This window comes from Anas platyrhynchos, chromosome 1, assembly GCF_047663525.1.
Source record: "Anas platyrhynchos isolate ZD024472 breed Pekin duck chromosome 1, IASCAAS_PekinDuck_T2T, whole genome shotgun sequence".
NCBI classification, from domain to species: Eukaryota; Metazoa; Chordata; class Aves; order Anseriformes; family Anatidae; genus Anas; species Anas platyrhynchos.
Genome location: NC_092587.1, coordinates 105,935,461 through 106,502,941, shown reverse-complemented (window position 1 = coordinate 106,502,941; position 567,481 = coordinate 105,935,461). Strand labels below are relative to the sequence as shown.

The following is a 567,481-nucleotide window of genomic DNA, read 5'->3' as shown; positions in this document are numbered from 1 at the left end:
TTTTATTCAAAACTTTCAATGCATTAATATTGTCGTTTTAGACCATATTTTTTTTAGGGTGCAAAATATTATTTTTATTTTCATTTTCATTTTACACACAGACATACACATTTAAACTATATTGACTCTAAGAAGCCTCAATCTATTTTAAATAAGGTACAACAGACACCCCAGATAGACTGCATTTCGTCATCCACTTCCTTTAATAGCCAACATCAAAACCTGTCTTAGAGTATTCACTTTCTTTAACATCTTTTTTATCAAAAGATCCATTGAAGATCCTCATGGTCAGAATTTCCCATTTAAATTTATCCAAAGCAGGTGTTGTCCTCAGCTTATGTTACTTTCCCTTACTCATTTAAGGAGAGATCGTATACCAGTCTTTAGTTATGAGCAATAGCTAAATGCTTTTAGCCTTGCCTTCTAAAAGAGATTCTTCTTTTTTGTTCTTTTTTTTTTAGTTCTTGCCTTTACTCCAGCTAGAAGTCACCGTTTTTGTGTATACATTCCTGAAAAACCTACATATAACACCTCCAACAAACTCTCGTGAGGGTTTCCATCCAAAAGAATCCTAATACTTACCACTATCATATTGTCTATTTCCCTAAGGATAATTTTTACTTTTTCAGACACTGAAATTCTATCTAAGGATTACTACCAAAAATTCCTGCTCAGCTTTACTAATCTAATGGACATGCAACTCCTCTAAAGCCCTGCCAGAAAAGGTTCCGCTGTTTAGGGTTTTCTTTATCTTTTAAAAAGATAAATATCCCTTTCGTTTCTTGTTATGCTTAACCACACACTGCCAACAGAGAGATCAGTTATTCTCTAAATGTCTCAACTCTGTATCATAATGACAAAATCAACCTATACAGCAGTCTTTGTTGGAGGGGGAGAATTGCTTTAGCTATGTGCAGGCTCCTTCTATTACAGAACTCATCCAGGAGCCATACCAGGTAGCACATTACTCTGAACAGCCCATTAAAACTGAGCCCTGTTCCTTCAAGCAATTACTTTGTACTTAATACGTCAATCCCACTCACTCCAAACAATATATTAACAGTTGAGCTAATGTCACCTAGAAGCTGAAAACTGACATTAAGATGCACCCCCTGGAAGCCTGAAGTCCACCCACCCATCTTCTCCCAACCTCTTCTTGCAGGAGCAAAGCAAAAGAGGAATCAGAAAAGAAACCCCATATAATACAGAACAGCTTCATATTCCTCACAGCAATCTGTCCTTGGATCAAGCACTATTACAAAGAGCATAAAAGGTGGCTAAAATAGAGATAAAGCTCAGTTCCATTCTTTTATTCCCAAAAACAAATAGCGGAAATAGATGGGAGTGTCGAAAGAATTAAATTTTTACTGGGTGGGCTAGACACAATTGGTGTTTTTCTGGATTTTCAATATATTTATGATTTTTTCTTTGTACATTTTTCCCACACACACATCTCCAAAAAATGATTTTGGAAAAAAAATGATTTCACAAAACTTCATTGCAAATCTTTCAAACTGAGTTTGCAACTCTGGATGAGAATATCAGGTCACACCAAAAAAATATATTTTTTTAGGACTGGCTTCAAGTAGTTGCTGGAAGAGCAGAGGTAGGGTCCTTTATCTAACAGATCAGATATTTAAATACTTATGCAGAAGTGGAAAATCAGGGCTAGCCTCTCCTCTGTTTGAGGAGAGCTGATTTCAGTTTTCTCAAGACCATGTTAAGCACTATCACACAAGATACAGAAAAGATGAGAGGATGGCTAGACTTCTCAATTGCACATCAGCACTGCTTAATTAAAATATTTATGTAATTAAAATATTCACACCAGGAGGGCTATCTTCCCATAGGAGCACACTTAGCAGCAGGCTAGTCATCCTAGGATATCTTCAGGTTATGTAAGTGATTCATAAAATATTAATTGCTCCATTATAACTAAATTCATACCTCTAAGTTCTTGTAAGAAAGAGGACATTCAGTTCAGAGGTATTATTTTCCTGATTAGTAGAAGGAATTCCACCCAATGTCATGTACCAAAAATCAGCATTTCATTTTGTACTACTCTGCCCTGGTCTCAAAAGCAACCTGTATTTCCATCTGGCTTCTTCTTCTCTACTTAGGATCATAGATGACTTCAAATTTAGTAAATTCAAATCTCTTTTTAAAAGCTCTCTTCAGTCAAGTTACCAGCCTGAAAAGTTACATAGCCTTTTTTCCTTTTTTTTTTTTTTTTTTTTTTTTTTTTGGCCACTTTCCCTTCTTCATCCTTCCATTGCATTGTTCTACTGGAAGACTTCTACTCTGACCTGTAATCTCCATCAAATATTACATATGTTAAAAGAATGGAAAGGAGAGAAACAAACAAACCAGAAGATTACTGCAAAAGAGAGGCTGTGAAGAGAGAAAAGGAGCTATGAAGTGGGCAGATTGAAAAAGAAAGCTGACAAGAGCAGTGCTTGATGAGCAAGTTGGTGAAACAGGATTGTGGGAAGCTGAATGAGTGACAGAAATGAAGACGACAGCTGAACGGGTCACTAGACAGCAGCAAGTAGGCAGACGAACTTAGTTCAAACACAACTAACTAACCCAGCTAACAGCAACAACAAAAATGCAATATTCCAACGTATTTATTTTATTTTTTTTAAGCATAATGAATTTTAAATACAGATGCTCTTACAATGTGATTATAAGAAAAAGACAGATGTGATCAAGGAAATCAGTAGTGACCTACACGATTCAAGGTCATATTGATATTTTATAACACTATATCTCCATGGAGTTTTACACCGCCAAACACATAACCTGAACACCATCAGAACTGGAGGCTTTTTACAGAACCGTATCTCTTCATTCGCTGCTGCTTTGATGGGAGCGTAGGTGCTGCTAGCTGGGACAGATGGCATCGCAGCCACCTCGCAGAGGTGATGATTTTCTGGTGATATTCTCTTTCTCTTAGAAAACCAATATATTGACTACCCCTGACAAAAAGGAGCAAGAAATTGATTTTTACAGCAGTAGGTGGCTTAACTGTCAGACACTGGCTGTGTCTCCTTTGATGATTTAGAAGAATCCCACTGACAGGATCCCAAAGCTGGTTCCCTTGGCAACCACAGATGAGGCATGACTGTATTATGTTTGATTCTCCAAACATCATTTCGGCTCCTCCCTGAGATTTAGTTCTTGTTTGTTTGTCAAGCCTGTGTCTCTGAAAAGCATGTTCCAGTGAAAGACTCTGAAAATTAATCTTCCACCTGTTTCTGGGTAAAAAATGTCCTTTTGCTTACAGAGATTTATACTTTCAATCAAGCAAATGAGATTGGGCCCCTCTCCAGACTTCACTGCCAGGCCCAGAGAAGTTCTTCCCTGGAGGGATAAAAGAGAATTTGTCACAAGAGCTAAAGTTACCCACCACAGCCCATCAGGTGGAGGTGGCTGACAGGGGAAATAACAACAGATTAATATTGATCTTGTGCGAAGTGGAAAACCGAATACAGACAGCATCTATTTCAGTCTAAGTTAAAGAACCTAGCACAAAAACTTGTTGAGCTTGCACTTCAGGTCATGGAATATGAGACCTAATTAGCAATTAAAAGGGTACTGTGGTAAGAAGAGAATATGAATATTATCAAATATCAGCCCTTCAGGATACCAATAACAATATGCTCCTGGAGGAGGACCATTTCATGGACGCAAATTGGTTCTGACTGCACTTACTCACAAACATGCACTAGAAGGCTGCATTAAAGCAGTAATAAAGTATACTCCTCCACTCATAACACATGTGCAAATGTTAAAAAGGCAAATGTGGAGGATGGGGAAAACAGACCCACTCTGACTTCAAGGAGAATGAAAGTCAGCATATGTGAATTTAAATACTCTCACCTAAAGGGTTTGATATGTCATTTTACAAAGTGCAGAAAGAATGAAACATCTTTAGTAAAGCAAAGAGTTATGTAGACATCTATTTTTTTTTTCTTGCTTCCCCTCCATCCCCTCCCACTCCCAAGCACCTGAATTAGCTGATTCCAGTCTGTATGTTTTTACTATGTTTTTCTCTCATGTACTTCCTTTGTACCAAATTTGTTTTGTAATAATGAGTTTTGACTTTGTTTTAGAAATATGCTCACAGGAGCATATAATTGAGTTAAAAACATCTAACCATTCCTGAGGAGGAAAAAAAAAAACAGCCAAAAAAACAAAACAAAAAAAAAAAAAAAACGAACACCTGCATACTACTGCACTACTGCACTAGAATGCCAAGTGAAGCAAAAAACACACAATAGTACCATACTACAGTACAGTTATGTAAGGAAAATGGGGGAATAACTTTAGTGGTAGAATGAAAAGTCACCTGTCACGTGATCCAGGTTTCTACTACTTCATGCATGGTTTAGCAAACAGTAAGAAGGATGTCCCTTTCTGCTTCCAAGCCACAGCTACCAACTGCATTCAAGCAGAACCATACAGCAGGTCCATACAAGCAGAACCTACATCAGTGCTCTTACACTGCACTCTTTAAGCAAGATACATGAACACTACCTAGGAAGGATAGACTATATTTTAATCACAGTACAGCTGGGCTGCTTACAATGAAGACAATGAAGCTCAGAAAGGAATATTTAAACTTAAAAAACAGGGAAAGCCAACAGGCCTGGAATAGCCTGATACAGACTGATGTGACCTGCTAGGTTAAGCACACATGACTAACTTTCAGTATACCACATAAAAGGTCAGGAGGAAAGCAAACTTCATCATCAAAATAAAAATGAATTGCAAATTAGAAAACATGGACTTGACTGACATACGAAATATTAAGAAACGAAGCAAGGGCAAAAAAGACAAGTACTTTGAGGTCAATGACAAAAGACTAAAAAGCAAGATGGGAATAAGAATGCTTGGCATCAGCTACCAAACCTGCCTCTCTGGGGCATCTTAGAAAGCCAGAGAATAAACCAGTGAAATATCATGTTGTCACATTACCAAATTTGTAAGAGTGATGGATTCTGACAAATAAATGATAAATCCACTTATAAGAATGATAAATTTGGACATAGAGAAAGTGTGGGAAAAGCAGCACAGTAGGTAAACAGTTTTATCAATTTCAACAGCACACAACTTTTATACGAAAAGAGGAGCACAATGAAATTGTGGATGTGGATGAAAATCCCACACCATACATAATAAAAACAGACTACTAGAACTGTAATACCAAGCTTCAGGCTACAGAGATCAGGAAATGCTGAGTGAGATTCAGGATGATGAAATATGATATGATGATGATATCAGTTTAGAAAAGTAAAAAATTTCCATGACTGTAACAATGTCTAATCAGAATAAGATATAAACTTACAGATGAGCAAAAATGTTTAATCAAAAGGAAAAGTAGCTCTGGAACAAAAAAGAGAAGATTCCTCTCCGTATTTGGTTCAGTGCTGTAGAGGACCTTATTCTACTGGCATTAATGGGAGATCCACTATAAAAATAGTCACTATGATATAATTAAGGTTCAACCTCATGGTATGAGAGTGGGCCAAACAAATCCTGCCTGTAGACAGCCCTTTCTGAGACAGGAACCTCCTAGAATAGTGAAAAAAAATAGAAAAAATAGTGTGAAAAAAAAAAAAAAAAAAAAAAAAAAAAAGGAAACCTTGTAAAATGGTGGAGAACAGAAAAGCCTAGAAAACATTGGGGGTCAAGAGTAAACAAGAAATCAAGGCAGCTAAAAAAAAAAAAAAAGTAAAGAGTACCTTGCAAAATATGTTCAAACTGATATGAAGAAATTCTTTAAGTGCATCAGAAGCAGGAACACTGCAGGAGCTAGTGGAACCACCTTGTTCACAAAGGTTTTGAAAGCAGGTTGGGATGGTAAGGACACAACAGAAAAGCTATGCTTTGATCTCACCTGCCGAAAATGTCATGAGGATTCCTGTACCTGGCACATTCTTTGTGTCAGATAACTCAGAAGAGCAATTTCACATTGTGGTGACTATAGAGGAAATACCAGACCAAACAGAAATTAGATATTAGTAAGTCACCAGGACCAAACAACATTTATAGAAAGGAACTGTCAGATCAAGTTGAAAAATTGCTAGCCCAGGTGTACAACCTGTTCATGCAAATAGCTACTGTGCCATAAGACTATTGATTGTCAGTGTAAACTCCTGTCTGCAGGAAGGGATCTCTAGTAAGACAGAGAAGAATAGAGTACAGAATACTATCACTACTTTTGTGGAGAACAGTTTCTTAGAAAGCAATAGGTCAAGTTGTGCCTAACTAGCCTTACTGCCTTCTGTACTAAGACAGCTCTGAAGATAAAGGGAAAGCAGTAGAATTTTTCTTTTAGTAAGGTCTTCCATACTTTCTCCTGTAAGTATTCTCACAGTCAAATTTGTGAGTTATGGCTTCTATAAATGGACCATACAAGGGAGGGGTTGATTGTAAGCAGCTTTTCAGAAAAAAGATGTGGGGATCCCAGTAGACAACACACTGAAAAGACGCCATGTCCCTTTGCAACAAGGCAGGCCAAGCAAATCCTGGGCTGTATTAGACAGAGTGTAGCCAGCGGTTTCAGGGCAGTGATGCTCCTCTTCTGTCTGGCCCTTGTGGGACCTCACCTGCAGTCCTCTATTTTGATTGACTGTGTGAGCACAAGATGGTAGATGTGCTTCAAGGTAGATAAGCAGTAAGTAATAAAAAAAGTAAAAATGATCAAAGCTATGCCTGTGCAATTCTGACCTCTGAAACTGCAGACATAGCTCAGGATCCTGCAGTCATTATTGATAGTTCTCTGAAATCTTTCAGTCATTTTGTAATAGTAGCTAAAAAATGTCAACAAAGAGCTGAGCACCATCAGAAAGGATACAGGAAAAACAATACAACAAGCACCTTTTAAATCCTCAGTACACTCATGTAATGTAATTTTGATCTCTGTCTTAAAGACATCATGGAATTAGAGAAAATTCAGAGGACAACTGAAATGATCAGAGATGTGGAGCAGTTGCTTTATAAAGAGAATACAGAAAAGTCAGGGACATTTCAGATCGAAGAGGAAACGGTTGAAGGGGAAAAGATTCATGTATACAAAACCTTGATGTTGGTCAATTGTATGAAAAAAAAATCAGCTTCACACCAAACCCTGCAGTAATGAAACTAAGGAGCAATGATAGCACATAAAAAGTACTTGCATGCCAGAACACATTTAAGTACAGGTATTTCCTTGATGTAGTTAAATATAATCCTGTGGTTTAGATACTTCATTAGTAAGTGGTTTTACCCTGATCTGTGTGTTTAATAAGTACTGAAGGTCTTTTCTTCCATGAATTTCCCTAATTGCTTTTAAACCAATTTATACTTTGGCATCAACAGCATCCTTTGGCACAGAATTCCACAGCTTAATTAATCATGGTTTGAAGCAGCACTTCCTTTTGTTCCTGTTAAAACATCTCATCATTTCATTTTATACTTTTCACTTCTTGTTTTATAATACATCATGGGTAATCATTTCCCAAAATCTTTTTCTTGATTTTGGATATCGTTATTTAAATATGCTCCCTTATATCTTTATCCACGTCGAACAGTACTTTTTCAAAGTATCTTTATTTACTTATTAGTATCTCTTATACCTCTTCTATACATCTGGTAATTTTCATACCCTTCCTACCTTTTTCTAGTTTGTTACACATTTGTGATCAGTAGATCACAACATAATATAACATTAAAGATTTTTAAAGTGCCACAAATATATATATGACTTACAACAGTGTCTGCTGTTTTTCCCTTTCCTTTCTTCCATTCCATAAAATTCCTGCATGCATTTTGACAACTTCCGAGCACTTAGCTGGTGTTCTACTGGCACTAAGACCTCTTTCCTGAGTGGTAAGTGAAGCTATCAGAATAGTGAAATAACTCAGAAGTTGGGCTCTGACTATGCTGTACTATTTTGTATTATCTACAAACCTAATTATTATTATTCAGTGTTCCAATTTATTTACAGGTTGAAGAGGACTTTTACCTTCCCTTGATTTATCTGTACAACAGGAGTAGTTTTGAATGCCATTTTCACCTGTTCTTGTGTACTGTTTTACAGCCTTTATAGTTATATTTTATTACTGACTGCATCACTATGTTTAGACAAAGCCATTCCTTTCTCTTTTTGTTGTTGTTGTTTTGTTTTTGAAAAACTCTAATTTTTTTACAAAAAAAAAAAAAAAAAAAAAAAAAAAAGTAGCTTCTTATCAAAAGAAAACCTATCACTTTTTTTTTTTTTTTTCAGGACACTCAGACATTTTATCATTTTATCTCCCCTCTAACACCTTGAACTCTGAGGCCAGAACCTTTCTCCTGCATTCTTGAAGATCACCAATACAAAGAGTTATGGCAACTACCTCTGCACTCAAGAGGAAGCCAGAAGCATGCAGTTCTCAGTAACACCAGAGGGTACCCATATAAACACCTAGTAGTCAGATCTACCCACTGCCATTTCCTGATTATCAGTTAAACTCTTACTTTGCCACTGGGCATCCTCACTACAAAACCGACAAATCTGTTTTCTGGTACAAATATTCTGCACATGACCTACTTCAGCTCAGTGCTTTCCACCTCAAATTGTCTTCCTCTCTTACTTCTAGCTTAGAGATAAAACTGTACTACAATGTAATCTGACATGCTGAAAATGCAGTGGTTTGTTTTCTTGAGCTCCTGTTGTAAGGCAAACACACTGGCACAACCATAAGTATTTCGTAAAGACTGTATTTTGTACATCACTCATGTAGCAGATGTCATTAACCTTCATGGCAAGTAGTTAGTTCCAATATGCTCCTTAATGAAAACTCTGAACTTTCTTTCATCCCAACATGAACACAAATACCTTTTTTCAACTTCTTTGTGCATTTCCTTATACATTTCCATTTGGAGGAGAAGATCACTGTGAAAAACAGTAGATTTTTGGTTACTTGTTTATTCTTCTTTCAAACCATGAACTGAGTATCCTCTTTCCCCTATCTTCCCCTGTGCCCCAACTAGTTAGTTATTTGGCCTCCACAAGCTCCTGGCTTTTCATCTCTCCTAAACCTTGGTTTGCCCAGTTTAATAGTTTGACTTGTGCCTGGGTCTCAACAGGCCATGAGATTCCTAAGCAGAAGGCTTTTATTCATACATTTTAAATGGTAGAAATACAGGATCTATCAAAGTAAACATTGCTAATTTCTGAACCATATTGTAATAGGGATGATCATTACCACAGTTTCAAAACTCTGCATCTCAATAGGACCAATGTAGTTCAATATTTTATTAGAATCTTAAGCAAGCAGAATTTTAATGGTTTCTTATGAGGATACTTTGCCATTTGTACATCCCAAAGTCTAATCATTGTTTCCTAAAATATCTCAGGTTGTTGTCTGACATATTAACTCACAAGCACAATCTAATCAAAACCGATAGACACTCCTTAGGTCTCATCATCGCTCCTAAATCACTGTTATGTGGAAATCATTTCTCTCCTGAAGAGTCTTTCTTAGCAATCGCCTCATGAGAGTCTGTTTCAACATACCTATTGACACATATTAAAAATATTATTATATGAAATACAAAACCAGTATTTTTCTTGTTCCAATTACACAAAAGATGAAACACTAAATAGGCTTGAAAAGATTTGATATCTGAGATATATGTCAAAGCCATACATGTGATAACAAAGCAAAATTTTGCTAAAAGGGATTTTATAAAATCATGACAATGAACCAGCTTCCCTGACTTTGCATTTAAAAAAAAAAAAAAAAAAGAACTTAAGCAAAAGGAAGGCTTGTCTACCATGCTGGCACAGAAAAAGCTTAGAATCCAAAGCCTATAACTAATAATTATTTTACTTGTCCCACAGTTGGTTTTGTTTTGAAGGAAGCGTTTATCCTGTATGGAAATGAAAGCAAGTAAGTTAATTCCAGGTGTCACCCTCCATTTTAGCTTGTGCTGAGAATGTCCTTGATTTTGTCAGATTTGTAGTTTATCTGAAATGTATACTAAAGCACAAAAATCTATAATTTACATAAACTGGTTTTGCTCATGGATAGGTGTTTAAAATTAAATGTACTCTCTAGAACAACACTTGCAATAATTTATCCTTAATACAGAAGAGAAGGTATTATCAAGTACAGATCCATATATTTTACAATAAATGAGAAAATTTCTGACTGCATGCTGAAGTACCATTTACTATGAGGTATGCCATCTACTTCACTTTATTTCGTTCTGAAGAAACTTTAAAGATTAACAAGTCAAAAATCCATCCTATTAATCAACATCTCAATTTCATCCCAAATAACAGCTATATCATGAATTATCATAGCAACATCACATTTCTAGAAGACTTACCAAAAAAAAAAAAAAATTGAAAATGAGTAAATGAGTATCTGCTGAAGTGTTGTTGCTATTGCTACTGCCACCCCACCCCATTAGGGAGGAAATCAGAGTACACAAAGAAAGCTCATTGATTCTTATTCCTAAATTCTTTTCAATATAAATCACCATATTTTCAATATAAATCACCATATCACACATGCATTGTATAACCTTAGTCCTAGAGTGGTTTACATAGTTAATGCCAAGAGCAAATCAATACGGAGAATTCACATCAATACAGTAGAAGTCATCAAATGAATTTAACAGAAGACTTGTATTTTTTCCATTCTGAGTGTCTCTGTCAATTTACATTTTCATTCTCCTTTGTCATTTTTGCTCCCTTATTGACTTTTTAAATCAACATTTTGTTTCCTTTTGTCTTGAACTTTTTCCAGACTAAAGGCAGCATACTTTATCTGTGTCATGCATAATATATAGGGTTCATAATCATCAACACTTCAAGGATTCTTTTAAAGTTGCATTCAAGCAAAGAGAACTCTTCAAATACCTGCTCTGACATTATTTCTCAGTGACAGCATGTAGTCAACCAGGCTCAATACCCATGATAAAAATTTCAGACTAAAGACAGGGAGATTTTAAAACGTAATTTCATATATGAAGCAAAAACTGAACAGAGAAAAGTTAAGGAAATGTCTGCAGAACTGACTCCGTATTGATAGTTGCTCTATCAAACCATCAAAAATGGAAAGTTTGAAACAAAAGTTGTAGATTCATAAAATATATTTACAGAGATGAGAAAGTATTATATAGTCAAAAATTGGCAAAGAGCATTAGAGAATCCGTCCAAAGCTAAATGCTGATGAAGAGTAGCAGCATAAGTAGCACACTTTCCATCTTCATTTCAGTATTTTATGTATCATTATTTTTAATAGATTTTGTACATAGTTGCTCAAGACAAACAAACATGCCTTTGAAATTAGTATCTGTCCTCTTCCTTATTACATAGTAGGATATCTGACACTAAATGCATTTCAAGTTCTAAAACTAATGTTGGAATAAAATCAAAATACTACTTCATAAGATAAATGGCAACTTACTCTTTGAACTTCCCTGGTAATCACAATAAAAATCAAATGAATGGTAAGAGGGAAGTTGTCCACTAAAATCATTTCTTATTGACTTTACTAAACAGTCCAAAACAAAGATAACCTCAGGTATGCTATGTGGATAGAGACATTATTAAAAGAACAGCCAATACCGTGAAAAAGAAAAGAAAAGACAATGAAAAGCCATATGTAGATAGCTGCTCATCTCTGACAAGCTCAATAATCCTTTTCCTTTCTATTCTACTCGAGAACTGCATGCTAGCCAACTCAATTTTATGAAGAAGGACAACAACAATGTTGTGTTTGGGGCAAACAAGTTTAAAAGGTAGCAATTGTATTCTACAATGAAAGAGGATTAAATGCAGTAATGATTTTCAAACATGTTATATGGGCTTCTGGTTGAATATAGATGTTTTTACACATGTACATTACATGTATAAACCATCTGAATAGTATATCAGTTGTCAGTCACCAGTTTCCATCAGTAAACCATTAAATTACATAAAAACTAGCACAGAAGCTTATTTCATGCACAGTCTGGTCTTGCTTTAGAATTTGGGTATTACGTTTACCTGAATCAATAACATATTCTAGAAAAAATATGGAATAAGTGCATAGTGTTGTATACAGTAGATTAGCATATCAAAGTAGTTATACTAAAGTCATAAACACATAAACACTTTTTACAAGTAGGTAGATATATTTCTTCTTCCAGTGTTGTACTAATTCACACTGAGACTAATTTATCTAGTAAAAGAGTATCTTTTGATCATCATGTCAACTGCAGGCATTATGATGGCTAAAGGCTAAAGAGACCAAGAAATGAGGAGCAAGAGATGTGGGGATAGAAATTTGAATAGTAACTTTGTCTCTACTAAGCTAAAAAGTTCAAGAAAGAAAAAGAAAGAAAGAATAAAAGAGGAGAGTAATTGTCATTGATTTTCTGCTATTTATATCCATTTATAAGCCCTTTGCATTTCTTTTTAGGACTCATTTCCCTCAATTCCTAAGAGAAATTGTAAGCAGGGAGAGTGCGACTGCTATAAAAATATATATTAACAAAATTAAGAAGTTGACTGTTAGTATAAGATCTGGGCAACATGAGAGAGCAAGTTCTATTCTTCAGACCCATCACGTATCAAGCAGAAATTTGCAGTAAAGTAGAAAGGAAACATGGATATCAACAGAGGAGAATTCATAAAACTGCCGATTACAGTAACAGAGCATCCACTGGTTTGATTTGAATTTAAGAAATCTCAAGTTACAAAAATGTTTATACAGGCATTAGAGTGACTCAAATATATCATCTGCAGAGAATACACTTTATTTGTCCTTGTCGTGCGACTGAACACCAAGCCATCATATTTTAATTCACTGTTCAGAGCAAATACATAAAAGGTTTTAAATCAAAATCTGCACAAGCAAACACTAAAACTATCTCAAGAAAGTATTTTAAAGAAGATTCTGACAACTGAGTTTTCTGCAACTAAACTGGACCATACCTATTAGCTTTGTACTGGCTCTGGTACAACAACTGTATGTTTCCTGCAGCTTCATAGTTAGTCCTCAAATACTAAGAACAGACAGACTACTGAGGGGGAAGAAAAAAAAATAATAATAATGGAAAGAAAATTACTAATTCCTTGTTTCAGAAAGTGATTTGTTTTAGGTTTTTTTTTTTTATTTTTTTTAGAACAAGTGTAATGATGATAACAGTCTTGCCTGTGGCTCAGTTCAAATCATATTTGTTTCTTCCTATCAAGAATTCATTAACTCCTTGATTAGATGAAGTAATTATTTCAGATAGCTTTCATAAGATGTAACAAAAAATTAAACAATTAAATAAATAGCATTTGTGGGAAAAGGCCAGGATCTGAAATACAAAAGGAATACCACAGTCTGAAATCTATTTGAGAGCTTTCCAGAGAACTAATTAAATAGACACAATACGTAAGAGACATGCATGTTCTCTACCATCCAGTTCTGTTTCAATGACTAAAAACAAGTCCAATTTATGGAGGCTTGAATGCCTCTTAAAAAATATATAGGGAACATCGGTCAAACAAGACCTCAGTAGTGTACTGCATCTGAATCACAGAAAATGAATCAGAAATACAGCAAATGAATCACATTTTGAACTTCCTTTGCCTTGATGTTGAGATGCTGTATCTCAACATCTAGACATACCTACAACTAGGATGCCATACTTCAGTAAATCCATTCTCCCCAAGTTCAGTAAGAAATATCATAAACACCTTTCCCATTTCAGTGCACACTATTTGAATTTCTTCCCTAAGATCAATGAAAAGGGAATACATTTGTTTAAACTCTTAATATTTTTTAGAAAATACAGGCACATATTTTTGAAGGTGTAGAAGAACTTGATTACCATATCTAAATAATGTGTAAAATATGCGGTTATTATAATTTAAAAAAAAAAATGCAAAAACCTAAGCTCAGTCTTTTTGTCTTTATTTTCATGGTCTTTGCTTTAGAAAATAAATAAATAAACAAATAAAAATTGCCAAAACTTAATATAAAAGAAAATCTTTAAAACCTTATAAAACAGAACCAAAGTTCCATACTACAACAGTACTGTCTACAGTGAGACACCCTATGTACTGTTTCGCTCCACCATCTGATGTTTCAGAACTTTTACCTGGGAAGCATTCTAGATAAAGACATTATACAAAGGAAAGAAGTGTCTCACTGGTACACAGTCAACACCAAGAAACAAACATGCTTAATAAAAGAGTTAACTTAGTACTTAATACACACACCGAGAATATATATTTTTAAAATTACAATATAAAAAAAAAAATAAAAAGGAAAATGATAAAACAAGCTACTAACTCCTTCCTTAATGATCACAGCACAGAATGAGATGCTTCTTTGAAAGGAAAAGTGAGAGCAGTAAAAATCTTTTCTTTTTCTTTCATTCTTCAGCATCCAGAAAGATCCTGGGGTATCCCAAACGACTGTTGGTGAACAACTAGAGTGAAAGGTGAGTCATTTTTTTATTTTCCTGTTGCACTTTATAAACAGCACTTAGAACTAAAAAGTATGTTGACACTATGCAATTTCACTGTTATTTCAATGTTTTTGGCATTCTTGTGAATAGCATTCTTCTGAGAAGCATGTTGACTAAACCACTGTAGATTAAAGTTTTAATGGGTTCATATGTGGTAAAAAAAAACTCAATACTAAAGCAGTTAGCATAGGTTCACAGTAAAAATAAAGCAAACAAACAAACAAAAAATTTGTTGAATAAGATCAGTCAAGTGTTTATCCTGGATTCAATACTTCTCAGTACTTTCATTAATGAGCTAGATAATAAAGGACCTTTCTTGAATTTGAAGGCAATTTGAATATAGGAGGTAGGGGAAAGGTGTGTAAAGTGCTTTCAGTGCTGCCAGGAAGGATGTGATTTAAAAAAATGCTCAACTAATTGAAGCAATACCCTGAATTATGTAGGATGTAATTTGGTTAAGAGGAAGAGAAAATTGTTATTAGGCAAGAATATCTTCTGTGCAAATACAAGCACTTAGCCACCAAATAGCAGATCTACAGAAAAAGATGTGTGGGCAATAAAAGGAGATTTATTTGAAGACTGGGGAAAAGTATAACTGTCCTAAATATGTGCTAAAAGCTTCTTTAAAAAAAAAAAAAAAGACAGTATATGTTCTCCACATTCACTCAAGATAGGACAAGAAGTAATCAAGTTAAACTGCATGAAGGAACTTTCATGTTAGATATTATCTGAAAAAAATCTAGAATTAAAATTAACCACAGGTTTGTTGAATCTCCATTACTGGCAATTTTTAGAACAAAATAGATAAAAGAAGGGGTCTGTGTATTTGACTGCCTTGGAGGATTGAGTGGGACTCAGTGACATCTTGAGGTCACACAGCCTTACCTTCTGTGATTATTAACTTGCCTCTGTCCTCTGCCCTGTACATTTCAGTTGAAGAGAACTCAGTCTTTCATTTCATTGTCAGTTCAATCACAACCTCTTTCCTAGCAATGAACTTGCAGTGTGCTGAAATAGTTTCAAATGCCTTTTTTTTTCATGTTATTTGTCCTTCTGTGCATATTTAATGGCCACTGCCACTAATAGTATGCAACATCTTAAGCTTACAGTCTCATGAGAGCGAAGTGCCAAGAACTTTAACAGCTTTGAGCATAAAGCTGTCACTTTCTTCCATCATTTTTATTTTTGTAAAGTTTGAGAGAGAACTCTCCTGACTCACTCGATGTATGTCATCAATTGCAAAATCAGAGCTAACTGCAGTTTTCATACCCTGCAAACCAGCATGTCAGAAGCTGAGCTGCAGTCATCAGTTAAATTAGCTCCTAGCATGCTGGGCTGCTACGCTCTCAAATTATTAATTTTTCATAAACAGAAGTTGTTTCAAAGAAAACAATCTATGCTAACTTAGAATAATTCCTATTCTATTCTTTTTCTGTCTCAAGATTTTGCATTAGTAGTGTGCATGCTCCACTGCTTGGAACACTATAAAACGAGGGATATGATTAGATTTAACTAGGAGACCTGTACATGCTGTTTAGCTAAGTCTCCTCAAAAGAAAATTGAATTGGTATAACATGATGTTTTCTTACCTTGCCTACCATATCAATGGCTGTCATATATATCAACTAGTGAAACATTTTAATGCTTAATTATGGGCATGTCAATCAAAACCGTAGTTACATATAAGTAACTTTTGCACTTCAGCCTAAGACTCTATATCCCACATTAAGTATTGATGTTAATAATCCTCCCAAAATGTCAACTCATAACCTAGGCAGAGACAGTATTTTCTAAGCAGATAAAAGTAGCAGTGCAAATTACTTCACAGAAATAATATTAAAATATTTAAAAAATAAAAATAAAAATAAATTAGACATCTCATTAGAAAGCAGCTTTTCAGAAAAAGAATAAGACAAGGGGATGCCAGTAAACAACAGGCTGAACAGAAACCAGCAATGTCCCTTTGCAACAAGGCAGGTCAATCACACCCTGGGTTGTATTAGCAAGAGTATAGACAGCAGGTCTGGGGCAGTGATGCTCCCTTTCTGCCTGGCCCTTGTGAGGCCACACCTGCAGTCTTCTATTTAGCTTGAGACTTTACCCAATAAGCAAAAGACACTGAGAGACCAGAGCACATTCAGCTCCAAGGCAAGTGGGCACCAGAGCACACAGTGTACAAAAAGAAGCTCAGAAAACTGAATTTACCCAGCCTCAAAAACAGAAGAGGATCAGGGAAGAGCTGATTGCTCTCTAAAACTCCCTACCATTGGAGGATACTGTGAAAATGGATCCACACCCCTATCAGAGGTGTGCAGTGGGAAGCAGGGAGGCAATGAGCACAAACTGGAACACTGGAAATTCTGACAAGACCTATGGAGAATCTTTTTCACCATGAGGATGCTACAAAACCTGCAGAGCTTGCCCAGGGACACTATGAAAAAGCTCGACTGGACAAGACTGATCAACTTGATTCAAATGGCTTACGTCGAGCCATTGGTTAAATTAGAGACTCTGAAGGTCCTTTCCAGCTTATATTACTCTGTGATTCTATACTGTACTGCCTGCTTTTATATCTAATAGACCATTTGAATTCCCCAGGTACTTTAACTCCCTGAAGTCTTGTGAAGACTGTTTCACAAGTGTTTTAAGGAGGAATGACAATTTTGACCATTTGTCTTCATAGTGGTGCCTGTAGAGACTCATTCTGCTGAAGTACTGCATTTCAAAATAGTTCATCTTTTAGGTTTTCCCTCTTTTTCCAAGGAGTTCTGCCATGTAGATAACTTGTGAACAGCCTGCTTCTCCTTTTTATGGCTCAGTATGATTGATTAAATACCTTAGATTAGGATGAATACATCCATTCATCCACTTAATAACTAGTTGCCTTCAACTATCTTAAGAATACAGAAAGGATATATCTGTCTTCCAATAAACTTTGCAATTATAATTTTCTTACATATAAACAATGAAAGTTGGGAACATTGGTGTGAAAGACTGCACTAAATTCTTTTCACTAAATTCTCTACCCCAGAACATTATTCATCAATTTCTTCTGAATATGAGTAATTACAAATAAATCATACAGAATATAAAATAATTGACCTAATCAGAGCAAACTTATACTGTAGTTTACAAGTTCTATCTTACCAAAACAGTCCTATAGAACAATAGAAAATAGTATATCAAAAACTTACACTGCTGTTCCAAAGAATTATTTGCATGATTCAAATAGGTTGTATTTAAGGATAAAATTGAATCCAGTAATATATACTCTTGAAATGAAAATATACTAAATATATCACCATAGTACAAAGGTGCTGATGACTTTATACCTTCCAAATTAGAATTTGTTTATATAACATTCAATTTCAGTTTTCTATACAAACTAAAAAGAAAAATAAAAATAAAAATAAAAAGCTTGCCAGTAATAAAATATTAAACTGCATTTTTTCCACAGGTCTGGATATAGCCCTGTGAACATTCTTTTTGTATATCACATACTGCACTGTGATTCTTGCCTACCATACCTGATTTTTAACTGTTTATAAATCTAAGATATGTAGTTGAGAAAGTATGTAGCAATTATATAAACCTTTATACTTTTTAAGCCACAGAAACAATTTCCTTCAGCTAAATTCTTGAGATGATGCAGTTAGTAAAGAAGTTAACATAGCCAGACATGCACACAGATCTCACTCTCTCAGCCACAAATCACTGGTAACAGATTTAACTTCAAAGCTCAGCTTAACCCACTGAAGTTTGTAGCACTTCCTAAATCGGAAGTTCTGTGAAACCAAGGGATTTAATTTCCTGTCTCCCATTGAAACAAGAATGGAGCTGTACAAATAGAACAAAACCATGAAAAGAATTTATGAACTTAGTGATACAGACAGGTAAAGATTTGAGAGTGACATCAGGCCCTCCTGGAAGCTGCACACAGGGCTAGGATCCATACGAATGCAGACACACTAAGGGTCTACTGAGAGACTACTCTCTAAGCTAAAAATTCAGATCCTCACAACCTTGCTCAGGTGCCCTGGAAACATCTGAAACCTAGAACTGCAAGCATTCTGCCAATAAAATCATCATAGTACATAAATACCTGTTTTTCATCAAATGCAGAATGGCCCAGTTAGTTACGGCATTGAAATCTGGAGTTCATGCCCTCTTGCCATGTGATAGGATGCTATAGTGTATTCTGAACTGCATCCCACAGTATCTGTTTATGTCCAAATCTGCACAGCTCAGGGAAAGCAGAGGGAAGAAAAGCACTACCTCTTTGAAGGCAGATAATAGTAAACTAGAGACAGCCTATCTGGAATCTTTTTTAATTGTAGAAGGTTTATTTTTTGGAGATCAACCTTTTAACATTCACAGGGCTCAATGGTCAATAGAAGGAAAGGACAATTAAGTGGTCAGGAGAAAAAAAAAAAGACAAAAAAAAAAAAGTAAAATTCCTTGAAACTAATTCTGGCCTCAACTGTTTTGAATGCATCTTATTGCAAATATAGTCCAAAGGGACATATTTAATAGAAAGAAAAAAAAAAAATGAGAAAGAGTTTGTAGTATGTCCAGGATAGTTCAGTAAACAGTAATTGTTCTCTAAGAAAACAGTTCAGGTACAGAGTTACATGGTTATTTGGTATTTTACAGAAAACTGTGTGTCAATTTACATGTGCATCACATGACAGAAAAAGACTACCCCCTGCAAAACTACCCTGAGCTAGAGCAAGGTTGTAATATTGAAAAGTATTTCCTGCAAATCTAGAAAAGTCAGTGTATTTTTATTGCTGTACACTTGTTCAAGTGAGATTGAGAGCTGAGACTTAGCCAATGCTCAAGAGCAAAAATGCGAGCAAATACTAATCCAGAAACTTACTAATAAGAAGCACTCCGTATTTCCACATCAAAACACAAGTTAAATCACCATTTCAATCCCCCTCTACTAATTTACAGGCCAGAGAAGATGAGAACTCTTCAAGGCAACACACTCACCCCCAGGTTAAAGTTGGAGAGTTGTTTTATGACATTCAAAGCAACCACTCCAGCTGATTAATAATAAACAGTTCAGAGACGCTCCAAAGGGCACTCTCATGCTATCTCACACTATTATGAGCCACAAGAATAGCAGATGTGACATGAGGACACAAGACCACTGAAAAAAATGTTAAAAGCCCACTGCAGAAACCATCTTAGTCAAGCACCTGTTTCTAAGAAGCACTTTACACATGCTCATCTACCTCACATCTACGTTAATCCAATTGCTCAGTCAGTCCACACTCTGACTTCAGGGCATTAATTCTGCCAAGGTCCTTCTTTCTGAAAGCTGAACCCTACAGCTCAGGAGTTCAGTGCATGGAAGATGTGGCAGCTCCTCATGCTTTTTAACTTGGTTTAACTGCAGAGATTAACTCTTGGGAGAGCAGTGTAGCTGCATGAGACATATGCACACAGCACTTTTGAATAGTTGTTCTTAGGCATGAGGTGACAAACAGCTCCAGATACAACAAATCCTAAATTCTTAGATTTCCTTAGCAATGGATTTATGTTATGCCCATTGTTACATAAAAATCCCTTTGCAACCTTCAAATCTCCTGAATCGTGAAATTACCTTCTCCAAGAGAGGTGTGTATTGCTAAATTTTAAACTTGCAAGAGTGTTGTAAAGAACAGAAGAACCTCAGGAGCTTCTTCATATTCTTCTGGCCTGTTTGAGTGTCTGCTCTTCCATAGTCTTAACATCAGTACCTTTTTATTGACACTGTTATTGGTCCATATTTGGGAAATTTTTCACCTTCCCTGCTCTAACCTTTTTCAGCGAGGTTGCAGCAAGCTGACTTTTTTCTTCCTATATTAGGATAAAAAATCCATTGGAGAACATGTCAGTAACACTCACAGAGTCCAAGGCAATGAGACCTTTTACAAGTCAATGGCTGCTATTATCAGCCAAAATGAACAAAGAAAAAAAAAAAAGCACTCTAATTCTGCACTTACTGTTTAGCAAATCACCTAAACACATTTAAATGTTAGGCTGAACAAAGGTACTGTATTAAATTAGAACCCGCTGGGTACAGGAGAAGCACAGAAAGAATTAACCTGCCAAACCTGCATTGACACTCTGCTTGTTCCTGAGAGTATTCACTGTAAACTGCTTCTTTCTCAAGAAATCTCATTTAAGTTACCACAAGTGGAGTAGCTGGAAAAATAAATCTCTGCTTTAATGGTTGTGATTTTCTGTTAGATCCCGTTTTCAACAGAGAAGAAATTCCCCCAAGTGTACTGCTTGATGTACACCTGAAAACCGCATACAAAAGAGATGTCTCCTTCTTCTGCTTCTTCAAGTCTCCTCAACAGCAGTCAATAAAACTAGAGGAAAAAAACTACAAGATGTATGGCGGGGGGTGGGGATACACATGACTAGATTTGAACCCCTCTATGTGACTCAGTGCAATATCTGGAGCAATCTCAATTGATGTGCAACTCTGCCTGGGGAGGGAGGCAGTGAGTGTGAGAAGAACATGCTAGCACTATCTTATTGGAAACAAGCAAGCCTTACGTTTAATATTTGAGTGCATCCTTACAACAGTCTGAGAGAACAAACAGCTGACAAACTAAGGTTCCTTAGGAACTGCCAAAGCACACAGGACATCTAGGAAACTGCCATCCAGACAGGATGCAGTTGAATTCAAGAACTTCTTAAGATTGTATCAAATGGATTGATACTAGAATGAGTAACAGACTGGTTTGGGAGGAGCTGTTAAGTTCAATGGTTTCACACATTGAACTATTATTGGTGACAGAATACTGAATTAATAGCCAGTACAAAATATTCTAAATGAAAAAATAAGACTTTAGATGTAAGCAAATCTGGATAACACAGGCCACCTGTAGAGTTTAGTTTAACATGTGAAACTTGGGCTTAACAGCTATTCCAAACTTTGCTATACTTAGTAATTCCATCAATGTCTCTTATTTATATATATATTTTAAAAAAGAATATTACTATTTTTTGATTCAATTGAACCCTAATTACACATATTTCTTCTTATTCATTGGCATTTGCTTCCTTTCAATTCCAAGACATATACCTTTAACAAATGTAGGGATCTGAAATTCAACATCACTTTTTTATGCTTCACTTCTAACATTAGGGGTCTCAAACAATATGCACATTTGGGCCATAAGTGAGGTATAAAACAAAAGGATTGCAAGCCCACAGAAATGCAAAAAGCTGTGTATTCCATTGGTAGCTGGTAGACAAAAATAGAGCTAGATAAATGATATTAATGGTCAAGACAAACTTAAATTTAATTCAGTTTTATATTGTGCTAAAAACACACCTGAAAAAAGTGGAAATGCAGTAGCAGTGGGCAGAACAGCTAGGTTCAACTATGTCTCGTGTATGCAGCCACCCTAATGTCTGAAATGACTTACAGGACTGCATTTTACAACCTTTCTTGGGCACAAAGGTGTTTCTGTGATCCTGTACGGTGATGTACTCTGCAATAACCAAAGTCACTGAAGAATTAAAGCTGTTAGAAGAGCTGCAAGAGGTATGGAAGGAGCTGGCTGTGGTGGCTGGCAGGCAGCTGGCAATGAAGTGTCAGGCATGGTTGGGCTGAGGCTCCATCACCCAGCTCAAAAAGGTATAAGCGCCGCTTCTGGGCTGAGAAATGCTGAGCATGAAGGGGATATTAACAGCACAGGAAAAAGAAACCAACATGTTCCAGCAGTTGCTTCATCGAGCCAGAGAGGGGAAACTCAAAGCCATGACTCTTAGGAAAATTGTGTATTACACCCCATCTAATTCATCTTCCCATTTTGTGTTCTCTCATTGCTTTGCTAAGCCATTTAAGTCTGCCTTTGCAAGTAAGAAATAGCTCGCAGAGTAATGAAAGCAGTTTAGTTTCACTTTCCCAAGGTTCTGGTCTGGGCCTGAAGAGATGTTAATTAAAGACCAATGAACTGAAACCCTTGTGGCATTAAAGCTGGTTAGAGGGCTACACAGACATTAATCATGTTTTAAACACTCTTATTGGTTTCCTAAAATAGGCAAACATTTTAAGTTTTAGTTCATTGGGGAAGTTTTCCAGGGCCTTAATTATTCTTACTGTCTTTCTTAATTTTCTGCTGTTCTGAATAACCTTTGTGAGACAGTCATCAGTTCTCACAGACGAAATACAAAACAAGTAATATTGCAAACTGTGTAATCAGCTGTCTGCAGTAAGATTTCCTTTTTCACTGAGCTTTTGAAAACAAATTATCTGTTTTTAAAGTTAATAGGTTTGATTGGACAACATGCAACCTCTTCCTTGTAGCTTTACTCATATTAACAAATACCAAAGAAAAATGCAAATACCAATTTTAATGAAAAACAAGAAAAAAGATAGAGAAACATTGGCCCTGAGTGGTTAATTGAATGAATCCTACAAATGGACAGAGTAGACATGGATGGGTTTTAACACTACATTGAAAACTAGAGCAGTAGAAAAAGCTGGATAGTTTTGCACTGGCTGTGTATTAGTTTCAGAATATTTAATGAAAGTTATTAGCAAAACAGTCATCATTTCTCTGTTTGTTATAAGCAGAATTTTCCCTAAAAACAGTATTCTATAGTTGTACAGCAGCTGTCTGAAGAAAAATCATCCTATGCTATTGAGCAGCAGTAACGAACCTGGCAGCAAACCAGTAAAAAGGATCATAAAAGGTCACTTTTTCTGCTGATGAACGCTTATACCATCTTCTCCTAGCAGCACATTTTATATGTTGATTCCCAGAGGAAAGCCTAAAATCAGACTGATTTCTTTCCTCAATAGTTCCAAAAAATTTGAATTTTAAGGCAATTTCAAAGCATTGTTTACTGAATGATACCTGCCAACATGGATATTATTGCCTACAATTATTAGTATTTCAATTTGAATACCCATTTGGAGTTCTCTAGATAAATTAGCATGCATCCCTGCACAAACAGAAGAGCAAATAACCAAGATTTCTCTCTTTTTTTTTTTTTTTTAGCTCAGGAAGAGTATAGATTAGGTGTCTCATGCTTTTCTGCAGCACCTACGGACAGGAGCAAGTGCTCTAGTGCAACTTAAGTGGTACCAAGTCTGGCATAAAATACACAAACTACAGCCCTGAGGAAACACAGTAAAACAGACAAAACAGACAGACAAAATGGGTACAGGTTCAAAAACCTGTTCAGCTGCAGTTCTTGGTCTTGCACCAGCAGAGTTTCAGCAGTATACCTCTTATACTCTTTGACACTAATTTTTATGTTCCTTCTTTTAGGGCGTACACACCTACCTAGAAAGCCAAGGAATATTTCAGTAATCCTGAATAACCAAATTGTCTGATTTAATCCCTGCATCCTGTAATTAGCTTCCTGATTTTATGTTCTTTTGCTCCAGGAATTTTTCTATAGCTTTTCAACACCAATTATATGCAAGTCAATTTCTGCTATTTATTTGGAATAAAAAACAATTCTTTCAACTTCTGTTTCCCTTTGACATCTACATGCAGGAACTTTTATACATAAAAAATATACTGTACATTAAAACAAAACAAAAAATTAACCTTGAAAGTACTGAGACATAACTATACTAATATTCAACAATATGATTTCTTTCTTGTATTTATCAAACAGATTGTCATATTTACCAAAAGGTTGCAGAAAGTCATGAGTTCTCCCACAATCTAATCTCCCGCATGGAAAATACAACCATGTGAGTTAGATAAGACTTTTTAGGAAAAAGTTGATAAGCAGAACAAGTTGAAGAAAAAAATGCTTTGAAAATGATTGCTTTGGTGCATTTTATTTTAAGACTGCAGACACTGTCTCTACTTATTTGAAACCAAAACAAGGACAGAAATACAAGTAGAAGTGAAAACTGATATTTGTTTGATAGATCCTGTAGTTTTATAGTAGGTTTTATAATATATGGGTAAGAATTTAAACATTAGAAAATAGTAAACAGTGGAAAAGAATTTGGAAGTACCAGGAAACTGGCATGGTCCTTTCTTATGTGGCTCAAGTGGGAATATACTTAGAGTGCTGTGAGGGATGGAGACTTCGGCATTCATAATGGTAATCAGCAGACAGTACACGAAACAGCTGCAAGGAACAGAGCCTCCATTTCGATCAGAACTGTGACACCCCTGGTCAAGCTGCTATGACAAACAAGCTACTAATGCACATTCTTGTGAGCGTGTATTCTTCCTCTCAAACATCAACATCATTAGCAGCTTTCTCAAAGCTTGCTGATTCTAAGTAAAACTTTGAGATAATAGAAAACAAGAGGAGAAGCCTCCTCTTCATCTCATGCGGTATCACAGTCAGAGTTCCAGTGATTGCTTGTCTGCAGCCTTGGGCCTTTCCTCTCTTCTGAAAACAAAATTATTAATGTTTAGGAGAAGTCCTGAATGTTTTCTCGAAGTTTGCTGACAAATGTTATACAGAAGACAATTACTACTATAAATTCTATGACGCTACTTATTCAAAATAATGATAAAATGGAATAAAAAGAAGCATTAGTAGAAGTTACTGTTTTCACTTGTTAGATAAAATATGTCTACAGAATCAAAAAACAAACAAACAAACAAACAAAACTTTCAGTGATTTTGTACTTTCATAGATACCTGTCAAGTAAAGTCTCCTTTCTTTTTAGTCCCCTTTAGTTGCCATTAAGTTTTGGATCACACTGTCATTTTTCTCCAAATAGCTCAATCTGAAAGCACTGGGTTTCTTCACTTAATTAACACACAGTACTTACATGATCAGCTTCTTAAAACCTTTTGCCTACTGATCAGGTATCTTAATACTGGATCTTTAAGCAACTGAGAAATCCAACAGTAATAATCCTAACTAACTAGCTTGGTTATGAGAATGTCTATCTCTAAAACTGTGAAATTTTGAACAGGACTGATGGTCCTGTAGCAAAATACAGCTGCCACTAAAAGATTTATGCAAATCTAATTTAAACAATATTAACTATTTAAAATTAGAACTTGCTTTTTTATTTGTAACTTGTTTGGTCTGTTTCTGGGAGTCTTAAGGCCAGATTTACTTTACCCATCTGAGGATGGTCATCAAAGCTGCACTGTTGTTGTATGGTTATTTTTCTATGGTTATTTTTTCTTTTGTCAAGTGGTTATTATTATATGAGTTCAAGTAAACAATTCCAGAAGCAAAATAGCTGTATTCTTATTTCATACCATTTCACCATTTCAGCACTATTCAGTTTTTGTTATTTTGTTTGTCAGCCAAATGAATTATCTAAATACTCACTCTTCCTCTTTACATCTGACTCAGGCTGTATAGGCACCAACAGGACACTAACATCAGTATATTAGAGAGAGAGAGAAAAAGAAAGAAAAAAAAAATCATCTTATTTTTAATTGCCTTTTTTTTATTTTTCTTTTAAAAGAAATTCTGTCTCCAAAGCCAATATTAAATTCTAGTTTTGGTGATCCATTCGATGAAAATGAGCATCTGTGCTGGATATCTGCATGCACCTGCCTGGCTGGAGAGCAGGTCAAGCATTTGAATGAGATGGGATGAATACACTCTCAACTTTGGCATGCTTCCCTCCCCTACTTAATTCCTATCTGTCTTTATTTCTGCTTATCACAAAAAAACTTTTGCTTGAAATAGTTTTGCTGATTTTCTCACTTCCACAGCGAAATTATCCACAAAACTCATCTTTTTCTGTTCAACTTTTTATACATCATGCACTGAAAATATTATATTCCTACTTCTGTTTGTTTGTTCTTCACTCAAAGTAATAATCAGCCGTAGAAATATTTCCTGCAGGCAAAATGTTAATTTTCCTCGCTAATTACAAGGGATCTGAAAAAAAAACAAAAAACAAAACACTTTTAGCTATCCTTCTCTGTTGATTCCTTGGTAGCATCATTTAATGAGGTAGTTTGAGTGAAAACAGCAAATTTTCCAGACTGACAGTGATTTATTTATAAGAATAGAAATTCCTATTTATGAGCATGGGTGCAGGTACCCAGGTGCTGGCAGTGGGGAGTTACAGGGCTGCTGAGTGAGGTGATGCCGGGGCTGTCCCAGCCAGGCCCAACGGCCCCACAGCAGGGCACCAAGATGGCGGCGCCTCACCTCAGGGGCAGCCTGGGGAAGGGAGGGCAAACACCGCAGGGCAGGGGGCAGTGAGGGGAGCGGTGTGAGGAGCGGCCCTGCACAGACAACAAGAGGAGAGGATGAGGGGAATGAGGTGCTCCTGGCACCAGCGCAGAGGTTCCTCTGCAGCCTGCGGAGATCAGGGTGGAGCAGGTGTCCACACTGCAGCGCATGGAAAACCTCATTGTAGAACAGGGGCAAGTATGAAGAGGAAGGAACGACAGAGCAGTGCTGTGAGGGACTGACCATAGCCTTCATTCCACATCTCTATACTGCTTGGTGGTGGAGGAGGTGGACGAGCTGGGGATGAAGGAGTGAAGTTGAGCCTCAGAAAAGGGAGGAAGGGGGAAAGTGCTTTAGTTTTTATTTTTGTTTCTCACCACCAAAAACTATTTTAATTGCTACTTCAGATAAATACTGCAAAACAAGACAAAACCTCAGAACCTTTCAAAAATGGCCTATTAATTAAAAAGTTATCCTTTCTTACTTATGATTTTTATTCCCTTCTCTTCATTTAGCACTTACCCAGGAAATTACTGTAATTTAGAGAAATATGACATCTTTTTACATTTGGTACCTTTTCACCATTCCTTCTTATTAACGAATAAGCTACAAACAGGGTATTTCTCCCAGAGTCAGCATCACACTACAGAGGTCACTGGTAGTCACAACCGGACAGATGTGAATGGGGAAAAAAAAAAAAGAGAGAGAGAGATTCTACTGAATAAATGAGACACTTCACTTTGAATATCAAATTCTCCTTGTAAAGTTGCAAGTCTTCCTAGGCCTACTGGATATAGCATCTTCAATTTATCAATACCAATATATGACAGCATAAAGATGGAACTATTCATCTACTTGCAGGTATCTAAATTTAGTCCAGGCATACCAAAAACTCAAGTCAAAGTTCCTCTCAGATGTCAGTAAGCCCACAGCTCCCATGCTCAGTGTTGGTTTTAGTTTCTGATCTAGGTCAGTACACATTTATCAAAATCTGTTCTTCCAGTTCCTAAAAATAAAAATGCAAATAAAAATCTAAAAATCTAAAATGTCAAATATATCTCCTTTCTTCACTAACCATAAACATCTTTGTTCCTATAGCATCTAATGCCATTCATACTTCCAATTTCAATGGTAAGTAATTATCTGTGCACAAAGCAAGTCAAAGTACCAAGAGATGGTGATGAGAATACAATATTATATGACTATAATCTGACAAAGATGCCACATTATTATTTCTTAATATTAAAAAATTTAAACTGTTTATTAGAAGAAGAAAGGAAAATAGTACATTAATGTAAGCAATTCCTTCTTTTGCTAGTAGCACCATTAATTCACATGCTGATAGCAACTAAGTTTCATATAACTTACCATACTGGCTGAGTTGTATTCTTAGATAGTCCCCATAAATATACTTGGTTTCTGTGCATTCACGTGATAGAACAAAGATCAATAATATTGGTCATTACTTGGTTGGGAGGCAGTCTCTACTTCTCAAGCTCCAAGTCTGAAGTTAAATTTGAGTTGGAATGTAACCTCACTGCTACCTGCATGCACACAGTGATACAGAAAGCGTGTGCAGAAAGCAATCTGCACTGCAAAACACAGGACGCAGGGTACCAAACAACAGCTGACAAGACTGCAGAGATGAGAATTGGTTGTTGGCTAGAAAATAGCCTGCTTGATCCCCTGCACCATGTATTTTGCCAACTATATTACACATCACTGAAAGGCTTTTAAAACTTTTAAAAACAGGGAGTGCCCACTCTTCTCATTCTCTTCTGTGGCCATATAACTATAGTCCAAAAGCAAGAAGTTCTTCACTACAGCTGCCAATGACACCACGTGACAAAAAGCAGGACATTGACAGTGAGAGAGCACATGACTTTACATACATTTATATAAGCATACTGCAACCTGCTTGAATGCTTTAATGGAAGAATAAACATAGAAAATGTACCTCTAAAGATAATGTTTTGCTAGAACTGTTGCAGGACTGATCTCTCCAAAAAGTTGTGTTTTTTTTTTTTTGCCCCCCCCCCCTTTTTTTTTTAATATTGCTTACACTGGTGATAACAGACAAAATGTGTTATTTTGCTAATGAAGCTTTCAAGAAAACTGCAACATTTTTTTTTATTTTATTTGTAAAACATTTTATATCACCAAAACCAATACGGTTGTTTTTGCTGAAGTTAAATGAGTTTACTCTAGAGATTTAAACCTTTCTAGTGTGATTTCATAGCATGTTAGAGGAGGAAAAAATTATTTTTAACACATGCAAACTGAAAATATTTAATTTTTCTAATCATGTACTTTGCTTTCTTTCATTCTGATAAGCTCATTAAATTCTAACACTGATGGTGGCTTGTTCATTTATATAATAATGGTTAGAATGATCAATTTCTCTTCATCTGATCCAGCAATAATTGGCAATATTTGATTTTTGTTCCTCCCACATACTTCTGAAATGATGTCATTATTTATTTCAATTCCTGACCAATAATTAGGTGTGCTTCTTGAAACTGTTATATTTCTTAATTTATGCCTATGAAATACTTATATGAATAAATGAAAAAGAATGAGAAAGTATAATATTAAAGAATGTAGAGGAGAAGTAAAAACAACATGTCTTTGTATAATCATTAAGTTATCATACAGATCTATGGGTATGAAAACCACCAATATTATTCTTGGACTCTTACACATATAACCTAAGCATATATGCCACCACATCGTTAAGCTCTGTTCCTGATGGCATCTAATTAAATCAGCGTTTCCCCAAAAAAGCTAGTTTAACTAGGATGCTTGCCTCATGACCTCAATAGAAGTGTATTCTTGTCTGTTCTCATGACTGGAACATGTTTCTTCTTATATCCTGAAGCAAATAAAGTTTTCAGGTTTTGACAACTTCAGTGTTAGAGTCTGTACATGGTAGCAACATTTTCAAGACATAGTCAAATTCAAGACAAGATATAGTCAATTTTCTAGACTCTAGATCTATGAGTACTTTTAAGGCACAAAAACCTGGATAATTATCATGTAAGAAGAAAGACGGATTTGGAGTGAAGAGAGTTTGGAAGCCAATTGCTTTATCTCTTCTGGGATTTCCTTGAGTAAGCAAGAAGAAAACACAAAGAACAGAGTTAAGTTGGAGGAAAAAAAAAAAAAGCAAAAAAAAAAAAAAAAGCAAAAAAAAAAAAAAGCAAAATCACACATGCCACTTTCATTCCAGTGTTTCTAAATTACCCTCACTTCTTTCAAACACAGAAACTGTTCCCTGGGAGCACATTTCCTTTAATTTCTTCTCTTTTGTTTGTTATTGGTAGAAAACATTTGTTATCTTAATGTTTCCAAAGAATATCTATGAGATACTCTGAGTAATCTCTCTCATCCTCAGCTAGTAGGCAGTAAGTGTCCTGCTGTTTGTTCCTTAAGCCTTTTGTAAAAGAAATAAAATAAAATAAAATATAATAAAATACTGAGGAAACTAGTAGTCTTAATTTAACTTTCTCCTATAATGAAAAAGGGATAATGCAAAATACAGGAAAGAAATAATTTTTATAAGCACTTTTCTACAAGTCAGAAGGGAGTGCTGTGCCAGGGATATTGTATATATAAAAAGGAAAAAAAGACTATGGTTCAAGGTTATAGAAATAAACAGAATTGTATTCACAGGTATTATTTATCAAATTATGCCATAAACGTAATTTATTTTTTTTTTAAAAAAAAAAGCAACCCAGAAACACTCAGCCCATCCTCCCTCCCATTATCCACCTATATTTGCACCATTAAATGAAATCTCTGCCTGTTTATTTTTCAGACTGGAACACTGGCAGTAGCAAGCCACCATACAGATGCACACCAGTCTGGAGGGCAATGACAGAAAACAGAAAGTCTTTTTGCTACACAGCATACCAACAGTTCATCATACTCTCAAAGGCACAATGAACAAACAACTTTAATTTCACAGAATTGCTACTAAGGGCATACTGGAAGCGGCTCACACTCCCCAGAGATACACACATTGACTATATTTATAGTTATAGCTAAGGTTACACAAGCAGTTCCATTCTAATAAGTTATATTCTGATGCTTTATCATACGATAAAAAGATCAACACACTTTTAGATTTGAAGGTTCTGAGCAAACCAGAAGAAATCGCCCTTACTCTTCATGAACACCATAGTCAAAAAGAAGAGTTTGAAAAATCACACTGATTTTCTGCTCCTCACCCTTCTGCAAGCACAGCAGTAGATGGCAATGGATGAGATCCAGGAAGGAGCAGAACGACTGGCAGGGAACTCAGCATGGGGGTATCCAACCAGGCTTACTGGCCAGAAACATTCCCGCTCCATCCTGCCACGATTAAGCTGCTCCTGCTTTCTAAGCTGGATGGAGTATTCCTCTGCCATGACAGTTGACAGAGTAATGCAGACAGTTCAGCAAAGCAGTAAATGAGAATTCCAGAGAAAAGATCATTCGTTATAGCTCTAGGTTCTTCACCTAATAGAACTCAACAAGTTACATAGTGTGTTTAGTAACCCACTTTCACTGGCTTTCACTGAAGACATGGGAGCTCTCATCTTTAATAACTCAGTTAACATTTTAAATAACCATGTTTTGTCAAACACCAATTCTTTTTCCGCTAGGGTATCATTGCATGAGACTGCAAATCCCCCATCTATTAGATCTTATAACTTGGATTCAAGGAAGAAAATACTTTAGGAATCAGCAGTTCTCAGATGCATTTCTGCCCGTGACAATTCTTTGTTTAAAGCAATTTAGCTAACTCTCCTCAGCAGATTAAATGATTTACCTCACTAATCTCTTCCTCACTTACCAAACGGTTAGTCTCCGTATTGACAATGTGTATCTGATCTTTTATCTAGAGGAAACAGAAAGAATATAAACACACACACATAGTTATTTATTTTCTGGACATCTCAAGAAACTCCAGCTATTGTACAGGGAGTCCCTGACACCTTGTGCTCAATCAAGCTTTTACTAAATTGCATACAAAATATTTCTTTCTTACCTGGCACTGTTTTTCTTTGATACAGCACTGCATGTATTACTTGGTTGGTAATACAATTGGCATGTGCTAAATATCAGACCTACTTACATCCAAAGAATCCTAATGATTAAACAGATTAAAAACAGTTCGTCGGATTCAATCTTCACATCTAAACTTCACTAATTCCTGATAAAAGACGGTGTATTTCCCTTAGTTACAGTGCAATTCCATAATAAAGACAAATGTAAATACAAACTTCAAGCATTTTTTTTTTTTTTAAATCCAACTAAGAAATAAGATCCATTTTGCTGACAGAATCAGAAGATTAGCCATAAAACTGAGGCGTTAACAGGAGAATCCATCCTGATATGTGTTTTTGACATAAAATATTGCTTGGTGCTGCTTCTTGGGAAATAATAAATTCACTGAGGTGCTACATTAATCAGGCCATCTATGACAGCCTTAATATATATCTCCTTAAATGAAACTCATTGCTTTTACAGGCACATAATACCATTCCTCTGTCAGCTTTTAAAGTCAGTCTTAAACCTCTACAGGAGATGTAGGTGTCACAGGCAAACTTCTCATTGAATATTCATTGTGCTACCTGCAGTATTTTGAAACTAACATCCACTTTAAGCAAAGGGAGAAAGATTGCAGAATATCATCCTCCTCAAAAGACTTAGTTTAAGAAATAATGATCTGAATAGCAGGAGGTCTAATGTGGTATTGACTTAAAATGTAGTTTCATAGAGAAGAAAAAATGACTGGTTACCTTGTCTTTTTCTTTTAGCAGAAAACTCAAAAAAAAAGGCATACAATAAATTTACATATATATTGTTAACTTACAAATTCACATACATAAATATGTTCAGAAATATATCTCAAATCCATAATTACTCATTCATTCATCCATTCTTAGACATATATTTCTATGTACTATTTCTTTATTGTTGCTGACCTTTTAGAAACAGAATAGCTTTGTTCCACAACCCCCAGTCACATAAACAACCAAATATTTTTTTCACTGAGGTGATGACTCATGAATTATTCTTATGATATTGACATTTCAACCTGTTTAGTTTATTTGGACCTCTTTGGAAAGTGCTTGGAGCTCTCCAACTCTTAAATAAGGAGTTAGGAGCATTTTTGGTTATTTGTTTGTTTTTAAATACTTCTCAAAGAAGATTCATTCATTTCTTTCTTCACTGACACAACTAAACATAAAAACAAACTGAATCTTAATATGAATTTACTTAATCTAATCTGTTTATTACCCCTGTGGATGCTCATAGATAGTTGACCTCAAGGTAGGCAGTATTGCAGATTCAGCATCATTCCCTCCAAACTGTAATATGCAAATCAAACCATACCCTTATAAAATAAGTTAAAACTTTAGAAATAGTATATACAGTTTTTTTTGTTTGGTTGGTTGTTGCTTTTTCATTATTATTATTATTTTTTATTTTTTTAAAAAGATCCATTTGTGCAACAAAAGAGACACGCTGCCTACTTCTTGAGTTTTGCACACAGCTTTTCAAATGTGGTAAAGATCAGTCTTTCAGGATCTATAGCCAGGGAAAGCTTCTGGCGTGTGGGGGATGCTGAGACATGCTATGAGGAGATGCAGCCCAGGCATCTAGGATGCAGGGCATGTGGGGAGGAAAGCAAGACATCAAAAGCTTTCTTGTAACAGGAGCCAAATTGATTGGCACAACCTCGAAATAAGGGAATAAGGGGACTGAGGGGGGGGAGGAGGAGGAGGGGAGGGACATATGTTAATGATGTCAGAAAACAAAACAAAACAAAACAAAACAAACCTTTCCCTGAAACAAATACATGACCAGGATCAAGCCAGGGAAGATAATCCTACCTTAAAGATTCCTTTACTGGTCATGCACCCTTTCTCAAAAGGACCAAGGGCTGCAGTTTTTCCATCTGATATATCTGTCCCACCTCCTACCATACAATATCAAAGTGAAAGTGAAAAAAAAAAAAGGGGGGGAATTTCATAATTAAGTAACAGTATCAATGACTGTCATTCAATAGTCAAATTTGACGCAAAGATTATTGCATCATTTAATGCATTTGTTTAATCCCAAATGTGTTCTTTTAATATGGGAACATTCAGATAACATCTTCAAATCATTAAAAAATGTCTTAGTCTTCAAGAATGCAGACAAGCTGAAGAAGGGCAACTAAGAAGATATGAATCAGAACAAAAAGCCACACTACTATACTGAAGGCATCCTGTTAAGAGCGCTGCAATACAAGTACTACATAGGAAGGACCGAGTACTGTAACAGACAAGTAAAAGGAATCTGCAGGAATACATATTTTCACAACATTAAGTCCAATTCCTTACAGTAATTAAGACCAAATTCCCCACCCTTCTCTGTTTGAGGAGTCATTTGAGGAGTGCAAGTCACCCTGATCACTGGCAATGAAATAATTGATGCAGAAATTCCTAGCCATCATCCAGAGCACATACACAGAAAGTCAAACCAGTGAAAAGGTATGGGTCATCAACTACTGTGAATAAAAGCAGAAAAGCAGATCAGCCACTTATGGATGCTGAAAAAAAAAAAAAAAACAAAAAAAAAAAACAGGCTGACACTTGAATGAACCTGGTAGACACCAATTTTTTCAGCTTATTTATACACCCGTGCTGAATAATGTATTAATTTTAATTTGATTCAGCCAGCATACTACTCAAGCAGATACTTCTCTAAGGAAAAACTGTAAGTCGTCCTTCTTTAAGTAAAAATAAACTTGGCAGCTGTCTTAAATGTGTGGAGTCTGAGAATGAAAGAAAATAAATTTTTAAGGTAAACACTGGGTATTGTACATTCACCTTCCATACACTTCTACCTCAAGGACACCCAAGCAAAACCCTGTGCCCATTTGCTTCTGCTACAAAAGATCTAGGCTTCTTGCCAGATATTCTTCAGAGATGAAACCTCTTCTGTGAAGCTGTGCAGGGGAGTTAGGTATGCACAGTCTGTGAGAGACTTTAAAGCAGTGTGCTCCTATCACCACTGCTTTATTTATCATTAGTTTAGCAATTGATTACTTGGTAAGACAGCTTTCACAGTATGAGATCAGCACCACAGAAGTTCCCTTGTACATTACAGTGTTTCACATAAGGAGGGGGTATAGCATGCTGCTTTCTCACAGCCTGTGCTGCAGAGCAGGTACTCAATCCTAGCTACCACCCCAGCAGATGAGAAAGTCCTCTCCACAGCCCTGCAGACCATACTGTGATAAAGTGTGGGGCTCAAAGACAATGAGAAAAGCCATACTTTACGTATAAGGAAGGAAATGCCTATTATAAAAGGAAAACCAAACCAACCAACCAAACAAACAAACAAACAAACAAACAAAATATATATATATATATATATATATATATTTTTTCTTATAAGGCAATGTGGCAGTCTTTGCTGGCTTTGAACTTTCATGAGGAGCAGTATCACAGTGTGGGAGATGAAGTGTAGCTGGGGAGACGAAGAACAGAGGTAAGAGAAAATTGAAGTTCAGTTTTCATCAGTAGCCTGATAAAATGCAAGCGCTCTGACCAAAGCCTGGCAAACTCGTATTTTGGAATAAAACTTTCACTTTCAATTAAAAATTCTACCTGCTTGAGACATTTTTAATGAAGAATTGCTTTATGACAAGCTCCTGAAAATATACTAAATACTATATTTAGTATATGCTAAACGCAAAAAAATAATAATAATAATTCCCTGAACATCAAGTTTTTTTGATGCTTTCTCTTCATTGCCTTGCTGTGTAAAATAACCTGGAGACAAGAAGTCAAAAACTTGCTGACTTTCTCAATTAGTGAGCTGGCGTCCATTTCTCCCAGCCTGTTTGGCTCGACAGTTAAGATCCCTGAAATAGAGATTCCCTAGCTTTTTCATGTGAAAACCTACTCCTCTGCGAAAAAAAAACAAGTGACAGATAGAGGGCAACAGACACTTGCATTTTTTCTGCATCCGAATCCAGCACAACATCAGAGAGCAGACAAAAAAGGGATGACAAAGGCAGCAACATCCACTTTGGTGCATGCTTGAGTGACTTTGGGAACTGAATTCAAAATACCAACACATAAAGAAACTGTCCCTCAATTTAACAGTTTTAAATAATTCCATTAACCTGGAAACAAGCCTCCACAGTGAGCTTCCTTCTCATTCTGGCAGTTCTCCTTTCAGTTTCTCTTTAGTTCTATCAGGGTTAACTTCACTTCACATCACTAGATCCTTCTTCTTTGTCTCACTATAGTTGAAAGAAATCTTAATAAAGACTGCTAAAAATACCATGTAAATTTTTCAAATATTTTTTTTAAGCATCAATTTAATCGACTTCCTCAGCTGGTAATTTGTTTTGGCAGCTACATGACTAAAAACACTGAAGCCGGCTCCCAGATGTGTGGGAAATGAGGATGGGAAGAGTGGATGCTAATGTGACTTTAGGCTACATTTAGGATTTCCAAATCCTGAGATCAATTTATGTCATCTCTGTTTCCCTCTGTGAAGTATTGTGTTGTCCAAACACTTCCTGTACTCTGTAGGCTCAGTGCTGTGACCACTGCCCTAGGGAGCCTGTCCCAGTGCCCAAGCACCCTCTGGGTGCAGAAGCTTTCCCTAACCCCCAGCCTGACCCTGCCCTGCCCCAGCTCCATGCCGTCCCCTCGGGTCCTGTCGCTGTCCCCAGAGAGCAGAGCTCAGCGCCTGCCCCTCCGCTCCCCTCGTGAGGGAGCTGCAGGCCGCCATGAGGCCTCCCCTCAGCCTGCTATGCTCTAGGTAGAACAAACCAAGTGACTTCAGCAGCTCCTCATACATCTTGCCCTCTGGGCATTTCACCATCTTTGTAGCCCTCCTTCAGACACACTCTGTACGTCCTTTTTGTATTGTGGTGCCCCAAACTGCACACAGTACTCGAGATGAGGCTGCACCAGTGCAGAGCAGGGAGGGACAATCCTTCCCTCAACCAGCTAGCAACGCTGTCCCTGATGCACTCCAGGGTACAGTTGGCCCGTTTGGCTGCCAGGGCACACTGCTGGCTCACATTAAGTTTGCCGTCAACCAGAACCCTCCGATCCCTTTCCATGGGGCTGCTCTCCAGCTTATCCCCCAATCTGTACGTACATCCAATAAGTACTCTTAGAGCTCTCACAAATACTGACATAAGTAGCAAAGCATCTTCTCTTATATTCTATATTCCCAAGATAATAGTGTCTTTGGATTCAAGAAAAAGAAAAATCAGGTAAGTGCCTAGGTGCCAACCCAAAAATAGTTCAAAAAGCCCAAATTCTGCCTTTGGTCATCGCTGTTGAACACTATAACTCCAGGACTTCACCAGTTTCAGCCTTCAGATCCCATAGTCAAAAATGTTTGTGCTATACTTGGGAATATATGTTCCTGTTCATGCCCAACTGTCAGTATTATACTACAGTGATGGCACCATCTCATTCTATAGACATGCTGGCCTACAGAGAAGGCAATAGTAATTGCACACATGCTACAAAATTATAGTAGACTATTCAAAATAATTTCCTATGTTATCAAAACACATTAAAATTTATATTTTCCCAATTTTTCTAGGAACAGAACATAGTAATGTAATGACTAAAGTGCCCTTTTTGCATGGTATTAGTTTAATCATTCACAGTATTTACTTTTATTTCTCCTTCCTTTCCCACGGTTCAATAACCAAGCTTCTCTGTTGATACACTAGCAGCTCTGTTCTGAAAATTTGGAGTGTGGTCTTTCTTAATGAACATCTAATTATTTGTTAGATGTTCTCCAGACAGTTCTATTTTTTTTTTTTTTTTTTTTAAATCATCACTTTCTACCACAGCAAATTTGTTTGCTTTCCATCTAAGCTCCAATTGCTAGTAATACCATGTACTATGTATATCCTATGGTATACAAACAATTTTACATCTCAAATTTGGATGTTCCTGATTAGCACTTCGTTTCAAGATATTTCTGCAACAGCTGCCATACAGCAGCTCAGAGACAGTTTATTTCAACTCATTTAAGCTCACCTTCCTAATTTAATTTGCTCACTTTGCTCTGCATTCTTGGACTCAAAAGCAGTCCTTTAAAATAATATTCAAATTTGACCCTTCAACAATTTAAACACGTGCACTTTGCACCTACTTGTTCTCTAAACTGCTGTAGCATCACAAATGAGACTGATCTTGCCACACCTGCCTATCTGAAACACCACATCAAATGCCTAGCTCAGGTTTTATACTTTTTCTTTTTAAACTTGAGCATATTGAAGTTGACAAGACTTCATGCTTTGCAAATCTTTGGAAAATTTTGGGGAAACAGAGGTATTATTACAAAGCACATAAAATACTCATTCTTGTTTGACTACTAAAAGAGGATTTGCAATCAACCACTGGAAATTACTTCGGAACCTGTAATGGAACCAGACTTGTTTCTAATTAACTATGCTCAGTTGTTATTCAATGACCTCAAAAATAAATTTTATTAGCATAAGTAAATAATTCCCTTGTTCTCATCACATATTTTATAGTTTTGCTTATTTTTATTTCTACTTCACTTCATTAGGATTTATGCAATAAAGACTACGAAGAACATATAAACTCTTTCCTCAATATTTATACATTTCTGATTTTACTTCCCCTAGGTATCCCTTATGGTGCAGCACATGAGCTTAGATTTTGCAATTTTTTCCTAACACAAAACTCAGAAGTGACACACACCTTCAGACAGTAAGGCGATTTTTACTTGAAACAGACACAGCCATATGCTAGGCAGGGCAAAGCAACTTAAGTGTGAATATATACAGCGGTTTGCTTTCATGGAGGTATGCCCCGTGTAGCTTACCTGCTCCCTACAAAATGGATCTTTTGTTGGATTTGTTTTGTTACCATCCTTGAGACCCTTTTTCAGAGTTCTTCATGTTCAGTCTTTTTGGTGCGTGTCCAAGCTCTTAGCTGGACTCAACCTAAATTCTTCTTCAATGTTTATGGATAAAGGCAAAGTAAATACTTTGAAGGTGAGCACAAAGGGCACAGAGAAGAGTATACGCTTAAACAGAGATTATGTACTTTCTCTCTGTTCCCCAAATCATAGTTTTATACTTCAGCCTGCCACACCAGGTCCAGTGATCATCTTTGTTAACACTGACAGCAGTGTCACATATATGCAAACGTTTAACAGTAAGACACATTCAAATTAGTTCTCTGTAGGACTGGAATTCTGGAAACAGTGAAGATATTCTCCTATTTTTTTTTTTTCTCTAAAAAAAATAGATTTCTCTGAAAGGTTTTGTGGAAAACTGAGTTTGATCTATGTAGGCTAAATCTTTTCACATCTTATATATTGGGACCAACCATCCATTTTCCTTAAAAATAAAATAATAAAAAATAAAAAAGCTGTCCTGTACTCTTTTGGATTTTTCCCTTGTTTTTACATGACAAAACAGGTGGATAACTAACCAATCAAAAGGGAAAGCTTTTCAGTGCACAGTGCTGGTCCATGACCACACTAGCTCTTGTTTACATCATATCATTCAGCATGAAGAAATAGTGGGCAGGATTCACATCCCTGAGATTCAGATTCTTAACAGTAGAGACATCTCCATTTAAGCTACTCACCTAAGTTCACTTTAGAGAAAGGAAAAATATAACCTCTGGGCACAATTTATCTAACTCTAAATAAATGGCTGAAACAGGTCAGATGAATCATGCTCTATTTTTCTTCACTGACTATAAAAATAGCCTATGCTAACTAGCACAGTCTTTTCATTGAAGACATACAAAATCGGGAAAAATCCATCCTACCACCACTTTTAACAGAAGCCATATACATTTATCTGATAACAGTCCATTATTATGCAGTCAAAAAAAGTAATAATATTGTACCAGAATCACCTGAAAGTACTAAAATGGTACTACAGTCAAATGGTTTGAACTGTGCCAGCTTATTATTTGCAGAAGATAACATTCATGTTGTTTTTTAAATAAAATTACTCTAAGTTATGGAAAGCAAGAACACATTGCAGATTTCTTTCCAGTTGACTGACCAACTCTTTTACTCCAGAACACAGCAAAGCTCTGGTGAGGACGCACCTCGAATACTGTGTTCAGTTTTGGGCCCCTCGCTACAAGAAGGACATAGAGGTGCTTGAGCGGGTCCAGAGAAGGGCGACGAAGCTGGTGAGGGGCCTGGAGAACAAGTCCTATGAGGAGCGGCTGAGGGAGCTGGGCTTGTTCAGCCTGGAGAAAAGGAGGCTCAGGGGCGACCTTATCGCTCTCTACAGATACCTTAAAGGAGGCTGTAGTGAGGTGGGGGTTGGCCTGTTCTTCCACGTGACTGGTGACAGAACGAGGGGGAATGGGCTGAAGTTGCGCCAGGGGAGTTTTAGGTTAGACGTTAGGAAGAACTTCTTTACTGAAAGGGTCGTTAGACACTGGACCAGGCTGCCCAGGGAAGTGGTGGAGTCACCATCCCTGGAGGTCTTTAAAAGACGTTTAGATGTAGAGCTTAGGGATATGGTTTAGTGGGGACTGTTAGCGTTAGGTCAGAGGTTGGACTCGATGATCTTGAGGTCTCTTCCAACCTAGAAGTTCTGTGATTCTGTGATTCTGTGAAAGCATACTACAGAAAAAAAAAAAAAAAAAAAAAAAAAAAAAAACCAAAAAACTTTAGGTTGGGTATTATCTACAGACCTTCTTCTGTAACTGTAAAAGTTTCAGGAGATATTTGATTCTCCAGTTCCTGAATATTACTAAAGCATAGTTCCATAATAGCATTTTGACAACACTGTGCATTTAAAAACACACTCAATTTTTCCAGCTATAAAAAGTTACTTAGGGGACCATTAGCAATCTGAAATTTATAGTGTACGCAGGGTTGTTTGTTTTTGAGATGAAGAAAATGGGAAACTGAGTATTGCATTGTGATACAAGTTGTTTTTTATGTAATCCTGAAATCAGAACTAGCTACCTGGGAGGCTTTGAGGTTTACAATTCTACTATTCTGACGCTAAGCTACATAGAACTGACAAGTTTTAGCCATTCTCATAATTCATTCAGGTATTCATTTTGGGTTTACAGAGGTTTTAATTCCCATGTATTAACTACAAATCTTAGTCTCCCCATTCCTTAAAAACTGTAGAATTTTATGTCCATTTCTATCTGAAGTGCAAAAATAAAAAAATACTGTTACAACCTAACAATTGGAATATAGAAGGTTCTTGTAATTTGTAGAACACAAACCTTCAAATCTAAATAAATTTAAATTCTAAAAGAAGTTTTATATACTGCTGCTCTAAGAAATTCACTGAAAAAAATGCTAAAATATACTACGTACACAAGACTGGTAATAATACTGTCAACAACTGAACCTTCAGAAATCTGAATAATATGCTAAACAGATAAAATCTATTTAAGAAGGATGTGGTAAGAAATTCATGTGAGAAAGTTAAGACAAAAAAAGGCCTTTCCAATCCCTTCTACATCTGGTCACACCTTACTTTTTTAAAAATACAAAAGACAGTCAAGTATCTCTCTTCAGGTCCTATTAATGGAGATATGGAGATGTAATCCCTGTCAGTCAGAAGTCAGTAAAACATATCTGAAAATTTCTTTCTGGCTTATGCTACGTTATCATACTCCAAGTGAAATACCTTGGATATGAAATGACTTGTTGCATATAGGAAATAGGATTTAGTAGCAAAGGAATCAAGACAAAATGAAAAAGAAAAGATATCAAATTAATCAATTCCCATAAATATTGCTAGAAATGTTTTTCATGGTGAACAGCACAGTATTTTTTACATATGTGTAAAGACTGATAAATGACTATTTGTAAAGTTGCAGTAGCTACTCACTGTAGCTAGCAGTGTAAGAGTCTTATAGCATGTGCATTTTATTAAAAAAAAAAAAGTCACAGCTGCTTACAACAAGGAATTCATTATCTAACCTTTTTCTTTTTTTTTTTCTTTAAATTATTTCCTAGCTTGTAATGTGAGACCAACACAGAATTAGACAAAGTATTGTGCAAAAAATCTAGATAATCATATGGAACGTATTACTTTCTCCCTTGTTACTTTAGTCAAGACATATCTGATTTACTACCTTTTTTTTTTTTCTCTCTCCCCAGTCTATAGTCCTTACTAGGATGTATAAATAATAACATATCCAGAAACATCTACCCAGCAAAGGCAAACCCAGCTGTCCTTGGATCTATGACTAAGACAGACATAAGCAAAGGCTTAGGAAATTTTCCAAGCAAGATCAGACAGGAAGATTTAACCAGATTTAAACCAAGTTAAACATTAACAAAATAAAAAGGGAGCTGTAAACAATATTATTAAACAATATAATTTTCTGTATTACCATTACATCCAGATACAAGAGTTATTCAAGGACTTAATTCTGGAAAGTAATATTTATGCACGTCTTTCCATTGACTTGAATAAGTCTACTCATGGAAGTTAAACTTAATATAGGGGTTCTGTTTTACATTCAATATTCTTGATTTCATGCTCTAATAAAACTGCTGATTTATTTCTTCTATTAACTAATCCTCTTGACTTTCTGTAACAATTAAATTGTAAGTTGTTTTCCAGAAGAGATGGAAGTGAAGCTATGCTGCAGAAAGGATTAGGGAAAAAAATGGTCATTATACTTGCATATCAAGACTTTTAGTAATTTAACACATGTACTTTCTTTTAGAATGAAGAGTTATGATATTAAACAGCTATAGATGCAGAGAAAAAAGTTTATCAGCTTTTGTTAGCTTTGTTTAAATGAGATTAATTAACCTGTTTCGGTTCATTCCCAATCACATCTTTATCATTTCATGTTGCTTCTTTGTGGTGTTCTAATGAGGTGGTAGTAAAACAGTTTCTGATACTCCTACACTCTGATGACTTTGCATGTGCTTTTTCATACTTATATACCTTTATAATTCAGTAATAATAAAGTTCACGATGCACTGCATACCACCACTTCAGATTTGAGAATGGAAAGTAATTACTTAACCGTTAACAATACTTGGTTTCTGTTCAAATATATCGTAACTTTGAACTTCAATGCTAGCTTAAGAAAATTTCTTCCCTTCAAGTGATTTACCAGAAATTAGGTTTCCTTGGCTCTCCATCCCTCCCCAGTTTCTGAATTATGTATATTTAAAGCTTCATACATCCTATTAATTAATCTGGAAAAACTTTCCAATGTTTCCAAGACCTTAACCAAGCTAGTTAACTTATTGAATTGACTGTCCTCTAGCCGAAGTTAGACCCCTGACCACAGGAGAGCCCCTCATTTCTCAAACAGTGTTCCACTCAGGTGTGCAAAAATTGTGATTATCTTCCGGTAATGGTAAGATCTGAAACATATCTAGCTGAAGTTATTTTCATCAGGAGAGAATTACTCTATGATTCTCTAAATAAATGTTGTAGAGAAATATAGGAAGACCTTGAGAAGGATGTTATTTTTAAACTTCAGTTGTACTTAAAGGCTCAAATCAAGGATCAATGCACAAAGACAGGAGTACATGAAAAAGCATCTGTGCCTCTGTATATATATAGAGAACTTCCTTGCATTCCCCAGTCAAATTCTATCCATATCTCCACTTTTCTTCCTAGCATCAAAAGCAAACAAACAACAACAACAACAAAGAAGACAAACAAACAAAAAAGTTGTAAACCATTCTGAAAAACAACATAAAAATGGGATTTTTTTTCTGATGCTTGTTTTTTAAGGACAAAGCACATACACATATGCATGCTACAGTAACAAGGTCAAAATTACGCTTTGGATATTTATGTAATTGCTTTAAAATTCCCTTTGTAAGAACATGCTACTGAGTTGTGCGCCCAGTATGCACTGCATGTGCTGTTTCCTAGAAAGGCATCACATCTTCCACCAGGAAAAGGCTTACGCCTGTAATCAGGATGCCCGCCTCTGAGCTTGTTTAGACCAAGAAGCTCCTGGAAGAAAGAAGGCAGGAAAAGGGGGCTGTGAGCAAAGGGCTGCAGCACATGCAAAGAACAGTGCTTCACAAGTACGGGGAGCTGCCATGCAGAAAAGTCCCAGTCACCATGAAAAATTGGCAGATTTTTAGAGAATTTTGAGGAATTCATTAACAACTGTGCTAGCTGTGGAAGTTTTGAGAATAAGACAAATAAAAATATCCACAGTACAGAAATGGGCAGGATGACAATTTTCTAGTTAATCCATTTATTTAAAATCTTTTACGCTCTCCAGATTTCAGAAGTTACCTTATTGCTATGCTTTTGATAAAATCTAACAACATTAAAGTTTTAAACTTCTTTGGAAAGAGGTTGCACACCCCTACTAAGAGAGGAGAAGGAGTGGCACCTGAATAGGTCTTTTCCACCTTCCTTCAATTCTTTCTTCCTTTCCTTTTGAAAACAGAAGTCAATTCTTCTGATAGAACTGAACCTATTGGTCACGTGATTCAAATATAATACTCAGTGGAGAAGAACTATTGTTTTGCCCCATTATGGTGGTAGGCATGCCACTCTTTTCCATGATGCTGAAGCAAGTGTGCAACTGTCAGAATCCAGTGTTCTCCAGCGACCATGAACACTACTCTTTCATACACACCACAATACATAACAGCAAGTCATGCAGCAGGCATTTTTTTGGTTTAATTATAAATATATTTATCTGGCCTTTATAACCCTGACCAAAATGAAGGATCTCAGTAAATGACTTAATCTTTCAGCATGTCTGTCTCCTTATTTCCTATCACTGAACATTAATAAGCTGCAACAAAGGGCAAATTCTGCCTGACTGCAGAGCTGTTTCTTTTAAATTTATGCTCAGTTTTGCGTCTCTCATTTTAATCTCTCTCTTTGGAATAAAAGATGCAGCACTACTTGCTGAGAAGCCTTTAAACTTTGCATTGCCCTGACATGACGCTTTTCTCTGAAAGTTAAAATTTCAAAATTGACTGTATCTGAAGCAATTTAACTTTTGAACAAAAAGGAAAATTATGTTTCTCATCCTGCTCACTGTAGCAAGTATTTGGCTGAGGTCAAGAATACCAATAAGATGCTAGGAGCTACCAGTAAGTAACTGAGGACAAAGGAGAAAACAAACAAACAAACAAACAAACAAACAAACAAACCCTGACTGTGCTTGTATTGAAATCCACAAAGTGTAACATCTACTGCTATCAATGCTGCACATAGTTCTGGCCATTCCCTCCCAAAGTAAGCCAAGTAAAGAATGGGGGGAGGAGGGAGGAGAAGGGTAACAGAATGCACAGATACAGAACAGTTTTCATACTTGGGAGTGACTCAATAGATTGCGACTTTTTAGCTTTGAAAAAAGGTAACTGTGAAGGGATTTAACAAATGCCTGCAACATCATGGCTGATAAAGAGAAAGGTAAGCAGTGAAGTATTCCTTATTCTTCATAGCACAGAAGAGGAAACTTGTGATACTGCCAGTCAGCAATTCAAAATCATCAGAAGGAATTATATTCTCCACAGAAAATGTGATTAAACAGTGAAACACACAAGAGACCCAACATATAAATGAATTTATAAAAGGATGAGATAAGTTTATGAAAGAGATATCAATTCACAGCCACTAAATACAGTGGTTAGATGGAGCCTCTGGCTAATAAAGTCATTCATATGCTCATTGCTCAAAACCGAAGGGGAAGGGCTCCTCTGATTTATTCTGTTATTGCATGCTTTACCTAGCATCTCCTACTGGTTCTTGCTGCGGTCATGTCATTAAGCTAGATGGATGGTCATCTACCTCCCTACAACAATCACAAGATTAAGAGAAAAACTGTGCTCACAACAAAGACTTCAGTTTCAAAACCATTCTAGAATAATTTCACAACAAATGGTTTCTAAATCTGTCACAAATGCATATCTACAACACCTTATTTAGATTATCAGTACCCATTAGGGCAAAATCTTTTCAACATTTTGAACATAGAACAAAGACAGCAAAATACCTTGTACTCCTCTACATCAGACATCAAAGGACTAACTGAACTACTCTAGTAAAACTAGTGAACTATTTTAACCTTTTGGGAAAGCACTGATTTGTAACCAGTACTCTAATAAGATAACAAAACTCAAAATTATTTTACACTAAATGGTAGTATCTGTCATGTCTCACCCTAATCATTAGTCCCAAAACTTTAAAATCAATTATTAGAACTAATTAAATGAGATTATGATCTGTCCCAGATCTTGGAATGGAGAGTTGCTGAGTTTGCCTGCTAACAAAGCAAGATTTTTTCTCCTCAGACCAACCAGAATTGAATTACAAAAATAAAAAACAGTGAAGCAAATAAATATACATGAGAGTGAATTAGATCAGAGAGACTGGTAATTAGTCACCTACATTCAGCTTCCCTTGCATTTCTAAAATGTCCACCACCATTTTCTCTCTGAATATATAATATTGAAAATCAACAGCAGAATCTCAATATTATAACTTTATTCCTTTCCCAAATTCTGTTTATTTTTAAAGTTAATTTTGTTCTTCAGTAAATCATTTGTTTTAGTGAGTAACATATAACATTACCTGTACTTGAAGCCAAGTAAGAGCTATTGCTCAAAGCATAGCTTATTTTGCCTAAAGGCTACAGCTGAAGTTATGAAATAACTTATTCATCTCACTAACTGAATTTCATTTGATATTCATCACCATATTGCAATATAACCTTTCCATCACCAGGGAGGCTCATTCTTGAATTACATGATTATGAAGGGGAAAAAGTACTGTACGATGCACCTTTGGCGGAGCATAGAGGACTCTAAGAAGCTAGAAAGACAGTTGACCCTGCCTGCTGAGATGAATGGATGCAAGGCATGGGACTGAACCCAAGGACTCAGTTCTCAGCACAAAGATTTTCATTTTAGGATGAAGAGCAGTATCTCAAGCAGAGAATATGGCTGTTTCCCTGGGAGGATCTGAGGGCTTGGTGTTGCGTGATTAAAGGACACCTAAAGAAATTTTATTATCTCGACACTGAAAGCCTTGGTGGAGTTACTTATTACTTTCATTGCTGAAGCAACAGACTTTTTTCTTACTTAAAAGATTTTCTCTGATCTTTATCCAGGATGTTTGGTGTATTTTTTGTTTGTTTGTTTGTTATTTTTTTTGACACCAGTCTTTAGCACACTTACTCAATTAAATTGAAGTTAACATCTCTTTGACTTTCACAGCAATAGGGAGTGTCAAGTGAGCTGACACAGATTTTCAAGAAGCCCAAAAAGAAGATCAAAAAAAAAGAAATCAGTAGCCAACTGTATATGGATTCCTAAAACCACTCCACCCTCAGAAAGATGTTTAAGTGAGCAATCCAACTACAGGGAATGTACATGTTTTGTTTCCACATAGCTCCACACACAGCCTTCTTCCCCGTCCCCACTCCTCAATGCCCCCATCCTTCTGTACTTTCTAAAACCTGTTGATTCACTAAAGGTAAGAGCTTCCTCTGAGACAGCCTGTTTTCAATAATATTCAGCAAAACCCAAGAAAATCTCTTCTTTTTTTTTCCTTCTTCCCCCCCCTCCCCCCCCCCCCCCGCTAAAGCAGCTGTGACCTGCTGAAGACCCCAAGTTGCCCTGAGATCCTTATCATTTTGTCTCCCATGCCGAGCAGTACCCACCAGTCTGGAAGAGGGCTCATGACCCCTGGATGCTCTGCACTGAAATTTCCAGACTGGATGGCTCCAGGGCAGTGTAGATAGGGCCTGCCTGAAGCAAAGGCTTTTTGGCTTGGTGCTGCTAACTCCAAAAACGTGCAGTTAAGATGGGAAGAAATTCACTCAAACTGGCAGAAAAATACATTGAACTTAAACATAGTCTTTCTGAAAACTTAATTCTTTTTTCCCTATTCACCTCTAGCCCTTGTAATACATCATATGCATGCATGCAATCAAATATTGAAACCTCTCAATCCTCATTTGGATTAAGTAGCAGCATCCTCAAGCCATACAGCAAAAATATACTGAATAATCATGGCTTAACAGTGTTGTCGGAGGTAATTCACCACTCTGTATCCTGTGCATACACTTCTGTTTCTTCATTTTCTGTTTCTTTGCTTGCCTTCTAACACAAATCATTTTCATAGTGAAATCCATTCAAATTTCCTGGTCAAATTTCATCACAGCATGTCACGTCAAATCAGCAACAAAGATGTTAACCACATGACGAAGTAGTTCTGGATTATATATTGCCTCATTTAAAATTAACATTCAAGATGTTATGCAAAACTCTGGGAACTCTGAAATATTTGGCAAAAAGAGCTACTGCTTTTAGAGGAGCCAGAATTTCACCATGTTTCCCTAATAGACTTACAAAATAGATATAAAGGCAACTAATTCTGTAAATGACAAGAGTCTAAAGACTAGTTAGCAAATTTTAATGGCAATAAACAGTATTTCACCTCATGTTGTCCTAAACTGTTTCTCAGTTGCCTTCAAGAATTTCCAAATGCATCAATTGACCTAATAAATGAAATACAGCTCTAAATTCATGTAAGGGAAGACAATTTGAGTTTGTCCCAACCTGTAAATTGATTCACTATATCACAATATATCACTCTGATAAAATCAATTTTCCCTGCTGTAGAATAAAAACCTGAATAATGTCTGAACATCATGGAATTAGGAAAGGAAGCATATCATACTATCTTTTATGTTTTTTGACACTTTTTTTTTAAAGCCATTATACTGAAATTAATTTTTCAGGCCATCTACGCTAAGTGATAGTGATCTTCTCCACAGAAGAAAACAATGTACTTGTATATACTCTATATACAGAATACAAATATGAATATTCCAGATTCCTGAAATTGATTCCTGTGACTGAGTACTGAAAAATGGCATTGAGCAGCTCAGAGAAGGAAAAAACATTTTGCCTAAAAACATGTTATTTAACAGAAGAAGAAAGAGAGAAGTGTATGCAACCATTTGGAAAACATAGTAGGAAAAAAAAAAAGAAAAGAGGGAAAAAGGGTGGGGATTACATTCAAATACACAAGTGCAGAAGTACAGTAGCTGTGTTTACAGTTAATATAAAGAAAGAACTGAAAGAGTACAATTGTACAAAATACATGCATATACTCTAACAAGAAATGAAAACAAACCTGTCATACAATTACAGGATATCAGGCAGTGCCATTTGTGAAACTATAAAAGAGTGCTGAGTGGCAAATATTAAGTACAACAGATAGTTTTAAAACAAGCTAGTGAACTCTTCAAAGGCATAGACAAACTAGACTCTAAAGGATACCTTCATGTAAGCTTACTTAAGCTGAATTCATCTCCCTCACAGACAAATTCTCAAAAGCAAGAAGGTGAATTCTAGTGCTTTTTCCTGTGCTTGGTCAACATTTCAGACTGAACTGAAAGCCCAGGCTGTGTAATTAGGGTATATTAGATACATACTTAATACCAAAATCAATCTGTTTTGGTTCAAGACAATCACTGGATTTTCAAGTACGGCTTTCATACAACGTAGTAAGTAGCATTTGTATCACACACCAGAAAGGCAGCAGTGAGGAAGTAATTCTCATTTATATATATATATTCTCATTTATAAATATATATATATATAACATATATATACTTATTATAAATATGTATATGTACTTATTATAAAAAGTATCATTCTTACACAACCCAAAATTTGTGTTCCTGTTTAGATACAGGTATTTGTCCCACTAAAATTACTGAGACCTGAACCTGAATCCATACAGAATAAAATAAAGAATAAAATTAATTCTTATTTTAACTAGGTGAAGTTACTATCAAATCCCTTTAAAGCACCTTCCCTATTTAACCAGAAACATTAGAATTTGGCACTGACATCTACAAAATTTCAGTGAACTACAAAACTTAACCATGCTTTTAATTCCAGGTTGAAGAGGAAACTATGTCCTTTTTACTAGTTCTAATTCTACAAGTCTGCAACATTAACAATATATTTTCTTGATCAGCAAACCGAAGATATTCCACTATCATCTTTATTTACAGTGGGATCTTCACATGTAAGCTAAGTCAGAGAAAGCAAGACCTGACTAACTTAATTTGGGGAAGTCACTGAAGAAAAATGCCTTTGAAGCCATGCATCATCATAGTTATTGTCTTGAAACCATGAGGCTTTGTTAAGAGTAGAACTATTATTGAGTGGTGACCATTTTATGGCTGAATGGTCAGCTCCAGCACAACCTGGTAATTAACAGGCCACGTAAGCAGGTAAATGATGCACCCCCCTCTTTCTCCATCTTCTAGAAATTATTAAAGGGAAAATAACAAAATCATTAAGAACATTTTAGAAAAGCTTCCTTCCTCCCTTTCCCATCCCACACATTCTCCTAATTAGTTTGCACTTTTATGCAAGGTAGAATTACTAAGCATTCCTAGTTTGGACATAGGTTTTTAATAATATTGACATTTCTCATCTCTTAAGGAATTTAATGTAATATAATTGTTCAGCTAGCTGTAATAACTAGACATAATAAATTCTTATAGTTGCTTGCAAACAAGACAGCATATCAGTTCTGAACTGTAACAGAAAAAATAAGTTCTCAAAAAAAACAAAAACAAAAACAAAAACAAACAAACTTGCCTTTGCTGAGACTAGATAAATTCTCCACTCCTTGACACCCATGACACTGTTTGGTCACCTGGGCTAAGCATGTTAGCTATCTAACACTTCATTAAATATCTATACAAATAAAATATTGCATAGTCTGAACTGTATCTGAAATAAGTATTTTTCCTGAAAGTTGTATGAAAGGTACAATATATTCCTTACATAACTAAAGGGTGAGGTGAACTGTTCTGAAGGGACATACACTTTGTAGAACAGAATTTTCTTCCTCTTTTCCATATACACGCTGTGTTTTCTTCTCAAGTGTCTGAAACAAGAGAGAGATCTTGTGAGAAGTTCCATGAGGAACAAAGAAGTAGATGAGTTCTGTTCACTTTAGAAGCTTAATAAAACAGGGATTAATTACAAATGCTTTGAAGAGTTATGTCTTCCAGAACACGCAAAATGTGTTGAGATTCTGAATACTAGAAATTACGTACTTTAAATAATTTACTTTAAAATAGCGGAATGAAAAAAATACAGAGGTTGCGCAGACGTGTCCCTCGTTCCTGGAAAGTTCTGAGCAGCCGTAATGTAATGAAAAGCATTTCAGTACTGCTAGATGAGTTTTCGTGGGTACATATGATTTTTCTCTCATTCTCACTTGAATATAATTCACTCTATCAATAGTCCTGTTAGGATGAAAATGCAAACTGAGTTTGCAATGGAAAACTTTTAAATCAGTATCAGGAAAATGTTTGCATATAGCACCCCTCATTTCAAGGTTTACTTCAGTAGATTTTAAACATTTTATGGAAATTTGCTGGATTCAAAAATAAGCAAATAACCCGAAGATATTCTCTGAACAAGTGTTTATCAAGCTTCAATATTCAGGTAGGTTGACAGGTACAAACTTACCAATTTGCCTGTCTACTCACATATTTGCATATGTGTGTTTAAGGGAGATACAGAAGATGCTCAGAGAGTCTAAGATTAAAAAACAGTATACAGCCCTAAACCAGAAAAATAAACAGCACGAAGGACCTGAAAAGCTACTTTCTACTCTGAGTAAAATGAATCTTGCACATCCCTCTCAGTCATTCTTTCTTCAGGAAAGGATGTTGTTTCTGGGTTCTGTACAGTTATCTTCTCAAGATCAAGGAAAAAAAAAAGAGACAGTCAAATTTCACATATATTGCAGTATACTCCCTATTTTAGGATTCTTATGCACATAACTGTGTGTAACATATGTATATCACCTTCTGAATTCAAAGAGCTTTCTTATGAGTATTGTTTTTCTAAACTTACTTTGAGTCAGATGATCAATGTTATAAGTTGCCCCCTTAATTAATTTTTCAGAGAGCATTGTATTAATCAGAGAAATGAATTTATTGAGTAAGCCAACAGCAACCAAAACAGCGCTGGGCGGCCGGGGAGTCTCGGCTCCGCCAACGGCGCACACCTCACCCCGGCCAGGGTCCCTTTTTATATCTTGGTAATTCTGGGATTACGCAGCACATCCTGGTATATTCTGCAACTGCGCGCACTGTTGCTAGGGGGTCGTCTCTGTCCTTCTGGTGGTCGTGAAGATGAAGGCCGTAGTCTTCCTCGGCGTTGTGGTTCAACTTCTTTTTTTTATTTGGTCATGTTGGGCCAGCGTGAGACAGGAAGGCAGGATGTTGATACACTTGTTTAGCAACTTACCAGGAGATGGTTACATGAGCTTTGCAGCAGTGTCTTTGAACAAGAGGCAACTGAGATGCAGAAGGAGAGAAGGGGAGGGGGGTCTCTTTTTTGTTACATTAAGCAAAAGAATTTTCATAGTGTCTAGCCAAGCGTTATACAGCTCCTTACTTCAGCAGGAAGCTTTCGCAACTCCCGCTCCTCAAACAAAACTCCTTGTTTTTATAATGCAAAAGACAACGAACAAACATTTATGGTGTATTACAATCAAGAGTCAAATGAGTTTGTTCCCAAAGAATCCCACTAATACTAAACAAAACCCCACTTCAAGGAAATGTATAATAGATACATGAAAGAGAAAATAGCACACATCAGTTGGAATTTTCCATCTTTTAGGTAAATACTGGGTCTATAGCCCTCAAGTGGCACACTTCTCTTGTTGTAGAAAGGCATGGTGTAACGGTAAGGAACAAATGTGGTGATTGCTGTAGAAGGAGAATACAGAGAAAGTGAGGGTTTAAAATCAGAATTTATTCAGATGGCTAACAGAAATAGAACTTGTCCATTTCTGTTATCCTTGCAGATATTGAACTTTTTATGCAGCCTTTTTGACATGTACTTTAACTATTCTTCTATAAAAAAAATGCATTTTTTTATAGTTGAGCAGGATAGACTAAAATTATCCATGTCTTAAGTTATTTTTAGCATTTTTTGCTAAATGTACTGAATACCAGTATTTTGACTCATCACATTTAAGAAGAATTTCTATGTACTTTAGAAAATAGAACTAAAAACCTTTTTATTAGAAGTCTTTGATATTAGTTTTTAATAACTCAAATTGACCATGAAAAATTCCTCTTTCAGGAAAGCCATGGAAAGACAAAGAACAGAGCATGACAAATATTTGCTCTGTAGTATGGTTTTGTTGTTGTTTGTTTGTTTGTTTTTTCCTTCTTTATTCAGCACTAGAAAGGTAGTACTGGCATTAACCCAGACTACCTTTTGAAGATTGCTAAGCACCTGTGTGCCATAAAAATAAATTTACTGGGTCATCCATCATGCCATGGTGTAAGGTAAGAAATTGTTCTGTTTGCATGAATAATATAACTTAGTGAATTTTTCACCTCACTTGAAATCTGTGTCTAAAACATGTGTACAAGTCATCTTGCATTTGACTGAGACACCACCCTATCAGCTAGGGGAGCAGAGAGACGGGAGTGAGATATGCCAGCAAAATCAGCAGAGGTTTAAGGTAGCATAAAGGCAGCCAGGTGCCTTTACAAAGATGTGCTAAGAAAAACTTATGAGCAAAGTCCTGAAAGGGAGAACACAACCCTTCACCTACTTAAAATAAAGATGCTATGGATAACTGGTCTGTTATAACAGACTTCCAGTTTTTATGTCCTGTCTGAATTCAATTCACAGCAAGTTCCGTGCTATTCAGAAGTAATTTCCAACTCCACAATTCAGCAGTTGACAGAATGCTAAATATAACTAAATGTATTATTTTCTTTGTGAAGATCAAGATTAGTTACATAAAGTTATAATGAAAAAGATTTAAGAAACCAAGTTATTTCTATGGAAGTTTGGCACAGAATAAAACTGTGGGTTAGTATTTTCTTCACAGATTCACAAGTCAATTAAATCAGACTAGAATCCAAAACAAAATGAAGATTTTGCTAAGTAGGAAAAAAAAATAAAACTCATTAATTGTGGGGATAAATGAAAATAGAAAAATGTAGATGAACAGGGGAACACAGAGTACCTCAAAAACCTTTAAACACGCGAGCTGACTTCATTTTTGTGAAACCATATCAAGCATCACTTTCAGATTTCCATAACAAAAAGAAATTTCAAGTAACTTGAAATGGCACAACAAATAGTACATGTCCCAAGGAATTCAAAGGGAAAATAAAACTTGCTTCATTTTACAAAGTTAGTTTGCTGGTAATAGTCATTTAAGTGGCATGATACAAGCAAGCTGCAGGTGGGACACCTTCAGAAACTCTAGAAATAGGAAACCATAATCCACTACAGAAAACAGTTGGGAGAGCCCACAGCCTTCACTGCATCATTTTTGGAGTAGGCAAAATGGTAGTTCTAAACTGCGAGCCCACTCATTATGGAAGATATTTCCATTGTGCTTCTCTGCTAAAATCAGCTAAGTCATAGTCTTTAGAAGATTCAGCAAAATTGAAGATAATGAGAGAAGCCCACAAAATTCTGCAACATGTTCTCCATCCTCTGCCTGGGGCAGTGACAAGTCACATCGGGCCCTTAAGACCTTACCACACATTCTCTCAAGAACCATTAAAATGAAGAATTAGACAACAAAATGCCATTGAGATTTTACACAAAGCATGTCTCACCATTACTAGAATGTATTTCTAGCACTATCATGTCTCCTTCGTAATTCAGTACTTCAGCAGTGAACCAAGCCTGGTACAGATCCTGCTCTTCTCAGCACAGGATTGCTGAAGACATGAGGACCCTTCCACAGCACTACTTCCCACCAGAGGAGCTGGTCAGGGGTGGGAGGAGAAGGGACAATGCGGAGCAATCCCTGCTTGCTTACCAGCTCACCCATCACAGAGCAGCTGTGGAGAAGCTAAGTACCACAAGACCTCATTGTGTTAGATATTTACAGGGAAAGAATGATTGCTGCTGCTGCCACAACACTGTAGCCCTGGTAATTACTGTTAGTATGTATTCAGGAGTAAATGACAAAACATAAGTTATCCCAGACAAAAAGAGGATACAGGCCTCACTTCTATCACTGTGCAAGTAAATTACTTTTCCATTCACCAGTTCACCTACTAAATTGGAGGGGGGGATAACATCTGTTTTGATGTGCCAGCTCCACACAGTTTTCAACCAAAAAAATTTACCTTCCCTCCCCCCCCCCATTTAGAAACTTGACTTTGGAGAGACCATAACAAATAAAAAGTGCACGTGGTAGTATTTTGACATCAACTGGGAAGGCAGGCAGTACTACTTCTCACCCAGTAACTCAGGGCTTCTGGTGTGCACCTCAGATTTAGCAGCTCTGGTTCAGTCATCTCCACTTCTGGAGGAAATACAATGCCACATCTTTTACTTCCCCTGGAGAATCCACTAACCGTAAGGCCACAGGGAATTTCAGCATCAGTCTCAACTAAGCCATTATCCTGTTCACTTAAATATTCGGTGCAACCAAAAGAAAAGACTCCTACCCATACACTCTCATCTCCTAGGAATATGTACAATGCTCTAATCAATAAACCTTGTTTTATCCAGCAATATTACTTTCTTAGTGTAGCAGTTGCTGAAGTAAAGTAACACAAGTTTACTGATGCTCACTAATGGCAACACATGCTGGTAAAAATTCTCAGGATGTAACTTTAATCCATTATGAAAAACAGCTGGTTAAACAGTGGGCTTCCCTAAATAACTTCATATTGCGGGGCAGAATAGAGCCACCACTGTATGTATTATCCAACAGGATGTTATCATGCTCACATTCTCTCAAACACAGTGAATATTTATTTACATCGAATAAAACCATCTCTAAGGAGAGATTTCCATCCAGTAAAACTCCTAAAATTAAAACCTGTTTAAGAAGGAACCTTTTTAAGAAAATATCATTTTTAAGAATATAACAAAATCTGCACCCTCCATACTCAGGGTAAGCAGTAACCACAGATAACTTGGGAAAATATTCCAGTATCATTCTGTCAACAGTGCAACAAAAAAAAAGGCATATTCAGCATAAAAATTGTAAATCTCCCAGTCAACCCAGTCTTACATTTTTTCAGCAAACACATATCCAAAAAAAAAACACACTCCTATCTGCATTTCTTTAGTCTGTCTTTAGTCTGACTGCTAGAATCCTTAGAGATTTGTAGTTAGTTACAAACCAAATTAAAAATAAAAGGCAGTAAGTAGTGCACCTCAGTACTCTTTTCAACTGGTAGACATTACAATTATTGTCCAGTATAAAACATGACACATTTAGCACATTATAGTTTCATGGAAAAGTCTACATTCCTCCTCCTCCTGAGATTTAGAACCTGACAAAACTGAAGATACATTTAAAAGTACAGAGCAATATAAATTGTAAAACCCTTAAGTAATGCTTTGTTAAGCTATAGTTCTCAAATTGGACCTAGCATGTTGGTCAAGATAAAGACAAGATAAAGATCCTAGGGGAAAAAAATATATATATATACACATATATATTTATACATATATATATATATATACACACACATATATTAACGCTTCTCTTTAGGTAGACAATATGTGTTTTACTAATTACAACATTACAGTAATACAGCAAAACATGTGCAATGCTAGTTTGAGACTACTTACATTTTAAGTCTGACCTTGCCCAAAATAATCATGTCTTGATGTACTATAAACATGGGGTTTTAAAAGGGAAAAAAAGCCTACTGAGAGATCCCCCTTACTTTGGTAAAATTGCAGACTGGATCTCAACTTTACTCATGTTTTATGAAAAGAAAGCAATTCCCTTGCAAGCAGTCATCCCTTCAATTACTCATGTTAACTGTTAACTTTCTGGTCTTACCTACCACACTGATATGGTGAAAAGTAGCTTACCACCAAATACAGACACAGAAAAAAAGTGTAGTAGTAATTATCAATGCTTCTCAGGAATACTGGATAGTTTGAGCCTTGTATCAGCTTCCAGGTGTTCCTCCTCCTTATCCCTATTCCCTCTGCCACAGCAACGTTTTCTCCCCCAGGTTGATTTTGAAAGAATAAAAAGGTTGTAAGTCACTACTACATGTTTTCTTCCAGTAAACTGTCAGGAAAAGCTCCTTCTGCAAGAATTAAGTTGCTATAATATGCACAATAGGGAGTTTCTGTAGCATATCAGCAGTTTTCACTATCAATCAAAATACATAAAGCAGCATGCAGAAATGCTGCAACAGCTCTCATTTCAGAGACTCCTTGAATGTGAAAGCAGCACAGTGCCTTTGCTGCTCACCTCTGTTATACTTTTCATCACACAGAAAAGCTAGTCATGCCCTCATGTGCAATATGACCTTCCATGCTCATTAGAAGCTTTTCAGCAAGCTCAAAGTTCAGAAGCTCTTTTCTTCATGCAGCATTACTTCCATAGCAAACATCAAATTTCAACTTCTAGCCAGGTCTACAAAATATGCGCCATCTGATACACAGATGATTTTCTAAACAGGACTTTTGTTGCCGTTGGTGACCTGATAGCACATTTAGACACATGTTGCCCTGCAGGTGATGGGTAAAATCAGAGCATAATTCCTAAGATTAAACCAGCACAGACAGTTACAGGGCTATTTATCTTCCCTTTCTGTCTTTTTTTTTTTTTTTTGTGTGTGTGATAATAGTCATGTTGATAATCACCAAAAATTTACCAAATATTTAAGCAGATACAGTTCAAAGATTAAATGTGTCCGTTTATCTGGTCTTTGCCCATAAAAATAGGCCCAGTTAACCCACCACAAAATGCAAACTCCAGTAAAATACGGCAGTGACTATTATGCCCCAATACGTTCTGCAACTAATTTTTTTTTCCTTTTAAAAGAATCTGTGGAATTCTGATTGTTACTAAAATCTTCACTTGGATTTCACTATCATTTGTTCCTATAATTTTCTACCATTTATTTCTTTCATTCTTAGAAAAGAGTTCATGCCTTCATCTTGTATCACAATAAAATTTGTTTTGTTGAAATCCTGCAGACAGCATTAATATAAGAACTACAGATTTCTACTGATACTAGCCAAAAGTTACTTTCCAAGAGAATTAAAAAGGTATTTATCCAAGCAGAACATTTTTTTAAAATGAAAACATGTATCAGTAACAGGAAAATTACCTACTAGTGATGCCACAGATTCACAAATAATTAAGAATTTCTTTCCTTTTTTCCATTCTCACATACCCTCTCCTTCTCCATACAAAAGACTGTATTGCTTCTAAATGACTTTTTTTTTTAATTTTAATTTCAATCTCATCCTATTTTTTTATGAATTGTGTAGATAATATAGCTTTAGCACAAATTGAAAATACATTTTTTTAATTCTTCCCTCTGAGGACTAATTTTGCTTGATGTTGTATTTTACTTCACATCTCCTGATCACCTACAGTCTCTGAAAATTAAAATAGGGATCAAGCATGGTAGTGCAGAAACAAAAGGAGCATGGTAGTGCAGAAACAAAAGGAGAATGTCATGATAGCCTTGACTTAAAGAGTTCTCCCCACCTTTTTAGAATAAAAATTACTTCTCCTAAGCTTTGTATCATCATTTGCCAGTCATTGACTCAAATGCAGCACAGATGTTAATTCCAGCCATTATGGGCTCCCATTTTGCGATCCACTCTTCCCAGTCCAGCATCTACTGGACAGCTGTTCACATCATAAAAGCTACTATTGTAAGTGAGACCAATTATCGATGTACTCAGAAATGTTTATGCTCACTGATGAGGCACAATAGGAAGCATTCTCAAGTGATGCTTGTGCCATACTCAGATGATTAATTTTAATAGCAGCTCCTTGAAGCACCACTGGAACACGAAGAGAGGGAAATACAGAGAAAAAGGAAAAGGCAGCTTCAAGTTCTAGAGTATCAGTGCAGAAATTTTCATAAATACTCAAAAAATGAAAATAAACCATAGTCATCTTGGCTATTGTAACACTTGATATTCTTATAGCTTCAGTATATAAGACAAGAACAGCACAATAAATTAATGTGGATCTTCATTTGTTGGGGTAGAGAAAGTACTCCAGTTGAAAAGAAGAGCAAGAACCTTCAAGAGCTTTATTGCTGTGCATAAAAATTGCTTTTATTTATTGTTCCCTTCCGTGCCTCTACAGAGATATAAACTTAAAAAAAAAAAAAAAAAAAGCCATCATTATTCTGTGAAACAAGTTGTTGTCCTAAGTTTTAATTTCCTCATTTTTCAAATGGACTTTTTTCATCTGCTAGTCTTGAAATAGCTTGAATCTGCCAGTTTGCGTTTTTTTTAAACCATTTGCATTTTGCTTCATTAGTTACCCTTGTCCAGAATTATTTTGCAACTACATTCCATATTCATCATCATTACACATTTAAGCATCAGATAACAAATAACTTTTTAGATTCAGATAATTTGTTTTGAATGTTAAAAAGATATTCATTTTTTAATTTCAAATGAAAGCATATCTGTTTCTTCGGAAAGGTTATTCTTCCTTCCTGATGAAGCTAGGGAGTCGCCGTTAGTGAGACCACATGACTTCAAGTTGAATAGAATTGAGTTGTTTCATCACTCAGTCTCACTAATCATATTTTATGATGCATGCTTTTGATATCTTGACTGTATTTAATTCCTTCTCAATAAAAGCACACACTTGTCTCTTATTCCTCTTAGAAAAGGTTAATTATTGATCCCTCTTAATGTAGCTGATATATCTCTCTCCATCTACTAGCCATGTGTTTTGAAGCATGCAGTTTAACTGAATTCTTTCCTTCTATTACAGTTCCTCTGTTAGCTGTTTCTGATGAGCACTGTATTTGTTTTTAATCCTTATTCTTTTTGCTTCATTTTATCAGAAAATGTACAATTATTTTGTTCATTTTATGTTAGTCATTGCTATCAACTGTAATAAAAGGAGATTAATCATCATAATATTTTTTAAAAGAAAAATGGGAATTACTACTCAAGAAGTGTACTCAGCATTTTCAAAAATAACTAATACACTTGCACTGGTCAGATCTAAACATGTTATATACTTGTAATATCACTGTAACTATCTATGATTCTACATTTCATGTTAGCAAGCCTGTTATTCTAGGTCAAGGTTTTCTTTTTTTTTTTTTTTTTTCTTAATAAAAATAATAATAATAATAATAATAAAGACATGATTGATCTAAAATGATATTAAGCTGATGAAGTTTTGGTTTACACATATACCAAAAGATAAAATCTTTGATGAGCTGTTAATTTTTTCACAGATCCTTCCATAGCAGGGCCATTCTGTTATTTTATTTGTTTCTTTGTTTTTCCTAACAATAACAAAGCAGTTTATAACAAAGTGGTTGTGGAAGAGAAATATTTGGATTCCATTTTTCCACATTAAAAGACTGCTCCTGGCAATGTCAGGTAAGCAAAGCATCTCTCACATCATCCTCCTGAAAAGCATGTTTTATCATTTAGGAAAGAATCAACAGCTGTTCTACAAGGGCCTGGATACTATATAATAGCATGTAGGTATCTTCTGCATCACAGTGGAATGGAGCAAACCTTTAACTTGGCCAAGATATCCTAAAGACATGAACAGAAAAGAAACTTCCTTCCTGAAAGGAATTATATCCCCCATTGATGGAGTTTTTTTACACATGACCATTTGGTTATGACTAAAGCAAAAACCAACAGCAGAACATACTGATAGTAGTTCATCCTCCTCCACTTTTCACTCAGAAGGTTGACGAGATGCAATAAAAGCAGATTTCCAGCACATTATTGCAATTATAGTTCAAGAAATGTCACCATATTGTCTCTTCCTAGCTTGTCTTAGCAACACCCACAAACCCATCCATAATTGATGCAAGTGAGTAATCTTCCCAGAACAAGTAGGACCAAAAATACTTTGTCAGCAGCAGCAGGCCTTTCACCATCTAGCCCATGGCATGGAAGCCATGATTCCAGCAGGCACTGACGGTAGTGAGGTATAAATATACCTCTTCTTAGCTAAGTTATATTGCCAAAGCATTCCCCTCCACCAACACACACGCTACGAGAAGTTACTTGTCTAAGTACAATAATGTTATGACCCATTAGCCAATCGAATTTTAAGCTACCTTTTGTGCATCTCTGTAGTCATCTAGACATTTTAGACAAAAGCAATATTCACAGTAGGTATTTTCATATATTTAAGAAGCCTGACCTTGTGCATTACATAGAATATAAAACACCTTCACGTAACTTCAGTATCTGTCAAATCAGACTGTAATCCCTTGAGAAATGGCTAGTCACAAAACAAGAAAATGAAAATTTACCAAGCCTCTTAGTAATCTGTTCCAATGAGTGTTTGCCCTCATTGCCAGCTGTTCTCACTGTCTCTCCAGTTTGACTTAACTGACTTAAATTTCCAGCTGTTGGATCTTGTTATGCCTTTGCTTAGGAGATTAAAAAAAAAAAACACTATTATCAAGTAATCGCATCATCCCCTATGTGGTGAATTCCTCCTTTGCAAGCAGTAATTCAACATAATTTTTATATGTAGATAATATCTCTTTGAGAAAGAAAAGCAGGAATACACTTAGTATACTCAAGCTGTCGTTCCTTTTCACAATAATACCGAATTAATAGCTATGTTATTATTTAGATTATTAGTCCATATATTGCAATCTATTCATATCCCACAGCTAAGCAGCATGTAAAAACACCAGGTGGCAAAAAAAATCTGTATTTTTTCCAATTAAAATACATAAGCATGCACAAAAGCTCTAAGAATATTGAAGTATGGTGCAGCACTTTCAATGGCTCACTGATTAGCCAAATTATTCTCAGGTAATTTGTTATCTCTCTAGGAATCCTCAATTTATACTTTCCAGTGAGCTAAGTTCAATTTTTGCATCACTGTTTCCCTGAATTAAGTCTACATGACTTTTCCATTCAGAAAGTCTCCTTTTAGCAATCAGCATGGGAAGGTAATCAGAGCCCATTTACACAGTAAGGTAAGTTAAAATTCATTAGTACTTGTTGCTCTGTATCAAACTTTGCTGTTTATTCTAAATCATGTTTCATCTTAACAAAAAGAATGACTAGTGCATGCATACACTGTACTAGATATTTAAAATTAAAATTGAGTTACCAGCTGTAGTGATCATGTTTTGAATGTGTTTATACTACTTAGTTTTCTTTTTTAGAGAAGTAACACTAGAGGTTTCCATATCCAGTGGGCTTCAGGACCCAGGAGGAGCCTTGTAATTACAGCTGGGTTGATGTAAAAAGCTTTGGTGGTTTTAAGTCCCCAGATGGACACAGATTCAAGGCTGCCTGTGTACTCTTAGACAGGTATGCACTATAAATATACATACATATCTACGTATATGCACACACAAGGCCAGCCACACAGATCACCACAGACATAGTAGTGCTTTTACCAGTACCCATACCAGGCACAAGGCTCCCCCAAGCAGGAATAGCACAGACAGCCTGATCCTGCTCACCTCTGACCACAACCATATCTGCATCTGGAATGTGTGGACACGTGCATACCTTGCCTGCCACTCCAGAAGCTGGTTTTAGAGACATGGAAGAGAAGTCACACCACCCACATGGAAGATGGTGGAAATTGGATTTAAGAAGAACACAGGGCAGACTGTGTTAATCAAGCTGTCAGGCAAGCACAATAACCAGCAACTTGTGTACACTCAACCAGCCTCTTTATACGGGCTCTTAAAGGGAGTTTATAAACCTTTGATTTTTCAGTAAGAAACTCCTCAATTCAACAAATACTTAAGTATAAATACATGAACTAGCAGAAGCCCAAGCATTGCCCAAGATTCCACAGAAAAAGCAGACACTGAAAGGACTGATCAAGCAAATAATTTGCCCAATGCCCGACTGTGCTGAGGCTAATCTGAACACAACAATTACAGGAAGATGAAGCAAAGCGTGTTTTCCAGAATATTCACATTCTTGCCTCACATAACAACTAGAGATGTCAGATAAACATTATTAAAAAATCTCATCATCTATTCTAAAAGGAAGGATACTTTCTGATGGGTTAATTAATTGGCGGCAACAAGGAACATTTCATGTAATCACGGAAGCATTAACAGTAATAAATTGCACCTTCCCTGAAGCAACATAAAATCGATGACTTTACAATAAGTTGTTAAAATAAAAGCAGTGCTTTAAGAAATTCTCTCATCTGAAATGTATGAAGGTTGAGATGTTATGGCCTGTTGTGGTTTAACCTGGCAGGCAGCTCAGCACCATGCAGCCTTTCGCTCACTCCCACCCAGTAGAATGGGGAAGAGAATCAGAAAAAAAGGTAAAACTCATGAGTTGAGCTAAAGGCAAGTTATCTGGACATAAAAGGAAGGGAAAATAATAATAATGATGAAAGAATATATAAAACAAGTGATGCACAATGAAATTGCTTGCCCATCCCCAAAAGCAGTGGCAGCCTTCCCCGGCCAACTCCCTCAGCTGTTACTGCTGAGCATGATGCCACATGGCATGGAACATCCCTTTGACCAGCTAGGCTAACTGTCCTGGCTGTGTTCCCTCCCAGCTCCTGGTGCACCCCTAGCTTCCTTGCTGGCAGGGCAGTGTGAGGAGCTGGAAAGTCTTTGGCTCTGTGCAAGCAGTGCTCTGCAACAACTAAACCATCAGTGTGTTATCAGCATTATTCTCATCCTAAAACCATTGAATGATAGGGATAGAAATGCTTCCACAGATTCCTTGAGGAAAATAACTGGATTGATTAGGAAACCTGGTTGGTTGGCGAGTAAAAACTCAAACTGTGACTATAGTTCCACTATAATTGGAATGAGAAGTATTCCTCAGGGTAACTGTAGGAGATCGTGTCAACAAAGCTTTCTTCCTCTCAAAAAAGGTGGTAGTAGACTAGGTCCTCCTAGGTTGAGATTTTCCTGTCCCCAGCATGGGGCAAAACCAGCATTTGGGTGTGTAGAGTGTAGAGTATTAGTCACAGTCATTTTGCTTTACCTCTAAGCCTATGTACCTTATGCACTATGTACTAAGTATTCTCAGGGCATCTGTATATTACATACCTCACATTCAATCAATACAGAAGTCTACTTTTACAAGAAGTATGACTTTTGGGAAAGAAAACCAAAACAAAACAAAAAACACACACACACAAAACAAAACAACCCTTTACACAAGCTGTAAACATTCTTATAATGTTCTCATAAAAATGTTTCAATAAAATATTTCAGAAAAATGAACTCATCATATTGTCCTGGAAGCAAAAGTTATATTGTTCCTCCATGGAATGTTTCCTTCAAATTTACTTAATTTTCATATGAATTCACATATATAGAAAAAGCTTCCAAGAGTAGCCACTGTTACAACAAATCTCATCCTGCTTATTGATCCTTCACAATAATTATGAAAAGGCTCTTCTCTCTCATCAGTTTGAATTCCTCACAATCACCTGGAAAAGGTACATCAGAACTGAGCCTTGCTTCAGGGTAAACTAACAGAGACATACTCAAGGTAAACCATTTCTGTTACCCAGTTCATTAAGGATTTCTCTGATTTCTTTGGATGAGACTTAAAATTTAACTTGCCTTGTTCCTCCTTGCCTGAACTAAGAAATTTGTTTGAAAATGTAGCCATATCACCAGCTACCCTTGTCCTCTGTCCTTCCTATCGCTGGGGTGGAAAAGTATAATTATCTCTGTCCTCCTGGCTATTTGTTCAACTGGCTTATAATTCATTCTTAATGTTAACTATGGATAACTAAAAGCTACTGCTAAAGATTAAACATACCCATCTCTTTAAAGACTTAGCCAGAGGTCATAACAATTGTCAATACTTACACAAATGATTAGTACTAATTTAGCCGCAAGTGCTAAAGCATGAGTTAGCACCTAAACTGAAGCAGTTTTTACACATAAATTAACCAATAGGAGGCTTACCCTTTAGTCTTACATAGCTAGAAAGTGGAAATTCCTCCTGTGGCATCCTGCAGAAAAAAATATTCTGTTTATAGAGAATTATTGGTAGACCAACCATAGGATATGCTTTTTGTATTTAATCATGATATGATTTATACATAACATACAAATGAAGAAAAGCAGAAGTGGAAACATTAGGCCATCTAAAAGTAAAGGTATATGCCTACAAAACCACTTATCAAATTTACAGATACAGAGCTTTAGACACCATACTGGGAGGGAATAAAAATAACTGAGGGTATCAAAATTTTTGTCCACCTTGTAATGACTGCCTTAGGATACATTAAAAGGCTATTCTCTCTCACTACTGTGGTCAATAAAAATACATTTCCCACTCTGACCATTACGGTTAGATTGGAGTCAGATGAGATTAGGTTAATTACTGTTACTTTCTGGAAGAGTATACAGCTGATCAGTTTAATCTATCCCAGAAAACTACAAATTTGCTTATGAAGAAATGAATAGGCAAACTTGAACTTTTATTAGAGCCAAAAATTTCCATAGAACAAAACTTTGTGATTCCCTTCTTGTTCAGAGTATCTTTGGCTTGATAAAACAAGACAGTGAGGGGTATCATACTGGGTAAAGTTTTCCCAAAACATTCTTAAAGCGTATCTTCTTCTCATTTCTGTAGCGTATGCAACTACATTGGGAGACATCTTACCAAAGCAAGTATGCACTCACCTCACTTCCACACTCTGAAAACCCAAGTGATCTCAGAACTACTTTATCAAAACTCTGGTAATCTGAAAGCTCAACCTGATCAATGTCTTATTAAATAAATCAAATATATCTGAACAGGCAATCCATATAAATTCCAATCCAAACTGACATAATACTTGTCTTTATTATCATACTGTCAGGTAGCAAAGGCTTTGTTTACTGATATACATCCTACTGCTCCCACAATTATCCCACCACCATTTTGATATCACCAATAAATTACTGTAATAGTCCTCGCAAAGATTTCATTGCTCTCGGAGATTTCATTTCTCTCTAATTGTTCAATTTGAAATGTTTACCATGGGTTGCTGAACCTCAACATCTAGTCATAAAAGTTCAAGGGGTGACATCTACTAGATCTGTTTTTTTGTGTGCTGACTGAAATCCACTCTTCACATAGGTAGCCTGATCATTTGTCCTAAATGGAGGAGTTGGCCAAAAGCGTAAGACAAAATTTCTCCATTTTAGCCTTATTTTCAGTACTCGCTACATGTTACAGCACCAAGATTTCACTGTATTGTCTCCCTACTTATTTTTCACATTTCTTAGAACTAGGAGTTTTTGTTCATCCAGTTAAAAACCAAACTGCAGTGGAAAAAGAAATTAATTGATCCAAATATTTGTTAATGAAACAAAAGGATTTAGGTCTTGGAGGCTGGTTTCAGCCCACCTCACCTCCACATTGAACTTTCACTTCCCTGTAGTTCTGTATGCTTACAACAGACAAAGCAAGCTCACTACCCTGTTACTCCTCCTGAGCACAACAGATTATCTACATTGATCAAGCTGGAATCCCGTGTCCTCAAGCTGATGACCAGGCCACACAAAGAATTTGTTCTGTCACCACTGTCCTGGTTTCAGTTAGAACAGAATTTTCTTCCTAGTAGCTGGTGGAATGCTGTGTTTTGGCTTGGGATAAGAAGAGTGCTGATAACACCCCGATGCTTTAATTGTTGCAGAGCAGTGCTTATACCAAGCCAAGGACATCTCAGCCTTTTGCTCTGTCCTGCCAACGGGCAGGCTGGGGGTGCAGTAAGAGCTGGGAGGGGACAGACCCAGGACAGGTGACCCAAACTAGCCAAAGGGGTATTCCATACCATCTGACGTCATGCTAAACAATATATAGGGGTGGCTAGCCGGGGGGAGGGGGCCGGACTGCTCGGGGTTAGGCTGGGCATCGGTCAGCGGGTGGTGAGCAATTGCATTGTGCATCACTTGTTTGTATATATTATTAGTATTAGTAGTAGTAGTACTATTATCACTATTGTATTATTATTATTATTATTATTATTGTTATTATTATTTTCCTGTCTTATTAAACTGTCTTTATCTCAACTCACGGGGTTCACTTTCCATTTCTCTCCCCCATCCCAGAGAGGGAGGGGGAGGGTGAGCGAACGGCTGCGTGGTGTTTAGCGACCAGTCGGGTTAAACCATGACAACCACTCAGAAGCTGCTTTGTTAATGGAAAATACAACTAGTTGTTGCCAGGGCCACAATTATTTCAGAGAGAAGCAAGTAAGCCCAGCACCCCAGTTCTGGTCTTACTTTCCATGGTGTGCCAGCTTTGTGAACAAAGTAGCCTGCAAATCATACCAGTGTTATATACTCTAGTCATCCAGGCCCAAGCATCTCCTACAGCAAACCAAGTTTCCTTTCACAGCTGTGTCTCCTGTGTCTTTCTAAGCAAAGCATAGGTCACAAGAGAATGGTGTTAGCCCCACACTGGGCAAAACAGCCAGGACACACACTGAGACTGGGACTGTAAACTGCACAGTGACCTGATCCTGCCTCAAGTGTAAAATAGCCATCAAAATGCCACAGCCACTTGAAATTCCCCTCTCCCTACACTCCAAAGGATTAATATTATCGTAACACCCTGGCAATGATGATGGGCAATAGGGTGTTAGTGTCCCAAAAGAGCCATCTGGCAAGTAAAGCATTACCAGACCTGTGATCACTGTCTCTTCACCTGTCTCACTCTCTGCTGCGGGGCAGCCTGATGTTCAGGCCCTTCTTCCAGCTCACTAACCTTTATGAGCCATCCCACCTCTCCCCTCTTACCCATGGCAGGTGCAGGTCTCTCGCAGCCCCGCAGCCCCGTACCCTGACCACTCCAAATACACCCTTACACCTGCTCCAGTTCCCCCCTGGAAATGGCTCCCTCTTCCTCCTGACTCCACAGGCAGCATGACTCCCCCTTTCAGCATCTCCACTTAGATGTAGCTGTTTATTGTCCCTGTACCATCTCATCTTAAATTTAATTCTACTATGAGGACATGACTTTAAATCAGCCTGAAGTTTGGAACACTGCAGTAAAAAAAAATATATATATAATCTCTTTTTCACTTCCCATCCTCCCTTCTAAATACACAAGAAAATTCTGCTGTCAAAGAACCAAGTCAAAGGCAGACATGCAACAATTCCCAAGTCTGTCTGCAGACTTTTCCTCTTATATTACAATGTCGTTGGGGGGGGGGGGGGGGGGCGAATCTTATCTCCTCCACTTTTTTTTCTTTTCTTTTAATCTCTGCTGTATTATTCTCTCCTCATTTTCATTTCCTTCTTTTTCACTCAGTACTATGAACCACTTCAGAGCGCATACTGAAAAACAGCTGAAGCAACCGCATGTGGGAGTGTAGTCTTCTACTACGATAATTCATGTAATGCCCAAACCCCCAAATCTGACAAATTGTCACTGGTGCTGAGAGTTTTTGGTGGGTATCTCCACCGAGAACATGAAAATCTAAATCGATTTTACACCACAGCTCTAAACAGAATTTATTATGAGATGAAAGTATTAGATCTCGTGTTCTCTGCAGTTAAGAGTGTCAATTTAATTATTTTATATGAAAAGGGAATGATCCACAAAGAAGAATATGATGTGACATATGATATGACATATGTATTCATAAAATAGATGCTATCTTTGGTATTTTTATGTCCACAATTTGTGTTGACCATGTAATTATAGGTCAAGATCTGAACATCCAGGTGATAATTGCTCAGTTTTAGCCTTTCTCATGTCAACTTCATAGGAATAACTCCCCTCCTCCCCCTGCCAGCATGCCCCATGGAAGAAAAAGAAATGGTAAAAAAAATAAATAAATAAATAAATAAAATAGGAAGAAACAGTGTAATGCTGAACAAGAATCTACTAAAACCCATTTTAAGGGCTTTAGGCTATTGCCTAGATCTTTACACAAAAGTAGAAACAAGCGTAATGCCATCCTGGCCAAAGCTGTTCAGGTTCATTAACTGGACATTATGTGAGTCCTACCCATAATTGGGAAGGAGGTTTGGACAGGTGGACTTCAGCAGAAAGCAAGTGTGCTGTTCTGGCCTCCACACCAACAATAATCTTTTTTTATAATAAAGGTCTTTAACACACCTACTAGTGGTCATTGTCAGTGTACTGCCTCCCATATGCCAACATCTGTGTGTTATCTGTTCCTGAAACCTGGCCAGCTGTCAAGAACAGAACTCTAAATTACTGCGCTAATTACACACAGCAGTGGGTTTGCTATTGCTGATCCTTCTGCATGAGCATAAGCCAGCTGCAGCTGAATTTAAAAAGTGCCCAATAATGATAAACTCAAGTGTCGGCTCAAGAAAAGACCTTCTCTCCATACCAGTGTTATTTTTCTAAAATTCAAGTTTGGTTTTGTTATTAGCTAAGCTGAACCTAAACTCCTTTCAGATGGATGGAAAACAAAAGTCTTTGAACCAGCTGGAATTTGCAGTCTTTCCCCAGATGCCCAGTTGCAGCCCCATTTGACCATGAGTCATTAGACTTGCACACTCTTCTTGTCCTTGTGTAAGAGATCATGTATTGTAAAACACTTAACTACTGCTAGCAAATACAAGATATTTGCTCCAAATGGCTTCTTTTAACTATTCAGTCCAATTTTGAAAACAAACAAACAAACAAATAAGCAGACCAAAAAAAAAAAAAAAAAGTAAGAGGTTTGGCTCTCCTGAAACTCTGCATAAACTTCAGTGTTTATTTAATCAAAGTGACACAGGATATGAAAAATCTTTTATGACATTTATAAACTCATCAGCATATAGTTAAACAAGCCATGCCAACTGATTTTAAAACAAAACCTGTGTACGAGCTAGCATCTAACAATGTAGTTCTGTAGCAAAAAGGGGGAGTGAACATCGTCTCAACCGCATGAATGGAACAGTAAAATTCAATAAAAATAATCAGCTTTTCCTCCTTTTTGTAACAGTTGCCAGAAAACTCATCCCATCTCAGCAGAGACCTTGGCACAGATCCTGTATAAAATCACAGCATTCAATTTCCCATGCCTAGCTCAAAAAGCTTTTCTTCATGTTGCAATATTCAGCAGGTAATTGATTTGAGCTGATTTACATTTTAAGTTCCCCAGTGTGACTGGTGAACTCTTTCCATTAGTATTTTCACAGAACAAAACTAAAGACAACTCTTTTGATTTGTGAATTATCCATGAACACATTTGAGCTTTACAAATTGGTTTGACGTTCAAATCTACATAAAGAAAGGTCCAAGTATACATTCCAGTAGCTAACTCTGCTCAAACAGAAAATGCTACAGAAGAAATGATTGGTAATATACACACCACTCAGGAAAGGTGCTGATGGTGTGGTGAGGGAAATCCTTTCGTTTTACTGCCTAAATAAAGGAGAATTGTTCCTGCATGCAATTGAAACATAGGCAGCACACATCTCTGATGCCAAGCAGGACAGGGTTTTACCAAGTTTAAGGCATTCCCTTGAGCAAGCCAAGAAACTGCTCATGAGAGAAGACCCACCGCATTCAGAAGGTGTAAATCTCAGCTACAGCCCAAACAGTTCTAAAAAAAGTGACGGCTTAATGCAGTGCTTCAGCTTATTTTCTACTGCACTGTGCTGAAATTAGAGTCTTTTAAAATTAGGCTCTAGAATCACTTAACTTTTGCAAATTAAACTAGAAACATGCATATGGTCTCATCACTAAATACTACCCCGCTGACTGGGAGACACTCCAATTATTCACGGAGAACTTATTCTGCCTTCACATGTACCCTAAGAGGAGTGGAGTCCTTTGGCATGCCATATGCATGACTCCATACGTGTCAGGTCAAGAGTCTATATGCATGACATGCCTTCAGTTTAGGATTATACCACAAGCCACTGAGGTCCACCATGAAATTATGCACAAGAGGAATAGCAAATATTTTTACAGCAAAGCTGGTGCAGAAGAGAAGAAACAAAAGGAAACAGAATATCCTAAATAATGCACAGCTCGTGAACAACAGTCATGCAGTAGAACAAATACTCAGAAAGACTCAATGTAGTTTTTACTAACTGTCTGTATCCCACCCCCTCATGTCCCTTTTTACACAACATCCTTTTCCATCTTCTTCCTTCCCCACAGCCATACCACAACTACCTTATATGAGTACACAAAATCTCCCCCACCTGTTCTTCCTGACACCACTTGTCTTCTGTTTAAAGCATCTGCTTGAACAGAGAGGTCTGGGAGAGAGGTCTCCCACTTGATGCTCCTCACTGGAGCAAGGACCAACAATGACATCTCACTGAGTCTCTGTATCCCTCTCCTTGCACAGAACTGGATCACTCTCTTGCCTTTTCCTTTTTTCTAATACTCTGTTAGCTAAACATTAGCTCCATTAAGACAGCCTAACATATGCATGCCTTATATAAATAGAAATATTTCTAAAGATTCTACATTCTCTTTTAGATTCTAAAAATTAAGAAAACCTCAGCTCCACTTGTTTTTCAGGCAGCCTGGACAAGTTCAGCCATCCCTAAAGCTTTGGATTCTTGTTTCTTTGGGAAAAAACTCAGTATTTAAAACCAGACATTCAGAACATCGTAATTATTAAACTCAGCTTCCAGGAATGAGTCAGAGTATAAAGGGATGATCACTTCCTCTGTAGTTCAGTCAAAATATAGAAGTCCATATGCTAAGCTCCTTCTTAATACACCATTTGGAAATTGGACTAAAGTCATTTAAGAACATTGTAATGTTGGGATTTCTTGCATGAAATTTGTTTTGAAGTCAGTAGGGAAGTGAAAATGCTCTATAACACAGCAAAGCACCAGTTCAGCCTACCTTCTTGTGTGTCTGGAGCTCAAGGCAGCACAGTGCAATTGCACTACAAGACGTTCCACTATCAGATCTGAGCACTGAAGCACTCTCTTTCTTGTATCATTAAAGAGACTTATTGCTGTAGTGTTTTTGGAGGGAGAGAAGAATGGCATTGAACACAGACATGGATTGAGTTTGCTTTTGCTTGTATTCACAAGGCTAACCAATTACACCTTTGTGCTTCCCCCTCTCCCTTAAGGTATTTGTTTTTTTATTCAGCTCACTTGGCTGAAAGCTTCTATGCTCGATCTTTCTGCAAAATACAAATACGCATAGCAGACAGTATTTTTGTAAAAAAAGAATCTCATTCCTGGGATAATAATATTAAAAAAAAAAAAAAAAAAAAGCATCTCCCAAGAATATATATATAAAAAAAAGTGATAGGCAGGAGATAGGGGTGGAAGGAGCACTGAAACAAATTCTAATGGAAGAAACATCAGGTAATAGTTATCCCATACCAAGTCACGGCATATGGGGTAGGAGTCCCTACAGTATAGAATTTCACAAAGAAAAGCATTGGAAAGAGGGGCAACAGAGGAAATCAGAATGAAACAATGAAGATGCAGATCACTCACATCAGTAAAGTTATTACAGATGCATGTATAAATGTTTACAAGATCAGATTTTTCATCTTTTTTTTTTTTTCCTTTTGTTCACAATCTGTTTAGATGGACTGACAGATAAAAAGGCCTAGGTGACTTGAATGCCATAATTGCACATTTGTAACCTGAAGAATAAATACAGGCTGAATAGCATTGCTCTACCACTCTGTTATATGAATATTCAGGTGTACTATTTTCATTTGCAAGTAATTACTAAAAAGGCCTGCTCACACAAAACACTCAGGGAATATGGCAGTAATTGCACTTTGACTCTACTTAAAATACTTATTGGCATCAGAAGAAGAAATGTATTACAAGTTTTATTACTCTCAGAGATTGTTGATTTTCCCTAATTACTGTATTTAATAATGCAGTAACTACCCAACAAGACATGCATCATATTGTATGTAGTGTAATTCCAATAATTAACCTCTAAAAGCTGCATGTGTCCTTATAATAAGATGGGATTCAAAAATTTCATTTGAATTGCCAGATGGTCAGCACCTATACATGATCAACACTGCTTACAGGAAGCTACTGAGCTTAATAGTGATGAGTAATTCTATTTTTCCTGGAACTGAAACTTCTACTGAGACAAGACAGCACTGGTAGGAGGAAGATAGGCCACCACACTGATTTCAAGTGAGCAGGGACCATCTCAGGATGTTTCAGAAAGACTGAAAGACAGGATACAACTGATTTACTATTTTAAAAAGCAGTCATTTTATGTAATATAGGTCCCACCTGCCTAGACACTCTATGCAAGCTGGTTACTTCTTCCCCTGCCACAAACAGTCCACTAGATCCTCATCCTAATGATGTAGTTTACTTGCCAGAGGCAACATGGTTACACTCAGTCTATCCTGTATATTTCTGTGCCTCTAGCATAGACAATTTTTCCAGTATGCCTCCTTTCCTGCAGGACAGGAACTTCTACACAAGAACAAGTCAGGTATCTTAAAAGATTATAGGATGTCACCGTAACTATGCCTACAGTAATGTGACATGCTTGAATGCTGCATATTGCTTGCCAGTTCGTAGTTGTGACTAATGCTTGCCCTTTTTCTCACCTACACACTCAGCCTTGTAGCTAGAGGATATTTTTACTGCTTTGCACTGCCCAATGATTTTATAGTGCTGAGTATATTTCTTAAATAGACTCTAGACCAGCTTGAACATCTCTTACTCTATATTTGCTTTATTTCTGCAACAAAATGGACTATATATGGAGGTCTAATCATGTACTTTAAACCACTCTACTGTCATAAAACGACAATGCCAAAATAGTAGCACATCTTTTTGGTTATGAGCGTGATATAGGAATGGGAACAAAGTTTGCATACTCAGCCTCTGCATGTTCACTGTTAAACTTCACCTTGCTGAACTGCAGCTCTACAGTGTCCAGTTTATACTTTTCATAAAAGACCCAAAATAACAAACAGTGTTAATCTAAAATACACTCCTGCAGCTTAGAGCTGTGTGTTTTGTTGTACTTACAATTCTGTCAGTAGTATTTAGTGTCTTTTTCTTTTAAGGGCATGTGAAACTACAGCTGAAAAGAATGTATAATAGATTGTACTACATATTTTCATTTTATTTTACACAAGGATGAATTGTAATAGCTTAGCTACAGTAAAATACATAGTAGTTAGGGGGGTTAATTAATTTCTTGTACTTGGTATTGCATACTTATAGCTAAGTTTGTTTAGATAAAAATTTTAATGCTGAAGTCAGCACACACAATGCTATTAACCACGGGAATAAATATTTGGAAGCTCAGGTTTTTAAAATTGCATCGATGTTATTATTCTACTTAATAATAGATTTTTCATTGTAATTTAAAAGGCAGTTTATCTTGCAGTTAAAGTAATAAAATGTAACTTTATATAATAAAAAGCCCTTTTACAAACCACTGATTTAATTTTATTTAGAGACTTGCAGACTAGCCTCATGGTTCTAGTTTTGCCTTATACATTTATTTTTTCTGTATGTATGTATGCACAGACGTGTATTTTAGTAACTTATTCAAGTTGCATTGCCATGCTGTGCATTTCAACTGTTAGAAATAGTTTATAGTACTCTGAATTCCAAAATATCTACAGAAGTAGGTTAGGTATAGGTAACACTTCTCCTGTAACAAGGTAAACAACAGAAGTTAACTGAACTGAACTTTGCCAGCTGACTTTCAAGTTTTCTAAACAAAAACTTGACTTGGCTGCCTGCTGCTTGTCAGTACCTGGAGAGGAACACCTGGATGCACTTGTTCTCTACCATGTTTTACTTCCAGCATATGGGCCAAACACAGTGGGTACCTCACAGACAAAAGCTGAAGCGGAAACATACATACAACTTTCTGAGGGCCAGTTCTGCAGCCCTACTGGGTGAAGAGGCAAGGAAGGAGACAAGAAGACACATGGGAAAAACCTTCCCATTCACACACTCAAAAATGCAATGAATAATAATAAAAAAATCTCTATCGTAGGAAAGAAATTCACAGCACTCTTAGTCTGAAGTATGTTTGCCTCGCAGCATGTAGGAGCACAGACAACATCCTTTTGCTCTCACTACTTTTCACCCACCAAGCCTTGTTAGCACCTTTTCTCACCTACCTGCTGTTTTAAAGTACTGTCAGTAATACCCTGGGCCAGTTTTAATGGCTCATGCTGAAAAAGGAGTTGTATCCCTAGAAGTTCCTCTATACCAGCATAAATAAGATGAATTTTATAGCACATTTTTAAAAGTATCCAATACTTAAAGCCAAATGTGTTATTTGACTCCTCTGTCACTCCTGAGACTGATCCTGTTTTATGGGGCTCAAAATGTTTAAGTCTTGATTCCTCCTTTGCACGGTGCAGAGGAGTCTACACAACTGAGAAGTTTGTATCACAAAATACATTAGTCTACCAGGACGCAATAATTAACTGTGCCGAGGCCCAAATCCTCATCAGTACTGTACTGAAGTGAATTGAAAGGATGATCTCTTTAACCTACCAAAGTGGTTGCCTACAAAGTGGACGCACGTCTTCATCAGTTCGAGGAACAGCCCCACCACACCCTCTCCAGAATCCCCTGCCCCCTGCAGGGGCAGCAGAGCCGCTTCCCACATTGTGCCACTGATGCTTCACTCACTGTGCACTTTATGGCATGCACAGACCAACCCCATACCTGTACAGAAATACAGCTCCCTGTTGCAGTAACCCCCCTTGTATTTTAAGGTGTTCTCAGGAAAGGACAGAGGGTGGTTATAGATAATATTTTAAGCTCTCAAAAACTAGACAGACACTATAAATGGCATCTGATTCTTCTCAGCTGTTTTATAAGGTGCATCCTGACAGTTTTTTATAAAGTGTATCCCCCCAAAAAATTTCTTATGCATCAAATAAAATGGTTCACAGAAAGCACTGCTAAGTTTAAGCACAAGTGAAATACCTTAAAAAAAATGAAGTTAATTTCAGAAATATCAGAACTCAAAGGGTTCTGTTGAACATCACAATGGTTTCTTATACCCAGCAAAATTTGATTTCAGTTTATATTTTTCTTGCCTTACTTGTTTGTCAAGAGTATATTTAATAATATTATATCAAATAAGAACTTATACTTAATAAAACTAGGCAACATCCACATTTAAATGACAAAACCACTGGATGTTACTGGGGAAAAACAAAACCAAGAAAATTAATTTTCAGTAGGAAAGATTATGTTTAAACATCAACACAATTTACTCCCCTTTGAGAAACTGCAGCAGACTGACGCTAACCAGATGTTTATAACATTACAATCTCAGCTACTCACCAATTAAATAGGAGGAGTCTAGCTGAAACCCTCTGTAAAGAGATGAGAACAGGACAGAGGAATGACATGTATTGACCGTGAATTAATTCACATTTTCTTGTTAGTACAGCAGTTTATACTGCAAATGAAAGAATACTGGAATATCCAAAATTTAACAGCAGGCTACTTCTTGCACTGAGCAAGAGCAAGTCTTTTGAACTCTTAAGAGCACTTTCAGACAACCTCAAGTGCAGTCAGTCATTTTCTGGCACTATATTTCAACTGCAAAAACACTTTGAAGCCTTTCACATCTACTAAACCAGTATCTCAGCACACTTCTCTGCTATTTTTTATGAATAAATATCTTTCTTATACAGATGAGCACCACAATTTGGCACATAATCTGAGTCATCTTTGAAGGCTAAACCACTCGCTTTAATACTACAACCTGCATTAATATTCTTGGAGTATGATTGTGCCTTTGCATTATCTGTACCTTATTTTTATCTAAGGAAAATGCTATCTATGCTGTTGCAAAGTGAAAATTTAGTTAAAAAAAATGCATAGAGAAAAGAATAATGTTTAAACTGTGATAAAACTATCATTTCAATATTGGCACATACATCCACAGCTCTCTAACTACACCTGGGTGCTCCCCTCTGAATACCCTCTCTACAAGAGGGCAAACAGCCCTAAGACCACTCTGCATTCATCTCTACACCGCACAGAATATTTATATGAAAGATAGAATTATCAATGTGTACAACACCTCCAAATACCTATGAAACTATGCAGTATCATGTTTTCTGTCCCGTTGATCAATATAGTCATTAGAGTACCTTTATGTTCATTCATAGCCACAGTTAATATCATATATCTCACAAGTCTTTTCAAACACATTGTACAAACTTTTTTTTTTTTTTTTTTTTTTTTTTTTTTTTTTTTTTTTTAATGGGGTTGGTTTTCTTTGCATATACACATAATGGTGTACCATACTGGCTTGGAACCTAAAGAAGCTGAAAAATAAAACGTCAGCATTTCAGAAACTGATCTTCTGTAGGTCACTGACTTACAGCAGTGGCCTTGTTTTCCTAAGCTGGTTACTAAAACAGTTTTGTTTTCCTTGACTGTTGACTCTTTAAACCAAGACCTTTAAGAATGGTTTCCCTGCTCAGTAAACAGCACTGCATCTCCAGAATCCTGACAAAGTGCCTTATGTAAAGCAAGGTTCTTTTCTTACTCTTCTATTCATTTCTTGCCAATTTTCATTTACTTATTTTGCATGTCTTCAAGGATTTTGCTTTGTTTTAATTAGACATGCTTACACATTTGTTAACAATCTATTTTGTCTACAACCATTCTGTTTGGCTGCCATTAGAAAATCAGGATTTTAGACAGGAAAAGCCAGACAGCACTGACCATTGCCTCAACAATTAAAGATCATATCACACCAGTAGTTTACTAGAGCTCCATAGTTTTGAGTTAGCAGAAATTCTATGCACAAAGAGCTCTAAACTTGAAGGAGCACTTGCTTTGATCTGTCAGTCAAATATTTGATACCTACAACAGATGTCCTATAAAAGACGTTATTTCATTGTATTTATGCAGAGAATAGTGAACTGAGATTGTTAGGTGTGCTTTAGATAACTGATTTCTCATTTTTAATTCAAGAAGACTTTTGGTCCTTTGGTCATATAGGCTGATGACTCCTCTAAGTGTTTACATACATACTTTCAAAGGTTGTCTTACTGCATGTTATTTGAACACAAGCCTCTAACTCAAAAACCATTTGTTTCTGTTTACAAATACTATCTGTATCTGTGTTCTTTATGGATACAATGCAAGGCTATGTAAGATTTCTAATCCCTTAATGTGTTAGTCCGAACAAAAATAGTTAAGAATTAAGAATGCCATGGAGTCCTAACTCAGATGCATTTCCTTGAACACACGCACACACACACACACACACACACACACACACACAAAGCATTAAGGAAGCATTGCTTTCAAAACATTGAAGAATCAAGACTTAGGTGGCGCATTGCCATGGGCTTTTTGCAAGAGAAAGGTTATTAAAACTTAAAGAGAAAATGTGCATTCCTCCAAATCCAATTTTTGGGAACTCAGCCCAACTTTATATGATTTTGCATCCTTTTATTTGCAACATTTCAGGAAGGAGCTGGGAGGGTAGTTTAAGAGAAAGAAAAGAAACAGGTAGACATTTCAGGTCAGTTCTGGAAGGCGACTCGCTCCAATTATTCCTTGGACAACAAATATTGCCTGTTTTTATGAAATCAGTAAATAGAATCATAGAATCATAGAATATCCTGAGTTGGAAGGGACCCTTAAGGATCATCAAGTCCAACTCTTGACACCGCGCAGGTCTACCCAAAAGTTCAGACCATGTGACTAAGTGCACAGTCCAATCTCTTCTTAAATTCAGACAGGCTCGGTGCAGTGACCACTTCCCTGGGGAGCCTGTTCCAGTGTGCAACCACCCTCTCTGTGAAAAACCCCCTCCTTATGTCAAGCCTAAATTTCCCCTGCCTCAGCTTAACCCCGTTCCCGCGGGTCCTGTCACTGGTGTTAACGGAGAAAAGGTCTCCTGCCTCTCGACACCCCCTTACGAGGAAGTTGTAGACTGCGATGAGGTCTCCCCTCAGCCTCCTCTTCTCCAGGCTGAACAGGCCCAGTGCCCTCAGCCGTTCCTCGTACGTCTTCCCCTCCAGGCCTTTCACCATCTTCATAGCCCTCCTCTGGACACTCTCCAACAGTTTCATGTCCTTTTTATACTGTGGTGCCCAGAGTAGAATATAGGAAGCATTCTACTTGTAAGTGTGTGCTATTCTGGACCTAAATTTCAGTAGGTTGTGTTGTACTCTAAGTTTTATGGAACTCTCTGAAAGTACTATACTATTACTGCTAATCGCTTTTTTTCCTTGCAATTCATTAGGAGTTACAGGATATGTAGATGTTGGGTCATTAAGAATAATTGCCTGGCTTCTCCAGTGTTTACAGCACTCTTAAAAAGGTGATTTTATAAGGTGATTCAGATGTAATATCAATAGAAATTAATTTAAGAACATATCATGCTGATGGCTTGTATTGAAATAAGCAAATGTATTGGGATAGTTTTTATTTGGCATGAGACTTAATAGAGTATAAATTAGTTAATAATGAGTACTTTATTCTTTCTAAATGTATTGTCTGCAACAATCTCCATATTCAAGTTATCGTAAATGCTTTTTAAAGTATAATCATATCTCATCACTGTAAAATGTTAAGAGCATAGAAACAATTTTGAAAATGTTTAATACACCTCTTTTCTACCACCAAGGTATATAAATGTAAACTTGCCCTTAGACTGACTAAGATCAACCTGAAGTACACTCAAGAATGCACATTATTTTTCTTCTTACAGGGAAAGATTAAGATTTCAATAAAACAATGATATAGAAGGTACATTTGCTTACTCTTGTAATGCTCACACATGATAATCACCAGTCTTTTTTAAGAGACAGTAATAAATGGCTCGCAAGCCTTTCCAAAGAGGTGTTCTAAAAAGAAGCTTCCAGAAATTACATGGAATTAATCTAGAGCCTGATGCAATGGAGAGTTACTTGTCACAACCCACTACAACAGCACACACATCAAGAAAACTGTATTAACTATCCTTCTCTGCCACAGAATCTGGAAAGTTATCTGAAGTTTAAAATAAATTAAAAAAAAATGAAAAGGTCATTCATAAGACTGTTTGTCAGCTGGAGAAATGAGAAAGGCATCACTTAGATCTTCAGCATTCAGAAGACCAACAGTTAGTGTCACCACAGGAAAATCTACCCAGAAACAATCTATATATATAAATCACAGGTGTTCAACATTTGACTTTTAGATTCACATTATTACTCCCATCATTTCAAGAGAGATGAATGAATACATGTATGCTGTAATTTCATGAAGCGTGGAAGAAGCATCTCCTTTTGCTATTTGAAAAAGTTTGATACTCTGGTACAGGGAGAAAGGAAATAAGGGGCACATACCTGTACTTCCCATTCTGAAAATGAAATACATAGCATGCAAAGTCATCTAAACTCAAAAGGTATACAGTATTTTGTCTGTGTGTTGGTTTTTTTTGTTTTTTGTTTTTTTTTAAACAAATTTTGTGCCTCAATCTACTGCACTAACCATAATACAAGCTCTGAACTGAACTGATGAAACATCATTTGGATCTGAGGTGGCTGACATTCTAACCCACTAGAGGTCATCTGCTCTTCATTATTTTTGGTGCTAGTGGAGAAACAGAAAAACAATTTGCTAAGGAAAAAAATATAATTATAAAGCTCTAACACACCAACAGTTTATACAACAGAGGTTTTATTTAAATCATATCATCTTAACACAAACAGCATGCCAAGTTGAGATTTAGTTTCATGACTCCATGTGTTCAGTAGTTACAGAAGATCTTAAACTATTATTCAGCAGCAACTACAGAAAATATTTCGTAAACCACCTTCTTCACTATTGAAGTAAACCGAAATTCTGTGTCTGGTATCTGTATTCCAGAATTATTCTATCAAGCATTTTCATGAAGTCAGTTCTTATTAGCAAGATTTATCTACCTACTACTTTTTATCTTTTATGTTTCAATTCACATCCATTTAGGTAATTGCTAATAACTTACTAGGTACATTAAGCCAATGCCTACAAGGAAAGATTTTACCCCTACTTCCTCAAAGACTGAAGCAGAGTGATACTAGCCAAGGCTTAAGATTCAATAAACTGTACCCATACACACATACAGGTAGGATTTCCTCAGAAATATGATCAACGCTATACAGATGTCACAGGGATTGAAACAAAGTTCAGAATAAATCCACTAAAGTTAAGAAATGCTCTTTTTTTAATAGAAAAAAAAAAAGAAAAAAAAAAAGAAAAAGAAAATCCTCACCGGTGAATTAATAAAAAAATATATTTTTAGGATTACAATATTCTTTAACAAAATGGGAGTTTTAAAATTCTAATTTAGAATTCCTGGGGCACACAGTATACTTAAGGCACTACTTTGAATAAAAGTATATATTGAAAGGTCTAACTTTGGCATTAATGTATATAACTGTTCTTTTCTCTTTTCCAGTGGAAAACTCCACTGCAGTCCCTGATTGTGCTCACCTGCACAGCTGCAGGCAATGTCGGTATGTAGGTTCACTTGAGAACACACTGACAAGTAAATGTAGGCTACAAAACAGAGTTTAGGGGCCAGATAAATTACAGATACAACAGAAGTAAGTTTTAGTTAGCCTCACAATTATGAACCATGAGTATTTACAATTTTGTGTGTTCATAGACATCAAAAAATTAGACCATTTTCCTTCATAAATGGAAAACTCAATGTATTTTAGATTTCACACTTTCACTCCGCACTTTTTTGGCTGAAGTAATTTGACATGGTCAACAAATACAAGGTGTTTCTTTCAGGCTATGCAAAATTTCATTTTTCGGTTGCTTGTTTAAAAAGACACAAGATTGCACAGTTCTTAAATATGGAGTTTGTACTCCTTGCCTTTATTTTAGAAGGGTTACTGAGAATTTTCCTCAGCATGGAGGAAATCCTTTTACAGCTGAGATTTGCTATTCAACAAGTTCTTATTCCCCCTGACGCAAATTCACACCCTATCTCCTTTTATGAATTTTGGCCATTGTATGTATTCTTCTAATTTCTTACCAAAAATACTGTTTATACCACTGGAGTTGAGTGAAACCTATCTTTTAGGACATCCCAAAACAACGTTTTGCTCTCAGTTTAAAACCCTGCAAACTTTGAAGTCAAATGTTACTACTGAGGATTTTTCTTTCTAATCTCAAGCTGTCCATAAACTTACCCTTCTTCCTCACTTCAGAATGAAAAAGAACACAGTCTGTCCTATTTGCCTTATATTTAAGTGCAGAACTCATGTCTTCAGCTACAGAATGGGAATTAACCACCAGAAGAGTGGTGTGTATTATGCCTCATTACAACTCTTTGGACAGTTTTTGTTATGTTAAAAAAAACAATAAAAACTCATAGGAAAATTGAAAATTAGCATCTTCCAAATAATGAAATTTAGAGTCACTAAACTCCTATTGCATCTGAAGTTTACCTTCAGTTACAGTTCCACAACTAATTAGAAACTATATTTCCACCAGCAGTGCTGGTGATAATCCTGAAGCACAGTGTGTCCCGAAGCAATAAAACTGCCAGTGCTTTAGGAAGAGTCATACTTGGGTAACTTAAGGAATTTGGATCTCCAGTTGAGAAGCAGTACAAAGCAGCAGCATTTATAATGTACAGAATACTATGCCATTACTTTCTCTTAGCATTCATGTAGTCTGTTACAACTACAAGAAGTAATGTAAGCAGCATTTTACACACAAGACAAACATAAAAGTATTAAGGCTTGACAACAAGCTCTCTCACTCCATTGTATGTTTGCATAAAAACTGTCTCAAAATGCTAACACTGCTGTTAGATATTTGGGCTCTAATTGCAGTGCCATCACCTTCCTTTTTATTCTGATAGATTTATTGCTGCCTGCACAGAAATGATCCCAACCATGCAAGTAGCAGGTGGAATAGCATTCTGATGGAGGAGAAAGGAAAACATTTTAGTTAAATAATTTCCCTACACTTTCGATAAAACATGCAAAGTGTTTCAACAATATAAAGCAGCATATGGCACTGAGCAAGCGGAAATTATTTATTCATGCAAACTTTAGGCCGTATGTTACTATTTTGAAGGTTATGGTAGGTTTTCATATTATCACTTAGCACTTCCTTCTCTTGCTTTCCTCTCTTGTTTCCTATGAGATAATGAAGTAAACCTTTACATAAAACAGAGGTAATTGTTCTTTTTATATCAAGGTAATCAACACCTGAAATAGAGGTTTATGTTATACCATAAATTTGCTTATTTTCAAAATACAATTTCACATAAAGGGGTGTAGGGAATAATCGCCTCTATCAAATAACTCCTCCTTTAAGCTCTCCCAGAAGAAACAAACTATACAGAACAAAGATACAACTTCTTGGTCTGGTCTTCTCAATTTCTGGTGTGAAGTGCCAAAGCTCCCACAGCACCTTCACTGCAACAGAACAGGAACTGTAACTCCAGTGAAAAGAAGCAGGCAAAAGATAATAAGGAGAACTCCCATCTCCTTCCAGTATAGGATTTATTTTCGCTGACATACTTCAGAAATAGAAGATCACTTCCATCCTTTCCAGCCATTTCACAAGAAACATACTGTAATTTTTTGGAAGTGTCACGTACCGCTCTTCTCTCTCTCTCTCTCTCTCCTCACTAGGACTCATCTCAGATACTTCTTTAAAGAATAAAGTACAGTTAAGTAAAGGAAAAACCAAATATCTGGTCTCATCCATTTGCTCCCTAACAAAAAAGGAAGTCACTCAGGAATGAACAAGTCTTCATTCTATGGTAGTTCGGCTACTATCACCCCATAAAATAAGGTGACAACTGAAGAGACCTCTAAGCACATTTGCATGGCAGCAGCAAAGATGAATGGAGCACTTATTCCTGAGAAGCATTCTAAGATCTCTATTAAGAGTGTTGTATTTCTCCTTAAGACCCACTTCATAGAGAATTCCTTTATCCTACACAGCTGTTAAGCTAGGTTAATATAAGATCTCCCACCTTGAGAAAGTGTAGCAAATATATTTTCTGTGAGTTTTAGGACAGGTAAAAAGACAAAACAAAACTAAACAAAACAACAACAACAACAACAACAACAACACAGATGTTTCATCTGACCAACATGGAAACTTTCTTGCTAGTGAACAAGAAAAACAGAGGGGGGGCCAAAATCTGATCAGAACAGTGGGCAAGCTTGACCTGAAGGAGAATTGTAAAGAAAAGGTCAATGTGAAACTACCTTTCATGTCCAAAGCACTGCAGAAGAACACAATCAAAAATAAAAAAGAAAATTTAAAGTGTTATGAGGATGAGCTGTCAGGGTGCTAAGAAAATCTTAGCCTAGGCAAACACATGCACACAGTGATAGTGTAACTGCATCATTGGAAACCAATGGCACCAACCAAGAGCTGAACTCACAGGAACAAACACAGTAATTTGAGAGGTCAGAAAAGGTGAAACTGAATCTTCCAGGCCTGGCAGACGTTAAAAAGGAGAGAGGTCCAGAAAATGAAGCCCTGAAATGGCAGAGGACATATTCACACCTTCATGAATGAAGATGGAGTGCATCTATTTCTGGAGAGGTCACATCATAGAAAATTTATAGTACAGTGTGTATATATGTATATTTCTAGTGCTGCGTATCATGGTATTTTGCCACTGGCACTAAGGAAATAGTATCATAAGGAAAAGATGATTTAATTTTCTCTCAGACTTCACAGGGCAATAGTGATATGTTCACATCACAGTACAGCAGCAAAATCTAATTGCCTTTTAAAAGTGCTCTAAACACAGTTAAATTGACTTTTTGAACAGAAATAAAATTAGTTTACCTAAATCCCCACATACAGGAAACTGAAAAATAAAACTAACTCGTGTATTATATGAGAGTATTTCACATTATAAATATTATTAGTTTACAAAGGAAAGTAATGTACTTTCAAGTCTTTTTAAGAAAAAAAAAAAGACATTAAGCACAAATAAAACCCACTTTTATTAAAAATAATCTTCATTATAGTCTATTTTGTTGAAGCTAACACATTAGCTTCAATTAGACTATCATGTTTGAATTATTTTACTCAGGTTTTACATAATAATCTTCCAAAGCACTAGAGCAAAGCTGAGTACATAAATAAAATGTAAAAGTTGCATGAGAAAAATAACCACAACCTTTGATTCTTCAGTAAAATAGAAAACAGCCTGTAATACTTGGGGAGAGCATATGCACACAAATCATATTGATGCTATTTGGACATTTAAATCCAATATATTTAAAATTATTCTGAACTGTACCACAGATTTTATTTTAGGAAGACTAGAAGATTTCTGCATATAACTGTCAAATATTTTTTATTTAATTTCAGGATTTAAACATAGTCTTTTAAAATACCTGAAAATACACTTTTCTTTAATGCTTTCTTACACTGAAGGTGAGAAACTAGCAAGTAGAGCATTGCTGCTATTATTCTATTTTGAAAAAAAATACCATGTGATGGCTCAAAGCCATCAATCAGTGTACATCCGGAATGACCACTTAATCCAATAAACCCTTCTTTTCCAGTGAATGCATTTGAAAAGAGAAATATTATTGCTGGTCAGTCTCAGTAATCATAAAGGCAGTACAGATCAAGTTTTACTGTTTAACAAAACCATCCAGGGTCAAGAACAGCACTATGATGAAGATCGAGTTCATGTATCTTACATTTTTTTGAGGGATGTATCAGCTTCCTCCTATTCTACTGCACTATAAAATACTTCTTTTTAGATTTAACTGTCTGTATCAAAAGAAGTACAGCTGAGGGACAATATTAGTTATTTCATGCTTGGCAACTGGCAAACATCTATTTTCTGGAAAGGTAAACAGAGTAAGTTTCATTCTGTTGTTGAATATAAGCTACACTCTGCTTCTATAAGGTCAGAATTCACATACATCAAGATTTATTTGCAATGTGCACCGGAGATACCTTTTCAGGCAAATATGTCAGAATTATTTGTGCCTCTATAAATCTAAATACAATTCCAGATACTGATCAATACCTGAAAAAATCTTGAATCAATGCTGTAGAAAAATAGGTTGTATTTGAGATGTTTGATGGAGAAAAAAAAATATTCTGTAAAAAAAATGGTGCTGTTTTGAGCTAGATTTTTAGCTAGTCTTCCAGCTATTCTGCTAGAATAGCTAGCTATTCTATAGTACTTACAGCAGAAATTGAAATGAGTTTCTGCCTTACAGCAGAAAAATCATCATAAGGTATCATAATCTTGAACACATTTATCCTTCATAAGAAAATGGAAACTGGGCTATGGTTGCTTGTCAGAAAAACAGGTAATATGAGGTGAGATACAGATTTACATTTCCCCAATATTCATAGCTCACCAGAAATGGGATAAAAAGCCAAAATTAGAAGCAGCACCATTATGTTCCACTACAGTGGGAAATAATGTATTCAGAGCACCACCTACACACAAGACTATCAAAGAACCACAGGTAAGGATCCTCATGTTGCTGTGATTGGCATCATGTGAACACAAGCATGAACTGATACCTTAAGTCTTGCTGCACTAAAAGGCTCACAAAAAAAAAAAAAAAAAAAAAAAAAAAGTGTGTTTGTTTGTTTAATAGATTCTCGAACATCAGAACATCTAAAAACAACTTTCCTACTTAGTGAAAAACAGGTACAAAGCATGCACCTGTAGTATGATCTATCACCACTGGTCCAATGCCTTCAAAGAACTGGAGTCACCAATTAATGACCATAGTGGAGCCACAAGGTTGAGATCTGACGGCTACTCTGGAAATAACCTAGTGAAACCCTCTGCCCACAGCAGTCACATGAAAACCTGTGAAAAATGAAAACCTATGGTCAAAAGCTGCAATCTTTTCTTAAAAATTGAGACAAATTTCCTGTCCATAAAGCTGCAATCTTTTCTTAAAAATTGAGACAAATTTCCTGTCCATAAAAATCTATGCCCCTCCCCCCCATCAGGGAATAACCAACAAGTCTGATGAACCACCAAAAGAATTATCAAAATATATAGATAATTGGATTTTAAAATTCAAAAGAACATTCTGGGAAAGCCTTTCACATAAACTATGTTTCACATCCATTAGAGTTTGAATGTACAGTAAATGATTTGCCTTTTTATGGAGTAAAAGAAAAAAAAAATGTAAAAATGGTTTCCAGAAAGTTTGCTTTAATGTCTGGTGTATGGGTCTCCAATTTGTAGTTCTCAACAACTTGCAGTGAAAATATGCATCTTTTTTTTCTGCCACATCTCAAGGTTACCTCCCTGAAACAGGAGAAGAGCAGAAAGGAAAGTACAGTTAAGTCAAAAATCACCACACAGTCTACCGACAGCTTTACTGCTCATACCTCACTGTCCCTAGCAATCACTGTTTCATAATGGGTTATCTTGGGAAATCAAAGTGTGATAGATTGGACCTACTCAATTAATTCATTTTATGGCTTTAAATAGAAAGTTTTCCATGCAAAAAAAAAAAAAAATGTAGCTTAAAATAAATAGAATTTAAGATATTTTAAATTGAAGTACTGTAATGTTTTCTTAAATCACATGATTTCTCAAAAGTACAATCAACAACAAAAGAAACAATCAACTTTATAGCTATGAATTTTATTCTTTAAGGAGTTCAAGCAGTTACCTTAAATAAATTTTCCTTAGATGTAGTATTTACTAAACTTGTTATCTAAGAGATATTTATAAGGCATAAAAATACATTATTACATTACCTTGGGTGTGCAAGAATCATAAAATGATTCAAAAGACATGTTTTATGGAAAATGCACTGAACAGCTGGGATTCTTTACTACCACAACATCCTCTTCTGACTGCTACAACTCCAATGAAAACACTTTGAAAGAGAAACCCCAATACTGTGCTTTTCTGCCACATTTCAGTGTAGAAACATACACTGTTGCTCCTCCACTCTCAAAAACAAAACAAGATGGAAACACGACAGTACAGCAAGAAAGCATCTAAGAGTTCAGCAATCAATTAACTGCAGACACAGCTTCTTAACTGCTTATCTCCAAGTCAAAAAATCAGCTCCCTGAAGTGCACTTATAATGATACCACTAAGGAAAAGGACTCATTTTCACTTCATCACAACATCTTGCTCTAAACTGACATTAAACAAAACTCCTCTCATTGTTGTCAGTAGCAGGAGTTCCACTTGTAACATCTGCAGATGTTGCTAAAGTATATTTTTTAGATCAAGTCACACTTTTGCAATGGCCAAACAAAATGTTCAGAGATGTAGCCCCATTTCAAACTTCCTAAGTATGAACCATTTACCTCTGTACCAAATATTCTTAGTTTCAAAACAAATGTTCTTTTAAATCCCTTTTATAAGACCATACCTTCCAGAAACAGCCAGAATGTGGGTTTCTTTTACCCCCTGAAATAGTACCTGACACATCTTTGAGAAAGCCACACTCACAGTTCTCACCATGCAAAGTCTCCTTCATAGAAAAGCTCAAGAAATTTAAGCAGAATAGGCACAGATGGAAAAAGTCTGCTACATCTCAGCACCAGTGACTAGAAACAAGTTAGGGAAGACAGCAACCATCAGCATCGCCAAGTCAGCGGTGATGCTGGTGGTGTGGTGCATCCTTCCACAGTGCTGAAGTCCCCTCGGTTTTCCTTTCATGCACTTTCCCATCCCAGCCTGCTGCACTCCACACATCGCCCCTACGCTCCTGGGGCTGTGTGCCCTGCAGGGACAGCCTGGGGCTGGCTGTCCCTGGCTGTCAGCCCCTTCCACCCGAGGCACTCACAGAGCTGAAGCTCAGCCAGGCTGGGCAATGGGCACTGGACCACGGGGTGCTGGGGAAGCCCAGCTCAGCCCTGTGCAGGCTGAGGGCAGCACGGCCACCGCTGGGGCCTGGCAGGGCCTCGACCCTTCAGGGCAAACCCCCAGGCTATTCACTGGGCCACATATATGTTGGATGATCTCCGAAGAGTAATGTAAGAATCATCAGCCAAGTGAGACGCATCATCTGTTACCGTGAGAATTGCTAAGATCTTTCTGACAGGCTGAGAAAAATGTGTTAAAGGCATTTCAGCACCACTATTAATCAGTGTTCCTCTGGAATGTAGTTTAAGTTCTGCAGTCAGTGCACCTGTACAGAGCAAATTCATTTTGCATTAAAGTCATTTTGCACTAAAGAAAAAAAAAAAACACAAAACTAAAAGCTGTGATGTGTATTGGTTTGAACAAAACAGAAAACATCAGCTGCTAGTCGTGTTGCATATTTATGCTTTCATACAGCTCTCCCTCAACTCTAGTTTGTGACGAGAACACCCAGGTAACCATTCCTCTCCCAGATGGACACAATTTATTACTGGAACATCTGGATAGCCTAATCAAGAATAATCTTATGCGTGTATGCATATATAAATATATCCATGTATACACATGGAGGCACATCATACATATAATTAGCCTCGATCATAGGGGGAGTGTTTTTAAACTAAAAGAGGGGAGATTGAGATTAGGAGCAAATTCTTCACTCAGAGGATGGTGAGGTTGGACCAGGTTGCCCAGAGAGGTTGTGGATGCCTCATCCCTGGAGGTGTTCAAGACCAGGTTAGATGAGGCCCTGGACAACCTGATCTAGTGGGTGGCATCCTTGCCTATGGCAGCGGGTTGGAAATATATGATCTTTGAGGTCTGTTCCAATCCAAGCCATTCTATGATTCTATATCATATCCAAATATGACAACCTAATTGAGCTTAATCATATGTGCCATATATGCTCCTGTATATTAGGTTACATATGTGTATATATACACATGCACATATGATTAGCCTTAGGCTACATACACATATGTACACATACGTTGATGTTTCCTTAACTTGGGACATAACTAAAACAAAAACACTGTAATTGGTAAAGGGAAATACACAGCCATTGGGCATCATCTATAAAAACTCTTTTCCACTTTCTCAGTAAATCTGGAGACAACCAAGAGATCTTGTGGACTAGAGGTAACTCTAGTGTCTCAAGGCACTTGCGTTCAAACCAACAGACAGTCCACAAAGTCCTTGGCCCCAAGAAGTTATTGGATTAAAACTAATATAAAATTCCTTGCCAAGAACAGATTCACCTCAGTTTAGAGGAGTTAATACATTGCTTTACTTCTTCTCTCATGTCAGCAACAAATCAAGAAATAGCCTAATTATTCACCACGACATCAAACATTCAGGAATAGAGATGAGCAAATTCAACTTACTTAATTTATATATTATTTATTTATTTATTTTAAGCATCACTGCATAGATTCCTGCTGGACACCACAGGCTTTGGCTAGTGTTTTTGCATTTTTGCAGTTTTATGTATTGAAGGTCATTGAACCAAACAAAAAACTTTGTTTTGATGAAAATTCCTCCATAACCTAAGGCAAGCACACAGAATTCATTCTTGAGAAAAAGGAGAACAAAGAGGCTGAGAAGAGACCATGCAACTGAATGGCCACAGCTACATTGGAGCCGTGTGACAGCTACACACAGTATTGTCTGAATTTACTGGTTTCTTGAGCTCTTACTCTAGGAAATATATGCCACAGCCCCTCTGCTAAATTTTGGAATCAGAAAAAAAATATCCTCCAATGCATACTCCAGACTATTAATTACACAGCTATAACTTAACAGGAATTATATATATATATATATAAGACCTTTTTATACAGACTCTTTTTTTAAACATGATTTTACAGGATTACAAGATTTTCACTTAGGCACACACTGTTTTATATTAGTATCTACCAAGCAATCTTTAGGGGAAAACAAAAACAAAACAAAACAAAACAAAACAAAAAACACAGAATTTAAGTTTAGACCTTAAGTTAAATCAAAGAAAAAACAGCATTTCATCTCCTCTGTAGAATTTGTAACTGGGTACATTTTGTGCAGCATGAAAGCTCTCATTGTTGTTCAGGGCTGAATTGCATAATACAAAGCTGGTAGTCTAAATAAATCCTTAGTATTTATAAGTAACAAGCCCTCTGCTAACACCACATCAGCTGAAAGTGCTCATATATGTACATATCTCGCTGAGCAGTTGAAAAACATTACCCTCTCAGCAGTTAAATGTTCTTAAGTCAGCATCTTTGTCTTTCCGACCAGGGTAATAAACTAATGCTGGCATTCATACTTTGGACATGGTAATCATTGGCATTATGACCAGTTGCATAAAACTGTTTCATAAGCTAAAGAATTTCTAGAGGATCAAAATTCTCTCACCCTACCCAAGTAACCATCATGCTAAGCATCTGAGGCAAGAACACAGCTCAATTTTAGAGCTTGTCTGACAGCAATTTATGAAGTGTTGCCTCACCTGTTTGCTGCCGGTGCTTAAAATTATTTTTCTTTTTAGGATGTTAGTACCTTTTTTCTTGCTCTTGTTTTATGTGTACACACACATACATATATTTGCATAGTTTTATATGTAAAAAACAATGCAATATACGCATACAAATAACAATGCCACAGCCTGTAGGTTTCTCACCAAGATTTTTGTTTTTGGATTTTCAGCACCAATACTTGCAGTCAGGTTATAGTGCTACCAGAAAATCTGTATGATAATCTTTATGATAAAAGAATGCAAGATGAAAGAGCACTGAACAAAAACAGATGGAAACTGTGGTTCAGAAGATAGCACTCCTCAGAAATAGCTGTTCGCAGTCCTTCATTTGCCTCCCACCATTCAGGGCGAGTCTTCATTTTTTTCCAGAGAAGAGTTTTGAGAGCACTTCTGAGTTCACTTGAGGGGAAAAAAGACCTTCCAACTGCCTGTGAGCAACCTGCAGGATGTGTCGTGATGGGTGGTTACTGACAGCAACGGAGGTGGCTGCTCATCTCTGCTACTACACTTCCCAGATCCCTAATACATCAGCCAGCAAGCTCAGCCTGCTTAGGTCTCTCCATGTTTAGGATTAAGATGTTCTCTGGTTTGATCTCTGTAACACTGAGGTACAAAAAATAAGTTTTCTTACTGCACTGCTAAGATTTCAGCCAGTTCTTGAGATATTTAAGTTCTGCCTGTCATCACATCTCAACAAGTAAAAGAACCAACAGATCATAAACTAAAACATAGCCTGCCTATTCACAAAAGATTAATAAGGAAAATGTAGTGTTAGGGAATAAGTAAGCTGACAGAAGTGGCCTCCATTTTATTGATTTATTTTTAAGGCAAGGAAGGACTCCAATGACTTAACAGAAGCCCTTTAACAGCCATCTTACACATGTATTTTGAAGACCACTTTTATCAAAACAGGAAAAAATATGTTTTCCCCTTTTCACATCCTAAATTTTGACCTAATTCATTTCTGCCACTTTAGCCAAACATCCTACTTATTTTTTCTTCCAAAAATGAGATTAGAGCAATGGCCCTCATCTTTTTTGTAATGGTAATAAAGATAACAGGCCAAGAATAAAGTATGATTTGAAACAGTTTTAGTTAGAATGCTTTATGCTTACATCACTGGGAGAATAATTGATACGGTAAATAAGATTAGATAATGTTCAGTAGCTGTGCTATTCAGTCCCTGTCCTCCAAGAACACCATCTTACAAAATTAAGTTTCCTAAATGGTGAGTGGGAGAGGAATCAGTTTTAAAGTCTTCATTCGAAGTAAATTTATTGTGTTGTATGGTGACAAGTTATGGAATTAAGTTTAAAAACAAACCATTTGACCCCCATAAGTGAACATATTTCAGTGATAACACAACAAATAAAAATTCATTTCCAAAGACATCACTTCTCCCCCATTGTTTTTATGCATGTGAAATCTATTTTGCATAGATATGAAGCATTCCTTTTCTTCTTCATCCAGCTATAGAAATTGCAATTGTTTTCAAACTGAAGAGGCAAAAAAACCTCTTTTGCTGTCACCATGCTTTAATTGCTTTTGTTATTTCTTAGTCATATTGATAAAACATTCAGACTTCAGATGTGTAACCTGTTAAGGAATTCTGAAGTCAATTTAACTTGAATTATTAACCTGAATATAAATATAGTCATCCATATTTACAAAAAAAAAGGCCTCTAGACCCTGATTATTTTTAGTACAATTAATAATTAGTTTTCAAAGAATTCAGATGTCCTGATTTCTTATATTCATTATGGTAATAACTGTTTTCATAATACCAAACATTATTTATAAGCCTAGTGAATCTTAATGTGAAAGCATTCAGTTTTTCCCAAGACACAGCCATTGCAGTTAATCAACTTAGTATTAGAAGAACTTCAAAATGCACAAAACTGCTACTTAGACATTTTAAGCCTACCAAAGGAGCAGTTCCATAGAAGCACTGTATCCACTGTCATTAATGGAGCATCAACTCTTTCACTCCATTTGGAATTAAAACATATAACTTTAGTGCAGATGGAACAATACTAACACATTTCAATCATTTGAAGATTTCTCTTTAGTTCTTTTCTGTTCAATTTTATATCCTAACACTCACAAGGTGGTGGTAGGAGTAGGAAGCATTCAAGAGATACCTACCATTATCTCTTATTTCAAATTAACGCATTTTGATTCTTAATTCAGATGTAGTATATTAAAAACATGGATTTAATTTACCTATTAATGACTTTCTTCTAATGTATTTCATGCATGTAAAGTTGCTAATCAAAAATTAAATGAATATATGTTGTACATGAATTTCATACATTTCAGTTTTTAAATGAGAAGGAACTAAAATCAGTTAACAAATAGCTTACGTTTCCGAATACCTTCCTCGGATTATTAAGTGGGTAAGTAGATACTATTTTTATTTGGAAAGTTCTGTATCCAGATCTATGAAGTAATTCTTTTGTAAGCTAGTCATAGCATCACAAGACTCAACATTGCTCAATCACTAATACTGCAAATGAAATTCCAGACTAAGCACCAGCATCTAGAGGAAAATCCATCAACCTCATTAAATCCACATTTAGCAGAGGCCTAACTTCATATAATTGTAACAAAAACCTTGCAACATTTTCTAGTCACAGAACCCTAGCAATTGCCTCAACCTTTTCTTGGGCACATCTACATTGTTGTTCTTTTCAGGCCAGGAGGTTTTTTTTTGTTTGTTTGTTTGTTTTTTTTATGATAATTTTTCTTTGCTCTTCCGATATAGGTTTTCAAGAGATCATCCAGTCAGCCACTCATGTATGAAATACATGTCAAAAATTCATTTAAGAACAAGTTTAACATACAGATAGTTCTAGACAAGATGAAAAGACCTCATCTTCTGGGACAGTAACTGCACAATTGTATTGTCACCAGTTGTTTACAAAGGGACTCCAAACTCACAGTATAACCTCAGGAGAGTCTTTCAAGGAATAAAGGACCTTGGAATTTACTGAACAGGTTAACAGATATAAAGATATAAGTTATATATAAAGATATTAAGATATAAACGTATTCACAAAAAAAGTTTAAAATGATGTTTCTTTATCAGGTATCATTTAAAAGTACTTGCCTGCTCAGTAATTAGAAGGGCAATTTTCAGCTATCTTGTGCTGCAAGTGTATAGAAGAAAAGCTCCTTTTTCTGCCTCAAATTGTGAAATCTGTTTGCAAAGATTAGGAAAAGCTGAGATAAGAGACCTTCCACCTGTTTTATGTAGAAAACCAAGCAAATGACAAGTCTTCTGAGGCATACTCATTAAAGAAAAAACAACATGAAGCATTCAAAAAGTAGCAAAAAAATCGTTCTTAATTTGCATTATATTTTTCAAAGGAAATTAGAAGAAAAGTAACAGTATGGCAACGGCAGCATTGTTCCAAGAAGGGAAAACTAATACCAATTCTCAGATCAAGGTGTTTTTTCTAAACTTGTTCATTCAGAGAGGAGCATGCTATTGTTGTTTGCTTTTCTATCTAAATTCATGTGTTCGATAATATGGTTTGTAGAGTTTCTTTTGTTAAATAAATGTTTATTTCTTCCAAGTATTAAGGACTTCAGTGTTTTAGAATTCTGCATGTTATCAACATTCATATCTAGTCAGAATATATAGAATAAGCAATGCATCATTATAACTCTCTTGCAGGGTGATGTATTAATGGCTGCCATAACTGTGACAGAAATACATTAAGGATATTTCCACTTACGTTTAAGAAAAGGAAATCTAAGAAAAGCTTTAGGAACTGTTCATACCTTATAACTCAGAAGTATTTATCTGAAGCCTGACCCTTATATGCCTAAAACATCAGTTTCAAGGAAAACTAAAAATCTTTTTGCATTAGAAATTAGTCTTAGAAACTTTAGGAAATTTACTGAGAATTAATAATTTTGAAAATGAAATCCTGATAGTGAAAAGACTTACTGCTTAACTATGCATCTACAAATTTCATACTATTCTATCATGTAATGATGAGCACAGGCACATGTTTCTCGAGTTTTGATTGATTCATGTACTTCACCTTAGGGATCTTAGCCAAATTTCAATATAAGAGATTTAACAATAAATAAAATTCCAATTGTAGTCTTGCATCGTATTATGCATGATACTACATGTATTTTGCAGTATTGTATGGAATATCACATACTGAAACTAAAACATCTGTGCTACATTTTGGGAATTTAAAATTAGGCAGGTGCTTTGTACTAGTTATAACTACAATTTTTAAAAAAAATCAAGATTCTGACATGACATTCTGTTGAAAGCCAAACATCTTTTCTCAGACTCTTTGTTCTAACTTTCTCAGACCCCTTATCTTTTAGTCTGCCTCCCCCATTAAATAAAAAGAGGTGCCTCTACTTGTAAAGTCAATTTGGTATCAGAATCTCCATGTGATTTTTTATCTCATTCAGACAATCTAGCAAGCAGTGAAACACCAAATTATGCTGGTTAAATGAAGGAAACACCATGGATGAAATGCCTGGCAGTTGCAATCCTAAAGACACTGACTCCCCTCGCATACACTGCCTATACCAGCTGACCACATTAGGCCTCTTTCCTAGACTGTCATTAGCACACATTCATGTTAACAAAAGAAACATGAGTCAGATCCTAAGCATTTTTACCATGAAGAAATTCCAAGTCTGTTACACCCATTAAGTCACATGCATACAATTTTTCCTAGTTTGTAAGTCTAGTTACTTGCCCTATAAAATACCAGAATCTCCAAATTCAGCAGTTAAGATCACTGCCAGTCATGTATACCAGTTTCACTAGATCCCCACAGAGCGACTAAATTAAAATCCAAGGAAAGATGGTGATGGCAACACATCTCATTCATTGGAATTTTGCAATCATTAGCATGCACATATAATTTAAAGTAAAAAGTCACTCATGCATATATGACCAAGATAGTGCTTTCAAGGCTGGGGAGGACTTCTCAGGTCCTCCAACAGAAACAGGTATCTTCCCTTTAACTGCAAACTATGTTAAACACTTAAACCACATACACAATGCATATGGAAATTCAGGTACCTGAAACATAATTCCAGCTTACCTGAATCTTGAGAACGGGTATGTCTTACATTTGGTGTTTTCTTTTCACTTTCAGGAGTATAGAATCATAGAACATCCTGGGTTGGAAGCTTCAAGGATATTTGAGTTCAACTCCTGGCTCCACACAGGACTGCACAAAAAAACAAACCAAAAATCAAAATGTTTAACTTCGGCCAGCTTCTGTGCCCTGACTACTGCCCTGGGGAGCCTGTCCCAGTGCCCAACCTCCCTTTGCGTGCAGAACCTTTCCCTAACACCCAGCCTGATCCTCCCCTATCCCAACTTCCCAACTCCATGCTGTTCCCTCGGCTGCTGTCGCTGTCCCCAGAGAGCAGAGCTCAGCGCCTGCCCCTCTACTCCCCTCATGAAGGAGCTGCAGGCCGCCATGAAGCCTTCCCTCAGTCTCTGCTCTGGGCTGAACAAACCAAGGGACCTCAGCTGCTCCTCATACATCTTGCCCTCCAGACCCCTTAGCATCTTTGTAGCACTCCCTTGGAGGCTTTCTAATAGTTTATGTCCTTCTTACATTGTGGTGCCCAGAACTGCACACAGTACTTGAGATGAGGCTGCACTAGCAGACAAAAGTTTTGGAAAATCCATAAAAAGAGGGTCCAATCACCCAGCCTTGCCCTCTCTGCTTTCAAGGGGAACCCTAAGATGAGCTGAGGCAATGACTGCTGCCTTACTTCACTGACTCTGAAGTTCCCTCACAGGGTGCAGCATCTGAGTTTACTTCCCAGGGATGTGACATCCCTCATCCTGTGTGAGGATGTCAGAGCACAAAACACACAGGTATTATGCTCTATATTTCTAATATACTTGACTACATTTATAAAAATATTTTTTTACATAGGATTGTTGAGCCAGCAGTAGGGAAACACAGTGAACACCAGTCAGAAAGCAATGCTCTTTTTCCAATAAAGGGGAGGAAGGGCCTGGAGCAGTAAGTAGAAATGCTGGTAATGCACACAGAAGCTTTACTGAGTGGAGTTGTAGGAACAATTCTCTTCTTCCTTTACTCCCATGACTAAAGGTGATTTAACTGTTTTTTATACCTTATTGCTTTCTCTGTGCTTCCACCACAAAATGTAGTATTTGATGCTTTTTTTTCCTTTGCAGCTCCCTAAAGAACACAAGCTTGAGTTGCATTTCTAAGAGACAAGTAATTTATCCTTTGTGGCTTGTATTTGTACCCTTGGTGTCTTCAGTATTATCTTGTACTTATGCTATCACCCTGTGCTTTCAACAGCCCTTGCTATAGTATGGACATGAGGTCAACTCCTGAATCAGCCAAATTCCTCTTTTTCCTCTTTATGAATACGAGACATTTCTCAGAGCACCTGAGCAACAATAGCTCATAGCCTCTTGGAATAAGAACTACAGGGAAGGGGAAAAAATCTACATTGCTGCAAAAGCTGCCCTTCTTGTTTACGCTGTTTCTTTTAATACCAAAACAAGATTGGCAAGTACTAACTCACTTCTTAATGGAAACCGATCCACAACTTTTCTAGCACCTGCATGAAATACTACTTCAATTTACCAGACAGACCATAGTGATTATAGAAGATTCCTGGGCCAAGGTAATGAAACAACAGGCCAATTTTATAATATAAAAGTTTTGAGTTCCACAAAGGTCAGATTTTACTTTTAATCCCTTTCTTAAATGTGATACACATGTTCACACAGATGGGAAATGTATCTTCATCTCTGACCCATATTTAATAGAATTATCTAAATTATATCCCAATGACATGCACTTTTATCATACTTGAGATGTGCTCTCACAAAATCCAGCCCCACAACACCACCTCATCTAATTTGTAAATCCTAACAGTACAGGAGTGTGATAGTAATATTTGATGTTCACCTCTGCTGGTAAGGAGTTCTTGTGAATACACACAATCAAAACCAGAAGGGCATCTTGCAGAGATCCTCGCACCAAAAACTGCCTTCAAATTGGAAAGAGACTTTGCTAAATACCCAATGCGATCTTTACACACTTTAGTTCTGACCATTCCCCAGTTTAAGTGTGCCACTTTGGAAAGACAGGCCTATAAAAAATCTTTAAACTTGTACAATAAGCCTTGTGTACTATGAATTAAATTATATTTTTGCTTACCTTCTTTTTAGGAGCAAAATACAGTAAGAATGTTTACATTTAAATATCTACAGCATATGATTTAAAAAAAAAAAAAAGTTGTCTAGCAATTCTCTTTGTTTTTATTGCAACTACAGCATAGCACATTGTAGTCTGTTTTCCCAATATGTTTTGTTATCCTCCTTGCCCATATGTCTTTATGTAACATACCTTTACATTTTCTTTGACTGCTCTGCTCTCAGTAACTTATAATGCTTTGCAGAGAACCTTAGAAAAAACAACATTGCTTGCTTAAGTAATTTTAAGATGCATGTAGAAGATGCATAACTGATTATTTTGAAAACAGTCTTGTGATGAATGCACTGCATAGCAAAAAAAATTACCGTCATGCAGAATTTCATCCAATACATCTAGGCAGATAACAATATATGTTATAGCAGTGCAGAACAGATTTAGAGGTGAAATTGTGTTATAAATGGGAGAAATTCGTGGATACTGGAAGGACTGGGACTTCACATTTAAAGTCATTTTCTAATCAATTCTCAAGAAGGAGATCCTACCCACTCTGAAATTAAAAGTACATTCTGGTTAATTTCATTGTTAATGTCAAGCATTAACAAATATATCACAGACATTTGTAGCTGCAGAAATTTTAGCCCTTCCTTTCCAGCTTTAGAGAAGCTGATTTGATTTGAACACAGAAGTTCAGATAACTGGAACATATCATGTACCTTTCACTGCTCTGAAAGAATACTGAATTCCAAACCTTCCATTTTGATGAAATACATGGAAATTGTTCAAAAGGAGTAAGTTCCCGTGTCAGATGTTGCATACCAATATGAAATGAACGTGAACTAAGCTACCCAAACAGTTTTTCAGTAAGATAGCTTGGATACAGTGGGGTATCAAAAACAATAAAGCTGCTGCTGGATATAGGTCAACATAACAAAATAAATCAATTAGCAGTGTAAAACTACTGATAGTAAAAAGAATATGAGCACCAAAGGTACCTAGGCTGAGTCCTCATGAGGCATGGATAGGCTTATGATTAGTCAAACACTAAACATCTTCCTTGGACTACTTATCACTAACCTGAACAGATTCAGATCGCATTACTGTTCTTTAATATAAGTATGGTAAATCATTGTGATAATTGCTTTGAAAATTCTTTAATCCATGAAAATAAAATAAAATAAAATAAAATAAAATAAAATAAAATAAAATAAAAAAGTTAAGCTAAATAACTCTACAATGGAGTAGATAGGCTTATGACTGCCTCTCAAAACCAAACTGCAATAGGATACATAACAATTCCTAGGTTATCCTGTTAGTACTTAGTATTGATGGGTACCATGTGTCCTGGTTTCAGTTAGCACAGAATTAATTTTCTTCCTAGTAGCTGGTGGAATGCTGTGTTTTGGCTTAGGATGAGAAGAGTGCTGATAACACCCCGATGCTTTAATTGTTGCAGAGCAGTGCTTATACTAAGCCAAGGACATCTCAGCCTTTTGCTCTGTCCTGCCAACGGGCAGGCTGGGGGTGCAGTAAGAGCTGGGAGGGGACAGACCCAGGACAGGTGACCCAAACTAGCCAAAGGGGTATTCCATACCATCTGACGTCATGCTAAACAATATATAGGGGTGGCTAGCCGGGGGGAGGGGGCCGGACTGCTCGGGGTTAGGCTGGGCATCGGTCAGCGGGTGGTGAGCAATTGCATTGTGCATCACTTGTTTGTACATACTATTATTACTTTCGTATTATCACCATTGTATCATTATTGTTATTATTGTTATTATTATTTTGTTATTATTATTTTCCTGTCTTATTAAACTGTCTTTATCTCAACTCACGGGCTTCACTTTCCATTTCTCTCCCCCGTCCCAGAGAGGGAGGGGGGAGGGTGAGCGAACGGCTGCGTGGTGTTTAGCTGCCGGCTGGGTCAAACCACGACAGTCCTTTTTGGCGCCCAACGTGGGGCACGAAAGGTTGAGATAACGACAGATCTGATCAGAGTGTGTTAAACTAAAATTGGTGTAAGGATTAGACCTGCTTAATAGTCACTTGTCATGATGCTGATTGCTTTAATCTCAACTCTGCTGCGCCTGTTTTCCAAATTGAGTATTATAGTACATTATTTTCCGTATTTGCTCTCTGTCGTGTTGTTTATCCTCTCCGGGCCCTGGTTTCAGATCATTATGGTACTGAGTGTTATAGCAATGGCTTATGAGACGATAAGATATCTGGTCATGACTCTAACTTGGTATTTATACTCAGTAACATCGTGGACTCTGTACTTTGGAAACAGTATCTTGGGAACTATTAGCAATTATACCTATTGTTTTTCTCCGTTAGAGAGTCAATCTGTGGAGGGGAAAGGGGAAGATATTTTTCCTTACTTGATTACTCTCCCTTTCTCCTTCACCACCCCTGTATCCTCCTGGATCACTCTGCCTTCCTCCTTCACCACCCTCTTATCCCCTGAGCTTGTCAAAATAGCTCTCCAAGATATTGAATATTATTGGGATACTCAGAATACCATAGTCTTGTTGTTCTGCCTCATGAATGCACTTCAGATTCTGCTTATAGTTAAACAACTACTTGGGAAGCTCATCCGGAGATTTGCCCGGAGGCAGGATAGTTGTGAGTGGCAGGGAGTATGGGTGGATATGGGCAGGCATCTAGAGCAGTTGGCACCCCCAGTGTGTTGGAAATTCACCCCTGAACAATGGCAAAATCCTCAAAAACTGGCAGAATGCTTGAAAAAAAGGTGTCATGATTCTGGCAGTTCCAAAGTAACACAAATCATTGTAACGTGCTGGGGCCTGGCTCATGCCTATCGAGCTGCCATTGATACTGCTATCAACTTAGTGACAGACCCTGCGGCCACTCCAAGCCCTGTGACAGATCCAACGGCCACTGTGACCCCTACGGTGGACTCTGCAGCCGCTCCAGATCCGGTTCCTGCAGCTGCTCCAGTCCCAGCTCCTGCAGCCACTCCAGATCCGGTTCCTGCAGCCGCTCCAGTCCCAGCTCCTGCAGCCGCTCCAGTCCCAGCTCCTGCAGCCGCTCCAGTCCCAGCTCCTGCAGCCGCTCCAGCTCCAGCTCCTGCAGCCGCTCCAGTCCCAGCTCCTGCAGCCGCTCCAGCTCCAGCTCCTGCAGCCGCTCCAGCTCCAGCTCCTGCAGCCGCTCCAGCTCCAGCTCCTGCAGCCGCTCCAGTCCCAGCTCCTGCAGCCACTCCAGCTCCAGCTCCTACTGCTGCTCCAGTCCCAGCTCCTGCAACTGCTCCAGCTCCAGCTCCAGCTCCTGTAGCCGCTACAGCTCCAGTTCCTGCAACCGCTCCAGCTTCTGCAGCCGCTCCAGCTCCTGTGGCCGTGTCAGAGAAACAATCTGTAGCAGTGCAAGTTGACCCTGCAGAGGGTAATCCAACCCCTGTAACGGGGTCAGAGAAACGAGCTGTAGCAGTGCAAGTTGACCCTGCAGAGGGTATTCCAACCCCTGTAATGGGGTCAGAGAAATGAGCTGTAGCAGTGCAAGCTGCCCCTGCAGAGGGTATTCCAACCCCTGTAATGGGGTCAGAGAAACGAGCTGTAGCAGTGCAAGCTGCCCCTGCAGAGGGTATTCCAACCCCTGTGGCAGACCCTGTAACAAAGTCAGAGAAACGAGCAGTAGCAGTGCAAGCTGCCCCTGTAGAGAAGGTGAAAAAATGGTATAGAGATTCAGGTCGTTTAGAACGCAGAGAGTCTTCTGCCAATCCAGGCAAGGCTTCTGCCAAAACTAGGTATAGAGATGACGAAGATGACGACGATGCTGGGCCATCAAGGATTCAGGAGGAGGAAGATGAGGATGCCGAAAAAGCAACAGTAACTACCCGAAGCCTAAACGAACGTGAGCTACGAGATGTGCGAAAAGATTTTGGTCGCTGTATAGGTGAGCAGCTTGTCACCTGGCTGCTCCGGTGCTGGGACTCTGGAGCCAATTGTGTGGAATTAGACGGCAGGGAAGCCAAGCGGCTGGGATCCCTTGCTCGAGACGCCGGCATTGACAAAGCAATTGCAGATGGAGCACAATCCACCAGCCTCTGGAGGCGTCTCCTCTCAGCTGTGAGGGAAAGGTATCCCTTCAAGGAAGAACTTTTATGTGTACCAGGCAAGTGGACCACTATGGAGAAGGGAATCCAGTACCTGAGGGAATTAGCCGTACGGGAAGTGATTTATGAGGATCCAGACCAGAGACAAACATCCAAAGATCCAGATGAAGTCAAGTGTACACGACCCATGTGGCGGAAGTTTGTACGGAGTGCACCATCATCATATGCCAGCTCATTGGCAATAATGGCCTGGAAAGAGGATGAGGAACCCACAGTGGATGAAGCGGCTAAACAACTCCGGCAGTACGAAGAAAGTCTCTCCTCTTCCTTACAGGCCTGCGTCTCAGCTGTGGAGAAACTTTCTGAAGAGGTCCACCAACTTAAAGAGAATCTATCTTCCTCCCCACCTGACCCAACCAGTGTCCAACGACCGAAAGAGAACACCTGGGAGAAAACACTTTCTGAAAAGTTTCACCAACTTGAAGAGAGATTATTCTCCTCTGTACCTGTACAAAGCAGTGTCTCAGCTGTCAGGGGTAGGCGTTCACCAACACAAGGAAGACAATATGGTGGGTACTCACCCCGTGCCACCCTGTGGTTTTACTTACGAGACCATGGAGAGGACATGAGAAAATGGGATGGAAAATCTACCGCGACCCTAGAGGCACGGGTACGTGAGTTGCAAAAGAAAACAATCAGGAAAAAGGGATTCTCCGAAAAGTTTGCTGCTCCAACTTCCAGCAGACAGTCCTTCAAACACAGAAACGAGGAAGATTCTGACCAGGATTAGGGGGGCCCTGCCTCCAGCCAGGGGGAGGAAAGGGACAATCGAGTTTATTGGACTGTGTGGATTCGATGGCCTGGCACATCACGCGCACAGAAGTATAAGGCTTTAGTAGACACCGGTGCACAATGTACTATAATGCCATCGAGCTATAAAGGACCAGAGCCCATCTATATTTGTGGAGTGACAGGGGGATCTCAGCAGTTGACTGTATTGGAGGCTGAAGTGAGTCTGACTGGGAATGAGTGGGAAAAGCACCGCATTGTGACTGGCCCGGATGCTCCATGTATCCTTGGCATAGACTATCTTAGAAGAGGATATTGCAAGGACCCAAAAGGGTTCCGGTGGGCTTTTGGTATAGCTGCCTTAGAGACAGAGGGCATTAAACAATTATCTGCCTTGCCTGGTCTCTCAGAGGACCCCTCTGTTGTGGGGTTGCTGAGGGTCGAAGAACAGCAAGTGCCAATCGCTACCACAACTGTGCACCGGCGGCAATATCGCACCAACCGAGACTCCCTGATCCCCATCCATAAGCTAATTCGTCAATTGGAGAGCCAAGGAGTGATCAGCAAGACTCATTCACCTTTCAATAGTCCCATATGGCCAGTGCGAAAGTCTAATGGCGAGTGGAGACTAACAGTGGACTATCGCGGCCTGAACGAAGTCACGCCACCACTGAGTGCTGCAGTGCCGGACATGCTGGAACTTCAGTATGAACTTGAATCGAAGGCAGCCAAGTGGTACGCCACAATTGATATCGCTAATGCATTTTTCTCCATCCCTCTAGCAGCAGAGTGCAGGCCACAATTTGCCTTCACTTGGAGGGGAGTCCAATATACTTGGAATAGGCTGCCCCAGGGGTGGAAACACAGCCCTACCATTTGCCATGGGCTGATCCAGTCTGCGCTAGAGCAGGGGGAAGCTCCTGAACACCTGCAGTACATCGATGACATTATTGTGTGGGGTGACACAGCAGAGGAAGTTTTCGAGAAAGGGAAGAAAATAGTCCAAATCCTTCTGAAAGCCGGTTTTGCCATAAAACAAAATAAAGTCAAAGGACCTGCACGAGAGATCCAGTTTTTAGGAATAAAATGGCAAGATGGACGTCGTCAAATCCCAATGGATGTGATCAACAAAATAACAGCTATGTCTCCACCAACTAACAAAAAAGAAACACAGACTTTCCTAGGTGTTGTGGGGTTTTGGAGAATGCACATCCCAAATTACAGTCTGATTGTAAACCCACTCTACCAAGTAACCCGTAAGAAGAATGAGTTTGAATGGGGCCCTGAACAACGACAAGCCTTTGAACAAATCAAGCAGGAAATAGTCCATGCAGTAGCCCTTGGGCCAGTTCGAACAGGACCAGATGTAAAGAATGTGCTCTACACTGCAGCCGGGGAGAACGGCCCCACCTGGAGTCTCTGGCAGAAAGAACCTGGGGAAACTCGAGGTCGGCCTCTGGGGTTTTGGAGTCGGGGATACAGAGGATCTGAGGCCCGCTATACTCCAACTGAAAAGGAGATATTGGCAGCATATGAAGGAGTTCGATCTGCTTCGGAGGTGATCGGTACTGAAGCGCAGCTCCTCCTAGCACCCCGATTGCCGGTACTAGGCTGGATGTTCAAGGGAAGGGTCCCCTCTACGCATCATGCAACTGATGCTACATGGAGCAAGTGGGTTGCACTGATTACTCAGCGGGCTCGAATAGGAAACCCCAGTCACCCAGGAATATTGGAAGTGATCATGGACTGGCCAGAAGGCAAATACTTTGGGATATCATCAGAGGAGGAGGTGGGTCGTGCTGAAGAAGCCCCACTGTACAACCAGTTGCCAGAGAATGAAAAGAAATATGCCCTGTTCACTGATGGGTCCTGTCGTATTGTGGGGAAGCATCGGAGATGGAAGGCTGCTGTCTGGAGTCCTACGCGACGAGTTGCAGAAGCTGCTGAGGGAGAAGGTGAATCGAGTCAGTTTGCAGAAGTGAAAGCCATTCAGCTGGCTTTAGACATTGCTGAACGAGAAAAATGGCCAGTTCTCTATCTCTACACCGATTCATGGATGGTAGCAAATGCCCTGTGGGGATGGTTACAGCAATGGAAGCAAAACAACTGGCAGCGTAGGGGCAAACCCATCTGGGCTGCTGCATTGTGGCAAGATATTGCTGCTCGGGTAGAGAACCTGGCTGTGAAAGTACGCCACGTAGATGCTCATGTGCCCAAGAATCGGGCTACTGAAGAACATCAAAACAACCAGCAGGTGGATCAGGCTGCTAAGATTGAAGCAGCTCAGGTGGACCTGGATTGGCAGCATAAAGGTGAATTATTTATAGCCCGATGGGCCCATGACACCTCAGGCCATCAAGGTAGAGATGCAACATACAGATGGGCTCGTGATCGAGGGGTGGACTTGACCATGGACGCTATAGCACAGGTTATTCATGACTGTGAAACATGTGCTGCAATCAAGCAAGCCAAACGGTCAAAGCCTCTTTGGTATGGAGGACGATGGCTGAAATATAAATATGGAGAGGCCTGGCAGATTGATTACATCACACTCCCTCAAACTCGCAATGGCAAGCGCCACATACTTACAATGGTGGAAGCAACCACCGGATGGCTGGAAACATATCCTGTGCCTCATGCTACCGCCCGGAACACCATCCTGGGCCTTGAAAAGCAAGTCCTATGGCGACATGGCACCCCAGAAAGAATAGAATCAGACAATGGGACTCACTTCCGAAACAACCTTATAGACACTTGGGCCAAAGAACATGGTATTGAATGGGTGTATCACATCCCCTATCATGCACCAGCCTCCGGGAAAGTTGAACGATACAATGGCCTGTTAAAGACTACCTTGAAAGCAATGGGTGCTGGGACGTTCAAAAACTGGGATACGCATTTGGCAAAGGCCACCTGGTTAGTCAATACTAGGGGATCCACCAACCGAGCTGGACCTGCCCAATCAAACCTGTTACGTACTGTAGATGGGGATAAAGTTCCTGTAGTGCATGTAAAAAATATGCTGGGTAAAACAGTCTGGGCTACTCCTGCCTCAGGAAAAGGCAAACCCATTCGTGGAATTGTTTTCGCTCAGGGACCTGGATACACTTGGTGGGTGATGCAAAAGAACAGAGAGGTGCGGTGTGTACCTCAAGGAGATTTAATACTGGGTGAGAATAGCCCATGAACTGAATTGTACCATGTTAAATAGTATATTATACTGTATGTTATCACTACCATGATTACTATAGGTGACTAATTAGAATGTATGGAAAAGAGTGTAACCTGAGCATGACATAAATGGTATGGAATAAGGGGTAGATAGATGTCCTGGTTTCAGTTAGCACAGAATTAATTTTCTTCCTAGTAGCTGGTGGAATGCTGTGTTTTGGCTTAGGATGAGAAGAGTGCTGATAACACCCCGATGCTTTAATTGTTGCAGAGCAGTGCTTATACTAAGCCAAGGACATCTCAGCCTTTTGCTCTGTCCTGCCAACGGGCAGGCTGGGGGTGCAGTAAGAGCTGGGAGGGGACAGACCCAGGACAGGTGACCCAAACTAGCCAAAGGGGTATTCCATACCATCTGACGTCATGCTAAACAATATATAGGGGTGGCTAGCCGGGGGGAGGGGGCCGGACTGCTCGGGGTTAGGCTGGGCATCGGTCAGCGGGTGGTGAGCAATTGCATTGTGCATCACTTGTTTGTACATACTATTATTACTTTCGTATTATCACCATTGTATCATTATTGTTATTATTGTTATTATTATTTTGTTATTATTATTTTCCTGTCTTATTAAACTGTCTTTATCTCAACTCACGGGCTTCACTTTCCATTTCTCTCCCCCGTCCCAGAGAGGGAGGGGGGAGGGTGAGCGAACGGCTGCGTGGTGTTTAGCTGCCGGCCGGGTCAAACCACGACACCATGATATTATACACAAAAATACTCCCAATTGTTGTAAAAATAGAAATAGGTCACTTGAATTGGAAAGGAACTGTTTCATTTCTTTCAGGACCAACAACTTTTAATGTCTTAACACTGAAGATTCAAATTTCCTAAGATTCCAGATGCTCATAACATTCTGCATGCTTGAAAAGAGCTTGTATACTGCTAAGACTTGCTAAGACTTTTTTTTTTTTAATAACATGTTATATTATAAACTTACAACCTAAACACCTTGTGTTCATACATTAGTGTAATCATCATAATAGTGCTTTAGCAATATAATAACAATTGACAGGAAGCAATATAAGAAATGACAGTGATAAAGAATAATTTGCACAGTTCACAAAGTAGCAGAAACTTGGTTTGATTATCACAAGAATGGCTTGCCACTACCTAGTAAGACACAATGTAGCAATATCAATTCCACAAAAAACACAAACACTACTTAGTCCCCTGACTGATGTGTGAAGAAAACACCAGAATCACAGCTTCACATATAATGTCATATACAGAAAAGAATGAGATGCCTATGACATTGAAAATCACAGAAAGAAGAACTGAGTGAACTGAGTGAACAGTGAACTGAGATACTGCTAGCATAAGACAAAAGCCAACAGCATTATTTCATTTAATTACACATACACACGTATACATGTACATGTACACACACACAGTTATATATGCATGTACATGCACATATTGTGCAGAGACCATTCAGTCAGTCAAACCAGATCTTCTATCACCACAGAAAATCATGTAACAGGACAACTCCAGAGTCTATGGGGAACCTATTCAATTCATTTATGTTCCCTGATGTCTATTTTTTAGGATTCTCTGGTATTTTTAATTAAGAAATGATGGCAGTAAGGTTTCCACCAGTATCCTTTATGCTTTCTGATGCATTGCAAGTTTAACTTTGGAGGCAGGTGGAGTTAGTACAGAAGGTCTGACAGTTGTTAGTGGGTTTTAGGGCTTGCCATACAGACTGAACAGGTGTCCCATGGACATACTACATGTGAGAAACAGTATTCTGAGGAGAAAAAAAATGAGGTCACAGTGGTTACTAAAGACTTTCTTTGAGCCATTGTATATCTTAAATGCACATTACAACTAAGACTATGAAAGTGTTGGAGAAAAAAATATTTGTTTAATAGTTCATCATATCCAGTACTCTTTTACCATATAGTGGTAATTCAATAAATGAAGTCTGACCATACATGAAAGTCTTACAACCTGTATCACAGACACGTGATTGAAAGAGGCATTTTAATACTTTATGATATAATTCTTTAATTCCTTGTATTAAACTTTCTGTTTGTTTGTTTTGTTTTAATCAAGACAACTGGCTATAAATTTTCTCCCTAATAGCTTTCAAAATAAATATTTATATTCAGCAAGAAGGTAGCTATATCCAATATCAAAACCCATACATTTCTTGCTTGGTGAATCAACCGGGGCTGATAGAATTAGCAGATGATCTGCAGTGGTTCTTTTTTTGTTCTTTGTTTTTGTTTTTTGACATTTACTTCATCCACCAACATGCACATGCCAACTGCTCCCCAGCTCAATAGAGTATCCTCACATGGGGGACCTTGGAAACACTTTAAGCTACAACAGAATAGCGAAAAATCAAGGGGGCAGTTCAGATGGTTTAAAATACTTTGGGGCTCAACTCTGCACACAAATTAAACTAAAAACTTGTTTACATATCTTCCGATTACATAATACAATTATCATCTCATTATGCCTTTAGCCTATTACTATCAGCCAGCACTTCTTTGAAAGCAATATAACAAAATGGTGGGTTTCTACCTTGTGTGATTGTGAATGCATTGAACCAAGTTTCTGTCCAGAGACAGAAAAAAGACTGCACTTTGGTCTTGAACTACATGGGTATCACCTTCATAATAAATGGTGAAAAAGAAAAATGGATAATTTTATGGAGATTCAGAGAAGCTAGCCTATTAGAGAATTATTACTCCTTGGTATTTGGAAAAGCCTGCTTTGAATCCCTTGCTGACTTCATAAGCATACAGATAATAGGTCTTAATGAATTTTTTCTTAACCAATATAAGCCTGTAAGAGGAAATTCAAAAACATTTAGGCTGGCACATATGCTTGTTTGTCAAAAGAAGTGTTTTTTACATATTTTAAATGCATCATCTTTTCTGTTCTAGCCTTCATTCTATCCATTACCCACACAGATTTTCCTTCTGTTTTCTGTTGCTCTTTTGCTCTAGTTTAAACAACACATATTTTAGCAATGTTTCAAATTTACAACCAATGTATTTGAATACAGACAATGCTAAAATAGTTTAACTTTTTTATAGCTTTGCCATTCTGAGATCTGATTGTCTCCATTTGTCTATGAAATGTTTGCATGAAATTAAAATTGTAAAGATTTCCAAAATGTTAGAATTTGCAACCAATTCTCAGAAATAGACAATATCTCATAATGTTTTAAATCTGAGTATATACTTTAAAACAAGTAGAACTTTCTACATGAGGCAGAAAGTATTGTGTTTTACCTAGTATTTACTGCTTAGGCTTCAGATTCTCACATGGAATAGGTCTTTTGAATAGGATTCAGTTGATTTTAAGATTGTATTTTCATTGTAACTTGAAAGTCCAACAGATGTGGTAGAACATTCCTTGTAGAACAGGTATGTGATTTTATAGGGAAGAGGGCATGTGTATTTGCCAAAATTATTCATCTTAAAATACTTTAAGTTTTACACATTTGGTTGCATATATATATATATATTATAAAAACAATAAAATATTATACTCTTTGGTAATAGTTTCTATAATTTTGGCAAAAACCCCAGGTCTAATAACTTTATTTACTGCTTTCAATTTTTAACAGAAATATTGCTGTTATTGTAGGGAAGGGAAAGGAGTGCAAACTTACTATAGTTCTGTGGGTCACTGAAGTAGTCTGTCACTTGCGTACAAGTTACAGCACTCTGTGATCAACACCAGTCAGTGGGAGGCACTTTCACTACTCTTGGTTTCTGGAGCACCAACTTTCAAACTGGCTCATAAATCATCTCCCAGTGGGACACTCTTAGGAGAGTCCTGACAATGTGCTGAGAAGTGATACATTTATTAAAATGCATCAATTCCCTAGTTTATAGGAAACAAGGTGAAGTTGATCAGTGTTCTCTGTTCTTGTCTGCTTAAACAAACTGTTCCTTCTCATATACTGAAGGAACACTATAAAAATGGTACAGAAACAAGAAATAAGCCACCTCTCTCCCTGCTCCTTCTCCACTTCTTCCACTTAGCAAATCTTGCAGGATCATTTGTGTGCTGCTTAGTGTCTTTTTTCATGTAACGACTACTACTGCTAACAAAGGTTTATTTTTATAACTTTCAGTATAATTTGGGCAGTCTGGGGACATTAATACATTTTAAAACACCAGGTGAATGATTTAGGTTCACATTTATATACTTACTGACTCATGATGAAATGACATAGGTACAAAAGAAATTAATCCTAAATTAATAGGGTGGGAAAAAAAAAAAAATCCATTTGGAATCTCTGGGAGATACCAGACTGTGGTGTTCATTATACACATAGAGAAAATTCTATGAATGCTATTTAAAAGTGTTTCTCAAAGTATCAATATTCAAGACCAGAAGTATCACATCATTCAGATTTTTTATACTAGAGGTCACAATTAAAGTTCTAGAAGAGTTCTAGTTAACTTTATGAAAACATATGTGAATGTGAAAATTTTATTGAAAGACTTTGAAATTATTCTAGAAGATAGTACTTAATAATTAATTTTAATGCATTTAATGCATTCACTGATGCTTTTGTTATAAGTAGGAAGCAAGTATTAGATAAAAGCCATCCTTCTAAAAATAGATATGTTACGTATGTGCTTGTATGAACCGGAGCAGACAGATATTTACCTGACTTTCTGCCTGCAAAAGACCCATCCTCTGTAGGATATAAAATCAGGTCAGAACTTAAATTAAATGCTTCCTGCAAGAAAGCCAGCCTATTCTGAAGGTGTGACATTTATGTGCTTAAAGTCTATAGCACTCTTAGTGAATGATGCTACCTAAAGAAGAAAAGAACAGCGTTATCATCAAAACTTATGATGCTCATTAAGTCTTTTGATGAGCATAGGTGAATTTAATTGCTCTTCAGAGCCTGGAAGATAAATCGTAAAAGTTGCATACAAAATTAACAAGATCACCTCAAGAAAGTGGTGGCTTCTTATTGACATCCCTGAAAACAAAATGGTCTTCATAGATCACTTGGGGATTCATCACTCTTGAGTAATGTATTTACCATCTGTTCTCATCCCAAAATATATCTGATAGAGTGTTGGAACTTCATAAATATTCTTAGGTAAACATCCCTCATGCTTATGCAGACAAGCAAATAGTTATTCACAGAGTAATTTTTCTAATATAGAAGTAGCAAAAATAGTTGGCTACTATACTTCAGATCAGGAAACACCTAGTCCATTCAAAAGTTCTTTAGATTGCTACAGAAACCATCTTAGGACACCACAGACTTTAAACCCCACTAGGATGAAGTAATATTTAGACCTTATCACCAGTTTTCATCCATTACTGAGTGAATGCGCCTTGTCTGGCATTCTCTCTTATGATCTGTAGCCTCAGTAATGTGAATAACACAACACTTAAACATCTCTAGGGAGAAAGCAATAGTCAAGGCAAAGAATGCAGAAGGTTAATGGTGAACTTACTAACAACTTTTCTTTTAGTATAGAAACACAGGGAGGATAAAGGGAAAAACAAACAAACAAACAAACAAAAAAAAAAACAATGTGAATGCTATCTTGATTGTTTCCTTAACCTTCCACGAAACCTTCTGGAGCTTTCATAGCATCCACCAGAAGGTCAAAAACCCTCCTGACTGTTCTCCAGTTCTGATAATGGCATCTTACCTGAGAAAATTCACCTCATGAAATCTGTCAGTGGCCATTTATGTCCTGCTCTTAGGCAAGGATTTTCCATGTTAAGAACTTCTAAAGAAGTAGCTGGCACATAGCTTAACTGTCCTTCTGGCAACCCTCATTGCCTCCCAACCCCAGATTATTTATGATTACTTTTGATGACTTCAAGGATTTGTCCATAAACCACCAGCCTGTCATTGTGTTAAACCAGAACAAGCATATTCTCTGGGGTGCAGGCTAGGCTGAAGCACTGCTGTAAAAAGTGATTCGATTGTTCAGTATTTCTGAAAAGGAAATACGAAGGTGAAGTTTTAATGATATGTAAAAATATCACAAGTTCCTTTGAAAAAATAAAAAGGAGCTTGGAAGGCAATACACTGTTCTTTGCCAAATGTGAGGCCCAGTTTCAACACAACCAAAATGCTACTATACAAATGTACCATATTAAAAAAAGATGGTCTCAGATCTTTGGAGATAAAGGGAGTTAGGCAAGCTTTTACACCTCACAATAGAATAACTTGGAGAAAGAAAAGACATAACTACTAAAGTTTAAAATAGTAAAGGAGTACATTATCACTGCTGAATTCCTCTCTTACAGAGTACACCCACTATTCATGGTTCTTCTCAGATGGAAGGAACTATACACAATTAGAATAAAGCAAATGTTGTACAAATGAGACTATTAAAAATTGTATTATGTTGCACTGTCACCACATAATGGCACCACTGTATACAAATCTACTTGAGAATCAATATTCCACTAAAGTATAATATAAACAAACATATCCAAGCAAGACCCTAGTGCTTAGAGATTTTGAAATGAGAAATATTCTTACTCTCAGCTAGTTAGATTTGTAAACCTAGTACAGAATTAATTTTATGCCAGCAAATTACTGTTTTTAACAAGTTATGCAAGGCACAGAACCATATAATTGCCCTACACTTGAAATATGTTCTCATTCAGATACTGGTAATGAAGTTAGTTGAAGGTGCAGTTCATGGGGAGGGGGGAAATCACATCTTATCTGTTCAATGACTTGTTCTTTACAGGTGGTTGGTTAGAAAATTAGCAGCTATTCTTTTCTGCAGTAATAAATTCTAATATTTGAAGAAAGCAAGAGCAGATGGATTGCCAGTTCCTTGCCACTTGCCACAGCACAATGAAGATTTAATCTTTATGATGAGCAATTCATTCTTTACATAATCACTATACTAGCATTCTAATACAAAGTTTCATCATCACATTTAAAGCAAAATAGCTACTTTCCTGCATTTCTTTGAAATAAAGTGTTTTTATTTTTGTTGAAATTGCATACAAATTGCTCTGAGATATTTTACCCCTACTTAAGTTGTAACCCTTCAAGTAAGTACTAAAATCACAGAACAGAAGCACTGTTACAGTGATTTGAAATAGAGGCCTACATACAAAGGTTTTATCAAGGAAACTTTAGGCACAAGTCACTCGTTTTTATTTTGCATAAATAAAAAATATATTGATCTATATTGACAACTATAACTTCTGTTGGTTTGGTGAGACAGTCTTCATATTTTGACTTGATGAGCTTCTCTCAATAAAATTGACTGGAAATTAGGTGAACACATCTGTCTGTGGATGGTACAAACTAATTTTATCAGTCCTTAAATTATGGGCTAGCACTGTGCACATAGGAAACTCACACAGCTCAGTGGCATCCAAAACTCTGAAACTCAACCAGCCATCTTCTGACTTTCTAAAATCTTTGTAGCAGTACAGAAACCTCTGTTTATGACTAATTACTTCTCAGATTCAGCTGAGCAAATTTTTCTACTGTATTCACAGCTTTGTTCAGGGTACTGGTTATCTATTACAAGGCTTTTCATAAACAGCACCACAGACTGTAGGGATAGATTGTTTAGCTGTTTGTAAAAGTGAAAATTACCATTCTTCAAAGACGAGCAAGGTGTCCCAGAAGTACCTTAACAGAAGAAGTGAGATGGAACAGCTTGGCATTTCTAGAGCTCCTCCTAACTTCCCTGTGCTTCATTTTCTAGGAATAGTCTTTCCAACAGAAGTAAGGTCCCTTCTACCCTCGCTATAGTCCTCTTTCCCTTATTTTTGATGTACAGCTCAGACCACCTGCATTTGCAGCATAACTGCTCTCCACTTCCTAACCTTATACAGAAGAATTTGAGATCTAGAGAGAACTGTGGTATGTGGCTAAGCATGTTCTTGCTTAACATCCAGGAGCAAGAGAAGCAGGCTCCTGTAAGACATAACTTAAGCTGTCTTGACAGAGCCACACTTCACAGGCACTGAAAAGACACAGGCAGAGAACTCCATAGCGGTATAAGCAGAAACTCTAATGAATTCATAATTGAAACGTGGAAAAAAAAAATACCACAACATTTGTTTGTTTGTTATGCATCTGCTTGTTTAACTTTTACTTCAGACAAGACCAGAAGAGGGTGCTGAAGAATATACAGCATAGTTTTAGGCTTTGTGAAAGCAATGAAATGCAATGCTACTTTACAATGCAAATCTAGCAGCTTCTCTTTAGCCTGTATATAAATTCTTACAAATTCAACTCATTTGATAAAAGCAAGCAATTCATGTTACCCAGCCTATTTGCACACGTCTATCTATTTTGCTTAACTCTCAATTTTCACATACCCTTCTTGCAAAGAATTTCAAATATTCACACAAGCTGCTAGTGCACTGACTGTCTCCTGGAGCACTGTAAGCATGTGAAGCATGCTGCAAAGAAGCACAAAGATGAAAGCCTTTCACATTTTTGCAAAGTCAGACCACATGATGATTCTTCCTCGGCACATTGTTCTCTGTCAAGGCACTGTTCAATCATCCTGGGTATTTACTGGAGGAAGAAAAAAAGCACAGATTTGTATACTTTTGCAAATCTGCTTTTGGCTCCTTTATGTATAAATTATAAGAAAGAGAATATGAAATAATTTGTTGCTTAAGTAATTTAAAAGGAATTAAAAGAGTGCATCACATTTTGAAACTACTAAAATAAGCTGTTTCTGAGTACAATAAAATACTAAATGTTGTCTTTTAGTCTGAAATCAAAATTATTTTCAAGGAAAAAATACAAAACATTATCATAACTGTAAGTTAAAATCATTAAAAATGTCATAATATGTTGGGCAAGCATAGAGATTGTTGCTGATATATAAGTAATAAACTTAGTCTCTTTTAATCACGAGAAACTGTGTTCTCCATGATTCCTTGTTGTATAGTTCTATAAATTGAAGTGTATTATTCCTTTTGAATTTTCATCAACCTGTAAAAATATAGGAAAAATTGAGGCAAATCTGTTCTTTTACCTACATCAACAACAGACTTACTAGGAGGACTTAAGGCATGCAATATATATTTCACACACACGTTTAAAGGTAACATTCTGATTAGTTGGGTGTCCTGGTATATAGACTGGGTTCAGTGCTGTGAAAAAATCAGAGCTTGTTTAATTCCATGTTGAAATGGACATTGGCCTGCTTTAGGAATACACGCAACTGATGACATCTAGGGAAAAAATATGTCTGTATTTCTACAAAAACACACAGTTTTGCTGCTCAGTGACATTTTCCACTATGAATTTTTGTTACTACTGAGTGGTACATAATATCCAGAAATTCATTTCATTCCCATTTCAAAAAGCTCTTTTCAGATACAGTCACATGGAATTCTCTTTGATTTGTCAGCTCATTAACGCCTGACTTTTGACATTTGTTAAAGCAGCATTTGGATGGAATTAAAAGAAATACCCTTCTCCTTACAAAAGGTTGAAAAAAAATGGAGTTCCTAAATGATTATTGCATAACAAGACCAACTAAAAAATGAAAATATTAAACAAGAAAATTATTAAAAACTTGTGAGGATTCAGAAACAAAAAATGTGCGGCTAAATTAGAACTATTTTTTTTTTTTCTCAAGTATTCAAAAGAGGGCCTTTTAAACCAAATATGGTCACTGATTATTAGTAGTATTCAAACTATCAGATCATCCAGATATTTATGTCTAGATGTGTTAACATAATAAACATAACGCACTTTGCTTTCTTAAAAGTGGAAGATGGAGAAGAACTCAGAATTTGATATCAGGTTTTACTTCCTTTCAGGTCATTTCTGCTTTTATCCAACATTAATGAGATTATGGCACAAAACCACGGCTGTTTTTGTTTGTTTGTTTAACTTGCTTACCAAAAATTTCTAAATAGGTACAAGAAAGGTGGACAAAAATCTTCATACACTAGCAGCTATAATGTAGAACCTAGCATATCAGAGATTATTATGCAAAGTAAGAATAAGCAATTATGGTTCCCAATTTGCTAATCAAAATCAAATGTTTAGACTGCATATATTTAACCATGCAGCTGTCTGTTCAGCATATGCTTTAGGTACAGCAATGTCACCAACTTAGAATCTTCAAAATGCAGAAAAGGGAACCTTAAAAATAAACTGTTCTAAAAATACTAAGGTTTAAGATGTATTTTGGGAATTATTTGCTTGTCCTGGGGTAAGATCTCAGCACAGCCATGGTGGTAGAAGTTTGAATTTACCACTCAATGCAAAAACTGAAAAAAAAAAGTAAATAAAATAAATAAACTTTTGCATTACCACTCATTTGACAAGTGTTTATGAAAAGCACCAAGGATGATAGCTCGTCTAAACTCTGGATACTGACATGTAAATCCTCATATATCTGGGCTAGCTACTCTGCACACTGCTAGAAGCTTTGCATGCAGTCAGAGAGAAATGGGCATTCTAAGCATGCAAGACAAACAACCTACCCTAAACTCTAAACTTACCATTTTTGCTCATTAAAATGAAAGGAAAATAATGGCTAATCAAATGTAAATGTCATAAAATGCATTAGATGAATCTTGGTTTCTCTCTTCACAGCAATGATCAACTACCTTTAGCACTGCAAGGATTGAATACCATAGAGGAGGCTAGGCTTCCTTTTCTTCATTGTATGTATGGCCTTGTCATTCTGCTCAGTTCTGTAGCACTGAACATAATTTGTAATCTCTATATTAAATAGAAATATTTTTCCCCATCACCTCTCTTCCCATTAGTTTGCTGCACTTCTTTCTTTTGAAGTCTGTTGAAAGCAGGGGTTTAAGACACTGATCTAGAGGCACTATGACAAAGTAATACAGAAAAAAAAAATAAAAAAAATAGAAATTGAAAAAAAAAAGTTCAGTCTGTATACATATGCATATAAATATACACAACAAAATGAAGAATAGGAATTAGAAGTTAATGAATAGTTGCAGTTATAATGTAACTGTGATCATTAAAGACAGCAGTTATAATGTAACTGTGATCATTAAAGACTTGCTCACAAGCAGCAAGTGCTGCAATAGATAGGTACAGACTTTTGAGAAAGGTAATTCATGGGGGGCATATTGTGCTTTTTGTAAAATAAATAAATAAATAAATAAATAAAACCAAAACTCTCAACTATAATCACCTGTACACAGAGAAAAGGCTGGCCAAGAAATTATGGGTCAAGGTTGGAAGGAAAACTAAAAAGATGGTATGTTCATGGATGTTTGTTATAGACAACTCAAGTCTAGAAGAAAAAGAAAAAAAATATCAATAAAATTGAAATATTCACAGTTGTAGGCCTTCTCATGAGAAATTTTAATATTTCAACATCTTCTGGAAAAGTAGTGTAGCATGACACCAACAATCAACATTACTGGGCCACGCTGGTGACAATTTTTTGATGCAGCTACTGGACAAAGTGACTAGAGGAGATGCTGGATCTGCTACTCATAAATAAGAAAGCACTGGTGATGCAACTGATGGTTAGTGGCAGGCTTGCCTGTGAGGACATGAGATGGTGGAGTTTAAAGTTGAAAAAGGAAGACTAGTAGAAAACAAAGTTGTCAGTCTTCAAGCAGTGAACAGATTCAGAGCGATGCCATGACAGGCTGTCCTGAAGGGCAAGTGAGGCAACAACAGCACTTCGACCTCCAAGGGCAGCCTTTTCAAGTACAAGAATAGTCCCTTCTTATGTGCAGGAAAACAAGCAGATACTGCTTGGCTAGAGAGTGAATTCCTGACACAATAAAAGCACTCTCCAGAAAGTGGAAATAGGAACCCACTACTTGGGAAGAACACAGAAGTGTCATCTGGGCATGCTAGGATCAAGAAGACACAGTGGAGCTCACATTGAAGCTACTGAAGATGATCTGAAATTAGTGTCCTGAAGCTCTTATTTTTGTTCTGCAAGCACATTAGCACAAAAACGAACATCATGTTGATCTGTAGCTGAATGATGCCAGTAACCTAACTGAAAAAGAACATGGAGAAGGTTGAGATCCCCAATGTCTCAGTCATTATTAGCAGGGTCCATTCCCAGGTCTCGCAGATCCCTGGTAGCAAAAATTAGGGGAGAGGAGTACTAAGCATTGTAGAAAAGAATCAAGTTACAAACTACTTAAGTAAACTCATCATACACAAGGCCCTGGACCAGAGAGAATATACCTAAAGGTGCTAAGGAGTCTTTGACACTTTGAGGCCACTATCATCTCTGACAGATAGGCTAGAGCATATCCCCTGTAAATCAGGGAGAGAGTTCAGCCTGAAGAAAGTTCCAGGAAGACCTTATTGCAGCTTTCAATATGTAAGTGGGACTTTTAAGAAAGATAGGAAGGGACTCTTTACCAGGGGTAATGGCTTTAAACTAAAAAAGAACAGATTTGGATTAGATATTCAGAAGACATTTTTCACTGTAAGGGTGGTGAGGCACTGGCATCACCAATTTTGGAGGTTGTCCAGAAGCTGTGGATGCTCCATTCCTGGAAGTGTTGAAGACCAGGCTGGATGGGGCTTTGAGCAACCTGGTCTGGTGGGAGGTGTCCCTGTCTGTGGCAGGGGGGGTCAGAACTGAATGGTCTTTAAGGTCCCTTCCAACCCAAACTGTTATATGATCCTATGAAACTAAAGCAAGTGAAATTCCCAGTGCAAGGGGAAAAATTTCAGGCAGTGGAAATAAGCTGTCCAAAGAGGCTGTGGAGTGTCTTTGAAAAGCTTGAAGATTTTGAAAGTTTGATAAAGTCCAAAACAACTTGCTCAAATCTTGAAGTTAAACCTATGTGGAGCATAATGCATGATCAGATGAACTCCATGGGCTTCTTCCAGGCTAAATGATTGTGTTTAGGCTCTGATCAGTAGGATATACACAAGTAAAACTAAGACGTTTTCTAAGAAAAATGTAAAATTCAGTAGTTGAAGCAAAAGTATCTGGTGCCATTTGTGATATTTTCAAACAGAAGAGAATGGAAACGTGTATGGAAATAGCAGTTTGATCAAAGCATGTTAGCTGGAATCCAATCAGTATAGACTAGATTCATATGCTTAGGCAAATGAAAAAAAATCTACTATATGACTATTACAAAGGAATAAATTCAAGCTAATACATAGAGCATGAGGCTGGAGGGGCAGAGTAGAAGTGTGGAATTACTGATTTTGAGCTCCATTCTGAACACAACCCCGGACTTGTCAGTAAGTTAGATAAGCCACTTCTCATTTACCTTTTTTTTTTCTTTTTTTTTTTTCTGTGTAATGGGTATCTGTTGTGGTTTAACCCGGCTGGCAGCTAAACACCACACAGCCATTCGCTCACCCTCCCCCCTCCCTCTCTGGGATGGGGGAGAGAAATGGGAAAGTGAAGCCTGTGAGTTGAGATAAAGACAGTTTATTAAGACAGGAAAATAATAATAACAATAATAATAATAACAATAATGATGATAATAACAATGATGATAATAGTACTACTAACAATAATGTGCACAAAATAAGTGATGCATAATGTAATTGCTCACCACCCGCTGACCGATGTCCAGTCTAACCCCAAGCAGTCCAGCCCCTTCACCCTGGCTAGCCACCCCTATATATTGTTTAGCATGACATCAGACGGTATGGAATACCCCTTTGGCCAGTTTGGGTCAGCTGCTCTGGGTCTGTCCCCTCCCAGCTCTTGCTGCACCCCCAGCCTACCCGTTGGCGGGACGGAGCGAGAAGCTGAAACGCTCTTGGCTTGGTGTAAGCACTGCTCTGCAACACTTAAAACATCGTCGTGTTATCAGCAGTCTTCTCATCCTAAGCCAAAACATAGCATTCTACCTGCTACTAGGAAGAAAATTAACTCTGTCCTAACTGAAACCAGGACAGTATCACATTACCCAGCACACATTAAGTGTTTGAACCAACTTGATTAGCACTGATAATATGATCCAGCTCTTTAAGAAAGTATCTTAATACTATCTCCAGTGTCTCATTACCTGAACACATATGTCCTTCAGACACCTTTCATCTATCACATTAAACAATGACCTTTACAGAGGAAAGTTCTACAGCATGCAAGCCTCAGTTTGTTTGGTACATCTCTTGCTGAAATGTCATTTAAATTAGTATGCACACCACCAGACGGAGTCCCAAGCCATTAAAAAAAAATCATATTAAAAGTAATTCTAAAGTTAATAGGAGCTGATACCTTTGCTTATTATTCCTTACTCCAACAGAATGTATATTGGCATTATAAAAACAGATGGTTTCAAATTTGCATGGGTCATTTCAGAACCAAGAGCCTTCCCAAACACCTAGTGTTTTTACTGTGGGCAATCAGTCAAGGTCTATCACTTGATTTTGAAGCACTGCAGTCATCCACAAGGTTTTCCGTAGGCAGAAGAGAAGATTCATGCTCTGGCTAGTCCCTGGAAGAGTTTGGTTGACATCTACCTTCACCATGGATTAGTTTAACTCATATTTTGACTTTTCTGACAAGTCTCATATTTATGCTTCTGTGAATTCTGTGCTTCTACATCAGCTCTTCCAATACACCTAAAAAGAAAAGTGTCCTTGCTTTTTATTTCAAAATAAGCTGTTGGTAGTCAGATGGCAGGAAATTTTGCCTGTTCCTGCCTAGACACTGTACTACAATCTCAATTAAACATTGATTCCTCTGTTCCCAGGAGCACTGTACTCTCAAAAACTGCTACTGCTTTTTACTTAATGGTGGAAAAAATTGTTAATGATACCAATTAAATGATGTGAATGTCATTTCTACATTTTTATTCCACTGCAGGTCAGCAAGATTGCAACTGGAAAATAGAGACATAGCAACTTTAAAACAGTTTAATTAAATGACTCTTTGCAAAATGGAAATACTGCATAAAATTTAAGCACGGGGAATCAAAAAGTGCTCTGACTGATGAATGAGTTGACAGGGCATCCAAGACTGCTGTGCTATAGTTTTCCAGTCAAAGTCCATCCAGGCAATGCTGTGAAACAGACTTAACCATTCTACCCTGCCTCTAGTCCTTGTAATTGCTAGATACAACAAAGTAAATTTAGAAGAGTGGCAGGTGTCAATATTGATTTATTTTCAATTACTTTAATTTTCATACTTAATTAGTTTTATAATTCCTTTAATATGCATGAAAAAGACATTTCTTTTCAACCTTTCTTACTAAATGCTGAAACTTTTTTCTGTTGAGTGCTAAACTCCCTTCTTCCTAATGGAGAAGGGAATTTGGATCTCATGGCATATGCCTCTACTTTTCTCATCAGCAAATGTGTTTGTTTAAATCACACAACAACCAAGAATTTTGTTCTTATAACACAGGTAAGCTGCTATGCTAGCTTCCTTGCTTTCTTACCTTGTGTGTATGAGGTATTAGGGCTTGCAAACACATTACATTCTGTAGTAGTGTCCTGCAGAGTTTGATTATTACTAAAGCATTCCCTTTAGTTTAGCATCATCTGAAATTGCATAAGGAAAGATTAATCAATCATTAAGAGCCAACCACAGTACTCTACTAATTACCACAGTACTCTACTAACACTACCACAGTAGAGTTGCTTTATACTGAGACTTAAAAATGCATTTCCTGATTGAATAAATAAAATAATATTATGAATATACACATTCAATGAAATAAATGTACAGTTAATTGACTATGTGAGTTTATAATTGGACTTAAACTGTAATGTTCTGGTTTTTCATTACTGTAATTATACAATCAGGTGAGAGGGACTTCATGGCTTATAACTAGATTTTCTTCCATAATTGTTTTCTGAAGTATATGGAAGTGAAATACTAACAATAAACAGTCTCCAGCAAGAATTGTATGTATTGCCCATTGTTAGTGCATATTGGAGATAAGGACACATTCTATCCTTTCTATCCTGGGACAGAAAGGAAAAACAAACAACCAAACAAAATTAACCTTGCTTGCTGCTTACAAAAACACAAGGAGAACAGATGTCTGCTTTGTTCTCCCTGTACTAGTTTAAGAGTTCTGAATTCCAAGGGAATAGCAAAGGAGACAGAGAACTCAGTGATGTTTTGCCATATAATTATACAAGTAGAGACTCAAAATCAAGGTGAATATAGGCAACCACAACAAATATTAGTGCAGTGTAATGCTCACGTAACAAGACTGAAAATTAGAAACTAAGGAATTTACCCTGTTGTAGCAACTACAATCAGAATACTAAGGATTAGAAAACTAGTACAAATAATTCTCAGCCTATTCAGGGAAGAAAAGTTTCTGTACAATAAAATAAGAGATTTCTAAAACTGAAGCATCCTTTTAAGAATCCTGTTTTAAGAAGAACTTTACAATTTTTACTTAGCACAATGAAACATCAGATCTCGTTTTGTTCAAAGCAAGCCTAGCTAACCTACTGGCAGATCCACTCAGAAGAACGTGGGCTTCTCGTCATGCCCTTGGCCTAACCACAACTTTCGAACCAGCAGGAACACATTTTCACTATCAGGAATACAAAGCACAAATCATATTCACCATTAGTTTAAATCTGGTATACCTACCACGCCTGCTTCTTTCTGCTACATGACCAGACACCCACATTCAGTTGGGTTGTAACATAAAGTAGACAATAGCGTTATTCTTTGGTCAGATTTTTGTAGTCACTATACACAGGCCTTCAATGAGCTCTTGCAAATAGCTCCATCTCTTTCTCGTACAGGGAGCTCAGAACTGGGATCAACACTCGAGATACAAACTCCTACAAAAAGTCTTGAATTTTTTATTTTTTATCTTTTTTAAATGTTGGACAGATGGATGTTTCTAGTAAGTGAAGGATATCCTGCATCTCACTTGACAATACAAATTTTGTTCCAGACTCATTGCAAAACTAGAATTATGACTCTTAGTTTTGAAGATCTTACACCAAAACAAATTTCACCATAATATACCAATCCAGAGTTAAAGCAAAGGGAGCACTGCCACTGACTTAGTTTGGAATGGGATACTAATAGAAGGGAAACAACAGGAATAGTAGAAAGCAAATCAGGAAAGCAATCTGACCTATTACAATTATATCATCAGCAGACAGTTGTACAAAACCTCACAGGTAAAACTTAAGAGGTCTTCTGTAATACAGAGCTCACCAGGAGGCGTCTTCCAGCTACTCAGCCACTTAACCAGCAGAGCCCTCCCCGTCACTCAGCTAGGAGTTTCCTGCCTCAGTGAGCACAGGCCACAACTCCAGCCCTGTGCCTGCACATTTAGCTGAACACACACAGTTGATTTGGGTATTGCCAGGTAGCAGTAGTGTTGGTAGCTATAAAGCTTAGTGAAACATCGCATTGTATCAAGCTGAGTTTTAAGCAATTTTACCTCTGAGGATGGAATTGAGATTCAGCAGAGCAGATCCGATTACCAAAAGTCAAACAATGAGGCTAAAGAGGCAAACCACAGCAGGACTAAAGCTGCTGCTGTCAAAGTTTGTTTACACTGTCAATCTTACATTCCATGTGTCACTCAGTTCAGCTCACAATACGAATACATGAGACTACCCATAAATTAGTGTAGGATTAATTCACTCTAGCACATCTGTCATACCGTCACATTTATGTTATTATCATCGTGCCTCTAGGCAAGTGTGAGATTTTGGATGAGTCTAGAAATAATACCTTAAAAGATGAGATGGCTAATTTATTTGCTAGGTAGTTTTGATCACGGTTATGGAATAAAATTAGCTAGAGTTAACCAAAAGCTCAGCTTTATCTACGCACACAGGATGATGACAGTATAATGTCCATACACTACCCTCCTCCACTGAATATCTACATCAGTATATCAAGCTATGGCAAAACAAAGAGGAAGGGAAATGAAACACACATACACATCCTCCACATACACCACTTCTATTCCACTAATGTGCAACCAAGTACCTTTAGAAGGTATTTTTCTGCTTAACTCGATGTACCGAATTGAAAACTTCACTTCTCTTGTCATTTATTCCCAGTCATAATGGTGATGGAAATTTCAAATTCACATCAACGTTATGTGCTTGGATATTCCCAGAGGAGCTCATATTTTAGCGTTCTTAAACATTATTTTTTTAAAGCTATTTCACAGGGGAAAGAGTGAAGTGAATTTGAAGCAACTGTGTTCCTCCCCACCCCACAAAGACTCCCCACAGCCACTCAAGTGAACAGCAACTTTAAAGCAGCCTGAGAAACAAAGGAAATGAAGCAGATGACTGTCAGTCATTTGATGGTCATTTGGATGTTTTTCTCTTTTAAAAATGTATATCAAAATAGATGGATCTTTATATGTCAGTTTCCTAATTAGGGATTTCAAAGACTTAAATAGGTATTTCTATAGTTTACCTGTCAAAATCATGCTTTCATTTATATTTATTACTTTATGTACTATTTGACAAACCTGGGAAGTGACAAACATCTGTGTTAAAGAAATTGGAGGTGTAACCAAGAAATCCACATCCACAGTAAACTTTTCTCCACTACCAATATTCATAGTCTTGGAGAAGCAGAAGTAAAAGGACTCTTCACAGAAGTTTCAGCTATCTCAGTAGCAGTGGCCACAGTCCACATGCTACGTTCTTGTTTTTAATCCCCAAGGTAATTAAACACATGGCTTCCAACCACTATGAACAAATACCAAAATCCCTGTTTTGTACCTCTTCACCATGGTGCAAAATATGGGACTGGTTCAACGATGTCACTGTTTGAATTCAGTGACATCTCTAAGGTTCAAAGCTCTAGGGGAAAATTAAAGGAAAAACCTCTGATAAAACTTGTGGGAAATACAAAATGTGTCGTTTAGTGGTGATAATCAGAGGAATTTTGTTTCTTTTCATAGTGAAACTGTTTGAAATAAAGTCTTCTAATTTACATATGCCAGAAACAGTGAATGAGGGGGAAATATTAAAGAATTAGGACCATCTTCCAGAAAATCCTGTTGGTGGTGACCCAAATGAACATGTAATTCAGAGAGTTCACAGTGAGATGCTGTAGTTATATATTTAAAAAAAAAAAAAAAAAAAAAAAAAAAAAGAGAGAGATGTAAGAATAGTAGTAAGAAAAATAAAGCAATTTAATGTCACAGGTAGGACATAATCAACTGTCACATCCTTCAGAATCACAACTGAAAAACTGAGACCTAACAACACAGAAGCACCTCTGCAGGAAGAAAATGGACTTCAGACAATGGATTCCAGATTACCAAAGAAAAAGCCTAACAAGAACCAATGGCAAGAAAAGAAGGTTAGACAATTTAAAATGAATAATTAACATTTTTATTTTTTTTTTTTTTTTGATGCAGGCAAAACATCACGGAATGGTATTACTGCTCCTATGGTTATTTCCAAATTAAGGCCAGTACAGTTTTCTGAGGTGCACTATGCACATTCCTTACAAGTCACACACACACACAATAATAATAATAATTTCATACCACTATCTCATCATTTCTCCATAACTCAGATTTAGAAAACAATGCAATTGCCTTTATCCACACTGAAGAAAAACACATCATCTTCAGTGATTTGATTAAATACTGATCTATCAAACAAAGATAGTGTTTAGTATTCATGGAGCATCTAACACCTTTGCTATTTTAAGCCAGGGAAAATATTCTACACCACTGACTTTGGCATTAATAGTGCATCATGTTGGTTACAGAGGAAAATATTAAAACAATATATTATGTTTCTTCATCTAGAAGAATTATATGCAACGGGAAATCTCTACACTATATATGCAACTTCTGTTAAAATAGATTTTATCCTTGATTCTACTTGCTTATTCCAAAGACTCAGTAACCATACATTTTGATTGCTATAATTTCCATATACTTAAGCACCAGCTTCCTCTCTAGGATCAAAATTGCATCAACTCATCTCAAAGAAACTTTTATCTAAATCACAAATGTACTGGCATACTGAGCAGCACCACAAACATAAGACAGAAAAGTATTCACGTCTCATACATAATATACTGCACAAGAAATCTCACTTTTTCTTTCCTGAAATAATGTGCACAAACACAGTAAAAACAAATCAGTAATTAGTAGGCTTATCCTGTACTTTCTTCCAGTCCTTTAAGGCATTCTTCTCTTATTCATTCTACTACTTCTGGCTAATTTTATTATTGCCACTTGCAAACTAGCCTAATGTCACCAAATCTCTAGCTGCTCAGTCAGATTTGCCTGACAGACAGGACATCTGGTGAAATATCTTCGCCCAAAGCTGCACTAAGTTTTCAGGCACCTGGATTCTGCCAATATGAAATTTGGAGAAGAGGCATAACTGAAGGAGAATGATAGGAGTAAGTTTTAATACATACTAGTTGTGTTCACTGCAGGAATCCCAGGTACCTGAGAAAACAGCGAGCAAAGGATTCTAGGAGGGGTGCTGCCCTTCCTTTCTGCAGTTGTGAACATACTTGAGATGCATGAGGAGTCCAATAAGGAAAATTAGATCGCACATTAGGTGCTGAAACACACCAAAATGCAGACAGAAGTAAAGTAATCCCAAGAATAAACCCATAATAAATAAACAAGTAAGAACACTATTATAGAAGACCAGGGTAACTAATTCAATGGGTAGGACACAGAAGCCTGTGACAACCATTTAAAGCAAAAAGAACAAAATACTAAGGTAAATGACAGAAATTTTAAAACCTCAGTAATTCAGTCAAAGGAAACGAGATCCTAACAAGGGAATATCATGGTGGACCACAACTGTAAAGAATTATAGGAAGTTAACACTTACGTGATATAGAAAGGGAATGAACTAATAAGATCTGCAGTAACACCTGCAATTATACTTGTAAATGAAGCTTACACTTTTTTAGTCAAAGCTTCAAAACAAAGTCAAAAGCTTCAAAAACAAAAGAGACTGCCACGCTGCCTGGGGTGATACGAAGAGCGGGGCATTGTGTCTGAAACAACATCAAACACCTGATGTCGGTACAGAACCCTTCCGCACTTTAGCCGATCAATACTGGGTTAGGGCCGCAGCTGTGGCACTTCCTGTTCACACTGACCAGTCTTTATCTGTTATGTAACACTTGGTGAAACAGTCTTTCCATAGAGCCACTACCAAAGCAGTATTTCTAGGTTTCAGGTTATCCCTAGAAATCAGCAAGGATTTCTTTGGAAAGGATACTACCTTCCTTGCAGTGATTACTACTCTCTCTGCACAAATGCACAGGTATCACAAAAGACATATCTTAAAGACAGAGGCCAAGAAGTGGCTTTCAGTTTTGCCTGTTTGGGTCTTTCTGAACCTTAATATTGAATATGAGGAGGTGCTCAGTCTTAAGTCTTGGTTAGTCTCTTCTCCAAGTTGATCATACATATTTCTCGACCTCACTTGTTTTCATTTGGATTTCAGTGAGGCTTCTGTACATCATACTGCTGTTTTTTCAGCATAAAGGGCTCAAAAAATACATGAACTGATTGATGAGTTTCTTATAAGAACATGCTGTCAGCACTATGTTTTATTTTATGCTTTAATTTTGGGCAATTGACGTTGTCAGAAAGCCGAAACAGTAAAATACAGTGCTTGCTGTTCCCATTTTTAACTGCTTTATTATACAGATCTTGGAAGAACACCCTTCATCGTCTTAACAAAGAAAATTTGTTACCTAGAGAATGTAAGCAAACTGAGAATCAATAGAGAGAAATAAGATTTAATGCACAAGTACTTTAAAGTTAACAAGAAAACATTAGAACTTTCCTGTTTTATTTACTTTTCCATTTTGTTCAAAGTACAGATAGAATTCTAAAGTAAATAAAATGCACTACCTCCTTGTTGTTAATATATTAACTATTCTATGTTAAAAAAACACTAGCATAGAGAGGGTTTATAATTCATGCACCAGTGAAAGTGTTATTATCATCTTTAAATACTTTGTTGAGCATAAGTCTACTTAAACATTTATTTCCTAAAATAAAACACACACCTAGGTCAACATTTCTAAGAAAAACACTATCTACATAACAAAACATTTCCTAATTTTTACCATTTTTTCTCTTTATCCACACCTCCTACAATATTGCAGTAGTCAAAAGGAAACAAGACAAATGAAGGAAAGTGTCAGAAATTAAAATATGTTCTGAAAGATGTAATACAAACCTTAAATATCTGCATACAGGAATGATGTATACAAGCAACATTAAACAACTGTACCTGGAGGGTATAGACAGCAAACTCAGAAATTGCTTTCAATGTCTACTACATTCTGGAGGCTATTACAATCCACATAAACCTAGTCCTGAAAGCATCACATTAATTTTCCTTAATTTCTCATGTATCGTGTAAACAACAGAGAAAACAATATTAAGCAACAATATTGAGCAATCATTAAACAGCTGGGGAAGAGTATGTATAGACTATTTTAAAATGATAGTTTACTGTTCTTTCTTATATGTCTTGTTCTTATTTCATGGTTGAGAATTAATAACAGGCTTAATCAAAATCTTCAAGAACTCAACAGACACCATTAGTGTGGACAAACCATGAGAGAAGTTAATTATAAAATTAGATTATACAGAGAATAAAAGGAAAGTAATTGCAATTTCTCTTTCTGATATAATTTTTGCAGTGGTAAAAAATGCTCTAACATCACCACTCAACATTTTTCTTAATTTAAACATATAAATACCATAAATGTTCAACTCAGCAACACAACTTCCAGGCCATTAAGAAATTTACTTTTTTTTTTTTTTTTCTTACACCTGTCATTATTTGACGACCACAAACAGTGATAATCAAAAAAAATCAAACCACTAAAAATTCTGTAAGATCTAGAGTAAATTCTTGTAAGAGTTTATCTGAATGAACTCTGATCACACTGTCATTTGCCACAAGCGTTACTGTGAAAAAAAAAAAAAAAAGAAAAGAAAAAAGAAAAAAAGAAAAAAAGAAAAAAAGAAAAAAAAAGAAAAAAAGAAGCATATATATAAAATACCCACTAAAAAAGTGATTTGAAAAGTTCCTGGTAAAATTTAAATTTATAAAGTTAATTCAAACATATTGTCCACAATTTTTTCCTCAAACATATGTAAATTTAAGAAAATTTAAATATTTTGTAGGGATAATCTGACATTCACAACAATCACCACATCACTAAATAACTGTCTAGTATGAACACATACAGGACTCATGCGCTTATTATTTCATCTATTAAATACCATGATAATGTGTAATAAGTTGAAAATTTGAGCACTCTCTTTTAAAGGGAAAAGAAACACTACTCAAACTGCTTGATATCAAACTACATATTGCTTGCATGTCAAACTATTGAAGACATATGCACAGAGCAAACCATTCAAGTACAACACCTCAGAGGATCTTGAAATCTTAGCATAAAATGCTTTAGCGTAATATGCACAGAAGGCAAAGAATACAATAGAAGTTCAAGAAGTCTACAAGATCCTGAAGGTCAAAAACTAAAACTAGCGAAGGTCTCTAAAACTAGCAAATAGTCTTTGTATGAGAGCTATTACATGTATTTTTATACTAAGGATACAACATTCAGAGTGACATTTGAATCCTTCCCCTGGATTCAAATCAAATCAGCATGAAAAAAAAATAAAAATTGATATGAAGTAAAGAAATTCCACTTTTTCCTTCCTCCAGGAAGCACTCAAATACAAATGGTAGTTGGAAAAAAATCTGATAGCTGACAACCTTCCTTACGCTATACTGTAATACCTAGCTTCAAATACGTCTCCTCAGGAGGCTTAAGAATGTTACCTCAGGGTCTAATTCTCCCTTTCTAGACTGCAGGCTTGAGCAGATGACCACAATATTCATCATTTTAATGAAATTACAGCAAAACTAATCAATCAATAACAAAAACTTAAGTAGTGTAAACACACTAGTTACTACTTTTAATTTGCAATTCATCATTGCGCACACTATCTTACACAACTACAAAGTTAGCAGTTATCACTTTAAAACTTAAGACCCACATACAAGTACTGAAGTACAAATGCTCTCAGTTTAGAGTGGAGGATGATCCCTCTTTTCCAACCTTAATGACGCTATGATTCTTTGCTCCAGGTCCCAACGTGAAGCCCTTTGAATATAAAATTATCTGACCAACAGTCCTATGGGTTGACCAAGATGGCTCTCTCCGGGTGGGCTTGGATCTCTAGGACAGCCTCTGCACACTGTTTTCTCTCTCTCTCTCTTTTTTATTTTTTTTGTCATCTCAAGTGCTGGGGAAGGCAGAAAAAAAGGGGGATCCCAGGGCTTCCCCTATCAGGAGACCACTGGTCAGGACCAGCAAGGTCCACAGGCAGGCAATGAGCCCAGCTGTGACAGGGCTGCAGACAGACCCGTCTATAGTGGCAGTAGGTCAGGGGGCTGATGGGCCTGGACTGAGAGGCAGTGGGGCTCCCACACCCATGGAAGTGCAAATGGAGGAGCACTCTGGGCTATGAAACCCCTCTTGGAACACCAAGAATGACCTGGGCACTGTTTGCCTTCCAAGGTCCTACTCCTGAGAAGGTCCCCAAAACTCCCTGGGGCATAGTAGCACTGGCAACCTGATGTGCTCCTTAAGACAAACTATGCTACTTTAGCATTGATACCACTACCTAGGTCCAATAAAGTTTAAACACTTTCTTACTTTTTTCACACAGTCCTTACACCTCAGCAACATGGCTGTCACACACCACATTGTATTTATAGAGTACCCCACTTTCTGCTGAAGCTTCTTCGTTAGAAATCACTGACTTTAAAAGTTCCCTTAGGCAACCACCTGGCTCCCTTCAGGAGCCTTGCCTGGGGCCTGCTACTTTATCAGGACCTCTTGCTCACAAAGTCAAAACAGCCTTCAGAAGGTGGTCTACTCCTTATCTGCCCCTTGTAACTGATTTTTGGTTGAAGTTTTTCCTTTAATATCTGTACAAGCTATAAGCATCATGAAAACAATAAATATATATATATACTTCAGAACATAAGTGTAAGCACTCCAAAATCTCATCTTAATTGGAAACTTACTCCTGTAAAAAAAAGACAAATCACTAAATCAAGTACAAAGCCTGAAGACAAAATACCACTTCTGTAAAACAAAAATGTGAAGTATTCTTTAATATTTTTCCAAGTAATGATTCTGACTTCTTTCAGCCTAACAGACACATCTGACTTCAGAGTACTAAAGAATTTTAGAAGCAATTAGTATTTCCAGACTTCTCCTCCCAGAAAGTGTTCAGTCCTTTATTAACTGAAAAGATTAAACTACACATCCAGTCAATGACTAATTATTTGGCCATGGCCAACTAACAAGGAACCAGCTAAATGGTATTAATTGGCATTGGCAATCCTCCACTTTATAATATTAAACTGGAATTTAATGTTTTTTAAAAATGGCCATGTTTTACAAAGTCATCCTATTCTCATTAGACTCATATGTCTATTCACTCTATATTCTAATTACATTGGTGAAATGCTAAACCTGTACAATAGATTAGAAGAGTGTTCACAAACACAGTGGATACTGCTTCTGCTGTTAAATAGAAGAGATTACAATTTCTTTAAGACAATGCCTATCCATTCCAGGGGACATGCCTCAGTGTTTCATAGTGAGTTGTACAACCAGATTGGAAATCTGTGCCCTCCACTCTCTTGTTCAAACTTCTGTTTTAACTAAAAAAAAGATTACTATGTCGATTAAGCATATGGAAAACTCTTAGCCATCTGAAATTCAGTGACCCCCCATGACATTCAGCTAATCAACACTGTATTCTGATTTGTGTTATCTTAATTAAAGAGGTCAGTTTTGTCACCAAAGGATTAATGCATGCTATTTTCATGAATAGATTCAATGAGAAATTATTATTTCCCATATAGAAAATATATATTATATTCTAATAATATAATAATAATAATATAGAATATATTATATTCAAATATAGAAAAGCAGTGATGAAATAAAGCTTCTATATGCAAATACAACAACAACAAAAAACGAAATTTAAAAAGTAACAAGCCTTCCTCGTTTTTAGCAGAAGGAAAAATGAAGACATATACTGTATTTCATGGCATATTATATTACTGTGCTATGTGGTTGGTATCAACTTCATTTTTTTGTTTGTTTGTTTGTTTTTTTAACATACAATGTAACTTCAATGTAATTAAAAAGCCACTATTATCTTCCTTCAATACCAACCGTTTTAATAAATGCTATACACATTCCAGCTATATCCAGGAGAAAAACTGAGAAGATGGCTCCAAAAGAGGGAAAAATGGAAGATGCTTCTGAGGAGTGGTGTCGAAATCGCTTTGTGAAAAAAACCCTGAAGGTCTAAAACTGCCATTCTACTAAAAATTTACAAGGTAATCACCTTGTCATCAGTTTATTTGCATGGCCTCCAGAAGACTGTTCATGACTTTTTTTGCCAGGTAAAAATCTGAGGAAGCTGAGGGATTGATGACCAGAGAACTGAGAAAAAAAAAAAGGATTCTGGAGTAAGCAGCTGGAGAAAGCACACCTTAAGAACTATTCTGCAAAGCCCTTTTCTAAATGGTGTGCTTACTTTGATATTCCAATAGTTAATACACACAGTGTTCTTAAATTTTATTTCCATTAGTTATGTGATACAGTAACAAATTCCCTTTGTAGCAAATTCCCTTTAGAGTGACAATGAAGCTGGACATCTGAATTATTGTAAGAAAATGGCTAGCAGGCATTACCTCTCATATTTCTGTATTCTTCCTTTGTACACATACAAATCGACATATATACGCTTATGTGCATATGAGTATATTTTTTTCCTCTTTTTTTTTTTTTTTTTTTTGGCTATCTCCTTAAAGGAGATTACTATTTTTCCTGGCCTCTCTTCTCGTCCAGTCATGCAGGTGCAAAGTCAAAAATTTAGCCTGAAGTACACAATTGAATGGCTTCCGAGGAGCAAAAGTCAACTATGTTGTGTACATGTAGCAACTTGTCTGAAGACAAAAATAAACTGATCAATTTACTTTTGAGGATTTATCAACTACCCCTTAGAAAAAGCTGTTTACAAATCTATTGTTTTGGGAATCATTTCAAGAGTCAAGTAATATGTTTTCTTTTATTTGAAAACAAATTTTATTAGTTTTTTTGAGGTGTAAAAAAAAAATAAATTATGAGGTGTAAACATGAGTTTGTGGTTTTTTTTTTTATTTTTTTTTTCTCCCCTGCAGGATTAGAACAATCAAGAAATGTGTATCCTAAAAATTCCTACACAAACTCTCATACATATGTAAGGACTTGGTACTAGACTACCATCCTCATCATCTCATTCTTGACCTTTGTTAGAAAACTTCTTAATGTAATGATTTACTTGAATAAAATCACAGAATATCTTCAGTCACAGAAAATAGACATTTCTTTTTCAAAACCACTTTTACTTTAAGAGTTTCTACTAGGTATTTTTTTTTTCACAGTCCTTTCTCAACCCAGTCCTCACCATCTTCCTCTGCTACATATTTCTTTTTCTTATTCTTTTGATCTTTTAAAACCCCATTTTCCCCATCCCTCTCTGCTTTTTATCTTTTTTCTTGCTTTGGTTATGGTATTCCATTGAGAATTTTTCATTCTGGAGTTTTCACTGAGAGCTGTATTAGGAGGCAGCAGGTTTTCTACGCTCTCCCTGTGTGTGAAGCTACAAAATTAGATCCCAAAGTACTAGAAAATCTTTTGGTGTAAATTGTACTTGATTGTCCTTTATCTCCGTAGTGAACCTAGTATCAAGAGAAAAAAGACACAAAAAATGCGTGAAGCCTTAATGGTCTGTAATCTGTTTACTAATCTGTATGAAAGAAAACATTGTCATTACTTGGAAAAATGTTGCTCAGGTTTCTTAATCAAACTAAGCATTCAGTCAACAAACCTTCCTGCTCTACTTCTCAGTGTGAGGAAACTTCTATCTATTAGAAATACAAAGTCAGTTCTACTTCAGTGACCAGTGTTATTAATTTTCCTTCAAAGAATAGTTAGCTAAAGTTTAAAACTCAAGATGTATGCACAGACTTTTTTGCTCTGGCATAGGGGAAAAACATGTTTGGAACTAGCAGGGAACAGTCCATAAAGCTAAAGAGCAAAGCAATATGAATCTGCTACCTTGCAGAGACTTTGTCTTTCAGATCAAAACCAAGATTCACATACAGGCTAAAAAAAAAAAAAAAGATATAATCTCTCATCAGAGACAATGCGCGCAAAGAAAAGCAATGCTTTTTTTTTTTGTTTTTTTGTTTGTTTGTTTTGTTTTTTTTTCAGTGTAGATATACAGCCCGTGGGATCATATAATAGCTACTGTTGAGATCTGGATGAGAGAAGACCACCTTTAGGATGCTTTCTTAGATTTTTTGTTCTTCCAGGATGCTCACTAATTGCTGTAGCAGGGTGCACAGCCAGGTCAGCAGCACCACACATTGACTCCCCCAGTTGTGATCTGAGCCCTTCCAAACGTTGCATAAAACAAGGGGAGGGGAAAGAGGAGGAAAGCACCAGGTTATGCCTTATTTTTCACCACAACAGTCTGGATACTGAACCTGCCCAACCACCTGTTAAGTGAAAGATGCACACAACATGTTTCTTTCCAAACAGTTGCTTTCAGCTGTTTACTTTGCTACAATATAAAACACTTGAAATTTATTAAAACTCATTAAAGAAGTGTAAGAAAACTTGTTATTCATTTAAGAATAGCTATTCCATAGACTTCTGAATGCAACAGTCCAGAGATTGGAGGATCACTGGTAAGCAGGAAAGTACTTGTACAAAGATGTTAAAATCAGCATAGACTGTGGGATCCAAAGCAATACTCAAAGCAATACTCAAAAAATACTGGCAGATCCAGGCAACTGAAGCATTTTTCCTCATTTCCCACTTCAAAACACTTGAAACTGTGGTAATTGGAAGCCAGGAAAATAAAAAGGATAAAACAAACCCTTGTGAAATTTATAGGTACAACTTGGGAAGTGTCATATTTAACACTAGCAACCCATAATGAACACAGACAGCATGGAAAATAAAGGAGCAAGACTAGTCATTACTGCAGAGTACAAAGTCTTCCAGACTTTACAACTTTCAGGCATTTTTATAGTAAAAAAGCAGAGAATTCAGGCTAAATAAATCATTGAATCTTTTTGTTTCCAGCAAGACTATCTTCCAAGTCTGCTTGTTAAGAATAAAATAATATCATCAGTATGTTTGGTGATTCTTATTGTCATCACTTGGAAAATGGTAATTAAAACTGTTTGGGTGCATGTAACAGTTGAATTTTCTATTGTACATCAGTATTCCCAAACAATGATGTCTAATAAGCAAGTATTTTCCTGTACTAAGTAGAAATATTTAAGCAAATTTCAAAACTGAAACTTGACATGGAAATGCATAAGCACCTCAGTATCCAAAAGCCTATAATTATATATTATGATGTTTATTCCAGCACTATGTATTGTTAATGAACTGAGCAGATTTGATGCAAGTTCCCCTCAGCTACAAGTAATGTTTCATCTGCAGAATTATATCTATTTATATTCTGATTATCTGTTTTTGTCTAGTTATTTCCATTTGTCTTATATATTCCAAAGTATGTCTAGAACAGAATATTTGATAAGTCAAAATGAATGGAAATAAAATAGAGAAAGGCACCACATATCATGCTTAAAATGAGTATTTCAGGCAAACTGCACCTGTAATTAGGTGCAGAAAACCTACCAACCCACTTATCCCCTCATTCAAACTTAAGGCAATGGATTACATATGAGCATTGCTACAGCAGAGACAAATTCTGAAGTCTGCACCTGTTACTTCTGTGGCTATTTCGTTTGTATTCAACTTCACAGCACATTCCACCACAATTGTAACTGCTTGTATTCAGAGAATTTCACACAAATTTGGTAGCTTGGTGACCAATGGCAGAGAAAAGCCCTCACTATTTACTACATTTTCAAAGTGATGCATCAAATGTTTTAAATTTACACTATCTTTACTAAAAGTCATGCACTTTTTTTTTTTATTTTTTTTTTTTTTCATATAAGCATGATGCACAAGAACCTGGTATGTTACCTGAACACGTTCCAGAATTAGAAACAAAAGACCATCAGTTTTACTAACTCAAAAACTGATAAAATCAGTTTCTCTGCTGTAATTCCTGTAAATAAGACAATCGGGCCCAATATTCCTTTAGTTTCGTCTGAAAAGCAGAATGATGCAGGAACAAGTATAATCATCTTTAATGTAAAAATCCTTGGTATTTTTTTCCTGATAGAAGCCAGAAACACCTATATATTCATAGGGCTACAAAGTGTAGAGATATATTGCCATTTAAAATAATTATTAATGTCTTTGCACTGACATAGTAACAAGGTACCTCATTATATTAGTTCTGGCCCATATTTCAAGGCAATTTGACGGGAGTGGTTTCTACTGCTCATCATGCTCACTGAAAAGTGATCTGTTGTGACACAGAATGTGTTAATGTAAGAGCAGATGAAGAGAAGAAACGCACCATAATGATTTAGAGCAAGACTTCATGTTGTTTGTCACTTGGAATAACATAAGAACAGTTTGAGAAAAGGTACATGTTCTGACATTCCCATTTGTGTTATGCACTGCCTTATGTCAGGAGTGTTCAAATGAGATTGAGGTATTATTTGCACCTAAAGCAGCATTCAAAGCATGGACTGGCCCACAGCACACTGGGCTTTGACTGACAGGAAGGTAAGTTTAAAACATGCAATCAACTCCAAGCTCTGCTTGGTGCAAGGATAAACAAACCCACTGTATCAGATTTAGTATGTGGCAGGACCTTTCTTTCCTCAAAAGTTCCCAGGGTAAGTCTGCAGCTCTGCACTTAGCCTGGAAACAGGATGAAGGGGGAAACAAGCTGCAGCTCAGCACCACCATCACTGCCATGCCAGAGCCACAGTCCCACATACGTTACCACCATTCCCGAAGCAGACAAAGGCTGCAGCTGTTGAACCCAGAACGGCCAGGTGTCCTGCAATTCCTCTTCTTTTACTTATGGAGAAAATACTGTAGTAAAATAATTTGCGTTCTCATTTCTCTGTCAGCAGAGCATTCAGGTACAGTCTATGCAGTAACTGTTCCTCAGTGGCTAACTAGCCCTGCTCTGGTATAAGTCTGCCACGTTTATTTTGGAAGTTATACAAGAGCCTAGCTATGGAATCTTATTATTTCAAAGCATCTTGCAGGTCTCTTTTCTTACAGCACATTATATTAAATCTCTTCAAAAACAATTTATTCCACCTTTTTTCTGTCTCCAGAGACACATAAGTCTTGATTTGAGGCTTGTGATTTCATATTTTTCACTGATCACACATTTCTGGGGCTTAGATGCAGCAACAACGAGAGCATTTCAGCCTAGTTCAGCTTAAGAGCAAGAATGTTCTTGCAACAAAGAAACCGAAAATGTACCACATCACTCTACTTCCACTCAGCATCATCTGAAACTGTAGTGTCTCTACATCGTCATCCAGATCACTAATTAACATGAAAAAAAACAGAACCAACAATCATTAGAGTTTCATTTGATACATTCTTTCTGACAATTAGTATAAGTTTCTACATACTTGATCTTGCATGAGATTTAAATGGACCACACTTATTTACACAGAAAGGTCTTGAAAAACTGGTGGAAGTAACAATGAACTCTGTGTATTTGGCATACACCAGCGTGTGTTTTGTTGTTGTTTTCAGAGCTTTCATGGAGTTATACCTCTTACTATCTTCTAAGTACTCCAGCTCAGTTTTGTGATTTACTCTTGTATTTTTCTGGAAGTTTAAGAAACATCCATACCATCATTACTTTTTTTTTCTGCTTATAAAAAGGGAAAATATTTTCCCTTCCCAGTCATCTGGTATTTTTACTTGTCCTTTGTAATTCCTGAAAACAGATGAATCTCACCTTTGGGATTCCATGAGCTCATTCAATACCTGGGGATGGTGTTCAACAGGCTCAACTAACTTGAACACCTCTAACTCATCTAAATATTCTCTAAGCTTTCCTTAGTCAAGGCTGACATTAGCTGGTTGCCAGCATTTGCTCCATTCAACATCGGCAGTAACCCCATTAAAAAAAGACCAGAGCAGGATGGAGTAAGCACCACCACCTTCCTCTCAGTACCCTCAAACAGAAGCGTCATTCTGCAATCACACACACACTGCAGCAGTAACACAATTCTTGCTTTTTAGTCTAAAAACCTGCTTAAAGAATAAATTGGATGTGTTCTTGAGTTTTGTTCCTAGTTTTACTTTGTACTTTGATCTTCCCAATGTTGACCTTGAAATTATAGAAATCAGAGGAGGAGAAAAGCATGAATTACTGTCCCTCGTTTACATTTTTCTATTGATAACTATTTCATATGACATAAAAGGTGAATAAAATTTTAGCAATGAGATCCCCAGATTTTTGTTTTACTTAGATCTATTCTCTAAATGACTTTTTTTAATGCCTTTGCAGTGCTGAAATATACAGACATTTGACGATAATTTACTTGTAGAGGGCAATGACTGTGTGCAACAGGGAAGTTCCGGATTCCTCTGGAGGTAACATGTCTCAGGTAAGGTGCAATGTTGCACTTGGCCAGACTGAACAGATACAAATTTGTTATATTTTTGTTGTTGGAAAAAGAGGATTAGCTATGAGTGTGCATTATGAGTGGCCTCCAGCATCACTTTTGAAAGCCATTCTTTTATGGCTTGTAATTGGTTCAGGCACAGCAGTTGCACCCAACAAGTTATCATAACTCCCTGAACCTTTAATTCATCACAGCTCTACTCTGCCTTAGGCACAGAGATTTGAGTCTCTATCCCTGAACTGCTGCAATCTAGTATATATTCCAGGTATCACCAATAGCCCATTTTGCAACAGCAATGGCCATTAGCCTGCCTTGGTGTAGATCGGCACCCTTTATAGAACTCCAGAAAGGCCTACCTGGGAGTATAACAGCTCCACAGCTGGTTATTACCATGACTGTCTGCATGACTGGATGCTCACTCACATTTCAGCTGTCCTCAACAGAAGTCTTTGGTCTGTCTACAGAGAATCTGCAGAAGAGCCAATCCCTCCATGACCTTATCATTGTGAGCACCAGAAGCCACTTCAAGTTCCTAGGAAGTACAGACATTGTTTCACATTTCCACATTGTTCTGACACTGACATTGTTCAGTCTCTTTATACAAACCTTACATGGTATAAAGCTTGACACACAACACACAGTGCAGCATATTTCAGAATGCAGGATCTGAAATCCTCCTCTTAAATGCAGGGGGAGGCATGGAACCTTTGAACAAAGGGGATTAGAAAAGGCAGACAAGCAGTGTATTATGAACTAGCATTGCATTAACCTGAGCCATTATGGGAGGTAACAAGACACCTTCCCTGGGATGCTTTTCAAATAATTTTCATGATAAATATAGGTAGCTGAAATGCATTTGTAATGCAATTAATTTACAGCTGTACACATTTGCAGACTGGATGCTTACCCTTAGGCTATATTTGCATGGAAACACAGACAAGAAATGACTACACTTGGGGTATTGTTTCTGTGATAGTTTTAACGCACATTCCACAACTTATCTGCACAAACAGGTTTCATTGTCCTAGCTTTAAAATTCAGAGTAATTGGAAGAAGTTATTAAAATTACTAATGCTTTGAAACAATGGGATTGTTAATTCAAACTGTTACGTGGAAGGTCACAGTTACTTATAACTACTGTTCAATCACTTGCTTAAGTCTTCCAGTTTCATTAATGACATTTTTACAGGAGTGAGCAACTATTTCAAATATATGTTGCTCCAGCTTTCTGATTTAGGAAAGTACGTATGAATTAAACGAGGAAGCACACAGCAATGACAGCAAGAAGTCATTCTCAGCAACCCATTTTTTCTCACTGTCTTCAGTAAACTCTTGTAAAATTCATACAGATAAAAATACGTTGGTGCATGCATGTATAGATAGGTGCCTGCATTTACATGTGAAATAGAAAAGAAAAATAATTACAAATAATCTAGCAGATACTGCTTGGATCTTTCCATTTGCTTAACATCTTCATAATTGATTGGCCCTACTATTAATTCTATCCTTAGGTGATCCACATACATGGTGGTTTACTCTAATTTTCTCTTTGTTGAGTCCCTGAATGAGTTTTACATGCCACCGTCAATTCACCAAAGAAAGGTTTTACTCAGAGTCTAATAGAATTTTTCCAGCTGGTTTAAAGTTCTCCCCAAATACCAAAGTTCTGCTTTTAAACTGAAATCACTGCTTTTTGAAAGTATGAAGCATATAGTAGACACAGTTTTTCAGAAATGCTTTCTGGAAATACCACCATGACAGGTATGAAAGGGTGTGGCAAACAGGTCATTGACAAGGAATACCCTACAACAGTGTTCTGTTAGGCCATCTTTTCCCTTTATTTTCTCACTCAAAAGTTATATACACTCCTAAGAAGTCTTAGAAGTGTCCACCAAAACCTACAAAATAGTTAGTATATTGAAAGACTTGAACTGTGTTATATACCTCATTTATTTGTTTTTCACTGTGACAAGTGCAGAAGCAGCTTACTCCTGGTAGGCTCCACTGCTTCCCAACTCAGATCCAGCTATGCAAGGAGCATATACTTGCACATCTTAACCACACATCTCAGCCAGCCAGCAGACAGCTCTTCTCCAGATAAAGCTGGTATCAGCCTGAGCCATACCTAATGCCTGAACCACCATGTCAGGAAGGCACTGGCATGTCAAGGCACTGAGGCTGAAGCTCTCATACTGCTGAATCAGCAGCTACTCCCCATTCATTTTGCTTAAGGAAAAATCAGGCAGCTTGATAGTAGCATCTTGCTCAGGTATCAGTTGCTTCCTAAAGAACAACAGTGCTTTGGCTTTCTTTTCCTTATTTCAGAATTTCAGTGCAGGTTGCTAAAATACTAAGGAAAGAGAAATGAACACCTTATTATCATGACAAGGTATAACCCCTCCTATAAAACTCTCTCTTCACTATTGTTATGTCTTCAATTCTTCCTTAAATTTCAGTAGAGACGTGAGAACTTTGGATTTATTGCTGCTAATTATAGTTAGAAAGCACTGAAATACTGTCTGCAGTTTGAGTTACTATACTTGCAGCCTTAGCCTTTCATTCCAGTGCACAGTCCTTCACACTTCTGTTTTGTTCAAGGGAAATATCTGCTAAGAGCCTTCTGTATATGGTAACTGCTCATGAATGTTAAAAACCAGACTCTTCCCCATTTATTTATTTTTTAAAGAAAAAACAAGCCAACAATCAAAAAATTTACACATCCACTCCATAATCAACATGTCAGCAGAGGCTGCTGCTTCCTTAAACAAACCATTTACAACGTTATTAAGTAACTAATTGAACCACCTATGATTATGTTTTTGTTTGTTTTGTTTGTTTGTTTGTTGGGAGGGTCCATTTTACTTTTATGTATTTGCTTAAATGACTTAAGGGAGGAATTTTCTTCAAACATTTTTACAAGACTGAAATTACATGCTAGGTGCTTGTAGACTAATAAAGATGAAGGATAACTTTATAAAAAAGAGATTTATTCTATGCACAACAAGTGGCTCTAAACAAGAGACATGCTCCACACTTCCAGCATTTTAATACATCACCCAGTGAAAATCTCATTATCGTACGATGAAATTTATCAAGTAACGTTCACAGAAATTACACAATAGTTTTAATATTGGTATCTTACAAATTTTAAAACTTGATCATTAATGGATTTTGAAGCATACAAAGTATTCAAAATTCAAGACTGCACTGTGATTGCTTGAAGTATTTTCATCCAAGTATTCAATTTAAAATAGATCAAGCTGTAAAAGTATACAAAGGTATTAAAAAATACAAAACAAATATATTAGAAAATTTAAACTAATTTTCTGTAAAACAACAATTGAACTCCTTGCTGCTTACTCGGTAACTTTATGATAAATCATCGCCTGCTGCTACACATGCATGGCACAAGGCATGACTTTGCTCTAACAGCTGTCTTGTTCAGTTCTAAGAACTCCTGTTCACAATTATTTTAAGAAGAAACTAATTGTGCAAACAGATTATATACAAAAACATCTCTTCCAGAACAAACCAGCAGGAAGAGAAAATGGCTTGTAGGGATAATATTTAATTAGTATTCATCTGTATTAATTAGCTACTTCAGGAATAAGCTAGCCATCAGAATGAAAACTGCCCTTCAATTTTAATGGAACTTGAAGGCTTAGCTTTAAAGAACAACTTGTTATCAAAAGTTTTAGCAACTATAAATGCAGAGCTGTAAACATATCCTGAGATGTCAGTATAATTCACAGGTTTAAATACAACAACTCATTTAATCTGCTACTAAATTATGAAGGGATGATACAAATTTTTAGAAAATTATTTCTTACAGTAACAACATATGATTAAAATTTGCCTAAGTACTGATTTATATCTGCAAACTAGGGCAACTGTAATTATCTCTATTGAGTAGGTAGATACAGGATTATTTACAGCTGTACTGAAAACAGAATGGCTAAAACTTTCTGTCAAATAAATTTTTATCATCAGTAAGCAAACTAGACCAGTTTAAATATGCTGGAATCCAAAAAAAATTTGTGCATCTCTAAAACAGGAGGACAAAATGTTAAAACTGATCATCAGAAAAGCTTTTTTTTCACATCAACATCATGTCCATAAGAGAACAACCTTCTATTGTTAACAGGCAAAGCTGTATACCAGATTCATTCTACTGGCAAAATGCAGAAATTTAGGATGAGGGTGGAGAACAGGTGATACTTTCTAAAGACCGTATTTCCAAATCTTTAGTACTGTATTTATTTCATAGTTATAAATGGCACTTGTGAAATAATTGCGTAAATTGACTTACTGAGACTAAAGGTATGTCACAGAATGGCTCTGGTTGGAAGGGACCTTAACAACCATCCAGTTCCAACCCCCATGTCATGGGTAGGGACACCTCCCAACAGACCAGGTTGCTCAAGGCTCCATCCAATCTAGCCTTGAACACCTCCAGGGATGTGGCATCCACATCTCTTGAATTGGGTATCTATCACTCAGAATCTAAACCCAGCCATCCCCAGCCTCTCTGATATCTGAGGACAAGCTGGAATGCAAGGGGGTTTAGGTCCTACAAAACTTCTTCACACTGTAACACCAAAGTATTACCATTTACTGACCACTTCCTTCATTTACATTTCTGGATATAACCCTTGAAGAGTTAGTGAAGCTTTCACAGTTAGAAACCCCAAGCATTCACTGAATAGAAAGTTCTCATCACTAAGAAACCAACACAAAATATGTACATCTTTGCCTGTGTTCTTCTCCCACTGCAGCAGCCTGAAAGGTTCCCAGTCCATGCTTGTAGTCCAGATGAATTCTACAGTCAAGAGATGCAACATTTTCTCAAGGGATGATTCCATTGATCCATCCTAAAAATGACAGGTTTCCAAACTTGCTCTGTTGACTGCTTAGACTTCTTGGCCAAAGGAACACCTCCCATCCATTTTATGCAAAAAAACACTGAATCCATGCAGAAGGAGCCTGAAAAATCTACCCCAAATCTATTTGGGGAAGGAAGTTTTGCATTCCCTAGGGTTTTAAGTGTAAAATATTGCAAGTAATTTGGGCTAAAAGAATTTATATGAAAAACTAGTCAAAGGCATATTAAAATGCTGTGGAATAATTTACAACTGGTAATTGTAATGATGTGATGTATCATTTGTGATTATAACCAGTTTTTTCATTAGCTTTTCAGAGTTAATTTCAACTAATGAATTCATGTTTAAAGCTCACAGTACTGTGTAAGATTGAGCCTTACATCTATGAAGAATATTTGATGACAGTAAAAGAGTTTCTGGTTTTAGTTGACATTTTATGGCTTAAGGTGACAGCAGTTAAACAAATGGGAGTTATGCTTGTTTGACATTCTAGATACCCTTCAATTTATATGCTAAAGCTGTCCTAATTTCTCAGCAATAGAACTGTGGTGCCTTAAAGCTGTTATCAGAGCTCCAAGTGGCATTACTTAGTTTTTAAATTGTGGGTAGCCATATTCTTATTTATTTTCTCTAATTTAAAATTAGAAAACAGTAGTAGAAATATTTGGATCAGAATATAAACTTCACTGAGCATTTTGCTGAAATAGAAGTGGCTGACAGTGGTTGCAAATGTGACAAAAAGGAACGAACCTGGAGCATTTAACATTTCCAATAGCACAATCTCCACGGACCACTGCTCTGAACCTTTCACCTGATAAGGCGAGTATTTTCTACAGAATATCATAATTTGCACCACCTGAACAAATGAAATACCAACATAAAAAATGTAAAGCAGAGTTTTACCTTTACTTTTCTGGTAGATCTAAACTAAGAGCTTCCAAACCCAAAGATTAAATTATGATCTGACACAGTAATACAGGATAGCATATTTAAACTAACGTCTTGACTTTGAGAACATTTAGATTCAGCTCAAGTTCTGACACACTTCACTTGTGCTACAACAATATGCAAACACATGTATTAAATGGAGGTACATTTAATTGCTACAGGAGCTCATTTTCCAACAATAAAATGGGAATAATAGTTCTCCCTCTATTTCTCTTGCATGAGCTAAGATTTTAAAATAACCAGAAAAAAAATACACCTTTTAGAATTCCTTAGGAAAATACTCAGAACTCTAGCTTTTTAATATAGCTAAAATTCAAGGAATAAAAAATAATAAAGATAATAAAAATAAATAAATCACAAGAGCTCTAAATTTACAGAAAGCAAATACTCACATAGCTTCCTAATGTCTTAAAGGACTTTCTTAAATTCTCCTGTACTGAAAATTCTAGCCATATTTGAAAGAATTCTCACAGAGCGATTTCAAGTAAACATAGCTGCATCTGATCCAAACTCACTCTAACTTTTTATGGCCTTAAATATTACAGGAAATTAGTGCACCCTCAGTAAGTTCGCAGATGACACCAAGTTAAGTGCGTGTGTCGATCTGCTCGAGGGTAAGAAGGCTCTGCAGGAGGATCTGGATAGGCTGCACCGATGGGCTGAGGTCAACTGCATTAAGTTCAACAAGGCCAAGTGCTGGGTCCTGCACCTGGGGCACAATAACCCCAAGCAGAGCTACAGGCTGGGAGGGGATTGGTTGGAGAGCTGCCTGGCAGAGAAGGGCCTGGGAGTATTGGTTGATAGTCGGCTGAATATGAGCCAGCAGTGTGCTCGGGTGGCCAAGAAGGCCAACGGCATCCTGGCTTGTATAAGAAACAGTGTGGCCAGCAGGGCTAGGGAGGTGATCATCCCCCTGTACTTGGCTCTGGTGAGGCCACACCTCGAGTACTGTGTTCAGTTTTGGGCCCCTCGCTACAAGAAGGACATCGAGGTGCTCGAAAGAGTCCAGAGAAGGGCAACAAAGCTGGTGAGGGGTCCGGAGAACAAGTCCTACGAGGAGCAGCTGAGGGAGCTGGGCTTGTTCAGCCTGGAGAAAAGGAGGCTCAGGGGTGACCTTACTGCTCTCTACAGGTAACTTAAAGGAGGCTGTAGTGAGGTGGGGGTTGGTCTGTTCTTCCATGTGCCTGGTGACAGGATGAGGGGGAATGGGCTTAAGTTGCACCAGGGGAGTTTTAGGTTGGATCTTAGGAAGAACTTCTTTACCGAAAGGGTTGTTAGGCATTGGAACAGGCTGCCCAGGGAGGTGGTGGAGTCACCGTCCCTGGAGGTCTTTAAAAGACATTTAGATGTAGAGCTTAGGGATATGGTTTAGTGGAGGACTGTTAGTGTTAGGTCAGAGGTTGGACTCGATGATCTTGAGGTCTCTTCCAACCTAGAAATTCTGTGATTCTGTGTGTGTGATTATTATTAAGTTACACCCAAGACAATCACATAAAAATCTCGATGGCAGTGGGAAAGCTCACAATCAATGGAGACAAGCTGATCCACAAAGTTGACTCTACTGGAGTTTTTTACATTCATAGCAGCGCAACAGCTCCAAACTAATTGAATTTTTTTTTCACTTCATTTAGACCCAACAGTCTTAGACCTACAGTGTCAAAGAGTCACTTGATCAAATTAACCATTAAACTAATTTTTATTGTTTGCTTTTACCTTTCTTGTTCCCAGGTGCTTCAGCCACAATTAAAAACATTTTTGAGCACATTGTTTCATTTAAGAAGTAAGAACTGAAAGCAATAGTGTTCAAAACAGAACTGAGACTGCTTTTGACTAGTTTTGGCAAATTTCAACTATCTACTCTGGAGGAAAATACGAAGTGTACTGCTAACTTAGCATGTAATGAACTGAGCTATCCATTAAAAAGTCTTGGAAGAAAGTGTGGTAACAGCTTGTTGTTTGTTTTGTTTTGTTTTCTCTGTTCATATTTTCTGTTTGTTTTTGTTTTGTTCTCTCTCCCTCTTTTTTTTTTTTTTTTAAGAAACATACATTTAATGTCAAGAGACATACATTCAATGTCAAGAGACTTCTCAGTTAAAATGCATTTGCTTACTCTAAATTTAATAAGCTTGATGAGATCTGGCACCAAAGTGCTGGGCAGGAAAATGTTGCATCTTAAGCTTCTTGACTGAGAACTCCTCCTGTGTTTGCTTACTGGTATGTGCAAAGCATGCTGATACACCTCTGGATGAGGAGAAGCAGTGTGATAACCTGATGATTTATTTCCTCTGAGATCAGAAGAATATAGAAAACCATGACAAATGAGAAATCTAGTGGAACTATGAAACATTTTATTAGAAAGTCAAAGGACTGATTTTCTTATCTGCTATAATTTATCACTCTTTTCTCTCATGACTTATCATCTTTGCAAGACAATCTCAGAGGTCTAGAAAATTTCTGTAAATTGGCCCTCTAAAGCTGAAATAATACTTGTTTCAAATGTAAGGTTACTCCAGAATCATAAGGAGTGACTGCAAATGAAAGGCTATTATTTTGAAAAGATTTATTTCTCTTAAGAGTAAATAAACTATCAGAAATATAATTTAGCTATATAACATCTTAAAAGATGACTATGTAAAACAATAGGAATTTATTGTTGTTATAATAATGTTGTTATATAATTTATTGTTGTTGTATATCTATTACATCACCCAACAGACATATTCAATGTTATAGGAACTGAAAAATTATCAATATGAACTAATGGACATAAGACGAGGATAAACATAAGAACTTGGTATTCATCCAAGAGAAAATCTAGTCAGTATTCAATTATGAATACTGGACTTAGGGACTTGCTGGATATCCTGGATGTAACTTCTTTTCCCCTCTAGTACTAAGCAACACAGATCTAAAGAATAAAACAAAAGATGCAGTACCCTTTCTGAAAGATCTGGGTGTTTTTCTCATCTCTGCTGAGATGCTGACTCTGCATGAGTGCTGACTGTACTGTAGACTGGAAAATATGGGAGCATTAATTCCCTGCCTTGCAGATGGTTTTGTAAGTAAAGGGCAGTTATTGTGGGGGTAGACTAAAGTTCTCTGAACTTCATGCTGCTGATGCATCTTTTGAAACGTATTTCTGCAACTTAAAAATACACATTCTCCTTTTTTAAACTGCAATATACAGAGGTATGAAAATCAGCACTCTATCTTAAATGATAAAAGCATATTGCTGTCTCCTATCAACAAGCTTAAAATTATTACTGATCCTGGTAAAATGATTTACCTTCAATTGAACAAAATGGCCAGACCCATAAAAAACAAACAAACAAACAAAATCTCTCAAAACACAGCTATGAGCATCTGAGCAAGTAGATGGACTAATATTGTATTGATGGAGTACAGAATTATTCAAATCACATGTGGCAAACATTTTTAAGTTATTAGCCTGGAAAATAAGTCCAATAAGCAATTGTGTACAATTTCTCAAAACTCAGTGCAAAATTAATTAGCATGAAAATTTATGGGCAGGTTCTTCCCCCATTCCTTTACTCCACAAATAACATTGATTCCTACAAAAACCAGTTATGAGGCAATATATTTTGTGGAAAAATAACTGAATCTAAGAACATTGTATCACCATGTACTAAGTTAGACATACATTTTCAAGACAGTAAATTATTTTCATATATGTTTGGAAGCTAACAACGTTGTTCTATTTAAATTGACTTTTTATTTTGACCACATCATTTTCTCTACTGCTGTTATCTTCCAACTTCCAATCATATTATCCAGCTGTAACATTAGCAAAATCTCTGCACACCCATCAGCTGTGCACAATTACAGAATTTTGAGTGAGCATGTTAGACTGCAGGCACACTTTTACAGAAGATGCATCAGTGGCACCAAAGATGCACAGAAGCTCTGAAGCACAACAAAACATGCCTTACCATGCTTTGAGAACTAGATAAAAAGTCAGCAGTTTATACAATCTAGAAATGGACTCCCCCAGTTAAGCTTCCTGGGGATCATTCAATAGCTGTGTAGCAAAATAATAATAATAAATGATAATTGTATCTATACATCAGGTGTTATCTGACTATTCATCTTATGTCTGGCTTACCACCAGGGAGAGCTATATATTTTGTAGTTGGTTAAAAAAGTGGTATCCCCTATACCAATCAATTCATTATGTCCTTCAGTGTTAACATATTTCTTAATGCATTTCAAATTTGTTTTACTTAGGTTACATTGATACAGCAAAGCATACATTAATACAGAAACACATTCAAGCACCATGAAGTTCTCCTTGATGTAAGCACAGCTATCTTGAAAACAGCCAAATTGGCACAGCTGTTAATACAAGTGAGAAACAAGCACAATGTGCACCTGCACTGAGGTCTGTAAAGTATTAAATACATGAGATATATCTACAGCATTATATATCTAATATCTTTTTAACATTATTTTTTTCATATTTTTCTCCAAAGTTTTCTGGTTAAAATGTTTACTGTATTTTTCTGAAGTTTCTAGTCCAGACAGTAAAAGGAAGACAGAAGGACATTTAATATTTAAAGAATATCCATTCCAGCCCCTACTGTAAGCAGCAGACAGACATCAGTAAACATACTTAAATTTCTGAAACAGAACATTTGGGAGCTAAAAATGAATGCAAAAGCACAAGACTTAACCTACGGAAAATAAGCACACTTTAAACATCTTGTTAAGGCTGGCAAAATCTTCATTTTTTGCTGTCCTACTGTAAGCTGTACTCCCTTCTCCTGACCCCTGGCAATATGGTTAACATCACCAACAATAAGGCGAACACCCAGAATATGTAGACAGGCTGGTCATCTATCACGCTTTTCTCCCCCGCTTTCTGGGGCCAGGGTGTGGGTAATTAATTCCATCAGCATTACCATGGCCCAGGGCTACCAAGAACACAAGAACAGGAGAGGGAAGAGAAACTAGGAGCCAGAAACCACCCAGGTCCCTATACCTGAGATGCAAGACATAGAAATATTATGGCCATCAGCCACATGAGCAAATTATCAACCACTTGTTCCAGTGCTGGGATACTGGGTCAGGAATCCCAAGGTAAGAAAGCCAGGAAGCTGCAACCTCCCACTTGGGAGCAGGGCACTAACACACAGTGGGAGGGGCAGCCATCCACAGCCTGTGGAGATGGCTCCTGTTGAGCTTGAAGGCAAGGTGTCCCCTCAGGAGAGATTTGAAAAATTGCTAGGGCAAGCGGACCACTGCTGACACCAGCTGCGTATAGACTGGACAGCTCTGGTAATTTGAAGAGACCCTCTCTTCTTCCCCAGCCCTACGGGCCTGCATCTTGGCTTTTGTGCCAACAGGTCCAGAAACTCAAACAATGTCTTCTTCTGCTCCCCTTCAGGCTGCCATCACAGAGTCAGCCTCTCCCTGCTCAAGGCACACATGCCACATGCCACCCTGTGGTTCATCTGTGTGACCACGGGGAAGACAAAAGGAAGTGGGATGGCCCACCTGCTGTGGTTTGGTCTGGCAGGCAGCTCAGCACCATGCAGCCCTTCAGCCACTGCCCCTACCCCCAGAGTGGAATATGGGAGAGAACTGGGGAAAAAAGGTAAAAATAGTATGATTAGACAGAAAAAGAAGGGATAATAATGATAATGATGATGAAAAGAGAATATACAAAACAAGTGATGCACAGTGCAATCGCTTGCCTCCACTGCCTGATGCCCAGCCAGACCCCTGGCTGGTAACCTCAGGCTGCAGGCTGGTAACAACCATGCTGCCCTTGCCAGCAGATGGCAAGGAAACAAGATTTCCTAATCTCTATGGGTTTCTGGATAATGCCCATCCTTTGCTATGGTCAGACTGGAAGCATGACCCAACAGAAGCATTTTCACCAAAATCCAGCTTGATCTGTTCAGGGCTGAGTTCATGCGGTTGCCCTTGGGCCAGTGCAGACAGGACTAGAAGTGGGAAGCGTGCTCAGCGCTGCAGCCAGGGAGTGCGGCCTGCACAGAGCCTCTGGCAGAGCACAGCTGGGGAGACCTGAGTCCAGCCCCTAGGGTTAGCCAAGAGCACACTGGTGGAGCCAAGACACACTACACCCTGACTGAAAAGGAGATGCCATCAGCGTGCAAATGTATTCAAAGCTGTTTCAGAAGCAGCTGGTGGAGAAGCACAGCTCCTCCTGGCACCATGAAGGCCTGTGCCATACTGGATGCCCAAAGAATCACACAACTGGTGTTAAATACAAGAGAGCAAGAGCCGGCATGCATATATAATGTAGCCATTTTGTTTTTGTTGTTATAGCTCACATCTCCCCGCTGAGGTTAACAAATTAGAAAAAAAAAACAAAAAAAAAACAACAGTTGGATATAAAGGCACACTACCAGTACAGCTGAAGCCAAAATAATCTTAAACTCTCTTGTAAACATCTGTTCTTAAAACATGTCCACCTTTTTCCTCAATTATAAGATTACCAGGGAGCAAACAAACATGTAAATAATCTTTATTTAATTTCATTTCCTGCTGACAGTATCTGGTACATATATTTCCTTCTCACTTTCTCATCTTTCCTGTCTCCTTCCGTCTCCTCTAAATTATTTGTATACTGTGTGCATGCCTCAAAACTTGAGCTGTTTGCCAGAAAACATGCCCTAACTCTAAAGCTTGACTGAAGTTATAAACAAGTTATTCCTGTAAGCCCGTCAAGCAACCCTGTAATTAACCATCTGCTTCCTTGAGGGCTGGTGTCAGTCACAGCATAGATTAGAAAATGCATCTTATGAAAAAAAAAAAAAAAAAAATTTCTCCCTATGGAACAAGAATCACTTGGTCTGTTTTCCATGTAAAGTAATGCCTTACACAAACTAAGGACACAAAATAACCGTATTTCTTTCCTCATAGATGAATATCTCCCAGTATTTTTTGTTTTTTTGTACTAGTATTTAAAGATTAAAAGAAAAAAAAAATACAAACATGTTCCTGTGATAACATAGCTGGTTAGGTGACTGAAATTTTCATGCAATAGGACAGTGAACATTTGGAAATTATTCCGCTTTGGTTCAGAAGAAAAGATGAAACATTTTTTCCCAACAGGGAAGATTACAAAAATCTCTACTTACAAGGCTTTTGCCCTAACTCCGTAAGACTGTCCCATTTTCTGCAGGGATGAATGCTCTCCCTGGCTTGAGGATAGTTAGAGTGGCCTGAACCACAGGCACTGGAGAGGCCACTGGATTCACCAGCACCACTCCAAGCTGACTGTGAGAAAATTAGGTAGGTTTCCTATAAACAATTCTTTCCTTCAAGCAGTTGGTACGGCATTCCCTCGGGCATTCTGAGGACATTTACAGTGTAATTTATTCTGACTTGTATAGAGCGCACAGACTAAACTTTAGCAAAATTAAAGCAGACTGACCCATTAGCCTGGAGATGCAGCAGTAGTAGCAGGATTGCATATGGTAAGACTTTTCAAGGAATATACTGAGTTTCAGTGACAGATCAGCCAGTATGAAAATAACCGATGCATAGAACTCAAGAGAGTATCATTAAAAAAAAAAAAAAAAAAAAAAAAACACAACAAACTAATGCCAACAGAATCTTAAAAGAGACTGGGACAAGTAAGAACAGATGAGCCCTTCCTGCTCTCTCATGGTAATGTTCTGCATACTTACTCTGCTAGTCTTTAACAACACATTGACAGCCTACTTTAAGAGCAAGGAGAAAGCAGTACTGGGGAGTATCACCCTAAGCTGCAGTTACCCACATCACAGATCCAGGTTACAGTTGTCCTGGCCAGGTCATACCCCAAAGCACATCTTTGTCACAACACAGAGACAAACAAGGGCTTGGGCAGAGACAGTTGGAGAAGTAATTCTACCCATTAAGGTTATGGGTTGCGACTATAAATAACTCATAGGCCTGAGAAGTCCAACAATGCTTACCCAGCAGGACACCTTTTTGCAAAGCCTAGTGTTATCTATACACACACACAAAAAGTCTGCCTCAGAGAAAAGTTCCAGCACATTAGTAATTTCAATTCTGAGAAGATACCTCTTAAGAAAAGTCAGAACAGAAAGATACTGCATAAAAAACGGCATTTTGCTTTCAGTCCAGGATTTGGACCTTCATACGTCTATGATCGGATTGTATGATGTAGTACAATCACACAAGAGGAAGGAAAATCATTTGATGACCTGAACAGTCCCTTTCTACCACATAAACCCAGACCACTCAGACTTCAAATTAGAAGTTTGTTCTCAGAGTAGATGTAGTAACAAGCAAACATTGGTGCAGATACCAAATATCCAGTATTGTCTCAAAATACAGATTTTTACTTTGTCACTGAATAATGACAAAAATAAAGCCTTGAACAAATGAATATACACAAATTTTATATTAGCCTTTAAGAGCACAGTTGGTAATGCATATGATTTACATTTAAAAAAAAACACTAGTGACAGGAATGGATAATCATTCACTGCGGCAGAATCCCTTGATTTGCTTGTTATACCATAGAGTTTAAACAAAATTACACTAGAGTGCCATTTAAAGCACCTGAAACTACTCAACTACTCCTGTTCGTAGACACATTTCATAGGAATGTTCATAGGAATGCTAATACCTTCCCCCTCCCCCCCCCTTAGGAAGTGCCTTAAATGATCAGAATTCTGTAGCTACAGAATTAAATAACTGTCAGAGACTGGCTAATAAACCTGAGTTATCATTTCCTGTGCAGAGACTGGGAATAGTAGTGTAGACCATCTTGAAGAGTCTCCAATATTCCTGATTCATGTAGTTAAGGTTACTCAGAAAGCTGTTTACAAACAAGTTAGCCCTTTATTTTCAATGTCATGTTTATTTTTGCCAGATCAGAAAACTTTAAATGTAGGTAATTCACAACTGCTTTCCAGAATTTTGAATTCTCATCAGTCTTCCTCAGCCCTTTTCAGTTATAAAAACTGCATCGTTTTCAACTTATGATTTTATAGGCAATAACACAGAAAGTATCACAGGACATTTCGATCTAACAATTCACAATGAAATTGCCATGCTTCACTAAACAAAAACGTATTTACAGTAATGTTCTCTTTATTGACTATAATAAAAAAAAAAAAAATGAAAAATTAAAGCAGTTTGTTGAAATCATCTTTCCTGGGGCAAGATATTAGCAAAAGATCTCAAATCTTTTGAAGAAATAACACTTCTACTATCAACAGATATATATTAATGGATCCAATTTAAAACCAGGTACTTCCAACATCAACAATACAACTACACACATGCTTAGATCAGACCTACATTTTGTACTTATATATATATATATATAATTAACTAAAGCAGGACCTACTTGAATTCTAACAACAACAACAACAAAGTATCTATTCCCGTTTTTATTTATTTTACTTTGGTTTTATTTAGTCACTTAAAATAACTTTTGGTTTCCCAAAGGAGTAGTTTTCCTACCCTAACACCAACTGCTGAAGTCCTGAGCAGCTCTGCATATTTCTCCACAATCTCCTTCCCTCCATCACCAAACAGCATAAGGCACAATTTCTAACAAAGCTCAGATCTTTCTACCTGCTGAAAATTTTTAGAGGAATTACCCTCTGGGGCCAGTTTAGCTGCACCTCAAAGGTTGTTGCAAAGCAAAAAGCCTTTATGTTTTTGCAGCATGCTTCACAGCTGCAAAGTGACTTTTAAGTCCCTTTGGAGAAAGACAGGACAGGTACTTCTGTCAAGATGTGGCCCACCCATTGAGAACACCCCAGCACTGTAACTTCACTCTTCTCTACATGGGGAGTCATGGAGATCTTAAACACTGGACAGCCACATAGCCTGGAGCAGACACCAGCAGCACAGGACACAACTACCACTAACTCAGCAGCTCTGATGGCATCAAAACATGCAGCAGAAAAAAAAAAAAAAAAAAAAAAAAAAAAAAAAAAAAAGGAGTTTCAGAGGTATAAACAGTACCAGAGTCATTAAAAATGGACTCAATTATGGAAAATATGTTTTTCAGATTTTATGGACTGTTCTACTCATGTATCTGTATTAGTAACTAGTGGGTCTATTCTCAGGAGAAAATATTTATTTTATGGGCCTAATATACGAAAAGTAATATTTATTCACAGAAGACCACTAGTAGACATTTAATACATCTTCAGTAAACCAAAACAAGTACAGAACTGTTCTTTCAAATCTAATACATAATATTTATAAAGCATTAAAATAATCAGTTAATACCTATTCACTACAAGAGCAGTGCATTATACTGCTTGCATCATCTCTGGATTAAGGATTAGCAGTCCAGAGGGCAATCACTTTGTAAGATGGAGGCAAAAAAGGCCAGCAGAGAACTCTGGAAGGATTAGGTACTTAACATCTTCTTTTCCTTAGTCCTTATCAACAAGGTCTCCTAGGCCTCTGTCTAAGCGAAAGTTCAGGCAGGAGAACTACCAGCAAATGGACAGGAATTGAATCAGGGATAATGAGAAAATTTGACCCATATGTGGGATCAGACAAGCTGCATCCAAGGGTGCTAGAGAAATCACCGATGTCCTCACAAGGGGACTATCATCTTTTGAAGGCCATGGAGATCAGGGAGGTCTTAATCTAGTGATATAAAACCCAGTGGTCCAGTGATACAAATAATTAAACTTTAAAACTGCAGTATTTGATCCAGTAAGAGCATCATAAATCTACATACTATTATTACCTGAGGAAGCTTGGCATTTTCCAGACGCTGGCAGTACAAGAACATGCAAGACTGACTGACTAAACTACTGAAATAACTGCTAACTCTAGGAATTGGCACTTGTGCTTACCATGCCAACAACTGAAAAAATAAATAAGGCCAATAAAACAAATGTTAAGACAGCATTTTCAAATCCCTAAAGCGTTTAATGAAGTTTCTTTTACAATCCAAATCAGCTGAGTCTTGAACTATTCTTCCACATCTAATTTACTGTTAACTTCCAATTTCAATTTAACACAAGCAGCTTGCATATCAATAATAGAAAAATGGAAGTGACAAAATGCTATTAATATGATGCACAGGCCTAAAACAATGATGACAAATTAAGCCAGTCTTTTATAGAACACACACCACCAAAATCACATCTGAAGAACCCTATACAGGTTCTATAAAGAAGATATTATTCCTTAGAATACATACAAAAATCCATACAAGTATGCATTTATCTTTACAGTATTAATGTTTCAGATCATGATTAAGTAATTTTAAATTATTGTTAGAGATACTTTAAGTACTATCTTGCAAGTGAAAGGTTTAGGATGCATTTTTTAGAACTGCAAAGAAGCAGAAGTCAACTGCAAAACTGTAGTGTATTTAAACGTTTCAAGCAAGAAAGCTTCTCTATCTCCCAAAGCTAAATGTAGAAGGATGACTTTTAGAAAGGTTAATAGCACCCTATGGCATGCCCTCATCCTTATATATAAAATATGAGGGTGACAAGTTATGATGGAAAGAACAAACATCAGCAGCAATCCTTTAAGGACCCTTCAAGACTCTGCTGTTTTCTAATTGTGGTGAAATCTGCTTTTAAACCTGTCTCAAAGGAAAGCTGACAAGAAGCACGTGTGGCACCATATGCTACAAATCCTGACAAAGACATTGAGTGTTAAGAGAAGCTGCTGATAAATTAGTTTCTTCTGATAACAGTAAGGTTTTTGAGATGGAGCTTGTACTGCGTGGTACACTGTGTGTGCACTTTGCACCACGTCAATGACCTTAAGGTCTCAAGGCACTTATTGCCTTAAGTTCATATTCTCTTTTAAGAAGTTTCTTCTACTAACTTACCTTATTCTACTTCTCTCCTGAAATTTGTAAGTAAATGAGTCCCCACAGATTTCAAATAAAAGCATCACATTTTATCACAAATTACAGCCCACAGTAGTTGATTATATAACTGCAGAAGAGACACGAGAGATTTCACTATGTTTGCTTCCAGCTTATGATCCTCATTTAGTTCTCCTCTGCAAAACAAGGGAGATGAGAAATTGAGGGAACCAAAAATGCAGAAGCCAGCGTTTTATTCATACTTCATGTGTTTTATGCAATTTAATAGCACTAAATGAAGTCTAAAGGATAGCAAAAGTACCAAATCACTACATGAGGTATCAGCCTTACAGTTTACACAAAATAGTCTTACACAGCAGTGTGGCAAATCAAAACATTTACAGCTTATATTCATATATAACTAGGTATTATAATAAAAGTAACAATAATCACTCCCTCTAAAACTTGCCCAAATTCCAGACTTAGTCAAAATTATCCTCTGAAGTAAGAGCAGTCCAGACCCATCATCTGAAAGTGACCCAGCACCTTCCTATTACCAACAGGACACGTGCTGTGTCCTGTTTAGAGGACTGAGGGATGCCCATATCTTTGAACTGATTCACAAACAGCGGACTGGTTACTGGAGAATCCCACCACACTCTGGTAGGACATGGCTGGGCCTGACACTGGTGATAGCTGTGTGAGGAAGTGGTTATAGCCAAGCATGGCAATCTATTCCACCGCCATGCAAAACCTAACATACAAATCTTTTATTTCTGTATAAAATTTGGTATTATTTTATCAAAGGAAAATGCTAAGCAAAAAACAACGCCAGCAAGTTCTGAAATTATTGGTTTATTTTTTGCTTTTCTACTGCCTATATATACAATCCACAGCCTACCTCAAATTCCCTTAATTTTCATTATGGCCTTAATTTAAATCAGAGAACAGGGACTCAAGTTCAAAGCTCAGCTACTCATTAAACAGAAGTGCTTATACACAGTGGATTTCCCCCTTTCACATATTCCCCTTTCAGAAAACTGGAGGGGGACTACCAATTCGAAGCATCTCTCTCCTTACATCGTCCTAAGCAGATAAGCTAAATTAAATTAATGCTGCAGCTATGTCTGCATCCTTTCCAATTTTCTGTCAATTCCTTACATATCTGTATTTGCTGCTGCCACTTTGTGATGTTCACCTTCTCCCTACTTCTGAAAGCTGTCTATTAGAAAGACATCTATTATTGTCAAGATAGATTCTAACTTACAGCAACCAAGAGCATTGACAAATGAGTTACAATTTTAACACTGACTCTTTACACTATATGTTTAAGTTTTGCTGTTTAGAAACCTAGTTAAGTGTAATCTCAGATGTGGATAGCATTTTAATGTATAATTAGAAAAGACAAAATGCTTTTGTAACTAAAAAGTAAAAAATAAATATCTAAATAAATATCTCCATTCTTGGATGGGAGGCCTTTTAAATAAAAAATAAATGTGAATTTGGGTGTTTCCATTTTCCTAGGTGGCATAATACATCTCAATCTACAGAAAGTGCTAAGTACCCACTTTTTAAAAAGCAAATCCACTACCAATTTTTAATAAGTGTCTATTTCTGAAAATAGAGATCATGATAATTATTGCTGGCACTGCTATCAACATACTTTGACAGTTTCTCACACACTGTTTAAACTCGTAATGCCTTACTTTTCCCTCTTGTTACCTCAGATATGTAAAGTTACTCTAATTGAATTTAGCTTCTTCACAGGTGTTATGAAAATTAGTGTTTGACAAGCATAGTTATTTATTATTGCTGTGCCTAACAGCCTGGTATGCAGAAGAATCTATCAAAAAACATTTGCTGGCCACTACAAACTATTTACCGAAGAAAAACTGAAGTACTGGCAAGCACAGATGTCACTGAGGCACTGGCGATATGAAAATTTTAGCAGCAGTCATTACAGCTATCCTATGACAACGTATCTTCATACGAACTCATTAAATTACACTGAAAACTCTAAAATAATACTCTAAAACATTAGAGGCTTATAAAACAAATTTGGTCACTCAAATCCAAACTCTGCAGTAAGCTTTATGCTGAGAAATCCTTGTGGTTGTGTAGGATTTACTGCAAGACTGATGCAGGCATGTGCCCTTAAATAAAGTTCAAATTCCTTATTCTGAATTTCATGCAACAAATGCTTATGTTTCTGACTACAAATCTGCATATCTTCATTCTTCCAGTTTATCATTCTACTGCAGCCCATCACTGCATTTTAGCACAATGCAGAGGCCCACCTAAAGCTGTGAAAGCCTCATATGGCACTTCTCAGCCATTTTTTCTCCAGTTCCACAGTCCAGGAGCTATTCAATTTTCATACACTAGGTCCACAGAGTAATGATGTTTCCAAAGTGACCACAGGTGCTTTATGTGCTAACAGCATTTTATACAGGTTGAAGATGCTGTGAAGTCAGGTTTGAGGTGTTTGGTTTTGTTCCTCTCCCCGGTCATACAACTCCATATAGTGGCACTAAATCCATTGCCAGTTTGGTCAAAAGTTTAGCTTTCAAAACTACTGCAGACTGGAATCTTTTCTTCCATTTCCCCATGCTGAAGCCTCCCAAAAGGGCAATCTCAGGCATACCACAGTATCTCCCTTTTCATTTTCGTCTTTGTTCCGAAAGGATCCCACCACTGTACTCGAGTCAGAAGACTCCATCACTCCATTTAAAATAAATGAACACAGCATGTCTGGTTACCACTGCAGACACCACAAAGGTCTGCTTCAAGACTGGGTGTGGTTTCTGCTTGGGCTGCAATGTCATCGAGTCAGGAAAGCAAGGTCTTACAGCACGCCATTTCCAGGCAGGATCCTGAGGTCCACGGGCAACTCACAGTCCTCTTCACCACAGAATCACAGCCCTGCTTTGTCTTTGCAAAGACAGGAAATCAGTCATTTAGCTAGGCACCAAAGCAGACACCATCTGCTTTAGTAGAGATACAGCAATAGCACTTTTCTTTTGTTTTTAATTTTAAGACTAAAATTTAAGCTATTCAAACTTTTTTTTTTTTCTCCTGTGATTGAAAATGCTAGGGAAGCTCCCTTTCCAGTTTCATTTCCAACCTATGACCTTTCCTCAATTACTGTTTCAATTAAATATGATGTACTCAAGTTGGGCATTTAAATAAACGTAGTATTATGAAATGCTGGGTTACTCATTATGTTAACCTCATTAGCATGAGATTAATGTAGTGATAAAGAGATTGAACTATCTTTAACTGATGACAAACTGAAAATAGAGCACTAAAAAAGAACTCCCACCACTAATTTAAATAAACCAATTTCAGTTTTCTAATGAATTTAATGTTCTACGAAAGCTTTATCTAGCCTTCATTTAACTAAGCTGAGTTTCTCTTAGCTCCATTTTAAATACAATTATCCAGTTTCTTATTATCATCAAGCAGATGCCATTACATTCACCTCTTATCTGTAGTCATTAATCACCTTTTCTCATATGCACTACACACAATGAATCTCTGAAATATTGTAACATGATGAAGGGGGATTATTATCTCCAACCTTGCCCACAGACAAGAGGAGAATCCTGGAATTCTGACTGATGGAAGTGGAAAAGAGAAAGGGTTTCCTCTGAAATCAAGAAGGAATGAGAGTTCCTGTTGCAATCTGCAAGTTTTCATCTACATCCAATGATAAACACATCAATTCAATGTTAACTTTCACTAAAATACTGCTTCTAGAGGAAGAGCACAAATGTGAGCCTTTTTCTAAAGGTAACTTCCTTGAGTAGATACCTTCCAATATGGAGCAAAACAGTTGGCAGACACTCTTCAATGATTTTATAGTCTCACTGCTTTCTTCTTGCACACACCAGTATTTTTGGTCTTCACTGAACAATGAAGTGAAACATAGTGAAACTGAGTTTTTTAATTATTTACAGACATATTACTGTGTCCAGTTTCACAAATCTTTATTCCTATTTGCAGCATGGGATGGCAAAGAGCTTAAGAGCAGACAAACAACTATTAGTTGAGTTCTAAAAATGCTGGGAAGATCTTCAGAAGATTAGTGGAAGGGGGTAAGCTTAGACGAGCAAATAAATGGCTACTAATCACTACTAACCACCAATGAAACTGCAATGCTGTGACCGTGGGAGCATTCTCTTTTCTTCTAAAATCTACATATATGAGCTTTGGGCTACAACAGTCCCCACCCTGTACAGGGCCTACTTCTGCTCTGATCTGGCTCCAAGGCACTTCTCACAGCACTCCAAGGGCCAGGGTTACATGTCCTAATTGTCATTGCCATTAAAGCTCATCAAGTTCTACCTACAGATTTAGATCCCTGCCACTAATGCAATCTGCAGATTCAGCCCTAGAAGCTCCCAAAGTAGAAAGCATATCCGACTAGCTCTACATCGTAAGTCAACAGGCTTCTATTTCACTTCAAAACCATGGTAGCCCTTACAATTAAAGGCCAAACCTGAGACTATGACAGCTGATTCATTGATAGGCAAGCAAAAGCACTCATTCTGCCAATACACAAATGAACCAAAAAAAGCCAGATGTCCTTACAGATTTAATGGCTTCTTTAAATATTTCTGCAGCTCCACCACCACCGTTCTCTCTCTCTCCCTCCTCAAAGAGGAACGGGGAGAAAAATACATGTACAATGAAAAGGGCTCAAGGGTTGAGATAAGGACAGGGAGATCGCACAGTAATTATCATGACAGGCAAAACAGACTCAGCATTGGGAGATAGTAAGATTTATTGCCTATTACTAACAAGCTAGAGAAGTGAGAAACAAGGGAAAGAAACCAAAAGCACCTTCCCCCCTTCTGCCCTCTTCCACCTCGTCCCCCCAAGTGGTGCAGGGAAATGGGGGAATGGGAGTTATGGTCAGTCTACAGCGCTTCTTCTCCACCACTCCTTCTTGGTCACTCTCGTTCCCTGTGCTGTGGGGTCCCACCCACAGGATGCAGTCCTTGCCGAACTGATCTGGCGCGGGCTTCCCACAGGCAGCAGCTCTTCCAGAACTGCTCCAGATATGGGTCCGTACCACGGGGTCCATCCCTCAGGAGCAAACTGCTCCAACCTGGCTCCCCCACGAGCAGCAGCTCCTGCCAGGCCACCTGCTCCTGCGTGGACTCCTCTCCACGGGCTACAGGTCCGGCCCGGGATCTGCTCCGGCAGGGGTCTTCCACAGGCGGCAGCCTCCGTCGGTGCAGGGCCACCTGCTCCACCGTGGTCTCCTCCACAGGCTGCAGCGTGGAACCCTGCTCCACCGTGGTACTCCATGGGCTGCAGGGGGACATCCTGCTTCACCATGGTCCTCACCACAGGCCGCAGGGGACTTCTGCTCCGGCGCCTGGAGCACCTCTCCCCCTCCTTCTACACTGACCTTGGCACCTGCAAGGCTGTTCCTCACTCCTTTCACTCTCCCAGCTGCTGTGAGGTGCAGCCTCTTTTTTTCACGTCTTAAATATGCTCTCACAGAGGCGCAAAACGACATCGCTTATTGGCTCGGCTCAGGTCAACAATGGGGCCCTTACCAAACATGGGGCAGCTTCTAGATGCTTCTCACAGAAACCACCCCTATGGCCCCCTGCTACCAAAACCTTGCCACGTAAACCCACTACATATTTATATATAAATATATATCTGTTATGATTTAAAGTTTCTCTAAAACACAATACATTGCAAACTGAGAGGAAAAATAGGAAAAATATCCACAGATGTATTCAAAACAATATAAATCCTCCTTTTTAGAATTTAATATGTTAATCATGAAGTCGAGTTGCTTCAAGAAGGAAGAAAACAGTCGTAAATTCACTATGAAGATTGTATCATTTGAGATCCATTTGCAGAGAATGAAAACACTGCAAAATAGTTCAAAGACTGACAATGTAAGTCTAATCAGTCTCACTTAAATGCACTCATTGCAGAGGAGCCTTTAAAGTCCAACTGGATGTAGTGACTGATCTACAAGGATTTAATTGATTAGTCATCACCAAGGCTGCCTTTACAATCCTGAATTTCACTAAGATTATCATGTTTTATTTCTGTTTGGTAAACTGCTTAGAAAGACATACAGCTTTTCTCAGGACCATAATAAAAAAAAAAAAAAATCTTATTTTTTTCCCCCCTTTGTCATGCCAGTTACAGAAGAGGTTACAGTTTCAGGAAGTTGGCTTAAGTAGCATAAGGTGTCCCTGTCTTGCCAGAGAAAACCAAGGACTCCTGCCAGAGCCTGCGTCAATTACACACTTGTTTTCCTCACTGATGCATAACATTGAACAAAAACTGTTCTGGCAACTGGAACTTGGATAACTCTGTTAGCCTTGCACTTGCTACATGCATCTCACTCACAAAAACAATCTCCATGGCTTCAGAAGCAGAAGGTAGCAAACATTTTCATAGCTGCACAGATTTATTCCTCTGGAAGAAATGTAATGGATTGAAAAGATCCTGCCAGAATCTTACTCACTTACTCACTTTTCTTGATGTCTGAATGTTCTGGTAAAGCTAACGATGTACTCTTATGGCAGAACAGATATTAAACCTCCATAAAAACATTACTGTATATCTCATGGAACAGCAAACACAACAGCAATTAAAAAGGGCTAAACGCTATTTATATCTCAGTTACTTTCCCCACCAGTAAGAGTAGCCAGAAAACAGAAAAAGTAGTGTGTTACCATTATATATACATATGACATTTGCAAAGGTTTTTACTGTTATGATGTTTCTAAAATATGATAATGGCAGTTCATGATTACACAATACACTGTCAGAGATGTTTTCCTGGCCTCAGGTAATTAACTGGGGAAGGAGAGCAGTAAAAGGGAAAGGTAATTTTTAACCAGATACATCCATAGGGGAGATGTTTTCTTCCATTAACTATAAAGATCAGGCAGAAATTAGAGCACAAATTCATCACCAATATTGTAGAATTGTTGTAAAATGATAAATTCTGAGAATTGATGCAAAACTTAAATTTATTTGTTTATTTAAGTGTTCTATTTTTCTGTATTACTTTTGGAGGCAGTAGTTTTTGTTTGTTTGTTTGTTTGTTTTTTTAATTAAGTGATCTTCATCAGACTGTCTGATCATGGAATCCTAATATTCTGGAAAAGTACAGACTGGAAACCAATCTCAAATATTCTTGCCGTGATACTGGAGCTCTGTAGAAATTAGGGTTTCGGGCTTTTTATCCTCCTTTCTTGGGGTTCCTGTGTAAAACCAAAACTGTAGGATTCTCTAAATCTTTGTTATTATTAGTGATAATTTTAATAGCCAAGCTGAGTAATTCTAGTTTTGATCAATCACTGACCACAAATTATCACATGGTCTTCTGCATTCATGTGGATGCCACAGGATGCCACACTGCAAAGTCATAGCTATGAGCACTGCCTCTTGGTACTGTAGCCACAGAAAGCAGTTCAAGTTTCCATTTACAGGTCAAAGCTTTGACTCATTATTTAATTTAAGGATGCTCAAAAAGACCACCCCCAACACCCCACAGCCATATTACAGACCTTCTCAAAGCTGAGTGACAGACTAGCCTCCTGGGCATTTGAAAACCTTAAGAAAAAATACCACTACAAAATAGAACAAATCTGAAAAGAGCTAAAATAAACTATACGATCCTCAGTTATATAACCTCTTAACAAGGAAAAATGTCGGGTTTTCAGAAATTAGGATAAAGAATATTTGTATGATTTTAAAGTGCTTGGTTCTATTTTGTATTGTATCAAAAAGCAGCATACAAAACCAGAAGAGTCGTGCTTCACTGACAAGTGCATATGAACAATGAATTTTCTATACTTCCCTCCTGCCCCCCCCCACAACATAAAGTAATTCTAGCAAGTAACTAAAGGAGATGTAATTTAATTATATCTGAATGATCTTGAAGTAAAATCTTGACCCTTAAATGGATTCACTTAGGCTAGGCATCAGGAAGCTTTTAAGGTACTATTGAAGAACTGGTTAAGCTTGGTTTGAACAAGTGTGTGCAGCTTTAGAGACATGATCATTGTAAAACGTACATAATTTGTTAATGGTATCATTAAAGTCCCCCATATAGCCACAGACAAGTAATTTCCCCTTGGAAGATATTACTACAGAAGATTTTAGTAAAAAACAGAGACAGTCATCAAAACTGCTGTACTCAAAACCTACACATAGTCACAGCCTAAAAAATCCAGATTTGTTAAGACCCCAAGGTAATACTATTACTCTTCCATCTCCCAATACCTGTAATTCAAACACTGCTAAAGCCTTCAATTTATTTTCAGACTTTAGCAGAGTCACGCCTTACTACAGGCACAGCTTCACCTTTGTGACTGCTCCCCTCCCTCAGAAGGAAACCAGCACTGCATAGACCTATCCACCCACATGACAAGTCCTCATCACTATCCTCATCGTGGACAAGATGAGTCTTCACGTCCCTGACACCCCATCTAGGCATCTACAGAAGAGTTTTTACACATCTTGTTACTAAAAGATACACATACAGGGACTGTTATTCCATTTGGATACCAGTGACATTGGTGGACTTGGGAAAGCGTGCGTGTCAGTAAATCTGTATGAACTTGACTTGGAGTGAGTGAAGAGTAGAAAATCTTGATAACTCCCTGCTTCTCAAAACAGATACTACACTAATACTGTACTAAGACAGTGGCACTTTTAGGGAAGAAAGAACGTTTGAAATTACTGATTGTCAGAATGCATGAATTATTTGGCCAATTTGGCTTCAGTCCTCATTAGGGTACCACACTGAAACTGTATTACTTTAGCATAAATATTTGCATGAGTTTCGTTGCAGTTCATTCCTAATTCTGGATGAGAGTGCTATGTTTACAGTCCTTCTGTTGTCTGCTTGCTTTCCAAACTGCATATTCCCTTACAACATAGAGTGCTCATTTAATCTTTAGATTACATATTTAACAGTTACTGATAAATATGGTCATGAATCACCAAAACTTAGCTTGCTAAGATACACCTAAAAAAATGGTTTAATAAGTAAAACTAGCATTTTTGAAATCTTGCTAAGTGAAAACAGCAATGAAATATCAAGCCACTGTTAGCCACAATTCCAAAATGGCTTAGGAACATTGATAATTGTCAAAAAAAAAAAGTAAAACCAATAAAATGCAAACTAAAACTGATCATCATTATACCCTTCTGGATGCTCAGGTAAAAACTTCTTACATAATCCAAATACTGCTATTACCCCTAATTTGAAAGTATTTGTTATTTTTATTTTTCCTTCTTCATCCACAAAGAATAGACCGATGAGCTGAAAGTACTGCATTTGTGTGTGTGTGTGTCATTAGTTAGTGTTTGTGGGGGTTTTTTGTTGTTTTTGTTTTTTTGAAATACCTGTTCTATCTCCCAAATGTATCAGCACACTTCCACTTTTGTACATTTCATAACCAAAGAGTAGGTTCAGTTAAAAGCCCTCCAAGGCTCTTCAATCTGGTTTCTAGGTAACTCTTCAAAAAACAGTACTGAAATGTGAATATCAATGAAAGTAAATTAATGCAATACAACCATGTGAGTCAGTAGAAAATTTTTAGCTTGAAAAAGATTGTGAGGGCTCTGTAGAAGTTTGTCTACATATCTCTGAATACTAATATAGTAATACACTGAGGTACACCTATTTATTCTATTTCCTTACCCTTACAAGATTTGCAATTAAAGGAATTTATTCATCTTTTACAACACAAAAGAAGTCTTGATTCTCGGATTTTATGCAAGATAGCTGGTTTGTACTTGGACAAATAGGGTTTGAAGCTGAATTTCATCCCTTTACAATACAACTACTTGAGAGCTGGTTTGACTGTATACATTCACACTCTCACATTTACCATGCTATTTTAGTTGTCTTTATCAAACAACCATTACAAGGGGATTAATTCTGGTACATTCTTATGAGGCTTGGAGGAGCCCTGAATATATATTAGCAAACTCCAGAAAATTATTATTTTCAGGTTTTTTGTTGTTGTTTTTAAGCAGAAGCAGTAAGCAGATGTAACAATGTTCTCTCTTCCTCCATTTATCTGAAAATTATATGGGTCTTGATATTACCATTACAGAAATACATCAAGTTCACTTAAAAAAAATAAAATAAAAAATAGGACTATCACTAAAGCTGACCAAAACCCCTCTCCAATTATTGATACTAACACTTTCTCATCTTTTAATAGCATGAAGTCTTGCTCATTTTTAAATTGCTACTGCCATAGTTAGGAATAGGAACAGGCTGCATGGAGTGAAGGCTAGAGGACCAGCAGGCAAGCAGGAGTCCCTGGATCTGGTTGGACATGAGCAACACGGGGAGAGCCACAGGAGCCTAGGTGTTGTGAAAGGTGTTTCTCTCCCCCTGCCCCGAAGTGAATCAGTAGTCACCCCTCCAGCTCTACACTTGACAGCGAAGGGTAGTTTCCCAGAACTGAGACAAACTAAAGCCTCAAGCAAGATTTGCATCCTTTTTATTTATTTATTTATTTATTTATTTTTAAATAATTTTTTTCTTCATTGTATGTCTAGCCTGGCCATGTACCTGTCTGAGGGAATCTTTTGGGAGATCTGACTTTAGAAAAACTGATTGTGAACATTTCAAATAAAGCAACTTATTTTCTCATCAGTACAACATGCCAGACTGAAAATGCAGATATCAAAGAAAGGATGGTAGTCTCTGAGAAAGATGAGCAACCTTTTTCCTGCCACTATTTATAATCAGATGGTTCATCTGAGAGTGAAAATGGGTGCTTTTTGCTTGTATATCTGGGCATAGGTCAGTAAACAATGTTAAGATATTGCATATGGGTACCTAATTCCTGTCGATTTCAGTGGAGGACTGGAACCTAAGCACCTTTCAAAAGCATATTAAATGTCTTTTTAACTTTACATAATACTAGAAAAATCTCACTACCTGTCATTGAAGTCACTATATCAGCAATCAAATGTAACATTCCTTTTAAAGAAATTACTCCGTCTTTATAGAATAACAAATATTTTAGGAGTTCAGAAAAAAAATATCATACAGGCCACTTGTTACAACGTCTGTTAAGTCATATCTAATTTCAACCATAATACTAACACAGTGACACTCCTGATACAGCATAAATATACAGCCTAACTCCTAGAAAAACAGATTACGTAAACTGTGGCTTCAGATTTTAACTCAACTACAATTTTTGGGTCTCCTATCTCCCCACAGACATATTTTTAAGTCTGGCAGATTTCCCAGGATCACATATTTCTGAAAAAGAGCTAAATTCAGCTCTTATTTCCAGACTTGTTATAAATCCATTTCTGCCTCAAGAGAAACTCAAAACCAGATTAACCCATCTATCCCTTTCTCCCAAAACTGAATTGAGAGACTTGTAACCCAGCATAAATAATTTACCTTTATTCTCTTGCATAATTTCCTTAAAGGAAATTATTTTTTTTAACATCTATTTAATTAAGAAGTAACACTCAAGACTGTGCATTTAATCCTCTTTTTAATATATCCTTTATTCCTACCCAACAAAGTAAGTTGTTCAGTTACTTTTTTTCCAACACATTACAGCACAAAGCACTTGCAGCAAAAAGATATTTTTACATTAGCAGTAAGCTTAGAGGATATACATTCAATATCTTTTTTAATGTAATGAAAAATACTGAAAGCTCATCGTCACAAGTTACCTAGATTCCACATACAACAAATTTATCACTTTGGTTCCACAGTAAGAACATGGGGTTGCTGAGTTCAGCTGTCTAAAGGAAAATCCAGCAGAAAAGACTGACAGCACAGCTTTAGCTCTGTCTCTTGCCAGCACACTTGATTTTTGTACCTAATACAAAATAGCTCTCATTTTCAAATTCGTGAAATTCAACTTCACGTTGAATTTCAGGTACTTATAAGACTCAATCACAACATGTAACTGACTGCTTACATTTCCATAATAATCCTAGATTAAGCTAATTTTCAAGAATTGTATGCAAGTATCCAAAACATAAATGCAGAACTGTCCACAAAAAATGAAACAAAGCCAGAAATATCATCAATAATAACTACACTTTTTTCCTTCCTTTTCCCTTACAACCATCTTCTTGGAAACAGACAAATTAATAACATTTTGAGACAACATAAGAAATAAATTATCTACCTATTTAAAAATAAAGTAATTTCAAAATTCACCTGTAACATGCAATTTTTTTCCCAACTTTAAATCAGTCATCCAAAATTTTACTGAGAGATTAGACTTTCAAGTCTTGACAGATTTGTACTGAGAATCCAAAATATCCTAGCCTGTTTTCAGTTAATAGGACTACATTTTCATTCTTATAAAAGTTAGAAGAACTCTGGCCCCAAGGAGGACAGAATTTCACTTCAAATACAACAAATCAGGGAGGACACTTCAGAGGGTTAATTAAACTGTAATAAACTTGTACCTAATCAAGATAAGCAGCACCATTAACATGACTGTGGAGCCTCACAATCAAGGATTAAAAAAAATGGCTACTTGCAATCCTTATTACCACTTTAACTACGGCCCTCTAAAAATCCCTGCCTTGTGTCACAGGAAGCAGTGCCTCAGAGCGGTATCATGGAAATAAACGTTTCCAAGCTGCCAAAGTGAAAGCCTGTCTTTACCAAGTCAACCTCAGGTAGACCCATCTACTCTGCTCCGCAGCAGGGGAGCAGGCACAATGGAGCTCACTGTGCACAGCTGAGGCTGGCTTACTCCTGCTTCTGCAGGACCCAGGCATTCACACAACTTGTATGCTCTGAACGTTTTCCAGGAGAGGGAAAGCTTTATTCACATGCCTAGAGCAAGACTTCACCTGAGAGGTTAACGTGCCTGGAAATTAAATCCATCCTCTGAACACCAGCTCTGGGTAGTACCGAAGCCTGTATCCCCAGCAGTAAGTCACCGTCATGTTTGCCATGACAGTCAGAAACAGAATCCATCAGTGGATTCTGTACCATCCACCCTGATTTTCCGCGACCTCAGCCTCCTACCCATACCCATTAAACTGTCATCTGTGGGTTAACATCCTTTCTGCTTGACAGGCACCAAGAAACTTTGCAGCTCTGTTTTTCAAAATGCATTCAGAACTACACTATTGCATCCTGAAAATTCCATTTCGCTTCACACTGTCTCCTGTTATCTTCACCACGAGGATGGCAGATTTAATAACTCTCAAGCAGCAGGATATCAGAAATACCACCATTAGAAATATTTAAATTAGACATTTGATATGCAATTCTTCACTTCCCATCAAATGTCTTCAAGCTTTTGTTGCCCACTTCAGCAAACAGGATTATTCTAGTCACATTAAGGTGTTTTCTTTGATGTGCAAATAAATGAAAAAGTTCAGATATGAAAATGAATATTGTGTACTTTGCATCAGCAAATCAAATAGATAAAGTGAGGTGGTTTTATATTGATGGCAGAAAAATGTCAGAAGGCATATTTAAAATTAAATGTAGTAATTGCAGGAAAATGTGTGTTAATATGCTATTATAATAGCAACAGGAGACTAGAGATGAAAGGATAGAAATAAAATTAAAATAGCTCTGCTAGTTATAACTAAACACAGCACACCAAAACAATACACTTTTTATAGGTACAGGACCCCTAGACATACAGCAAACCAATGTTTTCTTGAGACATAAAACTGTACTATAAGAACTGAGGTAATTTTGTCTACTTGTGTGTACAAAGATAATTATGTCTACTTACAATGATTAAAGAAGTCATTTTGGCCTATAAAAGTTACTTTTGTCAACAGTTCAGCTATTTAAGTTATGGAAACTATCTACAGATGTTATTGGTTTCTGACAAGTTCACAAAATTGTTACAGATGGGTGAAGTGCCAAAAACTGTAACAGCAATCAAGAGGTAAATATTTTAATTGGATACATTTCATAGAATGAGATTATGCTGGACCCTGCTTTCCAGAAAGTTACTCTACAATTAGTTGAAACTACTTTGTGAAATGAATGGCTTAAGAACAGTAATTTCACCATCACAGCAAACACCTTTTTTCCATTACAACTTAGCAGGATTTAGCTAAGCTTGGAGCCTTTATTACTCTAAAGGAGACTGTCCAATCTCTGTGAAGCCATACGTCCAAATCCTGAGCAGAACTGGAAATCTTTTTCTGGTGTCTCTTCAGTTCATCCTCTCAAAGAGTCAAAATCAGCAAATCATCCTTTTTTTTAAAGCAGATAGTAGGGAGCACCACAGTACACAGGAGGCTGGAGCACCCACACCTACAGGTGTGTGCAACTAGGTGAAGCCCCGGCAAGGGTGTGCATGCTTGTAACCCACTCTGCCCGGGGACAGGGGGCCTACAACTGCAAGGACTATTCGCAAAAGGATGTTTAGAAATGTGTAAAGCTTATTAATGTTTAAGTCTCTAGTATTCTACTTCATCTGTTCTATTAGTCAAATTGATCACAAATGTGTATTTCACTGATTGCTGGCTAATTAAGCATCATTAATAAATCACTAAATTAATGAAACCTCTTTGATCCTGATTTGATAAACTACATTAATCATTCAGTGTTTGCCTGCGACAGCTGCCAGCTTAGCAAGTGCAGAAATGAGATCGAGATACCAGAACTTACACAGGTAAATTGTTTTTTCCTTGTGCTCATTAGTATGCAACTCTCACCTGAATTCACAACTGCCACAGAAGACCTGCTATTCCAATTTAGTGATTTCCTTTTAAGAAATTCTGCAAAGGTGAAGAAAGAAAAAGGTCCCTTGCTAGATTTTTAAATACAAAGAAAGGGAAGATAGTTGTAAGTAAAATAAATATAAGACAGGTTAAAAGAGCTCATTCTCAGCTGCTCCTAGATTGCATTTACCTGAATTTTTCAGCAAGGTGAGACAGCCAGGTAGATAAATATCACAGAACCATAGAATGGTTCACGTTGGAAGGAACCTTAAAGGTCATCTGGTTCCAACCCCCTGCCATGGGCAGGAACACTTCCCACTAGATTAAGTTGCTCAAGGCCCCATCCAGTCTGGCCTTGAACACCTCCAGGGATGGGGCATCCACAACTTCTCCATGAAAGCCAAGTATCTGTATTCTGATCATCAGATGAAAGGTATCAGATCAGCTAATGTAAGCTAGAAACCCTGATTACACTAGTAAAAGCAAAATACCTCTCTGCAAGCGTCTCTCACAGTATTTTTGTACCACCATAGTGATTACTACAGTAGAAATATAGGTTTCTCACACTCCACTGCCTCCATTAACTGTGATTAAACAGCTACAATTTCAAAAACTGCTCTGGATTTTCCTTCACACTGCTAAAGTGAAGCACCGTTGAAGTAACTTGTAAAAGACTGATCTATTGGATTTTTAAATATAAAGAAAAGGAAGATAAAATGTGGAAGACAGTTTTAAGTAAAATAAACCCCTGACTGAAGAGGAAATTGCTTCTGCCAGATCTCCAGGTCCAGTGAGGGTATTAGACTTTTCCAGGGAGACTAATGCTGTAACCATGGCAAGGACCTCGCTAAGCCAAGTGTGTGAGCACATGATGGGAGATGAAATTCAGGACAGACAGATGTGTGCCTCTATGATGAACTTTGGACCAGTAGACAACAGCTCTGTATCCTGGAGTCATCACCAGCCATTCTCTGAAATCTTTCAAGCCATGTGCAGTGGCAGCCAAAAGAACCAACGCGGGACTTGGCACCACTGGAAAGGACACAGAAGAACAAAATCCACTGCACACATTTCTGGTCTTTGTGTCAAAGAAGACCAGAAACTTTATGAAGAGAAACTACAAAGGTTTTAGACTTCACTTTTTGAAAAGGAAAAAGCTGAAGGGGATATGGTCCATGTTTATAATGCCATGGAGGTGGTCTACAGCATAAAGGCAAAACTCGTACAATCAAAATCCTGCAATAATGGAACTAGGGGGTTCTTAACAGCAGGTTTAAGAAGTATCACACAGCAGGCAGTGAATGTCTGGGGACTTGCTTCTTCCAGGTTGTGAAGTCAGTCTCTAATGGCAGGTCCAGAAGGTGTTGGACAAATTCAAGAATCACAGATTCATAAATGTTTATTAAATAGGACTAGGCAAGGAGGTAGCCTACTCTGATGTCCCTAACATCATCATGGATGATGAACAACTTGAGGGAATATAATGCACAAAGTGAACAAGGCCTTAAGCTGTCCCTAAATACTGATTGTCCCTAGACACCGGGACAGACCCCAAGCCTGACTCAGGAGGCCAGATCTCATGTTCTGTTTGTTTGGAGGAAAAGCACTGCAATCAAAACAGATTCCTATTCCTTTTAGTTTTAATTATACAGTACCCTATCTATTCAGCGTACAAGGAAAACATCAGGCTTCAGTTCCAGCCTTTCTGTCATCTGATGATCCTTATCTCACGGTGCAGTTAGTTTATTTGGTAATAAAGCAAAGCTCAATTTTTAATGCCTGTTTAGATTATTCCCAAAATTTAGCAATAATTTTATGGATTGTCAAATGCATTTTGAAATATATAGCTTTTTCTTTTTTTCTTTTTTTTTTTAAATACATTTTGCCTCCCTCAAAAAAGGTTTCTTCTACAAATGTTGACTCTGTTATTGCTGGATAGGATACACTGGTGTGGGTAATCAAACCCTGAAACAAACAACTTACTAAAAAAAATAAAATAAAATCATTTGAATGATTTAAATTCCTAGATATAATACCAAGTAGCTGACTGCTGAAAATGTTTACTCAGCAGAAACAAGAAAGGAACACAGATGTACAAGTCTTCTCTATAGACAGTAAATGAAAAAATGAATTTTATAACAAAAGCAGGTTGATCCACAGAATTGAATAAAAAGCAGTTTGTTTAAACAGTTCGTGAGCATACATCAATTCAACAATGAAGTTTTAACCTATGCTCCTTTCAGCAAAAGTCTTGGTATCCATGTCTGATTCGTCTATGGAAAGCTAGCAATTTTCTTTTGGATAGCTGCAAGACACTTATAAACATAATCATTTATATTATTCTGTCCCTTGTCAGAAACTGATTGAACACATAACTGCTTAATGTTCTCAGACTTCCTGCTTGCTTGTTTAAGACCTTGTACTCTCCTCCAGAACCTAAGCTGCTTTAAAAGACCTCAACCAACATCAAGTTATTCCTCCTCAAAATGAGATTTAACATTTTTATTATGAGTGGAAGAGCAAAAGTTATCTGTAGATTTACAGGCAGTCTGTAGGCCAAAGAATCTAAAAATCAAGTATTTAAAAATAATATCAGGAGTAACTTTTACCATTCCTGATCATTTGCACTATTTTTAAATAGCTTTCTAAAAAGTAAGTTTCAAAATACTCTTTACACTTTAAAGGACCATAGACAGCCTACGATAGGTGAAAATGACACCAGTAAAGATTTTTTAGAATGAAATTATTTAACTCTATTCTCAACGCTGACACATACAAAGACTAATATCCTTCCTTCAAGTGATTCAATTATTCTCTCCTGTTGCAGAGTGAAATTTTTGTTCTTTTGAACCAGGAATCAGCTTTCCTCCAACACCAGTATGCCCTCAGAATGTATGCCCTCAGGGGCATACTTCCTTGTCTCACTGACTGAAAAATGTGTCAGCCCTAATACAGAAATCCTTTAAGCTATAAATAAATATAAATAATATATATAAATACATAAATAAATATTATACAAATAATATATATTATAATATATATATATAAATAGTATATAAAAATACATAGATATAAATAAATAAATAAATAGTACAGCACTCAAAGACTGGAAAACATTAAACAAACACCTGTATCAGTGACCAAGGCCAAAACTCACTCATGGTTTGGGAATAACAATCTCCCAAAGGAAAGTAAGGAAAAGGTAGAAACAGAGCACAGAGCTTTTCAGAGTGCAGTGTGCAGTAAATCAATAAAAAGCAATAATAATAATAAAAAAATGGATCTACTTCCTCTATCCAACTCCTTTCATCTTGTCTCATCTTTTGTTTTTCTTTATAGACATGAGCTCTTCAGAAAGGATATGTAAATCACAATGGAAGAACACAGGTGATCTGATCATCCAGGTGCTTTTGAGTACTCCTTCACATGCAGCTGAGCATCAAGATGTCATCAGGAAGTCAGTTCAACACCTTAAACTCTCCCAGTCCCCAGGAGAACCACTGCATGTTGCAGAGAAACATCTGCCACTATAGCCCCTAGTAATAAAACTAGAGTGGCATGTCAACTTGCAGTGAAACAGTGCAAAACCTTTGTGAGATCTTCTGTTTCAGGATTAACAAGAGGAAAACTGAGAACAGAGCTGTGTAGCCAAACCTGCTAATGTCTATCTAGGATCTTTGCAGTGAGGAAGTTTGCTTCAAATAGCACTGTGGGATCCCAAGAGCAAGTTCAAGGCCTGCCAACACTGGGTGTAGGATTCAAAGTGCTAAATAGGGCCTTTCACACACCTTTCAAAGCACATTTTTTCCCAGTGCTTTACTTAATTGGTTTCTTCATTTTGCATTCAGAAAATATGTAGTTTGGCATAAGAAAGAAATACTAAATCACAGTCACCTCTAACTGCTTGTAAATGACAAGTAATATGGAAATACAATTATAACTATTTCTAAAGAAGACATTAGTAAAACGTTTTTGTTTTTTTTTTTTTTTTTTTGAAACACCACGGTTAAGAATGGTTTTCCTAGATATGTCAACTTACAGCATATAGAAAAACTGTTTCCATCCAAATGCTACTCATTTTGTAGAAAAGATTAATAGGCTTAGCTAGTATTAGGGCTACATTATATTAAGAGCTATTAAAAGCTAAGTGCGCTGCAGAGATTCAAACACAAATGCATTCAATCCATTCCCACCACAGACTAAAATATATGATTTAGAGGTGGAGAAGCACTGAGATAAATTTAGTGCCCTTAAGTGTAGTCCTACAAGATTCACAGATGAGAGAAACTACTGTAGTTGTGGTTTCGTTTTTGGGTGTTTTTTCAAAACTATTTTAAGCACTAATATGTGAAGTCTATTTCATTCTACAGTTAAGCTCCTTAAGAGACTGAAAAGACTTCAGCTTACATTAAGCCAAGACATACCATTATGGCATTTAAAGAAATATGCTTATCATAATGTTCATGCTCTAGTGTAAAAATCAAGAGATTAAGTGTTGAGGCTGGCCAGTTTTAATCAGAACCACAGACTGAAGAATCCAGGATTATGATAAAATCAAGATTATCAACTCTTACAGATAATTCTTCTCTACACATTCTGCCCACTAATTTCACATTTACCTTGTACATGACATACTGTGTCAAAAACTGATGCCAGTTAACAGATTTAGATACTGCAAATTTATTAAGGAAACATATACTTCAATATACTGGAAAATTTTAGAAGTTCATTCAAAGTAGAGGACATGATTTTGAAATTAAGTATATATTGTAAGCACAGTTAGCTTATAAAAAGCAATTCTCAATGCGATGAAAGACTTGATCATGTTACATTATGCAAAATGTCTGCAGAAGAGTATTTTGTTGTTGCTGTTGAAAAGGCAACCAAGCCACAGAGCAGTTAGAATACAAGGAATGCGAGAATTTAGCTTTTTGTCTTGTGTGCTTATTCTCACCTCTAGTGATGCATCCTAGCAGCTCTTGTTACTGAAAAAACACTAATGGAAACAAGAAATGGAAACCCACAAGTGGATCCAACTAGTACAGAAAATTTGTCACACTTTAAACTGTAATTCCAAAGGACAAAACTGCAAAATATCAGGATGCAAGTTCTTAAAATTTTCATTTCTTTACAGTTTTCATCCATATCTAATAAATAAATACATAAATATTAAAAAAAAAAAAAAAAAGGTGAGGGAGTTGAGTACCATGCTGCAAGTTTTGGCAGAGAAATAGCATTGATACCCAACGACACCTTTTACAAATAAATATTTCTATTTTACACCTACCCAATTCTCTCCTGCTGCGAAGAAAACTAGCACAGAGATAACCGAACCAATGCTTTCAAGAATGCAGTGAAAGATATGATGACCTAAAGCATTAATAAGCAGAAGCTTACCAAATGGTATCATTTATGTAGCAAGAAACCCTTTCAACCTTGAGCAATTATAGTTTCTAAAACTGCATCCTTTGAGACATAAAGAAATACAACAAATTTTAAATGCGCAAGCAGGAAAAAAAAATAAATACAGAAGTATAGATTTAAAATAGGGTCTCAATTAACCCTTATCCTTTTAAGAAAAAACAAACAAACAAACAAAAACCACTAAATCACTCTAAAGAGCTATTTCAAAAGCAAAAAGAATTAGAAAAGCATCAATTTACAAAAGAATACATTACAGAAGGTATTCCCAAGGTCCTTAAAAGTTCTTAACATTGGCAACTAACCGCAAAAATTCTGTCTTTAGGTGAAAAAGGATGAAAATCTGTTCGTTAGATTATTTTGCTTTTCTGTATTCTGGAATCATTTAAAGACAGATAACATACTTTGTTTTTAAGAATTTAAAACCAAGCCTCAAATCTCAATCAAGCTTATATCTTTTACATGAATATAATACTGAAGTTATTTAGCATAATTAAAATATTTGCCTTGCGATTAAAATACTATCCTCCAGGTAATTTACCAATCAGTAAAAGGACCAAGAAGTAAGAGCCTGCACTTTGGTTCCACATTCAGAGTGAACACTTCAGTGTAGAGTTCTCTGTCTTTGCAATTTCTGAAGACTTTATACTGAGGAGGACTTTTTTTTTTTTTTCTTTAAACATTCCAAATAGACATTTCAGATGTATGGTCTCACATCCTTCTAAGGGAAGGATACTACAATCAGTCATACACTACAAAAGTAGCTCAGCCATAGTCCTACATCTACCCTGCAATTCTCCAAGTAAAAACAGGCCCCAAAAATATGGAGGGAGGTGAAACCAATAAATATGCCAAGTAATAATACCAAAGGGGGAAAAAAAAAAAAAAAAGAAGAAGAAAGAAAAAAAAACAGATTCCAAGAAAAAAAAAAGTTTGGTGGATAAGACCGATCTGTAAACATGTCTCAGCAACTGAAGAGAATAGGTTGTACTCTATTTTCCAGACTTAAAAAACAAACAAAAACAAATGGAAAAAAAACAAAAACAAAAAACACTTGGTGTTCACTGATTCAAAGCCTTGTTGACAAAGCACTGCATAATAGCTAATTTTTTTGTACTATAAACCCAGAATTGGTAAAATTTGCTTGAAGCAATTCTTATTCCTCTAAGTAGTTTAGTACAAAACAGAACCTACTGAAAACAAATGCAACAACCAAAAAATTTACAGCAACAAAAAAATTTACAGTGTTATTATGGAAACATCCTGTGGACATGAACAGAAAATTCTGTCATAACGTCTCCTGTGTTTTATGTCTTTAACTCGCCTAGAAGTGGCCCCCACCACTACTACAAACTGAGCAAGTTTAAAGTAAGCATGTATTTTTTGTATATCTGTTTCTCCACTGTCATCTTCTTACTTGTTCAAGTAGAATCCAACAGGAAAAGCACTTAGCATTTGCCACTTGCTTAGGCTGAGCATATTTATTATGCCATGTTTTCGCTGTACCTGTGCTTCAGCCAGCTCACCTTTAGTTTTTTGTTGTTGTTGTTGTTTCTCCTCATTTAACTTCAGTACTGTGTTCAGCCTTCTAACATTAGAAAACACTACAGAGCCCATTTCTGTTCTTGCAGCTAAAGGGATAACTAAAGGGAATGCATTTCCAAATTTTCATGCAGAAGAGTCCCTCACACATCTTTGGAGACATTAATACAAATTAAAAAGCTGACAAGCTGGAAGCTCTCCATCGGTAACAGCCAGGAAGGAATGTGTAGTGCTTGGTCAATCAAGAGTACACACAAATATGGTGGAGAAGTTGAAAGCTTATGTCTAAGATTACTGACCTTAAAAGGTGGAAGAAAATTCCGTAGCTTTTTGTATGAATAGATCAAAGAACGATTTGGGTTGGAAGGGACCTTAAAGATCATACTGTTCCAACCCCCCTTCCCTGGGCAGGGACACCTCCCACCAGACCAGGTTGCTCAAGGCCCCATCCAGCCTGGCCTTGAACACCTCCAGGGATGGGGCATCCGCAGCTTCTCTGGGCAACCTGTTCCAGTGCCTCACCACACTCTGAATAAAGAATTACTTCCTAATATCTAATCTAAAACTACCCTCTTTTAGTTTGAAGCCATTACCCCTTGCCCTATCACTACACTCCCTGACAAAGAGTCCCTCTCCAGCTTTCCTATAGGCTCCCTTTAAATACTGGAAGACTGCTACAAGGTCTCCCTAGAGACTTCTTTTCCCCAGGCTGATCAGCCCCAGTTCTCTCAGCCTGTTTTCATAAGAGAGATGCTCCAGCCCTCTGATCATCTCCACGGACTTCCTCTGGTCTCATTTTAATAGGTCCATGTCCTTCTTGTGCTGGGGGCCCCAGAACTGAATGTAGCACTACAAGTTGGATCCCACAAAAGCAGAACAGAGGGTGTGGTGTAAATGCCTGAAGTAACTAGGAAAATAAAACTAACATTCACACTTTTAAGGAAAAGGTACAGCATTGAAGAGGCTTTCAGGGTAGGGCATAACTGCATTATCTGAGCGTTCCCTAGGCTCCCAACCTTAGATGCTATCGCGCTGGGGAAACTTGGTGTGCTAGCTCTAAGGAACACCACGGAGCGTGGAGTGGAGTGGAGACACCACGGCTAGGCTCTGTAATCAGGTGGGGCCTCAATTGTTCTTGTGCACAAAGCTGCACTTTTTGCCACCCTAAGCCAAAGACCTGTCATCTTTTGACAAATGCTGTACCCTAGTGTACTTTTTGCTCATTATAATATCATTATAATACCAAAACACACCTCCATCCCAAAAGCTACCCGCCTCCAAGGTGCGACCACCCCTCACTGAGCATGCGCCCTGAATTTCTCGGAGCCTATTACTTTAAAGGGAGACGGGAAAACTTTACACCAATCATAACTAAGATATGCTTGACTAGAGCCACTCAAGCTCCACCTAAAAGATAGAAAATAATATAAATTGGCCCGAGAGAGCGGGGATGTTAGGGAAGATACCATCGTCAGGGGAGATACCATCCCGAGGACATACAACATCCTTAGGACCGCCTGACTCCTGGGATCAGTCGACGGGCTGAGCCTCTCTTCCCCCCCCATTGGGACGCCTTTGGGTGAGATCTGAATATTTGCTTATAAATCTCTATATAGAGTCTTTGATCCTTTCAACGCGTTTATTTCTAGGCTGTGCACCTATAACACCTATAACACCTGTAACACCTGTAACATCTATACCATCTATAACATCTGTAACACCTATAACATCTGTAACGCCTATAACACCTATAACACCTGTCACATCTGTAACACCTATAACACCTGTGTATTTCGTGCATACTAGCTTGCTTTTGCAGACAGTCACTATCGCCGGCAATCCAAAAGAACCTGATTATCTGTTGCTGTAATAAACCATACTTGATTGCATTGTGATAGCTCTCATTAATGCAACTAGGGTGAGGATGGTTATCCGTGATAGTTCAGTGTTCTGAATCTAACCAGACCCCCAGACGGTTAATGCATTTTTGGTGAATGTCTGAGCGGACCCCCAGGCGGTTAATACGTTTTTGGTGAATGTCCGAACGGACCCCCAGTTTTGGTGAATGTCCGACTGGTTCAGTATTCTGAATCCAACCGGGCCCGTAACGGTTAATCAGCTACACCCCTTTAACGCGACAGAGGTGTCCCTGCCCATGGCAGGGTGGGCTTTGTTCATCGTTATAAAAGAACTGATATTGTTGTGGCTCATTTGGAAGTCATAACATTTATTTGTAGCAGGAATGGGAAAAGAATTGAAGTTTATCTACTGAATCTTGGTAATGCTTTAATTTAAATGAGTAGAGAATAAAACACAACCTAATTACAAGCTTTTGAAGATTAACACGTAGAGCTTAGTCACTTATGGATATCTAAGGTGGGCAATCTTAAAGGGCTTGATTTTCCACAGTTCTGTGCTTACAGTTTTCTGAGCATCCTTTTTAAGTGTTACCAAACTGGTCACCATCTTCTAGTTGCCATTTAAAGTTTTGACTATTTTCATAACAGTTAAAAGATTGATTTTGTCACTAAACCTTAAAAGGTAAGTGCTATGCAGTTGTTTTTTCTTCTCTCCAATCTGAAACTGACCTGAAGAAGTTCATCTCCATTGCATTAGGGAAGATCAGAATAGAACTTGATGATTCCTGTAGTTTTAAGAGATGCACATTTAGAAAAATCGGATTCACTAACACTTTGTTAGCCTAGAAAATGGCATTATTTTGAGATTAGCTTTTGCAGGTTTGCACTCTAGTGCAAACAAGGTTTTCACAACTAGGAAATTGTTCCGTGACAAAACGGGGTATGACAATTTGAAGATGTGTAAAGACTTCCAGAAATTGCTTTGGAATGGGTATCAGCGATTCAAGGTAGAGCAAGCCACTGAAGGCATTGCGCTTTATTTGAAGTCCCTAACACTAGAACGATTTTATCTCCAACCCTCTCCAGAATAGGGGCAGGGCATGACAGGGGAAGGATGCCTTGGTTAGCAGAACTGAAACTGGATTTCATGCACTCGAACAAAACCCTGTTCAGGGAGAACAATGGACAAACATTGTTGTCTCTTTGCCTAACAGCAAGTGGTCAAGGCAAGAGCAGAGGTGCCACAGGAGGATCAACCGGCGACAGGGGGCAATCTCTCCTGCACCAGGCTAGACAGAGCTCTTGGCGTCAGGTGCTGGAACCCAACCTTCTTCAAGGCATGGGGGGAGAAAAGCCTTTGCCCACCAGCATGCAGGTGCAGATCTGCAGACATCTGAGGTGGAAGCAGTGGTGGCAGGCATGCCTGGCCATGTGCCTGACAAACTGCATCTCTGCTGCAGCACAACTCTTTGGTGGTGCCGTGCTGCTGCTGAAGCTGGCTGCAGCCTACTTGATGCTCAGGGAGGTGTCTGAGTCATCTAGCTGCACACCAAGCATCCTTTTGATGTAGTGCTCTTGGAGGCACCGGTCAGCCTGAGCCTGCGGGAGCAGCAGGAGGGCAGCACCGTCAGGCAGCAGTGGCAGGACTGTGGCAGAAGCTCCCAGGCTGCTTTCAGTGAGATCTGGAACCAGCGGGTGCTTTCCTCCACTTTCAGGTAGGAGCCGGAGCTGCTGCTTTCAGGTAGTAGCAGGGGAAGCAAGGTCTAGGGAAGAAGCGATCCCCTTGAAACACAGCTTTATGTGCTTCTTTGGAGTGGAAACACCCGTGGTACAGCACCAGCAACAAGTGCTGGACAGCAACATCTGCTCTGGCTGCCTTTTTGGCCACTGTCCTTCAAAATCATGGGCCTGGAGTGTGCAATCATTGACCGGCAGTGACTTCCTTTAGGAACCGGAAATATTAGGAATGGAAAGAAACACTGAATAAATGTTCTTCTCCAAACAAAAGCAGCACTTAGGAAAATGCCTAAACTGAAGTTAACTGGACTGCTGAAGTGGTAAGTAAGAAAAGAGGTTTTCACCTCCAGGTTGCTTACTTAATTCAAGAGCTGATCTAATAAGAAGCACCATGCAATGGTGCAACTGTGGGCCTGCATGAGCTGACTTTGCTTTTTGCTGTAGTTCCAACATGACACGAGCTACACTTCCTGTATATAATCATAAAATAATCACCCAATAGCCTGAGTTGGAAGCGACCCACCAGAATCATCAAGTCCAATTCTTGGCTCCACACAGGACCACCCAAAATTTAGACCATGTGTCTGAGAGCATTGTCCAAACGCTTCTTATACTCTGTAGGCTCAGTGCTGTGACCGCTGCCCTGGGGAGCCTGTCCCAGTGCCCAAGCACCCTCTGGGTGCAGAAGCTTTCCCTAACCCCCAGCCTGACCCTGCCCTGCCCCAGCTCCATGCCGTCCCCTCGGGTCCTGTCGCTGTCCCCAGAGAGCAGAGCTCAGCGCCTGCCCCTCCGCTCCCCTCCTGAGGGAGCTGCAGGCTGCCATGAGGCCTCCCCTCAGCCTGCTCCGGTCGGGGCTGAGCAAACCAGGGGAGCTCAGCCGCTCCTCACACGTTTTGCCCTCTAGACCTTCTATTTACCATTTCCCTAGCTTCCTTTGGACACACTCTAACAGCTCTATGTACTTCTTATTTTGTGGCACCCAAAACTGCACACAGTGCTTGAGGTGAAGCCACATCAGTGCAGAGCAGAGCAGAGCAGAGCAGAGCAGGACAATCCTTTCCCTCAGCTGGCTAGGAATGCCGTGCCTGATGCAGCCCAGGGTATGGGTGGCCCTCCTGGCCGCAGGGTACGCTGTTGATACCTATTCAACTTGCCACTGACCACAGTGCCCAGATCCCTTGCTGCAGGGCTGCTCATCCCCCACTCTGTATGCATAGGCAATGTTGCCCCAACCTACACGTAGGTGAAGAATCTGTCGCTTGTCCCTGTTAAACTTCATACGTCAGTGATTGCCTGGCACTCGGACTTGTCAAGATCTCGCCACAAGGCCTGTCTATACACAAGGGAGCTCACATCTCCTCATAGTTAGTATGATTTGCAAACTTAGGATTTATTCCATCCATAGTGCATCCAGACACTACCTCTACATCGAACCTTTCCTTTCCAAAAAGGGGCCCATTTGACCCTGTAGAGAGGGGTGTGATTTAAAAGGCTTGGAGAACATCACTGGTTTTGTTGAGTTGCTTTCCACACTGCTAAAATATCAAATCAAAGCATAGGAAGCCAATCAAAGAAACAAGGGGTTGTACATCTACTCTGTTATGTCATCAGCAAAATCTGTATAGGTTTTATTCTGGTTGGACCTGCAGAGCAGCCTCTGGGAGACTGCTGACCTTGAGGAGCATCGCCTGGGTACACAGCTATTCCCTTGCAGAAGCGGTGCTGTGGAAATCACAGAGCATTTTCAAGGAGTGGCAGGAAACTAGGAAGAGATTGCTACATTCTTTAGTTCACATTGCTCGGGCAACTGATTTCCCTCCCCAGCTGGAAAACGTAGAGGGACATCAAGGAGGCCAGAAGGGAGCTATCACACGGGGAAGGGGAAGCAAGGTCTAGGGAAGAAGCGATCCCCTTTCAACACAGCTTTATGTGCTTCTTTGGAGTGGAAACACCCGTGGTACAGCACCAGCAACAAGTGCTGGGCAGCAACATCTGCTCTGGCCGTTCCACTGTGATGTCACTGTGGTGACTGCGGGTGTCACGGTGATGTTCAAGCATCTCCCACCAGAACGCCCAGACAGACCAGCTGGGTCTCACTTGCTGACTGGCAGGACAAAGACTGAGCTGGCCACTGAAATGGCTTCAGGCGGAAGTTTCAGTGAAGATGAGACAAAAGAAATTAAAAGGGAGCCGCTTCCAGCAGAAACTTCACCCGTTGCTGCTCCAGACAAGCCGGTTGAATCCTCAGAGTCCCCTTCTGCTGAGCCTCCGGGACAGGATGGAGGAGCAGCTTCTGATGGTGCTGCAGCATCAGTAGAGGGGGGAAAGGATTGCCCAGCTTCCACTGATAACCGTGAGAGCAGACGCGGTAGTTCTTCTGAGGAGCGTGCTGTCAAAACCAATGTCTTCTCCTTCCTCAGTTTCCCAACGAAACTGTGGTACCTAGTTGAAAGCGACGAGTTTAAGAGCATTTGCTGGGCTCGCTGTGAAAGCTGCATTGTGATCGATGAGGAAATGTTTAACGTAGAAGTGCTGGGGAGGACCGGGCCGCAGAAAATTTTTGAGGCTGACAGTGTGAAGAGTTTCATTCGTGAACTTAACCTGTATGGATTCACCAAAATGAAATGGACCTTCCCAAGATCTGCCTCGCTTCCCAAATTCATGGCAGAAGATGCATTTTCTGCTCATAGGAAGGTACATCACTTGCTCCACACATGAACCAACACTCACGATATTCTAGTGGGAGATGGGGGGGGTTAAATAAAGTAGGCCTTGGCAATAGAGGAGGTGAGGACGACAGTAAATGTTCTAAACTTAATGTCTTTCTCAGGCTGGTGTCGAGGTATTTGTCAGGTGGCATTGATGAGTGGTAGAAATGTGGATACACTATATTTGGGTTATACTCAATGAGTTTAAATTAATGGAATGGAAATATAAGTAAATTGGGCTATGAGGAGTCTACTCAGTTTAATATAGTTGCAAGATCTCTTGCTGTGCAATATCTGAATTCTTGTTTCAACTGTCGGATGCACATTAGCAGGGTAGTCTTACCTTTACCTCTATGTTAATGCTACGCAGAAGCATCTGTCGAGTCATGGTAGCTGGGTTTCTCAATCAACGATTTTTTATTATTTTTGGGAAATGGTAGCAACTAACTCTCCTCCTTTGCATTTTTTCAGTTACTCCTCTACCACAACCCCAACTTCAAGAGGTATTCTCCCCACCTGCTCATCAACTGCAATCGCCGTGCCGCCCTGAAGAGGAAAGCCATGGCTGCCCCTGCAACACAGGCGGATCTGGATGCAAAGTGCCCCAGCAGCAGCAGCTCAGGCATCCAGCATGGGCGGGGAGCAGATGCTGGGCAGGAGAAGGACGGGATGGAAAAAGCTGCAGAAGAAGACACGCAGACAGCAGCCCCCCCAGGGTCCCCTCTCCCAAAGCGCCAGGCAAAAGCCCCCCCCCAGGCTAGCGGTGCCCATCCAGCCTCATGCACGGATGCTCCCTCCCTGCCAGGCCCCGCTGCAGAGGCAGCAGGCAGGGACAATCAACAGCCTCCGGCCTCCCCCCAGCTGCCAGCACGCAGCAGCCAGAGCCCACCTGCCTCTCCTACTCCCACACGCTACCACTTTCTGCCTCTCATGGGACCCGCCTTGCCACCTATGCACCGAAACGCGGCAGCTGCGCGCTTTCCCGGGGCTGCCAGACCTCCCTTGCGCCCACTTGCAAGTCCCGGGCTGGCAGCAGCCTCTGCCACGGCCATGCCAAATCCACCCGACTGGCAGCCCTCAGCACCCCCACACTGCCCAACTTGCACCTGCGGCTCAGACAGGACAGCTGCAGGCGATGGGCCGGCACCCTAGCGCAGGACCCACTAGGGATAGCAGGGAGAGCGGCACCCACTTCCAGGTTCAGAGTTGTTCAGAGTTGTTCACAGTTCATAGGCTGATTGTTCTGAAAATAGTTGTTTGCATAATAAACCTTTTACAGTTCTCCTGTGTCCATTTATTATTATTATATACATTTTTATGGTGTAACCTCAGATTGAGTTTGCTTTTCTTTCCTCAGAAGGAAGGACAAGCAACTGTTCTGACATCAATGTGATGGTTTTCTGTAACAGTCAAGCTCTAGGTACTTAGCTGTAGAGAGCAAAAGACTGGGCATGCTGCATGCACCGAGGATGCTCTTCCTAATGATGGCTTCTGAGGGCAAGTTGAGAAAGTCTAATTAAATAACAGCATTTTAATTAGAGAAGACTCAGAAAGGGAATGCCACCTTCATAGTAGGATGAATGCTTACAAGGGAAAGGCCCTACATTGCCAGGCAGTAACAACCTGTGCTTAAATTTCTGAGCTAACATTCATGAAGGTGCTGAGAAATCAAGTGCTTTGGAGAGGCATCCCTGAAAAGCAAGAGAGCAGAGTCCAGAACTGATGAAAAGATATGTATTTAAAATATTGATATTTCTAGAAATGTTGGACCACTCGGTGGATAAGGAACTGGCTGGATGGTTGCACTTGAAGAATTGCAGTCAATGTCCAAGTGCAGAACAGTCATGAGCGGTGTTCCTCAGGGACCAGTCTTGGGACCACTGCTTTTTCATGTCTTTGTTAGTGTCATGGGCAGTGGGGTCAAGTGCACCCGCAGCAAGTTTGCCAGTGAGCCCAAGCTGAGTGGTGCGGTCGACATGCTGGAGGGAAGGGATGCCATTTAGAGGGACCCGGCTCAAGAGGTGCACCTGTGAGAACCTGATGGAGTTCAACAAGACCAAGTGCAAGGCCCTGCGCCTGGGCCCTGGGTGAAGAAGGGATTGAGAGCAGCCCTGAGGAGAAGGCCCTGGGGCTGTTGGTTTGATGAGAAGCTCAGCATGAGCCAGCAGTGTGGGTTTGAGGCACAGAAAGGCAGCTGTATCCTGGGCTGCATCAAAAGCAGAGTGGGCAGCAGGGTGAGGGAGATGATTGTCTCCCTCTTCTCTGCTCTTGTGAGATTCCACCTGGAGCCCTGTGCTCAGCTCTGGGGCCCCCAGCACAAGAAGGACACACAAGTATGACAATGAGTCCAGAGGAGGGCCCCAAGGATGGATGGACGAAGGGGCTGGAGCACCTCTCCTGTGAAAACACGCTGAGGCAGCTGAGGTTGTTCAGCCTGAAGAACAGAAGGCTCTGGGGAGACCTTACAGTGACCTTACAGTGCCTAAAGGGGGCCTGCAGGAAAGCTGGGGAGGGACTCTGTCAGGGAGTGCAGTGACAGAACTTTTTTGGGTAATGGTTTTAAAATAAAAGAGGGTACAATTAGATTAGATATTAGGAGGAAATTCTTTACCCTGAGGGCAGTGAGGCACTGGCACAGGCTGCCCAGAGAAGCTGTGGGTGCCCCATCCCTGGAGGTGCTCAAGGCCAGGCTGGATGGGGCTTTGGGCAGCCTGGTCTGCTGGGCGGTTGTGGTGTAAATGCCTGAAGTAACTAGGAAAATAAAACTAACATTCACACTTTTAAGGAAAAGGTACAGCATTGAAGAGGCTTTCAGGGTAGGGCATAACTGCATTATCTGAGCGTTCCCTAGGCTCCCAACCTTAGATGCTATCGCGCTGGGGAAACTTGGTGTGCTAGCTCTAAGGAACACCACGGAGCGTGGAGTGGAGTGGAGACACCACGGCTAGGCTCTGTAATCAGGTGGGGCCTCAATTGTTCTTGTGCACAAAGCTGCACTTTTTGCCACCCTAAGCCAAAGACCTGTCATCTTTTGACAAATGCTGTACCCTAGTGTACTTTTTGCTCATTATAATATCATTATAATACCAAAACACACCTCCATCCCAAAAGCTACCCGCCTCCAAGGTGCGACCACCCCTCACTGAGCATGCGCCCTGAATTTCTCGGAGCCTATTACTTTAAAGGGAGACGGGAAAACTTTACACCAATCATAACTAAGATATGCTTGACTAGAGCCACTCAAGCTCCACCTAAAAGATAGAAAATAATATAAATTGGCCCGAGAGAGCGGGGATGTTAGGGAAGATACCATCGTCAGGGGAGATACCATCCCGAGGACATACAACATCCTTAGGACCTCCTGACTCCTGGGATCAGTCGACGGGCTGAGCCTCTCTTCCCCCCCCATTGGGACGCCTTTGGGTGAGATCTGAATATTTGCTTATAAATCTCTATATAGAGTCTTTGATCCTTTCAACGCGTTTATTTCTAGGCTGTGCACCTATAACACCTATAACACCTGTAACACCTGTAACATCTATACCATCTATAACATCTGTAACACCTATAACATCTGTAACGCCTATAACACCTATAACACCTGTCACATCTGTAACACCTATAACACCTGTGTATTTCGTGCATACTAGCTTGCTTTTGCAGACAGTCACTATCGCCGGCAATCCAAAAGAACCTGATTATCTGTTGCTGTAATAAACCATACTTGATTGCATTGTGATAGCTCTCATTAATGCAACTAGGGTGAGGATGGTTATCCGTGATAGTTCAGTGTTCTGAATCTAACCAGACCCCCAGACGGTTAATGCATTTTTGGTGAATGTCTGAGCGGACCCCCAGGCGGTTAATACGTTTTTGGTGAATGTCTGAACGGACCCCCAGATGATTAATAAGTTTTTGGTGAATGTCCGAACGGACCCCCAGGCAGTTAATGTGTTTTTGGTGAATGTCCGACTGGTTCAGTACTCTGAATCCAACCGGGCCTGTAACGGTTAATCAGGTACACCCCTTTAACGCGACAGAGGGGCACAATCACTTACCTCACCCTGCTGGCCGTATTTCTCTTGATATAGCCCAGGTCACAGTTGGCTTTCTGGGCTGCAAGTACACGTTTGTGTTTGGGATTGCAACAACCCAGGTGCAGGACCTTGCACTTGGCCTTGCTGAAACTTCATGAGGTTTGGATGGACGCACTTCTTGAGCACAACAAGGTCCCCCTTCCTTCTATTGTGTCAATTGCAGCACTCAGGTTGGTGTCATCCACAAACTTTCTGAGGGTGCACTCAATCCCACTGTCCATGTCACCAACAAAGATGTTTAGTACCAGTCCCAGTATAGACCCGTAAGGAATACAATTCATCACTGGTCTCCTCCTGGACATTGAGTCATTAACAGCAACTCTTGAGTGTGACCAAAAAAACTACTCAAATAGGGTGGTCTTTCTATAACATATGCTGGCAACAGAAATTCTAAGCAGAAGAGCACAGCGTTATGCTAAACTCCCACACAAGACTGAACACCTGCTTAGCAGGTGTTGCCTATGCTGTCCCATTGGCCAAATTAGACAAGAACCATTCTTACAATGTTTTAATGGAATCAAGAACATATAGGAAGAATTTGATTAGAAGCATGTAGAACAGGTAAGAACCCCAAAACTCAACCATGGTTTTGGAGACAATTATACATTTAAAGAATTCTTTATTCTTAGTCTAAAGAAATACATCTAGCAACTAATTTTTGTCACTTTATGAACAAGATAAAGTTGGAACACACTTTCAGTATATCCCTTGCAATTTATTTCCTAGCACTCATACCAATAATTTCTCCATTACTCTTGAAGGCTGACCTTTCAGTGGCATGTTAAAGAACTAATAGTTTAAACAGTAAATATAACTTTTGTGTAGCAACACCATTCCTCATTCCCCTGCATTTCTACTTTACACAATATTACCTCTGGCTGTCAACATTTTCAAATTATCTGCTTTCTGCAGGAAACATATTTCTCAAGGGCTAGTGTGGTTATAAACAAGGCAGCACATTTTCTACATTACTTTTCTTTGTTATTCCAAATTAAGGTGATATGTGACAATTACATCCCAGAGCATAAACTATAGTATATGATTAAAATTAGTTTCCAATATTTTTCTCTTTTTCCATCCTCTTTTCATTAATTTCTGAATAACTTTACTTCCTTTTGAGGCACTTGAAGCTTCAATACAATTGAGAAGTTCCAAATGTCTTGCAGAAACAAAATTTTCAACTTCTATACACACACATCTCTGAAAACTTAATCCATATTACACAAAGCACTCTAAAGTGGTCTCATAGCATCAAATTCAAGAGAAATGTAACTGATAGAACAGTAAACAAATCAGAAGACACAAGTGTGTCTATGGAAAGGCCAAGTCATGCCAGACAGAGGAAGAATATTAGGCCTTCCAATCAGCACCAGAAAACTGGGAGATGTCCTTTACCATACTGCTCAGAAAACAGGACTGGTTTCCCCTCATAAAAGGGGAATGAGATATCACTTGTTCCCAGAAAGCAGTAAGTATGGCTAACTGAGAAAAATGGAGGTAAGTTGAGATTTTTTTGAGACAGGACTACTACAGTAAAATTGCTCAAAACCATGGACATTTCCCTCTCTCTTCCAGCCTGCCTAGCAATGTATGCCTTGAGAGGTAAGAGATTTAAGTGTTCAAAATGTTTCTCACTATGATTTTTCAATAACTTATTTAGTAAACAAACACTGTCTGGCAAGTGAAATGTATAGTAACTAAGCCTCGAGAGTCCATAATAGCTCATAAATGAGGTTACAGAAGGCAAGTGTCTTCACAGCAGCTCTAAAATCACAAACCAGGTGGAAAGACACCTTCTGTATATTCAAAGAACCTTCCCCATAAAAATGTCATTATCAGAACCATGATTACTGTTAGGGGGGACTCAGTGCGACACCTGCTCCAATGAATCTTGAAGTGTTTATATCCAGGAACCTCTGGAGAAGAGATTAACTTAAGCAGCAAAATGCAATTATGCCAATTCCAGCTATAGCTAGATGAGAATCTTCATCAAATAACCCAAGAACTTAAATATGATGGGCAACATTCATAGTTATGGGATGCATTGAGACTGAGAAAAACAGTAGAGGAAAACTGACAGCCCCTTAAATAGCTATCCCCTTGCTGATTAGAAAGACCACAATTTTCTTGAATCTGGATGCTTTAACTTTTGACTGTTCTCTCAAAAGACCATAACAGATGACTTGCAGTAAGTTTAATGAGGAATAAGTAAAGTGAATAAAACCAATTACTAACAGCTTCTTGAAGTATTGAGTTTTCCATTATTGTACTTGAAACACATCCTGAAGGTACAGGCAGAGTGATGTCCAGAAAAGCAGCTACATCTGCATCACTCTGTTTTCTTCCATATGCTTATTCATTCCCTCCCTCCTCCCCAGACTCCCAGAATAGCACAGTGGAGAAAAGACAGTACAGGAATCATTTGGGATCAGATAGGGCAGGCAGGGCGAGAGAAAATGTCTGGAGAAAGTTGCTGGTTTACATATATAATCACTATTTTTTCCTCCATTCAATTGCAATTATAAGCTGAAATTAACCACCTCCTACAACAACCACATTTAATAGTATAGGCAAAGGCTCTTGATAAACCAGATGTATCTTAATAGAAAAATAAAGGTGTAGATAATTTCACACCAACTTAGTCATCAGCATTCACCCATATGTAAACAGACACGCATGTTTATGATTTGCAGGAGAGCCAGGTTTGATCACAAAAGAAGGTGGAGAAAAGTTCGGGTTAGGTACAGTCATCCAATATAAAGCAACCATGCTTGTTCTAGTAATTACTTTCCCCAAGATAAAAAGTTTTGTTTACAAGTCACCATGTGGGTCTGTCCTGGTTTCAGCTGAACTAGAGTTAATCTTCTCCATGGGGCTATTATGTTGCCATATTTTGGATTTAGGAGAACAATAATGCTGATAGCACACTGATGTTGCAGTTGCTGCAGAGCAGTGTTCACACAGAGCCAAGGCCTTTCCAGCTCCTCCTGCCAGCCAGAAGGCTGGGGGTGCGCCAGGAGCTGGGGGGGGAACACCGTGTGACTACAGAATTAAGTTATTCTCAACCTTTGTCACACCATGGAAGGTGTTCAAAGACTGCAAGGACAGTGAGCAATACACAGCTTCTCAGAAAGCTAGGTAAGAGGCACAAAACTCCAACAAAACTCTTCCTACAGCAGTGATTTTAAATACATTCTTCCCACCACACATCACCACTCACCTGCCACATACTGCTATTAACAATAGAGGAAGTCACATGAGTTCTCCATTCAGCTTCTGATAAATACTTTGGTTTAGCTTAAATCACTGGTTTAAGCAATTTAGGTTAACCTGACTGATTTTGCCTGAAGGAAATCAGGGAGTACATAAAAGGGGCTATACTGGTTGAACAGTGGGTCTAGTAAGTCCTGACAAAAGAGCAAACAGATAAACCAGAACATTTTAACAGCTGTAAATTTCACTAGCTGTAAATTTCATCTCTCGGCACAAAGCTAAATTTTCAACACTTACTCCAAGAATGGCTGTAATTTTGAGCATATGTCAAAATGGCACAATAAGGAGAAACCAAGGTAGTTCTGAGCAAGCCAACAAAGATCCCAGGAGTAATACGACTACATTAGTGTATTATATGTTTTATGTTTTTTTCTTTTTCTCATGGTTGTAGTGACTGAAGTTCAACCCTGGACACAACAATGACCATAGTGAACAAGTACACAGCCTAATGCAGAACCAAACTGGTACAAACGTATCAATTAGACCACAAAGGAAAAAAAAAAAAAAAAAACAAAAAACACACACACAAAAAAAAAAAAACAACAACCTCAAATATGCTTTGAATAACATATAGATTTATAGAACCCATGATCTCGTGATCTCATGATCTGTCAAGATAATATTTCATAAAAAGAAATTGTCAACAATATTATAGATCATGAATAATTTTTTTTCTTTTTTTAATAAAAAAAAAAAAACAATATAGATCTTAATACTGTGGAATCTGAATTACAGAGTTAACTAATTTTAGGAATCTCTAATAAAGACAATAGCTACCTAACTGATACAAAATTAGAATGGTGCTTCAATTCCTCTTTTCTAAAATGCATGAGTAATTAAATGAAAATGGAGAACGGTCCTTCCCTACTGCCAAGAAAAATAAAAGGATTAAGACATTTTCTCAGATACAACAAAACTCCAGAAGTATTGTCTTTTGTTTCTCGTCATCTTTCTTCTTCATTAAGCAAGGCCATTTCATGAATTTGAAATATTATGAGTCCATGGGCTGATGAGTAAAGACAAACACAGAGTATGGTTTACATGGCAGCTCTGTCACACTTTTCCCCCTTTTCCTGGAGTCATCATAGTCTGAGTCTACTAGCCTGATAGGTGACTTGGGACACCTTGCCTCTGATTCCTACTTTCTAAATGAAGTCCATGATGCCTTCCTACTTTAGAGTGCTGTGTCTGATGTCAATATGAATCAAGTGCAATTTTTCACCCCCTGATAGTCACTTAAAAAAAGAAAAGGAAGATATTAACACAAAATGTCCATTTAAGCTAAATGTCCATTTAGTAATTTATGAACTCTTCCAAAAATCCTTTTGAAAAGAAAAGGTCAGAAAAAGATGCTCTTGGAAAAATGTCTGACTTTCACAAGTAGTACAAGGCTAGGATAGTCTAACTTCTTGAGTAAGATGATGATAATTTTCATGGACTAAGAATTAAAACTGGCTGGCTGCACATGGAATGCTTTAAAATCACAGTTTTGAAAGAGCCACACCATGGAGATCTGTTAACTTGTTTTGATTAAAAAGCTGAAGTAAGAGACGAATTGCAGTTCCCGTATACTGTATTTAACACCATCATGGCAAACTTCAAAAATATGTAAAAATTTCAGGCAAGCATAGTGGGAGACAATACATTTGTGCTGTGCAGATCACAACATCAGAGATCTGCACATGAGCTAACACTTCTACTCCACCCACAAGCTGTGAATGAGAGATTACTAGAAGCACAAGATCAGGCAATTCCTAAATATCGCAAGTCAGGCAGGCGCGGCAGGAGGCCGGCGTGGCTGACCAGGAACATTCTTATGGAGATTAGGCGGAAACAGAGAGTGTTTCGCTACTGGAAGGAGGGCCAGGTGACGTGGAAAGAATACAGGGATGCTGTTCGTGTTTGTAGGAAGAAAATTCGTGTGGCTAAAGCACACCTAGAGTTGAAGCTGGCTGTGTCTGTGAGAGAAAATAAAAAGGGGGTTTTTAGATATGTGAATGGAAAAAGGAGAACTAAAGAATACATAGGGCCGCTCCTTGATAGGGAAGGTCTCCTCACAGACGATGACATAGGCAAAGCAGAGACGCTTAACGCCTTCTTTGCCTCTGTCTTCAATGCCGATGATGGGCTTCGGGACCCAGGGTGCCCTGAGCTGGAGGACCGGGACGGTGGGGATGACAAACTCCCAACCGACCCTGAACGTGTGCGGGATTTGCTACTCCACCTGGATCCCTACAAGTCCATGGGTCCGGATGGGATTCATCCCCGGGTGCTGAAAGAGCTGGCGGACGTCATCGCGGAACCTCTCTCAATTATTTTTCAACGATCCTGGGAGTCTGGAGAGGTCCCGGTAGACTGGAAGCTGGCAAATGTTGTGCCGATTTTCAAGAAGGGTCAGAAAGAAGACCCTAGCAATTACAGGCCTGTCAGTCTCACGTCAGTGCCTGGTAAAATCATGGAGAAGATGGTTCTCGAACGTATTGAGGCGCACCTGGGGGACAAAGCAGTCACTGGTCCCAGCCAGCATGGGTTTGTGAAGGGTAGGTCCTGCCTATCTAACCTGATTTCCTTTTATGATAAGATCACCCGTATGGTGGACCAAGGGAAACCAGCTGATGTGATTTTTTTGGACTTCAGCAAGGCTTTTGACACGGTTTCCCATAGGATCCTACTGGACAAAATGTCCACCATACAGCTAAATAAAAACATCATACGATGGGTGAGCAATTGGCTAACGGGCAGGGCCCAAAGGGTTATGGTGAATGGCGCTGCGTCAGGCTGGCGGGCGGTCACCAGTGGGGTCCCTCAAGGCTCCATTTTAGGGCCGGTACTTTTCAATATTTTTATAAACGATCTGGATGTAGGAATAGAAGGTATTTTGAGCAAGTTTGCTGATGACACCAAACTTGGAGGAGTTGTGGACTCGAATGAGGGTGGAAAGGCCTTGCAGAGGGATCTGGATAGGTTGGAGAGCTGGGCGATCGCCAACCGCATGAAGTTCAGTAAGAACAAGTGCCGGGTCCTGCACCTGGGATGGGGAAACCCTGGCTGCACGTACAGACTGGGCGATGAGACGCTGGAGAGCAGCCTAGAAGAGAGGGATCTGGGGGTCGTGGTAGACAGCAAGTTGAATATGAGCCAGCAGTGTGCCCTGGCAGCCAGGAGGGCCAACCGTGTCCTGGGGTGCATCAAGCACGGCATCGCTAGTAGGTCAAGGGAGGTGATTGTCCCGCTCTACTCTGCGCTGGTGCGGCCTCACCTCGAGTACTGTGTGCAGTTCTGGGCACCACAGTATAAAAAGGACATGAAACTGTTGGAGAGTGTCCAGAGGAGGGCTACGAAGATGGTGAAAGGCCTGGAGGGGAAGATGTACGAGGAACGGCTGAGGGCACTGGGCCTGTTCAGCCTGGAGAAGAGGAGGCTGAGGGGAGACCTCATCGCAGTCTACAACTTCCTCGTAAGGGGGTGTCGAGAGGCAGGAGACCTTTTCTCCATTAACACCAGCAACAGGACCCGTGGGAACGGGGTTAAGCTGAGGCAGGGGAAGTTTAGGAGGGGGTTCTTCACAGAGAGGGTGGTTGCACACTGGAACAGGCTCCCCAGGGAAGTGGTCACTGCACCGAGCCTGACTGAATTTAAGAAGAGATTGGACTGTGCACTTAGTCACATAAGGAGGGGGTTCTTCACAGAGAGAGTGGTTGCACACTGGAACAGGCTCCCCAGGGAAGTGGTCACTGCACCGAGCCTGACTGAATTTAAGAAGAGATTGGACTGTGCACTTAGTCACATGGTCTGAACTTGGGTAGACCTGTGCGGTGTCAAGAGTTGGACTTGATGATCCTTAAGGGTCCCTTCCAACTCAGGATATTCTATGATTCTATGATTCTATGATTACTCTTTACTCATAAGTAGATAAAGAGCACATGTTAAGAGACCTGCTGATAGAGTTCAAGAAAGTTCATTATTGCCCAAATCACACTTGGGAGTTCCTGCCACCATCTTTGTGGCAGCGTTGCTGGTTGATGCTACCTGCAGCCCAGGCAAGTGGTTGGTCTCATAAATGTTTACACTCATTCAGGAACCTTCAATAACATATTTGTTTTAGTAGCCTGGATGAAAATAAAAGAATTGACTAAGGGTACACTCAGTTAAGACTGAAGGCAAACTTACGTACGACAACGCTATATGTTTAGAAAGAACAGTTTGGGCATTTTGCCTCCAGCCTCTCCAGTGAACACTACAGTATGTCTTCTGATGCTTTCTTCAGCTTACAACTTCCTTCAGATTACTTTCCAGATTCTTTTCTTTTTTTCTTACCATGTTGTTATGCTTCTCATCATATCAGTCTTCAGCTTGTGTGCAGTATTTGGTATTTACAGGTGTTAATAGATTAATTTCTTTAAAGGAACTGAGTTCACATGCCAATAGTATTTAAAGGATAGTCTTTCACTTAAGATGAACATCAAGAAAGTATTAGAAATCCTATTTTTAAATGTGATCCATTATAAATTCCTTCCATTTTGCTCTTTTTAAGAGAAGTTTCTCTGCCAACTTCTACACAAGTATACATTCACGTGTTTCATGAGAAATCCTGAAATTTTTCAACCTGAAACTCACTTTCATACTCAACTAAAATAATGTGTGAACAGGAGCCTTCAACTACAAAGTAATGTGAAAGGGCACAGAAATGTATACAATGCTAGATCTGATGCTGGAAGGTCTCCTTCATAAAGAGAAAAAAAAAAATAAATCCGTGCATTACTTTTATTCAGTAGACAGACTTGTGATGCTGGTATTGTAAAAATACAAGCGTCCTCTTAACAAAAATAACAGTAAGATCATCTCACTGGTAACAGATAATTAAGCACATTTAATGCCAGAAAAATGGAGAAACATGCTACATTAGGAAGATGCTTTCCTCCACGTCAATGTTTTAGACTTCAGTGTACTTTAATGTATTATAACTGAACAGCCTCAAAACAGGAGTACAAAATACAGTTAAGGTCTTTTACAAAAAACCTCATCCACCCACAGAATCTATTTTCCCTTTCATACTAAAAATGCCCAGTAGCTCTAATAAAACAGAAAACCAGAAACACAGAAAACCCAACCCCTCTTTAAAGCAAAGACTTGCAAGAAATTGAGAAATGCATTCAATTACTCTAATCTTCCAGACAGTGGTTTTGATGAAAAAGTCAGGCTACCATTACATCCTTGTTTTCTGAAATCATTCGGAAGGCTTGGCTTTGTTCTCAAGTGGAATTCAAACAGATTTCAAAGCCTTAGTATTCTGATTGGGGAGGGCGTTGTTGCTTGTTTATTGCTATGAGACTGAATTCTTGTTTTAAAAGCAGCCTTCAACTTTTTAAATCCTTGCCTATTGTATATTAAATTACATAGTTCTGCCATGAAAACCCAATGAGGTCCTAAACAGATACCCAGGCTAAAATAGACCAGATACCTGTGTTTGATTTTGGTAGTACTGTACAGCATGTACATCATGCACAGCACTACAGTCTTTGCTTCCTTCCAACAGTAAACTTGGTTGTTGTCACTTGATTCACATCCCTGAAGCCAAGCATATGTGAGACACTGGGCTCTCATGTCAAATGCACAACCAGAGGAACAACTCATGAGATTTCAGTCACACTTAAACATCCTCACTTTGGTGAAGTCCTTTGACAACTTTGTGGAAGTTAGGAGGAGTATTCTAAGGGAAGTCACTATAATAGCTACCCGTATGTATGGCTCAAGTAAGACCTTTATTATACCATCCCAGCTCTCTTCCTCTTTATGATCCTGACATGCTCTGGGAAAAGACAAAGCACAAGTAATTACTATGAGGTAGGCTCAACCAAAAGCTTTTGCCTCCCTCTGCCCTGTTCTAAGGCTTTAGGTATGCAAGGAAAAGAGACAAAGAAGCAAAGATTAACTCTTTACATCTTTATATCCTTGTGACATACAAGGGGCAGAAACCAGAAGGTGATGGTAAACCATATCAACATCAGGTGAGAGCAAAGTCAAAGTCTAGCAACTATTGGCAGCTTCTGTTACCCATCTGGATTAGAAAGGTGCAAAAGCATGAAAGCAGTAAACTTCAACTAAGGGAATGGCATCAGTTCAGCCTACCAGTCAGGACCCTTTCACCTCACCAAACCCAAGTAAGTGTACTCTTCCCTTGAGTCCATGGTGCTGGTTATAACTGAACCAGAAGCCTTTATTAGCAGAAGGAGAGGCTTACTAGAATAAAAATCACTATCTGCTCTGCTCATCCCACTAAGAACATCTTGATTTTTTTGTCAGCAAGTAGTGTGGCTGTATCCTGGTGAAACCCCACTTCTGGATCCACCTGTGGTAATGCTTTAGTTGTTCTCTAACAGCCACTTCCTATAGATTCCAAAGGTTTTCTGGACCTTCGATTTCATTCGGTATAGCTGCTCCATCTTAAACCTTCCTTGAATACAGTGACAAAGTTTTAGACTTACATATACAATACTACAACTAAGGTTCTGAACTGCTCGTGTGGCCACAAACCATTCATCCATCCCTAAAAAATATGGCTCAGCACTTACTAACAGGAGATTATGACAAAATCTTTCGAAAAATGCAGTTTACAGTGTTTAGGAATTCATATTTGGTTCAGATGCAATATTTCATTTATTGTGAGGAATACTGAGATTCAGGTAGCTGTTCATTTGTTTTTATTGTTGACAAATTAGTAAGATTCATTCAGTTTATTTTTTAAAAGGTCATTTATAATTATTTCAGAAGGAATTAGTTTATTTTAATTCACAGGCAAAAACACTTATTTTTCAACAGCTATCAAAAACGCGTGCAATAATTACATGCAAGGATAAGATCTCCATGCTAACAGAATGTAGAGATCTCTCTGCCTATTATTCCCCCAAAATAAAACCCTGTCTGAAAATTTTCTAGAGTTAACCAACATTTTTTGCTGATGCTTTGTGGAATTTTCTGAAAACAAGCTGAACAAACAAAGTTGCAATATTAGTGAGACATCTAGAAAATACTTCCTATCAGCTCTTTTGTCTCACTGATCTCTAAAGTAAGAGTATTAATATCTTCTAGCTACTGTTGTTATCATCAAACAAGGAGTAGTTTTAGAATGCACTGGAAGCAGTTTGTCTTTTCTCTACAAAAATATCAAAAGGAAATCACAAACTTTTCCTTTGTGCTTCTAGACACAAACTAATTACTGTTCCTTACAATGAAGAGTACTAATTATACACAACGGCTTTTCAGAGGATAGGCACTTTTCAGCTGTCTGTTTTGGCACAGAGAATAATTCTTGTTCCTCTTACATCTGATGCCTGCACTTGAATATCAAAAACAATGCCAAGCTGAAAATAACAGGTGAGAATTTCCTTTTCAAAGCTTTCTTTTCAAAGCCTTAAAAACAAACCCCTTTCAGAGATGAACCCCTGTGGTCTGTGACTATTATCCCCTATTTATTTGTGACAGACTATGGGTAGAAATACAGAACCCTATCTTGCTACATAAGAGCTCAGTTCTGTGTACAGGATGACTTATCCCTTCAAAAACATTTGGCCAATATACCGAAAAGCTCAGTCATTTCAGCAGCTCAAAGTGTCACTACTCTGTACTTACACAGATAAATCAGCCATTTACCCTAAATTCACGTGTTCAGAACCCATATCTCCCAATGATTTTGCACTTTTCTTCTCAATGATCCAAAGCATGGAGTTTTGCTATGTCAAGAGAAAATAACAAACAATCACTATCTCATTCTCTATTACAGCAAAAAAGCATTACTCTCCTCTTCCCAGTAAATTCCACAAAAAAAAAAAAAAACTGATACAAAGAAACAACACAACACTTTACCCTATAACCAATATTCACAGAAACAAAGTAGTGCGATGCATGACACTAAGATTATTAAGCACCACTTCAATGCAAGTAACAGCAAAACCTACCCTTTTAATTAGCATTATCGGTTGCATTATTTTGAAATACTGAAAGACAAAAATATTACAGCAATTATACCGACATTCAAATTTTACATATGCTAATAACTCATAGCAGATTCTTTCAAGTACTTGAAATCAATGTTGATATTTTATACAATAAAACAGAACTTGTAATTAACTACAGCACAAAGCACCATTGTATTTAAAGTATTTCTATGGAGACCATTACTACATCTGAATACTTAAAAGACATGAATGTATCTGTCTTCATAAGAAACCTCCAAAAAAGAAAAATGATCATTCCAAACTTTGACAGAAAAAGCACAGAAACAGAAATAAGGTTCTAGTTATCAGGAAGGATTTATGAATCTGCTTAATGCCAAAACAGAGGTGGTAGCCTGCAGGCTTTTCAGGATCCTCACAAAATGGCTGAGGTTGTAAGGCACCTCTGGAGATTGCATAGTCTAATGCCTGCCTCAGGGCACAGGCAAGCAAGGCAGAGTGCCCAGGACACGTGATGAAGTGTAAGAATCTCCTCCAAGGCTGAAAACACCCTTCTGCCACAAAGGGTGCATGTGTTACTGGTCCATGGTCAACCTGGGGTTCACCAGGACCTCCATACACAATCCCATACCCTCTGTCCAAAACTGCTTTCCACGCTGTCCACCTCCAGTGTGCACTCAGGCCTCAGGTTATGCCTTCCTAAGCAAAAGGAAGCAACAGTCTCCATGTTTTCTTTTGTTAAACCTCGGACGTTTCCCTCTGCCTATTACTTCATTCTGCCAAAGCTCCTCTGGAGGCTGCACAACCATCTCTTTGGTCTATACACCATTCCTCCCAGTCTGGGGATAACCTGCAAGGTCATTGCACAAGTACTCTGTGCCATCAAACAGCTCAGTAAGCAGGATATTAAGCCAAATATTAGGCCTATTATCAACCCCTGAAGTATTCTGCTAGGGACTGGTCTACAGCTGGACTTCACGCCACTGATCACAACCCTTTCAGTCGGACCTCGCTCCCCTTTTACCAGCCATACTCCATCAGTTTGTCAGTCATGATGCCATGGGAGACTGTGCTGAAACCCTTGCTGAAGTCATGATAAGCAACATCCACTGCTTCACCAAGCCAGTCATCTAATTACAGAAACCTATTGCAGGTTCATCATTATTACTTCCCTAGCTGCCATCCTTCAGGATCCTGTTCTCCACCACGGTCATTGCAGCCAAGACTGACCACTGTATCCATATCCCCAACCAGTCCTTTCTGTTTTTAAGTACCAACTCCAGTAGAGCATCTCCCACTATCAATCCCTACCCATCACCTGTGACAGAGAGTTAACATATACTCCAGAAGCCTCCTTCATCGCTTATGTTTTGCTGTGTTGTCCCATCTAACAGGTATCAGGGCGGTTCAGGTCTCTCACTATGACCAGAGCCCACAAACATAAGGCTTCTACTTGTCTGAATAAGGCCTCATCCAATACTTCCACCTAACCAGGCAGTCTTGGTTAAACCAGATTTTACTTATGAAAATATATACATACTTACAGCACATCCATTCAAAAAGAGTAAGGGTAATTGGGAAAATGAAACTGGAAAAGGAAGACAGACTTCAAGGGATAAGAGGTAGAACTGGTAAGTGGTGCTTTTGCAGGCAAAATTCTATGGTCTCATTTGTCTGTCTGTGGTCCATCTGTCCCACATGCATGCCACGGTTGACCCTTCTCATTGCACATAGTTTTATATAAAAATGTTTCACGCACACTAGCACGAAGAGGAATTGTCTTAGCCTGGAGATCTAAATAAAAATGAAACATTGGAATAATCAGAATCAATATTGAAAGTGGCTGGGAAAAAATGGCATGAGCAAAGCATAAAAAGCCAAGATCCAATAAAGACTGTCAACATACACCTTTGCCAACAGAAAAACAAAACAAAGATCATCAGCCATTTCAGAGTTTGTAGTTATTTACAAATTGTACTGTCTCTCCCCATTTTATCCTACTGAAAACCTGAAGTGGTCATTAGATATTACAAAAAGGAAGAAAATTCCATAAAACTGCAGTCACAAATTCATGCATTTAGGACAAACGTGCACAAGCATTAGAAGTCCTTTTGTATTTAAGCTACATTATATTAAAGGATGAAGCAGTAAGTGGTGAAAAATGATGAAAAAACATTTTCAATACAGTAGCCAAAGAGAGTTGAATGAGGATTAAACAAGCTATATTCGACCTACTGCCTAGCAAAAAACCTTGAGTTAACACTAAATAGTTTATGAATAGCAACTCAGAATACTCTTCCCATGAGAATAATTATATGGAAACACCAAAGCTAAAGCATCTGCAAAATGAATGCTTGTACATTGACAGCCTCAGATGAGCACTATGCATGCCTGAATCTTTAATGCATATGCAACTGTTTCAAGACAACTTCTACCAAAATCTTATTTAAAATCATTTCCATCATACAAATCATTTCACTAATAGTTTTCCCTAATTTAGCTTAAATAAGCACATATTTTACATGTTACAAATATATGCTTTTATATACCCATGCAGGAATCTTCAAGTTAGTGAACAGTTCCACAGCATATATATAAAGTATATATTTGTTTGTATACATCATTAACAAGAACTACTTCATTTCCAGTTAGAATGTTTACACACTATCAGGAAATCATGCATTTAAAATTTGAAAAGAAATATTAAAAGAGCCACTATGAATTTCCTCATCTAAACATAACCTGCTGCCTTCCCTCTCCACTCCTCAAAGAAAACATCCCAATGCAACAGAACTGTCAATAGCTATTTTAGCTATTATAGCTAGACAAAGCTAGTTGTAATTGATGTTGTATGGGATTTACTTGAATAGAGATTAACATGAGGTAGAAACATTTTACCTTTTTAGGGGAAGCATAATTGATTACACATGCTCCTAGGCTAGGTCACAAATGAAGTTTCAATCAGAAATTCTTTTTTTTTTTTTTCCTAAAACAAGTTGTAGGTCCCTTGGGAAACTGATCTAGGAAAAACAAAAACAAAACAAAACAACACAACAACAACGAAAACAGCAACAAACAAACAAACAAAAAAAGTTAATCAGACTGCTACCACCTCAGCTACAACTAACTGAAGTACTTCATTGTTTCCCTTCAGATTATGCAGTATCTCTATCAATACACAGTAAAATTTATGTATAATATTGTATCAAAACCACAAGTTTTTCCTCTAGGCAGTAGATAATTTGACCTAATAGATCTGGCTGTTATTGCACAATGGTTTTTAATTGAATTTCTTTACTAAATAGAATAATTTATATTTGTATGGTAGTGCTGTTACCCACGTAATAATGTCATCTATAAGGTTCCCCTCTCCCACACTACTGCTATATCTATTCAGAAAAATCTATTGCCATATACAATTTCTATCAATATTACAATTTAAAGTATGCAGAATTTTAGACAGATTGGCTTTTCCTGCATTTAGCTTTCTTGATGAAAAAATGAGATAGTTGGTTGCTGTTTTTTCCTCCCAGAATACATCACTTCAGAGCTCTCAAAGCAAAAGTAACCCAAGAAAACACCCATTCATCTGTAGGTGGCCAATGAAAAAGAAAACCAGTAGTGTCTTGCTTAGGACACAATAACGACTGTACACTTTCCTGGAATACCTGCAGCATTGGAATAGAAGGATTTCTAAGGTGCAGTTCAACTGAGTGAAAAAGGAACTAATCACTCTTCCTTACATTAGGAAGGAGGAAGAAAAGGTGAAGCCCAGCAGAAAGGATTCAAGCATTCCCTCTGTGCACAAAGGACAGTATAAAACATGCGTGCCTTGCTAGCTACAGGTCTTTGTGATAATATTCTGTATCCACAAAGAGCTAATGGAAAAGCCTGCCACTGTATTCCCACCTGCAGTTTGGGATTGACAACTGCTACAGAGCAAACAGCAGCATCACGAAGAGAGAAAGAAAAAACAAATCCTTAGAGGCACAAAGAATCAGTAGTAAGAATAACGTGGAACAAAGTCTTTCCCTTCCATACTGACCAAAACTGACCAGGGAAGAACTTCATTGACTGATAATGCCTCCAACAAGGGCCTCAGGAAGAAGGCATTTTTCTTGAGAGAGGCAGATTTTAAAGCAAAGAATTGATGGAGGTATCTTCTTTCCATTTCTAACCACATATTCACTGATTAACAACAAAACTGGAAGAATCAGCTTGAGCCTCTGCTGAGAGCAAAGGCTCGTTTTTTCAACAAAGCCCATTTTTTCAAATGGTAAGAAGCACCCTTAGTAGCAGACAGCACTAGCGTGATTAGAATAGCCATGCTACAAAATAAAGTGTGCATGACACAGTAACTTTAAGTACAGAAATAACAATAACATTGTCCACAGTGACATAAAATTATGCTAACGTTATCCATGAAGAGACCTGGTATTCACTGCATTTACACCAATTATTTCAGTAATTTTAATCTTATTTACTTCATTCTAAAGCTTATATGCTGTTCAATCTCCCTTTCCTCTAAGGTGGCGAGGCTTTAGAAACTTACTTTCAAACAAGTTCTTTATTTATGAGAACTAAATAGCTTTATGTACCTTTGTAATGGTTGGGTCACAGTCACCAAATTAAATACTCATATTGGTCTCCATTAGTTCATAAAAGCTTTAGACAGACATTAATATCTTTAATAATAGAATTAACATCTGGTTTTACAAAACTTCACTGTCAATATTTTTTCCAAAGTATATCAAACTTTGCTCTCAGGGGTGTCTTATCAGTTACATTTCCAACAGACTAATCCATTTGCAACAAAAAACTGGTCTTTTCTGCTCTTGCATATTTGTAGATTTAAGCGAATTGGATTTTTTATCCTTTACTGTTAGAAGCAAACACAACTAACTTCACATGGAATTCAAACAACTTTTGTCTTCTATTTCAGTATACAGATGCTTCTATCAAGCCTTTCTACTTTGACTTTCACATCTGAACAAGGAAGGGGCACAACTGCTGCCGAAACGAACATTTTACATCCATGTCTACAGTGCACCACATCAGTGACTTGACTGCATCAAGTGTTTCTTAAGAGTCAGCAAAAGGCTCACTACTAACATTCAATGATTATGTTTTTGAGGATAAAAAATCACGGCCTGGCTATTTTGCTTTCTTTCCTTGCCTCTTCTGTAGGTAATTTACATTCCCACACTTCAGATCATGATCATTCTTCTCCCTTAGCCAACCCGTATAAACCAGGAAAGAACAAGGTTTATTCATGTAAATGTCCCTGGGACAATCATAAACTGGCCAGACACCATCTAGGCCTTAATTCTAGACTGCCTGCAAAATAAAACATGCCAGCAGCCCCTCATTCCCTTCTCTCTTCAAAATCCATCTGTTGTAACCAACAAACTCAGCTTTAACTGTTGTTTTGCATCTGTTCTTTATTGTACTCACTCCTCTTTTGAGCTTTAAGGGTAAGTCACTTGAAAGTTTCCCGAAGCATTTTCTTTCTTTTTTTTTTTTCTGTCTTGTAATGATTTTAAAGTCAAATGTTACAGTGCTATGCAAATAATTATGACAATAATCCAAAAAAGAACAGAACAAAAACTGTTTGCAGTCTTCAATGACTGCACACACTGAATGACAACACTGAATAAGAGTAGACATATTTTGTTACTTCCACTTTGTGGATAGGACTTCAACTTCCTAACTTCCTGACAGAAATAAATCTGTGCCCAAATACCAAGGGACTTGGTTTCATATTTTTAAACCAATAAGTCTCAGAATTCATTGGGGTTGCATTTCTCAAAATAAGCAATACATTTAGGAGCCAAGGATTTGGCTACCTACATCTGAAAGACTGAAGCTGTTTCTTTGTAAGTCAAGTCCAGTCAAGGCACTCTAACAAGCTCCTATGACAGTTAACAAATTTCTGGGCAAAACATTTCTTATTTTTCTTTCATGCCCTAAAATGGTTTAAGTCTCCTCATTTCCTGTTTTGAGTATGTGTCACCTGTGACCACTGAGCCCAAACTGCAATCTGGAAAGGTAAATTAAAGATTACCACTTTTTCTGTTCTGTTTCAAGAGTTTATCACCAAAGATGTATTTTTATGTTCAAGTAACCTGCACAATCTTTCCAAGAAACTTATTCTCTTGGGCATGAAAGGCTGGGAAAAAGCACTGTACAAGGTATTCTGAAAAACATTTCTGGACATAAAGTAGAAAGTGAATGGAAACAGCATGGATTGACCAAGGGAAAAATAAGACCTGGCCGAACTCCTTGCCTTCCAGGATAAAATCAGTGTTTCTGAAAGAAGGGAGAAGACTGGATATTATTTACTTCAAGTTTAGAAATGCTTTTGGCAGTTTCCTCACAGCATTTTTCTGTCCAACCTTGGATGTTATTGTCTGGATGAGTCACCTGCTAGGTAAGTCAAACAATTGGTTGGACAGTCAGTCCCAGAGAGTAGTTAATGGGCGGCATTCCACCACACACCAGTAACAAATGCAGTACTGCAGAGGCCTCTCCAAGTACCTATCCTGTTGAATATCTTCATCAATTGCTTCAAGGAAACTGAGTAAACCGAGTTTGCAGATGACACTGAACTGGTGGGACCTTCTGAGGTGTCTGAGACCGAGACAGTCCTCAATGGGCTGAGAGAAACCTTATGAAATTTGACAAGGACAAATGCATAATCCGGCCCCTGCCTTTGCAGCAGGGCAGGCTGGGGCAGCTTTGATGAATACTTGGTGGTCTGGACAGACAGCAAGCAAAATGTGAGCCACTAGTGTGACCTAAAATAGTTAGCAGCAACCCATGCTGAACTTACAGGACTACACCAAGAGAAGTGATTCTCCCCCATTACTTGACATGCACAAGCCACGCTGAATATATAATATGCAGTTTCAGGCCTTCCAATGCGTGAAAGACACTAGACAACTAGTATAAGTTCAATAGAGAGCAACCCAGATGTATTTTTGGGGAAGGGGAGGAAGGTTTTTGTTTTGTGGGAGAGCACTGGAACACTGGCAAAAGAAGGCTTGCTTGGCCTGCCTTGGCCTGAGGTCTTTGAGGGGGATCTAATGACTGTCTTCTTGTACCTACATGGTAGTTTTCAAGATGGCAAAACTAGGATCTTATTCAGTGGTACACACTGGGAGGACAAGAAACACCAGAGAAGTCAAACAAAGAGGGTTCAGGATGGATATAAGGATGTTGTTTTTTTCCTATAAGAACAAGAAGCCAGTGGAACACAATGACTGGGGAGCTTGTGAAGCTCCATCCCTTGTGAGTTTCAAAGAGCCCACAGGACAAAGCCCCAGGCAAACTGGGATGATCCCAGAGCTAACATTGGTTTGAGTAAGAAGCTGGACTACGAAACTTTCTCAGATCTCTTCCAATCTCTGTTGTATGACCTATGAAACTCCAGACTCACGTATCCACATGTAAACTTTCACTTTAATTAAAAGTTATCCAAGTCATACCAACTTGTCTTGAAAACTGCCAGATCAACCCTTTTTCAAGAGTGTTTTTTGTTTTGTTTTGGTGTGTAGTAGTTGCAGCCAGGTTAATTAGCCAATGAAAAAAAACTTGCCTTTTTGACTAGAAATCAACTTTGTGTCAAGTTAAAAGTTTTAACTTTCATCTCAAGTCTTCCTCAACACATTCCATCTACACTTGAAATCTTACACATCAGTTACTTTAACTACATAACCAGTAACAAAGATCAAGTTCATACCTTTCTTACAGAACCATGGTTTTCCAATAGCCTATCATTAGTGTAGTATTTATTTCGGAAGTTGGTAAACTCATTGAAGGCAATACTACAAGGGGAAAAACACAAACAGCCTGTGGTCCATGGAGATATGCTTCTTCACTTTGCAGGGTCTTTGAAAAGAGTTTTTCATTTTTAATGGGAAAGTGAAAAAAACTGATGGGATTATGCAAAAGCTTCAGGTATCTAATCATAAACAGGCTAATTTTAACTGCCTTTCATTAACTGGAGGTGGTAAAGAATGTGAGAAGCACACATACATGTATTCAAGTCCTTAAACTATTTCCAAGCTGTCAATTGCAATCATAAGAATTGATTAACTCTTGCTCTGAGGGTACTAATCAAGTCAAAAACATTCCTTCTCTTCATTCAACTGCATTTCAGAATATGACAGGTAGACAAGCGATAAAAGTGCAAGAAAGCAGTAAGTGCAAAAAAAAAAATGTATTTTCAAAAAGAGATGATACTTTTCAGTTTTACCACATACAACTCACTTGTAGCAGAATTAAACCATATCAATCATAGCATAATTATGCTTCCTGTATTAATTTGTATATATTCCAATCTTTATCCACAGTGGTACTCCAATTGGTACTTTAAAGACCAATGCTAGCCTATGGAAAACATTCAAAATTAGTCTCAGCTTTATCTTATTGTTTTAGCTTTTCAATTCTACATTTCAGAACTGTAGTCCTACCGTTCTTTTCTGGGAAAAAATGCATTTTCATCATCTATGTTTGACCCCTTTTTCAAGGCAACTCTAATTGACAGGTACCAGGAACTACTTAAGACAGTATCACTGTACTCTTGTGGCAACACCATAATGGTAGAGAAGTTGTGCCATGATCATATCTAGAAAACTAGGATGAGAATGGTCCTAGCAAAACAAATATAACAAAAATATAATTTGAGACATTAATCTCGATGAAATACAAAAGGTTTGCCTTATGTTTTTGGTAACTTCAGTACTAAGGTGTTACTTAGTAAAAGGAATGGAAAGCAATTCCATTGCTTGTGTTTCATTTTTATGTTAACTTGCATCCCTTAAATACTCCTCATTTGTTGTTAATACCAAGATGAAAATAAGCAACACTTACAAGTTGTTTATGCTGCATGCATTCCTAGAAAAGACTGATTCACTTTGGCTTAAAACTGAGTTTTCTCCTTTATATTTTTAATTATCTTGATAGCTAGTTCTCAGAACAAAAGCCAGCTATTTCTTACTCTTAACTGCAGAGAGAATCTGAAAGCAATCATTTAAAGAAACAAAACTGAAGTCTACTTGATGTTATTCTTAAAATGGCAAGATGACAAATAATTTGAATCACAAAACATACATTCCATAAAAGGTGGCAAAAAGTTATGAATCATGTGTAACTAGTATGTGCAACTGTTAGCTTTGACCTAGAAAATTTTAAATGATCATTAGGACCCTAAGCCTAAGTAGGTATCTCTGAATAGAGATGTTAAGATTTTAAAAGCAGTTTATTTAGGGGAAAAAAAAAAAAAAAAAAAAAAAAAGTGATTGTTACTCAACTGGAAAGACTAGCACAGGAGGTGACATACAAAGCACTCAGGTTTTTTTCTGAAATCTTACTTTTATTTTTCCTCTTGTCCTATGTCAGGAAGGAAAAAAATAGGATACGAGATTCCATATAGTTTATAAACTTGTTATTTTACTCAAATTGCCTCAAAGTAAAATCTCAATAACATTGTTTTGAGTCAGGTATTTACCTTCTCCAGAGGCATTCCAGTTGTGGTTAGCCACTCTATGCCATGACACTTAGTTTTATTTTCAGAGTACAGTGCAGAGCCCAGCTATTGATCTTGTATATACGATCTGCATTACAAAAGAAGTTTCTTCCTATTGTTATAACGCTCTAACTAAAATTAATGTATGTGCATAAAGTCTTGCATGCTTTTTATCATTCTGGGATGTTTTCATCATTATCTCAGGAACAAGTAGTACTCCAATCTCAAATGTCAACTTCTTATGCAAGTTTTGAATGTAGTTATGCATACTCTATGTATAGTATCTTCTGTCAGAATACAGCAAGGAACACCTAACCTAGCCAAGTGCTTTAAAGAACCTGCATTTATAACTTTCAAAAATCATTTGTCCTACTAACTAATGTTCAAGTAGCCTCCAACACTGTCTAGTTGCTCTTGAAAATACACTGTTATGTCTTTGTATAACAGATCAAAAGCAACTATCTGAATATCAATCACCTATCTCTATCCATTCTAACAGCAAACAGTTCTGATAAAATTAAAAGAATGAGTGCTGCCATTTAAGATATGAAAGGAAGGGACATCTTCAATTTTAAAGTTTCCATGAAGAGCATCAGAAAGTTAACTTCCTCCCCTCTTTCTGTGGGGAATCAGAAGTCCCTAATACAGCAGCCAAACCCTTTCAGTCATGAAAGCATCTGTTACAGTCAGTAGCTTCAGCTGCATAAAATGTTGCTCATTGCTCATACAGCTTTGCCTGGTCAAAAAACATACCGAGATAATTTACTGAAACAAAAGAACAACTTTTCAAACAAGTCTTGTTGATTAGGTAGACAGAAAGTTACAAAAGTGAAATCCTGGAGTTGACCACAGAAGAAGATGTGTAAAATACAAAGTCTTTTTGCAAAAAATAGCATGCTGTATTCTTCAAATACAGTGCACTCGGTGAACACAAACTCATTGAAATAGCATTAAACTCATTGAGACAGCATTCACAGAAAGCTTACTCATCAATACTCATCAACTGACAATGTACTGCAACAATTAAAGCATAACGTATCAGATTCCAATTCAGATTATTGTATTTTTTGTTCCCATGCACTAACAGAGGAATATGGAGGGCGCTGGTGACAATTCTAATAGTATACCTTCAATTTCTGACAGAGTCAGCATAGTAGAAAATGCATCAGAAGAAAGCACTGCTTTTCATAGGCAATTCTAATGTGTGCATAGAGCAGAACAAATGAAGAACTGACAAGGTAGTCTGAGAAAGAACTAGGGATCTACTACCAAACAGGGACTTCAGCCAGCTTGGTCCTGAAAACTCTTTTTTTCACCTCCCAGAAAGCAGACAGCCATGGTCACCACCAGGCGGCAAGCACTCGCCAAAAAGACTGTGGCGACCCAGACCGAATGCCTGCCCAAATAAACAGCTGTTCTGGTCACTGGTTGGAGGGAGTGCCTGAGCCTGTCACTGCCATTGGAGGTTGACAGATACTGCCTGTGTGAGGTGCGAGCAGGTGGAGGAGACACTCAGCCTGGTGGCAGAGCTCAAGGCAGAAATGGTGAGATTAAGAACCATCAGAGAGTGTGAGCAGGAGTTTGACTGCTGGAGTCGCTCCCTGACATGCCTGGGGCGACACACCCCAACCGAAAAGTGGTGGACCCCCTGCCCTGTTGCTGTCAGGCAGAGGGAGGGCACCTGTGAGATGAAGTAGAATGGAAACAGGTTCCTGCTCGGCACTGCAGGCAAGCCCCCTTCCTACCCACCACACCTCCCCAGGTGCCCTTACACAACAAGTTTGAGGCCCTAGAGCTCGAAGGACAGGGTGGTGAGGATGTGGGGCAAAGTCCACCCAGGAGGCTGTCTAGGGCAAGTAAGTTGACTCCTCCAACAAGAAAGAAAGATAGGTAATGGTCGTAGGCAACTCCCTTCTGAGGGGAATAGAGGGCCCCATGTGCTGGCCAAACCTTAACCAGAGGAAAGTTTGCTGCCTACTTGGGCCTGGGTCAGGGACATTACCTGGAAATTTCCTGACCTGGCTCGCCCCTCCAATTATTACCCATTAGTGATAATTCAGGCTGGCAGTGATCAAATATCAACGAGAGGGCTATCAAAAGGGACTCCAGGGGATTGGGGCAGTTACTGGATGGAGTGGGTGCGCAGGTGTTGTTTTCCTCTATCCCTTCAGGGTAGAAAGGGATACTGAGTGGACTTGGAAGGCCCAGCTGTCTTTTCCAACCTTAATGATTCTATGAAAATGATGTCCAAGTACAGAAGAAACATTTTTCACAGAACCTCAAAGAAGATATAGATGTAAACGAAGCCTGACATTGTTAGTATCTATAGACAGTCTGAAAGGATACTCTACAATACAAATGCCCCAGAAATCTAATGAAAGTATTCAGTACCATCAAGCAACATACCCATGTGAGAAATGCTCTTCACAAGTCTAGAAGACTTCTTTCCAAGAACCTAAGAGCTACTAGGAAAACCATTTAAGACCTGTCTAACCACTGCAAGTTGTCCTTCTTCCTAAAACACCCATTGTTGAAAACGAAAATGCTGCTTTCAAGTGTATGCAAGACTTTGTCTGGGTTTCAGGTTAATTTATGCAGCTTACTTAAATTTCAGTTGTACCTTTATAGACTTACCTCTTGCTCTGGATGACAATAGCATTTTATTGAACAATATTCCCCATGATGCTAAAATCCTCAGCAACTAGGAAAACACCAAGGCAAGAAGAAAGAGCTCAGTTCACAACAGACCTTTCAATTTGTGCTATAAATGCATAGCTTTATTATGTCAAATTCCTTTCCAATTTCCAAGAAACTCATCTTGCAAGCTCAATACAGCTTCCTACAACCTCTAGCAATAGGGAAGTTAAGATACTGCATGGAGTAGAGGCAAAAATAGCATGTGAAAAGCAAACTCTATAAAACCTGTTATGAGTACTGCAGTGAAGTACAGAACAGCTTCTGCACGGTAGCAACCAATGATTAATTGTATTCATCATCCAGATCAAACAGGTTCTCCTACTTTTTTAAAAAATACAACTGATGTTACAGAGCACAGAAAGAAATATTTTTGTAGCCACTCAATCTTACAATGAAAAGTCCCACACATGGGGCATAAATGAAGTATGAGCTTACCTAGATAAGGACTGCCAAACAATAACCAATGCAGGTATTACTGCAGCATTCTCCTTTCTTTATTCTGAGTCATGTAAACAATTACCCAAGTCAAATTGGACATTTTATCTCAGCAACAGCAACAACAGTTTCTGTACACGCTTGAACAGAGTTCTACCTTACCTATACCTTGCTCTAATTATTATGATAAAATCTTTACAGTTGTTACAATCCCATCCAAATGCTATTTGGGTTACCACAGTGTATTTCACTGGGCTGCAAATCTTTATGAAGAGCTACAGTACGCCCAATTAGACAACACAGAATGCTTTAGTCTGTACTTATATTGATCCCCCAATGATGTTAAAAGAGCCAAAATAAGACTTTTTGCATGCAAGCCTGACTTTCTTAAGTAGTTAAATACAGAAATATATTTTATCTGCTAAATAGGTGATCAGTTACACTGCTGGTTTGGGTTTCAAATGAACATTTTCTTAAAGCATCTATTTTCCACAAAACATTTCTGCTTTTGTCCTTTATTTCTTGCTCTCTTCTCCCCATTTCCCAGAAACAAGTAGGTCTATTCTTTTATTAATCAAAGGCTCATATCACATAGTGGCTACTGTGATAAAAGCACCCCAATGCTACTAGGTTTTATTGACTTGTACAGTTAAAATATTTGAATATACCTAGTCACTTAACAGAAATTACTCGGAGGTTCCTCTGTCACTTGAGATGCATCTCAGAGACCAAAATTTCACACCATTAATTATTTGTAGCTAACAGGAATGATTTTTTTTTTTTCACTAACAAGGCCTAATCATAGAAGCACTGATAGAAAACCAGTTTGCTAAAGTACGTTCAGTACTTGTTTCTCTGGAGGTAGTTGAAAAAATGTTTAATATCAAATAATTTACAAAAATCAGAATGTTAGCCTTTGAACTGTTAGAACTGATCTTATATATTGCAGGGGATATGCAAAACTGAATACAAGCATAACGAGGCAACAAAGGATCATTTTTACCTCAGCTTTAAGCCCACATATTTTTAAGCAGCAGTATTTACTGGTGGCTTGGTTACTGCTTCTAATATGTACTGTTCTAATAAATTTCATAAGGAAGAAAGTAGAAATAAGTGCCAACAAGTAATTTGACTGAAGATGCTAAGCAAAATACGTATGTTAGCTTGTCATGTGTATTGTCTACCATGAGCGCAACAGAAAACAGAGGGGGAAAATCTTGAAGAGAACATTCCTCCTTCACCAGCTAAAAACGTGGCATGCTCCCTCATCCACAGGTGAGGCAAGCAAGCCAATTGGGTGTTGTGGCCCACAATTGTACACTGTCTTCCACAGGGGAGAACATTTGCAGAACTTCTGTGGGTACCTGGGACCACATTTGCTTGCTCACTCTCACACACAGCAAACTCATCCTTCTGTGCTGCAGCAAGTGAAATGGAGTACCACTTGTATGAACTCTCGAGGAGCTGCAGCAGACAGCTACTATATCCAGTGATGCATTCAAAGACAGTGAAATATGCTTTGCTCTATTCACTGAAGTTTTTCTTTACGGCTGTATCAACGCTTCAGCTGCTTACACTGTTCTGATCTACTTAGAGTATGCTAGTTTATCAAACTGGTTTGAAGTTGCTCTTCATTTTCAGGACACAGCAAATTTGACATATACAGTCCATTTGTTCCCTATCATCCTTAACCTTGCCTGATTTGTAATCTGGTGCATTTTACTGCACACCTACTTTACTGCACACCTACTTTACCTACTTTGTCTCAAACTCTCAAAAACAAAAGATTATACTCTGCTATTTTCCATGCTTTGCCCCGCAAATGGGGATGCATTCAGGTCTGGGGGGAGGTAGGAGCACTGTGTGTAACAATGCATATGTGGAAACACAATGCCTATCTGTGCTACTTACAGAAAAATGCAAGACATATGGGCTCCAAAATAGTTTACCAATTAAAAGTTTAGCAATGAAATGAAGGTCACTACATCAGTAACATAAATGTCACAGAACAGATGGCCCTGATGTCTAGCTCTCCCAAAAGGTAGTGAAACCAGAAAGAAACATGGAGCCTCTTATTCATAGGAGGCTGCATTTTAAAATAGTATTTAGAGGGAGTTATGTCAATGAAATTCATCTTTTCTAAGAGTGTCTCTCTCCTTATTAATACTATAGAAATGGCACTTATTTTAGATTCTCAAAACTTAGACCTCCCCTTTTTCAGAAACTAGTGATAAAAAGAAGTTACTTACAACCCATTCAAAACATTGAACAACTAAAAAAGCAGTATAGCAAAAATACCTAAAGGTTTAATATGTAGTCAAAAGTTTAAAAAAAAAAAAAAAAAAGTAAGTAATCTAGAAACTACTCACCAATAAAAAGTCTACCATAAACATACCTTTTAAAACAAAAGTGCTGTAAGTGATCTGCATCTATCACAAATCCCCCCTCACCCCCCCCAATCCTTGAATAAAAACACTCAGCTTTAGCTATGGAATGCAGACAAATGCCCTCTGAGAACACAAAGTCACTCCTGTAGCCCACCTTCAGGTCTTTGACAGGTCAGTGATGACCATGGCAGCCTTACTGCTGACAGTCAAAACATTTCTATCTTTATTTCATGTATTTAAGAAGTAAGACTACATCTCATCATCATTTCTAAGAAAAAACACCCCAACAACAACCTTCAAAATATTTGCATTTCAATCAGAAAAATGGTACAGGTAAGTTTGCAAATGTCAGTGTTTAATGAATTCCCCAAACTCCTCTTAGTTTAAATAGATGTTAAAACACATCCTCAAAGCCCACAAAGCTGCATTTTTTACAGCTGATGTTGGATCTTTTGGAAACACATATTCAGAACAACAAGTAAAAGTAATGTTATTTATGAAAATATATTCAATGCACATCATTCACATTAAATATATACATTTATAGTCTCTATACATGTTCCTCCACATTCACACCCAGTTTAACAACTAATGCTTAGCCTCACCAGTCAAACAAGAAGACAATTTGGAATTTCAACAATTTTAAGGCCTTCCAAAAAGAGACAAACTGATCTCTATTGCTTTATGCTTCAAGCATACCCCCTCCAATATTATTAATTGTGAAACAGCTCATTATTTAAGATAACACTCAGTTCTTCATTACTCATTTCACAGCAGTGATCTCTGCAAGTGTACTTAGTGCAGGAAGTGCAAAACAAGAATTTCAGTGTAAACCCTACTACAAAAATTTAACAAGATTACATGTATGCAGCTACACATCGGCTATTTCCCATACAAGCTCCTTCACATACAAGTATGAGGCTCCTTCACATACAAGCATGTGCATGCAACACAGTGTACCTCAACTAAACAGGAACTAGAATCTCTGATCACAATTGAGAACTGACTTGAATCCTACAGAGGTTTTGACAGAAGGTAATACAGATGCCTCACCAAGCCCAGACAGAATAAAATAGATGTTTGTTTTCAAAATGTTATATGAAGAAAGATATATCCTATTTGTAACAGGATGCCTATTAGAAAAAAAAAAAAAAAAAAAAAAAAAAAAAAACAGGTATGAGAACTGAACCACGGTAAAAATGACTGTAGTCTAGACAAGTTTGCTTTCTGTTTGAAAGCAATGACCTTCTTGCACAGATTGTTTGTCAAGTGCCACAGAACATGACAAAGTTTGAAGCCTAGCACGTATTTTAAATTGATCTACCAAATACATGCTGAGCCATTTGCCTCATTTGTCTTGTGGGAATAAAGCAACAGTATCTCAAACTCCACAGGCTCTAAAATAGAATGCAGTCAGGTCAAGATTGAGAAAACAGCTGCACTGTCTGAACTGACCGTTCATACTGTGTTTAATAGGTGTTAGGATGAGACATGTTGAAACTGCTGAAAAACAAACCTATGGCCAGTGCTTCTTTTCCATTACTGGGTTCTTGGGGAACCCTCCTCTAAAAGCAGTCTCACGCCAAGGGAACGGTATTTCTTTGTGGAAAAGCACCCAAAATTATGAGTGCAGGAGTGCAACAACAATCAGTACTAGTGAGACCAAGGGGATTATCACATTTTAGATGCCATTCTCTTCTGTTATCCATATGGTCAGAAACACTTCTGACACTGAGACACATGGCGGTGTTATGTAGCAAGTGACCCCAAAATTTTCTGCCACAGAAGCAGCTGGGTGGATGGTTCAGAGAAAAACTAAGCTGCAGAATCCAGTTAATGCTTCAAGAAAGAACACGGCACATACAGGAACAACTCCACGTTATGGCTGCTCACTACCCTGAATTTCTGTGTCCTGTCAGTAGTTTACTAATATATGTCAAAACCTTAATGCAGTTTCACTTCCACATTTAAAAGCTTCATTTCATTTTAATGTGGAGAAAAGGGGAAAATTTGAACTATTGTAATCTATATCCTAATTAATTCAGAGATGAGAAAGACTCTGTAGATAGACAGGCAGGTTTTTACGTGTACATGTATACTACTGTTAAGCAGCTAGCTGTGCAGAGCTGAAAAAAATTATTGAGGTGAAGTTCTGGCACAAATTAATACTGGGATATAGACACTGGGTTGAGGGACAGCAGTTTTGATGAAATCTGTAAAAGAAAGTCAGATAATTTGAGCTTTAAGAACGCTCTTTCTTTCCAAGCAATGACAACATCCAAGCTATTGTCAAAGATATATTTTGTAGACAATTCTGTTTCAAGTATCACTCTCCAACAGATGTATCTTAGGGGCTCTTAGAAATCTTTCTGAATATTTCTTGGAATCATTAACCTCAATTTCACAGGAAAAAAAAAATACAGCAACAAAACAAATATGAAACAAATCCAGACATTTAATTTACACACTCAGACTGATGAAATTCTCTTCATTCAAGAAACCCTAAGCTGCTGCAAGTCAGAGCTCCAGGTGGCTCTGCTACTTGGAAGTCTAGCCTTAAGTCTACAGAACAGCAGAAAACAGCAAAGAACTTAATTTATTATGATCAACCTCAACAGGCTGTATTGTCATGGCATGACAACACAGGTGACAGAAGTGTTAATCCACAAAACAGAATAATCATCATTTTGTTTCAGAACACCACCTGCTCCCTGCACCTACAGAACAGCACTGCATGTCAGTTCAGGATTAACAAGAGCTCAGACTTCAGGTCTGCGTTTTGACAGAGAATGGAAACTCTTGCACCCTGGTGGTTGAGATAAATCTTTTCTAGGAGAGTTCTCGAATGCGAGCCCTAGGGCAGAATAACTCAAACAGGGAAATATGGTTTGACTATTGAAAAAAACACAAATGTCAATGTAATAAGTCACTCCGGAATTATAAATCAAACACTGCACAGAATCGAAAATAAATGCATACAAACTAAAGCTGTAACTGCAACCAGCAGCTACATCTGGAGAAAATTCCATCTAAAGTTCACTGGAACTTTAGTCTCTGAAACACTCTAGACTACAGAAATCACATTACGATCAATGTCAACAGAAGCACTTTTTCAAGTCTTTCTCTAAGGACAAGTCTTTCTCAAAGGACTGACTTTTCCAGTCAGTTTCTCTAAGTACAACCATACGAACTAATTTTAATTTCCTCTTAAATTTCCCACACACATGAACACACACTAACTGCTTACAATAGAGGTCTGCAACGAATACCAATACAAGGTACATGTACTACTCCATTTTCATTTAAGGGGTCAAAGTCAATAGATTTCAAGCTACAGAAAGAGTTACTACACCAGGCTTTGTAACATAACGTTTGTAAGACTTATTCTCATTTCCACTTCTCAAGATTTGTGAGGCAGAGACTGAACATGATGCACTTTCACACTAACATTATTGAAGCCAATGAGTGGAGCAACCAGGACAGTCAATCTAATCAGAGCAGAGCAAACACAAACAAGGCAGGTTTCATTTCTGCTGTCACCCCCAGCTGTATGTTTTATTATGGCCCTGCAGGCAGTGTTCTGATCACTTATGAGTAAGGGTACATGCACAGGAGTCTCAAACACTCCATTAAGTTTTCAACAGTAAGGGGATAGTTCATTAAGTGTAATACTTCCATCAAGATGCTACATATGTGCTGACTGGCTGGAACAAATATTGTCACAGTAGCCCACTACTAGGAAATAAAAAATATAAATAACAGAGCTGTACTGAAGAGCAGATGCTGCACTTTGAAGTGCAGTTCTTGATCTCTTCGGTACCCAAAATATTTTCTGAAAGTGTTTCAGAAACTCTTTTGAAAAATTACCCTTTTACTTCTAGCACTTCTAGCATGTAAACATGGCAAGTTTTTTCCAACATCTTCCATCATTCCGTGATGTATGTACATCATACATCAAATTTTTGCATCCAACTGGGGAGATTAGGCACAAAGTCCCCGCCTGCATTAAAGTGGACTAGGAAACAAAGTACAGAAGTAGGAAAAATCACTTCTCCTCCTTTTTAAGTGCTTGTAAAACTATGCTGGGAATAGTTATTCTCCAACAGTAAGGCAGGAAACTTGTATCATCTTAGAAAAGATCTACTTCACATATTAACTTGTAGTAGTATTACAAGCTTTGATAATTGTTGGCTTTCTAATGTATGTTGGGTATTTTGTCCTGAAAAAACGAGGAAACATGAAGAGACATTCCAGAAGAACCAGAAGATATGACACACTGGCAGGCAAAAAAACAAAACCAGCCTGTACTCCTGACACTGATGATTCCAGCCATCCATACATAGTCATTCATTTACCTCTGTCAAAGACATGCAGTTTTAGTGTAAATACTGGCAACACCAAAACACACAATTAACAGAATTTGAAGACTGTCTGAGTAATTAAGCTTGAGCCACTCCAGATTTAGGACTCTAAACTTGGCAAATAATCCTTAGGCAAGATAATTTGCCAAAGGAGATCAGGGTGTGTGCTCATATATACAGCCACAAATTCTATTTCAACAAGCATGTACTACAAATCCTTGTGCTGCAGCAATCAGCATTTTTATATTGCTTTTGACTCTCAATTTAGAGCAAAGACACCAAAGCAGGAAAAATGTTACAGGTACTCATTCAGTACAGGTAAACTGAATTTCCTACAGGATCCCAAAATTTGAAAACTGGCCATATAATACAGCGTAAGGCACTCCAAATCAAGTGAGGAAAGTTCTCCTAGAACTAGTGGCTTTACTCAGGGACTTCTCTTCAGCAGCAGCTTATTGAGCCCAACACCCTTTAAGAACGAATCAAAATCCTGCTATGCATTAACCATCACCACACCAAAAAACAAAAACAAAACAAACAAACAACAACAACAACAAAAACAACGGATGCACATTCAGCTCCATCTCATCATCTGTGGTGGACAACCACACAAGACAAGGTTAGCTTAAGAAGAGATAATATAGATTGAAAACTCAAATTCAACTCTAATTGTCCTCAGATTCTTGAGCAAGTCAAATCTCCTAGATACTCCCCAGCTCTTGGTGCTTACTCCAGATATTTATACAGCAATATTTCAAGAAACAAGTGTAACAATGACAGTTAATAAATGACAGGAAAAAGATTATAATAAGACAAATTTCATACTTCAGCTGGAATTCCATCAATAAAGATGATTATCCAATTTCTAACTACCAGAAGGTTTATGTTTAGAACTTTAAAACGTTCTGGTTTTAGCTGGAAATGTTTGATGCAATAATGTCTCTTGATAAGTTCCACAGAACTTCCTGAGTCATCCAGTTTAGTATGATTTCCTTGAGTTTGCTTCTGCTTGCCTGACACTATATCACCCAAGTCTTGTCACGTGCAAGAGACATTCTGCACACCATCAGCAGCATTATTGGTATATATCTTTGTCTTCCTTCAGAAATGGAAGTAGTGCGCAGGAGAATAACATTTTGAAAGCAAGCATCAAGCCGCCTAATCATGAGAGCATGTTTTAGAGATGTCAGGAAATGGACAGTACGCCACACAAGTCTCAGCCTAACATTTCCTGCACAGTCTTATCAGGAAGGCAGACACACATATATGTATCAACACACAGATCAGTATGGATGTAACACAGAATCAGCATCTAAGAATGCCAGCTAAGCTGGGTAGCAAGCAATAGGGCTTCACTACCAATTTCCTGATTGAACTTCATTAAAGCAGGACATGATTATTGCGTAACACTTCCATACTCTGTAGTATCCCTATATCACCCTTACTATTCGTGTAAACAGAGCAACACTCATGACGTGGGTTTTTTTGGACTTCACATATGAAGCAAAATCTGTCTGCACTCATCAAGTACAGATTTATTTTGCAGCCAGTGAAAAGTAACAGAAAAACCTCTATATGCATAAAGCAGCTCATGCCCAGGCATTATTATTGATGTCTCATAAATATTTCAGATTAACAATTTTCTTTAAATCTTCCCACTTTTTTTCTATATCAGCACAACTCTACTTTTTTTCTCCCCTTAAGATGAGTTGAATTATAGCCAGCCTTACTAGTTCAGAAGATAAGCCATATTAAGACCATTCTTCTCATCCAGGTTAGTAAACAACAACAACAACAAAAAACTTATATTTTATATACAGATATACTACATTAGAATTGTATTAATCTCACACTGCAAATTAGTTGAACTGGTTGGCCTGGCAGAGATAGGAAAAAACTAACCAATTCAGGAGCAAGGTTAAGTGTTTGAGAAAAACACTCAGACAAACAAGACTAAGCACTCCTACAAACAAAGGAGTAAATCCAGAGCTGAAGAGTGGCTATTCATAATAAAGGTAAATTACTACTGAAAAGTATTCATTAATTATGACAAAAAAGGAGTACAGCCACAAAACAATATATTCAGGCTCCATTTCAAAAACGTGAACTAAGACCACAGTTGATATTAAAAAAAAAAAATGGATTAATTCATCTAACTGCAATTCCACAGCTTTCTACCTCCTCTAAGACACAGGACAAAAGCTCTTAGTTTAGAGCATACTACTAATTCAGTTTTATCAAATTTGTTTTAATAGTGTGGGTAACTGCCCGCATATACTTAATGCACACAAGGGGAAGGAAGCAACTGGCGCAAGTCTGTAGCTGGGGAAAGGAAGCTTTTGCTCCCCAGCCCTCTGTGTTTCAAATTATCGTATTACTCCTTATGCTTTTGGTATGGCCAGGCACAACTCTTTGATGCACTAACCTGAAAAGGATCTCACAGAATCCCACTGAAATCAAGATCTACATATATATCATGCAGACCCACAAAGAGTATAAACACACTTCTATAACCACAACTTTACGAATTTTTAACTTTCGGGTCAATTCTAAAGCTGGACAAGGAAAAATCATCCAGCTGGACAAGAAAAAACATCCAGCCTTCAAGGCCAGGCTGGATGTTTCAAGGCCAGGCTGGATGTGGCTCTGGGCAGCCTGCTCTAGTGGTTGGCAACCCAGCCCAGAGCAGGGGGGTTGAAACTAGATGATCTTTAATGTCCTTTTCAACCCAGGCTATTCTATGATTCTATGAAAATCTTCCCAAATGCAAAAGTGACATATGATTCTCACAGTGACTGTTCGGAGCATTGGACCAGCACTGAGAACTGAGTTGCACTGAAGAACCGAAGACTGCCTGGATCCTTCTGAGTGCCATTAGTGGTCCAGGTGATGCCAACTCATCAGCTGGTTTTCTTCATCAGAAGAGCCAGAAAGCTCCAACAGAGCCTGCTTTTGGACCAGCTATCAGCATAAAAGCTGAAGGGGGTAAAATTGAAAAGGAAAACCGAGAGCCCCCAGTCACCTCAGTATGAATACTTGGCAACAACGGTCCCCAGCAAGCCAGATGACATAGGAATTGCAGTCTTTTATATCTATCCAATTTTGTCATTTAGAGTTTTTGACAGACATTCAATCAAAGGTCATTCTACATGAGTCAGGAGTATTTCAATTATTCATCAGCCAGACCACTTCTGTTGTTCATTAGCATGTCCCCTGAGACAGCTTGCACAGCTCTCACACAACAACCAGATATTTTCATCTAATCGATACCTTAGAAGCAAATAATGACAGCAATCTAAAACAAACAGAATATTTTAGTTTTCTTCCATGTATTTCAAGAAATTAATAATTTTGTCCATTTGATGTCTTCTTCCTCATCCAGTTCTTTCTGCCCTGCCCCTTTTCAGGATTTCTATAACCAGAAAACTTAGTGCATTCCGTGAGTTTAAATATTTTCTTCCTCTAGAAATTTCTTCCACTCTAACTTGCTGTCACATCTCTGCAAACACTGAGGAAATAAGTATTTTCAGAGTGTTTGTCATTTAAAAACAAGAATCTGTCCAAACAGAGTGATATTTCTGTCCCAAAACCATACCAGGATGCTTGCAAATGTATTTGTGGAAAGCATTACCAGTGTTACTACAAATCCAGAGACTTGCGTCATCACTCTCAACAAGCTGCAACCTCCCTGCTTGCTTTGACTCTAAGGTCCTTTCCCAGATGTGGGATCTGGAAGAGATCCCACCACGGGTCCTCCAATGGATTCATGGGGTCCACCAGAACACTGAGACCCAACTGCCTCAACTTTGAGTGGTAAATTGCCTGAGCAGTGACCTCAAATATTTTGGAGTGAGATACCATCATGAAAGCAGAGAATCACAGAAGTGTGCAACAAATCCCAGAACAACGTTTGGTCTGAAAACAGGCAAAAATACAAATGCATTTCCTCGCTTCAGTTCCCAACCTACTTTTGATCATGCTCTGGGTTCTAGTTCTTTAAGTCAGAGCCCTTGACCCTGTGCAGAGGTCACTCTACCTAAACTTCCTTATACAGGAGAGATCCAGGGCTTTTTAATGTGTTGCCATGGCAATGAAAATTAGTAAAGAGAGACCTGTATGATAGGCTAGCACAGAACAGCACCATCAGCACCACAGGGGAAGTGTCAGAGCATGTCTTCACACGCACCGGTACGCACAGCAGCAGCTCTCCAGTGCTTGGGCAATGAACTCCAAGCACTCACACAAACTGAAGTCCATCAGCAGGGTCCAGCTGTTAACCACGCTCATCAAATTAAGCCAAAGGCAGAATGTACATACACTCACCACACCTTCATTTTGCTATTGGCAAAAATACGGCTGGAAAATCTTTCCAGTTGACCTATCATGGCTAATCAGAAATTCTCCTGACTAGAGATAACAGCTTTGTGCCAGGTGATAAGCTGTCTGCCTGGATTGATGAAGGGCAGTAGCCTATTTTTCCTCTCCAAAGCATACCTAATCTGAAGAGATAAAAATTAGACTGTCCCCTATTGTTAGTTCCATGCCAAGTAGAAGATCTTCTTCTGTTACCTCCCATGAATTTAGCTCAGTATGAAAACAAAAGCAGAAGAAAAATCTCACATTCAAAATGGAGTTTACAGTTTGATGCTAATACACAAAATCCCTAACACCAGGCAAAATTCATATACTATACATAAATACTTCACCCAGATTGTCATGGTAACACTACAAGCCAAACGGTATATGCAGGGTGTTCTTCGGCTGGCATTTAAAGCACTGTATCACTTAATTCATCCTCTCAATCCATGTTTATCCTGCTCAGAAGGGCATTTTGGTGGCTCAGCACTTAAGAATGTTGTCAGCAGTCAGCACACCTTAAAGAGGCACTGCACTGTTACTGCTATGGCAACTGAACCAGGGAGCACTCTGCTGCATTTCCTGTACACAATAAAGTCTGTAGAATATTTTCCCCAGCTCTGAAGCAATGCAGGCAGCTGAATCCGGCATACAGAGTAAGTAAGTGCCTAAAAATGTAAAAACATATTGGTTAGTACTGAAACATGACATTCTGTGCGAATGTATGCAATCTCACCTACACTGAATGTGAAGCACGAACATGTGAAATTAAACAACAGTTAAGCATGTTTTGAAAGTTAAATACAAAGGTTAAACTTGCTTACTGCTATTTAAAACTTACGAGAAATAATCCTTCTGCTCAAAATCTGAAGAAGTTCCGTATGTTTAAGATCCTCTGTGTGTAGCACAAATGAAAGCCAGACATGTTTCCTACATTTCAGATGAAAGATTAAAGATCTGAAATTTTATCAAATTCCAATAACTAGGTTGGATTAAGAGCAATGCATCTTCCTGAAGGCACAGAAGAACTTTCTACTGATAACAATGGCAGTGTGCTCAACTCCAGCAGACAGGTTTTAAAAACGAAGGTATAGATTTCTCCTTTTCTTACATAGACAAACCTCCCAATAACTAACTTCAGTGGTGATACCCTCCAAACAGCCTCCAAAACCAAGCTTTTTACCAGCAGCATGTATAATTAGACACATTTACTTAGTCTGAAAGATTCAGTCCTTCAGCCCATCTCATGCCTCAAGTTTTCCTTAGAACCTTTTTGGTCATTACTGTAAAGATCCTATAATGCAAGGCAGCAGGGAGAAGAGGGTTATGCATTTTGTAAAAGCTGTTATTCATAATTACATAGGATTTTTCACTTTTGCCAATGGCATATGAAGTGTTTTAATTCCTTCTAAAAATAATAAGTACTGAAAAACTCTTTAGTTCTGCAGTTTTATCCTTCCAGCTTCAGTATTATGGTACAACCAATTACACATACAACTAACCACAGTGCTGTGCCTAGGATTCACACTGTGGCTACTGTAAGATACTCAACTTACTGCCCTTATGAGTTTCTCTCTCCTTTACTCTAGCTGCTAAAAGGCAGTAAGAAAAATGGAAATAACTATAAAATACAATTAAGATTTTGTTAGGACATACTTTTTCTTGAGAAAGGAGGTCTTCAGGAACATCAGTGTTAAATTGCAGCACTGTCACCAAAAGAGCACTGATTTTCATTCTGTGCCTCTAGCCAAAGTGCTTTGACTGCAAAGGTGTATTTTCTGTATTACATGATGAACTGTGATATTAGCCTCACAAGCCCAAGGAAAGCAACATAATTTACAACACCTTTGTGGCACACCAAAGGCCATCTTCAGCCATATGGTTATAACTGGGAATGCCAGCCAATAGTAAGCAATACATTTTGAAAGCATATTTAGGTAGTTGAACTTCAACTGCAGATACATCCCACCCCGCTCTGCTATCTCAAAAACTTAGTTTTTTTTTTCTGTTTCTGATTGAGACCATTGGTCTTGACAGAAGCACTGCACATCCCTCTCCCAAAACCCAGATAAGGTAAGTGCCAAATACTTTCATCGCATCAGCTCTTGGATTATTTTTCTCTTCACAAACACAATGCTTACAAGTATCAAATTTTTACCCTCAATCTAGCTAAACACTGAAGTGATTCTCAGAACTTGAGAGGCAGATTCACCTGGGATCAGAAAGGTCTACAATAAGAGGCTATTTTACACAAAGACAGGCTTCTGAGAAGCTCCAACAAACCCATAAATGAATGAATATCCCCAGAACGGCCACAGCTCTTCTCACTGTCCTGTAGGCAGCAGTGACAGAATGGTCCCTGCCTAAGTGGAAAGCCTACACACAACCTGACTCAGCAGCACTTAAGCTGACCCTTGCAATTTACACCTCTTGCCCTTCACGGGTGAAAAGCTTCCAGCGACTGCCTTTGACTTTGGCTGAGATACCACTGGAGCACTACAGCCTCTAAGGGCTCCAATTCACCATTTAATACAACTATGACCTTGAAAGTAAGAGCAAGAATTTCCACTAATGCCTACCGGAATTACATATGTATGCCATGGCCAGCATGAACCTCTAAATGTTTTATTGTATGATTTAGAACCTCCTTAAACCAAGTATCATGGTATTTTAGGGCCTAATTCCACTCATCTCATTCAGCCAAAACTCACATGAGGAAGAAAGGTTTGGACTCATAAAGCATACTGAATTAAGGGCCATAAAAGAAACCAATTGCTTACCAGAATGATTAAAATCAGTTATGTTTCCACAGGGAAAATGTGCAGCCTCTTTACAAAAATTCACTACCAAGGAGAGCTAAAATTCCCTTTGAAGATATTCCTTCTTTGCCTGAAGTATTTCTAACAGACAATATGCAAGGGAGTCATGAAACTCAGTGCTTTTTGCCCATGTCAGCCCTCCCCTGCTCTTCTTGCTGTACTTTTTCTTCTTTCAGAGCTATGAACACATACACAAACACACGACTTCCCCTTCAAGTATTATAAGCCACTCTATTCTTTGTTTGTTTGTTTATTTATTTATTTATTTATTTATTTATTTATTTTAATCATCCTTTCCTCTTTCCCCACATAGCTCCTTGTTAACAATTTTTTCTTCTCCATAATGCAGTTCTATTTTTCAACGAAAGGTTTGAGGAAAAACAAGAAGCATCACAATTATATTAAGCTTTCATTGTGCTTCTGAGCATATGGTAGACTAACATCTCATGCTCCAGAGCACAATTGTGAAGACAGCTCAAGGAATTAAATTTTTCCTCACAATTACAAAGGGAAAAATATCCTAAACTCTTCTATTTCAGCTTTCAAAGAAAAAAAAATCTGAGCAAGCATGCATTTTATTACAAGTGATGTTAGCCCATCATTTCAGGAAAAAGAGAAGTTTTAATATCAAAGATGATCAGTTGTTTTTATGTCCATCATTAGTATTTTATCTGCCATTTCTATTTTGCCCTTTTCAAAAATGCCAGTTAGATAAGGCCTAATTTATTCTCTCCTTTTACAATTACCACACTTCACCATTGCACAGATTTTCATGGGCTCCAACACTACATTTGAAAATCAGAAATATTATCATCCTTTACAACATACACCAAATGATTTATTTCCATAGAGTTATATTCCTGACATCAATTTTTTGTTACACTTGCAAAACAGCACAAGAGTCTTCTTTCATCACATGCCACAGACTTACAAAATTGATTCACTTTCAAACTTATTCATCATTCATCCCTTAACTAATGGAAATAATGATGTTGGAATAGCAAACAAGCTTTTTGTAAGAGGTCCAGCAGAAGTGATCAATATTTCATGAAAGTGTTTCTAGTCTTTCACTCACCCCCTTGTTAGGCAAAACAATCACCCAAGTGGCAAGAAATATTCAAGTCTTTACCTACAAAATAGACCTGGCTATCTCTTCACTATCAAATGCCAACAAAGCAAGACATCTGTATGATGTTAAACTGATCAAGACTGCTGGTTTGTATTCCCGTCAACTAGCACTTCCTCAGCCCCTCACAGTGCTGCCAGCTCAGCCGCCAGTCCCTGCATGCTTGGGCCATCGTGGGCACCGCTCCATGCACGCTGCCTTCCTGCCTGCCTGCCTGGCTGCCCCAAGAGATGTGCCCCATCAGCCAGCTGGCTTCTGCTCTGAGGCAGGAACTGACTGGTAATTGTCCCTGCACCAGCTACATCCGCAGTTTTGGTTTCACTCCAATGGCTACTTGCAAATTCTTTAAAAAAATAAATAAAAATGTAATCCAAGTTTCTTAACTTTGGAACCCAAAACTGAAGCAGCTCTAACAGAGGTTAAACTGAGCTGCAGTTTCATGAACAGCTGGTTAAAGAATAGTCATATGGAATGCTCCTCTCTCAGCATGTGGAAAAATAGCTGACTAAAGAGAATTTGTTAAAATATGGTTTAGACAAATGAACCTGTCAATCTCTATATATAATGTTATCCTTAAGTGACACCCTCAAAACTACATGTCCACTCAAGATGTCAAATTTTTCAAGCATATAGGCAGTACCTCATATAAGCACGGTATTCGAGAACACACTAACTATCCATTCACCAAAAAAATAAAAATAAAAATAATAAATCATTTGGTTCCCTGGATACTTTAAATTATTCATAATTTCATTTGTGAAACAACTTTATAAGTTGATGACAGCTTCATCATACCTCAAAAGCCTTGCAGGAGACATCTGAGACTGCACTAGAAACAAAAATTTTTGTTCCTGGAAACTGCATCCATGTCCACAATTCCCAAACACCAGTCATCTGAGACAGACAGTATTTGTACATATGCTCATCTGATGAGCAGGTGAGCAGGGCAAAAGAAGGAAAGCAATCAAAGTCATCCTTCATCTAAGCATCCCTGCAAATTGCCATTTATAACCTGTCCCTTCTCTCCAGAGTAGTCCCTCAAATACACCCTATTTCCCTTATACTTTCAACATCCCACAGACCAACGAGGGAAGTAATGAGACAGCACATTCTTCACTACCAGTGCCACAATGCTTTCCAACCATGTTCCTCATGATCTTCCAAACTGTAGTAACTCCTGCATGAGAAAAGATCAGCTTGTACCATCACTGGACAGCCTCAAACAGATTCACAAGGAAAGAGGGAGGCACTGAGAGCACAGCCCATATTCCACTGCTGAATGCCTACCAGGTTGGCACAGCCTGCATCTTTCCAAAAGGGCACACTTGGGCACTCTCACAGCACTATCAGCTAAGCATGCATCTGCAACACCTCTGTAGCATTAGTGGAAGAAATATTGCCACTTCAAACCTCAGTGCATTAGGAATACCTCCTTTTTTACTTGGAAAAGGGGCTCCATACAAAGCAGCCAATGCACCTCCAGATTAACAAGGTGGTTTGAGGAGGTAAAAGAAAAAATAGTTTTACTGTAAAGGCCACATAACTTCAAAGTACATATTCAATACAAGTCTCTCTCCATCTGAGGAACATATTCACTATCATCAGTCATCATCACTCCAACACATCCTTAAAGATGTATGCTGTCTGAAAAATAAGTGTATGTTGCATAAGAAATACAACAGACTAAGGAACCAGAAGCTTTCTTTTGAATGTGTATTCTACTGGGAATAAACCTTAGAATGACCACTGAATTCAGGCACACAGTACAATCACCGATGTTTCTCAGTAAGCACAGAGGAATAAACCAAAACACAGGAAAAGATACGAGGTTCCAGGATTCCATTAGGAAATTCATTAAGCATGTAGGATTTCCTTGGAAAATAAGAATCCTAAAACAGGAGAAACAGGAAGAAGAAAAATGGAGGAAGAAGAGAGTTCAGGTAAGAGACACAGGGATGTTTCATTGTGCTACCTAGTGGTATACATACCATCCTACTTTTAAGTCTTAGAACAAATATTCCCTTTAAAGAAACTGTAAGCTTTTTCTCTTTTTATAGCAAATTTCCCTTTGTCTCTTGTAGGTCCCCCCATATCTGTTTGAAAGTTGTCTATAGTAATACTAAGAAGTCAATAAGGCGCACAAAGTTGAGGAGAAGAAAACCAATGAAAGCATTTATCAAGAAAAAAAAATGAATGCTTTTATGACTGTTGCTGGGTGAAGTAGTAACGCTTTCATTATTTTGGCTCAATACAAATCCTCCAAGGAAGGACAGAAGTTTAGGACAATGTCAGAAACTATGTCTCACCAAAATCCTTCACAGCAGCTAATAACTACTAACTGAGAAATCTGATACTTCAAAAGCCTGGTCATCAGGAAAAAAAGCATGTATTATTCAAATAACAAGAATCCAGAAATTTCTAAGTAAGAAGCAGTCTTCAAATGAGCATACACTTCTTTATACTGTATTTTTAATATATTTAAAATGTATATTTTATGTAAGTGTGCATACATGATTCCATTAAAGGCACACTGACTCAAGGAATGTCTGTTATGCTCTTAAGAACAATAACCTAGAATAAGATTTTTAGTCTCAGACAGACGTTATTGATAAACAAATATATACAAAATCTGTTTACTGAACAGCAATACTCAGTACTGTATGTAGTTCAAACTCATATTTCATCTATCCCAGTTTGCAAAACCAAGGTAGAAGGTCAGCAGCGAGCTACCTGCAGTCAGTGAAAGCTCCTGGCAAGGTCAAAACCCTGCAGCTGACTTTCCGTGCCACTTCACAGGCAAGGCTTCCCCCGCCAGAACTCAGCATGCTCAAATATTGTATGGATCCGTAAGCACCAGCTGCTAGGAGATGCACCCCACCAAGGAAAGAAAAAACAAACAAACAAACAAAGAAACAACCAACAACCACTTCCCAAACTGACCGTGCAGGGGCTGGTCACAGGCAGCAGCTCTTCAAGAACTGCTCCAAGAACATGGCTCCATCCTGGTCTATCCCCCAGGAGCAAACTGCTCCAGCACAGGTCCCCAATGGGCAGCAGCTCCCCCCAGACCCCCTGCTCCTGCGTGGGCTCCTCTCCACAGGCTGCAGCTCTGGCCTGGGGCCTGCTCCTGCGGGGGCTCTCCATGGGCTGCAGCCTCCTCCAGGCCACATCCACCTGCTCCACCGGGGGCTCCTCCACCCACGGGGGGGCTGCAGCGTGGAGATCTGCTCCATGTGGGACCCATGGGCTGCAGGGGGACAGCCTGCTCCACCAGGGGCCTCTCCACAGGCTGCAGGGGAACTGCTGCTCTGTGCCTTGAGCACCTCCTGCCCTCCTGCTGCACTGACCTTGAGGGCTGCAGGGCTGCTTCTCACTCCTTGCTCTCCCAGCTGCTGTGAACCAGTCCCTTCTTAACTATGATCTCACAGAGGTGCAACCAGCATCACTCACAGGCTCGGCTCTGGCCAGCAGCAGGTCCCTTTGCAATGTAAAACCAACACAAAACAGAGTACTGACAAACTTCAGAGTTTAGGAGAAGTAAGCATAGAGCAGAGGTACTGAATGTTATAAACGTGTTTTTGCTATTTTAGATTACACATAGCTACCTGCTTTAGCAGAGTTATTCCAGTGCATTTCTCCAGTATGATTCATCTGCTAAATAAAGATATTGGCACCATTTGAGATTTGTGCTTATAGACATAACTAGCTGGGGAGCTGTTATTCGTATTTCACTGGCTGAACCAGTCTCAGTGCCTGCTTGCTAGACTTGAAGGCTGCTCAGGATTATCCGTCTCTCACTTTCACCCTAGTTCAGTAAGAGACTTAATCAGGATAAGTCCCACAGGCTTCAATAGGATTTACTGCTTAAATTAGGCAGATGCTTAAGACTCTAATTCAGCAAGGAGTTTAATCATTAGAGGCCGCCTGTCAAAATAGTATCCCTAATGGGAACAGTGATTAAGCACTTATTTAAAGTCTTAACTATATATTTAATTTTAAATTCATGATTTTAGTGTGCTGAATAGAAGGGAACATAAGCACATGCTTAAACTTACATGCTATGTGCTTTGCTGGATGGATTTCATATTCTTTGGAATATTAACTTAACAAGCTAGTAGAAGGATTTGTGAATTCTTTTATTATTTTTTTTTTTCCTGATAGACTCATCAGGAAATGTGTTATATATATACAGAAGTTTCAGTTAAAGGGGAAAAAGTCCTAAATTTTTTATTAGTAATAGAAGAGGCATTTGATTAGCATTTTGGCATCGAAGAAGAGCCCTTTACATTGTTATGAAGGTGTTCATAAAATAGGTAAAAATGAAAACTTGGAAAGACTATAAAATGTTATTATCATGCAGAACTTACTTGAACAGTGATGAAAGTCAGCTCAAAGTTATGAAAATTTTGAAGAACTGCAGCACTGCATAAAAATAAAATCTACTTTTAATTAAAGTGGTGTGTAGGGAGGAGAAAAATGCACTTCCTTCAGTATTTATCACAGACCTGATGATCAAAGATTCAAAATTCTTGCTCATTTGAAATGCCTTCATTGTAGAGTCACTATATGTTGGCAAGGACTGATCAGCAGGTTCCTGGGCATCCATGCTTCCTCCTGTGTCATTTGCTAGTATGAACGCTCAACTCCTTCTAGACATCAGATCAAAACATATCCCTCACATTGCTACATGCAAGCTTTAGTTTCCAATCGGTTTATATATGGAATTTAATTAATTATCTGTTTAGTAGGTAACATAGCAACATTGCAACACAGAAAAAGGCACAAGAGTATTTTTTGTCGTATTTAACGTGCCTGTCCGAATAGTGGCTTGAGCAATTTCTGACACAGTCATAATCTCCCAAATTGGAAACAAGGCCATAAGGACTTGCTTCAGTAAACTTAAGCTAGCAGTCACTGGCAGTAATAATGTAATGACTTGGACTCCAGTAACCTGAGAGATCCTTTCTGTTTTTCAGAGATAGGGCCACTTGTGAGATCAAGGAATACACACCAGCTAGTTTCAAAGTAAATAAGATAAAAGGCTATAAAGGTCTCAGGGGCACTTTATTGGGGGAGTGGCTCTTTGTTCTGCAACATCTCCTTTTATACATACTTTGTTAAGACTGCTGAGCAGCATACTATCTGCAGGAGTGAAGGTTTTATTTCCACTGTCATTTGTACCTTACCAAAAAAAAAAAAAGTCTGATGATGCATTTTGAAAATGAGAATATATATATATTTTTAAAGTTACTTCAGCATAAATTCACACAACTGAAATTTATAACATGAAAATGATCAGAAGAGCAACAACAACAACAGATGATTTCTCTTCTTCGTGCCAGGTTTGATGGAGTTTACTTATGGTGATATTTTGCAGTGATGCAAGTTAGCTATATATTTATCAGGAGACAACATGACTGCAATAGAACTTGTTACACTGTGCTATGGAATTACCATACTTTACAATAAAATTCCTACTGGGATGCCTTCAAAATGCCATGAGATGATCGCTGAGGTACTGTTTTGTGCAATTATCCATATTATCCGTGAAAGCATTCTTAGAGTAAAGCATCTACAATTGAAGTTTTCCTGAAAATCTACATTTGAGTTATTCTGGAAAGTTCAGCACTGAAATGTCTTCAGCACAGATTTGTTCAGAAAGTGATTGCCATTCACCGTGCCATTAGGTTAGTGAAATTTTCTCCTATTTTCCATTCCCCATTTAATTTTCTAACAAATATTAAAGTAGCTCCATTAACATTAACTTTCCTGAATTTTCAAGAACAGATCTACAAAATCATAGATGCTTTTCTGAATCAATTTCTCAGAATATTTTTGAGATCTATCTACATCACCTCTAATTTTTTAGAATCAACATGAAATTTTTCTGTAATTTGAACATTTTGCATTGGCTTCTTTTTATCATATTTGTAATAATATACTTTTTATTAATGAAAAAGAAAGTGAAACAAAAGTTTCCAATATTTTATCTTTGATTTCTGTTCTGTTTAATTAAGAGCTTAGGCTTCATAATTTCTCAGATATTTTTGACTCTCCAGAAGTTAGGAAATCAGCATTTTTTTTTTCCAATTGTGTATGCAGGAATAATAAATAAGTGGAAGATGCAGCTGCTTAGAAGGCTCTTCACTATTTTGTGGATAACAATCACATGCAGATGCAGTATTTTTCAATGACAACCTGTATCCTCTTAGAATAATATTTTCAAAGAAAAAGCTAAAAGCTGCATCAAAACCTGCAGATGGGTTGTTCAGAAGCACCGCTTCTCTGCTAAGCTATTTTATGCAGCCAAATGGTACAAGCCCATAAACTGCTGGAAGGATTCCGGACTTCAGAAATCCATCAGCAATTGCAGGGAGCCGATGCCTGGATGTGAAGCGTGCAACTTACTATTAGTATCGGCCAAACACACAAGCCAATAAATCACTCTGCAAGGTGTATTTATAAAAGAAGAGATAACATGACTGTGAAAGGAATTAGGTAGAATCCCTTCACAAAGCACAATGAACCACAAAATTCACTTTTTGAGGTTTACAGCCTAAGAAAATTTACCATCATAGGTTTGTTGTCCATCAGGAGGACAGGAGGGAGAAGCTGCATGTACTAGCATTAGTTTGAGGACATCCACAAAAATGAATTGCTCTGTTAATCTACCAAACTTTATAAATATTAGTGTTCTTTTATTGTAAAAATCTAGATTTTTCCCACTATAACCTCATCCTCACAGTTTTTACATTAATATTTTTGCTTTCCACCCACCCCCACCCTCCCAACTCCCTTTCCCAAATACTCTTCTGGCAGCTTCCTGTTACAGCCTATCCTCAAACTAACGTCAGGTTTTGGTGAATCCCTTACTGACATTTTGACTGCACTGAAATAGCTGCTCCACTCCCACTACTGTGATTATGATTCTCACTCTGCCAGCATTCATACAGTCCTCAATGATGAATCTATGAAGCAACAAATGGGAAGGATCAGCATTCCCACCATTCCTATTTATAGTCCAGGATAGGATTATGACAACATTATTATTATGTGATGCTTCTCATATTTTTCTGCCTATTCTACTTATTTAGCTTAGCATCACTAACTAGCTTCACGCCTCCTCTTTAATAAGTATAGTGGAAAAATGTTGAGGTGTTTTTGATTGCTTTAGTTCCCTGTTCACTGAATAAATTGTCTTTATACAATTTTTCTGAAGACAATACTACTGCAGTGCAGTAGCTAATAATCTGTTCATGAATATTGAGCTCTGACTCTGGAAAACACAGCAGTCATTATCCTGAAGAGCCAGGTTTCATGTTTAAGACACCTTGTATGACAACCTATGCTTTCCTTCAATTTTCAGAGTACAAAATACTTATAAAGAAAGCTTCTGCTATAGAAATTTCTGAAGGTTTTCACTATTGGTCATTCACCTTGAAACGTTGTACATTATGGAGACAAGATTATACACATTCATCTGTAACAACAGTAATAACTTGCATTATTTGGCAGCAAAATGTAATAAAATGGTGTGACAGAAAGCATAAGATCCAGGTTCTTCTCAATTGTTCTAGGTCTTATTATTCAATTAGATATTGTTATTTAGTTTCTTGATGATCACTGTGCAACCAAATGTATATATGAGTATATATGTACATATAGACACACTCTAATAGATGTGCTTTTAAAAGCAGTCTCAGTAATGTCCTGAAACAGAGAGCAATTACCGCATCCTGAGTAAAACCTGAAGTTAGAAAAACAGCTGGCTACTCCATGGAGAGAGTATGTCAGATATAACTTCCCAGACCTTCAGGCTCGGGCCCTGGCTCAGAAATCAGCTTTCACTTGTCTCCTTTTAAGACTGATTCACAGACTTCCAAGCTGACCCTGCCTCGATCACTGCTCATGTCCAGCAGAAGTCTGCTCCTCTCTGCTGCCCTGCTTTGAGTCCAAGTCTAGCTGCTCAGACTTATTTACTTTTAACTTTGGCAAAGATTTCATTTTCAGTGTTGCCTTTGGTTAAACAAAATATCGCTCATTAAAGAAGGGGAGCAGGGAGGAAGGGAGAACATGTCTAAAAGTTCATCTGCTTCACAGAGCCAAAAGACATTATACCTTCATTTAAATTGGACTGCAATAGCAAGCCTGTGTACAGTACATGGCTTGTCTTCCCCCATCAGCTTTCCTCAGTTTGATGCTAACATGTCCTAACAAGGACAGCCAGAAGTTGTGTAAAAATAAAGAGAGATTTGGCAAAGGGCTGCGTCTGTCAATAAAATCTTCTAAGTGACTCAAGGTTACTGTGTCAAGTAACATCTTTCAGCTAGGGTGGAATTGCAAATTGACATGGAGGAGACAAATATTTCTTCAGAAACTTGTCTGCTTTTACAGACAGATTCCAGACAGCTTTCAAAACTTGATATTTTGAAATCTAAACAACAAAGTATCACGTTTCCCATCACATATACTATTTCTATTCATTGGCCATGTAAATTTAAGGATTCAGAGAAACCATGCCTCATTCATAGCTAACATGAGTATCTATGATGTGCTATATAGGCATGACCTCAAAATACATGTCTACTCCACTGCTACAAAAAAATAAACAACACAGATTAAAAATACAGGAAAGAGGATATTGAATCCCAGGGGCAAAATAACCATGTTTCCACATTTTAATTCAAAGACATGAGAAAATACAACAGTAGAAGTTTCAGTAATGTGTTACTTTTAATTACAGAATAACAGAAGCTCCAGCTGGAATTTGGTTCCAACAGTTCACATGAAAGATTTGGAGTAGTATTTAAGAAGAAAATGAAACTTGTTAGTTTAAGTAAGCTACAGTTAGAGGAAAGACCAAGAGAAGGTATGAACTGAACATAGAAACTGTAACACTGGCAACATGTATAAACTGAGTAGAGCAGGTCTGTCTCAGTATGTGAATTAAATATTATGTGAGAGTTAAAATTATTTATAAGGATATTGACTCAGTCAATAAACAACCATAATTTCTCAAAGCTATTCTGGTCACTATGGCAATGTGGAGAGTTGAGAGCTTGATGGTTTCATCCGAGTATTTTATCATTGCAATCATTTTCTTGTCTATGATTCTCTTGTATAAGCATCTGTATATATATGTGATTACCTTTTAGATTTAATCCAAATAGTCAAACTATGGTCAAAAACACTACTAAAAAAAGCTTAGGTGAATGACGCTGGGGGAGAAAATCAATATGCTTTGATAAAAAACATTCTACTGCAGGTTGGAACACTGAGGGGAAAACCAACAAACAAAAAAACACCTTGCAAATATCTGAGAATAAAAAAGTGAGCTTTGAATTATACATGTTAAAGGTTGAAAAATAAGACCATTATTCTAAGAAAGAACATCACCATCATCCCCATTGGAGGAAATAAATACAGTATCCCTGTGAAAAATACATAAAAATATGTAACTGGATTCAGGAATTAGGGATACAGAAAAAGTGTTATATGTTAATTCCTCCTGGGAGATTTGCTGTAGTTAGGAGCAGTTGTTTCACCAAAATAAGCATTTTGGAAATTAAGAAAACTCCCTCATACAGTAACTATTTGTAGCAATTTAGCAACCTAGTAAGAAACTCAGCAGTTGAAACAAAGCTGCATTTCAAAAAATACAAAAATACTTTGCAAAGAGATACTTAAAATAATCTCCTGTGTTGTTGTATTTTTCTCCCTGAAAAGTTGTTATTTCTAATTACAGGAAAAAAGTAAAATAAAATAAAATAAAGAAAACAAAAACCCTGCTCTTATCTTGAAAGGAGGGAAAAAAAAAAAAAAAGTTAAAAAAAACACATTCATCTTGTCCACTTGTTATTTTAGATGATGTTTTGCAAAGTCTAGTGGTTAAAAACAAAAACAAAAAATAACCGTTTTGGTTTCTTACAGGCACCTTTAAACATACGTTCTTTTTATCCCAACCAGTCTACCTCATCAAATACCTGTAGGTTGTTGGCAAACACTTAATTTCAGAGCAAGATGTATTTGCACAAACTATCACCCTGACAGTTTTGAACAATGGAACAATGAATAGATTCTCATTTACAGTTTACTCCCGATGAATTCAACAGGCAAAAGGGAAAATATTCATAACCATGCAAAACCTAAAAACCAACCAACCAAACAAAAAAAACACCACCAAACTCACATACTTTTCAATATCTATCTGTTTTAGATTATATGATTTTATTGTGCGTTTCCTATGTACGTGACAATAAAGTCCTAGTATCTTAGGAAGACCACTAATTACTGAACAGCACAATCATAAAGAGAATTTAAAACCATTTTTGTGTGTTAACAGAAAAGAAAAATAATTAGCAATATTTTTTCTCAAACACAAATAGGAGTACCCAAGTGGAACAAAACACTTCCTGGGAAAAAAATGAGGACTAATTATAACTTAAAATGATCACTCATTATATTATCGCTACTTGATTATAACTAAAAAGAACTGGGATGATTCGGTGGGGTATTGTGTTCCAGCTCCCTAAACTCTCCATTAAATAAATGGTAACTTTGTAATCAACTCAGCATTTACTACCACATCATAATATATGCATTTTACAATGCTGAAACTTCAATTCAGCAGTCTACCTCACTTCAGCAAAGAGCATACATCTAAATGCAATAATGTAGATGATTATTCTAACTACCAGTAAGTGATTTGCATGCAGATTCAAAAACTAATATTAAACATCGTGTGTTGATGCATGCCTCTGAAAAATCTTAGGGTCATATCGCTGATTCAATCACCTTTCAATATATCTTCACATTCAGGCTCACTGTCTTGGTTTGAAAGCTTCCTAAGAAAGCAGCAGGATATTGGGGGGGGGGGGGGGGAGGGGGAGGGCTGTTATAAAAATATGTTTTGAAATGTGAGAGAAGGTTCAATCAATTCCCTCTGTCAATGCCCCAGGGGGAAGGGGCTGACAGCCCCAGGCTGTCCCTGTGGGGCACGCAGTCCCTGGGGGCACCAGGGGTCTGTGGGACCACTTTTAGCCCCCACCTGGTGAGCAGGGGGAGAGCAGCAGGCTGGGATGGGAAAGTGCGTGAAAAGAAAACCAAGGGGACCCCAACACTGAGGAAGGAAGGACCCCCTACCTGAAGATCGTGTTTGGCCTGGTGAAGACCTGTGGGCACTGAGGAGTGGCAGTGACAGCCCCCACATTTCTGCTTGGAGAAGGCTCAGACTGTTGGACCCAGAGAGATACTGGAAAGGCAAGCATAACACCAGGAAAAGCTATCTTATTTAACTGTTATAATAGCTTTACTATTAATTAGGCTTTTCTGTACTAGTTGGAACTGTGTTTGTATTTCTGCTTTAGCAACAACTGTCATATTGTGATGAGGTTTCATGATTTTAGTTAGGTTAGCAATAAATTCTTGTCTCTTTCTCTTGCATGCTGTGTATTCTCTTTTGTTTATAACAATAACTTTAGCGTAACTATATACATCTTGGTTTATTATATTGAACTACAGTGCAATAGTGACAATAAACTGAACATCCCACTATGTTCGGTTCTGTATGTAGACGTCAGAAGAGCTGGAAGTCCAAAGCTGCAATCTTATAAGGTACCATTGACAAGAGATGGGATAATACATTAAGAAAACAACTGTGCTGTATTTACTGAACCGGGGAACAAAAAGATTAAATATATTGCCTTACAGCAGGAAACAAAAACAAAGAAACAAAAACCTGTAGACAATAAAACAGCTCCGAATGCAGACTTAGGACCTTTAATTCTGTGTCTGCACTGTCACTTCCTGTCTCACAGCAGTGATGAATTATAAAATGATTCAGAATCCTTCAGCTTTAACATGGTGGGGTCGACATATGACTTGCTGGTAAACAATCTAAGAAACAAGTTTGATGCTTTCTCTCCTGTATTTTTAAATCCTTATTAAATATTTTATGAACTGGCCTTATCAATTGTAAGGTCAGTTTAAGAAGTTTGTGCTTCATCACCTCTGTAACTAGCTTTTTATACATGACAGCCTGTGAGTTATGAAAAAATCAAATTATGTTTTCTGCAGTAGGGAAAGAGAAGTGACTACATTAGATACGAAATTTCATGGTAGAGGAGCAGAAGGCCTGCATTAAGACTTGCGAAGGCCTGACCTTTTCAAGGCAGTCAGCTGGATGTACATCAGCCTTATCAGCACACTCCACCAGCTTGATCATCTGGTTCATGCAAAAAACAGACGCTCAAGCCTGCACATTTAGGCGTCCTTTCAGGGATGGAAATTGTGAATGATGATGGAGGGAAGCCTTGCCCTGAGACAGGCTCAGAACAACCACCTAGGACACAAGGCTCACAGCACTCCTGTTTTAAATGGACCCAGAAGGAAGAGGGACACGTGTCTTAAAATGCCCACTAGCACTTTGGGAAGACACCGGTTCTGTTTCAGGCCTTACTATTCTTAGCAGAGCAGCCTCTTCAAAAGCTGTGTTTTTCCTGCTCAGAGATGGTATCACAGGGTGATGTGAAACTATTAACAACCACTGTCCCTGAAACATGAACGAGTGCAAAGAGCTTGTCTTGCTACTCTACAGAGTTCCTGCAGCAGCTGTTCTGAAGAAACAGGTGAGAAGAGCAGGAATGCTTGCAGATTGCCTTGTCACCAGTGAGTTCAGACAAAGCTGGAGGTGGCCACTTGTGTTCCCAACTAAACCCAAGGGTCAGTGAGAGTGGCTGGGGCACCCCAGCTCTGCATCTAGAGGCCTCTTATCCACACAAAGACATGGCTCTAACATCTCATTATCCTCTCTATATTGCAACAGAAAATCAGTCACAAAATGAGCAGACCCTGGCGTGGGCTAGTATTGTATCACAGAAGAAGAGGATACTTTCTGACTGGGAAAGGAAACACAGAAAATAATAATAATAAAAGACTTCACTCTTATGGAACAACTCTCTTTTCAGTAGCCCACTATCCAGGCTTTCCTTCTGCCTCCCAGCTCCATTTTTTTTTCTGCTCCATTTTTCACATAACACAGTATGCAAATAACAGAAATTGTTCCGTATCTCTAGCTAACATTTGGTATACAATGCATTCCTATTTAAGTCATTGGGAATGTCATTAGGATAATAACTAACTAGGCAGTGAAAATTTTTCTTCTCCCTCTATTCAGTCCTCTGTGCTGCTGCAGAAGTAGAGAATGTTAATTATCTTTAACAAAAGGTAAAAATCTAGGGAACATTAAAAAAAAAAAAAAGGCTTAAATTAGCATATTCTACATATTAATTCTTGCATACTAGTAAATTAATTTTAACTTTGCAAATGTAGCATGCTTAACCCCAAATACCTGTACTTAAAAATCCTAGGAAAGTGCTGCGCTGAGAGGTAGACCTATTTATAAACCATCGATGAATATAAAGCACTAACTGCACTTCATCTTCGGCACACAGTTTTGTTCCTCTCCATGTCATAGGAATCTGGGAGATACTGCAGGATAAGGGGCAGAGGTTATATCTGTATAAAGACAGATCTACTGAAGTTAAGGGCGAGGCTTAAGAAAACATGGATAGTGCACAAGCACTGAGAGTGAACAGTGTCCATTATCCTCTCCATCCCTGTGGACTAAGGTTAATGGAAGGAAAGCTTACTTCCACACACCTTAAATACGGTCTGAATTTGTTTCCGTCAGGAAAGTGAAGCTTTGATAAAGTTACTACCAGTTGTCGAGCATGCTGAAGGAATTTACTTCCCTCTGATCTCAGCACATCCGACATCCTCTTTCTAATTCTGGCTTTAATTATGAGTGGTAAAATCCATGATGGTTATTTAACAATGCTAGGGACTGACTTAGCTCAATTCACTTATGTCACGTTGGGACTTATAACAACCTAGCTGGGATTTTGCATATTCCTGTTTTCATTCTCATGCAACACTGGATACTCTAGCACAGATGGTTCATCTTCACAATACTGTAATTGAATGTGCATTATCTCAGATGTTTTGGCAGTTCTGGATGGTCTGAGGAGGTTGGCTGGGAAAAACAGTCAGGCTGGTACAATATTGTGATGAAAAGGAAGCAATTATGATATTTATTTCTGAAATATTTTGCAGCAAGTAACAAATCTATCTTAATTCATGTGCAAGTGCAGATTTTTCTCACTGAAAAAAATACAGTGCAGAAAAAAAAAAAAATCACAAACTAACCAAAACAACAGCAACAATAAGATCAACAACAACAAAAAAGCAAGCCATATATATGTGTCTGTATCTAACAAGCTGAAAACCTTTCCTTTGGGAAAATGCTGTCTCTTCTTACTACAACAGAGTAACATGTAATGGAACGTAACAATTCTGAAGAGAAGCTGGGCCTAGAGGTTATGTGTAAGCAGTCTGCATCCATCTAACTTGGATCTAATAAAAACTTAAATTGCACTTCTATCCTATTTTAAGCTCAAACAGAATAAAAAGCAGGGTGGGCAGCAGGTTAAGGGAGGTGATTCTGCTCTCTGCTTTAACAAAAACCTACCTGGAGTGCTGCATTCAGCTCTGGGGACCCATCACAAGAAGGACATGGAACCATTGGAGTGAGTCCAGAGGAGGGCCACGAATATCATCAAAGGGCTGGAGCATCTCTCTTACCAAGACAGGCTGAGGGAGTTGGGGTTCATCAGCCTGGAGAAGAGAAGACTGTGGGGAGCCAGAGTCTGAGAAGACTCTGTGAAGCCTTACAAAGGCTTTTCAATGCACAAAGGGGGTTCTTTACCAGGTCATGTAGAAATAGGACAAGGAACAATTTTAACCTAAAGGAGAGTAGTTTTCAATTATATAAAAGGAAAAAATTGTTTACTATGAGGTTGGTGAGTCACTAGTACAGGTTGCCCAGAGAAGCTGTGAATGCCCCATCCCTGGAAGTGTTCAAGGCCAGGCTGGATGGGGCTTTGAGCAACATGGTCTGGTGGAAGGTTTCCCTGCCAATGGAGGGGGGGGAGGGTAGAACTGGATGGTCTTTAAAGCCCCTTCCAACCCAAAACATTCTTTAAAGTTTTAAATAAACGATTATGCGATGGCAGCTTAAATATAAGTACAGTGGCAGAGAAGTATCAAGGAGAAGAGATTGTAACCATCACTGCAAGATTCTTCATTGTAAATTTGCATCATTGGAAGCTATATTCTAATATATTCCTGATTAATACATGCTAGCACACACCAATGAGACTGAGAATCTCTTGTTAACAGACTCCCAGTACAAGGCAAAGAAGTAGTGATCAATCTAGCTATAATGAAGATGCAGCACAAAAATTATTGTGAATTTGAACTAATTCTCAGGGAGTATTTTATATTCCTAAATACACTAATTTAAAACAAACAAAACAAACAAACAAAAAAAAAAAATTGGCTGTGAGGAGGCAGCAATTTCCACTACTATCTTAACAATATTACTGCAATACATTCAGGGTATTGGGAGATATTTGCAGTCTATTTTGTTTGTAGAAAATCACAGCTTGCTTTGAACTCACTTGAACTGATATGAACGAAGGTTAACAAAAGAAAGTGTGTGAAAAATCAAAGGTCCACATATTAGCAATTTTTGAAACTGGGACCTGTTATTTTGCTGTACTAAAGAGATGTTTAAATGACCCATATTGCATGGTTGTTCTGTAAGCCTGTCTGGCAAGAGCCAAGTAAACATAAGTCGATTTAAAAAGACAACAAAACAGAAGTACTCCGATAGATATGTTTGTTCCAGTAAAATTGGCAGGTCAAGTTAATCATTTAACCTTTTTATCAGGGCTTCCTGCAAGCTCAGTAGCAGCTGACTGTGTAGAAGAGGCCTAATCCTTGTTACCAGAGAAGCTGTGGGTAGTGCTTTGCTGGCACCATCACTGCTGACCAACTGTGACATGGCCATGCTCCCCAGCCACAGAAATTGCTGGTGAAGGGGCTTGAGAGACTCATCACCTGCCTTCTCACAGCGAGGCACTGCTCCTGTGCCCTTTGACAACCTCTGTGTATACTTATTGCAGTCTTAGACCACACCCACAAAAATTCACAGAAAGTAAACATTTGCAAAGCCTGGCAGCCCACCATCAAGTTCTCTCTCAGTACTCCAGACAAACTGGGCATACCTGTCAGAGGCAGCAGTATCTCAGAAAAAAAACAAGTACCATCAAAAACTTCTAATGATGCACTGTACTCTGTGGCCCAGCATGCTTCTGTCATTGTGTACTCTTTCAGCTAAATTACTGAAGTAAAACATACAAATTAAGATTCAAACATAACCTTTTGCTTGACTGACAGTCTTCTGAAGTCTAAGGCATGGAGCTGTTACGAGGATATAGTAAGGCCTGGAAGTGACGTGATGCAGCCATGAATGAATACAGCCGTGAATGGTCCATCAGTCCAAGAAATGGTCTGTGCAGTGAGAGAGGGAGAAAGAAGCAACAGCACACTTCTCCTGTTTGTCTTTTTTAAGATTCAAGTTTGCCAGAGAAAAGCTTACATAGAGGAATAATTATCCAGTTACACAAATTGAGCTTAATCCATCTGCAAGGCTACTCTAAAAACATCCATAAAAAGAAAAGACACAGGGAACATAATTAATCTGGTCTGCAAAAATTTCACCTCAGGCAGGGCTTTACAGCACACCTAGATGCTCCATGGTTGTCAGTAGAATTAGAGAAATAAAGCCTGAGAGGAAGGAAATGAATTGCTTACAAAACAAGGAAAATGCTTCAGTCTCAATTATGTGTTCAGTAATATATGATAGGCCAACACTAAGCAGGTCAGAAGACCAAAGGACTATCTGGGAAAACAAACAAACAAACAAACAAACAAAAACAACAGAACAAACAACTCCACAAAGAGAAGCTTAGTTTAGCAGAAATAGTCAATTACATCATTGTTAACCAAGGCTAAAAACTGGAAGAGGTGTGAATTCAGGGTTTACTCTCCTTTGTTTCTCATTTGAAACCTATTTCTAATGTCACCCTACAGGCCTGTCAGTTTTCACCAGCATAACAAGGTAAGGCAGGACCAGGACTTCACTGAGAATTTGAGATGGCCACCACCACCGTGCACACTGAGGAAGACCATAACCACAACACTGAGGAAGACCACTGAGGAAGACCAAAGCCATTTCCTGCAAAGCAGGAAATATATCAACTATGTGAAAACCTCCCATTACCAGTCAAAACTAGCAATGGAGTGACAAGATATATCCAAAAACTTATGAAGAATTGGGAAAACCCTACTCTAATCACCATCTAGTTATCAGATCAGGAAGTCTACACACATCCCCAAAAAACCTTTTGCATAGGCATCTGTCCACCCCTCAACACAGCAGCACAAATTAGGGATTGTTATCGTATATATGTTATGTTATGTGTAATAAATGACTAAGTCCCGAATAGGGTTACGATCAAAGTTTATAATTTATTAAACAAATAGAGGTAAGCAAACAGCGCTGGGTGCGCTGGGAATCTCTGCTCCACCGAGACGCACACAAGTTACATCAGACCACTGGTTTCTATGCTCCTAGGTTAATGCATATTCATCACCACTTTTGGAAAATGAAGGGTTATTATAATTAATTACCCAGGACCTGAACCATCCCATGGATGCATGCGTATCAGTCTCTGGTGGTTCTCTGGGGGTCACTCATACTGAACATTCGTAGTCTTCCTCTCAGGCTTTGTCCTTCGGTTGTTCTTCAGCTTCCCCCCTCTCCTTATTTAGTAGTCTCTGGGACAGATGTCAGAAAGTTGTGTCTCATGCAATAGTCAGCAATTGTCTCAAAAAACTCCCCCTTATTCTCTTATCTCTCAGACCCGAGTCTCAAGGTTTACCCTTCAAACCCTCTATCAACACAAACTGCTTGACCATTCTTTTGCAAGATACAAGAACTATATACACTGACCACTCTGTTTCTCTTGGACTTGTGGTTATTCATACAAGGGTATGTAAGACAGAAGGTCACATTTCATTATGAGGCCCTAGCATTGTTCCACATTGACACGAATCAGACAAACATATTTCACATTATGGTATATATGCAATATTTCACTCTTCTGCCAGTGAGCATGAGAGATCTCTTTTTATCACTTGCTTTTCAATACTTAAAAAAAAAAAAAAAAATCTGCCACCAAATGAGTTATGTTGGTTTCAATAATCTTCTCCTATCTTTTATTCTCATTTCTCTTACTAACCTTCTAATAATACATTCCTTGCCTAACTCTACATCATATTACTGAAGTCTTTCTGCTCATCTCCTCACTCAACCTACTCCTCCTCAGAATGAAATGTGATTAAAAAGTATTAAACATATTTATTGTCCCAGTACTGATTTTTATTTTTTTTTTTGGTGATTTATGATGTTAGCTTTCCCTCCTTCCCTCTCCCATTTCCTGTGTTGACCATGGACTTTTTGAGGTTAGAACTATGGTTGCTCACCACCTCAGCTTGCTTGGTACTCTTAAGATACTGCAGAAATGCCAATAAACACTAAGCCTGTCCATTACAGTCACTCCAACAATAACACATTTTCTTAAAAACAAAAGAGAAAGCTTTAAAAACAGCAAAACATACCTACCTCCAGGAAAGAGAGAACTTGCAAACACCAGCTATTTGAAAAATCACCACATATGGCTTGCTTTGATTTAACCCCTTTGAAGCTTGAGTGGCATCCTCTAAAGGGCCTACCTACCAAGAAGAAAAAAAAATCCTAGAAGAGGTTAATTCTGCAATTACATGTAGTTAAGGATGTTTTCAGTACAAATGTGTTTGGAAATACTGCTACTAAGTTAGTGTTTTCATTTGTTGTCTGTTATGTTACTTCATTTTTTCTAGGGAAAGCTAGATGTTCTGCTATAGGGAAGAAATTGTCTATATACATGTATTGTCTATATAATTATAGACATATAATAATATAATATTATAATAATATAATATTATATGTCTAATATAATAATAATATAATATTATATGTCTATATAAGCCAAACTGTAATTTCATTTTCACGTATAAATAACTGACTGCACTGCAGAACTGTCATGGTCATGTTATACATCTCAGCATAATCAGTCAAGATAACGTGTTCTTGGAGCTGGACATAAACATTCAGTTTTTCACAATTGGATAAAGAATTCAGAATTAATTTGGTCAGAGATAACAGCATCACGACCACTGGTAATGGGTCTGTGCTGTCTGACCTGGCACTGGAGCACTGAAAATGTGCTCTGCCCAAGACTGGGTTAATGCCCTCATCCTCAAGTAGTAGCAACAACTTCGGTACTCACCAAGTGATCAGTAAAATTTGTATTGCAAGAAGTGAACACTTTAACGTGTTCAAATGCAGGCATACAAACACTGTGTGAAGTTGCAGCAAGGCTTCTCTGCCACGAGACCAAATAAAACCCACATTTAATCTAAGGTTTAAATCTTGTAAACAGTTTGTGCTTGTTCTTATATTTATTGCACGTAGTCTCACTGAAATCAGTAAGATAAATGGGTCCATAAATCTTCAGCACCAAACAGACAAGGAGAGGAAAAGAAACATTACTCTCTCCTGGCACTTGATTTGCTCAGCCCAAGCAGCCAGTTCCTGGAGTGCAAATGGCACCTTCTGAACGCCAGTCCCGGGCTTTGCCTGCCTCCCTGGCAGCTTTCTGCTCTTCCACTGAAGACAATTCTGAGCTATGTGGAGCTTATCTCTCAAGGACCTAATGCAAAATATAACAAGATTCATCTGGTAAAACAGATTAATCTACTTGGAGTACTATACTTTTATCAACCGAGAAATAAAGATTGACCTAAATTATCTGAGCAACATCTTACTACTTTAAAATGTTGGCAATTGACAGTTACACAATTCTCATCTCCAAAATATATTTTTTTTTTCCTTCTAAGTCTTTAACCCCAAGGGTACATAAACTTCCTACCTGCCTGTGAACTTCCACTCAACTTCCCAGGCCCTGAGGATGCAGCCATCTCTGACCACCCTCTGGGCTCCCCCACCTGCCCTGGCCCAGGCCCAGGCCCCCACAGCAGTCCTTGGACCACCAGCCCCTGCCCCGCTGAGGCCACAGCAGGGCCAGGCTCCAGCTCCCCACAGCCCTGCCCTGGGCATGTCCAGTTTCAAGCTGACCACTGCCCCAGGGAGGTGCCTGGTGCTGAGGCTGCCCCTGTGCCCTTGGTGCCCCACTGCAGGCTAGGCCATGGGACAGGACCTGCCTCCAGGCCCTGGTGCCCCAGTCCCAGGGATCTGCCAGCCCTTATAGCACCTTCACAGGGTTATCTTTCAATATCAGAGAAATCCAATACTAACTTTTAAATTCTTTTTTTTTTTTTTTTTTGCATTAGTGGTGCTAGCAGTAAATTCATCAGTAAGTGATGGATTGCTTTCAATGACTCTTATGTCTCTTCATTACTGCTTCCCTGACGTGCCCTTATCCAGGCGATACCGAGTGGGATCCACATCAGTTCCAGACTGACAATCAAGCTCACAGGAAATAATCAAACACTTTGTTACAGTTGCAGCATTTTTAGGTCCCCATCCTTCAGCACAAGCCAACAACAGAGATCCTTCAGATGGTCATAGTGTGTTTCAGCTTAAGGGGTTTATGTTGTCTTGTTGAAGAATATAGTTGACAGTATACATGGCAGTGATATTACAGCTGTATATTATGTCACCAGGTTATGCAAGTGGTGTTTATTTGTTTTCCTTCACTCACAGACACAAAATCATATTTTACAGATGGAATATCTTTAATTTTCAAAAGAGACTACTTTCCACTAAATATATACTTTATACATACAAGGACAGAACAAAACACTGCAGCAGGGCACGTCATGAATACCAAGAAGTCATAAGCATTGCTCCAGTGTAACAATTAACACTTGCATCCCACTAGGGTATGGCTTCATTACAAAGCTCCTCTAAAATGAAAAGCTTTGCATAGGAAACCACATAATATACATCATCAGTTTCATTCTGCCCTACTTGATAGTTTAAATTGCATTGCAAGTGAACTTTTTATTAAACTTACAGTACACTATGTGCAAAAAGTCATTACATTTCACATATATATATTATTTTTAAAGATATCAGTAATTCTCAAATCTATTTGAAAGCAATTGTTTCAAAAACTTCTTTTTTTTTTTTTTTTTACTTGTTTTGGAAAGTGTCTCAGAAGTCCATAGAATGTTTTGAGTGGTTAAAGATGATTTAGCCCTTCAGATATAAATAAATGATAAATTTCATCCCCCCATGATAAAATTGTGCCAAAGTAAAATTTGTTTATTATGTCCTGAACTAGGACAACAAAACTGCTTTTTTTTTTTCCATTTGAAAATAATGAGATATAATTTGTCCATCGTTAGTTGGACTAAGAGATGGACTTTGCTTAATAGAAAAAAAAAAAAACCTCGTCTTTAAATCAAAACTTTTTGTTCATCTTCTCATTAGAGTGCATGAATGGATTTTAAAAATTCACTGCCTGACCTGATCAATCTACTGCCGTATGTATTTTATACTGCTTTTCCAGTAACACTGTTGACAATATTTTATATTGGTACTGATTGTGAAAGAAATTAATTGCTGAAATTTAAATTTTACACTTTTTTTTTTTTTTTGATAACGTTTAATAAATGACTAAGGAAGTTTAAACCACATCCTCAAGCATAAGCATTTTCCACATAGCAATGAGCTTACAGATATAGTTTATCATGCTCTGCCAGGGCCCAAATGAGAAAACTAGCTATCTTTTGCTTAGCCAAGAATACAAGGCGTGACACATTTTTTTCCATTTTGTTATTTTCTTTGGTGCAGTGTTATCTGTGTCTAGGTTATTAACAATGACATGGGTAAGTAAATTGTCTTTATCAGGGTATCTGAAAACACTTTTAAATATTTTTTCTTGTATTTTGAGTAGCAAGTCTGAAATACACCAGTGCAGGATGTATAGCATCAAGGCTGAATTAAAAAAAAAAAAAAGTTGATTGTTTCTGAAGGTGTCAGACATTATCTTTGTATAATTAGTCATTCACAATAGTTGTATTTACCGTTCATCTGTAAATTTATCTTGCCATCAGTGCACTGAGCAGATAACTATTGAGATGCCTGAACTGAATTTATGCACCATTTGATGAAATCTGTTTTTTTTTCTGAGCAAGGCACATACCTAAACACAAAAATAAATAAATAAAAAAAAAACTTTCAGTGGCACACTGATGTTAACTAAAATCAATTCTCTCAGGCTGAGTTTTTCAATACAACATGGAGACCATTCTGCCAGCTGTTGATGTTGTCACTCACACTTAAGCAAGCACATGGCTAAGACATATGTTTATACCAGAGCTTAAGGAATGAAGAAGGTAAAGCTATGAGGACACTGTTGTGCAAAACTTTTCCTCCTATGTATGGCCCCCTCAATCCTTTGGCTCATATAGTTAGTTAGAGCTTAGGTTGCATTCAGAAAGCTGAAACTTAGGCACTAATACACAATCTAGCAAGTTTCTTTGGGAATTTAGAATTTCAGCACTAGCAAAACAGAGGGCATGACTGCTGCTCTGCCAATTTAGAAAAGTGGCTAAACAGTACTGTCTGGAACGTGCTTCACTCATCCTCTATCTCTGATGGATACAAATCAACAATGAAATAAAAGCCCACTTCATGGCAGACTATGCCCAGCCTGTTATGACCTGGCACTGCTGACATAATTACAAACCTTTTGGAAGGCTCAAACTTTGGCAGAGCAAGTTAGCTTTTGATGACAACATCTTTTTTCTAGGATATACTAAATACCTTTAAAATGTTGCACTTATTCTTTGGGAAAAGAATTTTCTTAGCCTCAAATGCTGCTGGAGACTCAGGATGTTACAATAATAGTTTTTAATAACAATGATGTATTATGACAGAAAAGAGAATAATAAATTGCATATCTGCTTGAGTATTATTCAGCACTTCTATAATGGGGGGAAAATAAATAATTTATATGCTTTTTGGCAATAATTCTCCTAATGAATCAGACATCCTTGACAGAAAGACACTTAGCAAAAAGAAATATAAACTACAACACTTCATTAAAGTAAAAGTATCTTTACTATTAATATACAAATGGTGAAGAGTGACAAATAATTGATATACTTTAAGCCATACTTTCAATGTCTTTCATAAATACAAAACCATCATCTGCGATATTACTTCTTTTTACAGTATAGAGATATATATATATACACAGCATTTCATAGGGACATAAGGTTTTGAAACAATAAACAAACTAGCTCCGGTGGTAGCTAACTTATCAATATATAATTCAGGTGGTATATATCGCAAGTGGGCTGTTAACAACATGTGGAATAACAAAAACAATATATGGTATGCTTTAGCTTATACTGTACACAGCATACAAATACATACTGAGTGCTCATTGTAGCAGGAAAGCTTTTTTTTTTTTTTTTTTAATCTTGTCAAAATTCTTTGCTCAAAATTCTTTGTGAGAACTTTACACCATGAGCAAAGAAATTTATCTTCATGGGGAATCTGATTGCTTTATATGTCTGTCACCAACCTGTAGAGACCCCAAGGGCTTCTTTCCTCTTTTCTGAACCCTACATTTTAGATTTAAAAATGCAGCCTACTTACACAGCAGACCTGAAGGATGCAGTAGGACTGCATCCCATTCTCTAGTTACACTGCCCATTCTCTAGTTCTCACAGTCTGCAGCAGCCTCTCTTCTTTTAGTAGCTCCCGACTTTCCTTTCCCCACTACTAACTATAGGATCTCCCAGTTTTTGAGCACTCTCACAGCTCACTCTCTTGCACCTGTTCTCTCTTTGGTAGCTTTCCTTAATTCTGCCAGCACTGCAGCTGGTCATCTTGCCCACTCCCAATCTCACCTGTGACGTAAAACTGCCAATATAAATTTGGCAATAAATATCTATTTAATTTCTCTGGGCTAAAAATGGCCAATATTCAAGTTTGAAAGTCAAACATCATGAAGTTCACAATGCCTGTTAAGAGGAGAGGGAGACAAGTAAACTGTGACTTCTCAGAACCTGGTCCAAAGTCAAATTTGTAGTAGAAAGGTTTCTTTCTGGTTCAGGTTCAAATGAAATGATTTAAGAACACATTTATATGTTGAGTAGAAATATTGAAGATCACTTAAAGTTTAGTGAGTATTTTCCCCTACCACTACAGCTCTGCTGTCAAGTGGATTGGGTACTCCAGGAAATAATACGAAAAAAACTGAAAAAGGGGATAGAACCATTTTTTTTTTTTTAAATCATTTAACTATGGTAGCTTTGCATGGATCAGCACAACTATCTGAAGTTAAACAAACTGATTTAAGAAGAGACAATACTTCCTAGAATGTTTTCATCTTTACCTAAAGTATTGCAACCACAGTGAATTAATTAGAGGGATGTTTTACTTAATTCTGGGCACATACTAATGTATGGGATAAAACCATGATCAGATATCTTTATCCATGCTTTCTGATCACTGCAAACTCCTGATAGACAAGCCTTCCCTGTGCAAAATGTTAGCAGGAGCCTATCAAGACATTTAAATTCCACTCACACCAAGGTGTCCGCTCACAAAGGTGATGTGATGGGATGAGGACATGTGGAGCCTCACTGAGATGAGGGGATGAAATTCAGGCCCCACTGAAATAAGTTTTTGTCCTAAACCCCAGTGAGACTTGAGCTCTTCTGGGGCCCTTCTTGTAGCATTCTCTGCACCCCTCCATAAATTAACTGGACTAAGTAGGGTCTTGACATTTTCAGTCAAATTTTTTTGGAGGCTCTTTAATCAGGAGTAAATATCACCCAGCAGACACAACATTACTCAGCAAAGATATTATTACTTCCTATGACAGTTTACACAGAGATGGTGAGGCCATAAATGGCTGCAAAACAAATATTCACTGCAGTTTTACTCCAGAGGTAAAATGGTGGGAAGATGTTCCTCATCATCTTCCAGATTTGAGCAAAGATGTTAATATTTGAGGTCTAACTGCCTAAATAGAACTAAGGAGACTTTCTATCTGACTTGTCAACTTCAAAACACCCCTACTTACTCTCCATGTGCTCCATCTACTTGAATATTTTCAGCAGTAACACACCCATATAAAACCCTCACTACAATTGTGATCTCAATAGTAAATTTTGTGTTTAAAATATTTACGTGAATTGCAAATATTATCTCCAGTTTACTTTAGATGAGTATTTGAGCATATCTGAGCAGAAAAGTATGTCATGATAAAGCTTTCAAATACTTTAAACAGGCTTTGTAGACAAATTATTGAAGATTTTTTTTCTTTAATAAAGTAGAGTGGCATGCTATCAAAAGGCACAAATACATTTCCATTATCTGGTCTAGGAAACAGAAAAAATGGTGTGATTATTATACTACAGTTTAATGATTGGCACTTAAATAAATAATTACCATCATAAAAAGAAATCCACTTTTTTGGATGAACATCAATGCAGAGGCTGAAGACAGCAGGTGGAATTTACTATACCACGGACTGCTGTCAAACAGCCTTTGTATATGACTGTCACTGTGTAAATATGTTGTATATATCTATGAAGAGATATGTCAACCCAATCCTGCAAGCTTTTACGTGAAAGGACATCCTCCTGCTCACACTGACCCCACTGGTGCCAGTAGGGTTACATACGAGTAGTGGGTTCAGCCACACAAAACTTCTTGCAAGACTGAGGCCTAAATAAATTAAACTTTGTCACATTATAATGCTAGGCATTAGCATCACCAGAATCGTAAATATTTCTGCAACCACAAAACAACCGAAAAACAAAACAACAAAAGCAACCAGAAAAAGAAACAAATACCATATAAGTAAAAACTAAAATAAAATAAAATAGGAAAGAAAACCAGAACAAAAAACAAGAACTCTCCATAGTACATCTGTATACTAAATTGTAAAACATTAATTTTTTATTGTTTTGTTACTATTGTGGTAAATCAGAATGTATTTTTACTACTACTACTAATAATAATAAGATTTAAGTCATTTTGCTTAATTTTACTCCTTATTTTTTGTTGAATGGATTGTCACTGCCACATTCCATTTTGTCCATAGTTTCAATAGCTCCCTCCCATGCTTCTCCCTGGAGTATGTTAGTATAACCATTCAGATTACTTTTAAAAGTAGTTATATTCTGCCAACTCTTCTGACATTTCATACTAACACTTAAAATTACTTTTAGACAGTAAAAGTGACACTTATACAGATACCTTTTTTTTTTTTTTCTTTTCTTTTTAGTCTAGATTAGGAAAAAATAAAGAAATGATGTTACTCCAGTTCTACACATACCTTACAAATTACTATGCACTGTCCCTCATTTGGAAATACTTGCAAATATCAGTGTTTTTGAGCATCCTGTTATAGTTATAGTTTGGCTTTCTTCATAAAAAGCCATCTTTCTTTTCATCATAGTCAAAACACAAGAGATAACATATTAGTCCACAGATGAAAAGGCATTCTTGGAGCAGTATGCCAATAATTTTGAACTGTTAAATTCTCAGCCTAATTGGCAATAGACATTACAGCAGGAAGAAAATAAATATATTGTAATCCAATATACTGGGAACTGCTTCTGCTTCCCTTATTGGAATAATTTTGCTGTATATTTAACTTGTGAAGAGTAGGACAGGAGTATTAATACTAAATGTGCTGAAGAGACCTTTTAAATCTTCCAATCCTTTCACATTATAATTAGAAGCCATATATTTAAAAATAATAATAAAAATAATAAACAACTCCCCCCTCCAAAAAACAAAACAAAACAAACAAAAAAAAAAAAACACCACCACCGACCAACCTATAGATGTTAGGCCATGAAAGTCTTTTGTATAAGTCTGAAGAAAAAGGACTAAAATTGAAAATACAACTACAGTTGAGCCTAGAAAGGATTAGGCCTGCCCACAGGAACCGTGCTGGCTTCAGAAAAAGCACTGTTTGTCTAATGAACCTTGACTTATGTGAGTATGTACAGCATCACCTAAACTTGTTTTGACAGATAGAAGAGGAAAGAAGGTCTCCTACCTTCATCCTCACCTTGGTAAAAATACTGCATGAGATGATGTGGGTTCAAGCCACACCATCTGCATTCAACTACTTCAATATTCCAGGTCCCTTCCTTGCATGTCAATGGAGGGAGAAAGCCCAGTTGCATATACATACTTTGTAGAAAGAATATATATTCACATACATAAACGAGACAACCATTTTTCTTAATTATTGATTAGGGGACAGTCCTGCTCATTGTGTACTTACTCAGAAAGAAACAGGACAGAAATTTAACAGGCAAGGAGCTACTTGGTAATACTGCCTGCACAGTTCATAGTAGCAACAATGAGAGACCATAAGGGAGTATATTCATCTTTCTTTCATCCAGAAGTAGTGCCTTAGCATTGAAAGAGACCTCTTTGCAGCAGTTTTAAATGGTTCTCTTTCATGACTTTCATCCTACATTGCTGTAACCCATTCTTTTCGCTTTGTTTTTTGTGGGAACTTGGCCTCTTATCCTAGCCACACCAGCATTATGCCTCTGTCTTCAATACTTGGTTCATTGTATCTTTTTTTCCCAAGGCAAGGAAAAGTTGGGAAAAAAAAATATTAGTTGGGATTGAAAAATAAGAAAGATACATAAATTAACTATGTCCTCATTAACTCTTTCAAAAGCACTAATGATTGGGTTAACAAGAAGGTTAACCTGTCATTTTCCCCAAATTTAAAGACATTCTTTTACTTTTCAATTTTGGCTTTGCTGCACAGAAGTCAAACACTTTGCCATTACTACAAAATATCAGCAAAGAGTTGATAACATTCTTTGTGAAATTAGGCAGTTTACGTACTGCAAATATGAGATAAATTTAGATATAGCATGGAGAAGACATAATTTGCCGAGTAAGGCTACAGTTAAACCTCATGACTTAGATGTGGAGAATCCAAAAAGTACTCTACAATTTAATCCCACCAAGTAAAATTTTCTACTCTAGTATCCTATATGATTTATCTACTCTTTCCAAAGCAAGAATTTGAACAATTTGGTAGGTGTGGATACACTGTGCTGAAATGGAAACAAAATGTATTACTCATATTAGTGACACCATTAAATCAATAATAATAAGAATGAATTTTTCATCAAATAAATTAGCCAAATTTTCAAGTAGTGCATATTAGCCTGAATAATAAAAAAAGATTATCTTAAAGAGTGCTTGATAGGAAAAAAAAATATATATATTTGGCCTCATACAAGATGTTACTCATTAAAAATTTAAAATGTTACTAACCATTTAGCCAAAGTCCTTCTTACCATCTGTTCTTTTGTTTCTTGATATGACAAAAGATATGAAATCATAACGTAAGAAGTGCTTCTTTAATAAGCTCAAGTTTAAATATTTCACATACTGATTTGTGGTGAAAATATATCTACTACCATAAAATACAGTTTATCCCTTGATTAAATGGTTGTAACTAAAAGAAGAATGAATACTGTATAATAAATACATTGGGGAAACTAATGCGAGCTTGTGTTATAAGGTTTCATTTGAAGCCACAAGTTACCAAAAACGAGTTTACTTTTTGCACATTTCCTGCATTCCAGTTTACATACAACCTTCCAAACATTAATATAGAAAACTGGACATTCTGAAAATCTTGGGGCCTTTCAGAATTATGCTCACATAGTTAGGATGAGACCAATATACTTCCACAAAATTCAGCCATTTTGTTTTAAATCTGTACATCATGGTTGTCATTTGTTTGCTATTGTACTAGAAAACCCAGGTGAAACTGCAGGTGTAGCTGGCTCTGTGCTGTTGAAGACGGTCTGGTTTTTATTTTGTTTTGTTTCAAGTGATATGCACAGCTTGAATGACTACTGAGTGTCTGCCAGTGCCAAGGTCTTAAATATTGTACTGAGACTTCTTTTTTTTTAAAGGCAACCTAAACTTTTGCTTTATTATAAATGGAAACAAATACAATAATATATGGCACTTTATGTATGTAGCTCGCACTGTAAGATCCAGAGACCTGATGTGTGGTTAGGGGTGCTTTGCAAAGTATTCTTCTAAATAGACATACTTTTTTCATATAATAAATTACAGTTCTTATTCTGAAGATTTTTCAAATGTATACCATGGGACTTGGTGTCAGCAAACCTACATACTAAAACCATTAACAAAACAAAACAAAAAAATAGAAAGGAACTGTAGACAGAAACTGTTTCATCATATGTACACATGTACTAACTATTCCAAGCTTAAGTTTCCCAAGAAATTAAGGTCAGTGTAAAGTTTTGGTCATGGGGTTGCTTCAATCCAAATGTATTATCCAGATAGCTGTAGTTTATCTTTCTATGCTTTGCTATCATCTTCTTTTGACTGGATGATGTCATTAGCAACTTTGATTTCTATGGTTTCTGGATTTAAAGCTTCTTTTCCATTTTCTTCCTTTAGTGGCAGCTTCCTATCAGAAGAAAGGAGAAATCATGGTAGTTACAAAACACAACACATCATCTGGAATTTAAGTCTACAGTATGTACATTGTTAATACAGCCCATAGTGTTTATAAAAACATACTTAACTGAAATAATTTACAATTGCTTTGAGTATTAGTGTTCTTACTCTCAAAATAATTCATATCAATTCTTTCCAGAATTCTGTAAAGACAGAAAAAGCTAAATGGCATATGATAAGCACATTGTTGCTGCCCAAAATAGTTTCTTCAATATGACAGAATAAATAATAGAATGCCAAATAGCCAGCTTCTATAATTCTGTGAACGTGACCCTGAGCTATGTGTTCGTTAAGGTACTGCTAAACACACAAAGTCAAGTCTTTCGTGGAATCTAGATTTATTTATTTTTTTGTCTGTTTCCAACTGTAAATGCAGTTGCATATGAAAGAAGACATCCACCATTGGCTATGCCAAGACACAGGTAAGGGAAATAATGTTTTCTAGCTCAAGGAGGTAATGGAGGTTATTCTTTACAAACTTCTACAATTTATTTTCACTAGGTCAAAGAAGCAAAGTGCTTTACTAAGTTACAACTTTTTTAAGACTAAGTTTGTGAGAAATGGCACAATAAGAAGCTGTCCACTTACATTCATCCCTGAGATAAAAGCTGTTCATGTTTGAATGCATGAAGACTTTCAGCTAGTATTTTAATTTCAGAAATGGTCTAAAGATTCCCTTTTTATTTTAAAACCCTAAATTCCAATGCCAAAAGAGTCCCCCACCCTTACTTTATAGGAAAGACAAAACACAGATTTCATTCTTGACTTCTTGAAAATCAGATTCCCTGCTACCAGTCAAAATGTATCTGTGAAAAATATGTATGGTTTAGGCAGATGTTCCTGTAATAATATCTCCCAGGCGTAGTAGCTGTTAATCCTGATTCCAGTTTGGGTTTGCTTTCTGTTTTCTAACTAGGGAATGGTATGCATATGTCTTTTTTCATTCATAACAAATGTTATGAAAAATGTTTCGGTAATCTTCCACTGTGATTGCTTTGATGTCCCAAAGAGCACTATACTATTGCAAACCTGTCTGAGGAATCCCTTAGGAATGTCTTGTAATAACAATGTTTGATAACAATAAATAAAACAAAGCAATACCCAAACTCCCAGTCTTATATTTAGGCTGGCTGAAATGAACTAGTAAGTTGCTATTTATGAAGAGGTTAAACAGTAAGCATAACCTGTATCTAAGAAAAAATCAAAGAGAAGACTAACTTGTTCTATTATAGTAAAATATGTAGGATGTGTATCAGCTGTCTGGCATTGAATACAGAGGGACTTTAGTAATTGTTTGTTTCACATGACACAACCAAAGGAAACAGATTTCAGCCCACAACACGACACCTGAAAGAATGGTAACAGCAGAAATCTATTTTTAAAAAAGGATAAAACACTGTGGCAGAGGAAGCATGGCTTATGAGACACACCCGTGTTAAAGGCCTATGATGCAAAACAATCTGTTTTAAAAAATCACCATATTTAATTAAGTTTCATATAAAAGGAGAGTAATTTCTTCTAGGACAAAGAATAATGGCTTTAAACCAAGAGAGATAAGGAATAAATTGTTTACTATAAGGTTGGCGAGGCACTAGAACAGATTTGCCCAGAGAAGCTGTGGATGCCCTGGAAGCATTCAAGGCCAGGCTGGATGGGGCTTTGGGCAATCTGATCTAATGGGAGGTGTCCCGACCCATGGCTGGGAGGGTGGAACTGGATGGTCTTTTTAAGGTCCCTTCCAACCAAATCATTCCATGATTCTATGAAAGGGAGGGACTATTTACTCAAAGTAATAACTAGAAATTGACAGAATATTTTGTGTGTGAATTTAAATCAATTACTTTTGGAGAAGTAGATTAAGAGCATGTCACAAATAATTTATAAGTATTTGAAATAGGAAGATATTGCTAAAACCCTACTAAGGGTTTCAGATATTACTGAAATCCCTGTTTATGCAAACAGGGATTTTTTTTTAGTTTATGCAAACAGGGATTTTTAGTTTTCCTTTACATGCCAGCAAGAAGAGCAGTAAAGTGACCTAGAAGTAAACAAAAGGTTTATAGGTTTTCCTCATTAAAAAGTCAATACCGAATTATTTGACCTTATTATTATTTTTAAACACTTTTGACTATGACAACATTTTTGCTGTTTTGAAACTTTCCTATCCCTTTGTTTAAAATATTAATTCATATTTAATCTCTATTATCTGATTCAATAATTTCCTGCTTTAATTAACTAAATCAAGTTTAAATGTTCAAATTACATCAGTTTTCTTACACCTAATTATTGTTTATCTATGCCTATTTGAAATATTTTTATTTTTTTTTTATTTTTCAGCTGTGAAAACAGTAATTCTTTCAAATCTTAAAGCATTTTACAGTAAAAGCTTTTTGGAGGAAAAAAAAGACTGGCAAACTTTAATAGGTTCTTTTGTTTTTATCAGTCACTGCCTGTTATCAATCAATAATAATATTTACTTCCCCTAACACTGCAAGTGGCCTAAAACTACAACACTCTGCCGACAGTACCGACACAAGGCTTTAACTAGAATATTTACTTCCCTGTTAGATGACTATTTTATAAGAAAATGACTCCAACCTATTCTGATACTAAAATTCACACAGATTCATTAATACTAAGTAAAACTCCATCAATACTAGAAATATAATATCAGACTAAGAATGTAATTATAGTACTGTGCTGCATGTGGCATTTTCATCATATTACAGAAATATAATAAGAAATGCACAGCTTAAATTGATTTTCTGATAGTATGATTAGAACTTGTTACTTTCAGGTAAAAATGCTTTTTGCTAATCTATCACAAATGGATTCCAAATATGGCTTTAACAGAATCATCTGAGTTAAAATAAATAAAGATTACTGAGTAATATGCTGAGTAATGTAACAAAAATATTCCACTATTGTAAAACAAAATAATCCTTTTATTAATTATTTAACAAAAATGCTTAAATTGCATTTAAATATCTGAGTATCATTATGTTATTATTCAAAGTGTCTTTGGGTGCATCAAGCATAGCATTGCTAGTTGGTCATGGGAAGTGACTGTCCTGTTCTGCTCTGTGTTGGCATGGCCTCACCTTGAGTACCGTGTGGGACAGCACACTGGGGACAGTGACAGGACCCGAGGGAACGGCATGGAGCTTGGACAGTGGAGGGTCAGGCTGGGTGTTAGGAAAAGGTTCTGCATCCAGAGGGTGGTCGGGCACTGGGACAGGCTCCCCAGGGCAGTGGTCATAGCAGTGAGCCTGCTGGAGTTCTAGGAGTGTTTGGACAGTGCTTTCAGACACATGGTCTGATTTTTGGGTAGACCTATGTGGAGCCAGGAGTTGGACTTCAAATGATTCTTGTAGGTTCCTTCCAACTCAGAATATTCTACCATTCTGTAAAGTAACATAGGGCCTGGATTTATGTTTCTTAATGGAAAAAAAAAAAAAAAAAAAGTCTTCCTGAAAGTTAGGCACAGAGTTAGGCTGACTCTGTGGTCAAGAGACAGGTATCGCATAGACAGATCTCTTATCCTGAAATATTTTTCCTCAGATACATAGGACATTCCTGTCTCTCTCTATGAATACTTTCTGATTGACCCTTCAAACTCCTCCCTCCTACAAGCTAAGTTCTTTGCTCCATGATCCCTGCTGGTCATCTTTGCCCCTCCCTGGGGTATGACCTGGATGATAACCTGTTGTTCACAGTGTGCTTGTGTGTTACTCTCACCTAGAGACTTCTACCCTATTGCATCTTCCTTTCCTTCAGTGGCACCTCATCTGCAACTTATATTTCTTCTCTGTCTCATCTGTTATGACTAGTGTAAGCAGGTCTTGCAGTGCTCCCCCAGAACCAGTGTCCCTTCAGATGTCCTGCCTGCATGATGTTTTCTTGTTTCATCTTTGGTTTTGTAAGTGACACTGTCCTGAATCTTTAGCTAACCCATCTGACCTCCATCCAGCTGTGCCTTGCACTGCTGCCTTTTGCCATTAATTGTCAGAGAAGAAATTGCCAAGAAAGAAAGAGTCATCATTATTAATATCTTTCAGCAGTCCTATTCTCCCAGGGACATGATACCCATCTAACTCCTAATCAGTTGTCCCAAAGATTTAGCTATTTTTCCTGCCACCAGTGACTGATTATTTTCCCCCCATTAAGATAATAAAACATTTTTGATCTTCACTTTCTAGTTTTCACTCCTGACAGCTGTTCTAATGACTGGGAGAAATGGAAAGAAGCAAACTTAATTTTTCCTTGTATTGTGTCCCTTGGGAAATGCATCTTATGTATTTGCAAGATCTGGTTCAACAGTTAGTCTTGAAGATATTAAACAATTTGGCACTGGTGCCTAAGCTGCTAACATATCCAAAACCCACCAGAGTTTGTATAATGTTTATAGCTACATTACTATGACTTCTTAGATAACCAGGTTCTCTGTAGAACCCCCCAATACAAATTCTAAGTATTTTTCAGAAGATTAAAGAGAAAGGGACTGTCCTACAAAAAGATTCTATCTTGTTAAAAAATACGCTGTAACTCCATCAAAGATCGGGGCTCTGTACCGTTTGATGAACAGGCCCTTCAGTGTTCACCCTCCAGCCCCTCAGCATTGTGGGCAGAGCTGGGGCAGCAGTGGTGTGTGGGCCCACATCCCATCAGGGCCAGGCATGGGCTGCTGAGGAGCCTGGAGATGATGGGCCATGGGCAGGGGTGCTATGGGGCAGTGAGGGCAGGGCAGGGCTGCCTGTGCCTCCTGGGTGCTGGCATCAGGTCTGTCTTCATCCAGAGCAGAGAATGAGCACCACAAGGGTCAGGGCAGCAGGGAGGGCCAGAAAATTTCCCTGGATACTTGCTAACCTCCAGGTATGCTGGAGAACTCCCACTATAGTGGTGTTGCCATCCTGGGGCTGGATAACACTAGGACGTGGTTGTAGTCTGGGTCACGGAAAGGAGAGAGAAGTATCTGGTGATAACCTTGGCTGTTGCATTAGGGGTACCATGTTTTTGTGTGACTACTGTAAAAAAAAAATAAAAAAAAATCACACCAGTGAACTGCACTGTTGCTGTACAAGGTTGTTGTGTACCTCTCTCCCTCCCATCTTGAAGTCAGCCTTGTAGCTAGGAGGAGTCCGTGTCAGACTCTGGGGAAAATCAAGCTACTTACTCTGGTTCTGTGAGGGGAGTTGTCTCGTTTGGCTCATTTACTGGACTTCCATCTTCATGATTGGTAATTCTTTCATCCTCTGTTCTCATTTCCACTATTGGCTCTTTTGATCCATCTTTCCTAAAAATTGTTAGAAGAGCCTTAGACTTTATCATCATATTAACCACATACATTACACTTAATTAATTATCAAGATCTTTGCTTTCAAAAGTAAGCAAAGAAAAGGTAGATCTAATTATTGATGATTAACACCACTGAGACACATTTAACAGTGTGTTCCCAATTCCTTGAAGTCTTCAAAGTATCCTGTATCCATGGATACTTACTCCAAAAACATCACGGATTAACATCTCAAAAGAGCATTTTGTTTACGACAAAGTAATAAGACAATGACCTCTTCATGGGAATCGACATAAACTAGGCTGAGTATAGTAAATATAAGACTTGATGCCCAGTTATGCTTGAATTTTTTGGCAGTATAAAGAGCCTTTCTGATAGCATACACATAGCACAAGTGTGTTTTTATCTTCTAAGATTCTGACAATCCCAACTGCCAGAGCAGGGCAAAGAGCCCGTGTGTGATAAGAACCTAGCTTGCTCTATTCAGGCAGGTGGAAGAAATTGTTTCCATATGAAAATTCCCCCATTTTAGGAGCAGATGCTAGTTTTCCCCATGTAAAGCAATGAAAAACCTTTGTGTCTATTGGACAATGAACTGTAAGGAAAACATAATTGTGAGTATTGTCATTACAGTTTTGTTGTAAATATGGACTTGACATGGAAAGCTCTGTTTGCTTCTACAGAAGCATTGGCAATATTATTATTGATTAATTATAACTAGCATATATACTTTTAATCTCAAAAGGCAGATCAAAGGATATCCAAGATTTATCTGATATTTTCAAAATAAAACCTCTTTCCATTTAAATATTTAAAAATTCCTTACATCAAGTCAGGAATTTTATCCTGTAACTTTTATCAGCTGCAGTCTAGAAACACAGGGTAACTGAGTTACAGGTGAACAACTGTTTTTATATTTAACAGACTATTTTTTGGAACTGCCACATTCTATACAACATTCAGACTGCCATAGCAAAGCTCTAGTTAAAAACTTGTCTAATTTGTATCTTACATTTTTGCATAATTTCTGAGATGATAGTCTTTAAAGCGGCTGTTACAACGACACCAATCTATTCAGGAAGTACCTGGAAAACTTGACCATTCTCTGGTAATTATACTCAAGGAAAATCTTTATAGACTAATACGAGTGCTGCACAGATAAATGTGTAACCAAGAAGTGGACTAGGGAAGGATTCAAAGATAGAAGCCTAGAATATGTACACACACACACACATATATTTTTGCACAGTATCATGATTTGTGTGTGATACCATGCACGTGTGTATGATACCACGCTCATTTCTGTAGATGATGCACATAACTGAGGCATTTAATTTAGGTGCTATGTAGACATTTACATAGCTGTTTGATAACATTTCTATATAGTTACAATTGGACTCATGGCTGCCTCATATCTATGAAAAGATACTGGATCATAATAGTCCAGTAGGTGGAGGAAACAGTAAGTTCTAGTTGTTTTGTCTGTACATGTACAGTCCTGTGGACAAGATAATTGAGCAACTGATCTGCAGAGAAAGTACAAACTGTATAACAACTAAAAATTCCACTGAGGGGAAAGCTATTTGTAGGAAACTACAAATCCTGCCATTTCAGTTCCAGGTGGCTGTGTTTATGCTATATGCGTTGTGTTTATGCTATATGCGTATATATGTTTATGCTATCTGCATCCGTTGCACGTGCAAGATAATTAATGACAACAGATTACCTACCAATCAAAATGCAACAAAAAAGTACCATAAAACCACCCAAAATTTCAGAATGTGAACTGATGTATTTATTCCCCAAAAGAGGGGAATGTCTTTTAGAGAATGGAAGTTGGCATGAAATAAATTAAAATTTTCTCTTCAAGACTGTTATATGTGGAGAGGCAATTCGTGTCAAGAAAATGGTTGATGTTAATAAAGAAGGGGGAGATTTGGGAGTGTGGCCATGGGGGTCGAGAGCCCTGTGGTTGATGGTAACATCAGACTCTTAATGATGAGGCCATCAGGAATGTAAAAGAGTTTAGAGGGAACAAAGAAGGGTGATTCAGGAGACTCCATGCAGTCTCGGGTTGCTTGTTCTTCAGCCATTAAGGCATGAAAGTTTCTGGGTGTTTGCCGTTGTTGTTATTTGCAAAATTGTTTGATCAACGAAATGTTGTTTTTGAAAAGGACTGCTGTGGGGTGAAGGGAATAAGAGGGGAGCCTGCCTTCAAGATAAAAAAAAAAAAATGCAACACGATGTTATGAAGTTATGTCATCAATAAAGAAGCAGAAAGAAGGAATGAAAAGGAAAGGAACAGGCTAGCAGAACGGAGACCAGAACGGGAACAGGCACATTGATTGCCTCATGAAGGTAGGTTCGGCCAAACTCAGCAAACTGCTCAGAGAAGCTAATACAGAAAGTCTCTGGAAATGGCACACCGGAGCTGGAAAGAAGCTCAAGCAGAGAGAAGCAGACCCATGCATGCAACTGCCTCTCGCTGGTAAGCAGTTGCACGTTATGGGGAATCATACGTCCTTTGAAACAAAGACTGTCCTGGTAACCTTACAGCTTATTCTCCTTATTAACAACCAGACAGTTTATGATCCTGAAATATGGGACCAAATTGAGGTCAAGGTGTGGGACTCTGCAACTAAAGACGACAAGGTTGCAGTGGGCTTGCTCAGCACCTGGCGAGCAATCTCTGAGGCCTTAAAGAGCCCTCTGGGACCACAGTCAGAAACGTGTGGTTTGCCAGAAAGTGAGGGAGCTGCGGGCTCCTTTACTGAACCAACTGCTATGCCATCGGCCCCCCACCGCTACTGCCATCGAAGGCTTTTGCTGTTACACCACCTGGTGACCTGGAGGTGTCTTTTGACCCAGGCCCTATTTGGCCTTGAAAAGGAGATGGATAAGCTTTTCTTCGATCAGGGAAGAACAGGATACCTAGGGCCCAAAGGCCAAGTTGTTTGACAACTTAAAGCAAGACATATTGTTCAAAAGGAATGGAAGATGGAGACTGTTGTTTGTAATCAAGAAAAGGAATTGAAAATGAAGACTGTGAAGTCATGGAACTTAAAGGATTGTTTGTTACCTTTTCTGATTGTACATATGTATAGGCATATTCGGGTTTAGTATGTAAAATCAATGTTCTATATATTTAGAACGTTTGATGTTCGTGTGTGTGTGTTGGTGGAGCGTAGACTCCCTGCACACTCAGCACTGTTTACTTGCCTTTTATACCATTTATAAATATTCTTTTATAAATATTACTAAATTCAGATTGAGATGAGACTTCATTTATAACAAAGACTGTCTTGAAATTTTATACTGACAGGTTAAGCAGAGAGCAGGCTAAAATAAGAATAGTACCAAGTATTTAAAGATCTGGCTCACTGAAAACCACCCCTATAAGGAAAGAAACATAGTTAAACGGGATAGCTGTTCTTGTAAAAGAAGTATCATGGAGAAATTGATGTTAAGCAACTGTTTTATGCTTTGCTGAGACAGCACTGAGTAGCATTTGTGTATCAGATGTTGATAGCAATGTATAGATTCCTGTCAAGTGACATTTACAACTGTAGCTCCCTAAGGTCTTCCCATTCAGAAGGGGTCTCTACACCCATTCCTGCTACCATGGCACCAATGCCATGCTCAGTAGGAAGCTGAACCTGAGCCAGAAGCTTCAAATGCTGACTAAACAGGACACGCTGACTTCACACAATAGAAAACTGTGTTATTCTTGCCTTTACTATTACCTGTGATCAGTTAGGAAACAGTTGTTTTATGGCACAACCTCTTTTATTCAGAAGTATTATTTGACGTAAATACTGCGTGCCTGCTTCTGATTGTTTTGGTTCTGTGAAGCTGCTCCAAAAAGGGATAAGATCCCAACCAAGAAATGCAATCAAGTTACCTCAGAAAAATGCAGTCTCTGAATCACAATAACCAGAACTAAAACCAAAAAAGAGACTTTTACACTTCCACTATCAGCAACAGAGAAGACTAGTGCAGCTATGAATACTAAGTGCCACCAATTCGATCTGCTCTACAAACAGCTGGGGGGAAGGACAGATCTGTGAAGGTGCAGGGGAATGAAGGCCTGACTGCTGGGAAAGTTGCAGCACACAGGAATTGAACCTTGTGGAGCTTAAGCCACAAAACACAGCACTCTCAAATACTACAGTGTATGCATTAAAAATCCTTTAGATGAGCATAATAAGGACACAAAGCTGACATATTTAGTAAATAAATGGAACTGCCTAAAATGAGAAGCCATAAGTAATCTTTCCATCTTATCTTTTGAAAACCCTGTGTCGTGGTTTAACCCGGCTGGCAGCTAAACACCACGCAGCCGTTCGCTCACCCTCCCCCCTCCCTCTCTGGGACGGGGGAGAGAAATGGGAAGTGAAGCCCGTGAGTTGAAATAAAGACAGTTTAATAAGACAGGAAAATAATAATAACAAAAATAATAATAACAATAATAATAATGATACAATGGTGATAATAGGAAAGTAATAACAATATGTACAAACAAGTGATGCACAATGCAATTGCTCACCACCCGCTGACCGATGCCCAGCCTAACCCCGAGCAGTCCGGCCCCCTCCCCCCGGCTAGCCACCCCTATATATTGTTTAGCATGACGTCAGATGGTATGGAATACCCCTTTGGCTAGTTTGGGTCACCTGTCCCAGGTCTGTCCCCTCCCAGCTCTTACTGCACCCCCAGCCTGCCCGTTGGCAGGGCAGAGCAAAAGGCTGAGATGTCCTTGGCTTAGTATAAGCACTGCTCTGCAACAATTAAAGCATCGGGGTGTTATCAGCACTCTTCTCATCCTAAGCCAAAACACAGCATTCCACCAGCTACTAGGAAGAAAATTAATTCTGTTCTAACTGAAACCAGGACACCCTGTAAATGTTGGGTCTTAAAAGCACTATTATTTTACACAATCAGTACTTGAACTGTTTTGTCAGGATCTTGCTATCATTTAAGGAAACATACTTGTCCATAAATGACCATTCAATTCCCATTTGTATGATGAAGTAGCCACTATACGAGGGCATTTGTGAGAACTGGGGTTGTTCTTCCCCACTTACTTTTAGCAAACATTAATTGTTGCTATGAAGAACAATTACGCGTACCTGCATTTCAGCCACGTCCATCTTAGCACTTCTATTTTTAAAAGCAAACAATACTTGTAATTCCAAAACTCTACAGACAAAACCCAAGATTTTCCAGCAATAGCTATATTCGAGAAGAAAAACTATTTCACATATTTTCCAAAAAACTCTCAGATTTACTGGCAATGCCGCAACCGTATGCTGAGTTTTTTGGTGTTAGCAGCTGGTAGAATGCTGGATTGGTAGAAATGTAGAAATGAAGTTATGATGCTCTTTTACCTGTTTTTCATGAGCCCAAGATATGCCTGTATCTATTACTGAACTGTGGTTGATTTTATTTTGTGTCAGAGTAGCACAAACTGCACAAACAGGCCATCTTAAAATGAAGTATGGTCTATACTCTTTTCTTTGTCTTTTTTTTTTTGTTGTTGTTGTTTTTTTAACTTTAAGGCAACATTTGTTCAAAAGCAATTCAATACATTTCAGGGAACGCTTTTCCAAGTAATAGAAACTTTAATGACAAACTGCAAGATAGCCATTAAGCAAATATGAGTTGAACAGCCAGGTTTCTCTTCTAATAATGTTTCTAAAATAAGTAATTAATACTCACAGGTAAGCAGCCTTTCCTTCTTCCAGTTCTTTGCTTTTTCCACTTGAACCACTCTTTTTCCCACAAATCCTCCTGGTAATGCACATTAGCAATCCACATTGTCGTAAAAAGAAGCAGCTGACATCAATCACCACAAGGATTAACAAAAGGGCTGCCACTCCCAGGCCAATGACGGCACGAAGTCCAAGACCGTTAAAAAGAGTATCTTGAAAGAAAGAAAGTGAGAATTTATTAATAACATTAATTCCAAAGAATAACATTTTCTAAAGTTTTCAAGTCACAGATCAGGAGGCTAAAAGATGTTTATGAATATGCCATTCAGAAGCCAGTGGAAACAGTCCTGAAAATTAAGCATGTATATAATCTGATTAAAAAATCAAGACCCACCTTTAGTATTTTTTCCATTGCCAAAATTCCAATATGGTCACAAACCATAAATCAAACTATTTAATAACAAATAATATCATAATTTAACATTCCAAGACTGAGTAGTAGGTCAGTATGCAGCTGAAGAAAAACATTTAAATGATAGTAATAGTTGATGTAAGTTGTCATCTTCCACATTTCAAATGTAATTAATTAGACATGGTGCTAAGCAGAATTACTGAAAGGTTTAAGAGAGTACTAAAACAGTATTTATTCTTGTAAAGGTAATTTTTTAAATTACAGTAGAATGAAAAAGTCAGAGAAGAATTTTTTTGGGCTAATAGTCTGCAAACAGTTGCATACTGTCTTAAATAAATTAGTGTGAGGAAAACTAGGCATATTATTAAATGGTTATAGGGCCAGGACCTCATCTTCTGTAGTTCAGAACATTGAAATACTTTCATGTACTTCAAAATAAATGTATTCCACACTTGATCTTGCTTTCTGTACTTGTATTTTTAAAGCTGCTTAGGTAATTTTACTTCATTACAAATCTCAGAAAAGATATTTTAACATTTCATCTCAGTGTTTCTGTAATAGACGATGATGTGTTTTGAATACTGTGACTCTTAGAAGAACAACAGCTATTGTGTTTATAAACTCAGATGACCCTTATAAAAGTGACAACTTGTATCTGACCAGTAATTCAGGGGAAAAAAGACAACTCCATAATGGTACATGGGCCTGGCTAGTTCAAGGTGTCAGTCTAGCCCAGAAACTGGCTAATGACAATTGCCTGGTGTGATGCTATGTCCTGAGCCAACAGCACAGGGGAGGGGGAAACTGTGGCCTTTTTTTTTTTTTTTTCACATTGGTGTTGCACATCAGCATTGCTTGGTGTCTTGGGAGTGATGTATGAGTCAGCAGTGCAGTGGTGTATTTCCATTTGCAGCTCTATTTATGCCTGTTCCAAAATAAGAACAAGACTTTTTCTACTGTAGATTGCTTGAGTACTGTCTTAACAGACAGATGGAAAAACATAGTATAATGTAATATAAATGTTTTAACAGGGTAACTGCTATCGTCCTTTTTCTCTCTCTTCAAACTCCATGATACATTGCTGACTGTTCAGAATAAGAACATCATTTCAGTTTTTATACTTTTGCTTAGCTAATATTTAAGAAAATACGTATTTGCCCTTTCAAATATAATTGAAAATGATTTTCTTAATGACTTCTAAATCAATGAATACTAGTAGAAATATATGCGTTCTTAGTCTATTTGATAGAAATCTTAAATGGAAAGGTAAAAAACACTTTTTCAAAAGGAGGGGAACATTTTACTTTTTATGCAATCAATTTCATTGCCTACTGTATGGGTTGTTTTATTACTGAACTGTTCTTCAGAATGGCATTATGCAAGAAGCCAGCAATCAATATGTATATTTAGATGGGTGATTGAATAGACAGGTTTCTATGAAATTACTTCAATTACTTCTGGAGTTACTAGATTATTTCAAGTTATTCTCCTTTCTTCAAAAAGGCTTAAGGAACAGTATTTAAATAACTAAAATAATGGTGCTGCAATGAAATGATATATCATTCATGCATTACTCCATCAGCAATGTTGTAAGTTGATATTTCACACAAATTCATTTTCTTACTTTTTTTAATATCAACATTCCTAGTTAAATATTACCTTCTGATACATCTTCCAAAACTTACCACAGCCACCCATCTAACTGATGACTTCTTTTATAAAAATTCAGTCATTTGTGTTTATCAAACTGAATTTTCAGGTATCTACAAATAGATACTTAATCCCAGTTTATTGAAATGCTCTTGTGTTTCAACAAATATGCCAGTAGAACCAACAGAGTTTATTTCTAGGGATCTTATACACACAAGCTTCTGTTCTTTGTACCTCCTTAGCCACTAAATAGAAACGTGGAGGAGAAAAACTAAAGTGGTCTTTTATTACATATATTCAGAGGGATTTAGTGTTGATTTTACTGCTGTATTTTATTTCTACTGTTTTTTTTTTTTTCCTTTTTTTTTTTTTTTTTTTTTTTTTAATGCAGCATTAACATTAACAGGTCTTTTCCCTGTGGAGATAAATTGTGCTGATAATTTTTTAATTGATGTAAAGAGCATTTCCTGTGTCAATGGAACATGGCGTTGGGTTAAAAAGTGATTTAATGACACAAAAGCCTACACAATACTTTCACCACCAAGTGAAGGATATGTTTATAGTAACAGTATTGCTCCTTTGTAAAAAAAGACAATCATATTTATTGTCACAGTTGTGGAGAAGACTGTTTTTAATTTCTCGGCTCAGTATTTGTGACACATCTGATACTTAAATATATGACTGTTGCATGTTTTTCTATTTCTTTATGGTTGATACATTGACTTTTCATTTAGCATTCCCCATCCTTCCTACTGCCCTACTTGTCCTAATTTTCCTACTTGCAATTCATGTCGATTTCTGTTTCACATTTCAAAGTTTGATTTCTTATGATTGGCAATATTCCTCCAAACATTGTATTTCTTTCCTTTATCTCCCACACCAAAAAGAGTGACAAGAATACAGCCACATCCTGCAGCATTGTGGAGTGTGGAACATTGCTGGCATCAGCATCCTTAGGCTCTTTGTGTCCCTTTCTCTTGTGAAGATAGGCAGAAATTGGATATGAATATCTGTTTATACTGATCAAGCTACATAAAATCATCTTTTAAACAACTTTATATTCAGTTTCATTTTGTTCTTTCTTAAATTACTGAGACTTTGTATTGGTTTGCCCACAGAAGTCGGTTGTAAAACTAATGCCAATTACTATTAAAGAAAGCTTAGAGCTGTAATGACTGCTTTCAAAAATCATATCCTAATATACTTATGGTATTACAATAATGTAAGATTTTGGATTAGTATCATATGATATCAACAGAAGTACCAACTTTTTTGACTAGATTAAATGCTAATGTCATACTATATACAGCCTTCAACCAAATTTGAAAAATTTGTTATCAAAAAGTTTTGCCCTTAAATAAGTTGGGATTAGCTTTACTGTAACAATTCTTTAAAAAAATAAATAAATAAAAATGCAAAATACATTATAAGTTGCAATGATTTTAAATGGATTTTTTACAATGTTCCATTATGTACCAAATGGCATCAAAATACTAGTTCCACTTTCTGCTGTACCACAATAACATATTTATACATGTAGTATTTCTTTTCCACTTTGAAAGGACACATTTTAAACCACACTAATTCAATATCAACATGGGTGAAATAGATTCTAACATTATTTTGGAGGGGTTTATTATCTACTTAGTGATCTATTTAGAGTGGAGACTTTTAAAATGCTGATTGAAAAAAAAAAAAAAAGTGTAAATTCCATAGTTCTGGGAATTTTCATTATAATTTGTCAAAAATATGCTATATTTAAAATAATGTGCTTTTTATTATATTAAATGTGACACATATAATACACCATGTCATGAAAATGAAGGAAACTGCCAACTTTAAACAGAGTCACTTTACTCATTCACTCCTTCAGTTAAGATGTTATCAATGAATAATGTTATAAAAATAAGATTATAAAACTTTCAGCAATGCAATAAAGAAATTAAGCAAGATTCTATAAACCTCATGGAAAGTATTGGCAATTTAAAAATTCTCATTTATTCAATAAATTGTACTTTTAATTTTTAGTAACATAATTGAACATTTTCAATATATATGAACATTTAAATATATAAGTTAATTAAATAATAGGAAAGAGCAATGAAAAACTTTGGCAAGTAAAGCAAAATTTTCCAGTGAAGAGAAATAAATAGAAAGATAAGCTTTGTGGACACTCAAATTTAAATTCAGGGTGAATTATTTTTAGGAGTTTAGGTCTCTAATGGGAAGCATTAGAGTGAGAACCACCATCTAAATGTGTACAACGTACTGGTAAAATTAGTCCACAGAAAACTACAGCTATTGCTTCTGCACAAACAGGCACTTTATATGCATCATTCATATATTGAGAATGTGTATCCTTTCACGTGACAAGTTCTCTGTACTCTTACAGAATCACAACATATATATTCAACTGCTTGTGCAAGAAAATAATAATTGCATACAGTGCACAAAGTATCCAGCTTGAACGGGGAAGCTGGACAAGAACACCTCCAGAGGTCCCTTATACCCTTAGTCATTCAGTGATCCTAGGTTTTACTGAAAAATATTCAACTGAGCACCTTTTTGTGCTTTTCTTTCCTTCCCCTCCTCCTTAGCAGAAATGGATTAAAGGAAAGAGATTATTCTATGTAGCCCTTAAATTTTCACAATCATTTACATTTTTAAGGGAAAAAAAAGCAATGATGTAAAGTACTTTCCTAAACTCATAGGGCTCGTGTAAGCTCATCTGACAGCTACATTTGAATGGGTATGAATGAGTGTGCATTACGGGATACTATGCTTGAAGGATTATCCTTTCTTTCAGATAGGTCTAAAGCTAAAGTTAGGACTACTTTTGAGCTACATTAGTTGAAAACTATGAGTTAGAGGAGGAGTTTGAAAATGCTGCGCTGGATAGTGGCAGGAAAAAAGAACGATTTTGTTTATCATCTTCTTGAACTGCCCTGTCACATTCACTGTTACATAGGCTGTTCAACCATGATGGTTATTTCTGGACTACCTATGAAAATTTTCTTCAATTTTTATCCAATCTGGAACTTTTCTTAGAATCAAAGGCTTCCAAGATTCATATACTTATTCAAAATCTCTAAAAAGATAACATGGATTTTTTAAAAGTTAGTATCAACTGATGAGCATCTGAACAAACATAATATAGTACCAAAAATTTAAACAGCTGTAATAAGGTCTTTTTTACCAGTTAAAACTACAAAGGTGGAAGGCCAAGGCATTGCCAGAAGATGCTAAAGATCTAAATAACATGTACATCATGAGAAAAACAACAACAGCAACAATATAGGAATTTACCAGAATTGTAAAAATTCCAGGCAGGGATGTAGATCTGTGATACAGGGCCATTCCAGACATAAAAAATGTATATAATACTCTGAGATGTGTTTTAGAGGCAGAGTATTGCAAATACTCAATGGCTAGTTTTTCATTTTAATCATTGAAATTATTCATTTGTTTTGAGATATTTTGAAATGCTTCCTTATTCTCTTTGGAGATATAAGAACATTCAAATTTGTACATATTAAGAGAAAATAACTTCTCAGTTTTTAGGAGCTACAGAATCACAGAATTGTCTAGGTTGGAAGAGACCTCAAGATCATCAAGTCTGACCTAACACTAACAAGTCCTCCACTAAACCATATTGCTAAGTTCAACATCTAAACGTCTTTTAAAGACCTCTAGGGATGGTGACTCCACCACTTCCTTGAGCAGCCTGTTCCAATGCCTAACAACCCTCTCAGTAAAGAAGTTCTTCCTAACATCCAACCTAAAACACCCCTGGTGCAATTTTAGCCCATTCCCCATCGTCCTGTCACCAGGCAAGTGGGAGAATAGACCAATCCCCACCTCACTACAGCCTCCTTTAAGGTACCTGTAGAGAGTAATAAGGTCGCCTCTGAGCCTCCTTTTCTCCAGGCTGTACAAACCCAGCTCCCTCAGCTGCTCCTCATACAACTTGTTCTCCAGAGCCCTCACAAGCTTTGCTGCCCTTCTCTGGACCCGCTCAAGCACCTCGATGTCCTTCTTGTAGAGAGGGGCCCAAAACTGAACACAGTACTCGAGGTGCGGCCTCACCAGAGCCGAGTACAGGGGGACAATCACTTCCCTAGACCTGCTGGCCACACTGCTTCTTATACAAGCCAGGATGCCGTTGGCCTTCTTGTCCACCTGAGCACACTGCTGGCTCATATTCAGCCGACTATCAACCAATACTCCCAGGTCCTTCTCCGCCAGGCAGCTTTCCAACCACTCATCTCCCAGTCTGTAGCTCTGCTTGGGGTTATTGCGCCCCAGGTGCAGGACCCAGCACTTGGCCTTGTTGAACTTCATGCAGTTGACCTTAGCCCATCGGTGCAGCCTATCCAGATCCTCCTGCAAAGCCTTCTTACCCTCGAGCAGATCGACACACGCACTTAATTTGGTGTCATCTGCAAAGATGAGAAGACTCATTATGTCAAATAATTATGACTGATATATATATTTCACTGTTTTTTAATGCTTCTTTGCATTTTCTTGCATTGAAATTGGATATATCTCAAATGTAGGACTTGCATGACTTTGTTTACTGCATGTCAAAGCATTCTCATACTCCATTTTCCAATAGGAAATGTCCCAGAGATATTTAAGGGGAGCTGTTGTGTGCTCTGACTCCCTTGGTGTGGGTGATCAAGATGCAAGGACTGTGCAACACCCAGCAAATCTCCGAAGTTACATGTACCCAGAAAGAACCATATCTTGCGTACTATGTGACGGAAGCATGTACTCAGATTTACCAGTGAAGCCCTACAGAAAATGGTATGATGCTAGAAAGCAATGCTTAGCTTCGTACAAGAGCCTCCTTGGCTCTTGCCTTACTGAAGGCTCCTATGCCTTACTGAAGAAAAAATAATGGGAGGCAAAAAGGAGCAAACTAGTGACATCCCCCGTCCCCATCCGCATTCTCCCCCCTTTGCTCCCCCCCCCAATAATTTGTCTGACGTAGCCAGAGCTGTGTGAGCTGCCTGCAGTGATTTAAAGCAATAAAACCTGGCTATTGAGCCAGCTAAGTGCCCAGCAGCTACATGTCCATCTTCAGATGAAACAAAAAATTCAATACAATTGCAGTTTCCACTTTTAAACCATCATTATGATTCTGTACAAACATTTACTGGAGGAATGTATGATGCGAAGAAGACCACGGCAATAATTAAGGTTCTTCTCTATCCTGTTCCTTAATACAAAAAGATGGGAAGTTTCTATCCAACATTAATCTCAGTGTTTTGTTTTGTTTTTTCCTTATCGATTTTTCCTACAACTTCCTACTAGGATGGATACTGCTGCAAGGCAGTGTACAAGCACATGAGGACGTGTGTGCTCTGCACTGCATGAGTAACATGGTCTGACACATACACTTGACGCGCAGCTTTGAAAAATAATGGGGCAGTATTATTGATCCTGATGTAACTAACTAAGACGAGTGAAGGTTCCCTCTAACTTTCTTCTGGCCACAAATGATGCATTTCACCCTGAAGGAACTGCTGACCAGTTGGCTCATCACTGGCAGCTACGGATGTGAGCCTGCCCACAGTGGAGCTATGGGGGCTCAGTGAAGAGCCGTGAAGAAGAGGCCATGCACCTTAGGCAAAGATGCACAGGAGGGATAGGCATTCTTAGTTTAGAGTCTGTAAGATTATAGACTTTAGAGACGTGAGCTACTGAAAGCAGCATGTCTAAAATTATACCCATCAGAAACGTTACGCTTTTCTGACACTTCTTTGAGTGGAGGAATTTTTCTTCACTATGGCAGAGATGCTCTAGTCAAGAAGTTTTCTGAAATGGACTTTTTCTTCTAATTTTAGAGGAAAATTTATTTTCTGACTCTTTCTGGATACAAAGTAGTACTTGAATTCTGACTGACTCTAATGGTTTTTAACAGCATTTTTTCATACGAAGGTGTCTTAAACAAGATGTAACTGAAACAGCTAAATAAAACAATTTTTGTAATATAAATCACAACTCAAGTATGCTTGTCAAGGATGTCATCTGTATCTGCTGAGGGATAAGAAGGGAAAGGAAAGAAGGCCATAGTAATTAGAAAAATTTTGCTCAGTTTTGAACTGAAGATATTCTTTGGAGTTATGCTTAATTATTTTTTTAAGCAAAGTTTTAGGAATTATTCCTGGCATCATCAAACTATCTTCAAGGAGCTTCAGAAGAATCTCTAAAGAGTTGTCAGGTAGCTCCTTCTTTCATGTGTTCACAACAGTTACAGAGTAAATAATGTTTATTTATTTATTTATTTACCCATTGCTTACTTATTTGGGAAACACCAGCAAAAACAGGGAGGAAGTCCCCCCCTCTTTCTGTGGAAGCAGCAGCCATACAAGGCCAAGAAGAGAAATTCAGTTCCAAGTGCTTCACACTTCAGTCATATAATCAACACATCTTCCCCAGTGTGTTCAAGGCAGAAATGCCAAGGAGGGAAAAACCCTTGCACTTTACACTTTAGTGAGAAACCACTGCTTTTTGCTTTCAACATAGCACAGCTAATTGTGAGGGCAGAAGCAGCCTGGCCTTCCTGCACATCGAGGAGGAAAAGGCTCTGAGGGGAGAGCAGCTTTGTGCAGTCTGTGGCAGTCTAGGCCTGGATGGTTAGAAGGCCTTGCGGAAACGACCATGTTTCTGCAAGCCACTGGCCTCAATCGAAACTGACAACAGATTTACTCAACATGTCACTTGGAGGAATTTCTAAGAACCTATAAAAAGTAATTAAGATTGACATGGGTATTGAAAAAATAAAAATACAATTATAGGTGTTTTGAGCAGTCTTATTGCATTAAAGATCAAAATTGTTTTTACTGTGCAAATTGGGAGGATTCAGAACACACTGTGCATATACCACTGAGACCTGAGAGATTTTTGCATCTTTATGCTGGATGACAGCTGTAACCAGACTAATATAGTCAGGAGGCCTGGAAAAGCAGAACTATGCTTAGGTTGTGTTTGAATTGATAAACTATTTCAGGCTTGACAACAGTTTCTTTTAGCTCTTTACAGAGGTAAATGCAAACACAGCAGTTCCAAGCACAGAAGTTTTACTTGGAATAATATTTTAAATGTATGACTATTAAATAGCATTGGCTATAGAAAGAGAAACTTAATATTTTAAGTTTTGCCAGTACTTGGTAAATGTTTTCACTTGAAATATTTACACTGATACACCTGCAAGTGTCAGCAGAATTACACATAGCAAGAAAGTCAGGTACTGCTACAGTTTCTCCTAGTATAAAACACCTGCATTTTGGGATACATCTGTTTCAAGAAGGCAGATTAAAGCAGCATGGATCAAATGCTCAGACAATTTATACATATATTTCACATATTTGCTCTATTAGTTGAGAAGTATGGCAGCCACCTAATATGAGACAAACCACAAAACGGAGAATTCTAATCTAATGATTTTCCTTTTCTGAAAAAAGATCTATTCACTATTGGATAAAACATTGAGATTTACTGTAGGAACGTAAATATTGGTACAAGAAAAAAAATCTCTTCAGTTACAAAATAGACAATGTAGACAATACAGGAAAAAGTGTTTATCAGTAATAAAGTAAATACAGATAGAAATGCTTTAAGTCAGTTTTGTTTATTACAAAAATGAAGACAGAAGTTGCATAAAAATGAACTTTGAACAACATATGAAAGACCACAAAATTACATACAATTCTTGACATCATGTTTGGAAAGATGCTGAAGGACTTTACATTTACACTATGCACACATTATTCAGGAACAAAGCAGATAGATGGCAGTAAGTATTGCATGCATAAAAGAAACCAATGGAGCAAAACAGCAGTGAAACGTGAATGAGATGAAATGAAACCGTATGTCATCACTTCACAAATTAAACCATTTTATTATTATTTTGTTTTTAAATCACATTTCATATTGTTTTTAAAAACAAGCTTACAGAAACTGTAGTGCTTGCAACATTTTTCACATAAGTAATTTCTGGTAAATTTTATATATTTTTAAATGTAATTCTGTGAGAAATATATACTTGGTAAGATTTCTTTTGCTTGCATTATAGCTCATTTAAAATGCATCATTATTAAAATTATATGAAAAATAATTTTTCACTAGGAATTTCACAAAACCTAACACAAATGTGTTAGGTTTAAAATAAATATTCAAAACAATAAGAATATCACACTGTGTAATGGGACTATGATGACATGAGCGACTATTATGTTTACTCAGGACTTCAGAATATATAAAAATGAACAAAAATGGCTATTCCTACCTCAGCCTCTTAGTGCTTGTAAAATTTCTACACTTGCAATTTGAAGCTATTGACTTTATTAGGATGTTACCAATGGCATTAGAAGAAATAGGATTTTCCCTCTAATTTTCCATCACTTACACTTTAAGTCCACTACGTGTGTATCAAAGGAAAACTGGAGATTCCTTGTATATTTTGAGAAATGAAATAGATGAAGTAAAATGTGAGAAAATAAATGAGCTCTGAATGTAGCACAGATTTCAGTGATGCCATTACAGACCCCAGAAGCTATGTTTGCCTAGATATTGTTCAAATTACTTCCTAAAAGTCATAGTTCTTTCCCTCTTTCCCTTAAAAACCCTGATGAAATGAGCAATTAAAATAATCAACAACAGATTGGAGACTATTAGCCCAATAACAAATAATATATGCATCTCTATTAACTCTTAAAAAAAAATTCTTTTGATTAGCTAACATTTTTTAATTTATTTTTTGCATTTACATACATACATGAGTAGAGCTACAAAACTTAGTGCAATGAGCTTTCCATGCTAGAAACAAAATATAGTGAGGCCAAGGAATCTGACTGAATATTGGTCATATAGTCACTTTTTTTTTTTTTTATTTAAACCATTTTATCTGTTTATTTTCAATCTAGTTTTCACATGCACATATTTTTTTTACATGTTTGGCTCTATACTTCCATCAAAACATTACATGGAATGTTAATTTGTTCTTTAGTGATAGTATATTTTATATATCCCATAAAACCATACAAATATATTTTCTAATACATGCAGTATGTGTGTCTTTTTCTGGACAATATTTTCCTATTTATCTAAACAGCAATTTGTCTTCTATGAACTCTACTGTAATAAATAAAGGATCACTTTTGAAGTTGTATTGTCAATCATGTGACTCATAAATTTAGGACAGCAACTAATATCTGATTAGGAATGAAGGCTGCCTTAGACTCAAAAGGTTGTAAATCAAAATACTGTTCTTTAGAGTTATACTGCAATATCAAACAATAATCATTATCCTCCTTTAAGTTTCTGTGCCATCAATTTGAATTTAAAGCATACATTCAGTGCAGAACATTTCAGGCCTTCAGTCTCACAGACTGAATGTTAGAATTTCAAAATATGTGATAATGTTTAAAAATGGTAAGACTGTCATTTACCATTGACTGTATCAATCATAAGATCTGAAATTCCTTTTACAATTACTATATTTAAAAGAACAAATTTACTTATCTAACATTTATATACTAATGACAGCAGAATATCAAATTAAGTTTGAGAATGTATATTTTTCATTTTAATACAGTTTAAGCTACAATTCAAAAGCTGATGAGTCTACATCTACCACTTATAATTTAATTTGCCAATATCGGTTTTAGTGTCTTCCCCCTTTTTGTCTGTAGGAAGACAAGATTTTAAGATGTCTTCCTGTAGACTGTACAAAATGTTGTAAAATAACCTTGTCCTTATTGTTTTTAAAGGCAGAACAAAGTTTTTTTTATTATTATAATTTTAAGAGAAATACAAACAAAATTCTGTTAGTGATTCATCTTAGGAGATACATTATCCTCTTCCTTTTGTCTTTCTCATTACAGTAGAAGGGGCATTGTCTAGAACTGCCTGGCTCTCCTGTAACAAAATCCCTACAACACTGTCTTAATTCTTCCTCGTTGGACTTTGATGGGAAGATTAGAGCCAAAAGAACTATATATTCAAAATATCTGATAACCTCAAAATACATAAAGCAGAACCTAAATTGGAGCAGACCTAAAATATCACTTAATATCACTTAATATCAGACCTAAAATATTCACTTAACAGGTGAAACTTATGTAGTCTCCAGCTATCAGTTAGAAGGATGAGAACTAATCCTAATGTCTTCTCTTTATCCCAGTGGCATTGTGACACTGAATATAAAAGCCAACTTGTCATTCATAATGTGACATAAAGCTTCTGAAATTTCTCACAGCTTTTCATTAGCCCTTTTGTAATACGCTTGGAGAGTTCAGAGCTGGTCACGCTAATCATCTATCATTTGTGTTACAACCTTATATATCTATCTGCAATGGCAGAATGATTTGCTAAAATAATGTGTTTTTTTTTTGTTGTTTTTTTTTTTTTTTGTTTTGTTTTTTTTTTTTTTTTTTTTTACTGGTAAAGAGTATTTAAAATATTTAACAAGAGTAGGCAAATGACTTAGTAATTTGCATTTTTCAACTTATATATATATGCCTGCAGTAGTCAGTCCCCTCTCTCACTTTGTTAAAGATCTGTAAGAACAGAGACATATATGACATGTTAAATATACATGTATGATAAAGAGTTTAGTAGAAGAGCATAAAGGTTGCTAATTTTAGGAAAGTAGGATAATGTTGCAAAATAAGGAAATACCATGATTGTGTTGACTGTGCAACCTTACTGAGACACTACTTTATTTTCCATTTTATGAGATCATCTCAGAATTACTCTAGCCATTTTATTTCTCCAGTGACAGGTGCTCACTAGTCTGACAGTGTCCATAATTTGATTTTCTTTATTATTCAGCACAGCACTCTCTCTATATTGCGCCCACATGAGAAAGTTTTTTTGTCCTTAAATACATCTGGTCCCTACCTTACAATGGGATTACAATGTAGAAGGACCATGACTGCAGGCAACAGTCTCTTGAAAGGATTTGCTGCTCCCCTGGTCTAACCATAGTGTCTGTGCACCACTGTACTTCTGGAAACTGAGAAAGCTCTTTGGAGCAGATCATGGTGTGCTTGTGCTGAAGCATGCACAGTGGAGATCAAACAATTCACTGTTGATCAGTTTGGACTCAGATTTTCAGAGATTATAATAAGGGCAGACTTTGGCAAGTTGTTTTTTTTTTTTTTTTTCCTTTCCCCATGGGAATACAATCATCATCTACTTTCTAAATATTTGCCAAATGTCAGTTCTTGGATTGTAAGTACAGATGTAGTTGCAGCTTTTTTGTTTTGTTAACACAGGAAAAAAATGACAATAATGGTAACAAAAATGTTCACTGTCTGGATTTTAGAGATAGTTAGAAAAAATAAAAGCTTTTTGTAAAAGCTCCTGCCTGAGACATTTCTTCCTCTGAAGACATTTACCATAAGCAACAGCACTTGTCAAGAGTTATGCTCAAATAAAAATGTATTCTCACGTCTGAAAGTTTTTGATAACCGTTAACTGCAGCTGGCAGTTCCAAATCACCTATATCAAAGTTAAACAGAAATGTTTTCATTAAGAAAACAAACAAACAAACAACATTAAGATTGCTAATGTTCATTCATTATTTCCTATAGGTCCAATAAGCACTTCAATATTTAACAGAGCATTTGATATAGAAATAACAGTTATAAAACTAAATAACAAAGTCAATGTGTATATTCACATTATGCATGGAAAAACAGGCTTTCACCCAACTGACTCAGACTGAAAGCCGAAAGTTTCAGCTCTTACAAAATCAGTACAGAAGTTTTATTCTCTGCCATGCTACGCAAGGCACATGTCAAAATAATTCAGTTCAAATAAGTGCAATGGCATTGGGTTAAAGTGGTAAAGCATAGTGGCAAGACATGCGGATGAAACAGTGGCCCTACTTAACACAGTGAATGTTTTTCTACAGATTAAGACAAAACCAAGAATGGCATTTCCTTGAAGTCCAGCTACTTTATTATACTAAATATGTACCTTAAAGAAAAAAAAGTCTTTTTGTCAATAAATTAAAATAGTCTTCAGATTTACACATATGCATTTTGAGGACAGCTTACTTGTGACATAAGCCAGTTTTCTAAAATGGTTTATGTTTGTTTTAGATGGGGAGACTCGTTATTAATGATGTTTTAAAGTAAAGTAAAGAGTAAACAGAAACTGGCAAAACTGACCATGATCACTGCATCTATGAAATAAGAATATGACTTCCACTAGTGAAGATACATCAACATTGAAATTTGACCAAATAATTCCGAAGTTACAAACTAATGGTAATAAACCCCAAAGGAAATGAACTATAAGGAAAAAAAATCAAACGTATTGCAAATTTATTATTTCTGCTATGTTTAGCACCAACTTGAAAGCAAGTATCCTAAAGTAAATATTTAATTCCGTCTTAGCTCTATAGTGTAATGCTTTCTTGGCTTACTTTGCATGCAGCAGAGGAGTGAGCTACGAACTTAGTCAGCTAAGTGGTAGCTCATAGTAAATTCCATTACCAAATATACACAGGTAAGCTTCTATATGGATTCTTACTAAATGAACTTTATCTGAGGCTTTGTTTATATCATTCTATGCTTCTACATAAAACGTTTTACATTTTAGTATGTGAAATAGGAAAAAGGCCTTTACCCATTCTTTACTGAAGGTCAAATTAAGCTCCCCAAAGCCTCAAGACTAACAAATGCCATGAAATGGAATGTGTGGCACTGTTCCAGTTTCAACAAGTAGGTTTAGAGGGCAGGGACCTATTTTATGTGCTGAGACATGGCTGCAGAGAGGCACACAAAGTCTATGAAATTTAATTCTATGAACTGAAGTAATTCATACATCATAAATCATAGAAGAATTTTTTTTTTTAGATCTTGTAGAAAAGTACAAAACATGTTTTATATTAAGCACAGTTTAAGTACGTTTTGGAAGGAGCTTGTATAAACACAAATCTGTGAAAGGGATTAATACAGAATCAAAATGCTCTCATGGAAGACCAGTTGATGGTGTACCTGGGAAGCCATATGGCTCAGAATGTTAAAGTCTATGCATAGATATCTTATGACCAAAGCAAAGTTCAGAAAACTCACGCTGATCAAAAAAATGGATCATATTCTCCAAGTTCCGTCAGACAGAAAAGCCAAGCATAATCTATTGAATTTGTCACATAACTTAGAAGTTTAAAAAAAAAAAAGTTGAAGATTTTTTCATGCACAGACTGAAGTAATTACACTATTTAGGGTCTCAACTTGGAATGAAAAGTTTAGAAGAGCTATAGAAAAGTAAGTTTTATTTCTTTATTTTTACAGGTCTGTGTTTATTTTCCTCCAAAATTCAGAAGAAAAGGAAGATAACATATTGTTTGCCTCACAAAACAGCATCAAAACATGCACCAGGAACTTATGACTACAATGAGAGAGAAATCAGCAGCATTCAGCTGCAGGGACTGGCCTCTGTTTTCACGTCTAGTATCTTCACAGCATCTTTCTGTGTGGACAAGAAGTGTTATAGAAAATTCAGACTATGAAAAAGTAGATAAAGCTTTAAAAACAAAGTATGAAAAGGAAAAAAAAGTGGTAGTGGAAAAGAAAAAAGAAAAGAATAATCATTTCACTATTTACATTGTGCCAAAGACAATCTCTTGAAAAACATCATTCTAATAAAAACATTAAATTATGATTAAAATGTGTATGAAATTGTAACAATTGAAGTACTTTGGAGTTGTAGAATGGTCAAATCCGGATACTAAAGTATTCAAACCACAAAAAGTATGTACCTTAATAGCAGCAACGTGGTTCTTCACAGTAGTTGAAGTGGCAAACACTTTGGTCTAACTTTAAAACAATTTATTTAAGCACTTAACCTGAAGCATATGACCAACCCTCTTGAGTTTCCCTTCAAATGATCCAAAAATATTCAGCTAAGCCCAACCTAAATACAAGCTTTCATGTCTTACACACTGGAGGTACTTGGAACTCAGGAAACTACAATGCACACAACTACAATCAGAAATAATGGATATTTGAAGCAACAATGAGCAGCGGAATGCAGGCTAAAAGAAGAAACTGCAAAAAAAGTAAATAATTACATACAAAAAAAAAAAAAAACAGGTTTTGATCATGCATGAGTATAAAGAAACAGAAACTTGATAAGCTGTTTCTTCTTGCCAATAAGTTTATCTCATTTCTGAATTATTGTAGGAGTCTGGAATGGACCATTGTCAAAAGCTGGCCTTAATAATATGGACATAAGCCCGATTGAAATACTAATGCAATGACCAATGCAATTAGCACAGACAGCTGGTAATTATTTAGATGTTGACTTTAATACTAGGGTGTGAACAGAACAAAAAGCTTTTCGAAATACACAACTTCTTAGACATTCAAGTCCTCACAGTATGTCTGGATGTTATCCAGTGCAATATATGAAGTCTGCATATATATTTTCTACTAACATTTATATTGAAATTTCACTTTTTGTCAGATAATGCAGTCAAGTTTATGCAATATATTTTAAGCACCTTAATCTCCTTGACTGAATAATAATATTTTTTTAGCTACAGTGACAGTAACAATAGGGATAGTAATTAATATCACTGTCAGGCTACTGTTTCAAAATACACTTCAAAAGAAATTGAAATGTAGAAAATCTTGTGTAGTTTGAACAATAATTTTGGTTACATCTGAATTTACTTTAAAAAAGGGTATTTTAAGAAATTGTAACGGAAGTAGATGAAAAGTCTCAAGTCTCCCATTTTTATATGAACTGTCATATTTTAGTTCCTTAATGTAATTAGTTGAGCTTTAAAACAATTTATTTTAGGTTAACATCAGTTTTGTTAAATCTCAGCACAAATATGTTAGGGTATTTCTCCTCTCTATAGAGTTCACCATCTAAACACAAAGTTGACTGGTGGATAAATCATTGTCTCTTTCCAAAAATATATGCTATGACATGCAGAATGTAAATGCTCTTCAAAATCAAAAGATTTTTTAAGTTTTGGGATTTGAATCTTACAGAGTTCTTGCAACATATTTCAAATTTGGCTTAAAATACAGAACTGTTATTTTGTGAACATGTTCTGGTGGAAAAATTTCTATCAGGACTTGAATGCTTAATATTTAACCAATGCATTATGCACATATAATGTAAATGTTCCTATTTCACAAATACAAATCTGAGTGTAACTAATTATGAAGTAGAAAAAAAAAACAACAACAATATAAGGAAGCAAAGAGTGTTTGGACTTTACCCAATTCTCACACACATTTACTTGGTATTTTTAATGATGCATGTTTTTCAAAGAAATTATTATGTTCAAGCTGTTCAAAATTCAAAACCAGATATTTTTATTAAGAACATGTATAGCAAGAAAATCTTTGATACAGTAAACTTTCAACAGCTGTTTTCATAACTCTTCTTTTATCATATTAACATATCTAATGATCTAATCTTTTAATGAACATCCTATTTGTTATTATATAATTTATTATTATAACGCTAGCAGTTACTTATAACAAATATCATATGATGAATAAGAGTGCCATACTTGTTAAGTGTGACCTAGCACTGAGTCATATCAAGTAAGCTCTGTAAATTTAATAGTGATTTCTAACCCTTTTCATATTAAAAAGATGTTACAGTCTTTGCAGGGAATGGAGCAAAAAACTGTTTTTAGCCTACAGCAAGAAAATTTCATGTCACTTACAATGATGGAGTTGATGAAAAACGGCTTTTACTCAGCAAATTTTAGTACTGGTTTGCAAACCAAAAGCAAATGTCCTTTCTGGGGGCTACCATCTTTCTGTGGTATTGGATATCATTTTCTCTGATTGATTGTGATTCTTACCAACAACTACTATTCTCAAAACATAAGATCCCAAAGACACTCTCTGTTCTCTATATAACTTTAGGTAGTAAATAAACTTTCTTCTTTCAACACAGCAATACATGCTGACAACTTTGTGTTACTCAGAATTATGATCTGAACAACAGTCTGACAAAAGTCTTCGTTTTTGATTGTGGAATGACAGTGTCCTTCAACCTAGGAGAAAATCACACAAATAACCTCACAAAGGTAATGTTGCAGCTCTTCCTTACCTTGGGAGTATGATCAGAGTTGTGGAGACTAACATCCTCAAAGCTTTCTTTTTTGACTACTGTATTTTGTTCTTCCTTTTAGATTTGACTAAAAAGCTAACTAGTCAAAGCTGTAGAGTCTTCACAGGCAAAGTACAGGATCTTTCAGTTTTGGCTATTACACAAAACCAGATACAAGAACTACATACTTGATGTATTATATTTGAAAGAACAAGGTTTTGGATTTCCACATTTATTAAAAATACATATAAATTTAAACATGCACAAATAAAGTATTTTAGTGTATTTTAACAAGATGGAAAATCCAAAGATTATTAAAGACCTATTTCTCAAAGAATTAATTCTAAAGTTAAGATTATCCCAGCCCATTTACAGAATTATTCTATAAATCAGTCAATTAACCAATATTAGTAACATCAATTATATTATGAAAAAAAAGTTATATTGTTCACAAAAAAAAGTATTACTATTTTAAGAGAAAAACTCATCTAGGTTATAGCATCAATCAAGCAATTACAGTTTCTTGATTTAGAGATTTAGATCAGGAAATCACTACTAAGATTGAAGTGTAGAGTTGTAAAAATAAGTGAACACTTGGCAGCTGATCTAGAGGAACTACTAGGTCTACAATCCTTCAACAAATGTACAAGTGATCATCTGTATTGGAGGAAAAGCTTGTCACAGAAGAACGGAACCAAGTTAAATGTAGATATATAAACCTTAACTGCCTTTATACAATGAAAACTGTATAAAGAGATATCCACTGTGGTCTTAAAATTACCGATCCTTGGAATAGATTTTTTTTCTTTGCAAAGATCTTTAAAATCATGTGTTTTAGTATTTCTTTTTGGTTTAAGTTAATTCCTGCTATCCCAGGTACTGTGAGGATCAACAGTCAGGAAGTTACTATTGTTCTTTCCCAAATAACTCTGACTGATTGTTAAAAGTATGTACATTTCTAATACAGCATTTATCCTACTGAGGTGCAAACAATTTGGCTTCTATCTTCAGCTTCCAAATTAAAAAAAAAAAAATCTTACAGGAATATATTATTTTTGAAGCCTCTATTCTCTGGTGAAGTTTACTAAAGTTGTCAACTGCATTCAAAAGCTATCAGAAGACACACACAAAAACTGATGGATGTTTGTGCAAATACTGCACACACATATACATACGCAGGCACTGTGGTCACAAGTCATTAGCTGAAAATCAAGCCAAGATGTTTTTCTTAAAGAATCAATGCATATTGTAATTCTACAGACTTTTCCTGGAGATTTAAACAGGTATCTTAAAAGCCTCAAGTAACGGCTTCTAGTCCTGGCTCAAGTAGGCAGCCTTTCTAGTTTAGTTAAATGGAAAGAGACTACAGAAGAAAAATAACTATAAATGTCCCCAGTCCTCCTACTTTAATTTGTACTAATGCAACTTATCTTTTCCTAGAATTAAGAAAAAGTACCAGATACTACTCCTTAGCTTACTGCCTCAGAGTGTAGTTATGTTCTTAAATAACACATCAACGGGGCTTCCCTTCAAGTATGATCACTACTAACTTTGTAAATTACTCAAAAGGGTATATCTGCAGCCTTTTCCTTGTTCATTAACTACAGAATTGCTGATTAGAGTTAAACACCCAGACAGTCAATTTATATTCGCAAAAGCACATGGGTTACTGACTGTGTACTGAGGCAAAAAATGCCACAAATAACTGAAAACCCAACCTGGCCTGAAGAATGTTGTTGTTGCTACTGAAGTGAAAGCAAGGAAGAAAAAAATCTGGCTTGGTGATATGATAAGCAGGGCTATGAACAGAAAACTAGAAAATAAGCATAGCAGGGATATCATCACCTTCAGAAATCAGGACCCATATTAAGAATCTAAGGAGAAAGGATCAAGCTAAAGAATACTTGAACAAACTGGAAACACACAAAGCCATGGACCTTCATGGGATACACCCACTAGTGCTGAGGGAGCTCACAAATGTCACCATGAAGACATTCTTGATAATCTTTAAATGATCATGGAGACTGGGAGAGGTGTCTGAGGAATGGAGGAAAGCAAATGTCACTCCTATCTCCAAAAAGAACAAAAGGGAGGGCCTGGGGTTCTACAGGCTGTTCAGTGTCACTTTGATCACTGGTAAGATGACTGGGCAACTAATCCTTGGAACCATTCAGGCACATGAAGGACAGGAAAGTCATCAGGAGTACTCAGCATGGATTCACCAAGAGGAAATCATCCTTCACTAACTTATTAACTTCCTATGATGAAATGACTGGCTTGGTAGATGATGGGTGAGCAGTATATACTGCCTACCTACACTTCAGTAAAGATTTTGACTGTTTCCAATAAGATCCTCACAGAAAATCTAATAAAGGATGGATCAGGAGAAAGTGAGGTGGATCAAAACCAGACAGGCCAAGAGGCCTGAGTGGTGGCACAAAGTCTAGTTGGAGGCCAGTAAATAGTGGTGGACACTAGGGGCCAATATTGGGCCCAATCCTATTCATCTTCATTAACCATCCAGATGATGGGGCAAGTTTGCAAATGACACAGAACAGGGAGGAGGGGCTGATGCATTAGTAGGTTGTGCTGCCATCCAGAGGTCTCTCAACAGGCTGGAGAAATGGGCTGACAGGAACCTTAAAACAAAGGGAAATGCATAGTCCTGCAACTGGGGAAGAAAAAACCCATGCACCCATATGCTGGGGGACTCCCAAATGGAAAGCAGCTTTGCAGAAAAGGACTTGGGGGTCCTGCTGGACATCAAGGTGAGCATGCATCAGCAGTGTGCTCTTTCAACAAAGCAGGCTAATGGTGTCCTGGGTTGCGTTAGGAGTGTTGACAGCAGGTTAAAAGAGGTGATCCTTTCCTTCTACTCAGCACTGGTGCTAAGGCTATACCTGGAATGCTAGGTCCAGTTCTCAGCTCTCCACAAGAGAGGTATGGAGTTACTGTAGAGAGTCCATCAAAAGAGCCTTTAAGAGGATTAAGGGACTGGAGCATCTCTCCTGTGAGGAAAAGCTGAGGGAGTTGGGACTGTTCCGCCTGGAGAACAGAAGGCTCAGGGTCTCAGTGTGTACAGACACCTGAAGGGAGGGTGTAAAGAAGATGGATCAAGGCTCTCCTCAGTGAAGGACAATGTGAAATGACACAGGAGGCAACATCTGAACATAAGGAGAAGACTGGCTTTTTCCTGTATCTAGTAATTCTCAGTCTCTCGAGTAAAATGTTCATTATCCTAGCTTATATTCTAATAAAAAGCTGTCTGTAGAGTACAGGAGCCCAATTTTACATATGTAATACCTTATAAGACATACATATATATATGTATGTATATATAAATACATACATATATATATATATATATATATATGTGTATATATATATATGTGTGTGTATATATATATATATATATATATATATATGTATGTATATATATATATATGTATGTATATATAAAAGCATGTATAGTACCGGTGTAAACTATTTTCATTTTTCATTCAATATGACACCACTTAATCCTAAAGCTGTGTTTTTATAAAAACTACTGATAAAAACCATGTTTGGCATGGAGTGTCATCTTTGCTACAAGTCATAGTGAGAGAAAATACTATGTATTAGACTGTTGCTCCTCACCTATGACTGTATGGTTTTAAGCATCAGTGACAGAAATGCACTGAAAAAAGCAAACAATATGCTCATTACTGTAACAGAAAAGGTCATGGGTATAAAAAAGGGATTCAAACTTTTCTAGGTTACTTAATAAGAAATATTTCAGTAAGTCATGCAATATTAAAAATAAAACAAAATAACACAAAAATCCCCAAACCAAAATGAAAATACACACAAAAAAAACAATGCACAAAAAAAACACCACTAAAAAAAAAAAAAAAACACAAATAAACAGCAAAAACAACAATATAAACACACACACACAAAAATAAAAATACAGCATAGTGAAAGAAACGGTTTTAAGGACTTCTTGCTGTCCCCAAATGCTTTATAATGAAGAATTAAAAATATGATAAAAAACAACTTGCAGCCATTTTCAATATATACTGTATACTGGACTTCCAGAGAAACAGCAATGACTGGATAAAAGACTTTTGAAAGACTACACCTGCATAAGGTTTCAGAAATTAACAGCAGAGATTTGTCAAAATATCCTCTTTTAACATCTTTCATTGCATCTTTGTTTAAGATAGGACTATAGATGTGGTTTTAGGTTGCAACAGTAATATTTCAGAATGGTAGCTATGATTTGGACATTTTTGTATCAGCTGCACAGTACCAGAAGAGAGGATATATCTCTCTGCACTGCTGAGAGATTAAATACATGTAGACCCATACAAACAGGCTGTAGTGTCACCCCTGTGAGCTGATAGAGTTCATTTGTTCCTTGTGACACTTAGTCAGAGAGTTTGTTGTGGCTGCAGAGGTTAGTCTATGCTGTCCTAAGACTGATAAACAGCTAAGAGCTAAGGCACATAGCTCCTTTGAGAATACCTTTATTACCCACAAAATTAGAAGAAACTCAATACTACAGAAAAGCTAAAATGAAATTTTCTAAAATATCACAAATCAGTACTTAAAAAATGATGAAGACTTACTCACAGGCAAGCACACTGGTATTAGATTTGTGCCTACCCACAAGTACTGGTAACTAACATATCCAGTGAGATACTGGAATATGTAAAATATTACATTTAAGACTATGCTGCTCTTTCTTCAAAGCATGATTCTTAAATACATGCTTATACTCCTAAGTGAATAGTCAAATGGAAGACAGAATTGCTGACTGCAAACAATAACTCAAAAAAAGTAGAAAGTAAAATTATATATACATAGATAAAATATACAGTAATACATAAAATAAATGGATTTGTAAGTACAGTCAAGGAAAAATGTTTTAACAACTCGATCTGCTGAGTATTTCTCAAACATAGTGCAATATTCCATTGGTAAACCCTTCAGAAAACTGGGAAACTCTTATTAAAATGATTACAAATTCTGAGGAACTAATCACAGATGTGAATGATTCAGTGAATGAAGACTGTGTTAAAGGCTTAGGAACAGAAATTACAAAACCAAGTACATCTAGTTGGAGGCTGCTGAGGCCAACCATGTGAAAATTAAAAGAAATGTCTATCTCATTTATACACCTAACTGATGCTGATTGGCAGGCTGAGGCATCTTGCTAGACCTAAGAATGGTAATGGAAGATTATCATGTTGTTTTATAATAAAATTTGACTGCTAGCCAGGAGCAGGTACTCACTTGCACTTCCTAATAAATAGAAGATGCGGGTTCTGTGCCCACAGGAGCTGTGTGTTCACAGAAGCAGAGTTTTAGCTTCCAGTCCCTGCCCTCAGGGATTACTCTTCTGACATATCCATTAGCTCTTGGAAGAATAAATAGACTCCTTCTGCAGGAATCAGAACCAAAGTCTCATTTCTTGTGATTACTCCCATTTCCCTGGTAAAGAACCCCTTGAAGGACAACAAATGCATCCTTGCCTTTGTCTCTCTCCAACTCTCTGGTTATGCTTGCACACATTTGCAATGTATTATTATGTTAAGTATAGCTAACCATCATGATACTCGGAAGATCCCCAAATTCTTTGGAGGTAGGTAATACCCATGAGATTAGGTACATAGGACCTACAGATATCTTAGTTTTGAATGACATTAAGAGCAAGACAGAAACACTCAGTTCAGCTAAAGTGACATAGACCTGGGCATAAACAAACGAAAACCTTTATGAGTCTTAGAAACTCTTCTAGTCATCACATGAATAATTAGGAAAGGAATCTCAGTGATCACAAACAGCTAAGAGGGCACAGAATAGGTGATGCATTTCATTCAGAATTGTACCTAATTGCATTCTTCCTTCTTTGACTTAGCTGTAAATACCTAGCTGCAAATACCCAAGCCTCAAAGCATATAGATAGAGCATCAGCTGAGCAGACTGATCAGTAAGAACTGACCTGCTTAAAGTTGAGCATTTTATACACGTTATCATGTTTTTAAAATTATATATATACTTTTGTAATAATGACATATTAATAATATGCAATTTCATAACAAGATAACCATACTGACTCATGAATGTGAACATTAATGTTCCACTGATTTTAAGTCTCTTTTGACATACTTTTAAAAATTGCCTACAGAATGTTCTTATGATGGGAATTTCACACCCTTTATAGGCTTTGCAAAAACAGTTGTCAAGGAAACTAATTAGTTCCACAATCATAATTACAATAATGATTCATATAGAGAAGACTTGATGTTAAGTAGTGTAACAGACTTCTCCTTACAACTAGTTAGAGGTTTGGGAGAGTACCAAAAGGAAAAAGCCCCATAATTCCCATAAAGCTATGTTCAGAGAAATAAATTCTCTCTTCTACGACTATATTAACTAAGCTACTTTTTACTTCAACGTCTAGGGACCATTTATGTTTTCATTTATGCAGGCATATCATGTTTCTCTGTTATATCATCTGTGGTAATAATATGGAATAATTTGAGTAGTTTTAAAAGGTTAAAGTTAAGCTGTGTTGCAAAACCAGTAGGCTTTGGACATTCAAAAAACTAAAAAAATGGTTTATACTTTCTGTAAGTCTTTACCTAAGTAAGTTTTAATTTATTTTTCTACTTGATAAATATTATCATTTTATTGAGATAATCATTGTCCCTACATTTCCATTCCTTTTTCCTGTTGACCATGGAGTGAAACCTTAATTCTGAATGATGGCAATCACAAATCACTATCTGTTTAAAAGTACGCAGGGCTTATAGAGGCTCCAAATCTCAATCAAGATGCAAATCAACTCTCTCTATGGCAATCAATTCATCAGTCAGATAAGATCTCTTCACCATATAATTGGCTTTATAAAAAACTAAATTATTTATAAGATATCAGAAATTACCATCACGATTTATGTTTATTCTGAATTAAATAATTTTACATTGTTGCACCAAAATATAACTTTGCTTTAGGAAGCACTAAAACTTGATAAATTAGTTGCTGAAACACACTCCACTCTTAACTCCTATGAAGTTTTCCTTTTAAAAAAAAACAAACCTTCTTATTTACACACTTAAAAACATAAACAACATTTCTACATAGTTCAAAGCTTGCGAATAGGCCTGTGAGGTGGTTGCATCGTCACTGTGTTATAGTGAATCAATAAGACAGTATCTAAATAAGTCTATTTGAAGTCTTAACTTAGTCAGACATTAAAATAAATACCCTTATTTTATGTGTACCTTGAAGCACATGTAGCGATATTTGACTTGTACTGAAATCTAGAATTCTAACAGATTGCCTTACAACAGACAAATACGCAGTAAAAGGCAATGTATTAAAAATGCATCTTAAATATTGTATTACAATGACAACTGTCATTGTCTCTGTTGAAGATTCAGCATTTGTTCTGTGCTTACAAATTAGTAGTTTGTAAATTTGATTTTACATTAGTAAATCTTACATTAATAAATTAGTAAATTTGATCTTACATTAGATCAAATTTGATCTTACATTAGTAAGATCAAAGTAGGAAAGGAGGGTGCCATTAAAGGGTTTTTAGTAAAATCTTTGCTGATAACACAGCATGTTGTCTGAAGCTTTGTGAGTTAAGGAATACTTCAGTTACCTTAAGAGACTGTTCAACTACCCACATTAAAGTACTATCAGTAGCAAGCAATTCAGAGAGAAAACACTCTAAGATCAACTTACCTGTAATAATGTTGGGCTTCGGTGGCATGCTGAATTCGTACAATGTTGGTTCAGAAAAACCCAGTCTGTTGGCAGCTGTAATTTGTACTTCATAACCCATGGTCCACTGAAGATGCTCTAAGATGATGTGGTCTTTACTACCCTGTACTTTTTTCTCTAGCCACTGATCTTCCTTATCTTTCTGTAAAGATGCAAATAGTTTAAATTCTCAAAAATTCTTGCATTATTTGTCTAAAACATATGTCTACAAAAAAAAAATTTTAAAATAGTTTTATTTCCGAAGACTATGAACATCCCAGTCATCTATTTTTGGAGTTCTGAGTACTCAGGCTTTTTTTTAATTTTGTCTGTTCCTAATCATTCCATAATATGAATTTATGGATGTTGTTGACAATTATTTTTCAACCAATTTGGGCTGTATTTGTATTTTGCACAAATACACTTTTCAGTGTGGGGAACAGCAGGATAATTATTTACAATTTCTGCTAAGAATAAATTTTGTAAAAGTTTATTTTATACAGATGTTGCAATTACATTTTGCTCAACGTTCTTTAAAAGAAATTTCCCATTGAAACTAAGCCTGAATAGCTCATGAATGCAAGCTGTGCTTATATCATACAACTAGTTATATACCGAGTACATAAACTGTAGCAGTATGTTGTACTACAGTAACATATTGCAAACCAGGCTGTATGTTTTAATATAAACAGCATTAAAAGAGTATGCAGTCCTATGTTTATGCTGGTAAAAGGATACATTTAAATCAGTGAGATAGAACCATAGAGAAAAAAGAGTTCTGATAATTCAGAACTCTGTTTCCGCAAAGGAAACAAATGAGGACTTAGGAAGCAACCTGACCTCTGGCATTTCATAGATTTGGACTGCTTACCTTTGCAATCTCTTCTTTTAGTATTTTTAGAGCATAATATATTTTAATTATTCCTTATGCAAATGAGAATTAGAAAATAATTAATAAGAAAAAAAAATAATACATACTGGGAAGCACTCCAGCCATCATGCTCATAGGAGTTCAGTAACGGTAAGAATCCATGCAGTTCTGTTTTTACAAAATTCAGTGCCAAAAACTATGGCTGAGAGCCAAATCTTGGCCATCCAGCCCATACAGCAACACAGTCAATAGCTGTCTGAAGAAAAACACCTTTCAAGTAGAGAGTATAGCTTTTTGCTACAGACAATCTCAGTAGCTTATATTTAGGATCTTTGCTGAAGCATCTTGCTCTTGACTGATACAAGTGTCAAAGAAAATAGCATCTAAATTTAACAGTTCAGGGCTCAGTCATGCTACTTATGCCTGTTCTTTTTGTCCCCAATCTCCAGAAAATAGACTGACATACTGAGATCCCTTAGGTACACTGCTGCAATAACTTATTTTCTACCAGCACTGTGTGTTGACTCCTCCATATTGACTTTGCCTTATGTTAAAGCCTTCCTGCTCCTTCTACACCTTCATTGACACTTGGTAGTCCTGAGAATGGTTATACTAAAACATCTTTTCAGGAACATAAGTAGCAAGGTGCAAGTGGATACAGAAGTGGACCCACCAAAAAAAAAATAAAAAAAACAGAACGGTAGTTAACAAGTCATGTAAAAAAACTAAATACCCTACAGTAAAAATAGTTTACCCATCATATAGTGAAACTGATATTTTCTATAAAAAACAAACAAAAAAACTTTTTTCTAAATAAAGTTAGTGTTAGACCTCACAGATAACTTCTCTTGCAATTATCTGACATGCCACTAAGTGAACCACTTATATTTACATTCCACTGAGTGAATCCATTTATACTTTCACACCAAACTAATTTTTCAAATTGTATTTTTATTGTATTTTTGTGTAACACCAATGATTTAAAAAGAATTAATACAGTATGAAAAGAATTAATCTCAGTATGTACATGTAAATACTTATTAGTAATGTCAGGAGCAGCACTGTTACGTAGTGCTGTATTTCAGTGGCTGTTTGAATTTTGAATTTTTCTAACTCCTCCTCATATTGATATTCCCTTCTAATTTTCTCATATTTATATTCTTTGGGAGTTCATGATTTTGGTGCATGCACGTATAGCTGTGTGAATGTACTAAGGAATTCTGAAGAAAATATAAATCACGGAAGGAGAAAAAACACACTAAAATTGGAAAATAAATATTCAGGCTAACATGATTTCTGCAGGTGGAAAAGACTGCATTGCAAACAGATATATATATTTTGAAAACAAATGGTAGAACTACATGTAGTGAACAGAATGAGGTTTGGAAAGAAAACTGTACAGGTTTCTGTATGAGGATGCTCCTCTACAGACATAAAATTAAGTGACAAAGCAGTTGTTCTATGGTTTGGTCAGGTGAAGAATAATGAAAGAGCTGAAATGTAACAGGATACCTGCATGCTATGCCAGGGAAGTGACACCTTAAGATTAGTTGAAAGTGAAGCCTACTGGGTGGACTGAGATAATTGAAACAGGCAGAGTCCAAGCACTGAGCTCAAAGACATCAAAGTGTTTTATGAAGAGTGACAAGCACTATATGGGAGAAGAAGAATAAAGAAAGTATCTGGAAAACAAGTTGTCTTCTAACAATGAACTTCTAAAATCCAGTCTACCTTTGGCATCTTAAAGATAAAGAACAACTGGAATGTCATCAACTCTAGCAGTTATTTCACATGCATTTTCAAGTAATTTTTACTAAGTAGAGCTCAGTAATGTGTTGAGATTTATTTTACCATTAGAGTAGAAATGCGTAAAGAATGAGAAAACAAAAGTCTGTCAGTTAAATCTTCCTACAAATCTCCCTGTTTATCCTTTAATTGGTAGATTAAAGAGCAAAAAATAGAACTATAAAAGAACACTTCAACTTTATTAGGCTGTTCTATTATTAATATTGCTTAAAATTTATAGGAAGCTCTACAAATGCACAGTGTTTTACACCAAATGAAAGGAACTCTGAAATCATGAACTGCAGTCTAATTTGAGGGGTGAGTTAATGTAAATGCCTTCAATCATCATTTAGTATTAGTAGTTGTATCATTAATATGTATCAACAAATCCACATTTTCAGAAACTTCAATCAGATCTGCAACCTCAGAGATTCAACTGTTCCTTCATTTGCATTTTGGTTTGTTTTCTATAAAGCTCAAATACTCTTTTACAGAAGGTCATTGATGCTGTGACACTGACAAATGAGTGTCAATTCATTTGGGGGATTCTCACTGACCACTTCCACTACTCTTAAGCCTTAAATTTACATCACAGCCTTAAATTCACACTGCACTTTTCCCAGGATCACTCCTCAGTTGAAGCAAACCTGCCACAATGCCACAGACTAAAGTGGATAAACTAAAATTATGATTATTTCTTAAATATCTACAATATCTTAAATACTGTCTTTAAATATAAGCATCGATGAAGTTTTTCTCAGAAGTACTTAGGAGCTAGATTTGTAAGAAAACTATGAGTAACCTACACACCTAAATACCTTGACAAAAAAGGAGTAAACAAACATCGTAACATTCCAGTCTACTTGACTGCTTCTCAAAATCAAGGTCACATCTAATAACAGTGAAAGTAAAGCCAATCCGCTGTTTGGCCACATAACTATTTACTAGTCTAGAAAATAACATCTCTATATTTAATGGCCATTTTATATTATGCCTAAGATTACATTCTCTGGGAACTTGTAAAAAGCAATTAACTCCTTCCAACCTTTCCTCTCCAACTTCCCTGAACTGTCACACTGAAAATTCAGCTCAAACAAGCAAAGCAGGAGGTGCCACACTATCTCTAAAGCCAATAGAGGAAAAAAAAAAAAAAAAGAAAAAAAGAAATACTCAGGGAAAACAATCTGACTGTTTGACTGTTTAAAGCTGTGACTTCACAAGAATTCATCACATTAGAATGGTATTTTATAGGTCTGGGTGGTGTTTTAGAAGAGGCAATACAAGATGAATGCCAAAGAAAACACAAAATGGCTGCTAATGTATCTAGTGTTAAAACGCACAGAAAGTCCAAGGGTCTGGCATGTAAAGTGGAACTCTGAGATTTAAAAAAAATGGTTTATGGCAGGTATCTCAGAGTGGGAGTGACTGAGATATTCTCTCCATTTAAATTATTCATATTCTACAAGTCTTTTTCTAGAACTTATTATCAGGCAACAAAATGAACACAGTCATCCATCAACATAAACAAATACAACTGAAGCACATGATCGGAAATCTAACAACTGTCAGTACCAAAATTCAGAGCATTAACAGTAACACTCTCACAGGTCAACATGGGTAGCAGCTTCTAGGCCTGCAAAAGCTAATCTCACTGGTTTTATTTCCTCCAGATTTCATTATAGATGCAAAATGAGATTAAAAGAAATTTTATGCTGTTACTGTTTTTCAAAATAAGATTTTATGTAATTTTCTTGCCTCTACTTAAAAGTATATAACCATAAAAGATGGATTTTTTTGTTGTTGTTATTTCATTCTAATTCTAACTTTTTACCAAAATTTGGCATTATAAGTAACCGCAACGTCCTCTTTTCCCCATCTTACTTTTGGCTTTCTGTGACCCAAACATATAGAAAAGAATTCCCTTTTACAATCACTAAGAAGCCTATTTCAAAACTCGCCTTTTAAGCATTACGAAATTCAATTCAGGATATGGTACCAAATTCATAATTGAAGTCTTGGAACCAATCTTTGCAACATAATACCATATGCAGACAACATAAAACACCAAGCACAAATTCAGAAATGCAACATGTGCAGCTACAGAATATCCACTGTCAAAAGACATTTGAGCAATAATCAGGTACTTTTGCTTGCGACGTGTGAGTCATATAAGTGATTATTCCCATATGATGATCACGCACTGTTTGCATGCTGTTTCTAGTGCCTTAAGCTGTGTGACACCTTCCATTTGTTGCTTTGTAGCCTCCCTTTCCCAATCAGGTCTGTGCCTGTTACACACTTCTCCTGAGCTGCTGTGGCAGTTTCTTCCCTGTATCCCAGATGTTCTGTTCTTCAATTCCTCACTCTTTGCCTTATGTAACTCCATGCTATAATCTCTTCAGCCATTCCCACTAGCTTTTAGTTTACTTCCCTCATACTTGGAAGATCACACAGCAGATAATAGCTGTTTACAAATCCAGTACACAGTTCCCTAGCAATTTACATGTATAAAGCTCAATTTCCATTGTGCGACACCAGCACCTGATCATGTGTGCCCCAACCAACATTATCAGTGCCAAAACAAAGAATGACCAAAGGAGAGCCCAAGTGGGTCCCTATTAGAACTACACAGTTACTATGAGAACTGTGGCTGGGGGAGCACCTGCTTCTGCACTGGACAGGGTGTGTGGCTGGGGACACTCCTCTTCCCAGCCAGCTTCTTTCTCCCTCTCTTCCTATTCACTCCTAAGATAACTTTGAAGACAAGGTACGACATCAGCTTTGGGCTCCATTAGTAAAGCTTTGTAAAACTCAACTTTGTACAGCACCACGAATCAAATTGAGACTGCTATTCATGAAAACTGCATGATACTTACTTACCTGAAATACAACACAAAAAGGGAGACTTCTTGGTATTTGATTACAGAAAGTAAGCCCTGCCCATAACACGAAGCAGGAAACATGTTAGGAAAGCAAAAGTTAGCAAAAAAAGAAAAAAGAAAACTTACCAGTATTCCTAGACTAGACTATAATATTTTGTAAAATATCTTAAATGCTATCCTACTCCTAATTTTAAAAGATCTTTATAAAACTTAAGCATGAAAGAACCAACTCAGTAAGACACGAGCTGTTATGAAACACAAAGAAGAAAAGCCATTGATATGTAGCTTGTTATCTAATATGCTGTTAAAACATGGAAGCAAATACACTGGTCCAGGTGCTAGTAATGAGGCTGGCAAGAGCTACAGAAAAGTCAATTAAATACGACCAATGAGGAAGATAGAAAGGAAGCAGTCAACAGATAATTAAGAACTTTAAATAGCATCCATTCATTCTGATTAAAACACCAAAAAATTACTGTGCTTTTTTGTTGTAAGAAGACCTTTAATTTAGTCAAATTGCTTTTTCAATTGGAAGCTTAGGGAGATATGGATTTCAGCTCCAAGTAAAAGCTATCTCCTGTAACCTATTATGTTTCCAGTTACTGCTTAAATTGTACATTTATCTTTCAACAATAAACAAGAAAAATGACATTCTATTCTGTAATATTGTTCCTTAGTCAAAACACTTGATCAAAGTCATGTTTCCAAAGTTATTCAGGATAGATCCAAAATCATTTAACTTACTTAAATGATAGAAACAGATTAAATTCCTCACCTTGCATATATACATGATATCCATACTTTGATGCTAAATTTATTTAGCAAATAATTTAGGAAAACCATTTTACATGCCAGGCTAAGCACTTGGATAATCCCAGAGCTAACATCAAAATGTGGCATTTTAGGAAACATAAGGAAATGTGACAAAAATTATTACAAAATAAGGAGCTTTTTTTTTTTTTTTAATACTAAAATTCTGCATATAGTTTATGTGCTAATTTCTACAAAGTATAGTCTTTGCTACCTTCTGTTTAATTTGTTTAAATATTTGGTGTTATATATCCAATCTCTTTCAGACTCTTGAAGTGGGCGTATAAATCTCCTACTTTATACTCTGGTAAAATACTTTCTTCCTGGGTCTGGTCAGATAAAAGAGGTGTAATCTTTCTAAAAAAATGCAAGGAAGCTATTAGAAAATGCATACTTTTGAATTCATTTCATTGATTTTGCCAGTTGTAGACTTACTTCTGCAGTGCAAATATTTATAAATATAGTATATCCGGAAAGATATTTCAGGTGCTTTTATTAAAATATAATTTTAATTAAAATATAACACTTTTAAATAGAAAAATACAAAGAAGACATCATTCACTGAAAAATAAAACAGACCTTGCAAGAAATACTGTATTCTAAACTTGCCAGATTTGACAAGAGAATGACAAATCAGACACCAGCTGAGAGACTAATAAACTATGCAAGGGGAGTGTTAAAGAACTGGTATATAAACTGAAACTTTTGAATGTCCTAGCAATTAATAAATTACTGGGCTTTTGATATTTTAAAATGAACTTTGGAATCTAGAAAGATTAATTAATCTCCTTTAAGATTAATTTAAAGTTAAAATGAATATGGAACACTGAAAACAGCATCCTACCTCTAGGATGCTATCTGTAAATGCATAGTTATTACAGATGATTAACTTGCTTTTCAAACAGCCTTTAATTATGTAACTTTAATGTCTGCTAATTGACATCATTTTTGAGAGCTGAACATGGAAGTTCCTCATTTACCATGTAACAAAACAGAAAACACGGAAGTTTTCTTATTAGAATGAACCTTCAGTTACACCTTTAGGAGGAGCAGGGTGTTTTTCATTCATTCTTTCATTCTTTTATCCTTTTTTTTTTTCTTTCTTTTTTATAATATGTCTATATAATATAAACTAGTCTCTATAATATAACCTAGTCTGAAAAGAAAACACACTACACTATACCTGAGATTATTTTTTTCCTTTTCTTTTTGTAGTATGCAAACTGTTTTGTTACGTTTCAAATAGTATCAGCAACCATCTCTACATTAAAAGCAGGTATTACTAAGCAAAACTTGCCTAGTTTGATTCATTGAAATACTTACACTTCTGTATTTCACAATATATTCCAAAATGGGGGCGCCTCCATCATCTTGTTTAGTTATGCTAAGTTTAAAACTCTTGCCACTTCCTGGTTGTCCGTGAATTGATGGGGGGCTTGGCTCCCCTAAATAATGAAGAAAAAAAAAAGGTGGATAAAAATAATTTAGCAGTGACAACCTCAAATTACCAGTGGGAGCTTGTCTATAATCAAAATCTTTATAATCAGCATGACTCTTCCATGCTCTGTAGAGTATCTTGAATGTGTGTTAAATGTTTTGCTTAAAGTGTGTTCTAAACTAGGTTAATAATCTCACACAAGGAAACAAAATGATATCAAGTATGAAAAAGGGATCAGATTCTTTGAGACTTTCTGACTTTTTACACTTTCAAATGTAATTTACTTCAGAAATGATTTAGCCATCAATTCAGCAAGGCTGGTAAGCTGCTACTCACACTGAAATTTATGAGTAACACAGAAAAGCATTCTTAGCATTAAGCATGAGCTTTAGTCCTATATTCCAGATCTGAACTGTAATAAGTATTAGATAAGTTGACTTTCCAGTAACTGTGTCAAGACAAAATTAGATGTTTTTAAAGTAGTCTATATAAAGAATGATTGTAAAGAATAATATTTTGAAAAAAAGAAAAAATTTCTCTGTAATGGAAGGAGAAAAATAATTTTAAACATACAATTGATGGGTTAATTGCCAGCTTTAATCACTTTGCTAATGACATTTCACAGACCAATTATAATTTCTATATATGATGCCTATTGTAAAATTTCAAATCAGGTCCTAAATTAACACCTCGTAGTTGCATTCTAATCAAAATATTTGTAGGTTTCCATTCACCCAGAGATATCTTGTTACCTTAGAAATATTTATAATATTTGTTATATTTGTGTTTATCTCTTGTAAAGGGGAAAAAAATATATTTAAATATCATCACAGATTTTTCTAGCTTTCTGTCAGGTAATATATGTATCAGTTCTATCAATTTCTATTGCTTTTCTACCAAGTATATGAATAATAGCAAATATGCTATATGAATAATAGCAAATTATTCTGTCATATAGTATATTTAGAATATACATATTCTTTAAACAAAAATAAATTTGAAAGCTGACAAGTTACAGGTTTTGGACAGAAGAAACTTGCCAATATGAATATTGACATAGAACAACATAGAAATATTTTGTGTTATTTCTAGTTGCATGACTATTATTGTTCATTCCATTAGGGGCAGTATTCTTAGTTATACTCAGTAACATCTTACTCTGAAACCAGTTCAATTACAACATTTTATGATAGACAGATCTACTGATCTGTTGCTGATGTATTTTCGTGTATCTACCTGAGCAGTGCTATCTGTAGGTCCTTTATTTTTAATTCTTCATCTGTGTTTCATTTATTAATTATTATTTTCTGTTTAAAAATAATTTGGGGAAATAATTTTCATTAAAATCTTTAATCGTTAAATCTGAATTTCTTGTCTCTAAAGGTTATAAATATTGAATTGGCTTTGCATCATTTGCCACTTTCATATCATAGTTAAAACAATGCATTCTTATTTTTCTATAGCTTAAGGTTTTTGTTTTAGACTTGATAGTTGCAAAACTTGTAGTAGCATGATCTGCTGGGAGAATGTCTCCAGAAAGGGCTAATTAATTTCTCCCAGATGTGTGTAATACTCTGTGTATAAATGAGAAAAAGTCCTTCATCTAGTATATTTCATGTTCTGTGCTCTTGAATATAACATGAAGATTTGTCTATGTCTCAAAAATACAAATAATTTAAGTCCATCCAATTTAAGCTTAATTCATATTATTTGTTGGAGAGGATAAGAGAAACAAAATTTCAGAGAAACAACATAGAGAAGACTGATGTTATATGCTGCTTCACAGTGTATAAATGTAAACCATATTATCCACAGTGAATCATACTTGAAATTATTAGCAACATACTCAAGTAAGAATTTACATTTTTATTTAATAGCACAAGTATTACTCACGGACAGGTAAGGTCTGAAATATCTCAATTTTGCTATATTCTCCTTGCCCTTTTCCATTTACAGCAGCTACCTTGATTTCATATGTCGTATTTGGTTCCAAATTGCTGAGAACAACCATTGCTAAAGGAAAGGGAAAAAAATACAGAAACAAAATTTGATGAAGCAATGCATTTTTAAAAAGCCATACATTTTTATTTTTATTTTTTTTGCTTTACCTGCTTTACTCGGAGTCCAATTTTCAAATAGTTTAGTTTCAATTCCAGTGGTTTCAAACTTAGCTGTTTTTCTGAGTGCTAATAGTACCTTTTTTTTTTTTTTTTTTTTTTTTTTTTCTCATCTGTATGCAAACATTGTTGGGAATGAGAAATTCAGGCTTCTGGAGGAATTTGATGTCAGTGTTATAGAAGTCATAGGCAATAATTAAGGAGCTTGATGAGGGATTGCTATTTTGTGTTCAGACTGTGAGCACAGGAGACACAAACCTGGCTCCGACATGGCAATGGGCATCTGCTGCATGTTTAAGCCATATGCAAACAGTTCATGACTTGCCAGTTCTCCCTTACTGGAGAGCAGTACTAACCATCCTTTGTCTATACTCCTGGATGCAGCTATAGTGAATTACTGGTGCTATGTTCAGACAGTTCAACCTAAAATGACAGGTGCTTATGATGATCAAGGAAAAGTTCCAAGTTACCTACTAAGGATCTGAAAGTGAATTAAGTATGTTTGTAGATACTCAGGAAGAGGTGTATGGAAATGCATGTTACATTATAACAAAAGAGTGTTTGGGGAAGCAAATGTGTTCAAATTTTGGTCTTACAGTTTTCCTGTAACTTGAGAGACAATACAATCCCTTCCTCTACTCCTCAAGTGGTTTCGCAGAATCACAGAACCATTTAGGTAGGAAAAGACCTTTAAGATTGTCAAGTCCAACCATCCAAGTTTCCTAACATGTTCTTCAGTAAGTACCGTGCTTTCAAAAATCAAGACTCAAGCCTTGGCAGCAATATTTCACAGAACCTGAACATGTCACTAGAACACTGCCGGTAAATGCCATCAGAAGCAGAAAAAGAGGCAGAGAATGTTGCCCAAAATAATATTGTACAGCTCTAAGAAAAGTGTTGCTGACAACGCATAGCAACAAATCCAGAAACAAAATGCAGAAAAAGGATATTGAATTCCAAGATCCTCTACGGGAATGCAGTACTGCACATTACCATAGTAATGTAAATTACTAATACCAACACTGAATATGCACATGGAAACTTAGATCCATAAAGAGGTCTTGGACCATTACCCCGTTTTTGCAAAAAAGGTTCCTTTTGCTGTCTCCACAGAAATTGACCGCTTGCTGTTTGCCAGCTCTCAGCTCCCCAGATGTCAGATTCATATCAGGGAATGGACATAAACTGGATGGACATTAGTCGCAGCACAACAATATTCGTATTACCCAGAAAAGCGGATGCTGTGTTATCTTACAAGAGGAAACAGAACTTCAGCCAGTAGTCTCTTTCTCAGTTTTTTAAGGAAATTACTTACTTTTTTTCAATATAAATTAGTATTTCAACAGTTGCTTTACGTTTACTTTTCTATATTTGATGAAAGGAGAATTATTTGTCAGCACTCTTACATTCTTTTGACTCCAGATTTACTAGAATTTCTATTTATTTTGTTTCTGCAGCAGACACAGGTCTCATTACATGTGCAGCTAAAGGGATTTAATGAAATTTGGAAAAACAGTAACTTCCACATTTCACAGTTTATTATGAGCACTTTGCATGAAGTTGCCACTGAAAAAATAATAACCATTTTATTGTAAACAAAACAGTAGAATTGTTTGCTTTCCAGCAACAAAAACAAAAAAAACGTAATCATTTTAAAGAGATTTAAAAATATCAAACCATAAAGTATAACCATTTTGTGAAAAAAAAACAAAATACCACCATGAGAATAAGAATCAAATTTGGAGAAGAGAAGGATTATGACATATAACTTTCAGCTATGGTAAGATGGAATTTAAAACCTCAACCAAGCAGTAGTTGTGTTTGGCTTGCTTTTCAGCCATGATTATTTTCCAAGGCTGGATAATTTCGTTGAAAATAAACCTTAGGGCATACTAAAAATTAGTGTTACTGTAAATGCTTTTAAAATTTAAACAACATCAAAGTATGGATATGAGTCTACGCTTAATAAAACACGAACGTGTTAACTACATAAAACCTAAGGATCCAATTCTATAAACACTTGAGTGACTCCTGGGGCCTATCTAAATGAATAAAATTACTTATATATGCAGTATTTAAAGAATTAGTGTCTACTTTATAATCCCCTGAACAGCACTATGTGTCTGGATACAATGATTCTTACAAATACATTTATGAAATTAACCCAACTAAATCTGATGGCATAATATGCCCTCAAAAACTAGAACCACTTGGTATCAGCGATGACATGATGTGGACATATTTTATAAACAGGAGAAAAGTTATAAGCATGTTAAACAAATTAAACTCTTAGAGGAGCCCATAGTCCTGGCCACAATGGATGTTTCAGTTTTCAATGATCATTGAAGTAATTGCCAGTAAAATTTCAAATCATATTCTGAAATAAATATGTGAATTTCATTTTCAGTATATGAATGTGAAAAAAATAGTCCACTGCATACCATATGTGTGAATTATGCCATTGGCACGTTCACTGGCATATATCACATCCCAAAGAACTGACGTTCTTTAATCACATTGAGTCTTTTTGTACTTCCTCTATCTATCTGATTCTGTTTTTATATTGTCTTCCTAATCACAGCATCTTCATGCTTTCTCTGAAGCATTCCATTTTAATTTTTCTGGGATTATTCACACAGTTACATTGAAGAGTAGACTTGGAAGAACTACTCCTATTAGAAGGAAAAACAGAAGATTTTCTTGTGAACTCTGTAGGCATTGCAGAGCTCAAGTACCATGCTGCTCAACAGCATTTGTACTTTCAATTTTTAAGAAGATAGACAGGGAGGCTGAAAATCACTTGTTACTCTTGCAGGAGATCATGACACAGCAAGTTACCAGTATTATGGTTTTATTTTCTTATACTGTATAGAGAGTTTAAAACAGAAAAAAAAAAAAACAAAAACAAAAACACACACACACACACACACACACACACATATATATATATATATATATATATATTTGGAGAAGTTATGCAAGAAATAGTGTTTCAATTCTGTAGCAAATTATTTTTAAAAAGCCAGAACAACCACAGAGAATTAAAACTCACCAAACAGAAAAATTAATTCTGACTTGGTCTGTGACAAGAAAACTAAAGATTACATAGTATTAAAAATAAAGCCCTTGCTTTTTACTATATAGAGTTTTCTAACTTGTAAGCAGATCTAAACCATTAAAGGATGAATGCACTACAGAAAAAAAAAGAAAGAAAAAGCCACAAAAAATGGAATATTAGATATTAGATAGAATGAATAGACCAAAATTCAGAACTCCATACTTAATAGTCTAACTATTTCAAATACTGAGTATAAGCTTTTCAGATAGGAAAGTTTTACTGCAGAATATTAATTGCTACCAAGATGAAACATACGAAAATGGTATCTGATGATTTGCTGTGAAATAAATTGTACCATAAATCCGACTCAGTAAAAACAAAACAAAAATCAACAGCTTATTTTCTAGTCCAGTGGTAGGTTGTTTACATTACCTTATTACAGAACAATTAGATGGGAAATGCCTGGTATATTAAATCGTGTTTTCACCAAAGGAAATCTGGCTCAGAAATCTTTAAGGACTGCAATATATTACATAAGTCACCACCAAAGTAAGGAAGGTTGAGGAACTAATAATGTAGTTACACTACATTAATCCCAAAGTAGATCTTACATGAGGTTAATTAACAGAAATATTACATCAATACTCATTGGAGAGCTACCTGTTGCATAGAAAAATGCTCTTCTCCTAGTTTTGATTTCAATCCTTTGAGGATGACAGCTCTAAGTAAAGTAGGACATAAATTTATTTTGAAACACAGTAGCTGAGACACATCATGCTGAAATATCATCTTCAGTAATAAATATTTCAGATAATGGCAGCAGTGCAAAATTTCTGTCAAAGAAGCATTACAGATTCTTTGAAGGATTTTTCTTATTTCTTTCCCTCTAGTCTGAATCTCCATTACTTATGCAAACTGAATTCAGTGCAGGTTAATAAGTGCAGTGTTTCGATTCAGCTAAATTTTGTTGCATATTTTACTTATTTTTGATAGTCATTTTTGACTATCTCAAGGAAAACCTGAGTCCCCTGGAAATACCTGAATCTCTTTCAGAGGAAAAAATGAATAGCATTTTTCATGGACCTTAAACAGTTTTCTCTTTGTGGAGATAACTCAGTTTCTTTTAAGAAAAGAAGAAAAAGGACATGGGAGGAGAGCAGTGAGTAACCTATGGTAGCATGGTATTAAGGTTCTGTACAAATCCATCCTATATCTGCAGATGTCACACATTGTGAGGAGTTTCTCTCTGAACCTGTCTCCTTGGCATAAGCGACATATTTTTGTTTAATTTACATGTTTTCACAATAGAAGGAAGGGCATAAAAGATATTTTTCTACCTGAGGCTTACAGAGTTAGATCACAGACTTGTTGGCAAAATGAAGTTAGAACTTGCCACAGGCAGAGAAATACAGGAAAAACAACATAAAAACAGTTTTTGCAACACAATAAGCAACATTTTTATTCATATGCAGAAATAGTCATGCTGCCTCAGTTCCATCTGTCTGCCTTGCCTAAGTAACAATTAATTTCATAAACACTGATTCAACATCTGGCTATAAATGTCAGAATTCAACTAACACACATACAAAAAAAGAACTATAATAATGAAAACATTTCAAGTGGTACATTATATGGGAAAAATACATATATATTTGTAGCCATTCCCACTGATACCAAAATTATTGGCAAAAATTCCATCAATATCTATGGAGACAGGATCAAGGCTTAAGTCACACCCTGATATGTATACTCAGAAAAGTACACAACCATTTTAAAAATCGGAGAGAATGACTCTGTCATCATTATCTGTCTTTGCACTATAACATATAATTATTTCATTCCTTTGCAATAAAGGTTGTAGTGGCTTAATTAATTGTGAATATAAGTTAATTACCTGTGAATAAAGATATATAATATTGTAGGTCAGATATTATTCATGTTACTGAATTAATTATTTCATTATAAAATACTTCTCAGAGGTTGATATTAAAAGTGCACTTGGTAAAAATATTTTGTGAACAGCCCTCAAAACACAATTACCCTGTTAAACTCCTCCAAATATTGTATTGTATTGTCTAGGATTCTGAGATGCTGGGTTTACAAATTAAACCAGGAAGATCATAGACCTATAGCCATCCAGAAGATTACCTTTGATACCTATTTTTATTGAAATAAAACTAATAAAATGAAATAATCGTGTGGGAGAATTATAGTTATAAAATGTATGGTGCTATACATTAATGAAAACAAAACAAGCACTACAAACTCCTCAGAAAAAAGCACATTAGTAGACTGACAACAGAGTTTATAATATATTGAACAAACAGGAATTCAGAAGAAGGATTTTATCATTTTACATCACTTATGATGTAGCAATGAATAGGTATTCTTTAGAAGACTTTCTAACTCCAAGTTAATTTTCTAGTTGCTATTTTTAAAAAGCAAATTTCATTTTGTATTTAATCGAAATCACAGTATAGCACAGAGTTCAGAAAAAAAAAATCCTCAGAGAAACACTTCTGGAACAAAACCTACTGAGATGGATCATTATACCAGTAAATTGTTCACATAACCTGATTCAAAATAGAAACATACTTGCACGAACTGTTTATCAACTGATGCATTTTCTCAAATGCTTTAAGAAAAAAAAAAAAAAAAAAAAAAGGCAAGTAGGCATGTAAAATTTTTAGGCCACAGGCTTACAAAATATATTACTACCACTAGTACCAGACCCCATATTATCAGGATATCTTCTTTTAAATTATTGTGTTGGATCTATTTGAATATAGAATGTTCTAGAACAAATTCTGCCACTTGTACTTGGCAGCCTCTTGTCCTATCAACAAGTCTGTGCAACTAAGATTTACTTTTGGTAGATTTTGGTTCTTAACTCCAGTAACATAGAATTTAGATGTTAAACACAAGTTTTAGCTTAAGAAGAAACAAAATCATGCTAATTTTAAGTTTATCCTATAGCTTTCTATAGCTGTACACTTTCATTTGTCCTTTCTTCATCTCCAAGAATTGGGCATGTTACCTACACTGAAATCTTCAAATTATGTTTGGTTAAATCTCCTGCTACAAAGAAAAAAACACAGTCCTTTCATTTAAAATTTAACACAAAACGTTTTTGTTATCCCACTGAAAACATGTTTGACACTTCAATGACTTTGGCTTTTAAAGAAAACATAACGTAGAAAGTTGCCCAAACACAGATCCAATGCCTTTGGTTAGATCACTCAAGCAGGATATGGAAGATGAGGGTTTAGGATTTAGTTATCTAGTTATTTAGTTAAATCTGGCAGCTATAATCAATCTCAGTTCTTCCTGTTCTTTGGACTTTCTTTTCTTGAAAAACATTTGAAGATATTTCCACGCCCTTATTCTGATATGTGTGCAAGATAGGGTAGGTCAGGAAACAATATTATTAAAATTTGTATTAGTTTTAATGCTGATGTTTTTAGTGCAATTTTTGCAAAAGCAAACATTCTTTACATAATTATTCTGAAAATTTCTAGAAGAAGTAGATGCTGAGGCTTATTTAGTCCGGTGATAAGAATGTCAAGGGGGGATTGAACAGTCACCTACAGTCCCTTCACAGCGGAATACAAACAGCCGTGTAAGACTTCTCAACAGTGGCGAAGAGAATAGTAAGGGCAACAACTATAAGTTGTAGTTTTCGCATGTCCATGCCATACATCAGAAAAAACTTTATCAATGGGACAGTAATTAAGCATTGAGGAGGTTACACCAAAACAAGAGGGTGAGGAATCTCCATCCTTGAATCTTTGTCTGAATCTCCAAGGATGGAGATTGGACTGACTCAGACAAAGCCATGCCTGACCTGATTCAGGACTGGCACCAGTCTTGCTTCAGGCAGGAGTCCAAACCAGATTCTATACAATTAAGAAGAATGATACCTTGGTTCTTGAAATCCAGTTTTCTTCTCTGCTATAAAACTATCCTACACCTCTTAATTTTCAAGTCCACTGATATAAGAAACAGACAGCCACTTGCAAAGGCCTACAATTAGTACTTTTTATGAGACAATAAAACATAGAGTAAAATCAATGGGGATTTGGACCACTACCAGATATTCCCAAAATCCTGCAAAAAGAAGGTATTGTTCAAAATGCTTTCTAGCATATGACTGATGTTCTCAGTATACCAGCAAGAAGGTTCATTATCATTTCAATATTTATGACTGTAATTGCTGCAATTTTAATAGGAGAAATTACACAAAATTCACAGACTTACTGCTAAATATAAAATCTGATGAAGTTGAACCTTTCCATAAATGAAATTTATTTTCTGTAGACATTAATTTTAAAATTCTCATATAACAAAAATTTCTAGGTCACTGATACATTATTAGTGATATGAACACATAGACAACAGAATTAAGTTCTCTAAAGTAAGTAGTACTTTATTGAGTGAATATACTATACTGCATTATGCAGTAGAGGAATGACTGTTAATCTCATTGCAGAAGGGCAATTAAGGCTCTTATTAAGATCATTTACATCGTTTCATTCATCCCATTTTTTTCTCTTTTTGAACACCCATCACAGCTAAAAGCACTATTTACTGGAAGATGACCAAGAAAATAAGAGGTTCTTTTAGGGAGAAAAGGGCATCCCAGGGATCCCAATCATTATGAGACTAAGTAGTAGCTTTTTGTTGGATTTTACCTAAACTTTTAAAAGATGGTGTATATATTCCCTGCTTTATATCAAGGTCTGGCATCAACACTGAATTAGGGTGACAAGCAAAAGGGCTAAAATGTGATCTCAGATAGATGTTTTATAATGACATTCACCACTGCAAGAAAACAAAGACCTCAAGACTGACATAAATATGACTTCAACTTTTTTTTTTCTTCTTATATGCAAAGATTATTTTCATTCATAACTTTTCTTCCCTACCCTCTTCCTACATGCTACACTTCATTTCACCAAAGGATAATGAAGAGTAGAGAGAGAAGTGACAAAAAGCAGTTTTATTTAATGATATTATGAAACGTAACAGAGAGAGGGCTGTGCTATCTCTTTGTTGCTAACCATTTTGTGTGACGGAAGGAAAACTCCATTCATAGTTACTCCATCATTCAATGACCTTGACAATACTTACAGAATATTCTGTCCTCTAAGAAGACTTTGCTATTTTGTATTACAAAATGTAGATGAAGTTTGTATATGCATAAATATTCCATAAATGTGCTTTACCTTTTTGTAAGCAGATTGGCAATGTAAAACGGATGCAAATGAATACAATACTGATTTGAAAGGCAAAATTTGCAGCTGCACCATGCATCTCACTTATCAGCTATTCACATCTAATATTGCATTGCACAACGCTTTTCTTAACAAGATTTACACTTAGGAGCCAGATCAGCAAGACCTTTATATTGGATCAGCATGTTCACTGCAAATCTACTTGAGAGTGTACCAAAGCTTGGAAAGGTCTAAACAGGGACTAGCCAAGAGTTGTCAGTAAAGCAGGAAAAAACATGAAATAAAGGAAATAAAAGAACACCAGGAAAAAAAATGGTGTTAATTAACTGATTAACTGTTAATAATAATTAACTGACTTTCCACTGAAATTTTTATTAGACGTATTTAATACACACTTCTTCTGATCAAGATATCTTGCATTTATTTCTATAAATTTTCAAATCTGCATCTTTTTTAAAACCTTCAACATAAATCATGCTTCACAATGAGCTGTTGTGAAGTAAATTTTCTAGGTTTTCTTTACTTTTCATGACATTTTATTCACCTTTGAATGTGAAAAGTACATTTCATTCTCCTGATGATTCAGGTCTGTATAAAAACCTGAAATACTTAAACCTAGATTTCCCTTTACACTTCTCACATTCCAGTCTCTCTAATCCATCAATGTAATTTACTTTGAGATATTTATTTCTAATCCAACTTTTCCATCCACACAAGACTTTTAAACCCAAGATTAAGCTGGATGGAGGCCAAAAGTAGTATAGAGACAGAATTAGAGGGATGAATAACTAACATACATGCAGGCATACACACAAACTAATTTGAGTAAGTTTTTTTTTCTTACCATTTAGAAGTAATCTATATTGCTTATAAGTTGTACCCATTCTTAAACTTTTTTTTTTTTTTTCAATTTTATGACATATTGCAAATTGTATCTTGTCATATTATCCCAAGAATTAAGATTTATTAAAATTAAGGGCTTTTTTATTCACACAATTTATTATTCTTGCAAACTATATCATTTTAGCTTGTTAATATATATATGCAGTCCCACATTCTGATAATTTTCAGAGCTGTTTTAAGTTGAGAAAACTAATCTTGAATCAAGATAAACATAGCTTCTTTTGAAAAAGAGATCCCATGAATCCCAGCAATAGTATCATATCTGATACAGGGAATGATCCTTTTTTATAGTTTATGCAATTTATTTTTACTGCAATAAATTATTGCCTATTGATTACAGACAATTTCTTAAATTAAACCACTCATTCAAGTCAATTTAACAGTATTATAATCAATGTAAAATTTTAAGATTCTCCATATTGCATATCATTTGCTGTGGTACAAGTTCGGTATAAAATTACAACACATTCTGGTGGTTTGCTTTTTTTTTTTTTTTTCATCCAATTTTTGGTCTTAGAGTGCTTACCTGCAGGTCAGATAAATGGAGAACCAGATTGTAAAGATGAATTCACAACCCAGAAATGTTTTCCTTATAACTTATGACATTATTTAAAATGTACAAAAATCTCTAAGACGTCATGTACTTCTAAATTTCTGGAGTACACACGTGATATTCCAGAAATGTAGAAACACTCCTTAGGAATAGAAAGTGTCATTTTAGAATTGAATGTGATGAAAATTCTCGTCATAGAGAGCCAAACCTGACAGCAATGCCAAGGAATTGAGTGTCTCAAATACTTACTAAAAATATATGTTCCCACTGTAAGAGGCTAATGAGCATTTTTTCCTTCTGCTTTTGCTGCTTGCACTAAATGCTAATGTCTTGAAGATTTTTAACTATTAAAGCAATTTTGGATGCTGACTAACCCTACCAAAATATTTGCAATTTATTTGTTTGATCTACAAACTAGGCTGCCATACTCTACGTAGTCATTGGGCCCATTAATAAAATTATTAATTTATTCTTATCTCTCAGATGTCCATTTGACATTCTTCCTAGTTTAATGGTGAAGCATTGTTACACTACCAGAAAGTCCTTAATAAGAAACTGGGTCCAATTTCATTCATTAGTACAATGAAGGGTATAGTATAAAACCTACAGTGTAAGATGTAGTACATGAGAATGGTAATTAAGCTATATATTAGATTTCCTCTCCATGGCAATAAGAAGTAATTGTTATATTTTAACATAAGAATTTCTTATTTGTGTTTCTGAAATCTCATAAAAAAGAATAGAAATAGAAAATCATACAGTGTGAGTTTTTGAAAGTGTGAAGTCTTTTGAAAGAATGTCTGCTCATCTGAAGACTATCAAAAAGTCTTGCTTGAAGACAAAAACTGAAGTTCACTAGCATTACCCAAAAACCTGAGCTGTATGTACAACAAACAAACAAACAACAACAAAAAAAAAAACCTACCACATTTTCATAAGTCATATACTCAGTCATATACATATGGGCCTCCCCACCCTTCCCAGGCTCAGGCCACTGGTGGGCCAGGCTCCATCTCCCCCCGCAGCCGTGCCCTGCCCAGCCATGGGCCAAACCATCCAGGCCCACATATGGACCCACAGACTGGCTTGGCCTAGCCAAGGCCCAGCCCTGGTATCAGGGAGCTCCCGGTGCCCAGTGCCAGGTGCTGGGGCTGACTCATGGGGTGCTGGGTGGCTCTGCAGCTGGTGGGGTGGTGGGACAGGGCCCGCCTGCAGACCTTGCATGGCCACCCGTGGAAGCCTCCAGAGCCCTGCCCCATGGACCATACCCTGGGACTATAGGGCTGAAGCGTACTTGTAACAAGACAATTTTCATATTCAGCAGAGCATCTAGTAAGAACAGAAAAATCTGTCTACCATTTGCTCGCTGATCTCTTGGCGAACTATGCTAGTGTTGATTATGACTTTTAAATCCCTAAATAGCCTGAAGTTTGCGTATCAGAATGATTGCTTCACTTTTTGTGCTCTCCTTCAATAGCTGCAATCAGTGCAGCTTTTCAAATGAAATCTTCATTATAAAAGACAAAGGAGAGAGAATAGGGAAGCAGATATTCTTGGATACAGCTCTAGGACTCTGGAATTTTCTCCTTAATTTGATCAGAAAACATTTCAAACTAGTACAATTTGAGAAAAAAGCCAACTTCTGAGGGATACTTTGAAGAAATGGGCAACAAGCATCTCAGATGAAACAAATTGCAAGCTATTTGAACAGATTTGTACAGAATTCATTTCATATTGCTTAATTTTCCTAATTAAACTTGCAAGAAGGCCTAACAGCTTCAGTTAGGATTTTTCATATAAATAAAAACAGTTATAATCCTACTTCTAGAAGGCTTTATACATGGCTATTAGGTCATAATTATGAGAAAATTAATTACTTGTTAGTGTTAGTAGCAGTTCCTTTCAAAAACTTTTTGAAACATCAATCATTTGCTAACACTTTATTTATAAACTAACTTCTGTAGCCATGATGTTTGTTTCATTTAAAAATATATCTTTTGTTCATTTTATCAGTTTATAGCTATTCTTTATTGACTGTATGAAGACAACTACAACATTCCACCTGGTCACAACACAGGGGGACCAGAAGACCCACTTCAGCCTTGACAGTCTCTGTATTGGAAGACTAACAGTCTTTCAGGCACTACTTTCTCCAGCATGTATGATCTTCTGCCTTTCCCCATTAAAGACAATCTTGGAATTTACACATTACCTACACTGTGGCAAGAAAGGGCTGCAGTACTGTTTTATTGCTCCTGAGTTAAATCAATCTGAGCAAAAGCAATCCTGTGAAATTGCAGCATGGTTTATCACAGGTTGCTAGGAAAAAAATAATGAGTCATACATTATATATGCATCATTACTCGACTTATGCAAGCAGTTAACTATACCTGTGTAAAAGTGCTTATATCTGAATCTTAACCATAAACCTGTCTCAAAAATTTGAACAGACAAAAACAGTGATTTTGTTTCCATTAAAGAATATTGACCAAGTATAGAAATTATGATGACTGAACTACAAATTGTAACACAGAGTAGTACTAACTACATGTAGTCTAAACTCAAACCTCAAACCTCACTCAGCCAAGCAGGTATTGAGGTATTGCAGGAAAGTGGTCCTTAGCTACTTAAGCACAATGAGAAACTGCCTCTAAAGCATGTAACATTTTTTATCATTCAATAGACTTACAAGTATCTTTAGTGTCTTAAGGAAGGATAAAGAAAAAAATTAAAAGCCTTCACTCTAATAAAAGCTTCATTATAAATGCTTTTGTGAACTGAAAATAGGGATTCAGAAGAGTTCTCAGTGTCACCTAGCATAAAAATGTAAATATGCCCAAAAAGAATGAAGAGAGGTTTAAGTGGATGTTTTAGAAGACCTGCTGAAACCCTCTCAGGAAACAGGAAAAGGATGATTTTTTTCAGAAAGACTCCTGTTACAGTTAACAGTATTGTCATAAAAAATACATTAGTACTGTTTTTTGCTGTCTCCATCTTGGAGGACCTTTTCTACTCTGGGCTGTTCAGTCCTTGCTTTGGCAATTAATCTTTTATCTATCTATCTATCTATCTATCTATCTATCTATCTATCTATTTATTTTCTGTTTTGGCCATATAGTATGATACAAATAGAACAAAATTTTAACTTATTATGGAATATCTGCAAGAGCTTCTGATAAATGCCTTTTTGATCCCTTTTGATTTCCCTATCAAATTATGTAGTGTAGAATCAACAAATTTTACAAAAGATGCCTCCTGCTTCGCAAATAAATTCTGAAGTAACTTTTCTATCACAGTAGTTCATAGATAAATTCAGAGAAATATAAAGTATACATATATATATATATTATCAGAGAAATATATTGCCAATTCATTGAAGAAAACAGCTAAGGGAAAACAAGTCTCAAATGTGGTCCAAAACATAACATTAAAAGGGAAGAGGTACACCAATATCCATTAATACATGTCCTGCCATTAGGGGAAACACATTGTCTTCTTTTGGTCTTCTAGTACTGAAAAATACACATTATACTGAACTAAAATTAGTGCTAAATTAGTGATTTAGTTATTACCTTTATAATAATATTTATTGTGTATTGTTAAGAAAAACAATACACATTTTTAAAATAAAAAGTCATGTTTCTTTGAATATTTGTTAATTATATGTACGTTTTTTTGAAATATTTTTTTTTTTTTTTGTAATTGGAGATTTTTTTGTGTGTGAATGATGGGATGTGAAAGAGAAAGAAGTTTTTTATCATTTATCATTTTTTATCATTTTTTATCATCATCACTTTAGATCATATCCTACACTTATTCTCCCCTCACAGTGGTGATAGCTGCAAAACAATTCATCTCTAGCTGTATACATCATAAGACCGTTGGGGCTGCTTTAGCTTGCACTACCTGTTAAAAACACTGGAGGGTAAATATGCAGGGGATTACTCATCCGGTAAAAGTATTTCGTTAATATTAATCTTTCTAAATACCCTCCTTGGGCATGTACAAATAACTTGTCTATTCTAGGAGGCTTATACTATTTTCTGCCTTTAGAAAAGTGAAAAGACGGCATAGACCTGGGAATGAACTGGACACATTTATAACATCCCCACCAATACAATAGATAGAAAACAATATAATATCCAACAAATGTATACAATGCATCACTTGTTGAACAGTACTTTATAGATATGCTTTTGAAACAGATATAACAAAGACGTAGAAATGTAGAAAAATTGCTAAGTTGTTAAAAATCAGTAGTTAATCCCTAGGATAAAATATCACGTAATAGCTTACTCAAAATTTTAAGTTAATTGCGTATGTAATGCATATTCTCAAACTAACTCCTCTGTGACTTCTACTATCTTTGAAATTTATAGCTTCAAATATATTCTTTGTCTCTACTTGACATGAAAATGAAAAAATGTGAAATAATCATAAATTTGTTCATCAAAATTATGTAAAACTAGAAATTAACTGTTGACATTAGATCAGAGCAAGGTTCTGACTGGTGCTAGGAGGTCTGATTTTATTAACATCAACTGAAGATACAATCACTGGACTATGTATGGAGAAATGGAATAATGGAGAAACAAAGGATCAATTAACACACACTTGAATTCTTTTTCTTTGATATTCGTTCAATTAAAATACTTCAATTTATTTTTTTGTAGACTTACTTTGAACTCCATGGGAGCGAACTATCTTCCAGGTTTCTGAGGCTACCTCTTTTACATCCACTTGGTAATGATGAATGGGCACACCTCCATGTGAATCTGGCTTATTGAATGAAACTTTGGCAGTGGTTTGTGACAACTCTAAAATCCGTACTCCATAAGGATTTGATGGCACATCTAGAAAAGTACAAACATCAATTTAATAATCAACAGCAACTAGGCAGACCTAAACTAACAGTTGATAATTTACCCCAGGAAGTGTCCTTAGCATCTTGAAGGGGAAAGAAAATATTGAATGTGATGAAATAATGTTTGCTTTAGATAAACAACTTTAGCTTTCTAATATGAAGCTGTAAGAAAGCTACATTAATTTTATTGTATGGCAAAGTCATGACAAACATTTTTCATTTCTGTCTGTCTTTTATAATATGATTTTTTTAATAGCTAACTTTGTCAGAGGCAAATGTAAATGCTGATTGATTAGTTTACTATATAATTATGTAAAGGAGAATAACAAACAAATCATATTTAACAACAGGAACAGTTCTGGCTAAATAGATCATTCAGAGACTGAATTCTTCTAAATGAGACAATGACGAGAAGCTGTAGAAATCATTTGGCCATTTTCATGAAAATCTAAAACACAGCTGAACATATATATATATATTTTTTTTCTTCCCTCCCCCCCCCCTTTTTTTTTAAAATAGACTGAGTTCCAACCTACTAGCAAGAAATATTAAAAGAAGGTTTCTTTTCTCTTTTCAGTTTAAGAAATATTTACAAAATAGGTTAAAACATTTTGTTTTCAAAGTAGAATAAAACTAGGAAAATAAAGTATGTGTTTGTACTGTTGAAATGCTAGATATGAAATAAAGGTGAAAAATTAACCTTAGGGTCATCCTCCGAAACGGAAACATTATCTTACTCTTACAGTGTATGACTGATCTATCAAAGAGAAGACAAAAGACTAACTTTTCTAATTGTCCTAGGTTATAAAATGTAATAATTACAAAAATGTGTACTGAAAATACTATGAAGAATTCTTTGTTCTGTGGACTGAGAATCAAGGGTTTGAAATACTTACATATTCTCTTCTAATACATTTGACATTTATTTGCATATCCACTTACAGATTTTATATTGTTTTTTTCTCTCTGGTATGGAAAGTATGTTTATAAAGAAAAGCAAGAGCTTGAGCCAAAGCTGATCATTCGATCAGTGGGTACTGAGCCATTTACATAAAATGTAGTCTGTATTCAAGGGCTGTCAGGAAGTTGGGAATAAAAAAAGAATCAATCTGAACTTCAGCCAGTACTGGTACTTGAATGAAAATGAGCCAAAAATTGTTATAAAATATTAAGAATGGGTTTTAGGACACACTCGGCCATGAATTCTCATGGAGGACACCTGCCAAAGATGCTCTGATTTATCTAACCTTTCAATAATCTGGTACCTACATTTTTCCTGAAAAAAAATCTCTTAGCAGAGTGTCTGAATGCTAATATCATACCTCTGTGAATTCTGGCAGTTAGCATTTCTGACTACAGGTCTCCTGAAACCTCAAATGCTTGGTGCTCATTGGGTTAAAAACAGCATAGATGTATTTACAATGATGTATTTTTCATATCTTTTACTTAAAGACAACTAAATGAATCCATGAAGATTGGGGCAGAATGCAAATCTCATCTTGAGGGATTTAAACCCTCAAATACCTTCTTATTCAAGGAAGTTTTTCTATCACCAGGATATGGGATGTTGCAGGACATTTTCACCCTTCTTATTGAAGTTGTATTTTTCTACAGAAAGGAATTCAAGATTCATAGAACATGAATCAAACAGAACATGGCAGAATATAACCAAATAAGCTATACGTCAAGGAGAAAAGAGAACTAGGTTTTGAATCTTTTTTGAAAACGATGCTTAACACTTTGCATAGGTAATCAAAATATCCATACTTTAAACTAAAATTGATCAAAAGGTGGCTTGTTTTCTAAGAAAAGGAAAGTATGTTGAAAATTTTTTATTTTATTTTTTAATGATCACTCACAAGAAAAACTAGTTCTGTGAGTTGCTTGCTAAGTAATCATTGATCCCAAATTCAGGAGCGGATAAGGATTAGAACCAAATTTTGATCTTTCTCCTCCAGATTCTCATTACAGCTGAGATCACTAAGCTTTTTCCTGTTAGCATTAGTAACTTAAGTACTGTCCTGTGGACAGCTTCTTTTGTCCTTCTCATTCTGTTCCGACAAGAGAGGGAAAAATCCAGCATAACTATGCCAGCAAAGAAGGCCAGGATAGCCAAAGTAAAGTAGCATACAACTGTATGAGAGATGCAGATACCACCTACATGCAGAGATGAATATGGCTCTCCAGTACTGAAGATGAATGGCCTTAACTAATTATGAGCTAAAAGATGCTATGGATATGTACAGTATTATGAATAGTTCCTAAACACCTTTACTTCCTTTTCTGTTGTTAAAAGAGCTCAAAATAGAAACAAATTATTTTGTATAAGGTTGAATGAATATTTAATTTCACTGAGATTAGTTTCATGTTACTTTTTGTATGCTTTTTTTATGAGTCAATTCACTGTTGTTTCAGTTTGGATCAAAATAATTTTTTGGTCAATGATGTGAATCAAATACACTTTATTTACATATCCATTCTATTCCTGAATTTCAAAAGGAGATCTCTTTTCCTTGTGTGTTTATGTCTGCATATGATTAACTATAATAAACATGGCATAGGAAGCAGACATCCTTAAGGAACCTTACATTCTTCACTGAAGATTCAAGAATAATTTCTGCAAAATGAAGATATGGTTCTATCTGGTATTAAACAAAAAATAAAATTCCAGTGAAAACCCAGTAAAATATTTTGCATAACTAGCATAATGCTATGTGTTTAAAACTCATTGTTAAATGTATCCACAATATTATTTTATATATACATCCCATAATATATATGCTACCCATATATGTGAAGGAAACTTTTATACAATTTTCAGAGTTGAACTACATCAGTATTTTATTTTAAGAAAGAATTAATCACCTGAAGAAAACATAACAGGATACACATTCCTAGTCAAAATAAGAAACAAATAATAGTGACTCCATTGAAAAAGTGCGAAATACCTACCAACTCCTTCAGATTAGGTAAATCTATAACATTTTTCCCAAAGAAGATCATTAGCAGCATAATGAACTGAATCTAATTTAGTAGTTCTCTATTGAGTGTGAATTTGATCATGCAAAGTAAACAGCTCTCTGGTCCTGATCTACCTAAACACTTCAGCATTTGAGCTCTCTCTTCCCTGTCAGCTGAAATTATCTGGAACAGTGCCATGATTTTTCTGTTAGAATTGTAAGGCTTTAGCTCAATGTTTAGCAGGAGTAAAGAATAATTTGCAAGGTTGTGTACACTGAAGTCTGCCCCTGGAAGGACAGAACTGTGGATGCTTCTTGTTCTTTTACTTTCTAAAACCAAACCAAACCAACCAATGAATCTTCTAAGAATTTAGCTATGGGCAGTGATTACTTTTTTTCATATACTGTTATGGATGTAAGCTGAAGTGTGGGATTTCTCTTATATTATCATTTAATGATAGGACAGATTTAGGTATAGCCTCTTTAGAAGTTCCGCTGATATCTTTGGTGTTAAACTGCTTTCAAAACATGGGATAATTGAACAACAGTTCAGCCTATAAATTATAATGTCATTAAAAAAAAAAAAAAAAGTTTCAGATGTTTAGTCAACTTTGTGTTCTTTCCACACTATTTCTCTGCTAATGTATGATGTCAAAGAATTACTTAAAACCCCAAAATATTAAGTGGAAAATTGTGCTTAATATATAAGGTACTCAGTGCATAAAGCTGGTTAGCACAAATGAACTTTGTGATGCATTGGCCTTAATTAAGTATAAATTGGTTTAGTTCCAAAAAAGTACTACAGCTGATAGAGAAATACACATGGAATTATGAGTACATATTTATCTCCACAGCTATGTAAATAGTCTTTCAAGTCTATTACATTTTACTCAACCCATTCAATAAAAGACCAGTCTTTATCACCAGAGATTTTCTTTTCAAGCTACTTTTCGGATAGTTTTATGGAAGAAAATAATTTTATTTCTGGGAGTTTAGCAGTCCTGGTATAAATGGAGGAAAGAAGTGATGGTGTGGGAGTACACTGTGGGGTCAGAGATTTATCTTCCAGTTAGTTCTTGTCTCATTATCTCCTGTCAACACATTCCTACTACAGTTCTGCAGCTTTTCCTGACTCCATACGTCTGGCATATATACTGAGTGAAAGTAGCTATGTCTAAAGGCTGAATATAAGTACTATCAGGAGCACAGCAGGGAAAGAGATGCAGTAGGGAATACATCTTTGGAGTCACAGATCTTGGTGAAATAGTTCATGCTTTTGCATCCTTAGAATGGAAAAAAATATATATATTAAATGTACAGATAAGGTCCAGTCTTGCCTTGATGTCTTTGATTGGGGAAAACTACCATAAATTTATTTTATCACATCACTGGGAGTTCTGGAAAAATAAGGAACGGATAAGGAATCAGGACCACAGCTCTCATATAAATGCATAAATAGTAAATAAAAATAAGATACACACACACAAAGCAAAAACAATTGTAGTGTTGACAGTTTCACACACATGCTTATTGAATGCATTATGATGTTTTTTACTATTACATTTCCTTTAGCTGATGCTGATATGGAAGATGCACGTGGTAAGGTTTAGGACTGAGATCTAGATTTTAGATCTGCCTATGTTTTATGAAGGTAAATGGGCATTAGGCAGCAGCAAGGTAAAAGTTACACACACACAAAAAAAAAAAAAAAAAAAAAAAAAGCAGCCCGGCAATTCTAAAACAGTCAGTAAGACCCCAAAGCACTGTTTTGGCACAGAACATGACTATCTTCCTTTGTTGTATTGTTGTATTATATTCCAGGGAAAACAAAGTCCCATTTCTTTAATTTTATTTCACCTGTAAAAACAGGAATATATGGAAAAGCAAGGAACAACATCCATTAACCAGTCCCAAAGTGCCAGCACCAAAAATCTAGATCAGTAAACTGCTAAATTTGATGCTGTACTTCTTGTACATGGATCAACCTTTTTAAATCTTGAACATCAACTGATTCCATAAAACTATTTACAGGATATCATTTCTATGAAGCTCATTTGTTGTCTTTCCTATGTCTTCATTTGCTCTTGATGTCGTTAATCCCCATCTTCACTGACTTTCTGTGTATACAGGAGACTTAAGATATATTTGATAATTTGATTAATTGGGAATTCTTGATGTCTACTGACATTGTATGCATTTTAATTTTCCATTTTGATTCTCTGTAACATTTAGAAAGGAAACAGATATAGCATCTCTCATTTCTTTAAGTTTTATCATATGTTACCATTAACGTTAAGTTTTAGGAAGTGTTACCGCTTCCTCAATGCTTTAAGATCCTTGGTATTCTATAGTAAACTGTGAAAAACATGAAATGCATGATTTAGCAAGACAAGTTTGTAATTCATCATCAGAGCTGTATGATGTAACTAATTTGCAAACTGTATGCACTTCTTATTGGTGTGGTTTCTGCCAACAGTTGTTGCTGTTAACACTATGCCACTGTAAGTCTCTGTGCATAGCTGCAGTTCCAGGCATGATGTGCATGATGTTCAAATTTCATCAAAAATAAAAGTATTCTCCTATGTGCTGAAAGAAAGAAAGACTGAAAGAAAGACTGAGGCAAAAAGGCAAATCAATGATTCATTTGAACTTTCAACCCCTTTGCTGTCCCAGAATAGAGGAAAGAAGGGGAAAGGAAAGTCTAGAGTAACTAAGACCATGAGAGCCTTGGAGGTGAATCATGGTTTACATTTAGGGATAGATTCAGTCTATCTTTATACTGTCATGTGCAAAATACACTTCAATATCTAAAGGAAAAAATTGAAAAAAAAAATCCAGTTTAGCTGTGTCATAACTTTAACATTTACCATTTTAAGATAGTAAATTATCTATTCCAACAACACTGTATTAGATCATTGATAGCCATACAGTTTTCTAATAATCTACCCAAAAGCATTTGAAATAACAATACTGAGATCTCAACAAAAAGGAAAAAATGCTTTACTAGTTAATATAATCTAACTACATACTGACATTTGACATTATCTACAACTAAACTTGATCTGTGCAAATCTAGGAATATCTGTGCTCACCTCAGGCTCTGAAAGCCATTGGGACAATCTGCCAAGCTCACCTGCTTGTCAAAGCCTAAGCCTGTCATAGAGAAAAAACAGAGTATAAGTAGACTTCTAAAACAAAAGCTGTGGATGTGATGTGAGGCAATTCATTTGCAGTGGCAGGAAACGAAAAAGACTGTGGATCTTCTTGTAATTTACATGTTACTCACACACCAATTTAAATGCTTAAGCAATGAGAAAAGAGGATGTCACTCATGGTATTTTCAAGGGTTGATCACTACCAGTCAGGTGCTGAGCATGCGTAAATAAGCCTTCAATAAGCACTGAAGATTCTCAGCATTTTGCAAGTAATGGCACCTTTCAGTGTAAAACCTTGAATAGGTTGCAGTTCTTCAATTTCTGTGAAAGATTTAAATGACAGTATCCAGAGTTCAGGCTGATTTAGTAGCTCTGTATAATTACAGTGAGCAGGTATGGTTCTGTCATACACATCACTATGGTTGCAAATCTAAATTTTGAAAGAAATTTTTTCTGTCACCAATAAACCGTATTTCTTAAGGAGGGGCAAAGGTAAAAATATAATGATATCATGCCACATGATCACGTTTTAACTAGTAGTAATAAAAAACAAACAACAACAACAAAAAAACACTAGTTTGAATCTGCTGAAAAAAAGAAACAAAGCAGATAAATGGAACAAAACATGAAGCATTAAGTCATTCCTGCAGAATTTTAAGAGAAAACAATTCAGTAAAATGATTGTTATTTGTAAAATTTGCCCTAGCAGGATACTTTGCTTACTACAATCTCCTGGCTGGAAAAAGTATTTATTTTTCTCTGACAGATCTGTTGGAATAGTCTGTTACACCCCAGCATTAGTACTTACAATCAAAGTGACAAGGAAATCCAGGCTCTATTTAAATGCATGAAAATAATGCTTATTTGGGAAATATCAGTCATTAGGACTTCTTGATTCACTGAAGTAAAACAACAGGCTGGATTCAGCATTTTGTTCCTGTAATTACGATGATGCTTCTATCCTCTATCTTCCTGACTATTTTTTATTTCTAGTCGATGTTAACTTAAATGCAGAAATAGTGAAATACTTCCAGTTGATCTTAGCTTAAATGCAGAAGCAGTGAAATACATGTTTTATTTGCTTTTTTTTTTTTTTTTTTTTTTTTTTTCCCCACCGAAAGAGTCTATTTAGGTACAAATGCAGTCTTTCAAGATAGTGTGTATTATGCATTACACTGCTGTAAGGATTATTCAGCACAATGGAGTCCTGACACCCTCAAGCCTCACATAAATACAATACCACAATGTATTAAGGATACATGTTCACCATAATTACTACAGAATTGGCATTTATTCTATTTGCTTTTTCATTTCATGTTATAGAATGTCCATATACATCTCATAATTAACATAACTTCCCATAATGCTTTGTTACAGTTTCACTAAATATATACCAATTTACCTTTATTTGCCTACAGCCCCAATACATAACTTTCAAAATTGATGATAACGTTTTCTGCAGAATTGACTGAAAAATGGCAAACAAACTATTGCAAAAAAAAGAATAGTAAGCTGTTTGAAAAACTGGAATCTGTAACATCTCTGACATAGCTGTCAGAGCCAAAAACAGCCTGTATGGAGTTATTTTTTCTCGTTCGCATTTCCAGGGGCTCTCGTGAGAATTAGCTGAAATAAAATGCATTATCAAAATACCATGTTGCTTTTCAATTAATAATGAGAATTGTTTTGTATTAAATTTAATTATGCGTAAAAGCAAGAAATAAATATATTGCTAAATATATGATATTTATAATATAATATGTAAATATATTGCTACTATAATAATCCTGTAGCATCACTAAGTTGTGACATGTTATTGTTTGTTTTGAAAAATTAGGAAATATTCAGCAGATACAAAGATACAAGATATCTACTGAGATACAAGATATCTACTGAGATGCTATCGTTTGTATATACTTCTTTATAAAAAAACAGTGCATAGCAATAACCAGAATCTGACTGCCTCTGTTTCCATTGGCACAATTGCTCCATTTTCTCATCTTCTTTTGTTCTGAGGTAAGACACCTGAGGGATATTTCCTTCCATTTTCTAGAATCTATGTTCACAGCTTTAAAAAGGACTTCCAGTGCCAAGTTTTCTGTTTTTGAGAGGAACTGAGAAATTTTTCTTAGAAGATTTCATGCTGCCCTTCTACTGCTTTTCTTTTCCAGTGGAGCCACATGCATCAAGCCTTAGAGATAATACTCCAGAGGCCAATAGCACCTAGCACTGCAGAACAAGCAGAGCAAATGGTGCAGCTGAATCAATAGATAGATGCGTTGCCCCAAAGAGAAAGCCAGGCTGAAGAGAAATTGATGTAACCTGGCTAAAATAAGGGGATTAGGAACAGTCCTCATTTGATGGATTTAATATAAGTTTACAAATCCTATGCCAGTCACTAATATTTACAAAATTGGGTCCTTAGTTTCTAGAGGGTTGTCTATTTCCTAGATTAAAGGAGGACAACAATAGCATACAGATAATAGTTATAGTTTACCCATTCAAATCAACACTAACTTTCTATAAGTCTTGAGATTTCTTAACTAGAGACAGAATAGTTGGTAGAGAAATTAGTTAATAGTGTTTTTCTTTAAAATTTAGAGCTTTTCTATTACTACCTTAATTTTGAACGTCACAGGAAGTATTAGTTTTATATATATATATATATATATATATTTAAAGCTACAAGTAGTACAGATAAACTGTTACAGTCATAATTTTAGCCTTTTTATGGAAAGGTGTTCAAGTGGTTCCATTGAAATAAATGGGACAAATGAAGTGAATGACCATAAACATGAATGAAGACTCTACAAACTGTTCTTTTCTACAATTTCTTTTCATACACACACAATGAAACAAAACAAACAAAAAAATGTTTGGGGTACGAATTAGCTTGTGATTTTCCCTTAAATTGGGGAGAGTTTTGTAAGGCAGAATATAAATAATTTATTGCAGGAAATTAGGACTTGATTGGGACTAAGCAACATGCAGAAGGAAGAGCTAATAGTAGAGTGTAGCATGTAGCTACCAAAGGACAATCAGATTTGCAACATAGTAAATAAAAAAGTTGTCTACTGAAGAAGAATGTATCTTCTGTATGATATAAAATCTTGCCACATCAAAATCTGTTGTTTTTTAAAAGAAAAATTATATTTGCCTATTTTACGAAGATCAACTGCTTTTGCCACAGAACAAAGAAAAAAAAAAGAGTACAGTATTCATGATAAATGAATATAAATATATATATATAATAGTATAACATATAAAATATATTTATATATTTATATATATATATATATATATAGTGTTAATGGTAAATGCTGTGTTAGTAATAATTTCCTTGAAAGTAATGGGAAAAACTTTCAAAGCTGTGAACTGCTTAGACCTAAGAAACTTCTTAATACAGAAAACAACCATTTTTTATAACTCCTGAGACACTAAAGAAAATAATTGCCCTATTGAGCAGTACTATAAGAAATGAAACAATTGGTAGCTTAAAAGAGGCTATGATTGGACATGCACATTTCAGCAGTGTACCCAACAAAGGTCCTCCTAGTAGGGCTCCAAACAGTTTATTTTCTTTATTCAAAAAATATAACAAAAATTACAGCTGAAACATTCAAGATCATAAAAAATATACAAGCCCTACTTTAAAAATATTATGCAAGACTGGAAGTGCTCTAATCTTCATTTCTACTTCTACCTTGCAAATATATCATCCAGTCTGGCAGTATGATATGACCTCAAAGTTCCATGATGAAAATGATCCATAACAATGCATTGTAAGGGGTGCATAGCTTTCAGTTTGGCTATACCTTTATTACTGTAAACTACATAATAAATCCATAGATGTCATTAAAGGTGGAATAATTTGCATCACCTAAGAGTGTAAATCCACATGTCAGGAGATCTCAAAGCTTGCTAAACAAGTGTCGGTCCATTCCTCAAAAAAATATCATTGAAAGAAATGCTAAGAAATTCTCATTTAATATTAGTTAATAGTCCTGATGAAGTTGAAACACACAGTCATATTTTTATATTTGCCTAAGCAATGATAGATGGACCTAAAAATATTCATAAGTTTAACAACCTTTAACAACTGATTGTAGAACATTTCTGAGCTTAAATTAACTCTGTCTAGCACACTAGGTCAAATTCTGCTTTTAAATGACTAGAACTGTATATGATAAAAATTCTTTGCTCAAGTATTTCAGTCTTTTCTCTTTGGCTTCTCAAGAAAATACAGGAGAGGTCTTCCTTATTCTTACTGCCTGCAAGCCATATGTCTACCCACTGAGGTAATGAAGACACACTGTTAAAACGTAGGATGTAATAAGGGCAAAGGAAAAAAGTTAACATAATTACATTTCTTCAATTTTCAGGAGGGCTTAAAATTAAATTCAAAGAGCATTCATATTTTGAGGGAAGTGGCTTATTTTCCTTCGAACTGCTACTCTACTTTTAGGGGATTAAAATTAACTGCAAAAATTCCATTGGAATAAAATAAACAGAGAAAACTGTGTCTGAACTTCATTTTGATTAAAAGAGAAGAAAGATTTCAATAAACCTGGAAAAAAAAAATTAACTTACCAGCTTGACCAAGTGTATACTCCTGATATCTTGTTCCTATTCTGTTTGTGGCTGTACAGTTATACCGTCCAAAATCACTGTCAGATGTGGGAGCAATCTTTAAAATGAATACAATTTGAAAATATTACTTTCTATTCAAATAACAAAGTTCTTTTAAAAAATCAGAAATGCAAATATGTTCCATTTAACTAATATGCAGATGAGTTCTTACTTCAGCCTGTCTAGTATATTCCCCAAAATACAGATCTAGATTCACCCTTTTTCATGTTAAACTCCCCCTTTTCAAATTCAAATTAGGAAATCAAATAATAGGAAATGGTGACATTGTTTATCTCTATAATTTCACTTTTGAACAAAGAAGGAAAAAATTAATAAACTGCACATTTGTTCACAAAGACACTATTTGCACATATTTTGATTAAACTAAGCAATGATAGGTCTGAAAATTGCTGTTCCTATAGATAATGCAAGGACAATTTTTATTTTATTTATTTATTTTTTTTTATTTTAGTTTATGGGATTCACAATACACTGGACACTCAGGGGAAAAAAAGAGAAGTTGCCAGGGAACAGCATAAGCTTTCTTTGTAGTTAACCAAGTGGCTCTATAACATTTATTCTAGGTGGTATGGGTCTGTATTGACTTTTCAAAATAGCACCAAAGCGTGGATTAACTGCCAACCTATATAAATTAGCAGAACACATTTCAGTGATAGTCCAAACTTTTCTTTAAGGGAACTGTGGAGACTGTTTCTTGGAAAGGTGTGGTTTTGTAAGTGTCAAATTATCAACAGCCTCTTTCCTCCATATAATTTAACATTTGAAACAGGTGTTTCAATTTGAATTTTGAATCAATGTTTCAGTTAATGTCAGATGTTGTCATATTTTTTTCCTCCAGAATTATTAAGCTAGTCCTGATGACTCCATCCAGTTCAATCAAAATAACTGAAATCTACTTCCGTTGAGCGAGGTTAAAGTTAATACAGCGTCAAAGAATCATAGAAGGGTTTGGATTGGAAGGGACCTTAAAGATTGCCTTATTCCAACCCCATTGCCATGGGCATGGACACCTCTTACCAGACCACATTGCTCAATGCCCTATCCAGCCTGGCCTTGAACACTTCCACAGGTGAGGCATCCACAGATTCTCTAGGCAACCTGTTTCAGTGCCTCACCATCCTCACATTAAACAATTTCTTCCTAATATTTAATCTAAATCTACCCTTTTTTAGTTTAAAACCATTACTCTTTGTTCTATCACTATATGCCCTGACCTGCTTTCCTGCTTTCCCTTTCCTGCTTTCTTGGAGGCCCCCTTTAGGTACTGGAAGACTGGTATAAGGTCTCCCTGCTCTGGTATAAGGTCAGCCTGCTCTTCTCCAGGCTGATCAACCCCAACTCCCTCAGCCTGTGTTAACAGGAAAGATGCTCCAGCACCTTTGTGGTCCTTCTGTGGACTCACTCCAACAGGTCCATGTCCTTCTTGTGCTGGGGGACCCACAACTGAACCCAGTGCTCCAGTTGGAGTCTTATGAGAGCAGAGCAGAGGGGAAGAATCACCTCCCTCAACCTGCTGGTCATGTTGCTTTTGATGCAACTCAGGATATGGTTGGCTTTCTGAGCTGCAAGTGCACATTGTCAACTCTTGTTGAGCTGCTCATCCACCAACAGCCCCAGGCCCTTCTCAGGGCTGTTTTCAATCCATTCTCTGCCCAGCCTGTATTCATGCTTGGGATTGTCCCAGCCCAGTTTCAGGACCTTGCACTTGGCCTTGTTGAACTTCAAGAGGTTTGCACAGGCTCACCTCTAAGGCCTGTCAAAGTCCCTCCGGATGGCAGAGGTCCCTCTGGTAAACCACGTCACACAGCCTGGTGTCATTGGCAAACTTTCTGGGGGTGCACTAGGTCCTACTGTCCATGTCACCAACAAAGATATCAAACAGCACCAATATCAATACTGACCCAGGGGTCAATATTGGAACACCACTGTTACTGATCTCCACTTGGACATTGAGCCATTGACATCAACTCTCTGAGTGTGACCACCCAGCCAATTGATTAATATGTGATGAGGTAAGTAAAAACCATTCATGCTTACCAAGGTTTAGCTAACCTGTGTAAGCTCACTAAAACCAGAGGCTACATATGAGTTCTCAGGCAAAATAAAGGATCAGTTATTAGAATGACTTAATATTTCCTTTCTGTCTTCTTCCCACAACATAACACAGATCTGTAAATTTATAGTTAATTCCAGTAAGGGCTACAGAGAGCAGATAATGATTTGCTATCATAGACCATTTCTCAACAGATAAATGTCATCAGTTGTCATCATACATGCATAAATCAGCTTGTCATTTATTTTAAAATTCTTCATGTCATTATGCTCTATTCTGACATTGAATTACATAATGATGCACATTCTCTTGCTCCCCTCTTATCCAATTTCCCATGAGACAATCACTTCACATCTCACAGAAAACTAGACTTTTCTATTACAACTAATGCTTCTGAAAGCAGCAACAAAGTAACACACATACTGTAAATTTCAAGAAATTAGGTTCATTGTTTGAACTTTAGGGAAAAGACACAGCTTATTTCAGAATATCATATACATCTGGCTTGGGATCTGATGTAGGACCCCCAAACGTATTAGCCCTACAGCTTCTGAACCATTTTTCCCATGGCAACAGAGAAAAAATATGCTGAAGTTGCTGATACTAGATGTAAACAAAGAAAACTAATTTCCTCCACACTAATTTCCTCACAGGAGAGAGTATCTAGTTGATGTAACAGGTGAGACCAGGACTGGAGGTAGCGGTTGAATACACTTTGTTGTGAAATCATTAATCAAAGAACATGACTTGTTGTACATTACTATGCAGTAGTTCACTATTTAGTCATGATGATACATTTAGAGATTAATAATAATAACAATAATAAAGATAATAATAATAATAGAAATAATTGCCATCAAAACCAACTGCAGTTTAGCTTCACTTTCCCCTTCTGCTTTGGTCTTGACTGAAGTCACACATACATTTTTGTATATACCAAGCACCTACCAGATAGTTACTCTAATTTTTACTATCAACCCCATGGATTAATATTATATTTACGCATTTATTTACTTGCAATAAATGCAGGTAACATTAGCATTCAGTGTAGATGCAAAACTGAACAAAAGCCATGTACATGAGGTTTATTTTCCAAATGTTCACAAGAAACGTGGAGATAAATCAGTTCAAACATAGTTTTTATTTTTTTATTTTTTATTTTTTAAAGAGCTTTACTTAAATTATAAATCTTAACCTTAAGCACACTGCATAAGACTTGCAATGGTGCCAAACTGAAGAAGAAATGAATTAACTAATGTCACAATGTTGATTTATTTTTTAAGCCTTACCTCTAGAATCAGCTTTCTTCCTGCACTGTAGGTCTTCAGATGTGTTGTATTTTTTACAGGTAGAACTAATTTTCCTCTCCTCCACTGAATTATGGCAGATGGATTTGCTAGCACTTCACATGTTATATTGATGGGATTGCCTTCCCAAGAGTAATGCATGGTCTGATTTGACACAAATGTTGGAGCATCTGAAAAACGGAAGTAATACACAAATATGTTAACTGTTTTAGTATAAAACATACTGTATAACTCCATTGAAGTACTACTCTTCTAAAGTTTTAACTGAATGCTGTTTCAATTTATTACTAACCGTGACAACATCAGTGTTCAACCCTGTTTTTTTTTAAGCTCTTATTTTCATAGGTTTCTCCTCTGCTGAAATCATTTCAGCTGAAATTTTCAGGAAGAGAAAACCTGCTAATTATATTTAACATTAGGCAACATCAGGCCCTTGAAAGATGTGTCTCAGAAATGACAAAAACTGTTTCATCCTAATGATGAGAAACTCTCCAGCCAGACTCTGGGAAAGGCACAGTACATTTTGTAGGGTGCATTATTACATGATGTTTAGGGTTCAGAGCCCCTGAAGTGCAAAAAAGTAATAGGCAGGTTCCTTCTCTGGTGATGTCTGCAGATGGATGTGTGGATGTGGCCCTGGGTTCAGTGTTTTAGCACATTGACTTCCCAAGCTGTTTATTACCTCCCAATGGCTGGTGACAAAGGGAGGTGTAGTATGAAAGAGTATGTACACTGTTCAGTTGCTGATTTTATTGTGTATCCTTTTGCCATGGAGAAATTACACTCACTCTGAATGTTCATAGATGTAAACGCTTCACCAATTTCCTATCAGATCATATACTTTATGAAACCTTTCTAAAGAAAGATGCTTAGCTGTGTGAATAAACCTAGAAAAAAATAATGAAAGAAAAAAGAACACCTAAAATTTTGCTATGCATTTTACCTACTTCAGATAAAACATTGTGCATATGAGTACTTTTTTAATTTAGGCTAATCTTCATGCCAGTTCCTTAAGAAATCATCAAGCTACAGAAAAACAAAGAGATGGTTCATCTTCTTTACAAACCTGCCTGTAAATGGCTATACTAAACATGCAGCCAAACACTGAATCAGATACAGAGAAAACTGCTGGCTTGCAAGCTAGTTATATTTTTCAGATCACAATGCCAGCAGTGACAAGGCTCTTCCATTCTACTCACTGTTTCCCTGGAAAACCGAAGCAGTGTAATGGTCTTCAGAAATGAGCAAGAGTGATTCTTTCCTTCTTCTCTGCTTCTGTCTTAGGTAAATCATATTTTTTGTCTATTGAATATTTATTTTGAAATCAATTTTCCATTTTAATCCCACTCTTATATTTTAAGAGTATTAACTACATATTATTTACATTACTGAAAGCAAAGGAAACACAAAGTTCTTAAAGAGAATTATCAGTTATAGCTGGTGTCATGGTATCTCTTTTTAATACTTGAACCTTATATGTCTATATTTATATTTTAAAAAATAGCTCTAAAATGCTTCTAGTTGTGTCCCTGGAAATTCTGTTCTAGTCTTCTAACAATTAGTTTAACTTTACACTAGAAAATTCCTACTAGGTCTATTAGAGACTAGAACACATTTTACTGAACAGTGAAATTTAGCTTCAGGAATGGTTTTAAACTACTTTCTTGTTTCTGAAGTACATGTTTTCAACTTCTTTTTGTGTCTGCCTTTGTGCAAAAATGCAACTTTTTGGTTTTATTATGCTTCTGGTGCATGCACACATACAGGCTTAGATCAGAGAAAACTGTCATCTATTCTAAGCACAGATCAAGTCTGCTACATTGTCAACGCCATCAACATTTTATTTTTTTTAGTAAATATTCAGCCTTTATTTTTATAAAAAAGGAGATGATTTCATCCAAGTAACTGAAATATGTCTTCCTATAACTTTATTTACAAGACACAGGTGCTCTTCTTTCCTTTTCAGATGTTATGGTAAGTAATTCTACTGCTCTTTGATTCTCATAGACCTTTAAAAACATATTTTAACATCTAAATATATTTTTGCAAAGAATGGACTAATAAAGAGTATTCAGAATATGACATATCACAACAGTGGATCTCTGTGAAGATAAAAGCAAACTTTGCATATGCCTGATTTATGCTTAGGTATGGTCAGGAATGCCAAAATGCCAAGAGTCAGACACTCGGCTTCACTTCCTCTGGAAGTGAAGTTAGCAGTGGGATCCACCTGAAGGAAAACTGCATGAACTGACTTCTTCCTGGCAGACAGCTTTTGCACTGAATGTGTGTTCAACATATGGGTCACAAATCTCATCACAGTGTGTATGAGACACAAAATGAAGTTATTTAACAACAGATTTTAGATAAGTCCTGTCCTCCATAATGGACAATTTCTCAAAGTAACTTCACTTTGTCAATGAACACTGGCATGAATGTGGCAGATAGAAAGATGCTCTGTTAGAACCCAAATAACTTTCCCCTTTTAGGAAAAAATCACATGGTTTGATGCTTTCTGTTGATTTAAGTATACATTTGGCCAAGACGTTTAGATGTAGAGCTTAGGGATATGGTTTAGTGGGGACTGTTAGCATTAGGTCAGAGGTTGGACTCGATGATCTTGAGGTCTCTTCCAACCTAGAAATTCTGTGATTCTGTGATGCTGTAATTCATATCCTACTTCCAAGACTTACATGTGAAAAGGGAGTGTACAGTTTCTGTAGGTACAAGCATATAGGAGAGTAGTGACTTTTGGTTCAAATTGCTCTGTCTTCTAAAGGCAGATTTTGGATCCCTGTACTATCTGTTTATTTATATTTTAAAAGAGTAGGTGAGTTCTGGACTGTAAAAGTCCTTCAGATAAAGCTATATCAAATTCAACAACTCTAAAATGCAAAGCATTGCTAAATAAAATAAGCTTTATGTTTTCTCTCTCAAAAGACTGGAAAAAAAAAAAAAGGCTTTGCAGTAATTTCCCCAGCAGCTGAAAGATCCAATTGTAGCCAACAGAAGAAGATACTTTCAAACAAATCACCTTAAATAACATGCTCTTTGATTTGCTAGTCAGGAATAAATAATGAGTGATGTTTCATACAAAGAAAATAGCTCTGGAAATATTTCATAGAATCATAGAATCATAGAATGTCCTGAGTTGGAAGGGACCCTTAAGGATCATCAAGTCCAACTCTTGACACCGCACAGGTCTACCCAAAAGTTCAGACCATGTGACTAAGTGCACAGTCCAATCTCTTCTTAAATTCAGACAGGCTCGGTGCAGTGACCACTTCCCTGGGGAGCCTGTTCCAGTGTGCAACCACCCTCTCTGTGAAGAACCCCCTCCTGATGTCAAGCCTAAACTTCCCCTGCCTCAGCTTAACCCCGTTCCCGCGGGTCCTGTCACTGGTGTTAATGGAGAAAAGGCCTCCTGCCTCTCGACACCCCCTTACGAGGAAGTTGTAGGCTGTGATGAGGTCTCCCCTCAGCCTCCTCTTCTCTGTACTTTTTTAAAGTACAAATAAAATATATCCTTATATATTGTTAGATATTTCTTATACAATAACAAAAAAGCCAAATTGAAATGAAATAACTTTTATAAGAACATTTTTTTCCTCTGGATGCTTTCATCGCTAACTGTAGTATACTGTGCTTCAACGGTTACAAAATTGTGTAAATAAATGTTAGTACTAAACGTTACAAAACGTTTAGTATTGTCATGACTTTGGGTGAGACAGAGTTAATTTTCTCCATAGAGGCTCCCACCATGCTGTGTTTAGGATTTTTGATGAAAACAGTGTTGTTTTCATGCCAGTGTTTCTAGTTGTTGCAAAGCAGTGCTTACAGAGTCAAGGCCTTTTCTGCTTCACACTGCCCTGCCAGCGAGGAGGCTGGGGGTGCACCAGGAGATGGAAGGGGACACAGTCAGGACAGCTGGCCTCAACTGACCAAAAGGATGTTCCATGTCATGTGACATCATGCTTAGCCATAAAAGCTGGGTTAAAGAAGGAGGAAGGGGAGAACATTTGGAGTTTGTCTTCCCAAGGAACCATTACACTTGATGAGCCCTGCTTTCCCAGATGTGGCTGAGCACCTGCCTGCCAGTGGGAAGTAATGAATGAGCTCCCAGTTTTGCTTTGTTTGTACATGTAGCTTTTGCTTTCCATAGTAAATGTTATCTCAACCCATGAGTTCTCACACTTTTATCTTTCCAATTCTCGCTCCCATCCCACCTGGGGAGAGTGAGCAAGTGGCTGTGTGCCAGGTTGAACTACAGCAGTCCTTTTGGCTCTCAATGTTGGGCTTGAAGGGTTAAAGATGATGACAGATTTGATTAAAATGTGGAGTGTGCTAGAGCAAAATTTACAGATGCTATAGCTGTTTAGATGCTAATTCACGGGCTCCTGTGCTTGATAGGGGATTGCTCACCATACTGTATGTTACAATCCAGTGCTTGTTTGTGGATGCTTTTGCTTCTGCCATTTGCTCTACACCTTATCATCTTGCTTTGCTCTGCCTGGGAACATTTTGATAACAGTTATGGCCATCCAGCTGGCCATAACAGGTCATCACTGCTGTTCCTGTGCTGCTGTACTGGACAGGCTGGAAATCCAAACTGAACTTGAGTCAGAGGGACTGTGACTACGTAGGAACACATACACCCCGAAGTGTCTCTGGCCATGGATAAATCCACTCATTAAAATGCTAAACCCTATGGCCTGGTCCAAAAGGACAAAGGGTGGAGATTGTAATGGATATGCCTTTAAACTCTTGTAACCCATGATTTGAGTTGCATGTCATGAGAAGTCCTATAGCAGAAACCTCTCACGCCAATAGGCAATGAGCCTCACAAGACACAGTGCAAGTGCAGCAGTGACCTGAACTGAGCTGGCTTTGGTGTCCAGTATCTCTATGCAGTGCACTGCCTCTCCTGTGCTGAGTGACCACCATAGCAGAAACTGACAGGTAGCATTACAATTAGGAGTGTATGTATGTGGTAACCCATATACTGTACAAGAAGATTGTGTAGGAGAAGCAAAGTCTGACCTGAAAAGTGTCTCTAGCTTTTAGATATCCTTATTAGGCGTAATGTCTGAGAACAGTGATTTAAGAACAGACCCATAAATCATCTGTCTCATTCAGAACGTAATTCAATTAACAACTTCAAAGATCCAGCTCTGGTGTATGTTAATAGTTATACACAAAATTGGATATGGCAAATTACCTGATTCAGCACATGTGTCCAGAGAGCTGTAATAGGAAACTGGTGTGCAGAATCAGATTTGTACTTCTTCATTTAAGAACGTAGGTTTTCAAACTTTTGACTATTTGTTCCTCGAGTAATTCATCTTCTTGTATCATACAGTGAAAATATATGACAGATTGTTGTATGTTTCCTGTACTGTATTTTTGGAAGACTCTCTCTTAGATGGTTAATACTGTTATGTATTTCCCATCATCAGGAACACAATAAATGGCATCCTCTAATAAATCTAGTACTTTCATTACCATCCATCCTGTTAAAGCACCTTACATTTTTGTAACTCCACCCTATTTGATTAACAGCCTTCTATTTTTCTCTTGTGTTTTCTCCCTCTTGCCTGTTTGGCAATAGCCAATATACTGAAACCACTAGCTCTTCCTTGGAGATAAAGTAGAACCTCCAATGACAGGTACAATAATTGCCACATTTTCTTTTAACAAAACAATATTAGAAAGACCTCAACAAACTAAGCCAGATGACTAGATTTTGATATATAATCATCCTTAGGAGGAAGATGTAAAGTACAGTGTTCATGGTTACTAACTTTCTCAATTTTCCTTCCAATATCATGATTATGTGGCTGCAAGGAAGACCTTTTAAATCTGAATGTGAAATTCTGAGATAGAAAAGCAAATGAAAATTACCACATAGCAGATTTTAAGTTTCATGATTACTAGCTAAAATGAGAGGGCTTTTTTAGAATCTGACTTTTTTACAGATGGACACGTTTCTTTCACAGCAGGTACAGTAATGTTTTCTTTCCCCTTCCCGTTTTTTTTGGTTCTTCTCCACATGCGTATAATAAAACACATGCTATTCATTATACAGTTTATGCAAAAGTAGGAGTCCCCTCTTACTGAACACACTAGCCCCTGGTCACATTGACTATGAAATTTTTGATACACAAACTTCACTCTAATTTCTCCATCTCCAAAACTAGTTGTCATGAGGATAAGGTACCTTTCTGCTAAATGCAATGTGTGTTGTTGATGATAGCAACTTCAGCCTTAGCGATGGGCAATGAATGCTTGCATGGTTCTACTGCTTGGTGCTAGCAGAGATACAAAAATTCAACATATTTTTCTCTGAATTATACTTGATGCTAAGGAAGAAAGTATTTGGTTGATCACTTAAAAAAAAGAAAGAAAAAAAAAAAAAGAAAAAAAGGGAAAAAAGCCAGCTTCATAGAAATATCTTCTGTGAATGGATTAACTTGTCTAAAATTTTTATGTTACTGCTGGGATACGGTTTTCAGGGTGGCATTTTAATCTCTTCAGTTATTTCGGTTTCACTAAATTTAATCTGAATTCACAGTATCCTGATTTACTAATGCATGATTTCGAAAAATCTGTGTTCTTGTGAGTTGTACAAATCCCTGATATTTACTTTAGATACTTGTAATTTAACAGCCAGAAATAGAGGCAAGGCATTCCCTGCAAATGAATGCTGTGAATTCTACTATTTGTTTTCTGTAAGGCAACTCTGAGTTAATGTTAGTGTAACTATTTATTAAAAGATTTATTTTGGGGTAAGAAGTAGAAAATATCTGCCAGATGGAGAAAAAGATTGTAATAAAATTATAGCTATTTAAATAACCTATTATGTCAAAACTGATGTTTAAAATAAACAGTCTGCATATATCTGTTAGCCATTAAATATCTACGAACACTGGCCATATGAACTAAAACAAGATCTCTTCCCCTCCAGATCTCTCACACTAATAATTTTTATTTTAGTAATAACATATTTATGCATTGTCAATTACTGACACATCATTGTTGGGTGGAATCACTATGTATCAAAATTTCAATTGCTACCTGTATTTCAGGACAGGATTATTGGAGTAATTTAGGATTATCAGACTTCTGATATCATATATTAGATTATGTAATTCTGACATAGCCAGAAACAAGCCACAATGTCTTTCTCAAATCAGGACACTAACTCCCACCTCTTCTCCTATCCTACTTTTCACATTTTAAGAACAAAATCCAGCTTCATATACATGTATTTACCTTCTGTATTTTCCTGCCTGTCATTCTTACCTCCATGTCTCCTGTTGGTTTCTTCTCTCTATTCCCTAATCTATCTATCTATCTATCTATCTACCTATCTACCTACCTACCTACCTAATATACCTACTATATTCCCAAATCATAACAGTTGTTCCTATATGGAGCAGGGACTCTCAGCCTTAGCATCTATTCACTTTATTTTAACACACAGTGCTGTCCATACAAAATCTCTAAGTAATTTTTAGGAATGGAATAAAAATCCCAACAGCATTAATGAAATTACCTTGTATATCCAACTCCATTTCCAACAGGTTGATTCCTCTAAACCTATACCTTATATCCCTCAAACCTCCAGTACACTGTGCTCAAACTCACCCTCTCTACTTTAGCCCTATGCTGCTCCCACTGTGTGCAGAAACAGCAGCTCAGGGGCAGGTTCTGTGGTGCATGGACTCCAAACCAGCTCAGAGGGACCTTGCCTCATACACTGCAAGCAAAGCTGTATGTATCAGTTTACTGTAAACAGTACAGTAGATCTCTTTTTCAAGCGTCTGCCAACTTAATCACTTCAGGATTCTCTGAGAACAACTAAAGATAAACTATTTAAAGATACTTCAGGTAATGCAAAATATTCTGCAGTTAAGGGAAGTACATGAAAAAAAAATGTTGAGGCGACAAATCTAACTTTAAGATATTTTCTGTTCAGGTTGCAAAGTTTCAGCATCACACTTGCTATCATAACACCTCATTGTTTGCTTTGCAGTTCTCAGATGCATTGCTTCTGCTCTGCTGTGCCTATTTTGGAGGTACAGAGAAAAACACGGGCTGTGTTGTGCTATTTTTTTTTTTTTTCATTTACAGGTCATTACTGTATAATATAAATTACACTTTACGTAGGATGAAATTACTTGCAAAATTCTATTGTATTTTCAAAGAATGAAAATCACAGTTTAAAATTTATGTGTTAATTATCAATGAAAACATTTAACATTTAGCCTTGTGAGATGAACTCATAAAGTAGAACCATCTCAAAGGAAACAACAGAAAATTATTTATTGTGTGCATGTGTTTTTTTAACCTTTACTTATATAGTTGAATATGTGAAAAATGATGGCAGTAAGCAAAGATGTTGAGGAAAATATATTTACTAAAAAAAGACTAAATTATCTGAAGAGAAACAAAACCTAAAAAAAAAATATACAAACCAACAAGCCATTAAAAATCTACTTAAAACGATATCAAGCTCTTTGTAAGGTAAACAAAACCATGTTGTATTAGGAAAAAAAAAAAAAAAAAAAACAAACAGAAATGTTCTTGATATGAATGTAATATTTTAACAAGTCGTAGACATATACAGGCCAAAAGTTTTTAAGATGGAAATTCTGCTCTATGGTATTATTACACCCTATTGGGCTAAAGAATAGGTAGATTTACTATACAGATGTAGAAATTCTAATTTTACATTTATTGTGGCAGAATCAGAAAAAGACAACAAAGCTGCTTCAGTACAGGAGGACTTAGTAAAGTGTTTTTGCCAAGTGAATTTATGCAATAATCCTCGTATTTTGGTCAGAATTCAACATTTTTATCCCCTTTAAGTCACTGCAATGGCATACCAAATTTTCTTCTATGTAAAAGCAAAAAGTAGACAAAAAAGTAAAATTTTAAGTCTTAATCAGTAACATTGCTGAGCTCCAAAATCATGTCAGAATAACTACAAGTATTTCATGATGCTAAACATTAACCTACTAAATCTCTATTTTTTCATTTTAAGCTATAAATTTGACAGGAAGACCAATAGGGGTTTTTTTTTTGTTTTTTTTTTGTTTTTTTTTTTTTTTTTGTTTTGTTTTGTTTTTTGTTTTTTTTACCATATGATTGTGTTTATTTGTTTTGTTTTCTGGCTCTGATAACAAGATAGGGCTGGACCATCATGATTTAATTGTGTGTTAATTGAGTCCTCAAAAAGAATGTTTAGCCTGTTGAAGAGAAGGCTAGGGGGAGATCTCATCAATGTGCACTAATATCTGAAAGGAGGACATAAACAATACGGACCCAGTGGTGCCCAGTGACAGGACAAGAAGTAATCCCTTCCAACCTCAAACATTCAGTGATTATGGGAATAGTTGTGGGCTGTTCCTACACTGACTTCTTTTAAAAGAAACTGAATACAAAGTACGAACATTTTTCAGAATTCACGATAGCAATAGGTAGTTGGAATTCTATTTGGAATCAAATTGGCTACAACATTTGTGACGTAACTGCCCACAGTAGCATTATCTTCACTAATTCAAAGCCTTCTTTCCTTGACATTAGGTAGACTTTGTGGTTCAAATTGTTCAATCTGCTTTTAAGTAATTCTGTGTCTTTGCAAAGGTATAAAATGAACAGCATGAATCCAAAGCATCTGCATTAACTGCAGTGCTAAGCAGATGACTAACATAACAAAGTGGAAAGACCTAGAGGACTATTCATAAAGACTTAGAGGACTATTCATAAAGACAAGCTGGATACTGTAACAGTAATGAGATTGATTTCTAATTGAGGAAGTTGAATACTATCAAGTTGAGTAGTATAATAAATACTGTACAAGTTTATTTAAAGATAATACTATGCTGCGTATGCGACATGACTTTTTTGGTAGCACTGAAATAATGTTGCTAATTAATAAGGAATATAACTACAAAACTCATGTTTGGACACAAATTGGTAGTAAGAAAATCTTCTAATTTTTGGAAGAAACTTTAAATTACTTAAATTCCAGAAACTGCTTTCTAAGAAGTCATATTTGTCAACCACTCATGTGGCTGGTCTCATACAAAAATGCCAAAAATATTACCAAATGTAATAATGCTTGTGATGGCCTATTACAGCCCACGACACTAATCTTCATGTATAGTGATGAAGCAGGTATCAGGACAACGTTACTGAAAACAATACCTTGAAGAAAGATGACCTGTTATATCCAGTAAGTCAAAATTATTATTATTTTTAAGTTCTTCAATTCTAATCACTGCAGTAAATAATTTGTAGAAATACACACAAGAAATAATGTGTTCTCTCATCAGAGTTTTTCTTCTTTTAATTAGGTCTGTATTTTTTTTTTTGTCTTATCTTCGCATTTTGCATTTAGTTTCAAAACAAATATATCTCTTTAAAAGCACAGTGGTACCATATAGAAATGTAAACATTTGCATACGAAAACTGTGACTTTGAAAGGCATCTGATCATATTGTAGGTACAATCATTTTGTAACTCACTAGGATTTGTATATTGTACCTCCTCAGGCCTTTCTGAAAACCTCATCATTATTAGAATACGTCTTGCTTTATCTATTTTTGTATCTATTTCTATCATGTTTTTATTAAAAAAAAAAAAAAGCTATCTATGAGAAATTGTAGCTAATTGCTACAAACACATCTTAATACCCAATACCTAGTATACATCATATATGCCAACTTTTCAATCAGTTGATTCAGTTAGCAGTACATTAATAAACAATGGCATTTATTAATAATAATAATAAATATACAATATAAACTAGGCTTCATATGTATAACCAAAACTTGCAGTTATTGATATCTATTAGTAAATAATATTTTTATCTTCTTTTTCTTGTACTTAAGGTTTTTTTTTTTTTAATTGTAAATACAAGGAAAACTAAACAAAAAAAAAAAGACTTTGTAGAAAGAAATCCTTTTAAGTGACTCTGACAACTCAGCAATTTATGTCTGTCTAACATTTATTTCAGATTAAAGGCTGGGTTAACCATGCCTGAACGGTATCAAACTGATAATCTCTTCCTGTCCTGGCGAACTGCTCTTATCATCAAAAGCAACCCCAAGAGAGAACAAGGATAAAATACAAAAACTCTGTGCAATCTTGCTATCAGTTTAAGTCTCAGATAGAGGTCAGTAAGTAAAAGCATGAGACAGTGACACCAGGGCACCCTGTGCCTCAATTAGTCCTGTTTGACTGCACTGCCATTTGAAAATGTGACAGCAACATGCTCCTCTCCTGACTACATAAACTAGCAAAGGTATTAAAAACCTATAAAAAAGACTACTGTGCTTGTGTGTACTTGTGCTTATAGAATGGTACTAGGTGGATTGGTTAGCTGTATCTAGGAGCTATGGAACAATATGTAAAATTAGACCTTGCTTATTTATTTATATTTAAATTTTAAAATAGTTATTGAGGCTAATGCTAGAATACTATTAAATAATAAAAATTCTGCTAAAATGGCCCACTAGTGATTATGCAAAGAGTTAGCCATACTTAAAAAAAATCCTTCTCAAAAATAGGTTTGAAGAGAATAAAACCAAAATCATTAAAATTACAGTATTTTGAAGATTTTTCAAATCTGCAATTTGGTAAATGAATATTTGGAAAAAAAAGTATAAACAACCCTGATAGCAACATTTGTATTTACAGTTAATATGCTCAAAAAAGGTCACTAGGAGAATAATACATAGGGAGTCAAAACATTTATTTGATACCAACTTCACAGAATCTCATACAACTACCCTCTCTTTTCCCATTTTGCTCTGAATACCAATCGTTTAGTTTTTGAACATGTATCTTTTAGTGAAAGTCTCTAACCTGCAACTTATGAAATGAAATAGCCAGAATGATACTATGATAACTATGACACTTGCTACCAAAAAAAAAAAAAAGTACTTATAGTTCAGAAAAGCACTTCTAATATTTAAGACAACAGAGCCTTGTATGGAAACAGTGGTAAGAAAGTACTAATAGATTATTTTATCGAGACTGTTTCATCATAGAAATTTATCACAGAAACTAGATTGATGAGGGATGAGGCCATAATGAAGACAATTTCCTCTGAGTACACTATTTTAAAGGACAGAAATCGTTATCATTACACAAGTGTTTTGTTGCCTGGGCAGGACAAACAGGATACAATTGGAGTTCATGTAAGAGTATAAAGTTATTTCCAATGCAAATTAAAAAACTGCTCTGACTGGTAAACCTGAATACCAATAGAGACAGACTTCTGTTGTATCACCCCAAAAATACATGCATTGTATTACAAAATTACCTGACACATAATGAACATGAAAATATTTCTACTTCTGTTCTATTTTTTCCAGCACAGATGTTCTTTGAATATTTGGTTGAAACTTCAATCACAGTTAAAACTTCAAGAAATGAAAATTCTGGTTTTAGACATTTCAAAATTTTATGTTAAATAAAAATATTGTGTTACACATTAAAAATCATCATTACAATGTGTCATCTATATGATAATAGAATAATATTTCTGTGTTTAAAAAACCACTTTATCAGAAGAATTCTGAACTGTAAAAACTTTTAAGTTGAATAAAAAGTGTATCTACTGAGGCATAAATACATAATTAAAAACAATATGATAATCCATTTTCACATACATGTATTTGATTGTTCCCATACATATTACAAATTAAGCCTGCCACACAATTCACATTAACTCAATTGGAATATATTACTTTTAAATTCATAGCATTATGTACAAAAATTTCACCCTGAAAGGTGATGACATCAATTCATTCTATCAATCCAGAATTTTTGTTATGGACTTTAATATGAATTCTGTTCTGCTAATGACTTTTTCTATGTCTTTTGGTAATATTTCATAAATTGTGACACATCCTATATCTCCCTTGTTAGTACCAAAAAAAAAAAAATAAAAAAAAAATTGAATTTTAAAGCATAAAAGCTACATAACCTTAATTAACATTTTTTTCATGTTATTTTATGCATACAGTAGGATACGACTTGGAATTTTAGAGATATTTTGAAGGAGCTTCACTGCAATTCAATTTTTATCTAGTAAAATATTTTTTTCTTTTAATACATATAAAATAAATAATTATCAGCACACCAAGTAAGTGTCATTAAAGAGTTTCATTAAAGAAAAAATATTTTAAATATGCTCCCAAAAGAGTTTTTGCAAATTATTTTGCAAAGTTTCAAATTCCTTCAAATGTCTATTTATTGAAAAACAGCTATGTTAAAGCTATTAATGAACACTGTATTTATTTCTTAGGCCTTCTGGGTTGGCAAATCATTGCATTTTTAAAATCCAGTTAGAACTTTGAAATTTTCTTGTTTTCCTTTCATATTTATTTCCTATATCAACATCCATTGTTTTCCTGCGAAAATGATGGAACATGCAACTGTAAACTGAAGTCACTTTCAAAACTCCTCAAGACATTACTCAGTTGACAGTCTGAAATCATTACTTATCTCTGTATCCAATGTCTATCGCATTTCAGTGGAAAGACACTCCTTCAATTCAGTGTAACCATTCATGTAACCATTCAATCAAATACTTTTCATGCAACCTTTCTGTTGGTCTTTTTTTTTTTTTTTTTTTCACTCTGAAGCTCAAACAGGCTCACTGAAGCTATTCTGGAAAAAGCAAAATAAATATATCCTGCAAATTTCTAGCAAAATAGAATAATGATTTTTGGTTTTCTTTTTTTTTTTTTTTTTTCTAGACCTTTGCTTTAGAAGTTTGAACAAAAGGGTGTTTGAAGAGACAATTTAACACTGAATTTTTCTGTATTTGAAATTTATATCCTCTCATATAAATGGCTTCTAAAGCATCAGACTCTTCTCTGAACAAAAATAATCTAATTTGCTCCTGGATAAAAATCAAGAGTTTTGAATAAAGCAACCTGTCCACAAAGCAGTCTAACCAAATGAAATTGTCACAAACTTGTGAACTCCAGCTCCATGAGGACATATAACAAGGGCTTGATATCTGGAGGAGCATTATTAAGTAAAAGAAGTAGGAGAAAAAAAATAAAAAGCAACCCCCAAAAAAAAAAAAACAAAAAAACTTTGTTGCATCTTGGAAGTTTCAGCTTAAGTCTGAGTTGTTGCTCAAATCAGTCTTTACCTTATCCCAGTGTATACTTTCCATCCAGAGCAGGCTCCACCAGACCAAAGATGTGAAGATATTAAGTTTAGCCAATTTGTAGTTATTAAGTTTAGCCTTAAATAAGTGGGTAACATCACAGATCTGAGATGAAATCCTTTTGCGCATAAATCACTGACGAGGGTCATGTCAACTTAAAAAAAAGTCAGGATCCCTCCACAGAATTCAGCATTACTAACTACTACTAAGAACACACATTCTTAAATTTTGCAAGTTTAAACATGAATTACCAGGAACAACTGACCTTCCATTAAGAATGTACTTTTTTTTCTTTTAAAACAAATTTTAAAGAGAAACAAAATATTAGAACTTACATTCAATATCAAGGTACATGCTCTTTTGGTGCCCACCAATTCTACTTGCAGCTTCACAGTCATATCTCCCTGAATCTGACAACTTCACATCTTTAATATGCAGTGACGATTTTCCATGCTGCCCTTTGACTTCTATACGGCCATCTGGGCTCTGTTTACATTGATTCAGGAAAAAGAAAGGTTTTATACATATATGTATATTTAAGTATGTTTTATATATTAAACACCACTGATAAGTATGACTGAAAGCATCTCTTCACCTGTGGTGAAGTTATTACTAACAGCTAAGCAATTTCTAAATTTGTCAAATGAATTAAAAATATATAGAAAAAAACGTTCTATTTTGAGGCACTATAATCATGTGAATAAGTACATGCTTAAAGGAACACTGTCATGTCAAACCACCACATTTATCAATTTATGACTGGCACAATGAGTGTCATACTCAAAACCTGTTTATTACCTCATTTATTTTGCTATGATGCTGCAGTTAATGAAAATACATATGTAAATTCATAGTATCACAGTTGGCATTATCTCTCTTGACCTTAAAGTGCAACTGTGAAACTCAACAGAAATATCCCCCAACACTATGATCAAAATACAAATCCAGTCATAGATTTCTTATTTTCATTACTCATATTTTCTTGACAGAAGCTCAACATTGTTAAAAAAAAAAAAATCATGATTCATAAATACAACTCGAATTTCTGGATTTCATTTACATATGATTGCATGGAAGAAGGTGGGGCTGAAAAATGAATACCAGCTTCTCTTTTTCTAGAAGACAAATTTTGTATTTATCAACTTGATAAAAATCCTTGGCTCCCCACGTCCCGACCCAAACCTATTTGTCTTTCAAGAGCATAAAAGAGGAGGGAAAACTAAATAAAACAGTTTAAAAAACTCTACTGTTTGACACTACAACTCCATGGAGTAGTATACCTGAGGGAAAAAAAAATAGACAGTTATTTTTAATCTGGCTCTGTGTTTACCTGTTTTGTAGCTTTGGGAAATATAGCTTCTTTTTCATTTATTTTTTTCTTTCATTATAGAAAAAAAAATGTTGATACAAAATAGTGATGTTTACCTACCTTCATTATTGAGGAAGGTGAAGAAAAGAGGGAAAAACAGTAACTATTTATTTGTATTGCATTTAAACTTGAAGCATACTTTTATGTTCAATCCTATAAATACATACATTCACAAATATACAAATTGTTACCTCACTGGATGCAAGAAAAAATGCATACAATTTAGATTTAAAATATTCAAAATAAAGCTGTCATATAAAGTATATCAGATTTCTATGAAGGAGGAGTATCCCACATTAGAGTCCAAAGACACTGAATTTTGTTTCCTGTGAAAATCACACGGCATAGAGTAAAGTTAGGTTTAGTTATTTCATAACTAAAGGTATGAAATCCTAATGCAGGAGAAAATCTAAATTCCTCAGGATTGATAAAAATTAGTAAGATCACCCATCTCTTTTATCATTCCTAATGATGAAAATTCTGCTTTCATTTTACCTTTAAAAGATGAAAGAACAAAAATATGACGTTACTAGTAAACATGCTATACTACTGCAATACTGAATGTAACAATTTTGGGGGGGGATTTCTTGGTATAATTAAAATGCAATTTATTGAAAACAAAACAAAACAAAAGTTTTCTAATCTCTATATATTTTACAAGCACTTTGCATGGCATAGTTCATATCAGTATTATTTAATTACTGATTATTTGTTTTTTAAAAAAAACTTTACCTACATTTACAACTGTAAATCTACTTTATTCATACTTAAAGTGTACATATACTTCAGCCATTTTCTGATTTTACTTTTGTTAGAAATATTTCTCCTAGAACTCACATTTTAAATTGTGAAAATAGATATGCTAAAACAACCTGTGACTGAGTCATAGATACAATACTACTTGGATAACAACAAAGTTGTTATTGGTTGTCTATTGGTTCAACACTAATAGCAAATTCTCTAATTCACTATATATTCACTATAATTAACTCCATACTTTCCAAAGAAGAGATATAAGTGTTACCTGATGTTAAGAAAAAAAATAAAGAGACTCACAAAGATCCTTAAAATTAAATAACTATTCCAGTAGATTCACTTTCTTGTTTTAGTTTATGCAATTATTTTCTAATATAGTTATATTTCTAATATTTTATAATATAAAATAACTTTGCTATGTAGACATTTGGTCTGTACCCAGAATAACTTTCTCATGTATAAGAAAACATATTTTATTCAAATACGAATATTTGAATACTGAAAAATATTAAATAGTGTAAACTATTAAATCTTAGGGAAAATATTTTTTTTCTCTTACTAGGGAAAATAAAACCTAATGAATACTCAGAAAGATAGGAGGTTTTTGATAACCACATCAACATGAAATACACGTTAAGAAGCATTTTGAGAGGGCTGCTTGGTTCATTTCAAAAAAGTGAGGTATTTTTGTTTATTCAGGTTATGCAAAGTCAAAAAAAAAACAAAACAAATGCATAAAAATTGTAAACAATAAAATAATTTGACTTCATGACTCATAAAACATCGATATTCACCGAAATTAATTTCTAGTTATTACAAAGGTGTCTGAAAATGATCTCTTCAAAATTGTTTATAAAATAATAAAAAATATGTAACAAGCTATTTTCTGCTACATTCCTCTGAACATGTATTCTCCTGTGGCTTCATGAACAGTTAAGGAAGTCCTGTTTCCTGGTCCTACTCTGAAGATGCATTGCAATAACACCTCAAAGCATTCAAGACTAAATGGTTACAATTCCATTCATTTTTCTGTAAATATGTTGAAATACTTTATTAAAATATACTGTGAGGCTAACATTCCTGAAAACAAAAAAAAATATGAAAGAAAACAAAAGTGAGTGCAAATACAGTCCAAGAAAATTCCATTAAAATTAAAAAACATACACATATTTTGAAATACTTTCCTATGCCTAGGGATGATTCCTAGAATATCACAGAGATTAACGCACGCATATAAAAAATGCTAGAGAAAAGAGGCTACGATGAATTGTCACTAGGATTTCAGCAATACCAGTAGGTCTGTATTATATCATTCCAACCGTATAAATTGGTTAACAGGAATGTAGGTAAATAAGCCAAATACATATTAGGATTATAGAAAAGGTACCATAACAGTACAATCATGCTGAAGCACAGCTCGGAAAGACCAGAGAAAAGACACAGAAGTTGACTACTGCAAAGAGCAATGAAGAATCTGGAACAAAAATATAACACACAGTTTTAGCCTTAAGCAAAAACTGAAACCACACTGGTTATATTTTCCTGCATTTGTAAATGGCATTAGCAAAATTGGAATATATAGGCAAAGGAGAAATCTGCATTCGTATTGACCCCTAATGTCAGTCTTTTTATCCAACTTTTAACAGCAAATACACAATGTCAGAGGGGCAGCCCTAACCTTGGGGCCTGTGACCATCAGAACTTGATAACCCTTGGTAATGTCTTTCTGAGGCTTAATTTGCTCCTGCACTGAGTATGGACAAAACACATTAGCACCAATTCTGGCACTGCAGCAGACCAGAACTGAAAGAGGCAGAGAAAGTGACATGGAAAAATGAAGTACACTGCATGTTCACGGTAGTCCTAAGTAGAGATCCACACTGGGAAAACACCATTGGAATTTCTACTGGTAAGAAGTCAAAATACAAATATAATCTCTATGAATGAATAATGTTAGTAACTCTCAAGTCTGCCTGACACAATAATGCTTCTTACTGAATTGGGATAAAATCTTTTTTTCCTTTCAAATACTGTAGTGGGAGAGATGCAAATATATATACTAAGGTGTTTTCTGCTAGATAGAATAAGTGCACATGCTTTTATTTCCTAGTAGCATTAAAGAATATAAAAAAATAGACAAAACAAAACAAAACAAAACACAGACAACCAGAACAGCCTCTGTGGTTCAATAATCATAATTTCTGTTGATTCACTGAATTACTCTGTACAATAGCAGAATACGAATAATCAGTGAACTCTCAAAAACACACATGATCAGCACAGTTCCATACAGATACACATATTTCTCTACAGAGATCCATAAGTATTATTAACAATTGCTTACATGTAAAGACATTGGAAGTGCAATTTCAATTAATTGACTGTTCTGTGTACTGTACCTGCTATAGAAAAAAAAAAAAAAAAGAGAGAGAGAGAAAAAAAATAGTCTCGGAAGTGAGACTTTTATTTTTTTTTTCTATTTTTTTTTACAGCTTTTTGGAAATTGTAATAAAATCTCAGAAATCAAAATATTTTCCAATGACTGTTATTTGGAGAATGTTTTAATATTCATAAAACAATACTTGTTTGTTTTTTTACAAGCTTGTGACCACCACAGAGCTAGAAGACACAGGAAAGATCTTCAGCAGAGGTTTTTACAGAGTTGTGCTTACAATACAGCTCGATCTGTGACTTTATCCATATAAAACCCATCCCTTGAACAACAAAAAAAAATAGCCTAAACATCTTATAAATTTTGAATACCTAATTCTCTGTCTTTACAGGTCTCTGAGAAAAAATATTAATAATGACAATATTGAACTATAAAAAATGCCTTCTGAAAATTAAAAAAAGGGATGAAATCTCTCTTTACTTGCAATATTCTTACTAAGAAAACATAGCTTAACCCAAAACAAATCATACAGTAATTATAAAATGGGAGCTATCTCATCACTTGAGATTAATTTTACAGATTCTATAAAAATAAATATATATTTAGAATATATATATATTTGATATTAAACTATTTTCATGCTGCACATGGTATTCTATTACCTGACTTTTTCTGTGATGCTTGTGCTTCCTGAACTTCTGACACGACCCACAGTTCCATACATGAATATTCCCCACCTCCTTACTGGCTAATGTGGACCTGACTGGTCACTGCACAGCTTCAAAACCACGTTCCAGAGCTCCCAAGGTAATACCAGAATGATGATAACCATGTATTTCAAGGGTTCCACATGTAGAAGAGGTATGCAGCTTTCAGGGTATGATTGCTAGAGGGAATAGCAATGTGATGAGAGTACAATACCCACAAAGAGATATGAGCAGCTTCTGGGACAGGATAACATATTCTGATACCATAGAGTGTTCAATCTGCACAATTCTATTGGCATCGTAGTTTAAAAGGTATAATTTCTCAGAAGGGGAGAATTAGCTGATTATGATGCTTAGAAATTGTCATTCTTTTTCAATTGTAGTAAGCTGTACTTGGGAAGAAGTGAATGGTGTGATTAGTGGTTGAGCTTGATTTATCAACCATTTCTCCAACTCCCACTGAGGAACTGTAGCATCAAATGAGATGAAGTTGTATGGCTGCCAAAATGTGCATTTTGAGCTAGCTGAAAGCAAGAGTGGAAGGTGAGAACAGATGCAGAAAGTGGTGCCTTGTTTGTTGCTGGATTTAGATAATATTACTTGGATGGTTAAAGCAGCTGTGACTTTGTGTTGATTATCTTCCCTCCTACAAAGTTTATGGTTTGTCTGATGAAGTACACCATCCCTTGAAGGCCAAGAGAAAGACTGATAGCAAAAAAAAAAATCCTGCATTTAAAATCTAGACAAGTTGAAACACCTGTTTGTTTGTTTTTTATTTTAAATTTTAAAGATTTGTTTGTGATCAAAGTGCCATTACTCTCCATGGCTATGCCACTGCACATCAGCTTTGCCTGTCACTATAGTTACCAAATATATCTTCTGACACCTTGTGTACTTTAGTGCTATTTTGGACACAGACTGCATGTGTTAGCAACAGAAAAGATGAATAGTGGCTTAGAATTCAGAGCGTTGTTTCTTTTGTAAAACATGGTACAACATACTCAAGAACAGTCATTCCGAGAGCAAATAACTTCAGCAAAAACCGCAGGATTTTTTCCAGTTCAAATTCAAAGGAGCTGCTGTAGATGTACATGGTAGAAGATCCACACACAGGGGAACAAGAAGTGGAAAAAGAAAAATGAATCAGTTTTAACTTTATGCCTAGTTCTTCCTTCTTCAGAGCAAATAGTCACAAATTGCCAAAGCAAGAACTCATTGTTGTCTTAGTCGTGTTCTGAGTATGTGTCATGGAATGTAAACAAATACTGATTATCAGAATCATCTTTGGAATTTCAAGAATCACAGATTTTAGGAAGCTTTCTGATTTCAGATTGTGTTGATATCCACACAGGAAGAAAACTTCAAAACAGGTACTTCAGTCTGACGTTTCTTTTATGTGATATTTAAGCAGATCATAATTGCACGTGAAACTGTTCCTTGAAGCAGCATGAAAGATAAGACCTTTCACAACCTAACATGCTGATACTAAATGATGATAAAATTCCAGAAGTCTATTAAATATGTGACCAGAAATTCCTAGTCTGAAAATCTACCTTTGATGATGAGAAAGGGCTGTTGGTCACAACAGCCATCATCGTGTAGAAGCTGATGGAAGCTCCCTTCTGGATTATGGATGGTATATTCACAATATTTCCCATTCTCTTCAGGTAAATGTATTCTATCCATGCACCTGTTGGAGACAGCAGAAAATTCCAGAGTATTGCTACGTGCCTTAAGGTCCAATGAATCAGAATAATGTTACAGTAGTGTCTTGGACTTCATTGATTTTTATAGGAGACCATGTGATTCTTTTAGAGCTGCAGCTCATTTAATTTCAGCATGCTGCATATTCCTGAATTGGCTAGAAATTTGTCTTTCCACAAGGATGAAATTAATGAAGAACCCATTGTTTGTAGATATATAGTGTAACACCAGAAAAGTCACAAAAAAATTGTCTTGAAGAAAAAATACTGTTGTATTTGGATTTTCTGTTCATCTGCAGGCATAGCAGCTACTCATAGAAATCATATTGAAAATTGTAGCAGGTTCTATGCATGTTGTTAACAGCATGTATAATCTCAAAAAAAAAAAAAAGTATTCTTGCAAGCTTCATATAACTTTTAGAAATTATGATTTGATATTTGATTCATGACGGCATTTCTTTCAAACCTACGTTGTTAAGTAATGAGATGACACAGCATGTCTGATACACCAAAACCACATACTAAGACATAAGACAGAAAACTGAAGTTCTTTTCTTGGTTGGCTTTTACTCACAGAAGTGTATGAAAGAAAAATAACAGAGGAAATACGATTATCAGCCATTCAAGATTACTTCAACTGAAAATGCAAATCACAATAAAGAAACTGTTGATGGTTACTAATGTCAAAAAATGTAGCATCATATGATAAAACCTTGTAGAGGGAAACATGCATTAGTGTTGGCCATAAAAATAACAATAGCAATCACAAACATGTTTAGAAGGATAACAGAAACATTACATCTGTCATAATTTCATATATACTTCGTAATTACAAATTCTGATTTTACTGATTTAAAAGACTTAGTGGTGTTATTCCTGAGAATGTCACTGATCTGATTCTATTGCAACTATGATGCCGTGAACAGATGACTCAGATTCAGACCAGCAAAATCATCAGGAATGAGACCAGCAAGCACAATAGTCATATTAAATAAAAACAAAACAAAACAAAAAAAAAAGCAATGCTCCCCCTCCTGCTTTTTACTATACAACTTTCTCTTATTTTAGGCAATGAAACCTTACTGCAATTTGATTCCTTGGTTAAACGAGAATGACACATAGGTGATTATATCCCAGCTTTGTAAATCTTTAAAATGATTGAGAAATGTTTGCAGCTTCATAACGAACTGGTCTAGGATTGGTATCTGCTAGCACAGACTCAAAATACTGTGATTTACCAGAAGTTATTCTCCAGTGATTTCTCCAGAGAGTTCACTTGAAAAAAAGATATCATTGTTAAATATATATGATTGATGTAGCAACAAGTATGGTTATTCAGATTAGAAACTTCAACCTCATCCTGTTTCTGTCCAGATCTATTCAAATCTTAAGTGAATATTACTTCAGCCATAGAAATAATTAGTATGATTAAACTATACGACCGTACTATGCTGAATTGCCCATACAGAGCTCACCTGGTCAGGTAAAAAACTGTGAAAAGAACATGGAAACATCAAGTAATAGGATCCCAGCTTTCCTCCAGGTGGGCATTGTAGCCCAGTAAATATGATGTCACTATTACTAGTAAAGGCTCTGTATGGATCCAGCAGTGCATGGTCTCAGGACTTGCCAGGGGTTGACTTGGTATGAGGTGAGTTCAGTTTGCTTTAAGATTGCAAGTCTTAAAACAGCAAGTTACCTTGTCATCAGGTGACTACCTGAATTCATTTCTGCTTAGCTGTGTGCACCTTCCATGGCAAATGTCTAACTAATACACGTTACCTCTTTATCTTAATTGGGACTGGAGGAGGTGTCTTTGTGACTTTAAATAACTAACCAATGAAAATAATCAAGAAACTAATGAGAAGGAAAAAAAAAAAAAAGATCAACAAAAAAAAGAAAAAAAAAGAAGAAAAAAAAAAAAAACACCACTTTTAAGCTGCCTGCAGTACAAAATAAGCAAAAATAACTTCAACTTGACCCAAGGCAGGAAAGGAACCACAGTATTAGTTAGGTTTCATTTAAAGGTGTCAGGTTAAGCCATTTGTACTTTTCACTGGAGAAGAATTTAGGAAGCTGATGAATTGTAAACCCTTCTCTCCATTTTTTATTGAGGAAAATTAGCACTCAACCACAGGTCTCAGGGGAGCACGGGAAAGGTGATTATAACAACGAGAAGAAAACTAGGAAGCCTTTGAATAACAACTTCAACTGTAAGGGTAATTATCTTTTTCTGTAGTACTTCTGTATCTTGGAGAAAAGTATTGGTAGTGTAACTGGACTAAGAATAATGTTTTGCTTTATTTTACTTAAATTGATAATGCATACTTGGACTAATAACAGATTCTTGGAAGGCTGCATACCCCTTTTGGCTCACAAAGCTCTTCTGTAAAAATATGAATTCATCTTTAAAATTACAACTACTCCAAGAACCTCAACCTGAACTTCATGCATTTGTAAAAACATGTATTTCATTTTCATATGACTTAGATTCAAACCATTATTCAGTTTAGCTTTAGTTGCAGGAATAACTGGTATGGTGAAGATAAGCAGTTATGTAATGCATGGAACAGCCCATACTGAGTAGCACTGCATCTGCTTTCTTCAAAACAAAAGCATCAGAATTTGAGCTTCTCTTACAGGTTTGTTCAGAAGCTGTATGCAGCTAGGGATCCTTTTCCGTTTTTCTGTAAAGGTGATTTATATTTTATTAAAATGACTATGGCTAGACAGCAGATAGGAAGTCTGTCTGGAAATTGGGATGAGGTGGAGCCCTGCAGGGAGATACAAGCAACAAGGCTTTCTTAGGGGAGGGAAAGGCACGGAAAGCAAGAAATGCATAACTCAAGTGGCTGAGGGGCTGGGGAATTAGCTGCAACAGGACACAGATCCAAATGTCAGACCTCAAAGATCAAAAAATCTTTGCTCACAAACCCAGAGAAGTCTGTAGGGCTTTTTGCAACTCAAGAAACAACAGGAAATTATTGAAGTTGAAAGAAAAATGAAGAAAACTAGCTAACCTGAACAGATCTGAAAGGGCATGGGAACATTTGTTGTCAAGTTATCTATTATCATTCAACAGTTTCTCTATCTACATTGCCATGTTTATTTATATATACAGATACAAATAAAATATTATTCTGTAAAAATCAGTCAAATTGGGTGGAACCTATTATAGAAAAACTTGCTGCTACTAGTTTCAAACAAGTTGAACAGCAGACATTGCAACATTGCAGTACAAAAAATTTATATGTCATTCTGCTATAGAAGTATCACCCTGAGAAACCAAACCCTAGCACCAATCTACAGTTTATTTTGAGTTGGCTTATAGCATTTCTTACTGAACTGAACAAGTCAGGAAATTAAAGGAATATATATTACTGATTTAAATTACCAGGAGCTATGCATAGTACATTGCTTAAACAAACAGATCAGTAACAACACACAAACTGAAGAGACCGTGTGGATAATGGTAATGAGTTTCTGGGTGAGGAAGGTGAGAAAGAGTATGTGAAATTGTTGAAGAAATCCTTCACCAAAGCAAGGGACCTTAGAGGGTGGTGCACTGGTGTACTGGGTTTATGCGGCAAGGTTTTGGCAACCAGGCTCCTGTATGAGGTGATGCCAAGGCTGCCCCATGCCAGCCCCAGATGGTCCCAGTCCCAGTCCCAGCCCCATGCCAGGCCCAGCTGGGCCCTGCAGCCAAGATGGTGGCGCCCCACCTAGGGGGCAGCCTGGGGAAGGGAGGGAAAACACTGCACAGCAGGGGGCAATGAGGGGAGTGGTGTGAGGAGCGGCCCTGCACAGATAGCAAGGGGAGAGGAGTAGGAGGGCAGAAGGTGCCCCAGGTGCCCAAGCAGATATGTCCCTGCAGCACGTGGAGGGACCATGCTGGAGCAGATCTCCACACAGGAGTCCATAGAGGACTGGTACAGCCTAAGGAGAGCCCACAATGGGGCATACCCCTGGCTGAACCTGCAGCCCTCGTGGGATCCATGCAGGGGCAGTCTGTTCCTGAAGGACCACAACCTGCAGAGAACACCACTGGAGCATTTTGTGAAGGACTGTTGCCTGTGGGGAGAACCCACACCCAGGAGCAGGGAAAAGTGTGAGAATGATGCATCAAAGACCAAGACAATGACAGACCATAGACACCATTTCCTATTCCCCATAAAGGGTCAGGGGGTTGGGTGGAGGAGGCAGAGGAATCGGTCAAGACAGACGTGCCTGGAAATGAGAGTGGAGGGAAAATGTTTTAGTTTTGTCTTTGTTTCTCACCATCCCACTCTAATCTTAACTGACAATAAATTAATTCTTCCCAAGTTGTCCGTTTTGTCTGTGAGTAGTGAGAGGAGCAGCTGGGTAGGTGGCTGGGAACTGGCCAAAGTCAAGCCACCACAGCCAGCTTCAGAGAAGGCTGTTGGCAGCAAATGGCCTCTTGGAGGGCTGTTAGTATAGGTGAGAGTTTTTTCTTTCTCTACTACTCTACTACCCAGGAAACACAGTTTCCAATAAAAATGTCAAAAAATACATTTGTTGAGGATATCTCATGAGAAAAAAAAAAAAGTTATTTAATATTTTAGCACTTGCTACAAGGTGAATGACTGTAATGTTTTATGACCATGCAATTTCTTTTTAACAAATATGCTAAAGGTAATCAAGGCAATAGGACTAATCTGCTTGTATAAACCAGCACATTTTCATGCAGAATTAGTAAGGATTTTTTAACATTATTAGAACATACTTAGTAAACACGATGACCTGAGGGCACAGAAACTCTCAACAGATATCCATGCACATTAGCTTTCTTAGAAGTTTTCATTTTAAATACCTATGGTATTGATTTTGGGTGAGATCATTATACTTTTATCTGACTAAAGTCTTAGTAGAGTTTTGGTATTGAATAATTCTAATCTGTGATAAAGAAACAACATAAGGAAGCACTGATAACTGTGGCCTAAATAATATGGCATATTTCATATTGTAAATGTGCTTGTCTAATTGGTATTCATGCTTTTTTTTTTTCCCCCTTCATTAAAATCTCTAAGGTCACTGTAGTTTCCAGTGAGATACTGTATTCATGTTCACATTGTCTAAATTAATACAGAAAATATACATTGATCAACAGATTGTAACTCCAACTGGGGCTTTTGAATTACGCTAGTGAAATGGTATTTTTTCCAGTTTAGAGCTCTAAGTATTGACAAAATTGGATTTTTATTGTCAATTTCTAAATAAATTACTACTTTTGTATACTATTGTAAGAGAACATTTATAGAATATTATGTTAATTCAATACATTTTTACCATGTAAGATAACCCTGAGGTTATAACGTGATGTATCATCTATCTATAAGGTGTATTAAAGCATGTTAGAAAGACAGCTTACAGTAAGGTAAAGATTACTATACACACTTCTAATTCATTGACTTTTGGCACAGATGTCACAACTTGATTTGTATAAGTAGAAATTTATACAAAGTAAAGACAAAAATAAATTTTATTGTTGATACTACTATTCATATTATTGTGACATTTAGAAATTTTAATGACACAGGCCCACGTGTATAGGGGAGTTCTTATTTTGATCATGAATCAGAGCTTAGACAAGCAGTTCAGTTATGCAGTACTAAGAAATATTGTTAGCTGAATTTCAGAAGCTGTCAGTAAGGGCGGGACAAGCAGTCTTCACTTTTCCCAGTGCAAAGACATGAGACTCTTGCACTATGCTTTAGGTTAAGTTGCACAGTCTCAGCTACAATAGATGATGCACATACACTTGTCCATTAGCATTATCATGCTAAGCCACCATAACGTTTGAAATCTTAGAATTGGTATTAATAGAAAAACAGCATTTGAGTGGATGCATAGAGGGAGATGAAAATGTAATAGTAAAACATGTTTTCAACAGCATACTAAGGACATGAATACATTATTAAGAACTAATTATTACAGAGTTTATATAGTTTGTTAAACAAGACAATCAATAGATTGAAAAATAGAATCCAGGACCTTTGCTTTCATCTTGTTTTTTGCCAGAAGTCTAAATACAAGTCTTTCCATTTTCTCCTAACATGCAAGGGTATTCAAACTGCTTTTCATGTCAGAAAAAAAATTCTAATGGGTTTTAATAGAGTAAAATACACTTTCACAGCATTCCGTTACTGGTTGTGCCATAGCCTATATTTCCCGTTTCCCATGGGTTTCCATGGTATCTAAAGATTTATCATTTCTGAAATCTCTGGAGAATGTCTCATAGTATACCAACACTGCCAAATGACACTAGTTTATAACATGTGGCTGTGGTGCTTATTGTATCATCACTTGCAGGATTTCTATTTCATCAAACAAGCAACAGCTATATGAAAATGTTATTAAACAGGTAGCAGATAATACAACTGATACAGAGACGGTAGCTCATGAAACAATATTGTGTAGTAGAAGCAATAAATGAATTCAAGTCCAAGTTGCACTGGTATCATAGGAAATGCTGGTCCATGAAAAGTTCCCTGATAATTTCAATCTTCATTAGTGTAACAGAGAATATCATCAATGATGATTAAATGGAGAAAACTAATATTGGCAGGCACAGAAAAGCTATTTTGAAGCTTATATGGCTATATGGCTTTATTTCAGCCTGTAAATGCAACATCACAACCCACAGAAAGCACCCAAAAATATCTACTTGCTGTATAGTTAGTATGTAAGAACATGGATTGAAAATGGAAGACAGTTTTTAAGTTTGAAATATAAATTAGTTAGAAATAGGATTATCCATTTACAGATTAAAAAACTCTGTACTTATTTAAGTTTAGATGTAATTTAAGACAATTGATTAAATTAGTTATGTTCCTTTTCCCCTAGTTTGTGAAAGCTTTTAAAATAGGAAAGCTATTAAAACTTACATTTCCTTGGCTTTTTGCCATCTTTAAAAAAACAAAGAGCAACAACTTTGCCTCCTTAATTCTGTCCCCTATGCAAAATAACTTCAAAGTTTCATTGAAAGGAAAAACTTGCAGAAATTAGATATTTCTGGGATCACTGTAATACCAATACAGCCATTCATATAGCTTGAATAAATATATGGATGTGTGTATTTAAAGCCATTTGGGTCTACTCTGGGTAAAGAACATTTGTCTCCTAAAAGAGAAATAAATTTAAGGGCCCTTAGGTCATGTGACTGAGATTTATTGTGGAGTTGTCAATATAACAGCCATTTAAACCTGCATCAGGGAAGATGCTATGGTACGTTAAAATTGTATCTGACTTCAGTTTTGGCTTCGTTTAAGTATCACTGCAGATATTGTTACCAAAAAGAGGGAGCAGAACTCAGATGATTGGTTCATATGCTACTTAATGATTTTGAAATACCCATACTGGTTTGCAACCTTCCTTATATAATGCTTCATCAGCTTACCCAGGAAAACTGCTTTTTATTTCCTCAGCCCTCTAACTGCACACTGTCTTACTCCCCCAAAATCAATCTTCCTACTAAGATACTGTCATCTCCCGAAATTGTAAACTCTATTTTTAGCTCTTTAAGAACTTATCCCAACACTATGATACTGTATCTGAACTATGCCATAAAAAATGCCATAGAAAAGGTGAAGAAAATCCAACACATGAAGATTTCTGAGTACTTGTTGACTGGTGAGAGTATAGTATTCAGTGCTCAGATGTGCTCCATGGTTTGTATATGCCGGAGGATATAAATCTTTATAGATCTAACAGTACTTATTACCTAAATTTAAGGCCAACCCCATGCTTCCTATTCACTCAAAATTCCATTTATTTACCTTCTCCTTCCAGTCACAATATTCTTACTCTTCTGTTTCATATCCTTAGCATGTGATGCCCATTATGCTTCATTTGAAAAACAAGAACAATGACAAAAAATAGATTAAAGTTGCTCTGCTTATTCCCATGGAAGCAGAATGACTGGAGTGATGGCCATCAGCTGTTGCTGCATCTCAGCTACCCAACCAGTGCCCAGCTGTCTACCCAGACAATGATGCCTGGCTGAACTGCTTGCCGTGTCTCAACTGCATAGTCAACTGTGTTGTATGAGCCAATTGCAGCAGCCTACATAAATTGTTCTGGCCTGCAGGCCTGAACAGATCTTATAATGGCAAAAATAGTCTTTGGCATTGTAAGTAGAAGCTATTCACAAACCACATACATAAAACAGGTTATAACAATTTTCTTCAGTAAGGCAAGGGAATTTGCCCCTTACATTTTTCCAACTATTCAAGAGATGTTCCAGAGATGAACTTACAAAGACTAGGATTTGTATAGCTTGTAAAAAAAAAGAAATCTCCTGCAATCAATTAAAATACCCTCAATACATTTATGTTTCCTCTTTCTAGGTGAGTTATCATTCAAATACAGAGGTGATCCTTGATATAAGAATATAAGAGATCTCATTACTATCTCAAAATAAAGACAAGATAATTCACCGACATTTACTATAATACTGCTTCTATAACATTGATTCTTTTATGAGGTGACAATAGAATATATAGGGAAATATATAGGGAGTTAAAAAGAAATCAAATTCTTTTTGTTAATATTTGTGACAGATGAGGTGATGTTAACAGGCTTGGGTAAAAAACAGAGTTGACCTTTCAAAGAGGAAAGACCAAACAAACCCCAAATCCTTTTCCTATTGGCTTATCATGACAACTATGAGAAACTACCAACTCAAACTACTTGTGATTTATGGCAATATAAAGTGAATTCAAACTTGGAAAATAATTTAATTGCTGGTCTGGGCTCTGCAATATTTAGGAACAATGTCATAGGAGATTACTTGGGGACACTCAGGATGGTATTTGGAAGGAAGCAGAACTCAAACTATATAGTTTTCATTATGAAGTTTAAAATCTGAGATCTTTTTACTTGTGGATACAAGTAGAATAGTGCAAGGTGTTTTAAAGACATTTTGTGAATCTGTATAAAATATATGTAAAATAAAGCAGTATTCTGTGATCTATGTGCATTGATTTTTTTTTTTTCTTCTTTCATTCATTTTACATGTTTAGATTGTAAATTCTTTAGGGTAAAGATTGTCTCTTTGGACACATGCTGCATACAGTGGAGCTACTGCCTCATATCAAGCCCCATCTGTTATTGCTATTTGTATTCCAAAACAGGGCTTGAAATGGTAATTAAAAACATTGGTTAGCTTTCGTAATTCTGCTGGTACTACACTAGGAAATTACACCATGAAACTTTGCCCTAACGCTTCTGCTGGATTCACAGGAATCAATGACATTTTTGTATTAGAGAATCGGGATGTGCTGTCTTGCAGGGATGTGTGCAGAAGTGTGTGTATATATCCAAAACCCATTTTATAAGTGATTACAGCAAATCAAATAAACTCACTATCCTTCCTTCTGTTCCACAAACTGCAAATCTTCTCCTGCCTCCTCTTTTTACTGGGAAATGGTCCAGGCCTGCTGGATGCACAGAAGTCTGTAGGATCACACCATTTTAAATCACAGCTGAAAAGGGCAATGGCCAGGCAGGCACATCAGTGACAGGACATGCAATGCTGGGGAGTTGGGCACTAGAAGTGCACAGGCCAAGTACATACACCAAGCAGAGTTTTGGCTTGCCACTGCAACAGCAGATGAAGCTCTAGTCTTGGAGTAAATCTCCATTTCAATTTTCAATTCTTTAAGAGTGAGCCAAATGCTTTCTGTCACACATAATCATTCATTTACTCAGGCTTACCCACTCTCATGTAGTTATGAGTTATAAAGCTTTAAAGGGATTATAGAGGTCATCTAATGTGACTGCCTGGAAAACTGCCATTTAAACTTTCAACAGTGGTCAGAGGAAGGAGAAAGAAACCTTTATTTCAAATTTTCAAAGAAAGAGAGACTACACCATGTGGTAGATTGTTCCATAGGCTAACTGAAAAAAGAAGAGAGGAAGAGGGTTCTTTGAGTCTGGTTTGAAATCATTTGGCTTCAGCTTTCAAATACCCAGAAGATCTGATATATTGAAAATCCTTTATCAAATTTGTATTTTACAAAGAGATCATTATAGACCTCCTACTCATTATCTTCCTTAAGCCTAGTAGGGTTATTTCTTCCATCTATGACTTTAGTGCATATTTTCCATTCTTTTGGACATTACCATTTCAAAACTCAGAAAAACCTATGTTTTGATGTTCTGGTTATAAGATCTATCATTTAAAATAAAACATTATTTTGAATTTGTGAAGGCTAGAAATAATCTCACATTCAGATCTCTTCCTTCATCAGTGGTTACTCTTTAAACAAGGCTATTATTTAAAATGTGCTCCCTACCTAACTCATTTTCTTGAAAGGGTATTTCTTGGGTAGCTATCCTCAAAAGGACAATGTGGATACTTGATACTCCAGATGTCTCTCTGCAGCCCAATGCTGCTATCTAAGCTGTAGCAGGAATGGGGTCATATACACATTTACTGTCCTTAGCAGTTCTCTCAGTACAGTGTACTTGTCTTCTCCAGGACCTCTGTAAGACAAATGATTCTCCCCTCACTATGTAAACAAGAGGTAGAACTCTGGATTTTTGAATTCCTCTTTCAGACTGTGTAATGACTAGGCACAGGAATGCTCAAGCTGTAAATGCCTAAATCTGTTACTGAACATGACCTGTAATCAAAATCCCACACTCTTATAAATTGGCATTTTAATGATATTTCTTTGTTTCTTTTGTACAGATATACTATTTAACAGTGTATCTATCAAATTTGCTTGCTTGCTGATTTTTTTCCCCATTTGTCAAGAAGCACATGGTCTAAAGGGGCTTAAGGTGGCAAGCATGAGGTAAGAACAAGTCATCCTTCATGCATTATAACAGTTCAGAGAGGTATATGCACCCCTATTTATAACTGTACTTCCAAGCCTGCTGGCAATCCATTTGTCACTAACTCTAATGCTTAGATGATTAGCTCGGTGACTCAGTTAATTTTGGTATAAAATAACTGGGATTTTTAATGTATACTGGATCAGTTTGACAAGATCTATATGCAGCAAACTCATGGCAACTATCACTAATTGCATTACTGAAAAAAATACATATATATATATTATTGAATCTACTTCAGCTTTCCTAGTGTTTTGCTTTAGAACAAGTCATACAGACTTTAGTTATCCTTTTAGTTAGTGCCACACTCATTGGTTTCTCCAAGCTCTTTGGAACTCTACAGTGTTCCAGGATTTACATTTTTACATTTTAATGTTGATTAAAATCCAGGATTTTAATCAACAATATGAGTCATATGAGTCCACAGTGTTTATTGGACTCACATTCTTTCATATATTACATTTGGCACCTATATAAACACACATAAGCATGTAACTAGACAACACAGGAGTGTCAAGGACTGCAAAGTGAATAACAAGAAGCTATATAAAGGACTTGAATGTCTTTTGCATAGTCATGACAAGAGACTGTAAACCTGTAAAGGGTCCACCATTAGCAGTAAGGGAAGAAAAAATCAAACAGGCCTGCAAAAATTCTTACTCACTACAAATCATGACATTCAGCTATTACCAGAAAGATTGCAGTGACCAGTCTGAGTAATTACTGTCAAGATTTAGGATGGCAAACTCCAGAACAGCTCACTACAAACTTACTAAATTTCATGTCCAAACTGTTACAAAGCAAAACTCTGTATTATGGTTTGCAGATTACAGAAAATATTTTTAGCAATAGATACAGCAGTCTGCATCTGTGCAATCCCATAGGTTCTGACAATCTCAAGGGAACTACCACTTTTTTTTTTTTTTCCTAATTGGGAAAAACTTGGAATTTTGGTAATAAATGTTGAATTAATGACAAAAGACAGTCACATTAACCAATACTATAGTAAAACTCTCTTTCATACAGGAAAAAGTAATTGCTCATCAACCATAAAGACATAGATAACACACTGATATTTAATCTCAGTTAAAGTAGCACAGAGAATCCAATTAACCAAATGATCACTCAAATTTTGCAGTATTATATTCAATCCACCTCGTTTTGGATGGAGAGAAAGAAAAGGAGGAGTCATTATATAATTTGGGTGTTCCTTAATAGGCTGTCCATATTTTCTTTGGTCAAAATAATTTTGGTTTTGGCTTTTATTCAGAAGAAAAATACCATTACATTTTTTTTCTCCCCACTAGAGATTCTTTATGTAACATTTCAAGTTTATGGAGTTGTCAAACATTTCAAACAGCACATCTTGCAACTACCCATAGAAGGTATAGAAGGTATACTTGCATTTTAGCAAAACAAGAACAAGACTGAGAAGCTAAATAGTAAATCTAATGATCTTATTAAACTATAATTAAAAAATAACAACACTTATTTATTTATTTATTTATTTTTACTTTAAATCATTATTATGTTACCATTATGGTTAGAGCAGTTCTTTCATCTTCTACAGAAAAAAAATAAAATTATAATCAGTATAATTCCCTAAAGAAATTCTTAACTCAAGAAAAATGCTTGTAAGGTATAGTCTATATTAATTTAAAAAAATATATTAAAAGATGTTCAAAAGATGAATTCACTGAACGTAGACAATAATTTTTCTACGTGTGCAAGTATGTCTGGTGATTGGACATTGTCCCATTCTTCCCTGCGCTGGAGTGTCTTCACTTTGAGTACTATGTGCAGTTTTGGGCACCACAATATATGAAGGACATAAAACTATTAGAGCCATCCAAAGGAAGGCTACGAGGGAGGCGAAGGGTCTAGAGATATCTGAGGAGTGGCTGAGGTCCCTCAGTTTATTCAGCTCACAACTGAGGGGAGGCCTCATGGCATCCTGCAGCTCCCTCACAAGTGGAGCAAAGGGGCAGGCACTGAGCTCTGCTCTCTGGGGACAGCGACAGGACCCAAGGGAACAGCACGGAGCCACAGGGGTGTGTCAGGCTGGGTGTTAGGGAAAGGTTCTGCACCCAGAGGGTGGTCAGGCACAAGCTCCCCAGGTCATGGCACTGAGCCTGCCAGAGTTCAAGAAGCATTTGGACAACTCTGTCAGACACATGGTTTCTGATTTTTGGGTAGTCCTGTGTGGAGCCAGGAGCTGGACTCAATGATCCTTGTGGGTCCCTTCCAACTCAGGATAGTCTATCATTCTTTGATTATTTTAAGTTATCACATATATTATAAATAAATTCAGTTTAAGGCTGTTACACTCACATTTTCTTCAACTCACTTTTTCCTTTTCTTTCTAGTGCAGAACACTGCTGTATTATTCAACAATTTATTCGATAATTTATTCACTGTCAGTTTGTTTCCCTGTTAACCTATTCAAAAACTTGGTAGGAAAACTCAAGTCAAGGCTTTGTCCCTTTACAGTGTTGGAGGACCACGTGGTCAATGTAATAGCATATTTTATAGCTTGAGACATACAGTATTTCAGAACAGTTATTCAGCATTCAGCAAAAAGTTGGCCAGGAGCAATATACTGAAAGTTCCTTCACTGGCAAGAACAAAATGAAACCACATAACTGTATTCATTCTTGTTCTTTTTATCATCTGTATACAGCATGAAAACACACTAGTAGCAACTCAATATAGCTTTCAGTTTGGTTTTCAGTACTATTCAGTTGAACCACTGTTGAAAAAAATGGCATGTAGGTAACACTGGCAGGTCTAGAGAGTTTAACCACTTGCAGTTTGAATTAAGAATGGAATGCCATACTATATGAGCACTGGATAAATTTCAGATTTCAACTGAATCAATGTGTTTGGCTTATTTCTGCAATTTGCTTTCATTTTCATTTTCTGATATAACTAATTATTTTTAGGAACATTCCAAACATAAGCAAAAAGCTATGTTTGTGACCTTTGAACCAAATGTAGTCTTTGTGTATTAGAAAGATCACCTTTGACTTTAAGTATTTAAGGAGGAGAGCGACTGTTTTATTTTAGTGCAAAACTAATTAAAAATATAAATAGCATTATGTTTTTCTGAAATGAAAATCACAGAGCAGGAAAATGATAGGCAAAGCCTCACAAAAACTGCCTCAGTGCCAGGAAAGGATAAGTAGGAGACTAGACCAAACAAGACATTGTCCTTTTAGAACACAAATAATGGAAATATATATTCCTGTAATATACAATAGTATCCTATAAACTGAGTGACTTACTCTGTATCTAATTCCCTGATTTGCTTGATCACTGTGTAGGTTTGACTTATTTTTTTAAGCAACAGCTATTAATATGCAAACATCTGCAAGTGGACTGTCTGTATACATTATGTAGAGTCTAATTTCTGAATTAGCAAACCAGAGAGGCTCAGGCTTTAACTAGTGCAGATAAATTCTATGTTTTATGTAAAGAAATTAAGAATACTTGTTTAAACATTAAAAGAAAATCATGCTTTAAAAAGCTCTGTAGAAACTAATCTACATGGTTAAGAATAACATTATACCCTTCCCTTTTGCTTACCATTCCATCTAATTACAGCTCTTGTTCCCACAGTAACTGACTTTCTCCATTATCATACTGTAATCTTTTTCTACTCAACTTACTTTTATAATAAAACTTGAAAATGGTAAATCACAATGGGAAAATGGGCTCAATTTGTAGTTATAAACTACTTTGCTCTTTGTGAGGGAAAATGTAAGAAAGAAGTAAGAAAAAAAAAATAAGTGGGAAAGAAAGCTCTTCAAAGTGTTTGGAGACACATATACTTACATATATATTTATTTATTTCAGATATCTATAGGATCTACAGCATTTTGAGAAATACTGGACAGATTCTAAATATAGTCAAGGAGGGCTAAGGGCAGCCACTGCAATCAAAAAGAAATTGAAACCCTTAGTAGGAACTATTTGATGAAGTACAGTGCCTTTCAGCACTTTAATAGCTTTTCTCTTTCCTTCCTTCTTTCTTTTTTTTTTATAGTTAAAGATTTTGAATTTCCACATCTCTTATATTACCTCAGGAAGTATTAGTTCCTTCTAATTTCATCTAAAGTTGATTCCAGTTTCTTTCAATTATTTTTCTGCTTATGAAAAGAAGATTGCTCAGATGACATGTGTTTAGATATTTTAAAGGCTGATTTACCTTGTCACCTTCAGAGAAAGTTATTCCATCGGTGGCCCTTTTCCAAGTAATCTCTGGGATAGGTTCTCCTTCTGCTTCACAGATGAGGGTGGCTTTCCCATTCTCAAATGTGGTTTCATTTTTAAGTTGTATTATTTGAGGCTGTACTGTTAAAAATACAAATTACATTATTCACCCTGCATAAAAAGTGTCATGTCAAAATATTTTTAGTGACTTTCTTTCTTAAAACAAACAACAACAACAAAAAACTACAAACAAGCACATTTATGTTTATTTACTTAGGCTTAACTAAAGGCTTAACACTACCATCTATAGGAGCAATCAAGTTTCCTGACTTCAACAACCAATGAAAATATAGGATCTTGGGATTTCAGTCCAGGATGTTTCCACCTCTTTGCTATTTCCTTCAGTCAAAAGCACTGAAGTATTTGTATTATAATCATAGAATATTCTGAGTTGGGAGGGATCCACAAGGATCGTTGAGTCCAACTCCTGGTTCCATGTAGGACTACCTAAAAACTAAACTCTATGTCTGAGACCATTGTCTAAATGCTTCTTGAACTCCATCAGGCTTGGTGCCATGACCACTTTTGTGGGGAACCTGTTGCCCGCTACCCTCTCCGTGAAGAACCTTTTCATAATATCCTGATAATAACGTACTTAAACAATTGTTAACTGAATGACCTGTCTGAAATGAAAGAAGGCTTGAACATATAAAAGAGTCATGCTTGAGCTCATTAAAGTGATTTTACTGGCAAGGCAATGGAACTGCCTTTGGACATGTTCCTGGGTAATCTGTTCTAGGTGGCTTTACTTGAGCAGGGATTTTGGACCGGATGACCTCCAGAGATCCCTTCTAACCTCAACCATTCTGTGATTTTGTGTTCATCACTATAGATGCATTTTGAAATATTAAAATAGATGCTGCCAAATAAAGAAATAATATTTACTGTTTGGAAAGTTTGTTCATGGAACAGAGAAGTTTGGTCTTCAGTTCCCTACAACTTTCTCAATAAACAAGTTTCTTCCCATTTATTTATATATATATATATATATTTGCCTGGTTTCTTCTGTATTTGATTCAGACAAGGGGAATACCTTGTAAACTGAATGTTCATGTTATTGTTGCGTACCTTACAGTCTCCTCTGCAAAGCTTAAGAACATGATAGTAATTAGAGACTCTAGGTTTGTTATTTGCTGCTTGCAGCTGACCTCTTGAAAAAGACACACAATTTAGTGCATTCACAGAGTTCTACCCATAGCATTGACAAAAGAAGTTTATCAGACTTGGGAAGCTGAACAAAGAAAAAGCTTGAAAAAGTTTTGATTTTATCTCTGGAAAATAACTACTCTAAACAGCTAATTAATATTAATACGACCATAGATTTAGTAGGAAGAGGCTTAATATATATTAATATATTAATAAGCCTGTACCACTACCTGGTTGGATCTCTTGATTAATATTACATATGAGGAATCTCACTCCTATGTTATCTTCCTGCACAGCCACATTTGAATCAGGTAGCAAAACTGCAACCCTGGAGACTGCTGATACAATTTGAATTTTATAAACAAGCTAGAGAGCCCAACAAGAAAATACCTAGGAAATTGATTCCTGAAACTTCATTCCTATCATAAAAACAAATGCACACACACTAGTATAAAGTGTTGACTTGATTTAGTGCATGATAAACCTGAGTCTTTATACATGTTAAAACAGTATTACTACTTCACACTCAAAAAAGGATTTAAGATTTGTCTTCTGAGAGAACTGGCATCACTGCCTTTATAGACAATGTAATTTTTATTTTAAGAAATAGAGGTGTTCTACACAGGTAAGGAGCTAGGAGGGAGGAAAGAAGGGATACAGAAAATGTATAAATGTTTGAGACTACATCTTTTATTGATGACTTTCACTTCATGAAGCTGTGGCTGATATTCTTCATAATGCCTCTGATGAGCAGGCACAGATAGCTACATACCTAGACACACAGTATTCCCTTCCTGTGTGTATCACTAGGTTTAAACAAAGAGCTCTCATATACGTATCAACCTGTATTGTAGAAAACTGTATTAGTTTAATGTGGCAGGGTTTTGGTAATGGGGGGATGCAGGGGTGGCCTCTGTGAGAAGAGTCCAGCAGCTCCCCCATGTTAGATAAGGGCCGGTTTCAGCCAGCTCCAAAGGGACCTGCCACTGCCCAGAGCTAAGCCAGTAAGTGATGTTGTTTGCACCTCTGTGAGAGCAGATTTAAGAAAGGGGAAAAAACAAAACAAAACAACAACAAAAAAAAACGCTACACAACAGCAGCTGGGAGAGCAAGGAGTGGGAAACAGCCCTGGAGAAACAGAATGAATGCAGGGCGGAGATGTTTTGAGTTTCTCACTGCTCTAGCTTGTTAGTAATAGGTACTAGATTTTATTAATCTCTCTATGCTGAGTTTGTTTTGCCCATGACAATAATGGTTGAGTGATCTCCCTGTCCTTATCTCAACCCTTGAACCTTTTTCATTATATTTTCTCTCCCTTTCCTTTTCCTTTGAGGGAATGGTTGTGGTGGAGCTCAGCTGCCCAGCTGTGAAAAACAATCACAAAACCAAAACAAAACATATATTAAACTACTTACTAAACTGAAAGAAAAATTAGCTAGGTGTGCTTCAGGCACTATAAATGTGAAAATAATGGAAACATTTAGGCAATCTCCACACCACAATCTCATTATAGACTCACTCTAGCCTGCTTGGTTCAAAGATGCAAGTCCTTTGAGGGCCTAAATTAACCTCAGTGTTTTTAGTTTTGGCATTTGGAATATATCTAAGAGGGATAAAACAGGAAAGGTCAGTTACATTTTCCATCCTCTCATCTGTCTAATAACAGATAAAAAAAAGAATAATACTACACACTTTTCTCATTAATCAACAAAAGTTATATTGAACATAGCTGCACAAAACTTTCTTTTATATAAGATTATATTTTAAAAGACATCTAGAAAATAGAAATAATATGTGGTCAAAATATACTATAATTATAAAGGGTAGTGTTTCTTGAAGTATTTTCCCTTGACTTCTACAAAATCATCAGAAACTACTGAAATACCAGTGTAATATTTTTCATAATCTCAGTCTACCCTCATTGATCATATAGGTATAACAGCTATATCCTAGAAAACCTCAAATTAATATATAACAGAATTCCTCTTGATTTTTTTAACCAATTCTGAGTGAAGATTTTTTTTCTTTCTAGAAATAGAAAATTCTAGACATTAAAATGTCTCTTTCTATGGCATATATGCAAAAAAGAGAAAATTTGTTGAAAAAATGTCACCTGATTATGCATCACAGAATGGCAGAACTGTTTAAGTTAATTACTTAAGAATTTAATCAATTAAGGAGTGGAAGTGAGCAACCAAAGAATAAGCAAAATGAAGACAAAAACTATCCTCAGAACATAAGCACTATTCTTATAAAGCATGGATTTATCTTCAATTAAAGCTAAATTTGCTTCATTTAGCCGGAACAATTTTTTTATGATAAGGTAAATGAACACTACTGCCATCACCCTAGAGAAATAATGATGAAGAAATACAGGTTTAGGTCTGTCTGAGAAAGTAAGAAAATGTGAAAAAGGTTGTAAAGGATTGAATTTTCTTGATTTCTGTTAAATCCACTGCTAATTATTATGTTATTTTGGAAATTTTTGTCAGGGTGCCCATAGGAGTAACAATGTGGTATTTTATATTTCAAAATGTTTACAACATATACATATCAATATACATGTTTTGCATAAAAAGAACAACAACAACAACAATAAAACAAAACAAAACAATGTAAATTAATAGTAGGGAAATCACTACAAATATTTTTTAATATTTCATAGAATCACAGAATCATAGAACCACAGAATGGTTTGGGTTGAACCTTAGAAACCATCTAATTCCAAGCCCCCTGCTATGGGAAGGGACACTTTCCACTACATTAGGTTGCCCAAAGCCCCATCCAGCCTGGCCTTGAACACTTCCAGGGATGGGGCATCCACAGATTCTCTGGGCAACATGTTCCAGTGCCTACACACCTTCTGAGTAAATAATTTCTTCCTTGTATATATTCTTTTACTTTAGAACTATTACTCGTTCTCCTATCCCTACACTCCCTGACAGAGTCCTTCTCCAGCTTTCCTGGCCCACCTTTAGGTACTGGAAGTCTGCTACAAAGTCTCCCTGGAGCCTTCTCTTCCCCAGGCTGAACATCCCCAATTCTCTTAGCCAGTACAGGAGAGGTACTCCAGCCCTTTGATCAAATTTGTGGCACTCCTCTGGGCTCAGTCCAACAGTTCCATGTCCTTCTTAAGTTGAGGATGCCAGAGCTGAATGCAGCACTGCAGGTGGGGAGCGGGGTAGCTATATTCCAAATAGTAGGTGAAAGGTATCATAGGTAGCTAATGTAAGGTAGAAACCCTGACTACACTAGTAGAAGCGAAACAGATGTCTACAAATGTCTCACACAGTATTTTCATACAGCCACAGTGATTACTACTGTTGCAAATGTAGGTTACTCAGTCTTGTTCAAAGGACTAAAGCCAAATAAATTAGTACCAAAAATCTTAGGGCAATTTCTAGGCATTAATACAGATGATATCTCTTTGGTAATAATGGATTACAGAAATTTCTCTGAAAATACAGAGAAAAAGACCCATAGGGGGTCCTCTATTCTCATAACAGAATGAAAGATTACCACATCATGATCAGTAAGAAATCTTCTGTGAACGGGGCTTCCTTTACTCATCTAAGATGTGTTATACAGAACAGATAAAAGGCAGTAAAGAAGATGAAAAACTGGGGAGAGTAGGGTGGGAGCATATAGGTTTTGATATGTATGTTAATGCTCCAGAAAAACTGTAAAAATAAGAATTTGATATGAGGACAAAATAGCTTTTAAACACTAATATTGGAAACAAACTAATATTTATTTTTAACAAAAATATCTAAGTCAAGGAAATAAACATATGCAGGTGTTAGATGGCACATTGATGGGCATGTCCATTCAAGAAGTGCAGAGTACTAAGAAATTTAAATGCTGAATTCTGTGATATTACTGTTATCATTATTGCTTTATGGTTACATTACTGGTATTATGAGTTTCAACCCTACCAGAGCCCTGTTGTAATACAAATAATAGTCATTGACTCAAGAAGCTTGAATTGTAAATTATCATTAGAGATAACAGGTAGGTGAGACAAACAAGCTAATGGAGTGAAGAAGAATTATGTAATTTAATAGGTCATTTTAACATAAACTGGCTGCTTGTGCACTATTTAACTATAATAATTAGCCATCTGCCTTGCCATTTTCATTCTGCAGTTTTTTGAATACATTTAAGGGGAAGAAAAGTATAATAACTTGTTGGTTATATATATGTCTGGGAGTTTAACCTGTATGAGAGACAAAGTTAAAAACAAAATTCTGTGTAGGAGAAAATACAGCAACTCTTCTCCACATTTTCAGAGTGAGAGGTGAACTTTGTAAAGGAAATACTAGACTAAAATCACATTGAGCTTCAGAGATTACAAATGAGGTAAGAGGCTTATTTTCTCATACAATGCCTTATAGTCAAAAAAACAGTACACAGATTATTCTAATCTAATTGGAGTATATCCAATAGTAAAGCACATGGGAAAAAAAAAATCTAAATATGTGCACTCAATGATGTGCTCTAAAATAGCTATAACCACTCAGGAAAGAGACCTGGGAGACACCACTGACAGTTCTGTGGAAATGTCAGTTCAATACTTGGGAGAGCCAGAGAGGTAAAGAGAATGTAAGACAAGGCATGGAGATCAAAGCAGAAGCAGGACTGTGCTGCTAAGCAGCCTGCTTCCCCCACAATGTGAATACTGCATGCCAGCCCTGTCTTGCCATTTCACAGATAATGGATTATGAATAGAAAGGTACAAAAATGCATGGATCAGAGATTCATAATGGTTTCCATAGTAGGAAAAATTAGTTAAAAACTGGAAATTTTCAGCTTGGAAAAGATATGAACTAGTGACATATAAAACTGTGCTTGATGTAAAGAACATTTTGAACTATTCTTCACTTAAAAATGAGAATTATGAGCCAAATAAATGAACCGGTATCAGACCTGAACTTTAGAAATACCTTGTCATGCAAGGAAGAAATTATTTAAGGAATTTAGGAGTTTAGGATATTGTGGAAGCAAAAAGGATATACATATTCAAAAAATTATTAAACAAACTCATGGTATTTATTAATTAATTTTAACCTTCTGAGGAGTCCCCAAATCAGTAGCTGTTGGAAGATGGAAGAATGCATACAGGAAAAGTTCTTAGTCTGGTGTTACTCCCTTTCACTGTTCCTTGCATTAAAAAAATAACCTTGCCATAGGCAAAACTAAGTAAATTTCAGCCATACTTAAAATTATTTGAATTACATGCAAAATTATTATCATCTGAAACTTCCCCAAACTCATATCAAAACTAGCAAGTCTATTACTTTTTTTTTTTTTTTTTTTGGGGGGGGGAGGGTCAGGGGAGGAATACAAACGAATAAAATGCTTTTTCACAAAAATCTTCACTCTGCTATATATCTTTAGGCTAGAATGAAATTTAAAATTGTGTTTATTTTTATTCATTTGAAAAGCAACTTAAAAGAACCCTTAATCACCACAAAACATCAAGTATCCCAGTGGTTAGGCAGACCATCTAGATTTTATGGAGGACTGGAAAATTTATGAACAGTCTAGAAATTTATGAACAGTCTAGAAATTAAATAATTTATGGACAGTCTAGAAAAGCTATAAAGTTTCCCAAATAGGACACTGTAAAGCACACAGGCACAGCTAATCTGTTCACTTCACACCATGGCTTCAACCTCAGGCTCCACATCAAAATCAAAATAACATTACCCAGTCCATCAGCTTCTAGTGAGACATCAGATTAGCATCTCCTGTTGGAACTGTTTCAGTCTGTATAAATTACTAATAAATTACTACTTGTTTTAACTGGGATGTAAAATTTAATTTTCCATGGTCCCAAGTATATGTTTTAGCTGTTCAAATATGTGGTCCTTCTATCTACTAAAAGCTACAGTTAATTATTTATACAATATAGAAGTACTCTAACAATACAGTGATCCTATATGCAAAAAAACAAAAACACAAACAAACAAAAAACAACAGGGTGTATTACTTCATTTGTAGGCTTCTCCTAAATGAGCTATAGCCTTGATCCTGCAGAATGGTTCTGAGGGAGAGTTTCTATATTCTCACAAATGCTATAAGAATCATAGCATGCTCACATAAGCTATAGCTACACAAAAGTTCAAAGAAAACATCAGCATTCTCTGTAAAGGACAGAATCATGAACAGATTGGGTGGTAGGGCATAGAAAGAGAAGTACGTTTTCATATTATTACTTTTTTTGCCTCTAAAACTGTCATTTCTTTAGATTAGATTTTTTTATCATGCACTTTAAAAAATCAAAAATATAAAAACAAATATTAAATCAGGAACATATCTGCATGGCATTCTTCATAAAAAAAAAAAAAAGATAAAAGAAAAAAGCACTGCTTAGAAGTCCAAATAACTTTTTTTTTTTTTTCTCCCTTTCAATAGTTTTCCCTTTTTCTACCCTTGTTTTTCTTGCAAGCAGCCAATTTTTAAAGGCAAAAGTGGATTGAATTAACAATTTAACACTCCATTGTATTCTACCTAAATTGTGCAATAGCAAAGGCTGTAGATAGCCTTTTCAAAATTAGATTCAGGTATAAAGGTTAAAGTAGCCAACAGCGAGGAAAAAGCTGCAAAATAATAGAGAAAGTTGTTTGCTGCATCAGTAGACACCTTACAGGAATACTGCACTGAAAACTGGGAATTCTAATTTCAGTTCCCAACTGTTTACATTTAAAAAGGAAGGGTGGTATATTTTATGCAGTACTTACCAAAAACTTGAAGAAATGTCTGTCTTTTATCATTTCCTGCTTTGTTTTTAGCATTACAGATATAAGGACCTGCATCAATATTTTTTATATCTCTTATTGTTAGTTCTGTATTGCTTCCTCTCAACATATATTTTTCAGTTTCTTCAATAAGTTTGCCATTCCTATAAATCAAACAAACAAACAAAAAGATGTATAAAAGAACTAGTAGGTTCCAAAGTCTGAAGCAATGTGCTATGGTGCTATGGGAGCATCAAACAGGTTAAAATAGTATTTGTTGGAAGAAAGTGCTATTATGCTATCTTCAGAAATGCATTAAGTCATGCAGCATACATTGGTAGTACGTATAGAAGGGGACTAATTTCAGAACTATGAAAATTGTTCTGCTGGATTACAACATTGGTGTTTTTTTGTTGTTGTTTTGTTGTTGTTGTTGTTTTGCTTTTATAAGAATGTGAGCATCCTAGACATAAGCAATGCATTCTGGACTGCATTTTGATGTTCACAATTTTATTGTCAGGTTCTAAAATACATGTGTATTAAATATACTATATCTTTATACTTAAATTTTCATGATCAACTTAATGGTAGAAAAAATGCTTGTGAATAGAATCATAATATATGGCTTACACTCAAGGAAGGATAGAAAGAAATCAGTTAAAAAATACATGCTTGTTTATGAGAAACATTTTGGAATATACTATTGCAGTTCATACTTGTAACAATGTACCGATTTATAAAAAATGTTTTATATTGCTTACACATAGAGCCTATTGGCCTATAAAGAACTCTTCCAAGTTATTTCCTTTCAGATGTTGTTGGCTACCCACAATTTAGTAAGCAGATGTATGTCCAGACATTGTAATGAATTCTGAACAGATGGTATAGAAATAATAAAACCTGTGAATAATTCTGAGGGCTGATCAAGGCTTGACCAGTCCATCTGAGTACCTTGGCGTACACATAGTTATCATAACAGCTGCTTCTAAAAGGAAGCAATCCTACCTTTTTTTTTTGGTTTCTTCTCATGCTGCCTTGTTTGCTTTAGTCTTCTTTTGACCTTTCTTTCTGTTGAATCATTAACAGCCTGTTCACAAAAGCACCTACATAAAGTCTGCCTGATTTTCATAAGCATTGATAAACCTGCTGGCAATGCCAAGTTCTTGAAAAATTGTTTGTCAAATGAAACCAATGTATATGTCTAGTTTTTGAACAGTTTTATTTCAAGATTTGAGCAATAATGATGTTCACTTTCTTTCTACTCACAGAATGCCAATAGCTATATGTATTTCATATTTTCTGAAATATTACCCTCCCTAAAGTGAAAACACTACTGCCTTTCTCCCACCCCTCCTTTGGAAATATTAATCTCTGTTAATAGGATTCCCTGACATTTATTTAGCTTGCATTTTAGTAACATTTTTGTAAGTAACTCTGTTCCACTTATCAGCCCATTTCAATACATTATGGTGATACTTATTCATCCTCTTTTCAAAGTAAATCACAGAAAATGCTTAGCAGAACAGAAAAGGTCTAATTTTCCACCTAGGTGTTTTAAAAAATTGCAGTGATTTCTGTAGGAGATAAAAGTCTATATTCAAGGTCAAACATAGTTTCCTAGTGCATTTTCTCTTAAAAATCACCTGTATCTGTGACCATCTCTAAACAGAAATGAGATTATGAGGATTACCCGGGACCATCTGAACAGGAAAGATTCAGATTGATGCTGATATAGGCAAACAAGAAAACATGAATAGTACATTGAAAGAGGATTATTTATTTTGTCAGATAGTTCTAAGCCCTGTCAGTAAAGATAAGGGGGATAGATCCAGCTAAACTCTACTACTGCAAATTACCTCCACAAATGTAAATAATTACTGTGTTTTAAGTAGGACTGTTCATGTGAGTAAAGATCATCAGTTCAGGACTTGTAAATTTGTATCTTTATATTTCAGTTCTGGCTAATTTAATTGCTTCGGTGTATCATTTCTCTGAAGGTTATGCTGTACAGTAATGTAATATCAGTTAAGTGGTAAAAGATTTAGATTCTCTTAGTTCATGAAATATTAACAAAGTATATTTCCTTATTAAATAGAGTGAAACTTAAATTTTGATGAGCTTTCTTCTTTACTAAGTATCTCAAATTCACTACCTATTATGTGTACTAAGGCATTTTTGAGGAGCACTGACACATTAGCTCAGATAACTCCACTCAAAACTTACAGAATCTTAAACTTTGTCAATATGTGGAAACAGAAAGGGTAAGACAAATAGTTAAGCTCTACCACATTAGGTATTGTTTTAAGAGATTTCAAAGTTTGAAACTACAGTTCTGACCAGCATCCTGCTTACAGTCAGTGCAGAGGAATATATAAGCCATGTCAATTGTACTGGCATTTGATTTTCAAGCCACTTTTCATGTTTGAGCTGAATTTGAATTTGAGCTGAATTTGACCTTCTGTTAAATCAGTTCATTGGAAACCAGACAGAAAGCAAGAGGAAAAAGAATAATAAGATTTTCTTTTTTAATTGACTAAAATAGCAGTGAACTTTAAGGATGTCACACAATGACATCCAAATTATGCATGCCTTGTTAAAGAAACTTCACTAGAGCCAATGAGAGATTTCTAGATGTCAGGGCATATTTTAAAAAGTAATAAAGATACAAGAGCATTCAATTGTGTGTAACGTTGAATGCTTTTATGTAATGTTGTTGGTCCTTAATCTTGATGAACCATCTGAACAGGTATGGAGGTATTTTCTACATAGTATAATGAAAATCCACCAATAGAACGGAGTAAAACTTATCCCACCCTTTTTATCAATGGAACTTTTCCTCAGCTCTCCAGTATACTCTTTGAAAGGTTTTAAAAGGGAAAAAATATGTATTTGTTATTCACTGTATTTAGTCCATTTTGGAGTTAGTTCCTAACAACAGGAACATCCATGTGTCTATTTCATCTAGTTCTCTACTAATATAATAAATATAATATGACATGATATATGATACAATATATAATATAATATAATATAATATAATATAATATAATATAATAATATGATATATGTTTGCATCTCTGTACTTTTGTCCTTAGTGTAGCTATGTATTCATATAACAGATTTGCATTAAGTCACATCTTGCAACCGCATGCCCATTTTACAAATGGATTGCCTGAGACGTGTTAAATGTCTGAAGTTGGAAGAAAAACAACACAGCATAGTTGGGGGAATAAAGCAGAATATTATTCCCATAATTTGCTGCAACCAAAAGTTATAAGTCTTCCCAGCTTCCCAAGTCAAAATCAAGACTTAATTCCATTTGCTTATTAGAAAAACCACCAATACACTTTCATAAAGCTGATATTAATATCAGCTTACATCCAACATCTAAAGTACACTAAACAGCATGAAATTGGGAATATAATACCTTGGCTGTTAATTCTGAGAAACAGATTCACGTGGGTTCTCAATGGATGAAATGCATACTAGTTATTATTTGATAAATTAGTTAAAACAGTTAAAATAGCAGTGTTTTCTAGATTTTTATTAAGAAATAAAAAAAAAAGATTATCTTGATCTAGTTTCCCTTTGCTCGGTCTAATTTCCAAAGAAAGGGAATCTGAAATAATCTAGAAAACTAGGGTCTTTATCTGGAAAGATCTGCGAGGTAGGCCCAAGGACAAGGAGAATATTCCAACAGATCCTGCCAAGAATTTACAACCTAATCAGAGAAAATATAAATAAGAGTAATAATAATAATAATAATAAGAGTAATAATAATAATAAACAGGGATAGGAAGTGTATAAACCATTGCTGCTCGTGTTGGCTTCTGAAATAAGTACGGAACAAAAGTTCCTCATTAAAGATCCAGTATACAGTTGATGATACACTAGTTGATGAAGTTTTTGTAAAATCTGTATGAAAGATAATTAATGAATGGTGTAGAACAGTTGGTTGCCTCAGTGACAGGCAAGACAAAGGAAAATTAAAAAGGTATTCTCTGATCAGCAGAGACAAGTGTCTCTCCAAGACACAGAGTTAGCCTGTAAACGTAGTGTAATATTTATAAAATATTGAAAAAACACATCTGTAAACAGAGATATCCATGAACTGTGTAAATTTATATATATTTTTTATAACGATATAAAACATCAATGTTGGCTTGTCTTACAAGGCTACGTTAAGGAATTAACTGTGCTCTATTTTTTTACATCTATCATTGAAGTTGTAAAAAAAAAAAAAGTAAAGCATTGTAAATTGTAAAAAAAGAGAACAACTTAGTTCTGCATTTATCTTATGACGTGTTAGGATAAAGGTGTCTGTCACAGGAAGATAATATTTAAAATTAATAACATTGTTCAAAGATTCCAAAGGAAATTAATAAGTGACATCCATTTTGAAAATGCAGTGACATTTTAATTTCACCCGAAATCATATGTGAATGCAAATTATTTGGGTCCAAAATAGAAATGTGCACTGATGTGAGGAGTTTGAGATATTTTATATAAATATATTTATATAAATATTTTTGTTAAAATTAAAAGAATAAAAAGTGTGTGGATATTTCTGTTTTTACAACTGTTATATGGTTCCCAATGTTAATTTCATTGACATAATCAAAAACACATGAACTTTAAACTTACTTTTAAAAGCAGTTCCATATTTTAAAACATATTAGATTTTAAAAATTGCAATAGAATTTCTGTGAGTTCATTCACTTATTAATGTTGATTCTAGCTTTAGAAGTTAACAGTAGAAATGGACAGTAAATACTTTTAAATTTCAGTAAAGTAATTAAGGTTGCCCAGCTTACTTAATGGAGTGTGACAAAAAATCATAACACCATAAAACAATGTGCTCTCATATGCAGATCTCTACTGAACTTACCTATACCAACTTATTTCTGGTGGAGGTGATCCAGTGGCTCTGCAGAACAAAGTTATTGCCTCTCCTCGATCTGCAGTGGCATTAAAGGATTTCTGTGGCAGAGTAATTGCAGGGGGAACTGAAAAATAAAACATTATGTCCAAGTAATGGAAAATAGAAGATTCTGTATGATTCTGGAGAAATTTAAAGCATAGGCTCCTTTGCTAATTTTGGAATTTATAGTTATACTTATGGATCAAGTTACAATATGAATCAGTTCTCAGTATTTCTCTGTTTTTCTTAAACACATTTTTTTTTTTTTTAATCAGGACGTTTATAACTTTTTTTTTTTTTTTTGTACAATAATAAACTCAAAAGTCTTGTTCAGTTGTTGTTCAATTTTCTTACAGACCATTTTAAAGTGACTGAAGTCATACTTAGTATGCATAAGATACAGTAGAGTTATGACTGGTGTAATTTAAGTATCTCAGATAAAAATCTCCCTAGTTTCTTTCTTTCATTCAACTCTATAGTGGACATACAGTTGATGTACTGATGTCAGACAGTGCTTTTAAAACTAGTGTCAATATATAGCAGTATTGATTAAGCATATTTATTTTTTTCTAATGAACACCTGCAAAGTTCTTGGGCAGGGGTATCACCAGCTTAAAAAAGTGACATGATAAGACCCAATAGATACCATCTGTTTTCAGAAATTACAACCTGTTTTGGTAATTGTGTTCTGAGAACCACATATTTTGTCTGTTATCGATAGGATAGTCATTAATAAAATTAAAACTGTTTGGAGAGAACCTCTGCCCAAGAGAAAAATAGCAATAATATTTAAAGCAGATCGACTCACAGGTCTGTTTATTATTAATATATTTAATATCTCTGTTTATATGGTAATTTTAAGACAGTTGTCCTAAATCTGTTTCCATTAACTGTCAAGAAAAACAAACAAACAAACAAACAAACCCCGCAGATTGAAGGAAAATATATGGAAAAAAAAGAATGTCAGGGGAAGTAAGAGGAAGAAGATTCACAAAATACAGCTCTCAATAACTATATAATATAAAATATAATATAAATATATACATATATTATAGTTATATATTTATAAAAATATTTATTATATTATATATATAATATATAAAATATAGCTAGCAAGAACACCTTATCATCAGAGTGGCTCAGAGCTATCCTTTTTTTGACTTAACTTTCAGTAAAGAACAGAAGGCAACCCCAATGAATTGCTTATGCATACCATTTCACTTTCACAAGTTTTTCTCACAAACTGTTGAGAATTAACTTCTGTTGTGTTAAACAGTACAAAATATTTAGCTTTAGTATTCTCAGAAGCCCTTTCAGTTTCTGAACATCTGATACACAGAATTATTAAAAGCAGTGTACCAGATTTATCAACAATAAGTAAATGTTATATATTTTTGACTTTTCCATGGGGTGCTGAAATTTAAGTGTTTCACAGATCAATTATTTTCTATCTGAATTTGCATGGGTCACTACTCAGCATATAAAAACCCTTCTGTTGTGTGACTTAGTCATCTTACATTTTTAAGTATCACTTAGACAACATTTCATACATTTTAGCTGGTTTGCAGTGCATTCTAATATCTAGACCTGAAAACAGAGTTAGTGACGTGAATCAATTCTTTGTCACCAGTAGCAGGTTCTTCACTACTCACAACTAAGAACTACAGGACTATGACTCAATTCATCCCATTATTTAAGTGTTTCAATCTTCTCAGAGACACCATGATGACAATTACATGAAATATTTTTCTTATAGGTCCTTCTGGGAAGTGAGATCTGTTTATCTTGTTTCTGTATTTTTATGTACATAGGATCGAATTTAAAAAATGAACCTAAAAGGAAAGACAAATGGGTCTGGATATAATAAGTGACATACTGGAAAGTGTCACACATATCTAACTTATAGCAAAATGTTAAAGTCCAGTCACATTTAAGTTCAATTCATTGATAATTTTTTTTCTTTTTTTTTTTTTTATTTTTCATCAAAGAGTACTGTAAGTTTTGTTTCTTTCTGATTAATATAAAAGCCATTATTTCTACTAATCTAAAAGGCATTTCGGGCCAGGTTTACTACATTCAGTTTTACCTAGGAAAAGCTATTTATTCCTATAAATTAAGCAGAAAAATAGCTCTTAATTGGTACCACTCTAACTAAGCAACAATGTTAGAACCTCTCAGCTGGAAACCTCTTCTTCTCACAGCACTATGGACTGAAGTCTAGATGTAAGTGAATGTTGGCATTCCTGTCTCGAGCAGTTACAAATGTAAGCAAAAACAGATTTGTGAATAGAATCCACCAATAAAAGATGTGAAGTGGGATTGGAGTTTGAAAACCAATGTTTCAGGTTTAACACAAGTTCTCTTTCAGCTCAATGGCATATATCGCAAAGAAAGGTGTTCAAAATTTAGCTTCATATACACATACATAAATATCAACAGAAGAAAATCTCATGCAGAATTTTAAATACTATTTTAAATACTGTTGGAACTGTTGGAATATACTCAGCAGTCAAGGCAATGCAGCACCCAATGCACATTGATGAAAGCAAGTTACTGAGGGGACTTCACAATGCACGGGGCCCGTACTGTGATATTCTATCACAACACACAGGATAATCACCCATTTGCTTGTCACTTTTTGCATACTTCCTACCTAAAGAGTTCTGATTCCAATACTGCTGCTTGACTACACAGATTAAAGATATGTGTGCCAGAAGCTGCTTCTTCTCATGAAATTAACTGATAATTTAGTTTCCATAATGACTTCTGTAAACTGAGGTTTGCAGAGGCTTGAGGTTGTCAAGGACAAAGCATTTAGAACTCAGAAGCTAATAGCACAATGGAATTAGTTTTACTAAAATGCTGATATTAAACAGAACATATAGAACATGCCCTTTATGAACTGTGTCCTGTGTTCATATTTACTTTTCAACAAGCCAGCCGTGAATTTAAGAGAGAGGTTGAACTAAATACTCTGTTTTGTCTTCATTCTTTCATATTCCTTAGTAGATATTTATAATAAACTAATAAAAAGTTTAATGCCACTTATAAATCATATTTTAGTCTTCATAACAACATGTTAAAAATCTAGAAGTAATACTGCTTATCTAAATAAAATGTATTCATGATTTTTGGGATGGTTCAAATAAAAGAAATAAAATATGCCCAATGCAGTAAAGCTGAATTTCTATGAAAAATCAGTGTTTCTTAACAAGAAATAATAAAACACTGAAAAATGTAGTGAACTGAATTACTACACAACATAATTTGAAACTCGAGTCTTGTAGTGATTGCCAGTGTTCTTTGAATGATTAAAAATAGTAATAGGGCTTTTGTATATTTATATACTCTGACATTATGAAATGCAATGAATTCTACTTATACAGTAAAATGGATTTTTTAAATAGTAAGCAATTACTTTTATAGGAAAACAATACTAAACAGACATGAGAACTATATTAGCAAATTAATATTAATTAGGTTTTTTAGAAGCTGATATGTTCTAAAATTGAGGCTATGATAATCAAGAAAAGTGAGATGATCTTTAATATCCCTTCCAACCCAAGACATCGTGTGATTCTATGATTCTACTTCTTACCATTCACAATAACAATTATGTCCCGGAAGTCAATTTCTCCTCTGGCTTCCACTCTTCCTTCACATCGGTATGCTCCTTCATCACTTTTGTTGATGTTAAGAATTTGGAGATTATTGTTTGCTAATACTGCAAATCGATCTAGAAAGGCATGTAAAAGATAAAGTGTTAGTAGCAAATCTAGACAACTATAGGAAAACTAATTTAAATGGGAAAATGAGAAAATTAAAATTCTCTAAATACACAGAATGCTCATGACAAAGCATTTGTCAATTTAAAAGTAAAATGTAAGCTAAGAAAGTAGCTTTTTATCCACCCCAAAATACATTGCCATTTCTTAAAAATCAATCAGGATTTTCAATCCATAACTTCTTACTTACATCTGGTGACCCTTCAAAGAAAGTTAAATTTATAAATTATTAAAAAAATAATAGTGTAATATTCATGAACACCTATATAAAACAAGATTAAAGAAATAGAAAAAAAAAAAAGATTAAGTAAGAAAATGTATCTTTCCTCTGTATCTTGATTAACCAATGTTCTTATGCCTATTTTATGGCACTACGGATTTCTCAACTTGCTTGCTCTCCTTCCCCCTTGTTCCTTTGTCGTTTCCTATAACTCAGTCCATGGTCCATCTTGCTATAGTCTAAGACTTCCTAGACAAACGTCTAACACTTCATTCTTCAAGGCAAGAAACCATTTCACCTTCTGCAAAGTCCAGTATAAACTGCAATTCAACATATTTCTTGAGTAGCTTAACTCCATTGTAAAACCAGATTCAGAACAAGCATTTTTTTTTTTCCTGCATACAAATCAGCAAAATTATAATCTGCAAGAGTAAACTGTTCTAATTTTCCTTTCAGTCTGAACTAGTGTACTGAGTTTATGTGGCGAGGTGTTGGCAGCTGGGGGATTCAGGGTGCCTCTGAGGTGGTGCCGGGACTGCCCCATGCCAGACACAGCCAGCTCCAACGGCCCCACTACAGGGCACCACGATGGTGGTGCCTAAGAAGTCTGGGTAAGGAAGGGGAAAATGCTGCACAGCAGTGAAGAGTGAGGGGATAAACAAAAAGATATTTGAAATTTAGCCCTGCAGACGCCAATGTGAGAGAAGAAGCATGAAGTGGAGCTGCTCCAGTTGCTGGAGCAAATATTAAGGGGCATGGCAAGTGGGATTCCATATGTTCTTTTCATGTCTCATAGCAAGAGATGGAAGAATTGGCTCCTGACAGTTAGGGTGAACCTGGGCTCTGGTTTGTAAATGTTACTGTGTTCCTAGGGTATGTGCCCACAATATCTAAGAAAAAGTTTAGGCATAACTTTTCATTCTAAGACTGAGACACAACTAAAGATCTCTTGAAGAAAAAATCAAAACTTCTGGTGAAATTTGCATGTCAGTTTACAGAAGTATATTTAGCATTTCTACATTGGCTATGTAGAGCAATGGAACCACTTCTACTCTGTAAGTAGAACTCTGTGCAAACTATTGACTTTGAGTGGGAACCTTAAAGCACCTCTTTCGTTCTTCTTCTCAGAGATTGCACTACACTACAGTAGCAAAACCAAATTACAAAAACCTACCTCATGTGATTTTGTGGGTCAGTATAGTTCCTTTGAATTCTGTCCCTTATGGTCTTTTAGAATAAGAGAAAATTCCATTGGGGCACTGGAATAGAAGGTTTTGTTTAATGTTTTCTAGTACAGTGATCCTATATGGTTTTTTTTTGGCCAGGAATAAGTTGCAGTACCCTATAGTGTAACTAGAAGGATTTTTTTAAAATGTAAATTCTCATAGTTGAGAATGGAGCAGATAAGGTGGGAACATACAGAAACCAATTCAGAATGGTGAGAGACTATTCTCAGTCATCTATAGGCCTCCTACGCAGGAAAAATCTTCAAATTTTCACTACCGATTCTGTGAACTAGCCTTCTGGGAGAAGGCAGTCTTCTGTTCAAATGGAACATAAAAATGCAGATAGCAGTAACTGTCAAGATTTGCAAAACCAAAGTAATCAAAAGTCTGTACTGCAAAAATCCTACTAATTGTAACACAATGGAAGAATGGTCAAAATGTAGGAGAAATTTCACAAAATACAGAACATTATTTCATGTCTTCCTATTATGCAAGTTCTAGAATGTTTAAAATAGAGGCTGCTTTCAAGTGTCCCTAAAATAAACCATGGAATATACAAGAGAGTTTGAATATTAAATTGTTCAGTAATTTAGGTTACTATGAAATAAAACCCCAAAAGAATAATTATATTTTTTTCAATAGGCACCATTTGTAATATAGTAAAAAAAAAAAAAAGTTGACGTTACTTAAATTATGTGAAGAGGCTACAGGTACCAGTCCTTCTCTGGAGATTGTGAAGCCGGAAATAAAATATGCAACTGTCTTTTTAATTCACTAGGCATGGAGAAATTTTCTTAACTGCAAGACATTAGGAATACTCTTTTTCAACCTTCATTATAAAATAATATAGACATTGCCAAAACTTAAAGTACATGATGTCCTATTTTTACATGATTTAAACCTCTCTTCCTCCCAGGAATGACTGGGATCTCATTTAGGTACTGGTCTAGGTCAAAACATGAGGAAAATCTAAATTAAAATTGGCTTCTGTCATTCTACTTCTTCACATTGAAGAACTGCACACACACACAAAAAAAAAAAAAAAAAAAGGTTGAAGAGACAATTTCACATGTGGAATTTAAAAACTCAAAGTTTTCAAAATATATGGTATTGAAAAAAGAAATGAAATGTTTTATTTCCTTTGCTCTTCGTACAGCAGACGGATTTATTAGAAAAGCAAATAAAATGGTAATAATAACAAAACTTTAAGAGAGATCTTTGGGGCAATTTTACTTTTCTGAGCTGTGTCCATGAAAACTATTTCCTGTTAAATTGCCAAACCTTGCTTTGTTTTCTTATTTTTCAAAATCTTCTAAGTCTCACCTACATTCATTTTTTTAAATTATTTAGATCAAAATGTCAACCCTTTTTCTAAGGGTAGAAGTTTATTTTGTCTTAGTCTTTGTACCTAGATGACAGAAGGAATAAGACAGACATATTAAATGAGAAGAATTTTGATCAAAACTTTCTTTCATAGTGGACAGGAGTACAAGACAACGCCAGAAACATAAAACAAGCGTGCAAGACTGAGTCCAGAAACATAAAACAAGCTAACAAGCTTTTTTATTTTTTCCTTTATTTTCTCCAGCAACTGTCTCACAGTTGTTTATATGTTTTCATAAAAGAACAAATATAACTTTTATTGGATGCCATACTGGGTTGTCATTCATAATTTAGGTATATTACATTCATTTTCATTTTGAAATTAAAATAGTATTTAATTTTTAAAGAATAAGAATTTTAAGTGCACACACTACAACCTTGAGTTTCAGTACATACGGAGATCAAGACGGAAGAGAAGATGGATAAAATGGTTCATCAACATTAATTTCATTTCCAGAAAATGCAGATTGTCTTCTTTTCCATAATGACAAAAACAACTTTAACGAGACAGTGTAGAGAAATGCTGTCATTGCTTTTGAGGTGGCAAAGCACGTCAATTTATGTGTCTAATTACCTGCCTCTCTACAAACTTATGAACTTGCATGTAGATCCAGTTACACCTAATTTATCAGCCTAGCTGTTAGGAATCTAGCCTAAACAGATCACATATATCTGCTGTAGTTTGTAACTTAAACGTAGCTTACACTTATACAAGTGAATGTTCACAATAGTGCAACAAGCCTACCCACCTAGAAGACTCAGCTAATGTGCAAGTATACCAAAGTGTGTGCAGTTTGCTCAGTAAATTGTACACTCTGAGGAAGAGTCATAGCTTTGCTAGCACAGAGAAGTTCACCTGTGTACATGCATGACAGCCCAGGTACAGTTCCTGCAGAAGAGTTCCAAACAATCTTTTGGACATCTGGGCCTTCATGTTACATCTAGACAAAATTGCTGATTGGAAAAAAATGACATATGAAGGAAATTATTGTGTATGAAGTCTCTATAGACCACAGCAACTGGTTAAATCCTACTGATACTGGACTAATTAAAATCCACCCTCCATCATGATGTGATTAATCTTTTACAACAACTTAATATTAATTAGAACGTATAACTTAAAGAGTTACCAAAATACTAACTGTCAGCAAGAGTTGCGACTTCCTCATTCCGATATAACCAGCTGACAATGGGAGCAGGTGAACTAGTAACACGGCAAACAACTTCTGCATCTTCTCCCTGCCTAAACTCTTGTGGAGAGATTATGTCTCGAAAAGTGAGCTTTTCTGAAAAGGAAGAAAACCAAATACAGTTATCATCTTCCAGTTCACTTAGCATTGAAATTAAATGTGATATCAAATGAGATAAAGCTGTCTATTAACCTTCTCTTTATGAGTAATACAGAATTATTTCCATAATATAATCTTCTCAGGTAAGACTCAAAATTGTCTTGGACACAGAACTTTCACTCTGATTTTACAGTCATTTGGCATTATGAAAACTTTGTTTTATTTATATAAATGAGGCATGTTTCATAAATATATTTTTCATTACTGTTGATTTTTCAGAGCCCAGTTTTGAAACTCTAGTTTTGTAGATGTCTATACATTCAAGTTAATAGTACTTTTTACTCTCTTGCGTGTTTTATTCCTCACGATTTTATTATTGAATGAGAAATTCACGTTTTCATTCCACCAAAATATCCATTGAAACCACTTGGAAAAGTCTTAAAGGTGGAACTTAAGCCTCACTGATTGGGAAAGCTATCAGCTGAGCAAAACATAAAAACTTAAAAGTCCATGGGAAATTGTACGGAAAAACTTTCTATAATTATCACAAGTATCATAATTATCATTTGTAGATTTTTTGAGGAAGTAACAAGATTTTTTTAGGGTAACAAGATTGTTTTAGGCCTGATAGAATTATTATTTCTGCTCCAAATAATCAAAAGATGATATTTAATTTTATTGATGGATTGAATAAGTTCAATACTCAGTTCAACAATAAGTTCTAATAATTCTATTGTTCAAATTCAGTGAAAGAACTTCAAGTTGGCATTAAACCACGTCCTCATACAAGATCTAAGGCAGAAACCAATTGCCAAAAATTTCTGCAAGAATTTCTTGCACATAGAAGAGACAAACTGACAGGTTCTCTATGATCAACATTGCCAGTTCCATTCAATAGGATGCTTTGGAGTCAGAGAATGCACCTCCACCTCTGCCTTTTTGTATTTATATGAGTGCAGGTTCAAATAATCCATATGGTTCCCACAGCAGAGGGAGCATGCTTGTTATATTCATGTCCTGTATTCTTCCATAAAGTATTTGTGTAAAATGTTTGAAGTATTTGATCATAATTACATCAGAAGAATTCTGACAAACATAAATGAGTACTATACCAGATCCTAGTAATACAGCATATTCTGCTTTTCCCTTACATCACAAATACAAATAATGAAACTTTCAGGTGTCAGTTCCCATAAACCTTTACATTTCTTTTGTGGGTCTTTGGGCTTGTCTAATCTCAGAATTATTAAAATTACCACATGCAAACACTTCAAAAGATTTCAACTATGCTCAGCAGTCTGCTAATGGAGTAACTGGCAGCTTTAAGCATACAAATGAATTCCACAAAACTTGCAATCCTTTGAACTGTCAGCTTTCAAGCCATCATGTAATTGCTTGTAACTGCTATCATCATTCTAATGGTTGTTTTATCAATAGCTTTTTTTTTTTTTTTTAAATCGTATGTCTTTTGTTATCTGAGTTATCTGTACCTTTCAGAAGCAGTGCTTTATGATTCCACTCTGTATTTTCTGTCTCATTGCAATTCCTTAACACTCGGTACAACCACAAACATATTTTTTTATGAATATTAAAGTACTACTCTCCAATGAAATTAGAGAAGAATAGCTGAAAGGATGTTGGCATATGTCTTGTGCTTTCACCCACCTGATCTATAGAATATAGTATAGTTTCACCTGATCTATAGAATACAGTATACTGCAAAGGTATTGAACTGTATTGAAAAAAAGCAAACAAATAAACTCTCAGAGAATCTCTAGCCATAGAAGAATGTATTTATGTTTCAAATATACTCTTCAATTAGTTGTTAGCAATTGAAATGCATTTTGTTTGCTTACCATATTAAGCTCCTATGCTTTATGATTCCACCACAGATTTCACCATAAGACCAAGAATATGAAAGACTGACAAAAATAACTAATTCAATCTAAACTTCACTTTTTTATTGACATGCATTGCACTTCTTACACTTTTATTTACATATTTGATATATTTTATATATATTTGTACTTAAAATTAGGTTGATAAAATACATCTTTCCTCTTTTCCATTAGGGGCATACACCCCTCTGAGATGATATTTTAAGATACAAAGGAGAAGTAATCAACAATATTACAAAGTTTAGTTCATAGTATCTGTGAACTAAACTACAGGAGATGCAATTGCTTGGCATATGCAGTTCAGAGTCTGGGATGATATTTTGATAGGCTTTACTTTCTCAATAGCAGTGGCTTTCAAAACATGTTCTTTCCTTTGTTATTTGATATTATTTTACTTACGATAAATTTCCAAAACAACGGTAGCTTCTTGAGTTTGTCCTTTAGCATCTGTTGCTTGACACCGATATATACCAGCATCTTCTATATTTGCATTATAAATGGTTAGACGTGATCGAACACCTTCTTTCTGAACAACCACTCTTTGACTAGAAACAATCTTCTCTCCTTGTGGATTGTACCAATCTATGGTGTCAGGCTCACCAATGGCTACAAACAAAAATAAGAATAAAAATTAAAGTAATAGAAGTTCAAATAGACATTAAGCAATGCATATGCCTACCCAATGTACAGACATCTATGACACCTCTCTGACATCTGTTTGAATTGTGAAAAGGAGTTGTGAGAAAGTCTGTAGAAAGATAGGCAAGGTTAAACAGCAGGCAAATGTGTAATTGTTAGGACAGGATAATTAGTAGCTCAAGAATTCAAGAGGAAAAAAATAAACACAGAAATCTATAAAATCTTAAAGGAACAGAACAGGCTGGCCAGAAGTCACTTCAGCTTGTCATTGTAAACAGGCTATGTATCATTTTCAATCTATGATGGCAAATCAGAAACATCAAGGATTCATTTCAGGCAGCTGCAAAAGCAAACCCTTCCCTTCCTGACTTAATTCTGTCTCTCAAGAAAAGACTCTTCAGGGCAGAGAGGGTCCTAAGCTTTGCCTAGTAGATTATTAAATCCTTAGTTTAGACAAGTAAAAATATTTTAACTAAACAAGCATCCTAGTAGATATAAATCATCTATATCAATATAGACAAATTTCAGACTGAGTGAGTGATATGGTTTGTTTGGAATCTGAAATCAATAGTCTCTACAAGATCTTCTATTTATCACAATTCTCACAAGTCAATGTGAATATACAGAACAATGCACATTTAAGTTAATATTGTGAACTAATAAATTCACTTTCAAATCATGCAAAACATTGATAATCTAACAACAAAAAATGTGAATACATACCCGTGCATGTGAAGAATTTGGATTCACCCACACTGAGCTCTACTTTGCTAAGTGAAATTGTAACTTGAAGTAGAGCTGAAAAATATAAAGTATGTTGTAAACACATTGTAATACATTGCCATTTATAAATTTAAAGTATATATTTTTATATTTTGTATTTTCTCATTCTACAACATATACTATATATTAAATCTCAGCATTTTATCTTCTAAACTACAGTGTACATGTAGTTTAACTTGTATGTTAAGATGTGGTGAAAACAATCAAAATAGGAAAAAATGTTATACGAAGAATAACAATTTCACATCCTAAAACTGAGGAAAAAGAAAAAAAAATAATAAAACAGGAAAGAAATTCAAACAAATATAGAACTAAAACTCAATTAGAAGAAGGTGACTGGAACACTCAACATGGACTGACCAGGAGTAAACCACGCCTGACTATAGGATAAAACGATTAGTTTTGTGGATGAGAGAAGAAGAGTGGGTGGTGATTACCCTGACTTTACCAAGGCTTTTGACATTGCCTCCCACAATATTCTTGTATTTACGTGTATTGGGAATAAGCAGCAAGGTTTAGATAGCAGAGAATGGCTTCCAAGGTGATATCTGTGGGAGTAGGTCAGGGGTTGCACTGTGCAGAACACAGTTCCAGATGGTTTCACAGTAGACACATCACAGGATGCAGCTGAGACTGCCAAGAGTTTCTGGCATCCCTTTGAAAATGTATTTAAGAAAGGGCAGAGACAAGACAGAAGAAGAAAAGGAAGGCCAGAGCAGTAGGAGGTAATCCACAGGAGAGCTGGGAACACTCTTGAAGGGGCCCAAGCATTAACTCATGCCAGAACAGGTATAGTCCCAAAGGGACTGTAGCCTGTGGATAACCCACAACAGAACAGAAGAAATGAGTTAGGCAGAAGGAGAAGTAGAAGAAAAGTATGAGAAAGAAGGAACACCAGAAAGAAATCTCCTGCACCACCTATCACCTCGCTGAAGGGACTGAGTTTAACCTGTGTCTATGGTGGTAAGAAGGGGAGTAGAGACTAGGAACAGAGAAGGAGAGGTATCTGGAGCTTGGGAGAGCAGGGAGGACAGATGTCTTCCATAAGTGTTTAAATACTTGCCTTCTTTGTTCCACAGTACCTGAATAAGTAATTAAATGTTATGTTAATTATGTAAATTACATTAAATTTCCCATCTGGAGACTGTTTTGCTCACAACAGTAATTAGTGAGTGATTTCCCTGTCGTTATCTTGACCCATGAGTTTTCTCACTCCCGTTTTTCACCCTTGTCTAGGGATGGGGGTGAGTGAGCAAGTGACAGTATGGGTGTGTGGCTGCCAGCCAAGGCCAACCCCCACATTAAGTTAGGGCATTATAATCCAGACATACAGACAGATAGGCTGGTAAAAATCTAGTTGGATAGCTGGGCTTAGAGGACAGTGGAGGTCATACTCTACCTGGAGGCCAGTAACGAGTGGGGTCACATGGGATTCTGTCCTGGAATCTGTCCTAATTAATACCTTTATCAATAATCTGGATGAGGTCACTGACCTAGAGACTGGAAGAATGCATCAAAAGGAACGTCATAATATTCAGCAAGGATAGTTGCTAAATTCTGCATCTGGGAGGGAATAACCAGTTGGGAATCATGCAAACTGAGGACAGGTGTGGTAGACAAGAGTGCCCAAGCAGCAGCAAGAAGTCAACAACCTCCTAGGCTAATTAAAAGGATGATGATTGGTAGTAAATTAAGGACATCAATTGCTACCTCTGCTTGGCACTACCTGGGACACATGCAAAATACTACATCCAGACAATCCCCATCCCAACCTCAGAACAAGAAATATTGACAGACTTCACTGGAATGAAGTTAGGGGAGGGCCTACAAAGTGGGCAGGCATAACTGGGCACTAGGTGAATGGGGAGAGGCTAGTGGAGCAGGGCTTGTTCAAGCTGAAGAAGAGACTGCTACAGGAGGACTAAAGAGCCATCTACTCTTATCCATGGAAAAATAAAGATGGAGCCAGGGTCTTCACAGTGTTGTATAGCAGATGGATGTAAGACAGTTGACAAGTTGAAACAAAATAGGCTCAGGCTGGGTATAAGCAAAAACTTTTTCATTATGTAGTGGAGTAGGTTGCCCAGAAAGATTATGCAATATCTATTCTTGCAGTTTTCAAGAGCTCAACAGATAAAACCTTGAACAATCTGGTCTTTGACCCTGGTATGAGCAGGATATTGGACTAAAGACCTACTGAAGTACCTTCCAACCTGAATTATCCTATTGGCTTGCTTACCCAACTTACCCAACACAGACAGTATTATGGGTGAATTTTTATTTTTATTTTAGATGAAAAATAACTACACAGTCTTCAGTAATAATAATTCAAACCTTGTTGTTATCCTAAATATCTGTAACTCTTCAAAAACCATAATCTTACAAAATTGGAAAGTACATGTTCATGAACCAAATACATGGATGAAGAGGGTCATGTTATTTTCATGCTCTAATCAAGACAGAAAAAGTTAAACAGAAAAAAAAAAGTTTAGAGAAGAAAACTTACTGTCTAAATCTTAGGTCAGTATTATAAATAGTAAAAAACTTTGATGCATTTGAGGTTAAAAAAAAGTAGTGTTTCAAGAATCTGGGATTTGGAGTATTGAAATACAGTGATTATGGTCTATTGGTGGTTGAATTATGGGGGAAATATTTTACTTTTCTGAAAACCACAACATAAACTACTGTGAACATTAATGACTTCAGTGTATATTGAATATCCCGAGCTCACTAGATTCCTTTTCTGTAATTGGCACAAATGTCTATTAGAACAAACTTCTCTGGAGGTATGGAGTATTACAATCCAAATCATTGATTTAATATGCCAAAATTTCCCTGTGAATATGTTACAACTTCAAACCTGCTAGAAAGACAATGATTCTATTCTGTTGATACTAAAAATTAAAGATGAGCACAGAAAAAAAAACATTGTCTAAGTACTGTTGCATATATATTAATATGGAAATTACTACAATTAAAAGTATCATGAAATTGATTTGCTATTAACTGATGTACTTGCATATAATCAGCCTAGATAAGCAAGAACTAGGCCAGATTTGAACATGTCAAAAACAGAAACAAAAAAAGCAAAGAAAACTGTAATATCAGATGTTAAACTATGTAAACACATAGATGAAGTGAAAAGTGTCAGGTAGAATATAACAAACTGTGATAAGAGGTGAAAAGAAGTTAGAAGATATTTTTCCTTCATTAATCAGATATATATCTGAGACTGAAAGAAAGTTTTGACAAAGGGCTGAACTCTGTTTAAAATTCTTAGCATAAGTGCAATTACAAACTCTGGGAAAACATGCTAGCTACTTTTCTGAAACCCAAAGAAAACCATGTTTTCTACATATGGTAATTTAATATTTACAAAATAGAAAAATGTAAGACCATCTGTCCAATGTTTTCACTCATCCTTTTACTAGCTCTGCTTTGTGTAAATATAAAAATATTGCTTTATGCAAACTGGAATGAAAAATATTGCCCAAGTGATCTGCTTATTAGGTAGACAGGCAAATAGTCCAGTCCTTGGCTAGGAGAAGGCTCACTCATCAGTTAAATTGAGTATGACGTGCAGTTACAAGTAAAACATTGCACAGAGACTACATATCCAGAAAGTTTTACATTACTTCCAAATGTACTTCAAAAACTACATAGATGCATTAGGTTATTATAAGCTCTGATGAAGATAGTATGTAATGTATGTACTATTCAAATTACTGTGTACACTAGAAGCTAATGAATTAATGTACAAAGGGGTATTTTGTACCAGACTGGTTTGAAGATCTTTGAATACACAAGTGAAGCCTTTTTTTTATCAGGTCAGTGAAGCTGTTCCAAGAATTCAAGTCAGAAGAGACTGTGTCTAGCTATGTTAAAACAAGCTCAGAAATGAATAGTGGCTTCTGGCTAAAACTGACAAAACACTGCCTCTTTCCATGTTTCCTAGGATATTACTGAACTAGCAGGAAAAAAAAAAAAGGCAATGAAAAGCAAAAAGGCAACGTATTACTAGAAGATCCCTTCAGGTGGTGAAGCATACTACTATACTACTACTGTAGTATCTGCTGTTCTGGGAAAAAGTAAAGTCAGTCAGGCCTTCACTTAATCTTCAGTACACATGGAATTTTATAGCAAAATAAAGCACTGTTACATTAGGTGATATAAGCAATCCCTTCTCTTTGATTCATATTCACTATAAAAGAATTATTATCTATGCTAAGAGGAGCCTGTCAAATTATTTCTTAATGGGTTTAAAAATCACTTAGGAAGATAACTAACAATAGTAACAAGAGGTCCATTTGTTCTGTTAAATATGGAGATGGATGACTATTCATAAGACATAGTATTTAGAAGACTCTAATTTCAGACCCATTTGCACTAGTATACTTCACATTTCAGAACTACCATCACAAACCTTTCATAGCTCACAAAGCTTTCATAGCTTTCATAGTGAATACCTAATACAACAGAAGTGAGCTGTCATCAGAGAACGTAGAAAAAGTGTCAATCCCATATGCACTGCTATTGCCACTTACCAATGCATTAAAACACATAAAATGAGCATTATAGACATGTATATATAAAGCATATACATATATATATGTATATATAATATATAACATATGAAAAAGGAAAATGAGGTTGTATTTGAATAAAACCTGAAAAATGCTGGGTAGAGCTGTGCTCCAATTTGTAAATCCATCATTGGACTTCCTGATAATTCCAGTTCTTAAAACCCAGAAATTCCCCAAAACCTGAAAAGCTTCCTCATCAGTCACTTCTGTGTTAAAGTATGACAGGAGACAGACAGCAACAAAAACAAAAACGAACAAACCAATATATAAAATCTATCAATGAAAAAAATCAAACATAAACAAATGAAAGAACCACCACATATTCTGCCCTAGTTTCTGCTAAGTACATTTGCTACAACATGGTTGAATGGTTTTATGCTAGATCAATAGATATGAACACTTTTAGAATTTACTTTAGAAGATGGCAACTTTAGTGTGAAGGGGTCTTTCTAAACTTGTTGGGCTGCAGACCCACTGAAAGATAGAACCAGCAAAAAGGAAAGGACGCATCTATGAAAATGAAACAAGGCATTGCTTGGGATCCAGCTGGAACCAAGGAGAGGAGTGATGGCTAGAGCAGCTAATTCAGATGGCTGTGCCTTCTTAAAGAATATAGATGACTGCAAGGTGCAGCCGAGAGGAAGACTGTAAAGAGTAATTCTGTTCTGTTCTCTGACAATAATTATAACTTAGTATGCTGGTATGCTTTGACTTCAAGAAGAAAGCAAACTTACTTACATGATGTGGTTTTGCTTTCAGTAAATGATTATAGTATTATTTAATATTGAATATACTTAGAAGACTTGTCTTCCTTATTCTGGAGCATGAAGAAATTATGAAGTTTTAATTGGTGTCCAATTCTTCCTGAGAATAACCATACACCCTGTTAATCTTATTTCCCTTTTTTATACAGACTTCTGAAGACATTCTTCTTGAATGCACTGGATCACCAAACAGGATGCTTTTTTTTGTTTGTTTGTTTGTTTTTGTTTGAAATACTCTACCCCTGTGGGGACCCTGAGCCTAATTGAGGAAATAGAAATGGTTAAATGTAAATTAAACTTGTTAATTATTAACAGTTCAAGGGCATTTTGCATTTAGGACAAATGCACTTTTAGGTTCTTCGGTTCTTCTTCTTCTCTCTCTTTTTTTTTTTTTTTCTTAAGTGAATCAGTTAGCTTATTTCTAGTAACAATTCAGCAAAGTCAGAACTATAAAAAATGTTATATGATCTATAGAGTTACAGTTTGGTAAGAGAAACTCCAATTCAAGACTTTCCTGTGAGTAATCAAATGATAGGAACCACACACCTCTGCCCTAAAGAATTCCACTAAAACAAGAGCTCAAAATAGAGCTGAACTAAAAACTCTGTTAAACTGTTTGTACTTCAAAGACCAAATAGCCCCAAAAGAAATAATCTTCAGAGATATCTTAAGTCATCTAAGATGCTATATTTTCCTATAAACCATAAAGATGACTCCAGCACTCGAAATTTCTGAAGACGGAAGGACACGCAGTCAGATGTCATGCAAAAAATGACCATTAAAGTTAATAGTCATTAAAATTGTCATAATTAAACAACAAACCTACATTAAAATGATAGAAAAAATGGGGTTTCATCACACACTATCAGAACTTGCTTGTAAAGTCTGTGAGGCTTATGGTGCTTTAAGTATCCAATGTATTTGTAATCCTTTGGGAGTAACTAATACTCAAGAGATTGGGTGGGACAGGGCCACAGTGAAAATCTAATCCAAATAGCCTACTCAAACTTAATTTACTCAACATTTTATCATTTAAAGATATTACTGGATTTCTCCCCCCCTCTTTTAGCAGGTAAATAAACTACACAAAATTTTCTATTCAGACACAATTCTAACATCTTATAAGCACTGAAACATCATATTATTTATATATATATTAATTTATGATTGAAGATATACTAATCGGGCTAATGATAACATGTCTTGAATGCTTCCTGGAATTTCTTTTGTAGAAATGCCTGAAAGTTAAGCTGCATCTACAACCCCAATAAACAAAAATGTGATCTCCATGGAGAGAGCTAGTTTTTAGCTTTGTGATGGGTGGAATACCACTAAATGATTAAGCATCACTTCTCTAGGGTATGACAGTACTAAGAGATATTAGTTACATTTTTAATTGCTTGACATCAAGTTTCACGATTAATTAGGTAGTTCAGAATAACTGAACTTTCCATTTCATCACATTAGCATTAATTTGGATTTGTCAGTGGGAAATGGAATCCTGATATAAAGTCCTAACATTTTATTTGAATTATTATGGATTCCTAGTTGAATTTCTGTCTTGTAGAACACAGAGTGTTTTATTTTTAGGTACACAAAACAGTCTTTGTGTCATCCTGAATTCATTTTCTACATCTGCTAAAGTGTCATTTTCCCAGATGAGAAGAGCTAGAAGTCACATGAAGTTCAGACTGCCTTCTGGGGCATAACAGATGTTATAGGGGTGAAATGCATGATGCAAGAGAACTAACACAATCCAGTTCTGTGCAACAAAGTCACAACTACTGCAGAATATTCAGGAAAGGAATTATGAGAAACCTCTGTTGAATAGTCTTTTCTATGACACTTGCAGCAGAATCAGTAAAATAGATGAGCTATTAATATCTGAGCAGAAAGAGTATACAACTGTAAAATAGGACATTCCTTAAAATAAGTCTGCTTGTTACTACTTTATCACAGAATTTATCTCAACCAGAAATCACTCACTACTGCTACCCTGAACTCTGGCAAAATGTAGTTTAAAGTAAAGACATAAATATGAATGCTGTGAGTTTTATTGGGATATATGTTGTCTGGAATCACACATCAAGATCTCTGTAGGTATTTAGGAATGCTGGAAGTTAGATTCTGTAACAGCTTTCCAGATAGGCAGATATTGGGAGTTTGGCTCCCTCAAAATTTAAGAGATACTGATTTAAATATAGACTTACAAGACCAACTCTATTCAGATATTTTAAAGACACTTTAATCAATATTTAATCAATATTTACATTTTATAATCATGGCTCAGAAGCTTATCACAGAAAATCAAGATTAGAAGGCATCCAAAAAAAAAAAAATCTAACTTTATTCACTTACAGTATATTTCAGGCAAGGAAGATTTTCTGTAAATAAAAGGCATGAACTTTGGAGGATGTTAGCTATAAAATGGGTTCTCTCAGGCATGATGATGCAGACATTTATTTCTATTTAAGTTATTCCAGCTAAATTTGGTAGATCTCATCTATTCAATAGAAAATCTTCTTATCATCAACAGAAAGAATAGGGAAGTTTAAAATACACTGTTTAACAGAGTATTAAGGATATTTTAACTGTAGAGAAACATAATGAGGGATCTTTATTATATGTAGACCTTACATGTAAATAATACAGATATGTGGAAAAAAGACAGTCAAAGGATGATTACACTCATCAAAACTAAAATCCATCTTAACAAAATCTTGTCAGTCAGAAAATGTTTCTATTTGGTAAGAACAAATGCAAAGAAAAACTAGTTTAAAAGCTTATGAGTTTGAAAGAAACATGTTTCTCAAACTCAAAGTGCTGTAGTCAATCAAGACAGGATCTTCTAAAACCCAGATATACTTCAATAAAGTTAAAACTGAAGAATTAGGGTCTTTATGTTCAAAGTGACGATTTGTCAGTAACAGCAATCTAAAATATTTTTAGAATATTTTAATCTAAAATGGAATTAAACATAAAATGTTCAACACTTAAAAAAATATGGAAAAACAGAGTGATGACAAGCATACTACAAAATCTTAAAAAATGCTGTTCTCGAGGAAGAGAAAACACTAATGATACAGTTAGGAGTGTTCAGTTGCATTTTAATAAATAACCTTCTCTCTCCTCCTGTTATGCAATGTAAATATGGGCTTTCACAAGAAGCAGTTCATAAACTGTTTATGGGATCAGTAGGGATCGTATAGATACAGTATCTGTATCACAGATACGCAGCAGTTTGAAGACATCTCTCATCTATGGGGAGAGGCTGGGACTGTTCATGTGGGAGCAGAAAAGTCTTGGGGACATCTTATCTATGTGTATAAATGCTTGATGAGGGGCTAAAGAAAAGGGAGCCAGGCTCTTCTTAGTGGTACCCAGTGACAGGACCATAGGTAATAGCCATAACCTCAAATACAGGAAATTCTGTTTAAACTTAAGAAAACACTTCTCTAATGTGAAGGTGGTTGAACACTGGCATAGGTTTCCCAGAGAGTTTGTGGGGTCTCCACACACTGGACTAGACACAGCCCTGGGCAACCTGCTCTTGCTGACCCTGCTCTGGGCAGGCGCTCTGACCAGGCAATCTCCAGAGGTGCCCTCCTGTCTCTGTGCGTCTGTGTGATCTTTGTAACACAAAAATTTACTTTGCTTTCTTCCTGCTCCATTGGACAGTCTTTTATTATAGAGCAGTACAGATTAAAACAAAATAAAACCCTATGGTAACATTCATCCCAAAACACAAACTTTTTAATTTAATAGCCAAAAATCTGGGAATGTGGCTGACAAGAAGCCATCAGAGTAGAAAAGTGCCTCATATTTTCTCATTAAATTTTCCTTTGGTTTTACTGAGTTATGAACTTTCAAAAACTGCATTTCTGTGGGGCTGCGTGGTAGTCAGCACGAATTTGATAACATGCCAAGACAGTGGCTGAACATAGACATTCTAATTGAAGACTGTATTCACACTGTCTTCAAAACAGCAGCAGAAAACATGATACTGGGGACCAAGGGTTAGAGAAAACATCAAGCTGAATCACTGACAAAATTCTTTCTACAAAATCGGCTCATAGCCCAAAGCAGTCCTTCAAATTGCAGAGAGGCACTGGATTGAACCAGAATTCTTTCTAAGTACTTGGCCTTTGTAATCTAAATCCAAACAAAACGTTTCTCAAACTTCAGGCTAAAAGACGCATGCAATAATTCTGCTGAATGCCAAACACACTACCCCTTCCAAAGAGTTTTCAGTCAATTCAGCATCATCAATCTAGTGAAAAGGTGAAAAGAAAAAAATACTGGAAGCATCTTTCTGTGTCAACTGGCACAGTATCAAAAAGGTTCTTCTGAGTCTGGCTGTACCTGAAAGATCATTTCAAAATTATATCTGAAAGCTTGGACATTTTAAGATACCAGTTAATCAGGTTGTAAAAAAGAGTTTTGTTACAGTTGTGAGTAATGGATTCTTCTAACCATGTCTTGTAGTAAGAGTTTGCCCATTCTTAAACACCATGTAGCCCTCCCCTCCCCCCCCCAAAGGCCAATTCAAGCACATTTTGCAATGGAGTCATACAAGGTTTGTTTCTAATAGCCTCCCTTCCTTTCCTGCTCTTCTATTTTGTGAAGTCTATATTATGAGATTTCTCTAAAAAGTAAAATATAGTTACTAAAATACAGTGCTCTAATTACAGATGAGAGAAAAAATCAGATCACCTAATTATGAAATCAATCCTGACAGATTTTAAAACAATCTGTCTTTCCAATGAAAGACACAATCAAGCCCTTCTCCTCATCTCTCAACAGAAAAATGCTGAAGTTGGCCTTAGAGTTCAAATACATTAGGTGAGATTAACAAACAAGTAGGTGACCAAATAGAGCGACCGCTGCGATCGCATACACCATGGTTTTTGGCAATGCGTTCTAGAAACACAGCAGTCTCTATGAAGCATATAAGAAGAGGATACATATATTAAACCAGAACAATATGTAAACTAAAATCAACAATGCATTGAGCAATATTTAGTTAATTACATCTTTAATAAAACAGACTGTGTGTTATCAATGTGTCTGTAGCTGAACAGGAGTAAATTAATTCTGATTCCAAGAACCTTGAAACAACCTACTGCATTGGCTTTTCTTATGGATTTGTCTTTTTTTTTTCTTCTGAAAGGCAACACAATCCAAAATCCCCTGTTTCAAGGAAAATTACTTTTTTAGTAAAAATGTTTCATGTCTCAAAAAGCAGTTATGGTCTCTGTCACAAGGTATCTTTATATATAATGAGTATATGCAGTCCGTTCCCATTTTGTGGAACTGCAGAATGAAATCAGAGAATCAACTTCAACTACAGCAAAAACACATTTGTAATTGTAAGAGTTTAAGAAGAGATTATGAAAATGTGACCCAAGGATGTCTGTCTGACATCTCAAGAAAATGAATTAGTAGCTCAGAAAGATATGAATTTCCCCATTCAGCCAATTTTTGCAATCTGCTGTCATGTTCAGGAGAGATGTAATTAGGGCACGGGGAAATGGCCACAGGGACTGTCTGCAGCCAGGCACATACAACTTGATTTACAGAGTACTTACATAATCTTATTCAGAAACATATTGATACATAATTATTTGTATAAATTTTTATACATTTTATCTTTCATTGAAACCTTTTTAAAATACTAGTCTCTCTCAATGGTACACAAACCTAGAATTACTGTTACTTGTATTTTTTTCTATAATAATCCTATTTGTAAACAATGAATGATTAAGTCAGTTACAAGTTTGAGATTATTATACTCACTATTGAAAACCCACAGAAAGAAAAAATACATATTAAATTACTTGAACAATGTTAAAAGATGTCAGATGACAGCTTTTAAGTCAATGATTTTTCTACTTACTAATCAAATTAAGATATTCAATATTCAATAATAATCATAATAGAGAAGCTGTGGATGCCCCATTCCTGGAGGTGCTCAAGGCCAGTTTGGATGGGGCTTTGAGCAACCTGGTCTCATTCCAACCCATCTGGCCCATGGCAGTGGGGTTGGAACTGGTCTTTAGGGTCCCTTCCAACCTGAGCCATTCTATGACTCTATGAAAAATGTTCTTTCATCACAAAGTCTTACCTTGACTGGTTAAATCCTGCCTAAACAAAAAATTAGATATAAGAAATAAGAAATTTTATAAGAAATGTCTATCCAAAAAGGGTTTAGAAGATATTGCTACAGAAATGTGCCTATTGTAGATATTGTACCCGTTCTATGCAGACACAGAACATATTTGTCTCTGGCTGTTAGCATCACAGTCCTTTGCAAAGATAATATAATTTTATGCATATATATTTATGCATAATAGTATATGCATATATTTTATGCATTAATATTATATGCATACATATTTTATGCACAAAATCTCCATAGTAGTGAATGCTCCCAACCTTACTTTAACAAACAGCTTATAGTTGTTTAAATACATTACATATGTATTTAATTTCTTTGAGAACTTGTCTTGCTGCCCCAGTATCTCAAGTACTATATTAAAAGGGCATGTATATTAAAGTATATCAAAGAAAGGATAACCTATGTAAAAGAATTACCTTACAAGTAAGTATTTTTGTTCTTCATAAAACAGGTCATCTTAATAAAATGTGGGATGGTTTAACTGAACTGTGGAACATGATGTCTTCTTAATCTATGTCAAAAAGAAGAGATAAAATCATAGAGTAATTTAGGTTTGAAGGGACCTCTCTAGGTTGTCTTATCCAATCTCTTGCTCAAATCAAGCCTTAATTCTGAACTTACATTAGCTTGGAGCTGGTCCTTGCTTGTAAATAGGTTCTTAGATTAGTTGGACCTTGGTCAAACAAGAATGGTCAGATATTATTTCAAAAATATGTGTTTCAGCTCAGTTTCACAGGATAGAACCCTTGCTTTGAGGTCATTCCACAACATGAGTCAAAACATTGTGAGGTGAATGGATATCTGGGAAACATGCTTCAAAAGCACACTGATGAGTCAAACTAAAATGTTAACTCTGGTGCATTCTAAAATTATAAATTAGGATTTTTCAAACTATTTATCAGCGTCATAAATGGGTTTTGTTTCAAATATATTCACTGAAGCAGTTTACCACAAAAGAGGGAAATATTTCTAAAGTTTTGATACTTTGGTGAAAATGACCTGAAACTACAAAATTTAAATATTAAGAATAGGCAAAGAGCTGACATTTTTATCACCAGGCCTTGGAAGCACTATTGACAAAGAAAATCCATTTAAAATTTAGTTATTCTACCTCAAAAGAATGACTGCCTATTAAGGTATTAATAAAAAACTTAAATTATTGCTGTTAATACAGTTAAAGTATTCTCTTTGACTTATGGAAAAATGTTAGAACAGTCTGATGAGCCCCATCTGGATTATAAAAACAGTCTCAGGCATAAATATTCTTTCTGTTTCGAAAAATTAGAAGTTCAAGGAAATGCTTATAAATAAATGACACTGCTAGAGATCATAAGAAATCAGACTGGCTTTTCAAGCTCTTTCTTTTAACCCTTAAGCTTTTTGATCTTTGAGTGCTATTATATGGGTACTAGCAAGTTCCCATCTTTAATTATCTTGATTTAGGAAACTAATTTTCCCTCAAAAGATTGCTTTGAAGTCTTTCTAATTGAAAACCAACAGGGCTGCAATTAATAAGGAATTAGCCAGACAAATTAATAAGCAACCTATTGCATTAGACAATCATAAGTTTTGTTTGTTTGATTGTTTTTGTTTTTTAAATCAATCTTTTCATGAAATTAAAAACATATTCATTGAGGCTGCTGTAACTCCTCTGATTAAATTTTTACTGGTCAAGTTGTAATTATTTTAAAGGTTACTAATATTTTCTGTAAGTAAGCACAAAGCTCTGATTTTCAGACTAAAAATAATTAAACAGGTCAATTAGACCTGTTTAACCTGGTCAATCTAACCTAGTACTTTACCTAGTACTGCAGTTTGTATGGTAGTGAATTTTAACTGATTTTTTTTCATTCCATGTGCTGGTAATTAGTTGTCTAAAGGTGTATTTGTAACTTTCATTTTTAATGTCCTCTGTAAGATCCATCCTCTGTAACAACACCGTCACTACCATGTAAGCCCTTAAAATGTCTGGCTTCCGCAAAAACTACTGAAAATTAATTACATTATTTAATTACACTTTTCCAAAAAAGATTTCCTGTTGTTCAGTTGATGCCAGGTTCCTTCACTGAGCATTTCTTTCGTCTGCTATTGTGAGCATTACATTGTTCCCTTTCTCATTTTCTCCTGCTTTTACAGAACTCTACTATCAATCTTTTCTCTAACTAAAATCTATGCAGCAACTTGTTGTGGAGCGCTCTCAATGTCTCTCCTGAAGATGTTTGCATAAACTATTAAACAGACACTGAACAGAATGGGAGCCTGGTTACCTATCTGTAGTCTCTTCTGCATGAGTATCTTGACACACTGCAAAGCCATTCTCACCTTCAGGCTGAAATTTGAAAGCAGCATTCATAGCCATTATCTCTAGATATATGATTATTTTGGTCAGACGTGAGGGCCCTTTACAACATCAGAAAAATGCACCATTTTGTTTTTTCACTTGTAATGTTTTAGTTCATAAAAGTGGAGAAATACAACAAAGGGATTTTTAACAATTCCACATTAACATCAGTCAGTCCTAGCACACCAGTGACTCTCTTTTTGAGAGGAAAATTCTGGTGCATCAGAAAGCTCCATAATTATTCCCTTGTGAAATGCAAATAGTAATAAATTTGTCATATGCTTCTGTAAGTGTTCAACCTTTTCATGCTGCAGAAATTTGAAAGTCCTTCTTTCACTGATATAATTAATAATTTGATTTACTTGTTTTATGAGCTTCTATTTTATGAGGTCGGTGGCCAGACATTTTATTGCTCTCTGATTAGCTCTCAGACCCACACTCTGTATTTCTGAATGACAGCTCTTTCTAAGCAATTCTGTCAGGTGGGAGGAGAGGAACAGATCACTGTTGTCTACCACTAGCAAAATGAGTGAAACCAGCTCTAGGAGTCCAGTACTGTATGACTCAGCAGACTTTCCCAAAATGCAAAAGAATTAGAGACATGGCCTGAAATGAAACACTAGAAATATTTGCAAAAATAAATCTGATTTTTCATTCTTTTCTAGGTAATTTCTTTGTGTCAGTTTAGACAACAAAATATACAAAATATTAAATCTTATTTTGAATTTTATAATCTATTCAGATCGCTATTAGCTATCCCAAACACAATCTGAAGACCACAGTGACCACTATTCACATTATTTCAGTGCAATATAAGTACTATGGGTGACATTCACCTGACCAAATTTAAATAAACTATTTTAGATAATGTCCCAAATGACATCTATAGTCAGCTGAAGGAAATAAACACTTTTAGAGCCAAGTCATTGTATCCAAAAATAGGTATCTGAAGTACGTCAGTTGATTCACAACCTCTAAATTCCTTTTTTTTCTTAGCTGCAAAAGCAATCTAGCCTGGATAGACTATTGCCTTCTAAGAACCAATACATCAAGACACTTGATATATATTCGTGATACCTATCTTAAAATAAATTTCATATATATTTGACACTTGATATGTAAAGAAACTCAATATATATTTTATATCTATTTGTGAGATAACTTAGAAGGTTCCAGTTTATAGACGTGCTGAACATCCAACATTTGAAAATGAAACTATGATTATATGTATTTTCATAATCCCTGGTATCATTAGAAAATGAAGCTCTATCCATGCCTGAACATACTAGGAATGAAAAGTAGTTCTTACATTCACACACAGATCTATAGTCATATTTTCCCAATCTTTTACTTTTATTCCCCCCCACATTGCATATTGCCCAGCTAGAATCCTCACCATTTCATCAGTAGTTGTCTTCACTAAATATTGCTTGTGCAACATCTAGCCAGCAGCAGGTCCCTTTGGAACTGGTTGAAGCTGGCTCTGGCCTGACCTGGGGCAGATGCTGGACCAGGCAGACGACCCCTGCAGTGCCCTGCTACCCAAACCACTCTACATAATCCTGATACAGCAGAAACAGGTTAGGTACAGCAGCTTAATCAACAAAGGCATATGCTTGTAAGATTAAGAGTTCCCATTCAAGCCACTGCAAGGAAAAATGCAGGTTCTTGTTATATATATGTTACATATAAAACCACAAACACCGGAGTTCTTTCCTACTACAATACACGAAAATTAAAACTAGAGATACCATAAAATAAAATAAATGTTCTCTTAATTATGAATAATTCCCCAGAAAATTCCACATATCTTTAAACGTACATTTAATTTTTATTAATATTTATGTTGCCTACTGAACTAACAGATTAATAAATAATCTCTGGTTTTACTTAACTGACCTAATCCATTATGATTAACTACGGCATTTTTTTCCAGCTCACTGCCTAAGGAAATCCTGGGAGAGCTAAATGACTAACTGTTTTTTTTCACAGTTTGGATACATTGTGTAATAATTGCTGACATTAATGAATTAAGTACATGTCCACATATATAATAAACTATACTCTTTTAAAAAATGTTGTTTTCCAGGAATAACGTGACTAGTAGCAATGGCTGGGACTTGTTCATCAGTTCCACTGCTGACTGATACAGTTTCAGAAATACCTTGCTCTTAGTTGCCAACCTCAAAACACAAAGAATCTGATTTTAAAAGCTCCCAAAGCAAAAGCTACAGGGAACCCTGAAATGTTTGTGTAAAGATAGAAACGGGGTTATATGTGAAAGTGTCCCTTGAAAAGATTTATTGAAAATAAACATATGAAATACATGCAGATATAGGACTTTCTTGTCTTGGGTTTGAACTCAGAATACAGTTACCATTTTAATAACCTGAATGGAAGCTGCACCTCCTAAGAAATTGTCTGCCAGCCCTTCAAATGAGTTCCAGTTCTGTACTGACTGCTCAGTATTAACACAGCCTGTAGAGGCCTTAACATATGTGAAATGTTGTTCCTCTGAATTGAAACTGTTTCTTCTGTAGTCTTCCTCACCCTACAGATACTATGCAACTGGAAAATCACTGCAGTATTTCAGATCCAGCCCACACAAAGAACCCCTTCTTTTTCTGATATCATTATGAAACATCCAATACAGTTGTTCCAGGATAGAAATAAACTAATTTTCATCCCAAATATTTAATTAAAAATGCACCTAGAAAATATTTATTTGTACAAAGCATAATGAAAACAAAGACCTATAAATAGAAGATGGTCTAAGCTAGTTTAGTTAGAGGTGTCACGTGAGGAAAAACTGTGGTCTTTAATGTGAAACAAATAAGATAATACTGTACAGATTATTGTGAGAAGATATAGCAAGCAGTAAACACATTTCCTCAAAGCCTAAACTTATATACATGCATACATATTTATATAAATCAATTAAAAGATTGTGTTTTTTTTCATATTTAATATCTTTTTGGAAACAAGCAAATGAACAAACAAACAAAACACACTTGATTGCCTGTCTTCACAGAATATCACCACTTGAACTAATGGCTTTTGTACACTTTAATTATGCAGACTTGCCTTAGGCACATGGGAAGCACCAACTAGTAAAAACCTAAGTAAGAGCTAAGAGCAGTAATACTTTTGCAGATACTGAGTTCTGGGGTTTGTATAAATTTAAGCCTTGTTTCTTTATCTTTGCAGAGGATGCTTTATTTGTTACAGGTAGCAGGAGAAGTGTCTTAACTGTGAGTCCACTGGAAAGCAGATGCTTTATCAACCTCCGTTATTTGTATAAAAAGGCTATGAAACAGAACTGAAGAATATTGAGGAATTGAAGAATCAAGGAATGGTCACTCTCAAAGGGTTGTGGTCAATAATTCAATGTACAGGTAGAGACCAGTAACGAGTGGTGTTCCTCGGGGGTCAGTACTGGGCCCTGTGCTGTTTGACATCTTTGTTGGCAACATGGACAGTGCAATCAAGTGCACCCTTAGCAAGTTTGCCAATGACACCAAGCTGTGTGGTGTGGTCGACATGCTGGAGGGAAGGGATGCCATTCAGAGGGACCTGGACAGTCTTGAGAGGTCGGCCTGTGTGAACCTCAGGAGATTCAAGAAGACCAGTGCCTGCATCTGGGCCAGGGCAATACCAAGCACAAATACAGGCTAGGCAGAGAATGAATAGAGAGCAGCCCTGAGGATTAGGACCTGGTGGTGTTGCTGGACGAGAAACTTGACATGAGCGAGCAATGCGCCCAGAAAACCAATATGTGCTGCATTAAAAGCAGCATGGCCAGCGGGGCGAGGGAGGTGATTCTGCTCCTCTGCTCTCGTGAGACACCATCTGGAGCCTTATGCTCAGCTCTGGAGGCCCCAGCAGAAGAAGGACATGGACCTATTAGAATGAGTCCAGAGGAGGGCCATGATGATGATCAAGGGGCTGGAGCACTTCTCCTCTGCAGGCAGGCTGAGGGAGTTGGGGTTGTTCAGCCTGAAGAAGAGAAGGCTCTGGGGAGATCTTATCTCCCTATCTCTAGCCTTCCACTACCTAAAGGGGGCCTGCAGGAAAGCAGGAGAGGGACTCTTTTTCAGGGAGTGTAGAAATAGCACAAGGAGTAATGGCTTTAAAGTAAAGAGGGTAGATTTCAGTTAGACATAAGGCATAAGTTCCTTACTCAGAGGATGGTGAGGCAGTGGCACAGGTTGCCCACAGTGGTTTTGGATGCCCCATCCCTGGGAGCATTCAAGGCCAGGCTGGATGGATGGGGCTTTGGGCAACCTGATGTAGTGGAAGGTGTCCCTGTCCATGGCAGGGGGGATAGAATTGGATGATCTTAAATGTCCTTCCAACCCAAACCATTCTATGATTCTATGAATAATTAATTTTTACATTCAATTTCTATTACATATTTATTATATAAAAAGAGAAACCTTTCTTTTCCCCATAAACTACATGGCTGGATAAAATATAATATGCATGTATACCTGTACTTCACTGATTGTGAAAATTAACTAGAAAAATAGCATAAACCAGAAGACTCATCACATTAAACCAATTCATTTTTTACAACATAAAACAAGATATTTAATCTGTATTTATGCAGTCTGAATTAGGTTTGGATACTGGAGGTTCAAAGAACTAAAGCTGCTTATGCTGTTTAGATTTGCAAGCCAGCACTAATAATATAAAATGAGTCTAATCATATTGTGAAAACTGATTAACATTTTGGACTTCTGAACAGTACATGCAATGTAATCCACTCTAATTTTATTTTTGCATTGCTTTGTTGTTTGTTTGTTTGTTTTTTGAAAAAAAAAAACAAAACACAAAACACAGAGAAATAAAATGCTAAATAAGCCATTTTTTAAACATAAAAACTGCTTTTTGGATAACTGCAAAGGAGGTGTATCTCAGAAACTTTCACAGCAAGAAAATGAAGAGAAAGACTATGTTGTCCTTTCATTCCTGAATTCACTGATGATGGCAAGAAATTTGTTAACTTGTTTACTGAACACCTGGCAGCACTTTGGCAGTTGTCACATGCATTTCTTAGTGGTGTCTCCCATTTAGTTTGAACTTTAGAGGACTATACTCACTTCCACTATAAATTTGAAAATCTCACAACAGTTGTTATCTGATTAAAGGCTTGACATAAAGATTGCACCAACATCTTAGCTTTTGAAGGAACCGCACTGAAAGTATTTATAAAAGTTTCAAGAAGGCAAAGAGAAAGCAAGAAGCCAAATCCAATCCCCTAAATGACCCTGAGAGTAGGAAGGATAAACTTTGTATATATGAAGTTGAGAAAAAGATGACAAGTAAATTTATTTCCTGGCTCAACTAGAATTCTCAAAACACCTTAGATAAATAGCTTCTGCAGAATACTTAATCCAGAAAGAACAAGGTGTATGGAAAATTAACCTGAGAGTTTGCTTCTTTCTTTGATAGAAGTATCTGTCCTCAAAAAAGATAATTTCACTGACACGAGTAAACATAATCAGTCTGTAATTGTACGTAAAGGTAAGTAAACTGTCAGTACAGGTCAAATGGTCAAGGATATCAGGTTTGGATTCTGTCTTCCACAGAAATGCAGCTCTTTCACAGGTAGAGGCAACATGACCAATCCTTCAAGAATTTGAAGGCAATCTTTTGTTATAAAAACTGAGATATCCCACCCACCAAAGATAAGTGATGGCTCTTTAACTGAACAAAGTGAGAATTTAGATATTTTTTTTTCTTGATGGTAGAAAATGTAGTTTTACGTGAGGCAGACTTAGTCAGGAGAAATATTAGGAGAAAATTACATAAATTCCATGTTGTTGGATAAGTGTTTCATAAAATTTTTATTTGGGGACTGTCTCCCAGGAGAAGAGATGAAGTGATGAAAGCAACCCAGAATTCAAGCCATGAGGAAATCTGCTTTAGAAATCCATGTCAGAAAGTGATCTCAGGAAGTCTTTCTTATTAGTAGAAGAGGACAGACTGAGACACCCAACAAGGTCCCTGTTATCTCATCTGTTTTGACATTGAAACAGATTTCTTCTTTGAAACCTCTCACAGAACCTATCACCATACTACCTTTAGGAAAAGCCTATTTTGATGCTGAACTCCCTGGGCAAAAAGTTGCAAAGAAGTTAATCTTCACTGCAGCTTCAGAAGTCCACTTCCAGAATACTGGCTGCTAATAGCTCTGAAGAGGCAATTTGTTTTAATGATGGGTTCCATTGTCAGATATTAATAATAATAAAAATAATTAATATCTCTCACAAAAGTAGCTTAGAAAAAAAATAAATGACAGATACCCAGCTGTAATCAGCTTATGCTCCAAATCTGAGGGAGAAAAAAAAAACAACCTTCCCCACCAGATATTTCAAGTGACAAAAGGTATGAGTATGCATCACGAGTATGCATCACGAGTAGATATATAACTTCATAACTTTTTTTTTTTTTAAATTCTAAATCTCTGAAATATGTTTGAATGTTTCTGTATACTTCAGTACACAGACAACACAGAAAAAGAATGGAACATTGTATGAGGTGACAAAGTTTTTGTAGTCAGCTCTTCAAGAGCTCTTCGTTAGAAGAAGGTTGGCTTCTGTACAGAGGAGAGGGAGTGGAAGACTGGGCTACCAGAAGGCTGTGATTTGATGGTGACACGCTCTACTGCCTTGGGAATAACCATGCTAAAATTTTCACTGACCTGCCTGATGAAACAAAGATGCTTTCAGAAAACAGAGTGAATCAGAGGCTTGCTGTGTGTGATGACTTCATTTCTTTCCAACTGACGCTTTCATTGTTACTATCTTACAGTGCAAACACAAACCCCCTAGCGGTTATCTTCCTATATGACCTTGATTCAACTTTGGAAGCAGAAATGGAGTCCTAACATGCTTTAAATCCTAAACAGTGTTCTGCAATACCTACTTCATAATCCCAACAAGGAAAGGCTCCAGAAGATTTAGGAAAATTAAAGGCTGTATATCAAACAGATTAGCCACACCTGTGTATATTATGGCTTATCTTCAGCAGAATACAGCCGTATGTGGCATTTACTTATAAATCTGAAAGTACAAATAAATAACTCTGAAACGACAGCTAAATTTAAACAGCAAAAATAAAAAGGTGCATTAAACACGCTTCCAATTTCATATTACTAGTTGCTCCGTGCAACACCATTTATAATTCTTGTAGATTTAATTCAGAACATATTCTTGCATCAATGATGAAAACAAAATGTAAAATATTAGATTTTGCTTGTTAATTAAATATTTTTTTCTTAAATTGCCTAGAATAAAAACTCACTACTTGAATTGTGCAATAATAAAGGTTAAAAATGATTGATGAATGTCCCTATAAATTGTGCCTAGAGAAGCAAAAACTATATTGAGAAATACATCTAAGTATTGTTTATTAAGTTCATCTGATTTAATAGGCAAGTTACATTGACTGCTTTGCAATATGTTTACTATATATAAGCAGCTTTGTTAAATTTACAACACTTTGAGCTAGTAAATCAACTCTGTCTCCCTACAGAAATGAGACAAAGGCTGCTTTTGGCATTTACTCCTTTTTTTTTTCTTTCTTTTTTTTATTCCTTAAATGAAAATCAATAAACAGATGCTATATTATTAACAATGATTCATTTGCCAAATCATTGCAAAACACATACCATTAATCCTGCCTTTGTCCTTAATATTTCAGTTAATACAGCAGTAATATTAAAAAGTCTTGAATTCCAAATACAGATATTTGCAAATAACATCCAAAAATCATCATTACATGAAAAATTTCTCTAACAAAGTAAAGAAACTTCCCAAATCCTGTTAGTTAATGTATTGGGCTTACATGGCAAGATTTGGATAGCTGGGGGGGACTGTGCAAGCAGAGCCCAGCAGCTGCCCCATGTCAGATCAGAGCCAGGCTATGTGACAGCAGCTGGGAGAGCAAGGACTGATAGTGAAGTGTTAGGGACTGACTGCAGCACCCATTCCCTGTTCCCCTGTGCTGGTGGTGGAGGGGGAGGAGGAGGACCTAGAAGAAGGTGAATGGAGGGGGAAAGTGCTTTTAGTCTGCTTATAGTTCCTCACTGTTCTAGTCTGCTAGTGAAAGGCAATAAATTATGTTAATCTCCCTATGCTGAGTCTGTTTTTACCATGATGCTAATTGGTGTGTGATCTCCCTGTCCTTATCTCAACCCTTGAGTCCTTTCCATCTTATTTTCTCTCCCCTTTTCTTTTGAGGAGGGGAAGTGACAGAGTGGCTATTGTGGAATTTAGCTGCCCAGCAGGGTAAAACCACTACAGTTAAGTCCTTCAAGACTACTGTGAACTTATTATTATCCTTGTTTTAATATCATGTTGTGCTTCACAATTTTTTTTATCTAATTATACCAGTTTCTGATACTTGAAAGGATTAGAATCCTCACTTGCTTAGAAATGGGAGAAATGAGAGAAAGAAAGAAGTTTGCATGAGACACTTGATTTATTTGTCAAAAATTCTGTATAGGTATGTGTAGAGTGCTTTATTCTCTTCAGGTTTATTTGACCTTCATTCCTCCTGATCTGGCCTAATCCCAATCATATTTCATCTTCATTTACTTATTCTCCTGCTGTTAGCATCCATCTCTTCCTCCTTCCAATTTCTCCCCAGACTACAGTCACCACTGAGATCAATTCATCTTTCTATCTAGGCTACAACAGTAACTTCTATTACACACTTGTACTTTAATACTGTTTATGCTCTCTCACATTTTACACTTCACACTCAGGATGCACTCCTTATGAACATCTATAAAGCTGCATCATTATGTTGCTTAGGGGGTCTCATGCCACAGTGTCTTAAAAAAAAAAAAAAAAAAGCACAACACAAACCCACAAGGTAGCTTTTCAGATTATCTAACATTCTGATCAATAACCAGTACTGTCACTTTGATTCCCTTTAGTTGCCCATGCAGCTTTTGTGTATCTCCATGGTTGGAGACTCCACAACCTCTTTGGGCAATCTGTTCCAGTGCTCCATCACCCGCACATGAAAGAAGTGCTTCCTGATGTTTAGATGGAACCTCTTGTGTTCTAGTTTGTGCCCACTGCCTCTTGTCCTGGCACTGGGCACCAGTGAAAAGAGCATGGCTCCATCTTCTTTGTGTCTTCCTCTCAGGTATTTATATACATTAATAAGATCCCTCCTGAACCTGAACCTGTTTTCTAGGCTGAAATGTCCCAGCTCATTCAGCCCTTCCTCAGATAAGCCCTTCCAAAGATAAGTCCCTTATCTTTGTGGCCTTACGTGGGACCCTTTCCAGTGTGTCCATGTCTTTCTCATACTGGGTGAACCAGAACTAGACAGAGATATGTGCAGCCACACCAACACTGAATAGAGTCAAAGGATCTCTCTTGACCTGCTGGCAATACTTTATCTAATGCAGCCAAGAATTCTGTTAGCCTTCTTAGTGGCAAGGGCACATAGCCAGCTCATGTTCAACTTTTCCATCAGGACTCCTAGGTAATTTTCTGCAAAGCTGCTTTCCATATGGGTGGCAGAAAAGGACATCCCTTGGTCTCCTCTGCCACATAACTGATAAAGATGTCAAACAAGACATTGTAATACACCTCCAGGTAGAATCTAAATCATTAACTGCTTTCTTTGAAACCCAGTCATTATGACATTTTTCTATTCGTTTAGCTGTCCAACCATTCAGATCAGAATATCCCAATCTGGATATAAGAATTCTGTGGGAGACGATGTTAAAAACCTTGCTAAAGTCCAAGTGGAGAATAGCCACTGGTGTCCCCATATCCACAGATCTCATCGTTTTATCATAAAAAGCAACGGAGCTGGTCAAGTACAAACTATTTTTAATAAATACATACTGACTATTCCCAATCGTGGTATTTTCCTTAGCGTGCCCAGAAATGGTATTCAAGAGAACTCACTCAATTTTTTTCCAGGAGCTAAAGCGAAGCTGAGTGGCCTATAATTCCTCAAATCACTCTTCTTGCCCTTTTTAAAGACAGGTGTAACATTTGCCTTTCTCTACACAATGGGACTCTTCCCTCAGTGACCACGACCTTTCAAATTAAACAGAGAGAAGTCTTACAGTGACCTGAGAGAGCTCTCTCATCACCCTCAAATGCATCCTGTCTGGTCCTATGGACATGTATTGGACAATATTTCTCAAAAGATCCCTTACTTATTCTTCCTTTATTAGTTGTAGATCCTCTCCTCGTGTCCTGTCACTAGGTAAAAAGTGAAGAGTCCTCGTCGATGAAAACCAAGGCATTGATTGAACACACTGATTGATTGAAGGCATTGATTACCTCAACATGAGCTGTTTGTGCTTGTTATTAGACACTGTTCAACAGCAGACCCCACGTGTTCTTGCTCAACCTACTACTGCTAATACAATCTCAGAAACTCTTGCTGCCTTTGATGTCACTTGTCATTCTCAATCTAAGTTAAGTTTGGCTTTTCTAACACCAACACTGAACATTCAGGCAACATCTATAGATTCCTCCTTTGTTATATGTTCCATTTTCACATCATAAACACTTCCTTTTTTTGTGACCAATACTGTTGGAACAATACAAGTAACAAATTATTATAAGAACAATTTATTCTGTCAGTCTCCCTGTTTCTCCTTACATAATAGAATTGCAGTGGCTCACAAAATACCTTGACAGGGTATGTTTTGCCTACAAAAGATAGTCCTGTCAAAAAGTTCCCTCCAAATAACATGCAGCAGTGCCGTGAGTTTCCAAGTGAGAAATGAAAACTCACAAAAACATATATATATATATTTAATTGAACCCTGTATGAAATATGTTTCAAAAAATTCTTACCTATCCTGAAATATTTTTGGCACAATCACAAATCACAAAGAAAATGTTTTCTTTGTTCCAGCAGATAATCAGTATATTCCTGGGACATGGTAAGCAATATCCATTCCTCTCTACTTTATGTTATCTTGTGCTCATAAAAAAGGAAATTCACAGCACATTTCAAATTTTCTTAGATGGTACACAAAAGACCTAGGAGTTTTACTGCCCTTGGACGCAGCTGTGACTTGCATCCAGAGACTTTTTTATTATAATAGCCTGAATAGGAAAATCATTTGCTAGTTCTGTATAGTAGTATTTTGGTATTAATGTTTGGAGTACTGGAATTTTACCTTCTTGGTGTGCCACCTAAATACAATGTTTCACTGAATATATCAATTTCTATTTGCCTAGACTGTGCTAATAATTTGCTCTGCAGCATATTCTGCTACTTCATAACCCCCGTTCCTCTCAGTCACCTGTTCAATGCTTTCTTTTACTGCTCACATTGTAGTACTGAACATTAAAAAGGACATTTTGAAGACCTGCCATTTCACTTGTCTTAGTGAATTTAGTAATACTATAAAACCACCTATTAAGTGGCACGGTTAATAGGAAAAAACTGTAAATAAAGCAGTATTTACATTTTAGTGACATTAAACTTAAATTCACTAAAACAGACTAGAGGTCTGTCCCTAAGACAAGTGACTGAACTAGCACTAACTTTTAGCATTATGTTTACTATTTGTAATCGTGATAACTAGCCAACACAATTTAGATGAAATTCAGTTCTAAGTTGTAAATTATTCATTGTAATCTGTTAAAAAGGCTTCTACAATTGTTTTTCTTCATTTTCCACTTAGGAATCTTTTTTATGAACATCTGTACCACAAGTACACAACTGCAATACAGCTCCCCCTTCCTAAACCAAAATATCTTTGTCTAATTTCACAGCTTTAAGAGCTGGTATCATAACTAGAATTCTTAACAGTTGTCCTCCTGACAGACTGCCAAGTATCTCAGGAGCTGAAGGAGTATTCAGGATTTTAGATTAGCTAAGTACAGAATATGATGTCATCTGCCTGACACTGTGTACACAACTTCTACGCCACCCGCTGAGAAACTAATCAGCTTTATGGACTAGTACTTCTCTACTTTTTTGCTGCAATACTTCCAAGATATTTAAGCTTATTGTAAAATCCCAAGAGACACAACTAGGCAACAAAAGTGGAGAAATTTGAAAATCTTGTTTGCTGCTCACTTCATGAACTTATCAAACTTTACTTTACCGGACTACTGCGTTTTTAGCATGGTTTTCAGGACAGCAGTATCAGTACATGTGAGGAATATAAAGATCAACAACTCCAGGGGTAATGGCTGACTCCTACAATCCCACTCCTTATTTTTTTGTCATGCAAGTAATGTGTTAGAAAAAGCGGTTAGCTTTTTCCACTTTTTTTTTTTTTTTTTTTTTTTTTTTAACAACAAAAGAAATTCAGCATGCCTAAACAGGAAATCACCCTGGAATAAATTACAAATACACAAATGATAAATTTAGGTTATAACAATCAAGTAAAACATAAGACTTGCATGTAAGTATTTCACGGTCAATATTTTCTCATGCAGCCAGACACTACATGTGCTAATACATAACAGTTCAGCATTACAGAGGCTACAGGTCCATAAACCTTTCAATCAATAGAAAGTAATACATACCAGCACAAGGAACAAGTCACAGTATTTCCAAAGAACCAATTTTATCAAAAGATCAGACTTGGTGCTCACTCAGTCTCATACTCAGCAAATATTATACAGCACATATTATACATATATATATATATATAAAATATTATACAGCACAGAATCAGCACAGGGCCTCTATTGAATCTGCCTAAATGAAGCAAAGTTTTAAGACCTAATATCCTTCTTGACAGCAGGAGCTCCAAGAAAGCTTTTTTAGTCTATTCACTAAAATACATGTTTGTGCACATTTACCTACATGTGTGCATTAACACTGTAACGTGCACACATACATATAGACAGTTTTTCTTTTATTTGAAAACTGCATTATTTCAGTCAGTATGTAGAAATATCCAGAATGATATTCTATGTTGGTAAAAGCATTAAAAAATTATATAAAATCTTAAATAAAATAAAAGCTTAAATAAATAAAATCTTGCTTTTGGAATAATGACTTTAGGTACAATTTAGGTACATTTATGAAAAAAAAATATATTTTATATTAACAGCAATGAAGAAAACTTAGCAACTTCATTTGTAGGTAAATTTTGGATTAACTACCGTCCTATTTGTTATTAACACATATTCGTTAACTACAGTCCTATTCGTTATTTGTATTTTGAAAGTGACCAGAGCCATCATTTTGGAATTGTGGTTAGATATGCTCTTTAAAAATATCCTCAGAGGAATGACTGTGCTGATGAAAAATAGTTTACATTAAAGGAGTAAGTTATAATACTATATAACTTCAGATTTTGATCTCTTATTCCTGAGTAACTGTTTGTTATTGTTGACTTCCTAAGAAGAGAATACGTTATTCTTCTGAAAGAATGAAAAAATAAAACTGGTAAGAAGAGAATACGTTATTCTTCTGAAAGAATGAAAAAATAAAACTGGTAACAAAACTGAGGAGCCTTTATAGTTCCTTTAACAGTTTAGTTAGCCAAACCATAGTTTTGTTTTGTGTTTTTTTGTTTGTTTGTTTGTTTGTTTGTTTTTTAATTGCTGTACTCTTTTGGGAATTATTATTATTATTATTTTCCACTTGTGTACTGACTCAGAGAATATACAGGGACCAGTGTAAACCACATTTACTCAACTTTTTCTGCTAAAGGATTGTTAAAAACAATACAAAACAAACAAAAAAAAACCACTAAGCAATCAATGCCTACTGAAATTATTTGACCTGTGTTTCAAAGACAGATATTCTGTGTACACTATAGATAGAAATGGTGCAAATGCCTAACCTTCCTGTGACAGCAACATGTGCCTGTTACATTAAAGAAGCTACTTCTTGAATAATGCAGAAAAGAAGTCAAAAATTCACAGTTTGGGTTTTCAGAGCCCCTGGTAAAACATGAATATTTTCTCAAGTTAGGTTCATTTATGCATTTCAGCCTGAAGACAGTATGTGTAATTTGGTTTTAAAATTTAAGAATAATTAGTTGCATAAGTGCCCATTATTCTTTAGCATTTAAACTCTCTGCTCTCCATTGTTCTGGAATGACTACTTTGAAAATTTGGTTTTGTTTTCCTGATTATATTTCAAATAGTATTATTCTAAGTGTTTCTACCAGTCTCTCTTGCCTGGCTGTTATCTTTTCAAGTGCATTTCCCTCTACAGTTATTTCGCTTACCATTAATGCACTGTATCGCTCTCCCCCCTGCTTGGAACACTGCATTCCAATGCTTCAATTTTCATCTTTTTACCTTGAAACAACCTTTTCCTCTCACCTGCATGCCTTTTAACATACAAAAGTGGAAAAATGGTGATCAGAATAAAAGACCTTTGTGACTGCAGTAGTCCAAGCTGTTAGCTATATTCTATTGATACAACACTGTTTCTGTGACTAATGTGGTTTCTTTCAGGTCTATTTCAGATATGTTTGCACAACATATATAACTGTGATTCACATAAACTGATAAGTGAGTTCTCATAAGAAATCAAACATAAGACTTGATAAGGTGTCCCTCAGAAAATGGAGAAAAATCATTTCAGAGACATTACAAAATACATGCTGCTATATAACAGCACTGGACAACTATTTCAGTTAATCTGTATTTTCCCAGACTGAACTACACTGAAACAGGCAGGTGTCTGTCATGTAAGCAGGAAGTCTTATGCCTGACAATCACCAGAAACTTCAGCCACATCCACCTGGGTTTTTGCTAACTTCAGGTGCTCTGATCACTACTGCTCAGATTCCTCAGTTAGTTCAAGAACTGTGGCACCAGATCTGCCCACAAGAATGTCCTCATCTAATTCCTCATACAGGAAATAAAAAGTCATAAAACAAACTCATTTTGTAGGCTTGGACTGAGAAAAAAAAAAAAAAAAGAGAAAATGGGAGTGAAAGTTGTGTGTACACATCCTGTGACATTTAGGAATTCAAAGGGATGTTTCAAGTTTCGAAAATAATTTTTCTAGAGAAGTGAGAGAAACCACATCCATCATAAAGAACAGGCGACATTCAAGACTCCTCCCCTACACGGAAAAGCCATTTAGCAGAAGGAGCAAGGAATAAATGATGTAAGATTCACATATATATTTAAGACTTAACAGATGTTAACCTTCAGTATATCTTAGATTTTTTTATTTATTGTGAATGGTCACGGTATATTCAGTTGATTATATTATCTATTTCTTGCTTTATAGTAAACATATTTAATTCGTCATCATTTTTTTAATCTGTACAGATTTAGTATTTGCTAATTAAAGAAGCACCATTTTGATGAAAGATAAATTGAATTAGATTAAGCACAAGATGAACAGTATCAAAGGTAGCCTTTTTAGTGCTCTGTGTAAATATCCATAACAGAGTAAGTTATACTTATTTTGAATAGCTTTCACTCCATAGAATGTATCTATGTCCATTGGTAAATTTTCACTAACAGAATATTTGTAATAGAACATTCTCTGTTTACAAATTCTTTTTGAAATAAACTCTGAATGTGTCAGAGAGCAAATGTTATTTCACAGACCACTTTTCCTTTTTTTTTTCTTTCTATTTTTTACTGAAATTTTGATGAATGATGATAGCAAACAAACAAGAATAATTAAATTTTCTCAGTCTTCTGTTTAAATGGAAGTTCTCTGGGATAAAACTGGTTACAAACCACAGCAACTGAAGTACCAAACCAGTTTCATTACCAGAACTAACATCACATCCTTCAGTTTCCCGGCTGCCTAGCTCATTTTTTAATCTATTATTACTCATTTCTTGCACACGGATAAGAGAAAAATTCAGAACCTTAATCCAGTACTGGTCAATTAATTTGCAGATTAAACACATGAAAGACTGAAGTAGAGGCAAAAGATCATGTTGCTATGCCTTACTGTGCTTTGTCTGCTGCAGTTCAAACAGAACTAGCTCAACATATCCATCCAGTTTTACATCCCATGTGTTCACAGCAAATAGAAGACAAAAAAATGTGCCATGCATCAACCAATTTAAAAAAGGGAAAGACCAGCAAGCATCTGACATCATTTTGAGCAAAACATTCTGAATGCTATTAAGCTTAACAACTTTTCAGAGTCGTCGTGAAGGGAAGGCAAATATAATTTCAGGGCAAAAAAAATGGATTATTTACATTGTACTATCTTGTTGGTGCATTTCTATGCACACCAAGAATCGATGCTATTCTATAGACATTCATAAGTCTAATTAAGCAATGTATACAGAGAAAACACCTTTCTATTTTGTTATGTATATATAAGCATATACCAGTAAGCAGCAGAGGGAGGGGTTACACATAAAACATTACTGAAATCTAAAGCATAAATTTGCTCAAATATGTCCTACATATCTACATACTGTTGGAACCTACAGTAAATAAATGGATGATAGGTCAGTATATTTCCACAAAAATGAAATGTGGTTAAAATACAAGATCCTGCCAAAATTTAGAATCAGTTTTAGAACATGCTGAAATAATTTCCACTATTGCATTTTAAAGACATTTTCCTTAATTTTCATGTTCAAAAATTGTAATATTATTACAATAATATTTTTAAACAACACATATGAGAAATAGGTATTTCAAAGGGTCTACTAAAGATAACAATTAGCAAATGGCATTTAGGGAGCCTTACCATGAAAATGATAGGGGGTCACATATGTTATTACTTTAAGCTACTTAATTTATTGGAATTCTCCCTCTCCTTATCACCAAAAATATACTTTTCTAGACTACAGAATACAGTACAGTAAAATGGCATTAGAAATTTGAAGGTTTCCATGATAAGTATATAGCATTTATTAATATTTTTCTCTTTGGGATCAACTTTCTTAATATTAAAAATAATCTGTAAATGCAAGCCTCTTTTTCAACAGCATGTGGGATAAGAAGGTGTTGTGTTGTCTCATTAAAACCATATTTAATTTTTAAACGTATACAGGAGGTTTTATTTTTTCTTTTTCCATTGTTTTCAAGTGAAGGTTGTTTTTCTTTCTAGATTCTATAATAAATAATTCAGCAAAAGAAATGCTGCAGTCAACATGAATTTTGATTAAGTAAGGTCTGGGTCTTAACCAACGTGAACATGTCTTCAAACATGATAACTTCCTACACTTGCAAACTCAAACCACAACTATTTAAAATGTTTGTAAGCATCTATAGGACTTAGATATTGTGATGGGAACAGTTTTTTGTATTTATTTTTCCCTACTGTGGAGTATAATCTTGTAAGCTGTTTTCTATATTAAAGTTTTGAGTAAATTTCTACAAATGTTATATTATTTTGATTTTAAATACAAAGCTTTAGCCAGATATGGAATAGTAGAATAGATTTAGATGCATCTTTGTTCTGAACACATGGATTGTTAAGTAGAAGTATTTTCTTAGTAAGGCATTTTCACAGTAAGTGTCAGTAAGCGCACCAAGATTTCGGTAGTTTTTTTTGACAGCTTTCCCTTGGGCTGTATTTTTAAAGTAAGTTCGCATATTGCCTTTAAAAACAAAGAAAGAACAACCAAATCACTTGAATATTTCTGTCTACATGAGTTATTCAAAAATATCATTATTTAAAAAAAAAAAAAACAAACCACAAACTAAAAGTTGTCATCTTTTTTGAACAAAAATGAACTGTCTTTGTGGAATAATTTGGTTCCAAATATGCCTTCTTTACTCATATTTTCCTCTCCTTTCCCAAATGGATGCTTTTTCCCTCCCACTTAAACAAAAAGAAGGTCCCATCTTTTCATATCTGGTGTCCTTAAAATATAGAAATTGCATGAAATATTGCAATATGTAATTGCACTGAAACACAATGTGAGTACTGAAAAACAAGAAAGTTTTTTAAAAAGAAGCTAAAAAGATAGGTAAGGAATTTATATATGTTTGCACTAGCAATTTCATTATTAGGTGAAACTCTACCAAAGAGCAAATTTGTACTCCTCTCTTCCCTTTGGAAGACAGACTTGACAAAGACCAAATGAAGCAGCATAGCTAGTGGGAGGATAAAGATTATTTTTAAAAGCTGAAGCTGCCTCAGAAATAGAAAGGATCATAAACTGTGCAAGGTTATACGTAACAATAGACTGAGGCAGTCAAAAAAAAAAAAAAAATCCCAAGGAACAGCTTGGAAAAGACATAAAAACTATTAATAAATCCTTTTAAAACATATTGGAAGCAGAAAGCTTACCAAAGAGTATATAGAACCAATATGTGATCACAAGATAAAGGATAAAGAAAGCATTCTGAGAAGCTAAGGTGACAGAGAAAAAAAGATTTTTTGCCTCTGTGTGTACCATGGAAGAAGTTCACATCAGAAGCCTTCTCTATGGAGGACACACCAAAGAGTTTGTCTCAAATCAAAGCACTGATGGAAGTAGTTATGGAGCAAACCAACAGAGGGAGCAGGAAGGGATCACATAAGGGGAGAGTACTCAGACAAGTTCAGAAGTAACCCAGGGATGAAACAGCCAAGCTATTAACTACTGTACATACCTTCTTTCTCAGAACTGCCTTGATACCCAAAGGTGTACCCCACCGGAAGGTGACAAATGTGACATCTATCTTTCAAAAACAGGTTCCAGGGATATTGGGAATGAAATACAGAGTTAAGAGAATTCATAGAATCACCGAATCATTAGGTTGGAAAAGACCTCCAAGATTATCTGGTCCAACCATCACCCTCCTAACCAATGTCACCCATTAAACCATATCTCTAAGCACCAGATCCAACCTTTCCTTGAACACCCCCAGGGATGGTGACTCCACCACATCCCTGGACAACCTGTTCCAGTGCCTGACTACACCTTCTGAAAAGAAATGTCTCCTAATTTCCAACCTAAACCTCCCCTGGCATAACTTGAGGCCATTCCCTCTAGTCCTATCACTAGTTACCTGTGAGAAGAGGCTGACCCCCAGCTCCCCACACCTTTTTTTCAGGTACAAAGCAATAAGGTCTCCCCTGAGCCTCCTCTTCTCCAGACTGAACAACCCAAGTTCCCTCAGCTGCTCCTCATAGGACTTGTGCTCCAGGCCCTTCTCTGGACATGCTCCAGGGCCTCCATGTCCTTCTTGTATTCTAAATAAGTGTCCTGTACTGTGTTTGGGTGGGATGGAGTTACCTCATAGTAGCCTGCATGGTGCTATGCTTTGCATTTGTGGCTGTGTAGTGGGTTTACGTGGCAAGGTTTTGGTAGCAGGGGGCCATAGGGGTGGTTTCTGTGAGAAGGATCTAGAAGCTGCCCCATGTTTGGTAAGGGCCCCACTGTTTTCCAGAGCTGAGCCAATAAGCAATGTTGTTTTGCGCCTCTGTGAGAGCATATTTAAGACAGGGGAAAAAACGCTGCGCCACACGCAGCAGCTGGGAGAGTGAAAGGAGTGAGAAAAACAGCCTTGCAGGCACCAAGGTCAGTGCAGAAGGAGGGGGAGAGGTGCTCCAGGCGCTGGAGCACCTCTCCCCCTCATCCCCTGCGGCCTGTGGTGAGGACCATGGTGAAGCAGGATGTCCCCCTGCAGCCCATGGAGTACCACAGTGGAGCAGGGTTCCACGCTGCAGCCTGTGGAGGAGACCACAGTGGAGCAGGTGGCCCTGCACCGATGGAGGCTGCCGCCTGTGGAAGACCCCTGCCAGAGCAGATTCCGGGCCGCACCTGTAGCCCGTGGAGAGGAGCCCACGCAGGAGCAGGTGACCTGGCAGGAGCTGCTGCCCGTGGGGGAGCCAGGTTGGAGCAGTTTTCTCCTGAGGGATGGACCCATATCTGGAGCAGCTCTTCCATGCCTGTGGGAAGCCCACGCCGGATCAGTTCATCAAGGACTGCATCCCGTGGGTGGGACCCCACAGCACAGGGGACGAGAGTGACCGAGAAGGAGCGGCAGAGAAGAAGCACTGTAGACTGACCATAACCCCCATTCCCCCGTTCCCCTGTGCCACTTGGGGGGAGGAGGTGGAAGACGGTGGATGGGGGGGAAGGTGTTTTTGTTGTTTTTTTCCTTTGTTTCTCACTTCTCTTGCTTGTTAGTAATAGGCAATAAATCTTACCATCTCCTGATGCCGAGTCTGTTTTGCCCATTACAATAATTACTGAGTGATTTTCTCATCCTTCTCTCAACCTTTGAGCCCTTTTCACATATTTTCTCCCCATTCCTCTTTGAGGAGGGGGAGTGAGAGAGCAGCTGTGGTGGAGCTCGGTTGCCTACTCGAGCAGAACCACGACAGGCTGAAGCACTGTTGATAAGGTACTGGTGTTTTAGATATTGCTGAGCAGTGTTTGCAGAGCACAGAGGATTTCCCTCTCTGTCACCAGTAGACTGGGTGTAGGCAAGGGGGGTCTGTGAGAGAACATGGCAGTGATAGCTGACCACAGTGACCAGAGGTGGTCATACAACCATACAACCTTGTGCTCGGCCCATGGAAGAATGGTTGTGATTATGGCATTTGTTTTCATGTGCAAACTTGCTGAGGCCATGCTTTCCAGGAAGTCTGCCTGTTGATGGGCAGTACACATTATTTAGCTTTGTTTGTGTAAGCAGTTTTTGGTTCACTTCTTAAATTGTCTTCACCTCAGTATATGAGTTTTCTCACTTTTGTCTTTTCAATTCTCTCCCCCTTCCGGCTGCTAGGGACCAAAGCAGCTGGGTGGGGTTCAGTTGCCTACCAAAGTTAAGCCACAACACCTCTGTAAATTTGCTCAAAGGGATGTGACATCTTTTCACTTACATAAATAGAAGATAAAAATAATAATATCCCAAAAGATTTTAGAAGCAGTTTGGAGTAGGAACACAAAGCATTTGAAAGCAATACAGGTTTATAGTTACATCTACTGTTTCCCAAGTTAGGCACTATCCTTGTGTCATTACAATCAATCAAAGCTTTATTAAGTGAAGGCTAGCAAAAAGCCCTGCAATCAGCAAAAGGAAGGTTAAAAAGGACTTTAGGAAAACAGCTTCATTCAATTCCTTAATTGTTTAATGTGCTAATGAATTTCAGCTGTAGTACCCAAGAGTAGCAATCCTTAACATTTCTTTCTCTTTTTTTTTTTTTTTTTTTTTCTGACAAATGCCAACAGACAACAGACCAGTTTGAGAAAGAAAGTGATTTATAATAAGAGAAGAAAAAATATTAGCTAAAGAAGTATTTAGACAAGACAGAGACTATACTTAGATTTGATTCTTTTGGAATAGGCTCCAGTGTACTTTAAATTAAGTCCACAGTGATTAGGCCATAACTAATCATTAGGTAGTAGTTAAAGATCAGGTATTATTCTAATAACAGAACAACACAAATACATTCTAATGACTGAAGTTCTTCAAGATATAATACTATGGACTAATAAGATGGTAAACATTACTTTATTATTCTAAAAAGACACGTCAGATTATTTCAGTCAAAGAGATGTGACATAACAATGGAACCAAAGAAACAATTTATAGTTTTAAAGTCTGTTTCTTTGACTATGAAAATTCTTAGATTTTTCATCATTATATGAAAATCTGGAAAGAATAGGGTGACTCCACAGTAGCTATCATATATATGAATCCATTCCTCATTCCAACTCTGTCTGGCACAAAACATATACCTGTTAAAGCCATTTATTTCCTTCCATTGGTTCAACCCTGCTTCACAACTTTTAACAGGTACGCATAAAACATTACAGAAGTCCAGAAATTATTCATGTTTCCAAGTCAGAAGCTTTTGAAACTCAGTTGCACAAGACACTGAAATCCTTGTGGGATTTTGTCAAATTCATACGCAAGTCACACAAACCAATCCCTGGCCCTAAAATTACAAGTCCCTTCTACCTGAATTCTGAGTATTAGAAGATTGCCTCTGATCTTCTAGACCACATGAATATCAGATCACAATTTATCTTACATTTTCTCTCATAAGGCATTCATGAATTATTTAAAGCTTCAGATGCTGTAATTATGAAGGATTTTAATTTTTGTATGCATTTGCTAACACTTTCTAAACATTTCAGAGTTTAAACATTATTTTTTCCTTTCTAAGGAATGCATGAAATCAGATCATTTGAGTTATATAGCAGATTCTTTATGGCAGCATTTTCTAAAAAGGATTTTCATTTTCTTAGTTTCTTACTGTAAACCACATTTGTGGATACATCAAAATAACTTACATTCCAGCTTTCTACATCCTTCCCTATTTAGCTGATCACATCTGATCCCATACTGATTTTCATCCTAGTAGCAGCTTCCATGTTCTTAATTTTTCATTTTAAATAGCAATTAATCTCGAACTCATCTTAATTTTCATACTGAAAATACCTCGAGTTCTAGATTAGTTTTTGTTTGTTTGTTTGTTTTACTGGCTTGTAAAATCTTTGATAGTGATGTTTACAACCATAAACACCCTGTTCAAACTAAAAAAATCTGCATGATTTTAAAGCCACAAAAGTGATATTTTTCTCAGTTGGAGTATAGAGGGATTAGAATTGTTGAGACTACATCATTGTTGAAACTGCATCATGTACAATTATCAGTTATGCATTAATCGATTTTTAATTTTCACTGCCAAAGCAAATAATAACAAGTGGCAGTAAAATGTGTAAAAATCTGTAAAAATATGAAGAGGATCAAGAGGAGAAAAATAAACAATTTACTGAAAGCTTTCTCTATCTTATTTTTAGCATTAAATACTAGTATAAGGTAGAACATCTTCTGGTCCAGTCAGAACACCTTCACAAAAACAAGGCCACTGACTGGTTGGAACTGAGCAATCCACATCCTACCCTAGTATTACAAGGACAGAGACATAATATATAAGGTATCACTTATTTTTGTGGTGACTACTCCCATGTTCCAACAAACCAACAAATATGGTCTGTTTCAGACAAAAGGAACAGTGCCCTTTTGAACTGTGGGATTATATCCACATGATTTGTTTAACTATTTGGTCATCTAACCCTTAGAATAGATGAAATTAGAAAGTCAGTTTAAAAATGGACAGTCAATCTGGAATAAAATAATTTCTCATGTACCCCTGGATTATTCTCTGGAGTTTTATCCCTGGATTATAACCTATAGATCATTACTGATTATTTATTATTTATTATTATGATATTTATCACTCTATAATTCCAACATCTTTAGTATTAGCTATTGCCTGCAAAACATCATGCCAACGTTTTGTCTTTGCACTAGTAATAGATAAGTAGATATGACAGTCCATATTTTTAAACCCCTGAGACAAATCCTCAGAAGTCCCCACTACTACAGCTGCTGGACACAAACATGGTTTCACTTTGTTTTCCAGTTTTGGATGGTGATTGGCCCAGTTATCAGGATAGATAATTAATACAACATAACATCTGCAGTAAAAAAAAAAAAAAAAAAAAAAAAGCCTTGAACATATGTGAAGCTGTCATTTTTGTGCTCCCTTAGTTTTGTCAATCAAAAAATTGTTTTTCAGTGATTGCTGGCATGTAAAACTTCTCATTTTAGAACAGTCCTTAGTGAGTTTACAAAATAAAAGGTAGATTTAAAGTTCCAGGGTGAAGACTACAGTTAGTAGCTTTGTTCCTCTGTTCAGTGAAAGCTTTGATAGTAAGATTATCATGAGACTGTAGGCTAAAAAGACTTCATGAGCTTGGACCAAAACCAGGGAATTTATTCCTGTGGAAAACAAGAGCCTCCAGAAATGCCATTTCCTTAGTTTTCATCTCTGTGTATATGTCTTTGACCTTGATTCTTCTAAAAATAAATATACGAGAGCACATGTGTATGTGTGTTTATGTGCACATGAAATAATTGAAACAGAAGTCCTACCATAGGTCTCTAGGGAGAAAAGAAGACAACAAAACATGATAGTTGGTAATGATACCACTTAATGTGCAACTGGCAAGGTCAGATTCCATGCTGTGAGTGCATAATCAAAACTAACAAAATATAATATAATGAAATGAAATATAAAATGATCATTAATCATACATTTATGTCAGAAAATCATTTAGTCCCAAGAAATTCAGAGACTTTAGAGATGTTTTATCAGAAACTCAGAAGATATCACTACTTACTTATGAAGTTTTATGATTTTCTACAAAAGACTCAGTCCTGCTTATAGCCAAAGAGAAAACGGAACTCGCATTACCTTAGTGTAACCATTCTTCTGACTATATTCTCAATTTCTCCTAAAGTCTTTTAAAGGCAAGAGAAACACTGCATAGCTAGTAAGTCAGAAGTATTACTGATCTCAATTTTGCTGTTTTTGAACATATTCAATGCTCACAGTTCACTGTCCTTTCCTGAGAATAGTATAGCCAAGAAGTTTCACCTGACCCACTCAGATCTAATATGACAAGGATTATCCCCACGCAATGTATAGTCAGTTTTACATAATCAATATCAATAAAGAACTCCCCTTACCTGTGCAATATACCAGTTTGGAAAATAAATTATTTTTACCAAGATTAAAATAATGCTATTGTAACAGGCATTTTTGTTCCCAAGTACTGACATTTTATAAACCAAATTAAACACTAAAAATACTCCCTCTTATGACAGTTTATGGCTCTAGATAACCACAGAAGTTCCCACAATTGCAATCATTTGGAAACAATTTCTTTTGGAACTTGTTATGGCATGTGAGCTCACTGTGCATTTTATTTGGTAGGCATTTATTTAAAAAACAATCAATCAATCAACCAACCAAACCAAATCATGCCAAACCTCAACAACCAAATAAATATGCAGACTAAACAGATTGTGCCAGGGTTTTGGCACAACCATCTCATCTTTAGTTTACCAAGGACTATAATATTTTTAGATTGATACATTAGAGGGACGCCTACTGGCCAGAAGACATAGTTTATAATCTAAAGAAACACATTTCTATTTCTGATGCTTTCATTTTATCCAAAAAACAGATCCATTTGACCAATTAAAATGTTTGAGCTCAAATAACAATCTAACCATTAGGATCTATAGATCATTCCCTCCCCACACACACTTATATCCTGAGAAATAATTAATCTTTTCCAAAGAAAATCACTGAAAATAGACTTCTAGACTTTGATCATTATACACTGAATGTTAAGTGGTACTGAAATCAACAGTTTAAACAGAAAGACAGTCTTGTTTCTTCTACCCATTTTTCCCATACTGCACGTTTACTCTTGCAGCTATTAAAGAAAGGAGAGCTAAGTACATATCATTTTTTTTTTTTTTTCATGATTAATAGCTGTACCAAAGTAAATAGTCTTTAAACTCTTCTGCAGTTCTTTTATACTAACCAGTTCATGGTAAGTCACCATAACACAAAATAATTATCTTTTAAATAAAAATAAATTTCCCACATTTCAGCTTGGATAACCTAAAAGTTATTGAAGTTTCAATAATCCATTTTATTGCATGCTAGTATTAATAAAGTAAGATATTGCATCACTTTAACAAATGTTCATATTCTAGAATTGGGTGAGAAATTTAGGTAGGGATGAAGTGAAAGAGAGGAAGAAGGACTATGTTCTAATACTTTGAAAGGCAATTCTGCTAAATTTTCAAGTGCATTTTCCTTGGAAACATCTTGACCAATTGCTACACTTCACTACTGCTATGCTCCATAGCAGAAGCATTCTTTAAAAGATTTACTTAGATGAGTACATATTATACTATCCATTTTCTAACTATGAGCATGAACTAGAACTTTACTCAAATTGAAGCACAGGAAGTTCAGCTGCATATAAGGGGGCACTTGTTTACTGTGAGGGTGACATCACACTGGGACAGGTTGCCAGAGAGGTTGCGGAGTCTCCTTCTTCAGAGATACTCAAAACCCACCTGGATACCATCCTGCCCAAAGTGGTCTAGGTGATCCTGCTTGGCAGGGAAGTTGGAGTAGATGATCTTCAAAGACTCCTTCCAACCCCACCCATTCTGTGATCCTGTCATTCATCTGATTCTCAAACATAGTATCTGGTCACTGATCAATACAGCTTCCACTATAAAATTAGAAAATATCTTTCTTTTTTTTTTTTTTTTATTATTTTTTTCCATAGCATTCTGCCTGTGTGTCTTTGAATGGAACATATTCAGCTCAGAAAATTCAATGTAGATTGTTAGTTCATTTACATATGTATGTACATTCAGGCTCACAGAATGTTAAAGCTTTTTACTACCATCTAAGATTACAAGCCAGCAAATTTATTTCCTGGCAATTTGCAAGTATGGACTTTATTAAATGTGGGAAGATGGGCAGGATTAACCTTATGATTAAAAAACAAACAAACAAACCAATGTTTTCAAGTGGTTATATGAACTGCTAACATAAATGTGAAATAATTACATAGGACTTACTATTCCTATACTATTATCTTAATATGAAGTCAGGTTTAAGGGAGAAATCTTTTTTTCTTTCCTTTCCATGAGAGTAATTAATTAATATGACTGGAAAAACTGACAAGCTTTCATGTCCAAAAATGCATGCATACACTCCAAAGTATACTATTTCTCCTCATTTGTATCTTAGTATAATAGGAAAGATTGCATTGACTTTTAAGCCTTATCTCTCCCATAACTTTAAGCTACTGTGGCTGCAACGTACTGCTAAGTATGCTGTTACTGCCATGCAGCATCCCAGTTAACATTTTCTATACTCAGCTGTAGTTTCTGAATCATAATGAAACAACCCCCACTTGCAGACAAATAGACCTATGACTAAGATATGTATGTTTCTATAATTAGAGATTCATTTAGCCCAACCATCTTCTCTCAAAGAAAGTTTTTATTGATTGCCGTGGATGGTATCTGTGTAGTGACAAAAGGGGGAAAACACATGGCATTTACATAGATGTTTAATGCAAATTCATTAATCAAAAGTGTATTAAAAAAAAAAATCCTAGATACTAAGATTAATTTATTTTTTTAAAGAAAGAACAAATACTAGAGAGATATACAGGGCAGAATGCCATAAATTCTACTTTGCTTACAGCAGTTAGGAAAGTTCTTGTTTCACGGACAGTCTTCATTTCAAAATTCAGTTTCTCAACCAGTCTCCTCGAAATAGAAGAAGAAAGGAGTTGCTTATCAATCATCATTGCAATGACTGCCAATCAACCATTGTACACCCTTGGAAAACTGACACTTTTAGCAAAGTCTCAATGTACATAGCTTACAAAGTAGGTGTTAGAATCTTCTTCCCTCATTCTAAATAAGAAACTTTTTTCCATGTTGTTTCAGTTTAGTTACACACCATTATTAAATATCAAACTCTAATGATCTGTGTAGCGAAGCAATAATTCATTAACTTACTATCCTTGAAAAATAACAGAAGTATATGCCATTGTTTTTCTCTGTTCTTGTCACTTAAGTTAGTCAATAGCTGTAAGGAAGTCTGTGTCACTGCAAATACCAGCTTCCAATGAGGAAATAGAGCTTTTTTAACGCTTAAATCTCAAGTGAAGGGAGAACACTTTTGCACATTGACAGAACTGATACCACATATTGTTTAAAAAAAAAAAATCACTAAAAATTACATTTATTTCAAAGTGCACCATGTTCTGTATTCAAATAATAGACATATTTAATGCATCTACAAATGAACAGACAACTGTCCCAAAAGTCACATATAATTTCTGTTTTTGTTGTTGTTTTTAAGAAACCTAAATGATGGAACAGGCTATATTACTCATGTACAGTCATAAAAATGGGTGAAGTTCCAGGATTTGATTAAATAATTCAAATTTTAACCTTTGTTTCACTACTTCTTTCTGTTGAAAAGGAAAAAAACAGCAGTGAAGTCATGTCCCCAAAATATATGTTTCAATGCATACTGATTTACAGAAACAAAGGCATTCAGATATATCAGATTTCTATTTAAGAACTTAAACCAATTTTCACAGTGAGACTGAATTTATTATTAAAAAAAAATAATAGGGGAAAATTGTGTGGAAATATTTTGCCATGCAAAACTTCTGCAATGTGTAATATGGACAGAACAGCAGTAGTGCAATGGATAGTGAGGCTACTGGATACTCTGACATAGCGCAGAACCACTGGGGCTGGCTCTAGGCATATCCAGTGCAGTATTTTGCTCTGCAGACACTTGCAGCCAGTGATCATTAACCACCTACTTTTGGCACGGCCACTAAATAAATGGAAGTTTGCATTTGTTATATGTACATGTTAATAAATGAGGCCTGTTTTTAGGGTACTTTTATTTCTGGGAACAGTTACCGCTGACAGCAACAGGAGACACTATGAAGATCAAGGAGATACAACTCAGCATAATGAAAAGAAAAAAGAAAGCATTTATTCATATATAATAAATTTTCATACAGGTAAGCTATAAAAAACTCTCAGCTTCGAACTGTCACCCCATAGCAAGTAACACAGAACAACAGGCACAACTCTGGGATTTGGGGGCAATGTTCAACATCTTTAGTACATTACTGAGTGTAAGAATTCCCATTGGAATGGGAATGGGAACTCAGCATGGATGACTTGGGAACATGAAGAAATCTGCCTGTTTCTTCTGTTGCCAAAAGCAATGTACAGAGTAGCAGGGAGAAAGACTAGTCATGTAAGAAGGTGAGAGAATTGATTGTTTTTTCTATTTTAGTACTATTTAGGAAATCTTTGGGTCAGTTGCTACCCCACACATCCTTTTACTAAGATAAAATACATTTCAATTACAGTTTCTGTAAAATAAAAGTACAATTAAAATTAGATTTCCAGGGGTGAACATATATAACGTGTGTTACTTCTGGAAACCTTTAAAGTCTTTAGTTTTATTTATCTTTTGCAATTGAACCTAAGCACACCTTCCTGTTACAAATGAGTCATACATTTCCCCTCATAACATTAAGAGAAAAATTAACATTATAACACTGTGCATCAAGTGAAGATGCTATCAAAACCATAATGATCACAGAAAAAATAAACTGTAAACATATCGAGAATAGCTCAAGAATCATGCTGTAAATGCCAGCATGATCTACTGACTGATTTTAAGTAAACAGTTGTAAAAGGGCAGTCACACATGGGATAACAACATGAGTGTTGTGGACAGTGGTAAGATGACTACTGAACTTGTACCTATTGCTTATCTTGATCTCATAATTGAACTTCTGGATGCAAAAACATCTTTGTTCTTAAAGAGAATTATTTGATCCTATATTGAAGAAATAGTGCACAATGGCTTAGTTAAGGTCTTCTCAAAGAGAGCTTTTACTCCTGCTTTATGTCTACTTCAAGTAAAGCATACCATGACTGGCTCACTCCTCAGTTCATTTCCCCCACTCACCTTACTGTGAAAGAAATGCTGCATGATGTTTCTTTTTCTAACTACAGGTCTCCACTTTCTTTCCTGATACTGGCTGACACTTTATTAACCAAGCAACTCTACTTTTATCTTGTTCCCTCTTTAATTACCTCAGTTTCTCAGTGTAGAATAAAATTATTCACTAGTCATTTATAGTTCTTCTAACTTAGCTTGTTCAAGGATGGACAATTCATTTGTCAGTTGCAGAGCTAGCAACATGTCTAGTCATAGCTAGACATGGCCACATTCTGCATTTGTTTCTTGCCAAGAGAGTTTCTGACCACATAGGAAAAAATATGAAAGCATATTCAGATATCCAGAAGTGTATGTGTCTCAGTATATTCCCTAGTATTCTGCACAGTTTGTTTTGTAGTGACCCAAAAGATTCTCCCACAGGTTCTGCTGATAAATTACGTCATTCTAATGACCCAGTGACCTCTAGCTCTCTTTTCTGAAATATCTAAAATCTATACATTTTTACATCCAGCTGACAGTTTTCATTTAATCTATTTCATGTAGGAAAAACTCCCCACAAATCAATCACCTTAATCACTTTATCCATTTCTTGTAGGCATGTTCCGTGTTTTATAGTTTACCCTCAGAGCAACACTAATTTTGTTTATACCCCTTTTTTAATTATCTTTCCTCTTATTTATTTCAAAATACCACAGGTTGGAAAACAAGTACCTTTTATTTCCTGTTTTTCTCTCTTTCTCTTCTTTTTTATTTTTTTCTGGTCAATGTATTTTTCTACTTTGCACTTCACTCATTTCCCTCCAGACATTAGCAAGCATCTACATTGCTCCCCAGTTCCAAATTGCAATTACTACCTTTCTTCTTTCTTTAATATCTATTCCCCTTAGTGCTAAGTATCTCAGAGACAGTCAATGAATCACTGCTTTCGTTCTGGCAGGACAAAGTTTCAGATAATTAAGTAAAACTTTTTGTAATATATGAACGTCGCAAAGGCAGAAAATTCTACTTTTTACTCCTGCTCAGCTTCTACATATCTTTCTTCCTGTAGCTTAGCTAGCCTTACAGCTGATGAGTAGAAGTATAAAACAGTGTTGCATTTTAATTCTGAGTGCGTTGGAGGTATTTACTAAGACAAATTAAAGGGGAACTTCCTTTAGAATTGTCATGTAATTACAAAGTCAACAACTTCTGCTTACCCACTAATTACAGAAAATTGTGTTTGATAGCTGCATAATTCACTCATATTTGCAAATATTTGCTCTTGTCTTTAGTGCTGTTTAAAGGATATTTCAAGATGTCTGCTCAATTCTTCTGAATTTAAACATATGCGTAATGTAAATAAAACATATCATATTCCATTGGATCACTTTTATGTATCTGAAAACTTAATTTACATTACTTCAGTTCTGCAGTTGAATGCAATTTCCTGCAGTTTAATCTCTTTCAGCAGACTTGCATGATTTTATAACAATGTGAAATAAGGACTAAAACTGTACATCCTGCCAAAAAGTCGAATCCTACATTGTTTAGTTTATTTTGTCTGGACTTGTATAGATTGGTCTGAACTTGCACTTGTTCACTCTCACACACACAAAGACAAGCTGCAGTGCCTGCAAAACAACAGTTATATGCTTATCCAGGAGGATAAAAAACACAGGATTCCAAAGGGGAAAAAAAATACTCCTCAAGAATTACATTTTGCATAACTGCCATTATATTAACTTGTTACCCAATAATTTGAGACCAGCTAGAGAGTAGTCTAAACCTAAGCCTGCACACCTGGTGAAGTTGTACTTCATAGAATGATAAAATATCCTGAGTTGGAAGGGACCCACAAGGACCATTGAATCCAACTCCTGGCTCCACACAGAACTACCCAAAAATCAGACCATGTATCTGAGAGCATTGTCCAAATGCTTCTTGAACTCCAGAAGGCTCAGTGCCATGACCAGTTCCTTGGGAAGCCTGTCCCAGTGCCCAACCACCCTCTGGGTGCAGAACCTTTCCCTAACACCCAGCCTGCCCCTCCACTCCCCCCGTGAGGAAGCTGCAGGCACAGCCTCATGCCATTCCCTTGGGTCAACAAGGGACCTGTTCCCTCAGGTATTTAAGTAGAAAGCGCCCACCGATAATAGTTCTTAAAGATTCTTCTCCTCCTCAAGAGTCTCATGGACTCATTCCATTAATAAATATTTCATAATGAGGAATAATCCTCATTCTACATGACAAGAAGAGATTGTCTATTATAAATATGTCTGAGGCTGACTGGCTGTGGCTAACCCTCAGGCTAGTTCATCTCACTGGGGCTGTGGGACAGGGCTGGTCACAGATGGAAGCACCTGCAATGGCCTGGAGGCCCAGCCTCCAGAGGCCACCCTCTTCCATTAGCCCTGTGCCCTGGAAAACATGATCAAGGAAGAAGAGCAAAGAGATGGACATGAATGTGCTTTCGGAGGAGCTTAATATATGAAGGGGGATGAGGGGGAGGAAAGAGAAAAGTGAGAGAGGGGAAGAGGAGGAGAAGGAACAGAAATATAAAGGAAGTGTGCTTAGCCAGACTTAGATTAAATTTTTGGAAACTTATAGGAGGATTATGTGGCAAAGGGACTAGAGGGTAAAATTCATTTTTTTTTGCTTTTTTTGCTTTTGCTTTGCTCTGTTTCTTTATTCAGTTTGTGGCTGGCTCATAAGAAGAAATTATTCTTATTATTTTTCTCTGGTTAGAACTATCAATATGTACAGAGAAGCTAACCTCTTTGACTTGCTGTGTTGTTTTTACCTTGGTGACAGGAGGCCCAAAATACTTTCTTTCCAGTATAGCTGCTGTATTTTTGTTTTGTTTTGTTTTGTTTGTTTGTTTGTTTTTCTCTCTCTTTGAAAGCCACATATTAGAAAGAGGTAATTCTGGAAATAGGGACTATAGGCACTGTACATAAATGTATACACATTTCTGTGCACATAATTATGTAAGTGTAAATAAATATGCCACAATATACTCTGATACTGTGATACTGCTATTATTAACTCAGCATCGCCAGAAGCAGAAGAGATGGAAAATAAAGATGAACTATTTTTTCATAAAGTGTCAGCTGCTAAACTGCTCATTCACATATAGTCTGTTGCTACCTGTTCCCTCCCTTCTTCCTTTCATCCCTTTCAGCTTTATCTATGTTTTGTAACTAGGATGCAAGTAACAGGCAATCTAGAAGATTACAGGGAGTGAGGCTTCAACTTTAGGAAAAAGTAGTCTGGATTTAATGTCACTATGATGGATGAATCTTTTAGAGCTACATATGAAATTAAATTTCTGGAAGCAGAAAGCCTCAGGCATTTCTGCTACACTTACATTACATTGTGTATGACGCAGGAAACACTATGTTGCTAATGGGATTATTACATATTAAAAATAAATAATCCAGAATGAACTCTAATAGCCTTTTTTAGCTTTGTGTATACAAATAAATTTGTATTTTGCAGAACTGCCATCTCAGTGCCTCCATGGCTTTCAGATCTGAAAAGTGAAGAATTTAATTTTCTTACTTATCACTGAAAATGTCATGGTGAGTTCATGCAGCACTTAAATCCCTACCCTTGTGTAAAATGAATAATAGCCATTCTTTTAGTTAGTTAAAAAAAACAAACACCACCACCACCAACAACAAAAAAACATACAAGACATATTTATTACTTTGGTCTTAAAGCAGAACTGCATAATTGTTAAACCCTCCTCATTTTGCTAAGTTATTTCACAGTCCTAGAGAGGAACCCTTGACTTTTAAGAGTAAACCATACATTTCAAGTTCAAATACGTAACATGAAGTTCCTAAAACCTGGCTTGGTATACACAGAGAAACTAAGTAAATGTAAATCCCTATGTTTTAGATTAATGAAACATGCAGAAATGAATTGAAGAAATGGCTGAAATTACCTTACACTTTCTTTCTATCTCTTGCATCTTTTAAATGTCCCAAAAATGTACATGTAAAAGCTCACATCACACACAAAAGAAATAAGATGATTGGGCTTTGAATTTTCATACTGTCATATTCAGACCTAGTAGAGGGAGTAGAGTCACACAGAGATGGTGCTTACGATGGGCATTTACAGGTATGAGTGAGTGATTTCTCAAACATGGGCAAATTATTGTCCAAAACCAAAACTTCTGTTAGGTTCACTACGTTCTATCAGTGCTATGATAAACTCTGAAAATGGAATACCTCAATACCTGGTGAAGTAGATCTTAAGAATACTTTAGATTGCAGGATTGTAGAATTGATTTGCTAGTAAGAAAGTACAGGCAAAGAGGGGGGTTGAAGTAGAAAAGTTTTGATTTCACTAAGTCTTCTAAAAATCGCAAACTAAAATGTATCTAATGTATATCTTTTAGAAAAAGCTTCAGTCCATGTTTTGTTTTGTTTTGTTTTCCAAATGGAAATTACAGATGGGAATCAATAATTTGAATACATTGTATTTTTTCTGATAAATAATTTTAATTAGAACAACTATCCCCAATAGCTTGACTGAGACATACATATAGTAGGATCTTAGCAAGACTACCTTCATCATATTTGCCGTCATTAAAACATAATGGCCACTGGTACAGTGTTCTTGTTGAAAGGGCAACCACTTTGTTAACAGGTACTGTAATGTCACACGAAATACAGACTGCCACTATTTAGTTTCAAAAATAACTAATCATTCTGCATCTTTTTGGAAAGAACTAAGACATCAATAAAAAAAGAAACAGATTTTTATGATGAATTAGTACAGATGTCCTTGAATTGCTATATTCTGAGTAATAACTTGTAGAATTAACTTTAAAACAGATGCCTAGAAATTGGCATTTTATAGTGTACTTCTGCCAAATCAACAAGTACAGGCAAAGGCTACAGGATCTCAGGTGTCTACAATCTGAGACAGAGAAACTCCCACTTATAGTTAGATCAGAGAAGAGGCTGATGGTATGAATAAATGGTACAAAATTCAAGGTACATAGTGTAGATTACCTGTGGCTTCTAAAAGAGCAACTTTATTTAGCACTAATAGTAAGAATCTAATGCCTCGTCCTTATAATGAATCAGTACAAATCCCTTCCATTCTAGGAAAGGCACGTACTTTAGAAAAATAAATTAACTGAGTTTCTCACAGTGCTTCTCTACACTTTTGATAAAAGGAGCTGAAATACATATGTCTAAAATCAAGCAAGTGAACCCCACCATATGTGCTTAGATTTTTTTAAATTTCTTGTATACTGCTTTAAAAAAAATAAAAAGTACTTTGGCTAGAAATACTCATCGCAAGAGAAAGCAGTATAGAGATTTTAGTACACTTTCCTCTGATTTTACTTGTAAAGATAGGTAATAAATTATCTGACCTAACAGTCTGAATGCTTTTGCCTTCCTTACCTGGTTTTATGACAATTTTTTGACCGTCTATGGTGAGATCTAATAAATTGATAACAGAAGACATTGTTTCAATCTTGGAAAAGCTTAGACCTTGAATACTGAGTCATTGATTTGATAAGCATGCTAATGTTTCTTTTTGTCACCAGAATTCCACTAACACAGCCTTTCAGAAGTGAAAGAGACAATCTGACTGACATGTACTATATAATAACCTGCAACATAATCTATTTGCCAGGGAGTAATTCATTAATTAAGAAAAAAGAAAAGAGGAAGTCATAATGTATTCTTAAGTAATTATTTGGCATCATTTTTCTTGCTGTAAAGGGAAAAAAATGTCCCATCAAGAATTATTTGAAGGTGATGCATTATTTAGTATTACAAGAATTCTGATTCACTGTTTAGTATTAGAGTTCATCTCATTTACTGAACTTTTTTTTTTTTTTTGTCCCCAATCCATCAACAATAAGTGTCATAAAGAAGAGATAAACTGTAAGAAAAATGTTGAACTCTTTTTTTTGAGGAATAGGACATGATTTAAATCCAATTCAGTTTTTCCTAGTAACAACTCTAAACACTGTGTAAACAAATCATAAAAAATAAACCTATTAGTAGGTCAACTGTGAAAATAACTAACCTTTACTTCCCATGCTTGCAACACCCTTTAAATCCCAATGCTCGCTTTATTTTAGAAGTAAAGCTTCTACTTTTAAGCACTGGCAAGACTTCCTCTCATATATCAGAAAGCCCTTCTATAGACACTGCATTTTCAAAACTTGGTGACAGCCTTGCCACCTCTCACTTTATGGTCTTGTATGCAGCCAGCACTATCGCTCAAAAAGCCATACAAGCAGTGAACAACCACAGTAATTTTTAAGCTCATTTGCACTTCTTTTTAAAATGTAGCAATCAATTTCTAGAGAATTTGTATCTGTTAAATATATGTCAAACGCATTTGGTGCCAACACCCAAAAGCTTTCAACATCCATGCTCATCTTTTCTAAAAATAAGAAGAGTAGAAAAGCATGTCTGAAAATAAATTTGGGCAGTAGAGGAAATTATGAAATAAAGTCTTAACAAAAAGGTTCTGGGAGATTTGTATGCTAATTCTAAGATAGTCTGTAAACTCAAATCAGCACTATGTTTTGCTACCACATATTACTTTCTTTGTAATATAATAAAAAAGAGCATATTGAATTAGAAAATGCTAATTTTGCACATAAACTACAATAACCGTATTATAATTATCTATATTATAAAAAACAAACAAACAAACAAACAAAAAAAAACTTTAACTTACCTATTTGCAGTAACAATCAGGACATTATCAACCATATTGCAATTCAATGAAAGATGAACGAAGCCAGTTCATTAAAAAAAAAAAAAAGAGAGAGACAAAACAGAAATGGAAAATTATTATTCATAGTCATCTCTGTTCCTAATGTATATGAATAACAAAATCATTTTTTTCTTAAGGAAACATGTTCTACTTTAATGCCTCTTGATCTTTTAAATCTTTTTTGCTATAATTTGCAATTCAGGAGTCAAAATTATGACAAGCAGTGACATACACATCACAGTGATTCATACACTTGCATTTTAGACAAGACTAGCAACTTTTCTGTACCAAGAATTTCATAAAACAAACTCTAGCTTAAATTACCAAACAATTAAGACATTTCTAAGAGCCTGCAACATTTTTACAATATCTTAAATTTTAATAAATGGAAAACATAACCATTAAATATTTTAAAAGCTTTAAAACACAAAGTGCATGTTGCACAAAGTCTGACAGTGAATCCAACAGACAACACAGGGCACAAAATATTTCCACTGGAATTCTTCAATTTGTTTAATTCCAAGCCTCACATTTTCAATTATGGTGTCTTTAGCTCTTGGTTTATACAGCATTACATGGTACAGTCCAGAACTGAGACTTCAAAACCATTCCAAAGCACTTTGTTGGTAATTGCCAATATTTACTAAAATATGTCAAATTCAATTCACTCCTAAAACTATTTTTCCAGTTCTTCATCCAACTCTTTAATAAACTTAATGTAAGCTAACAAAAGCGTAAGTGCTATGAATTCAGAGGAAATATGTTCAAAGTGACTTGATATCCTGGGATCCCAAATAAATGGTCTCACATTCATAAATATATTTATCTTGTAGAAGATTTCAAGATGTCTATTTTAATTTTTAAAACAGAACCACGTAATCTTACTAACAATAATAATAATAATAACACAACATAAATTACCTTTCTAGAAGTAAGTTTACAGTTATACATGTAAGTAGCTTAACACATCAGTAGTTAATTGAAACCCAAACTCTCCACTCTCTTCTCTAGGTTGTACATTCTGAAAGATGTCATGGCTATTACTGCAACAATAAAGTTCTTCTTAAGTTACTTAACCGTAGATGTCCACTATTGCATAGACCCAGCAGAATTTTTCACAGAAATCTGATTTTTGTTTACTCCTTCTCCATCCCCATGCTTACCATAGGGGGAAGAAAAAAAAAAAAAAACACACAAAAAAACAAACAAATAAACAGAGAAATTCAAGACCAGCCAAGCAGAAAAATCAGGAAGAGTAGTATTCTTCACTGTTTACCTCCTTTAAAGTTTGTTGCCTTATCTAGATAAGATAAACAGATATATACAGTCATATGTACACCCTTCCAGCAAAGTTCCTTAAAGAAATTTTGTGCTGCAGACATGAAAAGCCAGACAAAACAAAACAAACAACAGCAAAAGACCCTTGTCCTTTGAATGATTTTCTCGACAATTCCACGGACACTGGAGGGGGAACTGGTCTCACAAATCCAGACAAAGTATCAGATTCTTGCCTGGAATATTATGTTTCTACATCCCCAGAAATTAGTGGCTATAGAATCTGTTTGTAGGCTGGAGTGATGCATTTTTCCCAAATATTTATGCAAAGGACTTTTGGTACATACTAATGTTAAAAACATTTTTTATTGGAACTGCATTTATTTCAGTCCTCCTTAATAAAGTCTTCCATTGGACTACTCATTCAAATTTTTTAATAGACTTGCTTGTCCTGATTTGCTTTTTCATTATTTCCCTGATTTTCTGACAGGATTTCCTGTGAATAGCCTTAGTTCACCAATCCTTATTTCACAGATTACATAGCTTATAAATTTGCATTACTACTAGATTGAATACTTCAATTAAATGTAAGGCTTTTAGGAGTAACTTAATTTATAAGGGCAGAAAACATCAGTCACTTAACAGGGGCTTACATCTTGGTGTATGTCTGAATATCCATGGGATCAAGAAGAGTGTATGGAATTCCATTATGGAAAGCAGGATTTTTGTTGTTGTTGTTTGTTTGTTTGTTTGTTTTTTTCTTGCAAATTTCTGGCAAGTAAGAGTTACAGATTCTCTCCCTTTATAAAAACTTGATTTCTGCTTATTTTTAAAACTACTTTTCATCCACTTGCAACTTACTATCTGGAGCAGAAATAAAAATACAAAAGCTCATCTATATATACATCATACATAATTTCATCACCATCCTTACTGTTTGGAAAACATACCCTGGACTTTCCTGTGATCAACAATTAATTCTTTAGACACTCCTCCAGGCTAGGAAAATTTCTTTTCTGTTTTACTATCTGATAAATGAATCCAAATACATAAATGTATTTGTTAGATACAACCAGGGACATGTTTTTCTATTTTTTGTATGATTGCACTTAAACTTTATATCATAGCCATTTCTTTCACTAAATATCTTCTCTCTGTTATGTCTTGATCTTTAAAGAACTTCATGTAGAAAAACATTTTGGGAGAGAGTATTGCTGTACAAGTACAGAGATAAATAACACATAAATTATATTTGGTTAACGTTCTGGCCAGGCAAATCCATAAAAATGCTCTTCAGACATCAAAATTCATTTAGTATCTACATTGAAATACATGAAAAATTTGCAATTTCTGGATTTATCTGTTTATCTGTGTGTGTGTATTTTCTCCCTGGATTTGCCATCATTAAAGCACTTGCTTCTATATACCCTTTCCCAGATCTTTTTATATCCCAAAGTGCAATAAGGTCACTGAAGATAATACCTCATTTTGGGGACAGCTAATTCTGGTAGCCAAATGTTGACTCTGAAAGAGCACACAGGATTCCCAGAAATGTCTCTTGTGCCCTGTTTGCTTAATCTGTAGTCTTTTACCATAGATCACTCTTCCTTAGCTTGCAAAATCACAACTAAGTAAAGGACTAAGTATTTCTTAGGGTAAATGATTTTCAGCACCCTATCCATTATGCCTCAGAGGAGAAAAAAAAAAAAAAAAAGAAAAATTGCCTTCTAATCAATTTAATCTACATAATCTACATGATAACATGAACCAAAACAGAGCATTCAAAAACACTTTGAAATGAAATGCACCAATTCATATGCTTTTTTTTTTATGTGTTTACATAAATTAACAGGTTGACAGCTGAAGGCAGTTATCACAGAAAACAGAAATCCTACAAATCATCAGAAAACTTGAAAAGCATGGTGTTTACTAAATGGTATTTACTAAATAATAAATTTTCTCTGACACTAGATGATGTCAACATTTTAGTTTACTTAACATTGTTTCAAAAATCAGTAAGGCATAAATGAGTGACTACAAAATTTTGAGAAATCTTCAGTTCCCCCCTGACAAAGAGAGCCTTTGGCATCTACAGTCATGACATTGTAGTAGTTATCCTGAACCTTTTAACCATCCTCAAAGTGACACTGACAATCTGTATAATCAGTGGAAAGAGCTGTATCTTAAGAACCATATACATTCTTATTTTTTTATTTAATAAACCATTTAGAAATAGATACAACATATTTGATAGGACACCACAAAATAAGCATCTAGACTTATGTTGCAGCATTACTTGAATAGCACAATTATACTGATAATAAAACCATTAATGAAACTGAGTAAAATAATATCTCCCTGTTTATTTATCAGTCGTTGGTGATGGTTGTCTCAACACAGCATCCTCTGTTAAATACAGCTGTAGAATGTGCTTGGTTCTTTCTACAGACTTTTTCATATATTTCTGTTAGCATTTTCTCTCTCTCTCCAGAACTGTCTACATTTTCTTCTCCTACTATCTAACAATTGCTGGGCCTTGTCCAGTTTATAAATATTCCTCTTTCTCTATACCATCAATTTTATTTCTCACTTTCATTTTTTTATGATGGCTGTATATAGTTCTGCACTTGTAGCCTTCTTTGTAGGCTTTATTTTTCAAACTATCATTTAAGCTTCAATTTGTCATTTTAAATTGCTATACTGAATAAATAAGGTACTCCAAATGAGACTTAGTCTTTATTTCTTTGGTAGACAACAATAGTTCTACTAATGGCATCTAACAGAATACAGTCTCAGAAATATAGTTTTTATTCCATTACCATAATATACAATACACAGATAATTCTCTTAGGACTACTGTTAAAACAGTTCCTTAATAATTTCTGTATGTGATTAATATATGAGATGCTACACAGTTGTGCAACTTATTATAAAATTGTTAAAATAAAATTGCAATTTATTATAATTCAACAGATGAAGCAACTCAACTGCCCTACGCAAATGGAACACTCCCCACTTCCATATGCACCCTTTTAAGGTCTTGTCTGTGTTCCTAAATTTTTAGTCTAAATGAGTGTCTATTCTTTTTAATGTAATATGTAATGAATATACTTCTATTACTTCAGACAGGGAAGGAGACAACAAAATAGGAGAAGTGCCCCTGTTCCTGTTCAAAAGACCACGTAAGCTTTTTTTTTTTTTTTTCACTGAATAAAAATTATATGGAATGTACAAACACCACTCAAAAAAGAAGCAGACTCCTCTTTTATTTAGCCACCTATATCACTCTTGGCTGTAATATAGTCCTGCTTGAACTGCATGTGCAAACATCCTGTTGCCAGTATTCATCTAGTGTCTGGGCTTAAAGCTGTGACTGGGAAACAGGAGACAAAAGATGAAATTTCTTCAGGTTGAAATAGTACTCACTTTGCCAGCACATTCTGAAATTTGTCTGCTCTGCTTCTCCTTCCCACCAATCACTTGAAGTTCTGAAATGAAAGTGGTTAACTTTGCACTGAATGGTTTGCGTTTGTACTTTGAAGGATTTAACATCACTTCTGCATTAAACTAGCCTCAACAGAGGCTAGGTAGAGATTAGGCATTTCTTTTCAGTCTCCAAATTGTAACTGAAACAGGACAGGCAATCAGGCTGGTTCTCAGTATAAACAAGAAAGACTAGTTAAAAGAGATAAGCATTCTTTGCTCCAAAACATGCACTGCTTTTAGACCTCAAGGGTGAGGTTGAGTTTAAACTTAGAGAACTGGGGTTTGGGTAGACTGTGACAACCAGGGATACTGTCTACATAGTACTTACTATACAACTCCCTCCAATTTGACAAAGATAACAATAACAACAAAGAATTAGCTTTCTTATTCCTTGTCTAAACTTGTCTAAATGCTAATATACCAGTGTTTCAATAGGTATACTTTCTGAAACGTATACACTGGTACATTATTCTCTGCCTCATTGACTTTTTGTATTCTCATTATTTTATTCTCACAAATTTTTACAAAAGAATCATAGTTTAATAACATCAATCCATTAAAATTTTCAAATGGCATTTTATTATTATTTGTATCCTTTTAACAGTAAGCAAACTACTCCTCACAACTTTTCTATATTAAGATGACATAAATGCAGCTGTACAGTAAATGCATGTGAAGAAAGCTACAAATATTTATGTGTATTAAGTATGTGTATTACGTGTATTTGTATTAAGCTACAAATATTTATGTCTTTTATTTGTAGGACCAACAATCTCTAGACTATTCTTAAAATCACAGGCTCGCTCTCTCTCTTTCTCTTTCTTTCTCTTCACACAGGTGCAGAAACTTCTGCTTACCTAGTACCCTAGGTAATGGAAAAGCGGAAAGGAAGGACATGCAGAAAGCCTCTAACACTCTTCCTGCTGTAGAGAGGTGTGCCCCTAGAAACCAACATAAATCGTCCTGATTTTCATGACTAACTCCATCTCTAATTGAATAAGTAACTCCCAGCAGTAACCATTGCCTTATGCACACCAGGAAAATCAATCTTCATTTCCCAGGTCCAGCTGAAATAAAGACTAGAGTCTAACCTGCAGTTGCCAATCTTTCTTGCACTAAAATCCAATGATTAAATTTACAAGGAACTATAGCCTTCTAAAATAAAGAGTTTGAAAGAAAAGGTAAGTCTACTTCAAAGACTTCAAATTAAAAAACACACAAAAAGGTCCCTCCAAATGTTCATGACATGGTTCTTGAAACAACATTTTTTCTGACAACCTTGTCAGAAAAAAAATAACTGAGATGAAAGGGTTCGCATCACTTCTAAGATAATCAAGGTTTGCTAGACTTTATCCCATGATTCTACTTCAGAAATTAAAGCAAAAAGGCATTCAGCAAAATCATTGCTCTTTGGGCTTACATGTATAAAGCTTAGAAATAAATAAAATGCAATCTGTTTTTTCCTTTAGATCCTGTGACTTGACATATATATAGAAAATCAGAAAATCAATATAACTCCCATCCCAACCCCCTAAATTTCAAATAATATTCAACAGCTTACAAAATGTACTGTGGAAACTACTGCAGCTTCATTCTTTGTATGCTGGATTAGCAGCACCCTTTAAAACAGCATATATTAACCTGTGTGACAGATTTGTCAAAAGAAGTAACAGGTCTTTTCAGTAACAGATTTCTATCAATATATAAACATTTCCTAAAATGTTATTTAATAGAATCATCATTTACTCATCTCTTTGATTCAAATTAACAAAACAAAACAAAATAACAACAATAACAACAAAATCATAGCAGGGCACAAGCAATGCAGGAGGTTTCTGCAGAGCATTGACAGCTTCCTGACCCTTGTGACAGAGAGGAGAAATGCTCTGCTGGACATCATACTCAGCAACAAGGAGAGGATCACTGGGGATATAAAGGTCAAAGGCAGCCTTGGCTGCAGTGACCACAAGATGCTGAAGTTCAGGACGCTGAAAGGGAGCAAGGAAAAAACAAGATCATAAAACTGAACTTCAGAAGAGCAGACTTTGGCCTCTTTAAGGATTTGCTTGGAAGAGTCCCCATGGAGTAAGGCCCTGGAGGGAAGAGGGGCCCAGGAAATCTGGTTCAAGGATCACCTCTTCCAAAATTGGTCCATCCCATTGAGTAGGGTATCAGAAAAAAAGTAAGGAGGCCTGAGTAGTTGAACAAGATGCTCCTGGCCAAACAAACAGAAAAAAGGAAACATACAGAGGGTGGAAGCAAGGACCCAGGAGGAATATAGAGACACTATCCCGGCATGCAGACATGAGGTTAGGAAAGCCAAAGACAAAAGAAAGGTAAGTAAGTGAAATAAAAGGACTAGAAAACATATGGGCCTGTGATGGAATGGGCGGGGGCTCTAGTGACAATGGAGATGGAAAAGGGTGAGGTCGTGAATGCCACCTTCATCTCAGCCTTTACAAGCAAGATCAGCCTTCAGGAATCCCAAGTAGCAGGAAGAAAGACTGGAGCGAGGAAGATGTACCTTTGGTGAAATCGTGATGCAATATTTAAGTAAATTGCACACAATCGTGATGCAATATTTAAGTAAATTGCACACACACAAGCCTGTGGGGCCTGATGGGATGCATGCACAAATACTGAGCTGGCTGGCATATGTCACTGCAAAGATGTTCCCAATAGTCTTGGAATGATCATGGTAACTGGGGAAAGTCCCTGAGACTGAAGGAAAGCAAATGCCACTCCTATGTTCAGGAAGGGGAAGAAGGAACACCCAGGGAACTAACTGCTGTTCAGCCTCACCCTGATGACTGGGAAGGTGACTGAGCAGCTAATCCTGGGAACTATTTCCAGGCATATGAAGGACAATAAAATCATCAGGAATAGTCAGTATGGATTCACCAAGTAGAAGTTATGCTTGACCAACTTGATAACCTTCGACGGTGAGGTGACTTGCCTGGTAGATGACAAGAGAACACTGGATATTGTCTACTTGGATGACAGGTAAGGCTTTCAACACTGTCTCCTGTAAGATCCTCACAGAGAAGCTGTTGATGTGAGCTTGATGAACAGATAGTGAAGTAAACTGAAAACTAGCTGAGCAGCCAGGTTCAGAGGCCCAAAAGGTGGCACCAAGTTTTGATGAAGGCCAGTAATTAGCTGTGCACCCCAAGGGTGAACACTGGGCCCAGTGCTGTTCAACATCTCCATTATTGATCTGGATGATGAGACAGAGCATTCCCTCAGCAAGTTTGTAGATGACACAGAACAGGGAGGAGGGGCTGATATGATAGAGGGGTGTGCTGTCATTCAGAGAGAGCTCAACAGGCTGGAGAAATGGGCTGACAAGAACCTCATGAAGTTCAACAAAAGGAAATACACAGTCCTGAACTTGGAGAAGAAAAAAAACATGCACCAGTATATATTGTGGGACACCCAGCTGGTAAGAAGCTTTGCAGAAAAAGAACTGGGCGTCCTGGTGGCCATCAAGTTGAACATGCACCAGCAATGTGCCCTTGCAGCAAAGAAGGCTAATGATGTCCTGGGCTGTATTAAAAGGAATGTTGCCAGCAGGTCAAGGGAGATGACCCTTCATCTCTACTCAGCACTGGTGAGGCCACACCTGGAATATTGTGACCAGTTCAAGAACAACGTGGACAAATGGAAGAGTCCAGCAGAGGGCCATGAAAATGATTAAGGGATCAGAGCATCTTGCCTAAGAGAAAAGGCTGAGAAAGCTGGAACTGTTTAGCTTAGAGAATAGAAGACTCAAGGGGGATCCCACTAATGCATACAAATTCCTGAAGGGAGGTTGTAAAGAAGATAGAGACAGGCTCTTCTCAGTGGTGTCCAGTGATGTGACAGGGCAGGAAGCAACTGGCACAAATTGAAACACAAGTGTTTTCTGAACATCAAGATACACTTTTCCACTATGAAGGTGCCAGAGCACCAGAGCAGGGTGCTCAGAGAGTGGAGTCTCCCACCGTACAGATATTTAAAAGCTGCCTGAACACAGTCCTGAGCAACCTGCTCTAAGTGGCTGTTCCTAAGCAGGGGGTTGAACCAGATGACCTCCAGAGGTCCCTTCCCACCTCAAACATTCTCTGATCCTATAGCAGTAAATCTACCTTTTAACTGTTTATTCAATGCAATTATTTCAAAACTTTCCCTTCAGCAAGAAGAAATAAGTAGACAATTTACCTGCAGAGAGCCTATTTGACTTTCTGTGTTCTCAGCCTACTACTAGTACAAAAAATACAACATGTAAAAATGTTGTGAAGTCCTTATTTTTTCAGTTAGAAAGTATAGTGAAAGTGAAGACAAGATCATTCTTTCTGTCCAACAGCACATGTTGTGTAATGTTTGTCATTTCAAACCAGTTTGGAAATCTGTTCAATGAAGATCAGTTTCAAATCCAGCTATTTCAGCTGCAAGTGAAATGTTATCTTAGTGTTGTTTTTGGAGAATAAATTCTTAGTAGACAGTTCCAGAGACACTGCAAAAGAAAAAGGAATTGCTAATTAAATAATTAATCCAAATAAAGGAATCTAAACAATTCCAATGCATAGAATATTGGATAGAATGCACAGAATATTGGATAGAATGCACAGAATACATAGATAGAGATAAAACACAGATAAAGATAAAATACAAGCTAGAGTCAAACAGGCAGATTTAGAAGATTTCATCTTAAATAGATACACAGATTTAATCATTAGAAGATATCATCTTAAAAGAGGTTGGGAATGGAAGATGTCAGCTGCCACCTCTACTGTCCTTGTTAGAAAGAGCACTCACAGGACTTCCTCACAACACTGATACAAGCAAAGACTTGCCTGACCTGTCCTGAGCACAGAGGAAAGGTAGACATGAGTATGACAGAAATAGCAGGTTAATTGTCCTGCTCCAAACTGAAGTGATTAGATGTAGGACTGATCAATGGGGACCCCTGAAGAGCACCAATCACAGGATTTAATACTCCTTTTATTTGCCCCCTATTGTCCTTCCAAGCTCTTTTCTTTTGCTATCTTTATCTTTCCAGATAAACAACCCAACCCCAATTACTTTTTCTGCATAGTACTAGGTTCTGCTACATTCATGTCCAACTTTGTTTATTTCTGACAACTCTCAGTCTAAAATAGTATCACTGATCAGGTTTTCTGAGTGCTGTTGTCCCTGCAAGGCTGTATAACTGCAAAGGGTCCCAAGACTTCCCATCAGTTTTCTGCCAAGTCTGTCACAATTCCTCCTCAGCCAGTTTAGAAATTCAGCAGTTCCTCATGGCACTATTTGTAACTTTTGTCAGCTTCTCACAGGTATCTGTCACATATAGAGATATTTCATGCCAGCAGCTTCTTATATCTGTTCAATTAGCTTAACCTCAGATGAGACTAATCAGCAGCCTCATCATCTCTGCCTGCAGCCGCAACACATCTTCAGTTTTAAGACTGAAGTTTGCGAGAAACAACAGTGGAGTAGGGTTGGTTTTGGCTTAAGCAGATAGAGAAGAGGTTGTTAGAAAATGTGCAAGTCTTTGTTACACTAGCATTTCAGAGTTCTTCTCAATTCTTTGGCAGAAAGTGCACTTCCCTGTAAGAAGTCACACAGACTAAGAAAAAAAAAAAAAAACAACTTTTATTTTTATTACTGATACTTCTTATATTAAAGACACATGGCGTATCAGATATAACAATTTACTAAGCAAACTAGAACTTCTGTGAGGTAGAAACCTTGGTGTTCTACTTTGCAAGGGTTCCACTTTAAATGCATAAAGAAGGTGCCACAAGTTCCTAGATCTTAGCTTTCTCTGTATAATTCTGGTTGCAGTATTAATGGAATATTTTCGAGAACACCACCAAGTCAGTATACAGCTGTCCCTATAATCCAACACAAGGTCTCACAGCTCTTGACAAAATAGAATTTAAATGCTGTTAAACGCATTCCAGGTAATCAGCTCATGTCCACTCATACTGGTTAAAATGACAATCCTATTTTATGAATTCTGATAAAGTAGTGCCAGCTCTAATACTCTTCATTTGCACAAATACAAAACCACCTTGGTGTTAGCAATCTGTATTTCCTGATAACGACTGCATATTCTTTCTTCAATGGTGTTCCCAGAAAAGCATAAAACTAAAGCTGATATCTGCTCATCCTAAAGCTGTACAAACAAACAAAAAAATTAGCTTTTTCTTTTTCCTTACAAAAAAGGCAGTTGTCTTCAGTTTGATTCTTCCTATAGAAGGACTGAAGAAATAAGCCTAGTAAACATTGGAAAACAAAAACAACCCCCCCCACAAATGCATTTGTGTGTGTGTGCGCAAAAGTTTAATTTCCAGAGTAGCTGTGAAATTATATTAAAAAAGGACCTTTCTTCCGAGTTCAGTATTTCTCTTTTAGCAAGCACACAAAGGTTGAAGTACAGAAAAGAAATGATGATAATGTACAATTGGACCAGTCTAAAAGCACGGCATTTGTACAGTTTTCTGTGAACTACAAGACTGTGTTTAGACACTGCTATTTTGAACATGCTCTATAGACTTCTATTCTAAGCATAAACTTAACCTAGATTTTAAAAACCATTAATTGTATTAACAAAAGGAGAAAGCCAGTCTAAAGGTACAAATCTCTGTATGGATGCAGACCAAAACAGACCAAAAGGCAGTTAAAGAACATAAATGAAGAACAGCACTTGGTACATGATAAAAACAACATTGAGCTGATTAGCAATTTCATTTTACCTTCTCAGCACCAGGAGTTTTTAATCTCAAAATAAAAATAATAAACAAAGAACTCTTATGTAGTTATGTATACACAAACAACATTCAGAACTGCAAATATTTTAAACCTGCACATTTGTTTTGATTATCTCAATTATTATTACTTTTTCTCAGCTATATTGTTTCACATAGAGAAATCTACTACAAAAAAATTGTGATGATATACACATGGTTTTATTTGCATTAGATGAAAATACAACTCTTGGAGGAGATTTTGAGAAGATATTATGATGTATAGCTTGTAATTCAACACATTTGCTAATTTATTTCATTTTACCAAAGGCGTTTTATTTGGATTTGTGCAAAACAATCAGACAAATAAATGATCTCCTATGGAAAGCAAAAGTATGTCAACTTATTACAAGTTATTAAAAATCTTTTCCATCTCATTCTTTCCTGCATTATGTAGGAAACACAGTGAACACAGGAATATCAGTGAACACTAAGAAGTACCCAGGCTATGTCTGTAAATGTAATCAGGGATGCCATTTGAGCTCACGAATTTCTTGGGCATAAGAAATTCCAGTGGATAATCGAACCTACAGTCAGCCATTGGACCACTCCATCCTTGACTTCAGCTGTGCACAGCAACTTAAGAAGAAATGCAAGGATGATTAGGATAGCCTAATTGGAAAATGAAAGGTTTAAAAAGGGCAGCAGAGATGGTTATGGGTCAGTAGTCTCATATGCCTGTTTTCAATATAGTTGCATTTACTAGCAAACGCGAACAGAATGATTAGTTAGGTAAATGGCAAGGTTTGAAAAACATCACCCCAGGGAGAAATAAAACCCATGAATGGCTACAGGAATCAACTCAATAGCAAGAAAAAATACATTCAGTGAAACTATCAGCTCTATTTCGATCTATACTAATTTTATAGTATCTGTGAATTTAACATACTCTGGTGACTGAAAAATGTTGTTTTCTGTGTGTGTTTTGATTTATTTTTTTTAATCAACATTACATCACACTACTATTATGGATAACATTATTTCAGTACCACAGATGAAGGAGAGGGAAAGAGCATTTGGTAATTACTCACATAATCATAACAACTAGGGATAGACTAACCAATCAATTCCTTCTTTATTTTCTCTTTTATCCCCCCAAACCAATATTGTAATGTCTTTTAAGGACAAAAAACATTGTTTAAATTTGTCATTTGATAAATGAGCTGCCAACCCTTTTATTATTAAAGGATCTTCAGTGTCTCAGTTTAAGTTCTATTCAGCCTCTCCCTATTTCCCTTCCTTCCTGTAAGCAATGTTCTTTTCAGAAGTGAAGGGGATTTACTCTCTTCCTCTATCAGAAATCATACATACAGTTATGAATTAACTTCAGCAGACAGATTAGGGCGCTATGTTATCTCATAAGTCATTCGGAGCCTGGTGATGATTTGAATGAAGATAAATTTTATTTCTCTTGCTAATAATCCATCAGAGCCATAAACAGATTTAATATTGCTCCTGGATTTATTTATTTTTATTCACAAAGGAACTTGATGAAGAATAAAACAGAAACAAATAAAACCTAGACAACAACTTTTGTGATTGCTCTCAGGATGTCTCAACAAATGCCTTTGCATCTCTGTATTTGGCTTAATGAAATGCTTGCAATTATAATCAGCCAACAACACTTCTGATTCCAGTAGTATTGACTAGTAGAAAAACAGTGCCAGCTAGTTATTCTGTACTTACATAATTATCATCTCTGGCAAAATCAAGAGAAGGTTAGGATCTTTCTTTTTCCAGTTAGAAAATATGACTTGATTTTTCCATATTCCATTCTCTCTTTCTTTTTCCTTGTCTTTTCCACTTCACTTACATATAGCTTCCATGACAGTCTGCTCACCATTACTTTCAAGCATTTTCAAATATCTTTCTAATCAATATATACATATTTGAATCTTTCTTTTCACTTTTTGTGTGGTTTTAGTGTTATAAAAACAATCTTAAGAGAAGTGTTGCAATTTAAGACCTCTGTAACAGAACTGTTGCTATTTACAAACAAGTGAGAGCTGTTTCTGTCTTCTAACACCTGATTTTAATAAATAAAAATAAAATAACCTTTATACATTCTATTTTAAGATACTATGTAAAATATAGTAACATGAAGTTATTGCTTTTTTCCACAAAGTGAACAGTTCCTTATGCAGGTAATATTTCTATGAAGAGATTAAGTTGGTTGCTGAACATTAATAAACAATCTAGTAATTCTTCAGGGATTGTACAGCAGTATTACCTACTAAAAGGAGCTGTTTACTTTTGGCATATGAACTTAAGCAACTAATCAAAAATTACTGTACTGCATTTCGCTAGCAACTCCACCCTCTAAGGAATACTCAATTACTTTGTTTGCAATACCATGTTTCTTAAAAAGAGGATTGGTATCTTTATAAAATATCAACTCATTCTTCACTGACAGCCTTGAACAGAAGAGACAACTGTGGGTAAAAAACCTACCATATCAGGATTTTGGTTCATAACAAAGCAAAAAGTACAGATATGTATTACATGTTTTAACACAACATTTGAGGGAAAGATATTTCTAATTCTTTTTTTTTTTTATTATTATTATTTTTATCCTAAGTTGAATCTCTACCTAGAACTGTAAATGTATGCTAAGGCTGTTGGTGCAAAGCACCTGTCCCAGTGTGCTTCCAGCCCTGAGTGCTTAAAGGCAGTCTAGGGGAACACTGGTCCCCAGAAGCGTCACCTCATGCAGCCCAGGCTGAACCTGAGGTACCTGCGGTGTGCTCTTAAGGGAGAGCAGGACACCAGCCCATCACCAGGGCTGCCACTCTCAGACCTCAGGCTCAGAAAAAAAGGTAAATTTGTACCAAACGACTCCTGGGCACTGACTTGCTGTTGCAGGGGTAGGCTCGCACTATTTGGCCTATTTCAGAATAATCTCAGCTGTTCATCCATAACTAACATTTATTAGGTCATATATATGTATTTTTAAATATCCTTTGACATGTGCTATACATAATTATTCTTTCTGTATCAGAAAGCAATTAATCTGACAAATTGAGAAGAGAGAGCATTCCTTCACTGATTAATATATATATACAAGTGTTCTATGACTAATGTTCTATGTACATTACTAATATGCAAAAACGAAAACAGTTTTGCAGCTGGAAAGTTCAGCTCTTCCTTTTACTTTAGCATTTTTTTTAAAATATGAAAAATTCTAGATGCTACTTCCTTATGCCTAAGATTTTTCAAAATGTCACAGGGAAATGTAGGTATGTGCTACCTAACCCATCCTGTTAGAATCAGAAAAAATACAACTTTGCAGAAAATTATAAAAAAACAGATTGAACACATAGCAACTAAGCAGTACTGTTGTGTTGGTGGGATAGGAGAATAAAATAAAAGATAAAGACTTGACTTGAAAATTCAGGCAGAAGTAAAATACAAATTTTCAAATCTGAAAAAGTGTTCAATTACTTATAAACTGTAATTATAAAATTAATTTTTATATAGCATATTTTTGAATAATCTTTATAAAAGTTTTCCTACTTTTTTGTTTAAGTCAGAAAATTTGTGCTGCAAAATCTAAACTTTGTTCTGTTTGTGACTTTAATGCTTTAATGGATTACCTCCAACACTGGAGAAAAAAAAAAAAAAAAAAAAACATAAAACAAAAAACAGTTTTTGCACTAGTTAATTCCTGGAATCTGTTCACAAGATAAAAAATGTAATTGAGAAAGTATGCCAAATTATGCCTGATTGCACTTCTGATTTGCTTTAGACTTCTGCATACTATTTTATCTACCATTACACCAAGTCTTGAAAGTAACAATTACAATCAGCGTGAAATTAAGAAATGTAACCATCAAGCCAGTTCCCAACCATCTAATTTTGCTCAGGTAAAACACTTTTTCAGTTCTCTTAGTAAATTTGGACAAACGATGTCACCACACCTGGTCCAGATTAAAGTACATTACAGAAGTACTACCCCGCTAATTAAATTTCATAAGATTGTCTTAGCTCAGAACCACAAGGAAGAGATGAACCAGCATCCTCCTAGTCATCCGAAGAACAGGAAGATTTTCTTTACGTGGAAGGTGATCACAATCCCTCACAACTATGAAGGCAGCTAACACAGCTAGCGTACAAACCTAGCGTACTTCTAAATAACAGGTTATAAGCAACGTAAACACTTGCAGGCACAAAGCATTAGCAATGACGAGGAGATACAGTAGAAAATAGCCTGCTTCTAGCCACTACTGGTTTTCAGGAGAATCACTTCCACCATTTTGTTATGGCACAGACTACAGTATACATTCCACGTATTCTTGGAAATTAGTAACAGATGCATTATTTATTACTGTGTCTTTCCTCACTGTGATAAGTTGAGAATTATTTGCTGATATGGTTAGATACTTGGAAAACAAACAAACAAACAGAAAAACCACACACACACACACACACACACACAAACTAAACCCTATAAAATTGAACTCCCAAAGTCTTCATAATCATTCTTAACCACCATCATTAGAGGCCTTTCAGAATAGGTTGGGCATGTGCAGATGTATGCATGTAAGTCAGGAACAACGGGATCTTGTGAGGAAGAGTTTTAATAGACCACTTTTTGGGGGTCCTTTCTATCTTTTTTTTTTTTTTTTTTTTTTGCTTTGATAGCTTTACATTTTTTCAAAAGTATTCCAATAAATTAGCAGTACAGAAGACATATCAACTATGAAAACTAAGTATTCACAAAAAAGATAAGATGGGTCTTAGGATACAAACTTAAACTAATTGAAATATTCAACCAAGTAGTTTAAAATGTGTTTAAGCTACAAGGCAATAAGGTTCTTCTTCATATGAACTTCTCCACCCACCACAGTCTAGCCAGGTAATGACTACCCAGTGTATGACTCAGGTTTAGGAGGGTCTAAATTCTGCTGTGGTGATTCCAAAACCCTTTTTTTCACCATATTTTACGTTTCTTCGCCATGTTTTCTGAAGCTTGTAATTAGTGCTATTAGTGCTATTAATGCACTAATTACTGCATGAAACAGCAGAGTAGACTGCAAAGCAGTACTTTTGCTATGTGAAGCATAAATTCTTTTAAAGTGGGAAAAATGCCATACCTATTCAAGCAAGTTTCATTCAATAAAAGACTCACTGTTCAGACAATCATAAATATGACTTAGAAAGTATATTGAACCAATTATTTTAAAATTATAGTTTGGCCTTAGGCATATTCAGTTGATTAATGATCATTAAAAAAAAAAAAAAGCATGTTGATGTTGCTTTAGCAAAATACAGAGATCTGAGAAATGAAAGAAATTATGAACTCTAAAAAGTTTCATGAGCTCTTTCAGAGAATTAAAGCAACAGAAAGATACAGTAGAGGAATAGGAGAAATAAAAAAAGGAAGCAGGTGCAACTTTTCAATTGTGACAATTATCTTGATTGTCCCTTTTCAATAAACATTGAAGTTACTTCTCTAGTTTTCGTCCTTAAAAGCTTTATCTCCATTCTAAAACATATAATATAGAAACTGCTTAGTAATTCAGAAGCTGATAAAAGAACAATAATCCTATTTAGAATATGCTGTATTTTCAAATGTCCACTAATATGTTCTAACCTGAAAAGACTTATTTTAGAAACGCTAATTTACTTTTAGTGGTTATTGATTCACTTTGTTTTATAAAAGAAAGGAATATTGGAAGTAAACCATGAACTGCCTAGATGCACATAACCTAAAACAGCTACAAATCAGAAGCTACTTTCAAATCTTAGTGGCAGAACTAGTAAACAGCATATACTAATTGAATTGCAAAATCTCCCCAAACTAATATAATGTGGATCTGGTAAGACAAGCAACATACATCCAAACTGTAAGCTTGCCTGTACAACAATAAGTATTGCAGACAGCTGCCTTTATAATCTAAAAATTGCACCCCCCAGAATGATGAAATAAAAGCAAAACAGAAGTCATAGTTGCAGAAGAACAGATGTTTTCAGAATGAAAGTACTTCAGAATTAATTGGAATGAAGTTTTATTTATGTAGCACTGAGGTTCACACCTTAGACACAAGCTATCTACTAATAAACCAGAGAAGTCAATGAGGATGGTTGATACCTAGCTGTAAATGCAATTTGAAAGTAATATAAACTACAAATGATTTTGCATTGTATTGGCATATACAAGTGAACAGGTTATCTTCTTTTTCCCCAAACTGCTGTTGTGTTCTAGAACAGATTCAATTTAATGGCTGTTCTAAAACACGCACCTACACCTGTACCACTTAGAACACTTTCTGTGCATGTACAACACTACAGTCTCAACTGAAGAGGATGGTAAGGTAAAACCTATCCAGTCTATATCCTGGGTTAAGTGAAGATTCCAATGTAAATCACCTTAAAAAAAAAAAAAAAAAAGACTCAAGTGGTCTTATACTAAATTTTCTTAGGCACGGTTTTGGATCTGGTGTTGCATTTTATGTATGTATCTTTGGTTCATCAAAATGAAATTAGAATTGAGCAGAAAGAAGAGAAACTAGAAACTAGTGATTTTGAATGCTGTACACTTGCACAATTTTCTGAGGGAAGCATTTCATATATATATATATTTTAATTATTTTTTCCCTTCTACTAGCAGTTAATCTGTAGAGATTTACATTAGGAACAAACATGAAATCATACATGACCTACATCTGCACTCCTGACAGGTGTTGCTTCAATACAAGAGCACCTCTACCTAAAAGGACAGAAGAGGAAAGAAGTGGTTAAGGAATCAGCCGGTAACAACTTTTAACTCGCGGTGATGGGTTCTGGACCACACAGTATGTTTTGCTTGTGACTCTCCTGGAGCAGCCTGGCTTCTCAACTGCTTTTATAGGATTTCTCCTGGAACTGTCAGACAGATATCAAATCTGCCACAATCTGTGCAAAACAGCTGCTCTTGAAAGTAACCTTGGATGCCTGATATAACCACTAGGGAAAACTCTCGATGGCTACAGGCCAAGGGCATGCTGTTTCTGTAGGACCTTCGCTATGACAGCCAACACTTGTGGAAGCACCATCTGTTCTGACATGACTTCTGTTTGTTTATTTACTGTTTGTTCTCCCCCACCTGAACATCTGATTGACCTGTGACACTACAATATGACTCTGAATTTGCAACCTATGCACCGCATACAATTGCAAATAATGCTATCTTCTAAGTGTTTTTTTTTTTTGTTTGTTTGTTTTTTTCTTTTCATTATCTAGCTTATAGTAAGGAATGGTACTTACAAATTAAATGGAAAACACATACCAAAAGACATTTACAATGTAGTACACAGGGATTTTTCATTGTGCAAATCCCATTAATGAAACTCACACAAACAAATCCCTGAGGCTGTTCCTCAAAAATTAATATTAAAGTATTTATTTATAACTTTTCATGTCCTTTTCAAAAGATTAACAATTACCAGACTTTAATGACATCTCTTTGGAGACTGTGGACATATAAATTGTATAAGCCTAAAATAACTGTTTGGCTGGAAGCCTGGTTAAACCACAATTCTGTGGAAGAAAGCTAATCTTTTAGATTAAATGTGAGTTTTTTCATGCTACAGTTAAAACCATTGTGCAACTAAAGCTGTACTTTAAAGTTAGTAATTTAATTACTAAAGTTAGTAATTAAAAGTAAAACAAAAACAAAGTTATTACCATTCAAACTAGCTGACACCCTTCCTATGGTGTCAGAAGAAAATTTATTTATTTATTTATTTAACAAATACTTGTAATAACCTTCATGAGAGCAGGGAAAAAGACATGCTATGGAGCTGACATTAATTTAGGTTTTATAGAAAGAACCTTTTTAAAAGGTACACATATACAATTACTGAAACCACTATAAGTACCTTGTTCTAAGACTTATGGTGTCAGAGCCAGTAAGGGAATAAAAAAAGATAGGAGAGGAAAAAAGAAAGTATATTCCAGAAATGGGTGAATTTGCCAATTTTCCAAAGAGAATAAGTGGCAATGCCATTATCCAACAGATCATTAACTGCACAAGAAAAAAAAAAAATCTAAAGGATTTGAACACTAACACTCGGCAGAACTCCTACTGAAAACAATCTTTTGTTTTCTTTTTTCTAGGAAAAAAAAAAAAAAAAACAAAACAATTATTCTCTCATGTCCAGTGGTTTCTGGTAGTTAAAATTATTTCACCACACTAGCAAGAAAATCTATGACTCAAAACTGAATTCATGTCCAAAAAAAAAAAAAAGAATTGCAGGGAAATATCTTTATCTTGTTCTTCAGTATTCCAGGAACAGTCAATTTAAGGCTGTTCTTATGTGAGAATTCTATGATTTTTTTTTTAATTATTTTTTTCAAGTTTCAAGGTACCACCATCCCAACAAGACATTCTTATTTTCAAGAAGTCTTTTACTTTTGTGACAATTTCTGCTGGGTTTTGATTGAGATGGAGTTAGTTTTATTGTAGCTTGTGTGGTGATATGTTTTTGACTTCTGATTAAAAGAGTGCTGATAACACACCAACGTTTCAGCTGTTCCTGAGCATTGATTATACAGAGTTTCTGTGTAATCTTTTCTGTTTCTCAAACTTTTCTGCTAGCAAGCAGGCTGAAGGATGCATAAGACTTTGGGAGAGGACACAGGGGATAAGTGACCCCTGACCTCTTTGCCTTGCCTTGCTTAAACCGTCTGTATCAAAACCTACAAGGTTTTCCAACCTTCCCCAATTCTGATGGGGGAAAGAAAGAGGACTGGAGCATAGCTGTCTACCAGGGTTAACCCACAACACATTTTTTCTAATAAAAATGTGCTTGTGATGCCATAGTAAGATACGTAAATCATAGAAAATTTTCTGTATGACATTTTCTAATAAAACACTGTATTTTAAGATATGCAAGCTATATTATAGTAACAGAACTATAACAGATTTTATATTCAAAATATGTTTAGGAAGAATTTCTATCTTCTTCAAATTGAACATCATAAAATATCTATAAAAAGTCGTTGCACACAGGTTGATACTGGACTGGATATACACAGAGTTAGGAAGGAGGAGTTAGCAAGAAGCACCACAATCAACATAAAAATTCTACACTGGTGAAAAAAACGTCCAAATTCTACCCACCTTTAAGTAAGCTATGAATCCATCCTGAGGTATAGGTTTTTACCTAACCACCCAGCTGTTATGAGATTGCTCTCGAGAACAACTTTGAGTTTAAATCACCGTTCAGTTCCTCACACAGTTCATTCACAGGGCAATGACAAGGTAATGGTCAAGATAAAAACTGGCAGTATTTTTCTTGTTGTTTCTATTACTACCCAGAGACGCAAACTGCTTTACCAAATTGTTCTCTAGTGGTCAGCCAGAATTTTGGGGGTTGGGGCTATTGAGAAGTAAAGGAGGAAAAGGAAGATGAAAATTAGAGGTGATGAGAAAAAAAAAAAAAAAGAAAAAAAGTTAAACATTTACAAATACGTCAATTTCCAAGAGTAACACATTTATTCAATGTTAGCAAACAGCCTAGCATATTAAAGAAGAACCTGTCTCATATTTTAAGTACTGTATAAAAATTTGGGGGAAACAAAAAATCTTAGTAGACAAAGACAATAATGGCATTAACTACTTTCATCCTTCCTGTAGAACTGTATCTTCTTTTCCTATGTCAAGTAACACAAGCAAGTTCACAAAATAATTCTAATCCTGCTTGTATACGTAATACAATAATATATGAATTTTATCATTATATCACTTCAATCACCAGCTGAATCTCAATATACTGGTTTTATTAAGTTGTTAGACCTCCTAAAACTCTAAGCAACAATGAGCAAGGAATGAAAAAAACAGGGAAAATGCAAATAAATTTCAGATAACTAAGGGCAATATTACTTTAGGGTGGGATTTCATGCAGAAATATTAAAAAATTACTAAAACATGTAAGTTTCTTTGTTTGTTTCCTTTGTTATCACAGAATCACAGAATCACAGAATTTCTAGGTTGGAAGAGACCTCAAGATCATCGAGTCCAACCTCTAACCTAACACTAACAGTCCCCACTAAACCATATCCCTAAGCTCTACATCTAAACGTCTTTTGAAGACTTCCAGGGATGGTGACTCCACCACCTCCCTGGGCAGCCCGTTCCAGTGCCTAACAACCCTTTCAGTAAAGAAATTCTTCCTAACATCTAACCTAAAACTCCCCTGGCGTAACTTTAGCCCATTCCCCCTCGTCCTGTCACCAGGCACATGGGAGAACAGGCCAACCCCCACCTCTCTACAGCCTCCTTTAATGTACTTATACAGAGCAATAAGGTCACCCCTGAGCCTCCTCTTCTCTAGGCTGAACAAGCCCAGCTCCTTCAGCCGCTCCTCATAGGACTTGCTCTCCAGGCCCCTCACCAGCTTCGTCGCCCTTCTTTGGACCCGCTCAATGGTGAAGGATCTTAAGAGATATAAAATTGATACTTACCAGAAGATAAGTAATATGGGAAATATAAACGGGGAAGCTACAGTGGAGGGAGTTTTAGAGCAATTTTAAAGATGTAAAGTTTACTTTGTGAATATATTCTCCCTTAATAATAGCAATTGCATTTAATGAATCCTGCATTTTTATTCCTTAAATTTTTCACTGACTTTTGACCTTTGACGAAGTGCAGGCCTGAGCATTCAGTATTGAAATGCATGCAGCTGAGTGTGGAATAAAAGTGAGTTCTGTAAATGTACATGTAGAAAGCATGTAAATAAATTTATTTTTTTGTATACTAAATGTCATAGTTCAGTTACACAATTACATCTGCAAATAAAATGGTGAAGGAGAACCCCAAAGAAAAAAAAACAAAAACACCTTTTGAGGGATGGGACTTTTTTGTTTTGAAAGCATCTCATCTCAGAATTCCATTTACCTTTAGGTTTTCTGTCATAAAAAATATCCATATTAGGTTAATTTTTCATGTTCTGGACAGTATTTTTCTGAATGTGTAACAAACCATATAAGAATTCAGTAACTCTGTTCAGAAATAAACACAAACATACTGTACTTATATTATTTCAGTCTGGTCTTCTCTATCTTTTCCTGCTTATCCTTCCCCTCTCTCCTTGCTTCCTTGTCTAATCTAAATTGTCAGCTCCAGAACCATTTCTGGTTTTCAGTCCAGAAATACAGACAGGAAGCAAATCAAAAGCGGTGTTACTGTTGTTTTTTCTTCATATCTGAAACAGCTCTTACACTCAACTATAAAAGACCTCTTAGCTTGAGTACTAGTACTAATACTACTGAACCAAAAGTAGCTTCTGCTTTCTTTGGTAAAAGATGGATTTCTTCCACCTACGATACAACATCTTCTATTTTACACTGTTGCAGAACAGTATGCCATTCTACTTCCCTAACACATGCAACAGAGTATTGAGACAGTTAGTCATCCACTGCTTTTCCAGACTGAAAAAAATAAACAAATCCAATTCTGGCTGGGTATTAATAAAATTGTCTTTTTCCTTGACTACAGTGGCATACTCACTAGAATTTAGATTGTATCTTTTTCCTTCAGACACTAATGACCCATCTACTGAATGGGTTTATACTTACTTTTTGCCACTGACCAAGCTGGGGCCAGTACTTCCAAGTCTACAGTAAGTTTGCATTCCAGTTACTCATATGTCAAGTTACATGTCAAAATTTATAATTCTACTGATTTTGGACATTTATTAGAAATATAAAATAGATAAACTAAACTGGAAAGGAAACCACCACTGACCACCATCTGCAAACCTAGCCAATCATTCATCTTTTTTTTGACTTCAAACCAGCATTCTCCAAACCAGCTGTAAAACTGGAACCAGGAAAGCGTTCCTCAGAGGGACTTATAGCTCGATCTCTGCCTCCTAAAGACTTGATTATACTATTTTGGAACCAAAGTTGGTATCTCTGCAGGGCACCATACTGAACCCTGTAGATATATCAGCTCCCTGGAGGGAGCTCAGGAATCACCAATACATCAGTGCATAGAATCATGTGGACAAGTCCCAAATTTTAATAAGTATAAACAGCAGGTAACCTAATTAGGGATATCTATACTCAGAAGAGAAGACAGCATGCATACATCACTGAAAGCATGCCTAAAGAGCCTGCAGTACCCAAGCAGATAAGAAATAATTTGCTATTGGCCAGGGTAATTATACCTTCAGTTAACCCTTCAAAAACACACACACAAAAAAAAATTGTGTAATGACTTTATGTAAAGGCTTAGCAGTTGTTTGTGAAATAATAAGTGACACATAGAAAGACTATCAACTTAAATAAAGAAGTTAATGTGCTGGGCCAGTTACAGTAACTGAGTAGATTCAAGTCCAACTTTTTATTTTCTTTCCATTTTCTTCCATTATCATCCCTTCAGTGTTTTCGTAATTCATATTAAGACAAACCCTTACTGGAAAAGCAATATATACTAAAATTATGCAGGTTTTCCTTACCTCTTTAAAGAATGCATGTTTATGTAGGCATGCTATAATGAATTGCCTGAAACACAGGTACTTTGATTATCTCCTATTTTAGAAAGTATTCCATTGAACTGGTCCTTGCAAGTATTCTTTTCCCATTTATCCTGCCAGTACATGTTAAACTCAAAAGGTTCTTTTGTATCTCCAATTTATTGCCAAAGAGTAGCAAGAAAATTCTTCATTGGCAGAAAATAACAGCACAAGAAAACACTAACACTAACCAACATTGCACAGGAGTCGAGTCAACTGTATATATCAGGCTGTATCAGAATATTGGCAGGTTTTAAAAGGAAGCAAAGATTGAAGGGAAGGATATGATTGTGGCTTTGTAAATTTTGAAATAATCCTTTTTTATACAAAAGTAACAGCTTTGAAAGACGCACAAAAACTCTGGCTGAAAAATGGATGGATAAGAAATAATCTCCTATCTGGAAAAACAAAGCTGGAGAAGAATTCAATGGGATACAGCCCTAGTAAGAAGAGAGGTCCAAGAGATTCCTCAGATGAGAAACCTGAGAGGAAAATAGTGACATGGCTTTAGAGTGTAGGGATGAAGTCAAAGTCCACCTGCAATTGCATCTGGCAAGAGATGTGAAGACCAAACAAAAACAAAACCAAAAACACAGAAAGGGCATTTAAAGGGCATTTACAGATACGTGAGCAGCCAAAAAAAAAAAAAAAAAAAAAAAGAAAAAAGAAAAAAGAAGGAAAAGACCATGGGAAATGTGGGCCCACTGCTGAATCGGGTAGGGGACCTGGTGATGAAGGACATGAAAAGTCCAAAAGTCCAAGGCCTTGCTACAAGGCCAAGACTTCTTTGCCTTGTAAGATTTGTGCCCAGGAATTCAAGGTCCCTGACACACGAGTGCAAGGAAGACCTACCACAGGTTGAAGATAGGGGACAGGTTAAAGAACATTTGAACAGACTGGACATAAACGAGGTCCACAGACATACACAGGACCTTATGGTGTGTCAGGATGCTCCGACAAGTGCTGAAGGAGCTGGCCAGTGTCACTGAGAGAACGCACTTGATTACCTTGGAAGGTCTTTGGTAATAAAGAGAGGTGAGCTTGAGAACTGGAAGAAAGCAAAAGTCACCTTTATCTCCAAGAAGAGCCAGGATGACCATACTGGAAAATACAGGCCAGTCAGCTTCATCTCAACCCCTGAGAAGATGATTGGGAAAGTAATCCTGGCACCTGTTTCCAAAAATGAAGGATGAGAAGTCAGCCCAGATTAATGAAAATAAATTAATTACACTTAAACATTCTGAACATTTTGAACACTTAATATCCTCAGATAGACTGATGGGATAAATAACTGGACAGTGAGGTCGATGGAAAATTGGCTGAGCTGCTGGGCTCAGGGTATCATCTGGCACAAAGTCTATCCACTCCCTAGAAGGTACCCACAAGATCAATAGCAAGGCCAATACTGCTTGGCATCTTCATTAATGACCTAGATGATGGGACAGAGTGTGCCATCAGCAAGTCCACGTGAAAAAAAAAATAAATGGAGAGGAGCTGTTGACATGCCACAAGGCTGCACTGCTAATCAAAGGGACCTTGACAGACTGGAGAAATGATCCAACAGGAATCTCAGCATGTTCAACACAGGGAAATGCCATGTCTTGCCCTTGAGGAGGTGTAACTCAATCTACCAGTAGAGTCAGGTCAGGTGGCTGGAAAGCAGCTTCTCGGGCCTTGCACAACAGCTCTGCAGAGAAAGCATTGTGCTGGACACTCCATCAACCATGAATCACCAAAGTACCTTTGCAAGAAAGAAGACCAACACACTCCTGGGCTGCGTGGAGAGTTGCCAGCAGGTAAAGGGACATGATTCTTCCCCTCTACTCAGCCCAAGTAAAATACATCTGAGTCTAGTGCTGCGCTCCATGTTTAAAAAATAAACAATCAGAAACATTGGAGTAAGTCCAGCAAAGGACCATAAAGATGATTAAGGGCCTTGAGCATCTGTCATAAGAGGAGAAGCTGACAGAGCCAGGACACTTCAGCATAGAGCAGCTCAGGGGGGTACTGTCAATCTACATAAATATCTGATGGGAAGGCTTGAACAAGATGGAGACAAACTTTTCTCATTGAGAAAGATGACAAAAATAGAGGCAAAGGGGACAAACACAAAGGGGACATTCCTCTTAAACATAAGAAACCAGTCTTTAACTGTGCAAGTAGTTTAACTCTGGAACTGGTTGTCCAGAGAGGCTCCATTCTTCTAGATATTCAAAACCAAATCAATCCGGAATGTGCACAGATAACTGCATGTCTGAGCAGTCATTTAATTTTTGCTTTCCTTTTTATTCAAAAGATGAAAACCATATAAATAATATAATTTTATATTATTTATTGTATTTTATAAATACATTCTGGTGGTGAGGCACTACTACAGGTTGCCCAGGGAAGTTGTGGAGGCCCCATCTCTGGAGGTGTTCAAGACCAGGTTAGATGAGGCCCTGAGCAATCTGATATAGTGGGTGGCATCCTTGCCTATGTCAGGGAGGTTGGAACTAAGTGATCTTTGAGGTCCGTTCCAACCCAAGCCATTCTATGATTCAGTGATTTTTAGCAAACAAATTTGCCTACTTTATACTCCATTTGATACCAAAGCAAAACGTCTTTCAAACACTCCAAGCCTATTTTACATGCATTTTAATGGTTTTGAACATGCTTAAACTTCTAAATTTGTTTGGGTATACAACAAAAAAGCAAGTTTGAGACCATATGATGACACTGAACCAGTACAAGTCTATGGAGCCTGATGGCATGAATCCCAAGGTCCTGAAGGAATTGGCTGCTGGAGTTGCCAAGCTTCTCTCTGTCATAGTTGAAAAGCCTTTGCAGTCAGGTGAAGTTCCTGGAGAAAAAGAGAAACATCACTCCCATTTTTAAATAGGGTAGAAAGGAGGACCCGGGGAACTACAAACCAGTGAGCCTCACCTCTGCACCTGGCAAGATCATGGAACAGATCCTCCTGGAAGTAATAACAAGGCACATGCAAGATAAGGAGGTGATCTGAGACAGCCAGCACAGCTTCACCAAGGGCAAATAGTGCCTGACCAATCTGGTGGCCTTCTATGATGGAGTGACTGCATCAGTCAAAAAGGGAAGACTGACCAATGTCATCTACCTGGAATTCTGTAAGGCCTATAACATGGTCCTGCATGACATCCTTATCTTTAAATTGGAGAAACATGGATTTGATGGGTAGACTATTTGGTGGATAGCGAATTGGATGGATAATCACACACAGAGAGTTACAGTCAACAGCCCTATGTCCAGGTGGAGGCTGGTGACGAGTGGTGTCCCTCGGGGATCTGTCCTGGGACCCATACTGTTTAATATCTTTATCAACGACATAGACAGTGGCATCAAGTGCACCCTCAGCAAGTTTTCAGGTGAAACTAAGTTGAGCAGTACCGTTGATACAGAAGAATGAAGGAGTGTCACTCAAACGGATCTGGACAAGCTAGAAAAGTGGGCCTGTGTGAACCGAATGAGGTTCAACAAATCTAAGTGCAAGGTGCTGCACCTGGGCCGGGGCAATCCCACACATGAGTACAGACTGGGAGAAGAACTCATTTAGAGCAGCCCTGCACAGAAGGATTTGGGGGTTCTGGTAGACAAAAAGCATGACATGAGCAAGCAATGCACATTTGCAGCCCAGAAGGCCAACAGCATCCTGGGCTGCATCAACAGAGGAGTGGCCAGTAGGGAGAAGGAGGGGATTGTGTCCCTCTGCTTGGACCTTGTGAGGCCCCACCTGGAGTACTGCATCCAGGTTATGGCCCCCTGCACAAGAAAGATGTGGACCTCTTAGAGTGGGTCCAGAGGAAGGCCATGAAGGTAATCAGAGGGCTAGAGCACCTCTCCTATGAAGACAGATTGAGAACGCTGTTTAACCTGGAGAAGAGGAGGCTCCAGGGAGACCTCTTTGTGGCCTTTAAGTATTTAAAGCTTGTAAAAAGATGGAGAATGACTTTTTACATAGACTGACAGCAACAGGACAAGGGGGAAGGCTTTTAAACCAGAAGAGGGGAGATTTAGATTAGATGTTAGGAGGAAATTCTTCACTCAGAGGGTGGTAAGGCACTGTCACAGATAGCCCAGAGAAGCTGTGGATACCCCATCCCCAGAGGTGCTCAAGGCCAGGCTGGATGAGGCCCTGGGCAACATGATCCAGTGGGTGGCATCCCTGCCCACAGCAAGAGGGTTGGAACTAGATGGTCTTTAACGTTTCTTAAGTTAAATTCTTATTGAACTGGGTACCTGTCAGATGCCTTTTTTCTTCCCTGCTAGAGGAAATGGCTTCTCTAATGGACCTTGAAAGATACAAATGTGCACAGGGGTAGCAGAAGATTAGTTGGGAAGAGTGAGGTAAAAATGCAGAACATTTGGATACTTGTTATTTATTACAACAAAAATCGAAAATTCTGAACAATAAATGTGTATTTTATACATGTATTATTTCAACGTCCTTGTAATAAAGGCAAATGCAAATAATATAATTTACATGCAGACTCCAACATCACCTTTTCATTCTCAAAAGGCCGAAATCCATCTTTCATGTGTAACTTGCGATCTCAGTTTTAATGAGGACTTTGACAATTGAGAAGAAAAGCATGTCAATTTCCATTTCAAATATACCTGAAGTCTGATTAGGAACCTGTAATATGAATTCTAAAGGCTATTTTTGTCGTTTCATATGGTTCCTTTGGTACACTATAAGTAGGGTATACTAGCAGTGTTCCTGCATTCAAACAACATTATTAAAATTTGACACATACATTCTATTCTTGTGGAGAAGGGGATTAGCTACTTCTAAGCAGAATTTGACCTCTAAATTTTAGCTATAATTTTTTAGACAGTCTGATGCATCAGAGATCACTACATTTACATCCATGTTCCTATGTTTAATATTATATTTTCATTATTGTTATTTCTTTATTATTTCTATTTATGTATTAGTTTTATATATTATTTCTGTTGTTTTAATTTAATCTGTTTTCAGTGCTCCAGAAGAAAAAAAAAAGTATTTACAAAATCGCAAGCATATGAACTTTACCCTGCTGTTAAATACATTTAAGTAAGTATATTAAGAAAAAAAAGTTATCAGAAAGAAAGAAAAAGGAAACGTATGACACTTCTTCTATAGTAGTATAGTACAGTCACTATTCAGTAATACAGTATGTGAAAAATGCAGCATGTGACAGCTAATAACATAATGAAAATATTACTTAACCACCATTATGATTTCCATAATTAACTGGCTACTTGCATGCCCTCTATTAATAACAGTGACCTCAAATTACACGGAAAACCAAGTATGAGTGATTTTGAAAATCAAGCCTCAAGTTATCAAGGAGGATGAAATAGGAAGGAAATAATTTAAAAATAAACAAAATGATCAAGTACATTAGTAGAGCTATAATATTATAGCTCCTCATCAAAATTTACCAGATTATTAAACCTAAAATTAGAGCTTTAAGTCTCATCTTTCAGAAACTCTTTAACCCAAGGGATAAAAGTCATGATATTCATTTTCCATTTTATCAGCTGTATATCTTTGCTTTCTTTCCATGTAATCATCTAGTGCTAAAATTTAGTAGTAGCTTATTTGTACATTTTTATTTGTATGCATTTTCCCCATGAATGTATTTCACTCTTTAAAAGCTTGTGTGCCAACAAGAGATCAAACCAGACCCTTCTGTTCGTTTTATAAGAACAAACAAACAAAAAAATGAACAAAATCCTTTGTCTCATTATTTTCTTGGTGTGTTTTTAGTCAGTTAGCTGGTGCTGTCTTTCACTACAGTGCTTTGTAGAGTTCCAAGTCCACTGATGCTTACTTATGTTACTTGCTAGACAAACTGAATTACATTACTAAACACAACAGCACTCACTTCCAAGAAAGAATTACAAAGAACCTATCTACCTCACATTATGTAAATTACAGTAAAGAACTATTGTTTATACAAGTTCACTTCGAATCATCACATACTTTTAAAAGCTCAAGTAAGTAGAAATTTAGCAGCATTTAATTATTTTAGACTTTTGACTGAGTTGAAAATGTGCCTTTTAAACACTCAAACCCATGAAGGTGTGTAGCACTCATTACTTTAGACATTAACCGTAAATGCCTCAACTGCTTGTTAACTGAGTCAGCAGTCCCCAAATGAGATACAGAGCACACCTCTGCATTAGTGCTATAAAAAAAAAAAAAAGAAAAAAAGTACAGTTTTTATAGTAAGCATCATATAGTCAAAATGTAGGACATATTTCAAATGTTTTCTTCTGTGTGGCCTCTTTTTCCAGATATTTTGTAGCATTGAAACACTCTTTTTAAGCATAAACCCATTATTGAAATCTTTCCTAATGCCCTTTCAGCAAGATTTCTTGTATTGCTTTTACCGAACAGAGAGAATTCAAATTGTTTTCAGATCAGATAATGGCTTGGAAGGAAACACTTTAAGTGGCCAGAATTTAGCCTGTCTTGGCTTTGTAGCAATTACCGTAAGAATGACAGATGAAGACAAAAAAACAAACAAAAAACTACCAGTGTTTTAAAACCAGACAATTTGATTGCCTAGGTATTGATCACAATTCTTTTACTTAACACACAGAAGAGAGAAGATGCATATGTATGCTCTGATATATATTTTTCATAACATCTTAAATTTGATCTCCTACTCCTTGTGGGATAATTTGATATATTTTTAATTCTTTTGTTCTTTAATTACTAAACCAAAACACAACCTTAAAGTCATCTCTAAAGGAAGCATTTTATGCCAGAGACATTTTACCAGAATTACTATACGTGTTTTAGCATTCCTTACAGGAAGACAATACTCAAGAATCCTGCTGCAGGGATTACAGTTTGTAACAGCAGTGCATTAAGTTCCATGAAGAGTACAACAGACAGAAGTCAAAGACTCAGATGTGAGTGTACTTTCAGGAACCGGCCATAGGATCTTTTAACAGTTCATTGATAGTTGACTTCTGGCAGGTCAGGAACATTCAGACATTTACGAATACAAGACTGCAGGTAAAGGATTCAGCACATCACTCTCAGATTAATCACAGCACTGCAGGTACTTCTGCATTGGCTTTATCAAAAATTGTTGAAGAAACTTTTGTGCACTTTTGGACACTAGGTTCAAAGGTTAATTGTAGAAGCTGCCATCCCAACCTATAGTGCAGGCAAACTCATCTTTCATGCTAAACCTCACCATTTAACTACTGCAAATTCTTAGAGGTGCTGAATATTACCTGGCAATGTCAGACTTCTGACTACTACAGGGTCTGCTAGTTAACATAGCTAAGGGATATTACGTGAAACATTAGGTGGAGATTAACAGATTACAAAACACCTGACCGCACATGTTATTGGCTGTTAAATTCAAATGTTTCACACAAATAGTGATTAAATAGTGAGTAGACTAGAAAGGGAAAACATTTTTTGCTAATATCTATTTCACACAAACATCAAAACTTCAATATTACACCTATTGACATAATGTTTATGCACAGTTTGGGCACACTGATAGTTTTCATTTCTTTGTAGTTGAGGTCTGAAACCAGATCAGCAGACACAGGTAGATAATGAATGTAATACATATATATATATGAAAAAACGGCATGGGAAGATTAAAATCAGTATAATATACTGAGACACTACAGACAGCTACAGATCCTTCCCCTTGATGGTACTGTTGCAGGACTTGTCAGTTGACTTTGATTGTTTGTTTATGTTAATAGTGATTATGTTATAAGCTTTTCTTTCAAATACTGATGGTGCTTGGGTTGGTCACCATTCTGTTAATGACTGTATCACAGCAGAAAATAAGGACAAACAGAAATGAATCACCCACCGACCACTCTGCTGACAGCCAGACAGGAGGAGGGGGTAGAGGGAACTTTAGAACAACCAACCACATTTAACTCAACTTTGTCGTCTTTGAAGCATACTACCAAATTTCCCCACACTTTTACAAGTATTCAACAGAGAAATTAATTTTAAATCGATGTGGCGAAAACCACTAACAAAAAGCTGGCCAAATGATGTGCAATAGAACTGGACTTTTCCAGAAATTTCTGTTAGCTAATGGTCTTGAAAAAATGGTACTGTAGTGCAATGAGAAAATGCTGAATCTTTTTGGTGATGTCTAGGAAAGTTTCAAAAGGTTGCACTACTCATCATTAGAGAGCTTTTAAGGAAAAATTACTGGAGGGTCATGAATTAACAAATACATGTGTGACTTTAAATCAGTTCAAATTAAGAAAGTAGAGCAGAGCACAAAAACATGAGATTCAGGTAACAGGAGTATTGCTATAGAGCCCAAGATGAGCATAGTCTCAGTTGCTGAATATGAACATTAATAAATAGATTAGATTCATCTCTGAATAATGTATCTTGCAGAAAATGTAATGGAAGTTACAGCAAGTTCAGTGGATTTCACGACTAATGCAAGCCAAATTTATACTATTTGGACCACCATTTTTTTTTCTCAATAGCTAGAGCTCTTGCATTAATCAGGCTTCAAGGTGAATAAGATGAGCTTGGCAAGTTTAAACTACGTTCAAGCTCATCTCTCTGAAGAAAAAAAAATACATTTTATTTTCCTAGCAGCAACACAAAGGCTTTGCTATAGTATTGAAAATGAAAAAGCAAGGACTATAGTACTGGAATCATAGAATATCCTGAGGTGGAAGGGACCCACAAGGATCATTGAGTCCAACTCCTGGCTCCACACAGGACCACACAAAAATCAGACCAGTGCCACAACCACTGTCCTGGGGAGCCTGTTCTAGGCCCTAGCCACCCTCTGGGTGAAGAGCTTTTTCTTGGCATCCAGCCTGAACCTCCCCTGGAGCAGTGTCATACCATTGTACTGTCATACAGAATTGTACAGAATGTCATACAAAATAAGAAAGATTAGAAATACCTTAGGTGAAAGCAAACAAGCATGCTTAGTTCATTTACACGCACGAGTTTTCAGGCTTTGGCACTGCATCCATCTATAGCACATTTCCTCATTAAAGGTAAGTCAACAATTAAAGTGGGCCAGTATATCAGGTAAGCCTTACAGCATCATTACCTAATACGTGTTATTATAAGTCAGTTTATGTTATTATTGTAATATTTTATATTGTCATTTTAATGTCAGATATTTCTTACACAAGGTAGAATACCAGTACATTTCTCAAAGTTAAAACAATGATTCTTTGCATCAAAAATATTCAAAAAAAGGTAAACTGTGTCCATAAAAACAACAACAACAAAACTTTAAAATACTCTTTTACTATTAAAGTGTAAAGGTGAAAGAGAACCTTTTCTTCTGATTCAGAAATAGATATGCAAACTTTCCACTAATCCACATTTAGTCTTAGAACAGATCAACTCAATGCTGCTGAGAAACTCAATTGCATTATATGTCTGATCTGAGCAGCTAACAAAGCCCTACAGGAGGAAGAGGTAACCAGAAATCAACAGAGCAAACCACAGATTTTACAGGCCACAACTAACTCTACACCCTGTTGTCAGAAACCTATCTATTTTTCAGCCTAGCCTCATTTGCTTAAGCTTTTGATTGAAAGACACTTAATCACTGATTTTCAAAACAGTTATTTGAAAACCACTTGGAAAACTTACCAGGTGAGAAGAAAACTTCTGAAAGAATGAACAAAACTTTTAATTATGAGGAATGTACATGGAAGAGGGTAGGAATAGCAAGTACAGGAAGAAAAGAAAAAAAACAACACACTTTCACTCATGGAAAAGACCATAATGATATTAGACAAATAAATACAGCTCAAAAACCAAAAGCATTTGAAAGTGAATGAAAATCACAAGGGAAAGTCCATAAACTTTTCTCACAGAGGAACTTGAACTCTGCCAACTGGTAAAGAAAGGGTGTTTTTTTTCCAAAAATATTTTTTAAAAGACTGTAAGTTCTATCTATTAAAATATTATATAGGAATATAAATCATTAGCAAATTCTAGGAAAAAAATAATAATCCTGTTTTTGTTATCTCAAAAAAAAAAGGTCAAATAGAATTTTATATATTGAAAAAAACAAACCAACATCTGTAATTTAGAAAAGGAGTCTTAGAAACCTGAATTGGAGAAAAGGTTTACAGGTTGCTTAAGCAAGTGAAAGTACTTGCTGAAAATATTAACTTTTCTTTCATTCAGCGGAAAATTCTCTATACAGAAGAGAATTTCCTTTTTTAATTCTTCCCTATAATACTTACTAATATTTTCAAAATAAAACAAAAAATAAAAATAAAAAAGAGGATTTCCTTTACCTTTCTTTTCCTATATGTGATATGTATGTGCCACTTGCTGTTTTTTTTTTTTTTTCAAATTTACTGTAATAGGTTTAGTATCACTAGCTATTATACTAAACAACTCTACTTAGAATTTTTTTGTATTTACTGGTTTCTTTTTCAGTGTTCTTCAAGAAGAATTTACAAAGAATGACTGCCAGCATAAATGCCATTATTATTTTAAAGGAAAAACACACTTTCCTCAACGTACAAGATGACAGCTGCTGTTGAACTGGGACACAAGTTATTAATGATCTTAGAACAGTTATGACTAATCTATGCACAATCAAGGAGAATCTGGAACCATGCAGGAATATTCTCAGGCTCCTAAAGGTTGTTTTTTTAACACAGTTTTTTGTTTTGTGTATAAGAGTACACAATAATAGATGCTTCCAGGAAAAAACCTTTGTCAAGCCTACTGACGGGAAAGGAAAGCCTATCTGGTAACAGAATTTCTACCTAGGCAACTTTTCAAATGCATGTAGCCTTGAGATGAAAGTTAGTGATTATTTTGATTTTCTGTCTTTTTGTCTGAAAGTTGAGGAGGTTAAGAAAGACAGGATAGAGCTCTGAACTCTCTTTTCATTTTCCTGTTCTGTGTTCTCCCACAGCTTATTTACTTCTCATGCCAATCTAAGTCAAGGACAAGTTCTCAAAGAAAGGGCAAGCTGTGCATTAGTTCTGCAACCAAACCTGAAATACTCATTCTTTACTACACACAAACTAAACTGTTTATATAGAATGGCTGCATGGGAGTTGCCTATGAATGTAGAGAGAGTTAGAAATGTTTTCCTTTCACCCAAATTAAGTGCAAGAATATATATGTACACTATACACTGTTCTTACACAACAAACAGTAGAAATGTAAACACGTTATACATACTACATATCATGCATTCAGTATACTCATACACAACATACTTTGAAGTAAGTCTGAAGTACCTGGAAACAAAACAGATTTTTAAAAGAAATATTTAGTATTTAATATTTAAGACTACTTAATATTTGAGCTTTCTAACCTATTATAAAGCAATTTCCCCAAACTGTATGTTGTATAAGAGCAGTACTGTGCACTAGCTATGCTAAGAGATACAAGAAATAACTGCAAGAGTAAGTAAAAATATTAGAATGGTGTTAATAGATATTAATGGTCCAGAGAAAAGCCTATTAGAGCTCTATTGGGTTCACAGCAGGCTGTAACGCCTGATATCTGTGTGATGGAGTAGCTTTTTCCTAATCCCAGATATGGTTCAAGCTTAAATAATGTTACATCAGTCTTCTGTTGGCACTGGTCAATGGGCGTAATGGGCGAGTATGAACAGGCATTCCCTGATTGCATCTCCGGCCCTGCAGCCTGAACCGTAGTCCAGCCTGGGGAGTACCAGAACTGGAAGTACTGGAAGGCAGTAGAATGGTGGGGTTGGTGGAGGATACCAAAATGGCCTTATCTGAACCGTGGCCAGGATGGAAAACTACTGACTAACAATCAATCATCTTGCAGTCCTATAAACAGTGGTCCTAAGCAAAGAGCCCCTTGAGCTCCCCAGAGACCGCCAGTGGGCTGCACCCTTGATCTCCCTGAGCTGGAATGCCTCTCAGGGTACGCTGAGGGGAAGTGCACCTCAGGGCTGACTCCTCAAGGAAAAAGCTTGTCCACATACAAACACTGATGAGGGAGTAGGGTGAGTAATTCACTCTACAGAGCATTTTGGAAGCATGCGTGACTTGATTTAAAAACCTCCCAGGACTCTGCAGAAAGTCGGTGGTGAACCTTGCCATTCTCAAACCTCTAAGTCACTGTTCATACTGTAACAAATTCTGTTGAAATCATTGTGTTAAGTTGATGATTTAATGCTGATTGAGTGCCATTAAAACTCATGCAATCTAAGCTTGTTATTTACCATAAAAGTATAAAATAAATCCTGAATTGCTGCTAAGTTGTGTAAAATCAATTCTGCAACAACTCTGTGCTGACATGGCTTCCCCTCGAGTAGTGTGTGCAGTTGTGGACACCACAGTATAAGAAGGACATAAAACTATCAGAGTTCCCAAAGGAGGGCTACGAAGATGACAAATGATCTAGAGGGCAAGACATATGAGGAGTGGCTGAGGTCCCTTATTTTTTTCAGCCCAAAGCAGAGGAGGCTGAGGGCAGGCCTCATAGTGGCATGCAGCTCCCCCACGAGGGGAGGGGAGTGGAGGGACAGCCGCTGAGCTCTGCTCTCTGGGGACAGCGACAGGACCTGAGATATTAGCAAAAAGTGCATCAGAGGAGGTTCAGTTTGTTTGTAAGTGATGTGAGCAAGTGTGAGGTGAGGCTAGGGGGATTGCTGTGATATAGCTGTGGGGCCTGTGACAGCACAGAGGACAAGTCACAATGGGAGGACTGTCATCAGGGCCAGCAGCAGGCAGGGCCACCACACTGTGGCCTGGGCTATCCGTGAGTGCAGCTCACACTTCCTGCAGGCCATGGCTTGGCTGATCTTCCTCGCCCTGTCTGTGCTGGGCATTATCCAGAAGCCACAGCTCACAGGTGATCACATGGATGTGGATGCACACTAGTGCATGCAGCAGTGTGCAGAGCAGCTGATTAAGGACATGGCTCAGCCGCTGCACAAGGTGGAGGAGAGGAGCCAGAGCAGAGCGGGGTGGCCCCAGGAGCTCTGCTCTTCACTGCCTTGCAGCAATGGCAGCTCTGGGCCTTTGCTGGGCTCCTTGTTCTGCTCTTTGGGCTCTGCTGGTGGCTCAGGAAAAGGAGCCATGAGCTGGGCAGCAGCAGCAAGCAGGGCAGATCCACACAAAAGAAGGAGAAGGATGGTGTAGAAGACAACACCAATACCAATACCAATGACACCTGGGACGTGGGCAGAGTTTAGTCTGATCACACCCAGTGGTGGCACCCTACATGGCTGACAAGTGCAAGGTGGTGGAGGAGCTGGTGGATGAACTTCTTGGTGCCTGCCGAGGGTTCTCCAGGAACACCTTCAAGCCATGGTTACAGCCAGCCATTGGCATGGGATGTCTCTATGAAGGCTGGAGTGCCTGGGAGGACAACATCCTCTATCACCTGCTTGTGTCCCTGAGGCCTCCCCCCAGGCATGCCTTCCACCCGGAGCTGGGCACCACGGTGGAGATGCCAGCAAGGAACCCCAGCCTTCACATGGAGCTGGAGTGCTCCTGTGTGAGGGAGTGGCTGGTGGGGGTTATGTTGTACTTCCTCTACCACCCCAAGGACGAGCTGAGGAGAAAACAAGAGCCCAGCCTCCTACACACTCTCTGCACTGGCTCCTACCTAAATGTGGAGGAAACCACCTGCTGGTTCCAGACTTCTGTGAAGGCAGCCTGGGAGCTTCTGCTGCAGTCACACCACTGCCGCATGAGAGTGCTGCCCTCCCGCTGGCTTCTGCAGGCTCAGGCTGACCAGTGCCTCCAAGAGCACTCTCTCCATTGAAATGATACTAGGGGTGCAGCTAGATGACTCAGAAACCTTCCTAAGCATCAAGTAAGGTGCAGACAGCTTCACCAACAGCATGGTGCAGCCAAAGAGCAGATGCAGTTTGCTGGGTACACAGCAAGGCGTGCCTGGCACCACAGCTTCCACCTCAAATATCTGCAGATATAGCAGCTGTTAGAACCCAGGTAGTGACCACCCAGATTCTTGGAGAGAGTCCATTTCCACTGGGAGCTTCAACCTGTGCACAGATGCCAATAAATTGCTTGTGTGAACAAACACTTGAGTGCCCTTGAGGACTCTGTGAGCGCACATCAGCATAGGGTGCTGTGTGCACTGCTGCCTCAGAAGTGAGAAGCATTTTCCAGAAACAGAGAACAGACAGGTTGAGGTTGGAAGGGACCTCTGAATGTCACCTAGTCCAACCTCCGTGATCAAGCAAGGCTACCTAGAGCAGGCTGCCCAAACCCATGCTCCAGACCTGGTAAGCACACACCTGTTGGTCTCACTTCAGTGCCTGGTAAAACTATGAAAATTATTCTGGGAGTTACTGAAAAAACACTCTGGCTGACACGTTGGGCTCAGAGGATTCTAGCAAAGGGGGCTATGTCAGTCTGCTGACCTGTCACTTAGTGGGGTTCCATGGGGCTCTGTTTTAGGGCCAGTTCTCTTCATGCTTTTATAAATGATCTGGAAAAAGGACTAAAGTGCATACTAAGTAAATCTACAGACAACACTGAAACAGGAGGAGCTGCTGACTCCCTGGAGGGTAGGGAGGCCTTGCTGAGGGATCTGGACAAATTAGAGACTGCGCCATCACTGAGCACATGAAGTTCAACAATAGGAAGTGCCGGATTCTGCACATGGTACGGGACAACCCCAGCTATTTGTACAGACTGGGAGACAGGAGGCTGGAGAGCAGCCCTGCAGAAAGGGATCTGGGGGTTCTGGTGAGCAGCAATTTGAATAAAAGTGAACCTCATGCCAACTGTATCGTGGGGTGCGTCAGGCACAGCCCTGCTAGCCAGTCGAGGGAAGTGCGTGTACCGCTCTGCTCTTGTTGGACAGCATGCTCTACTCCTGCAACTGACGTAGGAGTTACAAGCCACAGTAGGCCTCGACAGGACTGTTCTTTCTTTGCACATTGGATTTAAAGAATCTGAGTTTGACTACAAGTCAATCACTTTATCTTACAAATACAGGATCCAGAGTCTGCGCAGGACTTTGAAGGGGAACACTGGCACAGGGGAGCCTCTGCAAGTGTTCATCTCTACTCTCTGGTGACTAGTGATAGGACCTAATAAAAGGTGGGGAAGGGGAAGTGGTAGGTGGGGGGTGTCTTTGAATGAAGACGTCTGTCCTCCCAAATCACCACTGTATGTACTGAGGTCCTGCTTTCCAGGATGAGCCTGAGCATCACTCACTGATGGGAATTAGAGAATAATTGCTTTATCCTGCTTCCATGCAGCCTCTGTTTGTTTTCTTCCTCTTTCTTTTCCCTTTAAATAAAAATTCCCCTTCTCCTTTCTTTTTCTCTCCTTTCCATCATACTCTCTTCTCCCCCTTTCTTTGAGGAAGGGGAGCGAGAGAGCAGCCGTACTAGAGTTTAGCTGCTCTGCAGGGTAAAAACACCACAATTAGTTAGGCTGCAGCATTTGAATCTATGTTTTACCAAGAGTGAATCAGATGTTACTGGTTATTTTGTTCACCACCACCTGCACTCCAGTCAAGATTTCAAATTGCATGCAGGAAGTTTGTTCTTATATGAACCTAGACATGAGCTCAATATGGTAATCTGAAAATAGTAAAATGAAACTAAGGAGATAAAAGGGGGAAAATGATGTAATTTTCCTTCTACTCTTTTCGATTTGAATTCGTTTAAAAGAGTTTTGTTGCTGTTTGTTTTAAACTCCTTGTTAAGTTTAGCATTATCATAACAACCAGGCAAGGTACATTTTTAGGAGAAAAAAATAAAAGTAGGCCAAGATAAAACAAGTCCTTAATCTCAATGATCATCTCCTTCTACCTCTCTCCCCCGCACCATTAGCAATTGAAGATAAACTGTTCAGTAAAGCCTTTCTCCATAAATATAACTGAGATTTAATCAACATGATGTAATTATCATTACCGGTCTAAGTACAAATTCAAGTATATAAGAATTCTCCAGATTCTTCTATTTCCTTTCTTAACTGACATTAGTCACCCCCTCTTAACAACTAACTCTCTTCAAGCCTGTGTAGATCTGTTTGTCCATTGTTCTCCCTGAGCAGTGTTTTGTTCAAGCTCATGAAATCCAATTTCAGTTCTGCTAACCAGAGCATGGAGAGCATCCTTCCCCTCTCATCCCCTGCCCCTATTCTGGAGAGGGTTGTAGATAAAAGCATTCTAGTGTTATCTTATGGACCTCAAATACAACGCAATACCTTGAGTGGCTTCCCTGGATTGCTGGTACCCATTCCAAAGCAATTTCTGGAGGTCTTCACACATCTTCAAATTGTAAAAATCTCATTTTGTCATGAAACAATTTCCAAGTTGCAAACCCCTTCTTTGTGTGGGTCTATTACTAGAATGCAAACCTAAAGAAGCTAATCTAAAAATAATTATAACTCCTATGCTAACAAAATGTTAATGAATCAGATTAATCTAAATGTGCACCTCTTAAAACTTCAGGAATCAAGCTACATTCTGACTTGCATAATTCAATGTTGATGATTTTTAGGTAAGTTTCATACTGGAGTGAAGAAAAAACTGCATAGCACTCACATTTTAAAGTTTAGTGACAAAATCAATGTTTTAATTCTTAAGAAAATAGTCAAAACTTTAAAATGGCAACTAGAAGATAGTGACCAATTTGATAACATTTAAAAAGGATGCTCAGAAAACCATAAGCATAGAACTGTGGAAAATCCAGTCCTTTAAGATTGCCCACCTTAGATGTCCATAAATGATTAAGCTCTACTCATTAATCTTCAAAAGCTTATAATTAGGTTGCATTTTGTTCTGTACTGATATGAATTGAAGCATTAACAAGTTTCAGTAGATAAAACTTAATTATTTTCCCATTCCTGCTACAAATAATTTTTATGACTTCTGAATGAGCCACAATAATATTAGTTCATTTATAATGAACAAACACCTTTTCAGATCAGTTGCAAGATCTGCAGATAATTTTTCAAAATGTTTCAGAACATTCAGAATGTTCACAAAAATTAGCCTACTTAAGCACTCTTTTTAAATGTAAAGGAACTAAATTGTGACTTGCTTCTCCAGGAAAATAACATTAGAAGAAATAAATCCTACAATAGAGTAATTTAATGCATATTAGGACATCTCCTTGATGCTTGTGCTAGAGCTGAATAAAGACAGAGGTGTATAATCACAACTGATCCACAAAGATCTGGAAAATATACCTTCTGCAAAACTACACAGGACAGTCTATAAACAAAGTCTGTCAATAAGGTAAAGTTTTTCAGGTAAACTGAGTCCAATTTGCAATTTAGTTCTCATGAAATATTGCTTTTGCCTAATGGCAAAAAACTCCTAATGGCAGCAGAGTTTTACATCATCATACCGTTAGGGAAAAAAAAGTCTGCAGATACTGGTTTTAATAATTAAAATGTTTTAAGTAGATTTTTTTTATATTATAAATTGAGGGAACAACTATGACTACTTTTTCAAAAGTCTTCATTGCAAGCACTTAAGTACTTTTAAAAATCTTTTAACATGAAAATTGCATAGGAAGTAAACAAGGGAAGTACAAAATAAGCTTAATGGGAATACATTTTATCATTGTTCACATAAACAGACAGAACTGATAACAAAGTAGGAAACATTGTGTAAAAACCATATTTTATCCTTTGTACATGCCCTATATTGCTTCTTTGTTTTATAAACCTAACCTTAACCAATCATATAATAAAAGCTACCTAGATCTGTAAATAATAGACCAATACTTAAGCATTTATACAAAGAACCCAAGAATAATCAGTAAGTAAGACTCTGAAGTCCTCCTTTACTAGGTGCCTCTACAACAAACAGAAAAAAAAAGAAAAAAAAAGGAAAAAGAAAGGAAAGTATTTCCTTTTGAAAACACGTGTTCCTGGGAAACTACCTTCAGCCCTTTTTGGTTTTTATTTCAAATTCTTATTGTCACAACACCCTCACATTCTCATTTCCCTCATTCATATGCCAGGGAAAGTTGTATACCACAATCACCTATGTCACCTATATTTTTTGTGATGCTCTGGTGATTAGCACAGCTTGAAGACAAAGGGTTAAAATAAGAAGGCTAATCCTCTTAGGCTGCCTGTACAGGCAATACAAGAAGGATCTAAATACAAGAAGGATACTAAAAGGGAATGAAAAATATGAGGCCAATACATGCTCCTATCTGTTTTAACTGAAGATATGCCTTTTAACATCTTAAAATTTAACTTTGTGAGATTAGGGTCAGCCGTTGTACAAGCAGCTGTCTCCAGATGCCTTCTTCTAATCAGACCCAAGCTGGAGGGCTAATGAACTAGTGCAGATAATCCCAAACGAAAGACAGGTAAATTCATTCTCTCTGCAGATGTCTAAAGGCAGAATGTTAAAACATTAAAACTGTTCTTTTATAATAAATTAGAGTTGAACAGCAATTTCCTAGGTTAAAAAAATAAAATAAAATAAAATAGAGGCAATACACTTGCAGCAAGAATGTTAACTTTTGATGTTAACTTCTTAATTTTTAATAGCTTGTGTTCATTCAAAATTAAAATTATGTTCATTCAAAATTGTTCATAACAAATTACTAGTGCTCTTTTTTTTTTTTTCCCCAAAAATATTTCTTTAAGAAGCTCCACGAATGAAATAATGCTGAATAATGAAAAGGAATATAGTCTCGTTCTCATGAATGACAATATCAAGTTACCATTAGTCGTAACAGAAGTTCAATGTAAGAATCCCATTGGATGCAAATACAGAGACATGCCTAAATACAAAAAGGAAGTAGAAAATCCTTAGAAATTCAGACTTAGTGCAAAGATGGAGGACATTTTATATATGGTAACATATGTTATGTATATACAATATATATTTAAAAGACACTTAATTTATAGGGTAATATAATGATCTAGAATGAAAATATTGCCATATTCAGGTGCCACAGTTACACTGAAGATGCTTTTACCTTTATGGAAGAAAGGCATTGTATCTCTACAGCCACCAGTTACTGAAGCAAGCAAAAAATCTAACTTATGTCTGTCCTTCCTATCCTCCTTCTCACAGGGCTGTGACAGCAGGTTCAGAATAAAGAAGCCTTTTTTACATTTTTAAGTTATTCAAGTTCAAGTTATTCTGTTCTCAGTCCCAAGGTCAATACACAGAAATAAGACATGGACTCAAGCTAGAGTGAAAACATTACATACTCAGAAATAAGCAGATTCTGACCTAGGAATACATTACAGGTATATTACTGTGAAACTAAGATGTAGTATATAAAATCAAGTGTATACTTCTATTAAAAGGGCCAAAAAGATTTAACAAAAAATTGTTGGGGTACAATATAGCAATCAAAAAGTTTAAATTCTCAATGTACACTTCTCAGTGAATATAAATGAGTGAGTTTTCATTATTTGCTTACAGAAATGTATGTAGAGACTGGTTTGAAGAGTTAATGTTTAAAAATGATAAAATCAGATTATGTGATGAAGTCTGGAATAATTTACTTTCTGGAAGGTATAAAACTTCAGAGTTAGGAATAAGCTCTGAACACACAGGATAGAAGCAACTATGAAAGAGACAGAAGAATTAAATCTGGTCATAGGGGAGTTAGGGGAAAACAACAAAAGAGTTAAAATACATTTCTAATTCTATTATTCAACACTACTATGAGAATAAAAGCAATCAGCAGCAAGTAAGCAAGACTTACAGATGGAAGAGTAAGCAATACATTTGAATTCTTTACTCATTTTTCATGTTGATGCATATTCCTTGTTTGTAAGCAAACAAGTAACATTTTTTTTTTATATTCTTTTATCTCCTACAGCAGTATCTTCTTAAAACTTCATGATGTGATGATAATGACCCTAGCTAAATGCCTCCCATTTAGGTTTATTTGTTCTGAAACCATCAACAATTTTATGTATACATAAAAAGCCAAGAAGAATATTTTTTGTAAGTTACTGGGTTAAAACCGTAAAAGAGGAAATGGGAGAGCCACCCTGCATTATCACAGGAAATTTCCTGATTGATGCAACTGTTATCATAAACTAGCTAAGCTCTGTTTCATCTCCCACCCTCACTTCAATATTTTCACCAAAAGCCTATTTTAGAATCTGACTTGGTTGGCAATTAGCACTCCCCGCTTTATTTACCAGCCAAATTAATTATTGGGAACAGAGAAGCTTTTTATTAAAATGTCTTCCCTTCTGTTATAGGAAGAAATCCTATTTAAACAACATTAATCTTCTTGAGATAAAAAAAAAACTAAATGGTTATCAAGCTAAGCAGGCTAGGGTGGGTATGTGAGGACCCTGCTGCTACTACGTATGTTGGTTGTGAATTAGTCAAGAAGGTCTAAAAGCTGAAAGGTTGTTTCTTGTTTTTCTCCTTTTTCCTTTACTGAACTACAGTTGAATGCTGAATGAACTGGAATGTATTTTCATCCTTTAGTGTAAAGTAGACCTCTTCAAGCTGATGTATGTTGCAAGTTGTCACATCAGCTCTGTAAGAGGGTCTCTTACTGAGTACCTACAGCAGCACTCCGTCTTCAGAATCTACAAGAAGAAAACGTCTATGGAAGACAAGGACATGCAAATATATGATGTTACCTCAGCAAGCAACCCGTAACACAGGGGCTATGTGAAGTAGCATCTCTAGGTTTAATCATCAAGAGTAAAAACAGTGTCAGCAGAGGGAAAGAGCACTGTTCGGTAAACAGGTGTTTGCACTAAAATGCATAGGAAATATTGTAACAGTATCAAAAGAAGAAATTATATCATGGGAAGGTGCCTTCTGTTCAGCTGCCTCTAAAATGTTAGTTAAGAACCCTTTACAGATGTATATTGGGTAGAAATGTCTAACACTTTTTCTTGAGAAAGTCTATTCCCATGACACAACCAGTAACTGAGAGCAAGCACTGATGTAGCTATGGAAGGTTTCCTGATTTTTCTGAAGACATGTAGGAATATTACTGCATACTACATGGCAAAGAGAGGAATCACTACCTTGAATATATTCACAACAGAAAGAAAAAGTCTTAGACACGATGTACACCATGAAACTAATGTAATGTAGGAATAAATTTCAAAATGATCTTTAGTAATGGGATGGGGTGAGAGGGACACATGGACACACAGTAAAACAGTTTGATTAACAACAGCAAACAGATGCAGACAGGGGAGGTCATGCTTAAATAACTTTCTGAAGCTCTCTGAAAATATAACTTTTGTGAAAAACTAAGAAAATTCGGTGAACATAGCATAGTTGGATTTTCAAGGAGCACTTGACAAGGTTTCTCGTAATGCACTCGCAGCCAAGCTATGAACCATGCAACAGAAACTGAAATAGGCTACTAAACATGAAGTTGTTTTAACGAGTCAGGGAAAGGTGCAGAGTGATAAATCCCAGCAATTTTAAGTTTTCAAAAACCACTTGTTCACAAATGTGTAAGTAACTTAGTCCTGATCCCACATAAAAAGTGACTTTATAAAACTAGTATTTGTAATATTCAGTATTAATAAGTATTACTAGTATATCCAGTAATATTAATGAGTCTAATAGCCCTGACGATAGACTGCAAAAATTAAAGTAGAATTCAAGTGAAAATAGGAAATAATGATTCAGAGCAATGTATTTCTAATATTGAACCTAACTGTTGGGAAATATATTTAGACGTACACTGAAGAAAACGTGACACCAGCTACAGCCCTCTGAGTGAGGGATGCTGTAATACTCCTATTCAAACAGACACATTTGAGAAATTTCCATAAGGAAGCCGGCCATGTGATATGGTTAGTTTATTTTATGTACACCGCTGACAGCTCTGACAGTCCAAACTTTGAATCCATTTTCCTCCTCTGCCAGATGCAAAGGATAAGCCAAGTAGATTGATGAGATCAACAAGCTAGAACATACAGTTTCTCCTTAAAACACAGTCTATATCACAGAAAACTAAAGGTATTAATTTATTTTTTTTCCTAATATTGCTATTATACCATGAGTTCTGCAAGGTCAGAGACAGTATAAAACAAATCAATTTAGAAATACTTGGCTTTTCATATCAGGCTCTGTAATGAAGGCTCTTCGTGACAGGAAAAACTATTTATCATAGATAAGAATAAAACATAGGAAAAATAAAACATTGAGTTAGGGGACAAAAAGTGAGTTTAAAAGTCTCATAGAGGTAAATAAAGGGAAGGATTCATAATACAAGTACAGCAGAGGTTTATGGAGTTAAGAGTAAGTTTGATTTGCCAAACCAATGTTTTCCAGTTTCTTAAATCATTTTTTCCTTAAGATCTGAATCATTGCTAACCAAACTGATAAACACATTCTCTAGTAGTGTTAATATACCCTTTACTCTCCATTTGTGATCAAGACTGAACTTTACAGGCATGAAAAGTTAGTAAGAAGAATGATGCTACTCAGGTCAAGAACATGTCTGCTCCTTATGTCTCCAAATTGAAAAACAGTGTTAACTAGACTGGTATATATGGAAATATCTCTATAGAAAAAGCAGTCAGCAGAATCATAGAATCATTTAGGTATGGAAAAAAAAACACTAAGATCATCAAATCCAACCATTAACCTACAGCCAATTTGATGGCCAAATCTATCACTAAACCATGCCCCTAAGCAGCACATCCATACCTCTTCTGAAAACCTCCAGGTACAGTGACTCAACCACTACTCTGGGCAGCCAGTTCCAATGCCTAAAAACCCTTTCAGTGAAGAAATTTTTCCTAATATACAATCTAGACCTTCCCTGGCACAACTTGAAGCTGTTTCCTCTTGTCCTGCTGCTTTAAAGAAATGACCAATCCCCAACCTTGCTACAACCAACCTTATGTGCTATAGTACTACATAGTGGAAAAAATAAAAGCAAGAACAATTGTAGCATCAGAAGGAGTTCATGACTGGACATGTCCTCCCTCACCTTAGTAATACTCTGCAGTTCTTAGTAATACTCTGCAGTTATGCTCAGTTAAAACTCCTATTGAAACAAAACATCAATTGTACAGGGAAAGACTATTTTTAGTTCATCATTTGGTCTTAGTAATGTTGTCACAATAGGAAAAGGACAAAAACAACTCAAAGATAAAATGCATAACATAACAGCCTATGCTGACGCCAACTCCATCTTTACAGCATCAGAGAAAAGAATGGACATGTACTCAGAAGCACAGAGCAGCTGTGGCTGTGGATAGCACCTCTGGTCCAATCCCCTGCTCAAAGCAGGGTCAGCCAGAGCAGGCTGGGGTTTGAGTATCGACAGAAACGGAGGATACAAAGCTTCTCTGGGCAACCTTGTCTGCTGCTAAGCCACATTCACAGTAAAAAGTTTGCTTGAAGTTATTTATTTGCTTGGTTTCTCTGCAGAAAACTATTATTACTTTAGCCATTCAGACTCACAAATGTGCTCAGAGTACAGTATATATACACATTTGAAATACGGGCTTTCTGAATAAAGCTTGATATATAAGTCTTTTCATGTACAACTGCAGGTTTAGCATAGAGAGAAGCTATTTCTTCTAAGAAAAATAAAAACCAACTCACGATAGCCTTTCATAGCATAATCACTCTAACATTGTACTTTAATTAAATATTTGCCAGCTCTTTCCAAGATCTTTGGAGATTAAAGAACATGCCTTTCTGTAACTATATTTATATATTTAATTATATAAAGACATAAATATGGAGAAGCAATTCTAGATTAAGCATATTACATTTTATATTAACCTACCAATCACCTCTCATGGTAATATTAGGTACTTAAAACTAATTCAAAGTGTTCAATATTAATACTAATTTTTATTTTTCTTTTAATATCATCCAACATTCAGAAAAAATATATGTAGCAATGCCCTTGCAGAGGTTTACACCTATGAACAATTTAACTAGTATAAAACAAACTATAAGTCAAATATCAGTGAAGCATCAATCTTGAGAACTATACTTTTTTTTTTCCTCATGACCAGTCAACAAAATTGATAGTTAGATATTTTAACCTACAAATTATATAAATAAAATGCTTTCTAGTTTTAGTCATTCATTAATAATGGTGATTTTTTTAACAGCATATCTAATCTTAACAGAAAATCAATCTTCTCTTTCAGACTTCTATAAAGTTTTTATCTATCACTAGGAATGAGATTTATCATTTTCCTAAGAATTTTATCCTTGCTCAGACTTTGATCTTTGAAACTCTTCCACATGTTTAAGCTTTCTTGACATTATATATTATTTATCCAAAGTGAAAAATATTCTGCTTTTTGTTGGTAAAGTGCATTTATTTTCCAATTAGCATCTGTGAACATTCCTTAGTTATGAAGAGAATAATGTTATTTGATTCTGTGAAAAACTTTTATCTAAATAAATGTGGATAACAAAAAAAAAAAACAACAGGGAGAGGGGTGTGTGTGAGAGAGAATCTGCTGTTCCTTTTATTTTAATAGAAAACTTTCACAAGATCATTAGGATTTCTTAAAAGTGTAAAGAAAGGATTAATAATAATAATAACATTCATTAGAAGTTCATTAAAAACAGAAAAGGCAATGGGTTTCTTCACACCCCTTCACTCAGCATATATTATAAGTCACAGATAAATGAGTTTACAAGCTCTGAATTAAAAGTCCTTTAAATAAAAAAAAAAAAAAAGAAGAAAGTGCCTACACCTCATTACTTCATGAAGGAACTTTATTCCTCCTTATTTCATCATTGTAAGGCACAACACTGTCACTTCCACTGCATATGTATTCTTTATGTCTACCTGCTGTTCTCATGCAGTGTCAATGTCTAATAAGATTAGGTCTATAAAAATATTCTGATACTATATTATTGTAAATCCATGAGGAAAAATATGATTTAAATATGTCCTTGAGTGAAGATCAAAATGATTTTACATGTGAAAAATATACTTATGCCTTACTGCAAAAATCTTTGAAAAAGGTCAGATCTTCAGACTGCAATCCACTACATGCACAGCAAGCAATAAAATCTCTCATGTGTTTGTGTTTTTTGTTTGTTTGTTTGTTTTTGTTGTTGTTGTTGTTGTTGTTTTGTTTTGTTTTCCCAGCTGATCCACTGTAAATTAAGTTACATAAACATTATTTTCACATTTGTTCAGCTAGCAAGGACATCATTACTTTCAAGTACTACTAAAACTTATTTAATCTACCCAAAACAGCTATAAGTACTTTTGATTATTTTAGAAAAAGAGAAGGTTGTGTTATTTGAGGTAATACTTACTCTATCTGCCAGCCTTTTTAGCATCCTTTGTCTTTATCTAAGGTTAACAGTAGAAGCTCTACATATGGACAATCCTGTACAGACTGAAGAAATTTAAGGATATTTATACAAATAAAAAAGCAACAAATATACACAGAAAACTCAACAGCTTCCAAATAATAATAGAAGAGTAATCCTTCTCCCAAATGCAAACCTAATAAATAGCAATGTTGCAGATGCTGTTTTAACACTTAGAAGTTCAAGACTCATATCAGAGAATTAGCTTCTCTCAATTCCAAAGTACATCTAGCAAACTTTCTATTTAATCTTTCTATTTAATGTTCAAGTACAGATAGATCTAGAAGTTAACTAACTTCACTGCAGAAGGAAAGTGATTTAGTACAAGCACTGTACAAGAGAGAAGTCTCAGAAAGCTCTAAATACAATTGGATGTAGATACCAAACAACTGCTACTGGACATTACTACCAGATAGTGAAAAAAACCTTTCCAAAAGAAATGAAGTCTTCCATATTAAGTACAGTTCAAAAAGAACTCTGAAACCATATAATGAGAACAAAGTAGTATAACTCTTAGCTATCAACCTCCACTCACAGAAGTCATCTGTGCTAGCATCCTCGATTTGTGTGATGCACTTGGCAACACTTTCAGAATATGACTGATTTTTTCATTGACCAACCACAGGTAAGGTACAACTCTGCACATAAATACATGCCTACATCCAGCATATACCTGGCCAGTTATGGAATAAAAGTTCAGCAAGGTAACCAAAGCTTTACTGCAGGAACTTTTGTGCTCATTTCTACCCTCTACCACTAAAACTGCTTTGTTTATAGAAATATTGAGTATTAACCTTATGTTGGTGATTAATCTTCTTTAAAAATTGTTTATATATTGAAAGACTGTCAATATATATAGTGTTTTAGCATTTTAGCTATTCATCTGGAAGGGCTGTTCTCTGGGTTTGAAAAAAACAAGCAAGGTATAGCGAGGTATACAGCCTTCCCTACAATGCCCCAAAGTAATGTAGAAGCTTCCTAATCCATACCCAGAAAAAAAAAAAAAAAAGAAAAAAAAAAAAGTAAAAAATGCATTCCGGAAGACCTGATTATTCTTCACTTATTTTTCTTCTCTAGAGGGTTTACTTTCATTTCAGGAGCTTATTGATTTAAGGTTGAACTTGAATTGGCATGACAAACAAACTTGATACATTGACAGTTAAGAAACTTCAAATACAGCTGCAGAGTTGGAAAACATCTAATAAAACCAAGTTAATAGGGAATTATACAAGGAATTCTGTGGCTTCAAGAGCTCAACTCAATTTTTCAGTTTTAGGTTTGCTGAAGACAGAAGTACCTGTTCTGAACTTAAGATTTCAGAAACATGGAAAATACTTTTCACATTAGGGTTATTTTCATGCATACTGTACCAGTCGTAGAAGATCTGATGAAACGCATTGCTTTAAGTATTGTAAACCACTTGCATATAGCACAAGTAGCACATTTTGCTATCAGAAGAAAATCATGCAGACCTAAGATGATCAGTTTAAATCCTAAAAAAGGATCTACAGTATGTTTAATGGTGATTACTCAGACTTGCAGATCTGGGCTACTGCCTACAAAAACATTACCACTAGAAAATTTTAATACTCAGAATTGTAAAAATATAACTATGTATATAACATATATAGCATGTATATTACAAAAATATACATAGTTCTAGAAAACCACTAGACATAAGCAACTTCAATTTAACAGGACATATATGGTGTGGGATGTATGCTATTAGCATTCTATTTGTTTCTCTACTCTGTAACCATATGATGTTCACACCTTATAACGGAATTGAACAACCTGGCTTGTATAGTATTAGATGACTGTATTTCTAGAATAAAAAAAAAAAAGGACAGGTAGTAGGTATCAATTCATGACTGAGCTACATGTCAATCCTTTCATGCTGAGGATATACTACATGAAAACAGACATATCACAGAATTTCTAGGTTGGAAGAGACCTCAAGATCATCGAGTCCAACCTCTATGATCTTGTGACATACATCAGAGTAAAGAGATTAAAGGCTTTTTTTTTTTTTTTTTCAATTTTATCATGACCCATCTTATACCAAAAAAAGTACAGAAAAAATAGATAAACATAACTTGAGATGGACTCCCACTCGTTTAAAAAAGCACAATCAGCTACCAAGTCTTGTGTAGCCGTAAAATGCCTTCTGATGCAATTTGAAAATATTAAAAGCCTGTTTTATCAAACCATATATTGTCTGAGCTACACATTCACATTTGTAAAGATCTCCTAGGAAAAAAGAAAAAGAATGTAGAATCTTGTATTTTGTATTATCTTTTGCATCAAAAGCTTTTATTTCAAAGATGGAGGAATGCAATTTGTACATATATAATGTATATGACTAGTAAATACAAGACATAACAATACTATAGAATGTATATATTTAAAAAAATATATGGTTAGAAAGGTCCACAAAACATGCATTTCCACCCAAAATGGAATTTAAGAGAAAAAGCAGTATAATTCTGCACATCCAGCTGGCTTATGAAATTTTACGTGGGTAGTTTATAAAACATCCTAGCTGAGCAACATATATTTAATCTTCACTTTACATTGAAAGTATTAATAAAAACACTAGGAAAATGTTATAAAAACGTGTTTACATGTTTGCCTAAAAGACATATATTGCAAGTTCTTTAGTTCTTACAATATTAATTAGCTATTTAAGATGTTTATACTTATGGCCTTCAACCACATAATCTATATTATACTATTCAAATCACTTTCCTACTTCATTCAGGTTGCTGTTATTATACCCTAGAAACCCACTGCATACAGAGGATAACACCAGAATAAAGAAAATGCATTGACTTTACTACAGTATCTTTCAGTTGTCTCCAAGTTGCATGAGCCAAAATTGATGTTTCATCCTAAACCGACACAATAACCAATTGAAATTCCTTATTTCACAGTCACTCAGTTGTGATAAATGTTTAAAATAGAACAGTTCAGTTGGAAGGGAAGGTCAAATATCATCTAGTCCAATTGCCTGACCTCTTCAAGAGCTAGCCAAAAGTTAAAGCATGTGAACAACGGCATTGCCCAAACGTTTCTTTCACAAATGCAAATAACTAATAGTTCTGGAGTATTACAACTTCATTACAGCAATGGAAAAACACTTTGGAAACAGGAAGAAAAATAATAATAATAATGAGCTTTTAACAACTATTCCAGCATAAGAACAAGGAAGCAGGACAAAAGCAAAACAAAACAACAAAAGCCCTAATACTGAAAGGATCTCCAAAAGGGAAGCAGAAGCTATTATTATTTAGAGATACCCCACAGTAGGCATATCTTCATACTGGTGACAGTTTGTAAGCATGAAAAACTTGCAAAACCGCAACACAAAAATAAAAGCCAAGAAGCGCCAGCAGTCAGACAAGTCATCAGGCCTCTAACAGTCATCCTCCTTCCAAAATACAACTCTGAAGGGAACTGATGCACAACCTAGAGACAGCTCCAAGTCTGGTAGGATGTGACCAGATATTCACACATAAATTGATGCCTTCAGGGGCACCAGTATCCATTCTTCACACAGGAGGAACATGCAACAAGAACAATGACTTGCTTTTCCACCTTTTCAAAGTATCACCTCTGTGAACCACATTAGAGCTTACAATCGTTGTTTTTAAAATGGACAACTAAATCCGACTGTCATTTCTGTCCTGAGGTGGCTATGAGTAAAACAATGTGTTGCTGAAAACACATCAGACCTGGCCCTCGCCCAATACATTTAGCTTTGAATTATTCTAGCCTGAACTAAGTACATCTAAATTATCACTACATCTGAATGACAATAATATCGAACACTAACAAAGAACTCATGTTCAGTAAAAACAGCCAGATGAACTCAATTTGAGAACATCTACCTCAATGTCAGCACCATTACTTTTCATCATCGACTCATTAATTGTGCACATTAATGCACACAATCTGGAAGTAGGACATGAACTAGGGTTTAAGACAGTCTTATGCAGTCAAACATCCTAATTACCAGACTTCAGTCATAGGCTCTCTCAGTAAAGCATAAGCTTGTAAGGACTATCAGAAAAGTAGAAGTGTCCTTCCCACGAACACTTTGTATGTAAATGAATGCACATGCTATATGTTGCTATGCATCCTGGTGTGTAGACATTTTTCCCCAAAATGGGAAATATGGATTTTAATCCCTTCATTTAACGGACAGATTTTTTATACTGCTCTCCCCTCTCACTTTTCTGAAGTAATTTTAACTGGTAAAATCAGAACTGAAAAAAATTGTCAAACCAACAGTAATACTTTTTTTTTTTTTTTTTTTAAACTAATGTTACTTAAAAGTTGAAATCAAAAATCAAAATAAGTAGTGATAGATTATGCAAAGTTTCAACAAGAAATAAGTGCCCATGTTCAGAATAGATCTGAAGTTTACAGAAGTAAAAACAAACTTCAGCTTCCATTATCCTTAAACACTGAGAAAAGGGGGAATAAAAAAAAAAAAAAAAAAAAGAAAAGAAAAGAAAAGCAAGTATTTTAGTTTAAAAGAGAAGAGAAAGATGGTGTACTTCAGTAATAATAAAATAAAAATCAAGAGATTATATATATTAATGTAGTTGTAAATCTGGATAAACATGTACCTATCTCAATGTTTCTTATCTCAATATAAGTATATTTTTAAACTAAAAACGGAGATTTTAAAGTAAGAAAGATGAATATACGAACAGTAACCGCAGGAGTCTGCTGTTATATGGCTGAAGCATATGAAAAATTGCAGAAAATTGCATTTACTTCTCCTCAGAAGAAGGGGAAACTGGATGGAAAAAAAAATCTGGAAAATGAATGCAGTGAAATTCACATTCATTAAAAACTTGGTGTATTTATACCACCAAGTTCTTTATAAACATTTAAATTCTGTGGTATCCCCCCAGAGACTTTCCAATACTAGGAAATAATTTTCATTGTATGTGACTTAGACTTGCCTCTTTCTTTCTGTTCAGCACAATTTCCTTGGAACAGAAACAGCATTTAAAATCATTTCATAATTATCATTAGAATTACAAAAAGAAAATTTAAAAGCAGGTGTTCTATAAAGCAAGAAAATCTCACTTTCATGGAAAAACTCTATGTCATTAAGTGGCATAGAAATTACGAAAAAGGAGCAAAAAGAATCTGAAAGTAAATTAGGAACGTGCATCAGAGTTCCTACATAATTACTGAAGTGTTTCCTTGAGCTCTGCAATGAAAGACAGGAACTCTCAGGCAGATTTCTACCCTCTACCACCAAAAATCTTTTGTTTATAGAAATATCGAGTATTAACCTTATGCTGCTGATTTATCTTCTTTGACAACCGCTTATGTATTAAGGACTATAAATACCGTGTGTTTTAGCATTTCAGCTATTCGTCTGGAAGGTCTGTTCTGTGGGATCTGATAAACCAAGTGCAGTATGGAGCCTTCCCTACAATGCCCCAAAGTAATGTAGAAGCTTCCTGATCCATCTCCAGAAAAAGACAGTAAAAAACACATTACAGAAGACCTGATTATTCTTCTTTTTCTTCTCTAGAGGGTTCTGTTTTCTAAGTGTTCCCTTCCTCATTTTTTTTCCTCCAAAATAACCAGAAGATATGGTTGTACCACAGGGAATGAGTTTTATTGAATGTATATACAATATATACATATATATATACAAAAAAATATATACAAAACGTGTTTTCCTCTTCTTATAGATGTGCCCCACTCCTGCTTCCATCTTTAGACTAAAAGTCCTCTGAACAAATGTGATGTTCTGTGAATGAATGTTTGTTTCTTTTTTAATAAACATTTTCTCTCTTGTTGGTTTTCAGTTAGGATACCACCATTCAGACAGAAGACACTACTGTGCTTTCCTGGCACCTAATGATGCATATAGTAGAAAGATATTCAAGATTTACAGTGTTTATGCTAGAATTTGATTCTGTCAACAGATTATCTAAATTTAACAGAAAAATTAAACATTCGTCATCAGCATCTTACTTGAAATATTAACATTTTTTTTAGGTAAAAGTTTCTACTGTCCAAGTCATCTCAGTATTTTTCAGTGTACTTGCTGATGGCAACAGATTTAGAGCTGATATCGTACCACTGTTAATTCCATATATGCTATTCAAATTAATTAATCATAGCTGTAATAATGTACAGATCTTTTTCTCCTCTAAAATTTCCGTGTTTCCTGAACAGTTCATGCTCTGTCTTCTATTTCCTACTATTCTCTATCAATTTATGCAAGTTATCTGCAGCTGCAATATAGGACAGATCTGGATCAAAGCTCTGGATGCTCATCCAGCCATATCTCTCATCAGAAAACCAAGAAATGCATCATCTTTGCCCTGTCAAAAGATACATGTCATCATTTCCATTCTCAGATGTGTTTTTCAAAACAGCTATTTATCAATGAAGAATTTTGCATCAAATACCACATGGCATGTACAGCAACTAGTACAATTTCATGCAATATGGAGTAGTGTCAGAACTATTTATTAGTGTCATAAACCATTCAAAAACATTAAAGAACTAAGAAAATATATTTTTCTTCTGCTTATATAACTAAATTCTCAAATTAAATTACTACAGTTAGTTTAATGCTATCAGTTTTTATTTATTGTAGATAGAAAACACAGTGCTGCTACTTTTATGATTAGACACAGCTGGTTGGAAAATAATGAAGAGGATAAGCCTTCCATCTTGAATGGGTAGACTGGTAACAAGTGGGTAATTGTGGCAGCTCTGATTCATATCTGCAGTCCAATCAAGAACACTGACAGCAGCCCTCTAGGGAACACAACTCCAAGTGATGATATTACCATAAATCAAACTACTAGTCAGATGTGTTTAATTTTTAAACTCTTCTTAACATACAGGGTAATTTTTTAAATATTACTCACAATTTGCTATTTCTTTTTCTCTCTCTCTCTCTTTTTTTTTTTTTTTTTTTTTTTTTGATTGTGACTCTATGTACTGGTTTTGTCTGGAACAGAGTTAATTTTCTTATTACAGCCCATATGGTGCTGTGTTTTGAATCTGTAACCAGAACAGTGTTGATAACACACCAATGTTTTAGCTATTGCTGACCAGTGCTTACACAGAGCCAAGGATTTCTCTGTTTCTCAAGCTGCCCTGCCTGTGAGGAGGCTGGGGGTGCACCAGGAGCTGGCAGAGTACACAGCCAGGACAGCTGGACCAGCTGGCCACAGGGATGTCCCACACCATGTGGCGTCATGCTCAGCAATAAAAGCTGGGGTAAAGAAGAAGGAAGGGGTGGACATTTGGAGTGATGGCCTTTGTCTTCCCAAGGAACAATCCCGCGTGCTGAGCCCTGCTTTCTGGGAAGCAGCTGACACCTGCCTGCCAGTGGGACACAGTGGATTAATTCCTTCTTCTGCCTTGCTTACACACGTCTTTTGCTTTACCTAGTGAACTGCCTTTATCCCAACCCACCAGATCTCACACTTTTACTTTTCCAATTCTCTCCCCCATCCCACTGAAGGGGAGTGAACAAGAGGCTCTGTGGGGCTCTGCTGCCAACTGGGGTTAAACCACAGAACTTCAGCAACAGAAAATAAACTTCAGGGTTCATTACTTTTTTACATGATTTTGTTCCTTACCAGTGCAATTTAATTTCATTAAAATAATTTAATGAATCCTAACAAAAAAAAAAAAAAAAAAAAAAAAAAAAAAAAAAAACTTACTCACTGTGACAGAGTTACCAGTGACTACACAGAAATGTTAAAAAAATTACCCTCGGGAAAAAGCCAGAATAGGTCATGCAGTCAAGCCATGATAATAGTAATGGTAAAATACCTTCTAGTCTATTCCTAATTCAGTAGATCATGGAGACAGCAGATACAAAACATCACCATATCTGGACAACTTACACTGAGAACATTTATAAGAAATTATAAAGGAGTTCTGACAGTTAATACTGGTTTTTAACATAAATTGTGATACTGGAAAGTCACATAGGATGGCAGAACACTAACATTTGAAAAAATAATTAGAGCCATCAACCAGATATTTCCAAAGCAAAACAATGAACACAGAACTCTGATAAAAAATACACTAAACTGATAGTAATTGGAAGATTAATATGATCTCATTTAATTTTTTATTTGGAGGATTAATTAAAGCAATTTAGCCTTTTGTAGGATGTCTGCATGATTAATACAATAGATCAAGTGAGAAGCTAAAATAATTCATAGTTAGTTCCTTAACAAAAATTATGATAGCTTTTTTCAGTTCTATTCTGTAAGTTATTCGACTCTAGTGGGAATTCTCATAGGATAGTCGGTGAGTGGGCAAATTTCTGGATCGGTCACAAACATATTAATTGTAATCCTTACAACAATTTAAAATTAGTAAGACTACCACTAATCTCCAAGATTTAAGAGAGTGCTGAGCTCTTCAATGATTTCTCCTCAGTCTTTCATTTTATTTTAATATTATGATTAAGAAGCTATTATGCAAGAACAATGCAAAATGTCATCAGGCTGTAATCCTCAAAAACAAAATTCAGATTTCTAATGTATCAGATTTTTAATGTAACTCTGAAAATGCTAGAATTTTCTTTCGATTTCTAAGGCTTATATTTTGTTATTCATTTTGGTAGCCTCTTTCATAAAGGTATCAAAACCAACAGCTACTTTCAAAGTCATGACTTATTTTCCTTTTTTTTTTTTTATTTATTCATATTACCTGATATTACAAATAATTTTAAGTTCACAACTACCTACTGTATTTCTAGAACAATTTACTACTCTATTAATTTAAACACATTTTTCCTCTACAAACTAAAACACTATACTGTGAATGAGAATAATGCGATTATTAATCATGAATCAATTCATACCTTTTACTTAATTTCAGTTTTACACTCTGTACAAAACCCATGAAGATCTATGAAAAAACAACCATTCTTTCAACCCATATTTCTCAAACATGCTGTTATTTATAAGTATATTCTTTCTTTTCAATTTGAAGCACAGTGGTTTGTAATTTAGCTTGTGTTCTCTTTTAAATTGAACTGGTATTCAGAAATCCTCAGTACTCCCAAGGTTTACTAAGTTTGGACTTATTGTCTATAAACAATTTGAAATGGGTCTGGGGAACAACAAAGAAGGTGATAATCTCCCTCCATCATTCTCGTTTCATAATCCTTTCCCCCTCCCCCCAGTAAGAGTTACCCTTGATTTTTTTTATTAGCTGCTGCTAAGGCACAACAACCTAGACACAATATTGATATTTATACTGAGGCTCTTACGTCACTGAATTATAACACTGATCCCATTTCTGCAGATAAAACACCTAGGGAAAAAAATGTTTAGTGTGAGACTACAGTCATACAAGAATTGTCATTATGTATAGCTTAACTGGCAAGAACTACATAATTTGAGAAGTATTGATTGGATGGGCAGGCATATCATGCTTGTGCTTGTATTATATATATGCTTCTATCTGAATATTGATGTTATATTAACTAAGAGGGTAAAAATTTAAGAGATACAATGGAAAGGGTTCATGTTTAAAATTCACTTTCTACTTGATGAATTAACTATTTTATTATCTATTGAGTATAAGCCATTAGATTTTAAATTCTCTTTTTATCAAGATATCTTGAAGCAGATATTCATACTCTGAATCCATGATTTAAGAGACTAAGATTAATTTCAGAAACCTACTGAACATCATGAAAAATTAAAAAAAAAAACAGACAGAGCTCAAACAAAAAAAAAAAATACCTTTTCTTTAAAGCTTTCTAGTTACAGAATGTCTTGCTATGTGGACAGAAACAGTATACATGTATCTCTACCTGAATTTTAAGTAAACAGTAACAAGAATCAGCTGAACATCAGAATATAAACCACTAGGAATCGGCTTCCCCTCCTCCTCCTCCCCTGTTCTCTCTCTCCCATTTATGACCTATGAAGTCTGCAGTTTCTCTGAACAGAAAGAGCTATTAACAGCATCTTGTTTTTATCAGATGCATAAAAATCTGCCCTTCATCTTTTCCTTCTCCCCTTTCCACCTTTCTCAATTTCATCTGCAGAACAGAACAAAAGCAAGGGATGTTTTTCTTAATACCTTTATGTCCATCAATAAGCAGCGTCTGGACTTTACTTTTTGGCATTATGTTCAGACTTTACACCTTCAATAGTCTCCAAGGTGCATTATAAAGCACCTTTCATTCATGGAGTTGCAATGTCAAGTTTGCAGAAATTCTTCCCCCCCTCCCCCACACCCCAGTCTGAAATCACCCTCATTCAGCCCACAAGCAGATAATACAAGCAATTTCCTTATTTTCCTTATTTTCCCTTATTTGCTCAGGTAATTTGACATAGATCTTTTCTTCTGGAAAACCTTCGTTTTCTTTTATTACATTATTATTATTAAAAATATTCTTGATAAAGGAACTTCCACGTCTTCCTATGTAGATGGCTTTTCTAGTGGTTACACACTTTCAGAACACGACTTAAATGACAAATAAATAAGGCAGCAAAAAATTAAATCTTTAAAAGACGATGGCCATCTTGACTATCACTAACAATATGCTATTATGTATGAGACCAATTCCTCAACAGCCCAGAAATACCTGCCATTCAAGATTTTTTTCTTTGGGAATTACAGTGGTTGAGGTTGGAAGGGACTTTTGGAGGTCATCTGCTCCAACCTCCTTCCTCAAGCAGTGCCACCCACAGCAGGTTCCCCAGGTATTTGTTACTTTTTCTTTAATCTTTGTACTTATTTATTTTTTAACATAGCATTTTTATTTTTCCCCTTTAGTGTCACAAAGTATGATTGTGTACCTGTGAAAAGGTGATAGCTGCCTGGCCTTAAGAAATACATTATGCAGTCTCCCAGGCTTTCACTGGAGCCTGGGAAGCTGCCAGACCACAAACCCTGACCAATTTGTCTGTCCCAGCAAACTGAGCAACTATCAGAACAGCAAAATTGGAAGATTTTTCTCAGTTAAATCAATAGTCTCCCTGTTTCCAAAACAAATGGTCAAATTCTTTCATCAGATTTGTCACACAGCAGCCAACACATCTGACTTGTGCACTTGGCACAGCCAGTAAAATCACTGCCTAGGTAGTTATCCAAGGCATGAAATTCTTTGTTTGTAATTAAAACCTAAAACCAGGTTAATGCTCAGCCCTGCCACTATGCACTGAAGTGGTAAATTCCCCCAAAGAATTGTATTGTCTTTTGTGTCTCCAATCAGAAAATAATCTCTTCAATTACTCTAATAATCTTATCTGGCATGCAAAGATTAAGTTTTGATTCTTTTAAAGGAACAGAAAAGGGAAAGGATTACAATACTGACAAATAATTCTTAGCACAAAATAAAAAAATCACCTGGCGGGGAGGTGGGGGGTGCAGCTCTTTGTTTAGGTGACACTGCTTGGTATACTGAATCAAAATGAACAGACATTTTGATAGATCTGAGCTCAACCATACGATTTGCTATGAAAGGAATACACGTAACTGAAAATGTGTTCATACACATTATCATCTCCACTACCAGTGAGGTCTCCCAAGAATCTTCTGTCCTTCATGTATCTCTCTCTCTAGTCATGAGACACCTCAAATTGAAATAACATCCTGCTGAAAATCCATCTGAACAATTAATCTAAAATCCACACCTGCTACTGTACACACAGAAAAATCATCTCAACAGCGTGACAGCTCGGTTTTCAAGGAAACATTCATACTTATGAACATTTTTTGCTGATTTCAAAATAGTTGCCTGCTTTCTTCTCCTTTTTTTCCCCTAATATTTTAAATACATTCTTTGCTTCCTATTGAAATCAGTTAGCTTTTGTTTACTTAAGCTTGGTTATTTTTTTCATTTTTAGCTGTGTTTGTGAGTTGTGTGTGTGTGGCTGACAGCTTCACACTACTTCCCATAACTGAAGTTCCATAACCCCTGCAACATTATCCTTATTTTTGTGAAGGTTGCTAACGTAACATCAAAATTCATCATCATACCCTGAAACATCATTGGAAGCACGATTTGTGGGATAGTGTGACCATTATTCTTCAATACACAATGACTGGCCCAAGATAAACCTAGTAATTTAAACTATGAGATTATGATTATTTTCCAATAAAAATATATGTTTTCACATTACTTTTTTTAAATATAAGAAGAGTGATACCATTTCTACCACAAAGGAACACTTAAATTATGCTAAAGAAATGGTCGTTTCTAACACCAACAACCCATCCCAAACAGTTCACATGAAAAAACTTTTAAAAATACTGGGGAGAGTTTTAGTGGTAAGAAAGAAATATTATCTCTTACCAGCAACATTTTTCTCAGAGAAAAGATTTTTACAATAGAGAACTCTTTAAGGTACTGCAAGTCCAATTCTTCTCTCTCAGTGATAATGATTTCATAAAGTGTTTGTAGTCAATGAATGTTTGTAGTATTAACTAACTGCGTAGTGTTTTATGTAAAAATAACAGTTAATCTAAGACATCATAATAGCTCCAAATACTAGCTACAGCAAGCTAATCCAACATTTCTGTGCAGCATGGCAATTCTATCCACCCGTATAAAATATTAATCCAGAATCATTACTTTTTTGTAAAATGCTTGAAATGTTATTTTTTTAAAGTAACAAAAAATTACATCTCAAGAGCAGTTTTACTCATCAGATTAAATATCATTCACATTAACAATGGCAAAGATGGATTCGCATTTCTCTCAACCAACCTCATTTCTGACATAAAATGAAAGGACTTTAAAAACATTTATATTAGGTTTCTATTCTCTGTAATACATGTTTAATCAAAAATGCAATTTCTTTGTGAAGAAAAACTGGGATGCATCAGAATATGGACATAGGTGGCCTAAAACACTTCTCCAGAGATAACATTTGTCCAGCTGTGTTTGTTGGAGCATACAGAGCCAGCCTTAGCAGCAGGAAAGCTGGAATAATTCTGTATGGGAGGCATGGGGACTGGCCGTACCTGAGAAAAGAAGCTGGAGTGCTACTGAGACGTGATAGCTGATAGTCAAGAGAGACTCCTCCTGTGAGTGCCAGTCACGCATCTTCTGTCCTGATCTGTGGGCTTCCTTGCACATTACTAGGATCTTAGACACATCAGTGACTGCTGGAGTTCACCCATTTCTAAGACCATTCACTGCCCTTTGATGCTTATTCACATGGGTACGGCTGGCATTGCCAGGTGAAGCCCTGAGGGTGACTACAAGCTCTGAGCAGGTGGCTGAAGAACTTAGGGGCCCAGACAGCAGCCCCTAGTTCTGTGGCCAAGGGGAAAGGCTCAGAAAGGGATGAAAGTTTCCTCATATCTGCACACTACAAGATCCATCTAAAGAAAGGGGTTACCCCTACATTTACATACAGTTTTCCTCGTACTGTCAACCAATGATACCTGCAGTCTATTACTAATAGTTAAATTATCTAGAAAACAAACAAACTTCATTTAATATTAGCTGAAAATTTCTCATCAACATTCCAGATGGATGAGGCTAAATATTTAAGAGGGACCACATCACATTTAAAGTGTGACAGATTCAAGCAGCTGATTCAGGGAAGCCAAAAAAAAAAAGAAAAGATGTCACTTGATACGAATTAGACTACCACAAGAATTAGGACATCCATTTTCAACTTGCCTTGCATGTTCTTATATGGTCTCATAATGCCTCCTCCTCTTATAGAAACAGCTATGCAAGTTCTTTGCTCAGTCTAACATGTTCAGAAAGAAATAAAAGCTTTTCATTCCCATAGTCTAACATAGTAGTTATTAATATCAACATTCATACTAGTAAATAGACAAAACAGAAGTGTTCATCCCAAACAACAGAGACATGAATTGAGTCTTTTTCTTTTCCTTTTTTTTTCTTTTTTTTAAATAAAAATATACTGGAACATATTTCATAATAGAGCTCATGCAATAGCAAATTAGTTCAGAAGAAATTAAAAATCTGCCACAATTTTAATTTTAAAGAATATACTGTTCAGTATCTCAGCTCGCCAGAACCTGTGATCACTCTCACAGGTAAGGTGTGTCATCTAACTATATAAATCCTATAGATGCATTTTTAAATATGAGTCATCTCCCCAAAGAAGCATCAAAGGGAGTGCAAAATGCATTTGGTATATTTTAAGAACATTATTACAGCTGACATTGAATAGCAACACAAAATTAAAAAGTAATGAACTTTCTGAATTTCACATCTTAGTGTTAGCTGGAGTAAAAAGCTGCAACTCATCTCCACAATTTATTCCTAACCTACTGTCAAAATTGAGTCTAGACTGAATGCAACTTTTATTTCCTTTGACATTTGCTTGATACACAAAATTGCAATTCAGGATATTAAATTCAAAGAGCATATTTCTGTCATTGAAATCATGTTTTCCAATGGGACTTTGCTTTTTGCTGAGAAAGTATCTGAAAGAATGATTTATCAGGGTTCTGTGAAAGTGATGTAAGCTTTTTGCTGATTCCATCACAAATCTTTTAATTTGGAAAAAAAAAAAAAAAAAAAAAAAAAAAGCAGAAAGTTCAGCATATCTGTAAATACATAGTTCCCTTAAGAAAAGTAAAACCAGAGCAGAACCATCAAGGGACTTTACTTACATTTTAAGGGTCCACAAAAAAAAAAGAAAAAAAAAAAAAAAGCTAACATCCAGGTCATAATAAGTTCTGCATGATTGCATAAAACACTTCTTCTAAGCATATGGACAGAACCTTATGGTATACAAGTTATCTTGGATACTAAAAACTTCCTAGGTTTATTTGACCTGTTAAACTTATTTCTGCTCCTGTTTTTCCTCAGCTAGTACATGCATTCTGATTTAAATCATTGTGATGTTATATTAAGTAATTACACTACACAGACAGTGAAAATTAAAGGTTTCATTTTTTTAAATTGCTTTTTAGAATAAAAGTAATCTAGTACTTCTATATTTGGACCTCCTATTCCACAGGGAATAAAAAAAAGTAAGGATGTCCCTACAGCAATGTTTAACAAACGAAAAGGGAGGGAACTCCTGGTAGTTGGTACAACATCCCACCAGCGCCTAGAAAAAAGATGATAAAGCAGCAAGACTTTTCTGGATCATCCTATCAGTGAGAAACTGGAGAAATCAGAGGTTCTTATAACTTGATGTCTTGAATTTCATTGTAAGAAACTGAGTATCTTCATGTTCTTTAAACTTTTTTTTTTCTTTTTCTCAAACTGTACAGGTAACAGATTAATGGAGAGTCCCAGATTTAAAGTAAAGCAGTAAGAAACATTGTTACATAAATTGCTCCCTTCAATCTTAGGACTTAAGAGTTGCAAATGCATTTTCTCATTAGACTGCTGCTCTACAAAATTGCTTCTAACTTGGGTGCCATTAGGGAGTTCTCTGTGTTAAAGAAAGAGTACGAATTGTGTAAGTCTGTATATACATGTACCCATGCACAAAAACTGTTCAATGTTTTTCTATCCTGGACGCTTACCATTAAAAAGCAGAACAGCAACTGTGGGAGAGAAGGAAGTGACAGAAGAATTGGAGACATCTGTCAATCACTGCAGCAAGGCTTAATAGTAGAAATAGCATTAACATAGTTTATTTAAATTTTGCATTACTGTGCTAATATACACTAATACTAGAATTTCAGACTGCATGGTGTGGAGCCTTCTACCAAATTATGAAGCAACAGAAACTGCACGAATACACTGCAGCAATGCATATCTATTTATCTTATCCCCTTTCCTGTTTTCCCTCAAGCGTATGCATATATGATTTAATATAGTTGAAATATGTATTAGCATATAGAAATCAGCACTGCAAAGTTGAGACTCAGCAACAGGGGTTGGAGAAATGTTCCATGTCCCAGCACTTGACAACTGCAACTAGAAACAATCTGGTAAGAGAAACATGGTTTTAGAGTCCCATCAGTGTTGAAGGTAGTTAATTCAGGGGTGGGGAGCTGAAAGCTCACACAGCCTATTTAAGAAACTCAGCACCTCTCAGGTATAGTGTCTCTGTGCCTTCCATTCTTTTCAGACAGCACAGATGGTATTCAAATTTATGACTGCTGCTTCTTCTCTATGTCTTACCTTTCAGGGTGGTTCTTTGGAATAGTTACAAGTGTAACTGGAAGAGAAGAATTCTAGCAGTTTGGGTGGGTGAGAGACTGAGGCAGTATCAAGACTGCTCATAAAAAGACAAACAATAGCATGAATGCATCTTTAAACATCACAGAAGAGGCAAAATTTCTATGGAAGATGTCTGTGTGTTTTTTTTTCCCACACTATGAGAACGAGGAAATAAAACGTGTTGTGTGGCATGTCTGTTCCACCTTGACTCCTGAAAAGTGTACTGATCACTTAGATGCACAGTATTCAGCAGTTTTCAAAAAACAGCCAGTACCTGTAGGGTTTACAACCACATTTTCCACAAGTGACAGCTAGAAGTGAGGATTAAAAAAACAAAAAACAAACAAGCAAACAAAAAAACACCTTGAGTCTGCATCTAGTGTGCTTTACATTGTAGAGTTAAAATTGAATACTGCCAATTCAAGAGCTACAGTAAGTTCCCTTTATCACTGCAAGATGGAAGGACTGGGGAGTTGCAGATCCAGGTTTAACAAAACAAAACACAAAATACAGGAAGAATTGGAGTATATGGAATATTCGGCAATGTTTTAAGGATGAGATTAAAAGCTAAGTAACTCAACCTACTTCAGAAAGGGTGAAGGTGGTTTGAAAGAACTAGCAGAGTTTCTGAAGGATGTGCAAAATACAACTCAAGAGTGTGAAAAGCTTCCCATTTTGCTTCTCACTAATGAAACTATAGCACATTTTATTCTTGGCCAGTAAATTTCAATAGTTACTTTTCTGACAAAATTAGGTTTGTGAGGGATATAGCTACCTAAAAGCAGCCAGGCGCTAATGCATTTATAGAATTGTTCTATATAAGATGCCTAGTTAGAGAGTTAAGCAAATAAAGTACTCCAGGCCTTTCAAAATTTCCTTTTTTTTTTTTTTTTTTTCTCCTCCCTTTCTGTGTCTTTAGATAATGTTTTTGAAAGCTTTGCCCTTAGGTGTAAACCTATCACTGAATTTAAGGTGTAAAGCTTTTACTGAAGTTTTCAATGAAAAGGCAAATGAATTAATGTCTTGCAGAAACAATAAAATATTTCCAATATTTTGGTTTCCTGCAAACCAGAAAGCTAAAATTGATTGTTAAAGCAACAACAAAGTCTCCATGGATCATTAAAGTATGCTTGTATTAGATCATCTTCTCATTCAAGCCACAAAGTGAAACTGACTTCTGAAGTTGCACTTCAGATGTTTTTCAAGTTACAAAATTAGGTGGTGAAAATCGTCTTCAAGAACAGACCTTGTCTTTGACATTTGTCCACATTGCTAAGTTTACATAAGTATAAATAAGCAGAAATACATATATATATACAATTAAAGACTCTGCTCATGATGCCTTATAGAGGTATTACAAGGTTTCAGGGATTTTTTTGTATTATTGGAATGTAATACACTTTCTTCTGACTGCAGGTGAATGTCAGAGGAATAAAACTGAAGTATTGGAATAATGATTCAAGTCCTACATTTTCAAATATTTGAGTTTAACAGCGGCAAAGCTTTTTCCATATTCTGAATGACCTCCCATTTCCTGGCAAGTAAATCAGTGGCACCTATTACCTAACACTTTTTGTAGTGATAATAGTTAAAGGATTTCAATACATGTATTTCAGCAGAAAGAAAAAATGAAGTTGCATAGAAAACCCTAGAACTTTTGTTCCTTAATGATCAGAGGTACCACTAAGCTTAAAGAAATGGAGACGTATTGCAATAGCAGACCTATGCGTTAGAATAAGTACCTATTTTAAGATCAAATAAACAGAACAACACTGGACAATATACTTCTGCTGGCAGAGACCTTGGGATGCTGACTGGTTCTTTCTCATAGCCCTTTCCTCTCACCAGTGTTAAGGAAGATGTAGGCTGTCAACCTTAGTAAAGGCTAGCTTTTTTTTTTTTTTTTTATTAAACCATTATACGTTACTGAACTAAGAATAATCTGAATTGACATATCATGTGTCCTTTTTGCCCTTACAATTCTGCATAAGAATACTGTTGAATGCTAGCCTTTCTCTAATATTTCTATCAGGTGACATTTAAAGAAGCAAAGGACAGAACTCAGGAGTGAAGGACAGACATATCTTCTGCTTTGGGGATGTATGTGCTAAACCACAGATCTGTGTTCAAGACCATCTGGGAATTGAACATTTTAATACTGTATGTTTATTGCTGTTTTTGATAAAAGCAACAGTATGCCATATGATGGTGAGAGTACCTGGAATAAAAAAAAAATGCTACAGGAGGGTATCAAAGGGTTCAGAGATACATTCTTTTTCAAACGTTTTCAGTTGTTCTACATTAACAGAAAATTAACAACAAACCTGAGAAAAAAAGCTGTACATTTTCCATGTAATTGTTCAATGTTGTAAATGCTCTGCAGTTCCCAGCACATATTGCACGGGGCCCAAGAGCAAGCAAGAACTAAAGATATAGGCTTAAGACTTCAGCATCATGACAGGGAAGAGACATGGGAGTTTTCAGAGCTGCTCAAATTTCTTTTCCTTCTGTACTTCTCACACATGGCTAACATTATCTGCGCTGAAAAGGCTTCCTCTGAATCTCAAAACATCTTTCACCTATATTCCCTCAAATCTATCCAGAGCTATAAAAAGCTACCATACTTCATCCTCCTAGACCCATCTCTTTTTTGGCTGCTGTGACTGACAGGAGGTTAAAGCCTTTTGAGTACATTAAAGAGAGACCTTGTTAGAATATTGAACTGACGGCTGCTCAGTTCTAAGCCAGAGATGGGTATACCGGTATTTTTAATACCCAACTGATCATGTATGCAGACTGCAAGTTTAATGACTTCCTGCCACTTGGAAGGATAAGATTCCTTCTTTCTCTTCCTTCCCATGCAGTGAAAAAACTTAGACAGCTGGAACTCAGCAATTTAGTTTTTTTTCCCCAACTGGAACAAAAGTATAAATATCTTAATATAATCACAGATGTATTGAAGTAGAATATACTTTACATACTGGATGCAGATGTGATTATACAATAGTTAACATCAAGTGTTATAACAGAGGTCCCTTTCAGCATTGTAACACATATACACCAAAATATTCAGATGATCTCAACACCACACTTTAACATCAACGTATTCTTGTTGGAATCTATTAAAGGAACCAAAGACAAATTACTGAGTTTCCAAAACCTTCAAGTTGCTACTTTGAATAACCTGTTGTGCAAAACTGTACTTCCCTAGGCATTATATTCCCTTGCATATACAAGCTCCACAAGCACCGCTCTCTGCATGTTACTATCATCAGGATGTAGCCAATTCCTTCTTCCCATTTTCCTGTACCAAAGGCCAGGATTTCAGTTTTTTTAGACACCACGGAAGTTGAAAAATTTCATATGAAGGTATAAACACAGATGTCCTGATTGCCTTATGCATCTTGTCACCCACCCACATTGGTACAATATGAATTCTGACTCCACTGGCTCCTGACAAGGTATTAACGAAACCAATGAGCACTTGAGAAAAACACCAAGATACACAGTATTTCTGCATGGACTACTCCTTAATAAACCAATATAAACTGACCTGCAGCTTTAATCATAAACTAGTGTTAATTACACTACACCACAAATGTGGCTCCAACTGGTACACAGAAGCAAAAAGGGGCAATAGCGATGTTACATATGCAAGAAATAGACAGGATTTCAGAATGATTATAGAACACCACTATGAATCCCAACTATTCAGGATAATCCACAAGACACCCATTTAAATTGAGATGCCACACCTGACACTGACTTTTTGTAAAATAAAGTCTATTAACAGCTTCTAACTTTTACAGAAACACATGATGGGTTAGACAGTTGAAATTTCCGCTGTGCCCCCACATTACACACCACACTTATTCTCAGCAACTCAAGTGAAGTGCAAACAAATAATCGAGGTCAGATAATTAAGAAGTTGCATAAACAGTGTTCTGGAGGTTTGCAATGCAATTATTCCTCTGGGAACTGATGAGCTGTCAGGAGTTTTACTAAAACAGAGGTAGAAAAAAATTGAAGATTATAGATTTATTAAAAGCAAATGTGTGCTTCTGTATGACAGAGTAGGTACTTGATTTCAACACTACATGTATTCTTGATGAATTCCCCGCCAAAAAAAAAAATTTAACTTCCTAAGGAAGTTAGAACTGTTCCGCATTACTGCATGAAATGATACTGCAATTAGAGAAAAGTTTGTTTCAACCCAAAGCATCAGGCAATATACTGAGACACACCACAAAATACACTTGGATGAGATCCAAGATAGCGAACTAACAGAAAAAGGGGCCAAGTGTGTAACAGTTCATCCTTCTGACATGGGATGAATTCTGTTTCCCCAAAATGAAAACACCATGGCAACACCAGCAATAAACCAATAGTCCCGCTTTTACTTCTTTAACAGGAAAATGATAATGCAAAACTGTCTTATCTTGACTTACAGGCCAAAATCTATGAAATAAATGCAAGATTTATAATGTTGCTGTCTGACCATAAGGATTCTAAAAAATCATTACTCTTATTCATAAAGGTTTTTCTCTCCGAAATGACAAAGTACTGCCCGACTGGATAAGCATGGATAATGGCAGTTTCAGTTTATTCCCTTGCAGGAAGAAGGCTAAAGCACAAAACACTCAAAAAATTCTGAAGGGGGTGGGGGAGCAGAGGACTTTGTTACTGTGCTTCTATTTTGCAGTCTTCTTTTTCATTCCACAAACCAGTCTCAACTGCTAAGGCAATAACTCCTTCAGCCTCCGCAGGGATGTGGTAACATACTGTTGCTCCAAAACCATATGGTACTTCATCCTAAGATATTTTCCACAAAATTATATTATACTGCTACCTCCAAAAAGAATTGTAAGTGCACAGGTGAAGCAATTGCAAAGCGATATAGTTCTGCAAATCTGATTTATTCTCTAACTGTAAGCTAATGTTAACAAAATTATTTTTATCTCTTACATTCTAATTTGGAAAGAACAGTGATGTTGTAATAGCTCACAAATTTTACCACTATCAATAGCTGTCACTGTTTAAAACCTTCAGAAAGGCATTAACTATCAGGAACCAAATTATGCTCATGCTTGCAAAGCAACTGAAGCTTAAAACAAAACAAACTCAAAATAACCAACCTAAACACGCTGTAATAAAAATAGAAAACTTGCTCATCTCTGAAGACATTAAGGAATATCACCTTATAAACACTCAAACTACTTAGATTTGCTGATTTCTTCAATATTTAATTAAAATGCTTATATGAATAAAATCAGTTTCTTATTTTATCACTTTGGTAAGATTAAAAAGCAAAGAGTAGTGATAACTTTTTAAATAAAAATATTTGAAATTGCTAATGCAGAAAATTCATATTCTTAAATTTCACTTTGATTAAGACAATTGTTACATCACTTGACCTGTAGCTGATACTAGCCAATCTCTTTTGTTACAGCTGTAAAGTTCACCAGCTGCAGACTGAAATATACTGGTATGTAAAATAAGAAAGTGAGCAGATAATTGGCACCTAATTCTTTTTTCATATGACTTTCATTTTTAGAGCTCTTTAAAAAAAAAAAAAAAACATTTATTGGTAAATTTAGAAACACACTAACAACTTAAAAACTACTTTTTCCACACAGAAGCTGAATACATGGAGAAGAGAAGACTGCCTGATAGGAACTCGGTCTCAGCCAATTCTATTAGACAAACACAGTGTCAAATCAACAACTTACTAATGGCTTGTAAGAGAAAAGTATTTGCTTGGTTGGGATTCTTTTCCCTTCTTCCCTGAATTCCTATTTCCTGAACCTCAGGCTACAGAAAAGTAAGATGAGCACAATAAAGCATTTTCCATGCCACCGAACATAAGCAACGAGTGGTTACCAGCCTGTGTCTGTTTCTCTTTCTGCTTAGTACTTACAGACCACGTATCACTTCCGTGGCCTATTAAGCCTAAGACGACTTCAGCAAAGGTGAATTCTTGAGCTCTCATGCATAATGATTATTTAAGCAGTGCATACCTATAAATAAAACAAAAACCCTATGCATATGCCAAGGAAGGATCCGAGAACAAGGCACAGGCTTTGACACACAAGATGTCAGCTTCTTTTCAGATTGCTACCAGCTTATTCTTAATTTGCCTTTTTCCCCTCTTTAAATAGTGATGACTGTAACTTTCACTTTGCCAGATGAGGTTCTCAAGTTGCAAGTTCTTTACAGTTGGGTTTAAAATAATGATGAACTCAATATAAGGCAGTATATTTTGTAAATAGCTATACCAAAATTACACTAAATAAACAGTTTACTAAATTAACATACAATACCACCAAAACTCAAAAATAAAAAGCTTACTTTTCTTTCAAAATGAACTAGAGGTCTATTTAAAAAAAAAAAAAAAAAAAAAAAAAAAATTAAAAAATTGGTTGCATTTGATTCAGCATTTATAAATGTAACAGATGACAAATAAACACTGCATATAAAGACATGCCTTTAAAAGTTTTTAAATGAGTAAAACATGATTTGACACAAGTTCTCAGATACTAACTAGCTCTGACCAAAAAATATTGTCACAATTACTTATTTTCATATACGTACACACTTATACATATATCTTTGTGCGCACACACCTTCCTCATGACCACTGCATTTTTAGCCAACGGTAACTATATATACATCCTTTCTGGTCAGGAAGAAAACCCTATGCATTTTCCACCAGAAGAACATAACCATTTCCTTAAAATCCCCCTTGACGTTGAAGAAAGCTTCCCTACAATGATTAAGATGATCAAAGCACTTTACTGGAGCTTCCTTGGTCACAGGAAGTACTGAAAAAACAGCGTATTCTAACTTCCTATCCAAATGAATCCTCAGAATCACTCCTGAAATTTTAGAAAGATGTAGAGATGAACCATTTGAAAGGTGGCTATTTGTAAGACAAAATAACTTCTCAACTGTAGGTAACCAAATTATTGTTCTTCTTTAAGAATCTTAATCATATATATTTTTTTTAAATAATATGGAATTGACTGTCTAACTGACGTAAATCTTGTTCTTCTGACTGCTGTGATATGAAGTCTTGTAGTTAGCTTCTTAAAAATATATTTCATAAAGTTGATACTGTGCTTATTGTTCTGAAAAAACATTTCTCTGCAGTGAGGAAAAGCAGCAAATGAGCAAGTCAAAGAACAATTCTTTGCAACAGACTACAAAATTGTAGTTGAAGAAAATGCATTATGCAAGGTTTGCACAAGCTTATCCATATCTTACAGCTACAGGAATGAGACAGACATACATAAGTGCATAAATTTACATATGAAACAAAACACAGTTCACTTTTAACATATTTAATGCATATCTATAGTTGCTTTTTTTTTTTTTAAATCAACCTCTTTTATTTATTTAACTAGCTTTGATGTTATGTTTCTACAAAATAATAATAAAAATAATAAAAAAGTGGTCCAGTTCTTCTTGTTACTCTGCTGCTAGTTATGACATACTGCCACCAGGTGGAGATAATTTAATAAGAAGCTGCTTATTTGCATATAGAGACAGTGGAGGAAATTTCATAATCTGAAATTGTTATTCTAAATGAAACAAGAACTGAAAACAGAGCCTTAATTAAAATCGCTCAACTCTGGCATATACTTTGTCCCTACCTCAAATATTAGTTTAATAGAGCCCAAGTCTTGTCAAAAATACTCTGAAAGTCCTTGCAGAGTTGATGTAAGAAGTTCAGAACGCACGGGAGCTCATTGTAAAGGCTGAGCAGCGGTCACCAAGTCGGCGAACCACTACCAATGCAACCCCACAGCGCTGTGCCACTTCCCTGAGGAGGGGGAGCAGGCACTCGCTTGATGCAACTGAACCAGTCCATGGGACCGGCAAGGGGAATGGCTGCTTCTCCAACACACGCAGCAGCAACCAGACCGCCACTGTTCTGTATTTTAGGTGACAGTAGTAAAACAGCAAGAACAGAAGGTCAGAGACAATACAGGGCTGCTCTCCTTTTGTGAACAGGACCGTTTCCCCCCTCAAGGCATGCTGCGCCAGTGGCACTGTGTAACTTCACCATGCAGTGCACAGACACCAGTCAAAGAGATCTGATGTCAGGAGGGCTGCAAGAAGTCAGGTTGGTGGGAGAGTTCACTGTCAGCTGTATTCCAAAGCAAAATTATAAGCAACAAAACTTCAATTTAGCTCTAGTACAAATGGAAAGCAAGGCAAAGATGGAAAGAAGGAAGAACACTTTTTCATTTATGTGCCCAACTGTGGATTTACATAGATTTTCAGATATTTAGCATTTCTTGGAAAAGGAAAAAAAAAAAACAAAAAACAAACCACACACCCACAACTAAAACTGGTTATCAATCTTTTCTTCTTATTTAGCATTTAATTCCCTATTCTTCATAACAGTTTCATTTTGGTTTAGACCTTCAGGCCTTTAAATAAATAAATATTCACCCTCATACTTAATTGCTCTTCAAAGCACCTGCTTCAGATTCTGCTTTCATATTCATATTTTCAGAGTACATACTTGAGAGCGTTCTTTTTGCTTTAATTTGTAATACACAATTTCCTCTCCTGGCAGAGAGCACAATATAACATACTGATATCAGGATAGATAAGTAATCTTTAATTATACATGGCTACATTTCTTTAAAACAGAATGGTGACATTGCAAACAGAGACTAGACAAAAAATGAGTTAGATTAAAATATTTACACTGTATTCTTTAAAGACAAGTTTTAATGGGTCATAAAATGAAGCAGCAGCTATAAAAATGAAGATTGTGTGTTTTAGACAGTTTGTAAAAGCCACAAATCTTTTCTAAATTAGAAGTCTCTCATTGGGTTAAACATTTAGAGAACATAGGTTGAAATCCTGTGGTTAGCATTTTGAAAAAAGTTGAAGATTCAGGTCTACTAAGGGATGGGATGGTGTTGAGTAAGGAGATACTAAATTGGAGTTATCATACCAGTTAATGGTTTTCCAGGCTGACACTAAATCATTTGAACATGAATCAGAACTAGAAACCAGGTGTTTCCAGCAACTTGAGAACCCCAAGTTTTGCATTAAATGCAAAAACCTTGGGTACATGAGGCTGTCAACTGAAAAGTGAATACAGGAAGCCATACTAAATGAGCATCTTCTAAACTTACCTAAGCACATCTACCTTGCAAACTGTCATCTGTTTTCTTTCTGCATGCTGGGGTCCAAGATTAATGCTCAAACACAAAGGCTAGGCATTCAAGCAATTACTAGATGTTGAACAGCATTCAACATAATTTTAAGATTTAAAGAATGGTAAATGCTCACCACAGTCTGTAACAATAAATAATGTACTTTGATACATATGGATAGTTTGATATACTTCCATGTAATTTATTTCCTCTGCTGATTTTAGTGATGCAAATGAGATGTTTCCAATTAGAAAAACGTGGCAGATATATGATCTTAATGTTAATTAGTTATTATTAAAATATAAAGGACAGAGCAATGCAAGTTTAATTTAAAGCCCGAACAACTTATAGGTGCTATACTCAGGCAAATCAAAGTGGAACAAGGAAATGTTTATTAAGTAACAAAACTTGGACAGCTTGTTTTGGTAAGGTTACTGCTGTTTCATAAGAGTGGGCATTAAACAACGCAGACTACCATTACATTCCATTTGTTCTTCCTTTTTAAGGAGATTATGGTACTAGACTTCAACATGTTTGATGTAATCCATTTGCAAGGCACTACGACTCCTTTTTTTTTTTTTTTTTTTAAAAAAAAAAAAGGCAAAGTTGCTTCTACAGCATTAATTGAAACTATAAATAGAGCACGTGCAGGAGAATATCTGCTTGCCTTCTTCAGTTCCCATTTTCTGTGCTGGTTGGAAAGTCCAGAAAAAAAAAAAAGCCAAATTGAATAAAATAATGACATTGCCTATTGACAAAGCAGCATTTTGACTAGCACTTGTGATGTGCTAAACCTGAGTCTTTGACTTCTGGCAACTGAGCCCTACCTTACCTATACAAATTATTTTAATCTGGTTACTTACACATACCATAGAATCACAGAATAGCTAACATGAAACTCTGGATGATCAGCAAAATGAACAAACATGCACAGCTAGTTGCTGCAAATAACTTTTTACAGTTCAGAAGACCATCATCTTACATTAAAAAGTACCAGTACCTAGACCTTGAGTCCTCTGCCATAAGTGGCTATCTATGATGTCATTACTGATCAGTGCATTTTTCTATGCTCTTTTATAGTCTTTATTTGTGTAACTCCTGTAAATTGGAAAGCATCTATTTTAACGTCATTCATGAAAACATCATGAATATATATTAAAGAATCAGACATTTTTTCCTGTTGTCTACACTTTCGCCTAAAATCATATGCCAAATTCAAGTTACTCTATATTTCATAACTATCTTATGATTAATGAATGGAATTGACAGTTCTGAGTACTTCTTGTTGCAAACAGTATGGTTCTCCAGCACCTCATCATTAATTGTTTAAAGATGTATACAACAATCACAAGTAAATTTACTGCTCTTTGAGATGAGTCATCTTTCAGATCATCTTTGCACAGTACACAAATAACTAATCATTTTATTTTATTTTTTTCAGTTTGATGAAACTTGCAAGGCTGTATCAGGTGGGTTTTTAAGCATCCCTGAATGGTTTTGTCATCCACAGAAAATTCTGCGTATATAACTCACACTTCCATATTTCTAATGGTTGTCCCATTATTTCTGTTGTTTATCAACTGCTACTTGTTTTGTTAAGTCAAAGCATCTACAAAACATCTTTTAGAGTATAAGAGTAAACCCTATAGCCATACTTTCAAAGTACTACTGAAACACTACCTATTTTTAATCTCAAATTCTGGACTGAATTCAAAGAACCACAGAAAACTTCAGGTTGGAAGGGACCTTAAAGACCATCCTGATCGAAACCCCTGCCACGGGCAGGGACACCTCCCACTAGACCAGGTTGCCCAAAGCCACATCCAGCCTGGCCTTGAACACTTCCAGGGATGAGACACCCATAGCTTCTCTGAACAATGTGTGCCAGTGCCTCACCACCCCCACAGTGAAGTATTTCTTCCTAACGTCTAATCTAAATCTATCCTCTTTTAGTTTAAAATCATTATCCCTTGTCCTATCACTACACTCCCTGAAAAAGAGTCAGGAATGACTCATTGATAATTCGTAATAAGAACATGACATGAATGAAAATGTTAGGCATTAGACCAGTTGCCCAGAGAGGTGGTTGAGTCACCATCCCTGGGGGTTTTAAAGGAAAGGCTGGCCATAGTGCTTAGGTACATGGTTCAGTGAGTGACATTGGTGGTTAGGGAGTGGTTGGACCAGATGATCTTGGAGGTCTTTTCCAACATCTGTGATTTAGTGAGAACAGAATTAACTCTCATTGCATGGTTAATCACTGAACAGGTTTCACATATCTGAGAGTTCCAGAAAATTTCTGGAACAAATATGCTATTACTTAATATGAGTTACTTAAGTGATCATCTGTTGTTACATAATTGAATTGTAAATTTAAATATACTTTTTCTTTAATATATAAAAAGAGGAACAATTTCACGGTTCAATTCCAAGAAGAACTCAATCAAGAATGCAGCTAAAAAACAATCTTGCCCTGATATGGTAGCTTCTGCATTACAACATGGCCCTCATATTTATTCTCTTCTTAAAGTCTAATGTATTTAGACTTTAATGGTAGTTTATACAACCATTACTTTTAAGGCTGTTCCACACTTTCATTGGTTTTATTAGATGAATGTCATCTTCACATTTTCAGACCAAAATTGTTCAGTCAGCCCATACCCATTTGCTCCTGCACTGAGCACATACTTCAGCTTCAATAAAAAGCAATTCTCCTCCCTTCCAGTTAAAATTCTGGAATTTTTAGAGATACCACCCATATCCCCTTCTCCTTAAAGGAAACAAGCCCATTGCCTCTCATGCCCGCGTGCGTTTTTTCTCATCTTGTGGGAACATTTACTGTTGAAAATGGACTACTAGATTTGTGTACAGCATTAAAACCTGATTTAATCAGAATCTGGGACATCAATGATATAACCACACAAATAAAATCAGTTATATATTATATATACATATACAGCCTTGCACATCATTTGTTTCAGAGCAGCAAGTCTGCTGTACTGGCAAGACATCTTTCTTCTACCTTTTAAACAAAGGTAGAATGTTTGCCAATGAATCCCCAGCTTCATGTAAGCTCTAGGACCTTGAGCAACCTGGAAGGCACAGGGCTGGAGCTAGATTATCTCTAAGTTCACTTCCAACACAAACAATTCTGTGGGCTTATGATTTCAAGACCAAAGGATGGAGATTACCTGCCCATTCATTTTGGCTTCCACTTCTATTAGAAAAATTTTCGTACAATTATCCCCACTTTTCCATTCCTCCCTGCTCCTTTTTTTTTTTTTTCTTCTTCTTACAAAATCTTTGCAGTAACAAACTTCTGAAGTCTTGGATTCAAAAATGCATTGCATACTCTAGAAATTCCTTCACTGTAACTAACATGCTCAGGAATCATTACAATAAGCAGTGGTAGGAAATAATAGTGCAGGTGGTTGAGATTTCAGAAAGAACTGAGCTGTAAGTTATCAACTTTACTGGAAGATAGTTTGGATGTCAATCCAGAATTACTGTATTTCTTGATGCATTCATCTCAAGTTGTTTTGTATCCTACGACTCAGATTTTCCCACCATGAGATGAAAGGGGGTGGGGGGAAGGAAGAAAAAATGTGTCACAGAAGAGTGTCACACCCGTCTTCCACAACACACACTGAGTAAGTTGAGGACAAACAAAACCTGCTCATGACTCACAACTGCTGTTCTAGATACTACTGTTCTGAAAAATTATGCATTATAAACATAAAAGTTCTGACTCACGTAGAGGGAAAGTCACTGTCTGGAGACCCTTATTAAACTGTACTCCAGTGTAAGAAGGAAGCAAGGAGAATGGGAAGGTGGGGTGAGGAAGGTGCTGGGGAGTGCAGAAGGAATAAGCTCTAAAGGAATGGGTCTGCATAATGTACAAAATTAGGTGTAAATATAGTGCATAGGGTGCTCCACTGTCATTAAGTAGTAAGATCCTATTTCACAAATTTATACAGAAAGTATGTTCTCTAGCTATGCAGACAGACCACCTATTTTCTCTTTGCTTTCTTAAAACAGAAAGCATCCTAAACATTTATCTCACATAGAAAGAACGTAAGCAGGTGATAATTCTCCCCACTCCCTTCCCAATTCCTTGCATGTAGAAATTCACCCAACAGTATAGTTGGCTTTCAGTAGCTAAAGTTCCTCTTCTAACTCAAAGCACACATTTGCTAAGTTACAGATGTGTATTTTCCAGTGGTTTTTCTGTTTTTATATAACACAATACAAATTTTCACCTCCTGTTGGTTTATTGACATTTCATTGCACCACATCCTTTATCTTCGCTATGCCTAATAGCACATTCAAACCTTTCACTTACTGTAACTTCAAAATGACAGGGGTCAAATCAGCCAGTTAACAAAAATAATTCTGCATCTCTGCAGAGCTCTAGCATCTGTCATCACTGAGATAAAACAGCAGAATATGCTTTCTTATGAAAAAGATCAGTGACATCTGTTAGCCTTTTTTTTTTTTTATTTTAGCTTACTACCAATATTTTCACATTAAGTTGTGAGACAATATAGAAAAATACAAATTTTGAGATCAGATGATGGAAAAAGAAGTTTTACATACACTAAAATTCCAGTATGCATTGCAAGACTTACAATTTCTGTTGGAATAGTTGATACAAAATTTAGGAAAAAAGGTCTACATGAAGCTTAAAGAGCTAATTAAGCACATACTTTTAATATTTAAAATATTTACAGCAAACTGTTCATTTTCCACTTGCAGAGTAATATTTACCAAAAATAATACAGCCAAAGCGTGAACATGAAATTGTTGTGACTTGGTGCGCAGATATCTGCAAGCAAAACCAGACGTTAATAATTAGAAAATGTCTGTTGAGGAAAAGCATCTTTAACTCCCCCCTCTAAATGGTGATTCTGCACTCTATTCTACATGGATAACTTTCATATTCTTTGCTTCCCTGATTAAGATAAGGCATTTCCTTTTTTGTGATGGTCTTTTTCTAACCAATATTATTCTAACTGTTCCAGACAATTGTGCTGTTTTGCTTTTCACTTGAACATTAAGTTTAAATATTACTCAATATTTAAAACTTTATTGAAGGTGACCTGTAACTAGGCATAATTTTGTAACTTCATCATCCAGTGATTTATCATGTTTTGATTTGAACAATCATTTAAGTATTTTTATCTACCTAAAAATCCCTCCTAGAACTGATTTTTTTCCCCCCCTCTCTTTGGTAGTCTTAGTACCCTGAGTATTTTAGATACAAAATGTACAGTACTTCTCTTTCATTTGAGCTGTTCCTGCCTTTTTAACTAGCTGCTAACTAGCCAAGAAACAATGAACTGTATTTGTTATAGCTGACACATTCAGAAGTTAATCGCTGACATAGGTTTGGCAGCTATCCCAGTACAGGAAAAAAGAATGTATGGATTAAAACTACTTTGCATTCTGGTCAGAAACACACACTAGCAACATGACAACGAACTTTGCACTCAAAAAGATCCCTCTTTTAGAAGGCTGCATAAAAGGCTACAGATTAAATAAAAGATCTAGTTTACCAAAATGACAGATTTTAGTGTGCAAAATCAACAGCAAAGATTAGAAAAAACAACATACATACTACATGTGACAAATTACAACTTCTAATAAAACGATAGCTGTTCTTGTCAAGCAGCTTAAACATGAAAAAAGACATTTTCATCTAAGTAACAAGAAGGACACTTTTTACTAAGATACCCACATCGTTTGTGAAAAGCGTTTAAAAGATGCACAGGCTTACAGGCACTCAGTTTGTCTCCCAAAAATACCACACACCTCCCTCACTGGAGAAGACGCTAATTAGGGATCAGAGAATTTTTTTTTTTTAAAGTACTAAAGATCCAATTGAATAGAGAATTTAAAAATATTCTCAAAAAATATTCAAGAAAGCATGCTCAGGATTCAAAATGATATTTTATTTGCAAGATGAACCCAATGTAAGTGTTACTCGTGGTTCTGTCAGCCAACTTCCTTGCAACTCTGACCAAGTTGCATTACCTTTCAGTGCTGAGTTACTCTACTGGCATATGCTATCAGTATTAATCCTAACTTAACATGTTTGTGTTAGCGTAGGCTACACTTTTATTTATATGAGTAGTCCCTGTGGGAAGAAAGAAACACATTCTTCTTTTCAGCATGTGGGACCCATGAGAAGCATAACCCATCTTCGACCTCTAATGGACCTCTGCAGGGCCACGTGTCCATGTCTTTCACACCGTCATCACTGCTGCTGCAGGTAGGGAAGCTTCCCAAAATGTTCCTTTCAGTATTTAAGCAAGCATACACTGAAGAAAACCCAAGCACAGGGAAAGTTAAATAGAAGTTGTTACTGACTTCAGAGAGTGAACTATATAAATCCATTTGGAAGGCACATCATGATTTCTGCAAGTCATCTGGGGAAGAAGTATGAATATTCATGTGCACTCAGCAGGAGGTGGTGATTGATTTTATGAATTTATGAAATATGATTGGTTTTAAATATGTCATTTCAACAGCCCTTGGATGTAGGTTTAAAGCTGCTGCTGAAATTTTCAATCTCAACCTCTCCACATTGTCAGTGGTTAAAACAAAGGAATTCTGCTATATCTAAATAAATTCAGTTAAACACAATTTACATGAGCTACCTGTTGAAGTTAACAAGTACCACAAGCACAGCTGCACACTCTGTACCTCTGTTCTTTTTGCAATCCCCTTCTTGTTCCCCCATTATTCTTTTCCAGGTCTCTGAGACTTTTTGCAATCCCCTTCTTGTTCCCCCATTATTCTTTTCCAGGTCTCTGAGACTTGACTAAATAAATTAGGCTGCTGTTTATATAGCTAACCCAATTTGCAGCAATTGATGACTTCTTACTTGTGCAAACAATACAGGGAACACACAAGTTCTGGCCCTGTAATTACTCTGTTCACTCTTTTGTGCTAGGAGATCAGGGAGTGTGTGTTCCAAACAGCATTTCAGAGCCCTCCCAATTTCTACTGTGTGGATTAAAGCATTTAGACTGTAACAGCACTCGGTGCCCTGTAAAACACTCATTCAAAATGCCTGCATAAATAACATTATTGCCTGTTTTTATGTCAACAGATGATCAAATTGATTTAGTACTATATGACCCTCAAACATATTGCAAAGACAGCTATGCAAACACTATCCCACTTTTAAATATAAGAGGAAAAAGACTCCAGAGGACAAATGTAGGCCCATCTTGATTCCCAAAACAGATACAGAACTCAGGACTAAAGATATCTAGCCTGCCAATTTTAGTAAATGGAGTTTGTAAGAAAGAGGGGTGGGGTGGGGGAGCTTGGTCAGGGTCTCAGCCTATCAATCCTGGCAGCATCTTTCTTGCCCAATTTCAAACACTTGCAGTGTTAGCAGTCCAACAGTCACAGCCAGCCATGAAAGCCAAAACAGACGGTTTGGCCAAGGAAAGACGACAACTTGGTTGCTCGTTTTCATTCGTCAAAGAGAGAAATCATTAGTGCTATTATTTCAAAACCGCCAAAAATAGGTACTTTCTTATGCAGAGTCAGAATAGAGACTAGAGAACATAGAAAAACATTTCAATACAGATCTTACATAATCTTTAGATTTTTATTTTTTTTTAATGTAGTTTCCCACTATTATCCTTTAAAAACAAGCATTGTTGCTATCTGCAGATTTCAATAAGGATTTCTAGGGATACTCCTTAGGATCCTCAAGGAATGTCAAATCATCACACACACCAAATACACTGGCCTCAGATAAAACTTATTTAAGACAGAGCTGCTGGAATCAGTGTGCACACCCCTAAAGAGCAACCCTGAAGTCAATTTACAGTCACTGCAGATTTCTGTGCCACTGTTGGCTCTATATCTTAACATTAAAGAAAAGCAGGATGATTGGTAAAGCACTGGACTGAAATCAGGACAGCTGGTTCAATTCTGGATTTACAATGGACTTGGTCTGACCTTGATCATGTTTCTTTTAGTTCCTGTCAATAAAACAGGGAACCTCAACACAATTAAGGGGAAAAAAAGTATCCACAAGAGTTTTACTTTCCTTATTTTGTAAAGACATATTCACATTTCTGAGACACAAATGAAGTAATTAATATTAAGCCACAAAGCTTCACAATAGAAGAACCCAGGTTTCCTGCCTGGTAGTAGTATTCTAACAAGAATACTCTCAGATTTCATTAAATAATTATTCTCAATTTAAATGGATAACTATTCTATTGACTAAAAATTGGTATTCAATGTATCAAATTTGATATGACTTTATTTGAACAAAAAGTAGTTTGAAGATAAAAAAATAATTAAAATAATGACTTTTAAACTTAACATACCTTTCAAAAGTTACTAATGTAATAAAGCTGGGTTTTCCTTTCTCACTAGTAGTTCAGCTCCTCTCAGTTATACCCGTTTCAGTGTAGTACTGGACTTTTACTTCACGAATATAACCTGCATGGGTACTCTTACAACAATGTGCCACAATAAGTGCCCCTAATAAGAATCAGTAGAATAAAGTTTATTTGGTTTCCTAGAATTTATGGAGTAACACCACATACATTAGAAAACATTTTCCAGTTTTTACAGCCCCACCCTAAAGCCTGAAGAGACCTGAATCGAGTTTATTGCCTCTACTTATGTCATGCGCGCATTGCTGTGGCCCAAGCTAGTTGTGCCCATAACACTGTTAGCAGAATAAGTGTGATGCAGAGGGGCCTTAACTCAAGCATGGAATCAATAGTTTCATTTGTTGTAAGCATGTCATCTATTTACTTGAGTCACACATTTTCCTCCAGTGCTCCTGAGGTACGTGTGCAATGTGTGCCATGAGGACTATGCTACACCATTTAGATTTACTGGTTTAGGACTTCCTTAGCTTGAGCTTCAGCCTTAATCTTGCTGTGGGCACACTGACACAAACTTTGGCAGGCAGACACAAGCCCTGAGCTGGCCAGATGCAACCTAATGGTGATTTGTGCATCTGTAATTACCACAACACTGTGCTAATGTTAATCAGCCTTGACGACAATTTGTTCAAGCCATGTCACAAGAACAGCAGTTTTAGTTTATTTGGAGCTAGTTTGTGCTCAGTTGACTGGGAGAATGAGCAGGGTGAGTTTGCATCTGCCTAGGAAAGGCCACGGAAAGATGCCTGATAATTCCCTACTGTTTCCAGCAGGAGGACTTAAGGGGTCTGTCATGAGGCTTTGCACATTTCATGCTGAGGTTTCCTCAGTGTTATTGATACCTGATGGCATACATGTTCCAAAGCAAGTGTACCAGAAGCAATTTTAGCATTCACGAATAATACTGAATATACAATTATACAAAACACATTATTGTGTAGAAAACCCTATAAAGACAAAAAAAATAAAAGAAAATGGTTCGAGTTCTCTGATCTGCAGAAACTATTCAGAATTAAAAACCAGAAAGTTTCCATTCTTATTTAGCCTTTAGCTACTCTCTCCAGAGAAGCAAAGATGCTATTTGTGTCAGTTTCAATAACAGACTTCATTGTGTGGAAGTCTATGCATATGACATTGAACGGACAGACCACATACTTTTAGAAAGACAGATACTTTGAAATCTATACTCTTATAACAAAAAACGTGTTTTACTTGTTGTCTGTGATTACCAGCAGGTCACATACTTCATTTTTCAGTTGAACCAGTACCTTCCCCCTATTTTATTTTCTGCCACATTGTTCCATAGACCACATGCCTTAACAAATGCAAAAAAGGCTGGAACCAGAAGTTTTACCACAAAAATATTTATCTCCGTTACATCATATCTCAAAAACGCAGCTTATATTATGCAGTTACACCACACAATGCAACTGAAAGGAAGCGCTGCTCGAAGAGAGAAATCCTGCCAAATGTAAGTAGGGCAGAGCTGACTGAACTCAATGAATCTTTGAGAAAGTTAACTGTTTCCATGCCCCTTTTTACTTCTTGTAGCACAACAGGACTCCAAAGATACTTTTATAATAGAACAAATAAAAATTTAAAATATTCTTTATGTAGCCATGAATTAAGCCTTATATAAGAATACTACACAATTAAAACTTAGACTAATAAGAATGTTTGGTTTGTACAAAATGTTTATCATGAAAAATAGCTTTTACTTCACTATGCATTCTTCCTAAAAAATGCTTAGAAAGGCTACTACTCTCATTTTTGCTGCTGTAGTAATTCTTTGTCACAGATCTGCAGCTATTTTTAGAACCGAATTTTAGAAAAAAAAAGATATCTGAATTTTAACATACTGCTTTTTAAAATTGTGATAATTCAAGCAAAAAACACTCAGAACATTCATGTCTATTTGCATATGTGGCCACAGTTCAAATGAAAATATAACATAGCTATTCTACATTTTTATGAATCTAATGAACAGTTGTGAAAATGCCTGCATTGCCTCTAAGATTGTCTTCCAGTCTTAAGAATAAAATATTTCACAGCCATTACGTAAAACTTGGTAAGATACATTAAAATACACCTACACTATGAAAACAGAACTTTTTTATTAATATTTTTGGACACCAACACCCCTCCTGCCTCAGGGGAAAACAAAACAATTTAAAAAAAAATAGAACATCTTTGAGAAAACATGAACCTTCAATAAATATTACGTATTTGGTGATACCTCCTTCCTGCTACCAGAGTTTCCTTCTTTTTCCCTGATTAGAGGATTGGCGTTTTAATAAATGTCCACAAACTTATTCACAAGATTCATTACACCGTTTTCCTAAGTAAAAATAGAACATCACCACACAAATGGATTGCTTTATAGGTTCACAAATACTGATGTTACTACTTTAATACCTGCAGTTCACATGTAATAGATTTAGTGTGGTAATGAACAGCACAAAAGGTTTTCTGCAGGGCTAATATTCATTGACATGGTTATAAATGAAGAGTACCTAGAAACCTTTCAGGACTGAATTTGGTCATCTCAGTAGTCTAGAAAACAATCATAAACACATTTAAGGTGCATTAAAGCAATATTAATATTTACTAACCACAAGTATACAAAGATTTCCTTAGAATAGCTCTTACAATAATATTTATATGAAAATGTATTATACTTTTATATTCTCTGTTTATTCAATGCCTACAGGTGTTTTTTTCTAGTTTAAAACAGTCACAGAAAAACTGTTATCAGAACTCACCTATCCAAGAGCACAAGGACTTTTCTCTTGTAAAACAGTATTACTTGGTTTTATTTATCTAAAAATTTGTTCAGAGTAGATAAAAATAAAAGGTTTACTACTTACAGGAAAGTATTTCTTTTCATCAACATTTTTATAGGAAGCAGTATCTTCCCCAGACAGATCTGCTCTTCCATACATAAAATCAAGTGTTTGATCATGGATCTAGGGAGTTGTTTTTTGTTGTTGTTGTTTGCTGTTTTTTTTAAAAAGCATACATATTATATGTGTATGTGTGTGTGTGTGTGTATATATATATAGAGAGAATATATATATATATATATTCTATCAGAACACAACACCTAAAAGGCTACATGCACAAAATGAAACTGGTGATTCCCAAGGTCCCAGAACGCACACAGGAATCTTTTGACTTATGTTTGCATGTGACAGAAATAGTTAATATAATGTTAGAAATGAATTTTGATGCTATCAGTAAGCAAGCAAATCGCAATTTAATGTTCTTTCAGCACTATCATGGACTCAGAAATAAAGCCTACCACAACCATCACATTACATGAGTATCTGTAATTTTAATTCTAAGAATGTTAAAACTTAGAGTAAGTCTACAATGGCTTTAGGAGAACTGTAGAGCAAAACATCATCTATGATTGTTCTCAAAATCAGCAACATCAATTCCATTTATGCAGGCCTTATAATCCACAGCCATTCACAGCAATGTAACACGAAGGTACTGGGGAGGATTATTTCGACTAAATGCTAAAAGCTGTTGAACCCAATGTCTCTAACTGCCATAAACTGGCACAAATCCATTTAACATCAGATCATTCAGACAGAATGCTTACAGACTTCCAGCCATGATCTGAATACTGAACATCCAGGGAGCAGGTCTGACTGGTGTCACAAGGCCACAGACCAAAACAAACAAGTAAATCAAACATCTCAGAAACAAACAAAAACAAATGAGAAATATCTCTCTATATATATATCTATATCTATCTATCTATCTATATATGTATATATTGAATGGTAAACTCCCCAACACAGCTATAACCGGGGCAGCAAGAACCTCATGACACACAATGATTAACTGTACAAAGCTCAACATTCTCATACACTCCCAGAGGGAAAACACGAAATCAGCAGCTTACGGTAAGTCTTTGGATTTATTATTAAGAAAACACAGCGCACGAGACAAAAAATGATATTTTTATCTATCTTAAATGGAACCTGTCACGTCAGAACATCACCTGGGTTCTGATTTCTGTGTTGCTGGATTACTGCTATGCTTTGTCAGTGCTACTTTATAAACATGCCCACTACATAGACATACATAAAGTTAGAGCTTGATTTTCTATTCTTCACTAAATCAGAAATCCCACATACTCACATGGGAGTTATACAACTCCTGAAAGCTCCAATCAGGCCCTGAAAGCTGCAATCAGTACAAGCCCCGTAACAGCACTCTAGGTGCACAAGTCTCCCATTGACTCCAGTGGGAGTTTCATGACTGCAGGGGTTGCATAGTTCTGTCAGCAGAACTTACCTCACATAACAGAATTTTCTTAAAATAAGCTGTAAAGGCTAAAGATAAATGTAGCATTTGTGTTACACTACAGACACTGTTTATTGGAAGAAGTCTGCATTTAGTTCTCAAATATCTAAAGTTAGAATATTATTCTACAAACACAGAAAGCACTGGAGCACATGTATTATCGCATTATTTATAAAATTCACAAATTATTACTGATGGCAATGCCCAGTTAGGTATAATTCATCCTGAATTTCAGATTAAATTTACAGAATTAGAATTCAGGAGCAAAAAGCAAAACACAAACTAATAAAAGCAAACCTATTGTGAAATATGGATGTCTGACAAAATCATTTAGGCGATTAGCATAAACCACGAGGTTCCAGTGTTTCACATTTTCATCTCTGTGGTTCTCTATTTTTCTCATATACACAAATAACTAATTTAAGGCTGCATTTTTAAAGAACAATTTTATTTCGCTTTCAAAGAGATGTAGTTGATGAAAACACAGAAAATGTTTTTGACAACCAAGCATCTGAATTTCTGAAGCTTTACCAGGCACAGCTTATTTATTATTATTTATTTACTTTTAAAACGTACAGACATCTGTTGACACCAGCAGAATATGCAAGAGGTACCAAGGACAAAACTCTGGTAATTCTTACTGCATTCAGAAACAATATCTGCTACGAACACCTACTAACAGATGAGGAATGCTGGAATAATATTTTCCAGAAAGTACCATTCAGCAATTGCAGAATTATTTTCCCCTACATCTTAAGAACATTTACATGAAGAATGCCTTTGAAGCAAATCATTTGAAGGGATCTCCTGGGACGTTTTGGAGACCCACTGAATGTGATACTTTCATAAATAAATAAAGAACCATCTAAAGAATAATCACGCTTCTTCCTTCTCACTCTTGGAATGCTCCAGAGTCACTGTTTGTTTTTTTTTTTTCTGACCAGAAATTTTATTTTGTAGTGAAGATTTTTGTAACCTATTTATGTCCATTTACTCACATATCATGATTGCCTTTAAACTACCTCAGCACTGTGTACTCATCCCTGAAGCCACCTTCTTAGTAATCAAATCTCTCTCAGCATTCATTTTACTATGCTAACTACACAAAAGCTTCAGACCCCACCCCATGTGTGAGGCACATCTTGCAACATTGATTACGGGAAAGAAATCAGAAACAAAAAAATAAATACAAAATACCAAAAGTACAAACAGTATAAAAAGTATACTATAAACAAAGAGGTTGCATTCCATCAGCCTGATGTAGATCGGCTTAAAATTCAAGTACCGATTTAATAGACATTAACATCAAGTAAGATAACCATTACCTAAAGGCTAGGAAAATACATAAAATACTGGCAAAAGGTACAAAAAAAAAAAAAAACAGCAAACAAAACAACATGTATTTAAATCTTTGGGAAGTCCGTGAATATAACACATAGCTCTGATTCCCTAACAGAAGAGATGCATGGCTTTTCTGTGGTTCACATGAGATCACAGAAAAGATAGGTAAGGAATTATTTGCAATCCTTACATTACCATATTCCTTACATTACTTGAAACACTGCAACTAAGGATCTGAACATGACTTTTCAGGCTGCTTTCTGTATTTTCCTCAGTCATTGACATAGTGCACCAAATAGAACAAAGTATTACCTGGTTTAAGAACAAACTCATGTAGCAGAGATCTGTTAAGATTATTAAGAAGTTCACATAGATGTTACCTGACATACCCCTGAATGCTGTAGGGTGCGCTGATGGAAGTACCACACTGTTCTTGTTTTGCATTTACCCTGCACTTACTGCTTCTTCATGCATTGTCTTACTGTCTTTAGTCCCTGTCAGACCAGGAGGTCACTGGAGTACATGAACCTTCATTCTGACCCAGCAGGCACCCAGCAGCAATTTATGAGTCATTTAATAACTTTAAAAAAAAATGCTGTATTGCATTACTCCTGTTAACTGGTCTTCACTGTTTAACACACACACCTTATTTTCTACCCTCTCCCCCAGTCCCTGAGTATTTAGCTTATTTTGCTTTGACCAATTAACATAATTACACGGTATTGACATAATAACATTGCAGTTCTGATTACATCTTTCCTGTTAGAATAAAGAAGAAAATTCATTGTACATGATCAGTAGAGAAAGGTGTTCATAGTAAGATGCAGAATTACCTCTCCCTACCTGTTCACGTCCACCTGCAACACATACTACAAGGATCTCCATACACTGCATTAAGCCTCTTTTTAAATGTCTATTATTTTAATTATAGACCTGGCTTTGAACAAGCCAAGTTCAGCTGTGGTACAATGGTCTGTGAAGTTAATGGGTTTGCAATTGCTTGCAGCTCTACTGGATATTGTGCACCACATGGTAGTAGCAAGAAAATTGATGGCAATGGTTTTGTTTTCAAACTGAATTGAGATTATGTTCCAAATGGCACTGCTTGGGCAAAGTGATGAGGACAGCAACTCCTTGTATGAGTTATATACACAAATTCCAGGTATGAATTTCAGCTTATAGCCAGTCAAACAACTTGCATTGTTACTTAAGCTACAATTGCAACATAAATACTCAACTTAATATTAGCTAACTGGAGAAGTCATTTTGAGAAGAGAAATTTCCTTCATGACCTTAATATATATTATTCATAAGCTACAGGGACATTACATTTTACTTTGAATATTTCTGATATGCAAAGTTACTCAACCACCTTTGTCTGCTGTGTAGCAATTCTACTCAAATAATTTGAACACTAAATAAAAACAGCGTACCCTTCAAAAGGCACAAAACAGATTTATGTAAGAAGAAAAATATAGACTGAGCAAATAGAAGAGCTGTTTCTCCCCTCTCCCCCACTTTCGTTCTGGAAAAGTCACTACATCTTAAGTGAAAGTGTTGATGTTTTATGCTTTTTATGGAAAGCTTGTTCTTGAAGGAACACATGCAGGACTTGGATGAGAGGAAATTTATTACAGTCATGATAGGGAGGAACAAAGAAGCTGACTGAATCCCCGTAATATTTAATGGAGCTTTGCAAGTTTATCTGGACATTTTCCATCCATGAATTGGCCATTTCAGATCACATCATACTTATATCGTGGTAAACAGCCGTGGTTAACAGCTGTCCTGGCTTACTGAAATTATTTGTTCAAACATGCTTTTAAAAGACTCAATCATCCTGCTTGCAATGCTACTACATTAAAAAAACAGGTGAAATCAAACACCTGCTTATTTATCTTTCAAAAAGAATGTAGAACATGTAAAATATTGTACAAGTTTGTGTTAAATGATAAAAGAGCTATTAAATAGGTAGATACCACATAATGATTTTTTAGTTGATACACTTAATTGTCTAACTCCTTCTCCAAGCAACTTTCATGAGACAGTAAAATAATTGCTTTTAAAGAACTGGCCCAGTTTGGTTCTCATGCAAACAAAAACTTCAGGCAGTGAGAATTATCCTCTAACTAGGATCAGTAGATTTTGGCCACAATGTCCATAGTCATCCTCATATTTAATAACTGCCTTATAAATGTATCATTCCATGGTAGATCTTACTTGTTGAATGATCTGAGTTGTAGCCTCTACTACTGTGGCATGTCATTAATGATCCACGTTTTGATGCATAGAGATGAATTCTGTTACGAAGCTTCCATTTTCCTAAATAATAACAGCACCATAAATAGAAAGTATCATCCCATATCATGCTTCTTCATAAGTGAAAGCTGATCACCTCCTGCCACTTCAAGAGATGCTTTCACACACTGCACAGCCTAATCAAAAACCCACTGCAGCCAACTGACTCCTGCTCAGCACAGCAGCCTCTGCATTAGTGCAACCAGCAGTGCTTCCATGAAGTTACTCAAGTGCAGGTTATTTAAACCAGACATGGGGTTCTTGTTAGACAAGGTTTTCTAAAAAGTAAGAATGCATGTATGCATACACAAGCCTTGTTGTTTCCTTTCTAGATCATCTTTAAGTAGGTTTTAAAACATGTTCCTCTGTCAGTACAAGAAGATTTTAGTATCATAAGCTGTCACCACAAATAGATGAAGTCAGGAAAGTGACTCTGTTCATGTTTTTTTTTTTTTCTTCCATTCCTCTAACTTTATCATTCAAGGAATTAAAAGTTTGATTCTGATCTCAGCTGCACTACAGCAAATGCCTTCTCCGATTAATGAAGCCAGTCAAATGATACCAAATAACAGAAAATCTAACCCTGTAACAAATAAAAGAAGCTTTGCACCTTTGTTTTTGAAGACCTCATTCAAAATGTTATAGCATGACATCAGAAGCCTGAAGAATACCTTGCCAACCTAACTCTTCATCGTATTGACATCCTCTAAAAACATCTATATACATGCAACTACAGTATTAAGTGAAACTGAGATAAAAACACAGTAAAAAGATTTTGTGGAAGACTGCAGAATTATGTTGCTGAAGCTGGACTTCCTCAGATTGAGGTAACAGCAAGAAGTACTTCGAATGCTCTACTTATCAATGAAAATTATTCTGAGCTTTAAAAGAGATACCAAAAACTGAGTGATTTCAGTCAATTATCTACCCTAGAAAGCACTAAATATACTAAGGAGGGGAAAAAAAGACATGGAACAGGACATAATTAATTAGGTCAGAATAAGGTCACAATTAATTGATTGTATTAAAACAAAGTGATAATACAACGTGCTACATACCAATATGCCTAGATCTAGCATATTGCACCTAAATGGGCCTTCAAATTTGAAGCTATCAGGTAGGTTATCCATAAGGTCTCCCAATTCTCTTCTATTTTCAAATTCCAAGAGCCATCAAAAATCAATTTCAAATGGTCTGTGACATGTAAAACCTTGTGATATGCTTCAAGCATACTGCCCTTACTTTATGAAACTAAGGTGTGCTATTAAAGGGAGAAAGAGCAAAACATCTGGCATGTTACTTCATATAAACTATTTAAAATATAAATAGAAGTATAAATCCATATTGTATATCTAGATAAGTCAGTCCTAGTCTTTCACTAATGGATTTTCAACTCAGACACAAATGACTACATAGTTAGAACATGTGTTTCCCAAAACATCATGTTAACTTGATTATGCTGGAATCAGATGGCACATACTGAATGTAACTGGGGGATTACTGGAATAAATTGGAAGAAAATCAGTAGGCAAACATGAATCATCTGGGAGAAGTGCCTCAAATAAAAAGGTCAATGAAAGGGCAAATAAATACAGCATTTTCTCTCAAATTTATTTTATTTTTAAAAGGCTGTGAAAGGCAAATAATACACAAGTTGGTCATAACACCACAGTAATATTCCCACAGATGATAATAATTAGCTAAATAAATACGTGAACCACTTGGCAGGAGAAAGACAGTCAAAATGATACTGTTCAACCTCTTATAAAAAACTTCAAAGCTTTAGCTCTATAGCTTTATTTTCATACATTTCATGATTTAAAGCCACTGCAAACAATAAAAATCTCTACATAAATCATTTTGTATAGAATTACATGGAACAAAACACCACATATTTCTTAACAATACATTCTTGAGACAATCTGCTGAACATCCCAGTTTATTTTCAGGCAGATATTTTGACTTTTGTCTTCACTTGAAAAGTAGTTACATAGGCTAGCTACATAGGAGTTACATCAAACCAAGCATTCCTTTAACACCTTTTTTTGTTTGTTTTAAGAGTGAAAAAGGAGTGAAGGCAGACTGATTTGTTTTCATCTTATTGCAGTTGTATAAATCAACTGGTAGCAGAAAATAGATAGATATTGAAGTTATAAACATTTCAGATTTCAGTTTACAATTAGAGTATAATATAAATTGTACTTAATCCATTGGACAAACTGTGATTGACTTAAAAAAATCCAAATTTCATGTATTCTCTACACAAAAAGCAGAAAGAAGCAAGACTTGAGGAAATAACTACACTGCGGCAAATAAGATGCACCTGCTAGCAACTGTTTTAGAGAACATTCTTTATTAGCAAACAGTCCCTTATAAACAATTGTACACAGAAACTCTGCATCAAAACCAAAAATGAACTTGCTATCAAATCAGCAAAGAGAAGAAACTTTAAGCTCAATGACTGAATAAGTACTCACTCATACAAATCTTCTGGATGAATACAAAATGGATTAAATCCTGCAAGCGAAACGCTTTCTATTGCAGCTTAACAGAAATTTGCTAACCCAAAGAACTGTATATTATGCAGAGTGATAGAAGAAATAGGATTTAGCGATCTGGGAAGGTGTCCATTTCACTCACTCTAAGTCAGTGTCCCCAGACACTGTTAAAAACCAATGAAGTCTGAGTGTTGTATCACTATACATGCTAAAAGGCAGAGTTACAGAGAGGAGCTTTTTCTTTATCGCTTATTTATTTGTTAAACCAAACCTAATTAATTTGGGGTCTTTCAGTTTGGGTAGGTTTTAAATGTTAAGGAAACATACTTCTGTTTTAGCACAACAACATGGCCAGTTAAATCCCTCCCTTGTGATGAAACAAGGAGAGAAAATATTTGGCCTTGGTAGATAATTATGACACTTGTAAGCTCTGAAGTGAGCTGGGTGGGGGGGAGGGGGCTGTCAGCTACTTGCTTTCAAACTGCTCTGATTTTCTGAAATGGCACAAAGTATCATGGCTTCCTTGCCCCAGTCTTAGACCTAACAGCATTTTGTAATGAAAAAGCTTCAGTTATTCTTCATGAAATCTGCTGCAGCTATATGCTCAGAAATGCAAGTCTTCATTCTAAGACTTTCAGTATTTCTGAAGCAAATGATCCAAATCCCGTTACTGGGTTTTTCTTAACTGTCTACACTACCTCTATTTTAACATTAAATAAAATCATAATTATCACATATCAACAGGGTAAGACTCCAGAGTTTCTGGAATACCCTCCCAGATTACTTGCATCATTGCAAGAGATCTCAAGATTACTAAGAGGAGGTGTCAAAAAAAAATGCAAAATAAGCCCTCACCAAGTCAATACTTATTTTCAAATTAAAAAACCTGTAGAATCTTCCTCTCCCCTAGCAACCTAAATGGCAATATTTTCCATATGCAGATGTTTCTCCCACTCTCATTTGCTATCCCCTATTGTGGGTTGAGGCTATTTTCCACAACCTGTGGTCCTGCAATTTCCACAACCACTCAAATCTCACACTTCCCACCTTACAGCTATTTACTTTTATAAAAATACTTTTCTCCATTGAGTTAACACTAATAACTTACTGTCAATATTAGATTTATAGAGCTCTCATCCTCCTCTTTCCATCCCCCTTCCCTATCTATCCAGCTATCGTTTTTAAAACTCAGCCTAATGGCACATCGGATTTCATTCCATTATTCACCCCCTGACGTTTGCGATGGTACGATACCGAAACTATGTAATCTGTCTACACTGCAGTAACCACACTCCACAAAGTAGCTTTCTGCCGCTCCTCCTGAGGGGAACGGCGGACCACGTCTCCACAACCATTACACCCAGGTGGATCAATGGCAAGACCGAAGGATGCTTTTCCCTTCTCCTCCTCCTCCGCCACCCCGGCGATGCTGGAAAGCCTCCGCACCGCTTCTGAATCGCTAATCGGGAGACCTCCTCCAGAGCTCGTCCCGAGGTGGCGAAAGCAGAGAAGTCTCTCGCTGCGAATTGCGAGCATCTGGTGGTTGCTCGCTCGCTACTTCTCGCCCAGACAAAATGTCTGCGCGGCAGGAGGTTTGGAGACGAGCTCCTGGAAGGCGGGGGCGCCGGGAGCCGCAGTCCCCACACCTTACTGCTGGGCGCCCCCCGCCCCTCACCCGGCGCGGCGGAGCCCGCAGCCGCCCCCCGCAAGGCGCCGGCAGGTACCGGGGCGGGACTCCGGCCCCCGCCCCGCACCCCCCGCCCAGCCCGGCTCGGTCCAGCCCGGCCCGGCACCCCCGGCCCGCCGCGGGGCGAGGCCCCGTCCCCAGCGCGGGGCAGCGGCCGGCGCGGCCGTGGAGCTCTGCCGCCCCCTGCTGCAAGGCCGGCCCGAGGGAGGGATGCTCCCCGCTCGCGCGGGGCGCGTTTTCCATCGCTAGCACCGCTATTTCCCCTGAAACCTCCCCAAAAACAGCGGGTGAGCGAGGCGGTGCCCTCGGGCGGCGGGCACGGCCCCCGCGGCCGAAGCTCGCCGCGGCCGCCCCCCCTCCCGATCCCCATCCCCACCAAGCCCCGCTGCCAGACGCCCCCGCCCCGCGCACCTGCCCCCCGCGGGGCCCAAGCCGCTGCCTGCGTGAGCGCCCCCCGTAAGCGGCCGCAGCCGCACCCGCAGCGCCTCGCCGCCACCCCCGGGGCGAGCCCAGCCCAGCCCAGCCGGCGCGGTGCGGTCGGGGTCCGCCTGGCCGCAGCCGTCAGGGGAAGCCCTGACGGGGACAGCCCCCGGCAGGTGCCTCGCGGGCTCCGCGGCGACACTTCTCGGCGGTGCCCACGCTGCCTTCCCCTCCGACAGACAGCGCGATCCCCGACAGCGCCTTTCTTATTTTTGTTTTTTCTTTGATGCCTTCCCACATTTATCGCCAAAAAAAAAAAAAAAAAAAAAAGCAAGACCCCAAGACCCCGTACGAAGCAGCTAAGTGCACCGAGCAGCTCCCAGCTTTTTTTTTTTTTTCTCCCTTTCCTCACGAAGGGCTCCTCTCCCCGAGGGCTGTTATAAAACGGGAAGGGGACGAATGAGGCAAGTTTGAGGTCCCTTCCAATCCGATTCCAGCGGGACGCGACGCTTCGATTTTTTTCTCCGTTTCTTTCTCAGTGACACGCTAACCTGAGCGATGGAGCGAGCCCACGGCATAGGTACGAATTATTCAAAAAGGAAAATAAAAATAAAAAAAATAAAAAAAAAAATAAGAAGCAGCAGCAGCAGCCCCGCTCCTACCTTGCCCGCTACTGAGGAGCAATCCGAGCAGGTAGAGAGGCAGGAGGCTCATGTTCAGGAGCTCACGCCGGCGGACAGTTCCAAGTTAGAGGTGCTCAGCCCAGGCCAGCCCCGCCGCCAGCCGCCGCCGCTGCTCCCTCCCGCCCGCCCAGCCCTCCCGGCCGGCCGTGCAGCCCCGCTCCGCTCCTCTCCGCACCGCTCCGCTCCGCACCGCGCCGCTCGCCAAGTGGCTGGGGGCGCCGCGCCGCGCCGCACTATATCGGGGAGCCGGCGGCCGCCGCGCAGGGGGCGGGCACACGGCGGCCCGCGCGGATCCCTCCGCCGAACACGCACGGGTGAAACGCCGCCGGCCTCAGCGCGATTCCTCCGCCGCGGGCTCGGAGCCTCCCTCTCTCCCCTTCTTCCCTCCCGCCCCGGGGGACGAGGCGAGCCTCGTGCAGCATCCCCGCGGAGGCTGCTCCCGCGCCCGAGGGGAGGCAGCCTGAAGGGAGAGGCGGCGGCTCGGCTGCGGAGCCCGGCGGGAAGCCCCAAGTCCCCCGGGAAGGGAGAGCCGAGTGCGAGTGTGGCGCACCGAGGGGCTGGCGCGGCTCCGGTACCCCCCGCCGCGTCCCTGCAGCGTCCCCCCAGCGGCTGCCCCCCACCTGCCGTTAGGGGACGGCGGGCGCGAGGCGGCCGTGTGAGGGAGCGGCGGGGCGGGGGACGCGACATGGCCGCGGCTCCTGCCCTGCCCCTGCCCCTGCCCCTGCCCCTGCCCCTGCCCCTGCCCCTGCCCCTGCCCCTGCCCCTGCGGCGGGTGCCTCTGGCGGTTCGCGGCCTCGCACCTCTGAGATTAGCTGTCCGGGAATTCACCTGCGTTGACTTCTGTTAGTAGCACGGAGGGGAGAAAATACCTCTGCTATTTACGACTGTGTGCGGAATAAAACCAATAAAAAATGAATTGCGTGCCTTCTCGGTGCTTCAGTGCTCTCTCACCTACAGTCTTACTTTGTAAAAACAAAAAGAAAACCCTGCTCATAAGTAAAGAGGCGAATTGTCATCCAGCTTGACTTTGATGAGGTAATTTTTTTTTCTTGCATTAATTAAGTTATGGTCTCTAGAGCAGCTTCTACAAATTTGCCACCTTACCACCTGTATGATACATGCAGGGAGATAGAAGTGGATTTATATTAATGTGGAACAGTGGAAGTAGTTAATAAAATATTAATCCACATTAACACACCCCTAATAAATCTTATTTTTTTCCCTCCCTCTTTTCAGCAGGATTTCAGTTTTAGGGAGGGGGAGGGAGACAAGAAATCCCGCTGCATAAAACTTTTACAAATACCATCATTGGTATCTTCAGGTTGACCCGTGCTGCACAGTACTCTTACAAAATTATGAAATATGGGAGGAAGAAATTGTATAGTTAGCAGATCTTGCTGGGATCAACACGATACATAATTAAAACCCAAAGTCGTTCGTCAGGAGAGGTTATTTCAGTATACTTAAGGACAAGAACAGCAAGTGCTGGTTGAGGGGACAGTGAGAGTTTTGTACAATTTCTTGGTGAACCTACACCACGTAAATCAGAATGTTATTGCTCAATGATGTACGAAGTGACTCCACTTTTGAAAGTGAAGATTTTTTTAAGGTATCAAAAAACAAATAGATTTGTTTTCATGTATCCTTAAGTGTGTATGGAACTATAATTCTCCATATCATTCTGGAAATCCAAACTATGGCAGCTTCAGCAAACACTTTTATGTGACAAAAGAATATATATTTAGGAGGAATTCTGTTGAATGTCAGGAGAGATACCTACTTGCAGAAACTTCTGGCTAAGGGCTTTATTTTGGTCCAGAAAAGCACAGCAAAAGAAGGCTTTTTGGTGAAAGAATTTTCCCTTCAGGTAAGAAGGTTCTGTCAGTCACAGCATCCAACTACAGAAATAAACATCGTTAGTGAAGTAATACAGAAGGGTTAAAATAAATATTAGGTAAAACCCCTGAAAGAAATATAAATGAGCAGAAAGCAATAAACGCTCCCTAAGAAGTGAATAAGAAGCCATGATCAAATTTATCCTTGGTTTTAATGTGTTTGGAGCACTACCATCCGGGCCGAAGTGCAAGAAATACAGTATTAATAAATAAAACCAAGTAACTGGTACTCATATTTTATCAGCTAGTATACTCTGCTTTATTAAGGGCCAGAGGCGATGCAGAAGCACCTTGATCTCCACACATACACAGATGTGAAGACTGAAATCAATGTACAATAGACACTTCACAGACAGTACAGAAGGAAGCAGGAAGTCCATTGCCCCATGAAAACTACACATAATAGAAGGAATAGTATTATACCAAGTTTGCTTACTTTAAATCATAAATCTTCATCAGATTCTCATCAAATTTCACCAATGTCCTATGTTAGTGGCCAGTTCTTGCTGCTTTGGTATGGGATGAGAATACTTGCTTCTAAACAAGATTCCTTGTTCTGAGGAGTCTGCTTAACTGTTCGTCCACAGCAGTGAGCAAAGCCCTCCATGTGGACTGTCCAGGCAATATTACTACAGCATTCAGATAAATCTGACATTAGCACAGTTTCTTGAGGAAGTGGGGAACATCCTCTCTGTCCCTCTGAAGCACCTGGGTTAACCACAACAGAACGTGAACAATGGATATAAATCTCAATGATGGTCACATTCCTCTAGTACAACTGCAAGAGAGGAGACCGCACTGAAGGAAGAGGCAGCAGTTGGTTTGTCCATGGGTAGACACATAGCTCCAAGTGCTCTCACACATACAAACTTTTACATGGTGGATACATTGCAGGGGTCCCGAGACAGACTAGGGAGTGGAGGGAAGGAAAGGAGATTAGGCGACACTGAAGTATGCAGTGCTTCATTGTTTCTGCTGTTTATGGAACAACTCCTTTGTTCCAGAAGAAAGGTCTGAAAAAAAGTGTATCTTGCTGAACCAGAGCAGCATATCACACTGAGGTCACACAAAAGGAGATTAGAAAGATCCAGAAGTTCTCAGCTTTTCTGCCACCGATATCTATATGGCTCTATAATGCATTTGTGACAATGCATTAAATTAACCAGAAGATGAGCATTTCAAAGTGCTGTAAAACACTAATCTATGCCAATGACGATATGCCTGCAATGCCTGCCATTCTTTGACTAATGGCATTTGTGTTTAAAAAGAATGCTATTTACTGGGGAGACAGGGAGTTTCATGGATGTGCTTAGACAAGGGAATTTCTGGATAAAATCACATGCATAATGAACACTGAATCATAGAATCATTTAGGATGGAAAAGACCCTGATGATCAAACACAATGGCAGAAAACAAGCACACTTTCGTGCTATGTAAGTTAAAGAAACAAGACCAGAAATGAGCATCAGTTAGCAATATCCCATATGAACTGCCAAGAGATGCAAAATCAAGGGGTACAGTAACCATTCTACCCAGGTAGTTATTTCAAATGTGGGGAAAATAAATTTGATAGGTTCTCAAAGGAATCCAGGTCCAGTGACTGAAAAAACTTGCCAGAAAAATCTCAGGGGAAAGGAAGGCACAATATTACATAATATTACACACGTGCTTGATTAATACCTCAGATCTGTGGGGATACCATACTCAGAATTGAAGGAATATCTGTAAATTCCATGTCTTTTATCTGACACACAACAGCCTCAAACTTTCGCATCAACAGAGCTTTTCTACTAAAAAGTTTTACTACTTGTGAAGTTAGCAAAAAGACCAGAAGATACAAATAACATATTTTTCCCCCATGTTAGTTATTTGTTTAGCTCAGTGGGATTGCCTATGACAGTAGCCTGGTATGAATAAAGTGGCAGAATTAGGCTCTGGCAACAGAACCATATTAAGTATCATTGCCGCACTTAAGTCAGTTTACAAGAGCTGGGGATCTGTAAACTTGCTGCGACTGAGCTTGTTTATAAAGAACCATCCTCACGGTGCTTTGCAGTCTAAACAGGAATAGCAAGGATTGCTTTATTTTTAAATTGATTGATGATTGCATGTTCAATGCAAATGTAATTAAATAGAGAAACTTAAATCTTAGTGATGATTTCATAATGGATATTTATACTGAAATACATGTTTCCCAGTGGACACCCAAGTTGCCAAGAGATCCAGCTGGATTTGCTTACTTGTCTTACATAAACTGAAATGTTAAGGAAGTGCCTTAAAGTTAGTTGAGCATTTTAGGGATCTTAGGTAAATCATAGAATCATAGAATTATTAAAGTTGGAAAAGACTTTCAAGATATTCTGGTCCAACCATCACCCTACTACCAATGTCACCACAGGTACAAAGAAAACAGAAGAGATCATATGTCTATAAATAAGTGGCAAAGACTTCTGTGGACATCAGCCTGCTCTAGAGCAGCCATCAAATGTTTTGGGGACAGAAAAGGAGAGAGAAAAGGAAAAGAGAAAAAAATAAAAACAAAACAAACAAACAAACAAAAACAGAAACACAGTATCTTGCACTTTCAAGAAAATGCTTTCTGCAGACAGTTAGGGTAATTTTCAGAGGTGCTCATGAACCATATTGCTGATCAACTCCAAAGTGAGTAATTATCCCAAATAGAATGCTTTCCTATGAACACTGAAAACACAATTAAAGTGGCACTACGATAAATTATACAACAGTGAATAACAGCATTGTTGTGGTGAGGAAATGATGCGCAATAAACAGAAGACAGTTTCATAAATGTTTGCACCACTATTACATTTCAGGTTCTTAACATCTTATAAAGACTTTTATAAAGATCTAAAATTACTACAATTTTGAATTAAAATTTTATGAGAAAGAGTGAAAAAACTGTTTCCATTCTCTTTCAAGTGGCTTTAAATAAGGAATTCTCCATCCCGTTAGAGAAACTTAAAATGATCTTGAGATTATTCAGATACTAAGAATAGACTCATGGATTTTGTGTAAGGAGGATAATTTCCTGTATCTCTCTTAGAAGTGAATAATGACAAGGGCATGTGCAAAATTATTTTTTTCAGGTAAAGCTGACTGCTTAATTCTTAAAGACAGCAAGGTTGCTTGAGTACAGTGTGCTAATTTGATTACAATATAAAACATTGTGCTGACAAAAGAAATCAATAAACTGAAGTTATATGTCTGAAGGAAATATTGTAGCCTTTTGCATCTAGTGCAGCAAAAGTAGCACTTGGCAGATGAGACAAAGCAACTGATCTGAATTCTAAGGACAAAAATTCCATATCTTCCAGGTTACTGCAGTTCTAGGTGTGTGACTGTATTCCTTGTTTCCGATCAGTCACTTAAATAACTAGGAACTCTCAACAGCTATTATCCAGTCACTGTCAAGTTCAGACACTTGAGCCAGGATTATGGAGACATTGATCATTTCAACTGAGGATGAAACTGCCAGTGCTTGGGTGCTCCACTTGGCTCAATTATAACTGCCTACATTTTCAGCTACATGGCAGTTGTGTGCTTTACCTCCTTTACAGGCTACTTATTGTGTACAACCATCCTACCCCCATTTTTTTTTTTCATGCTAGCACCCTTCTTTTATGTTAGGTAGCTGTGTTTATTTTCTACAATTTTCAGGGTAAAGTTTGCTTTCTTGTTTGTTTTTTTTTTTTTTTTTTTTTTTTAATAACTGGGAATGTTGTGGATGTGATTAAACTATGTTTCATGAATTACTACATTTCCTTAGCTCATTGGAACTGTCTCCCTCTTAACTGACAAGTGTAAACACCTGCTTTTGATAGACTGGGTTACTGAAGTCCCACCAGCCACTTGTTACCATTTCTTAGGTTAACAGAATTACCAGATCATGCAAGAACTAATGTCTGGTGTAGTGCAGTATCAGTTAAGTTAAATGAAAGGATCTTCAGGAATATTTCTTTAATGCAGCAGATGGGACAACAAGGTTTGCTGACCTTAGCCAAGATGTACAGAAAATATTCCATCATGTCAAATATAAAAGAATGGTTGCTACATGTTAAGAGCTTGAAGGGAAGGGGTTTTTTTAAGAGTTTTTGTGTGTGCAAAACACAGACCTGTCTCAACTGCTGTTCTGTGACTGAAACTTGTTCCCAGAAATGCTTAGAATCATCACAAATTACAGAGACATTTGGAACAAAATGTAAATCAAACTTATTCAGCCATCCATACTTTCATTAACAGCAAAGACCAAAATATATATATAAACTCAGACCAAAGAAATAAAAGCTATCTACAGAATGTGAAATTAAATATGAAGTGGAAATTAGAAAGTTTATGAATACCTTTGAGTTACACTTCTATATTCTGATGATATGCCACACGTATAAAATGCTGCCCAGATTAAATAGATTCACAGCAATATGACTATCCTGGATCCATCTCATTGCTCCCATTATCACTGGAACTGGGTATTTACTGACTTAATCTCATGCAAGTGGGAAAGGAGGTATGGTGGCTGGATGTCAACAGCCAGTGAAACTTTTGTGGCAGTGTTAGAAATACATAAATAGAACTACATAAATACATATATACATAAATACATAAATAGAACTTGAGGGAAGGAACAAACCATATCAAGTATATTAATTTCTCAAAGTGGTAAAAGAACTGGATCTATAACTTCAGTCATCAATACGGAGGAAAGAACAAGCTGAAGGATTTTAGTTGTGAATTCAGGAAGAGATTATCAAATAAACAATGAGCCAAAAGAGCCAAAAGAATGTGGATTTTAACCCCAGACTGCTATAAAGGCCTGATCTTTAAAAGTCATAGTTAATACCAAAACAAATCTTTTATTTAATTTTAGACCTACAACATCAGAAGTTCTTGTTCTTGAGGAGACATCTACTTCTTTGCTGAAATATTCTGAGATCCTGACGTGATCTAGCCTTTTGATACAGCAAACAGTTTCAAAGGTCAGCCGTGTTGGTTACACAACATTTTCTTTAATTAGTTTTAAATTTGATAAGATGAATTTTGAAAGATAAGAGTTCTCGGTTTGGTTTCTCTAAACACTGCATTATAACAATAAACATCCTTCTGTCTCTTTTCTAAATAGGGTGATCCCAATTTATTTGTTATCTCACCTGCTTTTCTTCCTGTCTTTCTAATATGTCTTTCATTATCCTTCAATGTCTACTATAACTCTTAGAGATGAAAGGAATTAAGGACAGTACTACAGATGAGAATGAACTCCTGATTTATAGTGAATCTATAGTGAATCATTTTTACATTCCCAGATAATTTTTTTTTGGACAGCAAGTACTTCAGTCACCTTTCAAATTACTACACAGATAGATCAGATATATTGCAATACTGCACATTTCTGTTATCTTTCATGTTACTTAAACCATACAAAAACAAAAACAAACAAACAAAAAAGGTTTGGAAAAAAATATTTATATATATTTCCAAGACCCTTGAGTAGAATTCACACATCCCTTTTCATCGCTTTATTGTTCAGATTTTCAATTTAAATAATAAATGCTTTCTAATAAATAACCACTTGACTTGGCAAAAATCAAGGAGTTACAAAGTTTGTCTTAAAAAAAGATGGGGGGAGGGAGGACGGCGAATTTGGCATTGTTAAGGAAATCTATATAATCTATATTATCCAAAGTATCTTAACAGAACTAGAACCTTGATTTGGAGATATGTAATTTTCGAGAGCTTTTTTCAGCTGTTCAAGAAAATTTCTTTTTCCTACATTAACAGAGTGTGGTACATCAGGAACAATAATTATGGAGCAGCACAGCTTGTAGGACACTAAAAAGTTCTCTGGGCACACAAACACTCAGTTATAAAGATATTGAACTTGAAACAGGGAAGCAAGAAAACCCCCAATGTCCTATAGATATATTCTTTAGAATCATACTGAAAAAAAAAATGCCTAAAATAATAACATACTTGGTTTTACAATGTGTTTGCTTGTGTCTTTTTATGATTTATTTCTTCTGCATTGATGTAAAGTTATGAAAAAACAATGAAGTACAAAATAAATTTTGAAATAGATTTTTTCCACCAATTTTAATTGAGCTAAAATTTGACTACTTTTAAGATTACATGAATAATTATTCTAATATGTTGGTTTGTGGTTTCAGGATTACATCTGGGAATTTTATCGTACAAGGAAACCTTTTCCACAGGTCTATCAAGCTGAAAATTTGAGCTAGGGAATCCAGCCAGGGAATTAATTTTAAAATGTATGAAAGCCTAAATTTTCCTAACTAAATATTTTATGTGAGCAGACCACAACGTTCACAGAGCCTGAATGGCCCTGTGAAAGCACAAAGATCTCTTTCTGCTGAAATACTTGTAAAATGAGGTCCTCAAACAAGATCTAGTTTCCAGGTGTTTTGTTTTCTGTTTTCAGGTACACGATGCCTCTGCATATATTCAGGCTCTTTAAATTTGGACTATTCAACAGTGATAGTTTATTTATGCCACTAAGCAGCTGGAAGCACAGTAAATAAGATCTATACACAGAATTAAGCTCAGGTCATCCTTCTGGCAATTTCTGCAGTAATTTAGATACAGCACGTAGCATTATTTTAAAAATTGTTTACAACTTCTGGGGTAGAAGCTTCTGATCTCTAGATACATTCTTTGAAAATAAAAATAAAATTTTAGGGTCTCACAGTTGCCACCAACAATGCATGGTGCTGCAGAATATTTACATTACTGCAGAGAAGCATGATTGTCAGAGGGAAAACAAAGAAGTCTTGTTTTTCTCTTTCCTTTTTTTTTTAAAAAAAACAAAAAAAACCAAAAAAACAAAAAAAACAAAAAAACAAAAAAAAAACAACTATTGTGCCAATAACACCAATGAAATCATCAGTTATGTTTTTGACAAGCAAGAGAAATCAGTGTACTGTATATATTGCTGTGCTGACTTGTACTTCATAGGAGTAAGAAAGGAAGGAGAGTTGAGAAGGATCAATATTTGTCAGAAAAAGAAGGAGAGTTAGAAAGGGAGAAATATTATATAAGGCATTATTTTTTTTAATATTATTTTTCTTGAGGGTTTTCTGTTTTGTTTGTTTGTTTGTTTTTTAATTTAGCAGCTCAGCAGACCATAACGAAAGCCTATAGCAAGAATTAAGAACTGTTTTAGCACTGGGTTGTTGTGTACTTCCAGAAATACTGGGAAGCGAGACCCATGGAAGGGGTATGGAAATAAGAGATTTGCCTCCATGGCATTGTTTGCTTTGGACCAAGGGTACTGCCTGAAGTAAAAATCATTTTTTGACTTGGGAATATCCATGTTGGTTGGGAAAGATCATAAAGGATCCTACACTAAGTTTTCATCAAAGTTTAAACTTACAGCAGAGGCAAAGAAGGCAACTAGGCTCAGAAGGCTTTGAGGGTCCTGATGGACACCAAGCTGACCAGGAGCCAGCAATATGCCCTCATGGCCAACAACTTCCTGGGCTACATTATGCAAAGAGTTGCCTCTGGTATGTGAAAGGCCAAGAGAGATGGGGGTATTTGGCATCTCAGTGGTGCCCGGTGATAGAGCAAAGGGAATGAACTGAAATAAAGGGAATTCCATTTAAAATTCTGAAAAATCTCTTTACTGTGAGGAAGGTCTAATAACGGAGAGAAGCTGTTGAATCTCCATCCTTGAAGCTATTCAAAAGCTGACTGGACTGTCTTGTGTAATCTGCTCTGGCTGACCCTGCTTGTTCAGGGGTGTTGGACCAGAGGATCTCAGGAGGTCCCTTCCTGCCTCAAAGATTCTGTGCTTCTGTGACTCTATCATATGAATCCCAAGCTACAAGAGAGAGAAAGCTTTAAGTCTTTCTGCAGTAGTTTTCTTTCCCTTAGCATCTTAGTTGCCTTAGGAACCTTTTCTCTTATTGACTGACTTCTTTGAGGCCACAAGTAGCAGCCATAGAGGGTTAAAAGAGGTGTTCATGTTTTTTCATTTGAATTAATTGCCAACTAAATCTCCACTTGAAAACATTCAAGCACATGAAACATTAAAGTATTTATTCCTTCTTTTTTTTTTCTTTTTTCTTTTTCTACTTAATAGCATCCTTGTTGTGAAACTCCAAGCCATTGTGTATATAATGATCAGTATGAACTCTTGAGGTGCCTCTTATATGCATGAAGAATTAAAAAAATAATAGTAATTATTAATAACCTCCAGGAAAACTGGCACTTATTAAAAACAAACAAAAACAAAAAATAAGGAAAAAAAAAACACTAGAGAACTAGTAAAGAAGAGGGAATGACTCTGATTCAGGTCAGTTATATTATGTACTGGGGATGTCACATTAAAAAGTTACAAAGTTACCCTTATCAGTTCAGGCTGTCTGTAGCTCCAGTAGTAAAATAATTTGGGGAGACTCTTATGGAGAATTATTAGATATCGGAACCAAAATTTCTATACTCTTTGTTTGCTCTCATGAGATTGCTCTAACCAAACTAACTGATGGGCTTGGGCAATCAGCCTTATCTCATGTTTTATTGGCCACTGCACAATCAAACTCTTTCAGGGTGATTCTTTAATAAAAGCCAATAGATTTAGCTGGTTTTGACCCTGATGTCCATATCCAAATCCATTTCTGTTATTTCTATATATTATTTTTTTCATTCCCCCTCTTCGCTTCACCTCCCCTCTTTTTAAAGCTCTTTGGATAATTGTCCTCATGGTATTTTCCTTTAATAGTCCTTATTATAATGTTGTTGTTTTAACATCCTTTGATGCTCATAAAAGTATAATTTGACTGCTGTTTGTGATTACATTTCATGTTTGTTCTTTATTTTTATAATTCTGCAGATCATATTTTGGCCAGACTTTAACATGAACCAGTAACACAAAATATTTTTATGCCTCAAATTATTATCCACAGTGCTGAAATGGATACTGAACTGGAGCACACACTTTCAAAGAAACTTCCTGATGGCCTTGGGATAGAAGAAATAGCTTCTTACTCTCCATAACAAGGACAGGAAATTCACTGAACATGTTTTATATGCATGTATAGAACTAACACCTATAATCATGTGCTGGAGATGGTGTGGTGATTCTAGTACAGCTCTTGTTCATATGTTGGGGTAGCTCTGTAGTATATGAAAACACAAAAAGAATTCTAGAAATCTCAATTGGCCACAGTATTAACATATTTTAAGATATTTTAATAAGTATCATAACTATATTTGATGAAATTTCATTAACAGTACATGTGACTTGAAGCCAAACTTCCTATGTCTCTTACCCCATTTATTTAAATCAAAAATAACCATAATCCTGACAGCTAGTAATATATTGTACAATGGCAGTGAACCTTTCCTGGTTATTTTATTGCCTTTGCTTTCAGCATTTCTATTTGGGAGTCACCTTGAAGGAATTACTTTGGATCAGTGTTTTAAATCTGTTCTGAATGTGATTTGGAAATATGGACTTGGATTTTGCTTTCTGTGATAAAGCAAAACCTCCTGTGGTCCAAAGTGTGATTTCAGACTTCATGCTATTCGCAGTAAATAAAATTTGCAGAGCGAATGGTGCTTCTTCATACATAACCCTTCCCACCAATGTCAACAAAGAAGACATTCTCAGAGGAATCCTCAGTTCTCAGAAGCTTTTTGAAGGAAAAGAGAAGGAAAATGCTGGAGGATTTGCTTTTGCTTTGGCTTTACCTAGAAGGTTTACAAGAATGCATTACTGACACCCATATGTAAAACAATGCAACCTTGTACTGGTAGTGTACTTATTTTTTTCTCATTTCTCTCTCTCTTTTTTTTTTTTTCCTTCCAGGGGAAAAAAAAAAAAAAAAAAAAAAAAAAAAAAGTAGGGGAAAGAGTCATGCAAATACCCCCTTTTTTTTTGTTTCCTAATGTTGAAAACGTTTCATCTAACTGGTTTAAGTGCAAAGTTTTAAGAGCAAAAATACTAATATAGAAAAAACATTATTTTGACAAAATTATGAAAGTAAATAGAGAGACAAGACCTCTAGTAAGTTAAGATTTTATGTATGTTTGGGACTTCATAATAGTTTCACTTAGAATCTACAATTCAAGCAAAGTGAGTATTTCACTTTCATGCATGTACTTCTAGTAATATGCTGAGAGGCAAATGACTCCTAAATAACTGACTATAAGTACATATCATCATAGTGTTTGAAAACCCTCAATTTGGAAGAAAGATACCCTTCCCCTTAGGATTAACAGATGCTGATGTATGGAGGAAGCTACCCTTGAACAGGGAAATAGATCTTAAATTTGATCCTAGTTGTTGTCAGGTTTCTTGTAAGTTTTATTCCTGGAATAGAGAGTACCACAGTCTAGATATGATTCACCAGAAAAACCTACTTGGTGCATTTTTTAAAATCTTTCCAGCTTTCACTGCAGACTTGCGGTTTGCTTGGAATAAATTGCAAATCATCTAAGAAAAAACAATTAGGTCAGAAAAGACATCCAGTGGTCATGTAGTCTTCCCTTTTCTACTTAAAAAGGGATAATTTCAAAATTAAATTAGATTACTTGGGACTTTAACAAGGTTACTTCTGTATTATTTATCCATTTGTAGTCAATTCAATGGATGTCTCAAAAGTCTCCAAACCAGCAGTAGATAGTCTTGTATAAGTAATAATTTATAAAAGCAATAGCTGATAGTTACAGATATTCTTTCCAGCTTTTGCAAAAATTATGTAAACAAATTTGACAAGGTTGTATAAGAAAGTATTTCCTTTTTTTTTTTTTTTTTCATTTTGAAATTGTATATATCTAATTCTATCAAATATAAACGATATCGCACATTAACTTTAAAACCTAACTCTACCTTAACTCTGATTTACACTGCCTTCCCCTGTACTGTATATGTTATTGCAAAGACTATATTTTCTCTTGTTTGAAAGTACCTGTGTTTTTACATTGATCTATGAAAAATCAAAAGTATGCTTACTGTCAAAATAGTCAGACTTAAACTTCCCCAAACAGCATCATGTCAAGGAAGGTTGATTATTAGAGGCATCCGAAGGTGTGACAGTCTGAAAAACAGGACCAAGCACTCCAGTGTTACAGTCAAATAAGATATTGCAACCGTACAAAAGGTCTGACTTTCTCAAAATGCAACTAAGTCATAGCCAGGATATTTTTTAATTAATGAAAAGCAGGAAAAGGTTTTTACAGCTGACAAATTAAAGGGGTAAAATTAACCTATAAGCAAATATTTTATATTGGATTAACTTTATAAAAAAATTACTCAAGTGGTGTTTCAATAAAACATATAAAAATAAAAGAAAAATAGCTTATTTCATTTAACAGTATTAATTAGATGCCTTACACCTCCAAAAAATTATAACTCACCCATTGGCACCAGATTGTCATGCTGAAGAGCTGGAATCCTCCATCTTGTTTTAGGCAATAAAAAGGACAGAGCACCCACCATTTATAAGAGTATGAACCCAAAATTCCACCCAACATGATTTCAGTTCTTGTGTATGACTCAGCAAATGGGCCTTTATCTTAACGAGATTTGTGCAAATGAACCCTTATTTATGTTCCAGAACACTAATTCATTTTAAATGACAAGATGAAGTTTTGAATTAAAAAAAAAAAAAAAAAAAAAAAAAAAAAAAGAAAAACTGATGCAATTGAACAAAAAACAGTTTTAAGGAGATTTCTATCTGTGCATGGTGGGCTGCTATTTTAGTATACTAGTACACTATCTTTCTGCTAAGGAATACTATAGCAAAGAACAAAAGAGGTATGTTTTGCTTCAGCTGTGAGCCCAGAGATTGTGAGGTCCCATTTGCAAGGACATGTTTTATTGCCTGAAGTGAAAGAAACAGGAAGAAAACATAAAATAGTCAATTAAAACCAAATTCTTCTGTTTGTGTCTGGCCTGCTCAATGTGAGCTGGATGTCCCGCAACTGATGTTAGCAATTGCTACCACTATACAAATAACTCTACTCCTCTACATTCCTCTAATCCAAGAGATTAATAAAATGTAAAGAAATTTAAACAAATTCCATATAGCTGGTGGTAAGAGGGAGAAAAATAATCAGCTGAAATATGTTAATGCTTGAATAAGAAAAGTGGGCTTGTGACTGCTGGGGTCATTTTCAAGAAGGTTTCTTGGGCATGCAGTGCAACATTGTTTTCCTTCACATAAAATTTTCACACTGTTTTAAGGGCACTCTTCAACTATCAGTTATAGGAATGATATGTTGAATTCCCTGAACTGTGTGCAGAATGTTTATTTCTTAGAATTATATTAGGCTTTAGCACACAAACAAAACAGGTGGTTGCCAAAGGCATGATAATATTAAAAGCAGCAAAGTGTTTACTGACTGTTTGAAAGAGAAACTGCACTCCATGAAGATTACATTTTCTTTAATTTCTTCTTGGCAGTGAAAATTTGAATTGAAGCTGGTTTGAGGAGTAGATAGAATAGTGAGAGAAAGAAAAGACAAGACATGTTTAGATACTCTTTTGTGTTTATCTGTTACACGACAGAATGATTCATTTTAAGTAGCATATCAATATTTCATTAGACACTCAGAAACACGATTTTTAACACTTAGTAGAAACATGCTGTATTAGTCTATTTCATCTATTACTGAAGAATTATCTTTACAGAAAATACTTCTGGAACACAGCTGTACACACATTACAATCCTATATTATCTATTCAGCATTGATCTATTTAGGTAGACAGAAATATGCATATATGTATCTGTGCCTTCATTTGCTTTTATGTGTACAGCTTTTTATTTAGAAATGGTACATAAATAAATATGTATATATGTACACATATAGGGAAGAATATATTTACATCAACACTCTCTCTGTTCATATACAGACTGGATTCTGGAAACATTAAAGTGATTCAGATGGATTTTATTGGATGGGCCTCTTTTGGCTATTTATGACTCCAAAAAAATCCTGCAGCAGGATGATACCTATACTTCAGCATAGCTGCTAATCAGGTACATGGAAACTGCTCCTCAGCTTCCCCACATAACTCTGTGAACCAGGCCACAGATAATTAATAGCCTAGAGACTGCTATGATGTTTGTAGCTGCCATAATCACACATGACCATAAAAGTTAAACTTCTAGGTCCAAAGAGATTTACACGTAGCCTCCTTTACACTTTATCAGATGTAGAAGTACAGTGAATAAATCCTGTATTTTAACAAATGATATAAATGAACTTTGCCTTATGCTATATAAAATGTAGTATCGTGGACTAATATACATGTATAGAGCTGTTAGGAGAACTTTGGGGAAATCACCTCTAAGAAGAACCCCACATTACTTCTTTAGAGTTTTAGACAGTTTCTCATCAAAGCTCAAGTAACACTATAAAAAAGATTTAAAAAAGACAATGCCTCAGTAACCACATTGAGCATCACTTTCTTCTCCACTTCTACTTCGCCAACAATTTTACCTAAAAACAGTGGCAGTAGAAGGAGAATCTTAAGCCCCATTATCAAAAAGGGGGAAAAAAAAAGAAGGCCCAGAAAACTACAGGCTGCTCAGTCCCATGTATGTGCCCAGAAAAAACACAGAGCAGATCCACTTAGAAACTACGCTAAGGCACATAGAAAACAAAGAGGTGATTGGTGACAAGCTAGAAAGGCTTCACTAAGGGCAGATTGTGCCTAACAAATCTGGTGGCCTTTTATGACAGGGTTCCATCATTGGTGGATAGGGGAAGAGCAACTGACGTCATCCACCTGGGCTCAGGCAAAACATTTGACACTGCTCCGCATGACATCCTCATCTCCAAATTAGAAAGATGTGGATTTGATGCATAGACCACTTGCTAGTTAAGGAATTGTCTCAGTGGTCTCGCTCATAGAATTGCAGTGAATGGCTTGATGTCCAAGTGGAGACCAGTGATGAGTGGTATCCTTCAGGGGTCTTTAGTGGGACTGGTATTATTTAACATCTTTGTTTATTATTTGACATCTTTGTTGGTGATGTGGACAGTGGGATTGTGTGCACCCTCAGCAAATTTGATTATGTCACCAAGCTGAGTTTTGCATTGGACATGCTGGAGGGAAGGATTGTCATCCAGAAGGATGGCTCAAGAAGTCGGTTCATATGAACAACATGAGGATCAACAAACACAAGTGCAAGGTCCTGCACATGGGTTCAGGACAAACCCAAGCATGAACATAGGCTGGGTGATGAATGGACAGAGAGCAACCCCATGGAGAAGGACTTGTGGGTCGTGGTGGATGAAAAGCTCAACATAAGTAGGCAACGTGCTCTTGCAGCCCAGAAAGCCAACCGTATTCTGGGCTGCATCAAAAGAAGCATGGCCAGCAGTTTGAAGGAGGTCACTCTGCCCCTCTACTCTCCTGAGACCCCAGCCAGAGTACTGCACTCAGCTCTGGGGCCCCCAGCACAAGAAGGACTTGGACATGTTAAAGCTGTTCCAGTGGAGGGTCACAAAGATGTTCAAAGAGCTGGAGCACCTCTCATATAAAGAAAAGCTGAGAAAATTGGGATTATCTAGCCTAAAGAAGAAAAGGCTCCAGTGTGACCTCATAGCGGACTTCCAATATTTAAAGGGAGCTGACAGGAAAGATGGGGAGAGACTCTGTTAGGGAGTGTAGTGAGAGGACAAGGGGTAAAGGTTTTAAATTAAAAGAGAGTAGATTTAGTTTAGATTTAAGGAAGAAATTGTTCAGTCAGTGGGTGATGAGGCACTGGAACAGGTTGCCCAGAGAAGCTGTGGATGTGCCATCCCACGAAGTGTTCAAAGACAGGTTGGATGGGGCTTTGGGAAACCTGGTCTGGTGGGATGTGTCCCTGCCCATGGCAGGGGGTTGGAAATGGATGATCTTTAAGGTCCCTTCCAACCCAAATCATTCTATGGTACTATGATTCTATGTATTTTATTATTTCATAACACTGGTGTAAGGAGGTAATAACTGGCTTTAGAATCAGTTATCTAACCTTGAAGATTTTCCTCCATACTTCAAAGTATTAAAGAGATAACACAAATCACATATTCTTGTAGGACTGGAACATTTTCAGTAAAGGTTTTTTTCAAGAACAGTTTTGACCAAAGTTGTATGTAAAGAAGGTGCATTTCTCTTGGCTCAGGGAAGATAACCATAACCAGGAAGACACAGGTGCAAAATGGCTGGAAGGACAGAAAGGGGTAATAAGCAGCCAACTGCATCTCTGGTCATTTGATAGTGCCTTTAATCATATTTCAATCTGCCAGAATTAAAGACATAGCCTTATAGAGGCATGCTAGAAAAAAAAAAAATCTTTTATAATTTAAGAGTAAGAGCTTTTTGTGAAATGCTAGTCGAGATCAGTGTGGCCTTGGGGAACATCTCCCCAAGTCTGTCAGAGAATTGATGGTGTGTGATGCTTGCCTGAGAAACAAACTCAAGCACAATGAGTGAACTTGGACTTGAACTTCTTGAGCAAAGGTAGTAATCAGATGTCTCCTCAGTGTATACACTCTATGCTCACATTAGAACATAGTTGTGGATTATGGACCTTCTCTGGGTTTGATCTGCTATGTTATCTTTGAGGAAGCTGTTGATAGGTTTGTCGGATAAGAGAGACTGCAGAATCTGGAAGAACTGACTCTGAAAGAGTGGACATGATGAAACATTAATAAATTCTTTTATCTTTTATGTTTCAGATTTCTTTTTCTGATCTATATTATATTGTATTTTTCCTCTGGCTGTATAACAGATTCTGTTTATTACAATTTACCTTCCAAGCATAGGGGAATATTGCAAGCTACAGGAGATGGGAATATGAAGACTAAGTGCTGCAGCTTCTGTTTCTCCCCTTTTATTTTTCTTGCAGCCTTCATGTTTAGGTTTTAACGTATCTGCACTTGTTTAAGATGCACTGGAGAAGTATACACCAATATCACGTATTATCTGTGTGTGATTCACATCACCTGTATGCATCTACAGCTACGGTAGGGATGCCATAATCATGCAATGAAGACCTCAGTCCATACTACTTTGACTGGATCCATCTACTCAATTAAAAGTTGGAGAAGACTATTCAGACAGACAAGCTGCTAATATTAGATATCTTTCAAAAATGACATTTCTCCTCTCCTTCTGCTTTCATCTTTTCAGAGGACTTTGACTGAAAAGGAAAAAGCTAAGTTGCATTTCGCTTTTTTTTTTTTTTTTAATATCCTGAAATAGAGTATATCAGTTTTGATTAGAATCTTCCTGCAGGAAGGTGAAAATCTTTTCCATAGGGGTGGCAAAATCAAGCCTTATAATATTTACATGTACTAATCATAAACACCTTGGGTTAGGAGCTGCTAGTTTGTCCTGGTGTGGCACAGTGAAGCCTTGGTTGTGAGAAGAGCTCACACAAACAACAACATAACTCATTTTCCTTTCCTTTCCCTCACCCTTACTTCTTCAAAGGAAACACTTTAAAATAATTTCGAGAGAGCAATATTCCTTGCCAAAAGTGAAGGACAGTTTTCTTAGGCAAATAAAAATATAAACTGAATTACTGAGAAGGGCAGTTCAGATTTGTATAATGCAGTACTTCATGTCTGTTCCCTGTGCAATTTTTGATGCAGAGACAGGCATTGACTACATTAAGAGTGTGGAAGTATGACTCTCCAAAGACATTACTGAATTGGCAGAAAATAGAATCAGGTTTTATAATTGGGTAAAATTGGCATTTGTGAAAGCATGCAGAGCTTGGGAGAAACTTGGGAAAAGCCTCTGTATTGGGTAAAATCTCCACTGATCAATATCTGACAATAAAGAGAACAGGATAGTGATGAAAATTTGCTATAAGACACATGCTGTAAGAAGCACAGAATAGCATTACAGGACACTGAGCACAACAATTTAAAAAGAGTTGAAAAACAAAAAAATATATATATATTACGGCAAGGCTAAAACATGCATATTAATATAAGACTATCTGTTGTATTAATATTCAAGATAGATGTACGCTATTCAGAAACATTTATATTAGAGACATTATCAAACCAAATACTTTCAAATAGAATAGAATAGAATAGAATTTAAAGGGGAAGTGGGAGTAGGTAACAATCTGTCACTGCTACAGATGCCTACACTACTATCTTGAAATGTAATTGTCATTGTGCAATTAAAAATTCAAACATACCGCGTGCATACATGGATAGAAATACCATATCAATTACTTTTCTAGATCTTGAGTTGTGAAGGCATGCAAAAAAAAAATATGTAAAAAAAATATGTAAACAATATTTAAATATATACCCAGAAGAATGTCATATCACAGAATCACAGAATTTCTAGGTTGAAAGAGACCTCAAGGTCATCGAGTCCAACCTCTGACCTAACACTAACAAGTCCTCCACTAAACCAGAGAAGAACTCTTGTGCTGAATATGTGAAAAATCACAATATTCTCTCACCTTGAGAGAGCTTTTAAAATTCTGTTCTTTCTTTTCTGACAGGTTTGCAACTGTAAACAGTGGTAATTTGGACTACCATCAGTGAATGAACAGGAAGTAATAATTATAGAAATATTTTATTTGTAAGAGGCATGCTGTGATAAGCAGAAGAGGAAAATAAAAAAAAAAAAAAAAAAAAAAAACAAAACAAAACAAAAAAAAAAAAAAACAAGGAGATTATTTTATTTCTATACCTTTATTAAAACTTAGTATTTATCTCCAAGACTTAGCTTACTGCAGTGCCTCAGTTTCCTTTTACTGGAGATAATAGACATTACTTCTCATAATGTACTGAGAGCTTAACTCATTAGTTATTATAAAGCATGTAAGTCTTCACATAAAAGGTGTTACTGCAGTGCAAAGGCATTATTATAATATAAAAAGAGTAAAGTGTGAAACATAAAACACTTCAAGCACAAAAAAAAAAAATGGGAAGCTTATAGAATGAAGCTAAAGGGATGCAAAAACAATTTGAAGGAAAAGTGAAGCCAAGAATGAAATAATATGACTGCAGAACTACTAAGGAGAAGCGAGTCTTCTGGAGTGGGTAACTCTTTAATTGAGAGTAGGGATATTTATCTGTAGAGGTGACCATCTGTCCAGGCCATTTACATGAATTTGTTGACTCAGCATTCTTAAACGAGGAAAAGAAGGCTGCTGAGAAATAACAACAGGGAAATTCTTATACCAAATCACAACGTATGCAAAAACTGAAGGAACATAGCATCGCATGAGAAAAATAATAATTTGGAAAGAAAAAAAAAAAGTATCTAAGAAAGACACTAAAGTCAACAGGGAAAAAAAGTAATCACAACTCAGGGAAAAAAAGTAATGAGATGTTGGGAGCCACCCAAAAGCACACCCCATCAGAAGTAATAATTAAAGAAAAAGGATCCGTTCAAGCCTGGAGGTATCTAAGGCAAATAAGACAATGCTGACCAAAGATAGAGGAGAACTAACAGCAAAGTTGTTTAAGGATTATCACAAAATAATATTCACAAAATATATCGGTTTCACAAAAGACCATGGTGAAAAACATACACATATGTATGAGACAATTGTACACAGAATTTGTCAGAGACATTTTGGACAGAATTAACAGCCTTAAAAAACCTTACAAAATCCCTATTACATGACTACCCTAACATGACTTTCAGTAAGGTTAGCTAGTATTGCTGGAGATATATGCAGCTTATAAGGATAAAGGGATAACTTTAGGAGTAATGACAAATAGCATGAGTGAGAGGAAACAGACAGAAATGGATATATGTGATGAGTGAAATACTGCAAAGATCAGTATTGAGTCCCACTCTTTTCATTATGCTTGGGAAGAGAAAGACGTTAAATGTGGTCACAAAATAAAGAGAAATAAAGAGAATAGCAAAAGAAAAAAAATGCTTCAATAAAGAGAAAGCAAAATGACAACAGTGGAAGGCAGAGTTTGGAGAGGAGAACAATTAATTATACTTAAAATCACCTAAGTAATAAAACAGCTTAAGTACTTTTTTTTTTTTTTTCTTCTAAGAGCTTGTCAGACTATATTATCAAAATACAGTTCACCAACAAAAACAAAAAAATAACTACTAATAAAAAATTTTAAAACCAAATTTTTGGGGAAAACAAACAAACAAACAAACATGAATTTATCACTTTCTCTGAGGTTTACAATGTTTTGGGAATTATACTTTTCCTAAAGTAATTTCATTCATGATCAAATGATCAACTCAGGACAGAGTTTCTAAATATTAAAATAATTTGGTATATAAAACTAAGTTCTTTCAGGACAAAGACAAGATATTTTATGGGAAATTAGCAAGCAAGTAATGTGACTTCTAAAATGAAGACTGCATGTTGTTTTAAAATTGAGGTTAACATTGAGGTTATTTTGTTAAGTCAAGACAAAGTTGACCATTACTGAAGGTTTCTTGGATCTTGCAAAGTCAGAAAACAAGCATTTCCTTGATCTCTGATAACAAGTGATTATAGAAGCATGAGATTTATCTGTATAAGTGGAATGAAGAGATTATGGGGAGGAGAGTCTATTCATTTGGAAGGATATTCCCCCCATCTGCAATAAATTGACTTTGTAGAGCTTTCCCTAACATAATTATTTTGCATTTTGCAAATAGTTGTAAAAATATACTGACATAAGATTCATGCACTGTCATATAAGAAGTGATAGCAAGTATCCTCAGGCATTCTATTTTTGATTTTGGTTTTCCCCATTGGCTATTCCTGTAATTAAACATACCTTTGGCAAGTTTAAACCATTTAATACAGTTAAATTTTCCTATCAGAAATATTTGTAAATTGGATATAAATCCAATTCTGTGAGGGACCTGAGAGTTAGTTATAATGTTATTTTACTTTATCTTTTGTTTTATTTTTTACTGTAATAATAGACCCTCAGAATCTGTTTCTGTCATTTCTATTGCCATTGAAAAAATACCAGGTCCTGACCTGTCTCTGCTACAGCTTTTGAAATATTTCTAATAAAACAGGTTAGCAGAGAAGTAGAATGAAAATGTAGTCATGAAGCCACCTTCCTAAAGCTTTATAGCATTAGGACTAGGACTTTTAGAATCCAAGGTAGCCTGAACTACTATATAAAGAAGTAAATTACGGACTTTTTTAGTGTGTTGGGTCTGTAAATGCAACTGTTTGTGGAACAGGGTTCACTGGAGGGTGCATAGAAAGGAGCAAGCCATTCTGATAAGGGCAGCATCCCCATGTCCCCACATGCAGCAGAGGTAGTGAAGCCACAAAGGTTGCAGTCCCCAGCACCCCTGCACCCCAGACACCAAACATGTCAGAGGCCTCACCTCAATCCAGGTCCTGAGGGAGGACGTGGCTCTGCAGGTTTGGGACTGTGGGAATGGCAGAGGCATCTCACTGGGCCTCTTGCTGGCAGGAGGTGGGTGTTGGCAGGGGGTCTCTGTCCCTAAGTGGAGGGGTCTGCAGAGGAGGGCAACAGCCTGTGTAGTACTGGTGTGGCAAGGAGGAGATGGACCTCTGTCTGATGTGAATCTTCTCTTGGCCACACAGGTGGAAGAAGAGCCTCAAGCCCTAGGTGCGCCCAGGGGGGGCACAGCAGTTTGTGCTGATGCTGGTAGGAAGTGGGGACCCCCCGGCAGCTAAGTCTGGAGGGCACTGGTACCAGGACAGCTTCTGTCCCACCTGGTTTAAAAATTAAGTGCTGGGAGCTGGGTGCAGTGAAGTGCCTGAGATGACAGCACTGCAAAAAGTGTGAAGGGAAGGTGGTAGGATACCCCTTGTTGTCAAAGATGAAGGTGCCCATCTGCTGACCCAGCCTGCAGCCCAGGAAGGTTTACTGCATACTGGGAGCTTGGAGCCAGGACATCACAGAGAGGCTGTGCTTGGACTGTTACCCCTGCTGCTCTCTCACATGGGCACCAGTGATAAGACCAGGAGATACCTGGAGTGTATCAAGCATGACTACACAGCTTTTGGGAAGAAGGTCTTGAGCACAGGGGCCAGGTGGTGTCTTCTTGATTCTACCAGTGAGGGGGAAGGGCTTTAGGAGAATTTGACAGATCCTGCAGGTCAAAGGCTGGTTGTACACATGGTTTTTATGATAGGAGTTTGTCTTTTATGACTGCAAGACCACCTTTGGGGATGGAGGACTGAGAGACAGATGGGATCTACCCGATCAAGTTGGGCAAGATCTTTTTTATCCAACAGTGTGGCCAACCTGCTCAGGAGAGCTTTGAGCTAGAAATGCGGAGGGAGGGCAGAGAATACCCAGAGTCAAGCAAGAAAGTGGAGGACTGGCTGACAAATTTAAGGGACAAGGTGAAGGGTAAAAGAGAGACTTTTAAAACAACAAATTAGGGCAGAAAGGGACCCACTGCCATCGTATGAGCATAAATAAGTGCTGAGAAGACAGCATGATGGGGGACCATGATGACCTACTGAATCCCATCACTAAATCATGTCCCTTAGTGTCATGTCCACATGCTTCTTAAGTATCTCCAGGGATGGGGACTCCACCACTTCCCTAGGCAGCCTGTTCCAATGCTTGTCCACCTGCTCCATGAAGAATTTCTTCCTAATATCCAATCTAAACCTCCCCTTGTTAAACCTAAGGCCATTTTCTTACATCCTATCATTTGTCACCTGAGAAAAGAAACTGATATCCTCCTCACTGCAACCTCCTTTCAGATAGTTGTAGAGAGAGATGAGGTCTCCCCTCAGCCTTCTTTACTCCAGACTAAACAACACCAATTCCCTCGACCACTCCTCACAAGTCTTCTAGTCTTCTAGTCTTCACCAGCTTTGTTGCTCTTCTCTGCACACTCTTGAGCAACTCAGTAACCTTCTTGTATTGAAGGGCCCAAAACTGAAAACAATATTCAAAATGTGATCTCTCCAGTACCACTTAACAGAGGGACAACCACTTCCCTAGTCCAACTGACCTCACTGTTTCTGGTACAGACCAGGAATCTGGAGTGGTTGATCTAGTGTCGGGCTCTCCAGTACAAGAGGGACAGGGGACAAATTAGTGTGAGTCCAGTGAAGGGCCACACAAATGGGTTTGGATTAAGGGTTTGGAGTATCTGTCATATGCAAAAAGGCTGAGAGGGTTCATGCTGTTCATTCCGGAGCAGAGAAGGCTCATACACTATCTGAATAGTGTATGTACCACCAGACTCTTCTCATGGTTGCCCAGTGAGACAAGCAATGGACACAAGTTAAAATACAGGAAATTCTATTTAAAATTAATAAAAGCCTCTTTTATTGTGTAGGTGTTTAGCTGTATCCAGAGTTGTTGAGCTTCCATCCTTGCAGGTACACATAAACAGAGTGAAAATGACACAAAGCACCCTGTGCTGGCTGACCCTGTTTTAAGCATGGGATTGTATTAGACAAGCTTCAGAGGTGCTTTCCTGCTTCAACTATTTTATGATTCTGTATTTAAAATGTTTGATACTGACAATCATTATAAATTCACTAAAATATTCTGTAAAAGCTTTTGAAGCTTTCATATAATCAGAGGTGTGATATTCCTTAGCAAGAAGCGTAAGTTAGAATACTGCAAAGTTAGTATGCAAATACATAAATTATGTATTATGTTATTATATAAATACATACATTTGGTTAAAATTATCTTGTGAAATAAATAACAGTTTTGAACATAAATTGTATAGATTACTTAAAGAACTCCAAAATATTTCATACACTGTTGAGGCAATAAGTATGCTTTTCCAATGGTTAAGACCAGAAAGAAAAGAACACTTTAAAACAATATTAATGCTGGGAGAAACAGAAATAAACAACCAAATGAAAATGTTTGGATTTCAGCTCTCACCACATTTTAACCCAACATCTTGAAGGTAGTAAAAGTTGTAAAGAAGATGGAATGGAATTTTTAAACACTTAATTCAATGTCTGTTTTTTTTAAAATAATGATAAAACTATGGGCTTGGTGACAGCCACCTGATGGGGTGTGACTTCAGATATTCTTCTTAGGAGGCTGTAGATAGGAGTTTTGTGGATGATAAAATACATCTAAATTTACCTTAGATGCAGTTCATTTACAATTTATTCTCCAGCAAGGAACTTGGCTTTCTAATTCTAACTGCTAAACCTTTTAGCCTTTGTATAGTGACATATTTGTTTTATGCTAAGGGTATTTCTGTACATTATGATATACAGTGGTAGATTTTGAGATGTTGTGCCAATATCTAACCTGTAAAGTTTTGTTTTTGTTTGTTTGTTTGTTTGTTTTCCTCATGGCATCAATACCTCTTCTGAAAGCAAAAACCTACCAAAAGTGGACTTATTTTCAAAACTTGAACATTTCATATGTATTTCTGACTGATTTCAAGAAAAATTGATGAAGTGGTTTAACAAAATGTAACAGAATAGATTTTACTTAAGTAGGTGGTTCATTTTCTATTATCAGTAGCCTGTTCAATTTGTCAGGGAGTAAAAAAGCATTGAGAAGTGAGTGTTTACAGCTTTAATCAGTTCAAATTTATATAATTAGCCACATTATCATAGTTAACTGAATCACTGAAATTACTGATGGAGAAAGCCTATTAGATTATTTTGTTAGCCTCCCTGCCAAAGCAAGAGTACTTCCCAGACTGCTGCTCACAACACTTTATATTTAATGGGGTTTAAAATACATTATAAAAGGTGAATGTGTTTCAAGCTCTCAGGAAACTAATGAGTAGAGTTTCACAATCCTATATCTGCAAGAACCTGTCAAATGTAAGGCCCTGACTTTGCAAATATTCATGTACTGAGTCAGTTTGTATGCACAGAGTTAAGTGCATTCACTAATGACAATTGATGACATTAGATTTAGTGCTGCCTATGGTGCCCAACAAACACTCTTCCTAGCTTTTCTGGAGCATTTTATTTACAGTTAAAACACTGTAAGTTCAAAATAAAACTGCATTTGCACTATAGTAATATAATATATTTGTGATCTAAATAGGGACAACACACTATCACAATGAAAACAAATAAGAAATGAAAAGGAATAGAAGGGGAATTATAAAAATTCTATGATGAAATTATGAATAATTATTATGAAATAATGAATAATTAAATAAATAGTAGAGATAATGTGCATCTAAGGAAGTAAGGACCATTTGTGTCTTAGCTGAAGATAGTGCTAAAATAATTATCAGAATCTTTAGATGTTTTGCACTAGGCAGCCTTATACTTTGATATCATCGCAATTCAATAGGAGTTGAAATGGATGTTCAGAGGTCCTAGCGGAGCCTGAAGAAAGTTGGTGAATGTAAGTCATAAATTGTGACTCTTGCTTAACCTATTAATGGCACCATAATGAGGATAGTGTGAAGCGGTATTCCAAATATAGCTCAGAAACTACTGATTTTGAGCAAGGCAAATGGTTCTCATGGCTGGCTAAGAAAAATGTGAGCTTCTCTCTAGTTGCATCAGAAGCCATTAGACGCAAATAAAACACTGTGGAAACTCAGTAAAAGTGACGCTACTTCAATAGAAGGCTTTGTAATACCAAATACTGCTTGTTAATACTTGAGTTAGAAAACAGCAAGATTTCAAGTATAAGTATAAGGAAGGTCTGAAAGTATTTGACAGTCTTGCTTATTTCTGTTCAAACTCATGTAACTTGCACTGGATCATTTTCTACTCCTTCTGGAAAAGATCATGTGATGTTTATCAGCAGCTTATTCTAGGAAGAAAAGAGTTGAACAGGCTTCCTCAGTGTTTAGAATGTAAATCTGATTCTGATTCACTCTGCCTCTTTTCTGAACCGACAAAAGACAAATATCTCAGTAATATCAGTGTAGACACAAACATAAACAATTCCATGTTTACCAAAATATTTCATATTTCCATTCAGTAGTGAAGACTTACCTTTCACCTCAAGAGAGGAAAGTAAGCCTGTTATCCTTCCAGTATGAAAGCCAGCACAGCAGTCTTTGCAGAGAACACTAGTCCAGAGAATTTCTGGTGTGCTAACTGGAGAGAGATTATATGTGGTAGCTGGTAACACCATTGACAATTCAACCTTCTAAAAATAATTTCCATCACTTCTGTTATCAAGCAATAGAGCTGGTGAAGCTATTGTCTGAGTCCCTTCTGAACTTACATCATATAGAACAGAGACTTCAAAATGATGTGCTTAAATACATATCTTCATCTGGATACTGCACGCTAGTGGCCCCTACTAATCAAGAAAGTGTCACATAGTGTTGCAATGTGTCTGTTACACTAATTCTTTCTTGCCAGATGTTTCTAGAGCATCTGCTAAGTTTTGCAGAGATGCAACTAAGCAGTCATCAGATACAATGACACCATAGGGCAACCCTTCATTTTACCATCTGTTAAAATATTTTCCTGAATCCACCCCGGCATGTCAGTAGAGGCTCTGTGTTAACCAAAGGAAACAAAATGCTAATAAATTAGTTTATTCACAGTATTCCCACATCAAACAGACCCTGGAATATCTTGTGATCCTATAAATAATATTGTATGTTTGAAAAAAAGTTTTGAAGGGGAATGTAAACAGCTTAAGCCATGTAACAATGAAGAGGTGAATACAAGCTATCTATTTCAAGTGAAAATGGAAGCACACCACAAAGCTTACTATGTAACTTTATCCTGATCCTACAATGAAATAAGGTCTTCCCCATTCCAGCCAAGCAAGTTAGCAGTCTACGGTACTTGCTATTTTACAGATGTCTCTTAAAAAATATTACAATGCAAGATAAAATTAGAAGATGAATGACTCAAAAGAAATACAAAACAATAACAACAACAACAAAACAAAAAACCACCACACCTGTTAGCTTGGGAAGAGACACTAAGAAGGGCATGTATTTTATGCAACGTAGAACATAAGATTTCTTTAAAAGTAGATCAGACTCTTCAGGAACAAGAGAAAAGAAAAACTAGTACTTGTTTGACACTAAAATTTTGTCAGAGCAAGGAAATGAAATGTTAACATACTGACTATATCCTTTACATATGTAAATACATATTTATGGATTTCTCAAACCCTGCCCCCCCATAAGTCACTCGCTTATGTTTACACAGGGAGTCCTGGTAGGAATGCCCAAAGGCATTGCACAAAATCAATACAAGAACAAATATGTTTAAATATTCATGAATACAAAAGCTTAATGGCACATCGTCTCAGTTTAGTCTGAAAATCAAGCAAGGATTCCAAAGATTTACTCTTTTCATATTTAAGAATGCACCAATTTCACAGTGAAGAGTTCATTAGAAATGCATTAGATTAGATGAATACAAAACTGCACAAATAACTCTATGCTTTGCAAAAAGCCTGGCACCATTATGCTGTATGGTGGTGGATGAGTAGATAGAGAAGAAAGCTGTACAGCTGCTTCATAAAGCACACAGCAGCCAGAGAGCTGCAGTGGTATGAAACTTTGGTAACGTCAACTCATTTTATGTGGGAAAGATGAGAAAGTACCATATTTTAACATGTATAATCTATACATTTCTCCAAAATAAACCACAAATTTGGCAGCAATTATAATAAATACATTTTTGTTACACAAATTTGTCTAGAACAGATTTCTTTTCAGAGGTCCCTGACCTCCCTTCTTCAGGTTCTTTGCAAATCACCCAGCAATGCTGTTTACCTGTAGAATTATCCT

General features: G+C 36.6%; 2 protein-coding genes across 5 annotated transcripts; one reads left to right on the top strand and one right to left on the bottom strand.

Moving 5' to 3' along the window:
• Positions 1 to 248,105: 248,105 nt before the first annotated feature.
• Positions 248,106 to 539,124, bottom strand: NCAM2 (neural cell adhesion molecule 2). 4 transcript variants are annotated; one of them, XM_021270555.4, is made up of 18 exons: positions 538,926 to 539,112; positions 392,706 to 392,780; positions 391,743 to 391,949; positions 389,299 to 389,442; positions 385,141 to 385,278; positions 381,510 to 381,627; positions 376,625 to 376,785; positions 368,671 to 368,816; positions 347,012 to 347,162; positions 332,462 to 332,649; positions 329,060 to 329,156; positions 318,170 to 318,343; positions 303,519 to 303,638; positions 301,511 to 301,632; positions 293,822 to 294,002; positions 267,923 to 268,127; positions 262,085 to 262,204; positions 248,106 to 256,861 (listed from the first exon to the last, which is right to left on the bottom strand). In XM_021270555.4, exons 1-18 carry the CDS (start codon positions 538,975 to 538,977, stop codon positions 256,750 to 256,752), a joined length of 2,511 nt encoding a protein of 836 aa, XP_021126230.1. In that variant the 5' UTR covers positions 538,978 to 539,112; the 3' UTR covers positions 248,106 to 256,749. The 4 variants fall into 4 exon arrangements, with proteins under 4 accessions (XP_021126230.1, XP_027305070.1, XP_027305069.1 ...); XM_027449269.3 differs by lacking the exons at positions 248,106 to 256,861; positions 262,085 to 262,204; positions 267,923 to 268,127 and adding an exon at positions 277,596 to 281,488 and having other exon boundaries at positions 538,926 to 539,124; XM_027449268.2 differs by lacking the exons at positions 248,106 to 256,861; positions 262,085 to 262,204; positions 267,923 to 268,127 and adding an exon at positions 282,777 to 283,468 and having other exon boundaries at positions 538,926 to 539,123.
• On the top strand, positions 469,396 to 480,998 carry LOC140001403 (inositol 1,4,5-trisphosphate receptor-interacting protein-like 1). Its single transcript, XM_072033034.1, is given in 4 exon segments — positions 469,396 to 469,516; positions 479,617 to 479,837; positions 479,879 to 480,394; positions 480,396 to 480,998. Coding segments are annotated over 4 exon segments (966 nt in total). The 3' UTR covers positions 480,504 to 480,998.
• Positions 539,125 to 567,481: the final 28,357 nt, after the last annotated feature.

What these genes read in the sequence shown, in the direction of transcription:
- NCAM2 (XM_021270555.4), bottom strand. Translation starts at nt 538,977, where the DNA reads ATGAGCCTCCTGCCTCTCTACCTGCTCGGATTGCTCCTCAGTAGCGGG. An exon ending in CATGTACCTTGATATTGAAT is followed by an intron (nt 332,650 to 347,011) that starts GTAAGTTCTAAT and finishes TCCGTTTTTCAG; the next exon opens with ATGCTCCAACATTTGTGTCA. An exon ending in GAAGCCCAACATTATTACAG is followed by an intron (nt 268,128 to 293,821) that starts GTAAGTTGATCT and finishes CTTTCTTTCAAG; the next exon opens with ATACTCTTTTTAACGGTCTT.